This window comes from Barbatula barbatula, assembly GCF_947034865.1.
Source record: "Barbatula barbatula genome assembly, chromosome: 14".
Taxonomy (NCBI): domain Eukaryota; kingdom Metazoa; phylum Chordata; class Actinopteri; order Cypriniformes; family Nemacheilidae; genus Barbatula; species Barbatula barbatula.
In genome coordinates this window covers 21,768,254-22,284,276 of record NC_136777.1, presented here as the reverse complement: position 1 = coordinate 22,284,276, position 516,023 = coordinate 21,768,254, and the positions used below count along the sequence as shown (strand labels likewise).

Genomic DNA, 516,023 nt, shown 5'->3' with positions numbered 1-516,023 from the left:
CTTGACAAATGGTACATTAGTCCAAGGAGTGATGATGAGCAATAATTATGGCTGATTAAGGTAATACAATATCCAGGAAATTACTTTAAATGATTCAACAGCTTCTTAAAAGGGTCATAACCTCTAAGGAATTTCATTTTCCTTGATCTTTAGAGATAAAAGAGGATCATTGTACTATGAAAACACTTTCAAAACTTCCTCTGCAGTTTATTGAAACTGAGTCTGCTCGGTAACGGTGAGGTAATACGGAGGAAGTATGAAATGATCCATATCACAAGTAGACATACTGTGTACTCGCTTATAAATTACCATTGAAACAAAGCAAGTGTTTTATCGTTTCTAGATTTAAACAAAAGGGCAGGCAGAAATTAATCAGAAGGGCTTCTGGGTAAAAACATTTGCATAACCAAAGTAGAACATGTGAACCACACTCATCGTAAGTTTAGTATATACAGGGCTCACATTTGTTCACAAATTCAGGTGCTTGTGCTTTATCGACATCCAGTAACATTTAGTAACTTCTACATAAACTTAAAAGCTCACCATCAGAGACCCCTCTTCTCGGCAGAATTCTCCGTAAATGTTTGTTATTACACAGTTCTCTTTCCTCTCCTGCACTTGTGAATAGATCACCCAAGTTTACATTTACATGGCAGACGCTTTTATCCAAAACGACTTACATTGCATTATCCTATACATTTGCCTGGGATCGAACCCACGACCTTGGCGTTGTTAGTATCAGGTGTGAACAGGACCGAAGATATAATTTAAACACAAGTAGTATCGTTAAGAATAAAATGTAGGTCTTTCAGACCTTGAGTGGTTTCTTCATGTCTGTAGCCTCTAAGGATCCCAGCATTAAAAATGAAAGATGGAAGTTTATTTTAACAAGGTCCCTGATCAATGCAGTTGGACCTTCACAGTTTGTGCAGCATGCTTCTGTGTGAATTTATCTGTGAACCTGTCCAATGACTAATGTAATGCAGTCGGTGCAAAGAAGCTTTTATTGATGGATGAAGCTGTTAAAAATTAAATGTGGACTGACAGCAAACCTGTGCTCAATGTGTGAGTGTGAGAAGTGTTTCTCATTTCACATGTGAAAATAGGCTTTACAGTTTTTCAAAGTGTAAAAAAAATCAGCAGTTTCTTTTAAAGCAGGAAAATGTTCATAAAACTAAATCATGACTTGTGAGTGGAGTTCAGGGAGGAAAGGTAGGCTATATATAATAAAAATTGTGTTAAAAGTGTTAAAACTATTGCATGTACAGATGTTTGGCAAAGCATTCAGAGCTGCTAAAACATAAACTTCTAATTTGTCTACTTTTATGAATTCTTCACTTGTAACAATAATTTGTTATCAACAAGGAACTTAATAAATGGTTTATTGGTTTGGGTACGATGAATTACACTGAAATTCTCTCTTTTTAAAGGGATAGTTCACCCCAAAATTAAAATCCGGTCATCATTTATTTTTTCATCATGTCATTCCAAGCCTGTATGACTTTCTTTCTTCTGCAGAACACAAAGGACGATATTTTGAAGAATGTTAGTAACCAAACAACACCGGCCTCCCTTAACTTCCATTGAATGGAAACAAAACCACTGAAACATTTCTCAAAATGTAAGGTTTTGGTCATTTTCTTTAGCTAAAAGTTCTTGAAAAAAACTTCAAGTCAATAAACACTAACTGCAATAAAGGTAGATTTAATTAAGTAATATTTCATTGTTACGACGCACAATGTATAATTGATTTAATATAGTCTGTATCAGTATCTTCCGCACACATGTGTAATCGTCTGTAATCCCCACAGCAGATCATATTTAGATAGTCCTTATGTATGATTACTATATATGTATTTACTGCTTAGAGTTCATCTGTTGATAAATCGGTTTTATTACAGGAAAACAAAGCCTGTCCGGGCTTAATTTGTTAATTATGAAATCATGATTGAATTTGTTTTATCACCATTAGCAACATGACTCAAAATCAGTTTGTGTTAGGTCAGTAACTTCCGAAATTCGACTTTGCAGAATAGAGAAAACATTCATTTAAATCATTACGATGTGCCCAGTTTCTATTTTCCAATTTAGCTAATAAAGTGTATAAATGATTCATGGAGGACTCATACATAATTCATAATTAGATTACCACTTGATGGAGTGGAAGTTATTAATTGTGAAGATACACGTGCTGCCGCTAATTCTCGAATTCATTTCTGTAGTGTTCTTTATTGGCTGTCGGAGTTGTGCTGGGTCCGATTATCAAGCCGCGTTAACACATTGTTACAGCAAATTATCTCTTTCCTGGGACAGGCCAGACATTAGTGATGGCCGCAATATGCATTTGCCTTTAAAACTTAAGGGGGTGATTTAATTTATTGAAAGTGTCAGATGGCCCCAGTAAGTAATTATTTCAAACACCCTGAAGATGGCAGCTAATATATTCCAGTACTGTAGGGAACAGGCTGTGACTAAGCTGTCCGTTTCTATGTCCATCCAAACCAACCGCTCTCGTACCATCTGAGCATCTAAGCATATGCAGCTAGATGTCAGAGAGTTCATTCAGAAAGCATGCTTACGTGTTAGTGTAAACCTTTTTAAGTCAAGAAGCATTGACTTACATTAGTGAAGATGGAATGAGTGTTCGTATTTAGTGAAGCACTTTTGGGTGCTGTGCACTTTCTTTTTTAACACAATACAGTCTAGTGCATTGGAAAGTGCGCTGAAATGTTGATTTGTTTTGCACTTCACCCTGATAGAAATCATATTTACGCTGTTTCAATTGTTCAAATGCTTATCCAGTTCACTAATTGAAAATATTATACGTGGGAACAAGTGGCTTATCTCAGCGTAGCTAATTTGTCTTTTATTTGAATTGAGATTTGATTGTATAGGTACAGTATATGGAGTGGTGCAGACATGATGTTTTTTTGTAAGCAAAACCTAGAAATTAGCGCCATATTGGTTAACTTGACCGAAAGCCTATACATATTTCCCATAGACTTTTGGAAGATTGCAAAAAATAAGATCTGTCATCTTTTGTTTATCAAGATAATCTTTAAAAATGAACAACATTTGTTACTTTTGAAGCCTAAGGACAATTGGCAGAAGTAAAATAACGCTATAAACAGATTACAGTACGGTTGCTAGATATTAACGTCACCACCACCAACCCTCTGACAACTCTTTCAAACTTTACTAAAAACGTGTTTCCTGGTAACTAATAACTCTGTGAATGAATCCCCATTCTCGATATGTGTCCATGTTGCATTTGTGAGATTTATGTGCGCAAAGACGTCTAACGTCTTACGCCAAAGGCCACTTTTAGCAACTTGTTAGCAACCAACTTGTTTAAGCTGCAAAAAAGCATTTTAAAAATATCACGAGCACATTCGTTACAACTGGGTTTTTTTATGTCAAAGATTAAAATGTGAAAAAATATAGAGGTTGTGTTAACCACGGATCTTAGTTCAGACCATTTACCAAAAAACTGTTAAAAGAACCCATAGACTTTGGGGCAAGGGAACAGGAAGTGCTAAATGCTAACTCGCTTCCGGGGTTTTCATACAAAAATACTTCATTTCTGAAGTACTCTATTTGATAAGAAACTGACAATATCATCCACATTTTTATTTTTAGAATTAGTTGCAGTGAGTGTGAATGTTGCACATTTTATCCATTTTATTTGTTAATACCTAGGCTAAAATATCGCTGCTGTCCTTCAAAAACCTCACGTCCATATTTCCTGATTTCTTTGTTGCCATAAATCATTATTAGTCACCCTTCATGTTTGTCACTGGGTTTTACAAACGTCTAACCAATTATAAGTGTTGGGAACACAGTATTTAATCTTTCTAAAATCGTTCACATTTTTTCCATTTTCGGAAAAAGAGCGAATTTGGACATCTGCGGTTTTGGAAGGACGCCGACAATATTCATACTAAAAGCCTCGAAGCTTCAGTTTACTTTCATTAAGACTATTAAGAACATCACCAATTTTGCACTGCTTGTATTCTCATACACAAAGAAGAAAGTGTCTCTCTAATTTATAAATATTTCTACCGGCCACTGGATGACTCGCCATCCCTATTTAACATCTTAGATTCCCATAAAATTGCCTTTGTTTAGCGCTTTGGATTCACTTGCTTGTCTTATCATTTCAATTAGAGTTCCCAATTGTAAGCTTGACCACAAATAGTATTAAACTTTATTCATTAGTGAACTAGTCAGTGCAACCCGTTCACATCTGTTCCTTATGACAATAATATGCTGTCTGTCTTTTTTATTTTTGTGCTGTCTGCAGTCTGGCTGCACGCCTAAGTTTATCTCGGACAGATGGAGACCATAACTCAAATGACTGAGAGAAACTCATTTATCTCCGGCTTACTCCTACAGATCCTTAATTAAATCCAAGCCGTCTGTCAGATGAGTTTCTGAACGCTTGTATGTTCACCCGACAGCTCGATCACCCCTGCTTTGCTTGACATGTGACTCGGAATAGGCCATAGACACCTAACCTTCACCTGCCTGTGACATTAAAGTCAGCCGCCCGCTAAACTATAGCCGGCCACGCTCGGAGAAGACAAACAGCGTTAGCTCTTTTAATGGCCTCGATAATAATGGCCCCTTTAACATTCATGAGAATCTCCTATTATCTATTGATTCAGTCTCGCCTAGCGTCTTGCTGACTTACACCTCTCCCTAATTCCCATTACCGGGAACACTGTACCCTTATCAAGCCAAACAATACGCCGGTTGTCAGTGGGACCAGAAAATATGAGGAAGCATCTGTTGGCTGAAGGAACTCATGACTCTCCAGCGTACCGAGAAAACAGCTTTAGCCTCCTCATGCGGACGGCCTCTCGGTGACCTCCATGTGGCTCCACGTGTGTGCGAACGCTAAGGTAAATACGATCGTCGTGCAGATAAATCAGAAGACTCAATCTGCCCCGTTTCATGTGGGCTGGGGTGGAGAAGGTTGAGAGGCCCCAAAATAGAGGCTGGCTCCTTGCCTATAAAGCTGTCTCTGAGATATGCCTCCTGCCACGATGGCATCCGATTCTTCCCCCCCCAACCTCAATACCGGCTGTTATCTCCTTCCTGCGTGCTACGTCTCTGTGCTCTTTAAGACAAAGGGTAATAAAGCTATAAATTGTGTGTCCTGCAGAAGGTATAGACATTCTGTCTCAGTACCGCTGTTAGAACTGCCATAAAGCACCCTCAAAGTCATAGATAAAGATTTAGAGTTATTTAACATCCTTCTCCTATACTAAATCACTGTGATAAGAGAATTAAGTGATGGCCATTGGTTCTTTGTCCTTAGTCTATTGATTCTTACCTCCTGAAGGATCCAGTATGTAATAATTATTGAGCGCTGAATTTGATTCAGGTTTACAGAATGGAGAGGGTGTCTTCTTCGATTTTAACGCCGTTAAGTGAAAAAGCATGCGGTTTTTCCATTTGCAAATGCGCTTTAGTTTACCCTTCGTTTTAGATGTTTAGCGTTAGTTTTTTTCCTACAGCGGGTGGATTGGATTGGATAGGCGTAATTTCCAGCCCATTCCAAGACTGCAGATATAGTCTGCAAGATGACGGATTTTCAAGAGAGAAAATTGAAGCACTGAACACACATGCATTAGGATGCCACCTGCTAGCAAATACGTTCGTTTATTGAAGTCATTTCAATCTAAACAAATATTCATGTTATATCATGTAATGCCATATTAAATAATTTTGTTTACATCTTCGTTGTAACAGTTTTGGAAGCGCCCTCTTTTGTTCTGACTTGAATGATGGGCTTGGGTGTTCGGCTGGGTTCAGATCTGGGCTTTATGCAAACCAGTCAAGTTCTTTCACACTGAATCAATAATTTCTTTTAAAATCTTGCTTTGTGCACAGGGTCATAGTCATGGAATCTTGTAATAGATCAAAAATGTAATTGGACCACATTGACTACCATAGTAGGAAAAATTCCTCTATAAATGTTGTTCTGTTGAACACGAAAGGAGATATTTTAAAGAATGTAGGAAAGCAAACAGTTCCGGGGCACTTTTGACTAACATTGTAATATTTCCTAGTCAATGATGTCCAACAACTATTTGGTTATAAGCATTCTTCCAAATATCTTCCTATGTGTTCATCAAAACACAAAAATGTATACAGATTTGTATCAACTGGAGGGTGAGGAATTGATGACAGAATTTAAATTTTTGGGGGAACTGTCCCTTGAAGAATTGTGCTCACGGAAATGACTTTGCCTACGTCAAACCTATTATACAACAAAGATGTAAAGGAAGGCAAAGTTGCAACATTATGGGTTGAGCGCGAGTGCTGACATAAACGACACAGCAATATTTCTTATGAATGCCTCCCTGCACACAGCTCTAGACACACACTTCAATTCTCTATTGCACATTCACAACAGTTTTATGGGATTGCGCCTGCTCGCCTATAACTTTTTCCAAACAGCTCCCTGTGCTGCACTTCCTCCAACCCCATATCCCAACATCCACCCCCCCGGCAGCCTTATGCTGCTGTCTGTATGCACATGAGACTCCTTACCTGCTAGAAACCAAACATGCTGAGGGACGGCTGTTGTGTTACAGTAGCACAGTACAGTACAGGTCAATAAATCAATCTGTACTCCAAAATCCTAAAAAAATGATCATGTTTCTAATAATCATACAAATCTTTCATCTCAATGTTGCGCTTTCCCAGACAGGGTTCAAAACTAGTCCAAGACTAACTTAAAGGTTACAGGTGTCTTGAAATGAAAACAACTTACACTGACATATCTTAAAATATTGTTTTGTCTCGAGATGCACACCTGTAAAGTTTTTTGTAAGGTTTGTTTTTTTAAAACGACTTAAATATCCTGATTTAACAAAATGAACGGGGTCTCACGTGAGCCCTTTTGGGCTGTTGGAAGATGAGGCATGCTGCTGCGTATTCAGCTGGAGAGGTTTGATAGCCTTTGCAGGAAGACCATCAAGGAGAGCATTGCTGTAGTCAAACAGTAGTTGAGATTACAAGGGCCTGGAAAAGTTGTTGTGCCGCATGCTCAGTGAGGTAGGGTCTAACCTTTCGAATGTTGAATAAGCCATATCGACAGGATCGCATTGTCTTTGCAATATGATAATTGAAGGACAGAGGTTCCTGGCTGACTCGGAGGGATGATTGTGGAATTGCCACAATCGGATGGCTGGTAAGATCGTGTTGCACCATGGGGGTTGCCGGAAACACGAGTAGTTCGGTCTTGGCCAGGTTCAGCTGGAGGTGATGCTCTTTCATCAAATTTTACAATATAAATTAACCAATCAAAACTATAAAGAAAGAGCAAGTGTCTACAAACTTTTGACTGGTAGTGTAAAATAAAATCTGTTTAAGCAAATGTTGATTGGAATGACTGGATGTAGTGAAGAGCTGATTCCTGTCACAGCAGCTTAAACAAACCTTTTTCCCAGCCTACAATATTATAAAAGTGGATTAAAAGATACTCTCCAAAAACGTTTGACTCATAAAATATATCGAGCACAGTCCTATACGAAGCACGTAGGAGTGATAAAGTGTGCAGGAAGCCTTGCGTTTCACATGTCTTTAATCTCCATAAACAACCCCATTATATGCCATGCCTCATCAATACGGCTAACAATGAAGTAAACGCATGCTGAAGGGTGATGTCATAAACGCAAGTCCGGAAAGTCTTCGAAGAATCGGGGATAGCTGTCACGACACTGACCTCAATCAGAATTAGCGTGCTGACAACCGCAGTGATCAGCAGCGGCCGTAAACACGTGCCCGTAAATCAGGCGTCACTTCGGCTACACGTCTTCCGCGCAGCAGTTTATTACGTCTGCTGTCAAGTCGAGCTCATTGTCTTCAGGCAACAGGGTGCCCGTGTGTTTTCCTGGCTGCAGAATAAAGAGAAAGAGAGCTCTTGTTGTCTGGCGTTTGGAACTGTCAGCGATGTGCCACTCACAGGAGTGTGTTCAGCAGGGAGAGACTTCTATCCAACTGTCTCCGTGTACCTGCTAATTCCTGTTTCTGCTGCTCGGCTGAGCAGGACGCCCGTCACCGGCAGCCCCAGGCAGCCCAAACAGTCAACCCCCACTTCATGCTTGACAGTTGGCTCCTTAACAAAGATGCCAGGAATATAATTAAATCATATTTACCTTTGATTCCGAGCCAGCTTTGTAATTAATGAATTCACCCAGGGTGTGTTTGAATTACATTGCTGTGACAAGCCCCATGTACTTCGGGGGACCCGATTCCACTTCTGTTCTCGTTCCTGGGAGACAGGGCGAGTCGGCGAAATGTTTGTGCTGGAGTAATAACGGCCTCCGTGTGCGGCCCGGCTCTCATCAGGTTGAGTGCTTCTGGCTTACGGGCTAATGTCTATAGACAAGGGGCTTCCTTACACATTCATGTAGCCTTTAATTTTCTCTGACCTTTCGCTGTGAAGTGGATTGAGTATTCCAGTTGACACTGTCATCACACCGGTCTTAAAATAGCAGCAGAGATCCACAACATCTGGGTGATGAGTCCTGGCGCAGGCCACGAGGCTGGGCCAAACACCCGCTCCAAGGCTGCCGTGACAAGCGATTGTACAGTACGTGCCCATATGCACGTTTTAAAGTGCAGAAACAAATAAAGTAAGTCATTTTCAGACTTATCGTTTTAGGAAGTAGTTGTGAGTACGGAATTCAAATGACCTGTCAGTTACTATAGAAGATGATTTAAAGGTGGGGTGGGTGATTTGGAAAGGTGCTAACTTTAGCCTGCTAGCACTGAAATTATAATCCCACGCCTGCTCCAAACACATGAACGTATTGCGAAAATCCATGTAATTTATTACAAAGGAAATGCATGTAATTATTCTCGAAGCATGTACATACCTGTCCAAAAGAAAGAGAGCAACCCTTGTATTGTCTTTCAGACCCTCCGGCAGGGAGCTGTCTCCATTGTGTAAAAGCTGAAACAATGTTAATTCAAGTTTTTCTCTTTCATGCTCCAGACGTTTTTCCGTCTCTGCTTTTTTTAAAACTGACTTTCGTTTTTTAGATTTACGGCCGGGCCACACATACTCTGAGCAGTCCGTATTTTTTCACCTGACCATGTTAACGGATTAGATCATTCACACCCATCATTCGATCTGTCCGTGCAGCGATAGTTTACGCATCGAGCCTGTTTTAAAGTAAAAGCATTACATTGAGTTATTTAGCAGACGCTTTTATCCAAAGCGACTTACAAAGAGTTCGGGGAGCAATAAGGGACAAGTCATACAAACAGCAATAGTACAATAGGTAGTTTCAAGAAAAGCTAGTCCACTACCTTTTGAGAGAAGAGGGTTAGTGTACATTTTCTTTTATAGCACAAGAATCATATTCGAAATGAACACGAATTGACATAGAAATTTCACCATAAATGGATATAAATGAAGTTTACTACCTCTTATTTCTGCATTTCTGCAAATAAGCAATAAAGCAGATTGAAATGTAGTGTAGTACAAATATTCTACAGTGCTTACATTGCGTGAGGAAGGTGCTTCTATGCAGATACTGACAAGCAGGTGGTCCAGAAAGTACAAGAAGGCAGTGTGATGGATAACACACGGCTCATTATTGAGGTAGAGAAATACAAAGTGATTTATAAACCCATGACTGTTTTTAAAAAGACATGAATGCTAAAGAAAAGACATGGGAGGCAGATTCTTCGGCCACTGGATGGCAAGTTATTTTGAATCTCTTTTAATAGGCTTGGCTAATGTTACTTCACGTAAGCATAAGTGTTTTGAAGTATCATCCTAACATCAAAACTACAGATAAAATAGCATTTAATTAGTACATTCTTTTCAGCTATTGTGTTTAGTCCAGAAAAGGTTTATAATTGTATTTCTGTGTTATCCTACACTTGATTCAAAGTCATGTTTTTAATCTGGATACACCCTGGCAGTTTATGGGTGGATGCTGTTATATATCTATCAACAACTCGCACTAAACATGAAACAGAGAATCACAATGATTTAAAAACCTGCGTTTCAATCAACCATATATCGGAAATACCCATTGTTGACTGAACCACACAGAAGACGTGGAACGCTGGCGCGCTCCAAGGCGTCCTCCGAGGAAGTAAATATTTCTATCATTTACTTGCACATTTTACTTCTAAACATATCTGAGTATCTGTTTTTTGTTAGTATTTGACATAACTATTGTTATTTATGAACATTTCTTTGCTATTAAAATAGTAATGAAAACAACTTGTATGTGCACTGGTAGACACACAGTGTACAGCCCCTGCAATTCCCTCATGAACCACGTTTGCAAACCCCAGTTTGGGAAACCCTGTACCACAATTCAACATTTATCATTTATTTTAAAATGTATCATTTACTAACTTGAACTGCTGTTTTCTATAGAATAAAGGGAAGTTTACGCTACAAACTAAAACAAATCTGTGTGAGGACGGGTTGTTTTTGACAACATTGTAGTGTCATAATTGTTGTGTAAAGGGGTAAAGGGGCCGTCAAGCTCCAAATAGCATGATGCATTTTGAATTTACAAAAAAAAAATGTTTTAATTGTCAGAACACCCCGCTTGACGCTATTCACTTATATTTTATTGAATATACTATTTTCTATGTGTTGTTACTTACTCATTTTGTGTTCTCCTGCAAAGAAAATTTTAAGATTTAAGAAAAAATATAAGATGGCATAATTACATTTTTGGGTGAACTATTCCTTTTATCTATATGGCTTGTGTGTCAAAAGGAGGACAAAACATTTCTACCGTTGCTAACCTATTACTTGGCTAAGACTATATCTGTGTGTGGGTATAGCTGTCCTGGAGGTCGTTTTTAACATACATATTCTGTATGGCCTTTTAGCTCTTTTCTCAAAAGCATTAAGCATTTGAATCAATGAGTTTTTACTGCATAATGAATTGCTTCGGTTTGGACACAAATGTCGTTGAAAGAAAATGTAATTGGATTGTTGTTTTGTTACTAGCGTGAAGAAACATAGACATAAATGATCCTCAGTCAATAATCATGATTCACAAAGGAATCATAGGAGTTGGCTTCTAATTGGAGGTTGACTGTAGAATGAAATAAGCTGTTGTGGTCGGGCAATGTGCTCATATATCACTCACATAGCAATACAGTAGCATCACATCATGTTGTGTAAACATGCATATAAATACTAAGCTTGTGTGAGACAGCTTTATGCGAGCAATAAAAAAAGACTATTTAGTTAAACTCAGAAATTCATGTGCAGATTTAAAAATAGCACATTGACATTGGTTTTACTGTATGTACTTAACATTAGCTCGCCCCCGTACGAATGTGTGGAACAGATAACATTTTCAGTCAATATTGAGCTAATGTAGTCAAATCTAGCTCAAGCTATCACATGGCTTCGGAGAATGTGGAATATCAAAAGGACAATCATGAAGCGTTTTATGGTTTTTCTTTAGTTTTCTTTTTTGGATCTTAACCACCAATTATAGATATCTATGTCCTGCGAATTTATATAGAACGTTAACATAGAGATGTCTCGACACATTCTGTGTATAAAAAGAGGACATGTTCAGCATGCCCTCCATTAGAAACCGTCCTTTTGGTCGGTATAAGAACCTCCGGCATCAACACAATAACAAAGACTTCTCTGTAATGGTTAGTGATATTTGTATCAAATGCACACAACAATTAGTCAAGGGTAAGAAGAAGATGAAGCCTTGACTGTCTGCCCTTATCCCGAGGATGTGCTTCCCACCCCCAACGTCTGCGCTCTTGTCTGTGGGCGCAGTGGAAGTGATTTATCTCAGCGTGAAAAGACTTGTGATAATGCCCCAGTAGGATGAGGCCCAAAGCCCCGCGTATTGAACGCTTCAGTGCTGTTTGCATGAAGTTCACGGCCCTGAAGAAATGATAAATGTCAAGTGCAACAAATGTCCTGTAAATAAGGGCCTCCAGCATGGAGCCACGGCCTGCACGCAGCCTGTGACTGTCAGAGAGCGTGTGTGTGTGTGTGTGTGTGTCCAGACTGAAGCTTATCTGCTGGAGGAAAACAGTAATCCACTCCCTCATACACAGACGCTATATGCACAGGAGATTTATTCACTTTGTACTGAAGGCTTTGTCAGATGCACTCTTGAGGAGTGTGTGTCACCTTGTGTATCCTTGTATTATCTGCGTCCTATGAATACAAATGTATTCGTAAAAGTAACTAAATTAGCAAGTTTTTGAAAATAGCTGTGATATATTGATAGGCCTGAAGCAAATCTAAAGTCTTTCCAAATACACTCTGAAACTCCTCTGATCTGGTGTATCATCTTGCCTGGGAAACTGCGCTTATGTGGGGATAGCCTTAAACGCTGCCTTATTTCATTCTAAACCAGGTGAAATCTTCAAAGGAAAAGTCTGGGAAAATATGGGGAAGTCATTGATGTTTAGTTTTTAAACTGTGGGTAGTCTAACATGTAAGTCTAACACAGACCTCAATGCTGCCATCTGATGGCCAGTGTGTGAAAAGCACCAAGATTCTATACTTAAATCAGGACAAAAGCCATGCTGTGCATTTAACAGCTTCTTATTAAGCAGATCTGTCTGTAAACTAAATCAAATGAAGTTCACGAGTGCTACATTCAATATTATATTTATAACACTTATAAATGCTGTGTAATTGTAATGCACATAACAGTAATATCGTATAGGCTACAAATATACATACTATGTACAAAATCATTACATTTATAACAATAAAGAAAAGAATGTGATAATGTTTCGTGTGTAATGTCACTCAATGCAACACTGTAACACTGTCGACGTATATTAAAAATAAGAAGAACGGCCTTTAATAGTGACATCATGTGAAGTAGAGTGAGAGAGATACACATGCTGATATAGACAAAAAGTATTTTAATAACATTTAACTTTGATCTTTATTAAGGGTTGCAGTAGTTACTCCCCTAAAAATAAAAATGTCATATGAAGAGATACAAATTCTGTCATCGTTCAGTTTCTTGCTTCCGCAGAACACAAGAAGAATGTCCAGAACTGGCCTCCATTCACTTCTGCTGTATGGAATGACAAGAGAGTAAATGATGACAGAAATGTAGTTTTTGAGTGAACTATCACTTTAATAAAAAAGTGTTTAAGGGTGAACAATAATCTGTCAATGCAGTAGATATTTGAAGAACAGCATAAGACTTCCACTACTAACGTTTGTTGTTTTCTTAAGATGACGATCCCACATAGTAAGAATGAATTTGTGGGGCTGTAAACTCTAGTTTGTGTGGAGAGAGTTTGTGTATGAGTCTGAACAGACATACCTAACCTATTCGCACACTTTACACAGGCTATAAAGGCCATCACATTAATACCCACGTCAAGATATCTCTTTGGTTTGAACTGTTCAAAACTAATTTCGAAATGAAAAATAGCCCTATTTGCCACAGATTACCGCAGCCCTCCTCTTCCCCCCGAGATGCCTTTATCTCATTTTGAGATGTTATCTAAGGACCCGAGTCATTTTGGGATTTAAGTGCGCTCTCTTCAAAGTATCATTTCATTAATCTATTGGCTCCCTGCTGGCCTCTTGACTGTAACAAGTGCTCAGAGCACTGTGCTATTAGCCGTGTTGTCTGCAGATGGACAAGGTTGTGTTAAGTTTACAAACAAGCTCATAGGTCAACAGAATAACAGAGAGGTTAATGTTCCATTAAGCATAATGTTTCGTCTTCATACAGTAGATGAGAAGCACATTTTCAGATTATTTCATGAATACTTTCGACATTCAGGTTACATTTTACCATAGAAAATGGAAATAAAAGAAAACAGAAATTCTATTCAAATCATTTTTTGGCCCTTTTTCTACACTACTATAGTGATATTACAGTATAGACTTTATTATACTGTTTCATCATGTTACATGTTTTATTATAAACATCTTTAATATATACCTTTTTTCATGTTAATATTTTATCAAAAGAATTAAGTAAATGTACTACATTACAGTGACGAGTAGAAAATAATGAATAGAGAAACAAAAAAGAAGACCATTCACATATATCCAGACACATTATGGTAATGAGGATTTCGTTAAAAAAAGTATTTCTAGAGGTGACGTACATATTTACGGTTAAGTGTGGATGAGAACAGCATAAAACTAGCACGCTGCGCCGTATGCAAACATGCCCCCACTTTGTTGGATTAAAACGGTGGCATAAATTATTGCGTGATATCATTTTATTTCATTGACTCCAGTCAGTCACAAGGTCCCTCCCTCCTGTGGCTGACAGCACTACCTCTCTCAGGCCTAGTGTGGCATAGAGTCTGCGCTGTATATTCATTCCCTCAGTCCCAGCGGTGACTGCGCCGACACAGAGAGGATTTATGGGCCACTGGCTGCTAGCTGATTAGGATACTGCTTGTAAAACGTATTTTGGCATGTTCAGAGGTTTTTACTGGAGCTCTTCCTGTCAGGCGACTGCAATACATCAGTGGCTGAAGTGGGAGGGGGAAATAAGGGTCGGAGAAACCAACCCAGCGCCATGTTTAACCCACTGGCACGGTTTGTTTCTCTAGAGGCATACATTGCAGATTCTCACAGTACATATGTTGTGTAATATACTTTCATGTTATGATATATATGCCATGGTCTTATATTTTAACATCTATTGGGGTGATGTTAAGATATTAATTGCTGTGTCTATGGCTGCACCTGTTTTCTTTTCAGAGAGCCACCTCCTTTTCTCATCATCTCCTTTTTCATAGCTAGTATGGAAAGCAGCCCGGCCTGGCTTAGCCACACCATACACAGAAAACAATACATATAAACCGTTGTTTAGCATGTGCTGTTTTTCCATGAAGAAAAAGTGACATTTTAAACCTGTATGACTTTCTTTCTTCAGAAAAACACAAAAGAAGATATTTTGAAAAGCTTTGGTAACCAAACCACATTGACTTCCATTGTATGTACATTACACACAACCGCCGCGACATTTCTCAAAATATCTTCTCGTGTGGTCCACGGAATAAACTAGTCATATACAGGTTTGAACATCAAACGGGTGTATAAATCATGACTGCATTTTTATTTTTGGGTGAACTACCCCTTTAAGACATGTCCTATAGAACAGGCGAGCAGAGCCTCAAATCACCCCAGTCTGAGGCCAATAGAGCCAAAGCAATCCTTTAAAGCAAGGCTGGTGGTTGTTCATCACGAATATTGTCAAGCATGTCCGCTAGGAAGTGGATAAACAATTACTCTCAGCAATTCGGTCAGGTGCATTATCGTTATTTACGGCCAGCATGTAAATATATAAATTGGGCCACACACCAAATCAAAGTCTCTCCTGGGTGCCATGCGAGTCATGGCGCCTCACATTAAATCACCGATGCAGTTAACAATGGGCAGAGCGTGCATATGATAATGCCCTCACTGTAAAAATGCTTCCTACTTAGCAGCCTATGAGTGCGTGAGGTGACATATGCCGAGAGGTACGAGCGCTCCGGGAGGATCAATAAACGGCACCAGGTTTGGGGATTTACGACGACGTGCCATCAGTCAATTAGGAACAGAGCGGCTTTAAGTGCTGGGAAATACAGACGGGTATTATAAGCAAATCAGAAGTCAGACAAACATTTCCGAGGTGCAAAATGGAAAAGCAATCCACCGGAGTGAAATTGCTACAGTTTGTTACCGCGTAACTAGCCGGGGCCTCGGCGAGAGAGTTACAGCGATGGCTGTTTGGGAGAAAGAACTGAAAACTGCTGGTGTGGTTGTGGGAGATGAGATCCATAACTCTATAAACAATCTGCAGGAAAGTGTGCCGCGCCTGCCAGCGCCGAAGACTACAGTCGCGATACAAACGAGCTCGGCTAGCAGCCCCTTCCCACCGGGAAGAGGGAGTCATTTGCTAGATCACTCCGCCTTCGCGTATCACTCAAAAGAAGTAGCTTTCAGGGTGCAGGAGATAATCATACATATTCTATGTGCTGGCAGGCCATAAATCTCAGTCGCCATTTCATCTCGCAGTCATTCATCTATCACGCCGTGAGCTGGATAGAGCACAGAATGCTTCACAGTATATCAAATTAGTACCTGGGATGTTTACCAAGATAATGCAAGACACCGGGAACGGGTGAAATATAGCACTGTCGCTTTCCTCAAATTAAAAGGCTTCCCGGTCCTGCACGTGGACGGCTAGTTTAGAGCCGTTAGCATGCGTGCTTTAGCACGAGGTGGTTTTGTTGACATGACAGAGACGGGGACTGAATGTCACAGTGCTAGAGAAGGAGAGCCGCGAGGAGACAAGGGAATGAAACACATTGCATCCTCAGAAATAGTCTTTTTGCAATGTATTCAGGGCTCGATAATGGAGATGTCTGGTATTTTCTGTGCATATGTACCAGAATTAAATTTGGGCTGGAGCTGGGAAAGAACTGCTGTGTCGACTGAATTGACTTAAAATCAATGAAAAAAATCCAATATCTCATTTTCTCACTTTAAAATGTAGTCAAATACTGAGTTTAACAATAGCAGCGGGGGTTATGAAAATGCTCTTAATTTATATATCTAGCTTTATTTCCAGCTGTGAAGTAGGAGGTTGTAATCTTTATTAGCGATGGATGTGTGTGTTGTCGGTTTATAGTGTTAGGAAGCATCTAGAAGGAGCAACGCCACTAACTGTACAGGCCTACCATAGAGTTTTCAGAATACAGTGTTTTTTCGGTAATGGACTGTTTTTCCTAGCGAGTCGCTGTGTACATCAACAAAACGTTATATTTTTTTAACATTGTATTACATTTATTGCTTTTAGTCTCAGCAGCCGTCCTTGTAACACCCCCAGGCATCTATTTTTCTTATACTGCAGGTAACACACAAACAACTACAGCTTATACTGTATATAGCTGAATAGGGAAAGAGCAAGTTTGACATGATTGAGACAGTGAGTCTCCCATTTCATTATTAAAGAAATACCATCAGTAGTCATTTTACATTTATGCATTTGACAGACACTGTTATCCAAAGTGACAGTGCATTCAATGTGTAACCTGTTCATTTTACCAATATGTGTTCCCTGGTAATCGAACACATGGCATTTGCTAATGAAAAATGAAAATACAAACATCATTTATATTAAACTGCAAAATGTACTGCCATATTAGGGAAAATAAATACTATGGGAGTCAATGGGGATGAGATCTGTTTGGTTACTGACATTCTACCAAATATATTTGTGCTTAGCAGAACAAAGACATTTATACAAGTTTGGAGCAATCCGAGGGTGAGTAAGTGATGACAGAATTGTCATTTTTGGGGGAACTGTCCCTTTAAGGACAACACAGTCTGTGTGTTTTTCTTCGTTTTCACACAAAGAGTGTTCTTGCTCAAAAACAAATTCTTGTTTATTTTTAAAATGTGTATATATATAAAATAAATATTTTCGCTTCATTGTAGTTAGATGTTTATGTGTTATTTAGCTTGTACTGTACACCGGCCGACAAAAGGTAAACTGCAACCATATCCTAATAAATCCTATATTGGTACAAATATGTATATATTTTCTTCCAACATGTACCTTTAGGTTGAAATGTGTACCTTTTGAAAGGACACCACCCCAGTAAGAGTTCTTGAACCTTTTTCTGTATGATTGACTTTAGTTGAAGTACTTAAAAGAATGAGTAGTTTGACAGGCCACAGTTTCAAAGCTGTGGTGGTTTGTGTATAGTAATTAAACAGCAAATTGCCTTGTCGCATTAGAGAGAGAGAGAGCGTGAGATATATGTGTGGTTATGCTGACTCATGACAGTTCAGTAAGTAATGGTTGTCTTGTAATTAGCAAGGCAGATAATAAGGGCACTGAAATATGGAGGCTAATTGAAAGATTGCCATTTAATACAGTTATCAAGCTGATCAATAATATCCTCTCATCGTCGCATGCCATTAGTCTTAACATCAGCCCAGACATCTTTGTCTTAATATTCACCTTTCATCATCAGGAGACACACTCCGTGAATCTAATATAAATGTAACACCAAAGGTGCTTCTCTTATATAACATCTGCTGAAATGGACGCTCGTACTGGTAATCCATTCTGACCTGGCTGGATCCATAAGGGGCGGTTATCCAGCGATCATTTTCGCAAATGACTGTGCATAATTCACAGCACAGGTTCTCCGCTTGGCACACATTTTTAACCGGCAACCCACTTTTAGTGACATCGGGATGTTTTTTGATGGATTGCACGCTGGATATTTATGTCGAGGGTACGTGGAGAACCTCACGGTGAACTGAATCTCTCCTAATGCACTCAGAGTATTTTACTTTCTCAGGAGTCTGTTCTCCTCAATTTGATAGCGTTAGTTCAAACCAGAAACTAAGCTAAAGAGATGAGAAAAGAATAGAGGGTTCCCTGCGGGTACGCACAACATCATTTAAATTTAAAGGCCAAATTGACTGATCAATTTGAAGTAAGCTTGGGATTTGCCGCTTTTTAAGAGCATAATAACAAATGTCGGACAGTATGGATTTAGATTTAAATGTGTTTCACTATATCTGCATGTCGCTCTTTATAGGTACCCCGTTGCTGGCGAGAAATCTCCCTGGGTCAATACCCTCCTGCTTTTCCATAACTCTCTGATGAATGTACTAACTCTGCTTTGACACATACAGAGCCAGTGATTTTCAGTCTGATCCAGCTGATGTACACGTCAATGAAAGGCACATAACAGTGTGTCTTCCTTCACGTTAACGACACATTTGCTATAGGATTCCAATAGATATCCTCCGGGTGCATATTATTTGGAAAATCATTAGAAGCACATAGCAGCTGTATTTCTTACTGAAAACTATACACAGAAGACTTTAATCTATAAAGTCTCACTTCCCATGTATCACCAAAGCAGTAGTTAGAGGGATTTATTTCGCATCTTTACCTTCTTTCAAAAGTCGAAGTGTTGTCATCAGCAATTAATACAAACAAAATTCATACATTGACTTACAAACAACTTACAAATGAGAGCGCTTTTACCATTTTGTCAATGAATAACAAAGCCAATAGTTTACAAAGCCATGGGGAAATCTCCCGAAAGGTGCACAGCACGATGTATATTAGGGTTTATTAAGATAACAAATCTTATGATACTACATCAGCTGCAGTATCATGATATTGTGCAATGTTGTGGTAACTCATCATTCAAACCTAGAAAACGGAGTAAACCAACATTTTCTAAAGTCACAGAGACAAAAACAATCCCTATTTCAAAACGTTATGCCTGAGAATGTACAATTATATTGTATATATCATATTCAATTTATATTTTAGTTTTTATTTGGAATGAAAAAATCTACTCTACTGTTGTTGTTGATTCTTGAGGAGGAATGAAAAATACTGCATTTGTATTTTAATATGATAAACTGTTAAATTTACTGTACAATTATTTAATGCACACTACACCACAGTATTCATTTGATAAAGTGTTGTCAATACTGTGGTATACTTCATTACTTACGATAGTAAGACTGGAGACACTATTTTGTCTAGATCTTTTATTGTCATGTATTTTAAATACCTTTCTTTCTGCAGCAGAACACAAAAGAAGGTATTTTAAAGAATGTTGGTAACCGGCACCCATTGACACGCATTGGTTTTGTGTCCATACGATACAAGTGAATGGGTGCCGGCACTGTTCAGTTACCAGCTTTCTTCAACATATGTGTTTTGTGCTCTGCGGAAGAAAGAAAATCATACGGGTTGGAAATGACAAGAGAGCGAGTAAATGTTGACCACATTTTCATTTGAACTATACCTACTTTTTTTTTCTTTTTAACAGTAAAGACTAAATAATGCAACACCAAGAGCTCTTTCACCTCCAAAACAAGAATAACTTTACAGTAAGGCTCTATTTGTTACCAGTAGCTATCTAACATGAACTAACAATAAACAATGAAAACCTTTTTCATTTATTGAGCTTTGTTCTTGTTAGTCAGTAGCAATATAATAGTTTATTCCTCATTCATGTTAGGAGTTCATTGTGCTTGAACTACTGTTAAACCTATTAACTAAGATTAATACGTGCTGTAAAAGCATTGTTTATTGTTTCTTATGTAGCTAACAAATGCAACCTTATGGTAAAGTGTTAGCAAAACAACATAGACAATGCATGAACCCTATACAGAAGTCTTGTTCAAGAGATACTTTGCAGAACTCAAGGATGGATGTTGACATAGAATAACCTTTCATTTTAAGCGTATTATATACGTGCCTTCATCACATTGCTTTTCTGTGATTTGTTGTTTTTGGCAAGTGTTTTGATCAGATGTATCGGTCGTTAAAATGTTCTACGAGAAACCGTAGTGAGCCAAGTTCATTTCTCAGCAGGCTCCCGTAGGCTGCAAGAAACCATACTGTATCCCTAACTATTGCTTTTCAGATTAAAAATCTAATTTAGGGAGATTAATGTATTTTATTTGAGCTTGCTATGATCAGAAACTGCTGCGCTCGAGAGTGGAATCGCCTCCTGATTATTGAATTTTTATGGCCACGTAATTAATTACAGATTCCCTGTTTTGTTCTATTTCTTCCTCTCTGACATTTTAATTTCGACAAAAAGCCACGCTCCCCATGCAGCCTTTCTCCAGAGATCCCTAATGGCCTATAAAACACAATGATTTATAGATATGGGGCAGACATCAGTTCGCCAATGATTGTTTGAAACCTTGCTGATCACATGAAATTTAGCCGGCTCCTACGTGACCTCTTGGATTCATTCCTCATCAATTAAATCGTGGCAACAGCGTCCTTTCGGACGGATGGAATCTATCATCGTGTCATCGACCGAGAATTCATTATTGGAGGCAACCTGGAAACTTTTCAAAAGCGTCATCAAGGCCATTATTTCTTAAAGACGATTGTCATTACCTGAGGAAAGGAGTGTCCTTGGTTCTCCTTGCATAGGCTGCATTTAAGAGCCATGAAAATCAATCCTGCTGTCAGTTGAGCCGCGCTACATCTCTGAGCCGACAGGTTTGAAAGCTTATATCAAACTAGAAGCCTTAGCTGCCATCAGAGGCAGCAGTTACCGCGCCGTTCGGTGAACAGGAGATATAAATCAGACATCGCCTTCTGCAGTCACCTCGTCCAGATGATACAGACTTTGATTGGTCACTTCACATCGCTATTCATCTCTCTGGTTTTGATGCACGGATGACAGCCTTACGACTCTGTGAAGGCTTTATTGACCGATCAGACCGTTTTGAAATTCTCTTGTAGATGTTAGGAATAAAGAATTGATTCCCCTTCACGCCTTTGTTTCACGACAATTTCTCAGCCGGCCTTCGCGAAAACAAAATGTTTGATACCGTTGAAACCAGCCATGCGTCATGTTTATTAACTTTGTCACCTTTGGAATTCCAAAGGTACTTCAAGCCAAATAATGCTCATAGTTCATCACGGCACCCTTTGTGGGCCGGCCTAAAGAATAGGTTTCACAGAGTCATGCATTGATTTCCCAGTGCCCACTCTGTCTGGAAGACACTGATCTTTTCTCTTGTATTTGCTAGCGGTGTAATATATGTCCCCGGGCGACCGATTCATCTAAGTGTATTTATTTATTATCCTGCGGCTGTGCCTCACTATCTCTCGTCATTGCGCTCTTTTTCTGCTTTGTAAGCACAAATCAACAAACCACAGATCTTTTCCGAAAACTGCTCTTTGCCTTGTGCCTCAAACCGCCTCTTCGCACCCCTTTTGGTACACAATAATAGCTGTGGCACTTACCATATTTCAGGTGTAATTGGATGATGGCTCCGAAGCCAATTTAGGGCACACACTTTAGAGACAAGAGTTCCTTTGTGACATTGTTAGGCGTTGGGATGCCACCTTCCATCTCGGAGAATAAAGCGTAATTGCCGGTGAATGAAAAGAGCAAATCTGTTGATGTATGCAATGCATAGTGGCCTGGGATAGCGAGGGGATATTTTGTCCACGTTGCATTGCATCTTGCTAAGACCTCGGCGGAGTCAGCAGAATACCACTCCGTAGCTCGTTGCAAAAAAACACAAAGTTGTTCAGTTAACGCCAGAGATAGACGTCAGTGTTGTACACACAAAGGTTGCTCGACGTGAATGAGTTAGCATGAATGTTGGCGAATATTTGCTCAGGCTATACTGTAAACATTTGGCATGAACCATCTTTAAACTGTCTTAAAAGTTCTCTGCCAGTCAGCTTGAGGCTTAACTTTCTTGCACCAAGAAGATGAATTTCTCTTCATTTGGTCGTGAATCAAAATGAAATGTATTATTCTTATACGCTCTTTATCAAAGATCTAAATATCAGGCAGGATTCATAAGTCATGGCGCTAAATTGGATCCGGCCTTTTACTCCGGCACCCTCCTCAAAAGGGAGATCTATGGGGCGATTTCCCAGCCACGCAGTCATGAAGAACCGGGAGATGTAAATGTCAGTCTGGCTCTCCTTTACACTCAATAAAGGCCGGAATTGGGCTTTGCTCTCCGCCAGTCGATTGCCCATCTAATGAGGAAAGGCTTAACCATAACTCTGAAAGATTCACTAGTGTTTATGTTGCTGTGGGAGGACCTCGTGGAGTAATAATTTCAAGTGGATAAATGCTTTCCCGATAACAAGCTGAAATAACCTGTCTGGATGAACTTAAAGTACACAAGAGAAATCGCACAATTAGCGATTACGCCAGTTATACCTTAAGACACAGGCAAAAAAGCGATTGGAGCTCTTCTCAAATATCTAGCTGACCGAAAGGAATTTGCCGTCGTGTTTTACAGACAGGTAAGACATTAGTCATAGCCAGACCACTAGCTCAGCCGTGGCCCCTGGCCTGTCCTTAACTGTGTTTTAACACTAACATTAAGCTAGTTAATGTAATTGAAGTCACATGGAGGCCCCGGTGATAGATGGCTCTTTTGGAATGGCAGAGAGGGGTAATCTCGGTTTATCTTCCCTTCGAGTGAGTGCTCTTTGGTCGGCGAGGGTGGCGAGGGCCACAGGAGATACTAAAGCAATGGATTCAGCAGATGAGACTACCAATCACTATAAGCATGCAGACACTCGATGAGGCCATTTTCTCCACCTATCCGTTCTTGTGGAGATGCTCGGGGAATGGAAATCTGAACAGGACAGAGACTGTTTGCACCAATCAGTGTGTAGTATGGATGGAGTATTAGCGACACCCTTGTTGTTGTTATTCACCCGATTTACAAAAAAAGATCCTATTCAGCATTTTTATAGTTTTTTTTAAATAAATACAGTTTATTTTTTATTAAAATCATGTTTTCAGTTTAATTGTAGTGTATTCATATTTTGCGCTTTTATTTTAATAATAAAAATTGATATTAATTAAGCTTGATAATAATGCTTTTGTCATTGTATAATTATTTTGTTTAGTTTTCATATTTCTGTATAAATTCAATTCAATTAAGTTTAAGGTAATTTCAGTTTTATTTTAAGATTAGTCTTTATTTACTTTCAGGTAATAATTTGAGTGCCTTTTTGCCAAGGCAACATTGTTTTATGTTTATATTTTCATTAAACGTAGATATTTTTATTAAATAAACAAGTAACAAAAGCGTTTCTTTTCGTAAGTTAACATAACATTGAAAAATGAATTTCTTTTAGTTTCCCAACACTAGCTGTCATGCACAAATGCTATGAAACACTGTGCTCCATAACAATACATTCTTTCATCAATAATGAACGCTGGACTATGGCAGACGTTTTGGGATTTATATGTGGCCCGTTCTCACTATACTCCCAATGGTATTCCTCATATTTTCAGCATACTTCTTTTCACATAAACACCCAAATAGGCGAGCATATAGTGACATCACTGTTCAGTTATCTGCTGAACGATCGTGTTTTGGAGAGATCTTTGTAACACATTTTTTTCTCCTCGAAAATGCATCATTTAAGCCATCACCAGCCGCAAGCTCTTTCATTAGAATGAACTATATCATCCTTTCCCCAAGAGGCCTTGGGAGCGGACGGCTAGGAGAATATATCTTACTAAGAGAATGTATCAAAGGCAGCAACATGCCTAGGTAAAGTATTACTTAATTTATACTGCTAATGCATAACATTGATTCTCTGCGGAGAAAATAAAGAACAACATATTTTTGGAGTCTACATCATTACGTTGAATAATTTAAAGCCAGTTTGCGTGGTAATAAATATACTAAATGAGCTTTTGTTTGGTTTGGTAATGGATGCATGGAGCAAACCCGGCACTTACTGTATACACAACAACATGAATGCTTTTTGAAATTAGTCATATCTAAGTTCTTCAAGGCCAAAGGACCTAGAATCTTTCAACTGAAATGTAACAAGCCAGTGGAAAAGTACCCAGGCCTGATTTTATCACCTTAAATCCACATCCATGCCAGGACCAGCTCTTGTTTTTTCCCCATCGCAAGGCAACCAGAGCCCACGCATTAACGGGCAGCCATAGCGATAAACTCCATTTCATTATATCGGCTGTTTGGATGCATTACCCCAATATATTGGCTTTGCCGTTCTCAGCGACTCATTAACAGGGACATAATGGAGAAAATAAAAGCGCTGAGGAAGATGGAGGGTCTCTGATGTATCAGCTCTTCTGGGCCAGCACAGCGCTCGGCTGGTTTTATTTACTCATTTCTAGTCACGACACCTCCAGGATAGGAGATTGTGTATATCTCTTCAGTCTGCCCGTCCTACAGAGTCACAAAACCCCCAGAGATCACTTGCATTGTAGATTACTTTTCTTTTGAAACATTTTTTAACAAGACAAATTTGAATCCCTTTTATTGCCAAGTTTTTGCTTGGTTATACAAAAGCAGTGTTGACTACTATGCATTTATATTTCCATCGGCACAGTTAAGTGTATTTAATGCTTTTTGTAAAGTACATTTTTAACTCTTATTTGAGTATTGTAGTTGCTAGAATCATGGTATGGTCGAACTCTATTGAAGTCCAGCGTGGGGTGCTGTTTGTGTGGCATGTGAAGTTGCTCCCCATGTAGAACACTCCAAATAACTCACTTAACAGTATATTTCACCCAATAATACAATTCTGTTATCATTTATTCACCCTCATGATGTTTAAAACCTACACGTGTCTCTTTCTTCTGTGGAACACAAAAGAAGATATTTTGAGAAATATGGTTTTGTTTTCATACAATGAAAGTCAATGGCGGCCATGTTGTTTGGTTATCACCATTCTTCAAAGTCTCTTCTTGTGTGTTGTCTCCTTATTGCCTTCATAGTTAGCTGGTTTTGGACCAATGCTTTAACTACGAGTCTATCAAAAGGCTTTGAATAGCTCACCGACCTCCAAACAGCTTTCACAGTGTCAAAGCGCCCCTCCCTCAGCAAGACCCAGAGCTGTTTCATTTGTGCGCTCTAAATCAGAAAACTTTATTGGTACCATAAGTCAGGCCAACAGCAGAACCTGTAACACAGCTGTGTGCGCTACATATGAGAGAGAGAAAGAATCTTATAAGTAATCTCACTACAAACCCGAACTCACACTTGACAAAGTCTTATGTGGTTTGTGGCTTTGTTGATATTTAAAGGAAAGACCTTGTACCTGTGAACAGAACACTGGGTGCAGTGTCTTAAAATAGCCAGAGATTAATATACTAACCTTGAGAAATGAAAATCAAACCAGGCATCAAAACCTCGGATTAACCACAAGAGCCCAGTATCGGGTTGAACAGATGGTTTTATTATGTCATTTTCTTTTTATAGACGTGAAGGTATCGAAAATGCAATATACTTGATCAGATATCCAGGTTGGTGTAATCTCCCGCATACTACATAAATCTGCTGCAGTGATTTCCAGAATCTTCCACATGGTCGAGGAACTCTCCTTTGAAAAGTGATAAGTGCGCCTCAAAACATTTATTGCTGTCACTAGGTCCCCGCACCCTGCGATTTCAGCGTCATGTAACACTTCTACGTGTGAGTGAATGCACAAATGTGTTGGAGATCCTGCTGAGTAAGTTTACGCTGGCTGTAAATCTCACCCTCCACCAGCTGGTCATCCGTTCTGGGCAGGTGGAGCTGTCATAATGGCAGCAATGTCATGCAGATAGGCAACATGATCCAATAAGAGGCACGCGGTGGGGTCCGCAGTCCCCGCGTCAACTGGTGCTTACCGATTACTATTTTGACGAATGCGTTGAGAAGAGATTAGTGTGTTTAACCTTTAGAGCCGCAAAAAATAAACTGCAATAATGCAAACGTAAATTTTAAAGAAGATGTTAGCGTTTTATAGCTCTGTTTACATGCGCGCTGCATGCGTTAGGGCCTATCATTCTTCTCTTGACAAATGGATTGTGTTATACTTCAAGCACCTCACCTTGCAGGAATACTTGACGGGGACAAGAATTCAGAGGGAAATTTAGAGGGATAATAAATAGACACAAGCAATTTATCAGCGTGTTCAACGAATAATCTTTATATGGATTTTAATGACAGTAGGCTATACAGAGACAACATGTCTGCAGAGTAAAGATAAGATGCTCTGTTACATAATGATGTATTACATTTTCTCGGGTAATATTTTTTTCTTAGTAATATTTTTAGTTAAACCAATATATTATATAGATTCATTACACATAGAGTGAAACATTTCAAGGCTTTATTTCTTGAAATGTTGATGATTATGGCATACAGGTAATGAAAACCCAAAATTCAGCGTCTCAGAAAATTTGAATATTACATAAGATCATAAGATCAGGATATTTTAAACCAAAATGTCATTTATATGCACTCAATAGTCAATTGCACATTGCAGATGACCGGAAGGCTGGGCTTCCATTACACCTCAGCAGTGCCATAGACTGATGCAGTAATTCATGCAAAAGGAAACCCAACAGAGTATTGAATGCATAGAAATAAACATACTTTTCAGAAGCCTGACATTTTTGTTTAAAATATCCTTTTGTATTGAGCTTATGTAATATTCAAATTTTCTGAGACGGAATTTTGGGTTTCATCTGTATGCCATAATCATAAAAATTTCAAGAGGTAAAGACTTGAAATATTTCACTCTATGAGTAATGAATCTATACAATATATTGGTTTTACTTGCTGAAATGAGTGACAAAAAAAATATTGACTTTTTTCACGACCAGTATGTGTGCCTGTGACCCTGTGGACTTTTAGAAAACAAAATACACTTTTCAAACTAGTTTACTAGAATGTCTGACCGTTGACATTTAAATTATAACTACAATTGTTAATTATTCATACATGTTAACAGATTAATTAATCGCGATTAATCCTTTTCACAATAAATGTTTGTGTGAATATAACATATGTGTGTGTGGCGTTTATGTAAACTTAAATACACTACAGGGTTATTTTAGTTTACTAAAATTAAAACATTGAAAACATTTCCGTTATTGGAATCAAACTAACATTTCTTCAATATTTCTAAGTGTATATATTTATGTTAATATTTGTTATATTTACTTTAACAGTACAGGTAGAGGGATGACGCGGGGTGTAGTCCAAAGTGTTAAAAGTCTGGCGTATGGGAAAAACGCTGAGGGGGGCGTGGCTGACATACCAGACGGGATGTTACATGTACATTATTTTCAACCCAACATTTGGTCAAAAGGGACGAACTCAACTGTTGGGTTGTAAATGAAACTTTGGATACTTTTGATAATTCATATTTATATGATACAATTCACTATGGTAAATCGATGTTGTAAAAGTATTGTTTATTATTAGTTGACGTTAACAAATGCTGTTAATATTGTTTTAACAAATTCTATAACTGTATTAATTGACAAATTAAGTAGTTTCAGTGTGATTCATATAAAAGTTGTAATGTTTTAGTTTAATAAAATCAATTTCTGGGGAAAAGATGTCCAGAGTTGAAAAAACACACATCTGCTTTAAAAACAATTTAAAACACATTTTCAAATCATTTTCACTGAGCTGTCATTCAGCCTAGAATTTGACCTCCATAGTCTTGGAAAGCCACAAATCATCCATTCATATCTCATCCAGGCCAAAATTCATACAGACTCCCAGTGTCCCATACTGACAATCACCTATCAGCAGACTCAGAAAACTCTTAAAGAAACACAGAGAGGCACTGGAAGTGATTTTGTTTTTCCAGTGTCATACACAAATAGCGCTCTGTCCATTCTGAAGCAGCTCTGACAGCTCAGCATCTGCACCTCTGTGTGCTGACATCTGTCCTGTGAATGCCAGAACTCTGGATAAGCACCCCTGCTGAGGCTAAAGTTGCTTCTGCTGGTATAACGTTTGGCTGGATCAGTGGGAAATGAATGGATGTGGTTTCTTGGACGTTTTTGGAAAGAAAGAAAAGAACGCATCACTTTTATCGTCCTCTAGCTGTTACTCACTATAGTCCGTATTTGACGATTGCTGATGTTGACAAGCTCTGACCAACTTTTTGTTCCCTGGTATCCTTTAATCGACCCCAAAACTCATTCCTTTTAACATCCAGAACAAATAAGAGACCATTTCAAAAACTTTTTTCTCATTTTAAAATGTACTATTTATAGGTATGTGTTTTTTATGTAATCTGTGAACTACTAACCAAAGTTATTTTAATTTACTAAAAACTTAGAAAACGTTTCTGTCCATTGAAATCAAATTAAATATTTACCTAAACTGTTTTTGAAAACTTAACTTAAGGAAAAATGTTAATGATGCCTCAAAAATAAACTGAAAGAAGTTTTAGGCACTAAAATTCTAATAATAAACAAAAATAAAAATGAATTCATCTAAATGGCAACATAAAAAATGTACATATACATTATACAACGGCAAAAGCACATACCAAAGTTGCTTAAACTAAGTAAAATTAACATAGAAACTATAATAACACTGCTACTAACAATATTTCTACCAAATTTAAAATAAAAATATTGTTTTCTACTCCATGTATGTGTAGAAAAAGAAAACTGGAGAACCAGGTGAAAATAACTGAAAAATGCTCAGTTAATAATATTTGCGCATGTTTAAGGAAAAGTAAAAAGTAAAAAAATGAGATTTTTAATCAACGTTTTTATGTGTCTTGTCATGCTGTCAGTCTTTCACATTGCTGTTGGGTGACTTTATGACACTGCTGAGGTTTGACACTGGACTGGAATGACCACAATACGTAGAAATGCCGATTGAATGAATATTTTGAATAATATTTTCTGCAGCTGTATATCATTGCGGTCAACAGAAAAACAAGATTCATCAGGCAGATTTGTCACTGTGAGACATCTTTGCTTGCTTGTTGTTCAGGTTTTAAGTTCTCACAACGACCATGGGAAAAATTGAAGCAGGTTTATTTCTAAATGAAATCCAGATGGGGCCTTTAGTACATTAGGTTGTTAGTACATTAAGACATGTACAGATATGAAATCACCCCCGAGCGAATACACTTTCATTTGTACAAATGTTAATGAGAAGCTACAATTCGGAGGCAACAACGACTTGCACAAAGCAAAATCTGTTTTTAAAGTATCCCCTGGGCCACACGTCCCCCGACGGGATTCACAGGGTCAGACGACAAGCTTTAAAAAATCGCCAAATGGCTTATGCAGTACGGCAGCATGCATTTGCCGCCCAACAGGCTTGCTTGTTTTCACCCACATCATCAAATCACCTGATGAAAGCAAGAACACCACCCGAATTTATTTTGAACGAACGTTCAGTGGATCTCAAATATTCCTGCAGGTTTAATGCAGGTGCACGGCTCACTTTCACAGACACGTATTTTGCTGCTTTAACAGTCAACATTACAACTTTTATATTTGTGTTTCCTACCACGGGCTGGGTGGTTGTTTGGCATGTCGAGGTGAACAGCTTCTGGAAATGTAAATATAGTAGTTGGGCCTTCATGCTCTCATGCCAAACAAGTTCTCAACAGCAGCAGACAGATCTGAGGGCCGGCGGAGGATTAGGTGTCGCACCATTGCCAGACTGCAGAATCTGATTAATTATTAGTGAGTGGTGATCCTGCCATCACAATAGATCTGTCTCCAGTCTGCACACAGCCACAGCCATGAGACGAAATGCACGAAGACAGACCCTCTCTCTCTCTCTCTCTCTCTTTCTCTCCCTGTGTTTATCTTTGTCATAATAACTTATTCTTCAGCCAATCATTGAAAATCAATGTTATCATGGCCATAATCTCCTGAGATACTTAGCATTTCATATTTGTCACCCCGTGACAGATGGAGGTAGTTTATTCACTGCTTGAAAACAAAGCGAAATGATCTTTCTCTGGTTTCAGAGGTCAATCAAACTGTCAGGCTGAGTTATTCTCTGGCCCTCTCCTGTATCCCTGTATTTGGAAACTGTAAATTCTCCCAAGAACTGATCCATCGCCTTCGCTGTTCTCTTTCATCAGTGTGACAAGCGACTTGTGCAATGATTCCCGCTATAAAAAGTCAACGTGACACTAATTGAAGATTCAGACGTCGCAGTGACATCTTATTTTAGGACTCTTCTAATGACTTTTAGGAGACTGAACAAGGTGCTGTGTTTTAGGAACTCATTTCATTATGAGGTGTGGTGTGCCAGAGGTGGCGCTGTTTCACATGTTTACTCGATGGCAGAGGAAATTACAGTCATGCGTCGGTCCTATTAATGGTACGGATGGCTCTGTTTTTGTTCCCTGTTAATGCCACATTCCTTTTGCAGGATTTATGAAAACACGGGTGACAACGTGTGCTGTTCCGTCGGCAATAAAGCAGTCGGTTATTAATAGTTGGCATGGGAACATGTGTAAATCATCGTCCCTCTGCTTGAAATGGTTTTCTGATGTCTGCTTATCGGTTACGTGACACGTCGGAACAACTTGAGCTGTCATGTGTGAACGTGATTGATTTGTACTGTTGTGGCAGTTCTCTTGAGGGCAACGTCTTTGTCTTTCAGGAAGGCACCCCTTTACATTCACGCAGTTGGAAAGAGGACAATTTCTCCTGAGCAGCAGTTGTCAGATCATGTTATTTAAACCGTCACTAAAAGTCTAGCGGGGTCAACTTGATCCAGGGTTACCTTGGGGCCTTGCACAAGTGTGATTACAAATACGCGGCTTGAACACGAGGCGTGAGCTCGGGCACCGCTTTGTCCCTGAATACGTTTCCAATGCAACTAGTGAGTAATGCATTTCTGTCGTATAACCGCTATTGCGATCTGTGATTCTCATCATTTAAGTTTTATTTGAAAGAAGGAACAAACGTGAGGCCGAACGTATAAATATTGCACAAGGAATGCAATTACCCCCACCAGCACTGCTTTATCCAGTCCGCTGGAGCGAAGTGTATGTTTTAAGGGGTAAAAATGACCCCCGCGGGGCTCCTTTTATTGAAAATATGATTTACAAAGAAAATACTGCAAACACACAATCGTCCTCTGATCTGAGTTCAGAAGCCATGGGCGAACAGGGGAACGGCTCGTAAAGACCGGGCTGGAGTCCCCGCTGATCTCAGAACATCTGCTCAGCCATTTACCAGTCTAATAGATTAGCCCGGAGAATAGGTGCAGGTGTTTACGGCTCCAGCCAAAAAACATCAGAACCAGATTTCTGTCCAACTCCAGCACCGGCATGCAGTCGAGCCAAAATGAGTCATGGCCCCTCACAGATAATAAAACAAGCATAAAGTTTGCTTAAGATACAGGTGGGGGTGTTTTACACAGTATTAGAGAGAAACAAATAGGAAGCATGTTTGGGAATACTGTAATTGAATGCAGATGGGAGGAGGTAAATTAACAAATATCTCGGTGGAATACCTAATAAGAATGGGACAGAAAGGGAAATTAAAAATTATTGGAAGCAGATGGACTGTTCTTTGAGTTTTTCAGGGAAATTTATTAGGGCCATGAAAGAAATGTGTCTGTTTATTTTGCATTGCCATGAAATTAATGGCCCGCTGAGTTGTGCCAGTGTTAGTTTATGACTGCAATGCCATTAGTCATAATTTAGCCGGTATTTGTTATTGATTTGTGATTTAGCGTGATTTATTGGGGCCTGTCGGCTTTCATTTTGAACTCCACCACTTTCATTTCAACAGCAAACGCAGATTTTGGCAAACAGAGAATAATATGCTCAACAAAGTTTTGATATATGAGCAGTGCTGTTGTTGCTGCTCTATCTTCAAAACAGTTACCTATATGTATAAGGGTAGTTGACAAATAAACCATAAATGTGTGCTACGTGGAAAGCAAAGATATTGGCTATAAACTGTAAACGAAGATAAAACGTACGCTATTGTATAGTATAAATAGGAATATTTATAATATAAAATATCATTAAAAGTTTATTTTATACATTTTGTCTGTCACACCAAAGGATACATTTGTCAACTTCCCATATATAAATACAGTATGTATATACATATGTACACACACACGGTCAGATGTTTACTATGTGTAAGCATTCTCTGTCTCTTTCTCGAATAAGTGTGAGTAAAGCTGCTTTTATTGTTTTGTTAGGCCTGGGACGGACATTGAAACAGAAGAGTCTTCACGCATCCTGTGTAGCATCTGTCCCACTGTAAACACAAAGCACCAGAGTCAATGCTCATGGGTAGTCATCGATGGGTGATGAACAGAGAACATGATGTCTGATTTAATATCATATTTCAGAGGGAAGAGGCTGAAGAAATACCTCACTTCTTGTTTTCTCTGAACAATGGCAGGAAGTAGCGTGGAAAACTATGTTGCGGGGTGAGCTGCGCTATCCAGGTTTACTGTTTACAGAGAGCCAGATGGGTTTTTAAACACCTCTGCAACAAGACCCAGACTCCTCCTGTGAACGACGCACACACTTTCCATGCTCTCCCTTCATCCCACACTTTGAGGCACAGCTCGGCTAATGTTTGGCCTCAAAGCTGATAGACAAAAGATGTTGTGTGAATTGTGAGAACAAAAACAATTCTCACCTTGAGGGAGACGCAGCAGCGCTGGGGTCTGTTCGGATGGGCTTCGCTCATAGTTTTGTCTTTGCTTTGCGGCGGCTGAGCTGATGTTGTTATATACTGTTTCATATAGTTTGTATGCAGTGAAAAACACATTACACAAAGCAATTGTGACACTGAAACACTGCTTTAGCAAGAAGGGCGTCAAAACTCATGCAGTGAAGGTTTATATGCATTAATATAGACCATATAGTATGGATGTTACATGTTATCAAAATATTTTGAACCACATTATTCATAGCACTATTACGGCTGGTCTTATCTTGTCCATTGTGTTTGAACTGCTTGGACTTCACAAATATATAAAAGACAAACAGAAACCAAGCAGTTTTTGCAACCATATGCAACCATACAGATCAGAAAGGGAAGATACAATTTTTGCTTGCTGCCATGCTAATAGGTTTTAGATTTGTTGCTGTATGAACTTCATCATGGTAATGGCTGACAAAACATTTTAATGATGTGCTAAATCTAAAACATTTATGGTTTCTTGGCACTAAACAAGTCTTCTCTTTGGAAGTGGAATAAGCTTATTTATATGATTAGATTGAATCATCAGAATTATATTAATATGTGATCAAATCTACACTGTACCACGTGTTTTTGCTCATCCAGACAAAGGGCCGTCATGCAACTATTTGCTTATATTTCTATTATAAAAAAGGTCTTCTGTGGTAGTTTTTGCTCATTTTGTGGCTTTTGCTTAATAAGCTATAATAAAATAAAATTGAACTTTTTTATTATAGTTCGGTTTTCAGTTTTATTGTGGGTTTAATATTTAATTAAAATCTTTTAAATGAGCTTTTGTTTTTATATTTTTTGTTTTAACATTAATTTGAGTTTCAATCATTTATGTGCTTTTGTCATTTTATTATTATTATTAATTTTTCTGTGTGTATTTATGTTTTTGTTTATTACACATTTTTTTCGTTTTAGTTTAGCTTTTATTTATTTTCAGTTAATAATCTTAGTATCTAAACTTAAACTTATTTCAGTTTCTTCTGACTTTTGTTTATTTTCTAATAATATTCAGGCCGATATTATATTTGAATATTTCTTTAGAGAATTATTTAAATGATTGCTGTTTTTCCGGAAATATAAAAAACACTGTACTTTTTAAACGATTTAATACTGTGTTGTCAAAGTTGACAAGGACCTTTTAATACTTTTTATTGGTTAGATATTTGCAAAACCCCTTGACAAACATACAGGGTGACTGATCATAATAATAATTATGGATATATGACGTTTCAGAAATATTGACAGTAGCGATTTGCTGAATAGAATGCATTGAACCTGGATTCAACTCCCTAGTAAAAATACAGCCGAATTTAACCATTTCTGATCTGTGTATTTGTGTTCATACCATACATGTGAATGTGTGCCAAAGGGGAAATGTCTTCATGCAACTTAATTAATAGAAAGAATACTTATAACTTTTGTAACCATTTCATGGACATGATCTTTCTGTCCATTCTCTCTGCTTGGAGATGTCCTCGCTGCCTCGCATTATCCAGGGCTAAACATGACAGATCTTCCACAGGCCTGCTGCGGCGTCTCTATATTAATATGTGATCCTATGTGCGCTTTCCCTCAGGCCCTTCGTGCGCACACAGCCCTGCTCTCCAGGACTCACAAGAGATGTTCCATACCTGTCCAGAAACACCTGCATCTCCAGACAGAGCAGCCTCTGCTGGGAATGTGAGTTTTCAAGCAATGCTTGTTAATGCTGTCATACCCCAGAGAGACACTCCTGGAAATGGAACTGAGATGAGAAAAGAGACAGTCAAGCAAGAGTGAAAATCCAGAGAAAGGAAGCAGTTTTATCATTGTCACAAAGGCCCCTTGTATTGCCCTTGGAGGGTTGAATAATTTGCTGGTGAGGAGAGGCTTCTTTTGCTAGCGCGCCCCGAGAAAGTCAATTTGTTTTGATCATACTCCACCTATAGACTGATAATGCCGAGCTCGGCGGCTTAAAATATGGTAGCAACAAGTCATTCCGCTATCACAAAAGCGCAGCCACAGTTGTCTTGCTACGGTCGCGGATCAGTATCTGCTTTTATTTAAGTAGACTGAGCATCAAACAGGGTTGGTAAGCTTAGGAGAGGAAGTACAATGTCAAAAGGTTTGTTGAAAACCTACCAATATTTTTTAAGGATACTAGGCCTGTAGAAAATCCCACAGTATAGGGATCTAGAAAAAGTCCCCCCACCCGCCACTCGCCTTCACCCTGACAAGCACACAGCTACTTAAATTGAATTGACATGTCTTGAGGAGACTAGCGCTTTGTCCCCGCTCTGGATGCCAGCATACTTAACCTCACCATTTAAAGCATTAGCCGCTACCTCTGGCTCTCGTGACAAAGAAAGCCTCTTCCTACCTCTTACCTCTGCTCCATTTTTATTATTTTCCACCCCGTTCCCCGTCCTGGCAGTTTTATCAGTCACGTGATCAAGGGCTTTTATTTTACATTGTAATCTGGCCCGTCCCGCCTGGGTTTCATTTACAGTTAAGTGCAGGACACGGAAAGAGAGCGAAACGGAGACCAACGGAGGGAGGGGAGCCGAGAAATAAAGAGAAAGAGAGGGCAGGGAAAAAACGAGCTTTGAATGAGCACGGAAGTGAGAGAGAGACAGAAACAACTATGTTTGAAGTGCAGGCCTAATGTAGTGGAGATGGAATCTGTCACTCAGTTTATTGCATGTTGATGACTCAGGGCTGTTTGAGCTGTAAGCAGCCTTTGATTTATGGACAGCAAGTGAACTCCTGCAGGCGAAAAAGCAAGTCGGGGATCAGAGCGGCAACAGGGCCCTTTTTGGGCCGGAGCCCGGCCTCGCGTTTTTTTCATTCATGCCAAACTGCTTTGCACGGCAATTAGCTCTGTCCTCATTTAGTCTCCAGTCCCAAAGGGTAATGAAAGTCATATATCATCTTCAAGGCTGCTAATTATCCAGCACGGTTGCAGGTAGCTTTGTAACAGTGAGAAGGGCCTGTCGCCCTGATATTTATTGCTCCTCCAATAAGCAAGTAAAAAATACTCTCTTGAAAGGTTGCCCACAGCCCTCGCCTCACATCCTTGACATACCTTTTTGCAAATGTGCTAGTCAAAGGGGAAATGTCTTCATTCCACATAACTCATTTTTCATGCTGTAACGAAGTGTTCTGAAGAGCTCCTGCGCAAGTGCCGGAAACCGGAGAAGACACGTAGCGGGGGTCAGCGCGTCTCTGCTGATTTACGTGCGAGTTAGTTAGTGTCAGGATGAGATGGAGACGAGCGTGTGGCTGATGTTCTGCTCTTGTTGGCGTATTTTAGTTTTATTACATTGTTTATCAATTTCTTCATTTAAAAAAAATGTCTTTACGCTAAGTATTACCTTAACCTCATTTCATTGTGTGCAATCCGTTTAAATTCGTAAAACAGAAACAGTTCACTCAATCCATTTCCGTTGAGACTTCATAAATAATTGTTTGCTGGCATCAACATAGCGCTGCTGTAACTGGGCGGGGATTTCCAGCTCCCAGCATGCTTTGCATTGGATTAGATGGGGAACATTTTGGCCAGAGTTATGGTTAACGCAAATACACAAATGCAGATGGGAAGCAGGCGATGCTGTTGGACATGTTTTATGTGCATTTTTGAGTTGCTCTGGAAGTAACAAATCATAATAGCTGACCTCAGTTCCATTTAACCGGATATATTACGATTCTGGTAGCCTACTAGAAAGATATAAACTTAGCAACATTTTCTAAACTGCTGCTTCACCATAAGTCAACCATGAGCTCACATAACTAAAAGCATCTGCATGTAGTGTGTCCAGGGCGTTAAAATGTATTCAGATGTAGTGCTATTTCATGTGTTTATCAGCGAGATGAAATATGGTGAAGTTACTGTTTATTCATCTGTCATGTTGGAATTTTATCTGTAAGGGATAGTTCATCCCAAAAATCATCATTTACTTATCCTTAAGTTGCGTCCAGCCTGCATAAATGACTTAGTTCTGCTGAGCAAAAAGGAAAATATTTGGAAGAATGTTAGCAATTTTTAGCAATGACATTATTGTTTGCAGTAGTGAAAATTGGCTCACATTCATCTAAAAATCATTCTGTTTGTTTAACAGACAAAAATAATGTATACAGGTTTGGAACAACTTCAGGTGAGTAAATGGTGACAGAATTTTCATTTTTGGGTGATTTGTCCCTTTAAGGGTTTTCAGTGTGATACTGTTAATGAGAATGGAAACACAAGAATATGATTTACTCTACTTTGCTAAATAAAAAGCAGTTATAGTCCATATGCCCACATGGTTCCCGGCAGTTTTGGTTGATAATAAGATATTTTGAGCTAAGCATGCTAACATGAGCTGTTGCTAGCTTTGGTTCTATTGAGTTACTTTAGCATTAAATCATTTTTTGGCTCTCTGGCTCAGTTAGGATTGTGCTACAGGTATTTGAGTTGCGTTTACAGTTTAATTTAATGTTAAGAAAACGTATTTCCAGTGTTTGGAACCGCTGTCCACAATTGAATTAAGTTTAGCCAAAGAGTTTTTGCTTTTAATTTGAGTGATTTTTTTCACCAAAACTTCCTCCTCGATTTACAAGGAAATTCAGTGGTGCGCTACGCTCCACCAAGCAAAACGTCCAGGAACTTCATATTTTAGTTTTATCCTCTTTCTTTTCTTATCTCCTTGTTTACTGTAGATGTCTAATGGTTGTGATTACAGCATGCATGAAAGTGTTTGTTTGGGCCTTTGACATGTTATGCTAACATCATCTGAATAAGAAATGACTGCATTTTCCCCAACCTTCCTTCAGATTGAAAACATGTGATTTAATACCAGATTAAGGGGAGCTATTCGCTTGAGTCATGTAGTCTTGTTAACCAGCGTTATGAGGGCCCTTGACAAATTATGTTTTGCAGCCCAGGCTGCTTCCTCCTCAGCCACTAGAACGGCAACATGAAGGGCGTCTCAAATGGAAATATTTTTATATGGTTCCAAAATGCCTGAAGGGCATCATTAATGCCCATATTCAGATATCTATAATGTATGCAGGGTTCAAACATCCTCATATTTTCTCAGGCTAATGACTTTATATTTGTCTCGTTCCTTATTGCTCGGAGACACGTGAGAAAAGGAAACAAGCTCGAGAAACATGGGTGGGGGGGGGCAGGCGGGTGGATAAGGATAAATGTACAGTTTATGGAGATCAGATTTTAATTACACTCAAGGCTAGGATAACAATCCCATGCAGCTTAAAGCTTTGTACAGTAGAATGCACGGGCCAAACCAAACACCCACGATGAGGGGCGTCACGCACCCCTGGCGGTCTTGGCTGACTTGGTACTTGAGGCAGGTTTAAGTTGTTTTTCAGTTATGCATGATGTAATAGTTTGGTGCACAGTTGTGGAATGACGTTTAAGTCAATTGTTGTATTTTACATATATGATAATCGTGCCAGTTAAAGGGACAGTACACCCAAAACATTGTATTATCTCATCGTTTATTCACCCTCGAGTCTGTATATAAGATATTTGGAAGAATGCTTCCAACCAAAAAGTTCTTGGACCCCATTGGAAACCATAGTATAGACTTTACAAGTGCCCCAGAACTGTTTGCTTTCCTACATTCTTCAAAATATCTTCTTTTGTGTTCAGTAGAACAAAGAAATTCGTAAAGCAATTTCCCTTACTATGGTGGTTCCTTCAATTTTCCTATTTCTCCACTTGGATTAAACATTTGAATATGCATGAGGCTAACACCCACTATATATCTCCCTTTAAACTTTTTTTCTCCCTCTGAGACACAAAATGTAGTCCAGATCTCACCTGGTCCACCTCGCTTCTCAGACCCGCGTCATGCGAGATCATAGCGGGTTAAGGTACAGGGTTAGGCCCGGTATCAGAGAGGAGACTAATTGTCAAGGTTATGCCTCTGTAGATGATTGATGTCAGCTTGGGCTTTTTTGTCAGCCTGTCTGGAGGCAGGAATGTTTAATGTTCTCATTATTGGTTGCGCTGTTGTGTATATTTCTCTGTCAGCGCTGCGGACCCATCTGAACTGCCAACGCACTTCAAAGGCCTGCGGGTCATTTATCTTCCCCTGACGCAGTGAGTGTTCAACTTCAGCTGAGTGCTGGTGATTTGTTATGACTTGAGAGCCAGCTGACAGACAGCTCTTCTGGTACCGAAAAAAAGGATTCCTTTTTGTCACACCGTGAAAACATCAATGTCCCCGTAATGGGCTACAACTGTCAATGGAGGCCAGCACCTGACAGTTGTGTGGTCGCACTAATTTGCAGCCCCAGTGGCTTCCTTCTCCAAGTTTAGATTTGGTTATGGTGTCATAAACAAACAGGCCACCATCTGCCGGTAGGTGCCGGGGGCGCGGCTGAGGGAAAGAGGGTGGCTCAGCTAATTGAAGTCACGTCGTAATTTCATATTAATCGGCCGCGCTACGTATCTTATCTTTGATGTCGAGCAAGAACAAAAAGCGCGAAGGAGTGGAGACGCGGCTCGGCCAGAATCTGGAGGGAAAGAGCAACGCGGAGAAAGAGAAAAATCTGATCTTTGTTTCCTTTCCCAGGCCATGACATGATTAATCGTTCTCTTCTGATCTAATTTTGGAACATGAAAAACAGCACATTTGTCTTGAAGAAAAATGATGTGCTGTACCGTGCAGATGGAAATTTCCAGGCCTGAAAAAGATTAAAGTGAAATTCCACTCCTTAGACCTAATCATGAGTTGTAGATTATTCTGTCGTTTTAAGCAGATGGTAGGCTTGATTCAGGGCCCTTCTCCTTATATTAATGAATGCTAGACTGTTATATTTGACTAAGGTAAGTGAAATGTCTATCATGCCTAATGGTCTGTCAGTCGACGGTACGCATGCTCCGCCGGCACGCTCTCGCTGAATATTTCATGTTTTGAACGTTTTGTTTCCTTCTATTTTTCATCGTTGTCAACAGTTTGCTAAATATTTTCACACAGGAGCGCAGAAAAGAACAAACTGGCATCCGGCGCTAATTTCTATCTATAGGTCACCGCTATAACTCTACAACTAAAACTGTCACCACAGGGGAGAGGAGGGCAGAATTCAATAGTAACTTGATTAAGTTACCAGTCAAGATGACTGCATACACAGCAGTATGTTAACCAACCTAATTATAGGAGCCGTAAGAAGGGGTGATAAAATGGGCTGTGAGCCTGGTCATGTGACCTTCAATACCGTCTTGCCCTCGGGGAGCGGTTGGAGCTCTTGTCACGCCAAACCTCTGCTCTCTTTCTCTCTGTGCGGCTGTGTGTGTGTCTTTCGTTTAAATGGTCTCACAAATGAATTTCTTCAGCCATTCTTCACTTAGTCGAAATTAGGTTAGGTGATTAAATCCCTAAGGCGCGCCTACCACACGCACATAGGTTGTAAAAATAGTAGGGGAAAACGCTTGAGGTTATTGTATCTTTTTCTACGATTTATTCAGTGATGGCAGGTCTGTAATTTCACATGTTCTTTTTGAATATTCATTGCTGTAACGTTTAAGGATCAGTAATGCTAAAATGCTGTTGTCCTCCTACAAATGTAGATCAGGCCATTCTTAAATATGGGCAATAAATATTGACCATCGTATACCAAAGAGAGATCACAGAGTCAATCATTTTTATATATTAGTTGTTAGAGTGGGAAGAAGAAGTAGAGATCACATGGAGACACTTTGGCGAGCACATGTTGCAAGGAGAGATTCCATCATCAATTATTCACCCCCATGACCTTTAGACCTGTATATTACTCTTTCATCTGTTGAACACAAAAGAAGATATTTTGAGAAATGTCTCAGTGGTTTTGTGTCCTACAATGGGGGCCAATGTTGTTTGGTCCCATGTAATTCAGCAAAATCTCAAAATGTGCCCTGATTTGATCAGACACTAAAGTATCTTGTAAATGTCAATATTAACTGTTAACTTTAACAGCCAAATTACACAAGTAACTCTCCACGTTCTTTCCACAACTGTGCTCTTACTGGATGTCAACAGTTGCCTCATTTGTGTCTTGTGACAACAAATTATTATGCCGAAGCCACCCCACGGGACCGGATTATATATTCGGCACTGGAACTTGCCGTCAGAAGCATGGCATGGCTGGATTGATGCTGGCAGTCCATTAGTCTCTGTTCCATCAGTCCGAGTTTGCAAAACAGCATCTTCATGGCACTCTCAGACAGGAGTCTGGATTCCTGAGAGTCCTTTGGACATTTGGATCTGATGAATGCGGCTCGGTCATGCCTTGGCACTAACAAGCTTTGCACGATAACATTTATATTGAGAAATCGCACTGTCCAGCGATGTCAGAATGTGCCGGACGCGTTTGTAGTCTTGAAGTTGATTGAGGTTTTGTGGTTGACTGCTACTGGCTTGTGCAAAGGTATAAAATGTTAATGACTGCATCTAAAAGAACAATCGAAAGGGAATTGAGAGTGCACGGGAGTGTTCGCGAATACGGCGAGTATAAATTTAAAACAACAGTGCCGAAATGCGGCTTGCAAACCAAGAACATAAGTAGAGTGAAAGCAGGAGCGCCGTGCCAATATGTCATACACTAAATAGTTCTAAATTAGAGTCTGTATACGCCTGTTGGAGACGCCATTCATCATACTCAACTTTGGTCTGTTTCTTACAATTTTGGCAGTAAGCACTTCCACATGCCAAGTCTGTGCAAGAGAGAGAGCGAGAGAGAGGGGGATTGTGGGAAGGGAAAATGCAGGTTATCAGCAGAAGTTTACATGTCTTTAATCAGTCTGCAGTTAATTAGCGGCTTCCACACAATGTGGCTGCGAGTCATTAATCATACTCGCGTAGAGCAGTCAGCCCGCTCCAAGACATTTGGAAACAAAAGTTTTGTTTTCCACGAAGGGTTCGAGCGTGGCCTGGCGTTGGCTTTCTTGGCCATTAGGCTGGAAATGAAAGGGCCTGTCATGGAGCTGACAGACAAGAGCCCACTGTTCAGCTCCCTGTTGGTCTTTTCCTAAACCTTGCTCAACAAAAGATGACTTCACCCCTTAAACAAAGCTTACACACATGCACAGACTCGCCCGCGTTTGTCTGTGCCGAGCTCCATGCGAAATGTCACGTTGCGCAGCCGGCCAAAGCGCTATGATACTGCGCAGCGATCCTGCCAGATCCCTGAATCATTCCTCAGCCTTTCCTGCTCTCGTGCCCGGCTCTTGTGTTGTATATATTTAGGGAAGGAGATGAGGTGGAAATGTAATACTTCGGATAGCTTTAATTCGTCATCTACTCCAGGCATGCATCATTCACGGGACTGACAGCCGTGCCCGTGCTTGACCCACAGTTTCAAGGTTCTTCTTGTTTATACGAGCGTAAAGGTCCAATCCATCGCCTAAAGTCCTGACGCGCACATTTTTAATCTTGGCTGGGGATGGGTGAAGGCGTCCGTCTACCTGACGGTGGCAGATAAATTCATCGGCTGAAAGTTTTCCACAGCTACCTCCAGTACGAGTTGTAAATCTATTAAGAGAGAGGCAGGCCTTCCCAGGCCTGTCATGCTGAATGTTCCGACAGCTCCATTTACTATTGCTGATCATTCTGTGACAGGAATATTTCCTGCTAATAACTCTGTTTCCCCTCTCGGCTGAGACGAAATTGTCAAAAAATGGACGAAAAAAGGACCTTTCAGCTGATTTTTATGCATGTGCGTAAATGTAGACTTTGGCCATTAAGTTTGCGACCGAGAGGACAGAAATGGAAAAGAAATGCTCCTGCGGGGACAGTAAGAATGTAATTGCCAATCAAGAGCTGAAGTACATGAATAATGTAATTTCGGGGTTAAAGTGTACATCAAGTACAGTAAAAGCACACAACATGAAATACTTTTGCGCCAACTGGTGTCTCCAGCACGCGGTGTTCACATCAAAGCCTGGCTGACGTAAAGACGTGACATCAAATGAAAGATTGTTTGAAGTCAGAGCCGCCAAATCTTTCCAGCAATCATTTATCTTCTCACAAATATATCAAGTTCACTTCATAGTGCACTCATAAAAATGTATGAGAATGTAAATGCTGGAGTGACCCATTAATCTTGTTTAAAGTGGCAAATGTAACATGTTCTTCATTGGCGGTGATAAAGTTACACTTCACACTCTTTGAGTGAGAGATTCATTGTTGATGGGAAAATGTTCTACATATCAGTATAATAAGCCGGAGTGGAATATGTCTGCCTGAGGAAATCGCTCAAGATCTCATTGTGGTGTAAAATTTCAAACTCAGTGTCAAAGGCGTTGCGAGGCAGGTGTCACTTAGTAAAGGATCGCTCAATTTTGTCTTGTCATTTTAATATGAAGGTTTGACTTATTTTAGCGAGGCGGTTAGAAGTTCCTCTGTGGAAATGTGGCCCCCACACGCGCTTCTTGTGAAAGCAAACACTGGCGCTGTCTGCGCTGCCTCTCACTTCAGGAGTTTCTCTCAAACATCATTCATCATTTGTCTAGTGGGAGCAACGGCCAAGTGACACAAACCCCAGAGAGAGAGAGAGAGAGAGAGAGAGAGAGAGAGAGAGAGAGAGAGAGAGAGAGGGTGGACGGACCTCCTTGCATTCAAATATGTCCATTAGGAAAAAGTACGTGTTAGAAAAAGAGATTTATTTTATTAAAAACGAATAGAGATTGGGTGACCCGTGTCAGCGCAATGCAATGCGTCTGGTGGTCTGTGAGCGAAAGGTAACGTTTTTTCTGCTTTCTGGGTGTGATTAAGCACACACTCGGCCCTGGCACACTAAGGAGTTTATTCACCTTGTCTCACAGGGGAAGTGATGAAGTAATGATTAATATGAGGGATGTTTGGAAATGTAAATCCCTGCTGCAACACAAACAAACCAAGGGCCTTTCTCAGGATGATTAAATGCACATTTCACAGTTGATTGAGCATGCGAGAAGTCATCCATTTCCCCTGAATTCTGTAAACAGTGATGTGGGCCCTCTTTCCACTGAAGTATATGGCCATCGATGTGGGTTTATATGCACATACAGGCCATTGAAGACGAATGACTGCCGCAATTTATATAACCGGCGGGATCTCTTGATTAGGTAATTTATATGGAGGACAGGTTTATAACCGCTAACTTACCGTCTTGTCCCAGAACAATTATTTCAGAAATCTGGCTGTAAAAGCAGACAATAAATTCTCGGTTTTGCTTTCGCTGTCATTGAATGTCCAATAACCTGGGATCCAATTCTCTGTAAATCCTCTTTTTGAAAGCGAGAGCAATTAAATCAAGCAAGCGATTTTCCTGAAGCACTCTTAGAGGAAAACAGAGTTTTGCGTTCGTGGAGCGCGGGGAGCCAGAAGTCTGGGTCATGTGCTTGTGCAAATATAATTTCATGTTCAGGGGCTGAATGTGCAAAATAAAATATTATTATATTTGACGTGATTTGACGTTGTGGCGCACTTTCGCTACAGCAATCCTGTATTATTGGCGGACTCATTACAGCACGGCTACAGCGAGGTTACAGCGAGACCAAAATATACTGTAAAATTTTCCCCGCTCAATCATATGACCCAGAATGCATTATGAACTGTAGTATTTTACTGTAATTTACACATGCAGTATTGTACTGTGGATTTTTACAGTAATGTGCTGCTTAATCGACAGCGACATCTAACAGTGTAGAATTCGCTTATATAAGCTATATTCCATTGACGTGATATAGTGGCAGGGTAACATCTGATACGGATCTCACGTAAATGATAGATCAGTGCACAAACATCGTACTGGGTTTATGAATGTTTTTATATAGTTGTTAGCGGGACACATGAAAGACATGCATCAAGTTTGCATATCATTAAACATGTATTGCACCCTTTGGCTACAGTCATAAAATGAGTCGATGTAATGCAAGTTTACCTCATTCCTGCATGTGACCCGGTGACAAATGAGCGGAAAGATTTGTTTTTGATAACCTTATCAAGGATAGTCAAATTATTAGGTCTGACTAAATGCGTTACATGAGAAAACACTGGTAACTTGTTTAGCGGGACTGTGTGGTTGTAATTCATAGTGTTAATATATTCTAGCATGCAGTGGCACAGTTATACATCACAGCTACAACACAACATTTGGAAGCAGAAGCAGATTAATGCCTGAGTAACACCAGCGCCATGACATATACAACTGAAGACCTTCAAACAGTACAATTCTGTGATCATTCACGTAGAAAATCCTATTCCAAAACATGAGAATTATTTTAAAGAATTACAATAAAAGTAAATGAAGTGACAGTCTGTCAGCACCATTCTGTAACAATAACACAAGGGTTTCTTTTGGGGTAAACTAGCCCTTTCAAAGTTTTCTTTATAAAGAATGGATTTTTACTTTTTCTTTATTATTATCCGAGCGTTGTCTCTATATCGCCATCTCTGTCTGAAATACATAATTGCAGGTTTCCTGGTGTACTTACATACACACTGCTGAAGTCAAACTAACATTTCCCACAAAATCATAACAGACAGCTCAAATTATAAATATTTTTAATCCACTGCCGGTTAAAACAAGAAACAGTTCTGAACATTATTATATAGATTTATTTATTTATTTTTGTCCATGTTTTCGACAAAAAAGTTGCACATATCAGCCATACTTTATTACTAATATTTATACAATTTAGTTGAAAAGTATAACAACTATATGAAACAATTAAAAAAACATTTTAGAAATATAATAGATTCAAAATATTGTTTTCATTTTTTATAGGGCTGAAAACAATCGTGATTAATCGTACCCAGAATAAAAGTTTTGGTTTACATAAGAAATGTTTGTATATTCCTTTTGTATTTATTAAAACATACACATACATGCATACTGTACTTGTATTGTATTATATTCATTTGTATATATTCACTTAATATATGCATTCATGTGTATGTTCTTATAAATACAAAATGAATATGAACAATACACAGACATATATCATGTTAACACAAACTTTTATTTTGGATGCGATTAATCGCTTGACAGCCCTAATTATTTAACAATATCTCATTACGCAGTACTTATAATTACATAATGTTAATGTGTCCATTCATGAGAAGTTAAATCTGTGTGGCTGTTTATAAACACAGACAGACAAGTAGATGGACACAGATTGCATTACATAAGATGAGCTGATGTCTATCTCAGAAGTATGGTGTGTTGAGCATCTGGTGGCCTGTGGATGAGGCCTATTAACAACGCCACTGTTTGCGACCTTCTCTCAGCATGACTGCTTGTAAATGCTGTTTTCATAACAAAAAATTCCCTTATCGGCTACAGTTGGTAAGCTTAAACATATTTTTGGGAGCTGCTATTAACCAGCTCTAGTTCTGTATTTATTAAGCGTGCAATGCGACTGTGTTTTTTGCAGTGCTGCTGGTTAATGTGAACACCATGTGCAGGAATGTTGAAGGAGTGTTATCCCCTGAGAAGTTTATATACAAAATATAACAAATCAGTAGCGTGTGTTTATGTCTTGACAACATGGGTTATGATCACGAAGAAAGGAAAAGCTTACTGTGTAAGTTAGTGTTTACAAACGTGAGGTGTTTTGAAAATGTTGACCGCTAACCTTACCTGTTGTTTAATCTTTAATTGCATGTTTTCATGTTCACTGGATAAAAAATATATGTTTCATTCCCATTTTCACGGTGATGTCTGTTTTCTGGATAACACTGTTCTGTTCTTTGTGTTAAGAAGCTTTTTGAGTGTGAGCAGACGATGTAGCACAGTCAGTGTATTCATGAGTTTACTCTGTGTAGGCCGTTCAGAATTATAAATGTATCTGGACAAAGTTTCAGCAACACTAGACGAGCAAAAAGACATTTACAAAAGGCAACAAAATCAATCCTCTTACACACTCATTCATTTGATTCTCTAACTGCACAGAATGAAAAAGTCAATCTTGAGTGTTCTGTCACGGCCTTTAGAAACCAAACCTGCTTATGACAGTGTGATGAGAGAAAAAAAAACATAAATACCGTCCCAGCAGGCAAATCTACAGAGCAGTCTGGCAGGTGTGCCTTTCCACTGACTAATGTGTTTATGATCACCTGGTGATTCCCTTTTACCACAAGCCAAGGTTAAATATTAGCCCAGAATATATGCCATAAGATACAACAATGGCTTACGACTGGCAATGTTTATGAAATAGTTATAAATGACTTCATAATGAATAATATAATATATAGCTTTATTTACCTAGCGGTGTGGAGTGACCGTATTTTTCTTTGAAGCAGCGTTTCAGACCGACAAAAACCAACATCCTATTAATATTTTATCATACTGCTCTCTTGTGAATGCCGAAGGTAAATCATGCATCGAATATTAAAAGAGAAATTTGTGTGTTTATATTGCGACACATCACGTTTGCATCTCGGCAGAAAAGGTTTACGCTGATATCTGGATGAGTGACTGGAATTAGTACTATATAGTGTGTTTATGAGGGTCTGGCCAGATCACAGCTCCACCTCCGAACCCTGGCCCTGCCTCCAGGACACTTAAACACCCAATACATTCTGCGGAAAAACCCTCACGCTTGTGGAAAAGCACATACTAGTAAATTATTTAGGGGAATGTAGCAAATTAAAGAGCTCGTCCAATCCATCACTTATATTTAGTGCAACATGTATACAGAACAAGCATGAACACTGTTAACACTGAGTGCATTACATGCTAAAGCTTGAGACCAGGCCTGTGTGTACTCTACTGTTCTGTCACAAGTGATTCATCAAGACTAATCGTGAAGGATCTTTCTTGCAGTGCTCTCAATGGAAGCATTCTCCTCCGAAGGTTATCGGCATTCACGTTGCTTTGGACGGCATCACAAGGTACAAACGTCATTGTACTTTTTGGCTTTGTGGAAGCACAGCTTGAAAGAGTTCAGCGTGCACCTTAAGAGAAAATCTGTTCGGCTCCAAGAAGATGAAGAATAAAGCGCAGACGAAATATATGTGACATTAACACAGGAGAGGCCTCATTAAATTTGCATTGAATTAAATATTAAATGATAAGCGGCAGAACCAAACATTACACCGCACGAATATTATTCTCTCTTATCGCCGGTGTTCAAATATTACATTTATAATTTGCTCTGATTTATTCCCGTACCATGTCGACGCCTCAACATGACAACCTGCCATCATCCGCTCCATTTGAGTGACAGCCCATCAATCTCTTCCACCCACCCATAGGGGAAATGTGATGGTTGTCAAAATAGGAATTTGTCTTTGGACATTTTTCAAATCCGTGCCACTGCAAATGCAAAATAATAACTCTAGACGTATGATGTAAGATTGACGCCGTTGAGAATTGGAAAAAAGCACACTGCTGTGTAACTAGATTAAAATGATTCATGAGACTTGAATTAAGATGTATATGTTTCTTCTTTTCTTGTTTTTATTAGATTGCCTAAACTCTTTGAAAAGCTTATGCACTCTTGAACCTAAAGAAATGTGACGTCGCCTATAGGAGAAGCTGTTATGCCTGTGCGTTTTTAACCTTACATATATTGAAACCTTTCTTAACGTAATCTTCTCAAAATCAATTCTAGTTGAATTCAAATATATCACTCAAAACTCCATTACGCATTATTTTTGTACTGCTTGAAAGTGTTATATGCTCACTTGAGCAGGCAATGGAAGCTTCCAGACCGAGCTCCATATGGTATGCAGCTGCAGAAGACTACATTGAGAGCCTATGAATTGTGGCTGTACTCTTCAGAGAGGCTGCAGTTATCTGTGGGAGGTCATGGTACGCAGACAGCCTCTGATTTCCAGCGCTCGGCCATGCTGAAGTACACGGGGTGATGGGGGTCAAGGATACCATAGCAGGTGGAGGCCCATCCGCCTCCCCCCCTGTGCGGGAGACGTGTGTATGATGTATGGAGGGCAGAGATCTTGTACTCCCTTCAGTTCATTTTTCAAATGCTCCAAGAGAGTATACAAATCTGCCATATTCAGCGACTTTGCATTAAATGAACACTAATACAACTTTTATTGCTTATTATATACTGCAAAAAAATCTTGTTTTCCGGTAAAAATATCTCAAAATTCTTAAATTAAGATCATTTTAAAAACTATCCTTAGAAAAAAGAAAGTATAGAAGTCGAGTTTATGCTAAAATCAAGCAAATGTATCTGCCGATGGGGTAGAAAATAAACTCAGTACTTTATTAAGATGTAATACTATTATGTTAGGTCATTTTTCTTCCGAAGAAAATGTGTCTTAAAGGTGCTGTGTGTGATATTTTAGAGGATCTACTGACAGAAATGCAATATAATATACATAACTGTGTCTTCAACGGTGTATAAAGACCTTACATGGTGAAGCGTTATGTTTTTATTATCTTAGAATGAGCTATTTCTACCTACATGCACTGCGGGTTTCTATCTATAAATACACCACTATCTATAAACTTGCCCTAAACGGACAAACTGCTCTACAGAGCACATTTTGTAAATGTGTTATTTCCTTTGGAAAAGAAGTGAAAATGTGACGACATCTCAATCCTGTGTCAGCCACCGTAGTGGGGTGGAGTGAGCCATTGGTTGTAGTACGCAATCTCACCACTTGATACCGCTAAAATCTTCACATTGCTCCAGTGAATGTTAATGTTTAATCTTTTTAAATGTTCCTAAATTTTTTGAAGTTTGTCTTAAAACCTTAAAATCAAACAAACATTATGAATAAATAACTACTTTTTACATCGTTGATTCCACACAAGCTGTTATAGGCCTATTGCAGTTATACACAATGAGTAGCCAGTTAAAACCTTTTTGGCAAATGACCTTTCAGCACATATTTGTGTGTGTGTGTTTGTGAAACAGAGAGAGAGAGAGAGAGAGAAAGAGAAAGAGAGTGAGAGAGAGTGGCTGAAGGCTGATGGATGTGTGTATGAAGACACGGCTGGAGTTCTGATTCTTCACCAGATGTGTCCGAGCCGAAGGGAGAAGCTCCACACGGCCTGTCCGAAGCAGACCGCTTGAAGAAGGGACACAGGTGTTTGCCCCCACACAGCTGAGAGAAATAAGTGTCAGGAAGACGCTGAGGGGTGAAGAACACGATGAACGAAAATGATCAGATTGCTGTTTTAATAAATACAACACATGCGCATGTTAATATACTCAGTACGATTGTTGAACGCATTACCGTATGAGAATGATCGCAAACAGTATTGCTGTAAGGTTTGCTAGTGCCTGCTAACACTATGATTCTATTGTGCTGACACCGATGATTGATAAACCTTTGGCTTTTGATGAATCACCACTCATGTTTCTTGAAGTACGGCTATGTGTCAAGTGTCACTTTCTTATTCGCTACATAACACAACTCACACGCTAATATACTCAACCGAATTCAACCTTTTGAGCGGGCATAATGTTGTCCCCGCAGGATGCATTGTAACTGCTTTTCATTGCATTGTAGGGAAGAATGCATTTAGATTCCTAGTTGCACACACAGAGCTCGGCCAATTATATCACTAGAGATGAGATAAGTAATAACACATCTAAGTCTTCCTCTGCTCCTACAATGCTTTCTCAGAAAGGTAATTGCTTTATTTTCATGCAAAACACCCGTGTGGCCCGCATGTTATTTTCATCAAGCGGCGTCTTTGTCTGTAGGGCAAGAGTAAAGCAGGTCTGAGAGTAATTTTGCGCTCCTACTTTGCAGTTAACACTAAAATGCATTAAAGCAATAAAAATGATGTGAAGGTCCATATTTCCTGAGGCTGTGTTGCTGCGTGTCTGGACCCATTTGTCTCTTGGTCAGATCCATTAGTTTGGCTACACAACGCTCAACATGGCCAGCATCTTCAAATATTTCTGCATCATGACCAGACTCCATGGAAACAAGCTCAGAGGTTGTTTTGCTTCGATTAGACGCAATGTTGACACACAAAAGCCGTGTCTCATGATTAAGGTCAAGAGCCAACCTTGTGTATCCAAACTAATGTTTGTTACAGTTTATTAACCGATATCACGTTGCCAGATAAAGCTGTCAGGAATCGCTTTGGTCTTACACATTCAAATTTCTGTTCTGCATATATCTAAGAGGATCAGAAAGATCATTCCTCACAACATTTCTGATATTAGCATCACCAGCGAGGCCTGTTGACAGTCCATCATTAGGTCTGTCATGGCATCCGTGCTGAATGGAAATGCGCTTGCTAATATTATTCAGCGTCTGCTCAAGAAAATGAACTTTCATCGCGCCGCGCACGTTTTAACAACCCTGCAAAGAGCGTGGCATGTAATTTTATTATAATCAGAAGTGTGCTTTAAAAAAGAATGACAATGAACAGATTCGGTGAGCTCGTGTTGTCTCTCTAGCGCCCCTACAGGTCACATGAGAGAATCTTTTAGAAACAAAGGATCATGTGTGTAAGCACATTGCAATGAAAGATTAAGAATAATATAATGCATTGTGAGGAGGTACACGTTTGTAAATTGATGAATTAATGATAGCATCATCCAGCATTACTATGTGTAACGTTCAAACGATTAAACATGACATTTGTGAGAGATTGCAGGTCTCAAATAATGACTGTGACATTAAAGTTTGGTCCCCCCACGCTGAAGACACGGATCAATTTAAATGGATGCGCAAGGTCTGACTAATATAAGCCCATCTTAAAGAAAATCTCTTCAGCTATTTATCATCGACAGACATCCGAGCCGTCACCGAGCTCTTTCCGTAAAAAGCCATTAAGTATTCTCAGAGAACGGTCTCATTTCCATAAAATATTCTTTGTCAAAACCCCCAAATGTGCAAATGAAACAGGCATTGAGATATGATAGCGGGGCCCCACGAGCTCCTGTAAATGACCTCAATTAGGCACTTAAAACACAAGAAGGTGCCTCGCGTCTCAGGCCCTTTGAATGACAAGCCGTCACCGAAGCCGTTTTTCTCGGGGCCTGTCTCACCTTGATGAGCACTTTGAATTTGTAAATCAATGAGGGAGAGAGTAACGTTGAGCACCGACGAGCGAGACCCGGAGCCCGCCGCGTTCAACCAGCGAATTGTTTGCCTGCGTCTCCATTACCGCTCTCTCTCTCTGAAAAGCCAGGGCTGGGATTAATCTGTCAAACAGGGACGATTTAGCATTGATGAATATGACATGTGACCATTGATGATGTTGATTTTATCTCTGGAGATTAGCAAGATTTACTTCGGATGGGTAATAACGTCATTTGCTTGATGCAGTGGATCTGTTTATGAGCTGATTAAATCGCAGAGCTCCTGCTTCATTTCATGCTATTTGGTTTATGGCTTCATTACCGCGATCACAAAAGCTGTGGTCATTTCCACATCCTGTGTCAACATAAATCCCAGTCGAAGATAGCTGCTATGTGTCGTGGCGGAGCACCTTTGGATCAAAACTTTTAACTTTTAAACCATTTAAAAGGCAACTTACAAAACATTTACAACCTAAAAACATGTGTAATATAGCCTATGCAATATATATATATATATATATATATATATATATATATATATATATATGAATATTTAAAATGATGCAAGCGTTCGCTTAAACAAAAAAAACTTTCTCATATGAGAGATTGTAATGATAAGCGTCCTCATTGCAGCTCAAAAGGATTTTGTGTTCTTATCCTAATCCCATAAATCAAGTCACTCTCGTGAGAGAGAGGGATAATTGTCTCTGACTTATGTCTAGAAGTTTAGCATTTGCGTGGCACTTACATATTGACACAGCTGTTGCTCAAAGCGTAGGATTGCCATGTCAGACTTGCGTGTCTGTTTATTTTATCACACGCCTAGTAATTACATTGGTGTCAGTAGTAATTTTGCGCTATTTCACAAGAGAGTGAAGTGCAAATCAGTGGTGGTAATCCAGGTGTCTGCTGGAGTCCACCTTTCAGTAGAGGGTTTATAGCAGCTCCAGTAAGGCCTTGTGTGTCAGCAGCCCGCCCTGGCACAGCCTCTCTAGCGTGGTCCATAAATCAGCCATGCATTTCCACCAATGCAATTAGTTTTTTTAGCACCTCTGGCATGAAACTTGAGGTGTGGCTGTGCACTCACACGTGAAAACATTTTAAGAGTAATTATTAAACCTTGTGTTGTGTTGAAATCCACTTTAGATATATGTCTGGGATAGAGACCCTAGTGCTGTATACGTGTAAAATAATAAGAGTAAGGTCGACATTATTTTAATCATATTTTATTAATAAAACATTTTATTATGCTCCTCTTACCTTGTACAAACCCAGTAGCCAGATGTTATTAAAGCTCTAGCCCCCTGCTGCTTTAATGCAAAGCAGATATTATTTCACAAAGGTGTTTTCTAGTTACAATGTGTCTGCTTGGTGGAAAAATACAATTAAACAAAGCGACTCGAAGGGCTTGTATATGATGTACCAGAAAACCCAAAAGAGATCCTTCATTTATTTACATTTCATTTTTAAATTCATGAAGATTTTGCTCACGATAAGTTTTAATGAAATGAGGAAAATGAATGAACTTGTGATACTTAAATGTTAAGTGCTTTTGAGCTACCAAAGGGGCCTCGAGGGTTAAACACGTTCCATTTTAACAGCCTGCATTTTGTTGATCTATGAAATATTTTTCCCTCTTAAATGAGGCTCGGAGACTCGAATTCATCTCCTATAACAAGCCTCTGTTGTCACAGGTTAATCTGGCATTCCAGGCGTCCTCTTTTCCAGATTGTGGTTGCCTGGCACCTTACATGAGACCACTGTGGAAGGTATTCACTTTATTTATCACCCTTATAAACATGCTCATTGCAGGGCTGATCAGTGGTGTAAGTCATGTTTTTACTACCAGGCAGTGAAGTTCTGTTCCTCTTTATACTCCTTAGCCACAGTGAACAGCAGTGGAAGAAGGCAAGCGGGGTAATTTATGCACACATGTGCCTGCTAGCTCCTCTGATGACAGGCCCGGGAGGAGGGGCACATGATGAATGGCTTTCCATCGGGGACCTCCTCACAGCCACCATGATGTGGGTAAAAATGGAAATTGCTCTCTTTCACCGTCATTACATCAGTTTAAAGCTTGTGCGGGCCTCCAGAACATAGTGGAGTCGCTTGGCGTGTGTGACATTCTTGGGCGGTGAAGTTTTGCGTCTTTAATAAACTGCTTTAAAAGTGGAAATACAATCATTTATTCATCTTCGTCGTGTCGTTAGTTAGTGTGTAAGTTCATTAAACTCATTCCATTTATTATGATGTTATTAAACAGGGGGTTCAAATTAATTAAATAATTCAACTGCTTTAATATATAGGTTATATTAATAATTAGCCAAGTAAATAAATGGTTTCTCGACTGACCTGAGGAAACAAGACCTGCACATTTTGTTTTCGTATAGTGCGTCGACGTGAAAACAGAAATAAAAATGACGCCGAAAATTTTGTGAGACAAGATCTGCTTGATCGTGTTTTTACAGTTATATAAAGATATGAATTATTGCCGTTAAGCAAGTTGCCTGCATGTATTTCAAGAATAATTCTGTCATGTAAAAATAATTAGACAATTAGAAAATAACAACATGTTTATGTGTATTTTGTTTTTGTTAAATAGAAAAGCTACTTTTTTATTTTAGTTTAGAGCCAAATAACTGCGTGTTCAATTTCTTTAGCATGTCTTTACGCGTTATCCACACCTTCGCCTTTTAACTGGTTCACACGAACCCGTGTTTTAGTATTTTTTCTGAAGGCACATTTTTCATCTTCGGTAACTTTCGATGTAAGTGCGTTTGTTTATTTTGATTTAAGGACGTACGGGGTTTAGAATAATAACAGTAAATAAATTCCGGTCCAAATATTTAAGGGGTGCGCTTTTAAAATGATCAAACATTTTTTTGGTGAGCACCAAACGCACTGATATAAAATAAAGCAGGCCTGCATTTTATTTTCTGCAAACTGAGTGTTTCGCCGTTGATATAATTCACAAACCTAAAATTGGAGCAATGTTTGTGAATGTTCACTATTAAAATATTCCTGATAGTACTAGGCCATTAAAAAAATGTTTGTCTACACCATTCCAAAGGTGTTTAGTAAAATCCTGATAATGCATTTGGATGTACAAATAATCACAATAGGGATTCACAAAAAAATAGATTTAAAACTAATGTATAGCAGTAATAGAAATGAACAATATGGTCCATTGATAAACAATAAGGTTATAATAATTTGATACTCTGTACTCCGTTTTTCTAACAATAACTGAACAATAATATCGCCTGGTGTACTTTACAGTTTCTCGGACAACACATTCCCATTATAAGCTGCTGCAGGTACGTTTAAAGTTTTTATAATCTATAAATGAGCCTAGCATAGCAAAATACAAATTTGTGTAACAAAACCAGAACTCGTCAGAGCCATTTATATTACGTGTCCTGGCGCAGTGAGACAATGGACACATGATGGACGTCATTGCGGTATAGAATTATTTGATGATGAGAACGATCACCGGTGGTGTCATTCAACTCTTAACTTTTTGTATATAAAAAAATTCTCGCCTATTCGTTCATTTACAAATTTAAACAAAATGATAATTTATGCATCTGTTGTTTACAATTAAAACAGTCATTTTAGTTAGAAACTTTAATTCATAAGTAGTAAAATGATTCAATGTGGCATTTTGGCGTCAATGGTTAAGATCATCATGGCAAACTTTTAACAGACTATCTGAAGGGTCAGTTATTAAAATAATAATACAAATCTCTCGGACATCGACGAATGAACTAATCCTTTAAAAAGCCATTTAAAATATTACGTTTGCGGTTTAATCGTTTTGTAGAATACCTGAAAAAGTTGGAATGGTGGGAATTAAAGGATTTGTATTTATATATTCCCTATTAATTAAATGATAATTTTTAACCCTAAGAATTAAATCGAGTTTTGTTTTGGTGGTGTCAAAGAATACTGAAGACAAAGTATGGAACAGAGTTGTTTCTTATTTTTCAGAATACATACAAAAAATACCGATTCTCTCTCCGTGGTGTACACCTGAAAAATAACGGCAATTTCAAATGGTGTGGACAGTTTGGGATTTAAGAAACAAACATGCATGTAAATTATTTTCTTCAATGAGACATTAAATAATAACGAACAATACAATCATAGCATTTGCAAATCAACATCCAACTGAAGACCCCTATTTTATTAGTATTCTAACATGTGTTTCACTTTATCTACAGAGTTCAGTTCAAATGTAATGCACTTTTGAGTTGCTCAAATATTTTCATGTGTTTCATTATCGTCCGCTTTAAGCTGACATAAATAAATACAGTGAGTCCACGGATCCAGTCCTGCAGTGGCGCGATGATATAAAAGTCTTTATATTTCAATCTTTTTATAATCTATAAATTTGGACAGTCTGTTTTACTGGTATCCAAGCGCTGATGCTGTGGTGAGTCTTTGACCGTACAGTGCATATGGAGAGTAATAAGGACCGGTGGCGGCAGGCACCGGAACCGGTGCGCCGGGATTGGGCAATGGGCTCTTTGAATACGGATGATAGCGGCTGCTTAGTCCTAAGGCGTGATGCGGGCTCCTAAGTGTCAGTGTTCCGGGGCTCCCAGGGGCTCCTGAGGGCGGCATGTGCATGTGGCACGCCATAGCTGCGGCTAACGATGAGGAACTGTGATAACCCGATATCAACTTTTCGGTCCCTGTGAACGCGGTGTGCGTCCGCAGGTGGTTAAGAAGTTCTTCGGAGTTTGAGAAACGCTTGTCACAAGGTCCGTTAGCTGACACCCAGTTACACACATGTGGCATGGGGTCGTTGGGAAGCATGAAACCGTAGGGGTACAAAGGGTGTCCGCCAAAAGATGGCGGTGAGGAGTGAACACCGTGCAAAGGGTGTGTCTGGTACATGAATGGATATCCGGACTTCAAAGCGGAGGCGGCCGCAGCAGCCGCCGAGTCGTGTGTGCAGGACGCGCCGGCTGCACCGGCCAAGTGGCTGGCACAGTGGTAGCTTAAGCAGTACGGGTCTCTACAAAGGCTAGCAGACATTATCGACGGAGGGGATGCCCCGGCAAGGGGGCTCGATCCGGCTTTACTGCAGCCCAACGAGCTGGCGAGCTGTGCGTTAACCAGACTTCCACCGTGGGGCAAGAAGTGTTGGGGGTAGCCAGCGTAGGCCCCGGCTAAACTTCCAGGGTATGTCATGCCAGCCGGGGGTAGAGGAAAAACTGTCTGTCCAGGTTTGTACGGAGAAACAGGGGCCACAAGTCCCGAACCAAGGACGGAGGCTGAAGAAGAAGTTACAGACTCCGACGTCATTGGTTTTGATCCTGACGTGTTCTCCTGGTGCTGGTTCAACTCCACGTTAATTCCCCCACAGTTTACGCTTATCCTGCTGTGGTTTACGCTGGTGGGTGCAGATCCATCTGAGGAGCAATTTTTATTACAATCGGACTCTTTCTTTTCATCTCGCTCACCCTTCCCGTCTGACGGCATCGGGGAAGCAGAAGTGCTGGAATTCGGGCTGCCAGTCCTGGGAGTGAACGGCTGGCAGGTGGCGCTAGGCACACGGAAACCAGACTTCTCGCCATTCGACACCGCAGCCGACGCGTCCTTCTTATCCGCTGGTTTCGAGTAGGGCTTGAAGCTGGATTTATCTTCCACACCGATGTCACTCATTTTTAAAGGACCAGATTTCGACTCTTTCTCGTTAGATCCGTTTGATGTCACCGAGGATAGTTTGGAGGAAGGTGGAGGGTCAGGCTTGCCGATCTGAGAGCATGTCTGCGCAAGAAGAGCCAGAGGACTTTTCTTGGCATCGAGCTGCGAGGACAGATAAAAACAAGACTTAGTCACCTCAAACGATTACAAGCGCAATTGTAAGCACACATTCGTCAAAATACACAAGAAATAAACGACCTTTATTTTAAGAACGATCATTTCTACTCGAACAAGCGATTTGATCATTTACGCATAACGCGTGCGGTCCGAAACGACGCATAACCCTTGCCAAAAGCGCGCATACAATCTTAGTTATTATTATTTAGTGTGATGTGGATTCAAAGTGAATGTTGGTCAAATTGAGATTTTACGAAAGCATTATATTTCCCCCCTTACGTTAAACAAAGCGCATTTCCGTAAAACCCCGTATTTGTAATAAAATAGGCTACATCATGTCTTAAAAAGCAAAACATTCTCATCTTACCTCAATCGGACTGATCGGGGTGGATGGCAACGGCTGAAGGTATTCAGGGTGTAAAATGTGTCCTGTGCGTGCAGTAAGCATTTTCAAAATCTTTATGGGAAGTCGATTCGCTTGGCGTAAAGGGTCCGACGGAGGGACGGAATGGAGAAAAGGCTTGGTGACGACCGCGGAGCTGTTATTCCGAGAGCTGCGGCTGCTTTCCCACACTAGATCGGTATCACTATTTCTTGAAGCAGAGGGCGATGTGATCATGACCCAATTCTAATGTACGTTGATGGTATTTCATTTAGCAGATTCATAAATAATAACTAGGCAGTCATCTTCTTTCAAAAAAGCAAAGATAAATAGTATAATCCGTTCGGCGTTGAGGTCTGAAGCAGAGTGCGAGGCTATCGCAGATCCGGAGCCGAGTCTGACACCACAGGCATAGCGCGCGTTCTGTCTCTTCCCGTAGGTCCGCGAGCTTGTTCTTCCAAACCAAGAACTGGTGAAATTTTCACTTCAAAAGCATCTGAATTAGTCCGAGATTAAAGCGCTTGCCGCCTTCCAATCAAATGGGACCCCGAGGTGATTGGAGGGTCAAGGGGATGTGACGTTCCTCCTTCTGCAAGCGCAGAACCAGCTATTTTGACAACTCGGGGGAGGAGATTCTGCTCAACATGTAGGTTGTCGTGCGCGCCGCAGCCTCTGTGAAAAAATGTGTTTTAGGCTGGACGCTATTTTCAGTTTCTTTGATTTATCATCTTTTCAGGAAAGGACAGTTGTGTTTTAACATCAGTCCCGTCGATTGATTCGTAAGCCAAACATAAAGGGGTGAGCTTTACTTTTTAACAAATGGAAATAACGGTGGTGAGGTTTTTACGCGAAATGTAATAATGCGCCTATTTTTGTTATGTGGAGTGCATACAAAAAACATCAAAATCCGTTTTGTGAACCTTTATAAATGTCGTGATGTTTTTTTCTTCCTTAAACACGCGTCCGCCTCATCTGAAGCATCCGACGTTAAACAGAAGATCAACCCGTAGTGTTTGAATTCCCCAATCAGACAAGCGTTGACAAGAGCAGACCAATGCAGTGATAGAGGGATGTGAATGTCACATGTTTTCAATATAATATACACAGCCCTTCTATTTCTATTCCCACCCCTCCGTCAACTGTCAATTCTGCTCGACCGCAATCAATCAGTTATTTGTCAGTCGCTGTCAATCCTTTTCTTTCTTCACGTCAGCGTTTGAAGCTGATTATGTGCCGCCACTGACAGAGAAAAGGGCAAAAGTAGCATCCCGGAGAAGAGTCACTTCATTTGAGGGACGTGGCTTTCCTGTTCATGCACTTTGGAAAGGGTTTTGCTGGAAGACCTGCGGTTAGACAACAAACCTGTCCCGTGTTTATTTCGAGTAGACGCAGGTATTGGCCACCAGACCCGTTAAATTGTTCATTCTTACGTCTGGGCTTTTTCACGTTAATTCGGGGTTTTTTACTAATATAAATATAAAGATCGTTGTAAAATCAAGTGATTTATTAACTTAAGAGTTAAAATACACAAAACGTAGTCTTTGTAAAAAGCACTGAAATCAAGCTTTTGTTTAATGTCATTATTTTTATTTATAGGCCCGTCTAAACGTGCAAGCGTATTTCGACTCGACCACCATAAATAGGTTACAGAAGGCTACATAACCTGTTGTCTCTGTGATGTTCATTATCATTTGTATGATTGTTTTTATTTCAATCATATTTTTTTCTTTTATCAGGCTATAGTCTTAATGCGTTGTGCTCTGATCGTGACTTTGTGAACAGTCGCCTGTTTTAAACATGTTGAGGCTAAAATGTAGACAGGTGCGAATCACATTTACTTTATATTACATTTTCGTTTCTCACACACCGTTTTGCATGTTTTGCACCAATATGAACTTCACTCGTATGACTGCACATTGCCTCAGGCATATGCCAACAAAGCATTAACTTACTTGGAGCGTTAAAAGAGACAAGAGAACACAATAATAAAACGGCCCAGACAGTTTTTCATTCATGTCAACTAAACTTTATTTACACACAATAAAAAATCATTTTATTTGACATAAAAGACATAACATAACGAGACATAAAAGGAAGAAAAATGGTCTGTCAGACCTTTGAGAAAAGAAGTTTAAAATGCCTTGAACTATTCACCACTGAGACGGCTAATCAGTATTGAGGCTCCGGGGCAATCGGGCAGCTTTTCAATGCGCGTTGCCTTTCATCTCTCACTGGATGGAGGCGCTCAATTAAAAGCCTATCAGTTTGTAAGTAAATCAACGCCTATCAAAGTTGTCACATCAAACAAAACGATTATTATTGCAACCCGCCTCCACCATTAATCTCTTTCTGCGGCAATCCGTTTGACAGGTCATCGTGGAGAGCAAGAAAACCTGGAGTGGACAGTCATCAATGTGAAAGAAATGTAGATTTTGTTGAGCATCAACAAGACATCGAAACAGATAACGCAGAACGTTGAGAATCTCACATTTATTTTATAGGTGTTATCGAATACACTAAATTGAAATAGGTCCCATTTGTAAACCCCAAATGATATCGCAACAAAATATAGGCTATATTTTCAGTTTACAGGCTTAAATAAAACGTAAACATTATAATTCCAACACAGCCAATTTTAAGTGAACCTGTTTATTCATCATCACTCACACACACACATTCTTGCACGAAGATCAATTGCATTGGGTTATTCAACTTGTATAGTTAACGTGTTCTCATGTTTTGAAAGTTTGTGTTATTTATACAAAGCATTTGCACACTTAAACAATTTGGATAGTAATCAAAATAACAAATATAAAACTGTGAAATAATTAATAAAGCAAAAAAACTATAATAAAAACATAATTTAGCAGTTTTTCTATTATAATTATTTGGGCTACCAACATGATATATTCATGTACGTTTCTGGAAACTGCAAATAGGCCTATTTGTTCCCTACAACAGATTTAAAGAGACAAAGCAATATCGGCATTGTAACTGAGCTGAACGGAGAATCATTCTTCCTATGTGAATATGGGTGAGTGTTTTCTGCAGATGCTGTCAGTGAATGGCACAATACGTGAGTTATTAGGACGGAGAAGGGCAGTCATAAATTCCGAGCTTCGGGCAAAAAAATATATCTTTATTGTTTGCATGACGAACGAGCTTCTGAACCAGACACCAACCACTCCTTTCACTAGAAAACAATTGTGTGGGGGTCAAATTCATAATTAAAAAATTGTAAAGGATTATGACTTTTTATTTCGAATTACACACGTTAACTTAACTCTCTGTGAGCATATAGGCTATAACCTTTACAGTTTAAAGCTGCTTGTTTTAACTGTAATAAGCCTACAGTTGTAGAAGTTTAGGACGACGCATTTAGAATTTAGCTATACAATAACACGTATATTACACACAGTTTCCCTTCATATAGGAGAAGGATTAAACGAAAGTGTGTAAACGTTAAATGATGCGTAAAGCAGCACTGTCACTGTAAGCACCCAAAGCTGTCCCTTTAAAGCCTCGAATCGGATATGTTAAAAATGCATTAGTGTTTAGAAAAGCACTTGCACAATTCGACCGTTTTAATAACGAAAATAAGTTATTGTGCGTCTGACACGGGTGCACTTTAGCGCACTCTGGAGCGCCTCGCTTACGCAGTGCATGCATTAAAAAGAAAGAAAGCCCGACACCATACAAACCTTAAACATGCATCGCAAAACACGTTCTGCCATTTATATTAGCGAAATAGACCACAACAAACCACTTTACCTGGAATTACACACACGCACTCCGATGTGAAACGACAGGTAAGGCGATTTACAAACCACAGTCCTTTAAATTTCAAAAGACGATAAAGCATGCGATTTTCCGATGAGGTCTCAAGTTTATTTTCGCGTAATAATCTAGTATCTACATTATTCGAGCGTTCGGGCTCTTCCACTATAAAACATCGCACTCGCCGCACCGCTCGGCGTCTGCGCGTCCACAACTTCCGCCTGTAGGCGGATCGCGGTGACGTCAGGCCCCTCCCCGCCGGAGCGCTCTACTGTCGTGCTGTATAAACATAAAGCTTTAATCTGTAATTCAAACATTAATCATAATATGAGCAGATGACTGCGAACAGTTACAACGCGTCAGCCTATAGTTTAATACAATCGCACGTCTGAATTGTTATTTAACGTTTGAACACACACGGGATCCAACCCCAGTTGTAATAAAAACAACAACTGTTGCTTTACAAAGCAAGCTGTCCATATTGCATATCGTATTGATATTCAGCGATATTTTCATGCTAGTAAATGACATCCCACTGACTGGAACAGAGCAATTCAACAGCGCCGCGTGTTCCTCGTGTGAGATCAGCTGACACGAGCACGCGGAAGAAACGCAAAGGCAGCTAGCTTAAAAGTTTACGTTAAAAACAAAACATCGCACTCTTTTACACAGAACAAACTGCTGCTCCTCTTTGATGCTTCATAAATCCTAAATTGTCATTTGGTTGCCATGGCACACAACGAGTCCGTGGTTGTAGTGAACGGAAGTCAGGTAAGTGAATTATAACACACACGGAGTCCTGTCACCTGTCTGATGAATGCAAGTTACACAGACGCGCTAGAAAGTTTGCGTTTGTTTGATTTTTAGTTGCACGAACTTGACAAAATGTCATTCATTTATACAGCAGCGTGTTCTAAAACCCGATGGTTTTTATTCTACTTTAGTCAAATATTTAAAATATATATAATTGATCTGTTTTATATTACGCTATTTGTGTTTAATATAATGCATGTAAAACACAGATTATAGTTGATCGTTGTGTCTGATGCCTCCGTGCAGGTGTCGTGCATTGGGCATGATTGGGAGGACATTCCAGATTATCTTGGGGTCAAATATGGAGAATTGGCAAAAAGATTGGATCTCAGCTTCAACCTACTGAGGTAAGTTACTATGGTGGCACTTTATTTGACAGTCCCGTGTCCAATGTACGCACTTTGTACTTATTACAGTAAATATAATGAATATTAGTACAACATATAGTGACTAACAACGAATCTACCCCTAAACCTAAATGCATACCTTGTAGTTACCTCGTACTGCCCAGTACTTTCTTAGGTAAGAACAATGATAATCAGAACAAGGTGATGATATTAGAAGCTCAGTGATGATGGGACAGATTGATGACGATGTTTCCTCTTGTCCAGATATTTTCCATGTGTATTTGAGAAGTGTGAGACTTTATTTTTAAACCCACCATTTCTTTCTATAAAGATCGAAAGTTGTCCTTTTATTTTATTTCTCACCTATCAAGGTGTGTGTTTTGCTTGACTAGTATCGTTTGTTTTGCAGCCCTTATAGGCCCCTCACGAAGCTGTTTGTCGTCAGCTAACATTGTCAGTGCACGACACATCATGTTTGCATATGATATGCTTCGTCGCATTAATCACACATGATTCGGAATCATATATTTGTATGTTTGCTTGGTAGGTAAACTTTTTGAAGTAGTCGTAGCCCTTCCTTTGTCTAATGGAAGTGCCTGGTTGAACATGTCCTTCGTATTAGACAGTCTGAAATATTGTCAGAAATGACAGGATCCCTGCTGGATGTAACGTCTGAGTCAATCTACCTGTCGCGCATACAGTCACACTTCTGCATTAAGTGCAATTTAATACGTGCATTACTCGCATTATATCGTCAGGCATGTCATCGAGACATCAAAGCACGGCGAGTACAGTGGTGCCGTGCCATGCTGTGGCCAGATAAAAAGCCTGATCAATAAATGTGACATGTTAATGCTGAGCAAATAGAATAAGAGATTCCTTTGACAGAACATGAAGAAGAACCTTATGGCAGCTGGGGAGGGGGATGCCATTTCACCAGCAGGACTAGCAAAGCTGATCTGACAACTAAAAGAGAGGAGATGATGGTTATAAGGTGCCTTTGTTTCAGACTTCTTTTCTTGACCTGTCAGGCCTTGAAGGACTCTGAATGGGCCTCTTTTTGTCATGTGAAAATTGTCGTCTTCAGGCAGTTATCTGTGCCGAAAATGTGGATTCTTCCATTTAATTGATTCGCTTTGCGCTGGAGTCTGTCACATTAATAATTGCCAAATCCTGCGCTGCTTCGATGTGTCGCACATAAATGTACGCTTATCAGAGCATTAATATTCCTAATGAGCGTTTGTGACTGGTGAGCCAGCACTGGGAAAGACTCAAGACCCCAGAGTCATTAATGTTTAGGTATAAAATTGAATGTGATTTTTGCATCCCTTCATAACGGTGGTCAGTGTAAATTATATCAGGTGCCATACGGACACAAACCGATTAGATAATGACCAAATTGTAAAACAACACTTAAATTTACAAAGTTAGATGTTTTTTTGTTTATGCAATACCTTGCATCTGTTTCATCGTAATGTTTCCTGGTAGTTTCACCATACATGTTTGTGCAATGTAGTATTGCTTTAGAAAAAAACCAATATATTGCAGCTGTCCTTCTGAAACTTTCTATCTCCATCATTCGTGATTAAATATTTTGCCACAAATCATTATTATATGTCACCCTTTATGTTTGTCACTGGGTTTTGCAAATGTCTAACTTCTAACCAATATAAAGTGTTAGAAAGTGCTTGTCAACAACACAGTATTTCAACTTTTAAAGACTACATTGTGTTCTGTTTCCTGAAAAGGAGCGAATTTGGACATCCAAGGTTGTGCAAGTAGCGCAACGCTGTGCTAGTATGAGCTCTATGTATGAAATGTATTGATGAACTCCTAACGAGAATGTCTTTATTACAAAGTAGTTTGTAGACCTCTGAAACCCTGAAGCATTAAAAGTACCAATGTAGTGACACATGCACACAAAGGAATGAGATTTAACCACTTTTGTATCGGAATAACCCCCGTCTTGTTCGTTCTGAAACAGTTTGCCAACAAAGATGAGACTTGGCAGCAGAACATGTAAGCAGAATGCCAATCTTGGCTTGGAAACCTGTTTTTACCACTTCACAGAGCCTTTGAGCAGAACAGAAGGTTCTGTTACTGGAGCTGTTTTGGGTCATATGCTTTGTTGGGGTTACGCTTGCATTCAGTGTGAAATTTAATTTATAAAAAGGCATGTGATCAGAATAAAGTAAGGATGTGGCCTGCAGTCAGGATTTCGCTGTCTCTTCTGCCATGTTCACACAAAGGCCTCACAGTCAGAAGTTAATAGACAGACATCCTGCCCTCTAGCACGAGCACTTAAATATGAGAAAATGACAGCGTGATGGAAAGGTTCCTTTATGGTCCTCTGGGCTGGCAAAAGACAATTTGGGTCATCCAGAAGGGTATCCAGAAAGGGTTTCACTGCCAAATGCACTAATAATAATGGATCGTATGTATTTTGTTGTTCCATATTGTGTTATTTAAACAACATCACACACACAATTGTGTCGTAGTAGCTGTAGTATTGTCTGTTTATGCCAAGGTACTTATAGAAATTGCTTGTAATTCAGATCATTTTGGCTAGTTAATTCATCCTGAGTATAGCGTCCCAGTAACGTTATACTAAACATCAACCCTTGAAATGGCACTGTCCAATCAGATTAGAGATCCTAGAGAACTGTTCTATATAAGCTACATGTTAAATCTGGTATCCACCATGGCTTGTTTTCTTTTGAGGCTCCAAATGAAAGTTAGATGTGCAATGAGCAAACAGAGCATTCAAAGTGATGTACTGCAGCCTCGCACCATTGCAAGCGCTACTGAGCTGTTACCTGATGTGAGAGGTGTCAGAGGGAGTTTTGGCAAACATGCATGTTGAATCACATTCAGTTTATCAGGGGTCTCACTCGTGCCTTTTGTGTGCTTTTAACGTTGACTTGGTGTGAAGTTGTGGTACCTTTCTCAGGGCTGGTCATGAAGAGGTATTAGATCCTCGACAGGAGAACCACTCCCAGGTCGGGGATCGCTGTCAAAGTGTCCCCTCCATTTCTAGACATGCATGGCCTTGTGGCAGCTTGATGGTGAAAGCAGAAGAAAGCTTATAGTCTTGTCTGGTCCTGTCCAGATGAGAGGTAAACATGACGGGCCTCAGTCATGCAGAGGAAAGAGGCGAGCTTGAGTTTTTCCAGTCCTGTGTCGCTTTCTGACAAACAGGGCCAGCATTCACAGAATCTGTGCCTTCCTTTAAATTCGAGGAGAATATTGTTCAAAGGGAAACTCAAGAGATTTTGAAATGATTCGTCAGCAGAAAGGAAAATTATAGACGGCTGTCATCCAACACGTAAGACTTTACACATTAAACTTGCGCAAAACGTCTCGTATAGTTTCGAGGGCAAATCAAGTATGCTAACTTGCATATTCAATTGGAAGCACTTTAAATGTAGACAGCCTGTCAAGATGAGACGCAAGTATTCTGATGAAAATGGAACAAAGACGATGAAGTACGGCGGATGGGTACACCGAGAAATGAAATATAACCTTGTATGGACTGTCAGCGGTGTCGTTTTATATTCATATCTAAAGCATATTACAGTATTATACCGCAGCTCATGCTTCACTCAACTGTCTCTCCTCATTCGTCATGGGTGAGACTTTGTCTTTTAGGCCCTCGCGCACCAACACCAGAAGGCTCCTGTTAATTGACAAATGAGAGCGGGCGACATGAAGTGCTCCCTCAACATCAGAGCAAGGTGGAGTCTCCTTTTTGATGGTGCTATTATTGGCATGAGCCAGTAAAACGCATCGCTCTCTGCCGAAATGAGAAGTGACAACGCTAGAAGAGCCTGTCATTGTCTTCCGGGTACGTTCAATCTGTGGCTGTGCCAGTATGCAGATAAAATGTCAGTTAAGAGTACGAGGGAAAAGCTGTGGAAATGAAGTCGTCAAATCACTTAGCTGGCAGAGCGTATGGAAATTGATGCTTTTGTGGAAATGAGAATTTTCCATATCTGATCTATCAGGCTTATTTAGCGCTAATATTTGGGAACAGGCTGGACTGTTTGGCTTGCATTAGAAGAGAATGCGATGTTCCTTCGGCCCCGTGCGGTTTGTTAGACAGGAGCAAGTGGCAGAAATGGAATTTATGCATTTTTCATTCTGTCCTCCGCTCTAATAAATCAACTATGAAGCAATAAAATCTCATTTAATTTCTCGAGAGCGAATTTGTACCTCTGCGATTGCTTCAAGGAGAGATGAGCTGACAGGGAAAATTGTACGAATACAGAGAAACAGTTTTGGATGCATTATAGTTGACATGTTTGTTATTCGCTGCTTTGCTAATGGATAATTTAAATAAGTGTATTCTGTGGCGGTTGTGCATCTTTGTTCCACTGTTAAGATACATCTCGGTTATGTTAAAGGAAACTCGAGGTCAGAGCAAACATGACATTGGACAAAAGACAAAATTTGTCCATGAAGTGATAGCTCACCCAAACATGAATATTGTGTATGACCTGTATGACTGTCTTTCTTCCACAGTACACAAAAAAATATATTTTGAAGAATGTTGGTATCCAAATAACGGCTGTTCCCTTTCTCTGCTACTGTACCGTTACAAAAGCAAAGTCAATGGGGACAAAGTGTTTTTGGTTACTAACATTCTTCAAAATATCTTAAAAGTCATACAGGTTTGAAAGAGGGTGAGTCAATGATGACAGAATTAAAATGTTTGGGTGAACTATCCCTTTAACTGTCATAAATTATGTATGATATACTGCCTATGTGTGTTCATTTTTTTTTAACAGAAGCAGGAATGAAACTTGAATTTCAAGCCATTTTGTATTTCTTGTTCAGATGGCTTCAACTTGAGCCGCCACACGTCCCGGCGGCTTTTGTGTGGCAGTTTTTCTGTCCATGTGCAAACAGGGCTGTTCTCGATTGCCCCGGGAAGAATAAAATCCAGTTGATGTGTAATATCTCTGGCCGCCAAAGCAGGCACCGTCTTCTGTCCGGCCAACAAGAGGGGAACATCATCAAGCCTCACCAAATTAGTTTTGAAAACTTCTTGCGGGCAAATCATGCTTTCTCTATTTTGGTAAGATGACAATCTTGTATCTGATAAAAAACATTTTTCTTCCACATGTTCCTGCCAAACCGCAGCAATATGGTATTGATTTGGAGGTCTGTCGTCGTGTCCCGTACTGCTGGCAGAAGTTGAAGCACAGGTATCAACACACAAACCGACTGGTGCGTTTGGACTCGAACCACAAGCTTTTGACCTCACTAAAGGCTTTCAATCTGTCTTTCATCTTGTTATAACAAAATGTTTGTAGAACTCTGTTCTAATTTGACTTTCCGAAAACATTTCGTGTTTAAGCGGTGGAAAGGTCTGCGAAACAATCACCAATCATGCTGTGTTTATCTCACAAACCACCTAGATTGTAAATGTCAGTTCTGACTGCTGACTTGTGTACTTTGGGTTTGAAATAATGCTCTCAAGACTGCTGCTCTGACAACCCAAATAAATGAATGGCTTCATTGTTGTATGTTTATGCCGAAGAAATCTGGTTAAGTACGAAATGATTTTCTGACATGACTTTTCCAATATCTTCTTCACCCTATCGGATATGACAATAAATACTCTGCAGCCCCATGCCAGAACGTCTTTAGAGAGAACGCATGATTTTACAGCTCTAATGCGCTGGCCCGTCCTGCTAGTCACATCTCGACACCGCGACGCTCTCCAAACATACCGCGTAAATCACGCTTTCACTGTTACGGTGCAACAAAAGAGTCCTGATGGCAAAAGAATTATCTTTAAATCATTGTCTACGTTTCCATCAGCCAGATATGTGTTGAAACGCACCGTAGGCCCATCCAAGCCCGTCTCAAACTGTCTGCCTTGAATGGGACGGAACATCTTTATGTTCTCTTTTTGTTCAAATTAAATATATATCGGGCGCGGGCGTCATTCTCTCTATAACTGCATCCCTTCTTTTATTGTAAAGCCGAAGACTGATGGTGCGCCTGTGACACGGTGATTTACAGGCCCTCGGTTTTCCGTGGCAGGGCTTTAGAGAGGACGGCTGACATTTAGCCAACAGTTTGGAGGGCTAGAATAAAAGCTGACGTTTTATTGGCTTTAAGGAAGAGAGAATAGGAAGGCCAGTCACACAGGGGAGAATAATAGTTTCTGTACTTTATGTTTCTCAGCCCCTGCCAGCTGTCACGGAGCCCCCCAAAAAACAGGGGAAATTTATTGGGTATTATTTAGAGAGATGTCAGCAGTAATGACTACAGCTATGATTTCAATTATCACCCACTAAATATAGCGTAATCCACCGTGTTGGTGAACCTAATGAGTGAGCTTGACATCATTTTTCAAAAACTCGATACCGTGCTATTTTAATATTTTATGTTGAGCGTTGGTTTAATTTTCCTCCTTGCGCTTGGCATCGAGGAAGGGCCGGTCCCTCATGGGCCGTTGTACCGTTAGCGTCGTGTAGTTCAAAGTCTTCCCAGGGATATATTTTTCCATTGACAGAAATCCAATTAGTTTTAGTACACAGTCTGGCTGAATAAAAAGGCTCTTAAAATCTACAATATGTTTCCTTAGCGCTTTAGCAGAGCACAAACCCACTGATGGATTTTTATAGCTTGACCTGATGGAGGCCCGGCGTGGCAGACGTGCATTACTCCCTTCCTCTGTTTTGACATGTTTAGAAACAAACCGTTCTCTCTTCGGCCCGTCAATACGTCGCATTTAGCATTTAAATCCTCGGAATAAACTTCGAGCTTAATCCGCAAACGGCTCGCGGACGTCACGTTAATGAAAAAGGATGTGTAATTTTGCTGACGTGTTTAGTAACAAGGTATTTTGTGGCGATCGGATGCACGCTTGACCTCCGATGAGGGACCGCGTGCCGAAAAGAAAGCCATGCCTTCCATTCCGGGTTGCCGGTATTATGTGGTCGCCGAGCACGAGGCTTGACGTTAAATCTGTGTCAGGCTGTGGTTCGTTGCCAGTTTACGTCCTTTATCACGCCAAGCCATCTCGCTGATTAATGATGTAAGCAACTGGGAGGCATGGAACTTATTAGTGCTTTGAAGCAAAAAAGCGCCTTCCATACTTTAACTTCCCCCTGGACGTTTCCCAAAGGGAGAGAGAGGAGAAAAAAGAAGGTTAGGTTAGGAGTTTGGAAACGGAACAAAGGGTTCCGCCTCTGGACTATCGTCTCCGTGTTCTTGCTCCATGACACTTTGTCTCCCACTGTGTCTCCTACAGAGCGCGGCCTGAAAAACGAAGACAGATACGCTGGCTTTATCTTGCCAAGATTTGAGAGGAAGATTGTAGTACCTCCTCATGTTTTGAAGTTTAGGGGCAGTTCCTCGATCCGCCAGGCGGCGTGATGAATGTTAGCGCTGCACAAATTTATCCCGCCGCCGTAAAACACGGTTTGAACCTGTCATTAGGAGTTTACCCGTCCAAACGCTCGTCATTATTAGAAAATATTTGCTGTAGCAGTTTAAGAATAGATCCTGGCCAGAATAATAAGTCAGCCCCAGTGTTTTGATTTCCGTTAAACAGTGGTGTGCCACCTGGAGAGTGATGAACTGGAGGGTACTAGCCAAATCGCTTTCTTAGCAAACGTGTACCATCCTCGTTTTTTTTTCTTGGCCAAGCATACCAAAACCATACAGGGGTTTGAACAGCTGTTGCAGATTTCCAACACAGCTGCAACACATTTCCCCCACACATTTCAGAGTCGCTTAAGCGTTTTCACAGCTACAGCACGTAACATCTAGGTCTGTCCTTAAAAACAACGCCAACTTGGTGTACGGTACAATGTGTGGAAAATATTGTGTCTTTGTGTCCAATAGCTTTCTTAAGCTGGTTTGGGGATTAGGTAAACTGTTGGCGGTTCACAGTGTCATTCTTTACAGCTGTTGTTGTTTTTTCTGATATCAAAAATTATACTGATCACCTTTTGGGTTGCAAATTGCATGTGAACGTTTGCGTTTAGCACAAAAGTATCCAACATACGCTGGACAGTGTATGACTAGTCACTTGATTTATTTTCAATGTTCAAATTATTTGAATCTTTTATTATTTAAAGTTAGGGCTGTCATTAACCATCATCCGTGACTAAACTCATTTAAAAATAAAAGTTTTTGTTTACGTGATGTATGTGTTTGTTCTGTGTATAATAATAATTTAAGTATATGTATGTATTTGTATAGACAATTTGTATTATATATAAATACAAATATTTCATATATTATATGTAATTTTTCTTAAAATTATACCTGCATGTGTGTTTATATATATATATATACACACACAATGATTATGCACAGTACACACACATATTATTTAAACAAAAACTAGAATAATCGATTTCACAGCCCCAATTAAAAGTTTTACTAATAATGAAAGTGTGATCTGCATATTACTCACTTTCTCATCGTAAGATTTACCGTCAGCTCATATTGTGTATCACGCAGTTTGATCAGTCTGTCACCTACTATTGAAATCGGGCAGCGGCCATGTAGCAATCCCACCACAACATGACAATAAGTGTAATCTTTCAAAGTCCAAGGAATTAATAAGTTATAAAATTGAACAGTATTGACCTTTACAATTAATTTAGAGCTCTGGAGAAGTGACATCTTATGAAAAATGTACAAGATACAACTCACCTTTTGACCTTATCTGTTCTGCCAGGAATGAGGATGAGCAAATTCATCACCATACACATACAAAATAGCATTTATTCAGCCATAATAACTTTTTCAAAATGTACAAATTCGTGTTTTTTCTGGACCTTCATTAGGAAAATCTTTATATAAGAAATAAGTTATGAGTTCTGGTACGGTTTTGTCTTTGTTTGTCTTGAGTAGGCAGTTGTTTTTTACTTTGTCTGGGTCTGGAGTATAATGCTTCAAAATGTCAGTCATTGGAGGAGGTGGATATCGTCATGAGCCTGCTTTCCTCAGACAGACAGCCTAGACTGCTCCTACACTGGCAGAAAGCGTATGATCTGAGGACAGTTTGCATGTCAGTAAGATAAAAGGCGCTCAGGTGAAATCCCTTTACCGGACTCTGCAGCAAGAGCCCTTGCTGGCTGTTGCATATTCATGGTTTGACACGCACAGGCTCTGTTCCAAAAACTAGTAAACTCGAATATGAATGCAGCATTATAAGGGAACATAGGTGCTTCTGAGGCCAAGGTTGTTTTGAAATGTTGCTTTTTTAACTTGTATTCTGGAACTGGCTTCTAATGACACACGCCTTAGAAAGCAGAATAACATTCCATAAAGGTTCATTGTTAAACACTCACATTTCTTAGTCAGTTTGGATAAAGTTATCTGTTAAATGTAATTAATTTTGCTCAAGTAATGATTTTAAATTAAATCGGGATAAAAATGGAAAATATAAAAAAAAAATGTGTGCATGCTTTATATATGTATTTGTGTTACAACACACTAATGCCAACTAGCTTTTTTAGATTTCTTATTACCGGTCAATTGATCTCCCCCATAGCCTGAACAAAGTTCTCAGACCTAGCTTTACCTCTGTGCCTTTAAACCGAGTCACTGGAGTCCCAGCCTCAGATAAGACCATACTGAGGACATTATGACTTCAAAGCCTGTCACTTGTTTGGTACACAGAATTAGGTACTTCAAGCCCATGTTTGGGTTAAGTTTCAGTGAAAGTGTGCCACGCCTATCCATCAGGAAGAGTTTGTGACATGTGGTCCTCGTTGGCCTGAATCGGTTTTTTGTTAACCATATGAAGTAAACTATGGAAGAAAGTTGCATTACTGCCTATAAATAAATCGTTCTACGCACTGCTCGGCCATGGGACCATAACCACACGTCTTTGTCCAGCAAGAGTTATAAATACAGTGTTCTCTATAGAGTCATAGTCACAACCAGTTGGCGATATGTTGCAAATGCGGATCCTTCAACAGACCAGGCAGGCGGTTTAAATTAATTATTAGCTTTATAGCAGCCCCTCCGGCCGTTCTGAGGCAGCTGAGCCCTAAAGGGGGCTAATCCGGCCCTGCTTTACAGAAAATCAATGCTGGCCTTTGGTGTTGGCATGCCATCCGGGTAGAGGGACACATGTCAGATACCTCCTGATTTTTTCATGAGGTGTGTTTTGAAGTCGTAAAACCAGTGGGAGGTAGCTGGAGGTGCTAAAAATGAAAAGAATATCCATAAGCTGCAAACGGACGGCCGTTTTTCTTATCTGGACCAATAAAGACGAGTGTTAATGAAACATGCAGAAAATACGTCGAAATTCTGCTTGATACACAGGCCGATATGTATCATTTAGCAGATTTTGAATTTATTTTTAACAACTTTGTCACTTATTCAGTGTAAAATGCCTGTACTTCTGTTGCTTAATCATTTAGCAGGTGTTCAGATTGGATGAATTGTTAGGGCTATTTTGAAGTTGTTCAAGTAACTGTTTAAAATGATAATGCGGTTTATAATGTTCTGCATTACATTACCGTCTCGTCCGCGGAGGGAAATGCTGTCATGCTTTCGTCAGGCCAAACTTCTGCTGGCATAATCTCTGGATCAAGCGTACATGGAAAGACTATTACATGAAACATTTAGGCCGGAGCGATTTGCGATTCACACGGAACAAGGGAGCGTAAAAGCATCCCGCACGCTCGCATGTGGTGTTTGCGCGAGATTCCTTTTTTGAAAAGCAAACCGAGACCAAAGAGCCCCTCAAGAGGCAGTTACGACTGTTTTCATATGCATATCGCTGTATTCATGAGCGCTAGGGTACAAACATCCATTCAGGTAGACAGAGGCTCTGATCTAAGTACTACACCAAACACGTTGCCCCCCACCCTCAAATCTGGCTTGTTTCGTGAGGTGTTATTTCTCCTTCTGCCCTTGTCTCACCATGTTGAAAGCTTTCTGGCTGCAGCTCCTGTGGAGGTGCTGTTATCCTCCGGACACACGCGGTGGATGTTTCTCCCACCGACTCAGCAAGAGGCCTCTCGTTATCTCAGGGGAAGCCCTCCAGCTCGTCTGAGGGGGAGCATCCTCTCAAATCCCAAACCGGGCTCCGCTACATCCCCCCCGCCTTTTTTCACACTTACCATCCCTGCCGAACACCTCCTGCATCTCTAATCTTCACATGCACCGTTTGGTTGTCCTATGTTCATCGATAGCACAGATGAGCAGAGAGGATCTTTTTTTCTTTTTGTCAAGGCAGTAGAGAAAAGTACAAACTTGTGTGTGCCTAACCAATACCAAGACAACTAGCAATGCACCACAGTCAAAAGTTAAGGGTCACATGACTCAATGTTTTTCATGATTGTAAAAAAAGTTTATTCGCTAGGCATATGTCTAATTGTTTAGAATGAGTTATGTGGAAAAAATATCTAAATACTTAATAATTCTATAACATATACATTTATATAACTAATATTATTATTTATCCAAAAGGTTTGAGTCGTTTAGAATATTTTATATAATAAAGTTTTATTGTATTTTTGTATTGTGTAAAATAACTTATTATACATTTATATAATGTTTTGTTATTATATTTTCATTATTTTAACATTCTTTATAAATATTTTGTATATTCTAGAATAAAAGAACCCTAAGCTTTTGAATGGTAGTGTATACAAACCTTTTTTGGCTACTTCTTCGCTTTAAACGTTTTTATTTGAGTTAATCAGAAATGACCCCAAAAGGGACATTTACATAAAATGACATTTGATTGGACAGAGAACAACAGAATGAAACAGAATGTTGGCATGTTGCAATTGCAAACTATAACATATGTAGCGTCAAATTTCTAATTTGTTAACCAATTTGGTTACTCAACAACGAGTTGACCCTTGAGATCCATCACTAGTATTAACCAAAACGGTGTCGGCCGCAGTAAGAAACAGAAAAGAAAAATTTGCAACACTGCATTTTCTTTGCTCTGGTGTCAAACAAGAATGTAACAAATCTCACAACTGGTCATGGATCAATATATAGGCGACATCGTGCATTCACATTAAGCCCATCCAAATAAGGTTCCTTTGTTTCAATATGAAGACAAATATCATTGCCTGCCCTTGTTCATGCACATTATTATGTCCTAGTCTCTTTAGAGTGGAAAGCTGGAACTGATGCATTATCCCAGTGAATCCATCTTTCACCCAGCACAATGAATAATGGAGAAATGTGACAAACGGCCAAAAAGCAAAGGGGAAAAGCTCATGAATGGAATTAAGGGGAATGATGCAACTCGGCAAGGCTCTCCATCAAGAGCTCTGCGGCCCATAGATCATTTTATATTTAACTGAGACTAGAAGACATTTGGATATTAAACAGGACTTTGAGTTTGTTCAGCTGGGCCTCTTCCTTCACATTCAGCTGCGGGCAAAAAATGTGCTCGTCCCCTCGGGCAGCAATATACCAAAAGAGTGATGTCATAATTATTTTAATATGGTCCAAAGCTGTGATGCTTAATGTTTGGTGAACAGAGACCATTCAGAGAGTGTGAAGGCTGTCTCCGGGCTTCGCTCAGAAACAAGGGACAAGCATTGTTCGTCCCGGAAGAGGATAGACACAGTAACATATTTCATGACTGCATGTCAAGTGCTCCCTCATTTTGACCAGATTACAAGATGAACTGGGCATCTTTTGTGCAGTGGTGTGTTGATGAGGGGCCCGGAGCGACTGCCTTGCACCTGAATGGAGAGCGTGGCAGAGGAGGATGTCGCCTCCTCGCTGTTTATAGAATAGTTTGAAAAGTTTATTGGCTTTTGGATGTTTTTTTTCAATGCGTATGCGTAAATTAATGGATATTATATTGAAAGTTATACTTATAGAAGTACGAAACCGTATTGTGATATTGCAGGATTTACATTTTCTGAAGAACATGTTTACTTTTCTCAAAATAAAAATCACCACCATGATGTTACCGCATTCTCAGGGGGTTGCAAAAATAGTTGCCAGTAGTCCGACCCCAATCCTACACTATTGGTTATTATAGCATATAAATCTGTTGGGCCACTCAAACTTTCTGTCAATAGTTTTGTATTAAAAATCTCACAAAGAAGTTGCAACCAAGATAAATGTCTATGTGAATGATTTCCACATGGCTCCAAATTCGAAACTCTGATTAAGGGCTGTAAAGGAGAATTATTTAGTTTATAGAGTATTTGCCAGCTTGGCTACAGCGGTAGCATTTAAACGTCCATTTACAAGCTTTTAACTGTCAGGATCCATTGAATTATGGATATTTACTCTCCTCGCAGCCCTGCGAACCACCAAAAATGACTTTTAATGGCTCAAGGGTTGTTTCTCATGAACACCATTATTAGCATATTAGTCCAGTGGCTGAAGAGTTTGCCATTGACTTTTCATGAGGAGCCCGCAAGTTAAGATTCGCTAGTTCATGATTCTCCACTTTACTTGCTGTCGTTTATTTTTAATGCGGCAGAAGATGAATCCGGAGAGATTTTGCATCTCTGTAAATCTGACGCGATCGACCTGTCAGTGAAAGTGTTGACTTATAACACCTGGTGCATTTCTCAAAGTCTGAAGCCGCCTGCGCTGTTGACTGGGAAGTCATTTAAGAGGGAGACGGAGATGTGCATTTTAATCCTGGTCTGTTTAATGTTTGCCCCCTGACAGGCTGAGCCAGATATCATTTTAATGGCATGTACAGTGATAAAGCCAATAAAACGTCAAGATGATTGATAATATGAGCATTATACCAATATGACTTTCCTGTTTGCTTCTCTGCAGCTAGATGATGGGGACCAAATTGAATTCAGTGTGTGCGCGTGTGTGAACAGACAGGGTGAGGGAGTTTGTGTACGTTTGTGTATGAATGTGAACAGGTTTTTTCTCTCATGTCCGTACATTTCTATTACAGCCGCTTCATTCCACTTGGAACAAACACGCTTTGACCTAGCAAATGTTTGTGCATTGTTAGACCCCGATTGAATCATGGAAAGAATTACGTGATGCAATATCACATAAGTGGGGGCCCGGGTCGTAAAACTACACAGACATCCTTATTAATTAATGAATCCTTTCAATATTTGTCTAAATTTTTTACAGTAATACCTTGAGAAGACTTGGATGGATGTCACGACACCGCGTGTGATTTCATGGTGTTTATGAATGTAAATCACTCCTCGGTGATGGATGGTGTTAAATCTTTACCTCCAGCGTGACAAACATCTCAAGCTCACAGCCACAAGTTGCGACCAGCGTGCGTGTTACATATCAAATAAGGCTTATTTATAGACAAATGTGAATGGGTTTGAGAGCCTGCAGAGGGCTGAAATATTTATTTCCCCCAAATGTCCGCACTTGTCCAAACACTGCGAGCCAGATCCTGGCTGGGACGGTTCGGGGAGCCATCTTTCATTCTCCTGCAGTGCGGCTTTGCTTTCACATCGAGCTCTCCGGTGTCTCTGGAGTGGTTTGTGTTGAAACTGTACAAATACTTGTGAAGTTTGTTTTTTGAGTGATTCATTTATGACTTTTGTTAATCCGTCAAAAAGGCCTAGTTTAGTTTTTCGCTTTTCAAACGTTACTGTTCTCTTGTAAACAGTATGACGAGTTACAGTAAATATTGATCGAATGTAGTTTATACAGTTTTATTTATGCGTGTTTGACATTCTGCGATGAAAGGACTTGGGCAACCTCATGCCACAGCACTGATGAAAACAACCTTGTGAAGCGGTTTGTACCTGTCATCATTTATACATGATATATTTCCGTTTTTCTATTATAAAATATAGATGTTTTTACATAGGAACTTATATGTGATGTTCAAGTTTTATTAAAATAGCAGACTCTTTACAAGCAGATACATGGGATAAAGTCATCAAATGGGTTTGATTGACGTTACGATTGACAACATTTCTCAATTTGCTGTCTGTCAGCAGCACATGCTGACCCATGTCCTTAGAAAAGCTTTCCAGGTAAAATCCACCTCTAGCAGGCCTGCCTACTGAGAGCTTTTTTTACGTTTTATGTAAATAGTGATTGATGGCGCATCTTACCTAGTGTGCAGCTTTTGACAAAAAGTATTGATGGGTGCTCTCAGTAAGTGTTAGGGGAGTGACAGAGCAATCCATTTTAAGATGAATTACAGCACAAACTCCCTCTATGGCAAAGTCATAGAGTCAGTTTCATCTGCTGTTTAAGGTCTTGCTGCTTTCACAAGCACTTTTCCTGTCTTTTTCACAACGTTCTTACCTCGTTGCAGATCACTGCGAATCCTGAAGTTTAAATATGCAGCTACGTATATCATAGTCATAGTTTAGTGAAAATTTTAGCATTTTAGAAACGAAACATAAGATTGTACTTTACACGCTTTTGGCATCGGTTTGATTTATATTTTTGCTACATTTTTTTCTTAAACCAAGCTCATGGTGGTGTGTGAAGGGTCATATAACAATTTACAAACAGGAAATGTACGACACCTATTTTCAACCATTTGTCTATGGAAATGAACCTTTTGTATAAGCATTCGTTTTAGTGCAGGCTTAGCACATGCTTTATAAACACAGGCTTTTAGTATGCTTACTGCATTTTGTGGCACTTTGGACATGTAGCGATTACCAGTTACAGTTTTTTTCTTTTGTAGATGTTTATTTTAGTCTTTTGAAGCTTTATTCGTGTTCTTTACTCTTGTATAATATGCATTTATGTATTTATTTTTTGTATGCAATAATAACTCATGAGACACTATTTCCTATTACTCTGTGGCCTGGTTTCAGAGACAGGGCTTTTGGCTAGTCCTAGACTAAATTAAATGTTTGAGCTGTTTTAACTGAAAATAACCTTCCCTGAAATGTCTTAAAATATGTCAGGACTATTGTTTTGTCTCAAGATGCACGTCAGTCAAATATAACTTTCAGACTTAAAGCTTCTAATTTAACCAAGGCCTCGTCATAGTTTGTGAAACCGGACCTATTTTTGTAAAAAATAAAGTTTCTCCGTGAATGAACAGACCTGTAAAGGTTACGTTCTCTCTAACTAAGTGATAATTTGTCATCTACATCTGAATACCATTTAAAAGGATAGTTCACCCAAAAATACTAATTCTGTCATCATTTGCTCACCCTCATCTCATACCTGTATACATTACTTTGTTCAGCTTTTTGAAAGAATGTTATCCAATGGGAGTGGAGGATGTCACAAAACTGGAAATTGCTAACATTCTTACAAATATATTTCTTTGTGTTTAATAGAACAAAGAAATGTATACAGGTTTGAAATGATGACAGAATATTCATTTTTGAGTGAACTATCCATTTAAGGCTCATTTAGCCAGTATATGCACTTTGCCTACGGCCTGCACGGTTTGTTTAAGTTGGCTGTTGTGGGCGATCCACCCGCCGGGTCAGAGTTATCCCAGACTGAGGTTTGGTGATGGATGTACTCGCACATTTCCCTACGCACGTGCACCAAGGAAATACTATTTCACATCCACAATCAAGGTGATCCGCTCTCACTTCTGCTTTTTGTTGACAAATGCGCGAGCAGCGTGCAAGTGCTCCTGACACTAGCCGGCATAGTGACTTAACAAATAAGTTCTCCAACGGATCCAATGCAGACGCCGGGTTGACAGAGGCAGATTTCAACAGATGCTTCAAGGGGACTTCAGCCCATGAAATCACGCTGTCCTGGAAGCAAAGCCCCACCTCCTAACCGCTGTATAAATAGATTCTCGTGACAGGGCAATTCATCTCCAGCCACGAAAACATCAACTTTAAAAGACAGCTTGTAGAGACCTGGCGCTTGTTAGGGCCAGATCAGCAGTGCACATGCCTGGGATGTAAACTCATGAAGAGAAGATGAATTCGTCTGTCATTTCTGACTTTGACAGTTGCTGTAAATCAGACTCAGGCCTGCGTAGGTTTGCGTGCGGGTTGGGTAGAAAAGGAAAGAGAACGTCTACATGGAAGGATGCTAAAATTTCAAACGGCTAGAGTTGATAGAAATACCTCTCTCGGCTCGCTGACTGAAGTCCACCTGGGATACGTCGAGCCTTCTCATCCCATGACGTGCTTTGAGCCTATTGTTAAAAGAGAACATTTGGCAGTGATTTTAAAGCCCTCAGTTCTACCCTTAGTTTTTCCCCTCCGTGTTGTTTTCAAGATGGTGGTCACGTAAGGCGCCCTGGAAAATGAATTGTGGGGGTGTCTGAAGAGCCATTTGCGGCTTGATTGATGGGAGCAGGCGAGCCGCGGTGGCCATTTTCTGTGATCTGCCGCATATGAACCGTATATGGCATTCCCCTGGAAACAGTTAAAGTTTTTTAACGCCACCGGATTTTAGCAGAGCGCCACACTTGTCAGCTGATATATGACAAGCTCTCACAGAAGTAGATTTGATATTGTAATGCGCAAGGCGTTGCGAGGTGTGTCTGGAAGTATCAGAGGTTTTTCTGACAGCTCTGAAAGGAAGGTTTTACTGTGACTGTTAGTTTTATTTACAAAGGACATGTTGATTGGTGGTTAGTGACTAAGGCGTTTTATAAATTTTTTATCTAATTTAAATTTTACGATTTGAATCGTTTACAAAATGTACTTCTTATTAGAAAAACTGTACTAAAGCCCCACCCCTTAACCGAACGTCACTGGCACAGAAGTAAATCTCACTAAAAGGTACAAATAAGATTGTCTGAATTTAAATGATTTAGCCACCTTGTGAGATTGTGTTGGATTTGTGGTGACATGCCTTTATTTGTTCGTTCAACGCAACACTATCTCAACTGATCTCATGTGTTTAGGGTGGGATCAACTGTTTGTGGAGGGGTCAAAGAACCTGTTTGAAACCATTCATTGTCTTTGCCATTTTACTTTGTGATACCAGTGCTTTAGAAATGGTGATTTGGGAGGTTGGGTAGTTACATGCTTATGTGCTGTTCCTCACAGAGATCACAGACAGATGGTGAGGGCTTTGATCTCCACCTATTTCCACCTGCATGGCCATTTTTGACTGTCTGTACTTTTATCTGACCCTTCAACACGGAGTCAGGTAACCTAGAGTAATGTTAAATTGTTAATAGGAAGCCATTACATTTTATAAGAGCTTATCGATAGCGCTTCCGTAGCACAATTGAAATTCCTCGCAAAAAGGTGACAAACGTTAGCTGAGAGTTTGCCTTTGATCTGAATTCGCATGCAAATGGTTTCGCCTTGATATGTCAGTCCTTGTCCTGAAGCAAGACAAGGCTTTAAGCCAAAAAGAGAGAGTTTTTTGGGGGAAGGGTCGGGGGGGTGGGAGATGTTAATTAGCATGTGGAGGAAAAATGCTTCAGACAAGTGGTAACTGGGTCCTGAAAATGTGGTGACTAAACATTTCCCTCCTCCCCTTTAGTGAGCGAGATCCACCGCTCGGGAGTTAAAACTCCTTTCACCTGAGAGGAAATCGAGGATAATCCTGAGTTTGATGTTGGGGAAAACTTTTCAGTCGCTGAAAAAGGGGTCACCCAATGTATAGGGCAATGGGTTTAAGCTGTAAACCCCACACAAAGGCCTCTGACAGCCCGCGTTTCCCCGCGCTTTAGAGGAAAATCTTCGGGAAGGTCTAAGCACCTTCTCTGTGCATGACTAAACCTATTGAGGGATGGAGAGATAAAGGAACCCACGGCTTAAAATCAAACTTTAATTTTCTATAAAAATACGATCCACGGGATCAATAGATGAGAAAAATGCAAGTAGGCAAAAGTTTTCAATACAGGTGCGAGAAAGAGGGAAGTCAATTTGATTGATTTTTTTTTAGTCGTGGCTTGGTATCCTCCAAAAGCTTGCGTCGCCATGGAGATGATGAAAAGAGAGATTATTCAATGTTTACTCCCTAGAAATGACATTCTTTTCAACTAAACAGGCCCCGTGTGTTTAGTGACTGATGTCGATTTATTTAAAAAAAGCTTTTCTGTGTAGTTAATCGGTAAACTTTGGATTGCTAGACGACACTCACCATAGACAATGAGTATAGAGCATTTCAATAGAGCTTGTGAGACTGTTTATGTTCGTTTTTAGTCCTTAATACTTTTGATTTAGGACGCATGCACTGCAGTGTCTGTTGGGATATATCTTACATTCACAAAGAACATTTGGAGTTTATTTAGGTCTCACCATTTAACGCTACAAGTTAAAAGTACATAAATGTGTTCTGACTTGCATTAGAAACCCTCCAACAGTCTAGATGACCTTACTGTGGTCACTTATATAACCGTATTAATGTGTAGGCATGCATCCATTACATACATCTAAACAATGCGCCCATTTTGACACGCAGGGTCATTCCGGGAATATGTCAGCCTTCAAGGCATGTCTTCTTTTCCTGACTCTGAATAATGACCTTCTTCTTCCTTCCTCTCTGATAGATTCATGCAACTTCACTATTGCTTTACTGCACATTTGCTTACCATAAGAATGCAATTTTCAGCCATAAGGTCCCAGGACTTGGCAGGGGACCATGAGGGAAAATGGTCCATTTCTTGCCAAAGCAACAGCCCTGGATGATCTAGAGGTCTGCCCTAGGGGATGGGTTATCCACATCAGGCCAAAGTGCTGTCACGCTGTGGAAAAAATGATTAATTTCCCCATGCTCCCCATTATCCCAGAAGGATGCGGGGTTACACGGCAGCACTTGTTTAGATAAATGCTTCATTGATGCATATGCAGATTTCCACCAGAGCCGTTTGATACCTTCTGATCGATTATTGACTGGCCGTTGTTAGGGCTGCCACGTGCTCACGCATGTGAGTGGTCGAATTCGCAAACAAGGAAGTACATCTGTTAAAACTACTGCAATCGATACATTTATTTGAACTCCGATGTTATGAGATGCTTATTAAAAATAACCACATTAATTGTTAAAGGCAATAATGTTAACAGGTATATTTGCTAAACAAAACAAATATATTTTGTAGACTTAGGTTCTATTGCAAAAAATGACTTAAGCAAAAATGATTTTAACAGAGTCTATCGCTGGCCTCCAGAAATCCATTTTTCGTTCCGTGTGAGGTCGACTTGAAAATAGTGTTTTACTCTATCTGATATATTTAATTGTCAGTCTAAACAAGCAGACTGACATCACATGGGTTCATCGCAGCACTATTGTTGTTTTTCAACGTTTTTCATTTTGAAGACCGTGTTAAGATCTTAGGTCTAGTCTTAAGCTATTGTCAATATGTCTTAAGACCCCGTTCTATCCTGTCGTGGGTCATAACTTTTTGATAATGAAAAAAGGAAATTGCATTAATTACCACATTAAATTGACTTTCATAGTTTAAACCAGACCGCATGCAGTGCACCCTGAACAGTAAAGTTGCGTCTGGTGTTGGGAACACGGCGAAGATGATCTTTCTTTTCGAACGTAATGAGAAAGAGTCAGGTAAGCAGGAATAAATAGTAAGTGTGCAGGTCTATAATAACACGTTTAATAGCCGCTAAGAAAACCGCTCAAACGTCTGACGTGCAGACATTCGGGACCCTCTCTTTTACTGTTACAAAACAGAAGACAGTATCAGTTTGACAGCTCCAAGTGTCTGAGGCCAGGGAAATAATTGATATCAGGCTGCCTGCATCCAAGGTCCTTTAGCAGTAATTGCAAGCAGAATGTGGCTCTCTGATCTCACCAGTGGTATTTGCCATGCCAAAACAGCCCAGATTTGACAGATTGCCTTCCTGCAGTAATAACTTAGGCATGTTCCCTGCGTTCTCACACAAGGCCGTGCAGCCTCCTCGCCACAGAACACAGCTGAATGATTATTTTATGCTGAGTTTTGATTTCCCCTTCCCCTGCTTTTGACAGGGCGCTTGTGAAATAATGGTTTTATATTATAACTACAACACATGCTCCAGGCGTATTTTCATCTACCATTCATGCTTTCGGTAGCAACTATGAGTACTTAAATGCAGAACGAGTGTCGAAGGCTTTTAGTCTAAACCAGAGTTTGATTCCCACCATCCCTGCAGGTCTCTTTTTCACAAGATCAAGAATTATTTGTCACATATAGAGTAAACAAAGTGTAGTAAAATGTAAACCAGGTCAGCCTAGACTGTGCATAGATATATTTAAATAATAAGATAAATGTTGCAAGTTATTTTGTAGCGTGATCAAGCTTTATGACTCTCTTTCTTCTGCAGAACACGAAACAAGATATTTGGAAGGAAGTTGGTAAAGTTTGTATTTGTGAGTCAAATAATATGTTTGTATAAACATACGTTTAAATTGCGCTCATTGATTTTCTTTGTCCCACATTGTAATACTACAGACAATAACAATGCTTGTAAAATGACAGCGTTTGATACTGTGCAAACCCCACCTTCATCTCTCTCTGTGCGTCATCGTAGGGCACTCTGGGATTTATTGTCAGCCAGACTTTCCTTGATGGGGTCTAATAATACCAAACCCCTTTTCCCCGCCAGGGTGATAGAATCTGCCCCCGCGGGGCTCGCAGGACCCCTGAGTGCTCCTCTGCAGTAGTCTGTGTTCTCTGGCAGGGTTAGATGCCTGGCAGCTCCACCCTATGGCTGTCCAAACAAGGTTTCACTACAGGCGCCAACATCAAAAAGATCTGCACAGAGGCTGCTGGAACGCCAAACTGCGGGATGTTAGTTTTATTTATTTACACCCTCCTAAAAAAAAGTGTGCTGCTTTTTTACCTTCAAGGCTTTTTTGATCTCACGTCATTACCTCCGCAGTTATGGACACATCCAATATGTGGTGGTCTAGCTGTCATTAAATGAAGGTGCTTTTTATTTTGAATAATTTAACAGTAGGAATGAAAATAGACAAAGATGTGGCCCGCTATGGGAAACAATGGCTTAGCTGTTAAATGGTCAGCCTGTAAAAATTTAAAGGGATAGTTCACCCCAAAATGAAAATCGCTCAATCTCCAGTTGTTCCAAACCTGTATGAATTTAATTGTTGTGTTTAACGCTAAGAAATATAGTTGGAAAAAGGTTATCAACTGAGATTTTTGATGCACCATGATATCAAAAGTGTCCAAGAAGTCTTTGTTTCCCAAAAAAATATATAAAATCTTCTGATATTCTTGTATCATTTACATACCCTAATCTCATTCAGCATGACATTCTTCTGCAGAACACAAAAGATATTTGGAAGAATGTTTGTAATCCTCATTGACTTCCATTGTAAGAACTTCTCAAAATATCATACAGTTCGGAAAGGACTATGTTGTACTATATTATACATTTTTATTTTACAGCTTAATTTACACTTTCTAGTTTAAGAGTGTAAAGCGAAATGTTGCACAAAATGCCTCGCAGCTCAGTTTCTGGACACCGAGAGCAATATAATCAAAATCCCTCCTCCTGAACACACATAATATAAAAGATCCCTTCAATCGTCTCCACAGTAGAGGATTGGGATAGACAAGTCAAAACAGGAGAAAGTTTATTCAACCACCTACCCTTACAAATGCCAGATAGATCATTGCTTCACGTCGCTTCCAATCATCTAAACATAGAAGTTTTAAAGGTGGACGCAATGTGAAAATGTAAATAAACTTTATAGGAGCTGTGGGTCAGGCCCAGTTCGATTTATAGTTTTGGCTTTCGCCCCCTTGGCCATCAGTCATCCCCTCACCCCCCCACTAACTCAAGCCAAGCCCGTGATCACAAGACCTTCAGCTGAACTACAGCTGACCTACTGGATCTGTGACCAGCTGGGCTTTAGATGCTTTAATGAGAGCCATTCAGCCTCCTTAATAATTGTGTGGCTATTTAGGGGGTTCTCTTGCTCTCTACATTTTTGCCATCTTTTCATTGAGCTACTCTGCGTGTTTTCGGCTTGCTGTATAAAGCACGAATTGTGTGGACAACTTGTAAGACGCTGTGGTGTCAACGCTGTTGAGAAGCACCTGTGTTTATTTCTGGTTGTGATAATCGCTGTAAATGAATAAACAAGCTGTTTCGTGTGCTTTGACGACTGTGTGTGATGTGACCTGTTAGCAGCAATGACTGATGAATTAGCATCTTGAAGGCGTACGTTTTTAAGACAGAGACGCGCGATCCAAAATGAACACTAGCCAGGTGTGGAATGCGAGTAAATAAAACTTGCCAGTTGGCCAGTAAGATTATAAGAGATAAAGGAGACATCTGCCACAACCCCCCGCATGCTAACTTCAGGTTGAAATGAACGCGTCACCCCATGGTTAGAGATTCTTGCGTTTGATCTGGTTTAAAGCGTTGATAGATAACACCGGGACAACTTGAATTTGATGAATGTTGTGTGTCACTAATACCAGAAAAAACTGCTAAATATATTGCGTTTGTCCTTTTGAAACCTTGTATCTGCACATTTTGCAAATATCTAACCAATAAAAATTATTAAAAAGATAAAACAAACCGTATTTAATCGTTTTTTTTTAAAGTACTGAGCTTGGACATCTGAGGTTTCGGAAGGACATCGTCGATATACATTTGAATATAGTATTTCAATATATATATATATATAAATGTTATAGATATTTTGTAGAAATTCATTTTGAGGTGCTTTTTGCACATGCCATTGACAGTGTGACCAAAAAGTTCAGGGTAACACTTTAAAATAATCCATGTATGAACGGTAATGCATTAGCTAACATAAACTAACAATGAACAGTATTTTATTACCTCATTTATTCTATTTCTGAAAAGTTAATATCTTATCTTTTATGATATTTAAGTTAATATCAATATATTTTTCCACGTTAGTTTAACGTGCATAGACTTATGTTAACATATGCAACTTTGGATTTTTTCAACATTTTGGTAAATGTTGTAACTAACATTATGATTATAAATGCTAAAAGTATAGTTTAGTTTGGGTTAACTGTAGCTTAGAGCATTGCAAGGTTGTGGGTTTGATTCCCAGGGAACGTTTATACGAAATGTAGCTTAAATGCACTGTAAGTCAATTTAAACAGAGGCATATGCCAAATGCATAAATGTTAACAAATGTTGTTAACTGATGTTAACAAATACAGTAGAATGGTGTCGTAAAGCGTTACAGAGTTAATTTAAGAGAACTACTTCAATTATACCAGATAAATCCCGCTGAAGTGCCTTGCCGAGCGGTTTCACTACCAATTCCTTTCTACTGAACATATTTTTTAATCAAACCATTTAAAATGTTTAATGGTGTTACGCAATGTATTCACATGTGTGTATGGACTTATTTGAGCTACATATGCCTCATCCTACATTTCTAATGTTTTAGTCATGAAAGTGATTAATGTGTAGAATTATCCAGAAAGCTGTGTGATTGTATATTCCTGAAGGGTGAAAATGTGCTTAATGTTGCATAAACATAATGGAGTTGGCAACCTTTCAACACTTCCTTCTGGAGTGTATCATTGAGCTGTATAAAATAATGTGAAGCGCCGCAAAGGCTAAATCAAACTTTAATAAGGGGTATGGGCCTCTTTAAGCAAAGTGACATTTTACTTAATTGTACTCCATAACAGATGAAATAACATTGTTCCAATAAGTTGTTTGCTTGCCTGCCGTCTTGATAAATGACCTGGCGACCTGGCACGGACAAAAGCTTAGAATATTCCTTCGTGAACTCAGCCTGGACTTTCCATCGAGTGTGGACAACATACAATAGATACAAAACTTTAAAAAGTTTTCAACTTTATGAGGGAAGTTAAAGGGGACGCGGCGTGGCACTGACGGCGATGTCCCTTTCCTGCCCATAAGAGTTCATGCACTTCTCGGCATTAGAATGGGAGGGGACACCTGCCCGAATTCCTCTGGATCTCCAGCGGGGCCCTTTGATCTGGGTGACAGTTTGACTGCATTAGTAGGAGTGTCGTGCCTAATCCCTCGGATTCCCGCCCTCCTCCTCTTTTGCCCGGGCAGAGGCCCGTCCGGGGAGCATTCAGTGGCCTAAATCTTAATCAAATAACCGCACCAATTCTGTGTTGACAGATTTGAAGAGAGTTTTAAGAAGGGTTGAAGAGGGGTCGGTGTTTTGATTGGCAGGCGTTCACACGGCTGTAGCGTTTGTAGGATTTCCAAAGCCTGTTTTTGTGAATAAGCTCATCAAATAGCCTCAGTTAGAAGTTGGTTACATTTTGAAACCCTTGCAAATCTATTCATGTCACAAGGAGTCGTGTTAAACTTCAAGTATTGACTGCTCTTTGAATAAATGCTATCAGCTGTGTTGGTTTAGTGATTTTAGTGCGCTTTCTTATTGATTTGTCCGTGCGTAACGACCGATCTAATAGCTTGTACCTCGGACGGCGATGTGGTCTCGCCGCATCTGTAATCCTGCTATTATTTTTCAGCTCATCCCCTTCAGGCTGTGAATTGTAATATTTTTTCACACTGAGAGGAAATCGGGTTCTCCAGTTTCAACATCAGAAGGTAACCACAGGACCGTTGCAGACCGCTAGCGTCTCTCTAGGTGTACCAGAGTTCAGAGGTGAGGGGTCAAGCAGAGAACACATACTGGAGCTTGTTTATGAAGCCAGACTCGCATAGAAGGCAGATGACTTGCATGCAGTAACATGTTTATCTCTGCTCTCGTCTTGCCATTGTTTTGCTAAGCACCGACGCGTTATCACGCTTTGAAATGGCAACCCGTAAAGAAAAGAGCCTTTGTTTGGAGGCTGATGTGTCTGGCTTGTGTTCTCCACTTCATAAATAGCACAAATAACAGGGTTAGCCAAACCCTTCTCATCAGAAGTCATCTGATGGTCTAATTTACATCGAATAGGTTATTTATGCTTATCACATGTATGCATGGCTTTATGTGTGTGTGATGCTAAAGGCCTTTAGATGTTCTTTTTTTTCAAAAACCCTAAACGATGACAAAGATTCAATTGTGCTGAATGTTACACTGTAAAAAATTTAACTCTACAAAAGTTGCCTTAATTTTTTTAAGTTACATCTTTAAGCTTAAAACTGGCTTTACGGGTCACTTGAATAAATATTTTATTAAACAAACTTCTATTTTTTATATTAAGATAATTGAAATATTAGTACTTTATATATATATTAGTTCAAGTAAAGCAAAAAAATGTTAACATGTCTCAATTAATACACATAATGTTTTCTTTACAGTGGTTTGTCTTTGTGTACAGCTAAATTGTCCTGGTCGATGATGTACAATGATGAAAGACTTGAAAAGACTTGAAAGAAAAAATTCAACTTTTCAATGTTTTATATTGTTGGGCTTTTTATACCGTTATTTGATAGGATACTAGTATAAGGAGAGAAAAGAATCGAGAAATAAATTTGAGTCACTGAAAGTGCATTTGCACTATTCATCTATTGGCCTTGACAACATTTTTTAGACCATAGACAAAATAAATAAGCTTTATGTGGCCGAACTTAATTTCTGGTAAACGTCCGCAAAGAATCTGTAACCGTTGAGTCGATTTAATTTAGTTGAATACAGTTCAAATATACAATCAAATATGAATATAAATTCAACATAAAATAAGAGATATGTCTAGCCACTAGCTATATTGATAACCAAACACACTCCGGACATTAACTTCGGGCAAATGCAACTATTTAAAAACTATTTTGATCGTACACTGTTTGTATGCTTTTGAGTATTTCATTCATAGCACATCATTTTGAAACAGCATTTTTTTCTATTCATTCCATCTCTGCGTTGTATTCCCGATGCATTTATAATGTGTTGGGTTGGAATCTGTAGTTTATTCTGTTCCAGGCCTGCAGATCAGATGATACTGATGCCTTCAGATCAACACAAACAGGAAGTGAAATTCAGATGTTATGAATTCAAAGGCAGATGTCATCCCAACAGCCCGCTCATTAATATCAATCATTTTAACAGCCTCAAACTCGCACCCATTGACTAACACAAATGAGCCATCAGATGCTAAAACGGCAGAGACAACTCAGGCAGAATTATTAACCAGTTTTCTGTTTGTCATTCCCTATTGATTTTTCTACCTGGTAGTTTATTTCTGGCAGTAAAAATACACCCTCCGAGAGGATTTACAGCGACTGAAGGCCTCGCCTGCCGGGGCTGCCATTATGAGCAGATGAAAGCCGGAGGGGAGCTGCAGCAGCGGTGCAGTGTGGGATATTGTTTAAATAGCGTAAAAAAGGCCTGGCTCATTTACGCAGCCGGAGCGCCGGCTGGGGAAAAACGCTTCTGTTATCCCGCCTGTAGCAGGTGGCGCTGCGTTTAATATCAATATAAAACAATAGCGATTCTCTGCTAGAGGTGGCTTTTTTCTCTTAAATCTTTAAATGAGCGGATTGACTACCCGTTGGCCAGAAAATGGCTGCAGGAGTTTTCTCTCTCTCTCTCTCACTCTTTTTTTTGGAGGTGAAAGTCAGGACTGATCCAGTACTGTCAAAGTCTTTCTCTCTCACTCTTTCTTGCTCCCTCTCTTTCGAATTACCTGCTGGGTCCAAACTCTTTTATGCTCTTGTTGTGACAGGTAGATTTATAAGGCTTGAAATTTGTACAAATCAGTTGTCATTCACCGCGAGCTGTCAATGTGTCAGGCTGTCAGGCCTGCTGTGAGGGGCTGCCCGGGGGAGGGGGGGCATACGTGAAGGGGGCAACCGCAGAGAAAAGAAAATGAGTTCAAACAGACCTGAAACGGAGCTCCATTCTTCCTTCTCGGTGCCCCTGCGGAGGCACCATTGATTTTCCTTGATGTTGAGCAACACCGTGCAGAAAATGACATGCCTCCTTCACCAATCTAGCTCGCTTGCTTATTGTCTTTTAAATGTCAGGAAATCATTTAAAGGAGAATGCCTGCACCTCGGGTTCGGCGGAGTCTCGCCGGTGAGCTGTGAATGCTGGAGCACCACATCCTGTTTGTGTGTGTTTGAGCGAGCGATAGTGGAGTCATGCTGTCGCCGTGATGGGTCTGACTGTCTCCCTCGCTCAGATGTCCCAGCGTGAGGCCAGGGTTCCTCCAGTTCCTCGGCGAGGGCAGCGGGGCCCAGATGTTCGCTGAAGGAGATGGGCGGCTCTCTGACAGGAAGTCTTTCACTCCAGCTTCCGTCTAAAATGTTTTTCTCATAAGCGCGGTCACTAGCGACCTGACACGTGTCGCAATAAACGTTGTTTGATTTTTATCGTCTTATATTCGACGCTTGCAGGCGCTCGGCAGATGTTTTTATTCCCCAAAATCAAGTCACACGTTTTCCGCTCTGCTGGAATGTATGAAAGGGTCTCTTTGAGTTCACCTGCGTTCACCTCAGCGCTCCCGAACATAAACAGGGTGTAAAACATTTGTCACGTTCAATACGATTTAATTGTTGGTGGCATGTTTTTGCTGCAGATTTACTGTAAGAGCCTCAGATTGGGGTCTGTGTTTTGAAAGCCTCAAATCACGCAGGATGCTGTTTGACAGCTCCAAGCGTTTCAGTGAATATTAATACTACAGTACACCGCCAAGTAAAATTTGTCCTGTCAGCGACAGGATTCCTTGCCGTGAATATTTTCCTCTCTGTTGGGAGAACGGAATCTACCCCAATAAATTGAGTCCTCCATACATCCTCGTTTATGATAACAAACACAAACGTTATCCGGGTTTTGTCTAATTCAAGCGATGAGGCCTTGATTTCCACCCTCGGGTTGGCCAACTTCCAGCCTTTCCTCCACACACACACATCTGGCTTGTGTTGCTTTAGCTTTAATTAGCCTTTTATTTTTTCGGAAGCGGTTAACTGATCTATCACCGACAAGAGCGAGTCCATAAAGGTGCCTCCCAGGGACGGAGCGGGAAGGTGACACTTGAGCAACAGTGGATACCAAGAGGTGAAAAATTAATCAAAGATTTCCATATCGCCACGAGCAGCTGGTCGGCCTGGCCCGCGTGCCTTTGAGCGGGAGGTGTCCGCTGAGAGAGGAGCATGACGCAGGCCGAGTTTGTCTTGCAAAAGCGCAGCTGTCCAAAACATGACAGCTACAGCATTAGCGAGGCCATTAGGAGGTGTAGAACATTTCCTGGGAAATGATTTGAAAAATGACAATGCAGGCTGCCGTGCAATATTAATTACAACAAGCAAGCGCCACAAATAAGTTAAAATCTGCCAGTGCGGAACAAAGAGACGGGTTGTTTTGTCCTCTGCTGCCCGTGTTTGAAGCATGCAGGCCGTTTTCCCACATTTTCCTGTTAAAGAGCCGATTTTGCTGGGAGTTTTATTTTTGTAGTGCGCTTTTGAATTTCAATACATTCCGTCCTCTTTCAGGTCCTGTAGTATTCATGTCACATTTATTTTGGTACTAACATCAATGGTTTGGATCTCATTGATGTATATACAGGAACTTTTTTGTTGCGGGGAAGTTTACCCATTTAAAAGGGTCAGTCTTTATTGTGCCAGTGCTTTGGATTGCAAATAGGCCTTGTTTTTACGCTGAGCTCAGATTCACGTGCTAATGGTTGTTAATTGTTCCGAACTTCATTTACACATCTTAAGTGAAGTGTGGTGCACTACAAGGATGTTTGAGAGTCACACATCTGAGAAGTGGGTTTGTTTATCCACTGGCAGTAGTTTTCTCTCTCTTTTAGCACAGTATCCTTTCTCTCAAATATGGCAGCTCTGGGTCTCAAAAGCAAAGTGCACCCAAAAACAACGATTTGGTCATTATTTACACTCCTTCGTGAACGTTGTTGTTGTTTTCTTTATAAAACAAAAACTGAAAGAATGTTCACGTTTATTTATTGTAAAGCTGCTTTGCAACGGTTGTGAAAAGTGCTATAAAGATCATTTTGAATTGAATTTGACACACTTATCCTTAAAAGAGCACAGTTTGTCATATTAAATAAAGAAATAATACCAAAAGTCCATAAAACACATGTGTGCGGTTTTAAAACTTGCAATAGCCTTGTGAGACCAAATAACTTTGATGTTAGAGAATTGACAGTCATTCACTTTTGCAGCTCTCAATATTAAATATAGCACAGATTTAAAATGTTTGTTTGTGGGACACTTGACAATCAATACATTTGTTTTATACTAAACATGGTGTTTATAGAGAGTTTGTATTTGACATTTTTATTCAAAGCAACTTTACATTGAATTCAATCTAAACATGTTTATCATTATATCATGTACTTAACTGAAATTTTTGGTTGAACTATCACTTTATTATTCATACAGGCTTGAAATGATGACAGGATTTTCATTTTTGGGTGAACCATCACTTTGAACCCATGACCTTTGTGTCGCTAAATGTCAGGATTTTCATTTTCAAACAAAAACAATGTATGATTTTTTAAATGATTATAAGCTCTTGTCTTGATCTTATTAAAGTACAAAAGTTGTAAGCCATTTGTAGGCATTACTTGTAAGCAGATGAACAGATGCTTTGACTGTTTGAACTGAACCTCAGAACACAAGCTGTTTTTCTGTGTTTCCTCACGTGTGCATGCGTATGCGCTGTAGAATGCCGGTGTTCATATGCAGTTATTTAACAGGGTGAAAACCTCCTGAAAGTGAAGTGTTGGCCCATTAAAGTCAGACTCCCAGTCTGTGGTAAGTTCCTTAATGGACAGAGAAACAGTCTGCTGACAGACAAGCATTTTAATGAGGTGATATGTGAATAAATCAAAATGTCTGCAGCAGGGCCATTTGTTGGTCTGTAATAGCTTTTAAGCTCACAACGTGGCGAGTAAAACCCAAGCAAAACAAGGCAACATGGCGCAGTCGCATTGTTCGCCTCTCGCAGTTCTTTAGGAACGTCGTCTGCCGTTGATGGGACATTTATTTGCAAGGCCCCCTTGTAAATCAGGCGTGTAAAACAAAACCTGAACACACCAACTAATTAGAATCAAAGGGGCTGAGATCCATAATGGTTTGCCTTCACTCAACATGGTAACTTTAATTGGTCGTAAATAAACTCTTGCTGGTTTTGTGTGAGTTGTAAACAGCTGAATGATTCAATTAAGCAGATATACAGCGCTGATGTGTTAGGAACAGGGTAAAGGAGGTACTGACATATGGAGATGATCTGCGCTCCCCCGTTTTCAGTCGGGGGCTTTTTTGTTGTTGCGGGGTGCGTGAGAAAGAGAGATACATTTTGCGCCGGTGTAACATTATAGGGACTCATGAATGAACCGTTACCTCTTTGGTACTAAAAGTTTTCATTAAAGTGGCCTGAGTTTCGTTATTGACACCGTGGGTTGCCTACGCAGCCAGAACGAGGCAAAATTTATCAGTGTGCTTTTCTGCACCTAATAAATCATCTAAACAGGGGAGCCATATGGCAGATAAGACCTTGAGAACGGGGGCTCCAGCCGCGGAAGAGTGGAGTCACCCGAAATCAAAGCGCCATCACGGCCGGTTTTCCCTCTTCCTCGGAATATCTCTCGCTTATTTTACACGCCATTTTCTTGTTCACCTTATCACCCCTTTGTGACTTGTTTTTCCACTTTCGGGCGGGCGGGGAGCCGTGGTGAGCACCGGATTGGGAGGAGATAAGGCCAGCGAGGGAAAGAGAGAGAGAGAGGGTCCAGGGAGGTGCTCTGACTGATGGGGAGAGATGATGTATGTAGCGTCTGTGTCCCTGCTCTCCTCTGGCCCTTTGTCATTAATCATGGCCATTAGCTTCTCTCTCAGCTGGCTTGTCGGCAGCGGCCTATCAAAAGCCGCCTTTTTCTCTCTCGCAGACCACACCACCAAAGACCTCACGCTTTTTCTTCTGTCACAGAAATTTTTCCTCGCGCAGGAGTTTGATTGTAGGAATAGATTCATGTTGATAATAAAGTAGGGAGTCGAGAGTGAAAGAGACGTATAGGGGGTGAAATCGATCATCCGTATTGATCTTGCCTGCTTTCAATAGCTTACAAATAGCCAATGCTGAGATACATATGTGAAGCAGATATAGCGTTGCTCGCTAATAGATGCGTTAAGCAAAATGTGACGGTAAATGTCACACCTGTCTTTTTGCCAGAACTACTGCCAACACAAATCTACAAGCAGTAAAGCTTAGCCTGTCAGAAGCCCCTTTCCCTGTATTTAGGATGGCAATAGACTCTTTCATGTTAACAACACAAAGAAACGTTACTGCGCATGCACACTTTTGTGACACCAACTGAACTTCCGGTGCCTGTATGTTATTTCGGATAACAATCAAAAGAAACCGAGAAGAACCGTTACTTGGCTAAACTTGTCTCTCCCATTCAACCCGTTCAACAAATTGTTTATTTAATAATACAATTCAATAGAATCAATACACACTTCGCTTTTAATTGTTTAGAAAATCTTCCAGATGTTTCATCAAATGTTTGACAGCTTAAAGAAAGGAAATACGCTATGCAGACCGCAGTAGGGATAGATACGTGCCCCAGATTGTTGCCACTGTCTGAGTTAATGAGAATAAACAACAGGCCAGTGGACTGACCATCAGATGTAATAAAGATATATAGCACACTGTTCCCAATGAGACTTTCTCTCTGCCTCCCTAACTGAGACTGACAGATATACTAAAGTCCCATCAGCCCTTGTCCCACCGCCACAGAGACTACACCAGATCATCTCTTATACTGTAATACTCCTTCTCAGGGTAAATATAACTGGATGCAAGTCACCATGATCATTAAGCCGAGCTGTATTGATTTAGTGCATGAACGGCAGGAGTGCCTCTGTCTTTGCATTGTCTCACAGTAAAAGACAGAAAAGAGAATAAAAAATGTTGATTTGAAAATCGAATGTTATTTCGAGAACCATTTTAGACCAAATTAAAACATTTGCGTTAAAGGTATAGTTCACCCAGAAATGAATCATGGAAACCTGTATGACTTTCTTCTGCAGAACACAAAAGAAGATATTTTGAAGAATGTTGGTAACCAAACAACAGCAGTACGTCATCAGTTCATCAAACGTCTTCGTATGTTTAGCTTTAGTCAGTCTAAAATGTTTCTGAGACCATCATTTAAATAATTCAGACAGGCTTTGTTCAGCACGAGCTCCATTCATTTAAAAAAGGTGTGTTGTATCTTATCACTTTGTACATCGTGGTGTCTTTTTCCCAGAGGCTTCATAAAGGCCAGATCAGCATTCGTCTCCACACGCTTAAAGCGCCTCTTGTTAGGCGGCGCGCATGAAGATGACCGATTTTGACAACGCAATTTACATTTTTGTAAAAAAACAATCTGCGGCAACCGTAGCGATTTAGGCCGGATTAAGCTGTTTGTCTCTGTCAACAGATAACCGTTGCAATCTATCGCCCGCTCTGCGATTTTCCAATATCGTATCCCTCTGCCCTGCCCAGGGGACTGGGAATTGATCGGGAATATAGAGAGCAAAATTGCCGCTTCAACTTCATAGAGACCCACAATTACTGAATCATGCAGATGTCAGTAATTCCATAAAACTGATACGGGGTAATGAAAACATCTGACTGCTAGACGGCATCTGGATTTATGGCTGCATTACGGGAAAGAGGCTGAGATGACAGTTTTGTAGCATTGCTCCTGTTGTTTCGCGCTCATAAAGGGCCAGATCAATTAGCATCTGCGGGCCGACGCAGCGCCTCTGACAATGCTTTTATGGCCGCATGAAAAATGCATGCATTTCAGAGGGAGATTTTTGAGCCATTAGCCGTCCACATATATGATTTCACGCGAGTGTACATTTACCGTGATGTATTACGCCAGCGCCGCATTGCTCCGTATCAGCAGTAAAACATGCCCTTTCTCATAGAGCCGTAATAAAACTGTTCAGGCAGCCCATAATGTTTGTCCTCAACTTTGACAATTAAAACGACCAAAGATTGATCGCCTTTTAGATCCTGGCGCGTCGAAACCGTAAGACCGGGAGCTCGGCGGAACGACCTGCCATTAGCAGGCCAGGAAAGTATCGTTGCCTTACGCTTATATCTTCTTTATCAAGAAAAAGTCATTTCCCGCTAATGGGGTTCAAGCATGACGTTATCTGTAAGGAATATGTTATTAAGCCGTGGGTACGGTGAGCCCGTCGCCTGTATTTGAGTGATTTATGTGAAAAGACGGAACGCTCTTTTAAAATTAATCCTCAAGTAGTAAAATGATCTCATTGTGTCTCCTCAACCTTCTATTTTTCCCTCGAGTCATTACTGTCTTAGCTTCTCCTCTCTTCCTTAAGCCATATGTCTAATTCTAATTAAACAGGCATTATGTCGGCAGGCCCCGCCGCACCCCCGCGCTATCGGACCTCTTATTACAGTAATAAGTGCGAGTAGACTCCGGACTGCTTTCTGATACACGGACACTGGCAGGATGAGTGGGATTTGCATAACCTGTTAAGGAGATACGTACGGGCCGGCCTGATTGAATTTCACCTCGCCGTGCTGTTAATTAATAACGCCGTGGATGTGACAGGCCTTTATCATGGGCTGAGAATTGGTGATGATGTCTGTGTTAGCCGGCGCTGGCATTATGCCGCCAATGGTCCGTGCTCTAATGAAGTAGTCACCGGGAGAGACTCGCTCCATGAACAAATCATTACTGGACGGCCCCGCGATCCAGCCGAAGTGGACTGAAGGAAGAGCTAATGATGATCTTTGAATTAGTTATGGAAGACGGGGTGTCGGCAGGGAGACGGGCTATTTGTAGTTACGGTTTTTCAGATCGCAGAAGGATGGTCGCTGCGAATGAAAATATGAGAAAGTATGTGTAAATGTTTGGCATGCTTAAGGGCATTGTGGAGTCACACGACTACATGAGAATCTAACTTAATAATAAATATAAATAGTGATTCTGGAGTTTTTCCTGAACTTCTATGTCTTTTTGGCATACATTATGACTACATTATAGGGATACTCCACCCAAAAATGAAAATTCTGTCATGTTTTCTAGTCTTTCCCCTGTATAAGTCCCGATATAGGGATTGTACATAATTTCATCATCCATTCACCCTCATGCGATTCTAAACCTGTATGACACACATGAAGATATTTTAAAGAAAAACATTGGTCCCCATTGACTACCATTGTACAGACACAGAACCGCAAAGACATTTCTCAAAATATCTTCTTTTGTGTTCCACAGAATAAAGAGTCACAAACGGGTTTTGAATGACATGAGGGAGAATAAACGATGACCATTTGTATTTTTGGGTAACCTGAAGTCAAATTGTGTATTAAGTCAAATTTATCAAATACTTTGTGTTGCTTGTACTTGCATTAAGCCCAAAAGTAGAGTTTATATAAATGAAATAGGCCCTAGTTTTGGTTTTCCAGGGCAGGGCCATTGTGGTTCAGTGCCGTGTTGTTCAAGGTTACCTCTCAGGCAAAAATATGTATGCAAAACATCACCGACTTCTTTTAATGTCCCAGCTCCATATGCCTGGAAATGTGTGTATGGGGGCACTGCCAGCTGCCGTGGCTTAATATTCCACCTATCTCTGCTGTCTCTGTCCTCTTGGCCTCTCCCGGTTTTACAGCCGAATTAAGGATCTGTAATTGGCAATTATGTTGATTCTTTTATGATATGAACTCAATGCTGGACTGGAATGAAAAAGCATTTTTCACGCCGGCCACAGATGGTTTGATACATTTAAACCTGTAATGACACAGCGATCAGCCAAATGGTGGAATATAGACAAATCCACATTTGGCACAGAGGTTACACAACTAACTAGATCACCCAAAAATCTAAATTATTAAGCATTTGTCTTGTTTCTGTTATTACGGAGGGATTTAGAGGCTCCACATAGGTATTCATACAAAGTCATGTGTTTTATCATTTAAAAGCTGTTGTTAATTTTCCTATGTTTCCAGATTTCCGCTGTGGTGTCGTCCATGTGTTGACCCTAAATGACCTCATCTTTGTAACCTAGCTGAGCATTACACTCCACACGTTGTTATAACAACCTTTCCTCTGTTTTTAATGTATCATCAGAGAGGAAATGACCAATAAGACCTTTTATATAGGCAGGTTATATACCCTTTGGTTTCATTTCAGATCCAAACCCCCACGTGGAACATACTTAGGTGTTTGTGAATGGAAACAATCTCGCCATAGCTGGTCCGGGATCAGAAATAGTCAGAGTCGTGGAAGAGCCAAAGTTAACAATATTAAATAAGTTATTGCGGCTGTTTTAGCAGCAGATTGTATTGTTGCCAAAAGCAATTACCACAGCAAAAACAAGCTAACTATGTGTAAATGACCAGAGCTGCTCTGTGGATATCATATTGCACTGGATAAATCATTTAACCTTCTGCTAGATGTATACAGATGAAAAATGACAGATATGTTCCACCGTTAGTTACATCAGCATTCAATTCCATAAGAATACATCAGAAATCTGCACGTTCATGGTCGATAAGTTATATAAATATTTTGCTCTCGTAAGACTTCACAGTGCTAGCTTATTCACCTGAAAGAGTTTCAACATTTAAAGGCACAGTTCGGCCACAAGTGAAAAATCATTCATCATTTTTTCACCTTAATGTCATTTCAATCCTGTGACTTGTGCAGAATGCACAAGAAGATATTTTGAATTTCGTTGGTAACCAAACAGCAGTGGACCCCATTGAATTCCATTGGAAGCAACCACTGAGACATTTCTCAAAATAACTTGAAGAAATGATGACAGAATTGTTATTTTTTGTCGGAGCCGATAGCCTTACGGTAACGTGCTCCGACATGTAGCGCTGTTGCGCTCCGGGCGACCCGAATTCGAGTCCCGGCTCGAGGTCCTTTCCCGATCCCATCCCCTCTCTCTCGCCCACCTCACTTCCTGTCCTCTCTACACAACAGCTGTCCAAATAAAGGCAAAAACGCCCCAAAATATAATCTAAAAAAAAAAGATTTGTGATTTTTGGGTGCACCATCAATTTAAATGAAACTAATATCCACATAAATGCGCTGGTTGTTTCATAAAATAAAAAAATCTAAACCAGGCACTGTGGCTATAGTGATAACAACGTACATCTCCCAGCGTTGGGGATCGCTAGCCGCTCGGAAAAACTTATGTCCAAATATAAGGCACCATTACAGTGTTTTATCGCTTGTTTGCTGACATTATGTAGCGTCTTCAAAGGTAATGCCGAATTCCTTCAGCTTTAAATTGGTTCTAGTAAATCAGATGCACCCTCTGCAGAGGACACCGGAGGCTGCTCTACATCTTTAATGTTGCATGCCATTCCTGAGCCGCGGATGCTTGAACGCTCTTAATCTCCAATGAAATGGAGGAAACGCCGCAGCGCGATAGCGCCGTCTTCATTTGAGGGTAACTTATGGAAGTAATATATTCCGCCGCGCCGCAGATCATCTGTGACGATGTAAACATACTCAAGGGGACGGACGCTTACATGAAGATATTTGCTCGCGTTTTCTCAGGGATATAGGCCTTTCCTCCACAGCTGTTGCCATTTAATACCTGTCATATTTATTTCGCGTGAATTACGGAGTGCGGTTCCTCCGAATTTACCCCGGGCCTCCAAACTGAGAGAAAAGACGTAGGTTGTTGGTTCAGCTGATGCAATTATTAAACGCTAGGACTCTTTGTGGATGTTGTTAGGGTAAGAAGTTTATGTATGGGAATCAAGGGAAATGTTGTCTCCTTTAATGCTCTCGTATTATATTGAATTTAAATTGTGGTAATGGTGCTCCCCGTGTTCAATTTGTCTAAATGAGCGCTAGTCATTATTCCAAAACCCCAAGCACTCCTTAAAGTTTTTTGCCGTTATTGGCCAGATATCTCTTTAAACACAACAAATAGGCGGCCCGTGACAGAAATAAGGTGTAAGCATTCAATACCCCCCTCTGGTTCACTCTTTCTTCCCGGCCAATCTCTTTCTCTCAGCAATACAAAGCCATGCATAATGTGCAGTCTGATAAGTGTTGTGGAGCGCAGGCAGCCCCCCGTCCTATACATCACGGCGGCGAGCTCAGCTGTGCCGTGAGAGAAGTGAACTCTGGGATTGGGCCGGCTGAAGTTGATTAATCGGTCGGTGCGGGTGAGAGACTCCAGGGCCAAGCAGTAGGTCCATCCTCGTGGCATGTGATGTTGATTGGCTTTGTCCTGCGCGGCCGCGCTGGAGGAGCGGACATTAAGATTAAGTGATGCTGTCGTGTCTGCGAGCGCTGCACTGCATCATTCGGAGAGAGAGACAGCTGCGGTGCTTAATCCTTCATCGCCAGGGGAGGCCTGCCAGCCCAGAGATATACAGCCAAAGATAACCCTCCATAACTTCTGCTAAAGATCAGGAAACTTTGAATTCGCATCCATCTGCTCGGCTAGCTCCCCTTAAAAAAATGAGCGATCGCCCCTCTGCAACATGTAAAAGAGGCGAATGGAGAGGGATGGTGGGATTAATCGGGAAACTCTGTGTGTGTGTGTGTGTGCAGTGCATGAATAACCTTTACTGCTAATAGCCTTCATTGCTCTCTCTAAACTATAGCAGTTTTGCAGTGTTTAAATGCCATGAGTGCATCTTAGCACAGCCGTACAATAAAAAATACAGCCATGTTTTCTTCACGTAAAGCCGTAGGACGTCAACCGAGGGTCTGTGGAGGTACTGCAGGGGGCTGCAGAGAGCATGGAAAACATATAGAAATTGAAAGAGCATTCATCTTATATTCATTCATTCATTCATACATACATGTGTCATTCCAAACCTGTTTGGCTTTCTTTCTTCTACAGAACAAGGAAGAAGATATTTTGAAGAATGTTGTTTACTAAGACTCCATTGACTTCCATTGTATGAACACAAAACCACAAAAATCGTTTGTATTTCACCGACAAAAGTTGTTGGTTCGTAAAATGATGTGAGAGTGAGTAAATAATGCAGGAATTTTCATTTTTGGGTAGATTGAATTAGCTTTTTCATTTCAAGTTACATTAAGGGGGTTTTATTTTGGTGGTCCATGGTTTGGCTAAGTGTCTGGGTGTGGGGTTCTTAAACGTATGAACCCCTGCTGTAGGGCATGAAGAAACCACAGCAGTTAGGCCACTTTTTGCTATTGTTATTGCTTATTTTGTAGCTGCACATCTGTTTCTATGTAGTATAGTGGCATCGGCTCTATAAATCATAAGGCATTATCTAAAACATTCCTTTTTTAAGACAACTACTGCTTTCATTACTCAAAATCGTTGTGTTTTTATGCATTCGTTTCCCATTAAATTGCAATCAATGTGTTTGCTCTGAGCTCTGACCTAAAGTGCTCAGTGTACAGCACATTTCCCAAAGTCACATTATATGCGATGTCAATACAACAAGAGCCTTCTTTCTGTGAAGTGAACGCCAATGGCCCTCAGGCCCACCTGATTTGGTTGAGTCATCTTTTTACCAGCCCCATAATCGGTAACTCTGTGCGTGCCAATCGACTGGCACCCATCCTGCCAGCACCCGGCACATTGTTCCAGTGAAATGGATGGTATTTATTTTACAGTGGCTAGAGGAAGAGAGAGGGTCGTATATGAGAAAATAAATCTAGTGTGGAGCCCGAGCGAATGATTATTTTCTATGCAGCGATGGGTGGCGTCAGCATGTTTCAGACTGCTGGCCTTTGCATGTTTGCAGCTGGCTTGATGCAGCTGTCAGCCGGTGATTGATGAGTATCATCATTTAAAGTGTAAAAGAAAACGTCTGTGTGAAGGTAGACATGATGAAGTGCCGCCTGCTGGCTCTCACAGACACGCTCAACCATCCCTCCCCTTCCTGTCTCTCTCTCATCTTTCTCTCGGTCTCTGTAGCTGTCTCGCGCACGGTTTTACTTTATGACATTTTACACATTTTTGGGGAATTTTAATTGCCAGAAATACATCATTTTGCTGTAACGCCTATTCTGTGTTCAAACACGTTACACGTTTTTAACATTACGCAAACATTTTATCGTTTTAAATTACGACACCCTAAAAATCAGACCTGTTCAACTGCATTGCAGTGGAAATGTCTTAACTTTTTAAATAATTGTAGTGTAGACTGTGTATTTTTTAATCTCTATTTTCAACCCTGTTACTTAAGCTATTATAAGCTATATTTACACATGTCTTTAATAAGTGGTCATTTAAATGAATATGTAGGCTAACTACAGCATTACATTTCAAACTAGCTAACTCCTGCTGAAGCATTATTGTAAAAAAAAAATTATAAATTTTTTATTTAACACTCTAAGGTGTGAATTTGCGCAATTACAATTAAAGGAAATGTACAAAATAAAACAAATCATAATATTTAGGTTAACAGTCAACATCAGCCTATGCTCCTTTTTGCGTTGATCATTTGTTGAGTAAGTCAATACCTTTTGAGAGGTTTTAAGTTTCAAGCCCTATTGTGTACCTTATGCATGGAATGTGCTCTTTGTCATTACCTCTCTCTCTCTCACACGCACACACACACACACAGACTCTCGCACGGTCTTTCTCAGAAAAAGGGATAAGTCATCAGAAGCGGGGCGTTCGAAGCCCTCTCAGGCCTTTCGCTTTGATAGTTGTCAGATCACATGAAACGTCAAAACACGCGCGGTCTGCGCGAGGGGATATATTTAGTGCGGCCCACCGCATACCTACATAGCGCCTCTGACAGTGACATATTACTTGCGCTGTCTCCTACAATCTGATATCTTTAAATTTGCCACCTTGTTAAGTTTTGATTAATGCGATTCCATTTGGGCAGAGTAATTGGCCGGGCCTGTTGGTGGAAAACACTCGGGCTCTCGGCGGCGCACAACGGCAGCACATGCTAATGAGGGAAGCAGCCTGTTATATTGATGACACCAAGTGACGGTTATTAATGATTGTTATGATAAACAGACGAGTGCAAATCAGGATGAGTCTGGCAAACGTGACAGTTTAAAAATAACCAGCATTGGAAAGTACTAACGAAGTAATATACTGTTAGGAAAACAATCATGCAGGTTGTCAAAGGAAGAAGTGTAATTACTAGGCAACACGGGCTGCCAGGAAGGACTCGGGTCTGCACTGTAATGAATCAAGAGGAATATGTTGTGACAGTGTTAGCAGATTGATATGCTCTATTAATTGGATCTTTTCTTTTGCTTCAACCATAAAGGACGCTACATCGTGAATGGCACGCCGTTTGATGCCTCTAAACATCCCAAAGGAGCTGGAATTACAAGCCGACCTGTTTTGTTTTGTTTTGTAACAATTGGTCCCGGAGGAACTAGAACTATAAGCAGCACGTTTTATTTTTTATTTTATTTTTAACAATCGGCGCTGTTTATCCGTGTCGTCTGCATGCTCTTAGTGTACAATAAAGTATGTGGGTTGGCTGTCACGGGTAGGGGAATTGTTAGTTTAGCTGTGACTTATTTGTTGTCGGGTTATGACATCCTTTTATGCTTTGTCTAAAAGTTATTTAAAACATCAGTTTTGTTAGATCTACAATGAGCGCAAGGCATCTCGCATGTGCCATAAACGTAAAACACACCTAGAGTTAAAGCGTAGAATGTAATGTTATTTAGTAATGTGCGTCCGTGGGCATATTGTAAGGTACTGAATGAGAATTGTATGGGGTTTGGTGAGGTGAGAAAAGCAGCAAGTTTGATTGGTCTGGGTGACGGGGACAGAGGCAGTGTGACTGTCATGAAGATCCGTCTTCTGGAATGTGATGATCAGATGACTCTGTTGACCCGTGAGTGAACTTTGTCTGCTGTTGATTTAAGAGCCTGAGCGATCAAAGGGATGGCTAAACCTTTGGCAGGAGGATGTGGTTGTGTTTGGCTGTCAACATAAGCAGTCAGAACGAGCAGTTTTGGAGTAGCACATCCCCTGCTGATCGAATGTCACACACAAAAAATGAACATTTTGATCAAATGTGGCATTAATGATGGGAGTATGCTCCCAGACAAAGATGGATTTAGGGTTATGTATTATTTATAATATAATGAATGACAACAAAAACAACATTATGACTTTTTTGATAGAAATAATACCAACATTACAAATATTTATTTTAGTTTTTGCATTAAAATTGCATTGAAAAGTGTCCCACACGTATTCTTTGAACTTCCAGTAGTCAGAGTCTTTTATTTGACTTCCACCTCATCTAGAGCCTATGAACTTTTAAGGTACTATTACTGAAAGGCCTTAATGACACCATAGAGTCATTTGTAAAGGAACGACATTAATCTCTTCTCGATTCAGATACTCCTGCTACACTTTTAAGGTTGATTACCTATAAAAATAGATCAGAACGGACTCATAAATCACGCGATTATTACAGTGTCACTTTTACCACAAATTACAGCGATTAAACTGACTCCTGTCTCTAACTGCTTTTAAGTTTAGTGGCCTGGAAACACTCAGATGTACGTTAAATATGGATGGAGTCCCCGAGCTCACTGCTGCCCACAGGTGCGCAACGGCTTAAAGGTCCAGTATATGAAATTTAGTGACACCTAGTGATGAGGTTGGGACTGGCAACAACCGGCTCACTCCACCGTTCTCTTTCGAAGCACTACGGCGGCTGACACAGGACTAAGTTGTTCTCATTATTTGGTTTCCTTCTTAATAAGATAATGTATTTACCAAACGTGCTCTGTAGAGCAGTTTGTCCGTTTAGGGCTACTGTAGAAAGGGGACCCGCAGTGTATGTAGATAGAAATAACTAATTCTAACGCTTCATTATGTAAGGTCTTTATACACCACTGAACTCGTACAGTAGTTATGTATTTTATACTGTATTTCTGTCAATAGATCCTCCAAAAATGAAACACTGGACCTTTAAACATCAGTTAATCTGTCACAATCTTATATGGAGAATAGGCCACGTTTAAACGCTAAAAAGCATTTTTGAAAAATAAGCTCTTATTTGTGCAGCAAATCCACATTTTGCTTGGGAAAAGTTTATACATTGTTAAGCAGCGAGAGCTCACAGTATGGGAGCTGCCATAATGTTTTGGCTATACTCGCGCGTAATAATGCACGCTAGAAAGTTTGCATTTGCAGTCCCCTAAAACGCTGTATCTGTGTAAAAGGACAGCTTAAATGCATACTTTTTTGCGTTTTCAGTTGAAAACTGTCTACTGAAAGTGTGCTTGTGAAAACTTTTGCAATAAATGAAAGTTGAAAGTCTCTATATAATAACATTGATTATGAAATCTACTGTTTTCGTTTATAGCAATTGTACAATTTGAATCGATGTTAAATCAAGAAAATGAAATCGTGACTAAATTCATAATTTTATGTAGAGTAAGAAATATTTTGTCAACCCTTGATTTTTCTCTCGTCTGGGCAGGACGTTTTAAGGCTTACGTTTCATTATTTTAGTTTTCCAGCACCCCTTCTCCGGCGATGACAGGTGCATAATAATTTTGCTCCAGCAGAACAATTGAGCTGACAGCAGTTTAAGAAACTTGGACAGGACAAAAGGACAAACAGTTTCCAAACGAGACACCCAGCCAACATTACTGCAGACTTTTTATTAGGCAGCGCAAAGCCCTGGTTTTCATCAAACTCCGAAGCACAGGGGCGATGGCCCCCAAACGCTCCTCGAGTGGCCTTCCTCTTTTGATAAATGCTCTTTGTGAGTCCTCCTAAATCAGCATCCAAGAGTTGAAACTAAAGAGTTTTTATCTCGATGCTTTCCTACACACATGCAATGTTTACTATGGTACCATATACGTACTTCACAGCTTTTCCATTCCTCAGTGTGATTGTTTGCTCTCTGGCACCTCTGCATGATCCTCGCCTTGTTTTTCAGGGTTGAAGTTTGCTATGATTCCAGGCCATATGAAGCCTAAGCTCAGGCTTTAAGTGTCATTGTATCTGGCCCCATTCTTCATCTCTCAGTGGCCCTTATAAAGACAAAGGCTTTCTGCTCTGTGCCTGTCAGAGTCGCTCCGGCTCGGGCCCGATGATGTGTGGAACAGCACTGGCCTGATGTCTAAACTCACTTACAATTAATGTGAAGCCAAGCTAATTCAACATTCGCTCTCTCTCTCTCTTCTCTCTCTTTGGGAATGTCGAGAGGACGGACACTTTGCCGCTTCCAACTGGAGATGGATTTGTTTTTCCTCTCATCATAGTTGCTGTTGATTTACGCTGTACTCGATCCAGCTCAGATCATTTGAAGTAAATAAAGATAAATGTGCGTAAGAGAAAGGGCTGTAATGAATTTGACATTTATAAAAACAATTATGTGGGAAAGATTTCCGAAATTAAAAATGTAATTCATGTCAGAGCGAATCAACCCTCGTGCGTACTTGATCACCAGCTGGTGAAGCTTTTAATAAGCTTACATTTCCAGCCTCGAACACCTGTTTCCAATTCATCCTTTCATGTTCTGGGAACAGATTACCACCATTAGGAGAACAAGGGAACGCTGCATCCATATGTAGGGGTAAAGTGGCCATTTTGATGTCCTGGATTAAAGCGGTGTGAATTGTAATGGCAGCCCCTGTTACGCCCTCGCCAGGGCCAACGCTGTGCCCCCTGTACCGCACCGGCTCCCGCTGAGAGTTACCCCAGCTGTTCTCTGTCACTCCTCACCCTCCTCCATGCTTCTCTTTCCCAGGTCTCTGCTTTGCTCGGCGTGTCTTCTCTCTCTGGTTTGGATGAGGGGTTAATGGAGATGGTTTTGATGGCAGAATCACAGAGCTCCACCTTGAGCCTCAGCTTTGCCGTAATACATTTCATTACGGTGTGAATAACTGTGACTTTAGTGCCAGTGGTCATTGCAGTAACGCACAGGCTGAGGATCAGTGTCGGATGTTTCTTTCATGTGTCTTTACTGGTTCTGTTAGATCACGTCGGTACATGCCATCTCGCATCTTCCACGGTGTCTTAACTAACCGTGACATGATAAAGTGTCAAGCGATAAATCGTGTCTCTTCGATGTTAATCTCTGTATTTGTTCTAATTATCCGCTTTTGTAGATGGCGTTGCGTATCGAGATGCTTTGACACATTACTGTGGGATAGTTACACTTACAATGAAATTTAGTCCCTCGTTGCTCTGTATTAAATATTATAGTGACTAAGTATTATGCTGATTAAAAAATGTAGCTTGAATGCCCTCTTAAAGTAATAGTTCACCTAAAATGAAAATTCTATCATCATTTACTCACCCTCTTGTCATTTCAAACCTGTATGACTTTCTTTCTTCCGCAGAACACAGATATTTTGAAGAAAGCTGGTAACCGAACAGCACTGGCCCCTATTCACTTCTATTGTAAGGACACAAAACCAATGCAAGTGAATGGGTGTCGGTTAACAACATTCTTCAAAATATCTTCTTTTGTGTTCAGGAGAAAAAAGATCATCATACGGGTTTGGAATGACAACGCGTGAGTAAATTATGACGGATTTTTTGTTTTTGGGTGAACTATCACTTTAAGTTGGTCAGTACAAAACCATCTGCAAAATGCATACAGTAAATATAAATGAATGGACTTAAATCTTTTCAAATTGATTCGATAGGGTTGTTCAGCAGGTTTAACCTCACAAACTGTTGCGTTTCACTTCTGCAAATTGGGAAAGCGAATGTTACGATGCGATGTAATGATATCTACAGACAGGGGTAAGGACTTCCACGTCCTGTCTTCGGGATCTGTGATCATCTGCGATTAAGCCCATCAATGCTTTCTGTCACACACGCAGACAGACGAGAGCTCGGTTTCTGTCTCACGACTAAATCTTGGTCTTTTTTCCCCTTGAGTGCTAAGGTTTACACGAAGAGACGGTTGAGTACGTTTACTCTGAACTTCAAACCCACCGTAATTGTGTTTCATGCAGGATGAAACTTGTGAATTGGACGTGGATTGCGAGAGAACAACAGAGCTGATTAGCAGTCGTTAGCTTTGCTTGGTGGAGCGTTTTGACACCTGTCTCCCTGCTTTTCTCTCTACATGCTACAGCTAATCCCTCTATACGGCTGGTCACATGACTGACGACAGAGAGAGAGCTTTATACAACCCACATGACAAACGTCTAGGACAGGTGTTCCCAAACCTGTATTGGTTTGCATTTATTGATGAACTTTGATAAAAGATTAATTTTAGTCTGAATGTATTTTAAAGGAGCCTGTTGAGCTATTATGTATGGTAATACAAAACAATAATTATACCAGATCAGGAAATTGTGTTAAATTCAGGAGGGTAAATCTGATGTTTCATCACAATACCATCTGATTTTGTTTCTTTGGCAGAAATATGTATGCCGACATTGCAGTCAAAATAACGGTACATCTTCAAAAAAGGTCTTAAGTTGAAATCTACTTAAGTATAAGTATCACTTCTGTCCTTCTGAAACCTTGTATCTCCATATTTCTTGTTGTAAATGATTGTTATTAGTCACCATTTATGTGTGTCCTTGGGTTTGCACATATCTAACCAATAAAAAGTATTATAAAGTGCTTGTCAACTTTCACAACACCGTATTTTATCATTTAAAAAGTATTTTTCCATTTCCCGAAAAACAGCGAATTTGAACGTCTGAGGTTACGGAAGGACAGCGTCTGATATCTAACAGTTCTTTAAACAACAACAGGGAAATTATGTGTCCCCAAATTCTTTCAAAACAAAATGTGCTCTATCCTTGAAATACATCAGATTTAAGTAAGCTACACATTGTTCCACATTTAACACATTTCTTTCCTTGGCATTCTTCCACTTTTGTGCCATCATGACCCGTGCATTCTTCTCACTGGGTGACTTCTCCAATAAGATGTGCGCGGTCATAAGAATCCGGGAGGGGGTTATATAGCGTGCTTTCATTTAGCCGATGCTCCGTCTCGCCGTAAGATGCGGTATGTGGCAAACCATCTGGTTGCCTCTTGTTTACAGTACACAGTGTCAGCTCAGGCTTATTAATCATGCTTACACAAATGTCTTAATTACTCCCTGTGTAGCTGCTCTGACTCCAACCCAGGAGTTGACCTTTCTCTCCCTTTTCCTTTAAACCATTAATCATACACAATCAACGCCAGCAGAGCCAAGGAGACCACTGCACGCGTTCCCAGGCACATAGAGGAACCACACAGCCCCATACTGCAGCCCGGACCTGTGCCAGCATTTGGGCAGATTTGTATTAATGACTCCGATGTCGGGCCATTCGCACGCACGTGTGCTCAAAAAAGCTTTAATAGTGATTCCAAATACGCAGTCTCCTGGCGGGTACAAAGCTTTTATCCAAATATGTTCGTAAAAACTGAGCTGAAATTCATGTTTAAGACATTTTGGGATGCGGTTTTATGAAACCATATTTATAGGGTTTTTGAGTGTAGCAGGTCATGCATTTTACTCCGTAGTTCCTAAATATAAGTTATGGTGTTTCTTTCCTTATTGTGACCTAGGGCGGGACTTCATTTCGTCCTTTGGGAATTGATTGGATGGCTAGAAGTTGGAAGCCTGGGCATGAAAAACTGGACATTGACATACATCATGCAGTGAAGAGATATTGTTTAGGGGGGAGGTTCATGTTTTACGTTTATGGTGACTTTAAACTTTGGGATGTTTTATTTGCCGTAATGCTATTTTTCCACCGTTTTTACCTTTACGTTTTTAAGCTTTCAACTCGGAGTCAAATATTCCTGGACTTAAGAAATGTGATTCCGTTGTGTATGTAAAATGCAGGCATTTATTACAGACAGTGATTGATGTCACATGATTTGGTTATATAGGCGTACACAGCTCAGTGAGAAGCTGTGATGCAGGAGGACTTTAACATTTCAGATCTTGTTTAGCCAGGCGCACAACAGATTGACAAGTGGAGCTTCTTCTGTAGCAGGTAACTGACATGGGTGGCTTCCCCCCCAGCAGACGAAAGCTTAATATATCATTTGTCAGTCAGGGATGGGCTTTCATTCAATCATTGCCAAGGTGTTCACTCAGTGTACCAAAGGATGCTATGGTTTTGTGCAAAAGAGCACAGGGGGGCATATAACAGTCGAAAGAGGGTGTTGACTCTTTCACGTAATCATACCCTTGAGAAATATCTGTCCTTTGTGTCTGATCTTAGTGTGGTTGTCATTTACTTTTTAAACAAAAGAATTGGTGTATTTTCTCATATTTTCGTACGATTAAGTCATCTCGCGTCGCTCGGAGACAAAAGAGCTAAATGCAACTCCAAAGTTCTGTAATAGTTTTATGGCTGGCCACAAATTGCCGTCATAAATTTTTCATTCTTTTTAATTCATGTTCATAAATCAGTCTCAGGCCTGCTCTAACAGCATAAATGGCGTTGCTGCATATTTTTGGCATGTGCGTATCAGCGGATCTCTGGAAAAAACCCTGGGAGCTCACGGAAGGTATCACATTAATTGAACGTCATAAATTATACAAGCTTTTATAATGGCAAGCCATAAATAATCCTGATGCATTGGAAACTGTAACACATCTGTGCTGAGAATATATATTTTGAGTATATGCTGATTTCATTATAATGGATTTCTCTTTGCAGGGTTTACTTTAAGCTATATATGAAACATTATGATTTTTAGTCTTGGTCCATTTACCTTCATCCATATGCAGTGAAGTTACTCTCTTGCTATTTTTTGTCTTTTTGGGGGTAGAGGATTGTAGAAGATCTGTACATTTAAATTATAAAATGGTATATTATTGTTTTTCTCTGTCTTGCTTTTGCATCCCTGGTGAGCGCGTTGAGTCCAAGCTTAATCCAGGGTCTTCTTATTAGTTATTTCAGCGCATTCCCAGGAGTGTGAAATGGATGATTAAGTACAGCCCTTTACCAAGGCATTTACAAACACTGTACACATTGAACTCTTGAATATTGTGTATTATCCACCATTAGATGGTGATATTAGCACTGCCGCCAGAATAATTGAATTGGCTCATGTGCTTTGGTTCAGTAGCGCTGGGAAGAAAGTGGCTTTATTAGTCCAAACCCAGCAGACAATCAGGTCATATCTGCAAAATCTGAGTCCAGACATAATCTGCAAACTTATTTAGCATTTTTGTACACTGACTTTAAGGGAAGATCTTTGGAGTAGATTCAGTCAAATGCATTAAATGAATCTAGAGTGTACTACAGTCATTTTTATAGCTGGAAGCATAATGTAATTAGCTGAAATGTTCAATAAACAAACAGGCTTGTGTGGAACTTTGTGAATCACGGCCATTCAAATCCTGTGGTGCTTTTCGCCTGTTTATATTCCATGTCGGGGCCTGCTTATGCCGTCCAGCGTAATTATTTCTGGGAGCGCAATTGAAAAACTAATTTGTTTTGTTATGATATTATCGACGTGGCTTTTTCCGAGCGAGGTCTAAAAGCGGATCAATAGTTAGCGTGAGAGAGCTTCATCTTCATAATCCCCTCCTGTGAGAACGTGGAAATGGGTGGGAACGTAACTTACGGACAGTATCCACTCATCCTCTTCAATTTGACTATAAATGCTAATACTATGATTCGGCCAATCTGACTGTCCTCTCTTGATCCCGTATTGTACGCCAAGATAAAGAAGGGCAGGGCAGAGGAACAATGACCTTTCAAACAGGTCAGGCTCTTTCGGAGACCTTTTTTGACTGCGTGCTTGAAGGATGCTTTGATGCAATCACACCTGCCTTTTCATTACTGTCTGAAAGTCATCAGGGCCACAAAGACTTTGTTTGTCCCTGCTGAAACTTTTATTCACTCTTGTTTTGTGACACAGTGCGTAACAAGTTGGCACAAGCCCTTGAGTCAGCTTTGATGTCACTACACAAATGAAACGCCCACTCTGGTAATGAGTTGTAGAGAATTCTTGTACTATTGTATTTAATGGATGACAATGGGGTTTGCATCAAGGTAAGCTCACCTATTCATTTCAGCCGGTGCCATTCATGGCTGCCCTGTGATGTGTTGGTCTCCCATCTCAATTGAAACTGGCCACGCCTCTTTGAAAGCAGAATGACATCTTTTGTTTACATTATCGTGGTCTCAGCAAAAGTCTTGTAAGGTGTATGACATATGAAGATTATTCTCGACATCAGACACTATTAGAAAGTACAGCCATCTACGATTGTCATGCAATCAAATAAAAATGTCAGTAATCAAAACCAATATCAGCTGAATTCAATGTTTTGAAAGTTTCATCCACATAAAAAACTGACAAAACACTGTCATTGTACAAAATGTAAAAAAAGATTCAACCTAATGCCATGTGACCTTTTCAAGTGCTTCTCAGTTAAGAAATATCATTTTTGGGTCAAATGAATATTCAACTAAAATGAAAAATATTTTAAATGAATTTATTTTATTGAATGTCAACGACGTAAAAGACGGCGGCACATCTGGGCTGCGTTTTTACTGCCAGACCCAATGCACTGAGCAAGCAGTCAAAGGTACATTTACTTACTGTGAAACGCACATAAACTATATGAGCCATATAAACCAATCACAAGAGTGTGATGATGTGTCCAAGCAGATGTGTTGTTGTGTATTATGTCAGAGCTGGTTTCAGCTGGATTGTGACTGGTGGCAGGAATGACCCCTCCGCAGGGTCAACAGGTGAGAGTTCAGGAGTTAAAGCCTTATCTCGGTGATTTACAAGACGACGAGTCTGTCTCTTCTGAAAGCTGTCACTCCCCTGTGTAATTTGCTTCAGTGAGAAGCCAGTCAAACCATGAATAATGAAGGGTTGTTAGCCTCTGAAATGGAACAAGCAAAGCAAAACACAAAACACTCGGGCAAAAGAGCTGTAATTACCAACAAGACTTCTGAAAGTGCTGTTGTTGTGAAGAGACGACCTCTCAGATCTGATGTTTTGAGGGGGAACCATAGCTGAGATATTGTCTTATTTTCTTGAACCTCTTCAAGATGCTTTAGAAATGTCCTTTCTGGTCATTTTAATTGAACATTTTGAAACTTAGTAGTGTGTGTGAGTCTTTCCTTGTGTTGATAAACTGTTAGTATGCAATTCTGTTTGCAACAATCTAGTTTATGTTTTCATCACTTGTTTTGCGTTGTTTTAATTTCACATTAATGAGTTTTGTGGAAATGTTTCGTTTCATCGCAGTCAAACAGCGGCTTATTTAAAAAACATCTGTCTGGAGATGAATTAAATGGGACCCCATTCAAAGTTTCACGTCTTTTTTTGAGTTTGTTCATTTTTAATCCGCATGTTTTGGTCACACTTTAGAATAGGGACCAATTCTCACTATCAACTACGACTTTTGCCTCAATAAACTCCTAATTGTTGTTTATGGAGTAGTTTTTAAGTTTAGGTCTTGGTATAGGATTAAGGGATGTAGAATAAAGCAATGCAGAATAAGGCATTAAAATGTGTTTTATACATATTAAATTACTGTTTTAATAAACAAGTAGTTCATCATAAATTTGTGTACCTTAATATAAAGTGTAACCAATTTTTTGGTGTTTTTAGTTTTTGTCCTCAAAAAAACAATACACTGCATTAATGATAATAGTATTGTCGATTGAACAAAACATTTTTTTTAAACTTTCTTGAGTTTAAATGGCGTCATATTAAATATATATACAAAGCCATATAGACATTTTATTGGACACACGTGCCTGGCTCGAAGTTAACTTCCGGTTAGCGTTTGGTTATAATATATCAATTTACTTTATATTTAATTTATATTCATATATATTTATATTTGTTTTGTATTGTAAATTAATTTATTAAATTAAATTAAAACAATAGATCTATCAGAAGTTAAAGTTGGGCAACATATTCATATTCAAAGCGACATGTCATACAGGAGAAATAATACAATAGGTGCCACTACCAAGTTACTAGTTTCAACAAAAACCTAGAACAATACCTGTTGAGAGGAAGTATTCACAGAAGAGATGGGTTTAAGTCGTTTTTTAATGATGTGAGAAATGTAGTTGACCAGACTGAGTTAGGAAGAATGTTCCACCAGGAAGGTGTTGTGAAGGAGCCGACCGCAGGGTTCTTGATGGGGTGTAGTTTCACACCCTCCTATGCCAGTTTAGATCCAGTGATAGTCCGGTAGGCAAGCATTAGTGACTTGAATCTGATACGGGCTTCAACTGGAAGCCAGTGAGTTTAAGGGAGGTCAGCACTTCAAGGCAGAGCTGCCTGAATTTACAACTACAGTTGAAGCCAGTTTCATTTAAGTTCAATTCACTCATAAAGCTAACTTGATTTAACTTAAAAACGTAAGGCATCTTTTTAACTTGATTTGTTTGCAGTGTGTATAAAAATACTCACACAAACACACATACACAAGGTTTCGGAAGGACAGAGAGAATATAATGTATATAGACATATACATTGCAATAAAACCATTAAACAGAAAGAAACATCATCCCCATATTTGCCTTCAATTCATTGACATTATAGAAGTTATGACAAGTCTATTACTGGAGGAAATCTGGTGCTAAATGATTATTTTAACACTGTGCGTTAGTGAAGTGTAGCATCTGCATGCAAACCCGCTCCCCGCTGATCGAGCCCGTGTTTGAGCTTTCTGACGACGACAGCCTGCGCAGACCACCCAGGGAAAGATGGATGAGCTTAAGCTACCTGTGTCAGACCCTCTCATTCCCACCGGCTCGTCCAGATTCCCGGCAAAAAAGTGTCTGCTACAAATGGCTAGATTAAACAGTGACTCGCAGATGACAAATAACGTAGAGCAGGCTAAACTACAGCCCGGGAAACAGGATCTCGCCTTGACTTCAAGATTTATTTTTATCATTCAACTAATTAACATGATTTATGGCGCGGGCCGGCTGTGACTGAAAGTACAAAGAGACCGGGCCACTCCCCCTCCCTGAAGGAGATGCTATCAGGTGCTTTCTGCTGTGCTTGCGTGGAGTCAGCATGCAGTTGTAAATTCAGGCAGCTCTGCATTGAAGTGCTGACCTCCCTTCACATTGGGAGGTCAGGAGTTCACATCCAGGCCTTAACCGTTAAAACCTGGGGTTTGAACTTCTGACCCTCCTACTGTAGAGAGTGCCTGTGTTGTTAGGGGCCGCCGGCACAGACGGGGGTACGGCCCAGACAGGAAGTTCCCTCATAGGCCAATCCACAGCACAGATTGGTGTTGCAAAACTTAAAAAAATTGCATGGAGGGATTTCATTATTCGGAAGGGAGAAGATGCAGCGCAGAACATGTCAGTCTGAAGGACACAGAGCTGCTTCTTGCATTAAGATACTTCTGCGTAACCCTTTCTTACATAGTCCACAAAAGTGCTTACGTCAATATTTCCGTGATAAATCCAGATTCATTTTATGTGTATCACTGGTCCGTGCTGCTAAGATTGGGGTTTTGAAAGTACTAAATGAGGAAAAACGAACTGCCTACAAAGTATGGTTCAATGCCTAAAAGCAGATTTAATGATCGGATAAAGATTAGAATAATGTTTATGTGATATACAGCCTGCCAAATGTTTTTCAAGTGGATGCGGTATAACACTAAGTTCTTTGAGTCTTTGGCTTGTTGAAAGGGGTTTTCATTCCTGTTTGTCTGGAAGCATGGGTGTTCACCATTTAAAACAACACAACAACCCACATCATGCTGAGAGGCTTTAATGCCTTGAAAAAGTGCTCCGCTTAGCTCGCAAACAGTCACGGGGGAACACCTTGAAAATTACTTGAATAAAATGAGATGGTGTTTTGATTTATATTTGGCCTTGCACAGGAACTTTGTGTTCTTCCATATGCGCAGCTGGTGCTTTTACTTCGTTCTGTTCTAAAGTCGGAGAGTTGGATAAAGCCGTAAAGTAAATGTGGATAAATGTAAAGTGTATATCTAAAAAGATCAAATGAAGTGTACATTTGAAATGAAACTTCTGCATCTTCGTTTTGTTTTGTTTTAAATGAGAGTTTGTCACAACATTAGAGAATAGAGAGTACCACCGCAGTACATATCAACTTTATCCAAACTATTTCATGCCAGCTTCCTACATATCCGGATAACTTCCCCAGGAAAGCTACAGCTGGCAGAGGAGATCCCTTGACTACGTGGACATACGCAGCCGACCGAGCGCACAAGGCCTGCATCTGGTTAAACACACACAAGTCATTTATCTCAGTCTTTCCAAATATTAGTTCAGCTAAGCCAGCGTTGCTCAATCTTTAATCAGACAGTAAAATCAGGCTTCTCCGTGACAGCTTGAAGCTCTTATAGAATACGGTTTACATTCGACCGCTGGATCCTAACATAAATTCCTGGAGGCAAAATAAGCCTCTCGAGCACGTGTGGAATTTTGTCCCCCCTTGCCATCACGGCAGTGCATTTGAAGAATGTGTTTTAATGAAGGATTTATGAACTGGTGGAAACTTGTTAATTACTCATCGTAGAAGCGGGCTGATGTATTTATGATAATAACACTATGGTGAGATCATTTCTGTTAGGCTGTCCTGTTGTTCTGAAGGTGTTAAGTGGACGGTCCTAATTAAAAAGGGGATTATTACATATACAAACAAGTGTAAATGAACTGGAAGTTTTGCAGAGAGAATATTCAAATGAGCTTGTAAGAGGCATGCGATATCAATAATATGTTTGGATATGCCTTTGTTATTATTAGTATTCTGCACATTTTATTATAATGATAATGTCATAAACTATAAAGTAACTCACTGGACTTAATTATTTAGAGAGAAAAGTGTTGCCGTCCTTCCAAAACCTCCGATGTCCAAATTCACAATTGTTCAGCAATTGGAAAAAACATTGTGCTTTTTAAATGTTTGAATACTCGAGGTTGACAAACACTTTTTTTAAATCGTAACGACAAACATAAAGGATGACCAATAATAATGATTTTCAGCAAGAAAATAAAACCACAAAATATGGAGGTTTAAGAAGGACAGCAGCGAAACGCAATCGTTCTCTTTAATCTCTTATATTTGAGCGTCTTCACAGTAGACACACATTTATAGGCCTAGTCGGCGCTTGATAGCTATTTTTCATTCACTGTCTTGTCTTTTTCAAGATGTTTTTTTAAAACAATTTGGTTATGTAAAGAAATGAATATGTGGCCATTGTTTACATGTGTGATAAAGCAAATTGCAAGCTTGAATTACAGCAAAATGTTTTTAAAGTCAAGAGAAACGTCCGATTTGCGTATACGATTCCACAAACGTAGTTAACAATGACAAATGCAAAACAACTGAAATTGACAAACATTAAATATGACAATGAAATCAGTTTGACTAAGCCAGACAAATATAAAAGATTAAGGCTGGTGGTCAGGACCTGGAGGTTTGGATTTTCCCAGAAAATCTATTTGTCTAACAAATAAAGTTGAAGTGAGGTTTATACGGCCTAGAACAATGTGCATTCAGAAAGACTCAATGTGTGCCAGCAACTCAATACTGCGGCATTCTTTCAGCCTCACGGCCCTGTTGGGGCACTAAGTGCATATTTTCGGAGACATGATAAGCATCACTTTGGAGTTCACGAGATGGACAGGGAGCTGGCGCGAGAACGCTTCATGTTCTTTTTGCTGAAATTGCATTACAGGCCCGGCGAGACCGAACATTTAGTTCCACGGTTAACCTTTTTAGGCTCTCATCGCCGAGACCTCATTGCATTTCTTATCCCCACAATTCTCCGGTGATGACATATCAGCTGTCGCCGTCTATTTGCGATTTGACACGTGCCGAAAAGTCGAACAGGGTAACCCTCAGTCCAGCCATCTAGGAGATTGCTTTCTCTGCTTTGTTTTGCTTTCTGTAATTTCATTTCACTGTGTAATGGCCGTTCCAAGGCCTGTGTCGTGAATTACGGCACGGGGTTGAATTATTTCATTTGGACTTGTCTTCTTACAATTATTCATGCAGATGTTGTAACTTAGTAAAAGGCTCAGATTGTGATTGACGATTTGTATTTTTTCTTTGAGTCTTTGTTTTTGTTGGAGCAAGTCACTGTTATTTTACCCTCCCCCCAAGTACAATGATTGTTTTACATGAATATTGCCAAAACATCAATACTCAAAAATGAAAGCAATGACAGAAAAAAGAAATGACAATAAAATGAAACTTTCTAGCAACAGATGACCCACTGTACCCCAGTTACATGTGCATTTGATCTTTCTGACAGTTTTAGAGAAAGTGGAATGAGGTTTGAAAGAATTTAAGTATTTCACTCTCGTGTTATGAAATTTACAGCAGCGAAAGAAACGTGTGCCACAGTACTCGTCTGTTGTTTAATGGCTAGACTGTGGTGAGGATCTGTCTCTGCTTTGTATTTCTGAAAGCGAGGTGACGTTTTTCCCAATCATATTTTGTAAGACACAATAACATTCCAGTTCACATTTGTTTTATTTGAATGGTCCAAATATGGATTGCTTTTCAGCTTTTATTTGTTTCCGAAGGCGTGTACCTTACAACACGGTAGCAATGCTTTGTTTGACCTACAACGGGAGGATTGCGGTTGCATACTAATACACGGCCTAAATTGAGATGATTGATGTTGCTAGCCACTCCCTTGTACGGCAGATGACCTTCTCCTCTTCATCACATCTCCAACTTAAACAAATTTAAATCTACAGTCCATACATCATAGCGGCTACCACTAAGAAGCTAAATTGCTGCTAAGCAGTGCAACCTTCACTCTCTCCTTTCTTAGCATGTGAAAATCAAAGGTGAAAGAAGTCACGTCTATTCTTTCCTCTTCTCTGTTTACTCGGTTCTACCTTTCTCTCACCCGTAACCGCCTCCCGCCTGGTGAACTCTAGACGCACTTTGACTCCCTGACAGCCACTTTTCAGGCATTTGGTCTTTGTTTGTGTGAGGAAGCCCCTTCGCATATTCAGACAGCATGGTGACTGCCCCCCGGAGGTCAGGCAGTTTACGGCCTGTCTCTGCTGCCCCGTCCTGTGATCACCGGTCTGCCCCCGCAGGGTTCAGTCAGTTTAAGGCCCAGCCGGTGCTACGCTGTTCTGGAATCAGTCAGATTGTTGGATTGATGTCCGTTTCATGCAGTTCTGGAAACCCTGACCTCATGCTGCCACGGCCAAGACCCTGCCGTCCTGCTCTTATTCATTTGTATGGACACAGAGCTGGGATTGTGAGGTCAGGAGGGATTTTAGGAGTAGGGATTGTTGTTTTTCACACTTTAGTTGGATTCACAGTTTGGGCTGTAGACTGTGTCAGGTTCTCTTGAGAACTAGGAATTTGTAAGTTCTCACAGTCACGGAAATCCTTGTATATCAATGAAATAGGCCTATAAACATTGCCTTGAAGCCTTTTAAGTCATTGAAATCGGAAATGTGTAAAAATAAAGTGTATATATACTTTCTATTCATTTTATTCATATTCAGATACTGTGAAGTGTATAATGTTAATAACTAAAGATGCATCGGTGCACCGATACGACAGACGTTTATTCAGATTGAAATCTGCGGATTGTGTAGATTAAATTAGTATTTCTTAATGTTATTCAGTCATGTAATGCCTATTAATATTGAATATCAAACTGTTGATGTTTCTTAACATTTTATATATACAGACCATTTTTGATTGACAGGCTATATCGACCCTGATCATCGGCTGTTTTAAAAAATTGCTTTTATCGACCGATAATTACTGAATGTCGGCCGATATATCCGTGCATCTCTATGGATAAAATGTAAGTGTAACGAAAAGCGCTATGTTTAAAGTGTTCAAGTTTTATGAAGTGTGTGTTTGACAGACTATTAGCTACAGTCTAGTTCTTACAGAAAAGTTTATTTTCCAATGCTTTAAAGAACGTTGAAGAAAAGTGCTGAATGAAATGCGATGCTCTGTACAGGTCGAGTGCTTGGCACAGTAGCAATAAAGCTTTAAGTCAGAAATAAACAAAGCAATTGCAGTTAAATCTGTTTTGAATATATACACTTCATAGAGAAGCTGAGCACCGAAGGATTGAATCTGAGAACTGATGACTCTTCTTTCAGGCTGCTTAACGCTTCAAAAACAGTCATTGTGTTGTGTTAATTAGGAGGTTACTGCACGCTCCATTTTTCCTTGTCAGATCCAGGGAGGTCCCAGATGTGCGGGCGGGTTGAGACGCGAAACGCCCCACATCCAAACGCAAAAATAATGACTTTCCTTTTTCCTCACCCCTGAATTTCACTGTGATATACAACTTGCAATTAAGCATGGCTTGGTGATTTAGTGATTAATGTGGAAGCGAGTCTTACAGGAGTTCTGATCAGCATCTCGCTCTGCCTAACAGCTCTTCTCCTGTTACCCGTAAGATGGAAGACTCCATTTACCATAGCCTAACCTTTATGACAGCCCACTCTTTAATCAGGCCTTTATTTCCTTTGTAACACTTGCAGTCATACACAAATGTCAGAGCTCTGGAGGAGCGGCCAGGCAGAGGAGGACCGGGGTGGGTGTAGTGATTTATACGCTCTGGCTTTCCTTGCATGTCGTGGGGGCTTTTAATTTTTATTGAAGGACAGCACTAAGTAAATTGTCTAGTGTTTAAGAGGGGGATAAAATGGAAAAGCCACGCACAGTCTGAGACACATGTGCACGAAAGCTAAAAGGAGGCTGACACATCCGGGCATCCGTACAGTGTTTTTATGTTTTCATTTTCATAGTCAGGTAAGTGATGCTTTCAGAATGATCACATCCACAACGGTCCATATTCATCCTTAATAGGCACATGAAAATTAAATATAATAATGGTTTAATGTTCTATGCAGTGCCATACTTACTCCATTTGTTGGGTATTTTTGTTACTGGTTTATGCAAGTATGTCATCTCTCAAAAACAGTGTTCTTTTGTGTCACATGCATAACGCCTGTTTTATTATAAAAAATGAGCATTTGCATATTTACATTTATGCATTTATCCAAAGCGACTTACATTGCATTGTACTATACATTTTTTTTCTCACTATGTGCAATGTGATCGAACCCATGGCCTTGGCGTTGCTAGCACCATGCTCTTACCAGTGAGCCAACAGAATGCTATACCCCGTATATATCAAGTTTGTCTGAAAATGTCACATCCATAACTCAGAAAACTTTCTTAAAACAGTCATAGTGTTGCATGGAGGTTTGAGAGACCAGTTTAGACCAGCTTAGGCTGGTTTACGCTGTCATTTGAATATTTATTTATTAAATATATCTACACAAATACCAATGTCGTACATCCATCATCAACAGCACTTTGATGCTTTTAAAATAATTTGGTGCTGTATTCTGAGCCTCCTTGGTGACCCCGCTGACCCACAATTTGATGTAATGCCTTCAATTTGGACTCCTGCTCTCCCGGGAACGTGTGCTGTTTACATCCTTAAACCTCTGGAGTGCTCCTAGTAGGGTCTCTTCAAAGAGTCAATATTTCATTTTTCATTTATGTCCCCCTGCTTTATTTGGCCCTCATCAGAATTGTGTTGTTTTCGTTGAGCGTACTAAAGGGGCTCTTATACACATTAATAGAACGGTTTGCTTCGGTGGAAACGGAGGCCGCCTATCAGAGTCTCCTGAAATGGGCATGTTGTTTGCCCATTCTGTTTAGCAGTGAAAGCTTTTGATTTAGCCCTGTTTCCCCGGGGTGCAATTCAGTTGAATAAGCAACAGTTGTGCACAAGGGCATCTTCTCCCTCTTTCTTTCTCTTTTTACCTTTTCCCTAAACCTGAAGAGATCCAGCTAGCTCAATCTGGATCGTTTCCTTTTCACACCCACTGCTTTTCCGAGCACTGTCATTTTCTTTGCTTCTCTCTTCTCTTCTTCTGTATGGTCATCACCCTTTTCCTGCTCAGCAACTTTCATAAGCTCAGTAAAGCATGGCCTTCAATTCCCTTGTTCTAGTGTTTTCACTTAAAATCAGGAGTGATGAGCAAGAGTGTTTCTGGCTCAATCCTTGAGCAAAGGCCTGTGTTGACAGGCATTATTATTTATTTGTCATGCTGGATGTAATAAGCTGTAGGTACAGCATGGAGAGCCCTTGATTTATTGCTCTGTCGACCACCACTAGCGGGACGTCTGCTGTAGCGTGCAGGACGAATACGCCGCTGTCAGCGCTGTCCATCCCTCTCTCGCGCTCCACTCCCTCCTAACACCCAACCCATTTCATGCCAGAATACATAAACAATATTTCATTATTTTGAAGCTTGTCTTTCATACGTGCTGCTTTCGGAACATGAAAATGAAGGGGTTTTCCTTTCTTGCGCCGTTTGATTGCGTTTCGCACGATTATCTGACTGCGCATCTCGATGTAGTTGATGTGTCAGGATGCGCTGGATTGACTGTTGGCATGTTGTCTTTTTGGGGTGCTGTTATTGACTTCATGGCATCACAGAGACGGGGAAGACCGGGGCAAGTTGTCACAGTTTTTGCTCTAGTAAACATGTTCTAGCTACGTGTGTTTTTTAAATGTGTAGGCACGCACCTGAAAAAGCTGTAGGACATATCTGTCAATGCTGCCCAAGAAAACTGTTTATTGAACACAATGTGCATAATGCAATAACAGGACATGTTGTCACTATACGAGGTAATTTGTCACAACGGGAACCTGTGAAACAGCAAACGGTGCAGTAAAGAATAATGAGGCACAAAACGATTTATGAGCTAGCAACACATGTAAAAAGCAACAAACAGAATATTAAACCATTGTTTTGACCAACAAATGATGCCATTAATACATTGTATGTAAATTAGTGATGAAGGTAAATTATGTTTAGGTATACATATAAATATACACAACACACACAGACATATCACAATTATTCGATTTCAAAATACGTGTTTTTGTTTATATCAAATATGTGTGTTTGTTGTGTATATTTAAACGTTATGTACTGTATATATAAATGGGTATATCAAATAAATATTTACATACTACATATATACATACATAAGTACGTATATGTAAATATATATAACACGTCTTTTAAACTTAAATGCATGTTTTCTCTTTTTATATAGACCACTTCGCAAGATGTAAACACCGGTCCATATCTCTAAATTCAGTTTTAATTTAAATTATCATTTTTTTAAATCGTACATATATAATTAAGTCTTAAAATATTTCTGTTATAAAAGAGTAGTATTTTGTTTCATCTTCCGAAGTGTTCAATACATGTATACAGTATATATATACACATCACACGCACATGTATTATATACAAACATTTATTTTGGAATCTATTAATCAGGATTTATCGATTTGACTGCACTATTGTAAATGCTACATAAACATATAAAATATGACCGATAAAAGTGTGAAATCGTACTGACCTTACTTTCACAAAATTCGCTTCATGAAGACAGTTCATATCTACATGTGTGTGTCAACTTTTTTTAGTGTTATATAGTTGACCTTTGCTTTATTCTTTAGCTTCGCGTGATTGCTAAAATAGTACAAACCCTGTGACAACTTCTCCCTGTATCTCCACTACATAATGTAATGGAGTGATCTGACCTTGTCAATGCACGTTTGGTCTCCGCTATTGGACAAAGGTGGATATTTGAGCCGTATGACTGAAGAGCTACAGATGATGTAGGTGAGGCGGCGAGTCTGATGGGTTTCCGCCGCGTATCCCCCTGCATTAGTGTCACGGAAGATCTGACGTTTGGACAATGAGCGCCATATGAAATATCATGCCCCGCCGCTGTCAAAGGCACAGCACCAGACCCATTCCATCAACTTAATATTTCATGCTAAACCAATCACATTTGGTCAGTGCCTCTGTGTAATCCAATCGTGTGCCATAAACACCTCCTTCCTCGTGGGTACAGTACTCCTCTCCAGCCGTATGAACCGATTCAAATCAGGATGTGGAAACACAGTACGGCCTAATCGGGTCTGAGGCTGGTGTGGAGTGACATGTCGGCTGTCATCTTCATATTTTACTCTTTTTTCTTGGCTGGCCTTAAAAGCTTTTCAGGGCTTTGGGATTTCCTAAAGTGGAACTGACTCCGTAAATCGGGCTCTCGTTTATTACAGGTTTTCTTTTATCTAGGAACTGTGCTGAGGAAGATACTTAGCTCACGTGTCAGAACGGAGACCGTGGCTGTGGTGTGGGAGAGCATGAGACAAGAGTTAATTAATATGAGAAATTTGTTTTGTGTTCTAATAAAAGGCTCAGCCGGAGCGCCTTGTCACTTAAGACCGGCTCAGCTGAATGTCTGAAGGGTTTTCTCAGCGTAATCTGTGAATAACATTACACCCGGCACTGCAGACCTAACACCAGGCATGTAATAGCTGAATAAATGCTGCCGAATGCTGATAATTATACATTACAATCCGGTTTTTAAAGGACAAATAAGTGTTAATTATGTAGAAAACAAGATCTTCTCAGTCCGCGCTGCTGGAGCCGAACTGTCATTTGTTAGTCCCCGCAGGAGGCCTCGTCTGCCTTATGGGTTCATTTTGCTGTTTTTCTTCATCTTTAGTAAATACTTTGTTTTGTGTGTTTTTTTTTCTTCGCAAGCTATCGTCACAAACTGTATGCTTAATAGCGATCATTAGTTATCCGGCAGGGTTGAGGCGTGCTCAGATGTGGCCAGTGAACTGTGAATACTCATTTGGTTGCTGAATGCAGGTTTGACAGGCCTCATTTATAACAAGCTCATTCCATAATGTCCATCCTATTCAAAACATTTGCTTGCTGTCTAATTTGGAAGTGTTGGATGCTAAGAGCTCTGAAGTTAAACGCTCCGTTTCTCCTTTTGGTTTTCAAATGCAAGTATTCATGAAGTATTTTTGGTCCTTTTAACGTGTGTAGGGTTATTTTTCAAAGTTAAATTAATCGAAAGACTATAACCACGTTTGTAGCGCTTATGTGGACACTCTTGCCTTAAAGGGATCGTTTAGTCACCCTCATGTCGTTCCAAAACCGTATGGCTTTCTTTCTTCTGCATAATACAAAAGAAGATATTTTGAAAAAAGTTGCTAGCCAGACAAGAAGAAATAATCATATACAGATTTGAAACAAAAAAGGTGAATCAATTAAAAAAGAAATGTAAAAATGGGGGTAAACTACCGTTTTGAGGCAAAACATTTCTCTTATTAATATTCATGACTTTTGGTCAAATGAACCTTTTCTTTTAATATTTGTATTATTTGTTTTATAACAACCACAAGAACAAGAACATCGAACAAACAAAAGATCTGGAGCCTATCAGATGCGGTCATGACATTCTTGGCTATTAAACTTGAATACGAAATGAATTCAGTTTACATCATGGCATTTTTTCACTCTCTTGTGTTTTATGAAAAATCTGTTTTGCTTCAATTCTAGCGTTTAGCATTATAGCTCATGCCTCGCATCAGTGTCATAAATGTGCGAGTTAGCTCAAAAGCCATGTCTTTTTAGGCCGCTAATGTCCGTGGGCGATGAAATCCGTTTTGTTCCTCAAGCTTCATTATCGCTATCTTCCTCCGAGCACAACACAGCCCTTTCTTTTCCTCTGTCGAGTAATCCGTCCTCCGTGTATATTAGCATAGGTAGCGCTTTTCTGTCAGCGGCGTTTCTCCGTAGGAGCCGGCGTGAGAACACTACGAGTCTCTTCAGGGCTCGGCGGCTCTCAGACTAAACCACAGCTGACACGGGCCTGATGAGCCCTTAATTAGTGATACATTTTCTCTGCGTGATTTCTATTGATGTGTGGGCAAGAAAAGACAAATTGAGCTGCCGCCTGACCCGAGTACCAATTGTTTCAGAAAATCCAGTAAACATCTCTCTCCCTCCCCCTCTCGCTCAATGCCACCCTCCATTTCTCTCACCTTTCTTTCTGCTTTCCACCTCTCTCCTCCTGTCTTTCTCTCTCTCCACCTGACTGTGTCTATTCGGCGTGTGTGTGCGCGCCTGCACGAGTTTGTTTGTGTCTGCGTGCGTGCCGGAGAAAGGTGAGTAGTTTGGTGCGGAGACGAGCTGAGGCATTAGTGTTTTTGCTTGCCTGTGCAATAGAAGGCGACGTGCGTCAGGGCTCCTGGACGCCTGCCCGTCAGCGTATGAGGGGAAGATGCAGATGGGGGCTGAGCGGCTCCCCAGCGGCGAGGCGACCACGCCAACGCGCTCTCCGCCGTGATTGCTGCATCTTGGATGAAGTCGGTGCTGACAAATTGTAGTGATTGATGGATGGACAAAGCCGGGAAGTGGATGAGAGAATGAACGAGGGTGGGGGGAGTTTAACACATGCAAACAAGGAAAGACAAAGAGGAATGACCTGTTAAAGTATTCAGGCACACAAAGCTCCACTGCAATTTACGCCACTAACTGAGCGCACCCAGGATCCTTTGCATCTGAGAGAATTTGGCCCCTTTGTGGATGAGGGCTTTTGACAGCCGGCAGGGGCTGCATGATTTCAGATAGTATTGTTTTACGGCTCCGTGCGTAGACTCGAAGCCGGGGCTGTCAGAAGTGTGCATTTTATGTTTCTGCTTAATGGTGAGCATGGAGGCTCGGATGTATCCGTGGTATTTTATGGAGTCATCAATACACAGTCACAAATCAAGAGAATAAAATAAGATACTCATTTCAAAGAGCTCCTGAGCGCGTGTGTGTAGGCAGATAACATTGTTTAATCTCTTTAAAAGAGAAAATACAGGTATTTACATAATTTCAACTGTATGATTTTGCAGCCGGCTACATTAGTGAGACAGTACAGGATCGGATGCTTCGTTTCGGAAGACAGTACATTAAGGGAAAACAAGCATAATTTATCTTTCGCTGCTAAACAAGAATAATGTTGCTATTTAAGACGAAGCGTGTAATTTCACTGGAAATAATAACAGATTTGAACAAACACTCCTCAATCTGCCATGGATCATACACACGTGTAGTCAAGCATTTGCTGCTGTGTGGCAAATACGTGGAAAAAACGATAGTTTTCGGTTTCTGAGGAAGTCAGCCGTGATTCAGTTATTCAGTAAATGAAAGTGACTGGGTAGTAAAGGCTGTGTTTAACTGATCATTTAGGCTCAAAATGGCAGCCCCCACAGGGCAGACCTTCTCTCTGTAAAACATCAACTTTATTAATAAAATGATCAATTATATTATTAATATAAATGTTAATAAATATTATTATTGTATGATTCTTGTTATTCGGGGTGTCAAAATATACTGATCGACAATAACAGTGGAAAAAAAAACATGATTATAGTTATGTTACTACACATATTATATTATTGTAAATAATTCAGCACACATTTGAAATTTGCCCTAGAGCCACAAGCCAAACTTACTCTCTCCGCCACACCGCACTGAAGTTTTGAGTGTGATCCATTGGCCAATAAAATGGAAAACACAAAAACAAAATGAAAGATTTGACAAATAGCATTTTTTATATATTTCTTAAAATATTTGAATAGATATTTCGTTAATGTCGTAAATCGTCTTTCTGGCCACGATAACCGTGCAGTGAAGATAGACCTAATACATAAAGCGACATTTTTGAAATGAGCTATTCATTTCTCTAGAGCGAAACAACTGTACCTAAAAGTGTGCCTTTTAGAAAGTATTTATTCAGACGAAGTCTAATGCATCCCAAACCTGTGTTCTTCGCTCTGCGCTTTCGTGCTTTCTCTGCATGTTTATGTGGTTCGCTGTTGTTCTTTTATCACAGTCGTGATTGCACCGCTCTCCAATACTTTCGGCGATGTCCAGCCCTTGAATATGTAACGGTGGTTGGAGGCAGAGCTGGGGGGCCGATAACCTTGTTGTCCTGACCAAACCCTTCCTGTGCAGCGCGGGGAAAAGCGGCGAGCGGTTGGGCGGCAGAATGGATTCTCATTACGCCTGGACCTGCTCTACATTAGATGTCACGGGTGGCAAGGAGGGCCATTCAGAGATGAAGACTAATGCTGCTGGCCTCAGGAACTCCGATTAGAATCACACTCATTACTCAGCTCCACTGACGGAAGCAATTTAAAGGGCCCGTCCATACTGTACATGGGCCAGGGCAGACCTCTGTCACGCACACACACAGTTTTATACACACTCTCCCAACAGTACTCACCGGCTCCAACAAGGACATTTGGAGGCCATCCGGTTCTCTAATTTGCTTTTCATTTTACTTGTCATTTACCTAATTGCAACAAAAACCCGTCCCTTCTGCTTTCCAGTATGCTTTACCAAACAGCAGTACAAGAAAATGTGCTCTGTGAAAGACACAGTATTGATACTAATGTAACGTGATCTTAAAAAGGCTACTCTCACTTTCCGAGCTCTCGCTAAAGATTATGCGGTCAATATGTGTCAGCCGTTTGTCAGGCCTGGTGATTTAGAAAGGTGTGTGACACTGTCTCACGGCAAGGTTACGGTTTTAGCGAAGACCTGATGACACCCAGCCAAAAGAATAACAATCAGCTGGAGCGGTGAGGTGCCTGCCATTCAATAATGAATGATCGGGCCATCAATTAGCTGCCGTCGCCGTGGAAACTCTATCATCGTAATGAGAGACGTGGCTAGGTCTAGCTCACCGCTACGCGTCTCAATGCAAGATTGTGTCTGGGAAAGAGTAATCCTCTTATGATTTTGAGTAGTAAACGGGGCTGTTTGATAAATTGCCCAGGCGAATGTTTGCAAATCATCATTTCTTTCAATTGACCTTGACTTGGCTGTTTGACGGGGCCAATGAGCAGTTTGAGATGGAGAATGAATGATGGGACGAGACGGACAGAAAGTCATTCTGCTTTGTGATTGGCGTAGAGATCTTGCAAACAAGCACCTGCATAACTTGACTATATAAGTGACTTCAGGTGCAGGACAACATTTGTTTTCGTTTTTGCCTCGTTAACGGTTTTATTTGTGGCATTTTCTTCATCTTCATCCACTTTTTTTATTCGTATTCTTTTTCATTTAGAACAAATTTTGACTTTTTCTGTGATCTAAATGTTATCTCGCAGTCTTGAGATGTTTTTACCATGCTTTGTATTGCTTTTTTTGACGTTGGAAATAAACTACAAAAACTTTACTTAATTATTCTCTTTTTTCAATTTTTTTAAAGTACAATAAAATAAAATTGGAAATTGAAAACTGAAACTAAGAGTGACAGGTAGAACATTTTATAGAATAGAATAAGAAAATATGTAAATAAATATATAAATAAATAAAAATAACATGCTCAAAAATGAAATGATAAAATAAAAGTAATCCAAAAAATAGAATACAAAATTTTATTAAAAAAATTAAAAAACATGTTTATTAACTTTGTGAATTGAAGTAAATGCATTTTCAATCAAATGTAATGTAATTTTCCAGACAGGAAGGTCTGGATAAGTCTTACATTTGATGAGACGTGTAGTATATTATATATAAAACCATAGATCGATCATAGACTTTAAACTGCTGATGGTTAAAAACGTATTATAATAATCTGATAGGTCTGTCAAATGATTAATCGTGATTAATCACATCATGTGCATATTCATTTTTAATTTCCAAATATTTAAATGAAATGCTTATTTATTTTTATCTTTCTTAAGTATATGCATGTATGTGTATGTGTTTATAAATACAAAACGAATACGCACAGTACACGTACATAGTATATGTAAGCACAAACTCTTATCCTGGATGCGATTAATGGTTTGACAGCCTTACAATCTAACCGTCTATCGCTCTGTTATGGCTAAAACTTGACACGGATAGCGTAATGCATCTCCACAAATGCTAAAATGTTTATTACAGTCATAAAGCAGGCAGCTCTGTGTCACACTGTCCGTCGAGACCCATTCTCTTTGTGTATAGATTCACAAACCTCTACGGATTGCCTAATAGTTGTCAATGGCTGATTTATTTAAGTGTGGCAGCCTCATGATGGCTCTTGTGAAAAGGCCTGTCAACCCGTGCCATAACGCGCCAAAGATACAGTAATAAAACAGCAAGAAATCCTCTCCACTCTTTCATCTGAGGTGGGTCTCCGCCCACTTTTCTCTTGCCCCTCCCCTCTCTCTCTCTCTCTCTCTCTCTCTCTTTTTTTTTAACAAATGGGCATCAACAGGCCATGAAATAATCAATGCTGATGATCCATCTTGGGTGCTGTCGATATGTTAATGAGTCTGCCTCATCGTTATGGCGACGAGGCCATAAATCATTTGCTTTTAGCAGAATGCATAGCAGCTGGTGCGGCAAACCCCTGGCCAGGAATAAAACACTGTCTTTTAACGATTAATGTCCAAACATTCTGCTGCTCGGCCGCTTGATTGTTTTCAGATGCCAAAAAAGTAGGACGGATTGTAAATCAATGAAACAATAAGACAAAGTGTTTTAATAAAAGGAGAGGTTGTGAGTAAATCATTGAGGTTCTCCATTTAGCACAGCTTCCTGGGTAAGGAATAATTGGATACCTGCTGGCCAGGAGTCATTTTTAAGGTAATAAATGCTCGTGTCTGCCGCTGGTGAGGAGCTCGTTGCCTGCATACTTCAGATGTTCAGTTGCTTACATTTAAGAATGTAAAGTAAAGAATCATGTCCTGCATTCCCTCTACATTCTCTATGGAAAAATGCTAATCACACATTTACATTTAGTCATATAGCAAACGCTTTTATCCATAGCGAATAACAAAGAGTTCGGGGAGCAATAAGCGATATTTCATACAAAGAGCAATAGTACATTAGGTGATAATACAAAGATACTAACATGTATGTAAGGAATAATTTGGTGTTTTTAAGCTAATGTCTTATATTTTGTGGGCTTCATCTTAAATCTCATGTCTTTTCCTAAAATTGTATTTTAGTATGTTATTTAGTGTATATTGTAAATTATTATTTTAAAGGTAACTTTTACACCGATCCTGTCACATTAAGTTAAAACACATCAATTTAATCAATGTCATTTTTTGACACTTTCATACATAAATTATGAAAACCTCAGTCAGTTCTTTGTGTGTGTTTTACCATTTACAAATATGTAGTATTTATTTTCCAAATAACAGCTTCTCTCTACATAACCATGCAATCAAAATCCATGCATATGCAAGAAACGGCCTTTTAAATAGCTGTTTTTCATATTCAAGCAACTATTTTCTAAATCATATCTAAAGAAAGTTGAAAAGTAAGTGAGAATTCAAGTTTGTGTAGTTAGTTACCAGGGGCCGGTTGCATCAGCTGTGCGTCAGTGACAACTTAGTCTTGTTTCGACGTAAACGGACACTAAGTTACATCTTACACACTACTAAATATTTTTGAGTTGCACCATTCAACTTAGTCGAAGCGTAACGTTACGTATAAACTAAATATTTACGGAAGCCACCCGTCCGGAGTATATAATAAAAAAGCTGACTCGCTGAACTGACGGAAAAAGCTGTTGTTTCACTCGGCATTCTTCAAATGATTTACATACATGATAAAGCTGACATTTACAGTCACTTACCTTTACAAATAGAGAACATTTTGTGAAGACACTACATTATTAGCGGCTCTAGCAACAACCATTCCTACTGTGTCTGCCTGTGATAAATGTGATAGATGTGTCAAAATTAAATAATATAATTGTATTTATTTGGCGGTTAGCAGTAGAATGCAATCACCCATATTACATGCCATCTTTTATGATTTTAATGGACTGTGTTGGTTTTAATCATCATTGGTTTATTAATCTTATTCATTTTGAAACATTGAATAAAATACCTCTTATGTTATTCATGATTAGGTCTGTTCTATTTGAGAAAAACTTATTTTTACTTTTATTATGTGAGGTTGAAATAAGTTTAAATCAAGAAAGTTTAATAAGTTTAAATCAAGAAATTCACAACATTTTAACACAACTTTTTCTCACGATTTTAATGGCTGCTATTGGACTGTTGAAGGTGAACGTCATATTATGCGACTACGCATTACTTTACGGAGAGCTTATGAACTACTAGCTACGTTCTGCCTTAAGACCAATGGTGCAACCAAATAACGTAAAGAGTTAGTTACAAACTAGCTAGTAGTTTACTAAGCCTTTACTAAGAACTTTACGTTCACATTTAAGAAAGAACTTATGAATGGCTGGTGCAACCCTACCCAGGGAGACAACGGTGTCAGTGATGAAATAACACATGTGGGAAGTAAACTTGTCTCTAATAGACTGTACATTTATATTTTGTGTATTTCTAATTAAGTCGAAATGTTTGAAAATATTATTTGTATTTAGGATACATAAAGGTGTAGCTGTGATATAGCTAGTGTAGTGTTTTTCGACCATACATAATGGGCTGGTTTCCCAGACAAGGATAAGCTCAAGCCAGGCCTAAGCCTTAGTTAAATTAGGACATTAAAGCAGTTTTAACAATCATGCCTTGCAAAAAAGCTTTACCGGTGTGCATTTCGAGACAAAAATAAGTAACTTATGTGTTTTAAAATATGTAAAAGCAAGCCATTTTAATTCTAGACCGCTCTAACATTTGTTTTCTTGGTCTTAGGCCCTGTCCGGGAAACCGCCCCAAGACGTTGTATTTGTAGTAGTCCTCTTCCCTGTAGCTAAACTTGTAGAGCATGGAGCTAGCAACAAAGGTCATGTGTTTCACACCCAGGGACTGTACAAACTGATATAACAAATCCTGAATTCTTGAATAACTCTCTTTGTATTAAAGTGTCTGCCAATTGCTTGAATGCAAATGTCAAAGGAGTCTTCCAGAAACTCTGTTACTCTGTGGAAACTGTGTTTGAGTTGTGTTTTGTCCACATGGTTTTGAGAAGGTCTGGCAGCATCCGTTCATATTTCTCTGCTTTGTTTCTCACTGAAGATGCACATCTTCCTGGAGAACACCTGATTGTATACTGTTCTCATAACAATTTAGCTACTGTTATGTTTTTTGCGGCTTAATGCTGTTGTAAAAATTGAACACGACACAGGGATGATTTATCCTCTCTTTGTTTTCTTAACCTTGGATATTGGATTGTTTGTCAGACCATATCGCTTTGATTTATGACAGTATGGCACTGATAAGAACATAATAAACATGTAAATACACATAACACACATTATGCAAAAACAACTTATTTTATGTACAAACTGAAAGTAAAAAAGCAAGAGCGAGTCAGTACAGTTTAAATGCAGGGACAGTGTGGTCATAATGTTCTGTATGTGAAGGTGCAAGCCATCACCATTTGTTAAGACTTGGTTGCGTTTGCTTTATATTTTGTTATATATGTTGATCAATGTAGCTTTTTGCAATGATTATCAGTGATTCAGATTTTTTTATTACTGGTAATATACACAAAACATTCATATTTTCAGTTTATATCTGTGTTGCTTCTTCTGTTGAATAATGAAAGTAGGTTCACTTCTTATTTGAAAGCATAACATTTTATTATTAAATTTAGGCTTATTCCTCATCTTGTCATTTCAGGACTTTGTTGTTCTTTAGTTTACAGTTTTTGTCCTGGTGGGTTCAGAATCCCATTGGTTTTGTTATTGAAAGGTGAAAGAGAGTTGCATCTGTCCAGTGATGATGGCTGCTTGTGATCCAGCCTTTCTGCCCGCTGCTGCCCTCCGTACCGCCGCACTGCATTTTATATGATTCTCACTGATATCCAGAGAGCAGAGAACTATAAATCTACACCAGCAAAGTGAATATTATTCACACCAATGCCCTCAGATACATTCCAACATTCCTCCATATATATTGTATAGTAACTGGCAAGGCCACTCAAAACATGCAGAGGGAGGGAGCTGAGCCTACAGCGGTATCTCAAGGTCTTCCAGTTAATGTATTCAAGTTCAATTTCTTTGTCTGAGTGTTTTATTCTTCATTAGATGCCTGAAATCTTTTTCTTAGCCCCCTCATAGTCTATATACTATAGAGATTTTACACACAACACAACACCGCATTCGTGTGCAGTGTAAAACAGACCTTAGTCGTCGTGTGTTATCTCCTTACGTCTCCATGCAACGGCCATCTTAAATTCGTAGTATTATAATGATGAATCTTCTGTTATAGTGTGGGCCAACACTGCGCCGACATAAAAAAAAGTTGTTTAAGTTCACCTAAATAAATAGAGTGTTTGAATGGAGATAGATAGCAGAGATCGGTCTGGGAAACTACAGAGTTTGACTCTCGGAAGTTGCCTTTCTAAACTGTTTTTGTTACCAAGACAAGGAACATTAACTCCAGATGACAAAGAAAGTAAATAATCTATCAATAGACTACAATAAATGCCATGTGTTGAAGAAGCGAACGAGGCTTGTGTTTTTTTTCGGCACCGTGTGGGATATCTTCCATATTGTCCACCTGGATCCCAGAAATCCATATGCACAGCAGATCACATCGAACGCTATTAACAAGAGTTTGTTTACGTGAGTTAGGTCGCGTTGTTAATTCTCATTCTTTCCATTGTAGATGTATGTATCGGTTCTTGCACTCAGCACAAATCTCAGTGTATTTTCTACAATCAATTTGTCTGCAATCAGCATCCTGACATTGTTTTCCCATGAAGCGGCTGGACCCTTTTTTCCTGTAGGCCGGATCTGCTCAAGACACAAAAGGCCGGGGTCCCGCGTAACCCTTACGGAGCCATTTCACCCGTATCCTAAGGGTCATCTAGCTAATTATTTGCCAAAGCATATTCTAAAATTGCAGATAATTGGGGCTGTATGATATTAATGGGAAAGATATGCTTATTAGGGTTCCTGGGAATTGCCGTTGATGGGAACAGTCTGTGTGCAGTGAGAAATGATTTAACGCTCTCAGCAGGAGTTGTAGGATTTACCATTGTGGTGCGATGCCATTAATTCTCATTGTGTTGCAAAGCAGCTTGATTGCACACTGTGAACGCTGTTTATGGGAGAATTAGTACAATTTTTGCCGCAGTTGTTTTGGTGTTCCACTAAATGCTAATTAGACTTTTTCACAATAATTAGAGCCTCTTGCTAGACAGGCCAATTTAGCTAGTCCCACATTTGCGACATTAAGAAGATTGAAATACACGCCGCTCTGTAATTAGCTTCATGCTAACCGCGGTTCCAGACGAAATAAGGGTCACAAGTAGTTTGCTTCGCGCGGTTTGACTTTTGCTTATCAATTTGCAGCACTTCCTGTTCTGTTTCCGCAGCTGTCGTTACCCAAAGAGAGAGCGCGGGTTCTTCGGGTTACTTGTTTGTGAACTTGAGCGTGGGTTTATTTTCCTAAGGCGGGCCTTCCTCGGCAGATCTCGTGATCGGTGGCGGCGTATTAGAAAAAAACAGCCCATTCCTGAATATAATTGGCTCCCATTCATCATGGTTGTCATGTCACATGTAGTGCTGTGGAGCAGTACACAGCTCACCCATCAATCTCTGGTCGGCTGGCTGACAGGCCTTCTAAAGGGCTCTGGCAGCGGGGTGATGGCATCCTCCGCTTGGCCCTGCACTTTCAAGCTCTTTGCTTATGCAGCAGCTGGTATTTTACTTAAGCACGCCTGGGAGTTTCGCAATCATCCGCAGGCATGCTGGGGGTTTTTGAAAACTTTCCCGACATGTTGTATTAGTAACACTATGTGATGCATACTGTACAGTTTGTCTTTCTCATAAGATTAATTCCAACACACGGGTGCATCATGACCTCCAACTTTTGTTGGTCTAGATTTGGTTGAAACTAGTATCTTTGTATTAGCACCTATTGTATTATTGCTCCTGTATGACATGTCGCTTTGTAATTCGCTTTAGATAAAAGCGTCTGCTAAATGACTAAATGTTAACTTGGGCCTTCTGTTGTTTCTGTTATGTGTAATTCAGATTAATGCAATCGGTTGTATGTTTATTTCCATACGGTTAAAGACACCTAATGGAAAAAGTATGTTTTTTGCTCCGATGATATAGATATGAACTCAGTGAGATGTTGGGTAAAAGCCAAGGCAGTTTGTGCAATAACAGTCTTTTATGTCAGTCTACGATATACATCTTTACTCTCGATTGACAGCATATGATTTGGGGTTTTCCGTCATCAGTCATGTCATTTTCTCGCAACATTAGAAACGTGCTAAACAAACCAAAGCTCCCGCGCTTGTGATGTGGCAGTGTTTGGCATAGGGGAAAAACATTGAAGCGCCTGGAGTTTGTCACAGTTGGGTGAAAAGGGGAATCTGTGGACTGCTTATTCTTCAATGAGAACATCTTTTTGATAGCATAATCATAACATGAAGGGAACGTTAAATAAAATATTTATGGTGAATATCGTATATACACAAGCTTGTATCAACATTTTTAACTCTCAGTCTGTCTCGGCGCAGTTAAAATGAAGGATGGTGACCCAAAATAACCACTGTCAGACCTTTGTCAAGGGCAGCGAAATCCGTTACGCTACAAATTTTGTGATTCCTTACAAAGTTGTTTGCAAATATTGTACAGTGTGTATAGGTCTTGTTAAATGTAAACTAACGTTACTGATTAGCGTGTTGACAAAATGTTTTTATGCTCTCCTACTTGTAAGTCGCTTTGGATAAAAGCGTCTGCCGAATTTTATGTGGACTAATATAATACTATTGTATAGTAAAATATGGGAAAACTAAAAATTGTAAGGCCCCTAGTGATCCTTTTTTTTGTATATAACATTAATGTCCTTTGTTGTTATCTAGTCAATTTATGTGAGGATCTGTGCATTTGTGTTTTTTAAAGATGATAATATACGTTTTATACTTGTACTACCTGTACAATTGTTTGGCATGTGCTACAAAACTTTAAACCTCTGTAGCACCCGGGCTATGTACAAATAAAGTGAATGTATGTCAATTCAGATCGTGGATCGTGATATGCTGTTTTGGGAAGATCACCCAGCCATAATGTAATATAAGATGTGTGCATTTTTAAATTATTAATATATTTTTTTTTATAACCAAACAGACTTGCTAGTGGCTAATAATATTTTAATCGATTTACCAATACCAACCGCATTAAATAAACTATTTGTTGAATATTATTTGTTGAAGTTTGTTGAATGGGTCGTGTAACTTTGCTACATTTACGTTTAGCCAAGTAACTGTTCTTCTACTGGAAACCCCAAATAATACCGGCTAGACAACATTTTGACTTGCTAGCTATTGTAATGGACTTTTTTTTGTTTGTTATCTAGAAATAATCAGAAATAATCTTTTTTGAGAATGTGTACCGGAAGTTAAGTTTGGGCCACAAAAGTGCAGACGCGTAGTAACGTTTACTTATGTTGTTGCATTGAAATCGTCTATATGTAAAGAGTATAAATTCTAAAAGTGATGTTTCGGAGGAGTATGCAAGATACAGTAGAACACATGTGTAGGATATTATTAAAAAGACATTTTAAAATGGCTGCCAGACTTTGCTGGATATATATATTTTTCTCTAAGCCTACAGTACCAGAGCTGTCACATGTGTCTTAATGCTGACACTCGTACTGAGAGAAATCAGGGTTGAACGGAGATATATGTAAATACATCCATTATTAATATAAGCATTATGGCGCGTCGTCTAGGCACGGAGTGAAACTTGAACCAGGGCCTCTGGGCTACGAGCGGCCCTCTCCATCATGTTTTTTTGTTTTTTTCCCCCTTGCTCTCATGAATAATTAAAAAACTTAAATTACTTGCCATGTACAAAATTCATATGCTAGGTTGGGGGAAAAGATACATGAAAATTAATTTTCTTTTCTCTGAGAGTGACAGGAAATCAATTAATCTTGATATATTATTTCATGCAGGACGGGCTACAAGAAGCAGCAGAGAGAATGGCTACAGCTGTTCTCATTGGAAGGGCCATATATTATAGTTGGCGTGTTTGACAGCTTCTGAAGGAAATGGCTGAAGGATATCAGGCAGGTGAAGCAACTGTAAAAATTTATTGGAGGATACAAACTGTTTCCAGGGACTGACATAAACATCGCAGTGAAAGGAAAGCAATAGCGAATTATATATTTTTCTCTTTCTTAAACCGGCAATGCCTATTGTGGATATTTACGACGCTCCCCTGCGATGCACTTTTTGATCATTTGATTAACTAGTCACATGCTCTTGACTCCCGGCAATTTATTTATGTGTTCTCAATGCCTTTTTGGGAAAAATAAAGATTTAGCGCTGGCCAGATAAATGCGTCCTGGTAATATAACACTGTAGATGGAATGACCGAGCTATTTACAGCTCCCTTAAAGTTTTATAACTTGACAGTGTTTGTATCTAGTTGTCCGGAGCTCCCCATGAGCGTGCTGGGGTTGTAAATAGGACTTGTGTGCTGAAATGATCGCTCTCTTAAGAGGCTATCTGTCTCGACACTACTGTTTGTACGTTGAATATGTCTCAGACTTTCTGTTATGTGTTTGCACCTTGTGAAAAGAGACCTCTCTGTGTCTTTTTTGTCTGTGTGCTTTTTCTACAGCCCCAGGCGTGAGAGATCTTTGACTGAAGGTCTCCACCGTTGTGTACATGCTATCACTTTACCCCATTAATAAAACTTGGCTCACACTGCTCAAACTTATTTATTATCCGTCTGCTTGAACTTGAGAATAAGGTCACCGAATGAGTTGCTTGCATGCCAGTTATGATTTCCATCTTAAAGTGACAACGTCCATGACATTGAAATAGCAGGCAAGCTTCACATGGCGGCCACCAGTGTGCAGCACGTTCCATACCGTCCCCGCGCGTCAGAGCTTTGGCATAGCACGTTGGGCGGTGGAACCAGCCGGCCCATTTACTGAAAGATTAATCGCTGTGCTTCCCACAGTCATTGATGTTGAGTGACAAGTGAGTGGCGTGCCATAACTCTTCCAACTATTTGTTTTGCTAGATGACGTGTGAGTGGCAAAACAGTTGTTTCCTCTCACGCTCGGCAGCAGTGCACAAATAAGCCTGCAATTCCGTGGAATGCCGTCCTCTGCCTGTCCGTGTCATCTGCAGCGGGGCAACATATGAACCTTCAAGAAAAAAATATGCGACTTTGTCGCTACACGAAGAGTTGGCAGTGCGTTCTCTCCTTCCAAAAAGAGTACCGCACTGAGCCGTACCATAAATTCTGTTCCATTTATGAACAGATTTCTCTGGTCAACATGACTGGTAATCAACAATCAGTAAACATCTGTTACTATCTATTAATAACGCTGCCTGACAAATTTATGGCCACTGACTGCTGGCATATTCATTTGAAAATATATTTCCCACAGCTGACGGGGTACAGCTTGGAGCTGGGGTCGACATCATTTGTAAATGTGAAATTAGAGAGCAGAAGACAACTGTATTAAAAAGGCAAATGACCCTAGCCAGATGGAGCTCAATATAACAAATGTAATAAGTTGTTGAATTGCCAGTTGTACAGATGATGATGGTGAATTGATTTGGGGAGCCGTGACAGGCCAGATGATAGGTTATAAATTCATGTTTAGAAAAGAAATATGAGATTACAGACTAATGAATGTAGCTAAGAAAACTTTGGAGAATTCTAGTTTATTTTTTGTGAAACAACGTACACGATCTCACAGCAATTTGTAACTCTTTGATTATGTGGCTTATTTGTATGAATTCGTACAAACTTATTTTGTGTCACTTTTGCTTTCGCAGCAGTGACTGTTAGGTTTAGGGGTGGAGCTTCAGTATGGCTTTTTTTTAACAATTGTACTTTTTTATACGTAACTCATACGAAATTTACCACTTCATAAAAACAACAATTATTCCTTCAACTCCTTCCTGGTGGAACATTCTTCCCAATGCGGTCCGGTCAACCACATCTCTCACAACCTTCAACACACCTCTTCGGCGAATACTTGAGACAAATGAAAACAAAAAAGAACGTACACTAACCATCTCTCTTCTCTCAACGGGTATTGTTCTGGCTTTTGTTGAAACTGGTAATTTCGTATTAGCACCTATTGTATTATTGCTCTTTTATGACATATCGCTTATTGCTCCCCGAACTCTTTGTAAGTGGCTTTGGATAAAAGCGTCTGCTAAATGACTAAATGTAAATTATGAATTGATATTCTTTGCTGTCATTTTTTACTTGTTTCTACAGCAAACATGCTTATTTTTGCCTATGTATACTTTAGACTGACATTTATGCATTTAGCAGACGCTTTAATCCATTGCGATTTACACGACTAATCGCAAATAATCACATCCAGAATAAAAGTTTTCAATTATGTATTTCTGTGCACTGTGCATACAATTATACAAAAACTAATTTAAATGATTTAAAAGTATAAATGAAGAGTTTGGTTCTAAAATGAGAAAAATCATGTTTTTTTTATTGTGCATTCCAATCAAACTGCAGTTGGTTTGTTTTCATTCAAGCCATAATACCTCAAAAAGTACAGCTAACTAAGACTATAAAACACAATAAAACATAATATAACATAAACATAAATAAAAACATGATTTTAAACATGATTAAATACAACTACTCCAACAAATGAAGGGAACACCTAAATCACACTTTATTAGATCTCAATGCACATAATATTCAAGCTACAACTCTTCAAATATATACTTGCATAATGTTGTGAGAACAAAATAATTTGACAATGGTCAATGAAAGCCCAAATCATAAACGCATTCAGGGCAGGAATTACAGTAAAATCACAGTAAAAAAATGTAAATACCGGCTCATTTAACTCGTTTGAATTTCCTCACAGTAATGTGAATGGCCCCACCTGCCCTGGCAATGGCATTAATGCCTTCATCATAAAGAAACTGCCTACAGACTCTGGTCACATGAGGTCGGGCATTATCATGCACCAGCATAAGATATTACAATAGATCTGAGGATTTCATCCTGATACTTCAAAGCACATGGAGGTCTGTGAGACCTTGTAAGGGGGTGGTCCTCCCCAGACCACTCTTGCTGTTGCCTTTCCAGTGTACCCTTTGTCACTTTCATTTGCACAAAAACAAGTAAAAAACAATCACTAATGCTTCCTTACAGGCTTGATTCATAATCCTGATCTCATCTTGGTGTTATTCTGGGATGATCAAGTGTTCCGTTAGTTTTTCTATTTACATGTATGTGTATGCGTTTATAAATGCCAAATAAATATGCATAGTGCACTGACATTTATGTAAACACAAACCTTTATTCTGAATGTGGTTATTGTTAAACAGCCTTATATTATAGCTTTAAAATAACATTTATGCATTTGGCAGACGCTTTGATCAAAAGCGACTTACATTGCATTGCAGTAATCATTTTGTTTCTGACTTTGTGCAATCCCTTGGGATCGGACCCATGACCTTGGCGATGTTAGCGCCATGATCTGACCACTGAGCCACAGGAAAGCTATTTTCTATCGGTTTATGTGTTCCAATCAGAATCAACCTCAAAATCTTTTGCACTACTAACTCAATGCTCTACCACTGCGCTAGAAGTGCATTGGGTACATATTTACTCTAACTTTACATGCGAAAATGTGAACAAGTTAATTTTGTAGATAGAATAAAGATGGGCGTAACGCATGGACACAAAAAGAAGTGTATACAGTATTGCCATATCTCGTTTTAATAACTGTTGTCAAACAATATTTTTCCAGTGGCCTGATGTTTTATTTATGACTTCTTTGATAAGTTTTATAATGATTTGTCTTACATATTAAAATATTGTACCGTTCGTCTGAGCTGGAACCAATTTATTTAGCTTAATTTTCGCCTGTATATGTAAATAGAAGATTAGAATAGGGTTAATGATGTCTTGCACTAAGGAAGAAATAATGTCTTTTTAATGCAGGCTACTCGGGCACTTCAGTAATTACAAATATATCAAATTATATATTAACCAAAGTATAAAGCAAGCAGTTGTTTCATTTGTTTTCCGTTTTTACAGATTTTCCACATTTTCATTCTTCACAAGTTTACTTTAAACTTGTTTTTTGTGCACAAAGTAACATTGTTGTCTTTTAGCATCCGGATCAGCCTAAAATGGAAAGCCTGACAGAACAGTTTTGGGACAAATGTGGTACAAAAATTGCAAAAAAAAAACTGTAACCACAAACACAGCTATGCCGATAAACTGATTTTTTTAGAAAAATGAAAGATATTTCTCTGTGTAGTAGCTGGATGGTATATTTTTAAACATATACAGTATACAACATTTTTGACATGCTTTCATACTGCAATTCTACCCAAAATGATGTTTTTCAAGACCAGGTATTATTTACAATAATAACAATAAGCATGTTTTTGGGTACCGCCCTCCTTACGTGTCACGTGGGGTGGGGGGGTGGTAAGGAAAATGAAATCCAGTCCAGGAGTGACAGGTTCAATTTGTTGTGAGGACGACACAGGAATGACACACAGTAGATTATAAAGCGCGTAGATGTGCAGAGGTCAGATAAACAATTTGCCACCAAACTCGGGTACCCATAATGCTCTCTGCCCCGTCTTCTCAATATCAGGAAGGTGGGGGGTTTCGCGAGCACAAAAGAAAAGTGAGAGAGCCTGGGAGCCGATGGCAGTCAGGTTTGCATTTTTTTTCTGGGTTAATTCACTGGATGAAAAGCTGCACTGTGAGATGTGTCATATATCAAAGGCAGGGCATCAGTAATCTTTGCTCAAGGGCACGAATAACAGACAGATAGACATGTGAATGAGATGGAAAAAAAGCAACTCATCCTTTTCTGCTAACACCACAGAGGAGATAAAGGAAGATTTATGAGTCATCTTGGACCACATACCAGCATGCGGCCCATTTTTCACATGCTCCAAAAATTGGTGCTGGAAAGCAATCCGCTAGTCACAGTGTCCATCAGGTACTTCAGGAGGAAATTGGGTCCTTCAGGCCTTTTACTCCACAGTCAGCTATTTTCTTTATAGCGCTTTTGTTTTTAATGGTATCCATAAATATATGTAGGGTTATAAGTACCTTTATCACCCCAGCGTTTTTTTTTCTGGGGTGTGTGGGATGTCCACATCTCTGCACCTCTCTTTTTGAAGCAGGGAATTATGGGAGCTCCCGGCTGCTCGCTGCAGTGATTGACACTGATAAGATGGTATGACTGGCGCCTTGTACAAAATGATTGGCAGACATTTTCTGTCAGCGTGTGGGTGTGTCTCCGCATGTGAGGGTACAGTTGCCGTATGATGTCTCGCAAATAGAAAGTTTCTCATTGTCGTTGGTTTCGGTACTACGGAGCTTCATAAAATCAAACCTGTTAGATTTAATGACGATTCAGTGGCAGTTAACGAAGAATGTGTTTTACTGTTGGGAAGGGATATTCATAGGCCTTTAATGCCAGCGTTTCACAGTACACAGTGTTCGTATTTCTTACAGGAAATCGTAAATCATTTCAAAACAAGGTCAACCATGTGTTGGGTTCAATTTCTCAAGGTACAGAATGTGTTCTTGTAAATACCTCCTTTATTTAGTACATGAAGTAGGTTGAGCTGTGAAAGGACCAACTGTACAGGGTAATGTTTAAGTGTGTAATGGGCACGGCACTCAACGCTGATAAGCGATCTGTGGTCATGTTGATAAAAAGCTTTACCGAGTCTGACATTGCTCTGCTTTTCTGAGATTTATTTAACTTTAGATATAAATATTTTTGATTATTTCTAGTAAACAGACACCCAAAAATACATTACGGAGTATGTTCAATATGGGGTTGAATAAAACTTTGAATCTTGGAAATCCAAGCTAATATTCAGGCATCTTAATTTTTGATGAAAATGCAAGCAAGAGTTTTATCTTAATTCTTCGATTTGAGAAAACGGGTCATCGGCCGCACACAGATATTGAAATGTCCTCAATTGGAACTTTTTGGAGAAACCTCATACAGCATTTAACCTCAAAATGATTATGAACATTTATTTCAGCTATTACCCTTTTCTGTATACTAAAATACGACATGACGTTTGAATCCTTAGCATCTGGATCCTGTTCCTACACCAATTTTGGAAGGCCAGAGTTATTTTGAAATAATTTGCATTGATGGAGCTGACGGTCGTCTGGTTTACATTTGTCTAACTTTTGGATTGTTTGAAAACTGTAGAAACTTCAAGCAAAACCAAACCAAGTGGAGTTTGTTTGAGGCAAACGTGTGTTCAAGTGAAAATAGGTGTTTAGCTTGCATTTATTTTGTCTTGATGTGTTAGTTTTTCTTTAAATGTGTTGATTGAATGCCAGCTTTAATGACATGGATCTTTACACACCACAGGTGCTTGTGACAAAATGTCTGAGCTGCCATCAACTGTGGCTGTTTTCTTAAAATATCCCTTGTCTATCCCTTGTTTTTTAACAAGCTTATCTGATGTATGAAGTTGAGTGGAAGGGGAACAGCGTGTCATGTCTTAGCTTTGAGAGAGCTGCCAGCTCATTTGGGATGGTGGGATCGGTTTTTACACAACAGGCCTATTGACTTTGATATCCTATCTGTTAGCACTACTTCCCTTTTACATGGCTGCCAGCGGTGATGACATTAGCATGTCAACCGCAGAGCTAGCGGAGGGATTTCTTAACCCAGCGGTGGGTGGGACATGCGTTCGCTCACGTCTGTGGGCAGGGTAGAGAGTACACGCACCTCACTGTTCACACTGTTACTCACGTTGCCCAGATGAAAGATGGGTCAAGGTGAAGGCTCTGGGAACGGGGCCCCGCAAACAGATGTGCTTTGACGGTAATTGCGAAGCAAAAAGGGGGCGAGGCCCAGCCTTGTCACCGTCAGGACCGGGAGCACATGTCTTTCAAACCAAGTGGCTCCACCGTACCTGCTGTTGCTGTCAAAGCTCCTTGCCAACTGTGACATCTGTTCCTGAGAGCGCCTTGCGAATCTGAATGTCAATATCCTCGCCTTGAACCACAACAGAGAAGTATTTGTCACTCAGCGACGATCATCCCTCAAATGAAAGGTTAGCGAGACGACACGGGCCTTTAATCAGGCTGTGGGAGCGCGTCTGTCAGTGGGGCCTTTTAAACATGCAGGAGCCGAGACTCGCCACCAATGAGTCAAGTGATTGATCTGCCCAAATAATTTTCCTTTGCCACTGTCAGTGGAAAGCTGATGGCAAGTTTGCCGTCAGGGGGGATTAAATATGACTCCTCTCTGGCTCGTGATGAGTCCTCTTCTTGGAACAGTCATTCTTTGTCACCCTGAGGAACGAGGTTTAAGCCTAGTTGAGACTGAGGTCATAAAAAAGCTGTCTGCTCATCATGTCATTAAGAGCTTCCCTCTAATAAGAGTTAAGCATGATACGGGTCACGTTCTCACCCTTTAATGTCAACCTACAGCAAACAGACGTGTGGGCTCTTTGTCAAAATCTAGTGAGCTGCCTACATAGTCAACATGTTAGAACATCACAGGTGTACATTAAATAAACTCATTAATTATTTGTATGCATCTCAGCACCAGGTAAGGGTTGCACTATGACCAAAAACCATTTTCACAATGATAGTAATTTTATTTCACAGTATAGTTATACATCTGTATAGAAACCCAAGCTATGTCTTCACCACAGATGTTGCACCTCTCTTAAAAATAAGCTAATGCTCCGGATTTTTCTTTATCTGTGTGTCACTGACACTGAGGTTGCGTTTACATGACAACGTTTAAACTAAAAGCTAAAAACTACACTTTCTGTTATGTGGTCTGTTTGTTTACGTGATATTAGTGTTTTGCATGGCGGGGACCTGGGAATGTTAATTCACAAAGATGTAAATCTTTAAAATAGGTGACAATATGGGAATGCATATTATGTGCTTAGTTTATAGCCATGTGTGAGTTTAACAAAAAAACAATCGTTGTGTGTTTGTGCTAAAGTGTCATTTGCTGCGCTGCTATGGCCAACAAAGACACATTATTAATATTCACATATGCCTAGAGTATTAAAAATTACTTTTTGGTTAAATCTGGGTACGTATATGTGCGCAGGCGCCTTGTGTTTCCTTACAAAGTGACATCTACAACTTCTTACCTGGCACGTTAACTTTTTTTGCGCATAGCACCGATGCTACAGTGTTTGAAAGTTTTTCAGCACAGGCCAAACAGTCCGTTATCATCTTTAAAAAAACACAAGTGCAGGTCATCCCATAATATACATTGATGTAATACAAATAAATAAAATGGGGCCATATAATTTTTTGTTTAAACCAAATGAGTTTTTCCATTTTAATATTTCTGAGTTTTGTATTTTCAATGCTCTATTATACAGTATTTTTATGGAACTATGTATTTATAGTATTTACTACAGTACTATAGTATATTTGAATTTTTCTATGCTAAATATTAAAGTATACTATTGTGTTTACTACAGTTTATACATTTACTGCAAGTTAATAATTTTTTCATCTGGTTCAAATTAAGCAGACTTTTATTTTGGCGGGTGGTCGCAAAGACGCTTGAGCTTCAGCTTGTTTGACAGTAGCTTTACATAAACAGTGAAATGCTGGAAAACTAAACTTAGAACAACTCTGTGGATGAAGTTTTTGTGTTCATGTCCTTGTATAGTACCGTAATGATGTCGTAGCATTAGCAACATGCTATACTTGAACAGTTGAAATCAATTGTTAGCCCAGTCTACTATACACAGATTTGTCAATATTGAATCAGTCACAAAGTTACAGTACATTACAGTAGAAGGCAGCTGACATTTATGCAATAAACCATGGGGAAGCTCACTACTATAGATTTTGGAACAGGGCATCTCTCACCTTTTTTCAGAGTGAACAAAGTGAGAATGGTCAGGGGTGACATGTTTTGGCAATATATGATAACCGGAAGATTTAGATGTTTCTTCCCGCCGTGAGGTCGCGTTTAACATTTCTCTTGTATTATCTGAGGCAGCAGTTTAGCTCAAAGTTCAGTTTACCCAGACACTCAGGCCAAGATTAAATCTAAAGAGCTTTGTAACTGGAAAAGTAATTGCATGCTAAGGGTTTTGCCCATCATGACAAAATGAAGAAGTGCCGTTCCCCTGCCAAAGCTCACACACATCCCAAAACTATAAAATGCTTGCATTAAAACGCTGTAGCATTGAGTGGATGGGACAGCATTACCACATCATTTGATCATTCCAATGCATTATGATGTTATTTCAGCAAGTCTCATTCCGCTAACTTGGAATGAACTGATTTATGTGGTTATTACTAAGCCCACATCCACAATAGAAATGACACATGAATCAGAGTTTTACTGTAAGACAAATGTTTTTTCAATCAAAGAGCGAGCGCTCGCAGTTAAAGGAATCCTCATTAGGCTCTCGTTATTGGCTAAGTGCTTCTCATTTTCTGGCTGAAAGCCGGTCGGCGCTGATCTTAATGCCCCTCTTAAGGTTATCTCCAGCATCACTCTGCGTTCATTTGCTCTTTGTGACGCGACAGTTACATTTATTTTTAATGTCCAGAGCATGTCGTTGACCTTCAATTCCTGCTGAGTCCAGCACCTGCTGACCCTGCCCTTAAATCTGTCAAGCCCGAGATATATACAGGCCTGCTGCATGTTAGGCCGGGCTGAGCCCCCCTGTCACGTCCCTCTAATGTTCGACATCTTGTTTGGAAGATATTCAGCCTGTAACGTTCTACGACCTTTTCCATTGGACGCAGAGCGACTCCAAGAGGGGGGAAATTGAGCCGTTTCATCCCTCCCCGAGGAGTCTTGTGTTTCCTTCTCTGGCCATTTATGTGACGCCTATCATTTTCTTGAATTCATCGCTGAAAATTGGCATTGATTCTGGGAATGATGGATGTTGAGAGTCCATCTATTGACACTGCCATTGACAGTTTTCAGTAAATTCTGCATCTAATTATCACTCTTGGCTAAATGATACTCCTGGTTGCTCGGGAGAGGCGGTCGATGAGACTGACTGTATTGTTCCTGAAGACCTTATTGAGCTCCGTGTCAGGACTGTGTGATGTAGCTGATCACTGAGCACATTTCTCTCAGTTAGCAACCATTGTGTAATTAAACCCAATGCTGACCGAGGCTGTCAGGAAAAAAAACGACAATGTGTAGAGATTGGTGCTATTAGTTGTCTGTTAAAAAACAAAACACATTCTTTAAAAATATTGTAACGTTATTTTTTGTTTATCATTACCCTGTTACCTTGGGTTAGCCATCAATAAAAATAAACAGTGTTTTTAGATTTCAGATGATAAAAAAAAGAGTATTAATGTACCGTAAACTGATTTTGAATGCTGCCTTAACAACAGCCATAGGGAGTTTTGGGAATTGTATTAATGCCACTTAAGCTTGTGCTTTAAAGAGATAGTTCACACCAAATGAACATTTGTCATCATTTATTCACCCCCAAGTCCTTCTAAACCTGTATGACTCCTTACAGTCCTTAAAGAACTCAGAAAAAAAATTGGAGGAAGGATTAAAACATTGATGTCCATTGACTTCCAATGTATAGACACAAAAACCCTGAGACATTTTTCAAATATCTTCTTTTCTGGATGGACATGAGGTTAAAGAGATATTGACAGAATTTTTTATAAATCATATGTATATGTAGTGTTTTCTGTCAGGCTTTTTATTAACATTCTACATCAAATACTTGAAAAAAGTTTTCATTTTATAATTAAAACAGTTCTGACAAATGACATGAGGTTAAATAAATGATAATGATGTTTTATTTGCGTTGAAAAAGTTCTTTAAAGCCTGTACTTGAGTTAAATTACTACATTTCCCATAATTCTCTGTGGCTGCTGTAAAGGAAGCATATAAAACCAGTTCCTGTATTTATGAAATGCTGTAAAAAGTTACAGAAATAAACTGCACCTTTTATTTAATTTAACTTTGAAAAAAGTACCTGTAAAAGAATTTTCGCAAAGAAATCTTTAGGCTTATCAAAGACAATGTTTGACCTGTCTTAACTGAAAAGAGCTTGCCCTGACACATCCCAAAATATGTTAGCGGCATTGTTTTGCTTCAAAATGCACACCCGTTTTTTAAAGGTATTTTTATGAAATCGACTATGAAAGCATAGTCCTGGCTTTAGCTAAGCCTTATCTGTGTAACTGGGCCCAAGTGTCCACAAACGTCTAGGGTCCACTGCGTGGACGTGTTAAAGTCTCATAAATCCTTATGTAAATGCCCGTAACATTTTTATTCTGAAAGTAAAAGCACCTGACACATGCCATTGACCTTGAGTGTTAGACGACAGGAAACGGCACCTGCTTGAAGGAGTCGAGGTGGGACAGGCCTTTCCAGGTGAGCTATGTAATTCAACCGTAAAGCAGCCTTCCTTTTCCCACAGCAGCTATGAATCGACACTTTAGCAGAGCAAATGGCTCACTCCAGCCCTTTCACAGGCAGCCTATTGTGCCACGAAGCGAAGAGAAAAGAAGGGGGGCACGGTGTAATCCTGAACGTGCCCTGGATCAGTCTGTTTGAATTTCACACCGACATTGATGTGCATGTCCGTCCGCACTGAAGGTCCTCTATGTGTGCCGTTCCCAAGACGACACCCGGCAGGATCACATAACTATCACTGGCCCTGCTTAACTGTGTCTGATCACCGCTGTCAGGACTTGAGGACCCGCGCCACAGCAGGCAACAAGAATGCCTTTACAAAGGCTCTGTTCCAATACCCAGCTGAACGCTTTTTCAGACTTCAACTTTACATGAAGTCCACAGGACACAATGTTTGGATTTGAGTTTGGGGTTAGCATGTCGCTATAGATGTTTTTCTACTAAGCTTATTGCAATGCGTTATGGGCTTGTCTTTTAAATGGCATCTTCTGCCTCTAAAACGTGGCCAAAAACAGCACAATATTTCTTCCAGAGCATCTAGAAGTGCGCATTTGATGCCCTTAAATGCTGCCCATGTAGGCATCTCTGGGTTGTGGAACAGATCTTACGTGTTTTATTTTTCCCATAGCAATCCGTACCAATCACCTGCCTCTGCTAAGTGAGCACGCTCACTCTACCCTGTCTTGTTTATGTGGGTTTTTATGTGCCCACAACAGCAGCCAGCTGTTGTCTGTAGTACCCAGGGCAGACTTGTGAGATGGCAGCAGTGTGGCACCAGGCAAGCAGCGAGCATATGGCCTGGGTGGCGTGACGGAGCACTCCGAACAGAATGCGATACTCCCGTCTCCCCTCCGGGACTGTCACCATGAGGAACAGCCCTCCAGACACAAATCCAAAACTACATCAGATCAAACTGTATTTGTGAGCTGAGTGCCTAAGGGAGAGACTTGCCTTCTGAGGTGTAGCTTGGCAAATCGCCCCGTACATGAGAAAAAGTAAAAAAGTACACAAAAAGAGCGGATTTCTCAACCCCAAGGCCTTCTCCAAGCACTTTTCCAAAGCGAGTGACACATTATCAAGGATTTGTTGTTTCCGTTGTTTAGATTGTTTGTGCACTTTTTGAAGGGATGTACAGTGCTTACAGTGTGCACTCGAGCAAGTTTTTTCCACTTTGCTAGGTGCTTGAAAATGTCATAAAGTCAAATCCGTATATACTCACGTCGCCGTTCATTGAGTTAGACAAAACCGAGCCCACACCAATGACATTGAAATAAATTGATATAATGACACGAGTTTAGGATTTGCCGTTGTAAGAGGTGAAAATCTAGCACTGTGATTTCAGGCTTTGCACTTGGCGTGACATGTAACATGAGCCTGGACCTGTCAGAGAAAAATAAATCTACTTTTTCTTCTCCGTTTTATGTACAAGCAGTGCTTGTGTGTTGCCATGGGTTATTTTAGGAGGCAAGAGAAGAGGGTTCCCGAGGTCACCGGTTCAGAGTCCACTTATTTCACGGAGCAAAGATAATTGCTCAATGGCCAGAAGGCTTCGATTGGCTGTGTGGTTGCTGTCTCAGTGGACACTGAATGCTTTTGGTTTAGGAAGGCGGGAGTGGGCGGACGGGTTAGCATATCGGTCTCTTTTCTTCCCTGTCTCACTTTTTCTCTTTTTGTCTTTACCTTTACCGAGGTCACAAGGCAAACCGGGTCACTCAAAGTTCAGTTTTAAATGGGTCATTGCCGAACACAGCAGCCTTGCGGTTTACTGACAGAACAACCTTTAACAGGCGTGGGTTAGGGTAATAAAAGTAAACCATGAGAGATGCAACACATCTTGAAATGTTGAAAAGGTATTTGTGTTGATGTGTGTCAAAGGAAGATTTGTGGAGGTCTTAGCCTGCTGCGTTTCTGTTAAGACCAACTTTTTAAGCACCAAACAAGTTGGCACTGATGCAATGATTTCGTTTATCTTTCTAAGCTCTTCTCTTTCTCAGAATTTTGGACTGTAGGCAGGCATGGCCCAACGGGTGTTGAAAAATTCACTTCGATAATCAAATCCTTTTTGACAATCTTTCGTGTTAGTCAACCCACCTAAAGTTTTGATTGTACCCGATACAACTCGTATGCCGGAAAACTGCTCCGGGTTACCAGCGTGGTGCTTTGCAAAGTTCAACATTTCTTATTTTCCTCCCTCTGTCAGTCGTTGGATTGCACAGGCTTTCTCTCAAACCTTGAGTGAGGTCCAGGTTGAAGTCTAGTGAGGGGAAAACGGGAGCTGCTGTTCATGCCGGGTGGAATAATCTGGTAGACCTAAGGCAGATGCGCGGTTGCCTGTTTCACCCCCTCAAAGCATCAGATTTTACGTCCCCGCGAGCCCTGGTCCTGATATGACGTGCAATAGTGCGTTGGCCGTTGACAAGCCAAGATCTGCCTGGCTCATGTGTATGGTGAGGTAGCCTTGTAGTGCCATTACCAGACTTGTCTGGTTCGGTATGTCGCCTGGCGACGCGAGTCTGATCTGGCACGGGTGTCACCTCTTTCTCCCTCTCTCTCTGCACTGTCAGTTAAAGAAACAAGCCGAGAGCCGACGCAAAGGTGTTTGCCATACCAACCGGCTGTGCAGTCTGGGCCTCTGGGTTGAGAAGCCGATTGTTTCTCTTTCCTCTTCAGAGCCTTTGCATTGCCTGCGAGTTACATGACCCTTCAACTCTGTTTCCACACAGGCTGTTGAGCGGTGCTTACAGGCTTCTGTGCACACTGGAAAAAGGTAGATTTGTCACAGGGTTTTCTCTAGGTGGATGTCGACTTCAGCGGCCCTTTAGAAAGAGGAAAACCATTCCTTAGCCGTTCGCTACATAATGTGGAAATGTTCAGGACACAAAGTTCATTAATCAAGCTGAAGATGAAAAATTGTGGTTTTGACTGGGTTAGTGCTATCAGCAGACTAATGTTGAATAGTGTATCCCTATGGGTAGGAATTATTTTGCTTGGGACTTCTAAATCACGCCGCTGTCAAGACTGGAGATCCTGAAAGCCTCGCGTTGATTTTACATCTTCATTTCTTAGCTTTTTTCAAAGTTAATGTAATATATTCCATATCCTGAATAGTGACCTTTTTACTATTAACAATCAGGGAAAATCCGCTTGCATTTTATGACGCTGTCATTGTAATGTTGGTCGAGCATGTAAAGTGCCAGGATGAAAAATAGCCATCGAATAAGAATCAAATGAAACTTTTGCGGCATGCTGTGACCTCATTTCATGACCTTTCCAATCCGTTCTCCATTTCATGGTATAAATATATGGGTTTCTGGTCATTTGTGATTTATTTTGCTCAGAGACATACTTGTGGTCACTCTTTGCCATAAAGAATATACTAGTGCAAATGCAATGGTCATAGATCAAAATAAACAAATCCCTGATGTCTTATCAATGTCCTTCCTGTTAGAGAAAGAATCCCAACTTGCCTTTCCAAAAGGAAAATATATCATCAGATAAATGGTCTCGAGGAATCGAATGCCAAGGACAAGCTAAACCACTTCCAAGCAACGTTCCCCAATCCAGGCGCGCCCATGGCGAACAGTAATGAATGGAAAGTGTATTGTGTCAGTGAAAAACGGGAGAACCGTCAGGATGAAATATGCCTTTCATCCCACATGGTATAATCAGAGCCTGCCATATTTCTGAGCAGCGTTTATAGTGTTCCTTTGAGCCCGGCTTTTATAGGAAAGGAAAGTGTGGACAATAATGTAAAGAATAATACAGAGCCGTTTCCATTGAGATGACAGTCAGAGTGCTGTTAGGCTGTCAGGCCCTCCTCTGGGGAGGCAGGGTCAGGCTGTCAGTCAGAGCAGATTGACACCCGGGAGGTGTGAGAGATCAAAGCCTCTATCCGCCAGACAGCCTAGAAAATAGGTGCGATGGGTGAAGAATTGCTGAGAGTTTGGGAATGACTGATGTGATGTGATGGGGAGGTGAAGTGTCTGTGACTTGCTCGCTTGCTTTCATATCATCCAAAATCAGATTTGTAACATGCGTTTCAATTCTTAACAAAAGTTACATGGCAGGAACGCTTCAAGTTTTTTTTTATTGAAGGCTTTTGGTGGGACTCTCAGAAATGTTGCTGCCGAAATGAAAGTCGAACTTACGATCGGAAGTTATAACTGGTCTTTCTGTGGAACACGTAAGAAGATATTTGAGTGGTTTTGTGTCCATAGAATGGAAGTCAATGGGGTCCAATGTTGTTTGGTTACAAACGTTCTTTAAAATACCTTCTTTTGTGTTCTGCAGAAGAAAGAAAGTCATACAGCTTTGAAATGACATGAGGGTGAGTGAATATAATCTGAATAAATATATGTTTTACGTTAACTGAAGATGTGTCGCAAGGTGGCCTGTTGACCGTCCGACGACCAACTACCACGTTTTCCGAAAAGCCGCTACCAGCTTTAGTCGTATTTTCCAGCCGGCTAGTCAAATCTGATGGCTTTGTTAGGAGAAATTGCTCCGTGATATTGTTCTGGACTGGAATGGGTGTATAGGCCGAGAAAAGGCGGTGATGTGGCCTGTCTTGGCCTCTTATCGCCACTCCATCTCTCTCCTTCAACTTTTCCATGTGCCTGTTTCTTAATCCATCCCCTTCGCTCCTTCTGTTTTATTAGTCTTGACAGAGGGTTGATTCAAATAAGCCTGCAGTGTGGGCATTGCCAGCGCACAGCACAAATTGAATCACGAAGGAGAGGGATTTTCTAATAGGGAAACAAATTTAGCACTCAGACCCTTCTCTATGCAATTATTTCTATTACTTGTTTCTCAAGGCACTGAGAAATGTAGAGAGCGGGTTTAACATCCATTTGTTTTAATTTTTCCTCAAGGAAAACCAATTATGAAAGGTTACTGCTTATCAGCGGCTCGTACAGACACAATCCCCTTTGTCGAAAAGATTAATATCTTGCGTTTACGCCAGCGGAGATCGTACAGAGCGTCCAGGCCGGCTCTGTGTTTTATATCGTTTTGAAGGTGAAAGACTTGTTTTTATTAAACAAGTGTTTGTTGTAAAGCACCTTAATGCTGATTCAGTTTATTCATTAAGCTCTAATTGATATTAGGATTTGTTGAAGTCCGTTATCAATCTTTATCTCTGTGCCTCGCAAAGACATTGATCAATGAAAATGCTTTCCTTTGCTGACTGTATTGGACATTGTGGAGCAGTCACTAGTTGGGCCATTAAATAGCCTTTGTAAGGTCCCAGCACCAAGATCAATAAGGCATTGAAATAAAAAAAGATGAAATTACTTTTTTCTTTCTTCAGTTCTATTCAGCCGGCATTCCAACTTTTCCTTTCGACAGTAATAATTCCTCAAAAAAATGAGAAAACAACCCTTCACAAAGTTTTTTTTAATTGCTCGAACCTTATTAAAATTCCTCTGAAGTTTATACATATCACCACATCAAATACATCATAAATTATAAATGTTTCACATAGCAGACTTGCAGTCATAAACCCCGGGTTCATTGAAAACCGGTCCTGTCTCAGTATGTGTGAATGTTTGTGAGCGCTTGTGTGAACTTTGTTAGACAGGCCGAGCGAAATTGCAGTAATGCGCCTCTCCATCTTTTATCATTCACGTTGCATAGTTCTAAATGAAAACTAATAAACATCTCCGACCTCTTGGTCTACTTTGAAATTGTGTTTGCCGTTTCGGTTATTGAATTTACTGATGTAATATTAATGTTGGGAAGCCATTTTGTAGCGATTTGTCCTCTGCGGGCGGCGTTACACGTAATCATAAGTAACAAGCGTGTCAGTTTAGGGTTGTTCTGCATCATTTTAGCGTGAGAGCGGTTGTTCTTACTCTTTAAATGGAAATGCAAACACACAAAAGCTGATTCTTTCTTTAGTTTCTTTATTGAAACTGATGTTTGTGGAATTTGCTGATGACAGGTTGGATTTGTGAATGTGGCACACAGCTGTAGAAACGGATTACAATTGTTTATTATATTTATGTCCAGAAGACGTTTATTTTATTCGGTTACGTAACATTTCAACTCTAACAATGAATCAGAGAGTTGAAAATCTGCATCAGTAAATGAATTGAAATCTTTAAGCTTGAACCAGTCTTCAGCTCTCCAGTAAATGTACACTAAGAGGAAAGTTTTTAGTTATACATCTTTAGAAGATGTGGATTGGAACACAAGTTATATGGACGACTTTTTGAGATGGCATTGAAGATTGTTAAAAAAGATGATCACAGAATCTGGTGTTTTTTCTATTGAGGCGAAATATATTTTTAAATGATCTCTCTTTGTGGAAACACGCCAGCTACAGTATAATAAACTTGCCATTATGTGAGCACATACACTTGTGGACCGAAGACTGACGGATGCATTTGTGTGACTCTTAAGATGGATGGGAGATATTTTAACATCCAAATTATCCGACATCATCACTTCATATGATGTAAATTTATTTTTACTAACTTCTCCAGTCAATCCCAGCATGGCCTGTTCGGTGTGTTTTGTTATAAATGACTGTCGACACATGACGTCACATGACCTGCTCGAGGTCTGAGAAGGGTGACGTGAAGGCGTGAATAAATAGCTGTTTCTCATTTATGGCCGTCAGAAGTTTGAGCCGGAGGCTGGACATCAGACTGTGCCCGAGAGATGATTTATTCCTCTTGGTCCGGCTGAGGTGCTGCAGCTGTTTGTTGGACAGATAGTTTTACACAGGCTTACGTTAAATAATCCTGGCTCTAAGACGCCCTCCATTCCCTCCCTCGCACAAGAAGCTCTCTCTGCTAGGCTACGAGTTTAGAAAGGAATCATTTCTGGAAATAAGCAGTATGACAGTTACACAGAGACCAAGAGAGTCTCTTGAGTATTTAAATAACGTTGACTAAGTATGCAACAAAACAATACAAATTTCAGATTAGTTAGAAACATAATTATTGCATTTAACTTGCTATTCTAACATTAGTTTGGTTCATTGCATGATTTAGAAGTAACAGATTTATTTCCTTCAAACCATTTCGCCTTGCCAGTTTTATGACATTTTACGGTTTTAAAATGCCTTAAAAGGAAAGTAAAAACGATATTTCATAATGCTTCCAGATCGACTGGCTTATTTGAACATAAAACATGTAGATCAAACGTTCGTTTCCACGACCTGGCCCTTTAACTGTAGCCTGTAATTGTAGTGTTGGATGCCGGTATCTTCTTCATTGTCCAGCATAGTGTTACCATGCACACTTACCGCACTCCCTTTCCCTGTGGGTGTATAAAACCTGCTGCCTGTGATGCTGCATTTTACTGTAATGACCATATTTATGACTTATTTACTGTTTTCAGTTTTCCCTCGAGCTGACGACAACGCTTTGATTCTCAGACTGGTGGAAAAAGCAGGCGGCGTGTCCTGGTATTTCAACTTGTGCCTGTTTGAGCCATTCAGCGTCTGAATTCAGAACCAGCTGGAGATCAAACGCAGCCCCGATTTATTAAGCTCAACTGCAGAGATGACTAATGCGTTGTTTGTTCATGTCAACATGCTCTTGGTCCATGTGCATACACGGGCCTTTCATGTTAGTCCGCAGGGACATGCTGTTGTCTGCGAGTGATGAGTCTTAGCTCAATGGAAAAGGCAGGTTTTAGACAATGTCTATCATTCAGGCTTTGGACATTAGCCATAGTGGTTGCCTCAGTCTGGATCATTCTCATGAAAGCATTATGTAACTGTTTTTAGTGCTGATGTGGAACTGTTGTCACTTGTTTTGTTCAATGATGTTGTTTCGTTTTCCCTCTTCAAGTATTCCTTAGCTTCATTTTTTTTACTTGACAAGTAGCTAGATTGATAAATAGATTCTGTTTGAATATCTGTTTGAAGATCTGCTCCAAGGAGAAAATATGTTGGTAGTGCTGCACGAGACTGAGGAAAAAATCTTATGGCATTTTTCTGATCAAAATTGTCATTTTTTGTAAAATGTTACAATAAGTACAGTAACTTTACAATTTTATTAATCTTTTTTAAAGGAACAGTTCACCCAAAAATTTTAATTCTGTCATCATTTACTCGTCCCCCCCCAAATCTGTATGAATGTCATTGTTCTGATGATCACAGAGAAAGATATTTGCAGGCATCCTTGTAACAAAACCGTTCTTGGCCACCGTTGACTACCATAGTTGACATTTCTTTCTCTTGTACACAAAAGAAGATATTTTGTAGAATGTAGGAAAGCAAACAGTTCTGGGACACTTTTGACTATCAGTGTCATTTTTCCTGCAATGGTAGTCAATGGTGACTAAGAACTGGTTGAAATTAGCATGAACTAATATAAAAAACACGATACTTTACTTTATCATAATTAGTTCATGTTAGTAATCTTAACATATACAACCTTAATGTTAGCATTTTAAAAATGAAAAATATGAAAAAGATAATATGCAAAAAAATACTCTAGTTAGGTCACTTAATCTACTTAATATTATATAATATATATATAAAAGAATGTATAATCATATACTTATTAAAACTATGGAATAACACAACTTAGAATTGTCACATTTCAATGTATGATTAGCTATTTTTACAAATGTTTACTTTTAATACAAATGTTTGTATTGGCATTAGAATAATTCAACTGACATTTCATTGAAACATTTAATAGGCCCCTTTTATGGTTAATTGTAAACTGGCATGAACCCAACAAGTTTATGCTGAATCTGATGATCCGTGTTATCTCCGTGAGATTTGATATTATTTGGCATCATGTGTGCCTCAGTGCAAGCTGGGAAATTTGACCTTACGAATGTTTTATTTGTTTGTTACTATGCAAATTCCCACATTTTCAAGTGGGATTTTTTTTTTTGAACACATTTATATATGCACACACATGTGTTAATATTTATACACATACACATACACATACACATACACATACACATACACATACACATACACATACACATACACATACACATACACATACACATACACATACACATACACATACACATACACATACACATACACATACACATACACTAGAGCCCGACCGATATGGATTTTTGGGGGCCGATGCCGATATTAACTTGAAAAGAGCCGATTTATAAGCCGATATTTTGATTTTGAAAATAAACTGGATATTAGACCCATTTCCTATAAACTGCACTTACACAACATTCAATAGCAAAATATCTGCCTGTTCTAGGTATGTGGGCTGTATAAACCATTTTCCAGAAGGGATGTTAAAAAAAGCCTTAGATTACAGTCTCAATGACTAAACAATTGCACATTTAAAGTATATATTTTTCAATGATCACAAAACAGTCTGGTTTTAAACATTTAACACTTTTATTTACTTCCAGTTGAAGCTGGTTTTAACAGTGTGAACTGTAAATAAATTATAAGTTAAAGTTAAAGTAAAAGAGCTATACCAAACAAATTCAATATTCCACAAAACCATAATAAAATTAAAATAAGTTAAATGTATAGCTACATATACAATAAATAAATATAAAATAAATAAATAATACCAAAATATAATTAAAACAATGAAGAATGTTCTCAAAACGTTGTAACCTTTAGATAACGTTCCCCTAACGTTGTAACCTTACACAACTGTCTGTGCATGAGCAGGAATTAATTATTATATATTGGCAGGAATGAATGAACAGGCAAACTTTAACTTGATTAGCGTTAGAATAACGTAACAGTTGTTTTTTCGAGGCACGCTGTACATAACTTCTAGTCATTTACTACACGCGCCCCCTGCCACAGATACGCGGTCATTATGTGGGAAACACTGCAGATATATTTAGAATAAGTTAAACGCTAACGTTATAGTTTGACCTCTTATTAACGTTCGCGTTCTTCCACTGATAAACATGGTTTTAGTTAGCTTTGTGGCTAATCTAATATAGCAATGCATTAGCGGCTGTAAGTGATGTTACAGAATATTTAGAAGTGATAATGATAGGACCGTTAGCTAGAACTACCACACTGTTTTTATATGCAGTGTATGAACTAAATCTACAATCATTTCACATGACGAACGACAAAGTTGTTTTCGCCAGCTCTACCTTAAGAGAGTCCCAGCTAGTCCCGCGATTCACCCGGGGGACCTGCCCGAGCAGCGGGCTGACCTGGGCGGACTCGGAGACCGCCAGCACCCGGCGGAAGAAGCCGAGTTTCAAGCTAGCGGCTCGCCGGGCCGGCCGATCCGGGAAAGAGGCGCCATTTCCGGATTGAAAACGGCCGACGTTTCGGTCCGTATCTCCGCGAGGGAAGGTCGCAGCGATGCGTGGCCGGGCTCGTTGGAAAGGTCTCGGCCGTCCCGTTCGAACGACGCCGCTGTTGTCAACTGGGGAGTTGCAGACCGCCCTCTGGTGGGCAAACTATGCAACACTCATAACATGAGTGAAGCATGAGACTCTTTTTCTCATGTTTTATCGGCCGTTATAAACGCCGATGCCGATTTAAATGCCATTAGCTCATATCGGCCGATAATATCGGCCGGCCGATATATCGGTCGGGCTCTAACATACACATACACATACACATACACATACACATACACATACACATACACATACACATACACATACACATACATACATACACATACACATACACATACATACATACATATACATATATACATTTACATATAGATTTATATATATATATGCATGTATATATTTCAACACATTTCTCATAAATGAAAAACATATGGAGAGAGATGTCATTTTTTAAAGTGCTGTAGAGAGTGTGGAGCAGGCCAGCAGATGCCTCATCAAGAACGCTCATTCAGAATGATGAATGTGGCCAAACACACATTTGTCCGTAAAACTTGCAGAGTGGATGAGCATCATTAAGCATGAGAAATAGGTGCAGCCCCGCTGAGAAGTGAGCGCAGCAAACAGATGTTGGGAATTTTTGCAGGCATCTTTCATCCGGAGGCCCATCATTAATAAGCTTGAAGGTGATTCTCTTGTTTCCATTTAATAAGAGTGAGTGAAGTACGAGGGGCTGTGAAAATTGCTGAATAAACAATTTAACTGGGCTTCTTAAGTCACGGCAGACATAGCTTGCCTAGACGGCTCATCTCATTTGTATGGTTGAGCCATACCAGTGCACCCCCGTCTCCTCACAAACGCGACGTTTTTAGGGAAACGAGTGAAATATTTCGCACAGTCATCTGTGATCTATTCGGCAAGGTACCGTTTCATCCCCAAATCATTTGTCGTCTTTTTGCAGTTGATCTTGAATGAGCGCAAATGATCTCTTTATACTGCACCGTGACAAACAGCAGGTCATAATTGAACCGACATGTTGTATAGAGGGAAATGGGGTGGGGGCGCTTCATGTAAATGTGAATGCGTGGGTGCATGCTATTCTACCTGACTAAGTCATTCATCAAGGATCTGTGTTGCGCCTGCAAATCAAGGGGCTGTTGGAGAACTTGGCTCACGTTAAGTGGCGCTGGCCCTGTTGTCGAAGCTATATCACGACCGAAGCTGTCTCGTTTTATAAACAGTCTCAGACGGAGAGGCTACGCTATGAATGATGCTTAAGCCCTGAAGAATTCTGCAACCAATATATCTTAATACAAGTTCTTAGATTCCAATGGACGACACACGCATCTCTCTCGAGCCAGCCTCTCTATTCCACCTCCCTGTGCGGTGGCTGCAATTTTCTCTCCGCTAAACCGCGGCGACTTGATTTTGCTAGCGCCACAGTTTACCTGCAAACATATCCCATGCAAATCAATAAAAGTTGTCAGGACCGTTTAGCCTGTGCTGCTTTGCTAAATGCGATTTATCACACGGCAAATCAACAAAAGGGAGCAGGTAACAAATGGAGTCTGATCATCATTGTTGGACGCGTTGTCAAATGCCGATAGACTGCATTTTTCATATCTTTTAAATTGTACTCACTCACATGCAGCATGTATAAAAACATATATTATGTGCCAGTATATTATGTACTTGTGTTTGGAGATGTCTGCTCTGTGGAGAAAACATGTTTGCGCATCTATTTCCTACAGCTTTCTTTTTTACATTAAAGTATGTCGTCTGTGTCTCCAAATTTGAGATGATCAAGTTCACTTCCGTTCATTTTTAAATGTCTTTCTTAACGTCTCTGACCTTCTCAAGGTTAACTCTGGATGTATTTTGCGTTGTGTGCCATAGTTTTCCGACCAACTCAGGCATGAGATTGATCTACATCATAAATCGCTGTCATGTTTGCTCTGCCCCTGTCGAAAATGGGTAGTTCTTGTGAATATTAACCGTGTCACTCACTCTGGCGGGTATAAATGCTTTTTTACAGTAGACCCCATCCGCTCCGTATTTGACATCAAAGACATGTAACATGAGCAGTTATTTTAAGGAGCTTTGATGGAATTGCTACCACGGATCGTTCTTGTACGGCTCTGCGGTGGACTTCAGGTCGACATGACATCAAAACTGACTGTTTGGTTTTCTTAACATGTTACAGGAGGTAGTGTGGATGAAAATGTGTGCGTGTTATTCCAAAGAAAACGCACTTTAAAATATTTAAACAAAACGTAATTAAAAACGATTTATACCATGAAATATTATAATTGCTTATTTGAGTGACTGTCATGTTTGTTTTCGTGCGTGTGTGTGTGATGCCGATGCATTGTAAGTGACACATTAATGACTGTAAAATGTAAAGTAATCTTGTTATAATTGGAGAACTATACTACAGAGTATGTGAAGTTATCTCTACACACAATGCAGATAATATAATGACATGTCGCACTATGGGGTGCATCCACGTGTCATGCACAAATCAATTACATTTTTCTGCATATTGACTTTCCAAATATTAAATTTGGAAATCGGGAACGGAGCGAATTCATCGTGTTTCATTTAAAAGTAGGGAATGCTCTGGACTTGATGATATAAATAATCAGCTTGACAGCAATCAATACAAATGAATATGCCAGTGATGAGCTCTTTACGCTGCCACACTCTTATTGGGTTCCCCGTTACACTGGATATAGGAGTGGGTGCGTTCATTTCATTTCATAGAAAATATTTTGCTCCGTCCCTTTTATAATTCTCTTAATTTCATTTACACATTCACTCTGAGCTCAATGATTTGTTTCCGTAGACTCTGATATGTTTGATTTACTCCAGACTAACGCAGTTCCTGGAAAGGCCTTTGTATTCCACATCTTGCCCTAAATGCCATTCACTCTAGTTATGGAAATGTCATTGTGTGCATTTCAACCAAAGTACTTAATACCAGTATGCACTTGATTCCTATGGAGTCGAGTTTCCACCAGTGGGTTTGAAAACCAAGTGTCAATCAGCGTCCTCCGACCCCCGTTAACTGCAATCATGCCTTTAAACAGGGAGTCAGTGGCGTATTTCAGGCAGGGCATCATCTAATCCCCAGCTTTGTTCCAAAGATAAATTAGCAGCTCTTGAATAATGCAGTGAACCCTAATTCTCTTTGATTAGTAGTGAGTTAGATGGTTCTGACCCATTGAAATTGGTCATCAGCATAAATAATGACTGAATGTACTGATAAAATGCAAACTTGCCGGCCATCATAAATCAAATGAAATCCACTTGCTGTGGAAGTCATTGAAATTAGAAGTCCATGCTCCTATTAATTATGTTGCCTTCTGAAGGCGACAGAGTGATAAATCAGGCCTGAAAGGTACTCCAGTTAGGGAGTTGAGGAAGCGAGACTGCCTGCAAATGGCTTTGTATACCCTCCTAATTGTTTCTTAAACAACCCACCTCTAGAGGCATATCTGATAGCTCGGCTGAGGAGAAGGGCTGAGGATATTGCGCAATCATCTAAACACAAGTCTTCCCGTGCCACATATTATGTTTTTATTTTATTATTTTCTAAGGAGTCCTTCCCAGTATTTATATGACCATTTTCACAACGACGTTTTATTTAAAAACAAATTCATTAAAAGAGGTTGCTAGGGTCGGTAAACTTCAAAACTAAAAAATGCTTTTCTAAAATGTCACGTACCAAGTAAAAACAGCATTTCACTATTTTATATTCTGCACTCTTCGGTATTTTTATTCATTCGTGTTTCTTGATCATCGTTATTGTTTATAATAATTGTATTATTTTTTATAAATGGATTTTATTTATGCATTTAATTTTCTTGGACATTATAATTGCCATTTTATATTATGTATATTATTATTGTCAATAATTATTATTTATAGTGATAATATTTAGATTTCAAAATATATATTACATTATATTATACTTATATTACAGTCTGTTTTGTTTACCTGGTCTTGTCATTTATTCAAACAGTGCTCACTTTGCAATAGATTTTTTAGGTTTGCATGATTCATTACTCTTGCATAGGCGTCACTTGATTTTTTTGGACCTGTTTTATAATAATTAACAAAAAGCTGTACTAACATCCCCTGCTTGAACATTCCAGTATGCCGCTTTTGTCTAGTGCACTATAGAATCCTCCTTGTGGTCTTTTTATACCATGTTTGCATAGCTGCTGCTCAGATTTTGTGTCTGGCCTTGATGTGTCTGCCACCTCAGCCTGTACGTGTTACTTATAGCCTCAAAATATCACCTTTCCCTCCAATGAGAAGCTAAGTGTTGGTATCCAACCCAGGGGGATAGAAAGGCGTTGTTTTCATCCTGGCCGCTCCTTCAGAAGAGCTGTGTGTTTTTCAGCTGCCGGGGCCACAGCCTCATCAATCACCCAGCGCTCATTAGCTTGTCCTCTTGCTGAAGGAAGCCATTTTAGAGGGCAGCTATTACAATAATTGCATCCCTGTGTTTTATGTTCGATTCGGTTGTTTTATAACATATGCGAAGCACTAATGAGGTCAAGTGTCTTTTCCTTGAAAATATCCAGCTAACTGTGGGCCTGAATTTGGTTAAATGTGAAAAAGTGGCGCAAGGACTTTATAAACAGGGCTGAAGATGTTTTGAGGATTTCTATGGTCGGGAACAGCCCATTTAAAGGGACAGGACTCCAATAAATGCAGTTTTCTACAGCAATTATCGTAAGCTTGCAGTGTTTATTATTTTGTGGTGACACATTCAGTTTGCAGGTAACATGTAGACAACACATTTCTTGGCGACACAAACATAAAACGCATCCAATTTAGTGCAGTTCACGAATGAATGAGCCTAGAGCTCATGAGTTATCTGTTTGAATCGGTCTAATGACTAAATCGTTCAGTGCTTCTTGACTCGCTGAACTGTGAGTCATTACTTTTGTCATATCCAACTTGAAATGAACTGACAGCAGTTACTGTGTTTTGAGCGCTTGCGAGACTTAAATCAGTACACATACTGACAGGTTATTCATATAACGGTGTGTATTTAAAAATACTATTGGAACGTGTTTTGTTTTAATAAATGATGCTACTTTAAAAAAAATGGAAACATTAAGGAAACAGGAACATGAAGTATAATAGCAACTGCAGTCATTAGGTTCTTAACATCCTAGTGATTCATGAGGCCCTTGAATATATTTATTATTAAACTTCAAGACCGCATCACTAGCCAATACCGTTTTATTATTTTAGTATAATTTAGTTTCAGCAGAAACGGCCTTGTGGGTAAGGAGCAGTTTTCATCACAAACAGATCTATGATTAAAGATGTTTGTTCGCTAATAATGCATCTGTGACATCATTTTTAAACAGCGACTATTACTCAAAGCCGCTGGTTAATCCAAACGCTCTCCATCAGATCTTTAGCGCCGGGTTCAATCATCCCATTTCGCGGGAGTTTTACTCCCTCATTTCACATCAAGAGTGAATTAATCCACACGCAGGTCCTTCTCTAACCAATCACCTTCATCCAGAGTCCCAGAGAAACCATTTAAGGGAAAAATGGTGGCAGGCCTGGCCTCAGGTGTCAGTGTCATGGTGATGAATCGCAGGGAAAACATATTAAACCTGTGATGTGTACAACCTGTGTTTGGAGCTCTGCGCTCAGTCCACACTCTGGCCAAAAAAAATGAGATCCTCCAATAAAAAGCCTATAAACATGGCGGTGTGCAGCGGACATAAAGACAGGCCTGTCCCGGCAAAATTGATTTATTTGATCCTGTGACATTTTAGTTGTGGTTGTTATGTTATATTTATAGGAGAATTGCTGGAGACTCTCATTATGCTCTGCTAATTTATTTTACATACTTTTATGGCCACACGTGCCTAGGGCTGGGGCTGTATCGCAGACGATTTGAAAAAGGGAAAAGAATGGCGACGTATTGATTGAAATGTACGTGTTTATTGCTGGTGTAATGATTTTTTTGAACGGGGTCCAGAGAATGTGGTTAAGAGCATCAACAACACCACTAAGACAGATGTTGCGTTCACGGGATCTTTTTGTCCATTGTTGGTAATCACCCAGCAAAATAGATTAGCCCATCACATCATCATAATGGAGATGATGATGAAAGACTTCACAGCAACTGACTTTCACTTATTGTTCTTGTGTTTGATGTGGCCGGATGGGCGTTACGTACCACAATGAAGCCAGTTGGTTGGATGTGAGGGGTTTTAACAGAGAGAGGGAGTCGTGACATCAATCATTTCAAAAGAATATCACTTATTTATTGCAGTAGTCTGCACATATGAATCACGCTTTATAATGCTTTCAGATATTTTTACATTTTGTTGGAACAAACCAACTTCTGTAGATTAAAAAGCTCTGCTGAGATCCAAACACTACCCTGTTTTGTGCATCTTGAGCACCCTGACATTGCAACGTCTGTTTGTTCAACCAATAGCAGATAAGGACATTTTGTAGGTTTATGTGGTAATGCTGGTGTAAGGCTTTTAACCTGTTCTTCAAAGCTTAATGAAAAATGATACACTCACATAACAGGGCAGTACCACAGGAGTTCCTGATCTCAGCCTAGAAGGATGTGATCTATTAAATGATCAAGATCATAAAATGACATATTGAGATATATCAACCGGAGTTCTCTCTTTTTCAAGAATCCCTTTCTTGGAAGTTATTAGGTAATAAAAACAATCAAATTAAATTACTTAAACTTTTGATGCATTACATAACGGCCGGAGATCATTTCTCAGCATAAAGTATAGGTAATTAATGAGTGTGATGAAGTCGTTATGAGCTCCTGGTTATTAAATTACAATCTCCAGCCATAAAATGAAGGAAAAAAGCGATAACGTACGTACATGTATTTCTGAGCATCGCATAGCATGAAATTTACGGTTTCCAGAATATAAACATTAAGATGCTGTTCAAATGTATTCTTTTATTTATTCTGAAAAGAAAGCTGACAAGTAATGTCGATAAATCGTGCGACAGCAGCAGGACATGATGGTAAATCTGGTCCATGGGCTGGGGGGGTGTAACTCTGATGTTGTTGTCAGAGGGGTGGACGGGGAAGATAGATTTGGGGAGGAGGGCAGGGAAAAGGGCCATTTTAAACTTGGACACTGATTAGTTGAGATGAGAGGCAGGCTCCATGTCCTTGCGCTGACATTCGGGCCCTGATATTTGTTTGCCTTTAAATAATACCCCGGACAGAGCTAAAGAATGATGGCCAGAACCAGGCTGACATTGTGCCTCGGCCAAGGTGACTGACTCCAGGCCACTTCCTCTCCCTCTCAGGCCTGTCAATACACATCCAGGCCACTGATGGGCTTTGCTTTGGATCACGGCGTTCAAACTGCTGTGTCTTTATATCATTCTGCAGTTTCAGGAGATCCTCTTACACACACACCACTAACGTGTACCCTACGCCGTTGCCTGACGCACATCTCTCCAAATGATATTTAACAAAGTTCGGGAGGAGTATGTGCAGATAATTTAGCCGGCTGGCTTTCCATGACCAATCTCACAATCAGATAACTAACCCGGCTGACCTCCTATAACCAATCTCACCAAACAACTTTTAGCCCTAATTCTCTCTACGTTTTCACAGCATCCCTCCTCCACCCCAACTCCTCACCATCAGCCTATTTTACCACAGCATAACACGCCGGACAAGGGGTGGGTGCTCAGAGCCCTATCCCCGGGACAGCACGCCAAATATGCATAATATCCGTCCCCCATCTGTAGTTATTATATGCGAGGCGAACTTGTGAAACATGTAACAGCGCAAATACGTCAATACGGCGCACACCGAAAGCGCTGTGATTGGTCTGCTTGACCCCCTCCCTTGATAGCGTCAGGTTTACTTGCATTTACGAACGAATTATATACTGTATATAAATGATGTTTTCTTCTGTATGTAACAACTCAAACTGCAAAAGTGACTGTTTACTTGCCGCTATCACTGCGAAATGCTACAGACAGCGAACACAGTGAACCGACACTTCTTCGGCTCGTGTCTTGGTTACACAAGAAACAATCCTGTGGACACTGACACCTAGTGGTCATTTCCTGTCGCCGTGGACAACAGCGCACAAGTATAAACAAGAAAGTCCGTAACCAAACAGATCGCATCCCTCATTTACTGCCATAGTAGGAAAAATACTATGGAAGTCAATGGGGGATTAGATCTGTGTGGCTACTGACATTCTTCCAAATATCTTCCTTTGTGTTCAACAGAACAAAGACATTTTTACAGTATTGAAACATCCTGAGAATAAGTAAATAATTTAAATTTTGGGGTGAACTATACCTTTTCTAAACATTTTCTAAAGATGTAAGCTAGTTGACTCTCCTAGTCATCTTGTCTGTTATTGGGCGACCAGTTGACCGTTATGACCTGTCCCCCATTATATTCTTTTTTAAATATTTCATATCCTGCTTAGCCAACTTTGCACCGATGCCAGTTCTATGACTCATTTAAGTAACACACAGAGGAAATCATAATTCACAGCCCTGGCGTCCATTGGTGTTTTTAAAACCCTGAATGAATAGTTTCCCAGCTAAGTGTAGATGATGTGGTGTTGATTAAACCAGGCTGAGCCAATCCAGCTGAGGGCCATGGAAGGACCACGATCCCTGTAATTATCACCTCGCTCTTACAGTGATTTAATTGTTTGGCCCCTTGATGTATCTTGCTGGAGAAATTACTGACTGTACATAAAGCCCTTAATTTTCCACGCTGACCCCTTTTAATTGGACCCCATTTCGGTGACGCTCTGATTTACAGCAAGAGTGGATGGATGACACGACGGCTTTGCTCAGAACTGCACTTCTGTAATGCGGAGTCGGGGGCGAGCCCGGGCCGCTCATTTACATTTACACACTGTCAGCACGCCCTCTCATCTGGAGTGACACGGCCAGTCAGACCGCATTTATCCCTCTGCGTCAGCCGGTGATGAAGTGCAGAAGACGACAATGGTCACTCGTGCGTCTGAGCGAGAAATGTCAGCGTCACCAAATGTCACAATAGATGGCAGCGCCATGGAGGATATGCGGCGAGTTTCACATATAAGGTGTCAACGTGTCGATGGGGAGTGTGAAATAAACAATACACCTTATATGAAGACTTTACACACACAGACTTCTTGACGGCAAACAGATTTGTCTGTCGTTAACATCAGTGCAGAGCACAAACTGTAAACAATTCACAAGAAGTCCAAAAAAATGACTTTCATTCTCATACTCCAGTGTTCTGCCTTATTTTCACATGTCGTAGTCATTAAAAAAGTGCACACGAACCAATTATTTCTGCCGTCCTATTTGTTTCCTGATTAATTTGTTCTGGCAGTCACACCCTGTCACGGAGCGGAAAACACGAGCGAGAAAAGAAGAGCACCGCACAATATCTCCGGGTTTGTCAAATAAGAGTCGAAGCATTGATTTTTCTAATTCATCTCGGCTCGACGTGAGATATCGTCTCATTCACAGAAGTTTGACTCTGAAGCCGACACTCTGTGAGAACGCACAGATCCCCTGACGTTAGCCTCGGGGGAAATGCAATTATTTCACCATTTGATGAGAAGGGGAGAAAGACCATGTTCCCTTATCAGGCAAATAATAACAGGAGTGTCAAATCCTGTCTGGTTTTATCTGATATAGAATTACAAAGCGGTGTCCCATAGTATCATGGCACGGCTTGTCTTTGAGTTGAGATTTTGGAGTTTAAAGGCAATCCATGCTGACATTTTCCTTGCTCGCTTTCTAATGAAGCTGCCAGTCTCAGCGCGACATCTTCTAACGCAAGGCAAATATTCTGTCATGTTAATGCAGGAGAATAACGTGTTTAATATTTCGTCTGGGGTTCGTGTGTGTATATTGTGATTATCATTAATGTTGCACTCAGTAATATTTTGTTGTCTTGGACTACTTTTTGTTCTCTTGGACTACTTATGCTTGACATCCAGAGGCCTACAATGAAGCATCATGTAAAAGCGATAGATTTTCATTATATGAAATTCTCCTTTCACGGTCAGCCATGATTCATTTATTTATCGAGTGAAAGTGTCGAATAAAGGGGTTTTCTATATAGACCACTTCAGAAGATGTAAACAATGTTTGTCCAACGCTGGTCCAGAAAAATATCCTGTTTCAGTTTTTTAACACTACACAAATATATAAGCAACAGAACATTTATAACCCAATCAAAATGTTAATCATATATATTTAAGATCTAAAGGTCGTGAGATTGCATATTGTAACCAACGGCTTACTCCAGCCATGTGGCTGACACAGAAACAGCTCATTCTAAGATAATAAAAACATATCGCTTCATTATGTAAGGTCTTTATACACATCTGAAGACACAGTTATGTATATTATATTGCATTTCTGTCAATGGATCCTTTAAATGTCAACCTTTGAAAAAGTGGTCTATAGCAGTGTTTCGCTGGTCATGTGATCTCAACATGGCTGCCCCCACGATTCACCTCAGCTCTTTTTGTTTGGCATCTGATGTGACTGGAGGTTTTTCAGAGCGTACTTGACAGTGGGTGAAACTTTTAAATTAAAGAGAACCTTCGTTTAAGGCACACCACAAATCTGCAAACAAAAAAGACCATGTGCATACGCTCATGAGCTTAAGACTATGTTTACATTTCCGACCCCTGGCCAACCCAAAGTACGCATTTCCTGCGATCTCTGTACTGCAGCAGGGCTGCGTGTGTACGTACACGCGGAGGTAGGAAATTTACGGCTTTAATTTCCCCTAAAACACGCCCAGGCTGCAGGTGCTGTGGTGGGGTGGATACAGGCAGGGGTCACTGTGATTAATGGCCATCCTTTCACAGGGAATGACAAACTCCTGAAATGTTGTCATCGCCAGTCCAGTCCCCTTTGTTCCTTCTCAACAGCTGTGACAGTTTGCCAAATCAGGAGTTTTCCAGACTTAAATCTGCCAAACACGCAGACAAAACACAGCTATCATCAGCTGAACAAATACCTCGCCCCCATCCTGGAGATTACCCAGAGTGCTTAGTGCTTATAATTAGCCCTAAGTTGCTGATAGTAGGCTCGGGCTGGGAAGAAATGCTTTCATTATGCTTAATTAACACCTACTTGATTATGGTTGATTACTACTGTTTGATAATAGAGGAGCAAAGTTGTCAGTCTCCATACATGAGGAAGCCATCTGGATCATTGATAGCCATATGTTGACACTTAGCTTCTGCTTGAGCTGTCAAAGGCCGACAGACAGGCAGGTGTCTATACTGCGTGATCCCCGCCCTCGAGTAAACAAACACATGCAAACACGCCTTTTTGATTTGCATGTAAGGGGGGCTTTTCAGAAGTACACCTTACGCTCTAGAAATCGTAGTTTTGTAAAATAATCCAGTTGATATTTACTGCCGGATTTTTGGGGAGAAGACCACAAAACTGCGTGGAGTTAAAATCAAACGATGGAACCCTGCGGCGAACAAATGAAACAATCCCACGCTTTAATGTCTGTCCTGGTTAATTTGCTGTATACACAATATGATATTAGCAATGAAGCCACAACGCCAAGATGAATAGTTTGTTATTTGGAAGACTCTAAAGTGAAGTTTTGGTGCAAGAAGCATTTGTCATGTTTAATTGCAGGATCAATTAGAATCCTGGGTAATGATGATTTATAAAGATTTGGGTGTCATTTGATATTCATTAGCTCAGCCAGACACAAGTGATTTCAGCTTGTTAAATGCGCTTCCTTTTCCTGAAAGGAAGCTTGTAAATACGCTTGACGCAAAGCGTTTTGCTAATGTTACCAAGAAGATTTGCACACAAACTTGCATAAAGAGTTAAAATGATTCTAAAAGTATTACACAATAAATCATTCCATACTGTATAATGGCTGAAAAACATTCGTGATTATACAGTTCATGGCACAACATAACTGCCATCTGCATACTAGTCTGTAGATATCTGCGGATTTGAATTATGAATGCTATGCGTACTTATACGCGATTATGGTCCAGTAATAGATGTATATAGTTTAATATGGAAATGTGTGTGAGCTTTTAGGGACAGTTCAACGCAGTCTTAGCTGCATATCGTTCTAATGGGTTCAGTGGTCAAATCAGAGACAGTATGATAAAACTTCATGTAAATCAGGCAGTCGCGTACACCAGACAGACATGATTGGATTACGGCAGGACGATGCACCCTGCTTTTACTCCGCACGAGATGTAGGCCATTTGGAGATGCTGGGAATTATTCAGTACCACGGCAGAATTCCTCCTCAAACAGGAAGGTTCCTTATTCATTTCCTTAGATTATCATCACATTTGTGTCACCAGCAGAAGAGCTTTATTGACTCACCGAGATGCGGCGCCTTCGCTTTTTGCTGTCGTTATTGGGCGCTGACATATTCATATGTGCCTGCACTAATGCCTCTAAATTACTCCCTCCACAGACGTCACTATTGAACAGATAATTTTAATAAGATTCAGCTTGACTTTCAACTGCTCTCCTTTCCTACTTTATGGAATACAAATTGTAACCTGTTTTTAAAGCCACACAAGACAGTGAACTTTAATGGGATTTGACAACATCGTATTAGGCACAACAACTCCGCATAATGTACCGAAAAATTGGACGTGAAATTGAAAACGTAGCCGAGAACAAAGTAAATTTACATGGTTTGCTAGCTTGGATGTCTGATATCATATTCTCTCATGCGAGCTCTCGGGGAAGCTGAGGAAAAAACGGCTTGGGCTTTAACAATGGATATCAGCGGAAAGTGCTTTTAAAGTTAAGGCTGATGGATGGCTTGTCAAAAAAAATAATTGCCCTGGTAGGAAAGTGGGGCTTCGTGCTGGGGAGGGGCGAGCGCCAAATATACAGAGAGGATGATGGGAAGTGACAGTGGTCTGTCAAGAAGCAGTGGCTGCCCAAAGAAGTGTGAAGCCCGAGCTATAAGGTGGCAGAATAGAACAGGCTGTCAGGGCGGGAAAGTGGCTTTAATACGGCGAAAAGCAAAGGAATCCGCCTGTCAGCCCTGCTCAGCCGAGCCGAAACGGGAAAGGAAAAACGGCGGGAAAAGGTAGACCAAAAAAACAGGAAAGGGTACTGCTGCAGGGAGTGGAGGTTTGTGTGTCTAGATAGGAAATAGCTGGGTGTGCGAGCACGTCAAGGAGAGAGACAGGGGCGTGCGTCGCAGCCGAAGCTCTCCATTATGTCAGATTCATCAGAGTCGTCGGTCCTTGTGGACTTTTAAGTGGATGCTGAAAAGTCTCTGATGGGGCGGGTGGCGTCGTAACTCCTTTTCGCTACTCTTACCTGACTGTACTCCCTTTTTAACCTTTCCTCTCCGTCCTGTCCTTTGAAGGAAGTATGCGAAGGGGTGTCATTTCGTATTTTCCGTTCCCTCAGGAAGGCTCATTACAGCAGGGGACAGCTTTACAATTATATAGCCGCGCTTCCTTAGGCATTTACATGAATTGGTGGAATAAATTCAATAATGCTTGTCTGCATAGCCTTGACCTTGGGTGAAAGGCACTCCAGACTAATTCATCAAGGTGCTGCTGCTGAAGGGCTGATGTGTTGATTGTACCTGAGCGGAATATGCGCTCGGGTACCCAAGGCCACGGCTTCGTGCTTACTTCCTTAGTTAAAACTACACCTTGTTATCACAGCGCTGTCATAATCCCAATACAACCTTCCGTATTGTTACACAAGAGGAGTGGGCGGAGCTAAATTATTGTACCCATGACTTAACGCTATAGTCGCAGCATTGGAACATGAGTTAAATTGACGGGTAAAAAGGTTTTTTGTATACATAGATGTGCCGAGTAAATAGAAGGAACCAACCTGATACAGTTTCAGGTTGAATGCCTTTGAAGTTAAATTATCCTATCAAGGTGCATTATGGATAATCTGTCATTGAAATCTGCGCCAGTAGTATCTAATATGTCTGAGTGTTATTATATGAAATAATAGATGTGCCATTAGGTTTAAGGTGGATGGCGGGGTGTCTTTTATCTGATGATAAATGCACCTCACCCTTCATATTTTCTCAGCTGTACCATTTGTAGTGCAGCGATTATGTGCAGATTAACCTTTATAATGACGACAGGAAAGACTTTACAAAAGAGTTTTGAAATAAAGCCCCTCTCATAATCCACATACAATGTAAAGAGCAGAATTGTTTCCACATTCTCATTGGTCTTTTGATCTGCTGAGAAATCAAAGAACAATAGTTAAAGGTGCAGTTTGTAACAATTTTGAAGTAAAAAATCCAAACACCACTTGGCCAGTGCTATATATTTTTATTTAGAGTACTTACAATATCTCAAATGTTTCCAACTACTTGTAAATCGTGAGAAAAGCCATTCTAAACAGTGGCATGGGGCTGTGCAGTCACCTGTCAATGGCGTCATATCCGTGTTACCCTTTGTTGCAGTCTCTACTGAAGTACAAACCGCGAGTGTAGTCGACAAATGCGGAAGAAGCGTCTGGCGTCTAGCAACCCACTAGCTTGTTTCGAGCTGACACTTATTTATGGATCACAATTATACGCAACGGTTATAAAACTTTATTACTTTACCTCGTCCGCGAACATGATTTCTCGTTCCCGTCTGATTGATTGCACTCCTTCACAGCGTCATCAAGCTACGCCATTGTTGTTGTTTTGATATTGGGCCCTCTAGCAGCAGTTTTCACAAACTGTACCTTTAAATATGAAGCCACCAGTGGCATCAAACACTATTGTAATCTGTTTGTGTGACCAACTGGGCCGGACACAACAATGTGGTTCTTAGGTCATTATTTTTTGCTAGGTTTTGTATGGTTCCAAAAAAACATATAAAAATCTATATAAATCACCTATCATAAATTAATATTAGCGTCTAGACCAACGGATGATAGCACTTTTTATTCTAAGCAGTTAGCACCACAGTTTCACAGTTTAAGTGTGCAAGCCCATAAAAATCTAATACATTTCTATTGTCTCTTTCATTTATTTTTCTATTTGATCAACTTGAAGAAATTATTTATGCTAGTAATCATGATGATGATGTTCAGTTTTATTTGTTATTGTAATAGTTGTGGTCTGAACCAACATGATCTCACAGGAATTTTTAACTATTTTACGAGGTGGCTTTTTCGTATGTTATGAATTGTACAAAAACTTACGTTTACTAGAAAAAAGCCATCCTGAAAAAAGCAAGCCACCCCAAACCCTGCCCCAAAACTAACGTCACTGTTGTGAAAGCAAATCTTACTAAACTGAATGAGATTGTACGAACTCATTCGAATTAGCCCAAATTTGCACACAGGGTAAAATAGTTATGTTTTTGCTGTGAAATAGTGTCGTCTGGACAGTGCTATTTCTACATTTAGAACTATTTATAGTTAATGTTCTTGATAAACCCTCAAAAATGTCTATTGTTTGGTTTAGTCATAATTCCTCCATTAAATTAGAAGTCAGTGTGAAGTTGAAATTGAACCGAAATGACAAGTAAGCTCTTAACTCTAATTGAAGTTTATTCTTTTAAAACCTAATTTTCTCTGCCTGCTTTATATGTGATATATCAAAACTTATGATCTGTGTCCTCTCATTCATAAGCAATTAGCCCTAGAATAATTCATCAACCAGTAAAAAAAGATCATTAAAGTAGTTTCTAAAAGTTGAATTATAATTGTCAGTTTCCACAAATAAACCCTGAGATTTAAAGGGCCACTAAACATTCACATCATGAGAGCGAGTTATTCAGAAGAGTTGTCATTACAAATGATATTATAATGACATGTACACCCGTGAATGTTTTTTGTACGTTGCTGGCGCAGCATACTTAAAAAGCAATCGCTACGGAAACCGTTCCTAATGAGAATATCATGTAGACCGCCTTGTTTAAAGCATCGTGTTGCTTTTGTGTTTTGACACGTTCAAGTACACCAACAAGAAGATTTCGGGGCACAGGACGTGACTGACTCTGATGACAAGCAAGGCCTTATCTCAACAACACACGCAGACTTAACCTCTCAACCACCTTAACTCGTCTATAATGATATTTAGAAATGTTATATTTCAACGGATCAAGGTTTCTCCACACAGTTAAGGAATGATAATGAAAACTGGTGCTCTTTGACACAGATGTGTGTGCTGAGAGATCTGCCAGAGAAAGTGAGTGTACTTCTGATGTGTGCTGTGATATATAGAGTGACCTAACAAAGGACTGAGTGCTCACAGGAGCCGGACGGCTCTAATGGATGGAGAAAGAGAGAGAGACTCATTTAGAGGAGGAAGGCTGTTTGCTCTGCCAATACGACACGGAGGGAGTGGACAGTCATTGATCTACAGCCACAAATGACAGCTGAGAATTCAGCAATAATCATGACAAATGAGAGGAAGGGCCACAGGATGGTGGGGGAAAATGTCAATAATGGCAGCCTGAAAAGGAAGCCCAAGGTCGCAGGAATAGGGCACATTGTGTCTGTGCGCTCTGGACTGCACGTGGAGAGAGATGAAGAGATGAAAAGCTGTCAAATGAATGGCTGTTCAATCAGTGATCCAGCTCTAATGTTGCTCTGCCTGTTATCTCAAAAGGCCCATTGACATTTACTTCGTCCAAGGAGGTGCGCTGCCCTCGTCCCTTTTCTTCGTCATTTTCCGTGAGGAATATGCAACTAAACGGTGTGTGCTGGCTCTTGTCATGAATTAGACTTCATTCTGGGTTGATGTTTTTTATTTTAAGTCTTAGTTTTAACCGTATAATTCAAATATTACAAAGTAACATTTTAAATGTGATAACATACCCGTCCCGTTATGTTAGAGAGACATTATGTTTCATCAGTTTTAACACAAGTTGTAGGGTTGACGGCATTAGTCAAGATCATTTAGATAAAAAGATAACCTAGAATTTATGGAGAATATAAGTCTATCAATCACTAAAAGCCAACGTTTGGTCCTAAACATCTAGTCCCTGTTGAGTGACCGCTTAAGACTACATTTCCAGTCCTGGAGATTTTTACTCTACTGTATGTGCTGTAGTTTATTGTCAATTTAATGTTTATAGCTTTTTAATGGCAAAATTGCGAAAATTAGCGGTATCTAGTGTTGAGGTTGCGAAATGCAACAATCTGCTCACCCCCTTTTAAAGCACTACGGTGGCTGCCACAGAACTTAATGTCGTCACATTTTCATTTCTTTGGCGAAGGAGATCAGATATTTAGGAAACGCGTTCTGCGGTTTGCTGCTTTAGAAACAACCTGGCGGATAACATGCAGAGGGACTTGCGGTGTGGAAACAGAAATAGCTCATTCTAAGATAATACAAACATAGCGCTTCATTTGGAAAGGGCTTTACACTTCTGAAGACATATTTATGTATATTATATTGCATTTCTTTTAATAGATCCTCCAAAAAATTACACACAGCACCTTAAAAATGGCATTCAGGCTCCATCTAAATTCAGCTTCACTAATAGAAAAAGACAAACAGCTCATTTAATATTCAGTTTAACGTTGATGATCAAACTTTAATTTTGTACATTGCCAAACGTATACTGTTTGTGTACACGTTTCACAACAGTCCTGAAATAGTATGAAACATGGTGAAAACGGACTGACATGCATGTCTTAGCTCTCAGCATAGCCAGTTAAGGAGAAACATTTCTCTTCGTAGATTGGAGTGAAACAATAATGATTAAATTGCCTGTGCAAATCAATGTGGCTGGGTGATAAGCAGTGATCAGTAATGGGACTTTGTGTTCGTGCTAGGAGGTCTGTCGCAGCTTCTCTGCCTCACTGGATGAGGCATTTTCTAATCAGCTTTATCAGTCATATCAGAATTTATCTTATTCGAGGAAAATGCCAATATATTAGCCTGCCGTGTATGATACACAAGGTGACCCTGCTGACTTAATGACATAATACATTATCCTTAATGAAGTCAATATCTTGTCTTTTAGCTGTCTGTCTATTGGGGCGATTAATTGCGGTGTCATTAAAGTTAGCTCTCTTTTCATTTGAGCCTGGCAAGTGGCATAAAACTAATGTTCTTAGTTATCAGCCACTGAAATAGAATGGAAGGTGGAGGAAATTGCAGAACGGCGAGGGGGCCTCGCACGGCCCACGGAAGGGGCTGCTTTCAGCGACACTGCATACCCCGCTCACAAAAAAAGCTTGAGCGTATTTCTTTTAAAGAACATTTAAAACTTCATTAAATTTGACATTAAACAAACAAAAAGTTCGACAGCAGACGGATGAGGGTGAGAGGCGAAGCTCATTGGGTCATATCCAGCTTATTTGCACTTTACACTGCAATTTCAAGGTCAAAGCAGCAATGTTTCATCAGAGAGAGGGATGACTGACACTCTTCAGAAGGCTGTGGGTATGAAATACAGCACTTGGCCGTGACTGTGCGTGTTAAAAAGGACACACGCTGCTCGCATCTTCCTCACAAAGTCACACCAGACTGACAGCGCTGGACACAATATTAATCGCATCACAGTGACGATCGCCCCAGGGCAGAAACTGGCAGTGACTGACCAAAACAAATGAAGGCTCGCATGTTCTGCTGTCATTAAATCGCGCACTCTTGAGTCATGGGGTTTATCACACCAGCCAATGATTAATGCTCTTGAAATTATTGACCGCTTCACGCCTCGACAGTTCAGGATGGACGCTATGTCATTTAGAAGATTAAAGCGATATGTATTGTTTTGACGGCTGTACAGAGAGTCAATATTCCTCTTCGCAGAGTTTCGCATCACTATGTGCTTTGGATATTTCGTTCGGTAATTTACAGTCCGTCCCCAAACAGGGAAAATCCGCACCGCGGTGACAAAGTAAGCCAACCATCTCTCACAAAAGTGAGAATGTAGCTTGCACCTGTGGTTCAGGGGCTTTCAGCAGTCCAAAAGAGAAACAACCCTATGTGACAGAAGTGGAGTTTAGGGACATTGTGTTCCGCACTCACAGTGCCCCCTGCCTTCCCCCTGCCCGGCGCTGAAACAAGCAGACTGGATGGGGGTAATTTACAACGTGTTATCTTTGTCTATAGCGGCCAGATGATATGAAGTAAATCAAGGTAGGAGTAATGAAAGACTGAGAATTTATTCCTGCGAGCACATTTTAAGTGTAGTATCCGTTATGGTGGCATTGCCTGAAGACCCTGAAATGAGACGGGGTGGTTGAAGGGCAATAAAGCAGCAGCAGGGCTCATGTTAATGCTGTCTGTCTTCGGTTAGTAATTGGGTTGCACTGATGAGTTGCACTGGAAGACAAAGTGTAAATCCAAACACTTGCTGTAAATCTGGCATTGTTGGAACAAGGTGCAATTCCAACAAATATTGATCCAGCCCGGGGGTCCCAGAGGGGGGGAGGGAGCTGTCTGTGTAGCCGCAATTACTTTAGTCAAAGTAGCGTGCTGCGCGGGGGCCGGTCGTCATCACATTAGGTGGGTTGTCGTGCTACCTCTGCGTTACCTGTCTCACATCCTGAAGATCATTTGCAGGTGGTGGTTTGGTCAAATGAGATCCGAAAGGAAAGAAAGTCATACAGTTTTGAGGGTGTGTAAGCAATGAAAGAATTTGTATTTTGGGTGAAAAACTCCCTCAGTATTCAGAAGTCAATTCGCTTGGCGGCCATCTTGTAGCCTTTTCTGTGTAGGCAAGGCATCTCTGTCAAGATTATGTTTCAATAACATATTTCCAAATTAGCATTTTGGTGGGGTAGAAATCACACACGTATCTAAACATGCCCTATAGATACAACCTCTTGCATTTAAACAAGCTTTCAGAGCTGGTTAGTTGAATGGCCGTTCTTTGCTTGTGTGATGCAGTCGGACAGCTTATCGTCACAGATTTCCTATCAGGCTTGACAAGCTGGTGGCAGGAAATGCTCCCTGCCTTCACGGCGACCAGTGGTGTTGGGCATCAGTGACAGCAGACGTCCTGTTCCAGAATGAATATGTTAATGCGACGGGATGTAGCTTTTCATTAAATGGAAACTTAGCCCTCTCTCCTTGACTGAGGCCTCGGTGTCCCTATTTCATGAGGGAAATGGTTTGAGGAGTAATTTGGAAAGCTGCTGTGACGTGCTGAGGAAATGAAGCCTGAGCTTGTTTGACAAATAGAAAAGGTCATGTCTGTTTTGCTCTCAGTCACCTGGTCTTCTCCTCCCTACCTGTCTGTCCCATGCACTCATCATCACATTTTTCAGACACGCGCTATACAACGCTAATGTCAAGTAAACATAACGTGTAATCTGATTTGTATATTTCAGGTATTACGTCCCGATTACTGTCTAGATAAGGCAAAATTGTAATAAATTCTTCTGTGCTGTATTTAGTCAGTCTAGAATGGTTGTCTTCACCACTTCGTTTGTCACGATGCTAAATGCTGTGTCACTCAGCCTGAAAAAGTCATGGTTACTGTCAGAGGGGTCTGCAATACCTGGAGAAAGGTTTCTGTTAGCATTCCCATTCATCTTTATGGCAGTTGCTCGACCTCCCTGGAAATACACAATCTTGCTCTTCGCTATAGACTATTTTGTATTTTGATCAATTGCCTCGATATCACCATCTCTCTTCGCTTCACATATTTATCTTTGTGTGTTAAAGTCAAATGACTTCAAACCACGCATGAAATCATTCCTTTCTGCTCAAATTATAAGGGGGGTTCACATTATAGCGATAACGCTAACTCGAAAATACAGTTTTTAAAATCGTTAGGAGAATATTTTCGGAGAATAGCTGTAAAGAGACAGATACAGGGAACGATATTGCTTTGATCACTTTCAGAACGATTTTTCCCAGCTGATAAATGATAAAAAACATACTGTTAAACATCATACAACTGTCTCTTGTAATTCTGTGTTTGGCTATTGATGGTTGCGACGCAGGTCATTGGAAACTAATTTAAGTGATTGGGAACATTGGCGCGCAGGCTTGAAATAAACGTAATGTTATCGTCCGCTGGTGAACATTGATTAAAAAAAAGCTTATTTGTTTAATATTTTTTAATGGCCATTAGAGATCCAGATAGCGTCTTCATGACACATACCAGCATGCTAACTCACCAAAGCTCGACCCCCTTGGTTACTGTAAATATTAAGTTCTTTTGAATTCTTCTCACAATATGTTATCATTTTAATACAATAACCGATGAACCTGACATTGTCTATAGTAATAACCAGGACAAAACAACATTGTCCAATTCGCTAGAGCAACGTTTGTGAAGTGTTCCACTTGTGAATGTCACACGGTTTAGAACTTCACAGGAGGCACCAGCGAATCAGATCAAGCGTGGCTGCACAGCTTACTTCCTGTTTCCTGAGTCTCTCTCGGAGTGGAAAGGGAAGGTGAGCTAAGATGATGTCTGCGGTCTGGCACAAGATTAAACAGCTTGCTGTAGAGACCATTAATAACGCTCATATTTTGGAACTGCTCAGTGCTTACAGAACCAGAGGCATTTAATCTTATTTGAAAAAAAAGACGAGGACCGAGGAGATAGGAAAAAAGTGAGGTCAACAGGGAGAAGATCATCCATTTTTTTCTCAACGCTGTTCAGAGTGATAGGCCCAGGTTTTCCAAGGTAGTGCATTTGTCTGTCAGAAGCGCTGGCTGGCACAGTGATTTACTCGCTGTCAGATGATGTTCGTGTCCAGCTGAAGCTGCTGCCTGGCTGGATATGGGGAAATTTGTTACATTTCGCTTTGACAGGGAGATAATTGCTGATGGTTAACACAACTGTGTGGAATCCGAAGGGTTTGCGAGCGAGTAATGGGAAATAAACTCTGGCTTTTCATGAGCTTCCTCGAAGAGCTTCTTTCTGTGTAATATTACCTGCTTAACCTGACCCCCTTTCAGGATGAACGAGACCCTTAATAGGCCAAAATGGTAGCGGTGGAGATTAAATCCTAAATCACCCCATTGACAGACAAGTGATAGGACGTCCAAGATGGACCCCATTCTCACCTATAGCCGTAATTTAACACCTAAATTACTGGGCGTTTCATCCTACGTCTACAGTATATAGAGTAAACCTTCAGCTGTCTTTTCTGACCGGCCCATCTGAGCTAAGGATACCATCTCGTGCTTGGATCAGGACTGTTGTCAATCAGCTGTCCAAACTGCCAGTGGCACATCACAGGAGGAGTTAAAGAGGAGGCGGAACAGAGCTGTGATGTGACGGGCCGAATGGAGAATGATTGACAGGTTAAGCCTCCATTTAATTGTCTACCCCTCCTTACATTTCAACAGCTTGTAACAGCGGAGGTTAAAAACACAACTCTATAGACAAAGTCATTGCTTCTGACGGCTCTTGGACACTTCCAAAGGACAGCTGAGATAACATTCAAGTGAAAGATTTACACGGTTTACTTTCTCAGTACACGTTGAGCACGGTTGTTTAGAGAATCATTTTACAAAGAGAAACGTATGTTTGGTTTCATAATTTGTCATACAAATGTAATATTATACACTGTGGACAAAAGTATAGGATCACTTGACAGAAATGTTTCTTCTGATCGTATTTTTTTAAAGTTAGTAGACAAAAATATAATTACATTTACATTTGGCAGACGCTTTTATCCAAAGTGACTTGCATTGCATTATCCTATACATTTGTGTTTCTAAGTATGTGCAATCCCCTGGGATCAAACGCACGACCTTGGTGTTGTTAACGCCATGCTCTTACCACTGACCTTCAGAAAAGATACCAATAAGAGTCAGGCTTAGATGGGAAATCTTTAAAAGAAACTTCCCAGGTTGAAAAGCTGGATGATAAAATACCAACTAATACAATTTCGCAAACTCATCCAGTGACTACTTTGAAAAGTAGTAGTTCATTTATTTTGGATGCTTTGTCACATCATAATAGTCACAGTTAAATAAAGTTTTGGGAGGTTTACTACACTTAAAACATTTTTGTATCATTTGTGAAATGATTTACACTAGTAAGTTAGCTGTACAATCAATTAAATACACTGTTTTAAATTGAGTAGATTTAAGTAAAAAAATTAAGTAAATCTGAGTAACTCAAATATTCCTATTAGAATTCACCAAAAATGTATATCAAAGACATAATTTGCTAATTCAATACTTATTTTGTAATTATAATAATATATGAATAACAATAATTATTGTATTATAATTTATATTAATATATGTACAGATTTTAGAGAAATTTCCCACTAAAGAATCGGTTAAATGATTTGAAAAGATTTTATATTATTATAGCTGTTTATTTTTGTGATATTTACTGAGCCCACAGAATAATTTTTTAGAGTGTTTTATTGTAAAATGTCAACAAATACAAAAAGTATGAGTTATCACAAACTTTAGTATTGTATGTACTATGTCCTGCATGGTCACTTATTCTTTCCCTCCAACAACCACCTTGTGCCGTTCTGTTATGTAATTCCCGATGCATTAAATCAAGTCCTATATATCACATTCTTTTATATTTAAAAGGCTGTTTATGTTTACTTAAAAATGACAAATACATGTTCTTAAATATTTCGAAAGTATGTTATTAAAATGGAACAATGACCAGATGTGACTGTAGAAGAAAGATTTAGTTTTTCATCCACAAGCACAAATGTATAATTATTTACCAACAATGCAATGAATCCTCATTCTATCCCTGACAGCTTATTCAGTCTGAAGAAAAGTGCTGCCAATCTCATTTGACCCGGCATCATATTTTGTCTCCCACAATGAGCGTAATAGAAGATATTGATTGGCAGGGCAGTTAAGTTGTCATTGCCGCCATTTAATGTGTCACGGGGAGCAGTTAAATTGTCAGAAATCGCTGAAGGACTCCCCTCATGCTTGATATTGCTCCATAAAAGTGTTCCACATGTAAATTGGGAGAAATTTCAGCAAATGTGACCGTCTGCGTGAACTCGCTTTTTTCCTCCGGTTAAATACGAAATGATATTTCTTCTTGTTCCTTAAATATAGCTATTGAAAGATCATTTTTTCCGTCCAGCGCTGGATGTGTTTTTCTTGAAGCATTACCAGTTGACATCTCTGTGCTGGCTTAGTTGGCTGGGAGAAGTATTAATTTGTTAGTGTGTGTGTGTGGTCTGTTTCTCAGAAGGGCCGGGTGCACCGTGTGTATGGTCAGCGCTGGGGTCCGGGCTAAAGCGTGGGTGGTTTGTTACCTCGGGCGTGCTGGCAACTGGTTAGGCTGCAAAAGGCCGTTTGTAGACGAGCGAGCTGAGCCCGTGGCTGTGTACCGGGCAGAAGAAGGTCCTCTGTGAGAAGAGAAGGGTACAGGCCACGCTCCAGAAACTTAAGAGAGAGCTGTTTCTGGCGTTGCTCCTGTCCACTGGCTGTTTGCTGAACCCTTGGTAACCTCGGCCCGGTCTTGTGAATGATGCAATAATCAATACTAACTGGAAACACAGAAGCCTGCTCAATCAGCAGATGGTGAGAAGAGACATGGTCATGAGCGTTTTAATCAGTGTAAACACATTTCACCTTGTCTGTCTCAGAATAGATTATTCCAGAGCAAAATATTTTCGCTGGCGGCTCTGCTGCTCGGTCGACTAGTACTAGCATGCAATAGAAAACAACAGGGCTGTCTCAGATAAGCGGCGTTAACGCTGAAACACAATGATATTAAACTCTTTTTGGTTCAAAACAAACAAATTATTACCAGAACAGTTATTAGGGCTTATAATAATGATTTGTAAGTTGAGCTGTCGGGTTCAAATTCACGTGGAACTTCACTTTGACGTCAGGTGGCTTCAATCCATGTAAAGATCAGTGTTTAGTATTCTGCAATTTTAGTGACAGTTTACAATAAGTGTATTTGTTGACATTACTAAATACATTTACTAGCATAACTAGAATGAGCAATATGGGTTTTTGTGTTGTTGCATTTTCTAAAATCCCTGTTAATTGTTATGCAGAGTTTAATGCAAAGGCCGTTAGGGCTGCTTTTAAAGTGATAGTTCACCCAAAAATGAAACTTCTGTCATCATTTACTCACCCTTTTTGTCATTTCAAACCTGTATGACTTTCTTTATTCTACAGAACACACAGAAAAAATATTTTAAAGAATAGACACACTAATTAGTTCTTCAGCAAATATAAGGTTCTGTAGTATTTTTTATATATATATATATATATATAATGCTAAGGTAAAAAACAAAATAAAGACGCTATTTGGTGTATTTTCATACATTTTTATTTTGTTTGTCAGAAAGAATAGAAACATGCATATAAATAACCAAAATAATTTCTAATTTATTATATACACTATGTTTTAGCCCCATTATACAATGCATGTTATCCATATTTGAACTTTTTGATGTTGATTTATGAATATCAGTAGCATAACATTTTTGTCTGCTCTCTCTCTTTCATTAGCTGACGGGGGCTAATATTCACGTGTGCTCAAATACAGAATACATAACCAGACCGAAAGCATCTCATTTATCAGTACATTATCATAAGATGATGTATAAGGTACACGATTATGGTGGATGCTGATGTCTTAAAGGCGGTAGTTTAAAGCTATGATTGACATTTAGGCACTTGGCAGACCTTTTTATCCAAAGCGATTTACACTGCATTATCCTATACATTTTACATAAGTATCTGCAATCCCCTGGGATCGAACCCACAACCTTGCGTTGTTAAAGCAATGCTCTTAACACTGAGATACAGGAAAATGATGTAATGCGCTTCACTGTTGCGAAAGAGAACAGGTTTAGGTTGCAACCATTTGACATCACAGATTTTTATCCAAAAATAATGGCGGCCTCCAAGTAAAAATATATTTTCAAAGTTTATGAATACTGTGACCGTAACACTGTTTCTCTATTTCACAATTATAAAGTAAATGCCATTTTTCATATATTAAGCCATACGTCATTCTATACCCAAGAATCCTTTTCAAAATATCTTTTGTGTTCTGGTATACAGGTTTGAAATGATAAGAGGTTGAGTAAATGATGACAGAATTTTCATTTTCGGGTGAATATCATTATTTAGCAAACACCACTACTTTCAAATACACTTCATGTCTTCCCTTTTTACTGAAAGAATAAGCCCACCCCAAAGACATGCTATTGGTTGTTGGAGATGTGGTGGTGGTGACGCCACAGCTCTCAAACAGAGCCATGACTTGAAAGCTCAAGAATATCATCCCACTTATTTCTTAATAATTGCCATAGCGTGTTACACTGTTATGCAAGGAAGTATTTTAATACATAAAAAATACATCCACTTAAAAGTGACCTCCACAAAGAGTTTTCATTACCGTATTTGTCTCCACATGATTGATGAATTGAAACCCCTAAACCACAGGAATATGTTTTTTTCCTCATCAATGCCAGCCTGCAGAGACTAGCTAAAGAGACAGGTCACATTAGGCAGGCTGAACAGATGTAGAGACAGCACAGTTAGAGAGCTGGAAATCTGGCAGCAAGAACTGGTCTGGGGATTGGGGAATACGACTCTATAATAGCTGGTCCTGGGTCAGAGAGCGCTCGCTGCTTCTGTCCTCTTGTGTGTTAACTAACACTCACTAGTCCAGCATCAATGGCCAGCGAGGTGGAGAATTACTGTAGAGCTGAGATGAACAAACCTCTCTCCTTCCACCTCTTAACCTCAAACGCACAGGCGTCGGCACAGACACGTGGCAGATACCTGATTGCTGTTTACACGTCTATCTGTAGTGTGCGGGAATGTGATGTAGTTTGTGATGTCACAGTGTACAGGTATTGTCAGTAACCGTGATATTAAAAACCATGATGATCAATATTGTGTCATGGATTGTTGTGATATGTTTGCCAAAAATGGAGAAATACAAAATTAAAGATACATTTATAGCATTATTTGTTCTTTTTAAAAAGCATAAAAATATATCATGGTAATATCGGTACCGTGCATTATTTTGTCCACGATAACCGCAAAGTGAAGACAGGATACTGTGAAAGCTCTTGTTTGTGTTGTGAAATGAATGAGGTGTACACACATTTTTCTGATTCTTAAACACTGCCCTCAATCCACACTATTGGTTGAGCTAGTGTTGCTATGTTAACAAGCCAAGTCGCTCATACAAACAGGTTTGATAGCACCACAGTGTTACCACGGGGTGGGGGAAATAATCAATATTTCAAGGTATTGTGATGTTTTACCTCACAAAACCATGTTAATGTTCTCACACCAACAAGACATTTCATTGCACTATAATATTTATACATTTTGGGCGATTGCTAAGTATTTAGAGCAACAATTTAGCATCGATTCCCACAGGTTTTTTTACATTATTTGACAGAAATGTTCGCTCCTCTTTATTGGGCATTAAATCTAACATTTACTTGTCTCTTATATTTACAATAGAACTATAAAATCAGCCATTGTAGCCAAAGGGTTGGAATGAGTTAAGGACATGAAGTTTGAGCAGTTTCACGCCTTCATTCCGAGCCGCTTTTGGCACCTTCTAAGGCAACTATCTCTCGCCATCCCGCTCCAGGTAAAAGTATTACCTGCTCACTCAGTAAAATAACAGTGTGCAATCCTTGATATTTGAGGCATTAAGAGCAGAGGTAGTGTCAGATAGCAAGCTGTCCCTGTGCCTCCTGCAGGGGCCTGTGGTTGGGTTAGCTCCATTAATGAAGGGTGCCTTTAAGAAGTCTCCAGCGAGCAGCCAGGCATTACAGATTAGGTCAGTGGAACGGCTAGCGGGTTGAGCATGATGGATGAGGGGGAGAATGAGTTTCTGCAGCGCAGTATTGTGAAATCTTTTCATTGTCACCGACGGGCCTGTGAGGCTCTGACGAATGAGGGAGCAAGTGTCAGAAACGCCCTTCCCCTACTCCCTGCAACGCTTTTAATATCTCCCGGAGCTGCCGCCAAAGTATTGATAAAAGTAAAGTTTAAAAATAGCCGTGGCAGCGAGAGGAGCCGGGAGATGATTAAACAAGGGCGCTGTTGTGCTTCCGAGGGCACGGTTCCTGTAAACACGCGAGCGCGGGCTAGCGGACTTCCCGCTTCAGGAGCGAGAGAGGGAGCCTCTTTATGGGAAACGTTTGTGACCGGGGTGACAGCTTGGCTTGATAGATGGGCTGCCTCCATCTGGTTGCAGTGCATGTAATAAATTTCCATGCTCATGTTTGACCTCTCTCACTTACCAGACACATCTTTCACTTTGGGGACGTCCAAGAGGGACTCACAATTACAAGGCGAGATGCCGCCGGGACGCGGAGATAGTGCTGTTTATGGGCCCCAGCCCAAGGGCAAAGAGGAAAAAAAAAACAGATAGCTGTAAACAATGCCCCGCGCCGCCAGGAGAATTCTTCTACATTCAATAACCTTTCACACCTACTCGGATGCCAGAGTAACGCCGGATCCGGTGCTTTTGCAACCGGACCTCAGCAGCTCTCGTGGTTAAGAGGCGTTTCTATTTCAAGGGTTTGCGTATGAGATGATAGGGCTGTTGTGTATTAATTCTGTGCAAAAATGTGAAAGAACAACAGCTTTTGAAAAGCGAAGCTGTGTAAAGACACTGGATTATTTACAGCTCTTGCTGAAGTCAAACTTGGGCGCCGTCTTAAATAACATCTAGACTTCTTTGCAGCTGGCCTCATACACCTAAACTATTTCCTGCTTTGGGGGAGCCCTCAGTTCACATAGTGTTTTACAGGCACAATAAACAGCTTTGGACAGACGTGTCTTGTAGTGCATCTTCCAAATTCTTAAAAAAAAATTTATTGGGAAGAATAACATTTGGACATCAAAAATTGACGTAAAAGTGTTTTTAATGGTTTCATAACTTTTTTGATAGCACTATCCTTACTAAATAAAAAATACTTCAGTATCCTTACTGAAATTACTATAGTATTATTCTACTATGAGGGTTAATTTGATTTTAGAAGCACTTTTATGCTATACGACAATGAAATCTGTAGTAACTTGATATTATCCATCACTTTTATAAAAATAAATGCAATCACATGACAGAAAGATTCTAGCTTCTTACTCTATCTGACAAATGGCCTATAACTGTTTACCATGATTAAACGCTAGTACAAATAAGTATTACAGTATTAACCTGATTAAAAACAATGGTTACTACGGTAATTGTGAAAGTAGTAATTCGAAAGAAAGTATGTAATTGTAAATCCGTGCAATCACAGATTCAGTTTATATACAAGTGTGCATGTAGTTAGACACAACAAATAGCCATAAGTTAGAGAAATGCCCTTAAAAGTAACCCAGCGCATTAAGCCGCAAAGCTTTTCAGTAATAGAAACAGATAGGCGGCCATTGGATTTTAATAAAGTGGGATAATAATGAGGGTACGAGCGGAGTGAATTGTAAAGAAAGAGGCTAATGAAGTGCCTATGTGGGCAGTATGTGCAAAATAACCTATAACCTATTAAGAAAGAGTGTAACACACTGGGCCGCAGTCAGACAGCGTGATTGAATTAGCAGCCTCTTTAATTACTGAGCATCTTAGATGGGAGCTTTGGATTTAATTGAACTTTTTCATGCCCCCTGCTCACCCAGCCAAACAATTTGTTCGGAAAAAAATTGAATTAGCAACCAGACCCTTTTTCCCTCCTCACGTTGCTTATTATAACATTAGGAAAGTCCCAGGAGTTTCCGGGCTGTAAGAAACGAAATCGCATAACATTATTCACAATAACGCATATGTTATAATCGCAGAGAACTTACTTAAAATTCAATCCACTTTGGCGTCATTATCATGTATCAACATAATAAATGAGCCCTTCAGAGCATGGTAATTATAATTTGATAAATCATCAGCAGAAAATTAACTGGATGTCAAAACATTCATTGGAAAGGGTGATGAATCGAGGATGATTGTGGTGATGAATTGTGTTAATCTGCGCAGTATGAAGCCAGCGAAATGGCTAAGCAGCCCAAGATGGATGGGGCATGGAAGCAGCAAGGTCAGGACACAGCACTGCAGAACAGAGAGAGGGAGAGAGAAAAGAGAGGGAGGGAGATGCTGTGCATTACTAACCTGCACATTTTGCCACAGTTTTTCACCATCCATATCAGGCAGACAGATTTCTTTTCTTTTTTTGGGACTGTGACTGTGCCTTTTAATCTTAGCTTTCACAGAGCACAAATATGTCCCCCATTTTAAACAATAGAGGGTGTTTAACTTTTGCTCTGCACTATTAGAAGTCAGTTTCTGTGTGAAATAACAGTCCAACACCCGGTCTTTAACCTTCACAAGCCCATATTATTATTTCTCTACACACTGGTGGGGTGGGGTGTGAGCCGTCACCACTAGATGCCGCTAGACGTCATAGACTGGACCTTTAACCCATTTAAAACATGTAAAACACATTTTTACTCTTAGTTAATTCAATCTTATTGATAGGGATACCGTACACCAAGGCTGTGCACACGGTCATAAAAGTCTTCACATTGGCAAGTCACCATGTATATCCAGATTCATGCTTGTTATTGGACCCTTTGTTCATCTTTCCTTTGTTCATTTTTAGATGCAGTAAATCCATCAATTGGAGTAGAAGAGCTCTCTTTGCCAAAACCTAATGGGGAATGACCCGCAATGTTGAGTTCTCGCAGTTTCTATGTCAAATCCGACAGCTATCATCGATTTGTGCATGAACACAGCTATAAAACATTTTTTTAGCAATATTGAGTTATTTCATCCACATAGTGCCTGTTAATACTGAAAATGATGTAGTTTTAAATTATATGTATTTTTGTTGATACTAAGCCAACTATATTATAGCGCGGCAGATCAATACGTCATCAAGGCCCATAATTCTTCTGGTTTCTGAAAGAGTTAAAAACAAGCTTCTAAGTAAATCCAAGCTAAGTTAGAAGTGTTGTTTGAAGATTTAATCTTGCCAAAGGCCATTTGATTATTCAGTCCATTCTCAGAAGTCAAACAGCCCAGCATTTTCTGCAGGACACGTGTATTGATGGGTGTCGAGGAGCAGAGGCCATCCAATACAAGGCTGGTGTTTCTGGTGTGAAACTGTCACTCGCTCGTCAAACCTATATGATGCTTCCTCCAAACTGCCTGTTTCAATCTTCGCTCAACCGGACCCTGCTGCTTCAAACCTTTGCGACGCTTATTCGTGTTCAATGTCACTCAGCGCTCAGCGGAAAACTTTCAACTAAAAAACACATTTGTGTCAGAAGGGATTGTTCTAGTTTCCCACTTTATAAGTCTGATTTGGTTCCCCATGTCTGAAATAAAAGTGCACTTGTGTAATGTAGTGTGGGCATGTTCTATAATTGCAGGACGAAGCAAATGATTATTTGTGGAACAAAAAACAAAAACACAAATGTTAGCAAATCAAACGAAAAGGAGGCACTTCTTGTCATTATTTAGTAAGCCTGCTGATGCTTATTGTGGTAATGAATGTCTTTTCAGCATGTAATGATAATTACTTGTCACTGGGTTTGAAATGTGACAAATCAGACAATGTTACTTTTATTGAATTCAATTATCAACTTGAAAAATGGCTTTATTCATTATTTGTTTCTTTATTTTGCATGTGGAGAAATGGATGTCATTATCTTATGTTCTGCATGTTGGTCGTTTGCTCGAATGCCAATTCTACTAATTGCTTCGGTGACAAAATAAATGAATACATTTAAAGCGTGCATCTTTAATCCACGTGTTTATTGTTAACGCTTCATTGTGACCCTATTTTGCACCTGGTATTTATATGCATCTCAAATGTGTTTGATGTTACCACTTGTGATTGGATTTCATAAAAGTAAGGATGCCATTTAGTCTAGTTTAAAGATGCACATGTAATGCTCAAGTGTTGTGGATGATTGACAGGTGGGTGAGTTAGACAGATTAGCATTGTGTTTCTTTCATTGAACTAAAAGTGGTTCTTGGCTCGTAATCATAGGGGAGCCACTTTAAGTGATATGTGGAACCATATTTTGGTCCTTTATAGGGGTTCTTCGGCGGTCCTTTGGGATGACTGAGGTGCTATATAGAACCACTGGAGAACCATACAGAGGCTGAACAGGCTCTTTATACGGAAACTACCCCAAAGAACCTCTGAAGAACCACTGAAAGACCAAGATATGGTGCTATATTGCACTAAAAGTGGTTCCCCTGTTATTACTGGCAAAGAACCACTTTTAGTGCTATATAGCACCATTTATAGCATTTTTTGAGGTGTAACAAGGCTCATGTGTTTGCAGCCATTCAAAGCCTGATGTTTTGTATGTGCATTAGCCTTGAATTACATCACTCCCACCAGACAAAACTGTAGACAAAGTCCATTTGTTGCACGAGGCACTTTCATATCCAAATTGTATAAACATGGCCAAATAAAGTTAATGCATTCCTTATCAAGAGGACAACACTACATATGAAGGAAGAGTATCTTTACCTTTTCTTCTATTTGTTGTCTTTGTGTTTCAAGAGCTTTCTCTGTCTGCAATGATCACCAGGCTTGTCTGATAGAGAGAGAGAGAGAGAGAGAGAGAGAGAGAGAGGGGTGGTTTGGGGGGGGCATGTGTCACTTTGCCTCTTAAGTTTCTGATTGTCTAAATAACACAGTATCCCATCATACAGCTGTCTTGCATTTTGACAGTACAATAACCCATAATTCCTTCTGTCACTCAATATTTCAAGGGCAGTATTTTATGGCTTGAACCGAGCGAGAATGCATTTACATTTCGGAGGATGCGAGAGAGGAAAGGGGTGGGGGGGGTTGATTTCTTGTCTTGTGTCATTTCACATTTTACCCTTCCCCTCGTTTCTCTGCGGAATCCATTTTAGGAGATTCGTAAATGCGGCTTGTGAAAGATCATTGCTTTTTCTATTTACTCAAAGCTTATAGTAGAGACGCAGAGTAGGGTATTGAGAAAACATTTTAAGGGACGTCGCTGGCCATGGAAATATATTTATGTTTTCTTAGTTGGATTTAAATGCTTATCATTTGACAGGATAATGAGATTGACTAAATACGGCTGCAAATGCATTCATCTGGTTTCTCAGTACTCACATTTATGTGAGAGTAGTTGAGCTGTTTAATGGGTAATTTCCATTTTTGTTTCACCTAAAGACACTTATTTTCTTAAATATGTCTTCCTTCTCTTCTGCATGATTCACAAGTGCATGTTATTTACTTAAATGCAACATTTCATATATTTTATTTAAAAAAGTACATACTATGACAGTGTCCCAACTGCTGCTCTACTCATTGAAATTGACTTTATTCTGATCCCTGTGAATGCAACGTAAATATGTTATCAACGTATATACGTAGACAGCCCATGGTTTTTCTATGAGAATATTTGACGTGTATATATAACTTCATACGTGTAAAAATACCTTTAATGAATCACTCCACCGAGCACTGCATGAAATTGAACTTCAAAGTTGTGCATGTAAAAAAACAGACAGCGATGACATGGAAATTGACCCGTAGGCTCGTGTCTCCTCCACGAAACTCAGTTGTACTGCACGTCAACGAGATGAAAATGATTCCCATCTACTCCATTGACTGGATTTCCATTTGCAAAGATGATAGGGCTCTATTATAGTCCTATTTGAGCTGTGCTGATAGCTGCAGCCCTTTAAAGACTTCTATTGTTTGAAAAAAAGGAGCCAGTCAGATTAGAGAAGTGTGTAGGGCTCTTAGAAAGGTCAAATATTTTATGATAGCTCTGCCTCCATCTTATTTCATATCAAAGAGGTTTTCTCTTGAATGACACCATCTGCTGTGATATAATGACTGATTCACAGAATACAGAGAGATTGCTGTTGATATCTGCGAATAACCACAGAAATATTGTGTTTCCTGAATCGCAGATAATGTGTGCCGTGTACAATGAATGTGATTTAATTATTTATTTATAGTACATTTCAAATAGTGCACATGACTTATATTGAATTAATATGTTCAGTGTGCGTTGTGATGATCAGTCATGTTAAGTATGAAACCACGGTTCTTTGTAAAGTGCTTTCACTGGTTTTGCTGTCTATTGTGCAGGTTGGTGTTATTGTTCAACCCTTTCCTCCATTGTGTTAAACAGTCCCTTGGGCAATGTTCCTAAATGTCCCCTTGCACCCTTGTGTCTGTGTTGTTACTATAGAGACTGTGTCTGTGTGTGTAGGGTTGGTCAATAAAACAGATCAGATTGTGCAAGTTTAGCACTATAGTGTGCTTTATTGTGCAGCACGTTTTATTGCGCTTCGGTACTTGTGTATTAACTTTACTTTGTTTAACTATAGCTTTTGTTCTTGAAAGTGTAGAAATACATTATGAATAGATGGAAGATTGTCTGTCTGTGTTGTGTTGTCTATGTCTTTGTTCACACTAAAAAAAAGACTGTGTTGTCTCATCTCATGGTTGGGTCAGATATAGTTAAATGAATTCACATCCCAAGATGTGTTTGATAACAGTATTAGTAAACCCTTTGGATTTGTATTAGATCAGTTTCTTGGATAGGATTAATAAGCACTAAGTGTTTGTACCCCCGGTTCTCTCACATAAACATGCATATAGTTTCCCTGTCGCAAACAGGCCGTAATGTAATTGTAAGCCATTTAAAAGGACACAATACCTTTGTAATCCAGTCTTGTTAGCTTATAAGCTTCCTGCTTCGCTCTGCATTTACTCTCTTCTATTACCCATACTAAGATCCCAATGGGATGATACAAAGAGCAGTGTGTTGAACAAATATGAGCTGTGTATTTATTTTGCTACCGGTCGCGCACAAAGCGGCAGAGGGGAGCTCGGGTGTTCGAGGGGCTTTTTTGGAGGGCAAGCGAAGACTGAAGCAACCTTTTGAGGGGGACCCAATCCCTCTCGAGTTCACCGTTAAGCCTGTTGGACATCAGCTTTGTTCCCCTTATAGTGTACTTATCAGAGGGCTGATTCGCTTGTCCCCTTGCATGTTCGCGTCCTATGTCAGCGCTGCCAATTTTCCACGGGCTAAGTGCTCAAATTGAGCCATTTTGTTTCACTTTAAACGAAAGCGGGGACCTATTATGCGTGATTTTTTCATTCATAGCTCCCACTGCTGGCTCTCTCGCTCTCTCTCCGTTCACACTCGGAGGACAGGTCTTGAGAGGCCGTACTGTTCTCACTCCAGGAATGTCAGCTTCAATCTGCCACCCCTGGGTGTGAGGGGCCGACCATGGTGTGGGGGACCACAGGTCAACACTGCCGGTAATTGATGTTGCTTATTCATCTGTTTTTCCTTGTCTTTTTTCCTGCCACTGTGGCCTTTTGTTTGTCTAAATGGTTAGAAGATATACTGTAGGTCCTGAAGCATCACCCCTGCAGCACACACTCACGTGACAGATAAAGGTGTGTACAGACAAAAGCTTTCCCTAATACAAGAGAGAGTAGCTTTCATTGTGACCAATGAGGTCATCTCTCAGTCAAATTTATCATCGCCTCATACAAAACAATAGACACCATCATTACTCTTATTTGCCGAATAGTCAGATATGCACTAAACCAGTCTGTACCAATCGGTGAGAAAAATAAAAGTAATAAAATACAACAAATCTTTTCTGTACTTTTTTTTATTGTTGATTTCAAATTAGACAACGTTAAACGTTATAAAACGTTTGACAAAATCTGTGAAAACCCAAAGTTTTTTTTGTGATTTACTGTTTTCAGCATAAAATACATAATGTAAAGAACATTCTGTAAAAATATCATCTTTATCTTTAATATTAACTGAGTACGACCATGTTAAAATTGAAATCAGTGTTTAGGAAGTTATCATTTAGTATTTTTTGTGCAAAATAAAAATATAGTGTCAATAAAGTCATTAATTTCAGTATTTAAACTCATTACTTTGAGTATGTTTTAATGACTACATTTGTTTGTTTAATATTTATAATTTTCTGTGAATTCCGTATCTCAACATCTATCATATAATCTATTAGGGCTGTGTATTGGCAAGGGCCTCACGATACGATACATATCACGATAGATGGGTCCCGATACAATATATCACAATACATTCGATACGATACAAAGGTTCGATATATTGCAATAATTTGTTTTAAATAAATAAAAATTAAGAGTGAGCTAAAAATACATGTTGGTGTGTACAATCTATGGTATTCTGGTATGTTCATCCCATTATAGTGATAACTCTGCACACACAAAAGATTCCATTCAATTTTATTAACAAAGCTATTTATAAGAGGTATTTGTCATCTTGCTTACACAGTGTTACTGAACAGCGAACATATAATGTTTAAAGTGCATATTTAGTCATTAAACATTTAAATGCAAATGCCACAAAAACATATTTTTTTCAGTATGTTGTTAATAAAAAACAAAGTACATTAAAATCTATTCATAAAACTGAAATTGTCAGTATGACTCTCTTTTATATCCCACTCCACCAGTGCAGTTTTCAGTAGCTCCGCAATGTTTATGCCAGTATGGCTCGTCTCATGCATTGAGCGTGTCTGTGGTTGTGATGTAACCCGTACATACGATGCATTGCAAGTCAGGGTCACTCGCTCTACCAAGCTAAGGGATTTGTTTACCTCTTCGTAAATCCCGGGTACTTCTACGTCCGTTATGTGCCTGTGAATCGGAATCACATAACACAGTGTTCACCATATGCCCGAAGCAGGGGTTTCAACCACACTGTCGCAAATCCTTACAAATAAAATACACAACCGACTCTGTTATTTTCTTTGCACCAGCTAAGATATACGCAAGCTTGTTGGTGATATTATATGAATGAATCTACTTTACGCCATTTGCTTTCTTGCACCCGCTTACTTTTGAGACATTGTCCATATGACAGCAAATCACAGCGACATCAACAGGAACGGAAAAAATGGTTATGCGTTGAAACGTTATTTTGAATCCATTCAAAACATGACTTATTTAAGGTATCGATACTATAGGTTGGACTATCGATACACTATCGTGAAAAAAATTATCGCAATAGTTAGCTGTATCGATAATTTTGCACAGCCCTATAATCTATCATTTATAGCAAAACACTTATTTTCCTAATTTTATTGCTCAGACTCATTATTTTTCATTTTTATTATTATTATTATGATGACACATTTTTACACTTTAAAGAAAGTTCACTCAAAAATGAAAATTCTGTCATCATTTACTCACCCTCAAGTTGTTCCAAATCTGTATAAAGTTCTTTGTTCTACGGAACACAAAAGAAGGTTTTTTTAACCAAACAGTTTGGCCACCATTGACTACCATAGTAGGTGTAACACATTCCATGTGAGGAAGGAAGGAGGCGGGAACCGGCGAACATAAAACAGACTTTTAATAGAACAAATAAACAACAAACTGAAAGTTAAATGCCGGCTTCCCTCACGGTCGACTGCCGGCCATACAAACACACTAAACCACAACCAGGCCTGGTCCTCTCTCGCCCTTCCTTGTAGTCACTCCTCTCTTATGCTTTCGGAGCTCCTCCGTGAGAGATGCGAGACCGGTGCATACGCAGCTGACGCTCACGTTACACGTTATTATTACTCACGTCACCGGACTCGCGCCGTTCCCTCGCGGCTCTCGTCCCGCCCTGCTCGCCACAGTAGGAAAAATATCAATGGTATTTAAAAGTGCCCCAGAACTGCTTCCCTACATACTGGAAAATATCCTCTTTTGTGTTCACCAGAACAAAAAATTCATACAGATTTGAAACAACTTGAGCATGAGTAACTGAAGACAGAATTTTCTTTTTTGGGCAAACTGTCTCTTTAGCTTGGTTTTCACAGACAGGCTCACATTTATTCATCGTACTGTAGATAAAATGGCATTGGACAGGTTGTGTGACAGGCCCTCGATGAAAACAACCAACAAAATTACAAACGGTTTGAAAATACAATCTGAACTATATTTACAATACTACATCAGTTCACTTGAAATGAGAATATACTTGGTTTGTGTTGGCTGTCATGACAAAACTAGTGAATTTCAAGAGGCATTGATGCAGGGCCTACTGTATGTAGCTCAGTCTGAATATATGTTTGTATGTCAGATGACCCCCAAAGCCCCTCGTGGTCCGTGTTTACGTTACATTTATCCTGCTTGTCTGTCTGACATCATTACCAGAAACGTTTTTGAACGAAAAAAAAAATCAAAGCCTTTTACCTTATTCCTGCGCTCGCACTAGCACTCTTTACAGCGTCCCGACTGTCACCTGGAATTGGAAGTAAACAGCCGGCGAGTGTAAGATAAAGAAAAGTGCCTAATTACCGAGCTTCATTTGATCTTTGCCTTCATCGTGTCAGCAGACTGCATGGGTGGTACGTCCCAGGGGCCCTTTGAAGAGGGTGATTTTGCAAGAGATTTGGATCATTACACAATAAAGAACACTTCATAAGTCACAGAGCGAGTTGGAGAGATGACGGTTAATGATGTTGACAGCAGTTCACCTCTGTAGAGTTATTCCCAGATATGACTGGACTTGCTCCATTAATGAGTTCTGCTTTTTCTTAGGTAATGAAGCATTGGCTGGGAGTTGGAATAATCTAACATCAGTTAATATTGCATTAATCGACCATCATGCACCTCTTTTAAAGTGTCAGGCCAATGTCTCAGCGCAAGTGAAAAAAACGACTTTCCTATTGGATCTGAGTGAGCTAGGAACAGCTAAAGATGGGATAGAAAATGCTGCTGCTTTTCATGCAATTTGTTGCAGTGGTGGCCTTATTGACTGACCGTCAACAATATTTTCAATAATCATTGATGACCCTTTGACCTTTAGGAAACCACTTTAGACTGACAAATGAATGGACTATAAAGGAATCAAAATTCAATCTAAAGGGAGCGTTTGCCAATCATTCCACATGTAACATTTTGCTTAAGGCTGCGAAACGATTAATCGCATCCAGAATAAAAGTTGGGGAAAGTGTTTACGTAATATATGTCTGTCTACTGTAGATATCAATTATGTATTTGTATATGTAAGAACATTTTTATATAATTTAAGTTATTGGTAAACAAATAAATACATGTTATAATGAGCCAAAATATGTATACATGTAAATAAATACAAAGTTAATATGCACATTAAACAGACATATATTATGTAGACACAAACGTTTATTCTGTTTGCGATAAATCGTGCTTCATCGTTGGACAGCCCCGATTCTGATATAACATCAGTGAAAGTTAATGGTGACCACAGATAATAATAATAACAGAATTGTGTGGGTGAACTATGCCGTTGATTATATAAGATTTTTCCGACACGTATATTTAGTTCAAATTTACATTCACACCCCAAAATGGTGATGATCGCCCTTCACCTCCCGTTTTTGCATCCCTATATATTCAGGTTATTCCGAGGCTCAATGAAATATCCCATGACAGGGCGTCAGAGAAGTCAAACCGTCTATTTGACGGAGGAAAAACAGGCTGCATCGGGGGTTTAATTGGTTTGAATATGTGTCTAATTATCACATAGGGCTGGTACTGATGCAGAAGTAATGTAATTATCATTTTGTAGCATTGTGTAATGATATTGCTCTTTGCTCGTCGGGAGGAGACGTCTTCATATCTGACACTTTACCCTGCTACATAATGATATGACGGAGCGACAGCTAATTACAACATAATAAGTGAGTGATGATGGAGTCAGGGTGGATGTGGCTCATATGTTCAAAAGTGGTTTCAAAGCACCGCCAATGTAGAGCGACTCGCAATTAAATCAAACCGGTCTTCATTTAATCACAACCAGATTTATTTGCGTACACTCTTACTTAAGAAGATAATATAGATCAGATAAACCTCAGATTTTCCTTTGTCGGTTTTTAATTTTAATGCCGCATTGTATTTTCAGCAGCATTACATGTGCTGTATTTATAAATGATGGCATATAAACATCCCGTTATAGCTTCAAAGTGTTTCAAACATACATTAAGCTGTCTCACGTCCTTCCTTTATTTTGCCCATAAATTAGAGATCTAGGAAATTTCTGTTTTAAGTGCGGCATGGTTGCGTTTTTTGTATATTTTGGTAGTTCTGCTATATTTGGCGAAATGTCTGCAAACACTCCACCACTCTGGAAAGTTGCCCACGTTCTGTTTATAATTTGTTGTTTGCGCAGATGCGGCGATACTCTGTTTAAAACGGAGGAAATGCGCATGACGTGCACATCCGTTAGATAGGGGGAAGTTGATGCCAATTTGGTAGTGAGAAGAGCGCTGCTTACTGACTGCTTGAAACCTTTTAATTAGCATTAATTACCCAGCAGAAAATGTTGGGGCTTGAAAGGATTTGTGTCAGCAAGTGAGAGATCAAAGATTGCGGCGCTCGCATTTTAATCTGCCAAGTAAAAACTAATAAGGGACTTGTAATGGGGCCCTAGAGAGTGACAGCGCAGGTGGGGGACCGTAATCCTCCCAATTAGATCATCAGATGATTTAATTTCTCTCTGATATTGAAAAATGACGAGTTCTTTTCTCACTGGCCGTCGCTCAAATAGCATTTTTTTCCTTTCCAGAGCCCCTTGTTGACGGCTTTGAGAGACTAAAATGAAAGCTTTTTCTGAGGAATATGTGGTTGGCCATGAGGCACGGAATCATGGCTGTCTCTTGTGGTTGTGAGCGGTGATGGTAGTGATGCAGACCATGGGCAGGCCCCAGACAGGGTCATCCATCAAGTGTCATTGATCATTTGCCATGAAGTGACAGCAAGGTAGTGATTATTTGCTATTAGATAGATGCTCAAGCATACAGGGCTGCAGCTTGACAGTTCAACTGACTCAACTCTAGATATTATAGAGAACTATGCTCTTTTTAGCCTCTTGTGAAATGCCGAGGATCGCTGTTAAAGTGTTAGTTTTCTTTGACAGAATGGTTACAGAGATGAAAAAGAATTACACCTAAATTAATGTATAGTGCATTTGTGTAAAATGTGTTTGTAATCTTGGTTATCACGTCATTGTTTCTAAAAAATGCACATTATTTTTGCTTTTGTAAATGTTATCATTTATGTTATCTTGCAACTCTAGTTTCTGATATAAATGATCTTATAGACCATTTTGCAATACTGGTCCAGAAGCACTTCCTGTTTCTGTTTCTCTACACTTTAAATACTTAATATCTTTATTTCACTCACATAATAAATAAAAAACTGAAATAGGTAATGCTTCTACACCAATGTTTACATCCTGCACAATAAACGACTATTCTGGTATATCTGGAAGCACTAAAACATACATTTTCTGAAAACATGACTTGAAATAATCGTCGTTCTTAAGTTATACCTTAAGCTATACCTTATCATTAATACGTGTTTCCCAAAACCTTCTTAGTTAAGTATACCTTCTGTAAGTCATACTTTTGTAAGGTTGGTCTGGACCACTCTTGGCTATACCTTATCTCCTTTGATGGTTCATAGCGCTATGCAATACGTTTTTCTACATCACAGTTTAATTTTACATATAAAATTGAATATAATTATTTAATATAAAATTGGATTCAGTTAGGGTTCGAGCCCGTAGGGCCCAGCCCAAACCGTAAGTCGTAGAAACTCGAGACTTTGTCAGTTGGTTGTATCTGTGCAGGTTACTCAGATACAGTGACCCAGCCACATCGGCCCATAGGTGGCGCTACAGCGAGGAAAAGCGCCTTTTTGCTCGTAACTCCTAAAACGTTTGTCGCACACCCAAGTGTTTTATGTCATTGTTATCATTGGCTCAAAACTTAAAACCCGCATGGCTCCGATTTTATTTCCGGTACGCAAATTTTCCCGCTGATTTGCATTTTATGAGAAAAACTAAAAAATGAACTAGTCCCTGGATTATATCGCTATAATAGCAAATATCTCGAAAAGGGCTATAACTACGCAACCGTTTGCCCGATCGACTTATTATTTGGTATGATGTGTCTTTGTGTCATGCACCATGACTCTTTAAAAGGATTTTGGCGTTTCTCAAAAAACATATAGGCCATCGGCCAATGAAATTCGAGCACTCATTAGACAGGGTTAACGGGGGCCGATCGAAACGACACTCACTGGGCTTGTTCGTGTCCTGGTCCTGAAGGTCTGTAAGAAATATGAACTCATTCTGCCACTGGGGGCGAAATAACGTTTTTGGAGTGCTTAAACAATTGTACATCACGTGATTTTTGACATATACTCAAACTATTGTCATCATATGATAGCTCTCCTCATTCTGAACAACTTTGCATCTGGAAACACTTCTGTCGATTGAACGGTTCGTGAGTTATCGCTGATGATGTCAAAAACCTACTTTCGCGAACTAGTCCTTGGTTTTTCGACCGATCAGATCCAAACCAACATTTGAAATTTACACAAACTATCGATATCATATGAAAGCTCTCGTGATTCCAAACAAATTTGGCTCTTGAACCATTGATGTCGATCAAACAGTTTGTGAGTTATCTGTGATGATGTTAAGAAGCTGCTTTTGCGAACTTGTCCTAGGTTTTTCAAGCGATTTCAAAATTTCCACCATAGTACAATTCTCTGGACTCTCTAGATCAATAACTATCAAAAACATGTTCAACTTTTTCATTTGCGTGACCATTACAGGGTCCTTTATTATATTCAAGTGAACTTATTACACTAAACAACCATGTTAAATATGATGGTGATCGGACAAGGGATACGTTTCCTGTCTCACAGGAACAAGGTGTTAGACATATAATGCATTAAAGATTAAACGTTGCTTCATATTTACACATCTATAAATATAGAATATGTCTGGCTGGTTGTAAAATGCTGTTTTGCTAAACATAACACGCACCTTTATTATGTACACCAGTTTAATTGCATGTAAACCAAAATAGCTACTCAGCAGTCACATGGCAGCAACTTCAGGGTCATTTCTTAAATGGATGTGACCAAATAAACCTGAAAAGATGATTCCCCTCAAGTGTACTATATGTGCATATATGTGTAATCATGTGTAGTGTCTATGAACCGTTGCTGACCTTATCTATAATTTTTCAGGCGTTGGGAGTATCGTCCACTTGGGTGTTTTAGGATGAGAGTCCTCGGCCTACTTGATGAAGGCAAAGATGTTTTAGATGCCTTAAAGTGCTCGAGCCCGCTAAATGCTGCTTGCAGCTTTAATATTAAATTTACATTTTTACTTAAACAAAGTTAATTAAGTTTTAATTTTACAAATAAAATACTCTGGTTTAATAGACTCAGAGTAGGCTATTGAAGTGTTTTCATGAATAAAATTGTCATGATGGTTGTTAGCGTTTCACAAGTAACCTCAAAAGGTATAGTTTGGGGAACACGCCTAGAAAAGGTATAACTTAAGTTAGGGTGTACCTTAAGAGTGTCGTAGCACGCTAAGAGACAATGTTATCAGGAAACGCAGCCCTGGGCATGTTGAAATCTCATGACCAGCCAAACTCAATAACGCTATGTCTAAAACCAATGCCATATCAGCCAGCCCAATATAAACAACAAAAACAAATAATTGAAACATATTGCTACAGAGGAATTCATATAATTCATCAGCTTTAGTGTAGTTTGTCATTTTACGTTCCCCCATTTTCGAAGACATTGATTTTGCTTGGCATTTATCTCAATGCAAAGCACCTTAAGATACATTTCCCTGGCAGATAAAAAGTGATGGCAGATGACTGCTGTGTCATCTGTAGAGAATAGAATTGATTTCAGGGCAGTGGTAGCAAAGGGAAAATGCATTTGTTTTGCGCAGAGAGGTATAATCAGTCAGTGGTGTCGTTTAAAAGAAACTGGGTTGCACCAGAGACAGGGAGGCCATGAGGCATGAAGAGAGATGGTGTCGAGCAGACCCACATAAAGTTATGCTGCAGTGCTTCCGAAGTAAAGTGCCTGCCTCTGTTTTTGCTTTAATCTTGTGAGAATCACCTACATTTACGAAATTTTAATGATTTTGATGTGGGTTCCTGTAATTATATTGCTTACATTAGTAGTGTGACAAACCTTTTTTCCCTTTCTGTCAGTCTCTTGACGTTGTGTCGAACCGACAGATGTTGTTTGATCTTGAAAACCCATAAACTATGATTGTACTTTTTAAAGGCCAATGAAATTGGCGAATGGCACGGCACGCCAGTCTCCATCCCGTACATACGGGTATAAAAGGAAGATGGTGATTCCGGTTGTGGTGATGTGGGGACTCTATGAACATTAATCTGCCACCAAAGCCGCGGACCGTTTGTACCAATACGTACGCTCACCAAATGCACTGTCCACCGGGACGCAGCCACATCATCGGCAGCTTCCGTACCATCTGCAGCGGCGGCCTCCAAGCCGTCTGCAGCAGTCACCGGTGGTGGTGATGTGGGGACTCTATGAACATTAATCTGCCGCCAAAGTCGTGGAACGTTCTTACGCCAATACGCTCATCAAATGCGGTCACGGCTGGCTGCAGAGACGGCTCCCGGGCTGTCTGCAGTGGCGGGTTCTGAGCCGTCTGCAGTGGTGTTGTGCTGTTTTTATGAATGTGGGATTGGATGTGGGCTTTTATAAACCTGGCCCGCCCAGGTTTCGGTGCATTCCATTACCTCGTTTCGAGGCAGGAATGCCCCCGTGCTTCTGATCGAGGTGCACTCTGGTGAAAGGGGTTGAGTCTGACCGAGATGTCCTCTGGGTCCTTCTCTACAGGAGAAGCTCTCCCCTGCGAGAGCCCCTCTTCTCTCGGGGGTGGAACTAGACTCTGTCACCGTGACACTGCGGAACGCGCACAGTCAGTGCTGTGCCACTTCTTAGGGTGGCAACCAGCGGTCCCACTGAAAATCTTTCAGAGGCTCCTGGGGCCTATGGTGTCCTCTGTGGCAGTGTTCCACTCGGGTTGATGCATTTGACACCACTTCATTGGCTCCAGAGTCCAGTTCCTTGGAGATACCTAGAAGCTGCAGGTTGGGCAACACCCAACACTTTTGCCACGGACTGCTGGGCGTACGCCTGCGAAGCGCCTTCTCCAGGCGAGTCAGTGCGCTCTTTTGCCTCCCTACTTTCCTCACTGGGTGATGTACAGGCATTCCATCCATCACTAAGCATCCCTTCTGGTTGCGAACCAGAGGGAGCGGCTCATATACCAAAGCTCGTTAGATGGGAGTTTCCCCCTTGATGTGAACCCCTGTTTCTTGAGCTGATGCTCCACACGTTATGACTCCCCCATTGGGTGTCCCGTCTGACGTATTCCTCTCTCCTGGTTCCCTGCTGGTGAAACTGTGACCTCCCCACGGTGGACTCAACGGTTCCGTGCACCTCTTTTGGGGTTGTGCACTATTCTCCCACAAGTTCTCATTTGTTGAGACTGTGTGTGTAATTTTCACATATCACCTCCCTGTCGGTAGGATGTGTCCTCCATAGCACAGGCTCCTCTCTCAAGGTTCCTGCCCTCCCCAGTGTCCCTCACGGTGCCAGGCGGCCATCTTGTATCTAGAGTAGAAAGTTCTGGCCTGTGACGGCTGTTGGTAAGAGCCCTCGCCCTTATTCAAGTGCTGCCTTACTTGGGAGATCATGATTCGCGGCAGTGCTTAACCGTTAGACCCGCCTAGGCCAGTCAGGATCTCGCTACAATTTCCTTGGCCTATTTTTTAAAAGTACTTTTTTTAAGATCAAAACCCATCTGTCGGTTTGACACAACGTCTCGTTCAGTCCATCAGGGAACTAAGGCTACATCCGTAACAAAGACGTTTTTGTGTTTTCATTTAAAATGTGTAGTTTTTGTGACCATGAATTTACCATGATTAGAAAATTGAATGAGGAATGAAGTTTGTTATTATAGAGTTATTATAGTTTTGATTTTAGTTTTATTCATATTTTAAATAAGCTGTAATTTTTTTAATGTTAATTTTAGTTAGTTTTAGCAATCTTGGTATATGCTTTTGTCATTATATTATTTAATTTTTTTTGTTCATTATAATAATTTTAGTGCTGTAAGGTTGTTTCAGTCTTTTTTTTTCTTTTTTTTTCAAAGTTAAAATTTTTTGTTGATTTAAAAAAGGATATATATAAATATATTTTATCAATTTATACGAATAATTTCATAAATGCATTAATTTTTGGGTACATTTTTTATTGGATTTAAATTAACAGAAGCATTTTTAATGTTTTAATTTTAGCAAACTAAAATAACTGTGTTGGACGAACAGATGCCACCCCTATATGCCGAGCCCGTGTTGACACGTTTCCTTTGCCGTCATTGGGTGGATGAACAGATTTTTCCGCCCTAGATTAACGCCATTGGTCGAGCCAGTATTAACACTTTTCAAAGGAATCAAGCCTCATGCATTTTTTGCAGTTATGCATATTGAACACGAATATAATGTTTTTAAATTGGAAAATAGCACATTTTCTTCTTTTAAATGAGGTGCAATTCAATTGAGACATTTCTGCATGATTAGATTGATGGCAAGTGATTAGACGATCACCCTCCGTAACACTGAGTGATCGGACATCGTTTCAGCATGCTTCTCATGAATCTGCAGAACCCAGGTTACCCCTGACAGAGCCCATCAGGTCAGTCAAACTTTTGACTGGAAACAAAGTTTGCCAGGTCCGAGGGTCAAACCCAGCTTAAAGAGTCAGCTCTGTCAAAAACCTCCGTCACATTCTTACCTTACTGCCAACCTCGACTGATCCTGGGCTATTAATCACAGAGGAGCGGCTCTGACCTCAGCCCCTCTCCTTTTGAAGTGTGCTGTCCTTTGCCGCATGAGGAAATCATTTGCTGCCTGATTCAATGAGCCGTCAGCCGAGCCAGCAGACCTAATGACATGTGAGAATATTAACCTCCTTCCACTGAGAGCTGTGAATCTTGAGAGGCAGTCTATAATTCACCAGCCGTTTCATCCTCGGCCCTAGTCCTTCTGGCTGGACTCCCGCCCTGCCCGACCGGGCATAACCCCACCCTAACCCAACACGGCTCAACCCCACCCTAAACCCAACACGCCGCTGCCTGGTTTGGCCCGAGTTTGGTTAAAATAAATAGTTCATCCTAAAAGCCAACACTTTGTCATCATTTATGCACACGAGTGATGTTTTGACCCTGTATTATTTTCTTCCATCCATGGACCGCAAAATGAGGTGTCAGGGCGGAATGCACAAACTGCTTACTTCCATATGAGGAAAGACGACAGTGATTTATACTTTTGAGCTAAAATAAAGGAGACAAATGCAGACATGTTTCACTGATACTTTTTCCTCAAATTACAATCATTGTTTTATTCAATTTAAAAATGCTGCATCATTGAGGCCAAATGTTGTCGGTTCTCATAGGTCACATAACCAATTGGGTTCATATGAATCTAGACCTGTGCAGTATTTTATGGTACTTTTTTAGAGCTTGATATTCTGCGTTCTTTTATAAAAAAAATACAATATTGGTATCACAAGGTTGAATAAATGATGACATCATTACCAATTACATAGTTCTTTTCTTAAAATCCCAAATTTGAAGCTAAGAGAATGGCACTTCATTGATGCACCCCAATGTGTTACTCTTTACTCTTTACACACGGCTGCATGTGTGTTTAGCTATCCATGTAACTACTATTTCTTATTTATTTAAGTGGTATTTGCAATATTGTGTGGGCTAATGATAGTGTTGCTAAATGGAGCCAAATTTTGCACCGCAGGTTTGTGAATATCCATGTACAAAACAAAGCAAAAATGTAAATTATAGATTGCCCGTCCCCATTAAAACTGCAGGATAACTGCTGCATGGGCCTTTAACACATGTAAATTGCAACATAGCTGAAGGCCATTTCCCTACTCATGTGATCTGTAAATTGCTGCCACCCGAGGGCTGGTGACATGTTTGAAGTCGGGCGGGGTGGAGAGCCTGAGATTAAGCCAGATATTTACTGCCTAATACTGCCAACTGGAGATTTATAGCACCGCAGCGTCCAAAGCCATCATGTTTTTGAATATTGAAAACACAATTGCATGCGGGCTGAAAGTGGGTGTGCATCAAAGCCCATTTTGCTGGGCGTTGCAGATAGATCTTACTGGAGCTGATGAATCTGTTGTCAAGATGACATTCAAGGTTGTAAAGTGGATTAAAAAAATGGAGAATGACACAACAGGTAGATGTGGGGATTTAATCGCTCACAGAAAACATAATATAGATAATATAGGTTCCGCTCACACTTGTGATAGTTTATAAGAATCTTCCCCTGAACTGATAATTGTTTAACAATAGGGAAGCTACCTGACTTATTTTATTTAAAAACTTAAACTAAAGTTGGATTTTATAATGTGTTTCTATAGACACATAGGATAATGTTCTTCTCAACATACTGTAATAGATACATAATCTCTATGTGAGATGAGAATTTTTCATCATGTCCTCTGATGGACGGTGTGCCGCTTAGCAGCACCATCTGCATTTCCTCATTTCCACTTTTTTTTTAGTTTATTAAAACCAGCGCAATCTCTGTTTCTACAGCCTCGCTCCTCTCTTTCATTCATTATAGTTTCTTATCTTGGCAGGCAATCACAACTGCCAGGCTGCAAGTCCATTATGCACATATGAAGCCCATCACTCCAACCGGATTGGCCAATTCATCAAACATTTATCTTTTGCCCTGTGAACAGCGTGTCAATTTGCCTGTCACTCTCAAGACTGTGCTGCCTCTTTGGAATAAAAACATTACTCTTCCTGCACCGGAGACAGCTTTGATGTTAAATCTCCTCTCAAACTTTAAAACAATGCCTAAGTCTGATTCCAATCCTCACGCAGGAAACCATTTCCAAACAGTGTGTGAGGGCAGACATTCCTCTGAGCCGGCAGCCATTGTTCTTGAATGTATTATCAGAGTCACACTTGAGACTGACGTGAGAGGTAGTGTGTTATGATACCATGTTTTCTTTGTTTTCTATATTTTTCATAGTATCATCTCTTTTCGTCCGTTACTACTTCTATTCGTACTGTGTACTGTATGTATCATCTTCATGCCGACCCAGATGTTTATAACTTAATTTCTTCAGTTGAACACAATTGAATAATTTTAGATTAAAATGCGGTCATGTTATCTTCTTATATGGGTGTCAAATGGGAAGTCCATTCATCATTAGTAGTCCAAATGATTCCAGCTGGACAATAAAAATATTCAGTAGAAAAAATTACACATTTACAAGTAACAACTAGTCATATAATGAGCTTATTTAGAAATCAATATGTACAATTGAGCACGGTAATTCAAATATGGCGGCACATTGGTAATGCAGATTTTCATTGGTTCCTGCGTGTCTCGTGACAAAACGCGTGTATGAAGTCACAGGACCCCATATACGTAAGAAGATAACATGACAGCCCTATAATAAAACATATAAAAATATTCTTTATTGTGTTCAATTGAAAGGATGTCAGATTTGAGAGAATGTTCATTTTGAGATGAACTATTGCTTAGACGCCGCATAAATGTAATGTTAATGCGGCATTTAATATAATATAATCGGGCACTAAGCTGAAAGCTGTACATTTTACTGTGTAAATATTAAACTGGAACATGAGTTTGGACTAAAAACCCAATATACTTCAAAACAACAATTTCATCAACATGTGTTTTCAAATACATGAATAATGCCAGCAGCCACCTTCATGTTTACTTTTGTTCATTTGTGGTGTTTTTTGGTCATTGAAGCACATTTTAAATATAGAGAGGCAAAAAGAGAGCGCTTCTTACCATTGTGTATAGTAAGGCAATATTTTAAATGGGTGCTGAATGATATACAATGTCATGTATTTTTCATAGTAACATCTCTTATCCTGTTTTTAAAATCACGGTTATTGTCAATAGCGAAAACAATCCCTAACGGAGACACGGTGTTGACTCTAGACACGTGGGTGACATTGGAGCTGAGGATATGAGAAGTTCTGATATCAAAGAATGATCAGAGCTGCTCTGCCTGGATCAGACACGCTGGGGACTCACAGAGCCTCTGAACGAGAGCTAGAAAGAGAAAGGCCCTTTAGAACCAGCGGGCGAACAAGGGAATTAATGGCCAAAGGAAAGCGACATATCAAAGCTGGGAATATCATAAAGGAGGCTTTTGCTGAATGGGATCAATGCTGGAACGTAGACTTGGAATACCAAGGGAGTGCGAGTGTGTTTGAACTAGCGCTGTGTCTTAGATCATCATCACTCAGCGAGTGTTTGTGTGAGAACGTTCAGCTTGCGGTTAGCGGTGTTTGCTAACTCACGGCCCTTTCAGTTCTGTTGTCTAAGCCAAATACTTGTCTTTTCTTTACTCCCTTTCTCTCTCTAGCCCCCCCTGGACATGTGACCCGAGAATGCCGGCTGACTAATGGCTGCAGTGACTGACATTTCAACCAATAATCACGGAGTGTTTTTTTCCCCTGTTGTCAGCAGCAGTTTATCAATCAGCATGTCCGCATTAGTATTTGTCTATCGATCCATCCATCTCTGTCAAGACTTCTCTGTGTCATTGTCTGTACTCGTGTCCTCTTGTTTGGCTTATTTTGAGGATAGTCTGCATAGTAATTTGTTTTACAGGCCCTGGCTTTGAAAGGTTGCTTAGAAGCATTTACATGGCGGTCTTTGAGGGGGTCCGGAAGTTAACGTGCAGATTGCTTTCAGCGACCCCCCCTGTCTGTCGATGTTTGTAACATAACCTTTGGTGATAATGGTGATAATCTGGCTCTTGTTTCTGTCAATATGTCACAGGCGTATCGTTTGTTATGCACCATGTTTCCATATATATTTGATGTTTAATGTTCTGTTTACACTACTGATGTTTAATTATCACGTTGCTTCGTGGGTAAACCTCCTGTTCTGCGGGCCATGCTCTAATCCGTGCAGCACAGACAAACATGTTGAGATATTCACTGTGACAATGAGCTTGATCATAATTATCTTAACAAGCATCGAGTTCATCGGTGTGGCTTGTTAAATCTATCTTTCCCTCTCAACCCATTTCTCCTCCTCTGGCTTTGAATCAGACACCACTCCCTGCATTGTGCTGTTCTGTCATTGTGGTGTGACTTTGAAGATGGTAGTGAAAATGTGCAGTCGGTTTTGGATTCCCCATGGGGACGAGGTGTCATTCAGAGTGGTTCCTACCTGAGAGAGTGTGTGTGCTAAGCACTAAGCGCTTTGTTTTTTATATGCATACAGTGCTTATGCTGTGTGTAATTTCTTTGGAAGATCTATTGACAGAAATGCAATAAACTATGTGTTCAGATGTGTATAAAGACCTTTCATAATGAAGCGTTATGTATCTTAGTAGTAGCTTTTTCTCGCTACGTACACTGGGGTCCCCTTACATGGTGTTCGCCATGTTGTTTCTACAGTGGCCCTAAACGGACAAACTTCTCTATGAAACGTGTTTCATAAATACGTTATCTCTTTCTGCCAAGAAGCAAAAACGTGACGACATCTGTGTCGGCCACCGTAGTGCTTTGAATGGGTGTTGTGAGTGGAGTGAGCCATTGTCATACACTGGACCTTCATCCAAAAAGAAATGTTTTCATACCAGGTTATTAAGTCTTTCAAAAGGTCAGGATAACAGCTTTAACGTATCAAAAAGTGTGTGACGCATACATTATGTTCCAAGATATGTAAAGCCATGAGGAACTGAAATTTAAGTCCGTCATTAATAACCTCTCCCTTCCAACAAAGTTGTGAAATCTCATCACATTTGCTTTTAGATTGATTGTCGTCTCAGATTTGATATCAAATGCTTTTGGTTCTCACTTGTGTCGTGATGTTATGTGGTGCTTGTTGTGTTCAAAAATAGAGAATGAGATTTGAGATCCCCATAGTACATATAACATCAGTAAATCAAGGCCTGAATTCACTCTCTTAACTCCCACAAAGCTATCATGTGGCTTCAGAGGACTTGAAATGTGAAATATAATTCGCGACCTGACAGTTGTGGTCGCAACAAGCCATTTCATGGAAAGTATTCTTTACCATCGCTCTTTATATTTCACGGTGAAAATAACAGCACACGTATATAAAATACGAGGTCGAGTGAATAATTACAGACGTTTGTATTTTTGAGCGAACTGTTCCTTTAAAAGCGCTGGTAATTAATCATTCTGTTAGCAACGCAGTTTGAAACTTTCACACCGTACAGATGCTGTATGTAATGCGGCAGCACAAATGTTTAGGCAAAATGTGTTTTGCAGGACCGGGTAAATTAGGGTTGAATCCCTTGGCTGTGAATTTAACTGATTAAATCACCTTTTGCACACAGCAGTAGTGACACGAAAACAACAATTAATAAGCAAACCCCCCGTGACGCGCTGCTGCCTCTTAACTAAGCAGCTAATAACATTATGCTCGTCCAGAGCTAGCACAAGCAAACAGGTGGGGGAAGCTTTAATGAACTGATTAGGGATTTTACTGTATTCGCAGTTTTTTACTCCGTTTCCCAACATAAATACAACAATGCAAGTTCTTGGCTACTTTAGCGGTTGTACTGTATAGACCCTTTTGCAAGACGTAAACAACCGCTTCTTTCAGTTCTTTGACACTACGCAAACGTTACAGAACTGAAACAAACCGTGAAAGAGATGACTTACTCTAGTTGTTCCAAGCCTGTAAAAATGTCTTTGTTCAGATGAAAGCAGAAAGATATTTGGACGGATGCTTGTAAACAGTTCTTGGCCACCATTGACTACCATAGTAGGAAAAATGACAACGGTAGTCAAAAGTACCTCGGAACTGTTTGCGTTCCTACATTCTTCAAAATATCTTTCATTCAGTTATTCAAACTATACATATTTTTCTACTATATTAGTCAATGGGGTCCAAAAAATTTTTAGTCATAGCATTCTTCCAAATATCTTTCATTCAGTTATTCAAACTATACATATTTTTCTACTATATTAGTCAATGGGGTCCAAAAAATTTTTAGTCATAGCATTCTTCCAAATATCTTTCATTCAGTTATTCAAACTATACATATTTTTCTGCTATATTAGTCAATGGGGTCCAAAAAATGTTTATTCATAGCATTCTTCCAAATATCTTTCTCTGAGTTCATTAGAACAAAGACATTTATGCAGGTTTGAAAAATCTTTAGGGTGAGTAAATGTTGACTGAATTTTTTATTTTTGGGAGAACTGTCCCTTTAAGCGAAATGTCTCTGTAATATACAAAAATTAGCAAAACAACAGGAAGTGCCTCTGTTGTTAATGTCATGAACTGTTTGATACAAGCATTGTATTTGCATTACACAACTGTTTTACAAAACCGGCAACAGCACCATACAGACAGCTTTGTTCACGTGTAATTGAGTATCACCTGAAGAAAGAACTCACCTGACTACACACCGACATTTACTCCCGTGAGCTCTTTCTAAATTGCCGTGGGATTTTCTCTGCGACCACAAAAGATATCATGACAACAAAATCCATTAGATTACGATGCGCAGGTGTTATTTTTCTCTTGTGAAAAAAACACATCTCAGTTACCATTGGATCGTTCTTTTGAGGCAAAGGCTGACCAACCTAAATGTCAATTAACTAAGGGTGGGCACATTAACATTGTAGGCTGTCAGCCTCTGCCATTTGAAGGATTAGAAACACACACCCCGGCTTTTATCCACCTTCCACAGCATGAACTTTGGAAGGCCCCGACATTACCCTGAGCACCACCCTCCATCATGTTCCTGCCAGCGTGGGGCGTGGAAAGGGCCCAGACGGAGGAAAAGTCCTTGGGGACCGCACGTGTGCGCAGCGCTGGGTGTCACGACGCAAATAAAGGGACAAAAAAAAGTTAAACTTACTAAACGTGGTTGTTTTTAACTCATATGTGAAGTTCCGGAAGTTGTAGTCCGTCTGTGGCTAAGGTATTAAAGTTGCGCTGGGAAAATGATGGATGACGAGTTAAATTTGTGTTGGGGGAGTGAAGGTGAACTGTGACAGAGTTATTTATCTTGGGAATGGAGGGTTAGGGTCAGGCAAAGCTGGGTGCCTGAAGGCACAAGACATTGACAAATTCATCCCGCACACTGCATTTCTGAAGCGCTTTTGTTTTGAATCCTGGCTACTCACGAGTGACCCTCATCACTCATGCTGCCAGCGTGTGAAGGATGGCGCACCATGCCAGGGGATCTCACTGCCACTAATTCTTATCATTCACTTTCCTGACAGTCCCAAGCCCAAACTATTCCGGCCTGTGAAAGGGCCGCCTGAAATATTTATTTCTGCACATAATGGCTGCCCAGATTTAGGGCTATATCATTTTTCCTCTCTTGCCTTATCATTGCAGGTCACTGACAGGCCTGAAAGTGTTCAGCCAACTGGAAGAACTGATTGTGGACAACAATCTTCTCGGAAATGACCTCCGGTTGCCCAGGTTACCGCGACTCCATACCCTGACGCTCAATAAGAACCAAATATCCTTTGCTTTTCTCTTCACGCTTTACCAGAAGGGATGATGCGCGGTAAGTGAAAAGTTTCCGTCTGCTTGTTTGAGATTCAGTGTGGGATCTCTCTTTTGCCACACTCCATCTCTCTAAATGCTCTTTAAATGATGTTATTGTATTAAATTGAGCTCCTCTGCCTAATGGGGCTGCTTCATAAACTCACTTGGTTTTGTGCCATGGTGACCTCTAGTGGAAGACAGAGAAAATAATCTTCCCATTCAGTCCCATGGTTGAAAAATAAAGGGGCGGATTAGTTTAAGGCAGGACTTAGTTAAATTAGGATCTTTAAATTGTTTTAAAAAACATACTTTACAAAAAACATTACCGATGTGCATCTTTAGACAAAACAATAACACTCATATATTTTAAGTTGTTTTCGATCAAGACGTCTCTATTTTAATAAGTCTGGGACTTGGTTTAAGCCCTGTCCGGTAAACGGCCCCAAAATCCAGATAGACAAGTAATCTCCGTTATGATAAGGGACTGTTGTAACTAGTGTGTAAACTCACAAACGTCCTTATGTTCGCATTAGCTGTATATTAAGCACACAGTGCCACTATTGCATGCTATATGTGTGTTTGAAGTCAGGCTGGAAAACTCAAGTTTAAATTGTGTGACAGCCTGCAATGACATCGCTGAGACGTGTTCCTTTCAGTATGCGTGATGAGATGCACAAATGGCAAAAGTAATGTGTTAGTCTGACAAAAATCCATGCTCTGGTGTTTGTCGCTGGATGGTATCCATCTACATAATAATGACGCGGAGTCGCTCCCTTCTCCAAGCGGCTCTCCTCCGACAGTGTGTCAGCAACTCAGACCCGAATTCTGCTGTGAAGTGGTCTGTACATGCTAATGGGGCAATTTTTTACATCCTGTAGTGGCCTGCCGCCATTGAAATTCAAGTGCTGCATTAGCACGCTTGTATTTTGACACGTTTTGGGCACCGTTTTCCGATGAAGTGAATGTATTAGTGATGAATTTGCTGTGAAGTGGCTGTTTGTTTCCCGGTGTTGGCTATGGGGTGGGTGGGGGTTCTATGGCTTAGGGAGTCGCTAACTGTTTTCACCACGAGGCATCCATCATTTTGTCAATGTTTTTAATGTTCTGCACCAAGCCACCCAGGAAATGGCTCGAGGAATGAGAGGAAAGAACAGCCAAACTTCCAGCAAATGCCAAATTCCTCGTCAATACATTTGTTTTTCTGCGTTTTTTCTTTGAGGGCCTTTGGATGGTTTTGGTAAGTTTGTCAGAGATGTACACCGAGCCGTGAGAGAGCGCAGAATAAATGCTGATGTAATGAACAGCCCAGATTCCTTGACCTGTGACACCTCACAGACATTGAGGCCCTACTGGAGCATTTGATGGAAGTGACGCCGGCCCTGGAATACCTCAGCCTTCTGGGAAATGAGGCTTGTCCCAACCAGCTGGTCAGCATGGATAAAGATGAGGACGATTATCAGAGATACAGGTCAGAACACTTATTATAACATGCACAACACAAGCTTTGAGATTTCTGTGTGCCAGCAAATGATGAAATGCTATACTAAGATTACAAATTTCTAGTGTCCCACCGCAACAAAAGTGATTTTTTTTCTAGGTATTCATGCATTTATTTTGTTTATGTCATGTCACTAATATGTTTATTTCTTCATGGGGAAAAAAACATTGGTACCCCAGGAGTGTGTAGTTCTGCAACTTTCAGTAATCTTTTATTTGGATGAACGGCTGTTGCACAACACCATAAATCACGTTGCACAAGCAAAGACTGATACTTCAGGCTATAACCGCACTCCTCTTAAAGCTACTCACCTCTGCTTCTATTTTTTTCCCCCATTTCGTAGACTTGCAAAATCGATTTCATGTGTGAATTGCGATAACCACAAATGAGTGTTTGCCATCCTTTCCTACAAGATGAAACGATGCATTCATTATCAAGCCCGGGCCTATGGGAGCGCAATGCCACGCTATGTTACCACCATTTGTCAGGTTTTCAACATGAAACCCGCCGCTAGGAAGAAGGGAGGGAGAGAAACGCATTTTTTTTGTCTACCTAAGACCTAAGTGCATTTTTCTTGACACTGTGTTCTGTATGAATCATTTACCATACAGATGAACCCGAAAGGCGCCGCTCTCTCGCAACATCTCCCATGCTTCACTTGGTGCTCAGGACGCCCGTTCCTTCTCTGATTGACAGCAGCTGTGTGTTTGTGATGTAATATTCATAACGTGTCACATAGTAACACATCAATTTCAGCATAATGCAGATTTCGTGTCTGACGGGTTACTCGTGCGCTCGGGTCACGCGGGGTCCGGCCCTGGGCTATGCGTTTCTCAGAGCGTGTCCCAAGAAAAACGTCCCGCTCTGTAACGCTGTGAAATATATCGCGCCTCTCTTTGCGCTTGTTCAATTAGTCAAATGAAATGAACGGCCGTAAGTACACTCGGCTGTATTTCACAGCAGTCACCGAGGCCATTCATCATTGTTTACTTCGGGGGCTCGAGTTATTTTTTGGTTGAAGTAGTACAGTGTTCGACACAGCGACAGCCAGCTGCAGTACAGGATGCGTGTACTGTCTCTTTGGAATGCACTCAAGCCAGCGCCGCCTGCGTTTGCGTGCCTGTCTCCTGACATCATGACGTGCGCGTGGGCTTGAAAATGCGTGTTTGCTGAAGATCAGAAAGTTGAGGGCTAGTTTCGCCCGGGGTGCTTTAAGCAACATTTGCAGCCGGGCTGCTCCAACCATCTGTTTGAACGCCGCCAATAATTTCACAACGATCAAGAAAACACCTGCACATTTTCCGCAAACAGTCGCTGTTATTGTGTTTGTTTGTTATTGAATCATAACGGTGAACAAAGCATATCCACACCAGACTGCTCCCCATTACTCTAGAGGAAGTTTTGTTATTTAAACTCATTAGTATTGCTTGCTAAAAACAAACACTATTACTATTGCTCATATTTGGGGATTTGAACAAACCTCTGAAGTATTAAAGTATTTAGTAAAAATTTCAGCCTAGCACTCGTTGCGCATTAATGGCAGATTTTTGCCTGCCGGACAATAAAATGTGTGAAGAAATCCCATATGCTTACATTCAAACCAGAACCATAATATCAGAGACTTGGGGACGAGGACTTTTGAGCAAATAGCAACGCCCTAGCAACCACCCACAACACTTTAGCATCGTAGAACCACTCACATTTTGTTCAGTTAAAGAAAAACTTCAAAACAATATGTTTTTTTTTCCAACTCATATTGTTAACATTCCCATAAGCGTGTATTCAGCACAGATAGGAAAGCTGTATGTTTGCACAGATACACCACCGTGTTTTATGCGAATAGCATCCTCCACGTTTTGATCATTATTTTCGATTCAAGTTCATCTTTACAGGATCAATGCGGAATTCTGTTCTCTGTGATCAGTCAGGAATAAACATGTAGCATGAGTTCACCATCGGGCTTCATCATTGTCATCATCATCAGTTTGTTGTTGGCTTTTGCATGAGAGCTCGGTTGGAGATCTGTCACTGCCCATATACATGTCTGTTCACACCCTCCACTTACTCTCTCTCTCTCTGTCTCTCTCTCTCTCTCTCTCTCTCTCTCTGTCTCTCTCTCTCTCTCTCTCTCTCTCTCTCTCTCTGTCTCTCTCTCTCTCTCTCTCTCTCTCTCTCTCTGTCTCTCTCTCTACCTCTTTCTATCTCACTCTCTGTTTGAAGTCTTGACATGTCTCTTCCTCCATTCCTTTCAGCCTGTGAAAGAATCTGTTGTCATCTATGTATTCCTGCTATTATCTCACGTCATTTTCTGCCGCTGAATGAAAGACAGTGTGTGTGAAAGCGTAAAGAGATATCTGTGAAGCTACAGAAATGACAGCTTGCCACATTCCGTCAATGTGTAATTTTATCTGTTTGTATGTTGTCCTTATTTTTAAATATTTTGATGGTGATTACCTATTTACAACATTGTCACACTTAATTTAACACATTTTAAAAGAAAGTTGTTGTTACAAAAATTCTGTATATTTTCTTTGTTTAACTCTCTAACTCTCTCTCTCTGTCTGTTTGTAGTACAAATCCATCCTTTTTTCTATATGATAGATTGAATGAGATCATTACAATCATTCCAAATTAAGGAAAAGGTAAAAAAGATGATGAAAGTTGTTTGATCATTTACCCTCTTGTCATTTAGAACCTCTTTCTTCCGCAGAAGAGAAAATAAAATGTTTAGAAAAATATAAAGGCAGCACTCATCGGCATGCATTGGTTTTGTGTCTACGCAATAGAAGTGAATGGGTGCCGGCACTGTTCGGTAACCAACTTTTTCAAAACATCCTCTTTTGTGTTCTGCGGAAGAAAGAAAATCACAGAGGTTCTAAATGACGAGAGGGTGAGTTTCATTTTGGGGGGAACGATCACTTTAACTTCAATGAGAATGTGCATTATTTTCCTTTTTTCTAATGTAAACTTTAAAATAAGTTTAATGTCATGATGCAGTTTGTTGTATTGAAATGGACATTGTGAGTTAAATTATACCGTACAACAGTGAGTTTTGCGGCGAAACAACATTAACATGTTACATATGTAGTCTGTAATGTTGGCAGGTCAGTCTCTAAATTCAGCTTTTCTTCATTCGATCTGTAGGTTCTTTGTTCTACATAAGCTGACAAATCTGAAGTTCCTGGACACCAGGAGAGTGACCCAGTGGGAGCGGTCAGAGGCCCAAGCACGTGGAGCTTTCATGAAGGTGGTCAAGCCTAAAAATGACAAAGTAAGCTCTTTGATTTGACTTCAAAGTCCTGGCCACGTGACGTATGAAAGCAGACCTTTTAGGATGAATAGACGGTTAAGAAAATCAGTATTAACTCGCATTTTGAATAGTCCTGCATGTTGTTTGAGTTTGTATCTCAGTAGCAAATGAAATGCCTTTACATTATGCAAGATCTATGAATAACAACACAGCCTGACCCTGTAAATGATTCGTGTAACCCTCCCCTTTCTGTACTGATGATTATAAGAACTTTAAAGGTTAGGCAGCGTGAGCTAATCCATCCCTCTCCCTCTTTGACTCCATTGTTTGTTCGTAGCAAATTGTCAGAAGCTCTTAAGAGGTTACTTGTACGCAGCTCTTTGAAGACATGGCCTTTCAATCTCGCTGGGCTGTTTAGAGGAGGGTCTTTTAATGACCAAGACCTGACCTCTTTCCTTATGCATGAGCCCAGATCAAAGTGGACGGCGCCTGTCCGATCGCTCTTGCGTTGCATGGCGTGACAGCGCTCCGGATCGTAGTGACAGTTCACGTTCACAGCAGTCACCATCGCTTAATTACCCACAGCACACACAATTATTTCTCTCTTTCTCCGTACTGGCTTTTGAGGAAGACACCGCACACTTCACATGCCTCTCCATCTTCTTTATTCTTCTCTTCTCCTCCCGGGGTGTGTGGAGAAACGGCTTTAGTAAGATTTATTTTGATTGGTTTCAGAAGTAAAGTGACAAACAGAAGAAGTTAAACCCATGCGATGATTGAACCTCAGCCGGGCATGTTTTTAGTTTGGATGTTTTGTTGGTTGGATAAAAATGAAAGAGGACTGGAAAATGGGAAAGAAGAAAGTGTTGTGCAACCAGTCACTCAAATAAGTTAAGACATTTCTGGATGGGATGTTTAGAAATCGAGAATAATTCAGAGGAAAGTGAATAATGAATTCAACAATTTCGAGTAAAACATAATAACACGCTGCCAAAGCAGATCTGTTTTAAGCACATTTATGGACGTAAACAGAAAGCCACTGATCAGATCCAACTTTTAGCACCAGGTTTAACAGCTACGTAGCATTTAAACCTGGATGGTGAACTACTTTTGTGTTATAAAGAAAATGGTATAAAAAGTCACTCGCAAAACGTGATTTTGTTTTGCCGTTCACTGGCAACCACAGCTAAAAAACCAGCAAAATGTCAATGGTTGAGTCTTTGTCCATTATGGATGGGGCATGAAGGGATTTAAAACATGAAATTTACAGCAAACATAGTTTTTTGGAAAATGTATTGTACACTTAAAATCGATTTAAAAAATATAGCATAGTATTAATTGGAACAGGTCATGTTGGAATAAACATCATGTTTCTTACATGCATTCGATAAAGGCAGCGTCATTTCCCATCAGAGGATACAGACATTTTTAGTTTTAATCCCATTTATTTTATTTGGTCAAATTTGCAAAGCAAACACAACTTCAAGGGCTAGCGAATGAGAGAGAGAGAGCGAGAATGAGAGAGTCGGCCGTGTCTTCAGTTGAAGCAGCTGTCACGCTAACGTTTGGCTATGGTTTGTTTTGAGTCAGATGAGACGTGACGTGGCAGCCATAACAAGCTCTGTGGGGCATGTGTACTCTGTTTCTAATTGGCTTCATCATCATACCGATTGTCTGCTGACCAGTGGTGCAGGTCACCAATTAATGAGCGACACGACGTGCGGACGTGGGCTGCCGAGGATGATTGCATAATTACTTATTTGTGTCTGCATTTATGTTCTTCCATTGGGGTGTCTTACGTTTAAACACATGCTTCTATTAGCGTTGTTACCGCAGACTGTAATTACCTCATCCTGCTTTCCAAATTTCCCATCAAACCCGAGCCCTGTACATGACAACATCCTGCTGTAGCGTCGTGCAACTCATTGAATGTCCCATTTGTGCCCGCTCGTCTAACCCACGACTGTCGGCATTCACGCTTTTATAAATCCAAATGATATTCATGCTCTGTTGGCGTGTTAGCATCATCTTAGTTTAGTCAAATTCAACAGAACCAAAATACTACTAATCAAAAATGTTTGCAGTCTAAATTGAATATGATCTCTGTGTTTTTGTAATGGTGCCATGTGATAAGAAAATTGATCTTTTGAGACAGAGCTTTACATACCTAAAAAAATATCATCAGAAATCAGAACTTCCTCTGCATTTATTAAAACATAGCTGTTAAAAGCCTTTCTGACATTTTATAGATGTGAGTAATTGATATTTTATTGTGTTTTATCGTTCTCATGATGCCACAAAGCATGATGGGAAATGTAGTTTGGTCACTCAGGCTTTTTCAAGTATTCTGGCAAGCTTTCTTTCTATTATTTCTATACGTTCTTTCAAGACTGGTATTTAAAATGCATACAGACCATTTTCTTACAGTATGTCACCATACCCATACACCATTATAATGGTTTTTTATTATGTTTGTCAATGTGCGATTGAAAGCTATCATTGACCTTTTGAATCAGTTTCAATGGAATGCAGACTTGACAAAAAGGTTGTTATTGACGGATGGGCAGGTAATAACTAGATCTGACCTGACATCATAACTCGCAGCCTATGTGAAAGCCTCAAAGCACAGTTTGTTCATGCCAAGAAGGCATTTTTTAAGCACAGCTGCCAAATACACAAAAATAATCTGTAGAAATTACAGTATTACTGGCAGCAGTTTGCCAGTCATTTACTGTAGATTAACATTTATGTAATTTACTTGCAACAGTTTGTTCAAAGATAAATGATCATTAATGATTAACAAGTCTTTATCCTCACAGAAAAACACTTTAAAAACAGCATGCATTCTGGGAACCAAAATTTGAAAAATATACAGAAAATGTTTATGTGAATTTCTGGTTCCCATAATGCTTTGCATGAGGCTGTTATTTTATAGTTTTTTTTCCTGTAAAGATAAACACTGTTTAATATGAATCTATCTTTGAACAGACTGTTGCCAATAAATTAGATAAATATAAATCTACAGTAAGTTACTGGCAAATAGCTGCATAACTACAGCAAAAGTGTTTACAGTGTAACTGTAATGATGTGTCGGACACAGCAGGATCCGTTTGCAGCTTTATTTGGAACTATCAAACAGGCAAGGCAAATCGGGGACAGACAGAACAACGGAGATAATCCCAGAGCCGAAGTGAGTCACAGGAAGGGGTCGAGACAGGCAGAGAGCAATCAGAGGTCGATATAACAGTCCGGGTCGGGGCAGGTAGCAGAAGAATCAGAAGTCGATATAACAGTCCGGGTCGGGGCAGGTAGCAGAAGAATCAGAAGTCGATATAACAGTCCGGGCCGGGGCAGGTAGCAGAAGAATCAGAAGTCGATATAACAAACCGGGCCGGGGCAGGTAGCAGAAGAATCAGAAGTCGATATAACAAACCGGGCCGGGGCAGGTAGCAGAAGAATCAGAAGTCGATATAACAGTCCGGGTCGGGGCAGGTAGCAGAAGAATCAGAAGTCGATATAACAGTCCGGGTCGGGGCAGGTAGCAGAAGAATCCGAAGTCGATATAACAGTCCGGGCCGGGGCAGGTAGCAGAAGAATCAGAAGTCGATATAACAGTCCGGGTCGGGGCAGGTAGCAGAAGAATCAGAAGTCGATATAACAGTCCGGGCCGGGGCAGGTAGCAGAAGAATCAGAAGTCGATATAACAGTCCGGGTCGGGGCAGGTAGCAGAAGAATCAGAAGTCGATATAACAGTCCGGGTCGGGGCAGGTAGCAGAAGAATCAGAAGTCGATATAACAGTCCGGGTCGGGGCAGGTAGCAGAAGAATCAGAAGTCGATATAACAGTCCGGGTCGGGGCAGGTAGCAGAAGAATCAGAAGTCGATATAACAGTCCAGGTCGGGGCAGGTAGCAGAAGAATCAGAAGTCGATATAACAGTCCGGGTCGGGGCAGGTAGCAGAAGAATCAGAAGTCGATATAACAGTCCGGGTCGGGGCAGGTAGCAGAAGAATCAGAAGTCGATATAACAGTCCGGGTCGGGGCAGGTAGCAGAAGAATCAGAAGTCGATATAACAGTCCGGGTCGGGGCAGGTAGCAGAAGAATCAGAAGTCGATATAACAGTCCGGGTCGGGGCAGGTAGCAGAAGAATCAGAAGTCGATATAACAGTCCGGGTCGGGGCAGGTAGCAGAAGAATCAGAAGTCGATATAACAGTCCGGGTCGGGGCAGGTAGCAGAAGAATCAGAAGTCGATATAACAGTCCGGGTCGGGGCAGGTAGCAGAAGAATCAGAAGTCGATATAACAGTCCGGGTCGGGGCAGGTAGCAGAAGAATCAGAAGTCGATATACACAATCCAAGGTCGATAACAGAATAGCAAACACAATGAATAAACCGCTCAGAAATTGTACGCCGGGGCAATACAATACTTCACGATGAACTGAAGGTTAGCGGGACTTATATGGATGGGTGTAGATTAGCTCAGGTGTGCATGCAATCAGTCCCAGGTGAATGGCATGATGGGATGTTGAGTTTGAGCCGGTTAATATACTGGTGAGTTTGTCCTACAGTGGTGGAGAGGAAGCCTGCTCTGTAATAGTAACGTTTAATACTTAAGGCAAGGGAATAGGTAAATGGTAGTTATGAAAATCTAAAGCACATCATAAGCGAATAAGAAGGAAAAAAGAAATGTTTGCACGCTTACAACTTGGATTTATACGTTTTCCACTTGTCACAAATTACACCCAACGAGCAAAGGCAAAAAGCTCTACAGACATGGTTTGTAGCACTTTTTCTACTTCTATCGCAGAGTTTTTACTTTATTGTGTTCCAAAGTGACGTTGCACTTACTGAATGTGTTGAAATGTTTAGTGTTTTAGCAATTTAGGCCAAGGTGACATTTATTACAGCCTGTTGCAAATCTCTTTCTCTTCTGCATTGATTTTTTTATCCCCACATGCACTGGTGGTCCTACAACTATATATTAATGTAAGTGGTTGAAAATGAGCTGTCTGGCTGTTGTTGTCTGGTGTCTCTGAATGGCTGATGTGTGCTTTGCTGGAAGGGAGGGAGGTCGTTTTTGTGAGCTGTAGTTATGAGGACAGCATAATTGGGCCTGTGTTTTATTGGATTTCTAGAGTGGTGAAATGGAGTGATCTGACCAGGGATGAGGGTGTAAACAACTACCTGCAGTAAACAAGGAAATTCAGAGAGGGTATTTATGTATTTTTCCATCTCCTTTCCCAAAGCCACAGTTGAGAGAGGAAAGCAAAAAAGTTGAGCTGTGTTTTGGCGAAATTGGGCGTGGAGGAATGCCACAATGTGATCATTTTTTCAGAAGACTCTGAGGTCATGAAATGGCGTGAAACCACATTGAGTCGCTGGGCTGCTCTCAATATTTATGTGCACCAAAGTCTAAAAAGCTCTATCTTAAAAACTTTTAGTTCATTTCTATATCGGTGTACTAACTGAATATTACTCTAGTGCATTGTGCATCATGACTCATCATGCACTTCCAAAATGTTTGACCAATCAGAAAAAATGTCACTTTCCACCACTTTCCACCATGAAATCATTCATGACTATAATGCTTAACTTTTTTATATGCCAAACCCAACTTTCTTTTTCAAGAGGAACACTTCAAGTATACACTTCTCAGACTGAGGCCTCGGAATAAAATTTCTCGAACCTAAAGAATATTGTACATACACAAGCAAAGAATAAAGTATTCCTGAAGATAAAGTATCCATCTCCTCGTGCAGAAATGTTTGCTAGCTACGTAAGAGCATAATGGTTCTTAAATGTCAGCTAGATTATGCTTGGATAAAGCGTTCGACTTGATTTTCTCGCCACAATACACGATTTCTCCCACATCCTCCTCCTGAGTAATGAAAAACAGACGACCCAGCTGGAGCAGTTCGAGTCGGTGCTAAGGTCCCATCAGTTCTAGTCGCGCAGACTCGGCGGCTCTCCTTAATCCGTGTTGGCAGAGCCAGGAAAGTTATGAGGTGGATCTCCTCTCTGCATTTTTCATATTAATCTGCCTCTCGTCAGAGACGCTCATATCAAGACAGCGAAATAAAAGAGCCAAACTAAGACAAGCCACCTCAGCGAGGTTCTTGATAGCGTGCGATTATTGCATTTTTCAGCTCAATGGAAAATGCCACGAACGGAGAACTTCTTTTTCTCTCTTTTGTGGTTTTCGTCATTCCTCATGCGACGTGTTGCGGTGTTCATCTCCCTGCTGGAGAATTATGGGTTCCCTGAAGCATTTAAACATAATAAATAGCAGCCACTGAGAACCAATGTACCGTCAGTGTTTGCTGAATCATTTTATAGAGAAATCTTTCCTCAGAGACGGCTATAAATGTATAGCTGCGACAGGAAACACAAGTTGGTGAAACCGAATGCTTGGAAACAGTCATTACTTTTATTTTCCTGAGATGGATTTAACTCATTTTGTCATGTGAATCTGAATCAAACCCGTTTGAGATAACAGGAAGTTTTATTGCATGTATTGTCATCAGCTTTGATGACACTGTTAAATGAAACGTGTGGATGTTGCTGCATGTGTGTACAGGTGTATGTGGCCTATTTGTGGATGTTTGTTTTGTTGTTGTGATGTGTACACAGCCAATAAATCACAGGGTTTTCCAATCCCAGAACGCGCATACTTAAACACAAAGCGATTACACAAAATAGTTTGATAGCTTGCTCAAATTACAGTGTATTTTAAACCAAACAGGGTGCAACTTTCTCATCACATTCACATCATGTATATAAAGTAAGGGATAATGTGCAGGCAGCTGCAGATATAATCCCCGACCGTGTGATCAGGGCCTGACGCGAATTTTCATCAATATGATTGTTGCAATATTGATTATTGAACAGTTCTGCTATAGAAAGCATTTTGAGATACATTTTGTATACAACAAAATGATCTCAATCTCTGGAAGAATATTGATTTCCCATACACACAAAATGAAAAGGCTTTTTTCAGGATTTTGTAACTTTAATTACACGGCTATTTGCCACACGAGAAAAAACCTGAACATAAAATGTGAATTTTAAACATTTTGTTAGCTCATTTTTACCAAATGCAGACCTTCCGCGAGAGAAAGACGTTTTGTCTTGGTTTTAAAGTAAGAAACGACGTTCAAACGTCACAAACAGGCAAATTGGTTTAATAATTTGTAATTATAATGTCATATATTTTATTAAAAGACATATTTATAATCCATTTTTGTGTGATATTAAACTGCCCCTCTCAAAATGATTTGCAGCATCCGGGTTACAGGGTGTTGTTAGTTTGAAAATAACAACCCTTGGAATGTCGCGACTGGCCAATCCGAATCAAGCATTCAGATGAGCCGTGTATTATCAAAATATAACGTATAAGTGGGACTCATTTGAAAGAGACCCAAAATTTGAATGCTGTCAACTTTTAATAGCTGTCATGTTATTTATAACTGGTATGACTTGCTTTCTTCTGTGGAACACGAAGAAGATATTTTGAGAAACGTTTCAGTGGTTTGGTGTACAATGGAAGTCAATGGGGTTTAATGTTGTTTGGTTACCAACATTCTTCCAAATATCTTCTTTTGTGTTCTGCAGAAGAAAGAAAGTGCCTACAGGTTTGAATTAACATTAGGGTGAGTAAATGATAAACGCAATTTGATTTTATCGCTTTAATGTTGTACAGTTTGAGAAATATACAAAGCGCATTTTTTTATATGAATTACCGTGGTTTGAGTGGTTCAGACATGAGAAGGAAACTTATTTTATGGTTGACCTGTCTACAGGTGTCATGTCACTCCAATTGACTTTCATGTTTGTTTTCTTAAAAAAATGAAAAGTTTGTTTTGAACTACAAAAGTGTTTTCATAACTATGATTATGAAGTTAATAATCTCAAAGGCATCCTTTGAAGCATGCCGTACTGGGAACCACTGGAATCAGCCTTCCCATCCTAGTACTTCCTGTTTGTAAGCCGTAATAATGAGAACACTGTCTCCCCCATGTGACAGAAAGCACTTGAGGATGGTTTGGATTTCCCCTCATTGGTCCAGAGGGACGAGTGCTGGGACAGATTTCCCTTCTGGCTCTGAGGTGTCCAGCAGCAAGGTTCGAACCGCAGGGGGACCGAGCCGCTGAAAGCGCTCTGGCAGCTGGAGTTTTCTGGAGGTCGTCGTGAGGGCACAGCCCGCAATTAGAGCCTGTGACTCACTGTGTCCACATAAATCAGATGACATTGCACATCATAAACAGACTGTAAAACTTTAAAGCACAGTTAATTGTTAGTAATAGCTGCACGACTGATTTACGAGCCTGTACAAAGCCGAGAGATAGGGCCTGATGACCTCAATGTCACGTCACTCTTATTACACGAGTGATATATTGCGTATTTTGGCCTGAAAACAAGCAGATGTTTTTGAGGAGTTTTGTTTGAACAGTCACAATGATGTTTCCCATTTGCATTGCCTAATGGAAAGTGAGGGAAAACGGCTGAGCGTTTATATTCCCATCTGTCCTCAGCGTTCGCTCGACAGCGATATGACTGAATGTAGTTGTTGTAAAAATGACAGTATTGAACTTACATGTTGTCAGGGCTTTGGTTTTCCCATTAAACAACACTTCATCACCGAGCAAAAAACGGCCCGTCATTGACATCAACTCACGAAAACCTTGGCACACGGGCGGAGTGTTCTTTACACAAATAACCATTGTTATTCAAGGACCAAAAATTTTAATTCTGTCATAAATGCTTCACCTTCATGTTGTTCCAAACCCTTGTGGTGATGGAATGCAAAAGTGGATTTTTCATAAATCCTAATGCAGTTCTTTTCCATACAATAACACTTCATAGTGGCCACAGAAGAATAAAAGCAGACAGAAGGGTTAATAAATGATCTTATATCTGGTAACAGCTATATCATAATGAAATGAAGATTATTGGCTGGAATTTGGCCAGCTGACAGGCGCGCTCCATGTTTCCACTGTGGAAGTGGACGGCGCGCTTCTGCTTGCACTAAGTGAGCTGTTGTTTTCCTTAAGTTCCAACATTTATTCAATGATGTTTTTGCAATTACAGAGACACACAAGTCCCACAGCGCCAGCACTCATAGTTTAATTACAGTTTAACTTTTCAGTTTTCCTCTGATGATTGTAAGATGTTGCCAGCCTAATTAAACACAGATGGTTTATTCTGAAAGAACTCAGCGTGCGTGCGTGTGTGCGTGTGTGCTGCGGCTCAGGACCGTGCCAGAGCTCGGAGATAGAGCCAGATCATTAGGCATATTTGAAATAATCCTGCGTCTGATTGTATCATATAATGCTAATTGTGTCATTGTGATTTATAAACACATGCAGTGCTGCTCATTTCTATATCGGTGCTGCTAATGTTGCAATTGTAACACTCAATTTGTGTTTCATTAGGATGGGGACGTACTGATAGCATGTTACTGCTCAGTTTATCTGCTGAAGAAAAGGATACTTTGATTAAGAGAAAATGCTGATGCAGATATTAGGACCGCAAAGTATAAGAAGCATTTTGTTTCAAACGCATCAGTAACATCTTTCATGTACAGTGGTGTTTAAAATGGACGTTTTAAAGTCACTTTATCACGTATGGCTCAGTTTATAGTTAAAACAAGCAATGCAAATAAATGAAAGAATTTGAGATCATTGGTGAAATAAGCTGATTTGTGACATTGACCAGGTTAACGTAAAAAAAATGTATATAAGCTTTTCTTGTTTCCAGTGAAGCACTCGTGCTATGATCACATGTATCATAAGCGGCGCCTTGTATTGCCTTCTCATAAGGGCATTAAATCGCTTTCCCGCTCATTCTGCTTAACAACTCCTTCCTGGTGGAACATTCTTCAAAATGCGGTCCGTCAACCACATCTCTCACAACCTTCAAAAAACGACTTCAAACACACCTCTTCGGCGAATACTTGACAGAAAAATTAAAAAAGTCTCTCTTCTCTCAACGGGTAGTGGTCTCACTTTTTTTGAAACTAGTAACTTTGTATTAGCACCTAATGTACTGTTGCTCTTTGTATGACATATCGCTTATTGCTCCCCGAACTCTGTGTAAGTCGCTTTGGATAAAAGCATCTGCTAAATGTAAATGTAAGTCCATGCTGGCTGTCATTAAAACATAAAAAAACACACTAATACTAAAAAAATTCTGTCTTGCGTCTCAAAATCTAATTTTGAAATACTGAACATGAAAGTTTGATTTTATGCATTCATTTCTCCTTGATTTTAATCTTAACTTAATGTTATGTTGTAAAATAATTTGCAATAATTAGTTTTTTTTATATTTCTAACCGGGGGAAAGGTACAAACAACTGCACTTCAAAACATGAGTATTTTTTTATTTACGAGACAAGTCATTTCACATCGGTTTATTCTCTCCCCAAACTTTTACCTAAGCAACTCAATATTCATACGTACCAGCGCGTTGAATGTTAAAGAACTGTGTTAATTGTATGCAGTGTTTGGCAGCAGTGAAAGTGGCCCTGACAGAGATTGAGTGTTTTTCTATCCCAGGGGGCTTTGAGCTTTTCTCACCCCGTGTCACTGGCTCCCTGTTGGGGCCCTGAATCTCAGACCTGCAGGAGAGCTGGAGCCAAAGAGACAGCCGGAACTCTTATTATACGGGCCGGCCGTACCCTAAACAAGCCTCAAGTACAGATTCCCACTGAAATTCGCCGCTTCTAAAAACAGCCAGCCGTGATCACATTACGCCGCCCCTTCTTTATTCTTATGCGTATGTTTTTTTTCAAGCAGAGTTTTTAAGGGGATAAGGCGGACTGAGTACATAGATTTACACACTGCGTAAAAGAAAAGTCAAGGCAAAGCTCTTTGTAACAACACTTTGACTGGCCTGACAAAAGGGCCTGGAGTTATGGGAACTCTTTCCTCTCTTTACAGCAATAGCTGGTGACTTGCAGAATTCAAGGAAGATGCCAAAAGGAAAGTTGCCCTATTCAAGTTTTTGCTTACACAAGGGCTCTTTGTGGTTTTTAAAGCTTGTCAGACACGTCAGGCCCGGTAAGAAACAGTATATTGTTTCCAGCACTTTGGATTCCTTTCCTTCTGACATCTGCCAGTCTGTAAAGATGATAAATTCTTGCCTCATTAGCCAGCGGTGTGGGATTACAGCCTGACAACACATTAATCACTTGCCTCTGTGGCAGGCCCCACTTGCAATAGGCATTGTTAACAAAACTTTTCTAATATGTCACTCTCCTCTCTGACAGCCTGTAATCAATCATCGTGATTGACAGAGCTGATAGATTACACTATTTATGCTGTGTGTAATGAAAGATAGCGTTTCCACCTACTGTCATTCTTCAGATAATGATAGCCCACCTCTGTAAAGAAACACACACACAGTGTGGCGAAGAAAGAAAAGGCAAAAGAGACCAACGTTGGCATGCATTGTGAACTTTAAGGAGACAATGTTCTTTTCCTTGGTGGGTGTCTTTTTTTTGAGGAGCGGTATTGTTTAGTAAAACAGTGTCCCTTTAAGGAAGGCTTCGCCATTGTGATCCGGGCTCTCGTCGCTAGAGCTCGTGTTCCGAAAACTCGACTTTGTCTATTTTTATTTAGTTTTTTTGGGGGGGGGTGGAGAGGGAGAACAGCAAGATGAATCTGTGGCCTGAAAGGCAGCGCTTCCGTGATTTATAACGCTCCTCGTATGTAAATTTTTCAAATATTGGCAAAATTACCGGTAATTTTGCGGTTTCTCATTTTCCGTTCGGCATGGGCGTCTATTAGAAGCTAATGCATATTCTGGGGTTAGTTTATAATCCGGTTTACTTCATTGCTTGCACATTTTTTAGGGGATCTCCACATATATTCTTGCTGAAGGGGCCGCTGCGAGTGGTGCCATTTCAAAAAGAGGCAGCGAATGAAAAAGAGGAATAGTCCATCATGCACCTGACAGCTGGGGAATTTGGTGCTTTTCTTGTGAGACAGTGAGCTGTCAGAAAATTAGTTAACTGGAGCATATTGTGGAAAGGCAGGTAATTTAGCCTCATTGATGGCATCACATAATGGCTCACAGGAGTCAGCTCCATGACCTGCCAGTTCTTTGTGTATAATGCAGAATTTAGTGGCATACTCAATGCATTCTGTCAGCTGCACGATTGGATTCTCAGCCCACTGTATCTCAGCCTGCAACATATTGGTCAATTATTTCTGAGGCTGTCAATGCTGGGAGGCACTGTTATTAAGTGTGTGTTAACTTTACATCATTAAGACGCCACACGACAGCGAGACACACTCCCGAGCGTAATTTATTTGGATACCGCGCGGATAACCTTCATATTGTTTGACCTCCTGTTACGTTTAGGAGGAAGGGGGAAAATTCAGCAGCTGTCGACGGGATCGCGTTAGGGTTCCTTTAATCTAGCGCCTAAGTTAAATGCTCTCAACATCAGCACCTATTTGTTTTTATTTATTTAAATATGTTGGCCATCAGACTGCTCGGGTTTACCCATTTCCAGTTAGCTCACTTGTCATGCCTGCATTGTTATATCCAGATATAGTAACTCTTTATGAGATCTCGACGAGAACATCGCATAAAAACCAGCGCTGCCTTCTAAAGCACAACAGCCCCCCCCCAAGCATGCAGCTGTAGCCTTGCCTATGACGTAATTGCATTAGTCTATTAATGTTTCTCTATTTATGAGACAAGCGATCGAATCAACCCTATTACTGGTTTGACAATGTTGACTTTTATTTTAGATGAGTTTAATGGCTACTAACAAGCCCGGCAGTAAATAAACAACAGAGTGTGGGTTGTGGAAGCCGGAATACAAGAAGCCTCGGGCCGTGAGACAGAATGGGTGTGTGAAAGTTAAATGTGTCCATAAGAGCAGTCATTTAGGTGTTCGGATGGAGAAGATTAATGAGAAATCTGAGTAAATAAAGCAGCATCACCGTCTTTGAGAATGATAGACATGGGTTACAGTTTCAGATATGTTGTGTTTGAGAACGTTCATCGTTCCTTTATGAGTTTATAAGTACCAGATTTTTGTATAGTTCAATGTTAGCATGTTGCTAAGCTAGCTACTTTACTGTAACAAACACACTGTATATCAGACACGAATGCACTATTGTCTTTCTCAGGTGTGTGTGTTTGGGAGTGTGAGGGTTAAACATGTTCATTATTCACTGTGCATTCCTAATTTAGTAGCTCTTGAGACTGTTGAATGGGCAGAGGAGCCTGTAAGAGGGAGGCCCATTCTCCTCATTCACTGTGTGAAAGAAGAGTCTCAGAGCCATCAGAACACAGGCCTCCCGCAGGCCCTGTATGCCTCTGGGGTCACCCGCAGGTCAGCGGGGTCAAGTGATACTCACACAACATTCCTCTCTTACTCTGAGGCGACAATGCGAAATGTCCTAAACCATTTGTTCTGCAGCACCGTAACAATGTCTCGAATCGTGCAGCTTGTTGTTAAAGAAGTGTGCTGTTTTATCTGCACCCGACTATCTTAGAAACGTATTATTTTTATTAAAGTCAGTTTAAGTAACCACATAGCAACACTCTTACAACGACCCAGGAAACTTAGCAATAATATAGCTAACAACCACTCAGAACAGTAACAGCTCAGAAAACCCTAGCAACCACATAGCAACACAATTATACCTCTTTGGGCACCTTAGCAACCGCATTGAACACCCTGGCAAACACCCAGAACACTTCGATTGGGGCTTTAAATACTTAAACACTCACCTAGCAACGTCTCAACAACCACCCAGGACACTTGCAACCATATAGCTCAGCCTGGCATCTGCTCAGATCATGTAGGCAACTACATAGCAGCACATTAAAACCACACCAAGCACCCTAGCAACGCCCTGGCAAACACCCAGAACAATTACTCTACATTATAGCAACTGGTTGATTTGAAGGAACAGTTCACACAAAAATGTACATTCTATATTCATTTACTCACGCTGTTCCAAATCTGTTTAAATGTCTTTGTTCTGATGACCATTGACCACCATAGTACGAAAACTTGCTTTATAAATGTCTTTGTTCCGTTGAACACAAAATACGATTTTTTTTAGAATGTAGGACAGCAAACACTTCCGGGAACTTTTGACTACTGTTCTCATTTTTCCTGCTAAGGTAGTCAATAGTGGCCAAAAGCTGTGGTTACAAGCATTCTTCCAAATATCTTTCTCTTTGTTTTTTGGGGGGTAAACTGTCCCTTTAAGTCAGTTTAAGAAACCACATAACAATGCATATAACTCTATAGCCAACAACCTTTCAAACACCTTAGCAACTGCTTAGGAACAGCCCAGCAACTGCTCAGAACACAATAGCGACCACACAGCGACACCCTGGCAAACACGCTTACATTGTTGCAACGAGCTGTGAACATGCACACTGCATTGTTTTTAACTATTTATTTGTAGTAAAACCATTGTGACCATACATTTACTATGGTCTTACCAAATTAAACCATGGTCGATCTTCCTTTGAAGTAGTAGGATGTACCGTAATCTTTTTTGAAGTAGATTTCTTGAAATTCGTCAAATGCATGACATTGGTGAAGTAATAAATTAGCACTCTGTAACAGTAGAGAAAGATTTAAATGTTGGACCGCACTCCATCTTGTTTTTAATTAAGAGTATATAGCACAGGTGTTGAGGATAGTTGTGGCTTCTGACATTAGTGTCTGGCTATTAATACCCAGCATGTGACCTTCGGGAAGCTGGCATTCACTGCAGAGCTGACAGATTCATGGCTCTGTTGCCCTGAATAAGGTTGTCACATATTTTTAAGTGCTTGAAACAGGTCCAGGGTGCCATAAACCTCAGACATTTTAATTCAGGCTGAACTGTAAGTCAGAATTTGCCGTATAAACGCTGGCCCTTGAATAATACAGACAAGGCTAATAGCTGGGATTAAAGCATTACTTAGACTTATCCAACCATGATAACATCCCTCAGCAACCATCAAGTTTCACCCTGTGTAAACCATAAATTTCAAATGATGTGAAGTCATGAGGTGAAATCACAGCGGTAATTTCAGAGCGATGAAATTCGTCTTTGTTTTTAGCCATTTAGCGTTGCCGTTTGTTCACAGAGCTCATGTCGTGTCTTGCCGCTTTATCCGTGGGAAGGCTCTGTCTCGCCAACGTTATTGTGTTTCCTCGCCGCATTATGGGCCGCAGGTCGCACAGAGAGAGACTGCTTAGGGAGAGTTGAGTTACTGCAACATCTCTGCTCTATTGACAAAGGTGGGCGGATGAGAGCCAGTCTGCCCTCTCCAAAGCCCCACGCAGGTGTTTCAGTGGTACGGATTCCTTCATTCACCTCATCCAGACAGCAGATCAGCTGCCAACCAAAATCTGAGACACAAACTTGACAACACCGTCCTGATAACAATAAACTATTGTCTAAGCTTTAGTTTGTCTGCTGGTGAAAAGGAGTCACGTTTGACACGGGATAAAATAATATCTCTGAATCACCTGATATTGGCATTGGGAACAGTAGCCAGCCAGTGGCACAATAGCCATCACCCGGCCGCGTTTGCGTGCCAGCTGGCAGCATCAGTCAGCGGTAACGTGATAAGTGGGCTGCTCCTACTTTCATCACACCTCATCCCAAAGCACAAGGGATCTGGCCCTTTTCTCAGCTGTAAAGCAAGACGCAGACGTTAAATCAGATAGGTTTACCGTATCCTGTCATAACTCATCAGAGTTCCAGACAACTCCTTCTTTTTTCATCTGCATTCCAGACAGCTCTCTGCCACTCTGTAGAGATTGTAAAAGCAACGTGTCCCCACAAAGGACGTCTTGTTTTACAAAGTTTTCAATCGCTCAAAGTAACCTTGTCTCATCACCGTGGCATGAAAACATGTTTGGACACTTGATTCACACTTTGTAATGTATTAAAAATATCATGAGAAAAATGTGCAAAGCAAGAGTAAATATTTTCTTTAGTTTTAAGATTTTTAGTGAATGTGTAAAGTCAGTCCCCCACCCCAAGTTCACATGGGAGAAAAGTGGGCAGGTTTAACCAGGAGTGCCCAAATACTTTTTTTATATTTTGAACAGTATTTCAATAGATGTTGCCATATCAGAATATTGTATTTACTATTGTGTATTCTATTATATTATTGAATATTATCATGTTAAAATGTTTAGAAAAATGCATTTTGATATAATAATTTAAGTTGAAGTATTGTGCTGTTCTTTAAAAGTAAACCTATTAGTGTAAGTGTTATATAATCCAACGAATTTCTTTTTAAATGCGTCTTAACCGTCTTCAAACTGCTTTCTCTGCTATCATGGAAAAAAAACAAAGCCATGGACTGAAAAAAAAGACGTATTCTCTGATCAGGAGAAGAAATATATATAAAAAATCTGATGCTTTTCATCATTTTGCAGTGCTGTTTTTTGGGCCAATCCTGGATGTCATTCATGTCAGGACTGGCTGACACCTGTCTGGTGTGTGGGGCTGGTCTGAGATCTCTGTGTGTCTGTCAGGCACTTGAGAGGCTGTTTGTTTCCAGGCCGCTTTTGGGCCAGACGCCTTTCTGGTGCTCCAGGCCATGACCAGGCTTTGTGCTCATCACGGCATACATGACAGCCCTTCTTCTCTTTGGTGTTGGGAGTGAACATGCTCTGTAGCCCAGTGGGGAACCGTTTCAAAATGGCGGCTGACTTTTTATCCAGTTTCTCTTGGAACTGTACATCTGAGGGAAGATCAATATTGTCTGTGCTAATACACACAGTGTGATTCTCTGGTAAGTTCAGCAAGAACTTGTAAACAAGCACCAGTATATACGACTACACCCACTTCCATATTTGTGTGTGAACATACATGTTCAGAACTGAACAGGACATCGTATTTAATCTTTAAAGGCAAAATATGGCATTTTATTTCATGTTAAAATACTTTTTGGGGGGTTGGGACCAACCAGCGGTGTGTGTTAAAGGCATTTCTTTTGCAATTGCTTATTCAAATATTTGAGATACAAATCGCATCAGCATGCACAGCTTATGTTTAGAAATGACTATAAATTATGATAAACAATAATGGCAGTTCTATTACTCATTGTTTATTTCTTTCATGCAGTTGTTGTTTACTAACCTCTGCTGCGTTTTATTAGTCATATAATGTCATTAACACAGAGGCATATCTGTGTCAAGACATTGGCTGGCAAGCTTGCTGTCGGTATCACGTTTTGAAGGCATCTGCCTGCCTGTCTTGTGAAAGGAGATATAGTGATGGTTTCATATTCTAACTCAAGATTAATGCCGTTTTTTACTGCCTGCTGGGAGCTGCAATTGTACATGTCACTATAACGTAATATGCAAGCTGTAAAGACATGACTATTCATTTTAATGGCCCTTTCGACTCACAATTGAACATTACAATGCATACTACACGTCTCTGAGCTTACCCATCACTCACCGTGATGTCAAATCATTATAATGCATGTTTCCATGGAAGTTCATGCCCAGTTGAGTCTGCTCTTAATCAACTTTTATGATTTTAGCTATTATCTCTGAAGGAATGGCATATCTTTGGGCTTTTATTTAAAGTCAACATGAAACACCCTTGTGAACCAGTTTTACTTCAATAATTTGATATACAATATGTGTTACAGTATGTTCTGCAAGTAAAATGTTAAGCAGGATTTTATCTATTTGTTATTTTATGGATCGTGGCATGTCAGGCATGTATTTCAAAGGGAACGCTTTAAAGTGTTACCAGATCCATGAGGTAAATTTTAATGATATATTTTGGAGACAAATATGCGCAGATTAACTGTGCGCAATTGAGTTTCAAGGAAAAACATGTTTTATTATGTTGACCAAGTGTGACGAACATCTGCTTTTCAAATCATCAAAGTTTTCCAATCTTACAAGCGTTGGTTTCTTTTCTCTGTCGTTTTCACAAAGTCTGATGCAATAAACGGTACAACTTTGATGTTTCTATAATAAACATCCTACGTGTTATATTATGAGGATCTTCATTTGAATGTTATTTAATAAAATGAAACAAACACCACAATAATTCAGTCAAAGCAGAATTGTTTTTCCTTCACGGTTTACCAAAGATGTTTACTTTGCAAAAAAGAAATCTAAACGTTTCCTGACAGGTCTGTTTCATCAATGGTATCCCTCCCATCTGTACAGTGCCGTTTTTTTATCCAGGTTTGACTGTTCACTGACCCGAGAAGTCTTGCCTTTTCGAACAGTGTTGTTTATCTTCAAATAAACAAATCTTTGACTGATAATAGGCTTAGACCTGCTTACACCAAATCTCTCACTCAGATAAAATGCTCTGCTTTATTTTTCTAGGAGTTATTATTGGATGAATGAGGGCCATCGCTGGCCGGCACAAATATTTTCAGTCAGATTATCCACTACTGTGAGGTTTTTCCCAAACATGGCACTTTTTGAGGCCAGCCGCGCATGAGCGGGATGCATTGTGGGAGCAAAGTTTGATTAAACAAAGCCGGTAATGGCCATGAGCTCATGACCTGTGGTGTTCATCATTTATTTAGACATCTTCTTCGCTTTGTCTGTTTTGCCCTTTTGGGGTTGCCCCTTTAACCAGCGTTAAACTGTGATTTATTTAAAGGAACAGTTTAACAAAATTGTTGCAATTTGGTCATCATTTACTCTTTATTGTGTTTGTTTTAAACATATTTGTCTTCTGTGATCCATACAAGATGAATTCATAGCTGTGTTGTAAAATGTTATTGTGTTAAAGGACACGTATTTGCTCCGCTCAATGCAAATTCTTGGATATTTGGGGCATCTTAGTAGTGTGTTCCCGTGGTGTTATGTCACCTTTCATGTGGCGTTAGCATTGCCTCGCCCGCAGGCCTGAGCGGTATGGATTGTGACCCCAGCACATTTTCGCTGTGTATGTCACAACAATGCCACGACGCTGCGGGTGTGTATGAGCACTGGCGCGCTGCGTCTCTGATCTATACTCACCCACACTGCTATATACACAGATCATGCTCCATGTCCAACAGGGGAGGGGGGTTACGCTAGATAAGGATGAAAAAAACAAGCGTATTCTCTAGCACGGTGCCGTGTAAACATCTGTGTTTTACCTGTCATTTCCCCTGAGAGCTGTCTCATTAACTTTATCTCACAGCGTTCGGCGTGAAATTTGATCCTGCCCTTCCTCTTGCTCTACACGAGTGCCATTTTGTCAAACAGCGAAGACATTTTTCATAAGACGAGTCGTTTAACATTTGTTAAATGTGGCATTCACCGGTGTTGTGGACGACATTTTGGATCAGCGCTTATTACTGTGATTTTAAAGAGGCTCGGATGTGCCATTGGTGTAAATGTGCACCATAGCTTTTGTTGTGTTCAGCTGTGTTGTTTACAGATTCATTAGCAGGCTTTGGTTTCAGACGATGCTCGTGGTACGTTACCGCATATATTCATGACAACATAAGTGCCTTAAAAAATGTGTTTTGCCCTAAATACTGTAAAAACAGTAACTGTAACCATTCAAAAGTTTTGGGGGACTTTTTTCTCATGTTTTTTGTGATATAAAAAATAGCTAAAAATGAAGTTATGTGCTTAATGATTTTTTTTTTCTAGAAGAATATAACTGTGTCGACATATTAATTTCTTAACTACAAAATAATGAATACTGTATCCCTGTGGCTCAGTGGCTCGTTGTGTTAGCAGCGTAAAAAAGGTTGTGGGTTTGATACCCAGGGAATGCTTAATGCATACATGTAAATGTAAATTCATGACCAAATAATGACGAAAAAGCAACCCATAAGAGAAAAAAAATAATACTTCAAGGGTGACACGTCAAGAAATTGATTGATTATTGACAATAATATTTTTTTTCAAATTCAAGGCAAATAGTAACAGTCCTCTGATCAGGCTCTACATGGGGTCAGTTAGAAGGATGTCAGGATGGGCACCCGTCCAATGACCCTCTTCCATCCATAGTACCAGAGTTTCCGACCGCTACAATCTTTTACTACAAATGTATTTAATCCCGCACCGCAAGAATCCGTTTCGGGTACCGCAAGTATGGAAGACCTCTATTGTGAAAACACTATTATTTGTTATAATAGGCACTTCTTCTTACCTTACTTCTTGACTGAGTCTCAAATGATTAGTTCGGCGAATTATCCATCTTATCACCAGCCTACTTTGATGTGATTGGTCTTCCGCTCACGAGCTACAGTCGAGAAGAGGGAAGGTCTCGTGGGCAGTCCTAGCAAACTGAAGGCGGGACTATACGTAGTCGCGTAAATCTACGACAGTTCGCAAATCGGACGAGGGCACCACTCGTTTGCGTGATTTTTTTTTTCAAACCAATAACTTTATTCATTCACCTTCGGCTTTACAACTTGGCAGACTGCTTACATTCACCCACGGCATAAAATGGAATTTACATAATCTTGTATTATGTAGTCTTTAAAGGTTCGCCTAAAAAGCCAAATTCTGTCATCATTTGCTCACTCTAAAGTTGTTTCAAATAACTATATTTTCAAGAATGCAGGAAAGTAAACAGTTCTGGGGGAGTTAGGACTCCATATCTTTGTGTTAATAAGAACAAAGAAATGTATACGGATTTGGAAAAACTTGAGGGTGAGTAAATGATGACAGAATTTGCTATCCTTTTAAGTGTTGCTTTTTTGTACAGGTACAACATTTTGTGCTTTGTTACAATAAATAGTCGTACCCTAGGAACTATAGTGTACATAGTCCCATGTGTGTTATTCCATAGAGTTTTAATATTCAATCATTTCATATATTCAGAATATTATTCTAAAATGTGGAAACATTTCAATAGCGAATGAGTAAGTGACCTCGAATTTGTATAAGGTAGTGTATACTGGGTGGTCTGCCAATGGCTTTCTGGAAAATAGACTTTTATTAGCCTAGCGAATGCCCCTGAAAGGTTAAATGGAAAAGCAGTACTCTTTAAAAAAATACTTCATCCTAAAGAAACAAATGCTGACATTTATTTATCCTGATGTCACTTCAAACCCCATATTTCCATTTTGCTGTGAAACACAAAATGTTTCTTTAAAAATATTGTCATGCAGCTCTTATGACGGTGTGCCATAATAAATAGAAAAATATTTGTTGCTCTTCACTGTAAGTGTGTAGCACTACGTAATATTTTACAAAGAGGTTTACTTCTGTATTAGACAGAACGGAAAATAAAGTATACAGCATGGTGGTTTAAAATGTCACGAGGGTGAGTAAATAATGACAGAATTGTCATTTGGGGTGAACTATTTCTTTAAGTCGTTGCTGCCATAGCTGTTTTTCCTGTTGTTGTTGTTGTTGTTTTAAAGAGCCTGCTAAATACAGATCAGCTGCTGATGTTGCTCTGACAGGCAGTCTTGATGCCTCTCTCTCTCTCTCTCTCTCTCTCTCTCTCTGCACCTCCCCACCTCAGAATGGGCTCTGCCTCCGGGGGCCACATCACTTACCTGCTGACACACAGGACATGATTGATGAGCAGCCTCGGGCGCTGGAGTCGACTTTGTCAGCTGCTCATAATTTATACATCTTATCTCTGTCAGAAGAAAAGACGGAGCATGGCGTATGGAAATGGAAACACGGGCCTTGTTTAGGCTTCCAGTATGCACGGCACACGAATCTAAAGAACTTTGATTGCTATCTGCCCTCTCCCTCATCGGGCCCCGAGTCTCTCAGTCGCTGTATTCTCTCCGCCTGTCTTTGCTTTTCGTGCTGGACGCAACCGTGATTCTCTGCTGACAGCAGTTGGCTCCGTTTTCTTCCAAAACCAGCTTTGGACATGCTGGAGTGGAGGTTACCACAAAATTATGCCTCTTAAGTTTTTAAAATGAAAAAGACATGCCGTTGAAAAACATTAAACGGGTTTCTTTCTGTGTCAACCGTTTATAATCTTGAGTCATTTCATCTTTAAGCGCAAAAATTAAAATGAATGGTTGCTAGTTCTGGCAGTTTATCATCTTGTCTCGGCTCGTTCTGCCAAGGTTGACTCATGGAGCGTTTGGATTGGTTGGCATACATGGGACAGAGTTTGTGCTGATGTCAGGACCACACAGAATCTTTATTTATTTTTTGTTCGGGGATGATAAGAAGCATTTTGTAGAATGTCTGAAGCTTACAAAAAATGAAATTGTGATGTCAGACCAGTCAAACAGACCTTTTCACATCTTGAACAAAGACAACCTTTTTGCATGCTTAGCGTGTGGATTCCACATGGACCTGCTGATATTATGTAACAGAAGCTTATTAATCATCACGAGGCTGTAAAAGGTTTGTAGGTAAAACCCCAATTAAAAAAGCGTGTTGTTCAGACTAAGTACACACAGTCAAAGGTGCACTAAAAAAGCAGGAGTGCGAAATGTGTGTCTGATGATGCGTCACGTCATCTTTTCAACACTTGTTTTCTTTTCTTTGTCAGTGATATTGTCAGATCACACATCCGTAACTTATTTTAATTCTGATGACAGATGAGTGACGCTTCAGTAGATATCACAGGCAGACACCCTTCAGTCCCATTGTGTTCTTGTTTTCAGGAGATACATAAAAATAGTCGAATTGTAAATGAAGCCGAGCACATTTGCACACAGGTCTGACAAATGCACTATTCGGACAGGATTAGTCTTCCAAACGATTTTTGAGTTACACATAATAACACAGGATGTCTGTGGTCTACTGTATTGCTTTTAATAAAGAGATGACGGTATTTATTGATGGGATTCACGTTTACAACAGTCATTACAGAATGTTACAATGCCGCGATACAGTGGCCGCCTAGCAAGTTACAAAAAGGTCTAAATCCATCACAACACAGCAGGACCCCCGAGGTAACGGATAAATATTTAGCGATGTACTGTTATTTAAGCTTGCGTGAGAAAAATACATACACTGACTTAGCTGGGATTAAAGTCTGGAAGTACATCATAACCAACCTCTGCAAAAGCTGGTATTCTCGGTAAATTGATTCTATAAAATCATTTAACTTTTGATTCATAGCCAGAGTTTTTTGTTGTTATTATTTTTATTCGAGTTTGAAAGTCATGTCAGGTTATCTTAAACATTATTTGACTTCTCTTGTCTTATTTACTGACTATAACAGCGCAGCTGAATTGAAAAGTTTAAGTAAGAACACTCATTCATCACCTTAGATCTCTTTCTTCTTCCATGTTGTGCCTTTTTTAAGAAAAGCTGATTTTTCTGCTAGCATGACTAGTGAAACCGCTTTGATTTCATAACCCCTTCCCTCTATTGATCTTTTGTTGTAGATAAAAGAACTTTCCTGAAATCATGCATTTTTCATGCTAATATCAGCGGGTTCAATTGAAGTTTTTGTATTTGCCACTAAGGTTTGCTTTAAGCTATACTTAGCAATGCTGTGTGTTTTGCTCTATTGATTCAGTAGTTTTGTCTCTGGGATATTGGAGGCACATGTCCCCTGACATCATTTTACTTTGACTTTGATCATCAAAATAGCTCCGAGCAACACGGCAGAATTAAGTCAATTAGACTAATTATGAAATTTCAGGATGATTGTGTAGCACATTAAATATTAAAATAGGATTCCAGAAGTCTTCAGAAAATGTGTTTGGGATCCCCTCATGACACACATGATGTTGTGCGCTACACACAACTTTTTTGAACCCGTCTGACTATCAGAAACAGTTGTTATGAGATGACAGCTGGTTTTATGTCAGTTGTGAAACATCAGTATGTCTTCAGTAATGGCGATTGTGTGAAAAACATCTTATTTGTCTTCGCTCTCGTAGTGTTAATATTGATTGACGGAGTCACAGTGCATTCAGCCTTGTCATTTCCATGATTAGTGAAAGTTATTAAAGTATAAATAATGCATGAATGCATCTGTTTAAACAGTGCTGATTTGTTTGATCGACATTATTTGTAACATTTCATTTTAGTTATTAAGTTGTTAATTAACACACTTTCTGAAGTTGTCATGCGTTTTAAGGTACTTAGATTTGTGACACACAAGACATTGTCGTAAGAAAGCATGACAAACACCTTGGAAATGTTCACACACACATAGGTGACAGACGTATCGAAAAGCATCTTTCTGGCACCTTTTATCTCAGCTGATTGAGTTCTCTGTTCTTCTTTTTCCATTTTGCTTTGTGTGTCACTGTTATCTGTTGCATGGTAAATAAGGGACTCTGGGGCTAGTTGTCACACGTTTTATTACTGTGAATATTCTTATGTGTATAAGTTGTCCATTTCTGTATAGGCACATACTTTACTTTAACATCAAGGCGGATACACATTTACACTAAAAATATTGAAGTTAAAAAATGTTGCAGTTTACTAAAGACATGTTGATCTTTTGTGACGTATGCCAAAAGTGGTGTAAGTGTTTGAGGTCAGTTGTCAGAATGGCTTGTTATAGACCGTTTCATAAAAACTTCCGGCCTGTGTTTGGTTAAAGTATAACAATTTTATATTTATTTTATGTTAATATTCATTGATATTCATATTTGATTGTATATTCATTTTATTAAATTCTATTAAAACTACTTAACAGTGATAAATTATTTGCGGAGATCCAGAGGAAGTTAAGTTTGACATAACGTTTGACTATGTTGTTGCCTTCTGAAACCCCTATAGTCTATATTTAAACAGTAAAACAGCTATAATAAATGCCTGAACAGCACAAATGTAAATGCCAATATGCAAAATCATTTATGTACACAGATCGTTGTTTGGCAAAACAGAAATCAAATGAATCACAACCTATAGAAGATGCATGTGACAACCTAAATAACCTAAAATTATTCTGTAATTTTATGGTTTTTGACCATATTTTGCAAATACCGGAAAAATATTATACGCAGAAAATAACAGTAAAATACTGTAGCTATTGGTATATTTTTGTTTTAAAATAGCTGTTTGAAAACCAACCCTGGTAAAATTGTGTATAAACTTCTGACTCAAAACCCTACAGTTGCTGAGATATAGCCCCTGTGACAACTTCCCCATGTGCCACTGTATGTAGTTATATATTGTCTTAAAAGGTGTGAACATTTCATTTTGTGTAACATTTACGTGAAAGTCATTGTTCCGTATAGGCTCATCCTCAAGACTACAGGGGCAATTTGAGACTAGCCCCCACAGGAAATAATTCTGAAATGATGTTGTTGCAGAGGCGGCTGCTGCTTTTGTTGTCAGGTGTTAAATAACACTTTGGACCAAGGACAGCCAAATGACAGAGTCCTCCATGGGAGATTCTAAAAAGAGGAAAAATATAGTGCAGAGAGGCAGGAAGGACTCCTCAAAGAGGTGACCATCATCAGCGCTGAGATGTTTGGCAGCACGCTCCTGCCATGGTGTAATTGGAGAGAAAACCTATATGGGTGCAAATTACCCCCTGTCAGTGACATTAAAAGGAGCACCACTGATGTCTGAGCAAAAGGGAGCGAGAGAGAACCAGCAAGCAGGCGGCAGAAAAGTGGAAGCTAAGTAAAAAAAAAGATCAAATGGAAACATGGCGGGTACAAAGAGCGAGAGAGCGCGTGAAAATATTCCGGATAATTGTTAGCCAGTCGGTCGGACGATGCCCCGTTTGCAAATTCTGAAAAAGGAGTTAGCAAAACAGATGTTTTGTTGTGTGAGGCGCTGTGATTGATTTGTCACATTTTTGAATGCATGTATATAAATGGCCAAAAAGGAAACATTAAATAGGACAGCTAAGGCATTTAAGAGACGAACATGCATGCTGCCAGAGATGATCAAAGTGTTCCCTATCATTAGAAGCAGATAGCCTCTGCCTTCAGCTTTCAGCTCAGCACGGTGACCAAGAGCTGTCAGAGAACAAGCAGGGGAATGTATGAACAGGACGTAGTCGGTCTCTCGCCCTGGAAGTAGGCCCATGTAGAATCTGCGCTTTTTGTGGAAATTCTGTTCTGAATATCGAAGAAACGGTTTCAAATATTGCAAAATGTGATATACTGTATAGACAATTTCAAAGCAAAACATAAGCAAACGTTACTGCGCATGTGCGGCCCAAACGTAACTACCGGTACACATCCGCAAAGAATAGAGTCCCTGTAGATTATTTCTGATAGCAAGCAAGTGAATTACATGAACTAGCAAGTTAAAAGTACGTCTAGCCAGTATTATTTTGGCTTACCAGTAGAAGAACTGTTAGAAATTAATGTAAATTAAATTAAAAGTTATATTAGCAGCCACTGGCCAGATTGATCAACAAACACAAACACCGGCTGAAAGTGAACTTCGAGCTGGTGCGTGTGTCTGATATCAATCTAGTTTACTACACTATCCAATTCAAATAGTTGCATACAATTTATGTGTATCGAATGAACATAATTGGGGCAGGCGAACAGTAAAATTCCATTCATTTAAGATACATTTTCACAAATTTTGCACTTAGTGATTTTCTGTTGAATCAGAGGCAATTTTTGTCTATATATTTCATCATTGAGAATTACTTAAAATCGTGTCTTGTTCTCATGAACCTTATCTTGTGTCTCGTCTTACCCCTTTTGTCTATACACCTGGCAGCTCCATTTTGCATCTCTGTGCGATTCCAAACCCCTCCCATCTATGCCGGAAAAATTAGAAATAAATATGAAATAAATGTAGGGAAAAACACTGAACTGTAAAGAACATTCTGTGAATAATATGTAATCATGTAATCCATAAAAAAGTAACTGTAGTCTGATTACGAGTTTTTGAAAATGTAGTTTACACCAATTACAAGTACTTGATTTTTGGATTCCATGTAATCTGTTACCCAGCTCTGGCGATGGATGTGTAGAGTTTGTGTGAATTGCTTGCTTGCTAAAGTGCTTGCTTTATCTGTTAAGAATAAAACGGCAGAAAAAAATGGTCAAATGAACACTGTTAAACTTCGCTGTAATTTTAACAGTAATTTACTGTAGATTAAAGTTACAATTTTGTTTTAAACAGAAACGTATTCTTTCATAAAACAAAATGTAATATCTTAGGTCACATTGCTTGTTTTGTAAGTGTGTTTTAAATAGTTTTACTAGAAAACAAGACAAAAATGCTTAGGAAGAATTACATTTTTGTTGCAGTGTTGCTGTGCTAGTGCCAGTAATGAGACCAGTCTCTTCTTGATCATTTTGATGGTACTACAATTAATTACATTTTAAGTATCAAATATCGACTATATATTTGATGTATTTACTAAAATGTATCATTTTAAGGCAAAAATAACCCCAACTAAAAATTCTTCTTATGAGATCTGTAAGCGATATCTAAACAACTCCTATTTGCTGTTTTGGGAAAAAGAATACACAGCTTCTTCCAAGCCCTTCCCATGATCTGAGTCTAACACTGTGAGTCCCAATGAGGGCCCCCCGCAGGGACATTTACTGCAGGCTCAGTCTTTCTTTGTTTACCCGCAAAACCACTCTCAAAAAGCAAGTCAACGTTCGGCATGGCCCTCGTAAGAAAGATCCCAACTATTTGCCGCAGTGGGACGAGCTTCTTTTCTGGCCCCGCACCTCTCAGTGGAGCGTCACTGAAGAATGCTCTCCTCTCGTGGCGCACCGGCGAGCCGGACCACCGCTCTCAGCCGAGCGTGTCAAAATGTTAATGAGGAGCTCGCGAAGCAGCGAGGGGTTAAATAAAGTCTTCATAAGCTGTCGCTTAACGTTTATTTATTTATTTACGCGCTATGTTTTGCCACTTTCCTCAATTATATCCCCGGACAGAGCTTGTCTTGTTTTTTCGGCAGCTGTGCGGGCGGCCATTGTCTGGGCTCAGATTGCTGCTTTAGCTCGCCAGCCACCCTCATTAATCATCCCTTCAGACTATTTATAAAGCAGGAGCCGCCGCCGCGCCATTGGCTTTTGTCATCGCGGCACCCCGTTTGGTGCCAAGAGGAGGCCTAATTATTAACTGTTAAAATGACAGTCGGCTCTGTTCCGTCAGGCGCGCAGACTGACAGGTAGACGAGAAGAAGGCCACGAAACGGCAGCGAGCAACCTGACCCATTTTTCTCCTCCGAACATCCTCACAAACAGCTTCCTCTTTTTGTGCATCTGAGCTGTCTGCGCAAACAGATGCTGTCATGCTCTGATGTAGATGATAGATGCCATTATGTTTCATTTGAGGCTGATGATAGCAGGAATTGTTGGGCTTGTTTATTGTTTGACAGGTGAAAGTAGAAGCGAGCTTAGAGTTTAGAAATGTAAATGGACTGTGCCTCAAAATAGATGCATTGCTGCAATTAGCGCTCGATTGGTGTGACAGTCGCAATCTCGCTCCATTGTATAGACGTGTCGCATTGGAATATCGAACTGCCGATAGTGTCACAATAAACTCACAACATCATTTAGACAGCACAATGAGCGTCAATCAAACCACAATGACTTGATCAACAAATCGCGTGGCAGGTAAATGCCGGAATTATCGCGATGTCCCGACGGTGTACGAACCGGCGTGGACCGCCGAGCAGAGGATCGCTGAGGAGCACGAGCAGGATATCTCCTCCACCGCTTGACAGTTTTTCTTATTTGTCTTTTGACACCGTGGCAGACAGCTATCAGGAAGAAAGTGAACTCACTGCAAGCTGGTAAAAAATGAAATAAATAAATAAAAAAGTCTGACTCTCTGTTTTTCCCCCTCTCCTCTTCTCTCTCAAGCTTGAGATCCCCAAATAATGAAAGGGATCAAGTTGCTGTCACTGTCACAGAACAGACATAAACTTTTCTGGCACCTAATAAATAGGCATCGTGGCATTGTTTTCAGAGTCAGACAGGTGTGTCTGGTACACTGCTGATGCCTTCTATTATTCTGCTAGGGAAGCGTGTTTGCTTTCTTGTCATATATTGTCACACATCTCTCTCCTGAGAGGAAGGAGGCTTGAAAGATGGCCAACAGTAATTATACACATGCCTCCTGAAGCTAGCTTGTGTTTTGTTTCGTCCCTGTTAGCAGGCGAACTGTTACCTCGCAGCCATATTTCACACGCCGTTGAGTGGAATGGACATATGTTGATCTGTTGTTTTGTTTGTTTTTGGCATCTCTACTATTTTTGTAGCCGTTTCATTAGACGTTGACGGTCAGCTCATTAGCTCTCTTTTCTGTCTCTGAGGCGAGGTCAAGGCCGTCGCCACGGCGCAGTTAAAAGCCCTGATCTCTGTGCGGGTGATGACATTATTTGCACCTGAATGGCAGGTACATCAACATCTCCTTGTCAGTATCTGAAAATGATGACAGTCGAAGCCTTTGTTCTTCTCACAGCCCACTTGGGGCTTTGACAGCCTGTTGATGGATATTATCATTCTTAATGTCAGTAAATAGTGCCATGCCAGATAGGGGATGTGTTTCCCTTCAGCTCCTCTGCGTTCATTTATCTTGCTGCGGTTCTGGCACATTCCGGAATGAGGGCCGGATGTGGGCGACGACTTCAGGGAATATTTATTCTGCTTTTGTGTTCTGTCTCTAGTAAGACACGATGACTGACGAGCAGTAAAGCCGTTCTGTAATATAGTTGAGCCACGGCTGATAGACGCTATTTTTGTGGTTGTTATTCAAGCTATATAAAGATTGTAAAGGAATAAAAACACAGAACATTTATTTTTCTTAGGCATATAGTTCCGGCGGTCTGGTTTTGGCAGCCTCTCGCCAAAAGATGTTCAACCTCAGACGTTTATATTTATTCAAGATTTTAGGGAATATCATAAATTAATTTTTTTTACCAAAGACTAAATGACCGTTTTCATGTGTTCATTAACCTTTGTTAAATATATGCAATATGTATGTTTTTTTATATATTTTATTTTATTTAATAGCTTTGGCTTTACTAGATCTGCAAACATATTGTAAACTGAGTTACAAAAACATGATTGTCATACAAGGGTTAGGATCGCTCGGCTGAAATTTCTATCTTAAAAAACATCTGATCTCAAGTTTTAAATATTTGTAATGATTTTTGGAAGAATATTGTGCCAACATATTCGTCTATTCTATTACGAAAGTGATTTTAATGGTTTACTTAGAACAGAAAAGTTAAGGAAAATGCAGCCAATAAGAGCTCAGCATCAAAGGGACATCCATCAATATTGTATAAAAAACATCCAAGGGTGAGATGTCAAAAGTTTGGCTAGTAAAATGCCAAAATAGGTTTTGATGTATTTGATTCCATATTGGGTTTTGCTATTATTCCAAAATGATAAAGATTAAGGAAGTTATCCAAAATATTTATGTTTTTGTGAAGACAAAACAAACTCTGCAGTGTTATCACATGACTACAGTGATCCTACGGTTTCCCCCAGAGATTTCAATCAGTTCTTGTTTATGTGTGACAAAGGTTTCATCTGTATGTGAAAGTTGGTCAGTGAGTCATGGGACTTGACAATATAACTGCCAAAATCCGTCTGTCATGCAAAACGAGTCTTCTCCCTCCATCACTCCATGTTGTACCCTCGTACTCGCTGTGTCTCGTCCTCCCCAACATTAAGTTGACAGAGTAGCGTTGACAGAGTTGCGGGGATGATAGATACGTCATATCTGGGAGAAGCGTGTTTGTCTTCCACAGGTGCTCGGCCGTCCCTTTTTCTCCTAGTAGACGGCGGCGCACATGACGGTTTTCGACACCCTTCTGAGATAGTGAAGGCATTATCAAAGGCAGATCTTTCACATGCAATTATGGCAGAAAATAAAGGTGAGGAGGTGCGCTCGAGAGGGAAACAGAGGATCAAAAGCCTCTCATGAGCTCTGATTAGTGTAAGAGGCCAGGCTCATCCCTGGGAATTCCACAGGTCTAACTAGAAGATAATGAAGGTGTGGAGTGATGGAGTCTACTGATGAATGCGGCTCATCTGACTCATCTGCCAGAGGAACAGACAGCCGGTTTAGGGTGGAGACAGGAAGAGAAGGGCCATTATACTGGCCCTTTTGATTTCTGAAGCAATAATCATGGAGTTGCAGACTAATGACTGTGGAAATATAGTTTCATGCTCATTCTCAGTTAACCCTTTTGGGTGAAAAGAGAATGTTTATTCATTTTTGTGTCTATACTTGGGTCAGGGCAACAGAGATTGACACGAAAAAAAACATATTTTAAAGCAACACTTTGTAGTTTTAGATCTTAAAATAATGTCTCTATATTATTGAGTGGTAGAACAACTCTTAACCGGACGTATTCTACTCGCGCTGCTTCCCGAGCAGCCTCATAACGGCTACAACCACACTCTGTACGTTCTGTGTTTGGGTCGGTTTACACAGCCCCGCCCATCCCCTGCCCGGGGAAGCTTATACAGCGACATTATTTACGACATTGGTAACAGACAATTCCGCTTTTCAACCACATGGGGTAGCCATGAGCAAAAGCTCAATAGTGTGGCTTTAAAACTCGGAGGTTTCAAATAATGTTAAATAATCTCAATTTCTCAGAGGCTATTGAAGGCCAGCGTCTATTAAAGCAGTTCGTTGCCTCTCCTGGTGGTGTCCCAAAGCTTTTTTGACTGACAGCTGTCATTCCACACCTGGCTGTCCTAAATATAAACCCCTGCTCGCAGTCAAGACATGTGCGTGAGTGATGGCTCAGCCGGCCACATCCTTTAAGACGCAGGTGCTGAGCTTATCTCGTGCTCAAGGACATCAGGAAACAATGTGAAGAATGAAGCTAACACTCCATCTGGATGAGAACCCTCGTGTCTACTTGTTTGTGTCTTTTGTAGATCAAATACAGGCAACGTCTTTCTCTGGCATTTTCAGAGTAGCACTAGAAGATGTTCAGTATGTGGAGAGGCAGGGTGGAGTGTGTTCTCGACGAGAAGTGTGAAGACATTCAGGATTGTTGTCCTCTCATCGTGATTGTCAGACGCGAACAAGCTGTCCGATGTGATGGCTCTCCCCATGAGATGGTCGACCCATGAAAACGCTATTTACACCTCGTCCTTTCTACATATCCAAGGTGAAAAAAACACGATTGCAGTTTTAGGGAGTTTGCTGACAGGAAAGTACGGAAGTGATACTAATTTGATTCTAGCAATTGTGAATTGAGCCACGAGTCATTCTTGTCAGGCTTCTTGAGAAAATTGACCATTTTTCCTCGTCTCAACTTAGTTGTCAGAACAATTCTCAGTTGTCAACAAAAACAATCTGGCTTTTTAAGGAAGGAAGCGCACACTTTAAAAGTAAAATGGGTATATAGAGCAGGGTGGGGACAAATGGAGGTTAGATGTCTCGGTGGGGACCAGCATCAAACCGGCTATTGAGAATGTCAGAAAATGTGCATAATTGCAAATGATTCTGCTTCTTAGAAAGACGATTTCCTGCTTTTTGTCATCACAGCGGTGAATGTGTAATTGTGTTGTTTAATCCTTAAATTGCCCTTTCATCTGGATGAGAAGTAGGATTTGCGAGCCAGACCTCCCAGATTCTGGGCTTGTTCATGTGTGCGGGTCAGTTAAATCTGACTGGGGTTAAGAATCTCTCTGGATTCAGTGGTCAATGATTTTACTTGTCTGAAAGACGATAAATACTGTAAAAGATCCTGCTCAGTTGTTTTACTTTATGGATATTCTGGGAATAAATTTAACACTTGATATTTTTTTCTTGAGCCATCAACTAACGAGTAACCATTGTTGACACTTGTAGTGTAAAACAAAACAGCAAAAACCATGTTTGTTTCCAAATGAGTTTTTTAAATGTTCCTAAATTCATGGACCCACCCTTAAACTCATCTCCGTGTTTACAACGTTTTTGGGTCATTCATACTGATAGTAAATGCATTTGTAGTGTCTAAAAACAGGAAGTGCTTCTGTGTTGTCTGAGTCACGTGATCTTCACTGTCTGTACTCCCATTGGTACCTGACCCAGTGCCTCATGTCTGCGCATAAGCAAAGGTTTAACGCAAGTTTAAAATGAAAACTTAACTTTTGTCGTGAAGCCGGCAGTCTTTATCACTCATACATCTCAAATGAGTGATCCTCCCCTGAAAATTAATAACTTGGTCTCTTTGTCATTGCAAATCAGTGTCAGGACGCCCCTTTACTTATAGCTGTCACTGCACATCATGCTTAAGTACAGAGCACGTATTTTAACAGCAAACAATTACACACTTCTCGTCTAAACGCCCAGTTACATACAGTATACATCCTCATCCAGGCGATTTGTTCAGTCAATGTCATTATTAGCTTAAAAGATGGCCTCAATGTTTGATACGGTTTGACCGAATAAACAGAGCAAGTGTCCTCCAGCTGGAAGGAGTATATATTTCCTGCCACAGGCCGGCTAAAAGATAAACACTCAACTGTCTCACAAACACACAATTCCTCTCACACATTTCCTCAGAACATTCATCACTTGTTTTGTCCCCGGAAAGACCGGGCAGGAGAGTGATATAGAGATGTGGATGAGCAGCAGGCTAGTGCTCGGGGGGAGTTTCATCGCCCTGCTGCTCTGTGTTTGAAGTGAGCCACAGGCCCTGTGAGCCGCCCTGATCCCTGCATGGAGAAGCACACCGGTCTCCACAGGCTCCAGGCCACTACCAGCATCAGCAGCTGCACAACAAAAAGAGGTAAAGAAAGAGAGGCCGTAATCTTAGATGTTCTTTTCTGATGGCTAGCGCTTTGACATCAGACATCGTCAAAGACAATAGACACCCTGGTAACTGTAACACTAGCTGACGGAACATGAGGAGGATTATCTGGTTTTATTATATAGTCTTGAGTTGTTGTTTTTCTCCTGTTCTCCTCACATTTCAGGTGCTTTTTCATTCCACACGGAATGATCATGATGATGTCTAATCGCCCAAAAGGGGCTGGGTTGCTTTATGGGGACTTTCGGCACAAAATGATCTCTTTCAAAACAGTTATTTTTCTGTAATTTTTCCAACGGTGGATAGTCATGTTATATAGTTTTACGTCATTGCATGAAATTGAGAATGGCTTACTCATTTGTCATTTATAGCTAGTATTTTATTAAAATTTTTGTGTGTTGAATGGTTAAAAAAAATGTATTACTTTTTATACTTGATCTGCTTTATATTAATATTTTATTATATAATAATTGTTTTGGTTGAATTTCATTAATTCGATTAAAGAAACAGTTGGGTTGTGTAACTGTCGCATTTAAGTTTAGCCAAGTAACAGTTCTTCTTCTGGTAACCAAAAAACAATACTGACTAGACATACTTTTTTTTTTCATTATTTTCTAGAAGAAATAATCTGCAGGAAATTCCTCACAGCAGTTAGGTTTGGTCCACAAAAGCATGCGCAGTAGCGTTTATTTTGTTGCTTTGAAACCGTCTACAATTTGATTATAATTTTATAGAAATATTATATTATTTGTAATATATCTCTTGAAATGATATTTTTAAGTATTTTTTAAAACAATGAGACACATCAAACTACACATTCCTTGACAATAGCTTGGCCCAACAGCATGCAGCATGAGCAAAGAAAATAACAAAAAATAGCTTGACTTTGGGAATTGATTTTTATATAAAAAAGCATTTTACATCTTTGAGGTCATCATAATGTCCTGATTTAAGGAAACAACCAAAAAAAGTAGTCAGATGTCCCCTGTTTTGTCTCGCTGTGTCATCTTCTCTTCATGTAGAAAACAATAAACACTTTCCAGCTTTGTTACGGTTCACTGATGAGGAGGGTGGAGACAAATGACAACCAGGTGCTGTCCATCATAGTTAAGTCATGTTGTTTTACTGAGCTGTCTGTGGACTCCTCAGAGTTTGACAGCTGTAATCTGTTGCTTATTCCACGGCATAGCGTGACCCCACACTCGTGTGAGGAGAGAGAGAGAGTTCACAGTGTGTCAGTGTGAGGTCTGGACCGGGGAAATGTTTGGGACCAGATAAGCTTGTGCTTGACAAGACTGCAGATGCTTTTGTATTACAAACTGTCATGTTGCAGGGGGACAGATAAAACCCAGGGATGGGACTCTGGACCTTCCTCCAGCACACGCAGCCTTGCTCCGCGGATAAAGGCTTTGCTGGAGATTTGCTTTGTTTTTGTATGGGGGATGTTGAATGGGGATATCAGATCTGCATGTCATACCTCCTGCAGGTTTAAAAATTCTGTCCATCTATAATAATAGTTAAAAGTATTGAAGGGATAGTTCACCCAATTCAAACAGGAATATTACCGGTACTCTTTCTTCCGTGGAACACAAAAGAAGATATTTTGAGATTTCTCAGTGGTTTTGTGTCCATACAACAGCAGTCAATGGGGCCCAATGTTATATATTTTTAAGTCAAACAAGTTTAAAATAACGTGAAAGTATTCTTGTTAAAACTATTGTTGATTCACACAATGCCATTTCCGCATTGTGGTGCATAAACAATACTGAAGTTATTCAATTCAAACCATTGAACGTTACTGGACCTCCCAGATCTTTAATCTGAGGTCAGGTATTTGCCTTCCTCCACCCAGTTCATTTCCAGGATTGGTAACACACAGTAAAAGCCAGCTTGTAATGCTATAGTTTATTATCTAAATGCAGTCTCAGTCTAGACTCTACACTGACAAAAATACAGAGCAATCCACCTCGACTGTCACACCCGCAACCAATTCATTAGCCCTCAGAGGTGAGCGGTGGGAGCCGACTCCACTCCTGTCTCAATTGGGTTTTCAATCTAAGCACTCGAGTCATAACACGCTCTAACACGCTCCCATCAGGGGACCGCATACTAGCCTGGCGCTCGCGCTCCACTCATTTGCACCTTTACTTGCATTTAATTGTGACCACCGTAGGCACCGATCGTTTACATGCAGGTTTGTCCGTTGTTCTCAACCAAGTGCATCCCAGGCAATTTAGTTAACCTGCATTTGATTCATTTTTCCGACCCTCTTGTGTATCACGCGAAGATGATTGACGGCCTTTGCTCGTTTCTCAATTTGAAAGGGATGAATGAATAATTGGATGTATCCATTCGTCACTGACTCCTGTATTACCTCCAGAAGATTAATTGCGGTGGTTTCGATGTTCTATGGTCTAGTAAGATCACAGTCCAGCAACTGCTTGGTGATGCATCTCTCCGGCAAATGTCACGGGCCCGCAGTTCCACTGTCATGCTATTAAGGGGACGTCATTATGCACGTGGCCCGACTCGTCCTGAACACAACGGAATAATTCCTGTCGAGAATTGACACAAATTGTTCAGGATCATTTTTTCTGCCGCAACAGCAGTGAACCAATCATTTCTCCCTGCTTCAGGTATCCCAGACAAATGAGTAGTCTTCTGAGCGCGTGCTACGTCGAGCCTGTTGAATAACGCATGAGCTGGGTGCATTTGAGTGCACTTGGCACAGACAGAACCGCTCACATGTTGACCACACCTGCTCAGGAGTGACGCCACAGACAGGGCGCGTTCTAATCTGACCTTCAGTGTGATCATGACCTACAATGTTCATCCAGCTCTGCGTGACGTTCCAGTGAGTACTGAGTGGCAGAACAGGCCTCTGTCTGTCTTGACACAAATGAGACGCAGTGATGTACTGACAGCTCTGCTGACGAAGTCATGGCTGAGGTTTGTCCACTTTGGTAGAAGTATCTTTCTTGGTAAGATAACTCGCGTCATTCTGCTTGATCTTGTGTAGTGACAGCGAGACACACAAGAATTTTACCAGATTAGAAGAGAACAAGTTTAAAGAGAAACATGAATAGTAACATAAATCAGTTGCAGTTAATCGAACAAAGACAATAATTATATTACGTATTATGATTGTTATTATTGTAAAAGAAAATGTTTATTATTATAAAAAACAATTATTATTATTATTATTAGTAGTAGTAGTAGTTTATACAATTTTGTCAAACTAAGCAATAATAATAACAATTGTTATTAAACATCATTATTTTTATTATGACACAAACTGTGTTGCCCCTAACTGAACATATCTGTGTTATTTCTGTTACTTTTAACACAACACGTGTTGTCCCTGTCATTTATTTCACACAATCAACACAAAATAACACAACACAACATAAAGTTCAAAGCTATGCTCCTGGCCTACAAGACCACCACCGGGTCCGCACCATCGTATCTCCACTCGCTAATGCAGATCTATGTTCCTGCCAGATCACTGCGGTCTGCAAAGGAACAACGACTAGTGGTACCATCCCAAAAAGGAAAAAAGTCACTCTCCCGTACCTTCACTGGATCTGTTCCACATTGGTGGAATGATCTACCAGCTGCTACAAGATCAGCAGACTCGGTTGCCATCTTTAAAAAACGCCTAAAAACGCATCTCTTCCGTCAACACGTCGCTGATTGATTTTTCCTAATTCACTTCCCTTTCCTTCTTTATAAAAAAAAAAACGTAATAACCTCACTATTCTTAGCTTTTTATACTGTGCTAGGCTTTAATGGACTAGTTTGATGCACTTATGTATTTTGTGGCCTATTTTGTTATAATTGCTTCCAATGTTTCCTCATCTGTAAGTCGCTTTGGATAAAAGCGTCTGCTAAATGACTAAATGTAAATGTAAAATGTGTCAAAAAACATGTAAGGTGTTAAATAGCATAACACAAACAATGTACATACTTTTTAAGAGTGTAAGATTGCATTGTTTGCTCGGTCCCGTCTAATTGAAGAAGTGTAATAAGGCGGCCCTCAGCAGAGACCTAGGTATCTCCTCTCATTACTCAGAGACTGTACTTCAGAGAGTCATCATTTGCACAACTTAATGAATAGGTTAATTAAATGGAATAGTTTAATTATGTTTTACTCCCTCGATTGTTAATGGCCCCCGAGTAGCTCAATTGAATTATACGATTTCTGTTATTAATTATCTGTGAGTCAACTTGTTTAAATGATATTTTCCAGTGCCTTGATAAAATTACAGCTAAAGGCAAAGTGCTGATAGACACACAAAGGCCACGGACAAATTATCATACAACTATTAGCTTGTTTCCAAAGGGTTTTATGTTAATCTTCCAGCGCTTAAGTACCCCACAATTAACATCAGGAAGAGCTGCCTTCCAGCAAGCCTTGCAAATTAAAGTGCTCAGATAAAAAGAAGTTATTCAGATGTAAACCAGAGGAACGTCGGCCTATCGCGCCGAAGTGTACAGGAATGTTTTATGCGCGCGTGTGATCAGGGAGGTATAACGATATCATTATCTCTCATGGGCTATGACACAAGACGTCTCTTTCAGCTCGCTGCGCTTTTGTATTGTGCTAAAGCGGGACACTAACAGGCAGATGAATGGCTCTCATCGCCAGCGCCATCTGATGAACGAACGCGTTTACATATCAGCGCCGGTTGCTTGATATGCAAATGAAACACTTTGAGAGGGCCATGGGGAGATATGGCTCTTTGTTAAGGCCTCATAGTCTTGTGTTCCTTTTATGCTAAGTGCTGTTGTACCCAGAGCAAGAGAGCAGCTGCCCATCTTGTAAATCGGCCCCAGTTTCTGTTTGCTTAAACCAACAATGGAGGTCACAACCCTACATAAGCCTTTTGGATTACATTTTATTTATCTTCATTTGAGGATAACTATGATGATATTGAAGTTTTCATATATTGTACATCTTTACATGAGTTTTAAAGGTCCAGTGTATGACATTTAGCGGCATCTACAACCGACCCTCCCTTTTGAAGCACTACGGTGACTGACGCTGGACTAAGATGTAGTCATGTTTTCATTTTTTTTGCTGAAGGGGATAATGTATTTACCAAACGCACACTGTGAGCAGTTTGTCCGTGTAGGGCTACTGTAGAAACAACATGGCGAGTTCCATGTAAGGGGGCCCGTGGTGTTTGTAGATAGAAACAGCTCATTCCAAGGTAACAAAAACAAAACACTTCATTATTAAAGGTTTTTATACACATCTGAAGACAAAGTTATGTATTATATTGCATTTATGTCAATGGATCCTCCAACAAATTACCTACTGGACCTTTAAGAGTTGCGAAGATCTGTATTTTGTTGAATAACATTTACATTTATGCATTTGGAAAATACTTTGACAAAATGTATACCTTACATATTACATTTTTTAATCAGTTTGTGGGATGCCTTTGGCATTGGCACTGCCATACCAGGTGAGCTACAAGACACCTAAGAAAGTTATGTGTAATTACGGCTACTATATTCTCACTGGTTTTTAAGGTTTCCCCATTGCACATAAACTGTAAAGGTAATTTGGTCTACAATACACTTTATGGCACTATATAAACTTTCTGTAAATCACACTGGAAAGAAAGCGTCAGCCAAGCAAACAAATGGTATGGGAACCTGGCAGCGCAACCGTGGAACAAATAACAATGCTTTCACTTGTATAACACCACACATGTTTACATAAACCAACTGTTTGATAATTACAGATCGTCTTTAAAGTTGGCATAACTATACTGAATACTTAGACCCGGTCTCATGGGACTATCTAGGCTCTTTCTCACGAGCATATGAAGTCAACTCTGCGCACCCACAGCTTCAATCGTTTGCTCTGACTTTACGTCCACAAAGTCATTGTGTTAGTGTCCAGATAGGAAAATAAAACAGTATTCTCTTCCCCGTGTAAATACAGTATACGGTCTGGTCAGACCTTTAAACATGATAAACACTTTTGCCTTCAAACCAAATTCCTTTGTGTCAGGTCCCATAACTTATTGGGCATGATTAAAAAGCTACCGATATAATAAATTAAGCTGATGGACAGAATTATTCCCAGTGCTTCCTGCACTCCCCAGTGACGCATACGAGACTAGTGCCCTCTGACAGCGGCCTGTGATTTAACACCAGCGAGGAGGCCAAAAGCAAAACAGAAAACATTCACAGGAAAGGTCTGAGACCAGGCCTCCGCCTAGTTTAAGAAACCCTCTCTTATTCGCCACATAATCTCCACTATCAAAAAGTATTTGACAAGGAAGAGACGCGTGTTATTTATACGTAAGCAGCAAAGTTTATCATTTCAGTCAAGAGAAGGGAATTGTTTGACACAATAGTCAGAAGAAGAGAAGAAAAAGGGGATGGCTTATTTTGAACAGAGCCGTGTCTTGTGCGCTGAAACAGATGTGTCTGCTCTTGACGTAGGCATGTCACGGGCAGAGATAAACAGAGCAAAGCGAAGAGAGTGCGGTACCGGCACGACACGGGATAATTTATCTCACCGAGAGACAGATTAAAGGCAGAGCCCAGTAAAACAAAGTTGGGCTGCCTTAATCAGGGGACAGACTGCAGGCATTATAAATAATAAATCAGGCCTGGATATTGAGAGGCCTGGGTGATATTAGAGAGCGAGGACTTTTAAAGCAACAAAAACAAGCCATTCGAAGCTTTGCTTCAGCCAGTGAGCAAACTGTAGGCCCGTTCCAAATCCTAGTGAGCTGCCTAGACAGACAGCTGCCTTCTAAGGTAACATCCGTATCCAGCCTTTACAGCAGACTCAACCAAAGTCCCTTTAAGGGAGGTCATTCCACACGGCGGTCCTTCTTGCCACGTCAGTGGGCAGTTATTTCAGTCATACGAGATTGAGTAATTTCTATACTACTTCCATAGAGGAAGACTAATATCCTAAAACATGTTTCCACTTATGTTATAAATCTGGCATCAATTTGACCTTAAATTTAGTTTTTTATCCTCGAATTGCACAGAATTTTTTTACCCCAAGCTCCACCTCTAGTGCGTCATCTAAGCTGTGTATTTACGTATACAGCATTTATTTGTATATTTGTGTGCTGAGCACATCAATAAATATGACATAATGTGCCTAATGTTGCGCATGCTGACAGGAAATGGAGTCTAGCATATGTTTGATGTTTGCACACAGCGTGTTTCGTTAAAAATAAAAAAGGATTAAATAATATATACTAATTCTTTCAGTTTATTTTTACTCGGTTTAGTTTTATATCATCTGCATTCTTTTATGAGGGATGTTGCTTAAAGGGTGCGAGTGTGATTGTTTACTTGTTTTATGTGTGACATCGCACGTTATGGAAGGGGTTGTGTTTTTCAATACTTGTAAGATTCACATGTTGTTACGTAGTTACGAATTCCTGTGAAACAATGTTGGAATAACGGAATCATCAATCTGAATAACTGACAGTTAGTATTCCTAAATAGTATTCAAAATAGAATTAGAACGTCCTAAATGAAAGTGTGCTGAAATGTGTATTCCGAAAATTCGAATTGCAGATCCATGGACACTCAAATGGTTGATATTACCCACAACTCAGTTCAGTGAGACTTCACTGCATTAATAAAATTAAGCAATGTAATAATAAATCATTTGCTAAACTAATAAATGTATACAGTGTATAGCAAACATTACATAAGAAATAATACATGAATAAATACTAAAACTGTGTTTTGATGTTCATCACTGTTGATTATGACCGTGTCATCTATGCCAGTGTTTCCCAAACTTTTCAGCCCACGACTACCCAAACAACAGTGCCAGTGACTCGAGACCCCCACTATCCTCTGAGGTGGTTAAAGTATACAAACGGTGCATGCAAATGCGCACATGCACCTATTCTACCCAAATGTGCATAATGACAACACAAAAGAGCGCAGTCTAACATATTTTATTTTTTGCGTCCCCCACTTTGGGAACCCCAGATCTAGGCAACGTCAACCACTTCCGTTTGTCTCAGTGCATACAGTTTTGTTACGGGTTAAAATGTTTATACTTTCCCCTCAACAAAAACAGTACATACTTTTCAAGCATAGTATAAGTAGGCGAAGTGGGACGGAGCATGAGTCTTTATCAATTGTCTCTTTTCACTGAAGTGCGACACTTTCAAGCGGCTGTATTGAGCGTTGCCTTTTTCCGCTTGGTAGCAACAGTTCTGTGTTATTTTGTTAATATCTATTATCTTTGACTCAACATTTGATTATAGCAACATTCTTGATTCCAGAAACTGGTTAGCATGATGCTAAGCTAACAAATGGAAACAGTTATATAGGCATAAAAAAGCAATAAACCAATCCCACAGAGGTTTGTGCGTTCATGCTTCATAAAATGTGTGTTCTCTGATTATGTTAAGGGTTCTTTGCATCTACCATGCTTCACAACGTTGTTAAGTAATGGCATACCCAACACACTCTGACCTCCAAATTCACTGGTTGTCATTTTTTAAACGGATGCTCTAAGTATCATTAATGTTACTGTTTACGTTAGATAAAGCGAGGTTATTTGGCATGCAAGTGCCCCCGCAGGTCACGCGCAGCATCATTTACGCTCTGAAACATAAAGCTGGCCGACTTTTATGTTTCTCTTACTCCATAGGAGAAGCATCTCTCTTTAACTATGATTAGGGTGAAGTCAGGGAAGAGGAGACGGGATTTAAATTTCCCCGTGTCATTAGTTCGACACGGGGTCACAGCTGGGCCTCTCCCACCATAATTGCATGGCTTGATTTATCTGTAAAGAAGCCAAAATACATATAAATCTTTGAGCTCATCTTTGTTGCAGCGCTCCCTCTCTGATTAATGACCGGAGCAGGAAAACAAATGCTCTGTGAATAAGTATGCATTATTCATCTGAATGATGGCCGTGTTAAACGCGTATATTTCCTTTAAGCAAAAGTCAAGGTGCTTCTCCCCTATCTGCTGTTTTGCTGATGATGGAGAATGCGAGGTTGGCCGCGTTCTCCGGGCCCTAATAAACTTTATTTCTACCTCAGTCATCAACCGCCGGCCCCCCACATAAATAGCCTTTATGTAAATCTGTCAGCACCTGGCGTGTGCCGGGGCTTCTGTGTAGATATTGGCCTGTCTGGAAGTTTATGACGAAGTTTAAAATCATTCATTAAACTGACCCGCCGGTAAATCCACTTACTGGAAAATTGCCACCGCTATTCTATTTGGTTTGTAGATGCGATCATGGGTGCATTTTTAACTTAATTAATTGGCCGTTTCTGTTGACAAGAAATTTATGCCGTAATAATTTGCTGGAAATAGATGCAGAGACTTGGAAATGAGATATCCATCACGGCCTTGTGTTCCAGCAGCTGCGGCGCGGCTAATATGAAAGTATTTCAGCGAGTGACGACCCCGCTGTTTGTGCAGTCAAGATTATATATACCCACGATCCATTGCCTGCCTGAGAGGCGCTCATGGAGGTCTATGATAACAAAGACTTTGTGATTTATAGCTTGCTGTGAAAGCAGAACTTGATGAGATTAAACAATTTCATAGCACAAGTGTTTCTCGGGCCTTCTGATTTGTAGTTGCGAGCCGATAGTAAATCAAGTTTATATATCTGGAAGCCTGCTCAGCAAAGGAGTGCAATTACTGTTTAAGACAGCTACTTTTTATTTAATTTTTAACTGGGGTTTGTCTCCTTTATTTTCCCGCCTGTCAGGGAGGCTCTCACCTTCATAAGTCCTTCTCCCGGGGAGGGGAGGATGCTGGGAGTGCGGGGCCTCCTGCTATCAGTTCCTTGCAGCTTTTAAAACCATGGCGATGACCTCACGAGCCTCCGGCCTGCTTTTTATCCGGAGCTCTCTTTTACGCTGTCGCACAAACTGTGTGTTTGTGTATTGTAGCATATCTGTAAATGTAATGTAGCGGATACTGACAGAATGTACTGTGTAGCAAAAGAGGGCCAGTGAGTTCATTGCTAATGACTGATTAAAAGGCAGAGCTATTGGTCTTAGATCTGATGTCTGCACACAGTATGGGGCTTAAGCCTAGTCTGAAACTAATTTAAACGTTAGAGGTGTCTTGATCAAAAAAAATTTACACATGACAGTTATATTGTGTTGTCTACCAATATCATTTTTTTAATAATAATAATAAAATAATGTTTGTTTTTAAATTGATCCTAATTTAACTAAAGCCTAGTCCTTGCTTAAGCTAATAACTGTCCGGAAAACCACCCCTATGTGTTTCGCTAAAAATGACAAAAGTAATATACAGTATTTTTACAGTTTTTGAGCATTTTTTTTGATTGCAAAAACAAGTTCAGAACATAAGCGTTGAATGTTTTCGCTTTCAAATGAAGCATACGTTGTGTTACTTCTTTGAATTATAATGTAATAAAAATGCAGTAACAATAAAAAATGCCTTTTCTATGGGCCGTGTAATTGTTATATTTATTCTTTTAGTTTTGAAACAATTAGGTAAATTTTTTATATAATTTGTGTTATTTTATGAGGGATATTTATTTTTAATACAAGTGTGATATTTTGCTTCAATAATTGAATCGGTAGTCTAATCTTGTGCTTACAAATGTGAAAAGCTAATTGTGAAATATTTTTAGTAGCGTCAACAACATTTAAACTCTTTTCTATACATTTCTGCTGAAACGGTATGTTTCAACAAGCACACTAACATACAGTTTTAATTAAAACCAATGCAACCAGCACTTTTTAAAAAATCTATCTCTTTTTTTCTTTCCTCTTTTGGAAAGTCACGAAAGTGGATTTTTTTCCTTTGTTAGCATAACGTCAAACCCAGAACTGTGAAAACGGTCAATGGTATAATCCTCACTGTCTGATTATCATCATAACATTTATTTGTTTTTCCTTTAGTTACGCCGTAGGCTGAAATAAAAGTTTCAAACTCGTCAGCGCCGAGCATATTTCGTGCACGCTTGTGTTTTTTTTTCCCATCACCTCCTGCAAACATCAAGAGATCTCATTATTTAGATGCATCTCGTTTTTTCCCTCCCATATGCCCCAAGTCAAAATTAGTTTTCACCGTCTCTGTGATCTTCTCTGACTGGGGTGCGCTGAAAGTAAAGAAAATGGCTGTCTTCACATCAGGGCAGAGTCAAAGACTCACTTCACAGAGTCGTTCCCCAAACTTAAGCATTGCTAAGTAACCGTCACATTTCACTCATAAGAAGCTAATTTCCTTTAAGTTCACATGTCACTTTCTGCCGGTCTGCTTTGTGGGAGCTCTTCAAATGTCTCAGAGCGTCTAATTGCGTAGGAAACATCGCAGACGAGCCGGTTTGACAGTCCTGCTCACAGAATCCTCAATAATTTAACATCCCACACACTTGAAAACATTCCTGACATTAGATACAGCTCCTAAGCGCAACATAAAGAGCCACCATGTGTCATACCTCTGAGAGAGAGTGTCTGTGAAATGCAAAGATACAGCGGAGAGATACACATGAAGCGAGGAAGCAGGATTTGACAAATGCTTTATTTAAAATCAAGATGAAGTGAATTTATCAGCCACTTTACTCACATTTAATTTGTCCGTGTTAATTATCTATAGACAGTTACATTCAGAGGTGTCGTGTGCACTTCTTTTTTAATTGATCTTATTTTTGGGGGGAATCCACTGTGGTGGTCCCGGCTTTCTTTGTGCAATTGTTGTTTATTGTTAAGTTTAAGAATTGTGCTAGAAGTTTTGTTCTTTGGTACAAGAGGACACAGGTTCAAATCTTGATTTATTGCGTAATTTTTCCTTTTACATACTACATCATTCATTCATTCATTTCATTTTTTTTTCTTCACAATGGCAACAGACCTTGACAGCTGTTCGGCTCCTTTACGGGAAAAAGTTTGAACAGACTCTTAAAATAAGAAAATCCTATCAGATTAGACTAAAATGTGATTTTGGGCAACCAGAAGTAATCGTAATCATAAACTCCATTACTAAAGATGCATTTTATATATCATTTTTGTGCATAATGCTTCTGGTTAGATTTAATAGTGTATGAGATGGGTTTGCCATCTTAGAAAAGGATTTATTTTTATTGATTTATTTAAACAGCTGTTAATATTGTACGGTATGTAACAGTATCACTCAGAGGTCAGATTTAACATTCAACACATGTTATTGTTTCCTGTATACAAATGTTTTTTTGTTTCGGAATTCCCTATTTAAATAAATAAATTCCATCAAATAGATTAAGTTTTATCATTTAGGCAATATTTAAGTAGCTGACTAATTAAGCAAATAATAAATGATTGTTAAAAAGTTAAAAAGTGTTGTGCCTGTTGACATGGATGATAAACTTTCTTTTGTTCCTGAACCTTTACTTTTATAGATCTCAGTTTTACGTGTACTCCGAGAACATTTGCCTGTATGCTTCAGGCAAAAGCTGTTTTGCTTGTGATCGCCGATCATATGATCCGTTTATGCAGCACAAGTGCATTGAAGTAGAACTGGTAAATCATTAAACACTTGTTCAATGCAGCTCACACTGTGCTCACCCCAAAGAAAAGACTTTGAAAGCCCTTGGAGGGCAGGCACCATTACACCTAGATCACTCTTTTTCTAGTCATTACCTAAAACAACAGAACGAATACATTTTTATGCACACTACAGCGATTTAAAACGCATTACTGCTAGTCATCTGAGAGACAATTACGAAGGTCAAAACCATTAAACTGCCTTTTTGATGTGCGCGTGCGTCTTCAGTGACTGGCACGTCAAATATCCTTCTGATCTCAGCGTGGTATTTTTACAACGTGCTTTCACACTCCCCTAATCATAAACTTCATTTAAGTAACACCATATATACGACCCATATATACGAATGGAGTTTGATTTCCGCGTCAGTCACTTGAATTTTTAATGCGAACATGCATTGTTATTTGTCATGACAGATAATTAGGTTTATGCATGAATGACGTCTTTAATTTGCTTAATAAACTCGAAACTCGGATTGACGTTCTGTTGATTTAAATGCACGCGCAAAGAAGTTTGTCTTTCCTCTCATCCTCGGATCACAAGAAAAAACTGCGTTTACAAGAAAGACGAGGAAAGTTTCATACCCACAGAATTTTCTTGGTATTTTGATACAGACCCAGAGAGAAAACATATCAAAAAACATTTACTACATGTCTTTTGCAAGCACAAAAAGCTGAAACGGTGTCAAGAGAAAACAAAACAGAAAGCTTGTTTCTTCTCACAATTGCTTTAAGCTACGAAATCTCCTTGAATCCCCAGCCTCCCGTTACTGTCGAATTTCCACTCTTTCTCTGCTTGGCTCTTAAAGGGGAAGCGCAGGCCCTTGTGTTGGGCCTGATAGGTTGTAGGCTGATGCTTAGCAACAACATTCCTGTGCTTTAAGTAGCAGTAAGCCCCTGGCTGAACTCTTTGAAGTGGCTGTCAGGCCACATTTATTTCGTTTTAGCACTTTGTCTACTTGTCCAGATATATAAGAAGATAAAAAGCACCGGTGTTTACACTGATCTTTGACTCGCTCTCTCCTTCTGTCTGTCTCACTCCATCTCAGTATATCTCTTTCGCAGTGCTTGTAATTAGATTGCGGGCCTGATCAGGCGTTTTGAGGATGCGTCGGACACGCTCGGCCCCGCTCAACAAAATAATGCAGTTAACTTGCATCTTCGCCATCCAGTCACCTCTTTCTGCTCTCTGGGGTACGGATTTGTTTGGAGTTGATCACCACAAACGGCTGGGTTTTTCGTCATTTATTTGCGGGGGAGAAGAAAGGACATGCGAAGATAGGAGAGAGAATGAGTATGATGTATAATCCAGGAGACGAGTCATATTTCACTGTGACATTTCTAGCAAGCAGCTCTCCCTTTGAGCGCCGAGCCCCCGTCGGGCTGAGAGCGGCTGTGGCTTTCTCTGTTAATGCCATTATTAGAGACTTCTTCTCTTTCCCCAGCTTGTAAATTTCTGCTGCATTATCATAAAGTGTAGTGATTACTCAGTGTATAAAGACAATAATGATGTGAGCAGGCAGCATATGCCCAGGGCCTGGAGAACGAGAGCTCGGCGTGCTGTGATGAAGCGCTCACGCAAACCTGACACTGCAGCGCCCCCATCTGACCAGTGCAGGAAGTCAAGTGTGCCGACATGGTGCGTGAGAGTGTGTGGGTGAGAAAGAAAGAAAATGATATTGTGTTTGGAATATGTGTCTTGGCATTTAACTATGTTGAAATGTTTTGGAGAAGTCAGAAGTGTCTGCTTCATCACAAATCATAAGGTTATGATGCACCATTAGTTACGGCAGCTTCCGGCACTATGCAAAGACCTCCCAAAGTTACCGCACCATATGGTCCAGATTTCTCAGTCAGGGCCGGAGGATTTCGGCCTGATGGATATTCATTTGAGCCGAGGGATGAGTGAAGTTCCTCCTCCTCGTGGCAGCACGTCAGTGGCACAACTGCATCTGAAGATACTTTCATCTAGACTCTAGATTGCATGCAGTGTGCTGTCAGCCTCCTGGAGCAAAGCTTGTCTTCCTCTCGCTCTGTATCTGTGTCAACCGTCTGTCCCTCTGTTCAGAGCGTAAGACTCACCACTGATGTGGAACTATCAATGATCACTCCAGCCGGCCCAACAGCCTTTGATATTACCTCTGTCCAATACCTAGTGTGCTGCCTTGATTCCTACTGGCTGCATAGGCAGCTGCCTACTAATAATACAGCAACATGACCATCATAGGATCTTATTAGGGAATGACTTTGAAATTTCTCTACATAGGCGTCTACCCTGTGTGGGAAACACATAATGCTTCATATGCAGGAGACTTTACAAACAATTGATAAGCTGCTAAGCTAATGTAAGAAAATATCTTTATATCGTGATGAGCATCATGCAACAATACACATCAGTCACACATATTGGATGTATTTTATTTTACCCAGTATTTTATTATTATTGTAATATTGTTATCATTATTAGTAGTAGTAGTAGTAATACTTTAGTATATATTAATCATATTTATTTTTTATTTTTTTATATCATAATAATAAAAACATTATTATTATTATTATTATTGGAAAACATTACATTTATTACATCAGTGTATTTATTATTGTAGTTAATAATAATACGTAGATATTAATAATATGTATCTATTTTATTTATTTATTTTCTTTAATTTTTTTGAGCATGTTGCGGTGCCTTCTGGGGTTGCCCTCTCTGATACACAAGACCAACATAAGGCATTTTATAAGCTAGGATAGATGCCTTACAAACATATGATTCCTTCCATGTTGCCTACCTAGGCATCTCACCAGATTATTTTTAAAGCTTTAGTGTTTATTTCAATCTCTTCTTTTATTACACATTCTTCAATGTGCATAAATATCTCTCAAAATCAGGATCCTCTTTAACATTATTGTCACTTGCTGTAGCAGGCATCTAAGCACACGACCAGCCGTTTATTTGATGGATAGTGATGCATATCTTTTAGCAGCAAATGAAAAACAAAGTGCTCTGTTAAAGTAGAGCTCTTAACTGCCCATGCATGCTCAAAGGTTCCAGATTGAATGATTTCAAAGGGTGACCCCTTGGCTTGTGATTATGTTTGTGTAAAACCTTAAGGATGCCGATCAAAGCAAGGCCCTTGTCCGCCTACCCTTTTTCCAGATAACAGCTGGCATTCAAACAGAGTTTTCCTTTAACTTTTTTCGCAGGGATGCCTATTATGAGCCAGGTCTCCTTTCTCATCTCGAGGACGGCTCATTGAATAAAGAGAAAGAGAGGAGTGGCGGGGAGGGGCGGAAGTGGGAGGGAGGTCCCTGATTAATCTTCTTCAAGTGGGGGGGGGGTGTTTGATCAGCGGACTCGGCCCGGGAGGGGTGGGATGGTTCGGTGAGAGGGGGTATCTCTGATGTTGACAGCGGGCGACTTTTGCGCACGGCATGTGATTGACGTGCCCGGCCGCTGGGCCGCAGGGGGGGTGTTTTGTGTCCGGTGGGGCATAGCCTGGCCCCTGTCTGTGGGTGGTGGTGTTAATAATGTGGCAACTGGGAAGATTAATTGTAGACAAGCAGCAGGATTACGAGCGGCTTTGTGGCCGGTTTGGTGGGTGAGGCCTCTGATCTGTCAGGTCCAGAGGAAATTAGTCAGGGCGGACTGAAGCTGAAAACGCTGCCGTAGGACATTAAAGCCAAATGGTCAGAGGAGATTGAAATGATAACAGGGAAAGTGCTGACATGATCAGAATGCACTTACAGTGCTGGATTGAATGCCATTCATTGTAAGTAGGTTGGAAATTAGAACAGGAATTACAAAGGGAAAAATGGTTATTTAACAATATTTTCTCTTCTATGATCTGAAATGATTACAGCTGTTGTTTTTTCAATCATTTAGTTTATTATATTGTGTATGAGATATATATTTTGGTATGGGTGTTAACCATGGGTAAGAGGGTTTCAGGGGACCTAAGATCATCCCGTTCCCTTAGTACACACCGCATCTGTGTCTTATTGCTTTATTTAACAATTAATTGCAGAACTTGTAATCTACTTTTGTTCATAAAGTGTGTTTTATAATCTTATTCCTTATTCTTAAGCCTGGTGTTTACAACAAATAAGAAAAACAAATACACACAAGGCCACATTTCCGTGTCACACAATGATTAAATGCTCCGTGAATCGCTGCCTGTAGCTGAGCAGTGTATTTTTACAAAGGCATCAGATATCAACACATTATGATGTACAGTGTTCTTGGTCCTTGAAAGAAGACAAAAGAGGCAGAAAAAACATCTGTGACCTACAAGAAGCGCACAGAGGATCTGTATTCTCTCCAGCTCCTCTTCTGTTCTGCCTGTCTGTGCAGTGGCCTTTATGTGAATATATTTGTATTTTCTAAGGTCGGCCAGTGAGAGATGAGTTGACTTAAACTCGGGTCTGGCCTTTGGAGAGCGGTAATTTCATGGCACCTGTTGGATTGTCAACACAGAACGGCGTGTGTGGGGCGAGAGGGAGCGCGTTAGTGAATGAGTGGCAGTCTGGCCCGGGCTCGACCCGCAGGGCTCTTCATGGCTGAGTGGCGGCTGGGGGTCTTCCTCTGGTGGCCCCCTCTCTTAAACAGGCAGGGGACAAGTAATCAAAGCCGGGGCCCTTCCTCACCTTTCCCCTCCCCTCCACCGCGAAGTAATGAAACTTGCCCCATGATAAAATAGGTGTGGTGCTCCTAACATTTCCTCTCCTCGGCGCTGCTTAAATTTATGGCATTTGGACAATCAGTCATGGCAGTGAAATTTCACATTCTCTCTCGCTCAGCCCTCGCGTCTTTCCCTTTCGTGTCATCAATCTGGGAAAAAATGTCTGGATTGGTGGTGACAAATGAGCTCTTTTCATTTAACTCAATTAGGATCATTGCGCAGAAAATCAATAACCAACATTTCTCCTGTCCGTGCCGGATAATGAATCATAGTGGAGAGGAGACGCCGTAAATGTTCGCAGGTGTGTAAACCGAGAGCTGTGAATTGATGTTTGTACAAACTCTCTTTCTTCCAGGACGCCAGGGATGATCTGAAGTCTGAATCCGCCAGCGTGCCGTACACTCCTTTACCTCGTGGATCCAAAGATGCCAGAAACCACAAAGGTGGGCGTAATTTACATTGAAAGACACTGAGAAAAATCGAGGAAAAGGAAAAGACATTTGGTTTCTCTGCAGTGTCACAAATCTTCCATGTGTGTCTTAACTTTGAACAAAACTTCTTGTTCACACTTTAGGTGACTCATTTATGCAAGTATAGAACACTCTGTTTTCTCTACGATTACATTAATGAGACACCTAATATTATCACATATAGATAAACGCATTTGCATTCACTTGCACGACATCGTATGCAGACTGACATGATACACAGGGCCGAGATTCGCACTCTTAACGTGACCCACTCAAGGAATTCGTCCAAACCCTGCGATCTAAACAAACATGCCCTCAGAAGCTCTGCAGAACGCATTGTTTTGATGTGCCGGGGAGAAGTGGCTTTTATGCAGCACACATTTATCAAGATCTTTTGTCTGTGCAAGGAAAGCGCTGTTTTTGTCACGGCCACGGCTGTGTGGTACTTCCATGCGAGGTCAGCTGTGTGCCTCTCTCAGCCCCCCACCAAGGACAGATCTATTTCACAAAGGCTGACCCGCAGCTCTCAAGTGATGTAGAGGAAAGCCCAGTGCTTTGTCAAAATCATGCTGCCTGAGAATAGTCCATTAAAAGGTGAACGGGGCTGACGTATGAAATATTTTTTCTCCCGCTTAGATTTCGGCGAGCTGACACGCTCCATTTGTTATTTTTACGATACTGTACTGCAGCGTTAGATAACACAAGCCCTCATCTTCGTCCTTCGCCTCTTTTTATTCCACTGCCTTTATCGCGCCTTTTTTATTTATCTTGACTTATTGCCTATTCTATTTGCTTAATGCATCAGGTCCGAGACTGTAACTCTTTACTAAAACTCACCTTTGGCTGCGCTGTGAAATGCTTTAATAGAATAGCCATGACACTAAAAGATGCAGTTCACCTCCAAGACACTGTCAGAGGATGTCGAGCCATGTGTTTGGATTGGCCGTAATTCATGGAGCTTCTGTTGAAACGTAATGGGGTTTAATTTCATGCTTATATATTGTTTTGCTTTTAGGATTTTTATTATTTTTCGTTCAGCCTTTTATCACGCTATAGCAGAAGGAATGTTAAAGAATTGGTTGTTGCCACAATATTAACTGAAGGCCATAAGGTTTGGTTAATACTGCAACATAACATCTGACAAAAGAAAAGAGATCATCTGACTGACATGTCAATGACAAACCACAGTTTTATTATTTTTGGTTGTGAATAATGGATATGGTTATCTGATTATGATGGATTGTACCAATATTAGACGGACAAATTAATTGTAAAAATATCCACGAGTGATATACACTACCATTTAAGAGTTTTTGAATTAATAATATGTTTTCCATATTTTGTTTTTATTTTTATTAAATTAATTTTATGAGTTATTAACTCATCTTAGCTATAAAATACAACAATTTTGTTGTGACTAAACACAACTAAACTTATTTTAAACTGTTGTATTCTAACATCTGTAGTGTAGCCCTTTGCCTAAAATGTGAAAAATGTAACTTTTTCTTTTTAATCATTCAGCTTCTTAAGGTCTTACCCTGGAAAGCTTTTTAAAGATTATTCAAGGAATTTATATCTATTATGCGCTCCTATTTGCTGCTTTTTATTCATCATTTGCTCTTAATTCATTTTTTTTGTTTGTTTATTTAACAACGTAATGCAAATTCGTTTACAAAAACCTTTATATTTTTACACTCGCAACCAGTGAAATGATATCCCATCTGAATGAAAAAATATTTTCTTCATCAATCTCAGATTCTGTTTAGAATGATTCAATAAACTCTTTCAAAATACACTAAAGTGATAAAAAAACAGAAGTTTTGAATGACTGAAATTAGGACACACTCCCACAGGTAAGACCCCACGGTGCCGTCATGTCTGCTGAATGTTACTCGCTGCTTTGCAGTGGCCGGCAGAATTAGTGGCGTATATGACAGCAGGCTGTCTCAAACAGAGACCCTTTCCTCAATGTTTTTACAATTGATGTCACCTGTGCCAGACCCCAACAGCCAAGGTGCCATAGGTAATTACAGTAGACAGAAGGTCCGTGGAGGGAAGAGGGCCTTTATGCATAGCACAGGAGACTGGGGGAGGTCTTGGCTTTAGGACATGAGACCCTTGTCTGCCTTTTTGGGGGGAATTAGGAAGTGGACACACAGCGAGCAGACAGGAGAGGCTTGGAGGAAGAAATGGAGGAAAGGGGAGGCTGTGTGGCAGGGCCAGCGTGACATGGAGAACCGTGAGAGTCTGAAGACGTGTGGGGGGTTGTCGCGTGGCCGCAGGAAGTAGCACTGCTGTCAGCTCCCACCAGCTTTAAACTGGCCTGTCGCCTTAACCAATCCCAAAGTTTCTCTCAAGAGCCGAATGTCCTCTTAAATATGGAGCTCCACATCTACACCAAAAAAACAATGGCGGTCACCCGCCGAACGTCCGTCTCTCCACAGGCGCAAATAAATTTGAAATCAAGTGGAGCCGCCTCGCTCGCAATTCTGGAGACTGTAGGTATATTAATAACAATCATAACAGCAGGTCACACGACTGCCCTAGAAAACACTCTCAATAATTGAAATGGAAAATATACAAATCCCTGCATAGGTCTTGAGACGTTTTTAAGGCACTGACCACCGCTTTTGAATTCCTATCATTCATCTTCGGCGTGGCGAGCTAACCAGAGGCCGTCGAGGGTGAAACAAAACTCCTCCATCAACCACGGCGCCTATAAACGCTCCTATTCTGCGCCCTGCTCCAGCTGAGTTGACTGTATTTTAAATGGCACACAACAAAACCCTCGAGGCGGGCGGCCTTCAAAAAAGAATGTTAACTGAAGACCCCATGGGGACCGTGGACTTTTTTCCCCCTACAGTTTGATGTCATTACAACGTTGCTGATTTGCAACCTCGAAACAGACGCGTATGAAATATAAACGACTTTACAGTTGTAGCACAACAAATAAACAAACATCTGTAACCGTTCAGAGGGCGCCATTATAACAGTACATTTCTTGCCCAAAATGTGAAAATGATGACAAATGTGCTGTCAGCGAGGCTGGGAGAGGCCAGATGATGGAGCAGTGGGTGCTAAGCACTGACTTTTAAAGCTCAGCGGGGCCGAGGGAAATTTACACCTGCTGCTTGTCTGCCTACCCTCCATTAACTTACATCTGTATAGCGTGCATCACTCATTTACCAAAGTCTGGATCTGCACCCACATTGTTTGGCTAAAATGCCATGTTTAACATCCAGCTTTAGACAGAGATATTCATTCCAGCGATCCTGTGTAATTGAGATAAATTTGATTGGTGATGTGCTGGTGCTCGTCTCGTTTTACAGCCCAATGGATATGCAATAGCCCCAAGCTTTGCCTTTGGCAGGGCTGCCTCTTAATTCTAGTTGCCTCTCAAGCAGTGGTTCCTCTGTGCCGTTTGTAAGCGCACGTTTTCGTGTGTTCATAGTACATTTCAATCCTACAAGCAAAACTTCATGATAAGCTCATTGGCCTGTCATGCACTCGTCTGTGATGTGTTTTCCAGACGGGTTGTGTCCGTCTTTTAACACACCTTTAACTTGTGGTTTTGTTCACGTGCTTGTACGTGCTCAATGATGTTCTGCAGTCTTTTTATGATGATTTTACCAGTGAGGCTTTTCCCTTGATGAGTGTTATTCTCAAAGCAGCTCCAAACTTTGGCCTTGTCAAGCATTTTGCTGACATTATGATGAGGTTTTGGGAATCCTGACTGGTTTTGACAGACGGATTTGATTTTATTTTTATTCTAGCTTTTTATTGTGGCTTTCTAGTTTTAAATGGTTTCTCTTAGAGAACCACATTAGAGAAAATGCATTATACTGTATGCATCATTGAAAAATACAGGGTTTGGACAAAATAATCCGAGCACTTGAGGATATACGTTATATCTTTTTATTAAGATGATTGTTGAAGATTGTTGGATGTTTGCTAATAATACAGTTTCAAAATGTCTCACAATACCGTAGATTCATACTGTAGTAAAGATTCATATGGTCTCCAGGGGACTGTTGTGACATTTGTCATATCAGAATATCTTCCAGTTGCTAAAGAGAAGTTGGACCTGTAAAACTGTATCTCTCTTATAATTGTGGAAACTTAAGAAACACCAAACAATCGGGCAGTTAAGGTTACAGATGCTAAATGTGCCCACATAATTTGCCTCCTTTGAAAATCTGACAAGTATCTGACAAGTCACCCATTTTACCAATTTCTTGGTTGTCATGCAACCTACACAATATAAAGTAAAGAAAATAACTGGAGCATTTGTATTTTTAATCTACACAAATAATATGAACCCCTTCAACAGTGGATGTCCAACCCCCTAGGTACAATTGTCTCTCCAAAACATGATGAAGTAGTATGTTTTTGACAAGACGATTTTTTTGTAGTATTGTTTAAATGCCTGGAAAGCATTTTTTGCTACCGAATGCTTATTGCCTTAATAAAACGCTTATTATAAATTAGTTAACCATATGGATATGTTTTTTGTTGTAATGAATGTATAACCCATTGTCCGTTCCTGTAGAGGAGGCTTTGTTTATTCCGTTACACAGCCCCAATTCCTAACATATGTTTTGAGTTGAGAGATTTGGATGAAGAGAGCTGTCTTGCAGATATTTGCCATGTGACAATGTTATGATCCAAAGGGTTTTCCAGTTTGTGCACTGATGAGGTGTTTAGGATCTCTGTGTAATGAGTTTGGTGTGTTTTTGTGGCCATTTAAAGCCCTTGTATAAAACACACCTATATTTTCAACTACGGCTAAGTAATGAGCTCTCATAAAAATGAATGGCCATCACGCAAGTTTATATTGACTTTCAGATTTACACCTTGGCTGTCTTCAGATCGGTTGCCAAAAGCATAATGGATGGAAAGTTGTGTGTTTAAAACACGCACACACACATAAAATGCCAGCGTGATATTGATTTGTATTAGTCATTTGATGTAACGCCCATGCATCTGCTTTGGATATCACTGGCTTTCTGCAGTCTTGATTAATTACCTGTAATAGCTTTCAATCTGTGGACCATTGCCTTCAGTTGAAGACTCTTGCAGGCCAGCCGGCTTGTGTAGGAGCTGCCAGGGGCTGCTTTTGGGCCTCTTTTTGTGAGGACACCTTTTGTTCCCTTTGTCGGAGAGAGATGATATGATATGATTTTCCTCAAGAGGTCAGGGTGGGCCTCCCAGGACTGCTTTGGCACAGGAGCATGAATATCCATTAGTCTACAGATGGAGATTAATGGAAGAGGACACAGGAAGAGCCAGATCATTCCAGCCATTCTTCACCGTCCGTCAGAAGAAGAGAGAAAAGAAACAGAGAGATGAGATCGGATTCTTCCATAAGTCCTGTTTATCACTGAACCTGGAAGAGAGAATCTCTCTCTCTCTCTCTCTCTCTCTCTCTCTCTCTCTCTCTCTCTCTTTCTTTCTCATAAGATTCAAACAGAGCATGCTTAACTTCCCTGACAGCTTCGACTGCTGAACTCTACTTGGCATCTCTGATGGTTTTCAGATGGTTCCGCTGTCCTCAGTGTCATCTCCATATGAGGTGGCACTGCATTCGTTGAATAATTCTGTTTGTTTTTCAGTTGACAACACTATAGTTTTCTCCTTTTTTCTTCCACCTCTCTTATGCTGCTGTTTGATGTAGTTGAATGTGGCTTTGAAGGCACAACAGAGTTGGCAGTGAACGTGGAAAAGGTTTCATGCTGAAGCTGTTGAAATGGCATTGTGATTATTTTGATACTATTTAGCAAATTTGTATTTGGTGCAGTCATTGGAATATAACGTTAACGCATTCATATCAAATTATAGCTGTTCTCTTTGGGACCACTTTGGAAAATGTAAACAACGCTGATCCTAGAGGTACTTCCTTCCTTTTTTAACAGTGCACATACGTTTGAAAAAATACAACCAACAGACCATTTATAACCAATCAAAATGTTAAATCAATATCTTTAAAATAATTCACAAAAATTTTATGGGACTGGTGTGAAGTGGTCTATACCGGGAAAATATTCTCAATAAAATAATCTCCTGTGTCTTTCTACTGGAAATGACAGCCATGTCCTTTGCAGCTCAAATCTTCAACCATCAGCCCACCGCCAGCTGTGTATTTACTGCTAACACTGAAGAAAGCCTCTATGTCACCACTTTAAATCTAGACATGATAAAATTACAGAAACTGTGATTAAACGGCCCTTCCCAGATCATCCATTAATACACTCACAAAAGAAATAAATGTGTAAGTTAAGTGATACCTCAAGACTGAAAACGTGTCTGTTTGATCGACAAGGACATGAATTCATGCCCAGCCCATTTGCAATAACATGCTCGCTCTTTGGTCTGATTCCCAGTCATGCTGGAACGTCTCAGGAGACTGACAGGCGATATATCACACAAATGGATCCCCCATGCTTGCTTTCTAATCAGCTTTAAAAGTGATTGCTAATGCAGTCTAAGCATTATTCATATCGGTGCGTGATTTGTGACTCAGGTCCGAGACATCGGAGATACAGGATAGTATGTCCTGTGTGCCTTCAGCCCTGCCAACAGTTCAGAGCAGAGTTCGTGCGGCTTTCATAGTCTTGAACCCAACGACTTTATCATTGTAATTTATGAGACCATATGGTTTGAATATTTTTAAGGCAGATCGATACGGGGTCCTCAAATGTCCCCGTTCTTGCTCAGGTGGATATGGATGCGTTCATGTCAGGGGTTCCTCAGTCCTCTCAGATGTTGAGACACTGGAGTCCTGGCAGATGTTGAGCAACTCGTCTTTTTGATGGCGAAAGTGATCTGGGCGCATTGAACTCTGATTTCGTTATAATGATCATGTGACGGGCCAGTGGAAAAACTAATGAAGACAAATGCTGCTTGGAGGAAGGGAAAAGCACACAGAAGAGTTATAATTCAAAACGGAGGAAGATACATGCTGGAAGTATGGGTTATTCATGCTTAAGCGAGGCCCGGTTCGGCAGCATTTGCTTTTGTTGGTGTGATGTGATTTTTTTTTGTAATGTTGCAGTTAAATATTTTTGGATTATAATATAAAAGTTTTTTGACATCAACACAATAGATTTAACAGAAAACTGATTCAGTTTTCACTTTTGGCTTCACTTTGTTTTCCTTTAACATCATAATTTTGTCTATAGACCACTTCAAAAGACGTCAACAACCTGGTCCACAATTTCCTGTTTAGCTTTCTAAATAAATCTAAATGTAAACCGAATATCTTTAAGGTTGCAATGTGGGGATTTTAGTGGTGAGGTTGTGAATTGCAACCAACGGCTCACTCCACCCGTCACCCCTCCCTTTTCTACAGCGGCTCTCTCAGGACAAATGTCGTCACGTTTTCGCTTCTTTGCCGAAGGACATAACACATTTAGGACACGCGCTCTGTTGAGCAGTTTGTCCGTTTATGGCTACTGTAGAAACAACTTAGTGAATTCCATGCAAGGGAAATTGAAATAGCTTATTCGAAGGTTATAAAAACAAACAGCTTCACGTAAGGTCTTTATACATCTCTGAACACATAGTAATGATTATTATATGGCATTTATCTCAATAGATCCTCCAAAATATTACACATAGCATCTTTAAATAGAATTCATTTTTGTTATTAGTGATGGGAAAATAGCTTGGTTTGATTATATACACAATTTGATACGATGACTGTCTCACAATAACCTGTGACCTCTGTTCTCCCCTTCAATCCACACATGTTGTCGAGACAAAATCGCTCTGATGGAAGGGACAAAACTCATCTGTCAGTTACAGCAAGCTTCATTGGACTGTTGTCAAAACCGTGTTCTCACTCACTGGCGAATTTACTGATTTGTTGTCAAGTGGCTCCACCTCAGCGCCAGACACCCTAACCTGCTGTGATGTCTGATCACGGCATGGCTCGAGTTAATGACCTAACACATCATTTATTCCATCTGAACGCTGGGAAACAGACAGTTAGTGTTCACCGCCATCCAGGCTGAATGAGGCGCGAATCTGCTCCGTCACAGATTCCAAACGCAAACTGATGCGAGCTTGACATTTACCGCGATTGAATGCTCGTTCAAAAGAGGAGCAGGACTTGTGACCAAATTTTAACTTAACGTCATGATGTATTAAAGTCAGAGGAGGTCAGGTAGTGTCGTTCACCGCTTCAACAAATTTAACATTTAAGCTGGAATAATCGTAGGGTCAGTCAAAAGAGGTCCCGAAAACAAGCGGATAACTAGGTCAAACAAGGCTTCCCATCGCATGCAACTTTTTAACCTGTCAAAAAGATTTGCCATCCAAGCCGAACTAAAGAGAGCCGGTTTTCCCGTCATATTAATGTAAGTGGACACATTGTTTTACTGCCATAATTTGATTGGGTGATCATTTCTGACATGTTGTGTGGCTGTTAGACTGTCGACTTGACTGAGTCATACGGGTCAGACGCTGAAATGAATTCCAGATTGCCGTTATTTCAATGAGATCTTTCCTCATTTCTCTGGGAAATCGTGTCGGTTCAGCCGTACTGCTGATTTAGCCACTCAACTTCAAGTCACCTAGCCAATGTAAGATGTCAGTGTCAAATTTTGCTGCTGTCACATTCTGTTTGATGAATTCTCTGATCTCATTTAGTAGACAGTTTTAGCGAGCAAATATGATAAACGCGAAAGACCCGCCAGCTTTAGATTTCATTCAAAGGAAAGTATGAACATAATGTTTTTGAAATCTTGAAGCTCATTGTAGCGTCTGCTAATGCACCACATTTATATGTGTTTGACCAGCATACAGATGTGGATTTTAAAGAAGCCTTGCAGAATTTTCTTTTTTCATTTAAACTCAGATTTTGTATCTTTAAAGCAAGAAAATGTATTTTTCCGCATAAGTGTTTCTGAATGCTCAGATCTTTGCAAATACTCGTAAAATACATCTCTGCACTTGACACCATTAAGCTTCTGTTAACCAGCCTCCCCTGAGAGCAGCTTGGAATTGTACCACCTCCAGCAAACTACTTTAGCATTCAGCATAGCCGGAGAAACAATAGACTTCCAGCTCTCCGAGAGAACCAAAGACAAAAAAGGCATGAAATAAAACACATTGGAGTGAACACACATGTCCCGAAGTGCAATTTCTCCCGCAGCACGGAAGCAAAGGCGTGTTCATATGCAGTGACCCGGCTGCCCTCTTCATGTTGTGACTCAGGGCAATGCTTTGTTTTTATGCCTTCAAGTAGCCATAGCTTTCCACAAAAAAACAACTTGGGAGCGTTAACTCTCAGGATAAGAGATCTGGTATTGTAAAAGTACCAATCTGAGGATTCGTTTCGGCTGGAGGGTGGTCAGAGGACATTTGGAAATATTACTTTGGTTTTTATGTAGCGGCCTGTTTATCTGAATAAAGTGTTTTATATTGTGATGATGACCAATATGGAGGGTCGGCTGATAACCTTGGGGACGGGACGGGGGTGTGGAGCCATCGGCTTGGCTTCCAGAATCACTAACTAACAGTGACATTTGGGCAGTGCTAGTGTTCAAGCCACTGCACAAATCAGAAGTGATATTTGCTGAACTTTAAGCTTTATTCAAAATAGTGATTTTTTTCATTTTTGTTTTGAAATCACGCAGCTTATCATCATTCTCCACATCCCATCATGCATTGAATAATCCTTTACTTATCTAACAGGATGCCTTCACGATATGTATAAACGAATGAGACAGATTAGCACGCCGGACGTGAAATCGATGATTTTTGATTTCATTAATGATCATGCCCTTAAAAGGACATCCTGTTTTTCTTCTACACAAACTAAACCCCGCCCCGTCCGTCCGTCTATTCCTCTGGCCAGACGTACTCATGCAGCCAAGCACATAATACGCTTTGAGCCCTGTAACATGTACGATTATAATTAGCTTTGTCAGGTCTTAGCCCCTGCAACCCCCATGCAGATAATATGATAATATGTCTTCATAACCGAGTGACCTTACATGCTCAATATTTCTCCCCTTATGAAGATTACATGTCAATAAAGTAATTGAGTCTCGGGCTGTGTGGCAAGTGAAGATTTAGGTTATTGGACTTTTCGTGGGCAGTGATGTATGACCGTTATTATTTCACCTGTCAGGGGATGTGCGCCGAGCAGCCGATGGTCCGAGGATGTCAGAGAGTGGCTTGCTTGTGAGAAGGGGGAGATGTTCTCCGTGCTATGTTGTTAATCACCCCTCATCTTCTCCACTTCATTCGTCCTGCATCTGCGATCTGCATGTGTCTAATTGATTTAACAGAAGAGTCTTACTTTAGAAAGGGTCTCATAACCGTCCTGCCTTCGTATATACAAACCTCACGAGATCATCCATTATCATTCCCTAGGATATTATTTTTCTCAGTTTTTTCTCAAGTGTCTCTTTGTCTCTATGTCCCTGTCAAGCGGGAGCGCTTTTGTAATTGCAATTCAAAGACTCGCTTGGATTTAGTCTCCGCTGTCAGTTTAGTGGTATTACAGTCATCATAATCCTTATGATTACATTCATAGGTTTCATTACGAAATTTTCAATTTTTGCTTTCAAAGCAGACTTTAGCTGTTTTGCAGTAGTGTGGGGGCATTGTAATGTAGCATGAATGTCTTCATAATAACACAGAGAAACCATTTTATTTTAACCAGCGTTGGAATGAACTTTTATGAATAAAAAATTAAAAGGCAATATTTGTCATTAATGAAACTTATTTTTGATTTCTGAACTGATTTATTGTTTCTCAGATATATAAAACACTCAGTGTCATCTATTTATTTCAATCACTCAAACTTTGTAATTGTCAATAAAAGGTCAAGTTTTATGGCTGTTATCTAAAATTGTATTTAATAGCAAATATAAAACTAGTTGAAAATGTAGAAATATCATGACACGATAAATACGAGAACTCATTGTATGGTGTATATTTAACTATAAAATAAATGCTCAGCAAAATAAAGAGGATGTGCAACCCGTGATTTGTCTGATGTCGGACACATTTAGAATTTTTTAATGTTTAATTATGTTCAATAATTTATATAGAGTATGATGTATATTGATCATTGATCAAAAACTGGGGTTGTCATTATTACATCAAACTGGCATGTTTGTATTTCAAGCACATGCATATTTCTGCATATTTCGTAACTATTTTACAGGGGAATTCATTCTTATGAATCACACAAACATGTACGATTATTAAAAAACCAATACTGAAGCCCCTCCCCTAAGCCTAACCATCACTGACGCGGAAGCAAATCGTACTAAAACGAACAAATTATATGCTACCAATTCATACAAATTAGCCATCTCAGGCACAAAATTGTGTTGAATATTTTGGTGAGAAAAACACAGACAACAAATCGAAGTTAAAGCTTCCAGGCTAAAGGTTCTCTGGCTGTTAGATAATCCAGTCGGGTGGGCGGCACACAGTGTTAAAGGATATTTTACCGCGTCCCCTTGCATTAAGGTACGAGATTGATCCTCTCCAGTCAGATGAAGCTCCGGTCTGACTGATGCCCCTCACCGTCGTAGTGACACCTGCCCCTCTAACACGGGTGAGAGGGGTACACCCGGCAGCCACCCAGAACCAGGGCCAGCGGAGGCCCAGTTCAGCCCTTGTTCTTTTCCTCTCATGCCCTCTCTCCCCGGCCGCTGTCAGAATGTCACGACAAATCACTGTACAGCAGCAGGGCTCCGCAGCCCCAGGTACCAGACCAACAGGCTTCAGACGCCGTTCTGAAATGAATATAATAATGGGCTTCGAAAAATAGCACAGGGCACTCAGCAAATACAGAAACGAGTGACGTGCGTGTGTGTCTGCAGGGGGATGTGGTGAACAGACACATGTCCTACGGTGAGGCAGGTGCAGCTTGTCTCTTCTGTAGCTGAGGTGGCAACAGGGCCTGTCAGATCGCTATTGATATGTGTCACTCCGTGGCGTGTCGAACGCTATAATAAAGACAGCAAGAAGGCCATGTGTCTGTGTGGTAATTGACGGTTGGCTTCAGGAAAGATCAGGATGTTTGTTGACCTAGCTCAGCGGCTGATGGGCAAGCATGTGTAGTGTATTGCTTTCATCCAAAGTGCTTGCTGTGGGTTTGGAGAGTTAGTATCAGCATCCAGTGTTACAATTTGATAGTTGCATCACATTTATTAAATCAGATAACATCAAGTAGAATTGATCTCATTTTTAATACTAACAAATGCCATTTAAACACTGGTTTTAACAAACTATTAAAGATGCAACAAATTTGCATTATTGTATGTATCTGTCCTCTGTATCCGTATGCAATGTATCTGTCCTATAAGAAAGAGATTTTCCCATAAATATATCCTAGGGAACACTCATATAGTCTGTGACAGTAAGACGAAATGCAGAAATGTATGAAACCCTTTGAAAGTCATAAAAATCATAAATGTTTTATTACTTTTGTTTTGGCAAGTTTTGATTCTGCTCTTCTCTGTCAGTGAAATGAACGCTGTGATTTTTTGACATGACCAGTCATTTCCGTGGTTTGGTGGCCGTATTCTGTTTGACATTAAATCCAAATGACATTCAGCGAGGGGCCGTCCTGCTTACTGATGCATGAGCTCTATCACATCCGTCATCATTATATTTAGCATCAACACAAACAGCACATGACCCGTCTTTCAAACTGGCGGTAGAAGTTGGTTATGTACCTAATCCTTGATCCTCAAGTCAAAGGTTTTGTTCCTGTCTTTTGACATCATGAAAATGACTTTTTAAATTATGTCCAAATATGTCATATTGACCCTTGAGTCACGCTAAAATGTCTGAATGTCATTGCTTTAAACATCTGTCACATTTAAACAAGTAACACTAGATGTATTTAACCAATTGGTTTCAAAATCATTTTGGTTTTTGGCTGAAGTCAGTTTTCATGTCCTGCTCACAGATTAAAGGTCCAGTGTGTAAAGAGGATCTCTTGACTGAAGTGCAGTATAATGTACATAACTTTGTGTTCAGAGATGTATAAAGACCTCTTTTTACTATCTTAGAATGAGTTATTTCTATCTAAATACACCGCGGGTCCCCTTACATGGAATTCATCATGTGGTTTTTACAGTAGCCCTAAACTGACAAACTGCTCTACAGAGCATTTCGTAAATACGTTATCTCCTTTGGCAAAGAAGCGTACACATGAGACATCTTAGTTCTGTGTCAGCCACCGTAGTGCTACAAAAGAGATGGGTGGAGTGAGCCGTTAATTCATAACCTCACTGCTAGAGGCCGCTAAAGAGTACACACAGCACCTTTAACTGTGTTCCACTAAATATTATAACCAGAAAGTGTATAAATACTTATATTTGCCAGCAAATTTCTTTGTTTCTGTTATGATCGAATAACTATTTGTTTATTCATCTTTGCTGTAATCAAAATTTTACATCCATCTATTATTGTGTGCCCTAAGATGCGTTTTGTTCTAAAAGAGGGGCATGCCCGTTCACACCTGGTGCTTTGATTCATCTTTTTTGTCCTGTTTCGTCCGCTTGATTTCATAGAGGGGGGGGGCTAATGGTTGGGTAAATGTATTTGCTTGTTTAGATATTTCCATCGAATGGACGAAATAAAGGCACACGTTTTACAAATGACCGCGACGAGAGATGGCAGAAAGCATACAGTATGGAGAGCAGCATGTTTTTTTTTTGTGTAGGCACAGCAGCGCTAACGTTTATTTTCGTCTAGGACTAGTTTTAAACCCTGTCTGACGGACCGCTCATAAATGTTCGATTTTTGGGGGTTTTACTTCACTGACCCTTCACATACCCTTCAGTATCTGATGTGGTTTGTAGTGGTAAAGACCTTAAAGTGCTCGTGACATTCTTTTGGTGTTTTGTGTGGATAATTAATATTTAATGCGCACTGATTTAGACCCTCTGTAACTCATCCCGACCTCTAATGTCAACGCGATAAGAAGCAGTTTGATCATTCACCGATGATTAATTCACCGCCGCATTGTTATTGAATCATGTCACGTGAGCTCATTTAAAACTAGCAACCTTCCCATTAATGGCGCCATTACAGAAATCAGCCAACTTTTCACATTTTGCGAAGGTCCGAATGACTTATCAGCTTCTCTTTTTAATTAGAAAGCGATGGCTAATGACAACTACAGTCGGTCATCCTGCGAAAATGTACATCCTGTAATACTTTATTCTTATCAAATCATGCTTAACGCCCTTGACATAAATGGTTATTAAATCATAATGTCTGATCAGGTCATTTCAAGACAGGGCTGCCGTTCATTTGCGTATTGTACACCGAACTCCCACAGATTCACAGTCTAATGTGATCAGCGGCACCATACCGATACATATTTGTATGAATCAATCTTTCACAGTTGAAAAGCCAGAAGCCTCCCTGACACAAACAGCAGGGGGAATTCAGACTGTTAGCAGCCGTGTAAGTCCTCTTATGATAGACCATGAGTTGTTCCAAAGAGATTAAGGCTTTGTAAACTGCCGGAGCACCCAACCTCAAATGACTTTCCCCTTATCTCCGGAGACCAGAGCTACTGTGCGCCACGTGCGCGCTTGCTTTATGTGGAATAAATGTCATTGAAATTAATTTCATCCGGCTTGAATTAGGCTGCTACTATAATCTCTTTTTTCAGTCAAAATGTATGTCCTCCAGAATTCAATTTCCTCTTCAACTTCATAAGATGCAGTACAAAGAATGATAGGCTCTTATCAGGTGAGGGGTTTGAGGACTTCATTAATGAATACTGCCGCATTCAATTCATAATATTTGATTGTGGTAATCTCACAAGAGCCTTGTTCTTTCACAGCGCCGTGTCCTCTTAAAAGTAAAACTGCCATGCACACTCATTAAAACACCGTGATGGTCATTTCACAGGAAAATATTTCTGGGTAAAAATGGACACTATCGCTGGCTCTTGTTTTAAAAACAGGAAAGGCTCCTATCGCAGAAAGCTGAATGGGTCGAGGGGTGCAACAAGCAATATTAACAATATGTTTTGCTTGGTGTGGCAAATCAAGCTGGTATTGATCAGAGCTTGTGAGGCATGATGTAGAAGCTTTCTCTTGACAGGGCCCTGAATTTACCCCCTGGACCCACAGAGCAAAAATTTCAACCTTCACTCGGTGCCAGACCGCGTTCATGCTCAGCTATCGTGTTTACCTTTGTTGCTCTAGGTTGGACCGACTTGAGCGGTATATCAGAGCAAGAATCTGGTTTTGATATAAAATATATTGCCAATGAACTTTAGAGTCCAGGCCTCAGAACGCACATCATATCGAGTAAGAGTCAAATAGTTGAGTTATATGGAACTTCTGCCCTCTGACAGCAAAGCAAGCGAGACTCTTAAGGAAATGATAATGCACATATGTGTATAAAAGTGTTATTTAAACAAGGTTGTATTCTGTAATGGAGATGACGTTTCACTGGGCCTTCGACAGACTCACATCAGGCTCCACAAACACATTTAGGCAGAATGGAAATGTCCGTTCTACTGTGTCATTACAAACCTGAATCCATGTCTTTATTCTGTTAAACAAACAGGTAGAAATGAAGAGTTTGGTTCCAAAAAGAGATAACTCCATAAACAAACAAAACTTGCTTTTATTTTGTTATTCCCCACCATGCCATTTTTCAACCTTGCTGTTAGACCATAAACAATACCTGCAAAATGTTAAAGCTTACAATTCAGTGCCAAGCGAGATATCGTCTTCAACATAATTAGCTTTTCAAGGACTACAGAGATCGACTGGAATCAGACTACAGCCCTCTACTTCCCAGGTACATGATGTTCTCCAAAAGCTTTTAATAACCTCCGCCAAAAAAGGGGCAAGGCCTTCCTTAGAGAAGAGGAAGAGCCGAGGAAGAGTAGTGTTTGGTTATCAGAGATTGTAAACATTTGACTGAGCTACGAGCTACACTTTCTTTCACCTACAGCTGGAAGGTAATAAGAATTCAGCTTCGCACATTCTAAGATAACCAACGGTCGAAAACCAGCTTTCATGACTTTAACATCGGCTGTGAAAGCTGTTCTGTGTAATACACTGATATTGTGTGTGTGCGCGCCTACCTCTAAAACACTTCTTGCAAACGTCTCCTGGTCAATCTGCTTGTTTTATTATCCAACTTGGGTCCAATATAAAAAGGCAAAACTAACGCTTCCGTTATTAGTGTTAATATAACCAGTCCGACACCAATCGTTCTGGTTTCATTTCCCTTGCCATAGTAGGAAACAATTGTGATCCTAACAAACATGCACTAGCAGACCTCCATTACACTTCGATCGATCCACTTGTTTTTAAGTGATAAAGTGAAGCTGAAACCATTGTTACTGTTTATTGCTAAAAGCCAAACTTTATGAATACACGTGCAATGAGAGGGAGACCAACCAATCACAACAGCCTGAGAAGCGGAAGCTCGCTGATATGGTATGGGTGGGACATCTTCACACACACACACACACTCTAAGCGGGGAACTATTATGGCAGACCTGGCCAGCTTTACCAATCAGAGATTTTCGGACGGAGGTACTTTATATAGATCGGAAGAAATCCGGTCGTTTTGTTAGAATAGGGACAGCGGTGAACAATAGACTTGAATTCTCATGAGTTCTCTCATTTTGGAACCAAACTCTACATATTTTAAGAACGTAGGAGATCAAACGGATCGGGAGGACCATTGTAGTTTTTTTCCTACTTTTGTAGTCCATGGCCCCCCATAACCTCTATCTTTCTGTGTTCAGCATAACAATGAAATTTACACAAGTTTGGACCTGGAACACCTTCATAGGTGTTCATTTACCGAAAGTTAATGAATACCCATAGAATGTTTGTCAACCTGCCCCGTCATATAATTTGGGATATTACATATGGTTACATATACTGATATCTAGAGAAATGATGATGAAGCAATAGAACGTGGTTCAGCTCGTGAGAGGGATGTTTACAGCAATATTTCCATACTAAAAGGAATATACCGGTAGTGTTCTCACAAGCCACTGTCTTGAAGGAAGCATTAGTAGCACTTTTGCAATTATGCTGTTTTGGTCTTGGTAGCAATTTTAGCTGCTTTTTCTAACCTACGCCACCGGTCTTATTTGTATGCGGTGCAATTTCCAGACTGCATTCCCATGCCTGCGAAGGAGTGAAAAATGGCCTGCATTTTCTTGATAGCCCATGCGGATGTGGGGTATAAATGGCTAATGAATTACAGATGAACATTGACGCAAATTAATCTTCCTGATGTCCCTGGGTTATATGGCAACCATTTAAAAGTTTAATCAATACGCTAAAGTTGAAAACATGCAGGCGCTGCAGTTGTTTGGCCATAATAAACATCAGTAGGGAATGGGGAGGCCTGCCTGCAGTGCATGCATCATAATGACAGCTATTTATGTTTAATGGACTAAATATTTTTTATTGGAAGAGAACAAATGTCAGTTTAACGCTGTAAGTTATGAATATCCCTCGGTGGCTCCCGACAGATAAGTGACACGTAGGAAAGCGCATCGTTTTTTTTCTTGGACTTTCTTGTATTTTGGAACTTGTACATTTTAGCAGGGGCTCAAATATGAGTTTTGTTTTAAAGCTCTATCCCTTTTTGCTCGTTCTGCAAACAAATAATAAGCCTCGACTTAGCTTTTTGTACCTCAAACCTTCTGTGAATGATTCTCATTATTGTCATCTTCAGAGTATGAGCTCAGATTGATGCGTTGTCTCAAACTCCTCTCTTCTCAGCAGACTCAGATTATGTCTGATGAGAAACAGCAATGGCACACATCTGTGTCTGTGCCAGAATCGGTCAGTTGTTTGTGGTTCATCCCGGGCTCTGGGCTTTAAGCCGTTCCACTTTAGCTGCATATGGCTCCATTTGAAATGAAGCCCAGTAAGCCATCACAACCTTCGCTTTCCTTCTGATTGAATAAGTGACATTATCCAGGGCACTTATTTAATATCCTCTGTCATTCTCCCTTTTCTTTTCTCTGGACGGTAACCTTCACTCGCTGAGAGCGGAGATGGTGAACACAGCTGCTGTCTGACAGTGCGTGTGGATATTCATCTCACAGGATGCTCTTACTTACTGTCTGCGTCTTTGACCTCTAAGTGAAGAGAGTATTATGTGGAACATTGGTTTTAGGATGTCACTAAAACTTGTTTTTTCCAGATCAGCAGTGATTTCTTATGTTGGTATCAGACTTTGCCCTCCGCTCTATAAAACCACTAGAAACTGCCATTCATATTGAATGTATGTTTGTGTGAAACCATGATATGCAGTGCTGAAGACTGCAAAAGAATGCAGCTCGACGTGTTTAATATGATACAGCGTTAAGGATGTTTATATAGTGCATGTTTACATCTAAACAATTAGAAAGAAGAACAGTGGAATGCTAAAACGTGTGAACACATTTGTTTAGTGATCGCATAACGCATTACCTGTAGGTCAGTGATAGTTGAAGTAAGTGAAACTCCATCACAGGACGTTGATAAAGGGACAGGGACAGATATACTGGTGGTCATATAATAGCAGGAGCTGCTCAGTGCTGTAACTCGCCATCTCTCACAAGTCAGTCTGGCTTCCCTTCCTTCCCTTATTTCCGGCTTTTGAGATAATAGAGAAAGTTTAATTGCATTGTTGATTCTTTTTTTCCCACAACATTATTGCCCTGATTCATTGCATTGGTGATGAAAGCATGGTCTTTCCTTGACATATCGATGGCCCTTGAAAACAAAGAAGCTGATTGTATGCAGAACACTTCAGCATTAAACGCTCTTAAGGAGTCCTTTAGAGGAGCTCAAGAGATTCCGCTTAGTTTTTTAGTATTTAGTACTTTTATAATAATTTAAAGGTCAAGTGTATGAAATTTAGCGGCATATAGTGGTGAGGTTGTGAATTGAAACCACAGGCTCACTCCACCCCTCACTTTTGAAGCACTACCGTGGCTGACACAGAACTAAGATTCGCTTTGTATTTAAGAAACTCGTTCTGTAGAGCAGTTTGTCCGTTTAGGGCTACTGTAGAAACAACATGGCGAGTTCCATGTAAGGGGACCCGCGGTGTGTTTAGATAGAAATAACTCATTCTAAGATAATAACAACATAACGCTTCATTGTGTAAGGTCTTACTACACCTCTGAACACATAGTTATGTACGTTATATTATATTGCATTTCTGTCAATAGATCCTCCGAAAAATTAAACGTAGCACATGTAATCCTCATTTATACGTTTTACACCAAGACAGGAAGTGTTTACACCTCTAAAGCTGCTGTATTTAGTTGTTTATGTTAAAAATCCAAAAAATTTCAATTCAATGTGGCAGAGACAGATCTATAGATCGATTCAATTCTGTGCATTCACTTTTGTTTGTTTTTGCATCCTGAACAGCTCGAAAAACTGTTGTTGGTTTTCTACATTTTGCACAGAAATTGCACACTGCACCTTGAAAAGTTCTATAACCTTAAAATGTGAACCGTGCAGCTCATTTATATATATAAAATAATGGGTTGTAAATACTGGCACAACAATGCCAACTAGTACTTGTACAGTATGTAAAAACAGTTTAGAAAACAAATATACTACGTTCAACTGTTATCTTCATTTCTTTTCACATTGCACTTCCCGACACTTTTAAACGGTGTCCTGATAAATGCTGGCTATTATGATTTTAAGGATGTTTTGCCAGAGGAAGAAAAGCAAAGACGCAGCAGATTTCCAATACTTCAGACGCTCACCTCTCGGTCTGTGATAGCAGTTCACACTGGCTCTCTGGAGGCCTCTTGTTGTTTGTAATAGGCTGCGAGTGTGCTGCTTCTAACCCCAACACACACACATCCGTCTTTTCCCAAAACAACCAGGTGTATGACAGGACGAGAACAATGCTTTCAACCTTTCCCCTGCCAGAATATTCACCGTGGAAACATTTGCTTCCAGAAAACTTTTAATCTGTCACTTTAATGGCTGTACGTGTGGATGTGTGTGAGTGTCTGGAATAAAGAGGCAGCCAGGTCCTGACACAGTCTCTTTTTATATATTAGCTATCAGCTCATCAGCTATTCTCATGGGCTCCGAGAAGTCGCTCTGTTTTCACATAACAGGTTATGTAAGAAACGGCTGCTTCTGCATTTTACCTGTTTTCCTGCACTCCCGTGTAATAAACAGAACGTCCAGCTGCGTGCAAAATTTGCAGCGTGCTGGACTATATCAGGCATCACTGTAGCAGCCGGTTTACGCTAAACATGCTCTCCTGAGCCTGGCCGTCTCTTTGCCTCTGCCGTCCCACAGATCTTTGTTCAAAGAAGCAGGAGGAAGACGACATCTGCCTGGGCGCTCTGCTGGTTTATACACCAGATCATGTGAGAAGCATCAGTGGTCACCTGGCCCTGAACTGAGCTGCGCTTTATTAATGTGCTGTGCTCTGTCTGACAACATAAGCCACAGTCACATGAGAGATGCTCTGATAGGAACCTCAATGATCAAGGAAATATTAAGGATATTAGGAAATTTATTTTTAATAATGTTTTAATGGTCAAAATCAGGTCAAATAATAATTCAAATAATAAATATGATTATATCATTATTTTATACTTATTATTTGTGTTTTTAATAATCATCCTCTATAGGGCTGCACCTATACTATTTATTTATTTGTTTGTTTTATACTCATCCTGTATATGTTTACACATTAGAAGAACGTATATATAATTAAGTTGAATATCGTTTTTCTTTGCGTCTCCATTTGGCCCGGTACACAAACCTAGACCTTTTCATTAAAATATAAAAATAATCTTGTTCTATATTAAAAAATGCTTTTATTAAAATTTTATTAAATTACTTTTTTGTAATTTTTCTTTTACAAAGTTTCTTTCAACTTCTTTTGTTGTTGTTATTTTATTATATTTTTAGTATATATGCATACATATTGTTATTATTATTATTATTGTTGTTTTTATTATATAATAATAATAATAATTGTTTTAACATTGATTGTTGTTCTTGCAGTTGCTGGACGGTTACACAACCTTGACATTTCTGCCTCTACAAAAATATTCAAATGAATCTGCTTTCACAAAATAAAAAATGTTGACATCAGAGGTAAAAAGTGGTTATTTTATGCATTGCTCTATGTTTGAATCACATAAAAGAACCAGACAAAAAACTCCTGAGCATCAGGTTATTGACCCATATGAAGTGTCTGCTTTTGCTCTGTGATCTCTCTTTCACTTCTGCCGAGGGGGCTGAACTCCAGCAGGGGCGACTCTCTGAGGAAACACCTCCGCTGTGATGTTCAGGATGATAGCCCAGCGGTTGGTTTTCAGTCTTATGTCCTGTACGAGCTAAATCTCTGCTGAAACCAACGCTCTGATAACCAGAACGAGCAGAAAGGTTTCCAGCGGCAGATCCTCCATCCTCGGGGCACCTGCCACAGCTGGAGCACAAAAAACCCTCCAAACTCCTGCCCCCACCACACCCATCCACAGAACGCTGATCTGATGCGAGCAGACGTCTCTTCACACTTCACAGTTTGGATCACCTCAACTCACTGGGATGGCAGGGAAAATGAGCGTTGCTCGGCTACAAAAGTCCAAATTTAGATTGACTGATTTTGTCCCCGGGCCCGTGGGCTGACACAAGCGTCCCCGCCACTAACTCGCTGCGGAAGGAGAGCGCGGTACTGGAGTGACACGTTCAGGGAGCGCACTGGTTGCGGATCGCTCACAATGGGGGAAGGGGAGGAGCGGCTACTTTGAAGCGTGAGGATTGGGAAGGTGTCAGATTTGGTTAGAATCCAGACTGGTGTTAGAATATGCTTGGCACTAATATGGCACCAGTATCTCTCTCCTCATCTCTGTTCTCTGTCAGTACGTGCAATACCAGGGCCCGTCTCTCTCCGGCTCTGACACTGTCTTTTCGGATTATGTTAGCGATGTGCTCGGAGCCACGACGCCGCTTGCCCATCACTCAGGCGCTTTGTTTGAAGCATGCCCTTTTTTGTCATTAATGCACTTGATGTCTATTTAAAAACGCCGGCGAGAGCGGTATCTGTTTTCCTGTCAGGAGATCATTGACAGCATTAATGCCACTTGTCCTTGCCTCATTTACTAAAGCCCTGACACCTCTCTGCAGTCTGCCACATCCATCAGCTGCCTCAGTTTCTTTTTCTCTCTCTTACTGGCATGTCAGAACAATCCTGTCTTCAACACACCGGCTTGACTCTACACATCACCTATAGGCCTTGCAGTCAACTAGAATTTTCAGGAATGCCGAAGTAAGATGTAAACAATACTGAGTTGTGCTTCTGTTGTTAACACTTTCTTGTGTTGTAGCTGGAACATTTATCGCTTTAATTTGAGATCATTGACTCTAATGTACATTATATAATTCTGTCCATCGATACATCCATCCATCTATTTGTTTGATCTACACGTAATTCGTTTTGCGATCACTAAACTGTCTCTCTGTCTGTCTGTAATACACGCATTGCGTTATGCGATCACTAAACCCATCCATCTATCTGTCTGTCTGTCTGTCTGTTCGTCCGTCTGTATCCATCCGACTATCTATCCATCCGACTATCTATCCATCAGACTATCTATCCATCCGACTATCTATCCATCCGACTATCTATCCATCCGACTATATATCTATCTATCTGACTATCTATCCATCCGACTATCTATCTATCTATCTGACTATCTATCTATCCGACTATCTATCCATCCGACTATCTATCCATCCGACTATCTATCCATCAGACTATCTATCCATCCGACTATCTATCCATCCGACTATATATCTATCTATCTGACTATCTATCCATCCGACTATCTATCTATCTATCTGACTATCTATCTATCCGACTATCTATCTATCCGACTATCTATCCATCCGACTATCTATCTATCTATCTGACTATCTATCCATCCGACTATCTATCCATCCGACTATCTATCTATCCGACTATCTATCCATCCGACTATCTATCTATCCGACTATCTATCTATCCGACTATCTATCCATCCGACTATCTATCTATCCGACTATCTATCCATCCGACTATCTATCCATCCGACTATCTATCCATCCGACTATCTATCCATCCGACTATCTATCTATCTATCTATCTGACTATCTATCCATCCGACTATCTATCTATCCGACTATCTATCCATCCGACTATCTATCTATCCGACTATCTATCCATCGGACTATCTATCTATCCGACTATCTATCCATCCGACTATCTATCCATCCGACTATCTATCCATCCGACTATCTATCTATCCGACTATCTATCTATCTGACTATCTATCTATCTGACTATCTATCCATCCGACTATCTATCTATCCGACTATCTATCCATCCGACTATCTATCCATCCGACTATCTATCTATCCAACTATCTATCCATTTGACTATCTATCTATCTGACTATCTATCTATTTGACTACCGTGCCAAGCATATTCTAACACCAATCTGGATTCTTTTCTGTCTACACAATGGTAATACCATGGTATTCTTTGAATCGCCTATTAAATTTCACGTGACAATACTGTAGTATTTATATTAGTATTTATTCATTTATCATCTTTTTACCATCACAGTAACATTTCTGTGTTCCTTCTTCCTAATTGTACATGAGCACATATCTTGTGCATCACCCTATACCTAAAAAAACATTCCTGTCATAAATTTCCGATTTTCTTCAAATGGATGAATGGACTTATAAAAGATCAAACTGCTGCAAAAGAGTGCGCAGCATTCAGAACTAAACATGACTGGTGTCATGTTTAAAATGATACAGATCCACATGAGTGAATCATATAAAAAATAGACTCGAGTGACATCTGGGCCGCTCTTGCCCTGCAGGAGTGCTAATGTTGCTTCCAGGCTCTGTCATAATGTTTCTGTCACACACCTTCACAGTGGGCTTTGGACAGTGGCTGAATCACTGACACCGAAGCAAAAAGCAAACGGTCACATTATCAAACATAACTATTCAGCGGAGAGGTACGAACAACTTTCTATTGATAGTCATGCTTTCTCGCTCTCTCCTCGTCTCTGAAGAAAGCAGTTCCTTGGTTTGCTATTGTCTAGACGGTGCCCCGAGGCTAAATGTTGTCTTTCTGGTGTTCACAGACTTAAGACGGATACACTGTCTCCCCCGACACACCTTTCATGCCAGAAATATGAGTGAGAAATGACAGATTCTGGAGTCTGGATTGTGGATTTAGAGTGTGTATGTTACTGACAGGCTGTTTTTTGATGGATAAACAGCAACAGATTAACGGTATCTTATACACACGCATGAGTAAAGATTTGTAATGTGACTGCATGCCGGCTTGTTTCCAAAAAACCTGCCTGCTGTTTAAATTTAGGGTGAGCACCCGTCCCGCTTTGTGTTGTACCGCACAGCATTTGCAGCCCTCGTCCCGCACAGCGCATATCGAGAAAATGTCTCATCAGTCTATTCAGAAATGTCCCATCAGTCTATTGTTTTTTTGTTGTCACATTAAGAAACACGTTCTTTAACCCGAAACGCACATGAGACACTTGCTTGCGTCATTGTTTATTTAACAGCGCTGTGTCGAAAGCTGCAACCCCGGTGCACCCCAGTGTCCAAGGAGCTCATACAAACGTAACTGGATAAAAGTCAGGCTTTAAAAAATAATGTTTGAGAAGACCGCAGATTTCAGTCATCAAGAGGCTGGGGCGTCTGTCAGTACATCGGGATAGCGATCCGATCCATGTCAACTTGCCGAATGAAAAGTCACTAAAACATCGATAGCTTTGAAACTGTGTTTAGCTCATAGGTTGTGGAAGGCGTATTAAAATAAAAATGATCAGGAAATAATTAAATATATTATTGAACAATAATACATTTTAAAAGAGAAACTCTTTTTCATTATTCGTTTATTTTATAATCCTGTTGTTTTCTCTTTTTTGAGAAGATCTTCCAAGTGTACAGCATGATAACTCCGCCTCTGATATGTGCTCAAAATTTGAAGAGACAGTGAGCCTTAAATTGAAATTGTTCTATGTTAAATAACATTTTATCTGTCTTTATTGTGTTATAGTTGGAATGGACTAAATAACAAATGATGTTTTTAAGCTAAAAATGATATAAACAAGTTTTCATTCCGTTATTATATCACAGTTACACGCTACCTTTCAATGGTGTCCCACACAAACGGATTACCTGTCCCACATTTGCGTGGGGACATTTAGATCATCGGCTGTTTTTCACATATGCCGCTTGAACGGTGTGCTTTCATTTCAGCATCCATATGAACAGGTTGCATTTCCGTTTTAGATGCTTAAGGTTTATTAAAATTGTCTCTTGTTTAATGCTACATACTTTTCCTCACGCAGAATGATGATATTGCCTTCCCAAACACAAAAACAAGATATTAAGCATCCTTAAATATTTTGAAACTCCATGTCATTCTGTACATTTTGGACGTAGACTTAGAAATGTGCTTTATAATTCGCAGCTCACAGCACCCCGTAGTTTCACAGCTGACTTCACATCAGGTCAGCGTGACATTGACGGTGTAGTTAAATGTCATTTTGACATGCTCTTCTCTCTCACTTTCAGGGGTTTTCACCAAGTGCAGTTATGTCTACTACGGCAAGCACTCGGAGGGCAATCGATTCATTCGCAATGACCAGCTCTGACTGACAGACAGGTCAACGGACAGACACGCAAAGGGGCTTTACAAAGATATCCTCCACATATTATTATAAATATACATGTTGCCACACGCATTTTAAGCAGCCAAACACAGCCCTCTAGTGCCGTCTACTGAGTGCGCCTTCAATGCCACCTCTCAACCCTCTCGCTCCGGCTGAGCCCTGCCATCCAGATTGACATGATTGCCTTTAAGCAGCCCCGCCATGCAGCGGTGACAGACACGCACGCGGCCAAGTGCTCGTCCTGACAGCCGCGACTCCATGATGGATTGCCTGGTCCGACTGCCGCTCTCCACAGGTCAGAGGTCCCACCTGAGGCTGCGGGCTGCCCACACAGAAGCCCAAGATGAGCCTGTCTCAAAGTCAAAGAGAAAGTTGAAGAGAAAGATGAGTTTTACACTTCATCTGTTATTAAAGCTTATTGCATGATGCGATAATCGTGCTTGTCATGTCACTGTAGGCGAAATGTCAGTTTACGTCATTGTAGGTTTTTCCCTAATTAACACGTTGTGAAGTATTTAAAAGCTTCCAAAACAATTTGAAAGTGAATCAACACCAGACAATATTAATCCATGAAAGGTAAAATATATTTTATTTACGTTTATGAACAAAATCCTTCCACATTGAATCTGTGGGTTTTGTATATGTTTTCAGCATGATTGTTTCTCAAAACTAGAGCTCCTGAGGCTCTTCAGGTTCTGTGGCATGTGTATGTTTGTGTGTATGTGAGGTGCATGTGCGTGTCCGTGTGTGAGGTTTGCGTGTTGCGGGGGCAGTTGTTGTGGTGCAGGAGCCTGGAGGAGCTGTGAAAGGAGGTAATGAGCTTTGCTTTATTTCATTCTTTCTTCGGAGGAACAGAGCAAAGAAAGACAGCAACTCTGCCAGTGAAATAAAGAAGGAGGGTGTGTGTGTGTGTGTGTGTGTGTGTGTGTGTGGAGGAAACAACTTGCCTCATTCTTTTTGATTGTTTCCTCATGTGATTTTTGACCAATTCACGTTAATGACGTGTCTTTCTGTTTACACGTTTTGGAAACTAACAGTGGCCAGCAATAGAGTTTACTAACAAATGACAACAAAATGGCAGACATTTGAGAGATGAAGTAAATTAGCTCTAGTAAGAATGATGTTTTGTGTTTGGCCAATTTGGTTTTCTACCTGTTGTGTTGTTTATTTTAAATATCACATTCCAGATTTTCCATTTTTGCTCGGAAGCTTATATATTTACAAAACTAGCCACAAATCCCCAACAAATTACAGTAGAAGACATAAACACTACTGTAGAACTGCACCCTGTTTGGAGATGTGTGCAATTGACCATATGCACAGAAGGTTCTTAAAGGGATGGTTCCCCCCAAAAATTAAATGTTAGACCTCATTCACCAATGACTCCCATAGTGTTTACTTTCCCTACTATGCCAGTGAATGGGGAATGAGATTTGTTTGGTTACAGACATTCTTCCAAATATCTTCCTTTGTGTTAAGCAGAACAAAGAAATTGAGGTTGGGAGCAATCTGAGGGCGAGTAAATGATGATAGGGTTTTCATTTTTGGGTGAACTATCACTTTGAGAACTTCCGCAATAATATAAACCAGCTGGAAAACGTCACTCATTGGTGTTGGGATATCTTCAATTTTTTTAGGTAGCTTTAACAGCATCAGTATTGTAATACTGTACTTAGTTTATAATCTTGCCATAGTAAATAGTAATGCCTTAACAATTAGGTTGTTTAAAGGCGGGGTGTCCGATTTTTCTTAGCTGTTGTTGATGTTCAAATCAACAAAGCAGACACACCCCTACCCCATCTTTTGCTTTCTTCCGCCCTCGGCTCGAGTCATGTCTGCCCTGTGCACCTTACTGCTGATTGGCTACAAGGTTGTTATGGTACTCGGCCCGAATTTGTCTAAAAAATCGGAAATCGAACACCCGCCTTTAAACAAAAAAACAAGATGAAGTGGTGTTTACATTTCAGCGACATGAAGGGACAACTCTTCATTCAATCATCCCTTTTCACACGTTTGAAGGCATTTAATGTGCAGTGACATCATAGAGCTGTCACCGGAAATGCCTTAGCTGGCTCATCGAAAACCAGGAAGTAGCTGTGCATATGGTCAATTCAGTATAAAATGATTGTTCATCGTCATCGTAAAATAAACAGGAATATTTATCGTGGAATAGTTCGTCACACCAAAGGACCATTAATGTGAATTGCAGTAAAATGAAAAGCTGATCAAATCTAAAATATTTTTTGCATATTACTACTCATGTCTGTAATGAAAATATGTTATGAATAATGCATTATGTACTGCAATTCTTGTATATTCACTGTGTATCATGAAACATTACTTTAGACGACTTTTGGAAATGTCTTAAAGAAACAATAAATAAAATGATTTGAGTACATTGAAAGTCTGAGTCATTATTGTTCTTTAAACAAGCAATGGCAAGCTAGGTCATTTTTATTCTTCTTAACCGACTGAGATTTACAGTTGTTGGATATTTCGTGTTTTTTTTGCTCTTGTAAACATTCATTATTAATGGCATCATTTTGCCTGGCATCATCTTGCTTAATTGCCGTGTGTTAAACGGTCTCCCAAGTATGCCAGACAAATTAGCCCAGCGAACGCGAGTTGAAGTTTTGGATGTGAAGGAAAGCATGCGCACCCGGAGCACAGCGATGTGAAGCACACGCTCACAGGAAAAGGTCACAGATAGCCCCGAGAAATGATTTCATGTGCACCGGCCGTGCGGGTCACAGGTTGTGCCTTACGCCCACATCGGTCCAAGTGTGTGTTACTGCGTGCATCCTTCACACGGTGTGCTTGAGACAGGAATATTTGTGTGTTTTCTGTGTGTGCGTGTCTTCGCCCCTATGCTGGTGCGTCGTTCCTTCCGTACTGCAGAAAAGTATGGTCACTAGTGCGGGCGTTTCTAAATGACAAGGTTTATTTGTCGGTGTTGTGATATGTTCAGAGAAAACTGGCACTGACAGCTAGTGGAGGCAGCGAGAGGAAGCCACAACAAGTCCCCCCCACCACACAAAATGTCAACTCTTCCCCGACTGGCTCACCCAGTCATCCCCATGAAAAGAACAGACATTTAAAACTTTGTGACATGTGTCAGAGACGCTGCCATTGAGCCACTGCTGCTGATGTAGCTGGAATTGACAGCACCCGAGCCGCCCGAGCTGGCTGGGGGACATACCGAGTTTGGTGAGTGTCAGTTCCCATCCTCGTCAAGGCCTCATCTCAAGCAGCTTCGCAAATATAAACAGCATTAGAAGGCGGGCGGAAGTGCAGCGAGAAGACATATGCTGACACACACGTGTGTTCCACAGCGAGTGTGTGCTCGAGAAAGGCACACGGTGGTGAATAATTAAGGTGTGAAGTCAAGAGCAACACGTGGGCTCTGACCGGCATGGGACTTTCTGTTTGCAGGGCTGGGAGGGGATGAGAATAAGAGTTAAAGGTGGAGCTTTACCACATTATCACACGTTTTGGGAAATGTTAATGAAACAATCACAGTCGAAATTTGAACAGTGTTGAAATATACCGTATAGCACAAGTTTGTTTTTCTGTTATACAGTATTTTAATAACATCAAAATGCAAGAAGTGGGGTTTGATTTCGGGGGTGTGCATGGCTTCTCTTATACCGGAGACAACCAAGTAAACCAGTTTTAGGTTGATCCAGTGAAATACTTGCTCTGTGGTGCTTTCATAAATGTGTATGGTGCTTGTTTGACATGAAAAATAAGTTATAATGACTTTTTTTTACGAATTGCATGGTTTTTGGAATGACGTAAAACATATTTTGGTATTTGATTGGATATTTGGGAGCCTGACCATTGGACATTCAATACAGTACCATCACCACGACAAAACACACATTTAGCAAAAGAAAGAGGGAAGAAAGATCCCCTGTACAGATGAATCATTGCTCTGGAATACTTTCTGATTGTCCAGTCATGACATTCCAAGGCATTGTTATTCAAACTGCTTCAACTGCTCAAAACAAGCACTCGTTCGGCGAGTAATCTTGACCGGTGCAGTATAATATTACACAAATTAAATATAAACCACTTATCTCCATATTTTATGAATCTGTAATATTAGTCACCCTTTGTCACCGGGTTTTTCAAGGATCTAACCAATAAACAGTATTAAAACGTGCTTGTCAACTCTCACAGTATTTCATCTTTTAAAAGGTAAAAAGAAATTTCCCTTTTTAAAATTTTCTGAGGTTGCAGGAATAATAGGGACAATATGAGAGATTATATTTAAAAATAAATCCTAAAGGAAAACATTTTTATTACAAATGAGCTAAACATTTTTTTTTATCAATATTTCATCTCTAATCATTTACTCATCAGGGGTCAGTTGCACCAGCCGGAGGTAAAAAAGTTGGGTGTAAGCCCAAGCTCAGACCTAACTCCAGACTTGTGAATAAAACTACGATCAAGTGTAGCGACGCTCAGCTAAGACGAAGCTCGTCACATTCTTACCGCCTGCAAAGATTCATAATGATGTTAAAGGGGAACAATAATCATGTTTTAATAACAGTTCAACAAGAACAACGAAACTGTTAAGGACACGCAGACATCTGTCAGAAGATGTTCGGTCAATGAAGCAGCACTACATTCCTGTCAAGTATAACTGCGGTGAAAAATCATTGATTCATTCATTTGATTTAAATGTAAGTTATTTACATGTGTTAAATAGGACCGGGTATATAGAAACTGAAACCATTACAAATCAATTCAATCACTTCCAAAGGTTTCTTTAAGGTGCACTGTAAGAAACTAGATCTTTTTTGTCAGTTAGGGTTTGAGTGAAGAGTTTTAACTCATCCATTAGAAAAAAACTATTATTTACTCAATAACTTATCTCCGTTGTTTCATCCCATTCTATTATATTTGACCCTGAATAACGACCCTTAAAATGATATCTCAGTTCGGTTTATTGTGCAATGCAGTAAAGATGACAGCAGATTCGGTTCTGTTCCTGTAATGTAATGAAAATATACATTCAATTAAAACTTAACAAGAGCATTAGGAATGCAACATCACTCTCATTGTCATGTGACAGTGCTCTATATCAGCAAGGCTGTGTGTGCTGATATAAAGCACTATCACACTCCTACTCGAGCGATATTGCATTATTATTACACATTACTAGTACTTAAGTATATAATTACACTCTTAACACGACGCTTCAAATAAAGTGTAACCACATTTTTTAAATGAATTCTTCACCCCCAAAATAGCAATATAGGCTATATGCTAACAGAGTAGGGTTCCTTTTGATGTCATGTAGTTTCATCTCAACAGTAAAAGAATAAAAGAATGTGAAAATAATAGATCAGGCAATGTACATGTCGTTTTCTGAGTTTCACAAAAAGCCCAGGGCTCTATCAGAGCAGCGCACCACTGCTACCCAACAGTCAGCACGAATGGCCGTCAAAGCAGCGCCGGGAATCATCTGAAGTCATCAGTTATTAGACTTCTCTCTCTCTCTCTCTATGAATGACTGACATGAGCGAATGTAAATGAGTGTGAGGAGAATGCGGTACGTGTGATTGACAGCTGTGCTCTGATAGCGTATGCTTACTGAATGAGTGAGCGAGCGGCAGGCCACGAAGCAGCAGATCGCTCTCCGTAAAGCTCACGGCCCCATCCTTTAATGCAGACACAAGGAGATATTAGCCCGGGCAGACGCGAGAGGGAAAAAGGGCAGGCGGGGAGAGAAAGAGCTTTATTTCCGCCGTGGTTTCAGATGAGTAGCATTTGTCATGGAAGGGGAAGATGGTGTAATTAGCTTGTCAGTCTGCTTTAGGCTGAGCTTGCGCGCGCCGGTAAGAAAGATGGACGAACTGCCACGCGAGTTGACAGGCAGTCGATAATGTGGCAATTAATGTCATAAATAATTCCACTACCAATTATATTCGAATGGACTCTACGCTTTAAAAAGAGAATGGTGTTCCCTTATCATTTCCTCTATCGGCCATCATTTCCAACATAATTATTTCTCTTTAAACATCTAAAGAGAGAATGACCCTTACTTTCAAGTGTACTGCAATATTGATGCTTTGTGTTTAATAATGAACACGCACACTGTTAGGGGTGTGTGGGTGTGTTTTAAATGTCATTGTCATGTTCTAGACAAGATTACACAGGCTAATGTAATTTCAAAATATAGACAGCATTAGATAAATCAATTTGGCTTGTTATGGTGAAGGTTGCCAAAGCCTTAGTAACATGCAGCGGATTGATCCAACATCACCTTCTACTGTGGGAAAGTGTTGATCCACCCGGTCACTGAAATCCAAGCAAATGCTTCCCAGAATACATCAATTGTTAATGAAATATTTCTTCACATCATCTGCTGGATGTAGTATGATGCGATTTAAATATTCATATCTATCTCAAGCAGTTGAATGAAACCATCGGTCTATCATGATCCGTCATGTGTACAGATGACAGCCTATTAAATGTTTGTCTGATTTTCCTATCGTGCATCTTTGCACCTTAAATGAGATACAGTATATGTGAGGGATAGCATACAGATAATATACAGCTTATTAAATGGCTACATAAATTCATTTCTTGTACAAAATATTTTCTACAACGATGTATTATGAAACATTTGGTGAAATTTGTGTATATATTATGTGTGTGTGGCGTGTGTGTATATGTATATATATACACATACACAAACGTACATGTACATATTAAAGATATGTGTAATATGTATAGACTTTTAAAAATAACGGTGCTTCACGATGCCATAGAATAACCTTTTTTGCCTAATAAATGGTTCCATAAAGAACCTTTAACATCCGAAGAAACTTCGAAAAGATTCTATGTGGCGATAAAAGGTTCAGATTATAAGAATGTAGGCAAGATGTGGTTCTTTAAAGAACCTTGTAAGCACTCTTATTCGTGTGTAATATCAATTATATTAAGGCTGTTCAACGAATAATCGCGATTAATCACATCCATTCATTCAGTTTGTGATTACATAATATATGTTTGTTCACTTTGCATATTTGTCATACATGTACACACATGTATATATATTTAGTAAATATTTACTAAATAAAAGTTTGTGTTTACATAATACATGTTGGTGTACTGTGCATATTCATTCTGTATCTATAAACACATATGTATGCATACTCGGGAAATATCATGTATTTCTTTATATTTTAAATTATACATAAATGTTAATAAATTTTTATATTTGATACTTTTCATAAATGTATGTGTGTGTGCGTGTGTGTGTGTTTATAAATACAAAATAAATATGCACAGTACACAAACATGTATATGATGTAAACACAAACTTTCATTCTGGATGTGATTAATCTTTGCCCAGAATTATATTGAAATATATGAAGCGTTTGGTTCCCAAACGAGATAACACCGCTTTTAAGAATTTTATTATATTATCATGTTTTTATTGTGTTTTATTGTGTTAGTTAGCTGTATTTTTTAGTTATTATGGCTAAAATCAAAACAAAACAACTGCAGTTTCGTTGATATAAATCTCATTTATTTTTTCTCATTTTGGAACCAAACTCTTCATATGTTTATGTAAAAACACAGATATACATACATATAAATACACACACACACACATATTATCTAAACCTTTATTTCAGAAACAATTATTCGTGTTTCTTTGGATCGTCCAATCAGAAGTTTGTATTTTGAAAGAGCCGTGTAATGAGTCCATCTATACATTACCGTTCTAGTAAAGGAATAATAAATGGATATGATGTCTTCTTACTCACTGTACCAGTAGCTTTGCGATTATTAATTGTCTGTCCGAGGCGCGAACAGCGGCAGTCATGCTGTTGTAAATGGGTTTCCGTCCATTGTTGTTAAACCATTCTGGAAATAAATGGCCAAATAAAAACAGCTCAACTAATGCAAAACGTCAGTAATGTTGTGTAAAACCCCGTTAAATAAGTCAGACGCATCTTTGGTACGGGAAAGATGGCCGAGGTTCTAATATATAGTCCAGCCGGTGATGGCTGAAGGTCACGTCAGCGCCCGCTACATAATGCATGAACCCACCCCTCTTTCTCACCCTCCAATCACTCAGGCCCAACCTTGGGATGAAAATTTTACTAAGTAAATCAGTGAACATGCTGGCATTTCTATTAACCTCCAATACGCAAGCGACAGCAGGATGAATAATGCTAAATAATAACACGTGGCTGTAAATCAGCTTTACAGCTTGAAGGTGAGCTGAAACTGCATCGTAGAGTACTCGCTCGCTGTCAGACGTTATTTGTAATGCGCTAAAGGCCTTGCTCAGGTTTTGGGAATGATCTCACTTAGCTGGTAACATCCTAAATTAAGCTGTTCCGTGTTGTAATGTGTAATGTGGTTGAAATGAAGTTGTTTGGCACAGGTTTGAGTCCAGCTGATGAATAAAAGTGTATATGTCTATCACATACTTTGTCTTCAGGCCTATTGCATTATCCTTTATTTAAGACACAAGTTTAGCCCTGAAGCTTTTTATACTTTTTAGTGATATTGCCAGTTTCTTACATAATTGTAGCACCAATGATTTGCCTTGTGCACGTTGGCTTGTAAACCCGATTTGACATATATTATCAGCTTCTGATTTATTTGATCCGATTGAATCTGATGTCGGTGTCACTGAATGCATATCATTCTCGGGCTGTCTGTGAGGTACCAGTAGTTTCCACATGATGTGCCGGAGATCATTGGTGAGATGTGTTGTGTTTGACAGCTGATCTTCATGACGGATGTAAGGTTCATTTACACCACTATCGTGAAACTAATTTCAGTGGTGTTAATACATATACATCTGTATTTATCCATGTCTTTAACTACTTACCACGTCATATTTCATATCATCTATCTCCATGCATGTGTGAAAATTAATGTTGTTGTAAATATCAGAAGTTATAGGGTGATAGCGTGATAATAGCTGAAGTGTGTTTGTGTGTGTAAATTGCTTCCTCTATAAGATATTATTAATGACACGGCAGTGGTAGGGAGAGAATTGGAAGCGTGAGCACAGCGTATACATTTTCTCTTCAAATTGTGTTTTCTGTTCTAGAGAGCTGCTCTACAAGACAATTACATTATTCCCTGTGGATTTTGTTCTCGCTGGTTTTCACATGTAGACAGGCGCACTAATGCATGTGGAGAAAGAGCTTGATTGACCATTGCCAACAAAGGTTTGTTGAGACGGGAGGCGATTTTTGATGTCATGTTAAATTAGTCATGCTTTTCATCCCTGTCCTCATGCTGAGAGAAAATCTTGTAATATTAGTAAAGAATAGACAAGGCGTGTATAAATAAAGGCATGTTTTTATTTATGTCCATTATCATTATCATTTGTTTGGAGTATAATAAGACTGTGAGGGTGTAATCTCATGTGGAAAAAACTCAATCGTGAGGATTTACAGCAATGAATTTGTACAATCTTTAGGACATTTTCATTCACATGTTAAAGTGAGGTTTGGCAATTGAACAATGGTTATGTTTAAAATCCGTACAGTTTCGTTTCAATGGAGTTATCATGAGATCAGGTTGGTTATGTTATGTTTAGATGTATCTCTACTAATACTGACAGTCGATTATTCAGAATGAATTGTGACGATACTGATTCTGAAGATTCAATTAATATTTCTGAACTTTGCGAATGTTATTAATTCATATTATCCATCCATCCATTTTCTTCCGCTTATCCGGGGCCGGGTCGCGGGGGCAGCAGTCTAAGCAGAGATGCCCAGACATCCCTAACCCTAGACACTTCCTCCATCTCTTCAAGGGGGGACACCGAGGTGTTCCCAGGCCAGCCGGGAGACATAGTCCCACCAGCGTGTCCTAGGTCTTCCCCGGGGTCTCCTCCCGGTCGGACGGGCCCAGAGCACCTTCCGGGGAAGGCGTCCAGTAGGCATCCGTAACAGATGCCCAAGCCACCTCAGCTGACCCCTCTCGATGTGGAGCAGCAGCGGCTCTACTCCGAGCTCCTCCCGGGTGACCGAGCTTCTCACCCTATCTCTAAGGGATCGCCCAGCCACCCTGCGGAGGAAGCTCATTTCAGCCGCCTGTATCCGGGATCTTGTCCTTTCGGTCATGACCCAAAGCTCATGACCAACAGGTGAGAGTAGGAACGTAGATTGACCGGTAAATTTCTTCACCACGACAGACCGGTACATCGACCGCATTACTGCATTACTTTAAGTATAATTCATATAATGACTATTTATATTGAACATCAAACTGGTCTCTATAACATTTTCTATACACAGAGCACAAATTCACTACATTGTTCTGTCCTCTTTTGATTGACAGGACATATCGGCCCTGATCATCAGCTGTTTTTAAACTATTGGCCGATATTGTGAAGTTGGTTTTATTGACCAGTACTAAATATTGGCGATATATTGGTGTATCTCAAATGTTTAGTTAGAGTGGTATATTGTGTTATTGACAAATATACAGTATAATGATTATATTGGCAAACATTATTATGTACAGTTCTTTATGGATTGAAATTATCAAAAGTAACCTAAAATTCCCCGAAAGGTTTTGCATCAACTATTACTACTACAAATATGAATATGTTTGCATACAAACTATAAAATGTTAAAATATTGTGCCCTGTAAATAATGAGCTATGTTTGATTACTGTGTTAATTTGTGCATACTTTAGATTGCCTTTTAGGAGAAGGAAAATTTCATTTCTCGCAGTTATTGTTTGACAGCGGAGGACGAAGATTCGCTTTGGGAATGTTATAGTTTTGTGTATCCCGAGCATCATCCCTTCCTCCTCCCATCCATTTAAAAAGTCTCTATGCTTTGCTTCACATTGCCGTGACATTAAGGCAGAAAGTAAACAAATGGCCACACAGGCTGTAGCGTCATATGTTGTACTGTGCAGCATGGATGTATACGTTTTCAGCTACAAACCTTGAAGCATGTGACGATGCTTCATTAGATCGGAATGACTTGCAACCGACTCTGCCTCTGGTTGGCAAATGCTAAAAAGTACTTTACTTAAGCCAATCATCATCAATTATGGGGTTATCTCCCAACCCGCTCACAAACAAACACCAATCAAAATCATTTATGTGTCCCACCTCCAACAAACACAGCAGAGTAAAAACTTTGCAGGTCCTTTAGCCTACTCGGATGAAAACCGCATCAGTGAGCTCAACTACAGTAAAGCTGCCTTTTATTGTCAGTAGCGGCGTTGTAATGAGGGAAACAGTCATTTGTTTGATTACTCGTTACTGAAAGAACTAACGCTGTTAGTAACGCAGTTTCTTTTTTAAAGCCGCTATTCCCATCACTGCTTGTAGTACAGTATACAGTAGCATATCCCACCTCAGGACAGATTTGCTTCGCAAAAGCATTAACATCAACTACCCATATATACAAATAATTGCCCATTTCAGCACAAGTGCACATCGAAAGTGCGGCAATCGTTCTTTTCTTTTCCAATATTGACTTTTGTCTGAATGCTCAATCTTAGTCGTCTTGTCTGATAAAAAGTAAATCAAGATTAGTGAGTATAAGTGCGCTCTATTAACACGAAGCAATTAGCTGGCTCCCAAGCGAGAGTGCTTAATGCCGTGTGATTCCAGCTATCTGATTGCACACATTTGCCACTCCACACACAGACCACCAGTCGACTCCACCAGCTGAACATAGCAGTCACCAGCAGAGCACAGAGGAATGAATCCCAGCTGACAAAATGGATAAGTCAATCGGACGAGGCTTACACAAATCTCAGCACAGGGCCGGGGGAGCAATGCGCTAAAACAAATTAAAAGAACGAAGCGAGATCGTATTTTATGCGAGCGATTTATGATGTGGATGATCTCTGACCCCCCCCCTTCGGTTTTCTTAATGATAAATCATCATCTTCAAGGAGAATGGATGAAGACGAAAATGAAAACGTCAAAAAAGAGAGAAAGAGAAAATGCTGCGTGTTTTGTTGTTCCTCTTAAATTCTGTTAATGGCCTCAGGTAAAGATTAACTGCTCCTGCCAATTTAATTCAGCTTCAAATAATACAACAAGGTCACTGTTTTCCTCTCTCTCTCCCTCTCTCTAGTGCACGATTGAGTTGTCATGTAGCTCTAATAGGCAGCCCAGGGAATCATTAGTCCGGCTCAGCTCTCTGACTGATGGGCATTTCACTCCAATCATCGGGCCGTGCTCAGACGGTGCGGCACTATTGACACGGTGTCAGAGCTGAGAGAGGATGGCTTAATCAGCCGGGACACTCTCAGCATTGATTTGACAAGCTGCCGTAATGACCTTCTTGTTTTTGTAAAGGATCACTGTTTATCTGGGCTGGCACTGATGTACTGAGCACGCCGCATCGTCACGGAAACTATTATCACAACCAACCCAGGGCTTTCGAGGGCTCCTTAAGATGATACCGAATGCGACTCGAGGGGGGTCCATATGGACGACAGTCTCTGCAGACGTTGCCACGGCGATAGCTACTTCTCCTTTGACTGCTGTCTGTCCGACACATTCAAAGCAGACCCTGATTTCATTCCGGGTGTGACTTTGATTTGAATAATAGACTGTTGGAAACACAACAATCGTTGGGTATTTTTAGTTTATAACCAGCAAAGTGGTCATAAACTAAAAATACCCAACGATTGTTATGTTGAAAACAAATCACATCAAGTGTGCGACGCATTGATTGTTAAGTGTTCGATATTAGATATTTCTCTGTTTCATTTACTCCACCGACAATCCACCCAGAAAATTGTTTTTGATTTTAGAGCTTATTGATTTGGTAAATGGCCCATAATAGGCACTCAAACGTGCTTTCTATTCATGTGTTAAAATACTCATGCAACCTTTGCTCCCACATCATTACCTTGATTGTCGTAGTTTCGCCGTTGGCAACGGAGGCAGATAATGCCACCGTGGAAGCGCCTTGTGTTACGTTTCGATACCGGCACTCGGCTGTGTGTGTTCTGTAACTCATAATAAGCAGTCCTACGATGGCTATTTACGGCAGGAGATGTCTCTTTAAACAAGACGTTGTTGCGAGTTGTGTTTGCAGAAGGATGCGGGGATGAGGACGCTGTCAGGTGGATGGGTGTAATCAAACCCCCCCACCTCCACCACCACCATCGTGGTGTCTTCCAATCTCCCCCCACAGCCCATGTGTCAGACAGTAAATATTACTGGCGTACTGACAAGCCCCGAGCCGTGACTCACCGTGTAAAATCGTTAATAAGCTGCATGATGGGGCCACTACATCCCAAGGTGAGAATGTAGGGGGCTGTTTTCATCCACAATTATCCAAAGGACAGCATGAAGTGTCCACGGCAGAATGATTTGTGGGCTGAAAACAAGTGTGCTTTGTCTCGATGAAGAGATGAGAGGTTGGGAGAAAGAGAGAGAGGTCAAACAACACAGAATGAGATGGTGTATTACAAATGTGTGGTCTTTACTGCTGTGTTTTAATGCTTCAATTTGTCAGGGCAATACACTATACTGTAAAAAGAAAAAAAAGAATTTCTTGCGTATTTTGTCTGGTTATCGGGAATCAATATACAAAGTCTTAAATTAATATATATTTTTTCAAAAGCAAAATTACCTAAGATGTTTTAACATCATTTAAAAATATATAGTTCTTTGTTCTGCTGAAGAAAGTAAGTCATACAGGTTAGAAATTACAAGAGGTTGAGTAAATCATGACAGTATTTTTGTCATATAAAAACAAGCAAAAATATCTGCCAAGGGAGTAAAATAAACTTGTATAAAGTTTAACCTCGCTATTTAAAGATGTTAAGTTTATTTTTCTTGCCCAATAATCATCAGAAAACTTTGTTTTCAGAAAACCAGACTTACGTTTGCAGTGTAGTATGTTGAAATAAACTGGCATACTATTAAATGAATATACTTTAATAGATGTGTTTGTTTACTTGTTACAAAATTATTTTGATATCATTTATTGCTATCTTTTACATAATGAGACTAATTAAATGTTATTCAGACTATAGACTTTCAGTCAGATGCCAGGTTTAATTTATAACAATGTTATAACAACGCTATAACATACTGTACTGTCACTTTAATAGAATGTACTAGCGTCTGTTGTCATGTGTGATATTAACAGTCTGTTATCTGAAGAGCCATATTGTTTTGTCAGCTGACAGTACATTTATCCTTCAAAGATTTATTTTAATTTGTGTCAAATTTTGTGCAAAGACTCGGGTCCATTTAGTCATTCCGAATATAAATGTTTAAGACATGAAATGAAAATTCTGTCATTTACTCGACCTCGTGCTGTATGAAATCTTTACGGAAATGTTTTTTTTTTTCATTCAATGGAAGTAAAGGCTACGTATGGCTGTTAGTCTCTTACATTCCGTTTAACATCTCTTTTGTCTTTCACAGAAGTCTTTAGGAAAACGAGAGGGTGAGTACCGTGAATGATGAATTTTCTGTTTCAAAGCAACATATACATTACCATTTTGTTGATGCAGGTGATTTCGCGTAGGCCGTGTAGCTTGTTTCTGTTTTTATAGTGAGAGACTAGGAGAATAGGTCTTGCATGGGTTCTTTCAGTAAACATACTGCCAAGTTAAATGGCTGATCAATCAATTTCACTGGAATCGATCTGAATCAGTTCAGCCTGCGTGCACACACAGGGAGCCACTTTATTGTAAATCAATCATTTTGAAAACATCTCACAAAGGGGCCAGTCCTTACTAACAAGCCATAAATTTAAACCTACGGGGTGCCACACTTATCAGCCTACAAATCAGGAGCACAGCCAACATCTGCTCTACTTCCTGCGCTCTTTATTTCAGCCCCGGTGCCTTGTGCTCAAACCTGGAGTTTTGAGTAGAAAAGACTCCATGACTAGTTTGTGAACGCCGTGGAACGTAATCAAACAAACGTCTTTTCTAGACAAATCGCTTTTTTTCTGTTCGATTACGACTGAAGCTGAGCAGCGGTGTAATCATAAGCCTTGGTTGAAATGTGTTTTGTGTTTCAAAAAGCATGATCGTAATATCTTCGTACATATAAAAGACTTGCAGTTGAAATGTTAACTCTCATAACGTAAACCGTATACGTCATACACTTTAATTCGATTATGCGTGATCCTATCTGACATTTTAGCTTTGCACTAAATAGAAGCAGATGTTTGGGAAACTGTGTTTCTCTTGCATCCAATTGGCTAAAATTGTGATGTATGACCTTAATGTCTATTCGTCAATAACGTTCACGATTGTTTCTCAATGTCTGTTGCAGCTTGAAGGTGTCAAGTGTAAATCAATTAATAACTCAACATACCAGTCGCCAGTAGAACACAAATACATCCATTTTAATTTGAGAAAATACAAAAAGAAATCATGTACAATTTATGTACAAACTTTTTGTACAAGACAGTATGTTTATCAGCAGGTTATATTTGACAGAGTCAGGTAGATCAGCTCAGCACCAGCATCTTCACGGCCATCAGTCACATCAATGAAGTTGATGCAAAACTGTGAGAAACTCCCTTTTCCTGTAATGAATATGTAAATAATTACATGTTTATATGAACGCTTTTGATTATTTAAGTGGAAGAAAAGACGGCAACAAAATCCATACGCAACTTCAGCGTGTTAAGACTTATATCTCTCCGAGTATTTATTCTGTTACAGTGTATGTTCTTTATACAGCTTCTAAAACTTAAAAAAATCTGTCCTTTACAGTAGAATAAAATAGCCAAAATATGCAACATGACAGTTGTGCAGTACATCAGTTTATATGTTACTTGAATCAAAACACTCTTGAATACATTGACAGGTGATCGGACTAAACATATTCAGCATCGTTCAGTCACTGTACTGATGTTTTCTATAGATTTCGTCCATGATGTGATAGGACGTAAGCAGAATGCCACTTTTCGCTCTAGTGGGTCTTACGGAGTTCCTCCTCGGGTTTACTTACACTGCCTGGCACTGTGCTGGCATGGAGGCAAAGATGGCTTGGATGTTCTCCATGCCAGTATTAGATGCCATACTAAATATCAACAATTGACTGACTGATGCTAGTAGACGGATACATTTCATGGCACTGATATGTGTACTATCTGATCACATGAATAACATGATATTTAAAACATTGCACATTTGTTGCAGTGGAGAGGAAAATACAAGTATCGCCTCAAACCTTCTTCTGTCAAATAGGGTAACAAAAGAAAATAAAACTACGCCAGCTTTTTCATCAGGATTGCTACCTGAGTATTATGTTTTTTTCGACTACAAACAAAAACCGATTTAAACAATTGTAACTAAAATGCTGATGACAAAATGGAATGTAAAAACCAGACCGTAAATAATCTTTAAAAATTCCTCAGACGCGTCTACGCTCTTCAAATGAAACCTGCTGGCTTTGTCGTCCTAATGGCCTTTCTGTGTAATGCACCATATAGATTCATTACAAGAAAAAGACCCTACCTAGGACAAAATTGTAAAAAAAATACATTTAACTTTAATTTATGACTCCTTTTAAAAGTGATGTTTTCAGGCTAGCAAGTATGTTATTGACAATCCAATTATACATACAGTGTACTCACATTATTACTATAATTTTTTCATTATTAAGAAATCTACTTGCTACAAAGTGTAACACCAATGTAATCACAATTCAGAAAATCACTTGAGGACAAAGCGTAGATGTCCAGTAGACAAACAGTAAAGCTGAGATCCTTCAGAAAATAAACGTGGACTCGAATGGGCAGAATTTATACAACATGTTTTGACACTACGCAGTTTTATTCTTCGACTCAGTGGATGGAACCGTTTTTTTCTTTTTGCATCTCTACAATCGCGTGGCTATAGCTCCCCACTGATAAAAACATTTAAACGCTTTATGATCAAATTATATGCGCACACATGAAAGTACTTCAGCACGTTCCTCTCTTCACGAGACCTAATTTAGGTCAAACATCGATAATATTATCATCAACACTACCCTCATGACAGACCGAGAACATACGAGACTACCCTCCTCCTCATCTCTGAGTCTGTCTGAAGATCAACATCGCTTTTACTTGGAATTACAGACGAGTCATTACTCAGCATTTGTTTTCATCTCCGTTAGCTTATGAAAGAAAAGCACTGTTTTAGTGGTTTAGCTACAGAGGTCCTTCAAAGCCTATCAAAGAGCTCATCTCGACTCGTGTTCAAACATATTTCACTTGTTATTTGGTGTTACATGATGCTGTGTTGTCGGGGTAAAACTGGACCAGAAAGCAAACCACCGCAGCTGTTATTTAAGATACATTTCGAAATAAAGTTCTCTGATATGTATAAAAATAAGTACAAAATGATTACGCTCATGGATAAAAAATAAGTATGTACTTATGTATAAATCTGACACAGCACTTGAAACAAACTTCAAGCAAACTTCAAAATTCGGAGAAGCATTTGCGTCAGCGCATGTACTATTGTATTTAAAGGTACAACACAGTTGTGTAGCCTTGATATTAAGTGACGGTCCATCCATTCAGTCTAAAGCTTCATCTTGTATTGGCTGATAATTGAACACTATGATTGAGCTCACCCATTTGTTTTTAAGCCAACGGCGGCATTCAGTCTAGATATTAAGATATCGTGGTTGGTCACAGAGAACATCCAAGCACTTTTTTGCCTCTGTGCCAACCCGGTGTCAGGCAGTGCATAATCACCCAAAGGAGGAAACAAACATGCCCACTTTTGCAATACGTGGCGATTCGAATTAAAAACACATTTTTCATGCCAACGTTGGGTTAGAGACGTTTCAGTCTAAAAAGCTCAATCATTGTTGAATTATCAGCATTTGATGGTAGTTCACTCTGTATTAACAGCAGATGCAAACACACAGAGCCTCTTCCGAACGAACGCATAAGCCCACAGATGGGTTCCTAAACAAATGTCACACCAGCAGTCATGAGTGGTGGAAAGACATCAACAGAAGTAGTGCATATCCTCAATGTATTGCCAATTTGCCAAAGCGCTACCTTGGGGAGGCAACCTTTTGCATTGAAGTACAGCAAACACATTTCCATGTATTAATGTGTGCCTGAACAGTCTATGGTGGGTGGAAATGGATACTGTATGTTTAGGTTACTTCATCAAAAACATGCAGAAGTGCCCACGCAAACACCCCAGAACGAAGCCATTCATTTCACAGCCTGTTAAACCGACCCCATCTCACGCTGAACCGAGGATACGCTTGGACTCTTCCCGGGTCGCTATTTCGTGGTAACTCGTAGTGCAAAAAGAAACGAAGGATATGCGTTGCAGTGGAGCTGACGTGATGCTTCAGAAGAGGATCTTTGGAGAGCGTTTGGATGAACGTGACCCTCATCCTCCCCGCATGCACGCGGAGTCAGGCCACGGCGAAGGTGACATATTGCAAAGAATCACAGGAAGTACTTTTCTCTTTTTTGTTTGCCTGTTAACATAATTTCAAAAAGTGCTAGGGGCTGTACAATCCTAACTTGATTGTCATTATGTACATCACTATGTATACATACTGTATATAAAAGTATGGAAGTAACATTAAAGGTATACAGATAGAGGCGGTCCCTCTGCCAGTTATCCGGTCAAACCCTCGAGCCGCACAAGGGAAGAACGATGTGTCGCCGTGTTCACGGTCATTTCACGATTAGCGCGCTTCTTTTACAGCAGGATGAGCCGGCTCCCGTGATGTTAAAGGCCTGGGGATTGGTTCAGCATTCGTCTTCGACTTCTCGGATAGGTGGAATCAGACTGCTAGTGGATTTGTACTGATTGATTTGGTTGGCCATGTGAGTGCTCATGGGCTTGATTTGAATGTTCCTTGGATACGTGTTGTCTGCTTCATCTGTAAACCATCTCTTTTCTGCCAGACAGACGGGGCAGTGGGAGAGAAGCAGAAAACGAGAAACAGCGTTAATACACATTTTTTTTAAGACAAACACAGTGTAGATCTCTCTTTCACAACAGAATTCCACTCTCGCTTTATACATGAATCGTACGTCACATCTAAGACGACAGGGTGAAACACACACAAGAACTGTAGGAACTATTTGTAACTCATTTTTTTTTCAAGCACCGGAAGCCTTAAGGAATGACTTGTGAATTAATTTGTCTGTGTCCAAATCAGCGCTAATAAATTAATTTCCCAAAGAGACGCATTATAGAGGACTTAAGCCACAAGCTGGGCTGGCATCAGTCCTCATCGCGTTCACATTCTCCCCAGCACCGTGTCATTTTCCAGCACTCCAACAATTTTGACTATACCTCCAACTTGAAATGTACTGTGCACCTTGGAGTGTCAGGCAGCGCCGAGCCACGGGGGGAAAGTGTCACGGCGCAGTCGTTTGATGTAAGTGGAGCTGTGCCTGAGGAGGTGCAAGGAGTCAGCCACCTCGCTCGGTTCCCTCGAGTTTACTACTGATGCTGGCTCTTACATCGCCCCGAGACATCCTGCGGCTCCACAAGGGTTAAAAGAGCCAATTTCAACAGCTCATCACGGTTCCCTCGCTCACACGGGTGTTTGAGGGGAATTTCGGCTGAGAGCGGAACGCCAGTCTGACTTTGCGCCTGATTTGAGTGAACTTTTAAAGGACTGAATCTACGTTTTGGGATTTTTACATCCATGAGCCAAGTGAGGTCGTGCAGACAGGGATTTTTACCTCAATTTCTAGAACTGGCATCAGCTACGTTATAGAAGCCAACAATGTTCAGAAAATTATATTGTAAGTAGTGGTATAGTGAAGTATCGGCATTGGTCTGCGTCAGATTAGCTGTTTAAAAATGCAAATAAACCACTTATGACTTTGCAATAGAAGCCAATAGCCTTGAGTAAACCGGACTTGAAACACACAGTGAGTGGAGGGACTGTTGAAAGTGTTAAAAATCTGAAATATATGACAATAAACGTGATGCAGTCTGAGATATCTGCGTGTATATTGCTATTTACCTCACCTCAGTTAAAGGAACAGTTCACCTCAAAATGAAAATTCCGAAGGAATTACTCCTATTATACATTTATTTGTTTGGTTGAACACACAGAAATATATTTGAAAGAATGTTAGCAACGGACATCATTGAGTACCATAGTAGAATTTAAAAAAATGTAATGGTGGTCAAACGTGCTTTCAAAAGTTTGCTTTTCTAAATTCAACAGAACAGCAAATACGTACAGTACATTTTATTCTACTATAGGTGTCAATGGTGACCAAGAACGGTCTGGTTATAAGCATTCTTCCAAATATCTTTTTCTTTGTCCATCAGAACAAATAAATGTATACAGATTTGGAACAACTTGAGGGTGAGTAATTCATGACAGAATTGTCATTTTTGAGTGAAGTATCCCTTTAATCCAAATCAGGGGGAAAATTGTACGTCTCTACAACAACATACAGACACACTGACCTCTCACACAATGTAGACTGTATTAAATCAAAACAAAAAGAAAACCCAATGAGAAATAAGTGAAGAAAAAGAACTGAGCGGAGGGACTACTGAGAAAGAGAGATCGCTGGAGTCGATCACATGAGGGAAGACATGCAATGCTGGGATGATCCTGAGCATGGCAGGAGTTAGGCAGTAGCGGCAGCCATTTGCTTTCACATAGAAAGCAAAGGGTGAAAAGTAGGCATGATTTCCTCTGAAAGTCAAATCAAAATCCTCTCTCATAACAGTGCTCCACAAGGACAGAGTTATGATTAAAAGTTCCCCGAAACAGGTGCTGTATCATGCAGAAACATTAACTTGCATACCTGGACCCATTCTATTCATCCTTGTTGCACTTTAGAAAAAAAAGTGGTCTATGTAAGTTTTACAGGTTAAGTAACAGAGCTGAAACAGAATCACTGACATCATATCATATATAGCCTATTTGTAAGCAGTGGTCAATTTTAAATCCCACGCATTTGAACTTTAAACATTTACTAATGGAAAATAATGATTTACAAATAACATTGCTCGTACATTTAAAGGTGTCACAAACTGGCCTTTTTTATTATTTTATACTGTTGTCTGAGGTCTACTTATGACGTTCAAGTGGTTCTTACATTCAAAAACATCAAAATCAGTCAGTAATACAGGCTAAATCAGGCTATATCCTACCCAGGTTTTCAAGAAACGCACAGTATTTATGGGCAGGCCGCATTGAAGACTTGGAAGTAAACCCCAACTGCAGTGATTGGATAACTGTTCCAAAAGACAGCAGTGTGCCATGTGATGTATAATTCTGTGTGTCTGTTAGACAAGCTACGTGCTTCGTTGGAGCCTTCTGTTAACTTGGTTTGACACGTAGGTTACACATAATCAGGACATATAAAGGGATCTCTAACAACCCCACTTGAGCTGGAACGTCTTAAAAAATAAACATCAACCACGCATTCCTAATATCAGAATCTGAAGGAAGCGACTGTGTTCTTCCACAACCAGGTGCTGCACAATATGTTGCTTGGTCGCTCTAAATAAAAATAACAGATAAAGAAGTCCTCACTGTTGCACATATGGCGGGGCTAGCCGCTCTCGCTAAAGTGAGTTGCCAGATCTTCACAGAAAAAATAAGCAAATAAAGACAAGATGAAAATAAGCCTTAAAACTCCAACTGTTTATATATTTTATAACACCAGAAAATCTCAAAATCTGCAACTGACCATTTATTAAGACCTAAGTGCTGAGGCTTTTTGATCTAAGACCAAACAACAAGCATACAAGCGCTTATTAATAACGAACATGGCAACACTTCTAAAGAGCGGTATCAGGGGTTTAGTTTAAACTGATGGACAAAACGAACCTTTAGCCGAAAAATGTCTCTATGGTTACCAGTTTGTCAATCATCAGAAATGCGGGAGTCTATACTATGTGTATATGGCATAAGTCATTCGCGAACCAGTGGGCGGGGCTAGAGAAGTAGTCGTTGATATTCTTCTGTTGAGGCGGTGTTCAACCTATCAATAGGTACATTCCAGGACCTGCCGTTCGCTGATCCTGGTGTCAATAAAAGTTGTCATTTCAGTAACAAGGACGCCTTCAGTTCTGACACTTACAGGATGTTCGTTTGAATATGATGAACTTGTATATAACAAAAGCTCAGGTTAAAATTGATTTCAAAATTCATGACACCTTTAACTGTAGACAAACAACTAGTCAATATGTATTAACTGTAGGCTATGTAATAAAAAATGCAATGGTTATATTTCTTTTTTATCCAACTAAAGAATTAATTTGGTAACTTCACAAACTCTTTAAAAGGACAAAATGAACTTCTCAAACACGGCACATTTGCAAAGGCAAATTAAAAGCACAATTATTTCTAAGTAAGGGAAATGTCTTACAAATTTTGGATTACAGCTTTTAGGCACAGACACTGATATCAATGCGAGGTTGAACAACTTCCCATGGTACCTTGCAGCAACTCCTTTCTGGTGAGAAGTGAATATTACGTATTAATAAAGATTTAAATGATCTGCTCACTAATCTGTTTCTACAAGGCAGGATTGTTTTAAAAAATATACACCAGAAGGGCTCCTGCTCCTGCAAGGCACTAAGGGATTAGTGCGTTTCTGCTATGATAATGTCTCTAAACTCTACCTGGAAAAATAAAAATCACTGGAGCAGAACTAAAGTAAAGCCACTAACAGACTAAAAACACGGTGATGCAATTTGCCGTTCTCATACACACAAACAAACAAACAACAATAAGACTAACAGGAAGGCCATAAATGAGTTTACACGGTTTCCCTACACTTGTCTGTGGTCATGTCTGAGGACAGACAAACCTATGCCATGAGACAAAATGATGTGTAGCCCGTATACACAAATAAAGGCGCAAAGACACACAAGTCATTTTGACATCTTTTTTTACAAAGCAGTTCATACTAGAAGTCTGCAGGGGACATTGTTTATGTATTTCCTGGATAATATAGGAGTGGTTGGAAAGGAGAACTGATCACACAATGTCATATTTTAGTTTTTTCTTCAATGATCTGCAATGGTGCACACACTGCTTCTCGTGTGTAAAATAAATGCCAAATTCATCAATTCACATGAATGAATACAAAGATTAAAATAAACATAAAATGTGCAGTCTTGAAAGAAAACTAACCTGTTGCAGCAACCATTTAAAACAGAACATCTGTCTGGTTAAAAATCGAAACCATCTAAAATAACTGTTGTCAAAATGTGGTGGACTTCCCAACACTATAGAGAACTAAACTGAGAATTGCGCTTCAGATGTGTAATTCTTTTAAAGCAAGATGACACAATAACTGCTCTGACTGACCACGGCAAACCCGTTTTAGAGAATTTCGCCTTGTGACAAAAAAATGGGGTCCTGCTGGCAGACCTCTCGTTCACTGCTAAAAACCTCCACACTATAAAGTAAAACTGCAGCAGCAATATGCAGACCGATACTAGTATGGTCCTGGGTTTATGTGCACTTGGAATGAAGCGATGATCTAATGGTCATAAAGATCAGTTTGTGTTCAAGGCCAGGGTCACATGCACATAACAATAATGGAGCAAACTCACAAACACAACGAATGCTACAAACACACACATGTTCTAAAACCAAACATACATAAAATCACTCAGGAACCGTATATAACACTCGATAAAGGCCAACACGCTAAGTGTCTTACTTCTGTTTGTCACGGGTCTCGCGTGCTTTGCTGCTGCGGTTCTGTCGGTTGGTGGCAGGGATGGAGTGGACGGACGAGCTCTTCTTGCTTGATGAATGGGAGGAATGAGAGGAGTGGGACAGGCTTGCTCTGGACTGGCCCGCGTTGTGATCGAACTGCATCAGACAGAATATCAGGTCCGTGGGCACCAGCTCAAACTCGTAAGGCGGGTTTGTGATGACATATCTGTGCACGTGGGGAACAGACGGACGTGGTCATTCATCTGATATAGAAGAATATAACTGTTTACTTCCTTCACTATGGAAATACTTGGCCCAAACACAAATAATATAAATATGACTTTCTATTAATTATGAAATATTTTTGGATGTGTGCTATTTTAGACATTTAGGGGGAAAAGATTATCAATCTATGTCATTGTAATCTGTTTCAACACATGGAAGTGCACTGCATGAAGTAGACAGCAAGCTCACTAAGGCAGCATCCGAACTAAACTTGAAGGTGACCAATTCAAGGAGTCTTTATGTGGAGGAACTTTGTTGAAGGCCACAAAGTTGCACTCAACAAATAGTGACCCTTATGTGGATTGAATTTGAGTAATTCTCACAGATGATTCCTACACTAGTTAGGCCCCTCAAATTGTTTCGGAACAAGCTTTAAAGAGAGATGAAGGCCTCATTTTTGTGTAATGGAGCTGGACTATGGGCTTATGACTGAAAGCCCATTCATCTCAAATGGGTGAAATGAACGGCTCACCTTTTCATGCACTGGCTTGGTGCACCTAAGTGTGCATCTCGTAATCTATAGATTCCAAAGCACAGCATGTTGTATGTTTTTAATGCTTTACAAAACAAGTCTCCGTAGCAACCGCCGTCCTGAAAAAGACCAAAAAAACAACTCTTTAAGAATTCATATTCAAGCCAAGTGCACTTGTATTATTACAGTACAACTCCAACACTACGATGACATCACAAAATATGTGGCATTCTTACACAGATACAAAAACACAACTTGCTCTAAAGCTTGTCCGGCTCGTTCACTTTGCATTAGCATGGCCAGGACGGCGTTGGACGTGGACACGAGCCCTGTTGGGGAAAGTGACAAAACCCGTCAGCTCCTCTTAACCGTCCACTTACCCCCAAGTCGGCGAAGGGCCCGTCGTACAAGGCCAGCTGGGCGACCCGACACCTGTCCCTGTTAGCCAGTGTCTGCGGCGTGCTGTAGCCACCTCTCAGAGCATTCTCCTCTGCCAACAGGGCCTCCAGCTCCGGGGTGGCGCCTCCCGTGACCAGCGTCCGGATCAGGGTGAGGATATTATCGTTGAAGTATGTCTGCCAAAATAAGAGAGAAGATCCGGACGTGAGCGCCATTAGAGTCACAACTCAAGACAGTCAGGATTTCGGAGCTGTCCTGAGTGCTGTTATCTAGACCCTGATCTGTCTCGTCTCATTTCGCTCCCTGGGAAGGGAAGAGACACGGGAATGCAATTACGCCAGCTGTTGTTGTTGTCTCCTCCCTACGCGCATCCATTTTGGTATCACCAGCCATGCTTAACAGCGGGGAGTTTTGCACACGAGGCCGTTTTAATTATCATTATTGTAACTAATTGTTTACAGATCTGGGAACAGATTAAGTGGGGGAGATTTTTCACGCAGATGATAGCGTGAAAATGATTCTGTTTTTATATGCTTAATTGAATACTGTTATTAAACCACTGAAGTTTGAATTTGTATTTATTGTAAATGACACTGTATAATGTCATCTGCATATCTAGCCCATCAAATGCTCATCAGCCGTTTAACCAGAAGATCACTAAAGTTATCAAATAATCAGGTATAAAGCTCATAAGGTGCTTTGTGTGAGCACCAGAAGGCCGTGTCACAGAGGGCCGGTGCAGGAGTGACACCTCTCCAGGCTCCTGACAGCAGCATTCACCTGAATGATGGATGAGAGCTGTCTATTAGCAAGCTTCACCTTTGTCCAGAGTGAAATGCACTTGAAGGCTGCTTTGTTCTAACTTCACTCAAAGTGAAAGCTATTGGAATTAAGCCATCATACGGATAGGGGAGATAGCAGCGGTCGTAGGTGGCGAGGAGAAAGAAAACACGAAAGAAGAAGTGAGGGGGAAAAACATACCTTTTTCCCATTCTAGCTAAGATGACATTGTTAGGAGATTAGAGCTTTTGGACCCCACGGCGGCCCACCTTGCATGTCAAGGCACGCCATTAAAGAAAATCAGAGCACTTATCTTGTTAAAAGATCTAATAGGACTCTTGAAAGTTCATTTCATGACACATTATATGAGGAGTCTTGGAAACAACATTCCTTTTGATGTCACTGTCGCTGACAGTGCTGTCTGATCAATGTGGCATTTCATTTACCAACGTCTGCCTACCGGTAACACCTGAGCCCTACATCTAAAATCTCTCCTTCCTATACATTATTTCAGAGGATTAGCATCCGGAGGTTCAGACGAGCTTTCTTGTAATTCTATATGACATTTCATGATGGGAGAGAAATGACTGAGCATCTTTTAACAGGTCGCTTTGTTCACCAAATCACCGGCTGATTTTAAGTCTGAAAGGAGATCGTTTGAAGCCTGCTAGATAATATAAATCTCTTTTGTACATAAAACTGAATTGATTTATTCAGCAGCGATAATTTTTTAAAGGGCTTACTTCCATTAATCTGTTTAAAGGAATTCAGCCGGGTGAAAAGGTGTCAACGTGGCAGCTGTTTAGACTGTAGATGCTAACTCACCGCACTCATCAGGGAGTCCAACACGCTGATGGCAAACGCTGTACCGCAGGCGAACGGCTGGGTCAGATAGAGCTCCGTATCTGGGTCATCGTCATCGTCTTGGTCCAAAAACTGGACGTTGGAGTCGTTCACTGCAGTGAAGAGACAGAAGCTTTAAAATCATGAAGAAGAATCTGCGAGTCCAAACAGTCACAACAGGGGATTTGGAAGGTTGAGGAAAACATGTTAATGAGATTAAATAAACAATGAGGGTGAATAACAATAACCATAAATAAAAACTGCAAGCAATTCGGTGAGCATGCTTTCTGCATAATAATAAATATTTATTATTGAAAACTCCACAATGGAGTGCCAAGAAATGATGGCCCCTACTATATTCTGAATAACTTGACAGATACATATTTTTCTTACACAAACTAGATCATATGCTAATTAAACATTTTATTACACAAATTACATCATATTGCAATTTATTCATTGAACAATTCATACTTAATTTTGTTATATAATACGTTTTTCCAAATCTCTATAAATTTCTTTGTCATTTTCCTACTATGGTAGTCAATGGTGGCAATGGCAGTTGATGGTGACCCAGAGTTTGCTTTCTTACATTCTTCCAAAAATATAATTGTGTGTTTAATGAAACAAAGAAATCAATAGACCATTTTTCCTACTATTGTAGTCAATGGTGGAAAACAAATGTATACAGATTTGGAAAAACTTGAGGGTGAAACGATGAAGACGGACTTTTCATTTTTGGGAGAACTGTTCTTTTAAGTGAAAAATATATTGTTCACTTCATTTTCATATTATTGATCATTCCAATCCACAACTTCCACACAGAAATCTGTATATAGTGTTCATCAGTACATAAACACAGGGGCGTTAGAATTTTTTTTTCCTATACGTACAAATACATACATTTATAGCATTAGTATAGCGAATATCTCTTATCTCCTATCTCTTACAGCGCATATTTGAAAACATCGCACAAATCATTGCCAGAAGTCAATTTAAAACACAATCTGATTGATAGATTCCAAGTAAAACATTTTTAAGATAAATGCATCGATCTGGTGTGTTTTGTATATCTAGTATACAATTTTGTGCTAAAGACTCATTGTTTGCATACAAATGAACAGATAATAAAAAGGTTTATTATACATCACCAAATTCCTTCCATTATGAAACGTAAATCTATAATGCAAAATAATTAGGGATGGGGGAATTAACGCGTTAATCTTTGCGATTAATTTTAGATGTTTAACGCGTTAAAAAAAAATAACGCAATTGACGCAGCACTTTTTTTTTTTTTTTTTTTGCCTCGATCGTTTCCATGACTTCCTATTGCTTATTGTGAATGTGAACAAATGTAAACCGACTGGTCTGTCTCAGTTGCTGGCTTAATGTAAAAGAGTAGGCAAAATCTTTGGGTGAAAAAAAATAAACATTCTCCTTTTGTTATTCATATTGCAAAGACTTATGTTCCTTTTTGAAATTCAACTGGCACTTAAACATTTTTTTTTTAAATATATTGTTCGTGCATAAAGAAATTATTTCTTTTGGCCAATTGGCTTAAGTTCTAAACTGATCTAGACTTTTTGATGACCTTGATGGTTTTAATATTCAACTTTCACTTTGTTTATAATGTTGCTGCACACATTTTATTTGATGGGAACAGCTACTCTGTGGTTCTGTGGAGAGTCTGTTTACAGTTCAAATGTCATTAACATGTTATGTCATTAAAAACTTTGTGTTGTTTAATTTAATTAGGTGATTCTACATTTAAATATTGATGATAACAAGCTTGGGGGAAAACACAATTAATTGCAATTAATTACAGAAAATGTGCAATTAATTAGTTAATTTTTTTTAATCGATTCCCAGCCCTAAAAATAATACATCATGCATTAATTTAAGTGCATCTTAATATTTGAAAAATGTAAATTCTTCATGTATTATTTAAAATATTGTATATATTATTTTAACTTGTATACTATATTTATTTCCAAATCTATATTAAATCATTTAATCTATTATTGAGGGTTTATTTAGAGGTAAATATATTTTCTTTAAGAGTATTGTCAGTCGTTGCACCCTGTAATTGAACTGTAACATAAAAGTGACATACTGTGATAGGTCTGGGCCTCTTTTAAGTAAAAAATCCACCCCTGTTTGATCGCGGAGCTCCCGACTGAGCGCAGATGCTGATTATATCATTAGCCAGCGCTGTTGCTTCTGTCGGATTGATAAATGTTAAGCTCCTGTACGTGATCAAAACGAACATCTCCAAAAGAGGACATGGGTGCAGCTCATAACTGATACAGTTTATTCCTATAGAATCGTGCAATTGATAACTAGATGTCGAACTCATCATTTGGAGGTTACGTGCAAAACTGACTATTCAAAAATCTGGGCATGATGCCTCTGTAAAACACATATCAGATTTCTGCGTGGGCTGCCTAAGATAACACTCAGATTGTTATGTTTGCACAGAATGCTTTTTGTGAGATTGTTAATGGTCTATGAGAACGTACGTACATGGGCTGTTCTGTTGCATTTACGGCAAAAGCACCAAATTTTGGGGAGGTATGGACCTCATGTCTACATTGCTGAGAGGGCGAAATGTCCGTACAATTCAGGGGGCGTGATCTGTTGTCATTTATTTATTTTAATAATGCATCATACGGGATGAAGTTCAATCGACGGCTCAAATATACAATAAAACACTTAGACTTTCTTTCACAATTACAACTGTTTGTCCAAGTAACAAAGCAGTCGCCCTCCAGACAAAAACACCACTAGTTATGTCCACTTATATCACGCCTTAAACAGTGGTATATTTAGTCAGATAAAGAACTGTCAGACTGCTTTGAAGCTATTCTGTACAGTCTCGGCGGCCGGCATATGGAGACAATGCCCTAAAATCCCATTCTGTTTGAACACAGCCTCACACAAATCTTCGTTTCACTCCCTTTCAAAAAACTATGCTTCAGAGATTAGGCCCAGCACCTCACAAATAAATAAATAAAAATACACAATTTCAAGCAAAGTTTGATCTGGAGTTTTTTTTCTAATTTGATTTCTTCCCAGACTTCCTATGAGGACGAGCAATGTCAGTCTTTCAGATAAACTCCCGATGAAAAAGAGCCAGGGCCGGAGAACTGAACTGCAGGGAGATGCTATGGAAACAGCCACAAGGACACAGTCATATGATCAAAGGCCTAGTGATGCTTTAAGAAAAAAAAACCAAACGAAAAAAGCCTTAAAAAAGGCCAAAAAACAAGGCAGTCAATTTCATCCAGAACTAAGGAGAAAAATGTGTTCAAAGTGATGCCATGGGAGCAGGCCCCAGCAGCAGCGAGAGAAATCAAGACAAGCCGATGAGGCGGTGCATCAGAGCAGCGGAGGACAAAGGCACAGCTTACCCAGTTCTGTTATCATTTGTATGTTGGTTCCACTGTTTTTTTCCTGACTGAATGAAACCAAAGGCAGTAGTTTGCCAGGCTTAGCTAATGATGATAAAACAGCGTTGAGGGGAGACAAGTTCAAAGCCAAAGAGAGAGAGAAACACAAATGAGAGCATCATGTCAAGAGTGGGATTAGAAATCTAAAGGTACAGTGTCAGAATCAAACATTTCACAGTTCAACATTGTTTGTTCGTGATAACTGGATATAGTTTGGCCGTTGGTAGAATATCTAGTGTAATGCAAATATGGGAAAAGATTACAAGGAAGCGTTAAAAACAAAGATCTGCTGTGAACAATGCATGTTTTTCTTATGTTTCTCAGATGTTTTTGCAGCTCTGACATCACAGGCTTGATTTACCGGGAGCTCCTCTGATCATTTGTTTGTGTGGAGAACTCAATCTGTCCAGTTTGTTGACAATCTACTGTGTAACATGATGCCGGGGAAGGTAACTGTAAATTACTTTTAACTGAGGCTACCTTTAGAAAAACGCTTCCTATCACATTAAGTCTTTTCGAGTTGGGTTATTATAATCGAGGCTTTTAGTGTCACTTTGATGTATTGGGGGTATGGCACAATGACCACGTTTACAAGGACAACTATAATCCGATATTAACACGATTAAGAATGGACCATGTTAACAGAGCTTTTTGATTTGCTTTATCCGTCTTAACTCATAATCGTAGTAAACACAAATCGAATTAAGACGGGTGGAGTACTCCTTGAAAGAATGAAAAACCAAAAACTGTATGGTGAAGACGAACTGTTTGTTGATGCATGAAATTATGGAGGGAATGACAAACGGTGTGGCTTAGGGACGTAATGACGTATGCCATTAATCGAACTATGTAGTGTAACATAAAACGGGAACGTGAAAGATATATTCTTAAAGCGACTCATGTAAACAGCTCAATCGTAATATTATTTTACTCAGAATAAGGCGAATAATTTGAATACTGATGTCCATGTTAACGTGGTCAATGTTGTATGAAATAAAAATGGATGAAACAAGAAGAGGTTTGGAGATGCCAATATTGTGATAAATAAAATAGTTATAGTTTTCAAAAGGAGACACTTTTCTTCTATTTAAATGTATTAAAATCTTAAAAGAGATAGATTCTGTTATAAAATAAGGATTCTGTCGTCATTTAAGAAACTGCCAATATATCCACTTCGAGATTATCTCTAAGCTTGTTTACTTCTAAACACGATCAAAATTCACTTTCAATAAATACACAAATGAAACATTTAAAACACCAATAAGCCACCTTGGTTTACAGCTCCATGACATAACTCAATCTACAAACTTTGTAAAAAAAAAGAGGTCAACTCTTATTTAGCCATTAACTAAAGGAAATCAAAATCCAGACATTTCACCATTTTTAAAATATCTTAGAATACACTTAACAGACGAACACTGGAAAATTAAGCTAATAATTACAAAGGAACATCGTCTAAAAACTGAATAATCTGAACATGAATGTGACTGATATTTTCACGTTTTAGAATTGTTAATGACAGATGATGTGAAGATCTTGAGCATCAAATTACACTGATTATAAGACTCGAGTAAATCTTCGTTTTAAACTGAAAAGCTACTTTCAAAATATCTCATCAGTGGTTAAAATGAGTTTCACCTCTACCAATGTCAAAATGCCAGCAAACTTTTCGTATGTAACCCCACAGGGAACAGCATGGAAATCACATGGAACAGGAGAACATATGTGCACGTATGTATTTGTGTGCGTGTATGTTTTGCATTGATGTTTTAGAGTTTGCCAGGCTCGTACACTTCTGCTATAACGCACTGTAATTGGGTCAGTGGAGAGTTGAAGCGGCCGGTCTCTGGTGCTTTAGTGCCCTCTGAGATCTAAAACTTTCATGAGCCCCCCTACCATGGGAATAGTGCCACCCTCATTGTTATTTATAAATGGATCCATTTTGCAACAGAATGCTTTTGACCCAGTCTGTGAAATATTCAAACACAGTCATTACAAATACAGACGCACACTTCATAAGGAACAAATCAGTGTGGTGTTAAAGGCTCGAAATGTACGTTTAGATTGTAATCACACTCGACTTTGACATGTTCGTGAGCATGTGCGGTCGTTTCTCACCGAGTTCAGTTATGATGGGGATGTTTGATCCGGTGGTGACGGACGCCTGCCTCACCAAGCCGTGCACAGGACTGTTATCTGGAGATGACCTGTCCATACCGGGTGGTGTGAAACCTGCCAGACAATGAGAAAGAGAACATCTTGTGAAACAAAAAAAACTTACTATAAGATGTACGTGTTGGTGATCTAACAATTCACATAACTGTCAGATCCTAACAATAAAAGCTTTTGTTGTTATGTTAAAAATAGTAAACACTGTAGTTGGGCATGGCGATAGGAGAGTGGATCGTGACGACAGTCTAAAACGGTGAAATACAGATATTCTGCTTTTAAGGGTCAGCTCAGGAATATTTAGCATTAGCTGCCTTCCATCAACCGGCAGGTATAAATTTTATATGCTGTTCATTTTGTTACCATAAAACTGGTGAAGTGGATCCTGAAAACCTTTTATGTGAAATGCCATGAAATACAAGCAACAGTGACAAGAGTATGAATTCACATGACTTGACACTTTTGCATTTGCCCAAGCTGACAAGTAAACACTTTAAATCAGTAATGCAATATGCATAATGCATCGTCCCTGTTTTGACATCCATCGACTACAGAAAAATGCAAGCGTTACGCTTTTACGGTGACGAACATAATGCAGGGAAAAGATTCAGGTCACAAAGTTTTCAAAGGGTTCCATGATGTTATAAAGTGGTGTCCTCCTAGCAAATGGAAAGTTCAATAGACTATGATACGGAAAAGAATACAAAACGCATAAAGACCAAGGATTTCTTTCTTCTGTTGTGTAAACAGTGAAGAACGATATGCAGGTACAGTCAGAGTCAGCTTTAGAATAAACAGCTCAGATTATTTTCCTTAAAGGTTTTTGTTTAGGCTACAAACAGTATTGGTATGAATTATAACTTGTTATAACCTGGTCTTCCCGCAAAGGCTATCAAACCACTTCAGCTGAATACGCAGCTGCACACCTCGTCTTCCAACAGCCCATAAGGGCTCATGTGAGACCCCGTTAATCTCTCTCCCCTGGCTACCGGTTGAAGCCCGTATCAGATTCAAGTCACTGATGTTTGCCTACAGGACTATCACTGGATCTGCACCGGTACACTTTTAAACCCTACTAAGTGGTAAGAGCATTGCGTTAACAACGCAAGGTTGTGGGTTCGATCCCAGGGGATGGCAGATACCACTGTAAAATGTATAGGATAATGCAGTGTAAATCGCTTTGGATAAAAGCGTCTGCCAAATGCCTAAATGTAAATGTAAATATCAATGAGAATAAATTAGATAATGCAATAATATAATATATCAAAAGTAAAATGAAGCTTTGCTATAAATGGTAAAAAATAAATTTCTACATTTATAAATCAACTATTTGTTCATTAGATTTTTCTGTTGAATAATGCACACACCTCACACTTTCCAACCCTATAGGGGTGACCCTGTAAACTCTGCTTTGGTTCAATATTTGCTCTTATTGTGTTATATACTGTATGCTTGACTTTGTGTTCTTTTATTCAAAGACCCTCAAGCACTCAAAGCAGTGCCCTGTGTAGTATCTTCCCCTGGCATCTGATTTATTAAATAACACCTTCTGTGCAAGTTAAACAACCCGCATCGAAAAACGCATGATGCTAAGAGCAAGAATATTTATCAAGATGATGTGGTGTGATGAAATCTGTTACACCTGCATCTCATACAGATTTCAAAACTATTGGTTTTTAACCTCTTGATGAATCTCAAAAAGAAAATGATAATATAGTGAGAATACTGCACGCATATACCGTTACATGCTGGAAAAGCATGTAAAGAAATTTCCATCACTGCAAAAGTTAACTTGGGAGAAGAATAAGCGGTTCATTGCAGGATAAAATGAGGTCTAATATTCAGAGTGTTAATGTAATAAATCTTGATTACACACTGTGTCTCTGCGGCTGATCATGCCAGATGTTGAGCTCAATTAATTGAGAAAGCAATAATGACGTATGGTTTTCTCCCGCACGAACAGTATGATCACCATCTATTATCATCTGCCCCAGAGGGACCCGTTCTTCCCAAACACGCCGCCACCGTTCAACCACGAGTGTTTCACGATAATATCGAACAAGTTTCACTCAAAACCTGTCATTAAATCCATCTTTCTGTGCAAAAAGCGGATGCTCAATAACAGTTGAGATGTTAATTGTTGTGGGCCGGCTTGTGCGGGGTGTGTAATTTGCGTAATGAAGAGCAGCTGAGAATGCGAAGCCGCTGATTTGTACTGTGTCTGTTTAATGATGATGAATCCTGATGGGCGCAAGAGGGTTACATGTTTATCTGAATGCATAAACAATCTGTTCGAGTCAATTTGTCGCCAAACAAATCTGCCTCGGTCCAGCAGAGGCAAATAATACGCAATATGGGCAGAAATGTTTGGGATGTTTTTGAGAGCTTTGATTACGGGGAAAGATGCGATACACTTGCTTGAGATTGAATATGAATTCTTGAAATGAACATGCATATGCATGAAATGCAAATATGGACATTTATAACAGCTTTTGGCTAAATGAACACTTAATTAATGTTTGAGTACAGTGCCTAAACAGGAAATTTATTGTGTTTATTGTTTATGTGCAAATGCCTCTTTTTCATTACTATTATTATTTGTATCATTTACATATGTCAAATCAAAGGCTGTTAGTTACCCTAAGCTGTAGCATGTATCTACATTAAAGGGATAATCCTAGCAAAAAAGAGAAAATGTCATTCTCATTTATTTTTTCTCTTTTCAAAAAGTCGTTTTAAATCTGTATGACTTTGCTACAACAGAAAAGGGGATATCTGCAAAAATCTCCAAGATTTTTGTCTATATAATGAAAGTGAATAGTGACCACCCTTGTCCCTGATCCCCATTTACTTTCACTGTATGGAGAAAAAACACTATTCTGCAAAGTGGGTGTACAGGTTTGGATTTTCATGTTTGGAAGAACAAGCCCTTTTAAACCGTCTGACATAATTGGGCCTCTGGTCTTAGTCTTGGAGACTAGTGCTCCTGAGGCAATTCTTAATGCCAGCTGCACGTAGGCAGACTCCTTACCTTGAGAATTAGCCTGCAAGACTCCAATGCTGTCATCAAACTGCATAGATTTGATGTTAAGAGACGCCAAGATGCATTCCTTGTCCTGCAGTGAAGCATCGTCGATATTGTTCTGATTAGCTGACAGGATAACGCACATGTCGCAGAGGTTGATGTTGACGGCCCTTAAATCAGCTCGACTTAATGGCGTACCCTTCAGCAGAGAGAGACGGTGTAAGAAAGAGAAAAAGAAAACAAATTAAAGACGGAGCACAGGGGCTCAGGGAAATTAGTTAACAAGTATTTACTTTTCTAAAGGCAGTGACATTCAGCTGATCTAACTACGTGCTGGGGGAGGAAGAGATGCGGTCTAATCTAAAGGCTAGGCTTCGCTGACGGCAGCGTTCCGGCTTGGTTTTGAATACTCAGTCAAGCCGATGCTAACAAGCACTAAACCTGGAAACAAAGCCAGCGTTTCACACAGCCAGCAGGAACGTGATGCCAGCACATCTGCACAACAAAATGTGGTAACACTATTAAATGTGTAAACTTGTAAAAAGGAACATGAGAAAATCATATCCTTCAAATATTGTCTTGAGTTGCATAAATGTAATATTCTTTTCCTGCTGGCGTACTGGCATATACTCTGAATGTGTACTCACAGGTAAAATTGAGACTTTGGGAAAGTTGTGAAGGGTTTCCCACTCTCTTCTCAGATACTCTAATGACCCCACGAACACGATGGGCTTTAGCTCGTGGAAATGGAAGTTGCTGGCTCTCAAAGGCATCACCAGGTTTCGAAGCCCCACTAAGGCTGACGTGACATCTCCAAATATACATACTACCACATGTCCACTTAAAACTGTCATGGAGGCCTCGCTGCGTGTCTGTGGTGAATAAGCCAGAAACAAACAACATACCATCAGTCAAGCTGGAGTACTTGATCATCTAATAGCTACAAGGAAGAGTATAGAATTAGTTTAAAACGGGATGAAGAGAAAATGCATTTGTTCAGTACATACAGTAATGATAAATAATATAGATGGGATCAAAATTATTATAGGAAAAACCGAACATTAACGCAAGCAGAAAAAGGTAACGGCATTATGTGTATTTATATTTGATATACTGTGGGCCTGAATAGGAGTGAATTTCCCCAAACTTGTCAAGAAAATGTCCAGATTGTACAGTATTTCACATAAAGAAATATACTATACATATCTTAAAAAGACTAAATCTTTATGAAACCATTAACATTTACATCCAGATGCATTATAGTAAATATAATTGTTACAAAGTCACATTTCAAAGCATCTAAAAAATAATTATTTTTATTTCTTGTGATTTTGGGGTAAAATAGACCAGAAGATTCATTCTCATACTAAAACCAATTTATATTGCTTGAATTAATTTTAAATATAAACAAACTTTAAAATAAAATGTAAAAACTTACACTAAAAACTATAAAAATGCATCTCAAATTGCTTCAGTTTTTATTCATTGCTTGAAAAAAAAAACTCAGTATGGCCAGTAAATGTAATGTGCAAATACATCACATTCAACACTAAAGTAACCTGGTTTGAAGCCATTATCAGTGCTATTTGTATACTTATTTACAAAACACATGAAGTTAACATGCCCAGTTACAACCTACCAGAATGACCTTCTCAATTTCTTTGGCTGGACACCAGTGAAACATCCCAGTGGAGTCGTATCTCTTCACACTACAATCCACGCTCTCATTCTGCTCGTTTCCCGGAATGAGTAGAGGGTCGTGTCTGTAAAATCAGGGAAGAAAATGCATAAGCTTGACCTTATTTGCCACCAACGCCTCATTTTGCAAATGCAGGTTGGTAAAAACACAACGGTCGGAATTTATCCTCCGGGTTTAATTGTGACATTTGTCAAAGGACAAACTTTCAGCGCATCTGCACAGAAGTCTATTGACAATAAATAAGCAGTAAACAGGCCCGTGCTGACACGGCTTGTCATTGTCAGATTGAATTTGTGCATTGGACTCCATCATAACTGCAGCTCTCTCCGGGCTGCCAGGAATGCGGAGTCATCAAAGCGTCCGCCCCGGTGACAGCGCTGGAGTGGAGGAGATGGAGCCCGAGCACTTCAGTGACTGAGTGGCACCAGAATGGAACGCCAATTACCGGCTTTTACTCGGCATCGCTCCTGACGCCATGCGTCCTACAGTAAAAGCTTTAACAGAGGCGCACTTTAAATATTTCAGGAATTTGCCCAATCACATTTTGCTCCCCCAAACTGAAGGCCATTAATGTTTTAGCGGAGTGTCACGTCTAAACAGGCTAACCTATATCAGCACGTCCTCAGACGTTGATCTGAGGGGCATGTCGACCGTGAAGAAGGACTCGGCTCTGTGCAAGCTCGCATGTATTTCTTAGAAGCGTTCGCTGAGCCCTTCAATGTTTTCAGAACAGCTCAGATAAACTATACAAATGGAAAGCTGAATTCACTGACTTCATTTGACGCCAGATCTGGAAGCCGTGCGCTGTGAATAGCAGTTCAACACATAGAGCAATGCTGTTTTGGGCTTGATATGGTTGTATAATCTGGCAAAAACACTTCAGATTTCTGGCTGGTTTCCAAACAACTATACTGGTATACTTTACAGTATATATCAAACATATGATATAAAATATAAATATTACAGAAATACAGCACAGTCAAATCAATACAAAATGGACAAATGTAGCCATTACAATGCAACTAATAATAAAATCGAGGCTTGGGCTACAGTAACTGATACAAATATTGGTGTAAATCGGTCAGTTTCACAAACCGTCAAGGATGTACACAAAAGAATAAAGAGTCAAAGAAGAAAACAGTCTCTCCAGCATTTCTTATCACAAAGGTCACCCACTCTGTTTGTTATAGTTGCTTCAAGCATGTATGTGCATGTTATAAATACAAAACAGGCTTTCATAAACATTTTTGTGCACAAAAGACTTTATATTTTTGTGCTTGGGTGATTTTTTTTGTGCTCAGATGATGTTTTTTTATGCTCAGGGGATGTTTTTTTAATGCACAGGGGCCATTTTTCTGGTGCTCAGAGATGCGCAGAGGTGCAGTCATCTGAATCATCTTTGTTAAGATGGCTCGCTCACTGAGAGGCTCGGGCTCTTGAAGACAAATATTGGTTGCCTTAGGAGTGGTCTGGCTGGTAAAGGCGCTGACACAAAGGCAGTGGCCATTGACGGGCTTCACTCCATAGAGTTGGACAGCACTGGTCTTCGGTGTGCTCAAAGATTAGGTGCGACCCTGTTTAGCTGAGGACATTGTCGAATAACACAGAAAAAAACAGAGAAACTGACTGCTCCCACCGGCGGTCAAAACACTAAAGAAAGGACTGATTTTACAGGCCTAACGCATCATTGTGATGTCATAAGGTGTGGATTCGTTTTCGTTTGCCTTTCACCTTTCCTGCTACTAACTAACTTCCAATTTCTTTTAATGTTTTTATATATGGACAATGTTTTGCGCAATCATGCTCTATATTAGTGTTTGCATGAATTAAAAAACAAACAAGTTTTCTCATATCTTTTAAAAAGACCATTCCTATCAAAAATGATGATATCCCAAATCTCTCCTTGTTAAATTATATTTCATTGGCCACCATAAAATTTTATATAAAAAAACATTGAAAAATAATGTAGTGTAAAATGTATTCGTGTTTTAAATAATTCTTAACAAAAACTGTTTGCTAATTTAAACTTAATCACCTTTTAATCATTTTATTTCTACATCACAATTTGCATGGTTGCAAAAAAGGTTTGAAAATAGATTTTATTGCAAAATTAGCACTGTTTAAATATGATTATTTTTGCAGACATAAATCAAGCTCACTAAAGACAGCACTATTCCCTTAGATTTGGTGAATTCCTAAAAATAACTGCAATTTATATGAGTTTACTGCACAGCTGTGAAAATACAAAAATAATATAATCTCAAATGTCAATTTAAGGGTATTATTTGTTTTTAATGTAATTAATATTTGTAATTAATAAATACATAAAAGATGTTACTAAAAGGCACATTTGGTTTCAGCAACAGTGAAGGATGAATTTGACAACATTATGGATGTAAAATTATGGATATAAAAAATAAATAAACCCTGATACAAATAAGCCTACTGAAGATCAAATTAAATCACAAATATCCACAAAGGTGGACCAGAGCACGAGCTACAGTACATCTATGAGATACAGATATATACTTCAGCACAGCTGTGTAATAATTTGTGTACTTTAGTTACTCTACAATTGATACTATGAGGCTAGAGAAACCACAGACCACTTGTAAATGCATGAAACTGTCAGCTAAAACCCACCATGCAGCTGTTAACAGGCCTGAGATGGGCCAGAAAGACTGCCTTTGAGGAAATGGCCTCAGGGCAGACAGCAAAGTCTCATCTCAGAGATGTGGCTGCAGGGAAACATGCTCTCTTTGATCCTGGCTACAACAGTGCGTTTTCATATGAAAACTGAGTTTAGTTTTCCAAAACGCTCTCCGTCTAAACTAGTGTTTTCAAGCATTTCTCAAACACTGCCAATCCACACTGAAACGTCTGAAAATGATTAAATCCATGTATTGCGCATGAGTAAAACCCAAAACACGCCAGCAAGTGTAATTCCTGTCAGGTGTTGATTTACTTTATGCATTATTATGTCGCAGCAATGTGGCGCGAAGACAGTTTTTTTAAGTAGACGGACAATGAGGAAACTTAGAGATGAGTCTCCTTCAACACAAGAACATAAAGCTGCAGAAGTGAAACTTAACTTGCGCTCCGCTGACAAACAATAACTGCGAGTAATTCAATATTTTGTCTCCTAAAATGCAATCTAAAGTATGCATGAACTGACATCAATATTATCAAACAGGACAGCAACAGAAACAACTGCCTCACTTGACGAAAAACGCATCATCATTTTTAAACACCTCCATTTTTCCTCATCCACATTACAACGCGAAAATGATGTTTTCAAATGTATGCACTTTCGAGTACGTTTTCGAAAAGTTGACCAAAACGCAGTCTAAGTGTGGACGAAAACGGAGAGAAAAAGATGCATTTTCAAAATGAACGCATTAGTGTGAATAGGGTCTTAGTGTTTGCCCTGCCCAGCTGCTCTTGATATCAAACACACGAGTGTCGTACAATAATCTCTTCGTTATTATATCTTAATTTGATAAATTATTTAAACTTTTATATTAAAAAAATATGAATAGCTATTCTTCAAAGGCTAAAAATAGAATACATTCAATAAATTACAGGTTTTATCATTGCAATGAAAAGCTGTTTATTCATAAACATCACTACGTGTTGTACCATTTTACGCATGTGATGTAATTCAACTGACATAATTATCCAGTCCCTGTTATGCTTCATTCTGTAACATTGAACTAAATGAGCTTTGTAAATTGCATTAGCTCCTTGTTAATCATTGGAATAATGAAGGATGGGATCTCTGCCTCACCTTCCCGCTAGGCATAACGTCAGATAACATTCCGGAAAATGTATTTACACCTTAAATATATGCACCATTATTATCTCCGGTACAAATAATGAAACTCAAAATCGTGGTAAGGAACATGTGTACCAAACCTTCCTAAAATAATGACTTATCCTCCTTATGTGCTTTCTCTTCCTCGCCGTCCCAAGCAGGTAATTCTACAGCAGGTGACGCTCCCCTTCCATCTTATCACGCATGTTTGATTGCAGAAGTATCACATCAGAAGCGTGTCAATTAACATGCTTGCGCGAGATGATATCAGGCTGGGTGCAGGTGCTAATAACAGTGAAATCATTTAGAGCTTTTACACCCCGACTGAATATTTCATTACATGCCGCGTGCTTCACCACTCGCTCGGTGGACTTCCTGTCATTTCAATCTCGACTCGACGTACTGACTGGCACAGCGCACCTCTGCCAAGATAGCTATCTCTCACCCGCTGTCAGCGGCACCTGCCAGTCATGAGCGCGATCTGCCGCCACTTCAGAATAAAACACGTGATGTTACTCACCGTGCAGTTACAGCTGCTGGGGAACCCAAAGAATAAACACGAGAGGCGTGCATGTGTGTGTGCTTAAACTATGATGTCATTATTGCTTCATTTGTTTTTCGCCTGCAACCAAAAAGCCACGACCAGACATTTTACATTATTAACACGCTTCAAATCTAAAGATAAAAGTATGCATAGGTACTTTAAAGGAAACATAGCAGGTACCCCAATTGAGACAGAAAGTTCTTTATCTAATTGGTATGTCCGGAGCGGTGTCCTAGATGTGCATTTGAAGAGCGAGAGAGAGAAAGAACAGAAGTTGCCCCTCAGAGCCGGGCGAGCTGCTTTTCAAACAGCGTTCAGCTATTCCAGCGCATCACTCGACAGGCGCTGGCTCCCCGAATCCCTCTCCAGCAGCCTATGAAAGCAGCTTCTCGCTTTGAAAATTTTCCCTATCATGCAAACTGACAAAGGCATGCTTTTCAAAAACCCACAGCCAATCTGTTGATCATTATTTATTTACGACGGCCTGGAGGCGCAGCAGCCTGTAAAAACCATACTTGATATGGTATACGCTAGCTGTTTTCGCCTTTCCTGCTTGTCGAATAAAGTATCCCTAAGGCTCCCTCAAACAATCGCTTTTCATTGTGCATAAAACGCACCTCGTAACGGCGAGGTATTTAATGTATGTTGTAATATATTGACAGGGAGGGCACGGGTCGAGGGAGTCCACGGGTCTGTCTTTGGTAATTCGGATGTTTCGCTGCAGGGCACCGGCTTGAAAGCTTTACACCTAGAACAGAGGATCTGTCATCCGGTACCCGAGAGCCAGCCGAACACAGAGGCACCCTAAAGCACAGAAAACTTTGACATCGCTTTGAAGCGTTTCGAAACAGGGTAAATAACTCCCAAGAATTATTATCACTTGTAGATCAAAGAGCCCATGCATACATTACACAGCAAATGGGGACTTTCAAATCTGCCCGGAAAAAAATGGTTTGTGCCGTTGAGTTTAGAAATTAAACTGAAGATCCTTCTAAGCAGTCGCTGAAAGCTATTTTTTTCGTTCTATTTTATTGTTTAAAACCAACAATCAACTGAGAGGCAAAAGAAACAATTGAACATTGATCATTTTGGCTTAGAAAGCCAAAAATGGCTGCAGGGCTGTATGTAAAAATCTACACGATTGCTTCTTTTGGGGGGAAACATATGCTGGAAATCTCTTTCTGGAGTACTTAATACATTCTGCTGGTAAATTGCTTATGAGGGGACACACAGTACAACCAAATTAGACCAAACTGGAAACTAAACAAAAAATAAAATGAGAAATATAATAAAGATAAATATTAATAAATTGAGATAAAATATTTTAAAATATTGCAATTATTGTTTTATAATAATGAAATATATATAAAGATATAATCTAGCTTCTATTTAAACATAATAGCCCGATACGACTCGACAAAAGAACGCATTAGAATCCATTATAGTCCATTAGAATCCATTTAATTTAACATTTTGTCCACACTGGATGGACCGGTTGCGTTCGGTGTAGACACAGTGTTAGATTAACCCTTGGTTAAATTGGGATATTTAAGTTGCTTTAAAAAATCTATTAGTAAAACATGTTACTGGTTTGCATCACGAGACAAAACAATATCTAAAGTTATTTTAGGGCAAGTTATTTTCAGTTAAGACAGCTCAAACATTCATTTCAGTCTGGGACTAGCCTCAAGGCTTGTCTGCAAATAAATAAGTCTCTTCTAACACAAAACTTGTGAATCGAGCATGCCGGCTCTCGCTTCACACAAAGCCTGAGCATTCAGCAACACTTTCCCTCACGAACGCGAAAGCAGGGCATCGTCTCTACATTTTTCAAGACCTTTGCATAAACGCCGCCCGGCCACATGGGCAGAAAGCAAGTCCTTTTATCAGTCAAAATCAATTAGCAGCATTATAATTCCGCCGGACAGGATAAAAGGAAGGTAATATTTGAATTCATTTTTGATTGCGATGATACATCTCACATATGGCCTTAAACACTCCTCACAGGGGTTCCCACAATAGATGAAGAGCCCCGAGGCTAAGTAACCATGCCGGCGTTTGTGATTGGTTGGCACCGTCATTAGTGCCACCGCTGTTTAAGAACTACATGTGGACGGGACTGGGGGGAGATGACAGCTGAGACTTTAAAGCAAGAGTATTTTTCGAGCAGCTTTTCATAGCCGCTTTCATGGCAGAAATATTTCAGCTCTATCATTAACCGCTGACAGCCTGACAGCTCAAACGCCTCGGCCTAAAAAGGCCCTCTCTCTCTCTCTCTCTCTCTCTTTCTCCGCACTTTCTGTCTAGTCCTGCACTCCTACGACTCCCACCATCCCAGCAGTCTCCGTCCTGCCTCTCCCTCTCTTTGCTTTTGAAGACTGTAGGGACCGTCTCGAAGTCAATGGCTTACCTCATCGTTTTGGGCGAGCAGTTTGGTGAATTCCGCATGCCTCCGTTGCGCTGCTTCTTTTTAGGTGACAGTGTTGACGGATGCTCATCTTCAACTGCAAACACATGCAAAGAGTGTCAGACTGTGGAAAGCTGGGATTGTAAAGTGTGCTGGAGATGACATATTAAAGAACACAAAAGCCAACACTCAATCATCGCAACGACAAAATTCTGCGAAGACCTCCAAAAATAGAAAGTGAAAAGTGTTAGTTTGGACAAAAGTACACGTGAATAAGCCAAGTACACACCTAAAGGACAACCATTAAGTTTTACACCCTGAATGTTCTCCGTGTAAAGAGGTTTGGTTGGTCAGAACACAGCTGTGTGTGTGTTGGGGCATGTATTGATAAGATCAACTTTCACCTCTCGGTCACTGTTTGGAGGGCATGAACAATGACAGGGAGGGAATAAAGAAGGGAAGAGTAATTTGGTGTGTGTATTTTAATGGATGACTGCATGGCAAAATCAATGAGCATCAGTCAGAGCTGAGAGCCGTGAGTGATGGTTCCACTGTGAGTCTGTCCCCCGTACCACAAGCACTCTCACCGCTGAACAACTACTCTGTACTGAGACTTCTCATATTGAAACGCCTCTCAGAAAGGAAATTACTGAGGAGCCTGTGAATGTCACAAGCTCTCGTTTGTACAAGCTCACCGTGTGCTCGCGTGAGAGCTGTCTGAAAGTCAAGATGAGCTCCGTTATGAATGTAATCAAATCATTTATTACAAAGGTTGGACGAAAGCTGTAGCTATTCTTATCAAAATAGTTCCCCTCGAAACGAAAATGGTGTCATAATATACTCACCCTCTTGTGCTAAATTCAGCCAACGGCAAAATTAGGAGACCATTTCTAGACTATTTTCAGAATTTTCTATTTATAGGTAAGCGTTTAGGCAAAATCATGATTTTTGTTTCATTCTGTGAGCTATTAACAATATTTCTGCCTAGAAATACAAATATTGCTCAACAGACACTGACATGACCAGAATACGTTTAGAAATGCTGATTAAATGCAGATTTTCCCTGTGGCTGAATAAGTGTAAAGAAGCGATTCAAGTCTACTCACTCCGTCAAAAAAAGAATGAATCAAATGCGAGATTAAAACAATGTAGCTTACCTGAAAAGGAGGCAAACATTTTCGACACGTGACCTTTGTCAATGCCAAACAAAGGTCACATGTGACTGCAACGTTTGCTGCCTTTTGTTGTTTTTTGCATTATCCCTTTTTGCATTCGATTATTTCTCTTGTAAATGGTGTGTGGGCTATGTACCTCATTTAGACTACTTTATAAGTACAGTGAGTGTTTGTGTATTTTTCCAACATGAATCCAATCGAGTTGGCCCTTTGATGTTAAGCTGGGGAGAAGGAGATCGGTAAAAATGATTTACCTTGCAGCAATGCTGAATTTACATTACTATTATATATTTCTCTTTCTGCAAAGGAAAGTAACAACTATTTATGTCTGATACAGTACCATATACTGAATTTTGTACAGGTATGATTCTATCAAAGACATCACTAGAAAAATAAAATCCAAACACGAGAAACTAGTATGGCTCTGTTCGAAATTCACCAGCACAGCAAAATATTAGAGACAAATACTGCTAGCTCCAACAAAACACATATACGTGTACGGCTCTGATTTTCTTTTGGCATCTAATTGTACTAATGGAGCAAAATAAGAAAAAAGACCCTTTCTCTGTCTCACCAAATGCCAGCGTTTGACATTTACAATTACACTGTAGAGGAAGCAATGTGAGACAGTAATCAACTTAAAAAATATCACTACTGATAAGAAGGCGGAGCAGCGGCCCTTTGTTCAGTGTTATGGTTGTTGAGCGAGTGGCCGAAGCGCTCTCCTCTGCCCTTGCTCCTCCAAATTAGGCGGCGGAGATTTACGAGCTACAGCGATGCCCTTCAGTAAGAGGCTTAACAATGAAATAACTCCACCTGCAGCACGGCCATTTCAGCAAGTCTCTGCTTGTTCCAAATTACATTACGGCACTTTTACAACCTCAATCAAAATAGGATCAGCCCACCAAAGTGTGATTGCTGTTCCATACCACAGGGCAGCAATAGCCGCTGTATCACTGATCAAAACCATTGAGCTGGACATCTGTCTCCTCTGCTTCAGACGGACAACGGGATGATGCCAGCTTTACAGTGCAAACAGATACGAGACGGCAACAATAGATTTGTTTCTTGTCTTTCGTTTGCTCCTCTACGCTCACTTTGTATCCATGACAACAGGCGTACAGTCTGAGACCACGATGAAAAACCACGATGAAACTTAAACGCATTATGATATGAAATGAGGAAGAAATGTGATCATTATACAGAAATAAGATTACGCACTACAACTAGAAAATTTGTGATGTGATCTCTGGAATAGCCTTCCCGACGCTATTTGAGGGTCAGACACACACCCCCAATTTAAATCTAGATTAAGACACGTCATTCACAATAAACTACCGGGAGACTGCATTTATCAGATATTATTTACTAGAATAATTTAACCATGTACTATGCAGTGTTGAACCATTTTTGTGTTTTTCTTATTTTCTCCTGTAAAGCTGCCTTGGAACAATGCACATTGTGAAAAGCGCTATATAAATAAAATTGAATTGATACAATTTCCACTAACACAGTGTCTACACCGGACATGACCGGAGCGACACGACAAAAGACATTAGAAACGCATTAGAACCCATTTTAATTAAATATGTGGTCCACACTGGATGCGGCGTGACAAATCCATTAAGAACAAGCAGGTTGTCATGTCGCGTCCCGTGTAGACACGGTGTAAATCACACAAACTAACGTACAACTTAAAATAGTAAAGCACTTTATTATTTTTTATTCTGAGGCCCAATTCAACAATAAAAGGATTTTTTAATGAAATCATTTTCCCTAGTGGTCCCAGACTTCCGTCCCAACTCTAGAAAATAGTCAAGCTATCTACTCTGATACGTCTATACTCTAGTGCTAGTGTACAGAGAAAACATTAACCATAGCTGCTGTACATGTGCGCAGCAGTGACTGCAGGGACGCATCCAGGAGGAAGGGGATGTCTGTTGAAACACTGACTAACACGTCCTTAGGCTCCACCTACAGTGTGTGGTGAAGAGCACAAAGGGCGAGGTGACGGGGCGGTGGCAGTATTTGTCCGGGCAAGCTGTGGGCCCGGTTCAGACCGTCCAGGCTGAGGTGTGACTGTGAGGGCGGGGCCAGTAGGAGCAGACTTCCTTTGCGGTTATCAACGAGAGGTACGGCTGCGGGGCATTCCACAACCAGCAGCACACTGGGCACAGGCAAATTGTTGACCGGTTTGATTGAGCGGTTCTGAAAAGTGGGTCTATCTTCCTCCTTTACTGTCAATTGTGGAAGACAAAAAAATCGAGGGTTTGTTTGCAAGAAGTGATCTCAGAACGTTAAACCAAAAACCTTTTGTTTGTCTGGACCTGCTGTACATAAAGTACCTGGAATCAGGATGCACATTAGTGCATGAGTATATTATGACTACATTTATAATTTATCATTGAGTGGCATGAGAATCGAACAATAAATATTTAAGCATGAAAATACAAGTTGACATGATTTTCACTGCCGAGGCATTTATTTCCCTCTTCGATTACTATTCACAGACAGATCCACAAATCAGCACGCTACGACGGCGCCCACTTCACATTTGAATTATTTAAAATGACCCCTCGGTTTTATTAAACACTACTTAACCACAGGCACTTAAGGTGAAATGTTCAATATGACATTTACTTTTTCCATTGCTAATAAACATGAATTAATCAAAGCACTTTCTTCCCGCCTGCTCTGTGACACGACAGAACAAAGCAGGAACACACTTTTCCTAATAACGGTCACAGCGAATCAAGTCGCAGAGAAGGTAGCGGGGTCTCTTTACATTCCACCTACTAGCACACACTCTACATAATATAAACAAATCCCTACTCTCTTTTAAAAGACCTGTATAAAAACTTAAATGAAACCAGTGAAAATAAAAGCAATCTGGAGGAGTACGCTGTGTGCACGAGGGACCTGAAATGTTTCAGACCGTATGTTATCGAGCACACCGTCTGCCACTCGAGCCCTAAACCTCCAGCCTAATGCTATCTACATAAAGGCAAGAGGTTAACCAATATCTGGTGTAAGTGGAAAAGCAGTTTCCGCCCGCTCCCCAAACCTTGCTCGGAGCAATAAATAGACGGTTATTTCTGCCGTCAGCTGCCGCATAGATTTAAAGGCCGCCGCAGATAACTCCTGGATTCATCTGGCCCCTGTCAAACACGAGCAGCATTATATAGAGAACATGCGCTGTGGCACTTTCACTGTGGATTTACAGTAATCCAGACGGCAACTGTCCCTTTATGAAATGCAAATCCTGTGACGAGCCACAATTGTGCATTCTTATCAAGGCCATTGTTAAATTATAGAAATTCCATCTGCGGGAAAATGCGTTTTAAAACACGATTCAATTTTATGCCGGTGCTACATAAACATTTGGCATTTATGCCAAATGCAAAACTATTCCATCAAATTCTCTTCATATATTTTTGTAGTTGTAGAATATTTGTTTAACGCTTGTAATATTTTCCTTCTGCTGCATTCATATGGGTTTTTGCCCTCCAGATATTATAACATTTACACAGAACACTTAAGAAGCGTTTTTGTCTCTATACAACTACTCTATTAAATATGCAAATATGCGTGGTGGTTACATATCAAATGAAACTTAAAAGCAATAAGGAATAAAAGCTCTCTTAGAATTAGTCGGCGATTGATTTACCTAAAGCGCATTCAGCTTTGAACCGAACCCCAGACTGCCTCTGCGCTTCCATTTTCCCTGGAGTTGTAGCGCCATCTGCTGCTAAAGGCGTCACAGCACAAAAAAACATCTCTAAAACTCTACACATGTGCGCAATACTTCATAGCATTTCTAGCTCTTCAGTCATCTCCCGCAAGGACGCGGGCTCTTTATGCAACATCTGGATTTCATATGGATCCCTTTATTTGGCACCTGACCTTTCGCATGCACATGTTTAAAAGTGGAACAGCCCCTCTTGATGCATTTGACCAGGATCCAGTGCTGAGAAACTGTCATCACAGCCCCTCCCCAACCCCAGACAGCTGAGGACGGCAGCTTTTGTGCTGTAATACTAGCGGGGGCAAAATCAAAAGCAAAAAGCCGGGGCAGGCAGGTTACATGAGGCAGAATGAGGAAAACGGTACACTTACGTGATCGGAAATGTCTGTTAAACTTAAATTTGGCTGAGGAGAAGGCAGAGACCAATGAGAGGTTACGAAGAGGGAGAGAGAGAGAGAATGAGGGTGAGACAGATAGGCAGTACATCACACTCAACAAACGAGGACGGGGAGGAAGACAAATCAAATATAGTTAAAGGCCCTGAGGATGCCATGATGATGGTGGTTCCGGTGATGATACGAGCAGGAGATGAAGAAAGAAAAAAAATGATGGAGAGAGGCTACAAATCAGATGATTGGTGAGATGCTGGACGTAAATGAAGCGATGAATATCAAGCTGCATGTTCAGGGTTTCCACAGCACGGATCCATTTTAAGAGCCAAAGGTTGGATTCTGGTCTCATGCCCTGTGAATAACTGACTGTTCGACTCTAACAAGGATCATTATAAGTTGGGTTGGGGAGAAAGAGAACGCTTTGATAAGCATTTTATCCATGAAACTCAATTTCATCAAAACCGGTGAAAGCAGTCATGTTAGCAATCTAGAGGCTTAGGCAAATAGTTCAACAACAAATGACAGATTGTTCCCATTACGTTATGGCTTCAGCAAAATATAATGCTGCTGTCTGACCATTTTTAATTAGTAAATGTCCTGTCTATTGACCCTTTCGCCGAGCCCCACCTTTTATTTTCTGACCAATTTCACGCGAGCAACTGCTGTCGTCCAACATCAAAACAGACATTCTCATTTTAGTGTAATTCTCTTGCTTCTAAATGAGTCTCTGTACTGTGCTATCTTGATTCTGATTCACTATAGAATCTTGATTCTGGTTCATTATAGAATTGATTCTGGTTAACTATAGATTCATAATTCCGATTCACTATAAAATCTTAATTCTCGTTCACTGTAGATTCTTGATTCTGATTCAGTATATTGTACGATCTTGTTTCTTATTCACTGTAGAATGTAAATTCTGAATCAATGTAGATTTTTGATTCTGATTCACTGTAGAATCTCGATTCTTTATCAATGTAAAGTCTTGTTTCTGATAAATTTTAGTCTTTGATCCTCTTTCTCTGTTTGTAAACCCGTTTGTTTAATACCGATGGAACACATGCTTCACAAAATCTTTACTTCCGGCCTACAGAATAAAAGTCTTCATGAGTATGAATACTTTGTTAGGAATTCCCAGTTAACAAAATTCCCAGTTAACTTCAACCAGATTGTAAAGTTTATTTAAGCTAGCAACTGTAACAAAGAGGGTGGAGCTCATTGAGGTCTCAGTTTTATATGGATAGCAAACTCCTAGCACGGCATGCTGGAAGAATCATGGAATCATGATCACTATATGCAACAAAACAAACAACAATAATCACATATGTTGCACATTAAGCTAGTAACTGTCTTCAGACGTGGGATGTGTATTGCTCTGCACAGCATCCCCCTATTGCTGCAAAGTCTCATCTTTCGTTAGTACTGTATCTGATGCCATAAAGGTCACAGCAGAGGCCCAGGGCGAGGCAATGACACAAGTGCTCAAGCAGGGGCCCCGCACCGGTCCTGGCATATGTCGTTTGCGATCTACGGGCACAGGAAGAATCGGCCGACTCTTTGGCTAGCATCTGTCCAACACAGCGGAGGGGACGACCGGCCCTGCTCCTGCCTGGTGGTAAGGAACTGTCAGCCTGAGTTTCATGACACACCAGCTGAGCTGGGAAAATGAAAATGCAAACATAATTTTCGTGTCAGGCCGTATAAGAGCCGACAGTGCTGAGTTCCACCCTGCAAGGAGTGGACAAGACCCGATCCCTGGGCTGTGCCGCCCCACCCTGCCACGCTCGTCACATCCTTGACTGACTCCAAAACCAACCAGAGTGGGCAAAATAAGAGGAATAAAGAAGAAAAGAATATATCCTGAAGCCTCAACAAAAGGCCACGACTTCTCCCTTTCTTTCTCTCTTGGTACGACGGACAATTGTTGTTTACAAAACAAGAACATCTGGGATTGCCCTGCTGGAAGCTTCAATGTTAAGGCTCATAAGTTCATAACAGGAATAAATACCCTTTGCGAGGTGGAGCACCTAGAGAGTCTTTAAGGCCTGTGTAATGAGCGGGATAAGTCTCGGCAGGCGGAGCAAAGGGACTGTTATTGTCATTGTAAGTTAGAGCGGTGGCAGCTAACTCGTTCAGGATGTTTGCTCCCGAAAGCCTGCAGTGGCAGAGATAACAAACTCTTCTTAATAGTGTGCAGTGTACCAGAGCTTTAATGAGCGCTGCATTGCTCCCTACTCCTTGTCAACTTCTCTTTGGGCTTTAACTGTAGCCAAAAGCAAAAGCGACGTAGTGTCTGCCTCTCATGCATCTCATTTTCATACTAATAATTCTTTGTTTGGCTCTGGCAGAGAGCAGCTTTACCCGAGTGATGCATGCACCAAATCAGAACAAAAAGTGCACGAGGGCTGTTTGAGAAAGCGCCGATCAGGGAACATTACTTTTTTAAGACAGGCTGTGTTTACTGCCACGCGATTCATGCGTTCAGCAGAATTACTGCGTCCAGGGGAGTAGTATTTATTTCAGCAATAACTGAGCTCTACCATATCATGCTTAGTGCAGGGATACTTTGATACATATATGATTTCCGACTCATGTGGGGTGAGGAGTCGAAACATTCAATCGGTAGTATACTGTTGCTCGATTTATTTAAACAGCAGCAGAGGATGCTGGACTTAAAAAGACAAGCTTATGCTGATTCAGACCGATGTCCATCTACAAATCTACACTCTACACAAAATCAACAGTTGTTAAAAACAACACATTTTGTGTTAACACAATGCGTGTTAAAAGAAACACAATGTGTTAAATAAATAACACAAAACTGTGTTCATATTAACACATCAATTTGTGTTAGAGCGTTATTATGAGAATAGGAGTAGCAAAGTAGCCATAGCCATAAAATTATGAGAAGCAAAGTGATAGATTTTAAAATATAGTATTAAAATTATATTTCATAATACTGAAATGAACAATGTTAAATACCAAAATGATTGATATTGCATTATTTATATTATGGTTAATACTGCATACTGGCCAGTATTAAGTACATCAAGTTTATATTTAAAAAAATTGTTCTTTATACTATGCAGAATGTCTTTGTGTAAAAAACAGCTGGGTGTTTAAAGGCAGGGACAAACATTTTTGTTCAATTATTTTAGCCATATAGACTGTATTCAAGTCAGATTTATCATTCAGATAAGCTTTTTTGGCTGTGCACAGTCCTTTGTGACCAATATCAGATTCCAGTGTGAACTGGTCACCATCCTGAACTAAACCGCATTGCGCAAAACCCCCCAAAAACAAATTAGACTTCACACGAAACACACGGTCACACAAAAATGAACTTCATCGTATACACGAGGTGAATTAACATAAGGTTTCAGCTGCTTCAAACTTTTCTTTAAGAAGCATTGTCAACGCATATAAAAGCAGAGCAAATCAGAATAAAAAAAGTTTAGATTCTGTGTGGTTAGTGTTGTTCATACTGAAAAAAGACCCCAGATCTGAGCCTAAATTGGGCCACTTCGGAAACGCGTCTGTATTAGAGCATATCTTTGACATTCTATGAACCTTTATATTCAATATCAATTCAGCCCAAGATCATTGTTGACAAGAGACAAATCAAAGTCAGGTGCAAATGCTCTATCATTTTTCATCATACAGATTCGATACAAGGTGATGGGAGAACCAAATCAAACCCTGTCAAAACTTCAAAGTTTTACTGAAAACGTACATAGTTCTGTAAAACTGGGACTATGAATGAAACCCCCAAAACATGACGTCAGGAGAAGAGATCAGTAACTATGTAATGAGCAGTAACTGGTATCCAGGGATATCAGCATGAACCAAAACACAAGACACAAAGTCAACCTCATCACAGAGTTTGATGCTAATGTAAGCTGATGTGGCGAGCGGTCGGAAGGCATTTGCAGAGGAAACGCGATCGTCTGAACTGACCCCTTGCTTTTATAGTAGGTCACACGGCTGCCATTCCTAATTGACAGACGCTTTAGTATTTCACATCTGCTACGGCTTAATGAGAAGACCCCTGTTCAGCGCTGTTCTTTACGCTACTAACCGCTCCACTCATCTGACCTCATCCAACATTCTGAGTCACCACCATCTCAATTGAGTTCCTGTCAGAAGATCTCGTTTTAACTTCACCGTCGAGCCTGACAGTCCCACTGTGGTATACAAGGCATTAAATAAAGCACATTGACTTTTTCTCCCCTGATTGCTGGCTGAGAGAAAATCATGGAGGAGGATCAGATCCTGTGGAAAGGGGGAGAGTTTGATGTGTTCCTTCAATTGCAGACGTACCTCAGTAAATGAATCCTTTTTAGTAAAGGACGACATTTTACTTGGGCGGGTGGAAATGGTTGAGGCATTAATGGCTTGTGGTTGTAAAACATGATTGTCCAAGAACAGCGGAATAGACATTCCCAATATATAATTATTCTTTATAAACAGATCATCTCACTAAAGATCCCTTTCAATCACAATCTAGCATGTGCTATATGAAGTTATGTGACTGTTAAAGACTTGCATATGAAGTTTGGACTGCTATTCGCTTCCAAATAAATGAACAAGCGCAGTTAAAAGGGATCTTGACCAGTGAGATGGACGTTTGAGTCACATTCGCTCATTTATGCCATTTTAAAATGACCACATTCATCATTCTTTCTTTCGCCCATCTAAAGTACGGCATTACACATTGCGTTGTTGAAGACCGTAGGATTGAGGGTATCCAGGGGTTTTGAACCTGTAATTTGGGGAAAAAGAAGTTAGCAATTCAATTGCGTTTTTGTATCCTGAATGGTCTTCAAAGGTCAACATGAAAACATGTCAAAACATCATCAGTCCCAATGTACAAAATTAGCATAGATGGTTCTATTTAACAAATACGTGTACAACTGTCATGTAAAAATCTGAAACACCAAAACAGTGACTGAAAAGGTCACCAGGACTGCACAAGTGCTCCACTTACACAGCATGCGCCAACACAGCTCTACTGAACCTATTGCAGCACTAACACAAAGAAGCCACGTCACTGTAACTACCACCAAATCACCAAACAAATACAATATTATATAACTAATACTACCAATACACCAATAAGCCACAGTCACGGAAATAATGGAGGAACGAAACAGACACAACACAGAACATGAAACACAGCACATACACTCACCCACTCACTGACACAAACACGCATGTCACAGGTCACGGACACCGAACGGCATGTGGTTGGCGATCGAACTTACAGGCACGTAAAGTGGTTGAGCAATCATGAATAGAGACAGAAGAAAGTGGAAACGCCCTCTGAAGACTGTCCATGTTACTATGTACACTGCCTGACATGCACGAGCAGTCGCGCTCAGAGCGCCCGCAATCAAAACAACATGCCAGTTTCATTCGCTTGTAGACGGACATCTTGGCTACAGTCATGTGTTGGATGAGAGGAGAGGAAAGCAGCAGGTTAATGGCAAGGATCAAACAAGTCTGTCCAACCGGGGAAGCCTGAAGGTAACTTTTCAAACAGGAAAAAAGTGCAAAGCCTTAGTAGCGAGCTGTGACAGGCTTGACCCTCAGATGGAACACTGCGTTCCCGTTAAATGCGTACCAATTGATGGTGAGCGCTGTAACGATGCAAATCTTTTCCGAAATGTGCTAGAAGAATAGAATAGAGGGTTTGTTGCGACAGGAAGCAGTCATCTCATAAGGGTCAAGCCATGCCCTAAGGCTGATCATGTCATAAAAGGTCAAAAGGTCAGGTATGACAATATGATCAGGGGGTGGGGCAAGGACATTCGGGCAAAAAGGAATGGGTGAATGTGTGTTCAGCAGCAAAACCTCTTCGGATAACATCCTCCGTGACTAGAGGAGAGAATCACGAAACTGTATCCCATCATGCAGCAACGGGTTATCGGGATCACATCGTGCTGCATTCAATTCTCGGTCAATCTCGAAGGGGCCGTTTACTCAAGACTCATGTATGTCTGTTACTTGAAACGCTTTTTCTGTAAACATGCGCTACATCTCATAAGTGTTCTGCACTTTGCTCCGTTTCTTGCCCGTGTTAAATGCAAAAATGTGTCTTGTGTAAAAGGCCTCACTTTGCGCAATACTGGGCTCCGGTATGGGATATGGAAAATTCCAGATGTGGTAACATGCCAAACACTTATTTCTTCAATCCAAGATTAGAAGTTTTGTGTTCTTGAACACATGCTTTGCACTCGACTCGCATATGTGCGTGGCTATGTGTATGGAAGTATACGTACGCATGCTTTTTTCCTCATGGCCGCTGGGCTAAGAGACGACTAAAAACAGTCCTTCGTGTGCATTCTCCCAGCGCCACCTTGCTAGCGGACCGTAATCAAGTCTGGCACCCTGAAGAGTACAAACAATCCAAGGGGAAAAGTCTGCTTTTGACTTCCAACTGAGGTTATGAGCCTGAATTAAGAGGCCAATTTCAGTTGTATGCTGGAGAGATAATATGCTAAACGACTTGGCCTTTAGAGCAATAACCTCAGGGACTGTTATTCTTATAGAACCATGCATAATAGCTGAAATTAAGGAGAACAGGCATGCGGAGGGAGGAGGCGACCGTGGTCGTTTGCATTAATTGGGAGTCCGGTCAATGCGAATACATGCAGCGGCAGGGCTTTTACTTCGATTCATGCTGAAATCTGTCGCTTCAGAGTTTAAGGGCTGACATTCATTTGAGAACAGAGAATGTGGTAATGTTAGTCAGTGAGACATAGAGGGCGGAATAGACACAAGACAACATGATGATGCGAGTGGCTGAACGTGACTAAACAGAGAGGCTAAAGACTGAAGCCTCTTTACCAGAACAATCCGATTTAGCAAGAATGCCATCAGCAACCCCTGTGTGTCTGTCCTCATCCTATGGTTTCCCACAATTCTTAGCGAACTACAACACAATGGCTGTGTCCAAAACCTAAGGTAGCTGCCAGGCACAGTTTCGTGTTAGTAAAGACTTCAAATGCAGCGTAATAGATCAGCTTTTAAAACAAATGACGTCCTTCTGAAACCTCGGATGTCCAAAAAGGTTTTCAGGAAATGGACTGTTATCTTGAAATGATTTAATACTGTGTTGTCAAAGCTGACAAGCACTTTTAAATACTTTTTATTGGTTACATATTTACAAAACCCAGTGACAAACATAAAAGGTGACTTATAAAACTTAAAAAAATTCACAAAATATGGAGAGGATTCAGAAGGACACCAGTGAAATTCAATTGTGTTTGGAGATGACAAAGCTTTCAGACACGGCCACTATAATGCACATAAACAATGGGTACGGACTCATATTTTCTACAAAAGTATACATTAATACTTCTTTTACATGCTAATAAAATGCTGAAAAATGAAAACAAGAGTGATATTTTATACAGTAAAGCCCAGGCCAATAGTGAATGCTTAAACAAGATTCTGTACCTACAATATAATACTCAATCATCCACTTCAATAAATATAAACCAATTTAAAGCAAATATGTACATAAAGAAACCGATGAGTCAAGAGAGAAAACTGTACCCTTCACATCTACTGACAGCAGTCTTGCTAAATAGGTTCACGAGGACCTCAGTGTTCCCCTTCTGTTTCATTCTCATTTCTAGAACTAGCGTGGCATCTAGTGGCCACATTCTGTACAGCATCTACATCAGTACCACCACGACTCAGATGTCAGGAGATGTACCTATCAGTGAGGGCTGCGAGTAAAAAAGGGCACAACTACTGAAGAGAATTGAAATGCAGAAGTGGAACATTTCAATTCTGAGGATGGTTTTGGTGTTGCGCAGAGAAGCTGGGCGGGGGCCGCGCGGTGCAAACAAAGGGGAGGCTGTAGGCAAGAGGGGGCCCAGATTGTTTTGATTGTGTTTTGGAGACGATGCTCGTTTGAATCTTCGAATTTGAAAAACTTCCCACAAAACTCTTTCCGCTTTCTGGAAATACAGCAGCGTACGAAATTGTCCCTGGCAGCGAGAGGACCGATTCGAGCGGCTTCAACATCCCTCCCCACTTGGTCTTCTGGAAACCCGTGACTAATAGTAGCAATATCAATCCCCCTGTTTGACATTTGTGATTGTCTTGACAGTCATCTTGGTTTTTGTTTAGTATCAGGAGGGTCACAAAACCTTTGAAATAAATCTCAGATTTCAAGTATCAGGCGCTGTCAATATATACTTGGGAGAAACTGCGCTATTGGAAAGCTTTGATCACCGACCCCTTTGGTTTGGAAGGAAGATTTCGGTGACTTCACAGTAGTAAATTCTGCTGTATTATTGTTTTGGGCCGAGGACGGTGAAGAGATGAGAGGATGCAGCAGCTAGACTGATACATGCAACATAGATATATACAGTAAAGATATGTATATAAAACTATTGGAAGGGTGAGACAGTCAAGACTGTTCTCTGGGCCACAGGAAACCAGTTTTTACTCACAATATGTCACTACCAGTGAGCGGTTTAAATAAAGAGGTGGTATTCCAAGGCAGCAGGGAAGGAAATACATCAGAAAGTATGTCAATGATCATAAAGGGGGTGAAAAAGCAAACTTTCAAAACGGCAAAGCAAACCCCATAGTCATCTTTTAGCTGTAAAACAGTGTTAGGAGGAAATGCATCAAAACGTCAAAAACATGGCTGCAAGTAAAACGTTTTGTTGAGTGTTTAATATATTTTCAAACAATGAAATGAAAGTTTAAAAAAGAAAAGGCTGCGCAAAGAAAGGTCACTGGGAATAAATCTGAATTATTCATCTTGTGGCTAACTGGTTTAGACAAATGCTCATGTAGGTCATGTAATAACTATGCATCATTCTAACATTAATGTTAATGTGCTCTCGACTCAACATAAGTATTGCTCCATTTACTCGGCCAACAAATATTTTCAAGTGTTCACGCTGTATAACTGCAGAAGGAATACAAATTCTAAATCTCCCAATCGCTGGAGCTGCTCTGAAAGTGGACGGCACTCTGAGCTATTAATCTCTCTTCTACTTCACTGACTTCCTGTCATAAAGCGTTTGTAGCGGGCCGAGGCAGCGGAACATGACAGCGGCACGTCCGAACGGCACTAGCGCCGGCCGTTGTGGGTAAACAGGGTGGATATGATTGGTAAAATGATCCGGGGCCAGGAGTGCGTTCGCAGTGTGTCTGGCGCGGGCGGGCCAGGCAGCTTTTGCCTTTTGTTTTTCCACCTGACTGGTGACATTAGCTCCGCCCGTGTCGCGCTGAAGCTGGCTCGAGTTGACAGCCTTCTTCTTCAGCCCTGCTAATCACGTCATTCTCTCTCTACATCTCTTTCTTTCTCCGCCATTAGCCGATGACTGCCTTTCCTCTAGAGTCGCTCTCTATTCACCTTGTCATCTTTTTCCTCTTCTAGGCCTCCCTTTTGAAGCTAGGGGTTTTTCTGTCGTTTTACAGTGTCAGTAAGGCAACACGGATATTCTTTGAACATTCTAGAAATGGGTTTTTCTCAAGTTCAGGTCAACCCTAAACGCATAGATTTCATACACACTTTGTATCGTAATTTTAGCATTTGGTGTAAATCTCTGGTTTTTGCCAATTGTTTCTAAATATATTTTTTATTACTGTTCAATAATCTCACTATAATCTCACTGCGGCACTTTATTTGTATAATAAATTGTAGTATTGTTTACTCACTAAATTTTTTTTTATACTAAGTTGTTTTAACTGTAGTAAGTCTAAATGTCCTCGTGCCATTCCTTTTGCAGGACAGTGACAAACAAAGTGACTGATACAGCACTTTATTGACACAGACAAAAAGCTTTGCATGGACAGGAACTTCCTTTTGGGGTGTTTTGGGGTGTGTTTTTTTTATAAAGAACTGCTAAACTGCTGTCATCATTATATTAAATGAAATGTAAAATCTCATGGATCAAAAAAACTATATCGATATAAAACAATATCCCACTAAATAATAAGGGTTGGCAAACTGTTTTGTTCAGAGAGTACTTAAAGGTGAGGGTGGTCGGGTTTACTTACTTCTCTTGCAGCCACACTTTTTTATCCTTTTGGGATCTGTGATGTCATCATGACAAGCTTTGCAGTAGAAAAAAGCTCTGAAAAGAGACAAAATTTGATATTCCCCTTCACATTTCACAGCTTTCATTTGTATTTAAAGGTGAAAAGTAAACAAGCTGCGTGACAAACTCAGGAGGACAGAAATCGTAATTCTGATGGATTGTGGACACCATTACCTTTTCACCTCTTTGGCATCGCTGGCGATAAAGAATCCCAGCGTCCCCTCCTGCATCTTGACGTGATTTCCCGGGTTGATCAGAATGCTGTTTAGTGAGAAACAGGGTCGTTCTCATTAACGTGAAGAAAATCAATCTTGCACATTCAAACGCTCTAATCAAGAGGAATGGTACACGTTTTTGACCTTGTTAAGACGACTGATGAGCAAACATGGAAATACTGCTTTCTGAATTTCGGAAATGAAAATGAAGCTGCGGGGACACTGTTGGCGTTTCTAAAATACTATCTGGGTTTTTTTTAACTATTTTTTCACACAAAAAGTACAGCACGCCAATTTTAAATTTCTCATGATGGTCTCTGTAGACTGAATCGTCCATGTGGTGGAAGAATTAAAATTGGGAGGGTAACAGAGTTTGGCATTGAAAAACAGATGATGTGAGGTCTATCTCCAAACAATAGTGCAGTTTGTCTCCTGCTTTACTGTAGCAGATTGAAAGGGAATGACCAGCCCACCAAGAATTCAGGATTCATTCTGAGGTTTCAGAATAGCCGGTAGCTGCACTACTAAGCCAATACATACAAAATGGCCTTCAATTCAGAGTTGAAACCCATTTAAGTAATAAGTATTACAGTCAGCTTTAGACAGGGCAGCCAAAGTCTAAAGAGAGTACATGTCAAAAACATCATTGCATTACACATGCATTTGAAATTAAAACAGCTGATTTAGTGCAACTAATTCTTAATTCTTAACTTCACAAATCCAGCTGCTTCTGCAACAGAAAACTGTAAAAAAATACAGCAGCTTGAGGTTTTTTTAGACCCATTACTGTAATTTGACACATCTTCTTAATGTTTAAAATTTTAAATCCTGTAAAAACTGTAATTTTATGGCAGCTGGGACAGCAGTAAAGTTCTGTAAAATAGAAATGTTCCGCATAAAGTTACAGGTTTTTCTGAAAGATGCCAGTGAAATTACTTTTACTACAAAATTATATTTTAATTATATGTTTTTCATAAAGCATTGGAGTCTTTTACCGTAATACAGAGTTTTTAAAAAAGTCAAATGTGAAAATTCTGTAAAAATAAATTTGATTACAGTGAATAGATCTCAAGAAACATTGCATTAAAAATGCAGCACTCATGTCATAAGATTAAAAAAACACGTCTGACTATGTAAATTATAAGAAGTTAAAAAATGTAACTGAACATGAGTGAACATGTACCCTTCTCTAAGGTTTGGCTGCTAGGGTGACGGTCAAACCTAAGCTAGCCCTCTTGATATCTCAGTGAGACCCCCCTTGGTGGGCAGGGAATATTATGCTAATGATATCAAGATGAAATTGAGTGTTGGTTGGTTTGTAAGTTGGTTTGGTTGGTTGGTTCAAGAGTGTGAACAGAGTCACTCCTGAAGCACTGTATCATTCCCCATTAATTAGACACAGACGGGACGACACAACACAGCCATTTATGGTTGCCTGTTGTTAGGAATCATCAATGAATTGAGTGGCAACTGCAACACTTGACAGATATCCAGCTTGGTTTAAGTGCAAGACCGGGGAGCCCAGAAGAAAGAGAAAGCTATAAAATACAAATGACAATAAAGCCACATTGAAGACAACCCACTATTCGATATATTCATGAAGGCAGACTATAGGTGGTATCTCAAACATATATGACGTTTAAAGTTTGTAATATCTATGGAAACCCTTTCCTCTGGGCTCAACAAATAACCACTTTATCAGAAATGAAGACCAAAAAAGGGGGATTTAATCCATCATAAAGCAAATGTTGGCTGGTCGGCTAATGAAAATGTCAAGAGCAGTCCGTCTTTCTTGAAATCTCCGTGCAGGGATCATTATCACAGAGCTTTACATCTGATTAAATGGCCCCTTCAGTAAGATGCAGTACATTTAGCATGCTGTTTAGAAGATGAACACAAACTGACTTGTTAACCGACACACACACACACACACTGCTCCCCAAAACTGAGATTTTCACACAGTTAAGCACAAAATCTGAAAGAGGCCGCATGCAACAGGGCTAATAACAGACCGATTGCATTGCGTCGAGTCAGATCAAACCTCACATTATGGGAAACAAAGCAAGCAACACACGTCACGCGACAAGAGTGTCTGGGCATGCAGTTATCAAGGGCACATCTAAGAGAGAGTGGCACGTAGATGCAAACTGTTGCAGTAACTTCTGTGCAGTTGGATTGTTGTATAGAACACCAAACTGACAGGAAGTGACCTCACTTCATAAACATCTACTCAGAGACGCACAAGCATTTGAGAACATGATGAACGACAAAAAACGACAGACAAACCTGTCATTCATACAAAACCAATGTATCACATTTATATACAAATACAACTCACGCTCACTCCTACACACACAGTGACAGACATACCGTACACAAAGACACACAAACGCGACACGTTGTTAAGAGTGGTAATGACAGAAAAGGCACAGATGGTTGCCATGAATAGTGTGGCATTGATTAACCCATCGTTTTTTAAGACTGCCGAGTCAAACTTGCCATAGTGTGGTGCGTTAGTCTTGAATGGAGAAACACTAATATTTACATGATATAGAAATCACTGAATACGGTTTTAATAAACTGTAAAGGTTCCTATTAGGGCACTTCCCAAAATGCTCTTGGCAATGAGCAATAAGTGAGAAAAACATGAAGTACTGTTTGCATGGATAGCTGAAAAACACAGGGGCAGAAATGATTCGCAGCTGATGGATACTGAAAAATACACAGACGGGGGGAAACGAAACAAGAAGTCAGGAAAAAAACGCCAGTGATACACATGGAGTGGATTAACGCTGTGTTGATAATGTGAACAGTACAGACAAGGAAACGAGTGAATCGTGAACAATATCAACTATTCTCTCTGCCTGCAAAGAAGTTAGTGCATTTATCACAAAGATCACAATTAGAAAGATAGCGAGAGATTTTGGCCACGTTTGAGGGGGGTGGTTTCGCCCACAGATGATCTAAAGTGTAGAGGGGTGAGATAATGAAGAGGGCGTACCGCTTTCTGCTTCTGCAAACAACAAGAAAACATTAGAAATCAAAACAGACTGAAAAAGGAGGCGAAGTGACAGTCATTTCTGAAACTGCACATTAAGATCAGAAATTTCCGAAAAACGTAATTCGCTGTGAACGACAAAAGTAGAGGGCAAAACAGTCACCGTAAAATACTCTTCACATCTGCAATGCTAGGAAAAATGATCCCAAATGAATCTCAAACTGTAAACTTAAAGAAAATCCCGGTACATTAAATTGAGAGTTACACTTAAGGATAATGCTGTGCTGTGGTTATGTGTGGTACGGCAAAGCTATTAACAACATTTTAAAGCAATCCATTGGAAAGTAATTAAAGTCTATGAGCTGTATCATAACAAGAGTCAGGGTTAAAAATAACTTTTACTTTAGAGTCCATACGTGTGTTGGCACAAAAATAGTGGACATTTTATTTAATGTTGGGAAATAACATGGTACTGTGTTATTTTTTTAGCAGGCTGGTTATAGAAAACATTCAAAGCTATGTGATAACTATAATACAGACCTCTCTGGGAAACAAAAAGAAAACTTTCCAACTATCCACATTAAGAGTGGGCGGTACGACCAAAATTGCATATCCTCAGACAATTGTAGGTCATGGTAACAATTTACTTGATATTGATCATAATATTTTTTAATGCAACTGACGAATAGAACGATAATAATATATATTTTTTATTTACAATTTTTATTTACAACCAAAAAATTATTGGCATTTATTTGCTAAATAAATCGAAATGGAAAGACAGGTCAATATAACTAAAATATATATGTTTTCTTTGCAGTATTCAAGAACAGCGAACACTGCTTTTTCATGTTCATGTTTAGACTCAACTCTAATGTGATTTTTTATGTGAAAGTTTGTGTGTACGTTTTAATGTCATTTTGATAAAAAAAGTGCCAAGATGCAATGGATTTTTATTGCTAAACAACAACAACAACAACTTAATCTTCATTGCGACTTATTTTGGCACACATTACACGCCATATGTTCACATTCCTCCATGTTTTCAAATCAGTCTTGTCCACTTATAGCAGAATGAACAGAGCTGTCTACCCCTGTATATACATCATACCGGCCAAGGATTTGAGCAATACAAAATAGCATTGCTGCATATCGTGATTATGTAGGTGATCCACAGTACCAGTGCCATCGTATTGTGAACAGGAAATGCATTAGTAAGAGTTGGAGTGCACATAAACATTGGAACACAGGTTGTGGATATGGGAAGGGGTGGTGGGATTTGGCAAAAGTCAAAGTTACTGAGACAGAGTACTTCATGTTATTAGTTCTAATGGGTCGCTTAACAAAATGCCACAGGAGTGCTATTGATAGAAGGCTCTTATCTCCAAGAGTAAAGCCGTCATCAATGAAGCACAGAGATTCTGGGCAGATGTCATGTGACTCTTCAAGACACTGATCGTCATCTGTGATGCTGTGACCTTCATCCATCATTTTGGATCTCAATGAGAAACCAGATTTGGTTCTATGTAGTTTTTAGGACAAACCTGTCAGCCTTTTCTTACGTTAAATAGGACAACTGTACCATAGCGTGTGTGTGTGTGTGTAGGACCAATGAGGAACACAACTGCTTTGCCCCTCTTTGGTCAGTTCAATGTGCCATGATTAACCAAAATGGGACAAACCTGCTTTCCCTCTGCTCCGACTTGTATTCAATTGCGATCAACAGCAACTTCAGCTTCACATAGCACAGCCTGTGACAGAAAGGCAACAGAAATAACTGGCAAGTGCTACAAAAGTCATTCAGCAATTGATGTTTATATAGATAAGTGTAACTAATCGCTGCTTTGGATACTTACTCACAAATTGCAGGAAATGAAAGCCCCACAAAGGCATTGGACAGGTATTCAGTGTACATTTCATTAGACACTCCCTCCAGATAATACTTCTGCCATGTGTCCTCCTCGATCTGCAGTGCAAAGACACTTTAAATCAGTTACACATCGCCATGGACCTTAGTCAGCATAGATGTCAAACTTATTTGATGAACTTATTTGATGACATGAGGCCGTAGGAGATGCTGGTACGGTCTGTATAATACTGTATCCTACATCTCTCAGGACCCGGGGCTAAGGATAAGAAGCGGGACTATTAGCAAAGAGCCCTTCCATCTCACCTAGACAAAACCTGTCAGACAGTCAAGAGAGATTCTCTCAAAGCCAGGCCCGACTCTCTTCCCTGCGTCCACACTAAGAGCACTTGCATTCTGGGCAGGCCTCTTTTAGGGCTGCACTAATAGGTGGAGTTTTGTAATTTAGTCCTGAAAAGAGATGGAAGCCTTTTGCCGTAGGCTCTTTAAATTACCCTGCGTAATGTTTTCTGTCTGTCAGAGCTGATGTAAGTGTTACGGGCGTTCTTTCACACCGACTGAACAATAATTTCCACATATCCCTCCAGAGAACCCTTCACTAATCCTTTCTGCTTAATGCTTTTTCACACCTGAAGTGGCCAAACCAAAGATATGAGTTATTTATGGCAAACAGTACAAAACAGAAAATGAACTTCGGAAAGATATATAATGGCTTTAATGAATTTCGTCATCCTAAATGCACTCTCAAATCAGCCATGCTGCAGTCTTTAACTCCTCAAACCCACTCCTTGAACAAAATGCTCCACCAGTTAAGATACAGGATTTTTATTTCTTATTTATTCTTTTTATTTTGGGGTGAAATATAATTTATAAGTTTCAAAAGGTGACCTGATCGCACATTTTTAACAAAATTCAAGCAGAAAATGCAAATGGTGTAAGTGTCGCCATGCTATGCATGGGTGGCATGGGAGGTCCTTGCTTTAATTCCTCCGTGTTTTTATGAGAAGAATGATGTGCCCTGCAGATGTTTCCACACATACCACATTTAAGCAGTCATTATAAAGCCATTCCTCAGTTCTGTATGACATGAGAATCTTGGTCTCGACATTGAAAGCTTGCACAGCCTTCTAAAAAGAAATATCAAAGAAAGCAATACAGCTCCTCGTGGATTTGACAATAAGTTTTACAATCTCTGTGAAATATTTCAGTCTGACCTCTCCCTCTTGATCTCTCCTCTTCTTTCCCAAACAAGTCCATCCAAATCTGAACCACCTGATAATAACCCCCACATCTTCCTGCATCCCTGACTGCCTTTATGGCCTCAGACGGTTTAATCTAGTGTTTTCTCATGTATGACTTTCAAGCAGTCTGGTTCGTTTGGACGATAAATAAAGATGGCTCTGGGATGTCGTTCATTGACTCTAAAACAGACACATGGTTCGCATTTCCCCGCTGCATCAGCACGCAGGAGAACAGTAAATTTTGCATGAGGAAAAAACACTAATTTACATCCCCACTTCCGCCATGCCATTGACTCATATAAATGACCTCATAATAGCAACTGTGCCGCTGTCCCGAGTGAGCCCTGAATGAGACCGGCGGCCTCAGAAGATGATTTACTCAATAACATAATGGCCGTTGGTGATTGAGCTGAAGAGGGAAAGGCTCGGGGAGGCTGATTGTGCTGGATGGATTTTATCAAAGCCGCAGGACGGGGCTGACGGTACCTTAATGTATGACCTCATTGAGAAGAGGTTGGCGAGCATGGTGGACAGGCCCTGTGCCAGGCAGCTCTGGGCAATGAAGCCCGCCTTCAGCTCGGCCAGGCAGATCGCATCATCGCCCTCCTTCCAGTTCCAGCTGGGAATGTTTAGCAGATGGGCCTACGGATACACGGGACAGCACGATGGGGGGTTAAACTCGACCCATGCTGGGATGTCTAACATGCGTATTAATGAAAAACAAGATTCCGCTTTCATTTACAAATATTTCAAAAATGAGTTTTCCATCATGACATACATAGATTATTTGTCGTTTTTAATAAATCTTGTTTGATCGCATAACATGTCATGCAAATCATATAACGGCCGCATGTGGCTATTTAAGAAGTTGTTGCTAGAGCAGAATTGATGTGTAGTAAGGCAGTCTGCTCCAGCAGTTGATATTTAATTGCTCTTGAGTGAACCGTCCCATGAACAAAACACATCCATCAAGTTATTAAGGGCATCATTTATCTTCTGCTTACAGCCCTCACTGACGAATACAAAGCCACATGTATGTCGCTGTTAATAGAGATAAACTTTGAAGAACAAAATACAGTCGTCGTAATGTGCATTGCGAATACATTAAAATATGTTTGTAGACATGGACAGCAGAATCAAATAGTTTGATCTTGAGCTTGTCACTGCCACATTGCACCAAATATAAAAGTTATTTGTAGATCATATCTTTTTTTATGGCATGCTTTTCTTACCTTGTTGTGGTACTGCAACATCTGAGTGATAATTCTGATCTTCGGGTGGTAGTTCTTGATCGATATGACTCTGTAAAAAAACAAACACATGAATGCAACATTAAAGGCCACTGAAAATCTACATAGTAGCGGTTTTGAAAGCCTTTTTAAAATAGTTATTTGTTATTAATGCAACTTTCATTAAATAAAGTTAACTCGCATTAAATTAAATGATTTAAGACAGCAGCTTAAAATGAACCACTAAATAGCTATTTGGGCACTGGACTTTATTCTCCTTACACACTTAAAATCACCTTGGCAAAAAGGTGGAGGTGGAGCAAGCTTTAAAAAATAAAAAGAGTTATGCAGACATTTTCTCTCTATTTGAACAACAAGCACTGATGCACAATAAGACCTATGGAGTATATTGTGCACATTCAAATATAAGTAAATAGGGTCCAGTTTTGATTTTATGGGTTGCCGCTCTAGATGTATGACTTTTGCTTAACCTCCAGGTCTTTTCCTGTGTTCAAAATACTGTAACTCACTTTAAGTTGTTAAGCAACCATCTGCTTTATGAATAAAAATGAATTAACATTTAATTTCAATAGGAAAGAAAGCGATATGAAGTGGAATGCATTCACTCGCACCATTCCTCATGAAATCCGGTCTAACGTTCTCTCTGGTCTCGTAACAGATGTGTAGAATTGATCTTCATATTACGCTGCTTTTTAACACATTAGTTGTTGAGAGGAGGGTTCAAAAGAGCCCTCAGTGCCTGAAATTAATATTTCACTTTCCAAACAGAGGTAGGTGCTATACTGTGGCTATACTGTGGCAATATTAGCTGAAATTCCATCTGGGTCTTTTCATCTGTGTCCAGATATAACATGTGTGAATGTGAGTATTGTGATGACCCGAGAGTATCTCATTCACACCTTCCTTTCACAGGAGAGTGAAACACATCAGCTTTCCAGACATCTGTTTCACTAGAGGACTTATTTATGTGAAAATGCATGCACACATAACTGACCTCATGATATTGGAGGCATCTTCAGCGTCGGGGTCTGCACAGTATTTGTTTGCAAGAATCAAGCAGGCATCTGCTGACTCGATCTGTCAAAGTGAGAAAGAAAAACCTTTTTAAAAAAGCCAAAAAGCATGCTGTGTTATCTGTATTATTTCAACAATTCTGCACCTGGAATGCACATATAAATCCATTTCTCTGTTACCTGAATATATGTGTTAAAGTGTCATGGGAAACTGGGATTAAATGTCAGTTTTTTGTGTAGATGTTACCTTGACTCTAGCCAGATCATGTGGGTTGAGTACCGATCCTTGATAGAATTCCACCTGAGTGAAGTGACGTTTGAACAAGGCTTCCAGCTCAAGATTAGGGGAAATACTAGAATTCAAACAAGAGGCAGAAATAAAAGTGCATTACACGCTGACAAACAAGATTCACAGTGAACGTTTTTCATTTCTGCACCAGTAATTGCACTAGACAGAAATACAGCAATGTTTCCAAACACTCCCCCTATTCTTCAGACAAACAGAAAAGCTGCCAACCCCTAAACCAGTGTTGTTATATCAGGCAGATATATGAAGGCCAGCCGAACAATCCATGCGGTTCCATCTGGTGCCACTAGTGATGCAGAACTGTGTCGTTTCCCATTAACAAACAAACAAACATCAAAAACAGCCTATTGGTAAAGCTCTAACACTGAAACAACTAAAGCTGGTACTTTTTTTGCCAAATAACGCACAGCCATTATACTTCATGGGGAATGAAAGTCATAAAATGTATTCCAAAGGGAAATGTACTTACTTATGAAGAAAAACAATTTCTACATTGACATCATCCCTGTCCTTGTGTAGGAAGTCTTTAAGGAAGTTGGAAACACTTTCGAGCGTGATGTGACCACAAACCACAATGTGCCTGTAAGGGGGAAAATTCAGCTGAAGAGTGCAACTTAAAATACAACCAAAGTCTGGCACACTAAAGAAGAGCATCAAGTCATAACACCAAAAAAAAAAACGTCTTGAAGACATTAAACGTTGTTGTTTTCAAAACCATCGCTGCCCTTTTCAGTCATAACAGCATACTGTTGCTTTACCTCATGCTTATAAACATATTGTAAAACAGCCTTAAAACACTACATGAAAAGCTTTGAACGTTTCAAGACAAACTAAATGTAATCTTGCATTTTAACATTGGATTGTCAAATGTTCTTAATAAGCCGTGTCTCTGCAGCCAAACCGCCCCTGAGCCAAGACGCTTGTTGACATGTTCCTCGATACTAAATGACATCCATCAGAACATCTGTCAAAAGCTTTTGAATTGTTTGAAATCTGTGGCTGCGGTGAACTCTAACCTCCACTTCTTTTTCGTCCTGGCAGGCACTGAAACCAAAACTTGGTATATATCAGATGGAACAAACATTCTGTTTCCGAGCTCGAATGGTTTGTGCCAAAGGTCACGGACTTGCAGGGCTCATTTTTCTCTACATACTAATGTTTAGTTTCATACTTTAGAGCTGTGTTCCAAAACCTAGCGGGCTCCATTGCTAGCTGCTCCCTACATTACAGGCAAATAGCAAAAGCATCTTAAATGAGATAAAACCAGTGGTCAGGTAAAACATGTTTCAATTTTTATTATCGTCTCTTATGAAGACATCAAATGATGCACCTGCGAGCATTTCTCTGGATTATCGTACTAAACTGTCACATATTACATATTGGCGCTGTCCTTCTTTGATGTCCAAATTCACTGTTTTTCACACTGTGTCGTCAACGTTGACAAGTACTTTTTAATAGTTTTTATTGGTAACAGGTAGGCAGAGTCCTGGTCGTGGGGGGGCACCGCCAGGTGAACCGCTAATATTTGATGTAACAGGTGGAATTTTCATGTGTCATTTGCGGTTCGGGAAATAATATGCAGGGGTGGAACGCGGATCCAATAGCCACGACTATTTCGACTCACCTCAACTGGTGAAGCTGTTTTTTAACGGTCCTGTGCTTATTTGTGTTCAAGCTCTATCTGAAGAGCTGGTTTCTCATTGCAGCGCGCTTTGCAGAGTTGAGCATTGTAACCAATCGTGTGCAACTACGGACAGCTATAGTGAGGACTCGATACTCTTATCACAATTTAAATAAATGTTTAAGCTCATCATGCTACTTGTCCCTTTTCTGCATTATGCTTTATTTATCCTTGATGGGAGCTTAGCCTTTAGCGGCTCTGTTATAATTTTACGAGGAGATACAAGGTTTCAGAAGGGCAGAAGTGGCATATAGTAATTAAAGTATTAAGAGAATGTATTTGTACCCAGTCGTTCTTCAGTTATTATCCAAGGCCTGCTAAATATTAGGTCATTAAACTACACTTCAGATTACACACCCATGCTGCGTCCCAATTCGCCTACTTGTACTATGCCCCTTAAAGTAAGTACTGTTTTGGTTATGGAAAACATTTTGGTGCATGGCAAAACTGTATGCAAGCACTTGGACATACTAACGCAAAACGGAAGTGGCCGTTGATGCATTTAAGTATTTATTAGTTTGAATGTAATGCTTGCTTAATTTTATGAATGCAGTGTAGCAGTAACAGTAGATCATCTGGAAATACTAATTTCTGCATACTATGATTTGTGACGTACTTATTCTATTTTAGAATACTATTTATTACGGAAAGTATGCAAATTGCACAAAAGTCTCAGAAGTTTCTGATTAACATACAAGATTACCGCCCATCATTACAATTCAAACAACATCATTTCTCTTCTAATGCAGTAGCAGAACAATAACAATGCTTTATTTGTCAAGCAGAATTTCATGCAACAGGAGGTTAAAGAGTTGATCTGTCGCCATAGGCTTTGTGGATTGCTTCACTTCCCATGCTGAATTACTCCAATACTGCTGCGGTCAAAGCCTCAAGAGCTTTAACCATGCACGATCATCAATCTAAATCTGTCCAAACAACCTCTTTTCCATTACCGGATGACTGGTCAAAGAACACACGCTTGTTGATCTTAATTGTAACTGGGGGACCGTACACTCTCAGGTGTTGTTTGTGCCCAGATCCACAACAAACGTCAGGCAGATCTCTGTTCGCCGGAAGCTTTCTTGCTGCTGTGTCTGGATGCTATCAGACATAATGATCTTCACAGATCGTGCCTCTTATATTTAACGGGTGGACGTAATCGCATGCTTGACCGTCCTAGGATGAGAAGACTCGAGTTGATGGCTTGGTGCAAAGCCAACAGCGTCTGGCAAAGGGGTGGCTTGATGAGAGACACATTATTCATGTTTTCCTCTTTCCAAAAATGCCCACTTAAGGGCTCTAGCTTAATCTGAGTGTTTGTGTGACAATGCTCTTACTCATTTTTAACTGTGTAACATCAGTAAAGAGTCCCTGGCAGAGACACAAACACTCTGTGACTGGCTCATGTCAGACATCTCGTCTCTGTGTTTGGATGAGTTATCAGTGGTGCGTGATTGTGCTACTGATCGTGTTTCACCACTGAGAGGAGGTTTACGGTACTGCCAATGCAAACAATACAAGATACAAAACCATTTAAGAGTATCGGGTAAGAGTGATGGCTAAGAGTAAAGGCTGCCAAAACCTTCATCGCTTTTTCTGTGCTTGAGTTAAGACTTAAGGGCCGTTCACATTATAATGATTACTATAAAGATAACTGTAACTATAACTATATTTGCGTCTACACCAGCGGTTGATAACACTAACTTTGTTTTTTTTCAAGCCTGCGAGTATTTTTATAGTTATCGTTATAGCTATCGTTATAATGTGAACGGCCCTTTACAGTAGCACAGAGAGGAAAAATCATATATCATCAGGATCCATTTGTCCTTTTCTATATCTTGTTTTAAAAATGGTTGTATAGATCAGAGGTTTTTAAACTTTATGATGCCAGGGACCCCCAAATTAGGTGGAGCTTTTAAGAGGGGAACCCCTTTTACTAAAATACATATCTATCTATAATTTTTTGTGTAACGAAATATTGAAAATGTATGCATAAATATTAAGTGTAATATTTTAAGGACAACATATTGTTTCCAAACCTCAACAGCTGGCTACACTTGTTGGATGTATATGTATATGGATGTATGTTGAAACATTTTCAACTCGAATGTGTTTGTACTGTGGCAACGTTTCCGATGTTCACCCACACAAGGAATGTTTTAAAAAGTAAAAAAAAGGACACACTAGAATAATACAAACATATGTAATAATGTTTAGTAGACTTATCTTTTTACCCCTGGGGGTCCCCAGACCTCAGTTTGAAAACCCCTGCTGTAGCTCATTCTTTAGGACTTATATTTATAGGCTATGCCATTGACAAAAAATATGTAATACAACAGTGGAATATAATCTAATATTATTTACAATTAAACAACACGAATTATAATATTAAGAAACACGGAACATTTTACATTTCTCATAACTTAAACAATATAAATACTACAAACTTAGGATGTCTAAAACCAACTTGAAATACATACACACACCACTATACAATTGACACACAGTGAAGAGAAAACTTGGGTTCGACACAATGTTACGCACAATAAGGTGAAACTAAAATAATGTGCACAAACTCAGCTAGCAAACGCATGCACGGAGAAACATGCCAAATGAAAAAAATTAAACCAAAGCACCCAAATACAGAAATCAGAACCAAAGAAAAATAGAAGAAATTAAAAAAGCAAGCTCGAACATCAGCCTCAGCAGCGAAACCATTGATACTGCTCTAATCCTTTAACTGATCAATCATGTTTAAAGACCCCCGTCCCCCGGTTCGTTTCTACAGTCGCCACAGACGGGTTTAAGGAAATCTGTGTCTAAACAACAGTACTCGGGCTAACCCGATGAAAGGAGTGCATGCTTGTCTTTCACTTGAAAACACAGGAGAACAGAGCTGTAGATAGGCCACATGTGTAGTCCATATGGAGCCGGGGCTCCATCATCATTAGAATAAACCACTTGATGCAGGAAACAATGATGAATGTAATCTGGCAACATTTTAGTTAGTAACACCTCCAAAAACACTGTGATCATTCAAAACAGCTCCATTATGTCATAACTGACCGTAAATGCCCAACATGTGCAGTATGCAGGCGGAGTATAACTCAATGTAACCACATATTCAAGAAAAAATCCATATTGGCTGATGATAACTTTGAATATTAGAGAAGGGTCATGTAACGGTTTAATTTACAATGAAAATAATATCATTTGACAATGAAATTTAATAAATATAATATTAATTGTGACACATTGTGAATTAATATTTTATATATATATATATATATATATATATATATATATATTGTTTATTTATTATAATCAACATATACCAAAGTTTGAGATTTTGTGCATTTTAGATTACATTTTTTGTTTCGACATGAAAAATGATTTACGTTGGCACACATTGTCAATCACGATATCCCTGCACATGAATTCCATATAAATGACTTGTCCATAAATATAAGACCCTATATTTCAGCATCCACCATCAGGACACTGTTCACTGCAATTAGCTGTCCAACATCACAGCCCGTACATCACACTGTCAGCTACGCACAGATCGTTCCCCATACACATCTAACCAGAATCATGCAACCGCATGACTCCACATCTATTGATCACACTTGTTTTAATGTGTTATGAGAGCCATACCAGCATGCCATTTTCTTAACTCTCACGCCACGCACGCACATGCCAAGAAAGGCCTGGTCTGTGGGCGCAGCCGGCCCTGTATTCTTGGTGTGGTGTGGATTCTGGAGAGGAGCTCAGAGATGCATGAGCTCAGAGTTCACTCTGGGTTTGTGTCAGTTTTTCATCGTGCTCCTTCGGTTTCAGCAGAGCTAATGGAAACCACAGAGACCTCGGCCCGTTCCAACGCTGCTCTATATTAAAGTCATAGATCCGGCTTCATCTGCGTTCTCGTTTTGATTGTTAAACGCTACGTTGCACACACGCTCACATCAACAGCAGTCACCCTCTTGGCGCAGCATAGTTTTAATAGCAGAAGTTAAACTATTGCTAGGCCGAACTCTGTCGACCTTTGTGTACGGTAACATATATAACTGTTTTTTTCCATTAAATAAAGTTTGTTAATGAGGACTTTTATTTTTAAGTGGATTTCAATTGCATCTCTTGTCAAAGGATTTCAAAAGGTTTCTACTGAAATGGTCCAACCAACCCTTACAAAAAAAGTACTTTTCACTTTATGTGCTTTCTTAGAAATATACTTAATATTACACTCACCTATACAGTACTTAACTTATTATACCTAACTATCTTTCCTAAAAGAATATTGATGATACTACACAATCTTTTAAGCAAGATATTATTAAAAGTATAATGAAGTATATTTAACTAGTAGTTGTGTCTTACATGTCCAAGTTTATATAGTAACAAAATAATATAAGAGTTTGATTCCAAAATCATGTTTTTTTTATCGTGCATGCCAATTAATATCAATCAAACAGCAGTTGGTTTGTTTTGATTTGAGCCATAATAACAAAAAATATTAACATAATAAAAAACACGATTTCAATTGAATCAATGTTATCTCATTTTGGAACCAAACTCTTCATATACATTACAAATAGAAAACTATACGCCACTTAAAGAAACGTTGTTTTGTATGAAAACTGCTAAGTTAATAGTTCACTGAGAGTACACTTATTTTTTATAAACTAACAATGTGTTATTGAACTGCAAGTATTGAAAATGCAACTACTGTACAGAACTAGTAAAGGTATGTCAGTAAACACCTAAAGTATACCTCAAAGTATACTTTTAAAAACTTTAAAGTGGGCCAATTTATACACAAGAAGTATTGAAATAGTACACTGACAAGCATAGCGACAGATACATTAAGATTAGTATTTAAAAAGTATTCCAAAACCATACCTGAAATTGACTTAAGTTTACTTGAAGTAAACTCTTTTTTGTAAGGGAAGTCTGACCGGATGGCTGAATATTTCTATATTTTATGTTACATTTATACAGCGTTGATTGCATTTATGGAGTTCATGGGAAATAAACTTGAGCTTTTTGTGAGTTTATCCAGAACTATACTCTGAATTTATGAGTTGCACACCAGCCTGAGATCGCCAGAAACGTGCTGACAGCGGAAATAAATATCCTGACACATTTCTTTCTCTGTGTCGTGATGTGTCCATTCATAATCACGCAGTGCCTTGCATATTTAAACAATAATGCAAAGCCTGGTGCCTGTCTTTCTGCTCGGCCAGAGAGCTGGAGTCCACTGTAATTGCATCCAGACGCATGTACAGCTTGAGAGCAGGAAAGTGAGAGAAAGAAAGAGGCTCAGCTCTTTTGACAAGACCTTCTCTCAACACCAGACTGCGAATCCAAACGTGGGGCTGAGGCCAAACATAACATTTCATCAATCTTGTTCCACTGACAGCAAAACAGCATCAAACAAAGGGGCTCCTAATGGCTTTCTCCCGGCTCAGTATTTGCCCTCAAACAGATGATGAAAGCCGGACGTGACCGTACGCCTGTCTCACGCTGCGAAATAGTTTGGGAAAGAAAGAGAGAGAAAGGAAGGAAGAGCGAGAGAAAGGACTTAAAACGGAGCGTTCGGGAGAATCGCTGCACTGAGGACTGGGCCGTGTTTGAGTAAGAAACAGAATGGGGGTTTTAAATTTTTGCAAAAATAAAAGTAAACAGGGTATGGTCAAAGTACCAAGCGGGGCGCATAAGCAAGCGAATTGCAATGGAGCAGCTCCAGTGCGAGAGCTGAGGCATCCAGGCATTCAGGGTGTGTACGCTGACTGAAGATCAGGGCCAGCGTCATGTCAAACAGAGATGATGAAGTGATGGGTCAGCAGTGACACACAGCCAGACAGGCTTCTTTCACTGCAGCATGCATGCAGAACCGGCAAACGTGCCAGCAGACCTCCAGTCACATGCAAGAGATGATGGATCAGGCATGAACAAAAGAACTCAACGTAAAAAACAGAAAAGAATTTCGCATATGACAAGGATGAAACTAAACAGTACTGAAGCGTCTGAATACTGTCGTATTTTTCTTTTTTTTGAGCACCACCGACATCAGTTATATAAAGCAAGAAATAGTGATTTCATGACTATCATTTAGAGGATAGTGTACATTTCATTGTGGTTACTTTTTATATTAGCGATTCTAGCGAATATAAAAGAAAACCTTTGGGTCTCATTCACAAATTTGTGCCATAAACCTGTATGTGAATGTTTTCACAAAAACAGCATTACTTCTGTAACAACTCATTTTATTATTATTATGATTATTAACCATTATTATTAATAACGATAAAATTATCATCATCATCGTCTTCATCATTAAAATTATTATTATTAATAATATAATATAATATTATATACATATATACATATATATATATATATGTATACATATATACATATATACATATATATATAGAAGCCTTGTATGTCCAAATTTGCTGTTTATCAGGAAATTGACGAAAAAAACATTGTGATTATTTTTACATTGTGAAATTAAAAAATACTGTGTTGTCGAAGATTACAAACACTTTTTAAATCATTTAACTGTTTAGATATTTGCTAAACCGAGAGACAAATATACAGAGTGACTAATAATAAATGAATAAAAAAACATGAAATATGGACATACAAGGTTTCAGAAGGACAGCAGCAATATATACATTTTACATTGATGCTTTAGAAGATGCTTTCAACCAAAGTGTTGTTCCCAAACCTATAACCTACCATTAATTACAATGACCTGAAAGTTTGCATGGCACCCTTTTCAGCAAGCATAAGTATAAACACTCATATGTCATTGTTAGCGAATGAGACCTTATGATTCTACAGCAGCACATAACAGATGAAAAACAAACTGTAGTTGGAAGACACTGGAATGAAGTGAAAAGGCAGCAGGAGTTAAGGAAAAGAAGCCACTGACACAGAGCGCAGGGCAAAGACATGTGGCTTCAATGGCCAAGGTCTCCAATCACGGTGTGACATTCATTTGTCCTGTCTGAACCAAGCCCTTCTCTAGCTGAGTAGAGGAAGAATCATATGCGTCACACAACCACACCTGGGTCTGGATTTTGACTTACTTTCTGCCTCGGGTCGAGTTATAACTCCCTCCGTATTTCTTCCGATTAAGGATGAGAGCAGCAATTTCTGGCACGTAGCGAGCAAACATGGCCTACATGCATGAAACAGAAACAGAAAAGTGCATGCAAAGAGGGGTTCTGCTGTGACCGAGGCCACAGAGGCACCTGGAATACTTACTTTCTGCCATTTACCGCACTATAGGAACCACCATATTTCTTGCGGTTTCCTATTAACTCTATGATTTCAGGGACGTAGCTGGCAAACATGGCCTAAGGAGAAGATAGGAGACAGAAGCAGAAGCTAAAAACGAGAGCGGAGAGACCCGTTAGAGGGCGCACGTGCTTATCCACCTGACATTTCCCCAACATCGGAGGAGCGAAAATTTATCAGAGGGTGTGAAAAAACAAAAAAAATGTATTGCGCTTCAAAAATCAAAAGCTCCCCATCTCACAATATGATTTTAATAATGGGGAATCAAATGGGTAAAATAGTAAAAAATTACACCAGTATAAAAGTTACTGGTTGGAAATTAACACTTGCAGTGCGATCTGTTAATCACGGACAGTAAAAAAGGTCGTGTAAAACAGGAAGAGAAAGAAGAAAAAACCTACATGCCATGTTTTGTCCAACAAACACTAAAGCAGTGGCAAGTTGATTTGAATAGTCCAGCGTGATCGCCCACAGCTGCAAAGCACATTAAGACTCATTTGTGTGATTTCAATGAGCTGGATGTGTTTTGCAAGATTGCAGCCTCGACGATGTGCTGTTTTATCTCTGTGTCGTATTAGCCGGGTTTTCATCTCCAGGTTGTCCTTCAGAGTTCGAGGGCCCTGATGAATTATGGCATCTGAATGATCAGACGTGACTGTTTACAACCTTTCCATACTGAAGTCATTAATTGAACACCTGATATAAAACAGACTGCAGAGCCGTGATTATTTCCAGTCGTCCACAAAACAAAGAAATAACACATTGCTATGGCAACTCCTGGACAGCTGGAGCTCTTTCTGTCCTGTGATAGAAATGGAATGCATCTGTCCTGAATTACAGCTCCATAAACTTCATAAGAGATCATCTCTGAGTCTGTACATGATTTATACCTTCATCTTGAGTCTGTGTATTAACTCTAGCGTGGGGTGATATATAGAGTTGGAAAGTTTGATTTTCATTTCTCTGAATCCGTTCTTTGGAGCTGTCATAACTTAAAATAATGTGCCTGAGTTGTCACTCAAAGATATGTACAAAAATCTATTTCAGTTCAAAATGAAGATGAGACTGTGTTTACATTGATTTTACTTTCATGTGAATGATTCTGTCAAATAATTTCAAAAAATCTTTTGATTTACATGCCGGGACTGCAGTTAACTTCCGGTCTGTTTTTAGTTAGTGTCCAATAACACAACTATTATATTTAATTTAATTTATATGTTAATATTTATTTATATGATCATTTTATATATGTATAATAATTGTATTAGATTCTGTAGTTTTGTCACATTTGAAGAAACTTTATGGGAAATTGACATTTAGCGGTTGCGCTTGGTATTAATTCAAAATACTGGAGAGACAAGTTTAGACAAGTAATGCTCTTCTCGGTTTCTTTTGCTTGTTATCAGAAATAATCTTTAAGCACTCTTTTATTTGTGAATGTGTACCGGAAGGAAGGCGCGCATGTGAAGTAACATTTGTTTATGTTGTCACTTTGAAACTCAAAATCCTAAATGTTCAAACTTCAATTCAACCATTTGCTATTCCCATGGCTCTCTTCAAAAAACTCAAACGTTAGTCTCTATAACTAGAGTATCTTCTGATACAAGCGTAATGCATGCATATCACAACGTTTCTGGCTAGCTATGCCATGGTGACGCTCAAGCAGGACTATGGGCAAATCAGCCTGCCACTGTGTTTGTTGGAATTTGGGGAGGGAAACAGAAGGATGGGATCTCCTGAAACCGCAAAACTGTTTTAAGAAAATAGCGACAACATTATCGTCAAAATACTTCATCTTTACATCCTTATTTAAATACAACATGTAGCTTATTAAGGGGCAGTGAATAAGGATGTGTCATTCAGCATGTAGACTTTAAAGAAGGGTGATAGATCTTTACAGACATTACAGAGACATTGGACATTACGCTAAAACATTTCAATTTAGCCCAATATGAAGTCAATGTAATGAATAATGAGTCTGCATATGACATATCAAAGGGGGGGGGGGGTCTTAATCATTATAGATGGCAGTTGTAATGAAGTGCATGAATGGTAGGGGTGCAGGGGCGGGTGCCAACAAGAAGAGAAGTGATTTTACCAGACCACCGAGAATGAAGAAGACCATGAAAAGGCGTCCGAGAGTGGTTCTTGCATAGACGTCTCCATATCCCACAGTGGACATAGTGACCATTAATAAGTACACACATTCCCAATATGAGAGCGGTTGAGAATTTTGGAAGTTTTCCCATGGATCCCCTGAGTTTTCCACCTGTATGAGGGAGAAAGTGAAATTAATTACTGTTGGATCCAAATGCGGTCTCTTACAGCCATCTACCGTCCATACACGATATCGCAAAGATTAATTGTGAGAAGAACCAAACTGAGGATTTAGTGGCGATCAGAGTCTCTGCTGCCATCTAGTGGCACAGATGTCCTCTGGCACATCCTGATAAAAACACGAAAAAATGAAAACAAAAATAAAGCTTTCGATAAACTACAACACAAACCACATACTGGACACAGGCACAGACGTCACGGCCACTTAAGAGATACGTCTCTCCCACAGATCTGCATGTGCTCTCCGTTCTTACTCAGTTTCTCCATGGGCATGGGAAGAGAGGGGCGTGTGTGTGTTTTTTCACTCACCAGATGAATGAATCCTGCAGCAGTGAGCCATGTGCTTATGAAGATGGAACACAGGTTCACCAGCTTGATGGAATTACTGTGAGAGACGAGAGTTACATCACACCTCCCAAAGTGAAACGCATCACACTGACGTACAGATCAGTCATCTACTGAGCCCAACACACACACGAGAGGCCAGTTTTGGCCTCGTCTTGACACAACGCTGCTCGTTGGGAGTGAATACACAAGTTATCAGCCAACAAATCAAATGACACTGGGATCCTGACATTGGGTCTCATTCATGAAACAGGAGCATAATTTTTTGGTGTAAATCCTTCCTAAAGTCATTCTAACGTCTTGGTTACGGCTGTAACCTCAGTTCCCTGATGGAGGGAACGAGACGTTGTGTCGAACAGACATATTGGGTTTGATCTTGGGAACCTATCAACTCTGATTGTACTTTTTAAAATGCCAATGAAAATTGGCGAATAGTATGACACGCAAGTCTCCGCCCCGTACATACAGGTATAAAAGGAAGATTCATTCACCTTTTGTGCTGAGGAACCTGGAGAGATACCCGGGTCGCTGCAGAGGGCGAAGCGTTGTGGCATAAAGGACAAGTTACATCTGTAACAAAGACGTTCCCTTTCTGTTTTTCTATCAACATTGTGTCGAACAGACAGATGGGGTTCCTATATGAAACGTGAATAAGGGCAAGGGCTCTTACAAACGGCCGTCACAGGCGTGAGACGGTACACCCCAATAGGAAAGTCACTACGTGTGGAGCACCAGCTCAAGGACACAGGGGTTCACCTCGAGAGGGGAACTCACCTCCAACGAGCTATGGTATTTGGGCCACTCCGTCCGTACCAGAAGAGATGCTTAGCGATGGATGGAATGCCTGTACTTCACCCAGAGTAGGGGCTGTAAAGCCCAGAGGACATCTCGTCCCGAGGGACGGGCTCCATCGCACCTTTCACCAGAAGGGTGGCAACCTCGGCCCAAAGTACGGGAGCATTCTCCCCCCGGACAGAGGTTAAGAGAATGCCCCGAAACCTGGGAGGGCCTATGGCAAACTGGATCGCGTAGCCGAGACGGATTGTCCTCACTAGCCACCTGGACGGGTTGGGGAGTTGTAATCAGGCCCGAGACACCGTGACTAGGGGAGTGATCTCTAACATCTTCCCTGTAGGGGGAGGTTCTGTGGCTGGCAGAACGGCTGCCTCGCCGAGCGTAGTGCGCCGGGGAGGCGAGCGGTTCTGAGAATTTATCTGCCTGAATATTCTGAGGCACTGTCGCAAGGAGAGTGCTGGGGAAGCGGAATTGGCATGACGCAACATTGCACGGAGGCTGTGTCATGCTGTGATAGCCCTGGGTGTCTCCCTGTGCTTTCCCTGTCAGAGCCGCGACTGCACGCTCTGCCCGGGGTACATATACGTATCCCTTAGCTGCTCCCGAGTCGAGGAAGGTCAGGGTGACTGAGGTCAGGGTAACTGAGCTTGTCTGACCAGCATGCGCTGAAAAGGGGGCGTGCCACGCCTTCGTAAGCTCCGGGAAGAACGTTACTGGAGCGGGGCGCCAAATACCATGAGTCCAGCAATTGGGGGGGCTGTACTCGCAGCAGCCCCGGAAAGCATGGCTGAAATCTCTGCATCGGCTTCGTCCTGGGCTCGACTGGCCACAACCAGGAGCTCCAAGGAGTCCTCAGCATCGAATGCCCGGAAGTCGCCATCTGATGCTGTGACAGACATTTCATCCTCGTCACCATCTCCACTATGAGACGGTCCACTGTCGCTCATAGGAGTCGGGAGAGGTGAGTTTGGGCGGTCCGCGATGCCGGCTGCAGATTAACGCCCATGGGAGTCCCGAATCACCACCGCCGCTCGCTGCTGCAGCAGGCTTGGAAGCCTCCGCGGTGCGGGGTGCAGACGATGTTGTGGCAGCGTCCAGGCAGAACACAGCCACACGTGACCTCAACGCCCTGATCAACATGCCATCGCAATGCGGGCATGAAAGATCTACAAATGCTGTCTCAGCGTGCTTGAGCTACAAACATCTGATACAGGATTCGTGCCTTTCCGGTTCAAGAATGAAACGGCCACACCCAAGGTGACACGTGCACGCTGTAGGAAATTTGCCTTTTAGAGAAATTTGCTCTTTTAGGCACTTATGGCTTTCCACCGAAACGCCCTAGGTGAGTAGTCGAAGAGGCTGAGTCTGCTGATCTGCGTCGTATGGTCCAGCGAGAGATAAGGTGCTCTGCATATAAAGATGCTCAGCAGGTTCCGAAGAACAAAAGGTGAATGAATGGGCGTATACCATTCGCCAATTTTCATTGCCCATTTAAAGCGTTGATTGGTTCTCAAGATCAAACCCCATTTGTCGGATCAACACAATGATGAGAGACCGACAGAAAGGGAACCTAGATTTTAGGATTCGTGAAAATGTTCGTATTTTCAAAATGTTTGTTGGTACGAAAGAAATGTACACCTGCTCCATACCATGTGTAAATAGTACGTAAAACCACACGTAACGTTTTGTTTTCTTTTGGACAAACTTTTAGCCCTGTCTTTTACCATTTTTTACTTTTTAACTTTGGGAAAAACACAGAGCTCGTCACTGTCCTTTTTCACATGGCCCTCCAATCACAGTGCAGAAGAGACTGGAAACAAACAATACATTGACCAATGGACAACAATGGAGAATTTAATATTAATGGCTACTGCATTGTCATATCAAGTAATATTCTTCAGGATATAGGATCACTGTTGGAGATTTTCTAAATCACAGCAACCAACGCATCTCCGGAATAAAGCACAGTGCCTCCAAAGTGTTCTGAGGGTCACCAGCTGGTTGTTTTCCGAAGAGCAGCAGGTATTATTATTTTAGCTGTCTAAAAACGCTTTGGTGGATTTATACAATATAATGTAGCCAAACCAGAGAACGAAGTGCAGAGGATTCCGACATTCCTAGATAAGTAATTTGCATAGCTGTAATTCATAGGCGGGGATTACTGTATGCTAATTGTGAATGGGCGTGCATGTGTGCTCTGTTTACGAGTGATTGGAATTCATTAAGTTACACACATTTGTCTATCAAATCTTTAATTTATGAAGTAATTATGAATCCAGAGGAAAGTTTTCGGGAAGGTCTGTTTTACGCACAAATTACTCTGAATTTACTCATATATTAACGAAATTGTTTCATGAATGAGACCACAGTGTCATATTTGCATAAAATGTTACACTTTAACTAGCTGCGCTAGCAGTGCCTCAAAAAGCCAACTGTCTCTGTCATTTCTGTTATATATCTATGCAACTTCTTTCATCTGAAATACAAATAAATGATTCCAGCATAAATTTCTGACTGCGTTTTGCCTTTTCTTCCTTATCCTGACATATTTACAAAATACCACTAAGGCATCAGGATACGCTGATCTTTCATATGTGTGACGGGTTGCTGGAAGAGGAATCAATCAAGAACCTGTCTGCATCACACACCCGCATTCATCAAGCTGGACAGCGGCCCTGTTCGCTAACAGCACACTAAATGCACACACGGTGGGGGAATAACCGAAAACTTTCTGCTCAACTCAGCCTCAGAGATGCACTGATGGTAACCACACCAGAGACGCCTAAGGAGCTGTAGAGACTGTGTGTGTTGATGTCATCGTGGAGTTATTGAGGGTGTGAGAGGTGCACAATAATGTTTTCGGCCTTACCTTGTTTTTAAGATATTCAAAAACTGTAAAATTTCTGAGAACTGAATCAATCTCAAGGCTCTTAGAAACCTCAGACCTGTAAGAGAAGAGAAAAGCAAGAATTTGAGAATGAAAACGAGATCAAGAGTTTATAGTATAGAATGTAAAACAATTTGGTATGTTTGGATGAAATACCAGCAAATAGCCAACTACATGCAAAGTATATAGTGTTATTTTTCATCCTATCAAGTGAAAATGTAAATTCTGTCATTATTTACTCACCTTCGAGTTGTTCCAAATCTGTATACATTTTTTTGATCTGATTAACTCTGAGAAAGACATTTAGAAGAATGCTTATAACCAAACTCTTTTGACTGCCATATTTTTTTCCTTCTATTGTAGTCAATGGGGGGCAAAATCAGTCTGGTAATAAGCATTCTTCTAAATATCTTTCTCAGTGTTCATCAGAACAAAGACATTTATATAGATTTGGAACAACTCGAAGTTGAGAAAATGACGACAGAATTTAAATGTTTGGGTGAACTGTCCCTTTAAAAAAGGAAGCTGTACCAGAACGCTTCTCTTTTAAATTTCAATAGCCAATAGTCTGTAATTTATGACACGGTCACATTTTTTGATTAACTACTTTTGGCTATTATCATGAAACATCATGCCAGTAAAGATTTTAATAATAAATCATCATTCGTTAACAACAAATGCTAATAATATACATAATTGTGTTTTCTAACTACAAAGCATAATTGTGTGAATGAAAAATGTGTGGATTTTTTTGCCTTTTAGGCTGAAATTCTTAATACCGTAACACATTCAGATTTTAGTGAATTATTTTTTGTAATTTAAACCGAATTCAATTAAAATATTCTGGAAAAAAACTATTGAATGTTCTAGATGTTCTTGAATGAAAAATAAATTGACTGAATATTGTTGTATTGTAAAAATTTTGAAATAGTGGGAAAAAAGAATCCATGACTGATATTCTGATTTAGATTTTTTGTCAAGAAACACATCTACAAGTACCTTTCAAAAGGTGAAGAGTTATATTTTTAAAAGATTAATATTCTCTTGTCTGGCTGTATACACAACTTTTTTCCATTCTCATGACCTATACAGTTACTTTTCTGCATTCAAAAATTTGGGATGCACGATAAATTATGGGCCATTATCAAATAATACAATTTTGGTCGATATATTATAGCTGATACATGTGCATTACATGATACGAAATGTGATTGCCCTGAAAACCATGTCACAATGCAAAATTGTTAAGTGTATTTTGTGGAGCTTGGAGAAGAACAGGAACAGCCGTGTGAGAAATAGGTGCTGATATGAACGCATCAGGAAGCAGATTAGAGAAAAATATCACCTGATTCAGCAAGCTTTTTATATAAACACCAACTTCTGTCCAACAAAATCTACTCAAAACACACACACCATCTTCTCAGCTTTGCTCACGCTGCATTCTCACACAAATGATTCAAAGATGTTCTTTTAGTCCTGGCAGATTTACACCTTCTCTGTGCACAGATCATTTTCACAGTAAGACTGGGGTGAGAGTTATTTTCAGAAACAGGAAACAGGAGCACTTCAAAACCTTACAAGACCTTTTGCACACACAGCCAGAAAGCAAAAACAAATGCCACAAGCTTCCTGCAAAAACATCATCTAAACAAACAACAATTTCCCAGAAATGATCACTTACACCAGTTAGACAGCACACGAAGGCAAGAAGAGAAAGAGTTCTGGTTCTTCTCTTTGCCATCTCCTGGCTGACATGAGCTTAACCTCACACGATAGCCGTTTGGAAACAGGTCACCACCCGACTTTTTGCGTCTTCGGTTCTGGCTCTCCTCAACCGGTTCGGTGACCAGGGCCCCGCGAGGGCCTCGAAAGACTAGGAGCTTACTGGAGATCATGATTCTACGAGTCTGTCCTGTGATCCCACTTTCTTAAAGCTTCAGAAATTGTATGTTTCTTCTTGTCAAAGATGTGTGTGTGCTCTGAAAAAAGTATACCCAATATCATAAAAGTCGAAAAGTTGGGACCGAAAGAGACAACCCTCCTCATACGGCACACTGGAGTAATGCCACAGAATCTGTGTTTAACAATACTAACAACTCTTGAAGCCTTGACAGTGACACCCGTCATCGGATAAAATTTCCATCTGCCTGCAGACTCTGACGCATTTTATCTCATCTTTTGATATTAAACTCCCACGCACACAGCTTTCTTTTGACCCTCTCTCTGTTTTATTGAGGTGATGCGCTTTGGCCTGCTCAGAACCTGTCTAGGGATTTAGATCGCTCTGATTGGAAAAAGCAAAAACAATAATCCTGAATTAATCACAGAGACGGTGATTAGAAATGAAATACCATGAAGTTGAAAACCTTTTATATCTTCTCCACTGTAATCCTGTTGTTAAACTCATTTAGTATGATGATGCTGAGATTTACAATGATGATGCTGAGATTCAGTATACGGATATTTTCATGCTGATTTTTTCTGATCTCAGTGATGCATCTAAACTGTATATCTATCCCTTGTATAGTGTTCATGTTGTATTACTCAGCCAATGTTCACAGATCTTTAGTTTATCCCAAATACAAACAACATAGAAAGCATATCGTCACTGTCATTCTGAATCCTAGGATGTCCAAAGTCTTTGTTGTTCATGAAATGGAAAAACACTGCACCTAAAATACTGTGATGTCAAAGTTGACAAGCACTTTTAATACTTTTCATTGGTTAGATATTTGCAAAACCCAGTGACAAACAAAAAGGGTGACTAACAATAATTATTTATGGCAAATGGACAATGTTTCGAAACACATCAGTGAAATATGGGAAATATTTATCATTTACCTCTGTAAAATCATATTTATATTTTGAGAAAAAATCTAAGACAATTTTTGCCCCCCATTGATAGTAGGAAAATTCCCCAGAACTGTTTGCTTTCCTACATTCTTCAAAATGTGGTCTTTTGTGTTCAATAGAACAAAATAAATAATAAAGTAATGTTGGGAGTCAATGGGGGGCAAAGTCAGTCTTGTAATAAGCATTCTTGCAAATATCTTTCTCTGTGTTCATCAGAACAAACAAATGTATTTTTGGTGAAATATTCCTTGAACAAGCACATGTGTAGAATGGATAGATGCTCATTGAGAGATTGCCATCACTCACACTACTGCACTTCATTCACATCGCTGAACTCACAGAGCAATGGCATGTCATGTGTGTCGCAGCCACAAACCACTGGCTCTTTTTCTCAATCAGGGAATACTGACCATGTGTAAACAGGGATAAAATTCTGTCTGGATTACTCTGCCAGAACACGCAAGACGTATCGAGGCCAGCCACGTGAGAATGGGCTGTACATATGAAAGAGGCTTAAAACAAATTAGATTCCTTAAGTGATTTTTTTCTCTCTGGTTATGTGACTTATGCTGCTTTGACTGAGGGGTTTCCTGTGGTGAGGACAGGCCATCCAGCAATATAGTGCAATTCTGTATCAAACCACAAGATGACACTCAGGAACTGACTGGATGAAAAAAGCTATGGCACCATCTATATGCGTTACAGACAACTGTATCAACATATGCAGGACTGGGAGATTTATATCACCTATATTTACACTTTGCATATAAATTTGGCCTTTGACAACTGACTTACTAGCCACCAAAACGTCCCAGGGCTGAGTACATCCTCCCTGCTATAGAAATAATTATAGAAAAATAAATATTTCAACCACAACAATACAAAACCATTTGAAATGGTTTCTAATAGCCGATTATGCTGGATGACGTTTACACACAACCCATTACATTTCCAGAATAACAATAGTGGACCCAGTTTACTCCAATAAAACTCCATAGATCACCTTAAATAAAAGACCATATGATTAATGCAGTCTTCTTTTGAAGAGGAGAAACTCTATTTGAGAGACAGAAACTGTTGGTAATTGATTGATGAAGGCAGCTTGTTTAGTGTAAATCCATATTCAACCCTCTTGTGTTTGAAAGTACTGCACTGCATCAGGGAGAATCATTTCTATTTCCCATAAATGGATCTCTGTATACCCGTTCAAATTAAAAGCACTTTCTCCACTGTATTAATCGATGTCCAGTTTTCAGAGGACGGTATATTTTGATGCCAGGGTCTTTTAAGGTCCCTACTGAAGCTGAATTATGGTTTTATAACAGATTGGGACCAGGGGTGTAGAACATAAGAGCAAGCTACATTGCCTATATCAGGCTTTTTGTTTGCACAAACGATATGTTAAAGCTATGCTAAGTTTTAGTTGATTTTAAAAACCAGTTTTACGGTATGTGTACACCACTGGTCTAATTGTTAATCTCTCTACCACAGTAACCGTAAAATAGAAAACTTTACTATAGCAAAGTTATTGATTTCCTTAGCAAACATGTCACAGTCATATCCAGTCATAACACTTGTGTGCGATATTGTGTGTGTGTGTGTGTGTCTCTCTCAGAGTTCTCTGAATTCAGTGTTGAAGAAATGCTGATGTTGCTGCAGATGTTAATATTTCACAGTCTTTCATCAAGTCGGAGAGTCTGACTTGGTCATCACTTTTTTATATTATTATTTCCTTCCTTATATCATATTTTCTTAACAGTACAAAGTCATAATTTAACAAACTAAAACTAGATATCAAAAAGATAAGTGTGTGTAGACCACTAGAGGGCAACATATGTTTTTAAAGCTTTGGTTATGTGTTCTAAACAAATGACATCAAATAAATGGTATTATGGTAAATTAAATGGCTGTTTAAATCAGAAAATCAGCTTGCATCAAGAAAAGCATTGTCCATTAAACATCAATTTGCCTGACTATATGATATTAAAATAATCATCATCTGTAGAAAAAAGGCAGTGTTGTCACTTCTAACTAAAATTATGCATAACATTAAACTAAGAAACAATAATAATAAAGTATCAGAATGTCTGTTACTGTTATACGTTTGTATAGTTTTTGTATAGCTCCCTGTTGCCGCCCGCATAAAGTTCAAAGCTATGCTCCTGGCCTACAAGACCAACACCGGATCTGCACCATCGTATCTCCACTCGCTAATGCAGATCTATGTTCCGGCCAGATCACTGCGGTCTGCAAAGGAACAACGACTAGTGGTACCATCCCAAAAAGGAAAAAAGTCACTCTCCCGTACCTTCTCTGGATCTGTTCCACATTGGTGGAACGATCTACCAGCTGCTACAAGATCAGCAGACTCGGTTCCCATCTTTAAAAAACGCCTAAAAACGCATCTCTTCCGTCAACACGTCGCTGATTGATTTTTCCTAATTCACTTCCCTTTCCTTCTTTATATAAAAAAACCCCAACCGTCCTAACCTCACTATTCTTAGCTTTTTATACTGTGCTAGGCTTTAATGGACTAGTTTGATGCACTTATGTATTTTGTTGCCTATGTCGTTATAACTGCTTCCAATGTTTCCTCATCTGTAAGTCGCTTTGGATAAAAGCGTCTGCTAAACGACTAAATGTAAATGTATAGTAAAATTGTATAATTTTGTAGTCTATAGACCACTTTGATGCTGGCAGCAATCCAATGCTTGGCGAGAAGAACATCCCGTTTCAGTTTATTAACATAACACAAAATTTTGAACAAAATACAACCAAGACAAAATCTAAATGTGAAAAAAATATTTGCAATATTGAGTTATGTATTAACCAAATCTAAATGTGAAAAAAATATTTGCAATATTGAGTTATGTATTAACCAAATCTAAATGTGAAATAAATATTTGCAATATTGAGTTATGTATTAAAGACTTAAATAAAATAAAAGATAAAACCAGAACCTAGACTAGTGTTTACCTCTTGCAAAGGGGTCTATAGTTGAGTAGACGACATATGCATATGCAGGTTTAGTCTTTCTAAGTGATACAAATGCCTCAGTTTCCACTCATAAACTTGTTACGAGTCTGTGACATGTTTGTTTTTTGTTTTTTTTTTGTTCCTAGGAGGAGCTGCGGGAAAGCCGCACGGGATGGGAGCTAATTTCTTTTGTTTATTAATTCGTTAGACAAACCTTTTGAATTGTTATATTTGTCTGTGTTGAATTTTACGTTCGTTAATTAAAACTGGAAACTGATTTTGAACTCAATCAGGAGTGGTGTTTTTCGTATGTTCGGCCTATTTCCTTTCTTTATTTACTAGTTTTGGTTGAACTAGCCAAACTGGTTATGGGCCGTAACAAACTGTTTTGAAGTGCATCTCAAACAGCCAATATTTAAATATGCTGCTCAGGCAAACAGCTGTTATTAGTCTACCACTGACAGCGGCTTTTATTTCATGTTAATTTACTGCCTCGAGGGGAAAGACACAATTAAAAATAGTTTTTGGTGTACTTTTTTTATAATGCATTATTTAAACAGCATAATGAAAGAAGTTTTCTAAAGCTTGCTACTGAAGTGCTTAATTATTAACAAAGGGATACAACATTACTGTCACAGCTGTTTTCGAAAGCAGAAATGACACAGATGGTGTAACCTTTACTAGTGAATACAGTATGTAGATTAGACTCAGAACAATCATAAAAAACAGATCAAATATATACGGTTCAGAGATTCTGTACTTTTTCCAAAGGTGTGTAACAGCGCCACCTGCTGTACAACAGTACAAACACAGATTGCCGTAATAACTCGTCTTTGTCAGGGAACCGTTGATTTTTAAATGACGAGATAACTCAAGTACACACAACTCGAACCACTCTCACTGTAAGGCGTTGCTTTAATACCTAGAGTAATGAAATCCCGTATCATTAGGGCAAACATGTTTTAGGCAAAGCTTCTCCTGTCCGGTTTATATTTGCCATTATAATCTAGAATTTAATCAATAAATGTAATCCTCACGCTAACATAACATATCCAGGTTCAGTTCTAACTCTCCCTTCAGCTCTTCCTCATCCAAGCCCCACTGTCACCTCTGCCGCAAGTCGGGTTCTCAAGCAGTGACATTTCACAGCTATTCTTGGCTTTACCCAAGACAGAAACTGACACTCAACCCTATCGGCTTAGCGTAATAATCATAAAAATCTCCTGTTCAAACAACTGCCCTTGTCTCATCCTCAGACTGGCCTTTATGTCGTCTAACTTCAGCTTGCAGCTGTTCCTGTGAATGAACACCAGTGCTGAGCCACCCTGGAGTGCAGAGACTGACAGGAGATCAGGTGAAGAGACTTACCTAGCCAGCTCCTGTTCAGATACACTGACACGAATACGGGCGGCACCGTGAAGAAGTCCACCACTGAGTTCACCTCCAACCAGAACCACAGCTTGTCATTGGCTGCTATGAACTGGGTAAAAAAAAGAAATAGAAATTTGGTACTAATGTTCCAGATCAAGAGACTATATGCAAATGTTACAATGAAAAATAAATTATAAGGTACTTACACGCAAGCCAAAGTAGAGTAAGAAGAACACGTTGAATGCCATGTCAATTTGTAACGTGAAGTCTTTGTAGAAATTCTGACAGGATTCTATAGGACTATGGAGAGGAAAGGCAAAATAAATGTTTAAAACATTGTGTCTGTATATTTAATAAAATAAGAGCGCAAAAATTGGTGAATTTGGAAGATATGGAAAACTCTGATCCAAAAATGTTGATAACACTTCTAATGAAGCACCTTAATTTACAATTTTCATCATCTTAAACGGAAAAACAACGAATAGTTGCATTTAACAAACAACATACGATACGTGTATGACATTCTGTGAATTATAGGATAAAAAGCATTAGAATTCATGCTCATACTGTGTGTGTGTGTGTGTGTATGTGTGTGTGTGTGTGTGTCGCCACGGAAATAATTAAGAGACCGTTTCAAAACATAATTTCAGTTTTTCTGAATTGACTATTCATAAGTCGATGTTAAGGTAAAATGATCACTCTTGTTTCATTCTGTGCACTAATAACAATATTTTTAGCAAATAAAAATATTGTTTCTATTTGCATTTATTTGCAGATATGAAACCTGGAGAAACAGGTCAAAATAACAGAAAAGATGCTCCATATATTTTTACCTCAAATACTGCAAGTTCATATTCACTATTGAGCAATAAAACAGTAATATTTGTGTATTTATGTACCTGTACAAATATATACACTAATATATACACACACTTATTATTGCAGCTTTATTTCTTTAGTCTGTGCATGAAGACGAAAGACATCAGTATAATTCAAGACTGTCTTAAAAGCACTAGGTGTTTTCATTTGTCAAATATTTAATACATAAATCATTATTGGTCCATTAAATAGAACTTTGATATTTAAAACAACCGCTGAATTATTAACTTTAATAAAACGGTTACATTTCATAAGCCATAATCTTTTCAGATGAGGTTAATGTGGTGCTGCCCCTTTACTGAAATTATTATTGATCTGTAGGAAGTTATTTAGAAACTAGCACTTGCATCTAAAAACTAATTAATGTGCTTTTCTGGCATTTTAATGATCGACTTCATGTCCCATAAAGGCCAATAACAGGTCTTTATTATGTTACAAATAGCTGCGTCACAAACAACCGTCAACACGTGCATACTGTGAAAGACAAGAATGTGATCCGCAGGCTCAATGTCACTTCACACTCTGCAATTACACGAGATCTCCTGACATGTGGCATCGAGCGAGAATATATCCATGGTGTGAAATCTTTAACACCCTTCTCCTTAGGCCACATTAAGGCTTGGATGTTGTATTCCAGCATGTCTAGGGGCCATAAGAAGATATCTTTCCAGACCCTTATATGACCCTTTCAGGTCAGCTAAACAGGGTGGTAAACACTGCTTAAGTGCTCTTTAGAATCCAGCTCACACTAGATGGTTTACAGTCATATAGTACAATAAGAGTACATTTACATTCATGCATTTTATCTAAAGCAACTTACATTGCATTATACTATATATTTGTTTCCAAGTATGTGCCCCTGGGATCCAACCCACAACCTTGGCGTTGCTAGTGCCATTCTCTGACCACTGAGCCACAGGAAAGCTAGAGTAGTGTATATGATTCTGTAGGACGAAGAGCAATGTCAGTAGATGTACGCGAAGCCCAGCGCGGACCATTTAAAGCTAGCTCTGTGTTATGAGGGGCCGTTTAGGCCATAATTATTGAAATGACTCTTACAAACACTAGTGAAATAAAAACATCGATCGAACTTAGTGAAATTCATTCACACATATTATTGAAATGACTCTTACAAACACTAGTGAAATAAAAACATCGATCGAACTTAGTGAAATTCATTCACACATATTATTGAAATGACTCTTACAAACACTAGTGAAATAAAAACATCGATCGAACTTAGTGAAATTCATTCATACATATTAATGAAATGACTCTTACAAACACTAGTGAAATAAAAACATCGATCGAACTTAGTGAAATTCATTCATACATATTATTGAAATGACTCTTACAAACACTAGTGAAATAAAAACATCGATCGAACTTAGTGAAATTCATTCATACATATTAATGAAATGACTCTTACAAACACTAGTGAAATAAAAACATCGATCGAACTTAGTGAAATTCATTCATACATATCAACGAAATGACTCTTACAAACACTAGTGAAATAAAAACATCGATCGAACTTAGTGAAATTCATTCATACATATTAACGAAATGACTCTTACAAACACTAGTGAAATAAAAACATCGATCGAACTTAGTGAAATTCATTCATACATATTAACGAAATGACTCTTACAAACACTAGTGAAATAAAAACATCGATCGAACTTAGTGAAATTCATTCATACATATTAATGAAATGACTCTTACAAACACTAGTGAAATAAAAACATCGATCGAACTTAGTGAAATTCATTCATACATATTAATGAAATGACTCTTACAAACACTAGTGAAATAAAAACATCGATCGAACTTAGTGAAATTCATTCATACATATTAATGAAATGACTCTTACAAACACTAGTGAAATAAAAACATCGATCGAACTTAGTGAAATTCATTCATACATATTATTGAAATGACTCTTACAAACACTAGTGAAACCATACATATGTATTACTGTAATCTTTTACAGACACATTTCAGTGTAGTCGATGAAAGATTTCAGTGTAGTCGATGAAAGATTTCAGTGTAGTTGATGAGAGCATATTTCACTGGAAAAGGAAGCTGCATCCTCACTTCCGTTTAGTTTGGCGCGCGTTGATGACGTGCAGATATGCCGCGAACAGGAACCTGTCAGATGCAATTAATTTACTGAGCAATATTTTACAATCGCCCGCGCTACCTTCGGTTTTTCCTTATACAGTTTCGTTGTCAATGCAATTTTTTTATTGTCTAAAAATATATTTTGGCTATAAAACTGTATAAGCGTGCGGTTCCGTAATTCTTGGCGTCTGCAATTCCAATAGGAACTACACATTCGAATGAAGCTTTACTCCCACTTTACCAGGATTTAAAGAGTGTGTCGAGGAAATAAAACTCTGGTTTTAAGATTTCAAAATGACGCCACGGCGATGTTTTTTGTTTTAGCAAGTGTTTTGCGCTATTTTCATACACGAGTAACAATGAAGATGATATTACAGCTTTTCTAAGAAGTGCACTTAAGTGTTTAGAGGACATTCAAACAGGGAATGGTGCTACGAATATGTTGAGCCTTCACAGAGAGCTAGAGGACCAAACGAGAACCTTGCATTCATTGTTTCAAGCTGTAAGAGCTGTGGATGAGGAGAACCCTTGTTTACTAGAACTGCAGTCCTTACGTTTTGTAATGTTGTTTTGTATACAAATAATTATTTTTTTAAATTTTATTTAACAATTATTTGTATACAAAACAACATGGCATTTCAAACGTTGTAATAGAAAATACAGTCCATGTGCATAAATACAATTATAATAAAAACATAACAAAATAATAATAATATATATTTTTTAATACAAATAAAATAAACAAATAATAAATAATTAAAGGGGCTATGGTTTTTCTTGTAAGTCATATTCTAGAATGTGTCATACCATATATAAAAGGCCATATTCCATTTCCGGATCCAAATGATCTGATTGCATAGGCAAACAACAAAATAATGGGAATATAGATTTATTGTTAGCTGCAAAAGTACGATCATAACCTTTATCACCATAACGAAATGTCCAGACAGTGGTTACTTTTCACAATTCGACTTTTCAAGATGATCGCTACCGTACAACCCTGTGTAGATGCGCAATTAAGCGTAGATAGCGTGACCGCACTTATCTCAACCGCAGATTGCGTGACTCCAGCGAGACGTTGTCTGTGTCTATACTATATAGTAGACTCTATAGTGTGCGGCGGCTTATGCCCAAGCAGCTTAAAGTTCGCTGCCAGTTCATACCTAAGCCAAGGCAGTATGAGATCTGTGCATGTGAGATCTTCCTGGCAAGTGGGTCGGAGTTGTTGGAGGAACTAATAAGTAATTAATTCAGTAAATTAATTGCATCTGACAGGTTCCTGTTCGCGGCATATCTGCACGTCATCAACGCGCGCCAAACTAAACGGAAGTGAGGATGCAGCTTCCTTTTCCAGTGAAATATGCTCTCATCAACTACACTGAAATCTTTCATCGACTACACTGAAATCTTTCATCGACTACACTGAAATGTGTCTGTAAAAGATTACAGTAATACATATGTATGGTTTCACTAGTGTTTGTAAGAGTCATTTCATTAATATGTATGAATGAATTTCACTAAGTTCGATCGATGTTTTTATTTCACTAGTGTTTGTAAGAGTCATTTCGTTAATATGTATGAATGAATTTCACTAAGTTCGATCGATGTTTTTATTTCACTAGTGTTTGTAAGAGTCATTTCATTAATATGTATGAATGAATTTCACTAAGTTCGATCGATGTTTTTATTTCACTAGTGTTTGTAAGAGTCATTTCGTTAATATGTATGAATGAATTTCACTAAGTTCGATCGATGTTTTTATTTCACTAGTGTTTGTAAGAGTTATTTCAATAATATGTATGAATGAATTTCACTAAGTTCGATCGATGTTTTTATTTCACTAGTGTTTGTAAGAGTCATTTCAATAATATGTATGAATGAATTTCACTAAGTTCGATCGATGTTTTTATTTCACTAGTGTTTGTAAGAGTCATTTCGTTAATATGTATGAATGAATTTCACTAAGTTCGATCGATGTTTTTATTTCACTAGTGTTTGTAAGAGTTATTTCAATAATATGTATGAATGAATTTCACTAAGTTCGATCGATGTTTTTATTTCACTAGTGTTTGTAAGAGTCATTTCAATAATATGTATGAATGAATTTCACTAAGTTCGATCGATGTTTTTATTTCACTAGTGTTTGTAAGAGTCATTTCATTAATATGTATGAATGAATTTCACTAAGTTCGATCGATGTTTTTATTTCACTAGTGTTTGTAAGAGTCATTTCAATAATATGTGTGAATGAATTTCACTAAGTTCGATCGATGTTTTTATTTCACTAGTGTTTGTAAGAGTCATTTCAATAATATGTGTGAATGAATTTCACTAAGTTCGATCGATGTTTTTATTTCACTAGTGTTTGTAAGAGTCATTTCATTAATATGTATGAATGAATTTCACTAAGTTCGATCGATGTTTTTATTTCACTAGTGTTTGTAAGAGTCATTTCAATAATATGTGTGAATGAATTTCACTAAGTTCGATCGATGTTTTTATTTCACTAGTGTTTGTAAGAGTCATTTCAATAATATGTGTGAATGAATTTCACTAAGTTCGATCGATGTTTTTATTTCACTAGTGTTTGTAAGAGTCATTTCAATAATATGTATGAATGAATTTCACTAAGTTCGATCGATGTTTTTATTTCACTAGTGTTTGTAAGAGTCATTTCATTAATATGTATGAATGAATTTCACTAAGTTCGATCGATGTTTTTATTTCACTAGTGTTTGTAAGAGTCATTTCAATAATATGTGTGAATGAATTTCACTAAGTTCGATCGATGTTTTTATTTCACTAGTGTTTGTAAGAGTCATTTCAATAATTATGGCCTAAACGGCCCCTCATACTGTGTCCCTGTTTCTTTTACAACAATGCTGCACTGTAACATTTATTCAGAAGAGGGGACACAGCTGACACATACTTATCCTCAAACTAAATGACCTGGGATCACTGTCCCATGTGCTGATAGGATCAAACAGCCCATTACATACACAATAAGCATTGTTACACAATATGACTGCACACTACAGTGCAGGTTAAATGATACAACAACTAAAGTGATGGGAACATTAAAGAGGGTGATAGTCTCACTGAGGAATTTCGGAGAGGGAACCGCTGCTAGAGCCTGGAGGGCGGCACACAGCAGGTTTAGGTTAATACAACAGCGACTGATTTAGGCCAAGGGACTATTACTAAAAATAAGAGTGATTTAGCACCTGCAAGGACACTGGACAGCTAAAACCTCAGTCGGGGCTCTAGAAATAGCCCTTCTGCTTTAATACCTCCCTGAGGTGCTCTCTGTGCGCACTTCTAAAAGAGGAAAAACACACAAAGCAATGGCCCGGTGTTTGCATCCTCTTAATGAAAACAGAAGGAACTCAAATCTCTTAGCATGGAAAAAATTTGTTAGAGGTTTGCTACGATAAAGCTGAATCAAAATGCACAGAGGACTAGATCATTTTCCAAACAACCATGATATTTCCCAAAAAAGACACGTGAACAAAGAGTGGTGCAGACATGACACATTTTTGTATAGGCCAACCCAGAAGTTAGCACTGTGCTGGTTCCCTTGACCGAAAGGCTATATATTTTTTCCCATAGACTTTTGGAAGATCGCAAAAAATTGTCCCAGTGAAATAAAATATTACAATACCTATTTCTTCAAGAAATATTGCAGCATTTATTGTAAATAGTTTATCACTGTGAGTCATTCTCTTTTTTATATGAATGTGCCCTCACAATCTTCAGTTAAAATCTGAAAATGCTCTTTCATCCTATACTATGCATCTTAAATAAGGTAAGCTAGACAGCTTGGGCGGTGCTTCAGTTAACTCCTCCCCTTCAACTGGCAGTCTGCTGCCATATCGATTTCAATGGCGATTTCAAATGCAACGGCTGTTCAATCAAATCGCAAAGTAAGATGAAAGCCAAGCCCACTACTTTTCTCATTCGAAATTCAGTTTGACCTGGGAATGTGTCAAAATAAAGAAATAAAACTATCACAACTTCCGGTTCACAGGGACTTTAACAAAGATTTATCATATTACTAGGGGTGTGACACGAGATCTTGCGAGGTCCGATGTGTCTCAAAATATCTCCACGCAAATGGCATGATGGGGTGCCTGGCTCGAAATTGAGACATTTTAGTCGCATATGCGCCCTATATTTAACCTGTGCAACCTCAAAATATATGTATATGTGTGTGAGTGCACATTTTGTTGTGGCGTGACCTGTTTTCAATACTGTATAGAACACGCCAATAACAGGACAAAGTATGTGCGGGCAGTGAGCTGCAGTCTTCGGCCTGGTCATTCAAAAAGACAAAGTGATTTTCCAAACATTTCCCTGTGTAAACATGCGCTAGACGGACCCTTTTAACATTCACGTGGTCTTTCACATCCGCAGCGCCTCGCGCATTAAGCACAAGTGTTTATGGCGGTTCAGCGGACTATAACATAAGTACAGTATAGCAATTGCAAGTTCACATTACGTTATTTTAAATACATTCACAGGAAAACCTCTTCAAAAACTGATCGTCTGTCACTTACATATGTGCAGTGTTAGCATAAAACCTGATGTGTTAATGTAGTTTTAACTGTTTCTCTGAAAGCTATGAGGGTTCAGTCAGTGGAGGGAGGAGGATTGATAGTGTGATATGATAGAGAAAACAACCCAAGCTCTTTACTAAAAGCTGCACCCGTTAAGAAAACAAAGCATACATTTTGTGCAATTATTGCCTGTCAGTTGAGATTGTGACAAAACATTTTGAAGTGTTTACATATTGTTTATTGCTGCATAATATATTTAATTAAAATAGTTTAATGTGTTTCATAAAGTACAAGTTGGTTTTATAATGCCTAAATCATTTGCATTTTTGTGTTTTTAAGGGTAATAGGAGATATATTTCCCTATACATTTCATCATTGAGGATTTCTTTAAAAAATTATAAAATCTCAACTCATTCTCGTGAACTCAGTCTTGTGTCTCGTCTCACATTTTGTCTTTCAGGATAATCTTTACAATTTAATAACATTTGTTACTTCCGAAGCCTGAATACAATCGGCAGAAGTAAGAAGCTAGCACGAGGCTATATACAGACTACACCATGGTCGCTGGATATCAAAGTCGCCACCACAAAGCCTACACTGTTAAAAATAAAGGTGCTTCACAGCGATGCCATATACCGTTCAGTATATCCTTCTCTTTCTAATCTTTTTATAATTTCTTTTCTCCACAAAGAACCTTTTGTGAAACAGAAAGGTTCTTTAGAATTAAAGGTCCTTTATGGAATCATGTAAACACAAAAAGTTATTCAATGGCATCATGAAGCACTTTGAGTGTTCAAACCCACTTTCAATATGTGATCTCTATTCCCTTTATACCTACAATGCAAGCCTGCCACATATAGAACTTCTTGCAAACAAATTGCAAGAAAATGTGAAATATGCCAACTGAAATGGCGTTTCTTATCTATTCACTGATGAAGCTCTCTCTACGCGAGCGCACGCTGTATGAGATCAGCAGTGGATAACACTGACACCCATCGAAGTTTTTCTTTTAGTGATTAAACCCTGTTACCACAGAAAGCTGCAGAGTCAGACCTTCACAGTGTGAAACCTTTATTCCTATGTGAATAAATGACATTCACAATGTGGCCTCCTTAGCGAGAGGAGGGAATGCTTTAGAGTTATTCTACATCTCCCTACTTTGCAGGTTGAGCACATAACATACAATGTATTTCTTTCACATTTGTTTTGAAACGGATTAGGGTGATGTAATGTCAACTCCAATACATCTCTGACATTTCAGAGTTGAGGTAAAGACAGACTGCGAAGCTAGTCAGACAATAAAACAGACAAAATCATTACAATATTCAATACTGCAATGTCAACTTTGCTTAATTTGATATGACCAGAAAAATATGAGCATTCAACACACTGCCCAAGCTTACTGGTGGTAAGAGATAGCATATGAGAGATGTAAAAACATGATCAAGAGATCATACAGAATAACTAAAGCATGACATTAATAATTGTTAATATTTCATCCGCTGTAATGCATTATTAGTGGTATAAATTGAAGTCTGATATCAGACATGGGCATGTGTCAGAATCTGGGAGAATATTATCTCTCTCTCTCTATAAATGGGGGGGATTATTCCTCCCTGATTTGCCGTGCGAGGATGTTTATTTCAGATGCTTCTTAGTGAACGGGCCATGTATTTCCCTGCCCTTTCACAACATAGTGTCCTAAAGCCATTCCAGGTTAATACAGCTCAGCCTAAAAGCTTTTTATAGAACCGACCATTCATTCTGACCCTACTGCATAAACAAATCATTAAGCCTCATCTCATTTCGCTATTTTGAGTCCTGAAATTCAGAACTCATTACTGTCAGGTTCTGGCATGACTATATGTAACTGCTATAGTGCGATGATCATCCAAATTGTCATAAGTGGGTCAGATAAAGAAAAGGCATCCCTTGAAGGAGAGCTTCCCCTGGTGTTGCCCTACATATTTCTTGCTCCATTGTTCAGGTCCTATAAAAAGACATTGTGATCTAAGGGGAAAAGTACAGACTGCTCCCATTAAGAATATAACAAGTATACATCTAACATGAATATAACATTGAATTGACAATGTTAGGAGACTACAACCCAGTCTGAATATGTAAAGTTAGTAATTACTGTAATAAAAGTAATTGCAATGAAATGGATTTTAATGCTTTGTAAAGACAATGTGAAGATTCTGATTCTGTAGGTGGTTGCATATGTATTATTATGTGGTTCCTAAGATGTTCTGATTGGTTATTTGTGTGTTGTTTATTAAGTAGAAAAGGTGTTAGGAGTTGTTGTTTGTATTAGCATCTATTGTACTGTTGCTCTTTTACGACATCGCTTATTGCTCCCTGAATTCTTTGCAAGTCGCTTTGGATAAAAGCGTCTGCTAAATGACTAAATGTAAATGTGTTGTGGAGGTTGAATACTGGTCCAGGTCAAACGAGCCTCAAAGTCTATGATATCTCTACCTTATGGGCTTTATTACTTTAATTTTTATTCAATTTCTTGCATTTTGTTTAGGTAATCAAAGATAATTCCTTTCACAATAATATACATCATAATGTATTGTGTACATTCACAATACAATTCACAACTCTGCCGAAAAAGATGTAGGGTGAAGCTGTGGCTTATTTCAACAACCTTTTTCTCTTTTCAAAACTAATAAAGATTAATTCCAGTCATTAAAGTCTTTACAAAATAACAAAAAAGTTACTTAAGACATACTTGCATCCTTGGTTTACATACCACCTTATTTCAATTTTTATTCCTTATCACAATTATTCCATAAAATTCCATCCAAAAGCACAAGGTTTATGATATTTATGTTTGTGGCACAAGTATTTTAGGAGTTACTGGCCAAAACAATACTTTAATACTGCTGTTTGCCTGATGCTTAAAGGGATTGTTCTTTAATACAAATCTGTAGTAGTAAATAAAATACTATGGAAAGTCAATGGGGGTTTATTTTAAAGTGAACTACTCCCTGTAATTTCTTCATTTCTTTTTTCAGCAGAACAACAAACTTTATAAAGGATTTGGAACAACTTGAGGGTTGATTTCAGGTGCAGACAGGATCTATACTGCAGAGTCATTAGAAATGGCTTCTTTCAACACAGCCATGCAACAAAACCCTGTCTTCTCTGGAAAGTCCTTTTAAATTAACTCTCGATTCGCAGATCAGTTTGACCAAAAGTAACAGTGCCCTGAAAAGAGACTCCTCACACAATAGGTGGATTATCAACAGAAACTCAGGGGAGGGTGATACTTGGCCACTAGAGAGAGCTGTGTACCCACAGCGTTGAGTGAAATGCCCCCCCGAAAGCTGGCCGTGTGCGCTGAAGTGATGAAAAAGCGCACCCTCCTCCCTCCTTCAATTGCTGCTTTCAACCTCCATCAAATTTTGAGTTACCTTAGGGAGCATCCGTCAGCTCACAATCGCTCAAAATGTCCCTCTATATACGTCTCCTGATAGCTTTTTTAATGGACGATTACATCGTCCGCTTACACATACGTAAAAAAGCGGATATGATGTGCTTCCGTGTTTACATTTGTTGCAAACGAGACGTGAAACCAAGAAAAGCTGTTTCGTTCCAGACGTTCTCAAACAGTTGTGATAATTAACAGCACAAATGAGTCGTGAGAGTCATGGACAGATGATACATTATCGCGACCATTAGCGCTCGAGTCACATCGTAACAGAGGTCAGATGAGAGGTGTCGCAGCAGCAGGCTCGGAGGTTGTCTCTATGCAGCGAGGACAGCAGAGATGGAAGTTTTAGCTGCCAAGACTCCAGGCTGTAACTTTAGAGCCAAAGTCTATGTAGATCATTAGTAGCAAATCACAGCGCCCAGCCCTGCTGTCATAACCTGATTTGGAAACGAACAGGGTGGAAGACATGCATCCAAGATCCATAAGACGTATAAAACCACACAACACAAACAAGTTACCACCTTATCATTCATGTATTTGACAGAAATGGTTAGATCATTTCACAGAATAGATAAAAAAACTTCAATACTATTTTATTAAATCGTGTAAGATTAACACCCAACACCTAAACATCATTTATAAAGTCAGGTTCAGGGGGTTTGTATTGTTTTATTGTATTGTCATTTTCTTCAGGCTTTCGGCCTGCACAAGTTTTTTAAGTGCACCACATGACACCTATGGAGCAGCAGCTAATCACATGATAATCATTTTGAGCTTCAGGAAAAAGTGAAAATATGAATTTTGGTCGAATTTTACACATTGCCCTCGTCTCGTGATCTCAATGCTCCAAGTCTTGATTAAACATCTAAATGATCTTCATTTGTCTACGTTTTCTGAGAGGTGCACCTTCGTCTTTCCTAAGCAAAGCTCTTGCGCGGATTCGGTTTTAAAACATGGAGGATTGAGCAAAAGTGTGGGACTTATGTTAAGAGAGTTATTAAGAGAGATAAAGTGCAGAACCTGATTGATGCGAGTTATAAGAGCTCAAAAAAGAAAGGTCAAAAGCAGATACAAGCAATACAAAAGTTATCTGCACGGCTCCTGATGACATATTAATGTATTATGAAGCGACTTGATCTGTCTCTAAAATAATTATTAAATATTATCTGTAAACTACAGTTTCTGCTACTGAAACGTCAGACGAATATCAATCGCCCCCTAGGGAGACTGGCAACGGTCTCTCATAACATAGCCGTTTCATCACGCGGGCGAACTTATAAATAGTAATAAATATCAACGCCATTTTCTCTTTGACAAGACACTTTGCATTTGTCCCTTTCAGCAATGCTTTTCACAGTCACAAACACGACGTTTAGAACGTGTGATTCTGGTTGGCCGAACCAAAAGGAGTAGTGGTAGGACCAAAAAAGACGACGCTGTCAGCTGTTATATTGATTCTGGTTGGCCAAACTAATAGATGCTGGACCAAAGATGTTTCAAACGCCGAAAAGCGACTAGTTTGCAGGTATGACCCATCATGCCCGGCTTTCCTCTAACATGTTTTGACAGTCAGTGCAGGCACACACAGGCTGTATGTTTGACATTATAACGTAAGACTGTACACATGCTGTGAACCATTTCAGTGCTGCTAAAATCCACAGCTTGGGTTTACACTGCATGTGCTGACTTTTTGCACGCAGTGAATTCTGCCTTGTTTTAGCCTGATGCCAAAACAGAAATCTTATTTTAATAAAATAGCTGCTATATTTAACTAGTTTTGCCTCGTGTAGAACACAGTAATGATTCAAATACTTTTTATTTGAAGTTAATATCAAGGGATCTGGGAGAGGGGTGGTCTGCAGAGATACTCTGCCTAATGTAACCATGGAAACTAACCTGACTGCTTTCCTTAACAAAATAATCCCGCCACACTGAGGCAGACTTTACAGTCCAACATTAGAGAACAAAAACCCTTTAATTATGTAATGGTACCTTTAGCCGTTTTTAGGACAATCCCCGATTCATCTCTTATCAGCACAAGTAGTAACAAAATAAATGAAGTAAGAAACACAGTAAGTCAATGATTAAAGTTTAACATCCAATTACATGAATGAAGTTAACACTGTGTCTTTCAAAATATCTTCTTTTGTGTTTTGCAGAAGAAAGATCAGCTCAGTCACACAGGTTTAAGATGACAACATGGAGAGTAAATGATCACAGGTGAATTATTTCCTTTAACATTGAGAGTGTCCTGTTTCCTGTTTCCTGTATCTGTGCTGGGTATTCTTAATGATAAACTACTGAGGGTTTTTACTAAATTTACATGTGGACTGCTTACCTGTTCTGAACGTTATACCTATTTGCTGCTATAGTACCACTTCTGAGTGAGTAATTTAGACTAAAACATTTCCTACAATTCCACATACAATTAAATGTATGACAAACCATTAAATGTACATTAATGTATTGCATTGTTTAAACATTTATTTAATGCGAACTGCTATAAAATTGTAAAATCAGAGATCTTGCAAAGAAAACCAAATATGATTTCCTGTAGCATTGTGTTAGCATCGCAAAGGTTGTGGGTTTGATAAAAAGAGAACACACATACTAATAAAATGTATGATGTCCAATGTCGCTTTGGGTAAAAACTGCCAAATGCATGAATGTAAATGTTAATAATCAATTAATTTAATATTATAGATATTACATTATATATTGTTAGGCCGTTACATATTGTTATTGATGAACAATAGTTTAAAATGGAAAAAAGTCTACTCTCTTTGTCGTGCCCTTTTTATGGAAAGTGACAAAGTCGTCGCTTATATCAATCAAATCTCATTAAGATATGCGTTTTTTGTTTTTGTCACAAATCATTTAGTTAAGTGTTCTGTTATGAGTTAAACCAAAATAATACTCACTCTGAAGAGTCTATGAAGTATATTCCAAGAGCGCCAATGCTGAGTGCAAAGACCAACACCACCTGGAGGGAGACACAGAAAGAAGAGACAGAAAATGGAAAGACATCATTAGTGATGGTCCGCTGAGAACAGTTTAATCCTGGAGCTGTTCAACAATCAGCACAACTCATTTCCTCAAGTGTGGAGGAGCCATAACATACTTCATAACACTGTAACTGATCCCACAAAATCAGTGCGCTGCCTAATCTAAACATCATTTCATTGCCTCATTCTGTAGGCACATTGGAACTTGCTTACCATGTCCTAAACAGCTAAGTAGATGTATTCAGGCACGGCCGCTATCTGAGCTCCTCAGGTTTTGTCTTTATGTCTAGTCAAATGCAATTGGAAACAGAGATTCTCATAAAAGGAATGTTTAATCAAGTGAAAGTGTCTCTTGGAGAGACGTTTTTAAAAGGACTGGATAAATCATTTATGTTCAGCTGCTATATCAGTAAACTGAAGGCGCTGGGGGAGTGTAATGTAAATACAATAGGCTGAAGGAGGTGAGAGGAAAGATCACATCACTGTTTGTAGACTCAGGTTTGGAGCAGGGAGATGATCGCAACATCTGTAGGGTCGATTTACAGACAGAAAGCTGTCAATCTTAGGAAACTGTCTTCTCAGACTATAGTTTCTATACTATTTGCACATACAATACAGGGTAGATACTCAGGGTCTAAAGATGGCTGTTTTTATACATTTGAGCAACAAACTGCGAATATTATTGACCAACCCTTACCAGTTACATCTTGGAGAGCAAATATCCAGACATATATGTATTTGTACATGCTGTTGAAACCTCAAGCTTGCACACACAACACATACTGTCTTCTGTTATAAGAGAGGGATGTCCTGTGCTACTGTAGACAATGTGCAGCATCCCCATTCCAGTGGCGCTCCGTAGGTCAAATCATTTGATCTGGAGGTGCTGCATGTGTCATACAGACTATCCCTATGTCAGGTTGAACAGAAACAGCTCTTGAATGGCTTCTTTATTAGGTTATGTGACAGCAGTACACATCCATATACACCTTCCAGTTCACACTCCCGGTTCTCTCTTTGATTGTTTACTGACAATTGAAGTATGGCCTCATGATGCATTGAACAGCTGAGGTGCAGCAGAGGTGGCTTAGGTGGCCATTGATGATGTATTAGTCCAAGAGAAATTGTTATGCTGTGTTCACACTAACACCAATTGAACTATTTGCACGAGCAAATTAGATAAAACGTCAAGGCAGAGACACGAATACAATAGATGCAAACTCGCACCAGGCAACACGATAAACGTGTGTTCCACGCAAACTGATAATTGCGCGAGACATTCGTGCAAAGAGCTCATTGACACCTATAGTTTGAAACGTATATATAGAACTAATCCAGCAAGTAATTATGGGAGAGGGATGCGATGCTTCGAGTTTGGCGTGAACACATCATTAGTTTAATGACTTTATACTCTTATTATTTTAATGCACACTGGTAGAAAGAATAAACGCAAAGAACATATTTTAATATAAGATAGGAAACAAATGAATGGAGAGGAAAACAATGCTTAATATGGCCATTCTAGCGAAGAAAGTCCCGCCTTCCAGTAAGAAGATTCAATCATCAATGGATAAAGACTCACGATTTTCTGGGGCGGGGCACTTGTGAGGGGCTTGCCTGCCTCCGCACAGACGCAGTTGCTGAAGCGAATCCGAAAAAGGTGTTTTTACCACAGTTTAAGCTTAGCATAAGCTTAGTCCTTATACTGTTGATAGCTTTCCTGTAGGTCAGTGGTTAGAGCATGGCACTAGCAATGCCAAGGTTTTGGGTTCGATCCAAGGTGATTGCACATACTTACAATCAAATGTATAGGCCAATGCCTTAAATGTAAATGTCCATATCAGGTTTAATCATTACTCGGAAATATTCTATTTAATGGTGATTTTTTTCAGCAATTTTAGAAATATCTGTCTTCCACCATTCAAAGAGATAGGAATGTTGCTATGACGTAAATAGCTGCCCAGAGTTGCTTCAAAAAGTGAATGAAAACCATTATAGAATGTATAGTTCTTGTTTTGGACTCTCAGTGCTCCTTTTTATCACAATCGATGCACAACATCCATTTAATAAAGTTCTGTTATGGGTTGAATGTTCAGGGACAAAACAGTTGGTTAGTGTATATTTAAAATATAAAGGACACCATTCAACCAATAGGGCAGCCAAGCTTATGCTACAGTCTAAATGATGATAAAACGCATGATACAACCTGTCCTGAAAAGCATCCCATAGAAGACTCTAGAGGGAGTTACCGCAACTAGTCCCTTCTAAAACTGGAAATGGAACGCTCTGTCACAGGCCCAGGTTAGGTTTCGAGGGAATGGAAAAGTCTTTTTTTGCGTGGTGCAGGGTGAGTGGCCCTTCTCGACCCTTGAGGTCAAAAGGGCAATTGGCTGGTGAGTGGACATCTCAAACATTAAAGACTGGAAACTGCTCCTGCCAGACAGGGTGTTTGTGTACCCAACAGTGGAGAACTGCACTGATCACTCCATTGGGTCAAAGGCAGGGGTCTATTTAAGAAGTAATTCTACACAGGGACTATGTTCAGCATGAACGATTTGCTCTTTTTCATTAGTATTACAAAAGGGTATCATTGCATGCTTGTGCCCAAAATAATTGGACCAAACATTGATCAGGTTCACATTTCCTATACCATTCAGTGTTTTTCCAAGTCAAAGAAAGTCATTAAAACGTTGTCATACATCTACGACTATTTAAATATAACTAACTACATATGACCAAACTTTTTTGTTTTGTGAAAATGTATGTGTTTCCCCAAAAAGTTAACATTTTGTATTCATTTACTCACCCTTATATCTTTCCAAAATCAAATAACTTTTTCTTAATACATTTATAAATAAAATGTTCTTATTTGTGAATATTCGGTCGAGTGGTAGAACATTTGCAAGGACATTAATACATTATGAGTGACTTTAATGCTTGATAAAGCACTAAAGAGTGTCAGCAAAAAAATATAACAGATCATTTACTACATTTTACGTCATAGCTGTATATTTTAGCACACTACCTTGACCAATCAGCCTTCCATTAAACATCTGTCAACAACAAATATAATCCTAATCTGTGGAACATTATGAATGCAGACACAACAAAGCAGTTCCTCTCTACAATTCACAACAGCATTCATATTACTTAACGGTGGCCAAGATCATCCAGTTGACTTAATTTAGCATTATCCCTCGAAAGCAATAGACAATACCTCTCAAAGAAGCCGGATCACAACATCTATTATTGATAACCAGGGGCTGATTATTTTCATGGGGCCTGTATTTGGATTGATATCCTACATTGTCTACTGAGAGAACACCTTGATGCATTTTTAATAGGGCCTCTTTGTCTGGGTGATGGTAAGTTCCAGTGAGTAGCAGCTGGAGAAAAGGAGCTGTGCGGCTCAAGATAAGAGGAGACTGTGGAAACAGACACTCCTCTCTCAATGGAGGAGATGCTGAACTGTGAACCACTTAGATATCTTTCAGGAGATGATCAAAGATAGTAGTGGAGCACACTGTTGATTTTTACGGGCTAATATCTTTTGTTGACTTCAAAAGAGTCTTGATCCACAAGAGGGCATAGTTTGATTGTTGTGTGAATTTAAGGGCCTTCGGTGTTAGGCTGAATTTTAACAGCAGGCTGGTAAAATGAAGACATGTTGAACCACATTGATACCGCAATAGGCGCCTGGATGCAAATAAAATGGTTGTGGGCGCTGTGGAGGCATTTGGACAAGCAACAAAGTCAAATAAATCTGACTGCCACACAAAAAACAAACACACATGCTATCAGTGCAAGCAAAAAATGCATTTCTTTTCAGCTGAATTGTGGGAGTTTTCTCTATGGCTGGTTGCATAAAAGCTGAGCAGTCCTGATGAACTGATACGATAAGAGGCATCGTCTTTAAACTGACCCAGTTATTCATCTGGAAACATCGGTGCCAGTTCTGCGCTCGCAAAGCACGTCTCTCCCACGAGCTCGCTGTAAACCCATTACTGCAATTATAGCACTGGAGAAGTAGAGAAATCACAAATACATACTGCACAAAGCCTTCAACGTCAGAAATGCATTCTGGGATTTGGAGTATTTGGTAAACAGAATCTGTGTTTGATCGACATGCTTCTCAAAGCAAATCTCTAAATGACACATTTAACCCATTGCATGCCATATGTGTCATCTATTGAGCCATTTAAATTGCTATCCTTGAGGAAATTGTGTCTTTCCATCACAATCACATTAGCCCTTAACCCAAAATTTGCTCACTTGCCATACAATGCTTATGTGGACTCGCCTTTGCCCAGAACAGTCATGACACGAAACATGACTCACAAATGAATACACATCTCTGAGTGTTTTCCTGACAATATGTGTATACGATGATTCAATATTCATATCACAGAACGACCTGATCGCATTGTCCTTCCCTTCTCGCTGTGATGAAACTCACTTTCTGTACATTTTCTATAGAGTGAACATTGTTTCTGTGTTGGCGCAACTGAATTCCAATTAGGTCATTCTGACTTCTCTTTTCCACTTGACAGTCCCCTTCAAAATGCACTTTAACAAAACCCATGAATAATTTAGCTGACAGGTGATTTAGCCTGCTTGCAAATTAGTTTTTTCAAATTAGTAACAGATATTGAGAGCGAATTTGTGTAGTTCACGTTAAATGGCATGCAAATGAGCCACAGGAAAGCTCTATCACAGCAGTGACATCCATATGAAGGGTTTGGTTCCAAAAGGAGATGACTCATGTTTTTTTATTGTGCATTCCAAGTAATATCACTCAGGTTTGTTTTTATTTAAGCCATAATAACACTCATCTAAAATACAGCTAACTAACACAATAAAATTTTTCCCACTGGTCGCACCAACAGGCAATTTGGACGCACCCGTTTTTATAATAATCATAATGACCTTGCATAATGACCTTAGTTGATGAATCGTCTGTCAATTTGTCACACTGTCTTTTAAAAGTCAGCTATAGACCGCTTCATATTTGCGCTTTAACAGCAAATAAATCCAAAATAATTGCAAAGAAATGTTGTATTTGTTATTTTATACAGTTGTTGTTATTCAGATTTATATTCAAGTTATATATTGGCTATGAAATGATCTAACACAAAAATAACTTGTCACTCTTCACAATCCTCCTTTATTGCCCTCTTTGCAAAAAGCTGTAATTTTGCCCCTGTCCTTCTTCATTTTTACCACATAAATGAAATGAAATTAGCTAGCTCAAAACTCAGAAACAAATTATTATACATGTTCTGTACTACACGTTGTCATAGATAAACTATAAATACTAAATCTTACCAACCAGTCTTGGTAAATAGTCTAAGCACGCTTGTGTTCTGAGGGACGGATTTGATGGTCTCGTGAATTTAGTCCGAGACGAACGAGTTGTTTCAACAGGATGAAATGTCGCGAATTGGACATTAGCAGACGTTGAGGCGTTGTTCGTTTTTCACAGCTGTTAAGAAATCGCAAAGATAAAGAAATACTCTTGTCCAGTAAAGTGTTTTCCTTCTATGTCATCTGCATGTGTGGAACACTTGCATGTTTTTGAGCAAATACACACCCCGCTGTAATTTAGGTTAAAATATTCTCTGAATGCGCCATATGAAACATGGACTCTGTCTTCCGACCTTCCTTTTGATTGTGAGGGAGAGAGACTGTTCAGAAACCAGTGTGTTAGACTTCATAACTCGTGGGACTCCTTAAAGGAAAATGGACAGCCCCCCTGAGGAAAGTGATATGGGCATTATGAAATAGTTATACAGCATACGATGAGAGTGAGCTTTTATTGCTCTGGCAATTTTTTTTATATATATATACACACACACACACCGTGGTAGGAGAACTATCCTTTGATACCTCAAATTGTACATTTTACAACGCTTCACCTTAGTTTTTCCTGGCAGACAATGTAAAAATAATTTAGCAACCACCCAGAACAAACAAGCATCACTGGAGCGTGAGTTTTATAGATGTTCCAGCATCAACAACCCAAACAAATGTTATGTGGCTCAAATTTAACTTTGAGATAACCTCCACAAAGAATTAATAAAGCGCTGAGTAGTTTCACTTTATATTATGGTACACAAATTCCTCATTAACTACTTGCTTATTAACATACATATATGTATATTAGTATGTATAAACCACATATTAATGCCTCACTCTGCATTGCCTTTTTCTACATCCCTTAATCCTATACCAACACTTAAACCTAAAAACTACTCTATAAACAGTTATTAGGGGTTAATTGAGGCAAAAGTCATAGTTAATAGTTAGGAAATAGTGAGAATTGGTTCCTAGTCTAAAGTGTGGCATGCATTTCCTGTATTAAGCATACTGTCAGGGGGGCACATGATTTGTAAATACTATTTCATAATCATGGATACAACATTATCCTTGTAAGCAAACACTGAGGCGCAATATTTATCTGTTCAGTGCATTCAGAAAAGTGCAAACACAACAGTACACAAAAGTCCCCATAGGACGCAACAGAGCTTAGAAAACACAACGTACTTCCACTAAATTCACATGGGAGGAACCCTGCAGCAACCTGCTGAGGACTAGTGATGTCAATCAGTACAGCAGAGAATGAGCTAGACAACACAACACAAACTCAAACCACTGAGGTGACCATAGGGATGCACAATATTATCGTTTCACAATAAAATATTCACTTGCACTTTACTTCCACAAACTTATTAAATCAGAAAACTGTGAATATATTTCCCCATTGTGTACATTGTATTTATTGTGAAAGAGCCATCTATCATTGTTTTCCAACTAAACAGGTAAAACTGCGTAAAATCTGATTTGTCAGTCTCGTGTATTAAATAAGCCCATGCACACGGTTCATATTTCACAAGCACACGATAAGTTTGTTAATTCACAGCTTTGTTGTTAGTTTGCCAGCTAAATGCTAATGCTATAGCACAGTACAGTACTTTTGTCGTGTCCATCAACATTCACTCTATCAGTGAGCCATAATCAGTCAGCACGGAGTGTGCAGGTATTTAAGAACGTTTGTTTATTGCAGATTTCTGTGTGAAGGCTTTCCGTGTCACATATCACTAAAATGCAATCGTTTACACTGATGCTAAGCTACAGCTAAGCAATTGGCCATTAAAACTAATGATTTCTTTGATAATTTCTCAACTATTCTCAATAAGTCTATATGGAAAACACGTGGTACCTACTTGTTAAATAGTTGTTGGGTTTTTTCTTTAAAGGTTTTATAAGACATTAGCCTATTACAATGTGCTGTTTTATTGCTGTCAAACAGCAAAACCTCCCTCGTGTAATTCTCAATTTTACAAAAGTTTTGTAGATGTTTACATAAGTCAAAATATAACAGTTTACACTTTAACATATAAGCAATCGCTTTTTTAATACAGACTAACATTTTTGGATAATAAGTGGTTTTGGAAACACATAGTATAATATTTTTTTAAAGAGACGCACCTTTTGTTTCTATCATCATCATCAAAAAAAACATATACATACAGTATATCGGTATCAGTTAAAATTATTTGAAAAATATCTGCATATTGGCAAATATTTAATATCGTGCATCACTAGATTACCATAGCCTGACCACTGACCTCATTTAAAGTTGAAAATGATAATACATAAAACCATATAAAAGCTATCTTAAATATACATGAAATTAAGATTGTACAAAAACTTCAAAATTCATGAGCACATAACAAACATCGCAAGATAACCATTACTTTTCAATTAGCCAGAAACCATAAAACAATGGCAATGCTTTAGTTTTACTAAAAACCATTCAGCACTGTATGGCTGAGGGGATAAAAATATCTCAAATGTGACCCATCTCTCATTGGAATGCACAGACATACAACCGAGCATCCACAGGCAATACCATGAGTAAAAGCGTTGTTTACCGTGTGGATTGGTGAATTATTCACCAACTGACTCCATGGGAAGCGGCACCTACTGGACACTGTCTCCCTATTACCCTCTCGGTGGGAAACACAGCATTGACTTGTGAAGATGCTGAGCTGAGTAGTAAGTAAACATATTTTAAACAACATAAATGTATGCCTGAGCTGCTAATATAAACTGTACATACTCATCTGATGCTTTTTCTCAGTAGCAAAAAGCTAAATGAAAGTGAAAAATATTGACTGCAAAAAATAAAAACTCTAAATCCCAAATGAAAAACTATGGCACATATAGTGTATTACTTAAAAGATGCATCATATAGTTATGTTGCTGCCTAAACAACAGGACTTGACACTTAAGCATGGTGGGGAAAAAATTCTGCAAAATAAAGATTTTCTAGCTTTTCCAGAGAAAGCAGACCAGAGCAACATTCCTAAATTATGTATAGCTTTAATCTCACCTAGTTCACAAGAATGATCCACACACATTCTACATCACAACCTTGACAGATTGATCATTTTTGTCAGTCTTGTTTCATAAAAGCAAATCACAATATAGCTTCATGGCCTTCTAGAGCTCAGCAGCCTGTCATCTTGAACTACAGAAATCATATTGAATTGAACTGTTGTGGGTATTGCACTGATGAGAAAAGCCTGCTGGAGTCAGACCCTCAAACTCCTTGTTGTCCAGATTGCATCTTTCTGAGAGGACCACCTACACATCAGATCCCTTGTATCGTTCCAGAAGACAGCTTTATCATTCTGTTCCCGCTCAATGCTTTCCTCTTATTCTGTTGTCACATCCACCACTACTGCTGTATCCTCCAATTTCTGTGAAAACTTGACACTAATGAAACGCATGACACTCAGTAACATTATTAAGTAATATTGTACAGTATTACTAGTGTAAAGCAATAACCACAAAAGCTTAAAATGATTACCATAAAATGCATAAGGAAAAATATATATTCAATGTACATTGAAATTCAAATTTCAAATCAGCCCAACATGAAACACAAGGCCATTTGATAGACAGTAGCTGTTTCTCAATTCCAAGAACGCAAAGAACGGACTTGTGTTCTCGTGGAGACCGGTCTTGCTAGGCATCCTCAGGAGAACGAACTTTGAAGGATGCACCGCAGTGACTTCAGGAACTTCAAGTGAGTTCCATATGCGCACAACGCTGCATATCGATCCTTTATATCAAGATTGTATTGGAACCGGACTTAGAAGGTTATTGATGACGTAGAGCAAGAACAAGTCCGCTGAAGAACGCATATTGAAAAACGGCCATCACTTTATAACCTAAATGCTAATGAGATATTGGATAATAATCAATAATTTAAAAACAGCCGATGATCAGCGCCGATATATCCAGTCAATCAAAAGTGGACAGGAAAATGCAATGAATTTGTGCTGAGTAAAAAAAAGTTAAGAAACATCCCCAGTTTGATGTTCAATATTAATAGGCATTATATGAATTAATAATTTCATAAAAAGTTAAGAAATGTTCATTTATTCTTTAGAATTTACTTAATGCGAGTTAATATAACCATATTATTAATATAACTGGCTATCGGTATCGGTAAAGAAAATTGGTATCGGTGCATCTCTAGTGCAAATGCAGTTAGTTACATTTAGCATTTGCTTTCCCACTATAACCCACTGCAATGCTTCGTTCGTGGTTTACCAATTGAAAACCACTGATGTTGCATACATTTACAACTTTTTCCTAGGCATGTGTGTTCTCTGGAAATCGAAACCCTGACCCTAGTATTGCTAGTGCCATGCTCTGCCCGGAGTAGACAAATTCACATCATCACATTGACCTCTTGGTGCTGTTTTTCTATATCGATACTTCTCCCCAGTTTAATTTCATTTCTGCTGTAAAATAATAGGCACTTTCACACAGTAATTTAAAGCTATCACTTATGTCACTTCCTGCAAAAATCACTCAAAGCCACGGTCAATGACCAACCCCTTAAGAAAATGCTTAGTCAATAACACTCGGCAGCTAAACTTCTGACAAACTACAAAAAAGTTTTTGTATATAAAAGATAGCTTTGGTCTGACAAATGCAATCAAACTTAAACTAAAAGCCTGAATGACCCCTATCCATTTAACAGTCTCTGTCTGACAGGAGCAGGTCGGTGGGGATGGACAACCTTCATCTCGGAGACAAGTGATTTATGGATAAGAGGAAGGAAACAGCAGATGAAATGATAGCACCTCAAGGGCAGCATCTGGGCCCCCGACAGTGCCCCTGGTCAATGGGGCGGAGAAATCTCCAGCATTTGGTGCTCTCACCGCAATGTTCCTTGCTTTGCATGGCCAAGATTCTTATTAAGCTGTTTGCAAACTGTCAGGATAGAAACAGATATGCGTCCAAATAAGCCCTGGAACATTTGCCATGTGGCATCCAACGTGTTGTCAGCGTGCTGTTTTCTACATTCCAAAAATCATGATCAAACCCATATTTGTGCTGTGACATGGCTATGATGCCACTGATATTGTTATCTAATCTCCACAGCGAGATTCTGCATATGCCTCGGGACCAAAAACAATCTTGGATCTCTGACATGCCCAATTTACCACAAAAGACGAGGTTTTTAAACACTCAGACATCCAACCCTCATTTTTCTCCGATAGCTGTTTAAATGACGTGCCCCCTCCAGAGAAACATGCTGCATGTCCCAATATTGAGTTTATCGGAAACATGGGATGACAGCAGATATTGGGAGCACGGACTGGTTGACGTGTAGGTAAATTATGTGTCAAACTGAGATGATGTTTGAAAGAGGATGCTGTGGCTTGGCACCTGATAGGATGAGGCACCATGTCACCAAGCTGAGGTAGAGGGATGTTTCAGTGACCTTGACTGACTGGAGGGCCATGGAATATTAAAGAGGTCCCGCACAAGCCCCTGTCATGGGTGAGAAAAAAATAGCTATGTGATTGGTCCAGCTCAGAGACGGAGGGATGTATGTGAGCAGAATTAAACTGGGCTCCCCATGGAGCAGCCAAAAAGGTCACTAGCTGCCTCAGAAGGACATGAGATTGTGTGCCTCCATCTTTCTATTAGACACTGAGGTGCCTTTTTTTACTTTTTTTAATAAAAAGTTAATTTCCTCTGGTGCGTTTATAATCTCAAAGCAAGACACAGCCTGATTCTCAATGATGCTATAGGCAAGGTGATACGTTTGGTCTCATACAAGCAGGAGAAACGTTCATGACCAAACCAAGCTTGGCACTGAACCAAAAGAACATTTAGAACATACCTATTCTGTGCCTTATGGTCTTCCTACTATAAAAGACCTCAACTCCCACCAGGTCAAATTCTACACAAAAGTATTGTGAGGTTTAAGTTCCACCTTCAAAGAAAACTTAGCCACAGCAAACCGCAACAATATCTCAATATAGCAACTCAATATATAAACATATTAAAATTGCATACACGATAAACATTAACAGCCCAATGCAAGAGGTTAAACTACAGTATGAATACGTCACACTCAGTTTACCTTTTTAGCATTATGCGTGTTTGCTTATTATCTCGCATTTAATTAGCCTAGCATAAAAAAACTGTATATTTCCATAAGACCCTTACAATATGGATACCTACCTATTTCAGGTCTTGGTTTTCACAACTTGAATCTAACTAGAATTTGTATCTCATTTATGGAAAATGCCTGGAATTTGTAGACATTAACATTAGCATTTGCAGACTCCGTTTATATGTAAAGGTGCGTGAATGCTTCTTTTCCCAGTTGAAGAAAAGGTAATTTCACTCATCAGCACTGGACTGTGTACATTGAGGAAACGTGTTACATCTCCCTGCTGAGATTAGCGAGCTGCAGTGGCCGTGCTCCTCTGACCTTCTGTCACCGTGTCAGAGCTATTCCTGCCACAGCCCTGGGCGTTATACCATAAACAGAGACACACACACACTTTTAAACACAACATACAAAACTGTCCTACCTATGCAGTGTAACTGTGAATATCACAACATTAACTGTCACTTCCTCTGTAAAATGCCCTTCTCATGTTTGAGATTGTGTCAATGGCATTGGTGGTATGACTGGATTTATAGCCCAAATTTGAAATGTACAACTAACCGGCTGCACAGAAAGACAAGACATCATATCTTCAAAACAACTTCTTAACTGTTAAAATAATATAAGTATAACTCAGTATTATTAGTATACACTTGCATTGTATTTAACATGTTAATTCTACTTTAAATCTAGGATCCTACCTTCAAAGCAAATATATAAATATAGACATAGACTACAGAATTTGTTCAAAGGGCTATTAAGGTATTTATATTGCCTATTCCAAATACATAATTGAACACGAATGAGCTGTAATGATGCGACTAGAATAAATATAGTTATTATGTTTATTAAATAATGTTTCTAAATGATTACTCTCAGCTGTAAATGTAAACAACATAGAATCTCTTTGGATTAGACATAAAATAAAAAAGATTTAGACAAAACAGGACACATTTAAAGATGGAAATAAAGTTGAATCCGATGACAGCTTTAAAGGTGCAAGGTGTATTTTTGTGGAGGATCTATTGACAGAAATGCAATATAATGTACATAATTATGTGTTCATAGGTGAAGTGATAATGAAGTGTTATGTTTTTAATATCTTAGAATGAGTCATTTCTATCTATATACGCGGGGATTTCTCCATGTTGTTCCTACAGTAGCCCTAAACAGACAAACTGCTCTTCAGAGTTTCGTAAACACTTTATCTTCTTCAGCAAAAAAAATGCACAAATGTGAAGCCATCTTAGTCCTGTGTCAGCCAGTGCAGTGTTTCAAAAGGGAGGGCCTTTAAAATGTGTTGACGATTACTAAAGAGTGCGCATCTGTACCACATTTGATAACCTAGCAGTAGAAAGCTGGGTATTCAGCAAAAGAACATGTGTCTTTGTGTGTATATATATATATATATATATATTTATATGAAAGGATAAGTGCTGCTGTGTGTCTATGAGCGCATGTGTGTGTTTGTGTGTGTAAGATGAGAGTGCTGCTGTGTATTCAGTGTTGTGGGACTGAGTCACCGTGTGAACTGTCATTAGCGATTACTGCACTCTGATTCATGCCTGGACCAGCACACTGCTGCCACACTCATCACGGTCAGATCACTGCTCACTTCCTCCACATCTGAGGAGAGAGGCACTTCTATTTCATTTGTGTTTACATAAGATTAGGTGTGTGCATGAGCTCTGTGTCTGGAGTTCAATCTCCATCAATGCAAATCACACAGACCTAAAGCCGCACAGCATGAGATTCAGAACATCCCTGGATATTTAAAGACCAGATCATTTGACATACATGTTTAGCCAACAACAACTGCTACAGTATATAGGATACTAATATTATTATGAAAATGATTACATTATAAGCAATGATACAATGAATAGTTTGTATAATTAATATAGTGTATTTCATAACAACAATAATAACAGTAATCATTATTATCATCATGGTTGCATCAATACCGTTAGAGCTTTAGTTTTAGGTTGGTTTCACATTTAGTCCGATTGCCTGGTCCCGATCTTCCCCCTGCCCTCGCTGGCTGCGTTCATATGATTATTTTTGGGTCTGAACAGTGGGTCATCTACGTCATCAGCGTGCAGTTGTTAACCCTTTCGCTTGTAACAGTGACGCAGGAGGTGGGTAAATGCATAGCATTGCTCGCTTCACTTTTATACATTTATGTTTTTGAACCGTTTGTTTCGTTTCCAAAGCTTCAGTACATAACTTTCTTCTGTGAATGTACTGCAAATTCTCTTAAGAATGCTGAAGGCCATTTACAGCTCTCCGCTTAGAGTGCGCCAGTCACGCTCATCAGAAATGTGAGTGAAACGCACACACAAGCAAACATTTTTACCAAATAATTCATCATTAATAGCGGTTCAATTCCACGATTTGGTACGATTGCGTTCATATCAGCAGCGAAGCGTACTGGAGTTCACATGAAACGCACCCCAGACCTCCCTTTTTAAGCAGACTCGGGTGCAGTTCACAGGTGCGCACCCGTGTTTGGAAGACAGCATTCACATCGCCCAAACGAGCCCAACTCTGAACCGGGTTACGCACCAAAAGTGCTGATGTGAAACTGCCCTTAATGTATTGTTTCTCCATCTAAGCGACAACACATTACTGTTGACAGAAGGATCTTCTGTTGGTCACAGCTGTGTGCCAGTCATGCCGTTGTCATGGTCCTTATTACTGACATGCTTTCTCATTTTGGAAGTGTAGCCAGAGCATAAATCAAGCCTGTCAAAACCATAGCAATGAAGACGGTATTTAGATGCGCAGGGAGCAATAACTGTTGTAGGATGAGGTTGAGTCAGTATTTAAAATAGGAAATAAACAGTCAAAACATCACTATTGTTTATTTATCCTGAGGCAGTTTCAGCCCACAGTCCATTTCAATAAACATCTGATGCATAAATGACACCAGGTTCAATCTGATTGACTAAGGGGGCTTTCACGCTTGAAGCTTCGTTCAGAACGTGGCACGGTTCGCATGAAAAATGGCTAATGTTAAAGCTGTCAAGCGAACCCAGGTGCGCACCTGGCTAGCAAACCCGAGATTACCTGACTGAGTTTTGTTGCTCTCGAACTGTGGCGTGGTTCGCATGAATGTGAAAGCAACACGGACCTGGGTGCACACTTGATGAGGAAGTAAAGTGACCTGTGCATGGGTTTAAGACGATTATGATGTATTTCCTTCAATAAAACACATGTAAGAGATGATAGGGTTGATGATTTACCTTGGATTCAAGCAAGAGTGAGCCTGTGTTGTATTTCTGCGTTGTGAGTGGAATCAGAGCGGCAGGTCAATGGTAATCCACTGTTTCCTCAAAATATTCTGTTTGCAAGCAGCAGAAAGCCGTCTGCATGCAACGCACATACAGTAAACCCAAATGTAATTTACTCTGCTGCGCATAATAGCACCAAATTAATAAAAACACAATATATTGATCCATGTTTTGTTTTCTGTCATGCGCCGTGCACATTTTTGATGATGTAAGACGAACGCAAACGCACCAGGGTTCGACAGAATCGAAACCAAACCAATGCAGCGAATGAGCCCAATCTGAAAACGGCCTTAGTTGGCCAGATAGATCTCATCCTGTCTGGGTGGATCTTTGAAACAAGCGGCTATGTGAATGGTTTTGAATGTCATATGAAGCTATCGGTTACTAGGCCAAAAGTAAGACAGAATCGCTTATACCCTTTATGACCTTATTGTCTGGGTGAACCGGAAGTCAGAATCGACTTGGACATTTTGACGTATTTCTGAGGATAAAGAATGTTATAAATAGAGGCTGTGTTAATGGATGTTCTGCCCAGGCCATCAAATTTACTGCTGGTCCAGATCACAAGTACATTTTGAGAATTTGGTTAGAATTACTAAGACATTTATTTGTGTGGGTAAGATAAATTGTTCACCACAAACCTAGTAATGTCAGATAACAGAATAAATGGGTTCAATTTTGAGTAACATTATAACCTTATTGATGAACCTTTCTTATAAGGACAGCATTGGGGGACATATTATTATCATTAGGAACCTTTAAAGTGAAGCTCAGAAGTTGTCATGCAGAAGGTGGCAAAAGTGAGGGAAATAATTGGTTGGCGAGACAGAGCAGTGAAACTGTTCTTTAAACTAATTAATTCCAGGTTTTCTGTATCCTCTTCCTGGTGAATGACAGGTTTGTAGCACACGTGAAGACCCCTATAGCGGAGACTAAATATTATTTGCACACAGCACAGAGCGCAGTGGATAAATACAGTTTACAGCTTGTGAATTGCATGTGTCAGCAGCTTGGCTGTGAAAACGAGCTTAAATCATTTCCTAACATCCATTGCTCCTTACAGCAGAACAGTGGCAGGCGGCCATTAAAACCAATGCTTATGGTTGCCATTTGGCCATTAATAACCCATGGCATCAAGTGCATTAGGTGCTATGCTGCAGTTGTATTCAATTACAGCTGACAAATAACTTGAATATTTTGAAACTATTTTCATACGCTTCATTTAAGAGTTAATGTTGCAGAAAGGCAGCTGATTTGTTTTTTGATGATGATAATCATCCAGTCTTACTCTTAAAAAGATTATTCTGAGATTATTCTGACTCTCATTCATTAAATTAACTGGAAAGCATTTGTTTTCTGTTATTTATTATTGCTACACACTTGTTAAGTACACGACTCAAACAAGACATTTTAAATCAACATCATTAAATCCCAGTGAGGTCATTAACAACAAACTCCAATATGTTTTACGAATAGAAAAATAAACTGATTTTGCTCACAGATCTTTAAGGAAAGCCAGCATTAGGCATAAGTGTGACAGCTTTGACCTCATGGATTATGAAAGCGTGGTGTTCTTGCTCACACACAATAAGCTCTTCATCAAATTGAAAATCCGGCACAGATTCATCCACGCCTGAGGTAAATGTTCAAATCCCAGTCTGGCAACAGCGAGCTGAAACCCCAGGTGACGATGGGTTTTTACGATTCTAATATTACAGACAAGACTTCTACAAGCTGCTATGGCTTCCGAGGGAAACGAGCAAGAGCCATAAAAGTGTTCCATACAATCATATCGCAGGGCCTGTCATCTACAGTTACATACCGTGGGATGCCTAACCGAGATTGACAATACAAACAGAGACCAGTGTGCAATCTAAAATATCAGTCTAACAAAAGCCATCACAGTGAGGGTAAATCTCAATCTTAGATCTGTCTCCAGACTCTGTTTACTCAGAGATACAATGGGAACTAAGGTTGTAAAGTTACAGCTGTAATCCTCCCCTAGCGAACATGGCACTATATCAGAGAATACAATCTGCTAGTGAGACAGACTGCAAATACAGATCAATGCGGAGTGATGAAAGCCAAAAAGCCACTTCTACATGTGCAAATGTCAAATAGAAATAGTGTGAATAGTTTGATTACTTAAATGGATAGTTCACCCCAAAATGAAAATTCGGTAATCAGTTAAAGGTCCAGTGTATTTTTTTAGGAGGATCTAATAACAGAAATGCAATCTAATATAGATAACTATGTCTTTCAGAGGAGTATAAAGACCTTACATAATGAAGCGTTATGTTTTTATTACCTTAACAAATTAGCTACTTCTATCTTTATATACACCGCAGGTCTAGAAATAATGATTTGAAATGAATGAAATTTTGAAAAGGTTTTGGAACGCAATGTACAATATATACTGTACTGTTCTCCACTGTGTAGCTCACCCTAGTAAGCTAATATTCCATTCTCAACTCATTTTAATACTTCCGCCTAAAATCATATTATTTTGGGGTGAAGTTCACTGAAACACTGTTTTAGCATACAACTGACTCACTTATGAGGCGAGACAAACCAAACCCTCAGCCTATTAGGTGAGGTAAAGGGGCCCTGACATTTGATAAAGCACTAGTCTACGTCTTTCTTTTCATAATCAAGCAGCCAAAGCCTCAATCAGAAGAATAGATGCATCTTCCCGAATGGAGGTTCATCACACATACACGGTCAAACACATCGAATCATTTAATACAAATGTACGGTTATCTTTTTCTTACCAATGAAACATGGCTAATCATATTTGGAAAATGGTTTGAATCATCATGGTTTCAATCAAAAGTTTTCTTTAAATGGTGTGATTGTGTATAATAGACCAAAAGGAAGAAGAGAGAGTGATTTCCGTTTGTGCTGAAGGCACATAATATAGTAGGTTTTCTGTCTTCCTCACCCACTTCAACAGAGCAGCCCACTTCAACAGCCAAAGGCAAAAACAGCAGCTAGAAAGAGGCCATATAACAGCTTATACTTTGCACAGCAGTGTTTTATCCGTGCACATAACAGTTTTGCATTCATCTAACAATATTTTAACTAAGAAGTTCAATTGAAATATGCTTTTCAAGTAACTTCAATAGAAATGACTGTTAACAAATACATTTTATTTTTAATATTAGTATTGACTCCTAGAATAAAAAAATCAAGAACAAAACAAATTCTTATCTTAAGATATTTGTTGATAAGACATTTTCAAGAATCACACAACATATGTCTATTTTGATCAAGCGTCTTGAATCTCAGTCACATAAAATCTTTTTAAACATTTAACTTTCAATGAAATGACTCATCCATGATGATCTGGTGTGTTTATAACCTGCTGAAGTGTGTTAACAGATCGAAATGTCAATCAGGCTGTAAACGAGAAACTCCAGGGCATTCTGGTAGAACCGAGCAAGCGTTATTTCCCCATGTTGTTTCACATAAAAGCCAATCGTCAAATGATCTCGTCTGAATGTCGAATCTTATTCCTTGTTTCCATCTTTGGTCTGTTCTGCCCTATGATGAAATGGAAAATGTGTGGGTTTGGAAGGTGACGATCGGCCCTGTGCAATGTCAGCTAATCTAGAAACAGAATCTTAATGCAGGTAAATGGATCTGGAGCAAAGCTAGCACGAACCAAATGCTGCTGACTTCACTGATAACCAATTAGCTGTGTAAATGCAACACAGACGCTAACAGCATTTACTGTATTCAGCATTTCAATCTTCAATGCGGATTCTTAATTGAGATACAAGAAAGACCAAATACAGTATACGAAGAGTGAAACATATGCATTAAAGGCTAGTTTTATACAAGCTATACAAAAGTGTATGTCAGTTTTGCAAAACGTAACAGAGACACAATGTGAATGGCTTCACAGGAACAAGCCGCTATATTTTCAAGTCAACATTGAAAGTAAAATTCTGTAAACTACAATAAATAGCTCAAATCTTTCCTGTGCCTAAAATTTTGGATTACGCAACTGCTATTAAACAGTGTATAAAAAGGCTTCAAACGTGGCATTAAAAGCCAGGACAAAAGAACCATGGAGTTCTGACTGCAAAATATCGTCACAAATGTATTTCTTTAAATATTCAATGGAGGAACTTGGGCCTTATATCATACTTTTGAAACTCTGAAAAGAATTGAGACACCCACCCACTACCTCTGACTCAACCTGCCTCAATCTACTAAAGCCTACCGGTGAAAAGAAACAGCGATGTGTGTGTGGTACATTCACACTGACGACATTCATATGATACATAATCCCTTCATAGAACTCAAATGAATTCATTTTTGCTCCTTCGGATTCTTAAAGAGAGCTGAGAGCACGAGCTGTGACTCCAGCAGCCAAAAGAAAAATCTGTTATAACATGAGAGAATATGTATCAAAAACAAAATGCTAATTAGTATTAAAGAAATTGGAGCAGATTTAAAGCTAGATCATAACATCTTTCATCTAAAAGACGAGAGAGCAATGCTCGAGACGTCGCTGTTTATATGAAATGTTGTCATCTAAATTGAATTCATTAAGGACAAACAATAGCATGATAAAGAATGAAGGTAATACTCCAGAGCTAGATGCGTGTCTGTTTCCTGACATCTTCCCGTCTCAATGGATCGATGAGTTCATGTTGAGCTCAGACTCATCTGCGTCAGTAAGCAGTGTGTGAGTCAGCCCCATCCATTTATCTATACACGTACACAACAGTAACACACTTCTGCATACATGCTGCCCATTTCAGAATCAGAATCAGAATCAGAAAGAGCTTTATTGCCAAGTATGCTTGCACATACAAGGAATTTGTTTTTGTGACATAACCTTCCAGTACACAGAGACAACAACACACAGACAAGAAATAGGCAAATAAATAAGTGTATAAACAATTGTGCTAGAAATTATAATGGGATAGGATTAAGTAGATGCAGAGATGTACTAGGATGGAGGGGTAACAATAAATATAAGGATATTGCACATTTTTATTGCATAAGTGGGGAACATTTCACATGTGGATCAGAAATAAAATGACATCACTGCAGTAGTGAACCCTCAGGGCCCTCTGTGATGACCTAAACTATCGTAAAAAAAAATATTATTAAATATATGTATAAAAGATATGTATATCTGACTTCCTGGACTCTATCCGTGTGAGATTTCCAAGTCTCGCGAGAGTAATTCAAGATCACGGAGCTGTCTGCACATGCTACAAGAAGTCGAAAGTGTGCTTACGTCGGGCGCCTTCAATAAGAATACCGCTGGCTGATGGTACAGTAAATCAATGGGAGAGATTCATTGACAGTAAAACGGACCAATCATATCATCTTTCTAAACGGCCGCACTTTGTTTTTTGCCAACAAACTGTGCATATTTGCTTTTATTCTGCATAACAGTGACATTTTATCAGATAAGTAAATATACTACTATCAGTTCCATATGTTAGTTCACTGTAACATTACCAGTTTAATATAAAGATTTATTATAATCATAGTTAATTCGCTGGTGAATCTCTGTTTACTGTCTTCTAGTGTAGGCTCATGAGGTCTCACTTTTTAAAATGGTATTGTGTACATTAGTCTGAGGTATACTGATGTATGCGCACTTCTATAGGAAAGCACAGTATGGTAAAATAAGGTTAAGAGTGTGGGTTTTGGGGGGGGGTTGGGTTGCGCGTGTGCAAAGGCCCAAGGCTCAAACGTCACAATTCACTAAAGCATCACTGTGATATTATAAATACACCGACGCAAAGCATGAACAAGTAACAGCAAACGATGAGACAAAACAAACCTTTAGCCAAATAACTGACCTGCATGTTACACAAACCAGCATGAATTTGTTCTGGAGAACACAAGATATTGAGATATTTCAAAGAATGTTAATGCAACATTGTGTTATTATTACAACTAGTATGACAGTTACATTTTTTGTTAGCGATTTCTTTACTTAAAAGTGAAATACCACAATGTTGTAACTTAAACTTCAGGCTTAAAGCCCAAAGAACTTAAGTACCATCCAAAATGATCCTTACTGCAGGGCTGCTTAACACTGAATAAATATTCACTGAAAAAGTCTGTTATTCATCAAATCACGTTTTCTGCAGTACAATGCCTAAATGAAACTTGCACAGTCACTCTATATTCAATTCATGGTTCAATGGCATTTGATCTATATAGTTTAAGGGCTCGATTTAATAGACAGTACAAATTTGACTGGCAATTCATGGCTGTGGATAGCTTAGCCAAGCATAAATAACAGTCTAAACATGAAAAGTCATTATTTCCCATTATTTCTGTGTATAGCCGTGGGTCTGGTATGTTTAAATGATCTAATAGCCCTGGTTTTGTAGACATGGATAACCTGGAACATTGTAATTAGCTAAGTGCTCTTGAATAACCACAAAAATAAACAATAAAGGGCACGCTGTCGGTTTTACTTAAACTCCTGAAACAGAAGGGTCATAAACGTCAAATTAAAGCTCAGCCTTTATGCTTCTAACTCTTACTTGAGATAACAGGTTCCAAAGAGGAATGTGAACTTTGGCAGAAAGAAAGTAAAATGGACACTAGGATATGTAAGTGTTTAGTGGCAGACCCTATTGGAGGTAGAGAGACTGGGATAGGCCATGCCATGTTTTAGTCCTTAAGGACAAAAGAAAACATATATACGTATACATAAGATGGTCGATCATTATACATTTGTTGATTATTTCACTTATTTTAATGAAATGTTTGTTAAACCCTTTTTTATAAAAGATTACGTGCGTAAACAATACTAGAGTTTTCTAGAGTAACGGGGCAATATATGTAACAACAATCTCCCCTAAAAAAGAAACAAAATTGTTTGTACAATGTTACAATCCAATGAGGGGGTTTAAGCTAGAGCAGCCTGTTGCCTCTGATTTGACATCAGCGAGTGTGTGTGTGTGTGATGGGACTGCAGCGGGGTGGCCCTAAGTTGATGCATGTCTTATCTTCTGACCTTTCAGAGGATCAAATGGAAAAGAGGCTAATCTATCCCAGTATGGCTGCCACAGGCTTCTGCTCTGCTCGGCAGAGATGGGACGTCCAATGAATCGAGAAATAAATGGTGCAGCATGAGTCACAGCTTCTTTATTATGAGAGCTCATAATGAGTGGTGTGGAAATCATTAATTTGTACAAATTAAGCCAAAAAGAAAGCTGTGCTCAGGAAAGTGAACTGAAAATAATAAAAAATGGCTAGCACCTCAGGCATGTTCAAGTCAGATATGCAAATAACATTTATAAAATATAAGTAAACCAGCAAGTTGGCTAGTGATTTTAGAGCGTTTGCATACCTTTTATGCAACATTCACATGCAGATGTTTTAGAGCCGCGACTGCCGTCCTCTCACATGAACTGCTTAAAACCGACACCTCTCTGGAGTCTTGAACTGACTCAAATCTCATGCCTGGCTTCATCCAGCAGTAATCCACAGCGGATTTTATTTAAAGTGGCACTTAACGTTTGTATAGATGAAAAGTCTTGAATGTGAATTAAAGATTTTGAATACACTTCTGTATTAGTATAATGTATGTTATACTATAGATGACTGAGTAAATTAAGCATTTAAATGATGTATAATGGGCCATTTAAAGGCAAAGATTTTTATTAGCGTCATCTCTGAACCATTTGAAACTACACTGGCCACTCATCTCCTCTGTTTCCAGAGTCACAAACAGCGATCCATCATGGAATACAGGTCTGAGATCAATGCAAGATTGAATTGCCATCGGTTGCGCTGACGAATAATAGCGATACAAATGAATATGGAGAGTTTCTCGTGTCATGGGGGAGGCAAACGTTTCAAAAAGTGACTGGGTCCTGTAATCCGTCACGAAGCACAACCAAAATTGTTTTTTTCATCCCATGTCACTCCAAACACATTTATCGAGCCAGTGAATTGTAGCAAACACTGGGAACAGAGGACCAGGTTTATTTTGCAAGTATTAGTAAAAGCGAATCCTCTCACTTGGTAAGCAGAAAGCTGTGTTTGCTAGCCGTAGAGAAGTGTTATGCATATGCTCTCTGGAGGCGTGTTATTTCTACGGTGGGTATCAGGAGCTTCATTCCTTTCAACCCTCCTCTCAAACAAGAGATTTTTCCTCTAGCCTGTAAATAAGTTCTGCAGGAAAAACAAACGAGCATTGAATTGTGTTAACCTGATCCTGTTTGAGTGCTGTTTTTGAAAACAGAGATTTTTCTCCCACCTCTTGGCCCTGCCTAACTTAGTTTTCCATTTTTCATACACGAAAATTTAAATAACTTAATTTTTTTTTTTGCTGCATCTAGTGGCGAGGTTGCGAATTGCAAACTACAGCTCACTCCACCCCTCCCTTCACTACGGTGGCTGACACAGAACTAAGATGCTTCACATTTTCACTTCTTTGCGTGTGACCCAAACACACAGAACAGTTCCAAAAACTAAAATGCATCCTTGCGAGAACGCATGTATGCTCCGCGAGCGCACAGAACAGTATTCACATGCAGAAAACAATACTTGCGAAAGCGCATTTCTGCTCCGCGTGCAAAAAAACTGTTTGCGAGCATTGGGGTTGTGACCAGTGTGCCAGACTGTATGTGACTGCATGTTAAAAGTGACCAATGAAAGAGGCGGAGAAATCACCCATTGTCCCTCAAAGTCTCAAAAGTCAACTCAACGACTTAGCAAATGGTGAGCGGTTGTGAGAGCACAGAGAGAGTTATAGGTGCACTGGACACAGTGCTATGCTTGCAGACATGTTATGTTTCTACATGCTGAGCAGAAATGCGCTTTCGCAAGTATTGTTTTCTGCGCATGAATACTAATATTTGCGATCACAGAGCATAAAGGGTGCGTTTCCGCTCGTGGAACTGTTCTGCTCGCTTGCATCACGTGCACGCATGTGTTTTCATGCACGTGAGTTTAGGGTCTGCATAAACTCCATACATTTCGGTCAATAAAATAAAAATTGGAAAGAAAAACTGTTACATTACTTGAAAGGAGATCAGAAAATATAGGCTTTGCTCCCAGTATGAGATATGTAACCCATCTAAAGGTAGGTAAGAAATGTGCTTTATGTGGCATATAATTACAGGGCAAATTCACAATGTCACGCTTCACAAGGAATTGATGGCTTTGTCATTATTGCTGCTGTTGTTGTTGTTTTGACGGATTTCTTTCTTCAATGACAGGTGTTGCCTCCATTGATAAGTATACCGCAGGCCAAAGATTAACTCCAAATTAGAAATGCCCTCCACAGAAAGTCATAATTATGAATACAGACACGTTCCATCTCTGCCAGTCTCCTGCCATAGAGACGAATGGGTGTGTAGGCTGAATCTGAAAAGGTGCTCAAAATCAAGTGCCAGGGCTGGGAGGAAGCGGTCAAGGCCATGTTTGGTCAGTCTGGTGTATATATATACATGTTCAAAGGTCACATAGAAGCCCAGGGGTCACTAGGGAGCTGTTGACCAACACAGCACATTCCTCTATATCTCTCTCTCCCACGCCACACAGAGGTGAAAGTCTGCGACCCCAAACGTTTACTGCCACTCCTGCACAGGTGGCTCACATACCCAGACCTGTTCCCAGAGTTCCCAGCGGGGGGCAAGAACGGAACAATGGGCACATGGCTTCTCCACACCTGTTACAGCTACACAAACAGATGATGAGCCAACTAAGAGTTGCCTGTCTAGTAGGAATAGCATTTTGGTCAGTTTCACTTCTCACATGCTTGACTCAGGGGGATGGGGTCCATCTGTGTTGTTTTAATTGTTGACTTTTGGCAGTTACATCACGACTCTTTGTTTGTAGCATCTTGTGCAAAAGTTCAGGGTAGCATTTCAGGTGGACAATGTGGATTCTTATACACTTTTCAGTTCTTAAGATACTGCAGACATACTATTATAATCACTACTCGTGTATTTCGTCAGAAGACTTCATCCAACCTTCAAAATGTATGACACTTTAACTAACAACTCAAACAGAGCTTCAACACCAAACAAATAGGGATTGCAGTCACACATGCTTTAGGTTGAGACACTTGTCTTAACTCCTCCGGGGCTAACGTTCTCATCTCTTCCTGAGCCCTGTAGTGTCAAAATGAGCAGGATCCCTTCAAAGAACCCGGTTTAATCCCCATATCCCAAGACATCTAATAAAGCTGTCTGTGTGAAGACAGATGCCTAAACCAATAAGTAAAGGTATGAAAAGACTCATTCGGGAGCTGTTGCTTAACTTCAATTTAGAAAAATATATTCTACCATTATAAGACCTAAAGCTAAATTGTTCTCTGATCTTCAGCTAGAGGTAAAAGCCAAGTCTTTGTTATTTGGGTTGCCGACGCCTCCACACATGCAGACAAGAGTCACATTAACAGACCAAGGCCTGCGCTAAGTAACCCATTATGACAAAACCAATATCTTCTTTTGGGTGACTTATAATGTTTGGCATGATGGATGGGATTAAATGAGTATATTTACATTTACATTTAACATTTACATTTAACAGACGATTATATCCAAAGCGACTTACAAAGAGTTCGGGGAGCAATAAGCAATATGTCATAATAGAGCAATAGTACATTAGGTGCTAATACAAAGTTACTTGTTTTAACAAAAGCTAGACCACTACCTGTTGAGAGAAGTGGGTAAGTACACAATTTTCTTTATTTTTTTTATTTGTCAGTCAAGTTTTCACCGAAGAGGTGTGTTTTAAGTAGTTTTTTGAAGGTTGTGAGAGATTTGGTTGACCGGACCGCATTGGGAAGAATGGAAAGGTAAGATTGGAAACAACGGAGAGGGGAGCCTGAGATTCCTAAGGATGACAGGGTTGCTAGCAGTATCTGGTGGTTGACCGTGTCAAATGCTGCAGATAGGTCTAGGAGAATAAGGACCGAGGATTTGGATTCCGCCTTGGCTAGCCGCAGTGCTTCTGTGACCGATAGCAGTGCAGTCTCAGTGGAGTGGTTTGTTTTGTTTTGAAGCCAGACTGCTTGTCATCCAGTAGATTGTTCTGGGATGGTATGAGAAAACTTGGTTGAATACTGCCCTTTCAAGAGTTTTCGCAATAAAAGGGAGGAGAGAAACAGGTCTGTAACTGTTGGTAATAGTAGGGTCCAATGTGGGTTTCTTGAGTAGGGGCGTGACCTGGGCCTGTTTGAATGTGGATGGAAAAGTGCCGGTGAGCAGGGAGGTGTTGATGATGTGAGTATATAACATCTGGAAATCCAGCGTTTATGCGTAACGCAAACAAAGGAAGGAAATAGATGGATACAAAAGACATGGTGCATTCTTAGCCTATGGGGAGATTAATCATGAATAGGGTATCCTGGCAGCAACACAAAGATGATTTACGTGTATGAATGATTGATAGGATAGCCCTGATGTTCATTTAATGACCAATGATGCATGACATGCACTTCCATTATAAAGGTGAAACGTTGTATAAACCACAAAGGCACGAGTTCATCATTTGCATGAGATTGACAAAAGTGTCAAAAGTGGAAGAGTGACGCTCGTTCAGACATCCATAATTTAGCTTCGCCCGAAGAGACAGGCTATAGAAACACTGCTACACGGAGACAGATGGATATTGATAGATGGATATTGATAGATCTTGTAATTAAACGACTACCTTTGGGTAAGGTGTGACATCTTAACACCCTCAAAGTCATCAAGCAATCCTAATAAACTACAGGACATGAGGGCACGTGCTTCAGCCTTCATTTTCACAACGTAATACATCATCAACCTGCACAGACAGGCGCTGGTCACCCTCATCTTTCTTGTCTTGCCCCATGCGATCAAAGCGCTTGAGGAAGCGGTGCGCAGAAAGATAATTCTCTCATTTTCACATAGGATCTACACAGCCTGCCAGGTCTACACGTCAGAATGACAGAGCTGAGGTAAACTGCTGTTGCCATGGTTACCGGCCGGGCTCGACGTCCTTGGATTCTCATTGCGATTTTAAGCTGCAAAAAGAACCCTGATAGAGGGCATGAGTCCATACATCCGCCTACACAGACACACGCACATTCGAACAGGCACCTAAAAACCTCATAGTACATCTGGGCTCTGCAGCACAGTTGCATATAAACACAGACACCCACATATACAGTGCAAAGTAAAATATGGACTGTGCATTTCATTATGCAATTGGTTGCGTTTGTGAAGTAATCCAGATAAAATCACTCTGAGCAAGAATACCAGCAGACCCTTTACCCTACACGGAGATGTCACAATTTATAAAGTACCATTGTTACTAAGTTGGTAGTATGAAAATACCATATTCTTTGCAATTTTTGGTATAACAAAGTAGCATTAGATTAATATATATGATCCAATTATTGTGGTAACAGCATGGGACTTTTGCGCACGCGCGCACGAGAGAGAGATAAAGAGAGAGAGAGATAAAGAGAGAGAGAGAGATAAAGAGAGAGAGAGAGATAAAGAGGGGCTGATGAAAGCATTGCTTATTTGCAGAAATTTATGATATTCTCATGGGATGTGTGATGCTCTGGCGTAACAAATACTCTACGGGTAAATATCCACCATATCAAAAAGAAGTCAAGCAAAACTGTTGTTTCTAAAGACAAAACATGAACGTACATTGTTTTAGCAGAAAAAGTGCTAAATTCATTACTTATTGTCATTATATGAATTAATTATGAACTAAGAAATATTAATTTAATCTACTGTATCGGTAGATATAGAAAGAATAATCTGTAAGAAAGAAAGAAAGAAAGAAAGAAAAAAAAGAGCAACGAGAATGTATGGGGGGTTTCCACCATAAAGAAATGGTTGATTTATAGGCATGATGAAGCACTCCAGCTGGAGCTGTCATTGGGGGAGATAATGCTTACGGCTCAGTCACAGTCCTGGCACAATACTCATTTACACTATTGCATTCTGGTCCAGCTACAGGGCAGACCCTAAATAAAACAACATTCTCTTAAAAAATAGGTCAGGAGAAGGGCATATGAAGAAGGAAAAAATACAGGTGTACACATGTAGATGCATAGAAACTTTCCCTGAAGTACATCCCAGAGGTAACTATCAATCCATTTTGTTGACACCCCAGCAATTTAAACATGTCAGTGGAAGAAAAGCATAAACTGATTAAGATCACATGTGTGAAAAGTTCATCCTTTAGTACACTTAACACATATGTCACATTTATTCTGAAAAAATATATTTGTGGAATAAAAGATGCACCTTATTTCATCTTCCTTTTAAAACTAAAACTAAAAGAACTGGCTAATTATATAATGAAAGTCCAATGAAGAGGATCTTCACATAAACAACTTTCACAGCAGTGAAGAAATCAATCACATGTCCAAACACGGCTCACGTTGTGTCTGTACTGACAACACTGTTGTGAAACAGCGATCATGCACTACATCAGAAACACTAGACAACGGCCCTGTTTTCTACTCTGGTCATGTACATGGGTTACCCTACCTGAAAGCTGAGATGCAGAGCTGAGAGACAAATATTCAAGTCACAATAAATTAAGGTCATAGCGTTATTGGGTGTTTATGTAAGCTTTCAGAACAGCAGGAGCATCAGAGGGGAAAACCACAAAGCAAACCAGATTCTGTTCATAATTTACTTAAGGTCATAAAATTATCACAGCTCTCATTTGCGTAGCGTTCAGAAAGTAAATGATCTTCATTATGTGGTAAATTGACTCAATTGTTCAAAGTTAATTGACCTGTCCATGTCTAGCACTGTGGTGGTACTAACAGCTGTGACGACCAACACCCCAAACACGACTCACAATTCAGTATTACTGCTGTCTCAAAAGTCCTTTATCACATTACATGCATTCGTCTGAAAAGAATTACTGTACGTGATGAGAATAGAATAGCCGATAGAACTGTATATGCTTAAAGAAAACGATACATTCACCTCGGTAGACAAGCATACATTTAGGCATCATTTGTAATGAATTTGAAGGGTGCTTAGTGGGCATCTGGTGAAGTTTGCAATGTAGTTGTGTGTGACTGTCTCACCAATACTCTGCCGGTAAGGGTCTGTGCTGAGATCATGACCCCCGCCCAGTCTTTAACTGAGGTCATCCAGCCCACCTCACTCATTGGGACCTCGTCTTTTTCACCCACGATCTTGGTTTGTCCATCAGACTGACTGTTCATAGGGTTATTCACCTTATGTGCCTCCTGTAAACACACAAAAAGATTAAGAGAAAAGATGTACAATGTGTTATGATGTAAATTATAAATCTTAACTGTGTAAACTAGGCTTGTGTCATGTATAAAATATTGATGATTATTTTGTTGCCAACATCATTTACAGCAAACGTGTTGTTATGACGGTAAATTAACCAAGACATGTCTCGCTTGGCAGTTGTGGGTTAAATTCCCCGAAAAAAACACAAGGCAAAAAAATTTAAAACTAAAAAGGATGTACATGATGAGTCTCAAAATTTGTGCAATGTTCAGGGTGCATTGATTCCATGCGGCCCTGCTTAAGAGTAAAGTTTTGGTACATGTATGTACACCTTTGAAAAGGTAAAGCAGTACTGAATCCACTGTGGTTTCTTAGGCTTGACTAGCACTATAGTTTGACAGTCTAGAGCTACGTCACATCAGATATCAAATCCGTTGTCTTTCTGACAGCAGTAATAAACCCATGAGGAAACGGTGAAGAAAGCTTTTGAGGCCCAGTAAAAAGAGCATCTCTCAGACTGCCTGACAAACACAGAGCGGCTGGCGGTGTGTAGGCCGAGGCAGGGACAGCTATGATTCACAGGCTTTGGGAGTCGCTGTTGGATTCTGGGTTACATCCGCAGGGCTAGGCAACACTTCACACTCAGGTGGGTGGATGAAAATACAGGCATTATGTGCTCAGCGGTGCAGCCTGATTCTTTAGAAACGGCACTGGAGGAATCGTTCAAATTCGATCGCAGGGTTGGCAGGGGACTAATGCACTTGTGCTACGATGCATGAATAACAGCAGGTAATATTCTCATTTCTGTGGGAGCTCCACAATCTTTTTAGCATCTCTCTGCTCATGCTCTCAGTAGGATCATATGTTGGTATGCAATATCAGTGTGATGTAAAAAGCTTATTGCTTAGTAAACAAAACAATACAGAAGAATATTCAGAGCATTACAATGAGAGTGGCAGAGCACATATGATGTCATTAGCACAGTTAAAGTACTCATCTTCATTTCAAGTTTACTCTTTGTTAATGCTCTATAAGAATATAAGAATGCTGATACATGTTGTCCCCCATTGACTCCCATAGTAGGAAAAAGACCATGGTAGTCAAAAGTGCCCCAGAACTGTTTGCTGTCTCACATTCTTATATAGTTCAAATATCTTCTATAGTGTTCAACAGATCAACGCACAGTTGGCTAAAGGTCTGATGCATAAGGCACACTTTTCTGGAAAGAAGTCGTCATCTGATTGAATTTCATTCATTGACCGTTCTTTAATGGTCATAAACTTAGAATCATTTTATTGCTGTTAACTTTTCAGACGTCAGTGAATGTACATTTCCACGCCTCTAAACATGATTTTTTCTAAAACGAAACGTGATTGGTTGCTTTACCTTTCAGTCATATGGCCTCTTGGGCGGGCCTTGGGCCTAAGAAAGCGGCGAGAAGATCCAAACCTTCAGTAAGAAGGTCTGGCTATGCAATACTAAATGCAAAGTGACATTTTTGCTTAAACCTTTTTAAGGACTACAACGTACTATATCAAGCTATTTCCCGGGTTAGTGACATCACCAACCCAAGACTAAGAACATCCCTAGAGAAAGTGCACCGGTGCCTAGTAGTGGCACAGAGAATGCTAGGCTGTGATGGAAACATGTACGCTTCGTATGAAATCAAAACTAATGAGGGTCTCAAGAGGAGAGAATCGCTTCTGTCAACTAGAGCATATATGCATCAATTATATGAAACCAAACTCCAGGACAAATGAAATCACAGTAGTAAAGGATCAACTTGCTCACTGTGGTGGTTAAGCACATGTCACAGGAGCATTTGGCCGATGGATCAAAACCATGAGCAGAATAAAGCTCAATGGCTGAATAAAATCAGCCCAGGAAAGACGTATAATGCAAATTCTGTACATTTACGGGAAATCAGCCCTTTTAGGGCTAAGCTATGTGAGTCAGTGAAGACTATATGTCTGAGAGGGGTATGCTGGTTTTAAAAGAGACTGGCACCACAGGAGATCCAGACACCACCATATGGCTCCAGGCAGTTTAGAAAAAAGACCACCGACCAAAGCACACTGAGCAAAGATTATACACATCAAGTCATCAAACAGGGAAACTGACACTGCAGAGTCAAGATATGACATTTAGTTTATATAAAAGTTAAGTTTGAAAGTTTACTTTTACAATGTATATATTTTTCAAGTTTGCAAGAGGTAAAAAGGCACAAGACGTGTGACAATGTAGCAGAGGCCAGAAACAGTTGAGGGCCTTGCACTGGCGCAGTGCCGCCGAGCCATCTGTAACGTTGAATCCTGGAATAGAGAACAGATATGAAGAGATCTGTTGACACTATCCAAGATCCCTGACACACACTGCCAACTAGTAAACAGCACACACAGCAGACAAGCACTTACAGACTAGAGAGCAGTGACGAACAATGATCTGCTCACCCTTTTAAAAGGTTTTGTCTAGTTTCAGTAACACTTTATGATATGTCATCTTTCCTGTTCAGAAATAGAGAATTACCATAAATAGTTTGCAACTCATAAATATTTAGTATGCATATTTATAGGGCCCCAGCAGCCAGAAAATTTCAGTGGAAGATTTCTTTTTTACGGTTTATTTTTGAAATACAGTCAAAAATTATAATATAACAGAAAAGGACAACAAATTTACAAGAAAAATTGGGAGAACAATTAAATATGTGTCCTTATATCCTGTAATGTAACAGCAAAATAATATTTTGAGGTATATTTCAGTTTTTCAGTAGTGCTGGGCGGTATGCCCTTAAATTAATATAACTGAATTTTCAAGATATTAACTGGTTTCTAGAACATGGCGGAATTTGTTTTTACCACGTTTTAAACTGATAGAGAGAGGAAATACTGCAGTTGATTGACTGCAAATACACTTTTATACTGTCATGGTGAGTGAATATTATAGAAAATGCCACACTATGTAACCAATTCCTTTCCCCTATAATAACTGCAAAGCTTAGACTTCTTTAACAACTGAATAGCATGCAAAGGTAAATTGCATACATAATATTTAAGCAAATAAATAGATAAAAAAATCTAGATAAACTTTTTCTTGGTAGCACCATATCTATGGGCAGCACTGGTGCTCCCAACTTCAAGAGAATGTGCACCCACCCGAAAATGAATTCCATCCGTCAGAAGAGTTGAATACAAAAATAGTAACAATTTTACCATTAAATGCGTGTGATGTCTGCTGTGTTTACATAGTCACAATGGCTTCATGATTTCCTGAGATCATATTTTTAAAAATCATAAAACAAAGGCTAAATTAGATATGCGAGAGGAAATCACGCTGTCAATCCTCATCATAGCATACAGAGAAACAGGTAAAACTAGAAACACATCATGTTATATGCTCATATTGAGCAGGTATGAGGGGAACACGCTCACTTTTTGAAGATGTTTGCTCGTGAGTGTATTTAATATAACGTAATGCAAACTTGCAATTGCTACACGTTACAGTCATTTGCTGTACAGCTGCACGGTACGCGCTCCCATTGCGACATGAACAGAATATGTAACGTTACCGCTCATGTGTGAGAAAAATTATGATACAGAGTAGTGCCGCGGCACAGAAAGACCTGTGTAAATGGCTCCCACTTAACACATTGTTTAAAATACACCCGTATATTAAACATTCATAATAACATAAGTACACACCGGTGTTCTGTGTGAACCGGTATACCGCCCAGCACTAGTTGTATACCGACCAGCAACTGTACTTAGTGTGCTGCACCAACAGCATGTAAACTTGGATCTGGTTGCATTCTGATAGAATATCACCATGTGCTCATCATGCTAATGAAAATAAATCTTAAACCCTATTCGGAAGGTAATAGTTTCTCAAGGGACGCCAGATATTTTCTGCATTTACGTGGGTAAATGGTGATTTTATTGCCCTCCGAATCCAGAATGTCTGTATTTATCTCCCACCCGCAGAAAAATCCCCGGCTGAATTACCTACTGTTTTTTGACAAACACCAGGCTGTGCGGTAATATACCTCCTGTCCGAATCCACATCTCTGAGTTTATAACAGGTGTTAAATACAAAATACGTTTTGTAAGTCTGTTCTGACCACTCACCGCAGAGTCTTGCTCATTAGAAGTTTCAGGGATTATAGTGTCTAAAGCATTGAAAATACTGTAAATGTTAGCATAAACAGTACAACATGTCACACATAACGTCATATCATACGCGCACCTGAACGCGCTTTGGTCAACGGAGAGAAACAGTTCACAGACAGCAGAAAGTACATCCTTTTAGCTTTCTTTATTTTACAAAAGCATAATGTTTTGTGGTTATCGTGGATCTACGTAAATAAATGTAAACCCTTTACATCTTGGAATTATATCATACGTGTCTGTATGATGACCAGATGATACAGAGTTTAATACGTTTCGGCTGTTCACATGATCGCCTAGATGTATCACTCGAGCATTCACAAATAAACGTGCACACAAATAAACATAAATAATCTCATTGGACATAAATCATGTCATCTGTATATGTAATCTTCCACTCAAACAAGCGTTTTTTAAACAAATAAGTCTTAAAGGTCTTATTATGAATATTCTATTTTAAGTATTATGTTATCAAGAAGCAAATCAGTCATGTTTAAAGCGGCTGTCCATTGGCTGGACTAAAATCAGGTTTCTACATGTAAAAGTGAAAGCTGTAGCATCAGACAGCATGAGCGAAGGGAGGTGTGGTGATGTGGGCAGACTCTTCATGTGGGTAAAATCATGTATTATTCATCAGGTCTCAAACTGATGGCTGGGCAGATCCGAGCTGACAGTGTAAACAAGAAACAATTTCTACTTTATTTGAGCAGCTAGGCGTGAGGGGTAAGAAAAGCTGTGGTACCTCGAGACACCGTCAGCTATTTGTTCACCTATGATGTCAAAGCCTGGGCAGCAAAGGGCACATACGGCTCTTTTCATGATCCAAACAGACAGAGGGCCTGATGTAGACTATGTGCCAGCAGTCAACAGACTGAATTAGCAGTGACCTTGTTTCCTGACCTCGACATTGTTTTTTCTAACAATCTGTTCAAGGTCAGATGGGGCATGAGAGTTTAGCACATTAGAGGGTTTTTTACATTAGCATTTCTGCACCTTGCAGGTTTCTCTGAATTTGGTGAATATAATGGTACATTCAAAAGAAATGACATCCTCCATTCTTGTTGATAATAAAAATGATCTAAACTTAATAAGAAAATATATTAACTATGAATGTAATGAGAGACAATTAAATACAGCTTAATGCCAGCTGAAACGAGTTTATGTGTCCACTCTTGGGGTTTCCAGTAATAATGAATGGCAGAAAGCAGGTCATGTGACCAAGGCTGATCTAACGTGACTTGGCTTTAGCGCAGCTGTTACTGCGCCTTCCATTTGCATCACCGGGGAAAACTGTACTCTACAGTGAGTGCTATTTTTAGCTTCACCCAGGGAGTTAAAAAACAGTGAACCCAAACACACGCTGTTTCAAGATAGCTATTTTAATATCAGTACAGTTAATAATAACAGGGTGACCATTTAACATTACTATGTCAGAGAAAAACATGTAAAATAAACACAGTGGGAATGGGAAAAATATTACATACATATACTGCTATGAAGGTCTGAGCAGGTGCCTGCCCATAATAAACTATTTTTGTGCGTTGCCTTGATTAATTCGGAAAGCTGTTCAGGAAATGTTTATGAATGAGACAAACTAGTCCCATAGTTACTAGCTAACATATGTATTCTTCCACTCCAGGTTGTCAAATCTAAACCCAAAACAAGCAGTCAGCAACAAATCAATAGAACCAGTGGTCATTAACATCAGAAAAGGCCAAAGGTTCAGACCGTGCAAAAGAGACCACAGAGACCATTTATCACCTAATAGCACAATACAAGATGCAGGCAGGAACACAGAGTGGCACAACCAACTTGCAGACAAATATTTCAAGTAGAGGTGCACCCACTGACCGCCCTGAGCCAATCTTATGTTGCCAGCAACATAGGCCATAACGTCACAGCTGTCAGTACACCCAAAGCCGCAAGTAAAGAGTTTAAACATGTAAATGTGCATGCACGCAGCCTGTCTTTCACAGTTTGTGTATGGGTCCACCTTACCCCGAGTCTCCGCTGACTGACACACATCTCTCATATCCGCTGACTGCACTTGCATGCACGCACACACACGCATCATGTACTACACAGACAGAGATATGCGTTGTTTTTGACTGTCTAGTAGTTCATCTTTCGTTGATCCTTCTACTTTGGGAATGCACTACATGCTAACAGTGATGCCAAGCTCTTACACATGCTAAACTCATGTTGAAGGCATTCACTCCAGGCAAAACAAAAGTAAATTCCATTCAATCCGATTGCTTGTCTTAATCTAAAACTATGGTATTTTCACTTGGGTAAAATGATAGAAAATAGAAAAATTAATAAATCAACCTACAGTATATATGTTATAAATATCTGATTCCGGGCATTTAACAACATAAAAAGTGCAAATATATATAAATCTTTAGAGTAGCCTACAATTCACTCATAAGATTTTTATTAAGGCAAAAGTAAATAGGGTTTTATACGGTCAATTATAGATTTTGGACAGAAAATCGGAATCATCAAAAATTGTAATCGGCAGGTTTCACTTATAAAAATACGGAAACCGGAATCGGACAAGAAATTTGCAATCCGTGCATCTCTAATTTCAAGCCTTGGTTGAAAACCCTTTATTCCAGGCGAATACCTGTGGGTCTGCCAGATCCACACTGACAATCCAAATCCCCCACATTTCACAAGTGTGAGAAAGAAATATGTGTTTTCTACAGACCCTCCAGGCTTTTCAGGTTTCCTCACTGATTTTTTATAAATATTTTCTGCCTGAGTGGGTAAATAAACCAATGGATCAACCTCCTTTGATGGTTTATTAAACAACCTTAGGCCTATACCCTAGCCACAAGAATCACAGACGTTGTTGATTGATAAGACCCACTGTTTAATTTGATTATTGGAGGGCTGCTGTCCTGCAGAGTTGAAGTAACCCTGAAAACGCTCATGACCTGCTCATGATCATATTTTGGTATCGGTACAGTACGCTTAGAACCTCAACCGTGGTACTAAAAAAAGTATCAGGTATTAGGTACTGTACCCAGTGGAAAATCCTCCCAAATTAAGCCGTACCGTAAGGCACCGTACCATGCAATGGAAAAGCGTAATTAGAGGAATGGTGTTTTGGGACAAACAAAGATGTTGATGCAGTCCTAGTTGGGTAAATCATGTTACCAGGAGTTTAAAGATTCTGTTTACAATATAAAAATAATGAAGCCAATTTGTATTTTTCTGTCCATTAAGCCTGAGGAATCTTTGAGGTTTGGAGGTCAAAGGGGAATGCTATGGGCTTGATTTGAGGATTACACAGGTATGAGGAAACATAATCTACTCCTCTGGTTGGACATGCCTGTCTGTGATGCCAGACTATTTATGTTACTATTATTCAGGAGTATCTTATCTAATTTCACACTGAACCATGGCAGTGAAATAACAGACTTAAGTGAAGCACAAATGCTTAAGATATTGTGATTACTGACAGAAACCTTCTGTGTCTTTATTAAAGACAGTGTCTTCCTATTTCTCTTAATGACATATGGGCATGTTATAAAAGCCATGACCATATGCAAGGTCAATTTATTATTTTATCGTCATACATTCTTTTCTTGAGGATCACCTAAACTGTTAAAAGTGTTCAGCTCAGAAAATAAAACATGTTGATGTCTACATAAATTACTTCTAACTGCAGGATTGTTGTCATGTCCAACATGTATTTCCCATATTTATCAACAGACTGCCTTGCATTGTGACTGGTACACAAAAGCAACCCACGCTTAAAAGTGTTGAACAAACTGTTAAAACGATCAGAGACCTTGTTAAAAATCAACATGCCACTTTTTCTTAGTTTGTCTAATATTCAGTAACAACAGTATCTATCTGATATTCTTATTGCCAAGTTCTCAATCACCCAATAGGCATCGTTGATGGGTAAAAGTAGACAGTCATCCAAGGATTTCAGAATGATAATTTATGCAGGTAGATTTATTAGATCAAATTATTTTTGGGCTGGGAAGGAAGTTCCATAGTAAATCAAAGTCTTTCGTCTCAAAAGATCAGGTAAAGCTTGATGCGTCATCCTCCCTTTTAAATATTTTAAAGAACGATTTTCAGATAAAGTAGACATGAAATGTTGGCAAGATGAATGCGTAAAAGGAAATAAATGGGAAAATTTTTTGGTAACTGACACATAAAAAGACAAGGGCAATCAATGTCATATGATTCCAGATTGGCTTTTAAAGCACTTTAATAAATGGGATTAGATAGACTGGGATGTACTAAATGAAGAAAGTGGGGAAAGCAGATCCTACGAGGCCTTGTAAATTAAGGCTGTACGCATAAGAATAACTACAGTCAATGTAATGCTTTTAAAACAATTGCTCAAGAGTGCCTGCCCTTTTCCATTATAGCTCACAAACTCTAGACACACACAGTAAACTAGGGAGCACAGTCCCGTACACAATCCTCTCATATCTCCCTAAAACACGAGCCAAACACAGAGGGCATGATGCCTGTGCATTAGTGTTACTCTGCAGAGCTGCCAGGCTGCCTGTACCGCTGTACACAACATGATTCATAACTCCATCCCATTGATGCATGATTATCAGTCCAAGTGCTATCAGATAATAGAGACATGCTCAGATGAATGGTGCCGTTTCCCAAGGTCAGGACTTTTTTTCTCTAGTTTCTACGATGTTAGCACATAGTGGTCTGTTGTCGTGGTCTGTGTTGTAGTAAGCCTGCTGAAGTATCTGTAGTGGAATAATTGAGACCAGAGGGTGAAAGGTGGATCTGTTTTCCGATGTATGTTACCTGCCAAAGGCAATGACAGCTTGTAATATGAGCAGGTGCAAGGGGAAAAGGGTATGCAGACTATTGAAACGCTAAAATATCTCCCATCTATCAATTCGTCGGTCTTGTTATATCATTAGGGAGGGCAGAGCCATCATGGTGCGGTCAGACTAAAGTTAGGGTTAGGGTTAGGGGTTAACCCTAACTGAACATAACAGAACCATCAACCTTTCTTTAAATCAGTTGCGTTACTGTGGTAGCGACACAAACATAGAACATTGCATAGATTCCTACAGAGTAAATTCTCACAAGAATGTCATGTAAAACTACTATTTCGATCAAAATTGTTTTAATTTATTCAACAAAAATCTAAAGTTTAAAGCAAATCCCACCTTAGCTAACATTTACTAGCCTGCATCTCAGATAATTCTACAATATCATCCGATTTGTCTCTCTCCGTTCCCGAATCCCATTAATCCTAAAGGCATTTCCATTATTCTTACTGCTTGAGGAAAAAACATAACATTTTTGGTGAAGGGCAAAGCTAATGTGTGTGGGCTTGACAAGGTAATTGGTTCCCATGTCTTGCAGGCTGAGATGTGTGTTAGGCCTGGTTAGCTCTTCTAAGGGCCAAATCTCCACAGCATGAAACGCGTATCTTAAATCTTTATGAAAAAATTATATAATAGTAAGGCACGTATAACCTTAAAAAAAACTTTAAATAAAATAAATGGATATATAAAAAATAGTTTATCTTTATAATTATCTTTTATTATTTTTATTTAAATAAAATGTTAATCCTTACTAGTGTAACTACAGTGTTTTATCAATTTACTACAAGGGCACTTCAATTTTCTACAGCAAATATTGTACACTTCAGTATGTTTTCGTTAGTGTGTTCAATTTAATCAGACTTTTCTTTTGATAGGTCGTTGGGAAGATGCTTGAGGCTTACTGTGCCTTCACAACATCGCCGTCGACGAGAATTTATGGTAATGAGCTATGATGCGGTTCGGCGGAAACCAATTGGAACATAGACGTCCACTGCTTGAGGATTCCAGAGAACTTAGCCCTGCAAACTATGGTCTGCGCCAGAGCATCAGAGCGTCCACAAATCTTTCTACAGCATTGTTGGCAGGGCGGCCAGAGCAATTTTTGACGTTCTCGACGGCCACGGTGTGAACGCACAGTTAGTGACGACAACTTTATTCAAACAGTAAAATGCTCATGAAATAAACTCTCAGAGCATGAAGTTCATGTGTTTATATTCTCAGACAGTGCAGACGCAGAAAAATCCACAATGTTTGCATATACTAATACATTATACATTAAACTGTGCATGCAGCTCATCCACTCAGAACAGCCAGATGATGCATTAAAATAACAGGTTTCCGCGAGTTCGCACCTAGGTATATGGACTCAATGCCAAAATAGACTAAAACTACGTAATATAGAAGTGCGCCATTGAATGTCACACACAAACAAGCACAACAACAAACACACTTCACACAAACACCCAGTTCTGTTGCACCTGCCACACTGTATTGCACGCGTCGTACACTGGCCAATTTACTTTTAGCACAGACCGAATTTTCCGTAGCATGTGCGACATACCTGTATATGCAGCAGGTCATCGCCATTCATTTTAGTGACTGTGTTTATTCTAAGCCTGTGTGCTGCAGTGTTCAAAGTTATTGTTATCCAGAGCTGATGTGAACGCATTTGTAGTTCTAGTTACAGTTATCGTTATAATGTGATTGGCCCTTTAGTGCAAGCAAGAAACATTTATTCATGTTTAAATCAACAAACTTCTGTTCTAATCCTTTATACAAAGACAATGATGTAACAGTGAACATGTTTTACAAAACGCCCAAACAGATGGATGTCGGCACACATCAGTGACCTAAACCAAGTTTACCAAGAGATGCTTCTGCTATTAGGGCTCCCTCCACCAATCAAAACTGCACTGTGTTTTTCAGGGCTGTCAATAAGGCACAGGCACAAACAAACCCCCCCCTCTTCAAGCTCTCTTAATGAGCTTTCCCTCTGATGCCAGTATTAAGGCAATCTGTCTCAACCCTTTTAAAGCACCCGTAACAAACTGCCAGTCCAGTCAACCCTAGCAGCTGAAATATTGGGCCTTTTAACAGCCCAAGGAAGTTGACCTAACCTTTCTCTGAAGACAGAAAAAGCAAAGAGCAGTTCATCCATATGCCCATCTAATTGGACGGCCCATCCTTTGTGGATCAATGAATGGCCTTTTTCCCACTGAATTTTTTAAAATGCCAAGTTTAAATGCATATCTAAGTGGCTCAGCAAGGCAAAGACCTTTCTCATCTGCACAGGACTGTGTTGGTATTTGATGTGTTAATGCTAGCCACTAGTATTATACTACCTTAGGCCAAACTCAATGCTTTTAAATGTTTGGTGGCAGGACACAAAACGCACAAGACTGGCAGAACATGATCATTGTGTCAGTTTTACCACAGTATTTTTTTCTCAGAAGGAGTTGCATATTTTCTACAAACTTTGTGTTTAGCCTGCATGACCATTAGAGGTGTGAGTCTTTGGGTCAACACTCAATCGTTTTGCTAACGGTTTGATGGTGATCAATTCAAGTGACTTTTGTAAATTCATATACCATCAGAATACATTTTATATAATTTATCCAAGCAAGAAAAAGACAGACAAACTACTGTACGTAAATTAATTTTCTAAGATCTCCTGAAATAAATACAGTTGTTCATCCTTAACACAATATCTTTATTAACAAAGCCTTTGATACTTTGGATGATCTGAAAGCCACAAGCAGGTGGATAAGCAATACCAAGAAATGTCTGCCAACAAAAGTATATTCCAAATGAAAAAGCTGTGTTTTATTTGATCTTATTTCTATATGTGCTAGTCCATTACAATATAAAAATGTGCTAGTTTGAATACAATCTTGAAAGCTGCTTTGATTTATTTTCAATAACACAATCTCAGGAAAGGATTAGCAACAGTACAGTGGTATAAATAGAACACTGCAGCCTAACGTCACCTGTAGTTTACACACATGACCTTATTTATTGAAACAGTTTTCCTGCCAATCACATCATACATCACACAGAGGGAATAAAGTTCTAATGAAAACAGTGCAGCGGCTAATGGCTCTCTAGAGAAGCCATGGCCACAGTGACAGACACAACGCAGATTACGGCCCAGACCCGAGCAGCTTTCATTACTGCTATCTGTGCTGATGCTGCGCTTTCACCCCAATGGATGTGCTACAGGAGAGATGAGGGGTGGACACCATGTTACAGACTGTCATGTGAGTGCCATGAACAGATATTGCTACAACTGAAATGAAAAGACAAAGTTCCTTCTGGGTGGGTGAAAAGTATTCCAATATTCATCCATTCATATAATGTAACATTATAAACTACTTAAAAACATGGGTACAATCTATGCATTTGTAAATACACTCACCCAAAGGATTATTAGGAACACCATACTAATACTGTGTTTGACCCCCTTTCGCCTTCAGAACTGCCTACGTGGCAATGATTCAACAAGGTGCTGAAAACATTCTTTAGTAATGTTGGCCGATATTGATAGGATAGCATCATGTAATTGATGGAGATTTGTGGGATGCACATCCAGGGCATGAAGCTCCCGTTTCACCACATCCCAAAGATGCTCTATTGGGTTGAGATCTGGTGACTCTGGGGGCCATTTCAGTAGAGTGAACTCATTGTCATGTTCAAGAAACCAATTTGACATGGTCAGAAACAATGCTCAGGTAGGCTGTGGCATTTAAACGATGCCCAATCGGCACGAAGGGGCCTAAAGTGTGCCAAGAAAACATCCCCCACACCATTACACCACCACCACCAGCCTGCACAGTGGTAACAAGGGATGATGGATCCATGTTCTCATTCTGTTTACGCCAAATTCTGACACTACCATCTGAATGTCTCAATAGAAATCGAGACTCATCAGACCAGGCAACATCTTTCCAGTGTTCAACGGTCCAATTTTGGTGAGCTCGTGCAAATTGTAGCCTCTTTTTTCTATTTGTAGTGGAGATGAGTGGTACCCGGTGGGGTCTTCTGCTGTTGTAGCCCATCCGCCTCAAGGTTGTGCATGTTGTGGCTTCACAAATGCTTTGCAGCATACCTGGGTTGTAACGAGTGGATATTTCAGCTCTTCTATCAGCTTGAATCAGTCGGCCTATTCTCCTCAGACCTCTAGCATCAACAAGGCATTTTCGCCTACAAGACTGCCGCATGGATGTTTTTCCATTTTCACACCATTCTTTGTAAACCCTAGAAATGGTTGTGCGTGAAAATCCCAGTAACTGAGCAGATTGTGAAATACTCAGCCCGTCTGGCACCAACAACCATGCCACGCTGACATTCAGTTTGGAGTTCAGGAGATTGTCTTGACCAGGACCACACCCCTAAATGCATTGAAGCAACTGCCATGTGATTGTTTGATTAGATAATTGCATTAATGAGAAATTGAACAGGTGTTTCTAATAATCCTTTAGGTGAGTGTATAAAAAAATAACAGTAATGATATTCCGAGTATTTTTTCGATAAGCCATTATGACAAGTCATATTCCAAGTGGTCCACAAATCTTGTAGGACACACTTTTCATTTTGATGTGAAAGTGCTGACATTCAAAAGGGTATGGTTACCAATAAATTGTTGCTAAATGCTGATTATTTTCTGTACCCATTGTTTTCTCCAGCAAGTATTTTTTCCCTTGCCTCCCTGGAAGATGCCCGTGGTAGAAATCCTATTCCAATGTTTTAATTATTGGCCGATAATGAAAAGCTTTTATCATTAAACTGACATCTCACATCACAAATTATGATCCCTGCTGCTAAAGGCCGGCTGGAAGCGAATACGTGGCTATAAAGCATCTCTCAGAGTCAGAGGATTTCTTCTTTTGAAATCATTTGGTTTTAGGCTGGGAATGCCCCATTTTTAGCATGCGGTCTGACCTCTGCTAAAATCCTTCATGAAACAGCACTTCATTAAACCAGAAGAGACGCACTGCGTACACCATCGTCCTGTTTGTATCCCAGTTGGACATATTTCTCTCATTCAATTCCGCTTTTAGCCCAGACTTCACATTAGTTCACTTTCTCTGCATACTGTACACAAAAACAACTCGCCCGGGCTGTCTGCACTGGCAGTGGTCTCATTTGCCAGCCCTTATTGTCAGTTAAAGTCAACTCAAAAGAATGATGGATCCTTTATCTGGTCTACTTCTGGCTCTTTTAGCAATTATAACAAGCAGTGATTTTCCATAAAGCTTCAGAAAACAGACAATAACCGAATCTAAAAAAAATATGCACATTAGCACTGTTAAGCCTAAGACCTAAAGGTAGTTGCCAAAGTGCATTGTGGGAAATCTATCCCTCGGCTTAGAGAGCCAATGTCTGCTACTGCTGTTTTGAGATAAGAGCAAGGGGTTCTCCCTATAGTCAAAGGCCTGGGCTGGCTTGCCACGTTCTGCCCTCCGCTGTCTGAAACGCCACAGCGAAAACTAGTTCAATAGAGGCTGTGTTGAAACAAATTATGATTGGAAGTGACAGCAGCTCTCACATGAAATCCTCTAAAAAAAAGCAAGCGACAGAGCAGAACTGACACAAACAAACAAACAAATCTCAGTTATGGTTTTAGAGTTTGCTGAGCTGATACACGCTAGGCGTAAGCACACACACATTGACACAAGCACAGATTCGCTCTAATTCATGTCCATTCATAAAGCATTATCCGTGAATAGATTTCTCACAGGTTTATTATTTCTATAACACCTAAAGAAAACTGTGGCTGGTCGATTTGCATCTAGATTAGACTGTCACTTTCAATGCAAGTGGGTGGTTTTTGGCCAGAATAAGCCACACTTTCTTTCATATCAAAATTACTGTTGTCAAATGACTGTTTAAAGGGATAGTTCACCCAAAAATGAAAAACTCTGATCTCATTTACTCACCCTGAGATTGTGCCAGGCCTGTATAAATGTCTATGTTCTGCTAAACGCAAAGGAAGATATTTGAAAGAATGTCAGTAACCAACCAGATCTCATCCCCCATTCACCAAGTCTATGGCAGTAAATGGGGGATGAGATGTGTTTGGTAACTGACGTTCTTTCAAACATCACAAATTTCTTTGGGTTTAGCAGAACAAAGTAATGTATACAGGTTTGGAACAACCTGAAGGTGAGTAAATGATGACAGAATTGTTTTCTTTTTGAGTGAACTATCCCTTTAACTGGGATGGAACAGCCCTACTGTGATTCTCTGTATAACTGTTTGTAGTATGTTATGTAAACAGCTACCCTACATCATACTGACCTATTTACATTAACTATACATCTGCTCGTTTTTCAGAGACATCAGAGTAGAGAATCATCAGAGAAGTATCACAATAAAACTAAACATTGTGGCCATGTACATCCAAAGCCAAAAATAAAGTGAATTCTCACATATTTTAGTTCGCAGACCAGCGCTGGGCCTTTTAACATGACATTGAGCAAATCCACATTGCTAATCCAAAGATTTATGTCTCCTGTTAAAAAGAGGGCCACAGACAGAGCGGCCACAGACATTAGACATCTTTCTGACTTTTAGGCAATAGCTGACATGAATCAATAGCCAGTAAGTGCTCTTTAACAATCTCATTCATCAAAATAAACGCTGGAGAAGCTCTGGGGACCAATCAAATGTGTTAACACCTTCTGACACGACCCCAACACAATACATACCACAGAGGCTGCATTCTAACAACTGTATGCTTCATCTCATCAACTAATGTATGTTGTTCGAAAAACACCTCAAACAAATCCCCCAAAGTGCATTAAAGCAAACAAATTGCTATTACTAAATTGGATATTAGGTTACATTTGAAGTGAAGCGGAAAGCATTGTAATTTGAGAGAGACATCATTTTTTAGCGCACAGAGGCAGCTTTGACAGCGCGATTTTGTCACTTCTGAGGATGAAATTACACCGGACAAATGTCACCATCATAAGAGCAGTCCATCGTACTTGGTTTTGTCGCTTAGCAACAGAGACCAGGATGGTAGACTGTAGGTATGTGTGCTAGAGTGTGTGGTAGAAAGAGCGAGTGAGAGACAGAGAGAAAGCGAGAGAGGAGGGGTGATGTGTTTGAAGGAGCCAGTGAAAGCACGAGACACGACACGGGAGTGAGAGAGAGAGAGAGAGAGAGAGAGAGAGAGAGAGACAGAGAGAGAAACAGATGTAGATGGAGGAAAGCAGGAGAGAAAAAATTAATGGCAGATATTAAGAGACTTATTAGTGTGTGTGTGCCCATAATATGATAAAATTATAGAATATTGAATAAACCATAGTGTGTTCAACTGTCTTTAAAATCCATGAAAAACACACAACAACAAATATGCAAACTACAGCTGTTGCAAGATACAAACTACTCTTTGTAGCTGAAGCTAAAATGCATTTGAATCCATTATTTCTTACTTTACTGAAAAAATATGAGTGTGATGTGTTTCTTTATAAAGCTTGGTCACGATGTCTCTGTAAATAGAGTAATTCCGAACTTGACAACTGTCAATGAAAACATGGTCCCAGTAGATCAATGGTACTCAAACTGGGGGTGGATTGTGTGGCATTATATGAAATATATAAAACTTCTCATACATTTTATGGAATTAAACATCAGATAAATAAGAGCACCAACCAAAATAATCGATGTTCTAGTTCTAGCATTGCGTAATTTATTTGGGATTTATAGAAAATTCAAAGTTTAAGATTTTACGTTTTTATTTGGGGGGGCGCAAAGCGATACACTACACAAAGGGGGCCTAACAACATTTGAGAACCACTGCATCAGATGGTTTACTGTATGTGAGGTATGTCATTGTATTCTAAAAATTTAATAATCTTGCTAGTTGGTACACAAAGTATTTATTAGCGTCAGTGGCGAGTTAGCGGTTATGCAGAGCTCCAAAAAGACCAAAGAATCCCATCTTGAGTTACGACAACTAATTATGAAGCAATCATGTTTTACTCTCTTTACATAAATACTTTAATATATGGTCTTGCATTAATGCATAATATATCAGCTTTAAAATGAAAAACGCCCCTTATCTCTGTGGGGCAATTGATCTGTTTGAGTAGGCCCGACAGCAGAGACTGACAGAGGACATAAGGTGAATAAATTGGTCTGGTCAAAGCAAGCTGCTTCTCTGACCTTCATTTTTAATGAGGTAAACACAAGCTGCCCTTTGGGACTTTCAGACACATCGGTGAGACGCAGACATCTGGCAACAACAAGCCTGACACGACTTTCGGTAAGAAAAAGCACTTGATTACATCACAAAACAACAAACTTTATCATGCAATGTTGAACTAAATATTCACCTAAGCAAAGTCTGCAATTTCTTTATAAGGCTAAATAATAAAGGCTATGCTATTCTAAATAATGTTACTATCCACATTATTCCAAATGTAGCTGCCTTCGCAACATTCATCCAATTGTGCACCAACTAAACCAGAAATATGCTATTAAAAACATATTGTACATCTTCTGTAGACCTTTGTGGCCATTCATACCTAGCAATAATGTGGTTAGTAATTTGACTACTTGTATTTCAGTATGGTCAAGAGGTGAGTGATACAAACTTAATGTGTATTTCATAAATGTTTATTATTGCTTGCATAAAGAAAGCTTAATTGTAATCCCGGTTTGTTGTTATTGAGGATGTGTCCATAATCTTTGCAAACCACACTGTTATAACATTGTGGACATTCTTACTGTGTGTCAACAACTTTAATTTCTTTAAAGAATTTTCAATCATTTCAAACTGAATTGAACCCCATTACGTATCCTGAGATATGAAAGCGCTAGCTCAATAGAGAGCAATAAAAGTTTCCTGCGGGTTGTGATATTTTTAGTAAGCGGGATGAATAAATGCAACAATGTCGTTCTGCAGGTACTCACAATGGTTTACAAGGTGCATCTTCAACTCTGGGTGGATCTAATATCACATATCAACAAGTGCACCTTACAAAAAAAAGGAAAGGCAGGGAGGTTATAAAACTCAGACATATATATCTGAAAGTCAGAGGAGGAAATACTTTGGTATCTAAACATTTTCCCTAGCAGCCTTAATGTAATGTTCTGAATTTCTTTTTGTTATGTCACAAAACATTATCTAAACGCACCTGCTAATTCAAAAGACTGTTCTCACTACATGATTCTCATTTGTCTGTGAAGACATCAGGTAGACGGTTCAGCACTGCGGCAGGCTAAACAGAAAGTATTCCAGTATCCTGTCACAGATATCAGACCATGGGTAAACCTTTAGCCCTAATGTCCTTCCATTCACAGCTCAGCCGTTCTCAGAGGACAAAGCCCTCCTGTCCCAAACCAAAAAAGAGAAGGGGACACACTCTGATGTAATCTCAGGCATTCGTCAGCATGCCACAGCTCCTGTTGCTGAGAATGTATTTAGACACTTGTATGAGACTGTATAAATGTCACTGTGCATTACACAGTGTCTACACCTGACGCGGCGCGACATTGTCTTTTGTCGAATTGTGCCGGACTAGAGCCCTTTACTTCCTGGGTACATGTCACTATTCAGAGTTTTGAATAACCTCCGACCCCCGGGAATAGGCAAACAGGGGAGAGATCTTCTTTAGAGAAGAGGAAGAGCCGCTGGAGTAGTGTTTGGTTATCAGAGATTGTAAACATTTGACTGAGCTACGCGCTAAATGACTTTCACTTTCATCACGGTCCAGTGTCATTTCCCTCACCATGGTAGGAACAAATTGCAATCTCTTATCAAAGATTGACGTTTGCACATTTACTAGCAGACCTCCATTACACTTTGATAGATCTGCATGTTTTTAACCGATGGAGTGAAGTGGACTCCATTGTTACTGTTTATTGGTAAAAGCCAAAACTTATGAATACACATGCACTGAGAGGGGGACCGACCAATCACAACAGCCTGAGAAGCGGAAGCTCGCTGATCCATTGCACTACTTTTAAAACTGCTATAACTTATCATTATATATATATATATATATATATATCATTATATATAGACCGGAAAAATCGGATTGTTTTGTTAGAAGAGGGACAGCGTTGAACAATAGACTTATAATATGTGAAATTTAAAAGCGTTTTTTAAACTAGAAACATGAACATCCATTGTAAAACACCCAAAACAAAGCTTCGAAAATGGCACCTTAAAAAAGGTGTGTTGGTAATAGTAGGGGTGTCAGAATGTACATGTATTGACAACAACCGTGGTGTTGAAAACCACAACTATCAATTCTGTTAATACCACCCAGAGAGTAATATAATAATAAAAAATAAAAAAAATACGCTTTTCAATGTGGAGCTTTAATCTGCTGCTATGCCACTGTCACACTAGACTTTCTATGAGATCCCTGCCAAAAGTCTTCACACAAGATTGAGTTTCTGGTTCTGGCATGTTTGTATCCGTATGAATGGATGTAAATACACAGAAAATTCGACTCTGATCGCAGCATAAATTGCTTTGGATAAAATCATCAGTTGTGCAGGAACGTGGCTGGAACTAGTTTATAAACATGTAAAGTAACATTATAAAAACATAATAGAAAAGCTAAACCCTCATTAGGTACAGTACATACAATACATCAAGATCAGAGAATGTTTAACTTGAAATCTGAAAATTGTTAGCTAGCTGACTTGGTTGAGGGATGAGTGTCAGTATGATAAGGCTGACAGTGTTGATTAAATGTGTAACTACAGTTTACTGCAGTTGGTGGATTACTGGAAAATGTTCAATTTTTTCAGGGCACTGCCAGCAAGACATTTATCTTTTGCTGGGCATAAGCAAAGTGAGTGAACTGCATTTTGTTCTCACTGGAGAGTTTATCCTCTTTCAGGAAAATCATCATCTGCCAAAAGGAGCCATTGCTTTTTCAAGCAAACTGTCCCTAACTTCAGTCAATTTATTTCACTAAACTGTGATCTTTCATCTTATTTCTAGTCATGCTAGTATGACTTGTACTAGAATGAAATCATATGTCTTTTAACAAAAAGCCACCACATTGACTGTTATAATATCGCCCATAATCTTTTCTAAAAGACTTCAGCCTCCTCCTCGAGAACAAAGAGTGAAGGAAGCCACAAAACTTCAATGAACAATGAATTATGCAGTCAAACTATTGATATTAACAAGACAACAAATCTGCACACCATATACTGAATTATGCAATTGTGTTTCCTAATTTATATTCTATGTCTCAAACACACATGAAATGACACATGTACACCTGTAGTCACCTTCATGTAGCCGGACACAAGTTATTAATCACAGTTTTGTGGTTCTAAGATACATTTTTTCTTTATTATTCTTTATATCTTATTGAAATACAGTTGTTGGTAAAATGATTACCATTAAAAGACACTAATATTTTTATGTGATTTGTACACATCTGAAATATCAATGTTTTTTCTAACGTAACAAAAAACAATCATTTGCAAAAGAAATCTTTAAAAGACAAATGTGATTTTCTGGATTTTTTTCTCATTCCGTCTCTCATAGCTGAAGTGTACCTATGATGAAAATTACAGGCTTCTCTCATCTTTTTAAGTTGGAGAACATGCACAATTGGTGGCTGACTAAATACTTTTTTGCCCCACTGTATTTCCTGAAGTAGGATCCTGGGAGGAACAAAACCAGATGCAGCAATTCATCATTTTAGGGCTTTCCTGAAAACTCCAGTAATAAGCATGAAGGAGTACACCTGCTTCTTGCTGATTTGACCATCACACAGAGAAAAAAGCTTTCTAATTCAGTAAAGAATTAAACAGATTTAAACACAGATTCAACTGGGCCCAGATAAAACCAACTGACTTTGCACATCTGTGCTGATCTTCGGGATGAAATCTCTTTGATTTGTGAGAACTGCCTATGTGTAATGGTTTTAGACACTTAATGACAGCTAAAATGATAAAATAAGCTAACATATTAAATTAAAGAAATTGCATGATGTGTTTATAGTCCAGATGTCTAAATGTAAGCATTACTTTTTTGGTCATGCAATTAGCAGTTTTACTAAATACAAATCTAAAGACAAGCTTGTTACTTTAGGAAACTATTGCTGCCTAAAGTACATTCAATATAACAATGTATTCATGTTGATTCAGAATTAAGAGAAATACCAGTTAATTTCGACCATATCACATCAAGTGCATTTAAAGCTTATCTGAAAAAACATTCATCAGTGCAAGGAAGGACTGGAAAATAAATGGAGAGCTGGATTTAATTCTGAAATACATTAAACATGCACAATGGCACCTCATTTCCCACCAATTTCTCTGGCTGATGAGCACAATTTGTCATTTAAACTGGATTACTTTAGTTTATTGTTTGTGTGTTAACAAGGGAAAGATAGAGCCGGGAAGAAAATTGCAATGACAAAGACGCAATCCCGGTTTGCTTCAAAACAAACATCTCATCAAAGTCAGGCCGGTGGCGTTGAACTCTTAGCATCAATTACAAAGACAAGCAAAGCTTTAAATAACACATTAAGAATTCAGGTTGCACAGCTTTCCCTTCACAGAAACAAGAACATACAGATTTTAAAATGTATTAAGCCATGTTATGCCTTATTTAACTTGGAAGAAATCAAACAAGGCTTAAAACGACATTGTTTTTGCTGGTGGCAGTCCACATCTCTTCATAGTAAATGAGTCCTCTCCCAACGGCAGATATGACAGAGGGGGCATAACCTCTGAGGGGTCAAGGACAGGATACAGGCTCTCGGGCAGTCAACTGACTCAATGCCTCAGTCTCCCATTTTCTGCTCCAGTAAAATCACATAAAAAAAAGGCATTCTTTCAGGGAAGAGTCACAGGAAGGAACAGAACAAGGAATGCTGCTATCCCATGATGCATATGTCGTACATCGAGTAGTGATGGCATTCAGGCCGTGTGTGAATGAGACCCGGTCAGACCGCCAGCAACAAAACGAGGTGATGTCATTCATTTCAATGGAGCGCCAGCTACTTCCGACGACAGTGACCGTTTGAGACAGAAAGTGGGCGTGTCTAGTGATACGACAAAGTGGAGATTATGCAAATGATGAGCGACTTTCGGGAGCGACTACCAATAGGAGAAAAGCAGCGGAGCTCACGTCATCCGTCTCTCGTCAGTTACTTCAGGGTTTGTTTATAAATGTTTCTAGAACAACCAAAGCTAGGAACGTCTTCTAACGACCTCGTAGCAAGACTAGCAATACACGGCGACACAGTCTCTGGCAGTCTGAACAAACCTCCACGCAGCTTGTCTAAGCTAGCGTGTTAAAGCTAACGGTGATAGGTACATTCTGACAGGGCATTACCTTGACTAAATGTCAAGCTCCAGGTTCCTGCCAAATCAAAACAGAGAGGGCAGGGTGAACCCTGACACAGCGATAAATCTCCCTTCAGATCTTTTTTTCTAAATATAGAGAGATGTTAATTTTATTATGAAAGCTACCTTGACTGCGCATGTCGCCATTGATGTTCTAGAGCCTTCTAACCTATCCAGAGACGCCACGGCCGCTGCATTAGCCTAACAGTGCTTCTGAACACAGTTAAATCATGTCCCTAACACAGCATGACATTATTCATTTAGTTTATGAGTAAAAACATTAACGTCAACAACCACTGCAGCTGACTGCGCAATCTGCAGTTTGGCCCTCCGCATGTATTTTAAAACGAACTAAAGAGGACATAAATAGATGTGTAAGCTTGAGGCTTGTTGAAAATGTGTGGCGGGTAATTAAAGTGCATGTTACATGCTAGTGGACAGTCTTTTGAATGAGTGTAACCGCTTCTAGCACTCATCTTGGGTTACGAGGGGAAAATAAATGCCCCGTTCTCGTGCTGTAATTCGAGAGCGGCTGGTTAATTTCTCCAGTGACCTCGGAAACACTGACCCTGACCCTATTCCAAGAGGTTAAAGGTTGCAGTACACCACTTGGGCCTAACTCAATGCCTTCTATTCGTAGAGTCGACATGCGTTTCCTTAAAGGGGAAAGCATCTTGCTGGGGTGGCCGGTATGTGGTGAATCTGGGTTTATGTTTCTGTAGTCATGATAAGAGGTTTGAGAAGGACCATGTTGGAAGAGGCTACTTGAAGCTGGAATGAAAAGAAGAAGGAGAAAAGGAGGGTGGGGAGGCCAAGCTGGGCTTTTCGAACGTGTGCCAGTTCTCATCTCTACAGTTGTACTGCTTTGAGACAATGCTCAGCAAAGCAGCTGTGCTCCTCTACCCCACTAAGCAAACCGGAATAAACAAATCCAATGACATCATTGCAATACAGAATGCAAAATCATCCTCAATGTACAGGGTGCTTTCAAATGCATATAAAGCAATGCCAGCAATGCAAAGACACCCAAGGGTAGATGCAACATATAGCTCCTGGTTCTTTCAAATCAAAGTTATTAAAGGTTTAATAATTTCTGCATTATAATGTATTAAACCATTAGAAAATGTTGGAAACCTTTATTTAGTAAAAACTGTGAACGCAGAGAGCAAAGCCATAACACTGCTTTTGGCAAGTTCCATCATTTTCTCCAAAATGGATTCAGCTATTTTTAGCTTATGTTAAAAAAATGTTTCAGGACGTATTCTTCAGCACAGAGGTTTTCAATCTTTATGATGCCAAGGACTCCCAATAATGAAACTACATATTGAACAATAATAAGTTATGAAATAATAATGTATATTTTTTGCTTATCTTTATTCCTTGAAACCATCTAAAGACCCCCTGGGGTCCCCCCCTGGAAACCAGTTTGCTTTAGCAATTAGGTCAAATAAAGAAAAACTGTTAACTATGAGCTGTGGTTTATATAAACTAAACACTAAAGGTTTAAAAATAAAGAAACTTCCCAAAACAACAGCAATCAATGAGTGGCATCTGCATGTTATCATTAACAACTGAAACATTAACAGCTGCGCATGTGAACATTTGAAAAAGGCCACATGTCTTAAAATTCCAAACTGTAGCTGGGCAAGTATAAAAGCCGGACAGACCGGTCTTCTCAATCCATGCTTTGACTCAGTCATTTGCTGTCCATTTATATCCAATACATTTCAACATGACACTCTTCCACAGCTGACGAGGTCGCAGCTGCTTTCATTCAGCGCAAACAGATGTGTGCTTTCAAAAAAAAACAGCGCCACTATTTTCATTTGCTTGTTTACCACAAGCTCAGATGTTCAGCATGACACTCATTCCAAACATCTCCATACACCTCCCAGTAAAGCAAATGTGTTTCACAAGTAAACCATTCACTCGCTGGATTTCTGCTGCTGAAACTCTACCACTGAGCTCTCCATGGTGCTGACAGCCTGAATCCAAGTAGAATTACAGAGGCTGGAAACACTTACATTTTATGCATCCCTGCCGAACCGTGAGACTTCACACTCACGCAGATCTAAAGTGAAGCAATGAATTTTGCTCTCAAGATGTGCAAGAGAGGTTGAATGTTAACAAGCCTGGTGCGTACCAGCCCGGACCAGAATCATAACAGAATGTGGTGCTGAATGTGTATAATCATGAACTCGAATCGAGAGCTTGTGAATCGGAACATCAGAATCAAAACCCAGCCCTAGTTAAAATAATAGTCTGAATTTTTACAGTCAACAGAACTCGCTGTTAGCAGTCTCTGCTCCCTAACTTCATACAAAAATAACACGAACATGTTGACGGCGTACAACACTGTTGCGGAGGCCTTTTTTCATCGTAATTCTATTGTACTTATATATAAAATAATATATATTTTAGAGCACTTCACCCCACTCCTACCCTAAACCTATCCACCACCTCCCAACGATTAATAAACACGCAACAAGCAAATAGAAGTCAGCCACAGGCATTTACTAACACACACTAAAAGAACTGTATAAAACATAACGAACAGGTCTTGTTGCATTCTTAGTCTTCTATACCCTATGATATCATACACATTAGGTTTAAATCACCTACAACCACGCATAAGGAACCCATGCATTACCGTATACACTCCAGTTTAGAAGCAGGAGCAGGCCAGACAATGCCATATTCATAACATAATCGCACGTAATGATGCTACCAGTCAGGAGACTCACGAGAGCCAAAGCCATTTCAAAATCGAAGCTTATGTTACGGCACCAATTTTACAGCACACAGAGACGCTTGTAATAATTGTACTTTTTGGAAAAAATAGCAACTGTAGCTGTATCTGCATGTAATGTGTTGAGTTGTGTATAATATAATATACAAACTGTTAGGTTTAGGTGTAGGGGTGGGGTCGGGTTAAGTAAGTAATAAATGTAAAAAAAAAACATTGTCCACGTCATGAATCATAATACATTCGAAAATCTACCCATTCTGCTAACCTTACTCCCTTACCTTAAACAGACTACCCTGCAGCCTTGAAAGAAATTATTACATTTGCTTATTAGTTTTAGACGTAAAAAAAATGTATGGGACTATTTACAAAGCTTTTGCTAGCATTGAGACATAGCCATTGAGATATGCTTTAGTAACACTGTATCCAGTCTGACATTTGTGGAATAACCTTTGCAGGCACATCAAAAGCACTCTCTCTCATCACACCAATGTACTGTAGTGCATGATAAGAGCCAAGCAGGTTATTAAAAGTGCCGCCTGCCATCAGAGGCACAACCTGTTATTAGCTCGCAAGCACACGAAAGAGATGCAGCCAAATCACAGAGGAGCGCTGGGATTCTGCAGCACAGCCCACATCCGTGAAGGTCACAAGAACGTCCTCCAACCTTCGATTCTCCTCTCCCCTGCACACTGCATCACTGCCCTCCAATCAAAGAGCCAATTATGATGTAAAGCTCATTGAGTTGTAGACAAATCAGAATTCAGCCTTTCTCTGGCTGAGCTGAGGGGCTGGTCACATGGGCCACATTTGAACAGATGTCGATATAGCTCTCTAACTGAAGGACCCTGACTGCCCTCTTGGTTTGAATTAATTTCCATCTTCCAACAAAGTCATACAAAAAGCAGAGCAGGTTCTCAAGGCCTGAAAGCACCTTATAATATAAATCATGGCTCCATACTCCATAACTAAATGGTCACATTTTTGACCAGTTTTGGAGACAGCGAGTACTCACGCATGTGTGACCTGCTTATTTGAAATTTCTTCTAGTTTTTATTTAATGTGGAAAGACGAGAAAAATACCCGACCCGCCACCAGTAAAGGCTTTAGGTGATACTCACTTCACTGATGTTTCCCGCTGCCGCGGACGTGCACAATCCAGGTCGTCATTGACAAGTTTACTCACACAACGTGAGCGCTATTTGCTGTGACGGATTTCTTGAGCACGAGGATGAACGATTTGATATATGAAAAACGAAACTTACTGCGGAGGAGTTCAGGAACGTTGTTTATTGGTTGACTACTTGAGACAGCACTGGATCATTTCAAATCCGTTCACAGCAAGAACGAACGACGTTATATTTACATATATTGTTGTATGAACATCAGGAACTGTACTTAAAATCATCGTAAGAACGTAACAACGAGACCTTTCATTTCGCTTAAATGGGTAACACTTTAAACAATTAAATATATACTTTTTGACAAGCACAGTTCTGTTGGTTTAAATGAATTCAGATAACAGTCTCTCTATTTAGTACCAATCAAAAACAAAGCTTCTCGTAAACTCTGCCTCTTTCTAAATAAGTAGAACCAAATCTGTGGTCATCAAGCAACTTATTTGTCAGTACACTAATAGTTATTTTGGGGAAAACAATTGAAGTTGCAGGCTGATTTAAGACCTGCCCATAAATTCTTGGCTTGCGCTCCTAAAAATTTCAGCCAGAGTCTACAGTGCTCCTAGTAAGAAAAGTTAGTCTGGAGCCCTGCAAATAATAATTGAGAAAAAATAAAGAATACCAACGACTGTGTTTACTTCCCAAGATGATAAAATAAATGAATAAATGGTGCTGTTAATCAGCTGTCCTCGAGTAAATGACACACTGAAAAAAACTATGAAGGTAAAATATGTTTCATCTGACTGTGATCCAGTTAATATTAGCGAGGGGTTAACGGAGATGAGAGAACATGGTGGCTTTGACTTCAGCAAGATTACACTCGCACAAATCTCTTTAAAGACAACAGCAGCTGAACCAGCCCACAAAAGCCTCTTCTGTGTGCTCCAAGCATGACCATCCTGCTATCTTTTCACATGTGCTAATGGTTTTGACCGGCTATTGAGATCTGGTGTCAGCTACAGTGAGGAATGTCAAGCAAACCTTTCTTTTTCAAATTCAACAACAAATACATCTAAAAATACAAATAGTGGCATCAGACTTTCAAGTCTACATGTTGGGGAATTAAGACCTACCTAATAGTGAAAATTAAAAACTTGGATATCGTTGTTTAATACAGGTTTCCATTAATAGCATTCCATTAATTCATTTAAACTGCCAAGGACAGCTTGAAAACTGTTTAAATTCAACATCCAAAAACTATTATTTTACATGGATTAGCAACTATTTATTGAAATAGTGAAAGGTTGCCATGTCCTAACAACAGCAGTGGAAACTGGTCAGTCTTTGGCCTGGGTTTAAAGCTTGCTTATGTCATGCCAATATCAACAGCACATGACAGGAACTCCAGGACTCCATGGCTGGAACGCCAGCAGGAACTCAGAGGCCTGACACACAAATGTCAGTCGAATAGCCTACACAGAATCATTTCTGTCAGCGACATTGAAACAATCACTTTTGATGAACTCTACTTCCTCTATTTTCCAATACTTTCCAATATTGTCCCTGTCTTTACTTCCACACAGCGTAATACTAACCTCTCAATTTTTCATTTATTTGAATATTGATGTCTGAGATTCCTTAAGCCTAGTGACAGTAGTGTATACTTAATAATCTACATGTTTTGCTAAAATAGGCAATATGAGTAAACAATGCTCATAAACAGCCGTTTAAGCTGTAGTCCCGCTTGAAATGAATAGATGCTTGGATCCGAAAAAGGTTTTCCTTGTGTCGCCACTTAACAAGTGAATAACGTTTAGCTATAATCCACCATTAGCTACAGCAATAAATTGGCACATCTAAAAGATCTTTGTGTTTTCATATTATATGTAAATTCAGAGACACAAGAAACCTATGGTGTAATTTAGTATGCATTTCATTTATTATAGTAATTTTGTCAATATCCTAATGTCATTTTGACATTTGTGTACCACAACAGATTGTCTGTTTCAACAGTAGATGATTAATATTACACAATCCATATGCTTTTGTTGCAAAAAAACTGAATAGGCCAAAATTTACCTTTTTTTAGAAAAGCATCTACATTTCTCTACTAACAATGCACTGTTAATACTAGGGATGTGCGAGACTAATCGACTAGTTGTTTAAATGTAAACTCCTACTAGTCGAAATTAAAAAATAAAAGTCAATTCCTTGAAAAAAATGTTATAATTTACATGACTTTCATTTTAATGTTTAGTTTAAAAACCCATTCAATTACATACTAAACCATTATGTTTGAAAAAATTATGATTAATAGTCTTTAAAAGTACATCAGTAACAAAATGTTTTAATTTGAGGTCAGATCTACCATGCGTTTTCTTTGTGCCAATTGCAGAACGCACAGAAATGACAACTTAAAAGACAAGTTGTGGGAGTGTTGTGAAGGAGGAAATCGGGTAGGTTCTACGCAAATTATGTCATATCAAAGAGGCATAATAATAATTTCACTGGAGCCACATGCGTAACCATACTGTATTGGGTTCTTATTGCCGCGATGCGGGAAATGTGGAAGGAAGCGCGGACTGCAGTCCATCTTTTTGATTATCCGTTACATCATAATCAAATGCAGCCAAGTGTTTAGCCTATGTATGTTTACAATACCTAATATGGGCAGTATGCGTTTTTTTATAAGCAGCTTTTTAACTCGCTCTGTGCGAGATCAAATGCGTTCTGTAGCTTGTACTTTTTGTCCATTGCTTGCTATTTGTTTTTTCGTTTACACATGTTGGTTTGTTTTATAAATAATGACAACATGATTTAATGAAGGCTATCTTGTTTGTTAATAGGCAATAGGCCTACCCTTATTATAACTTGTAGGCTACTTCTGTTAACATTACACATAATATAGAAAAAAATAACATTTAAATAAACAAATAATGAAACATTCCAAACATAACTTTTAAATCATTGTTGTTAAATATGGTAAGTTTCAGGATATCAGTTTGATTATTAAAATTGTATTGAACTTTTAGAGTCTGAAAAAACAGACTTAAGGAGAAAATAAAATTGATTTTGTATAGGCTATATATTTTAAGACCAGGCACAGACCAGCCAAAACAAATGCTCATCGCAGCCACAAATCCAGTCAGGGTCACTGCATCAGCAAATGCAGAAATATTATTGATCATAGCGTAAGGAAAGTGGAACACATATGCCTGTTTTAGCTACATTAAATATTGGTAATGAACAGTTTGTTAAATAGACGACATTCTTTAGTCTATAAAATCTATTACATAGGCACTCAAAGTTTTTGGACAGCCTTCTGGGCCATTCTTAGTTTTAGACTAGTCGACTACATGGTTACAAACTTTCGTTTAAACGACTGTCAAATTAGTCGTAACGCACATCCCTAGCATATACATTTGCTTTTCATCTTGAATCTATACATGCTTGTACCCTGTGCTGGTACATTGTGTTACAGTGTTAGTGAGAGGGACAGCTGATCTTTGGGCGTGGGCTCTGTATGCCTGTTAGCCCAAATGCAGCCGGCACGTTGCCAAGCATGAGGGGATACACAGGCGCACAACAATCCCACTTACAAGGCATTTTGCTAATCTGCTTGCCTTAAGAAAACGAAGATCTGTTATAAATCTGAAAAATTATTTTGTAATGTTTAATCTTTAAGCTGTTGTCTCTTGTCACACATAACAGACGCCTCATTTGAGATGCACAACTCCGATGGGTGTCTTAAATGGAAAATGCTAGTCATGCAGCACTCCGACTAAATAACTGGATTGGAAAGCAAAACGTTTATTTTAAAGAGAAATGGATTCTGGTAAACACCTTAGTGTTATTTTTTCTGTAAAACAAAACGTGGAAATTGAGTAATTTAGATCAAGATTTAATAAACAAGGAATATAAATCAATATTAAACTCAGCTTCAGTAACATTCTTTTCCACATCGGGCAATATGTAGAGTAGCAATATGGTCAAAAACTCACTCACCACTCAATGTCGTTCTGGCAGAGGCAGTAAATTTACAGTCCCATTCATACCCGATACGAACTAAAGGGTTCTTACAAATTAGACATAAAAGTGATGTTGAGTTTCGATAATAAAATCCTAGCTTAAAATGCAACGACATGCAAGCAATTAGATTGCCGATTCCCAAAAGAAAATATAGAAACAACATCACAGGTGTCACAATAAACCAGTATTGACAATCTTGATATTAAAACAATAAAATGTATAACAGCTTTTTTTATCATGAATTTGGCCGTGATAATTGTGTAGTGAATATCTGATATCTTGACAGTGTAAAATATTTAAGCATTTCACTAAGCATCTTAACTAGCCTGGCATACTGTAACAACAGTTAAGGGTGGAATTATCTGTTTGTTCAACCAAAGGCAGGCAGTTTATTAAAAAACATGACACAAAAATAAATATTTTTTTAGTTGACTTCCATAGTTCAGCCATCAGCCAAATCTGGAGCAAAGTGCAAATACTTTTGGTGCAACAAGTGCCAAAGAAATCGCACACTAGATCACTTATAATGCTCTATACGTGTTGTTTTCCAAAACTTTTTATTTTCTATATCCCCCTATGTGAATCAGTAGGTGTTGTACAGTATTTAAGGGCATGTGTTTTAGCTGGAACCCCAGGCAAGAAAAAGAGAGAGAGCGAGTTCACAATAAGTCACCACACCTACTGTGGCAACAGCACCAAGGGGATATTACCTACACAAACAACGAAACCAAGTGCTCTAAAATAGTGCGCTGTGGTTTAATAAGACAAGATCACGTGGCATTAAATGCCTGATATCAGCCTTTAGCCTATAACTAAGACATGCCCTCCGTCTCACCTGGTTGCTCAACATAGCCGGCCTAAGCCGAGCTTCCCATTACTGACACCATGCCTGGAAGAGCTGCCGTCCCAGTCAGCAGCACGGCAGATAACGTTTCAGCCTCTTAATGCTCCTAACAAGCATGTTCCCCTTGCAACCGTGTGTCAATTCCGCTCCACAAAGTCACCTCTGGACTCTCCTTCCACCAGAAAACACACAAGTGCCAGCATATATCCACACCACCATTATCATTTCTTATTGGAAACGGGACATGGTGAGACATCACTTGGCCCAACGTTCTTATCAACTAGCTATATTTAGAAACACTGAAGATGCAAAATCGGTGGGTTTTTACCCAAGGAAGACAGGGAGGGTTTTATTCAACAGCAAGAAATTCAGACACGCACCTAATAGTGTTTTAACAACTTCCCACAGCGTTCCAGCAAAGCAGCGAGTCCAGCTGAAACTGACACCGCACATCAACCTCCACCGGTGGAAGTGTGCCACATGTAGGTGATTAAATGGTAATGAAGACCGGTGACTTCACAGACATCATTAACCCTTCTCATTTAAATAAATAACAAGTCCAACACAATTTCATCCGAACGGGAAGGGACTGACATAGACGGGGCATAATTCATTCCCAATTTAAACAGGAAAATATTCACAGCCTATGTTTTTAAGGACGACAAACAATCCAATCTGCCTATTTCGTCCTTCCCAGACAGACATCTCAGTCAGTAGATGCTAATAGGGATTAAACAGTATTGACGGTTTGAATCCAGGCCTCACGTGGTTAATTATAACTCATTGGCTATTGTCTCTTCAAATCCCACATGAACCAGCCTATATGAAGCTTCGGTTAACCCGTCCTTTTTGATGTTGGCATTGTCTCTCTCTAGGGAACACTTTTCCATTTACATTGGATTGCTGCCAATATGTCAAAGATGACAGATATCCGGAAGATAAGCAACTCTTGTTACAACCAAACATATTGTGCCTCACCAGCTCCATTTTGAGTGCATAATGGAATCCATCACATATTGCTATTAAATCTAATGTATGCATAAATACAAATCCTACGTTTCATGTAATGTTAGCAACAGGTTTTTATTTTGCAGCATAAAATGCACTGGTTTGAGGTTTAATGATGAGTAGTAAGATACAATTGTTATACAATGCTGGTTTGCTTTGTGTTATTCAACATGCACATGTGAATGCATTGATTATCATAATTTTGCATTGTTGATGTACATCGTGGCTCCATTCCCGATGAAGATCTCTTCACGAGGCTAAAATACTTGTTCAACATTTGACTTCAGAAGACCTGATGGGCTCAAACCAACCAGCTTTGGAAATCAGTCCAAACACCATGTTTTAACACAAAGAACACAGTTGTGAAACAAGACGTAAACAACCCAAACTACTGAATTGCTCAAGCGATGTTGTGTGGACTGTCAAATAAAATATGACCGATCAAAACATTTCATTCATAAATGTTCGTGTGCATTGAAATATGGGGTCTGTGTGAAAGGCTCTCCATTAATTCTTAATTTCTTAACCAACCAACCTCTTAAATCCTTTCATTTATAACCGTGTTTCCACTGAGATGTTTTGGGCTGTGTGCATCATCGCGTGGAGATCGTTCAGATGTCACTTAATTGCTGCAATGTTGTCACGCGGATCATCACAGCAATGAATCCCTCACGTGACTGCCAATCTACAGCCATTTATTTAACACCATGCCGTTAAAACCTCGCATTTCATCCGGCAAATTGTGCTTTAACGGAGACTCCCAGGTGTACATTTTTAGTCTAGATGCGAATTACCTTATGTTTTATGTTGCAATGACAGCAGACAGTCCACAGGTACTTGAGGGTCCTCCACATGAGAATGATGAAGAGACCCCCGAAAAACGTCACCATGGACGAGGCGAGGAAAGCCCACCACATACGCTGACCATTGTTGTCACAGGGCACGTCTGGCGAGAAGGGGATGATCACGTCCATCTTCGATATATAGACAGAAGAGTCCGGATTTTTGTTAAAAACGTAACTACTACTCATTCTAGGGCTTCTGCCGCCATAGGATCCGTTGCCATCTGGCACGGCTAGCATGGAGAAGCGTTGGAGAGCTCCTGCCAGCGCCCCCAACCCCAGCCATCAGCCATATTGCTTTAAATACCCCTCTCCTTTCTGCTCAGCTTCTGTGTCCGCGTCTCTTCAGTGGCAATAATATTTCTGAACGACGTTTTTCTTTGAGGAACGCTGAGGAGAAAGCGCGCGTCCGCTACCCTCAGCAGCGCGAGACATTTAAATCCGCATTAACGACGACACGATGTTTTCATTTTGTGGGGGTTTCCTCGTCCTTCTCCGTGTTTCGTCAATAAAAGAAGCTTCGAGCAGACATTCGTTCGGTCTCTGTTGTCGTTAGAGGATCTGGGAGAGAAAAACGAGCAAACGGCGTTCTTCGGGCGGCTTGCTTGCCGTCCATCCAGCGACTGGTGTCGCCTCAGCGCTGTCTAATCGATATTTCGCACGCAAACGCCAACTTAATCAATGTCTTCAACAGTATTCAGCTGGGAGCCAAGCTCTTCTTTGTAGTCGCGCTCGGCTCGATGGAAGAACCTGACCGAATATCGGCGTTTGGGCGATTATTCCGCTCTCAATGACATGTCGCTGTCTCCATTCACTTTCCCCCGTCAGTCAGATCTGCTCCACAGATTGTTGGGGAGATTTACAGGTAGGGGGGCGGAGCCAAACCGTTATAATGAAGATGGAGACGTTATGCGTGCGTCTGTAACTGCGTGCGTGCGTGAGTGCGTTGAATTAAAGACGCGCAGACTGCTGCATCGCTTGTGAAGATGGGAGAACATGGAAAGGCTTTAATCTTATACACCAATATGAAGACGAGAGTGTGAACTAAATCCTGTTTTTATTATTACTATTAACATGTTTTTATTGTGTTATTGTGGCTTAAATGAAACCAAAACAACTTGGATTGATATTCATTGGAATGCACAATAACAAACAGATTTTCCAGTATTTTTCAGATCATTTTGGTACCGAACTCTTATTATCATCGTGTTTTGTCTAGACAATTCTGAGAGAGTTGGTCAATTTCAACCAAACAGTTTCTATACCCATACAGAGTTTACTGGGAAAATGCAATGAATTCAGAAGCAAAACATTGATATACGTATGAAACGATTGGACTGGGTTCTATATCGTAGGCCTACAGTGTATTTGCTGCCAACTCATAGAAAAGATTGAGTTTCAGCCGGCATTTTGGTTGAAGTAATACCATCTCCCAGACAGTAATTCCAACCGTAAACATCACAGGCATCAACAAATCTTCTTTACACCTCATTCGGGTTTATGTATGTTTATATTTTGAAAATGGCTTGTGTTAGGGTCTCATTTCAAAGTATAGACATTATTTAGTTGGGCATTTATGTTCTAAGCAAACATATGGGACCTACTACTAGTTGTAATGATAATAGTATTAATAATTAGGCTATATTAACTATAATTAAACCATACCTTGAAAGTACGCCTTAAGATTGGTTTTAATAAAAAAAACATATTTCAAATGTCCATAGGTTGCAAGGTTAAAACCACGAAACTCCCGAACAACAGGTTAATAAAACCGTATATGTTTACAGATGTTTGTAAATTTGATGTTTGATTCTAAATACAATAAAGTCTCAGATGAGGAATAATTAGCCAGGCAGTTTCTTTCTTTCTTTCTTCTCTTCAACAACAGTGGCCTTTGTATGTATTTTATCATTACCCAACCTGCTAAGCATTGAATTCTATGGGTGAAATTCTAAATAGATCATTTTGGCGTATAATAATTAATTATAACCTTGCTTTATTTAATGTTATTTCACACCGACAAGAAAACAGGAAAATGTATGAAACACCCACACTTTTCAAAAAACAACAATTGTTTACCCAAGGCACATTAAACGAGGCAATAGTTAAGCGTGTGTTCTATATTTAGGTAGATTTCCATTTTGTTTGCATGATACTCAAATTGCTCCTCAAATTGTCCTTTTCTTCTCCTCCTACTGGTCAGCAGTGGAAGTGCAAGGTTGGAGTAAACGAATAGACGGAGCTCAATAATTGATCTTGTGTACCAGTTGCAACATGGGGTTGAAAGCCTTGCTCACAGTGAGGCGCTGACTCTTCCCATCAGACGTCATCCAGTTCCTAGGTTGATCCATTACAACTTCAAAACAGTTTTAACACAAACCCTTAGTCTTAACCAATACACAACCCATGTGACAGCACAACAGCCTCAAAACAACAATAAGTGTGTAAATTAAAATGTAGTCCTTCTGATTAGTTAAAAAAATACATCATTTTATTATGTGAAAATAGTTCTAGTGGTTTTGCAATTGGTCTCAGATAGCCTTCTGTCCTGGTAGGCCACCAGTTGGTCAGGGCTGGATCTTGCAGACCTGGCTTCAACTGTGTTATTTATGGAGGGCAATAGGATCCCACATCGGTCATCTTCCTGGAATCGTGGCCAGCTGTCAGCTTAGAGGTCTTAGTTCCTACAAGAACAGTGTAAAAGAATGGCATAGTCGACAGATACAAAGACCACTAACAGAGTATCACAGACGTTTCATGTGATGCTCACGATCTTAGAGAACTTCAATTCTGGAAGAAAGACCAGTGTAATACAGGCAATGAATGTACGGACAAGAAGATCACAACTACCTCTTAGATCACCTCGAATTCAGAAGAGCTGTCAACAGCTGTCTTGAAACAGATACCTCAGCAGGAGACAGAGCCCTTTCTAAAAGAAGAGTAAGGGGACTTCAAGGGCATGTTGCTTTGGGAATGCACCTCGACTGCATTCTTAGGGGTTTCCGTGACCGAGTAATTCAGAGGGGAAGCTCAAGAAATCAGCACACAAGCCGAATGAGGATGAACTTCAGAGCTCACGACTGTTATAATCATCCCTGGCATGGCCGAGGGCATCTTTAGTACTTCTAGAAAAGCCAGTGACCTTGCTCAAAAACTGAAAATTAGTTAAGATTTACCTGAGGACTTCTGTGCTGCATGATATGGCATAAGAATTGGTGTGCATAAAACATTATTTAATATCTCTTTGCAGAAACAAATTATGATCATTAAGTCTACATTAATAATGGGCATGAGTACATGTAATTTCAAGCCTGTTTAACAAATGATTCATGTGCCGGTGGCCCACTTGGCTGTTGAAATATGAATTTCTGAATTAACAAGAAGCAAAACAGTGTTAGGTTACAGTATTTTTAATGTATAGACTTTAAATCTGTAGCAATTTAAAGAATCATAATCCTTGCACATATATTTAAAGGAACAGTGCAACCAAAACAATAAAATATTTTTTTACTCAAGACTATGTCATTTCTTCCAGGGAACAAATAGATTAAAATCTTTTTTAAATTGTATTTAAGTGTGCCCTAGAAAAACAAATACATTTGAATACATTTCCTTCATAATAAGTATAGTATAAATGTATGAACATGTATTTACTGACATATCGCTTAGGACTTATTGATATAAAATTATAGGTAAACTTTTTTTGGTGTTTCTTAATATTAAGCCTAAAATGTGTTTTAAAGTCACTTTAGATGGCGGGGTCCAAGTGCTAAAAGGTGACAGACTTGAACCGCACATGGTTAGTCAAACCGAGTCATGTCTGTATTTAGTTGGAAAACAGCGTGTACGTGTATAATGTAAACAACACAAACTTATAGTCTTATAGTGAATCAACAGTTATGCAGGGATAATACGATGATGTATTGTGTGCTCGTGCTGTAGTTCCACCCCCTGCACGACTCCAGGAGCTCGACATTTTCTCTTCGAAAATACAAAGCATGCAATACTAGAGTATAGGTACTCAATAATAACGAGATTGGCAGAAACAGTTACCTCATCTTTAAGTATACCAATTCAAAATTTTGTAAACCAAAAGTACAATCACGTGGTATTTTAAATAAGTACATAAAGCGTTAATTGATTTGCAATATACTTGGCATGAAAAATGTTATTTGAAATACATAAATTTATGTATATTTAGCGTCCACAGCTGTCAAGCTCCAAAAAGGACAAATTCAATTCAAAATTTCATTCTGTATTTCTAATCCGACACACTGCATAAATTAAAAAAAATCAATTTTTGTAAATCTATGCTGTGATAACACGATTACTGTATGGACTTTCTTTCAACAGCACTATATCTATAAAAACTTGGATTATAGTCAATGGTGGCCATGCTGTTCCCAACATTCTTCAAAATATTGTTTCACCAAAGAAAGTCACACAGGTGTGGAATGACAGTCATTAGGGATTCAAAACAACCGATGATTTGCAATTCATCAAGACAAAATGTACAAATTAGAAAGAGCATTATGATGTTCTACCCATCAACTGATGTTCAAACAAATTGGCTGTATTATTTCCCCCACATGACGACTCGTGTCCTCTGAACCTCTTGACAAGAATTCTTGTCGGAAATGAGAAAATGTCACCCTGCCAAGTTACATCATAAGCAATCGACCCTGTGCGGCCTCTCTTCCCTCAAACCTCACCCGTCAGCCGCAGTTACTGTTGGAGAGCTCACCTTATTTCCAGTAATTACCACTATACCTTTCCCATGATTAGATGAAGTGCATCAGCTTAAATGATGAGCAAGCAATACATAACAGCACATGTCACTCTAGCACAGACGTGAGCAGAGCTTTGGAAAGAGCACTTGAGAAGTACACGACACTCTTATTATGACAGATTTCCCCCTGCAACACCATGAATATTTCCATCAATCAAACGCACACTATGTTTCTTTCATTTAATGACATTCTTGATACAGAAAATGACTTTTATTCTTGGATTAATGTTGTGAACATTTTCATACAAATCACATTATTTTATAACAAAAGAAAACAACAGTACCTGTCTTCTAATATTTTCTACATACTTAATCATGTTGGGATGGATCCCTCTCATTTGAACCGTACACTAGCCATTCAGAAAAATAGTTAGACAATAGATTCACTGAACAAATGTCTCATTTCAACCCAATGGTTAACATATGGACTGATCTTGCTTTGATAAACAAAACTGTGCAAAACAAATCCCTTTTTAAATGACACCATGTAGTGTTTCTCTTTTAAAAAGAAAAAGGCAATGAATGAAATGTGTGGAGCATGAGTGATACACAAAGGAACATTACATCTAGCGTAAAAAGGATAGTACCTATTTCCATCCTATATTGGAAACCTACAAACAGTCTTTTGTTAAGGGTTCATAGTGTTGAAGTGCAAAAAAAAGAAATGAAAATGACTGGATTTTTTTGGCACAACATGAATAGTCAGGCTACTGGTCTGCATTAGAGACATAACTTGCCTCTTTAATAAAAAAGAATAAAGAAATTAAATAGCAAATGAAAAAACACTAACATTTCAACAGGTTTCAGGTCACATCATAGCACTTTATGATGTTTATTAGTGGATATTACATATAAAAGTGACTGACTGACATACGTAAACAAAAACACATGCATTCCCTCTCTCACACACACACTCGCACGTACATTTTTGCTAAGACATGACTGCTCTGTCACACTCCCCTAGGCCTACAAGCCTAGTAAAAATACAGTAAATATATTTCGATATAATTGCATACATACACGTAAGCGTGTGCCTGTACTTCAGTTCGTATGCGCGAGTACAAGAGTTACATCGGATATTCTCTTTAAATATATGCTCTGCTATGAGAATGCTAAAAGATCTCATAGAACACAGTGGTCTGTCTAGCCCTGGAGTGCAATCTGACAAGTTTAACTTTTTAAATACCAGACTTTTAACCTCGTGCCATTGTCATTCGCTCTGTGTAGCTCCAAAGGCACTTCCCATTTGGCCCGTAGAAACCGCTTAGCTGCTGTCCGTCTCGGCTCGATACATAAGCAATACGATTCAAATCCACACTCACTGACATCTAAACGTCTACACACATTACTCTTACACACGAGTCCTTGAGCTTATATGGCAAAACGTGGGAGGCTGACACGCATACCGTTATGGTAAAACTGAATAAGGGGGCTTTTTTAGGGCAGGGGTCTACACTTCATTAGGGAGAGTACACATTCAGACAGACAATTAACACATCACCGACTCACTGCTCTGTAAACGGGTGTCTTAAATGCAGCATTGCTAAACATTATAGGTCCATCAGGAAGACCAAAGAAAACTAACAAATACTTCAGTGCTATATCGTTCATACACACATGCGAGCAAGCGCACACATTCACACACACTCATACATACAGGTGCATATATATACAAAGAGACTGTTACAATTTATAATGTAATAAAAAATAATTTTGAAAAAGAAAATCACTATATTAACGTGATGCTCGTTGTGTTAGTGTACCTTTGCATGTGGTGTGTATAACGTCTAGTGTTTGTAAGTTCTGGGAGAGAGGCAGTACACAGAAAGGACAGCCTCAGACCCACTACGGAGAGCCCAGCGGCGTCCATAAAACTTTATTCTGTTCCTGATCCACAATAGTCACGATCTGAGTGCAAATGTAGGGCAAGGTGCCTCCTTGAACGATACCTGTAAGAAAACAAACGTATTTACAAAACAAGGTACAAGAAAGAATACCGGTGATTACAAGTCCCATAATCAAATAACCAAATCCACACTCATGATCATGTTAACTATAAAGTTTTTTTTAACAAAAGATCAGATTGCTTGCTTATATTGAAGCACACAAGCGGGTCTCAAAAACCTCATCAATCGAACTGGTAAAGCTAAATATTATTTACATAAATCGTAAAGAATTGAAAAGAATCCAAAACATTTCAAAACAGACAACCTGTGAAGAATTTGCTATATTCCTGCTCAATCTTCTGTGCAATCTCAAACTGCTCCTTGGAATGTTTTTGAGAGACTTTATCCCTCAGATAGACCGGATCCTTCTGTTCTCTGCAAGGAGGAACAAACATCATTTACACATAAGCCATAATTACATCAGAAGATTACGCAAGATTACGCACAGTGAAACAGTGACATTATTCGTTTGAGACGAGTGTGAATTTGGACGAGTGATTTTCAATAGTAAAAAGACATCAAACTGAAGAGATCAGCTGTTTAATGTTAAGCCTCAGAGTAAAAGTGTGCAGCTCTCTTGAGAAGTAGATTCCTGCAGGACAAAACACTACTTTAACAACACTACTGTGACAGGTGTCTGTGTGTTTGGCATAGAGCGAGTGAGTGGGACAGAGAGAGAGAGAGAGAGAGAGAGAGAGAGAGAGAGAGAGAGAGAGAGAGAGAGAGAGAGAGAGAGAAGCCAAATCAGATTTAAGACATTATTGCAAAAATTAAAACAACCCAAATCTACTTAAACTTACATAAGGCATAATTTTTTCATGAAATAAACAATTTTAATTATTCATTATCTTTTTATGAAGTTTTATACAACAAATACTGTATATAGTTCTTAATATATTCTTTTATTGAACGTATCACACTGGGACTCTAGTAAATACTATTATGTGAAAATAAATACAAAGATAAAACTAAGACTCTAATATTGCATATTACACAATTTCCGGTAATACTTGATTCTGATTGGTCAGTCTCATTCATTCTGAGATCTGGTACTGGCTCTCAGTAAATCATACGTGTTTCAAGTCAGATCCATGGGCTAGGCTTGTTTTTTTACTCAATTCTTGGTGTTTCGAGTCTTACGATAGCCATACTCTCACCCTAACCATGAAGACTATCTACCGTAAGCTCCTTGAACACACCGTCCGACTTGAAACCCCAAGGATTTAGTGAGAGCCCTCTCGTACAACTTCAATGCTCAATGTATCTCTTTTCTCATACAAGGTTTGAATTAGTTACACATATAATTAAAAAATATATTTCAACTAAAGTTTCAAGTCCATTCACTTCGAGTTCGCTTCACTGGATAAACACTATCCTTTCCTTAATGCTCATTCTTTCAGACTTGCATGGCTCTAGCGTACATGCACTTTGGTTTTCATACAAGTACGGTTTTATAAAGATCTATTTCAACATTTACATATATCTTCATTCCAAACTAAAGCAATTGTCACGTGATGAGCTAATGAGTGCAGAACTGTTTAGCTGGGGCTGACTTTATTAAGTAGGTGCTAGTCAGCAGGTCAACTATGATCCCCGGTGTGATAAGAGTTCAGGCTTGATTTTCTAATGCTTCTGGGAAATCACCATTTAAAAAACCTCTGCTGAGATGACTTGGTGGCATTAGCGCTCTGACAACCATGCATGGAAGCATTGAAAAGACCTAAAGGCACTATGAAGAGAATAAAGCAGGGATTTATTGTCCTTTTAATCTTGAAGCCTTTAGAGAGCTATTTGTACAGTATGGGCTGAATCCATGATATGCATATTAAGAGCACAGCGTCGGCTTTAATTTTCCATGTGTGATAAACTGGGTGAAGCGTTCTGCAATGCACAACCTTGAGCAAGAGCGAGCGAGCGAGAGTATATATCTGTTTAAAGAGAGAGTTTATCTCAAAAAGGACTTTCTGCCTCTATTTATGAAAGTATGAAAGCCCCTGGTCCTTATCTACTTTCAATGTATCCATATACAGAAGAATGTCAGTTATATAGGTTTGAAAACACAACCTTTGAATAAATGATGTAAATATTCATTTTTAGGCAAACTATCCATTTAACTTTAAATCAAAAAGATGCCAAATATATGAAATCATTTAACTGCAGGTGCAGCATACAGTAAAAACTGCCGCTCATTTCACAAATGACTTCAAGCCCCTGAGGGACAGCACAGAAACGTCTTGGCACAAATAGCACCAAGAGCACCTTACACAGCGAGCGTGTGATTCTGGAATAGTTCACAAGGACACCCAAGAGCTTAGCTGGCTTATTAACTCTCTGTCAAGCTGAAATATTTCCACCCGCCGCCTTTACTTTCAAATGCTGAGCGGCAGACCGCAGGAAACGCAGGTGAGGAGGGACACTTACTTGATCTGCTTTGCATTTTTGTAGCGTATGAAAATGATGATTGGGTAAATGTGAACGCTGTGAAGCCGCTCGATAGCGTGAGGCGCAATGTCAAGCAAGCAGTGACAATCCTAGGAGAGAGAAATGACACGAGTCAGGTTACACATACAACATGAGTAAATGTAAACAAAAAACAGGAGCTTATAGTCACAACGGATAACATCACACTTCTCTCCACTTAAAATAGATTTGTAGTAAAGAATCAGCCAGATATTGTTGAAGCTGTCTGTGGAATACCGACTAGTCTCAAAATCTAATAATGACATTGTGAGCATCAAAGTAGTCACACAGCCATAAAACAACGAAAATAGATGTGCCTTTTTATTGCCGTAAATTATGATTATGCGCAGTAATGTTTGTTGTTGAGATGAAACCGTCTATAATTAAGAGCTTTTTCAAACGGAGAACTTATGTGCTCAGCAGATGAACAAACCTTGTCTGTGATCTCCTTGATCGAGGCAACAGTAGTGACATCAAAATGGCCGCTTCTCCGTTTGTAGTCGATGAAGAGAAAGTCTTTCACGCCACGCTCGATGGCCTGCTGAGAAGCTTTCATCACCTCTGGATGAGGTGAACAAACAAAGGTCAGTGTACTCGTATTCAACACTCAACTAATGAGGGGTGATCACTTTACACCTTCTCATCTTGATAATGCACACTTTTAGATGTGTCCAACAGTGGTAAACCCTCCCATAAAATGCCCAAGTAGTTGAGTAGAAAAATATACAGAATATGATATTGAGGGAATAGGGAGATTTACCAAGCACACATCTGCTGAATTTCCCCGGTGATTCCTTGACCAGCATATCTTTGACAGCATCCACCAGCGGTCCCAGGATCAGCACGGGTCTGGGTGACGTGCAGTCGATCTTCTGCACTCTCTGATAGGCCAGACTCACACAGTCTGATCACATTCAAGACAAAAATTTAACACCCGACCCAGGATCAATAAACTGCCATTTCAAAGCTTGCGATAAAAGTGTTCCATTATGGGACATTGGACGGTTTCTCACCATCAAAGAATGGAAGAGAGTCTGTGCTGATGGCGTCCAAGGCGACCACGTCTTTGCCATCTTTGGAGCTGCTGCGTTTGTGCTTCTGTTTCCTGCGGAAGAAAGATCTTCTCGCGGCTGCGGAGAGCGTCTTGCTGGAGCCAGTCTCGTCCTTAAGTTCAGTCATACTGTGTCTGCGGTAAAACTCCTGGTCCATCCTGTAGAACGAAATTGTGTACAGCTGTATGTAAACGACAACAAGTGTGCGTCCACTGAAACTCACTAAATAATGCTGCTTTTCTTGATCTATAAACCCAAACACAATCACTTTGCACTGTGTGCCCACTAAAGGGACATGTTTACTTGTAAGCCAATGGAAAATAAGGTGGTGATGACCAATAAGAGCAAAGGGTGATGCGCACATGATTTGTCTCCTGCGCAATCATACTGAAGTCCAGTGCACTCAAGATGGATGATCTGTTCATCTCATACTTCTGCCCTATACAAATATTTGATTTCTTCCATAATGTGAATTTTTTTGCAGAATGACATATTAGAATGTCATCATATATTTACCAGCAAACCATCACATTTGCTGTGGCCAGCTGTGAACGTCAAAGCATATTCTTTCATCATTTATTCATCCTCATGTTGTTCCAAACCTGTATGACTTTATTTCATCTGCAGAACACAAAAGAAAATATTTTGAAGACCGCAGGTAACCAAACAACACTGGCTCCCATTGATTTCCATAGTATGGACACAAAACCACAGTGACATCTCTCAAAGTATCTTCTATTGTTTTCCACAGAAAAAGATACGTTTTGAATGACATGAGGGTGAATAAATTCCGATTTGTTTTATTTTTGGGTGAACTTCAGGTATCCAGCACTGGGAAACTACTGCAAACAACAATACAACAACTCCATAAGCCATGTGACTCACATATATTTGCTAGGAATCTGCCTTCTCTGAATCTTCTGTGCATTTTCGTCAAGTTGCCAGGCCATCCAAGTGCCGAAGTTGCCGTTCGGGAGCGTGTCTTCGACATAGAGGATGTCGTCTTTCTTAAAAGAGAGGTCGAGCTCAGTCTCAGCAACTCGGTCATAAAGTGCTCTGTGGAGAAAATGAATAATTCAACAAGTGACAGCATAATACATGAGGACAAGATCGCCACATCTGCAAGAATGAGGTAACACGAGATGAATTAAAAGACAAAGCAAAGAAAGAGGGATGAAAAATTCACAAGAGGGAGGGACAAAGCCGATAGTGGCTTTTAGCACCCATCCACAACTCTTCATCCCTGACACGCGGATTGACAGAGATTATTTACTGCGGCTGACATCATGGGAGCGCAGATGAGGAAAAGGGCCTGCGACAGCTGCAGGCCGTAGAATTTCATTTGAGAAGACAAACACGGCTATTTCTGAACTTTCCATTATTCTTTTTTCAGCGCGCGGACACAATGCATCTCTGTCTCGAACCATCTCATTACCACGGCTGCTATTATAGAACGCAAATTATGGAAATTTGGTGATACGATCTTTACCACGGCTTTCAATATCTCATCCTCCATCTTAAACATAATTAAAGAGATAAAAAGATTGCAGCAGTTTTCTCTCATTTCTACATTTAGAGCCGTGCACACACATGGCCCAGCTCATAAGTGGCTATGTATGGTGATGCATGTCAAATACACTTGCAAGGATTGTTTGGTGATGAGAGTAAGTCCTACCTGATATAGAATCCATCTCCAGGAGTGTCTTTCACCTGGCTGAACTCATCTAGACGATGCTGAACTCGCAACGTGACTGTTTCTGCTGGCTTCAGCATTTCCAGATAGGCTTCTTCCACCGTCTTGCTCTTCATATTCACAGAACCATACTGGATGAAGAGAAAAGTAAAAGGCATTTAAATGGACAGTTCCCATTGAAAATGCAAATTCTGTCATCATTTACTCATCCTCGGGTTGTTTCTGAACAGATCTCGTCCCCCATTTACTTCCATAGTAGGAAAAATAAATACTATGGGTGTCAAAAGGGTGTCTGTTTGGTTACTGACATTCTTCCAAATATCTTCCTTTGTTTTGAACACCTGAGGGTGAGTAAATGATCACAGAATTTTCTTTTTTTGGGTGAAGTTTCCCTTTAAGCTTTTAAGCAGAATGGCTTAGATCTCGCCGCACAGTAAACACAGAAGAACATCCAGAGAAGAACATTTAAAAAAGAATTACACATGTCACTTTCAAGAGATCCTGATCGATTTCCATTCCAGAAGAGATATTGCTTCTTTCAAGACAACATTACTTCTGTGCTTCATATGAGCGAAATAAATAAGTGCTGTTGCTTTGCGCTTGCACGGGTCTATACATTCATGGCAAGAATGTGATATTACCAATTCCCTCAAGCACAATGAAGGAAAGGAAGCAAAGCGGATCAATGAAAAACAAGGTTATAGAAGCACGCTGACATTTAATTTGAGAAGAACAATACAGCCGCTGGAGGAAAGCAACAAAGGATATACTGAGATTTCAATGTCAACGGGAACTAAATTTGTCGATCTTCAAAGACATACTGTACAGACCAGCCGTCTCAACCATTCTGTATTCAGTAGGCCCTTAAAACAACTCGTTTTACCTCGAGGATAAAGTCTCCAGGCAAAAGACCATCTGCGCCTCTGGCAGGACTGTCCTCTTCAAGCCTTTCCACAAAGATCCCCCGCAGGTTCCCTCCACACAACTGAATACCCAGCTCAGCCTGAGCTTTCCTCACCGTTACCAGCCGAGGCTCTGGAAGGTTCTTAGAGCTCTCAGATGACATTCTGAGTGAACAAAACAGACACAAATTGAGTGCCAGTGAATTTCGTATCATGTCAACATGGCTGTTACAAAGCCTAGTGAGCGCCATACGCATATTAAGACATCACTTCAGTCTCAAAGGCTGTTTCGTTGTCTGACATGCCATTTGGTATCATCTTAACCATATTATGTGTTTTTTGCTATGGCTTGTGAAGTACCTAAGGAATCTGTGGGGACTGGTGGTGGGCGTGGTCTGTTTGGAGGATGGCGTGAGCGTGCCTTCATCCTGTTCGCTGAGGGTGTCTATGGTGGAGTGGTTATCCGGGTTGGCGTCTCCGCGGCCCTGAGGAGTCGACTGAGCGCTCACCGGCTCCAAGCGCGAGCTGCAGCACAACGCAAAATAAATCATCCAACATTCTCTGTGATGAAATCTGCACTGACCTGAATAACACAGAAGTGGATCAGGGCTGTACCTGGAGTGAGAGTGGTTACCCAGTTGGTACATGTGGGGGTTGTACTGGGCCATGATCGTGATGGTGTCACACTGCTGGCCAATGATGAGGCGAGCCTGCTGCTCGGTGGCGTTCCGCAGGTTTATGCCATTATACTGCGAGAAAGAAGAGATAGAAGGGGGGCAATCATATATTCTGGTTATATTATGACATACAATCATAGTTCATTACATGCATCATTAAAAAAAATGATGTGATTAAATTGACGGATCATTATTTAATAGATAATACAAATAAGAATTATTTATAAAAATAAAAAGCATTTCATTTTATATTATTTTAATTGTCATCTGGATAGTTTTGGAGGGGCCCAAGAACAATCTGGGGATGGTGACCCCCTAAACCTGGCCCTTACATATGGTATAAACAATATTTGCAGGGAAACCAGTTGACCTTTGTCACTGACAAACCAGCAATTAAAATGACACGAACAATTTCCAAAGTCAAGGAATGGAAATATTCACAAAAGAGATATTTGTCAATACTCACCTCCAAAAGCTGGTCTCCATACTCTAGTCCTGCCTGGTGTGCAATGCTTCCTCCAGTCACCTTGGAGACAAAGATTCCCCCATTCTCTCCACTCACAATGGAGATGCCGAGAGGCTCCGCCCCTTTATGCACAATGACATTGCGTGGCTCCTCCAGGAATGGCCTGACGGAGCAAAAACATGTTAAAAGTCAGAGATCCGAGTCATTAACTTTCAATATTTAAGCCTGTTGAGGGGTAGATGCCAAGAACTGAAACGCAGGAGGTTCATGCAGGTGGGTATATAGCAAGAAGTATTTACGGATCTCTAGTAAGTTCATCACAGGCACAAACAGAGCAAAAAAGCAGAGGGTTTGACAAAGGATTTTATTAAAAGATCCAGAAAATGTACAGAATAGGGACCAACTCTCACTGTTAACTAACTATTAACTATGAGTTTTGCCTCAATCTCCAAATTACTGCTTATAGGGTAGTTTTTAGGTTTAACTGTTGGGTAGGATTAAGGGATGTAGAAAAAGGCATGTTCTTAATACATATAAATATACACCAACATTAATAAGAAAGTAGTTAATAATGAAATTGTGTACATTAAAGTCCCAATGAAATAAAAAAATGACAATTCTTATTTTTTCATGAAATATTGCAGCATTTATAGTAAATAGCTTGTCAACGTGGGTCATTTTCTTTTTAAAATTCATGTACCCATTTTCTTCAGTTAAAATCAGAAAAAGACTGAAAATTACTATTTTCGTAAATATCGTAAATTAGACGGCTTTGTCGGCGCATCCGTTAACTCCTCCCCTTCAGCTGTAAGTCATTTCAAAATCAATGCAACAGCTGTTTTTACACATCCAATCAATTCAGAGTGAAAAACGCAAGCCAAGCCTACAAATTTTATTCTTTGAAATTCCTTTTCAATGTGTCAGAATATGAAAAAAAATACATCGAAACTTCCGGTTCAAGGGGACTTTAATATAAAGTGTAATCAACAGCATAAAAGAGATTTATCTTCATTGTTATTTTTTACAGTCACACCATAGGACTTATAGTATAGTAGACTGATAGTAGTCATCCATATATTCTTTATACCCCTCATATCCCAGGACGATATCATGATCTTGTAATTCAATTTTTTTGTCAAAGTTCGGTGTTAGTTCGGTGTGCACACCCGAACTAAGAGACTAGTAGTCTTGCGTTGTCACAGGGACTGTCAAATATTAGGGACATTTCATGCATACAGCAGCTTTACACCAATGTCAAAGCATCCAACATTGAACAAGTACATTTGGATCTTTTCAGGAAAAGAGCAGCCAAACTGACATGCAAAAAACATCTCCATTCCACAACCTGCCTCGAGTACGTATTTACCCCGAAAAACGGCTTCATCTGAACGATTTAACATTCATGAGGAATCGTCTCGCCGAGCAATTTAATCAAAGTAAATCAGAAGCAGCAGGTAAAATTACCCAATAACACCAATTAAACTAAACGACTCCGCTTTCAGGAACATGTCGGCACACATTCATAAATTGAGTCCCCCCACGTATCCGTACTAATTCAAACAATAACCAAAACAGAGCATCTAATTCTGGCGACACCACTAACATAAAGCCTAAGTGTACTAAAAAAGCACACAGAAGCAGGGATTTCTTGGATCAAACTAGTATATGTTTGTCAGGCATTCATTTACATTTACATTTACATTACATTTATTCATTTGGCAGACGCTTTTATCCAAAGCGACTTACAAGTAGTTTTATACAGTGACACATTACTGCAGAGCAATCAGGGGTAAGGTGCCTTGCTCAAGGGCACTTCAGTCATGACCTGCTGGCACTGAGATTAGAACCGGCAACCTTCTGATCACAAGCCCAACTCTCTAACCACCAGGCCACAACTGTGCGTAACCGGCAGGGAACAAACCTCAGGCTTCTGAGAGAGCAGAACCTAGGCCTAGCAGCCAGAGGAATTCTCAGAAAGGATCTGTTACGGTACAGAGATCTGAAAGATTTAGGAGGAAAAACAGACGGTGAAAATCTTACGGAGACACACACAAACACAAACAAGGGCCTCGGAAGAAAGGCTAATATGTTGAGCGATGTCACAGTGAGGGATCCTTCAACATTTCCACATTCGAGTGCTTTTAAAGCAAAAGTCTTATTATTCACGTCAGATAAAGCGCTTCTGGAGGCTGATGTATGTGGATAAGAGAGAGCTGTTGCTTGGCAACCTGATAAGAGGGCTGGTGAAAGGGACGCAGCAGGAGCTTACCTGTCTTTTCTTCGTTCTCCCTGGGGCACGGGGCTGACGGAGATCCGGGGCAGGGTGGTGATGGAGCTTTGGGACTGGTTGGAGGTAAAGGATGATGTCTCCAGGTTATGAGGTGACGTGGGTGGAGTGATGAGACTGGGACTGCTGCATTCTGAATGAGACAGCGACCCTGAACAACAACATTGAGCCAATGTTAGAGCAGAAATAAATACACGAAGCCTAGATGATATATTTATACAATTTGATCTATATTTTTTATAGAGATAATAGTCAGTACACAGCATTTTAAACATTTAAAATATGTGTATGTACAGTATGTAACCAAACATACTTATTTTTTGGTGTACTGAATTATTATTTGATGTATATTAAATCATTCGCTCATGTTGTTACGCCTAACTATTTCGATTGTCGATAAAAGTGCCTGCCAAATGAATAAATGTAAATGTGAAGGTCTAAGGCTAATTCAATTACACTTTTACACCATATATTACCTACTTCAGTTGGAAATTAAATTGGACACATAAATATTTCATTATCCTGAGGTGAAATTGTTCGCATTGGATGACTTTGTATCTTCATCACATTTACTCCACATACATTACTCATGACACATAACACAAAATAAGCTCTATTCTGAAACATCTTACAGAGCAGCTAAACCATCTTTATAAAGAATGGCAATAAGGATTTTTACTTGGAAAGTAAAACCTGAAAAGCTTAGAATAGTTTGAGAGTTAAAACGCAGTCCTTTGTACCTGGTCTAGCGGTTTTAGAAAGCACGAGCACATCCCACGTGAACCCTGATCAACACCAGCTTTACAATATGTACACATAAACTGACTTCTCGGTATGAATGTATGAACCGGGTTCATGCTTATTTTCGAGCCCTGAAGTTGTAAAGAACATTGACCTGAGAAGAGACTCACCTCTGTCCGAGCCCAGTACTGAGCGAGGATAGCGTGGTGTGGAGGGGATCTTTATCCTTTCAGTGCGATATTGCAAGTTATTTGATGAACCTTCAGGAAACAACACAGAAATAAGACGACCAAAACAGACACCAACAAAGCACACATTTGCACAATGGTTCAAACACTGATGAACCAGGATGCATACAGAGAGACTGACCGAGTCTGGCGCTGGACGGCAGTGAGTTGGTGCCGTGTGAGGCCCGGCTGCTTCGGGATGACTCTGTGTAGTCTGTGGAGCGTTTCTGGCTCAGGTCCAGACTCAGATGACCTTGATGCTGAGGACTGAGATGAAGAGACAAAAACTCAACGTTTTGCTACACAACAGACTTTCATGATGTCATGAGGGCACAATTACTGTCCTGAGAGGAAAACGATTATTCTGTTTATACCCTAGGGCATCTTATTTACATTAGATGCAGCAATTGATGATATTAAATGTAATCATCTGTGAACTTAAGATAGTTTGTGTCCTCTGGAAAAGATCATAATTCTTAAAGGTTCATTTTAAAGTAAAATAATAGAAATCAGGGTTCACACATTTCAACAACAAATCACTATTATGGCTGTTCCATTATCTTCAGTCTGGATATGGATTCAAATTGTCTCATCTCAAAATTACACCACTGGTTGAAACAGAAAATTACATAAAAGTCAACCTATTGCCATATTTATAGTTGCTCAAGCTCACTTAAATGAATTAAGTGAAAACCCAAAACATTGTCGTGACACCTACCAAATTCATACTCAACTTTAAGGGCACAGTTCACCCAAAAATTAACATTCTGTTACGAGTTACTCAACCTCAAATTGTTCCAAATCTGTATAAATCTCTTTGTTCTGTAGAACACAAAGATATTTGGAAAAATGTTAGCAACTGACATTTCTGGGACACCATTGACCACCATTAAAAGGTCCCGCAGCACTGTTCATTTTCATCAATTCTGAAGTTTTTCAAAAGAACAAAAAAATATATAGAATATTTTTCTCTACTATTGTGGTCAATGGTGCCCCAGAAATACCCAGTTGCTAACATTCTTCCAAATATGTTTCTTTGTGTTAAACAGAACAAAGACATGTATACAGTTTTGGACTTGAGGGTGAGTAAATGGCAGAATTTGAATTTTTTGGGTGGACTATCCCTTTAAAGAGATCACTCATACATTAATGTTCCAAGTCTTCAGTCTAATGTACTTGTGTGTTTCTCGGTATGTGTGTGTGTTGGTACCTGGGGTGTGTGTGCTGCGGATTGGTTTGGCTGTTGACTGTAGGGCAGTTGTTAGTGTGAACTCTGTGGCTCCGGACCATGTAAACAGGGTTCTTCATAACGGCTGTTACGGCGGAACAGGGGGATAGTCCTCGGTGTGCCGAGTCTAGAGTTCAAGCGCAACCACATAATAACCAATAAAACACTTGAATGAGAAGCACACACTCCCCTTCAACTACCTGCCACGCTCATATTTTTCATTTCTGCCCCATTACGGGAGTTACAAGTCTCCTCACACGGCTGAGCAAGACATTAGCTGAAAGTGAAAACAGGTTGTGTCGTCCAGTTTCTGTCTGCTCTCCACCTTTAGCTAAAGCCAGATGCTCTGGGCGACTGGTGAGCGGGCTGGCCGAGGAGACTCAGAAGTCTGCCAGTCAGGCCAAAGCATGAATATTCAAATGAGGTAAAAATAGACCTCATTATCACACAAACCCCATGCGAACTGCATGTTCATGTGAAAGGGGGACCAGGCGGCATCTGCCAAGGTTCATCCGGTTACACAAAAACCTGTCAAAGTGTAATTGTAAAGAGCTCTTCTATGGTATTTCATGACTATTAAATCATTAAACAGACGAGAGGTGAAATGTTATGTTTGTTTTGATGGTCTATTATAGCTAGACCGGTAAAACGGTTGGTAAAATAGTCACAATGGTTAACACTTTGACTACCACTGAATACCACTACACAAGTTACACTACAACAAATATATATAGTCTTATTGAGTATGTGTGTCTAAAACAATATAATTTTACCGGGAAAGCAAGTGAATAACTTAAAATTTGAAACGTTAAATTTTACTATAAACAATGTGTAAAGAGAAAATAGCAAACACTAGGAGTTATTGCACTTCCACTGTGTCTTCACTGGACACGACACACCGCTTCCATCTTGCACAAAATGTGCAATAATAATCTGTTCTAATGCGTTTCTAACATCATTTGTCTTGTCGCGTCGTGCCGGTTGCGTCTGGTGTAGACACGATGTTAAGAGTAACTAACGGACACATTTTCAAACTAACCTTCAGAGAAGCAAATTATAAATGGGCAAAACAACAAGTTTATCCAACCACATTCTGAATAATTATCATAAATAAGAAATTCAATTACTGGAGTTCAAGTTGAACATAAATTTTGTAGGCCGCCTTGATCCGAATAAACATGAACTGTGCTCCACAGAGTAAATGCAGATAGAGTAAGAAGAGTGTGGTTAAAGAGATTAATTCAAATGTGCTACGGGTCGCTAGGATTGAGATAAGGACTGGCGTAACTCACTGGGAGGCAGGGTTCCGTTATAGGCTGTGGGCACAAAACCCACGCTGTGTCTGTGAGGTCGGTTAGGAGAGGAACGTAGCATCTCTCTCTGCTCCATCGAGTCCCCTTCATGTGAATAACTCTGCCAAATACAAACACAACATTGAATAATGCAAAACAGAAAATCTTAGAAAATTCAAAGAATAATTCATATTGTATTGGCCTTATATTTTATGATATTCAATAAGCATTGTCATTATTTATGTATTAACTTAAATTAAGAGACCATTTCAAAATTACTGAATTAACTAAAATATTGTTTTTACTTGCATTTTGCAGAAAATGAAAACTGGATAAACAGGTCAAAATATCAGAAAATATGCTCTGTATTTTTTAAGACCTAAGCTCATATTCACTTTTAAGCAATACAACTATATATTTCTACATGTATAAAAAACATCAAAATATGTTTTTGATGCGATAACTGTGATCAAAATACAGGTTTTCATGCGTCTTGTCATGCTGAATAAAAATTTTGAATGATCTCTTCATTTTATTTCTGTGGCTATATTTAAAAAACAAAAACAAAGAGTCAAATACAAGTACATAAAATTCAGCACATTGCAAAGTACATTCAAAATATGAACACACATCATACATAGGAATTTCATAAGAAATCTTTTCTTTTACAGACGTTTATCATTATTAGAAAACCCTTTTTTATGAACAACACAAACAAACTGGTTAAATGAAAGAATGCTTTTTTTTAACTGCAATAGAAAGAACTTATTTGTGGGTTTTCTTCTCAACATTAAATCAGCATATGTAAGCATAATACACAAAAACATATTACTTGAAAAAAGATAATTATGACTCTTGTCAATAAAATGAACATTGATCCTTATAAAGTAGCCCTATAGCAATCTTCTGGATAGCATCCAGAGGCATGTGTCAGCATTTTTAAAGCCGCCCATCCTCTTTCAAGCTCACGATCAATCTCAGACTGAGCAGCTATTTAAAACAGGCCGGACCGCTAGCTGTGTCAGACTCAGCCGGTCTATAAATTCACCTGGAAGCTGTGGAGAGGAATGGCCTGAGGTGTCATTCTGTGTCTGAGCGCCGGAGCCGATTTAGGCCTGGGCCGCTTCACCTCTTGTTCCTCTGCTCGCATCCGGCCGATATCCTCCTCACAGGACTTCCTGGAGCTCAAGACCATGCCCTCGCTAAAGTACAGATTCCCGTTCCTGTCCTCCTGCTTGGGGTCATGGACAGAGATCGCGGTGATGGTGGACTCGGAGGCGGAGCTGCCCTGATGTTTGTGCTTGAACTTGAAGGAGTCGCTGCGTGTGGGCGGCGTTGGGGCGGATTCGACTTTCGAGCCCTGTGGAGAATGGCCGGATAGGTAATCTGCCTTCGAGGGAGCGTCTGGCCTTTTAAAAGCATCGCCATCAAAGATGGACTTCCTCTGCTTGGGTGACCTGTAGATGGAAAGCTGCGCCGGGCTGTCGGTTGTCATGGCGCCCACCACCATTTTAGGCCAAGTGCCGCCGCTGTGTTTCTTCTCCAGGGTGGTCTCCAGTGTAACGCATTCGGGGCCGACGGACTCGGATCGGTTGAAGCAGACCTCTTGAAAGGCACTGCCGCTGTAACGGGACAGCCCCAGCTCTGATGCCGGCCGCAGGGTGTTGGGCCGCAGGGTGGTCACAGAAAAAACCTTTCTCTCGTGGTAACTGTTCTCATCTGTGTCCGTCCTTGTCTTTCTTCTCTCGGCTCCTCCAGCGTCCCCGCTGTAAATGTCTGTCTGAGTGGAGCTATTGTGTCGGAGGTTCCTGCTGTTCCGTGAATGGATGTCTGTCAGGTGGATTCTACCGTTGGATTTTTCAGCCTCTCTCAGACTCTCAAAGATGTTCTGCCCTGATGTGCTCTGAGGAAAGAACTGATAATGGACAAGTTCAGTATGACTGGCGTCCATCAATGAAAAACGTCAGAGGATGCAATATCAATAACACAAACTAAATAGATTCAGTAGAGAAAAATGTGTTATACTGTGGGTATCTCGATTTTTATTCATTAAAATTAATTATAATATTTAGTTTGACTTTATAATGATAAATGTATATTTTTTTTATTGTTGGGTATCCCTCCTGTTGAAGTGCCCCACCACCAACATTTAACATATTTTTTTATACTTTCCATAAGTTTACTTTTCTATAAATTGACATTGTGGAAATCTAGAAATGTCATTTGGAGCAGTACATGACTTCGAAAAAAAATGCCTCAGAATTGCTACACTCTTTAAAAAGGTGCTTCAAAAGGTTCTTCGATGCCATAGAAGAACCTTTTGGTTCCATAAAGAACATTTAACATCTGAAGAACCTTTCTGTTTCACAAAAAGTTATTTTATGGCGAAAAAAAGATTCTTCAGATTATTAAAAAAAGAGATGGTTCTTTTAAGAAAATTTGAAGCATCTTTACTTTGAAGAGTGTATTCTGACACAAGCTTCTCGAACACGACTCTATATAAATGTCACGGCGGCATCTTGGCATGTGGTAATGAGAGCACAGCACAGAAACAGACATCAGCGTGAGAACAATCACCTTCATGAGCGACAGACTGAGCGAGTCCCTGCTGCCCCTCAGCAGCGCCTCACATTCACTCAGAGATTTGTTATCCAGAGCGATCCCATTTATCTGGGGAGGAAGAAATTTGGGTCAGAGCTTTTGCAACGAAAGTGCCAGCAGACTTTTGATACTTTCAATTTCAAACCTGGAAATGACTGCGGAAACTTGGGAATGGAGACGAAGAGACACGCGTGTTCATAAAATAAGAAAATGCTTGTGCACTTTTGAAAAATTCAGATAAATTAGATTTTTTTCAATTAAAGGAACAGTACAGTCAAAAGTTGAAGTCTTGTCATGATTTACTGTTGATTATACTTATACCACTCAAACCTCTATGCATTTCTTCCGTTGAAATCAGAGAAATTCAGAAGAATGAAAGTGAATGGAGACTTATTTCATCATTTACTCACGGATCATGTCATCCCAAACCTAAGGACAAGTAAATGATCTCGGATTTATCGTTTTTGGGTGAACTATCCCTTAACTGCTTATTGAGCCATTTGACACTGCGATATTAGAACAGAAAGGTTACAGGTATCAAACTACCATCTCAGGATTAACATCTGCATTACTTTTCACCAACGTGACAGCTATCGCTTTGCACATCACCTGTCTTATATTACTCACTTCCATTTAAGGCGTTGAGTGGATTTGATTGGCGGTTCATCTAATGATCTTCCATGCATTTAAAATAAGGAAGCGGATTAAAAATCTGCTTCGGTTGGGAGAGCTAAGGTCAGACTTTTATAAAGAGTAAATTGGATCCCTGATAGCGTCAATTAAAGCATGGATCGCATGACCGCCTGAAGACTTACGGCAATGAGGCGGTCTCCCACGGTAAGAGATCCTTCTCTGGCAGCCGGGCTGCCCGGCGCAATAGCCGCCACATACACGCCACCCTCGAGGGCGATACCGGCGTCTGGAAAAGGTCAGAACAAAATTAAGGGTCATTACTACCAAAAAAAGGAAATTTGCCACAGAAAAGGTCAAATGAGATGGATTAGTCGCCCTGGTGCAAATGAGCAAAGTAACAACAGTAAGTTATACCTTTGTGTCCGATAAGATTAATGTGGACAGGAGTAACAAGTCTTCCTCCTAAAGATTTCCTCCTGCGAACCACCATATTGATCAGGCCTCCTCCATTAACTACGGCTTTGATGACCTGCTTCCTGTCTTTGTTAGTCAGGTCCACATCATTTATCTTCAGGAGCCAATCATTCACCCTATTATAGAGGGAAAGGGACAAAACAATGAGCTGAAAAACGGCCGGGCAATCATTGCAGAGGTCATTATCTAAAGATCGCTCAATAGCTAAATTCACCTCAATCTCCCATCCGCGATACTTCCTTTGTCCACCCTGGTCACAAATATCCCACAATCCCCTGGTAAATATGGATCATTTACCCCTTCTGCAATGTCAAAGCCCAGTGCCTTCAAATCCATGTCGTCCTGTTGAGAGGACAATGAAGCGAGAGATTGCTTCAAATAGAGATGAAGCTGAACTACCCATCCCTTTCTTAACCAAGAACAATGTTTTACGTGGCAAAATACATTAAAAAACAACATGCTTCATTGTGCATCAGTGATTATGTGTAATAGTTCATTCATTAGTGGTTGACATTCTTACCCTGTCCTTCTCAAACTCCACCACTTCCGTCTCCCACTCCAGCGAATCCGTGTCTATGGCTGAATCATGGGAGCTGTGAGCCATCAGCTGGCAAAATCTCGCCTCCTTCTCCAACTGGCTCTCCATCTTCTCCCTTTATCGGCAGCGAGAGCACAAGACAGGTCATTTTCTACCTCATCTCTCCATCTTGGTACAAGCAGTCACCCCATTCATCTCACACCCACGAAAAACCAACACAAAACAAGAATGTCAAGCGTCAAGACTATTTGTGAAAAGCATCTCTCTTTCTGGCTGATGCAACACTGGGAAAATACGAGGATATGGTTTGGCATCAGGGACTTTATTCGAACGAAGTTCTGCAGTGTGTAAAAGCTGTGCTAGATGATAGTGTTATAAATGCAACATCAAGGTCATATGACAACTTGGGTAAGAAAAAACAGGATCAGGTAGTTGGGGAATACTGGCAAACTGTCACTAAGATTCATAGGACGAGAGCAAGAAGAGCCTGGAGGGCATTAGTGACATGATTTTTCATAAGAAATCTTAAGAGGAGTCTTTAGGTAGAGGGTGGGGGCGGTCGAAGAGGGATTGTGGTCCGACCAGAACAGATTGAACATATGAAGCAGAGGCGAGCGATTAAAAGAACATGAACTGTGAATCATTCATCATAAAGATAAAGTTATAACCATACTGCTTTAAATTATTCATGCAGAGAAATCTGAAGTGATTTATTTTATGCTCAAAATGTGCATTTCATGATTTAAACAATAAATACAGTGTTTTCCAGGTGTCTAGACAAAATTTAGAAGGGGACCTCAAGATGACAAAATTATTTTGAATAAGACTATGAACAAAAGCTAACAAAACTTGAAGATCCTTCTTGTGTTTGGACATTTTTATAGAATAAAAGTTGTAAGTGGAAGGGCTTCAGAAACTGTGAAGGACGATTCAAGTAAAAAAGATTGAGACTCATTGCTTTGGAGTATTTAAAAACAGTAAACATGTAATGCTTTTCTTATGTGTTAAGTAGTTTAGCATTAGACCATTTTTGTTTTAAGATTTCAGTATTTTAATAATAAATATTTTCTTGTGGCTTTTTTTGTGAAAAAGATCTTTGACTATTTATTTGTGATTAATCATGCAAACTCAAGAGAGGTAAGAAAAAAGTGTGTTCCTTTGTTCCCAAGTAATATTCAATTGGATTTTTATTTATTTAAAATTTTCTCCCAAAAAGTATTAGCTTAACCATAAAGTAATAACATTTAAATATGAATTATTAAAAAGAAGAAAATATCGTTTTAAATATGTCAATTTATCAGTAATGCAGGTTTTATCTGGTCAAAATCCAGAAACAAAACGTTTTTTATAAACCTTTAATTTCATAGAAACATAAAAAATTGGGTTTTTAAAAACAAAAACTTTTTTGTGGCATTTACTGAGAAGGAAATGACTAGACTAGACCCATTTGAAACCCTATAAAGGTCACAGACAGAGCAGACTACAGTTATAAAGTGTTTACTTTAGCTCTTTCAGCTCTCTGGCAGCATCGTTCCTCTGCTTCCTCATGTCGTCAAGGTTACGCAGGGCATCGGCCAGATCACTGACGGCCCGGTCTCTCTCCCTGCGTAGATTATCACACAACGTCCTGCCAAACAAATAAACGACACACTCAGACATCAGCACCAAAAACTGCATATCATTATAATAAATTCAGTATGGTACCGTATGCTCTCTCTCTCTGCAACAATCTTGTCTCTCTCCTGAAAGGCCCAATCTCTGCGACACTTTGCCACCTCGGCCTCCTGCACGGCCTCCTTCAGCTCCTGGGACATGGCCTCACACTGCTTCCTCAATACCTCAATCTCTTTATTGGCACGCTCCATGTCTAGCGTGGCCGAGTCTTGTTTCTGTAGAAACAGATGAGAAGAGAATTTATGATGATAAGCATGCGGATGTCATTCTGTCGTAAAAAATAATAAAAACAATAATTATTCCTAATAAAAATTTTATATTACATTTTACCAGTTAATATTTTTACCAGTTCAAAATATAAATTTGGTTCTTATGGTGTCTCTAAAGCTGACAAAGCCCTCTAGTGGAAACTGGTGGTACTGTGGATTGACTAAAAATAAAACAAAAAGTCCGAAAACAAACCAGTTAATGAAAAAAGCTTGTGTGATTATTATGGGTTTGTGGTTATTCGACAAAAAATGATCTCTGCTTAATGAACAGTAGATAAATAGTCACACTGAAGCAAATAAAAAAGGAATAAGAGCAAAATAATCAAAACATTAAAACATAATAAAGACGTTAACCCCAAATGCTTCATAAAAGTTAATAGTAATAATAATAAACTTTTTTATTTTTGCAGAGATTTCGCATTATTTGGCGATATCAATAGAAAACCTTAACCTACGTTTCATATTAATTCTACATTAGGAAATATAAGAGGTGTGTCTATCACTGTGTTTGTTATTTTATTAAGCCCAGCCCCTCTCAATGAGACAAGATTGTAGACCTACATACATCTCAACTTTTTTAACTGAAAACTTACATGACGACAAAGCATTTTATACACACACACAAGTGTTCAAGAGCAATTTTAGGAATCCTACTAAAAGAGGTTATTGGGCCTTTTTCTGCTATAACTGCATCATGACAGGCCCTGTCTAGTTAGTACCAGTACACCATTTGGACTACAGGCCAACTGGCTCCGAATCGTAATTCTTGAATAATGTAGCCGTGGGGCTCTGAGTCAGAACATATGGTAAAGCCCAGCCCCTATGCACCTGTCTGGCCTGATAGTATTCCCGCAGTAACTGGTCTCTCTGGATGATGGCTTCGGTTCTCTCTTTCCTGGCCACATCTCTCTCCTCACGCACGGTCTCGATGTCTTTACAGGCCTGACTCAGCTCTTTCTGTGCCTCTGCTTTGTCCTTCACCTCATGGCAGTATTTTTCCAGCAGCTCGTTCCTCTCACAGATGGCACGGTCCCGATCCACAAGCGATGAATTTAGCTCCTGCAAAAACACACTGACGTCAGCGACAACCGAGTATCACCAAGCGCTATTTACTGGAAGGGCTTTTTCACAACAGAACGTTACTCGCTTGGCAACTTATCTGAACAGACTCGCTTTAAATCCTGAGTACGGATTTATTCACATGTATTAAATTTACATGCGTTTTATTTCATTTAATTAGGAAAATCTTTTATCCAAAGTGACTTACAAATGAGGTAAAGCACAAGCAATTTATCATCAAGGACCCAACCAGTGAAGCAGAAAGAAGTCATAGGAAAAGTTATAGCGTATTCTGGGTACGGTCTGTTTAAACAAATATTTCCATTAACTTGGTTATTACTTCTCATGTAGTTATACATGTTGTTATGGAGACGTTACCTGTCTGAGTGCCTCCAGCTCCTCACTGGCCACCATCCTCTCTGAGGAAGTGTTTTTGAGTCGGGCCTCTGCAGCCTCCAGCTCCGTCTGTAGTTTGTCCACCTCTTTAATGACCTGGTCCCGCTCGCTCATGATCAGTCTGTATTCATTGAACACAGAATCTCGCTCCTCTTTAAACTTCTCAGCATCCTTCACGGCCTTCAGCTGGAAGTTCTTGTACCTTGTCACCTCCGACTGGAGTCTCTCCATCTCCCTCTGTAGCTCTTTGTTCTGGGCTGAGGCTTTGTTCAGCTCCTGCTGCACGGAGTCAAAGCTGAGAGAGCAAGATCTAGGGTTAAATATCTTTACACGAATATCACCGATCTAGTCAGATTCTGCATTGCTTAAACACACCCTACTAGTCCGATATAAACGGACTATGTTATGCTATATGAAGACTATCACTTATATACGAGTCCTGTATTAAATATGTTACTTCGGGAGATGTTCACACCACTTTGCGTATAAAATGAAATGACTCTTGCTTGACTTTGCATTGACAGTGCCACCGTACCGTCTCATAGATGTGGTCCACTGTTGTTGGTACTGGATGGCCGTGTCGCGCTGTTTCAGCAGAGCATCGATTTGTTTCTGCAAGCGTCTGTTCTCCTCCTCCACCTGCTCCAGTCGGCTCAGATCTGTGTTGTGACCGGCCACCTTCTCGCTGTACCGTTTGCTCAAGGCATCGTATTCTTTCTTCACACCGTCCAGTTTGTCCATGGCTGTGTCATAGAGCTTATTCAACACCTCAGATGAGCCGTTCTCTCGGATTACCTGAAGAAGCAAAACAAACAGAGGGAAAACTAATACTGTAGTGACTATAAAGTAACTAATAGCCCGAATGGTTCAATTCATCTACAATACAACATCGCTGAAATGTTCAACTAATAATTACTTTTTAATTGTGATTACTATTAAAGTATGCAATGTAATATAGTTTATTAGGCCAAATATAGCCGAGCGTTTTTGGGGAAGAATGATGAGATGATAGTATGCTTTGAAATACAGCTGCCTATAAATAAGGCATAATGTAAAGGCAGCCGGTTGATATCGCAGAAATGAGGGTCTTGCATCACAGTGAAGGGGCTTATTTTGCGATAACAGCCAGCGGCTTGTACATTATCCCGCTTATAACACGGCTACTTGCCACATGAGAAAAAAACTGGACATAAAATGTGAATTTGAGATGTATAATTTGCGAATTTTTACAGAATACAGACTTTCCGTGAGGAAAACGCATTTACTTTGGGTTTTAAGTTAATAGGGTAACAGGGTGTTATCCGTTTTGCGTGGTTGTTATTTGAAAATAACAAACCTTGGAATGTCGCCACTGGCCAATCAGAATCAAGCATTCCAGAGCGCCGTGTAATAAGTATTAACCGTCTGTTAAGCGTAATAAATAAGATGAAGTGACATTTAAATCTGAACATCTAAACTGACAAAATAATTCTGATGATTTATATAATTATTTATTCATGTTATCAGCAACAACAGTTCAAATAAGATCAAGTTCTTTACTGTCATATGTACTGGGTACAATTATTATATTTTATTTGTTTGCCTTCTCACGAGAAAGAAGACATGAAATATGAAAATTATTGAATATACAATATAAAGTAAATTAGGAAAGAACAACAAAACTAAATAAAATAAACAAATTAAAAGACAAAAATCTATAAAAATAGAAATAGATAATAAAAGTGGATTTTCAAGGTATGAAATTGTATTGCAAGTAATAAATAATAAAGTAACAATGTTAAAGGGACAATTATGTGATATATTTATTATAAATATGTTATAATATCCTTAAAATTATTGATTTTGTCATTAACTTTATTATTATTATTATTATTAATAAACTAAACTCACTTAGCTCTAATAATAATATAAACAAATGTGAATGAATGTAGATTACAATGTGGGTGTGTACCAATTTATGAAATTAGCTTTTAATATTTCTTAAAATAAATTCTCCATGCGAACACCAGATGGCAATCCTGAGTCTATTAAAACATCACTGTACAGGCATGCAAAATGCTTAAACACAAGAGGACATGACTGCATGAAGCTTTAAACAAACGCAATGCACACATTTAGCCGAACACTTGTTCTGCAAAAACGTTGACCCATTCGAACGCTATATGCCCGCGCTACATAATTGAATCCAATTCCCACTGAAGCAATACCACAGCGACCTCTGATCGACTTAACACGAGGTAAAGCTTGACTCCACACGCTGCAGATTGGCATCTATGTCTAACTTTCCTCTAGGCCAAGTAATCAGTGCTTAGGGTATTGACTAACTGCACGAGCTTCGGCCCTTTCCATCAGTCAACGAGCCCTTGCCCTTCTAATCTGACCTTTACCAAGCAGCCCGTGTAGGTTTTGTGCCGCCTGTGGGCAGCGTAAGCACTGCTGACATCTCAAAAACCTTTTCAGTCTGCAGAACTACAGATCGCATGCCACGCCTGAGTCACCCTCTCTCCAAAAAGGACAAAACACAGGCTTGATGCTCTAAACCTTTCCCCACCTTGTTCATGAGTTTAATTTGGTCTGATAAATCAATCGGACGGGGGTAAAAGATCAATCCTTTACAGCAGCATCAGAGGATGGACGTGTCAAAGTGGTTGCATCTGATCGAATAATCCCCTGTCCCTCTGGTTCTGATTTATGTCAAGGTCAGGTGAGATTAGGTCAAGCAGAGCACCCCGTGTCTGGATTTACAACATGAAACGCGCTGTTAATGATGCAAAACGCTCACTAATCCAACATCACAGTCTGTGCTGGAGGAGAAACCACACAATCTGCAACTGAATCCATCATCTGTGGAACTTAGACGCTGAAGTGGCTAAACAATGTCACTTGTGTTGGTACAAAAGCAGATCTTTTATTTATTTTTATTTTTATATTTTTATACAGAAATGTAGATTAAACTAAATTTAGCATACAGTGATCAGTACAGATACTACTTAATATATCCAAATCTGACAGAATTTGAGAAGTTGACAGCCTGGAAATTTAGTATTTGGGTTCCATAGAACGTTATTTAAAGGTGCAGTAAGTGATTTCTGAGAAACACTGTTGATAACTGAAATTAACAAACCAAAATATGTGTTTGATGACTATTTACAAAGAAAGAATTTAAAAAAATTTAAGACAAATATTCAAATATCAAGTTATGTAAAATCTACTTTCCTTTTCAGCAATTTTGATATGAGCAGGTGCTATTGTCTTTTGTCGTGTCGAGTGTAAGTTTCAATTTTTTATTTATATTTTCAGGTAATAATCTTAGTGCTTCAAATTAAAGTCTTATTAATGGTTTTCAAATAATATGTAAGATAATATTTTATTTTGTATTCATAGACAGAAATGTTTAAATAGTTTTAGTTTTAGTAAACTATAGAACACTTAGCAAGATGTCAAGCAGCACATACGGTTTAATTATTTTCATCTTACATTTATAATTCAATCTACAATATGTTTATTTAATATTTTGATGCGGTTATCAAGGTTCTGTTATTATGTAATCATATTTTGTTCAACTGTTTGTTAAAAAAAAGTGAATCGGGAAGTTCTTCTGGACCACCGAAGTGGTCTATGATAACCGTGTTGTTAAAAATGTTATCGTTATTGTTTCAAGTTGAATTTATGTATAAAGCACATTTAGAAAACAGCACGCAGGCTAACCAAAGTGATGTACAGAGGAAAATAAAACAGACAAAAAAAATCAAATTCACTGATAATAAATGTCAGTCCACAAGCCTCAAACAGTATCAAAAGTCAGTAGTGATCTAGGGAATAGATTCTGATCTCCAGATCTCAACGTACAGGATTGATCCTCCAGATAGGGAGGTGCTAGATTGTTCAAGGCTTTAAAAACAGAGCAGAATTTTAAAGATGATACGGTATTGCACAGGAAGCCAATGCAGAGATCATAACATTTCCGCTCTCCATTAAGGCATTTTGAAGAGGTATTCTGAAGCAGTTGAAGACGTGCAACAGATTTCTTGGAAATACCACAATAAAGAGAGGTGCAGTAATCCAAGCGTGATGAATTAAAAGCATGACAGCCTCCAACATTTTTCAGACAGAACTGTTTTAATCTTAGCAAGCAAGCGTACCTGAAATAAGCTAGAACCTACCACAGCATTTACCCGTTTCTCAATTCTCAAAACCGCTATCGAGTACCACGCCCACATTTTTCATGATCAGCTCGGTTTTACTTTCATTTAAGAGGAAAGAATTGGGGGCAAGCCACGTTTTAACCTCCTCTAAACAGACAAAAACAGACTTCAGAGCAGTATGGCCATCACGTTTCAATGGTAGGTATATCTGTGTGTCGTCTGCATAACAGTGGAATGAAACATGTAGCCGACCAGAGATCATGATGAAGTTTGTAGTAACTCTTAATGGTCAAATCCTAACATCCCTATAATGATTCATCAAACAGGCCTTGGTATCTCTAGAGGTCATGTGAGTACCTGCTGCTGCTGAAGCCTCATGTCGGCCACCTCGCGTTGATCTTCAGAGTGAAGCCTCCGGAGCTCCTCGCAGCTCTGCTTCAGATGGTTGTGTTCCCGAACCAGCTTAGCGTTCTCCCTCTTCAGAACCTCCATCTCCTCCTTGACCTGAGACTGATCGCTGAGGAGACGACTGTGCTGCATGCTGAAACACAAACGCACAGAACAAACACAAACAAATGAGCCTCTTTAAATGTTACGCAACACTGTTACATCCGTGAGAATCAGAGTCAAGCCTCTCATGTAGGGGCAAGGTAATGTTTTACTTTTATTGGTCCAACAGCTGAAAGTCTTATAGGGCAGTATAACACAATCAAAATTAACAGAGTCCTCCCTGCAGTGTCGGGATGGACCGTTACCTCCATATTGGACAGTTCAACATTGGCCACGATCCAAAACCCAGCAGGCTGCACACGTAGTCAGAATTTTAAGGGATCATAGGCACACTCCCAACTCAAAGACTGTTAGCAAAGGTAGGAAGTATGACTGTGCTGCCTTTTGCTGCCTATGTAGAGCACTCCAAATCGCTCACTTGTAAGGCTCAAGTAGAATGCTCACAACATAGACAGCTTCAAATTGCTCATTCAGGAGGTATAGTTAGAAAGCTGCCTATATAGAGCATAAAAGGTTAAGATGAAATGCTGCCTATGCAGAGCGCTTTAAACCGCTCACTTTTAAGGTAAACTTGGAAGGAATTCTGACGAAACCTCAGAAGTAAGTGATATGGAGTGCAATACCTAGGTATCCTTCTATGTAGAGTTCAGTTAGAATGCAACTTATGTAGAGGGCTCAAAATTACTCACTTTTGAGGTGCGGTTAAAGTGCCTTCTATGTAGTGTTTCACATCACTTTTGATGTTTACTTATAATGGTGCTAAACTAGAGGGCTCAAGATCGCACGCTTGTGAGGGAATGCTGTCTATGTAGAATGCATCTATCTATGCTTCTATGGAGAGCATTTCAAATCACTCATTTTTGAGGTTTAGTCAGAATGCTGTCTAAGTAGAGCTCTCCAAATCGCTCACTTCTGGTGTATACTTAGAATGCTGCCTATGTAGAATGCACCAAATCACTCACCTTTGGGGTGGAGTTGGAGTGCCTTCTGTGTAGTGCTTAAAATCACTCACTTTGATGTTTACTTACAATGCTGCCTAACTAGAGGGCTCAAAATCGCTTACTTGTGAGGCAATGCTGTCTATGTAGAATGCACCAAATCACTCACCTTTGGGGTGCAGTGACCAGGTTTGGCAGAGAAGGCATTCTATGGACAGCATTTCAAATCCCTCACTCTTAAGGTTTACTTTAAATGCTGCCTACCTACAGGGCTCAAAATAAATAAAAAGTTAGAATGCTGCCAAAGTAGAATAGAGCAAATCACTTACTTTTAAGGTTTGGCGAGGTGGCAATATACCTGCAATTTGGAGCACTCTAGTTAGGCAGCATTCTGTAAAGAGCGTTTCAAATCACTCACTTTGGAAGTTTGCTTAGAACGTTGCCTAAGTAGGGTGCCCTATATCGCTCAATTATGAGGTTCTGCTAAAATACAACCTAGATAGAGAGCTCTAAATTGATCTATGCAGGCAGTGGAGAACACAGAACCTCACAAGTTTCTAAAGTGGAGTTTGCGTGTCTGGCTATCTGTGTAGAAATCAGTGCACGCTATTGAGGGAACGCTGCATTAATCCCTCATCAACTCAAACCTTTATCTCTTTGTGAACGCTCATGGCCAGCAGGGCTTGTGACTTTACATAATAATCAGATTACAGCCGCCACACATCTGTGTATGCAGTGAGTACATGATGTCGCCGTGTGTGACACAGGGATGAGACAGAGACGACTGGACAAACTTCTCTGTGTACACTCTCACTTGCTGCCAAATTATTAAATCAACACCATTTCAATAAAATAAGACTCAAGTGTTTTCCTCTAAACCACAAATGCTGCTCCAAACTGCATCAGGCACATGAATATTACAAGCCAATTCAGCAGCAAAGTGTTTGTCTGTTTCTCAGACATTTAATAAAGTCATAATAAGTCTTGAAATGATGCTGCGGCTAATTAAAAGCTGTGCCACACACGCAGCAGATGGCTCTTAGCTATGAGGCGCTTGTTTCATCGCACTTTTCCAATGAAACACTACTGGTTCTCCTGCGAGCTGATGCTCTCTTGGTGCTCGGCCAGGGGATGAGCGTTTTATGGTATCACGACCGGCTGTCGATCCAACCGTCAGACATTATAACAAATTATAGCAATCTATTTACACATGCAATATTTGTAAATCCAAATTTAATTTAGACGGACGGAGAAAATGATGTCACACGACAGAAACCAGGCGAACACATGATGTAGGTCTGAACATGCCTTTGCAACACACCATATTAAGGCGACCTGTTTGCACCGGTTGCATTTTTAGGGGTTAGTGAGAAATAGAAGCAAAGTGAGAGCAAGCATGTCTTTACTATAACTCACTGGTAATAGTCGGCTTCCTTCACGGCCTCATCACACCTCTTCAGAGTCTTGGTGTGCTGGTTCTGCAGAGACTGCAGGTCTGCCATGGCCTTCATGCACTGCGTTTTCAGACGCTCGTAGTCATGACCAGGTTTGGAATTTGGCCTTTTGGAGACAAGAGCAATACATCAGCACAGAGTCTCTCTGTCTGCAAGGGCAGCTCAATGTTAACTGGGATATCAGAGATGCTTTCGCGTCTAAACTGCGTTTGCGGTTACACGTGATGATGAAATTGCAGGAATTTGTTTGGGACAGGGATCTAGAGTTAAGTCCTTGCATGAAAGGCTTACTGAATTATTTGATGTTTTTAAGTAACAAATGTTTCAAACTAACACATTTAAATTCTATATCCCTGACATGATGACATCCCTTTGGGAAAAAAATCAGACATTAAAATACATTTTACAAAACATTAGCTTTTTCCCATTAGAAATTCCTTTTTGTGGTGTGTGTTGGGCAGTATTACAATAGGATTTATCTGCCATATAACATCCGACCAATAGAATTAATCACATATAAGTAGACACCATTTGTTTCCATTCAATTTTGAATTGTGTTTTGGGCAGCGTTTTTCATTTTTATCAGCAGAAATAGTGATAGTTCACCCAAAAATGAAAATTCTGTCATCATTTACTCACCCTCAGACTGTTTCAAACGTGAACAAAGTTTGTCTGTTTTGATGAACAGATCTGAGAAAGATATTTGCAAGAATGCTTTCAAACAAACATTTGTGGGGCTACTATGGTAGTCAATGGTCCCCCAGAACTGTTTGTCTACAAGCATTCTTCCAAATATCTTTCTTTGTGTTCAACAGAACAAGGACATTTCTGCAGGGCTGATACCTGCAGTCATCGAAGGTGGTTCCAGGTGAAGCGAGAGCCAATCGTTTGCGGAGTTCATCCCGTTCCCTGGTGACTTGCCTCAGCTGGAACAGGACGGTGTCCAGGTTCTCGCTAGCCGGCCGGGTGTCACCGAGCACAGGTGGAGGTGATGAGGCTTTGGTACCTGGAACAGTTAGCACGTCACCGGAGCAAACAGAAGCTAACGCTGCACTAATGCAGGGCTACTACTACAAATACCACTACTTAGAATTTGTAAATGAACAATGTTTTAATTGATACCATTATACATATATAACCAAGGAAAGATGCTATTTTGGGGCCAGGAGATTAAGAAACGATTTAACCAATCTCTCATTTATATAAGATATCAAAGAAAAATGACCTAAAAACAGTGAAGAGCTATGAATGAAATCTGACCTTTTAAGCCTGTTCTAAAAACAAATGCCAGAGCAAAACAAAGCCGCATAAATAACTGTAACAAAATGAGGTCACAATGGCAGACAGACTGAGCACTTATGTAAATGATGATCTGTTGAGAACCAACATTCCACTATAATCTTTTGCTTTTGAACAATCTGCTGCAAATATTCAGAATGATTTCAGCTTAACGCTGTAAAAAAATGGGATAAATCTCCATAACATAAAAAGGCAGGGAACATAGTGTGAATCCCTAGAAACCTCCATGTGAAACCGCCAAGTCATTTGGATGGCAGTGAGCCTTAGAGCACAGTCTCCACTGGCACAAGACCAGCTCAACGCAACTGCAACCATCACCGCTCATTCGATCCTTCAGAGTATGACTTCTGGCGGTTAAAGTGACACATGCATTACGCACACCCACGCGTAAAACATCATTGCCGTTACGGCCCGTTGACCATGTGTGTAAGGTGTCAAAGAAGGAACACGAAACTCTGACTTACCGACACTGCTGAGGGAACTGCTGCTCTCGGAGTCTGATGGCATGGTGGACAGCACGCTGTATGTGGACCCTGTGGAGGAGAGAAAACACGATTAATAACTCCACACTGAGGCCTTAAATTAACACTCAACACTGGAAGAACACTTTAGAAAATGGAAAATAATTCATCATCTTAAGCTAACTGCAGCACCTGACCGCTTTTAAAACCAGGGTTAGAGATCCGGATCAAGCTTGAAACGCTACATAGATAAAACAACAGACAGCTGATTCTCACATCATCTTGGTTTGCAGTTACAATTTTTTAGACTGCGACTAAATTGCGACCCGTTTTCGAGATACCGCGAGCATTTTCTGTTGTTCTCTCACGTGGAGAGACTAGTCAAACGCAAGCCCGGCTCTTGTGCTATCGAAGACTCGCACATACCAGGGAAAATGTGATTACTTGCATTGCAGGCTGATATTAAGTTGTGCCCCTGCATTTTTTACCTTAAGATTTAAGTCAGGTGCTCCAGTGCACTTACTAGTAAAAAATTCGTCTTGAGTCCTGACTTTTTATTATCATCATACACAATTAGACGATAAATAATTGATGATATGTTTATAATTAAATTATGAATGTAACATTTCTTATATGTGCATAACTGCCCGTTACGGTAAAGACAATCAATATTGTAAAAATGACAGAAATATGAAGAAATCTGTTAACCTGGTTGTAACTTGAAAGGTATTGACAGATGTGCGCATCTGAACAGTCCTTTAAAAATTTTATGGAGGATAAGATCATCCGTCACGGAGACTGCCCAATTTCTTCATTTGTATTATACATGAATATTCTTTTAATAATTTTTGCCTCTTGAAAACGTATAGTAGAACATCAATAATGTTTTTATAATCATATAACATGCACTCAAACATAGCTGGACGGGTTTACGGTAATGAGATTTTCAGCAGAAAATGTACAAATTATTCTCTGTGCAATGTAAAGAAAACAATTGTCTTTCTTATGATCATTTTTTGCGTTACTGAATTATTGTCTCGTATTGAAAATCATTAGCGCCATGATGTTTCTGTGATTTCGTGATCAAGACCTGCATAAATAAAAACCTCATACTACTGTACGTACACAAGGTTATTTGTATGATCCCAGAGTTATGCACATACTGATAAAAGAACACAAATCACTTTGGATAAAAGCATATACATAAATGTAAGTGCACAGATTAAATTGACTCTTAATTCCCTTGTTCACTGTGAGTGGCTCGGACGAGCTTTACAGAATGTCACATAGAAATGCATTAGACTCTTCTGTGTGCTCTTAAGTAATAAAAACGAATTAAAACAATATCATTCTTACCCGGGCTGGAATGAAGTGTGAAATTACAAAGAATCTTTCATCTGCCACTTTCCTTCAAATAAATTGTTAAATTACACAGTAACATGATCACAAACTACACAGGCTGCAGCAGAATTGAGGTTTACACACTAATCACAGTCAACTGAAAATGAAAAACCTATTTCACAGAAATTTACAAACTGATGACATGACTGTAAGTGAACTAATGTGTTCCTACGCATCTTTACAAACATACTCGCTCTGTGGTACTGAGGACTCAGGTCACAATAACCTGTACCACTACATGAATACATTAACAGCAATCTGGGTAAAAATCCATCTAAAATGATGCAGTTATCCTGTGGAAGGCAAGAGTCGCTACAAGATGATTGGTCAGTTGTGAAGGCCGGCCTTAGCCAAGGATCACTTATAAGAGAACACAAGTGCGTTACTGTGAAAACAGACAGTATACACACACACGCACGCGCGCACACACACACACGCACGCACACACACTAAAAAGATCACAGCCACTCAAATCTTCCTTCCTTCACACTCTTATCACATCGGCCGACACACAATTCTGCATCTAAAGAAAAACTTCAGCAGCTGACTTCAATGATTCCCTCCTGAAATAACTTCAGGGTAGAGATATTTATATATATTATATTTAGGCATTTGGCATACGCTTTTATCCAAAGCGACTTACATAGCATTATCCTATACATTTTACATAGGTATCTGCAATCTCCTGGGACTGAACCCACAACCTTGCGTTGTTGACGCAATGCTCTTACCACTGAGCTACAGGAAAGCTGTATGAAAGCTGAGATGATTTTAGAGCGAGCCCTATGGATTTTTTTTGTTGTTGGGGTGGAGCGCAGAGAAAATAACTAGATCTGGTATAATGTCTGAAAGCAGACACTGATCGTATCATACTGCATGTGACTAAAGGAAGTAAACTTTCACAATTACCCTACACGTCTCAGAAATGGCTTTTAAATGCATTACTAAGACGAGGATGCTGCAGTGAGTTAGGATACATACACACGATTACGAGAGCTGTTCTTCATTAAAGCATCAACCGTTCAACAGACGTCACCACAACCGGCCTGGAGGAAGCATTGTACCAAACTGCGTGCCGTGAACTGCTTTTAATGACGCTTTCAGTCGATACACATTAGCATTCGGCAAATACTTCGCATACAATGGTGACAGAGCAAGCTGACAAAATCGATCATTTCTGCATGTCTGTTTGAAGCTTTGGGTGTCTTTTAAAGTGTATGGTGGAGTTTCAGTGCAACTAATGGCATGAAATCCGCATTGCCAAAATAATGATATTTTTGATGTAGACGGAGTCATTTACAACCCATTTTACTTTTGAAATGCATCAAACAATGAGCCACGGCATTTTGATGCAAATAAAAAGTAAACATGACTGCACAATATTCAAGCATAGACACATTAAGTCAAGTTCACGTTGGTCAGATTTGAAAACAATAGCAAGAGCCCTTCCCTGTCTGCATCTATTAAGTAGGTCAGAGATGCCATGCTGTGCCATGGGCATCTTTCCGTGTTTGTTTGTTTCCTGTTCTGTCTGCACACACTTTGTTCAACAGTTGTTTCAGGCAAGACGACAATCAAACCCCCAACAACCCCCCAGCATGCATCACAAACACGAGGTGACATGTGCGGCAGAGAATCTTAAATCCGGCTATATGACAAAAGAGTTACAGATTCACAGGCAGAGAGTGAACATGCACAGACTGAGACATAAACCAGTGCGAGACTTTCACAAAGACGAAAGCTGAAGGCTGAGACTCAATAATGGATGAACTCCAAAGCTTTTGTTCAAGGAGTCTCTTCCAAAAGACACATTTATCCGTAAGCTTTGACAACCTGGTACAATCTGTCTGGGGTTGTTCTTTAATTATTGAGATCTTATACCATAATAATAATAATAACCACAACTGAGTTTCCATTTCTTTACGATTTTTCTGAAGCAAAGTTAATAGTGTGTGTGCACAATTCAGCAATAAGCGCAGCTGACAATTTGATAATATTGTCATGTTTTGTATGGACCTTTTTCACTAGCCTGTGATGATGTGTTCCTCCAAATCCAAAGGTTTTAATATTTTTGTTTTTAACTTATGCGTTCATAACACTATACTTTGTTTTCTATTACATCTGCATCAAATAAAAAAACATTGTTAAGGCTAATGCGAGGGTGTTTCTGGGGCTGTTTACACTGTCAGTGTAATGTGACCCAATTCAGATTTTTTGCTCTTACGTGGCACAGATCGGATTTGTTCGATGACTGGAATAAACGCATGCATTCGGATATTTCGAGATCGGTTTCAGGCCTTGTTCATATGTGGAAATAAATCGGATATCAATCAGCTATCTGCCAACGTGATCGGTTATTCGCGAGTCGTACATTGTTAAAGCCTTTCACACAGAGATGCTCCCGGGAAATTGCCATATTGTTGCCAGAAAACAAGAGTTAAGCGAAATCTTCTTCTTATTATAAAATTCTTATTTAGCTAAATCATGCATGCATGCAAGTTTGAAATGACTCAAAATCTAAATTCATCACGATATCAAAATGATCAACATTAAAATGCAAATCGCCTCAATAAACATGATCGCTCAGCAACCTAAACCACTTTGCTGTTCCTCGTAGTGGAAAAGCTCAAGCTTCTCTGCAGACACCCTTAATTTTTTACAGGATAAACACTTGACAGAGCATTTACCTATTTTTTTCCGTAATATAAACATTGTAAACAACGTACACATGATGAACATATACGGACTTAAGTCTTTATGTATGGTCTTTGGAATATTATGTGCAGTCAGCTTTATTGACGGGGTTTTTGTCTGCAAGAGCTTGATAAAATAATTAAAATAAAAAACTAGTTTTTAGCTCACATTTTTTGTACGTCGTGTAACTGAAAAGTGCCCCACTGTATCCTGTGCATTTTGTATTGTAGTTGCAAATATACAGACTCATTTACACTTTTTTTTGTTGAAAAAAGTGAAAACGTTCCGTTTCTATTTGCAACACAGATTTGCAATACAGACGCATAAACGATTTTCTTTTATTTATTTTCATTTTTATATTCATCTTATACGTAGCATAAGCTGGCTGAATGTAGGCTAATCCTTCTCTCATTCGAAGAGAAAAGCCTACCTTTTGTATCACATAATTTAAAACTTAATTTGGAAAATATATTTTTTTATGATTCACAGTATTTAATAATTTCAAAAGTACAGTGTTTTTTCCATTTCCTGATAAACCGTAAATGTGGACATCCGAGGTTTGGGGAGGACAGCAACGATACGAAGAGGTCCTAACAACACTACAAATGTCATGATTCCGCCATCATGTCATGTTTATTCTTGGTCTTGCAGCGGAGTCATGGCATAGCCTTAGGTTTTGTGTGAGAAAGACATGGCTTTGTTTTGATTCTGACTTGCCATGTGCTTTCTCGTGTCTCGTCAGTGTTTCCCGCACTTCTGTCTCGTTAACCTTCCCTGAGTTTTCAGTACCCACACCTGCCCATTGTTATCTCCTTTGTTAGTCTCCCTATAAAATGCCCTCTTGCCTATTGTCTTGTGCTCGTTCGTTATAGTTGTACCTGTTATACTTGTATGCGGTACCTGTTTCTTGGTCATGTTTCCTGCCCTGGTTCCAGTCATGTTCTTGTATGTATAGTTCAAGTTCCTTGTTTGTTAGTCCTAGTTGTTTCTTTTTGCCCCCCTTGTGGGAAGTCCATGTTTTCAGTTTTTGTATCAAGTTTGGTTAGAGTTTTTTCCCATCGTGGATGTTTGTTTTGTGCTTTATAATAAAGCTTCTGTTTACCCCTTCATTGTCGCGGCCTGCAATTGGGTTCTTCCTCTGTGAATCATGACACAAAGCTGTTATCCTGTATTATCTGCGAGTTCAGGGTTTGCCCTGTTCATTACGCTAGTCCGGCACAGACAGCTTCTAGAGAACTAGCCTGATAAACGATTTTGTTTACACACAGCGCTCTAAATCAAACTGACTTCTGCCGCAGGAGCCATTGCGGTTTGATTCAAATCCGGAGTCTGCCCAGAACAAGCCGAAAGACACAGAGCCTCAGGAAGAGACACATTACACACCCCACACATGGCAAGACTGTGGCAGCGAGGGCAAGGTTCAGAGGAACCGGCCAATCAGGGTTTAGAGTCGGTCACGTGACACTGCAATGTTTACAGTTGATCTGGCGACCGCGTGAAGTGAGGACAGAAACGAGAGCAGACAAAAGCGGCAATCTCTCGTGTATCAGGTGATGTCACACACAAATAAAGGGACATTCCCACTTTTGAAAAAGCTGTTTTAAAAATATCAGGAGAGTAATCTAATACCTCTTCAATACAATCCCAGGTGAATGACCTCAGGACGTCTTGTGAACAAAAAGCCCAGAAATAAAAAAAGAGAAATTAAAGAATGAAAAGCTAGAAAGGTTTCACTGCATCTAAAGTTACTTGGCGTTAAGCTGATGCTTTTTATCTGCTGCATGTGTTAACAGTGACACGAAAAGACCTGACAACCCTTAGCGCTTTTCTCAGTGGCAATACAGTAATATAGCGATACAATGACCTCTGAAACTTCTCAGAAAAGCACCAGACTTTGTGTTCATAAACCACATCCGTAACCATACGCCATCATGACCACCCCTTCATCTCCTCAGTTCACCTCCAACCACAGGAAACCCGGTTTGTGTCTTCTTAATCTCGCTCACCACTTTCACCAGCAATTTCATCTTCTACTACATCATACAGCGATTACCACATTTAAAGGAACAGTTCCCCCAAAAACTTCTCTAGGGCCTCAAAACCCCCTAAGACCCCAGAGGGTTGATGTGACCTTGCGGTCCGGAATCGTTAAGTGGTATCGAAATAAAAAACATTGAAGGATCCGATTCCTTTCTTATGGATCCGATTCCAGAATTCCCAACCATACTAGAACTACAGACATTTAAATAAATAAACCAAAACGATACAGATAATCTTTTTTTAATTTTCTACTTACTAGAGATATAACACACCCATTGTGCTCTCCTAGGACTACCGGAGCTTTCATTTACAGCACAACCCGTCAGTCCATCAAAACTGCAACTTTGCTGCGTGTTCAGATGCCCCAGTGCAGTGCCATTGTGCATTTCACAAGTCAGTATAAATGAACAGGGTCACTCATCACAAAGTCTGATCATGCAGCACAACACATTCAGACTCAAAGTGACACGTGCAGTGAAAGCACTCTTCTAATGTAAAATAACAGGCCCGAAAATAAACATCCGATTGTGTTGCTCCGACAGCTCCATAATTCAGCCTCACTCTAATATAGTATTTCCCTGAAGGACAAGTGGCCGCTTTTCAATTTTACACTACAGAACTTACCTGGTCACGTCCAAGCTTTACAGTAGGGCTATAAATGAATGATTTCAATATAAAGTAACAAATATAACACGCTAGTCGTAAGAACTCTGTAAACACCGCACCACCACGTTTCAATACATGCTCCTGTTGGTTTGGCACATAAGTGTTTTTTATTATTCTATGCTTGTGTGACAGAAACAGTAAAAAGTTAAGAAAAATAACTATGTTATTGCAATTCTCTTTATTTTTGTTAAATGGGTCATATGGCAGGACCACATGTTTTTCTGTGTCTTTGGTGCGTTAGAAGTTGCCCATGCATGTATTAGATACATAAAATTGCAAAAATTATTGTGTCGGAAGAAAAGATGCATTCTATCTAAAAGCGAATGCCCACCAAGACCTGCCTGATACACCTTGTGTAACCAAACATCTACGTCAGTACGGTGTATGATTAGACTAAGACCGCCCAAATGTAAACGCAAGTGAGGTGGGCGTACCTGTCAGTACAATTGCTTTGAACCCTGTTGTTCCAAATATGGTAAGAGGCGTTACATTTCCGTGACACGCTTGCAGTATTTGACCAATCACAGCACAACTCGCTTTCAGTGTGATGAGCTTTGTAAAAAATCTGCCAGTTTCTGAGAGGCGGGGCAAAGAGGAGATACAAACATGCACGCTTATGCATGATTTGCATTACCACGGCACAGCAGTTCTTGGTTTACTGTTCATCAACATGCAATAAGCTTCTTGAAGAAGTTTTGTGCATCAGAGTATTTAAAAAAAACTTAATGCAAACTTGCAATTGCTGTACTGGAAGTGAACGGACACTGCAAACACTAACGCTCAATGGGAAAGGCCAAAAATAATATATATTAACAAGGTACGCCACTGCCATTACAATAAATTGGAAGAAATGCAACGATAGCTGCCCGGAGGTGCTCTTGCTAAGACGTAAATAGCTGTCCGAAAGGCCGCCGAATGCCATGACTTGTTAAACGGACTTTGGCATGCCGCTGTAGGCGCTCTTCTCTGCGTGTGCTGGGTGAGAGCAACGTGAACCAGCAGTTTTAAAACACATGGAATACATTCTTCATGTGCCAAATTCTGACATTATCAACTTGGTACAACGGGAATACAATAAAGCCGCTCCATCGTTCTAGTGCCTCCGATGGCAAGCCTGGATCTGTTTGTAAGTAAAACCGGAAAACCGCAATTCACTTATGCGTTTTATTGACAATTGTGGCATTCCTAGTGCACGCGACGCAGGGGTCTGTGACAGGTCTGTTTTCCGATATTTCCATCACTGGTAAAAAACATCTGTCAACGACAGAGATTATTCTCTGACACTATGGGTTCATGACAGGGCTGCACGATTAATCGTATTTTAATCGTGATAACTCAGCAAGCACAAAACTCCTGATAAGGTCAGAAAATCATCACTTGCCGGACTGACATTTGCATCTCTTAAACTGCCACTTTACAAGAAATAAAAATAAACACATTTTAACACTGGAATTGTAACATTTTAATACTTTTTTATTTGCAACAGACAAACAATGATTTACCAAAAACAAGAAATCAGAAATGGAGCCGCAAGGTTTCATTCCAAAGGTCACAAAATATCATTTTTAGGGCAGACTATTTAGATGTTTGCATGCTTTGAAAAACAGTGTTCAAGAAGTTTAAAGGCAGATTCAACATGCTGAAGTGAAATTAAAAACATAAGTTCTAAACTGCCAGAATAACCGTGGTTATTAACCGTGATTAAAATTGAGAAAAATAATCGTGTGATTATCATTTTACCATTGATCGTGCAGTCCTAGTTCATGAATACAACTGTATCACAATATACTGACCAAAATGTAAAGAAAAAATGACCAGACTAATAACTAAATAGATTTCTGGTAATGTTTTGCGAAAATTTGTCATAGAATTGACAACATTCAAGGTTTAACTTCTGTAAATGAATAATAAAACAAATATCTATTTTTACTGAAAAGCTAAACATAATAAAAAAGCTTTTTGTACTTAAACAAAATTAAAACTAGGACAGGAATTAAGAAAGCTTAACCCTAAGAAAAAAAACGAAGAAAGCAGCTAAAAGCACAAAATAAAAAACATTATATATATTTGACGCATGTTGGCAGCTTAACCAGTAGGATTAAACAGACACTGTATTCACCCCAAAAATCACCCCAACTACACATTTCAATTTTATGCATAGCGAAAGGAAACATATTGATATATATCGTTATTGTTACACTCCTAACAGAAGGAAAAATAATTATCGATTTAAATAGCATGGAACCTTATTTGGGCACCATTCAAATACGTTCAACCCGATATTACTGGAGGGCAGCATGAACCCGCCTCCATCACAGCTCTGTTTCTTTCCATCACCTCACCACCAGCATTTAAACTGTAGCACTCCTGCAGTTTCTTAGCAATTAAGCAGCATTGGAACACTTGAAAATGGTAATGAAGTCTTTCTTGATAGCTCAGCGTCTGAATCACTGCTGAAGCTGTAAGAGAAAGCTGGCAGGCTTGTGCCCTAATAAAGAGACATCCACTAGAATATATGCATGTGCGGCTGGCACAATCATTTTGTCACTGTTAATTCAGTCCTAGCGCACTCATTCACACGCACGGCGGCTATTAAACTTCAGAAGCTGCTAGCGTTTGCACCACAAATTGAACCAAGATCAATACAGTTCCGACCAATTTGAACATGTGCGCGCGCACATGTGACATCATCACTGCAAGAAATACGGATGATATAAAATGGCTTTACTGAGTGATGAGGCGTTAGTCTAAACTAAAATAGCTGGTACACTCGACAGACAGCAGGATAGATGGATGGGGAAACAACATCTGGATCTGCACTCAAATGAGAGCTGCTATATTGACTAAAAGCAGAGCAGTCACGAATGCCTTCCATCTAACGGTGGATTAGAAAGGAAGAGGACGCACAGAATATAAAAGATACAGGCTATCCTGTCCTTGAGTGTGACTTTAAAAGGAAGAGATCCTAAAAAATCCTTTTAGATCTGAAGTGAGGCCCTTGAATCAGAGTGGCATCAGTATTCATATTTCATGCCATGAGATGTGCTTCACAAAGGCAAGAGTAGAGAACAACTAAAACACACTCAAAACTTCATTCACAAAATATGCCATAAATAATGAAAAATGGGAGGTTTCGTATAATAAACATTTTAATCGGGGCAAAAATGTTGTAATATGCAGTAATAAATAAACTGCCATTAGCTGATAACTGCATCGTCATTGAAGACTATTAACAGTGAATGTTTTTATGCTTGTATAAGTGCAGTGGTTCTCAAACTTTGATACGCATACCAGTAGTGGTTCTTGAAGAGACCCCTGGTTGTACTCGACACGACAGGAAATGAAAAACTCTATGGCCCGTTTTCACAGACACGTCTTATCTTAAGCCAGGACTATGCAGTTGAATTCATTTATTTATGTCGCTTTTATAAAAATACCTTAGAAGAATACATTACTGTATAAATAATGGCTCGATATATTTCAGGGCAGGTTATATTCAGTTAAGACAGGTCAAACATTCATTTTAGTCTGGGAATAGCCTTAAGCCTTGTCTGTGAAACCAGGCCCATATGTTAATTTACATTTCGTGTTTTAAATAAAATTTTCAAATGTTTAATACATGATGGATAAATACGAAATACGTCAAATTTTTATATAGTTGTATGAATTATTGTTTATTTATCATTGGTTGACGTAACACAGAGCGGGAGCAGTTTTTTCCATCAAATAAAATTTGCAGGCCTACCTCAATCCAAAAGTTTTTATTTAATAAAGTAACATGTTTACGTGATGTGGGGACAGTCTGGAGCCTGTTGACAGTTAGACCCGTGGCAGAAAACATCAGATGGCACGATGTCCCGGGAATGCAGCGATAACGCCTCGGGAAATGCGTTTCATTTGCTTTCCTCCAGCCAGGATTAATATCCAAAGAGGGCACTTTGCCACATAAATGTGTCTTAGCTAAAAAGATTAAAATCCGATCTGCTATATCCGTGCAAAATACAAATTTTATGGACTACTTATTCATATTTCACATTCGTATTTGTACGTTACATCTAAAAGAAAGCAGGGAAACCACAAGTCCTCAGTTTTCTCCTTTCCAAAGTATTTGTTATTTTATACAGTTCTTTCAAGTTATATATTGGCTATGAAATGATCTAACACAAATATAACTTGTCACTCTTCACAAGCCTCCTTTATTGCCCACTTTGCAAAAAGCTGTAAGTTTACCACTGACCTTCATTTGCCAGACCTTCTTACCGTCTTTATTTTTACCCTATTAAATTAGCAATATAACTCAAAACTCAAAAGCAACTCCGAACTACATTATTAAATTTACTTTATATAATACACAGTGTCATAAATAACATTTTAAATACTAAATCTTACAGTCTCTATAGTTAAATGGTCTAAGCACGCTTGTGTTCTGATGTGTTTAGAGCAACTGATTTGATGGGTTCAGACAGTGAGTCTCGTGAGTTCAGTGTTTGACATACGAGTGGGTTCAACAAAATGAATCTGTTCAAATGAGTCATTAGATAGTAGTTAGTGTTATAGGATATTTCAGCTGCATGTGCAGAACACTTGTCATTGAAGAAAAGGCAACATGTTTTTTAACAATTAACACCCAGATGTCATTCAGATAATTATCTGTAAAGATATTTTCCGAATGCGCCATACGAAACATTGATTCTGCTTTTGATTGTCGTGTGAGGGAGAGAGACTGTTCAGAAACCGACATGTTCGACTTCATTAAGCGCTGCGCAGAATGATCGCTATATGACATCAATGTTCCGTGAGAGCGTTTATGGAGCACTCGGTCCCCTTTTGTGTTCCACAGAACAAAAGACTCATATGGGAAAAACAACCATAGAAATACTACTAAAAACTAACAAACAGCAAGATCATTTATAATAATAAATCTGTTACCATATTTCAATACATGTCAAACCCGTTCTCCCAAGGGCACAGAGTTACAGAAGCGCCTACATGGATAGGAGACATTTAAGTAGGGTCGTCAAACGATTAATCGCAACTAATCGTTTGCAAAATAAACCTTTTTGTTTACATCAAATGTGTGTGTACTGTATATAATAATTATGGCTACATAAATACATACACATTCATGAATATATTTGAGAAATATTTACACGTGTATAAACATTTTTATATTTGTATATCATTTATATTGTAAATAAATATGAAACCGTTATATATATATAATTTTACTTTATAATAATACATGGATGTGCGTGTATTTATATATACATAACTATAATACACAGTACTAGGGTTGCGCCGATGCTGACGGCCATCACGATGTTGGGTCGGCATTGTGATTTCCATGCATGTCGCAATTTACATCATCAGGAGGGTTGTCCGCACACCGGGCGCTCTGCTTTTAATGTTTTGGAAGATGGCCATCTAGCAAACTGATATACCCACAACCCCCGCCTCCCGATGTCATCCCCAGCGCAATGTTTCATTGTAGGCATCGTTCGATGCCAATGTGGTAGATATCGCCCAACCCTAATACACACATTTTATGTAAATTAAAACGTTTGTTTGGCAAACAATTAGTTGCGATGAACCGTTTTATAGCCCTACGTTTAATAGCCTCCTTTTGATATACTGTTACATTGTAACTTCCACTGTCCACTGCACTGATCAACAGTGATCTGTGTGGACAGCCCCCACGCTCCGTAAACAGCACAAGCTGCTGACTCTGCAGTTTGCTGCAGTTAGGCATAAAACAAAAGCCCTGTTGTCTTTGTACTGGCCCTACATTTGACTGCATGAAGGAGTTACCCGCTAGCCCACCACAGACAAGCCCAATCGTGTATGAATAGGCCACAGACCTCTCCCGAAAAAATAAATGACACATTGTCACATGTGAGGAATCACGGCGATGCTCTATAGGTCACAGTGATAACTCCAGGTTGAGCGGGTGGGCATTTAGATCAACGTTAACGTTAAAGGCACGCGGCAGACCCCACTAGAGAAAAACGGCTCTGAAATGACAGCCATTTAAAAGGTGCCAAGTCAACAGAAATGATCTGGGTTGAGTTAACAGCACCCAATGTGTTTCAGTGGAAATGTGCAAGTCTGCAGTAAGGTCGCTTTAATATTATCTACGGCACATAAATCTCACTTTTCCCATCCCGTTGGAGAGATTCATCGACAACATTGATCTTTCGCCTTCTTACGCTGATTTACAAAACAGCGAAAGGAAGCGTCCTTCCGTGGAGAGACATGCTGTTCGTAGTTTTGCATGCATGCTGAACAGTCGGAGCTGTCGCTACAATACCCTTTTCTGAACCGAGCCTACCCCTCCTCCACGGCTGTGAGCCTGTGTGTGTGTGTGTCTGCGCAGAGGAAGGCCTGGCAGCAAAGGAGCCCGACAGAGAAAGATTTTCGACCAGGTGGATATCACTAAAAGTTATCACACACACACATAAGGGAGAGTCAGTCCGGGCTTATGGTTCAGAGCCTGCGGGAGACAAGGCTTGTCTTTAGCTCTTACTCACAAGTCTGAACGCAATAATCTCATGCACTGAATCACTGGACTAAAAAGGAGCTGTTTTTTTAAATACCTTTCAACTCGAATCAGCATAAGCCCAATGCAGGACGTGTGCTGCGAGAGAGGCGGAAAAAGACCATCTTTAGAGAAAGACCATTTTTAAAGAAAGGCCTAAAACAAGAACGAAACTAATCCTGAAATGAATAACCACAGATGTGTGGTGGGGAAATACAGGTTTATGATTTCTTTCAGTGTTCGGGATCCACAATCACAGTCGAGCGGGACTGTGCTGGCATGCACTAAACCCAGCGTGTGTGCGTGTGTGTGTGTAAGCTGGCAGTAATGCTTTATAAAGCAACGCTTCCTAACCAAAGGTGCAAGCTGGTTCCAGAGGATCCCTGGAAAAGATTTAGATTTTGTTACACTTCTTTTTTTTTACTTATGGAGAAAAAGTATGCATTTCTACGAATGACACTCTGAATACATGTTACATGGTGAGCCGTCTTTAAACCCACAGTGTAAAAAGGTGACTCGGATAAAGACAAAAAGTAATGATGATATTAAAATAAACATGTTTTATTGATGGTGTCAATAAAGCGATATTAAGGCTGAACTGCTGGAGCTGGTGGAACGTAACAGAAAACAGGGTTTAGAAACGCTGCTATATAGAGAATATCTGGGCAGACAGCTATATGATGCGCTTAACAGTTTAGCTGCTCGTGTAAAAAGAAACAAACCAATGTTTTGCTTCATGTGCCACGTCAGTGAGATGTTCTTCGCGAAAGTTTACACGTTGGACATTCACCACCTCAAGGACACTAAACTGAAGTCATCAAACTCTCACAAACCTATTGATCGTACGCCTAAACCAGCACAACCACAAATTGAAAATGTAACTCACTGGAATCTCATTGATTCCAATCATCTCAAACCCTTTTAAAGACCCACCAACCATCCTTGCATGTCTAGCATCCAGCACATGTATGTTCAAATCGATTTGCCACGGTACCCTGGCAAGTGTGTTTCCATGGAAACAAGTCAAGTCAGCCCATAGCCTATTCCATAGGCGTGTGCCGGGAAAGCACTTGGTTCGAGCAAAATCTAAATGGAAATTATATGACCGCACATTTCCAATGGAATCATCTTTATTTGCGTTACCCATAATACCACACTCTCATCGCTGATGAACCCGAAGACCGTTGACTTGAAAGCCCCAGTGTGATCTTTCCCATTAGAATGAATCAATAGTACTTTCATCCACCACATTCCAACATGGAGATGATACACCCTGCAGTAGTCAATGCAAACACTTTACTATTGATCCAAACCGAAAAATAACCATCATGCAACATTTATTCACGATGTCATGCAACCATTACATCCTCGCGGGCTTTGATTTGTTCACTGCACGATGTATTCCTTAATGAAATGTGTGATTTCTCATAATAGGAGTGAAGGAAGCATCCTCGATACGACATCACCAATGCAATGCATTCAAATGACATACGTGCAAATGCAAAGACATGCACGTGACCAAATGCAACCAATTCATCACAACGCATGTCATAAACAGTGCAATAAGTTCCATGCACCCCAAACATCAGTTTTCTAACTCGTGCGCCCCATATTGTGCACGACGGACACACGTTCACCCGCAGGGATGCACGAGCTCGCTGAACGTCTTACCGGAGTGTTCTGCAGGTCCTCCGCCGTTAGTGAAGATCTCAGAGTACAGGTGAGGGTTCGTCTTCTCCATGGCCACACACAGCTCCAGGAAATGGTCGGTCTGCTTGTTCACGAGCATCTTCAGGAGCTGCTCCACTTTCTCAGCGCTCGAGGAGCAGTTCTGGTCCAGCTCGAGCGTCTCCAGGTCGCTGAGGGTTCCCGACTTCCCCAGCAGCTCTATGAGCGGGTCCGGGTCCGTGATGGACTCCAGTAAGTTCTGGTGGCACTGGTGTAGTAACTCTTTGTGCTTGGGCTCCATTGCAGTTCCTATAGTTCACTAGCTAACTAGCTAGCACCGCGCTATCCCCGTGCACCCGATTCCCCAACACGAACCCGACGAATGCGGCAGGAACTTCTCTCTATCGACTCACTTGTTGGATCCGAGCGAGATCAGACGGCCCAATAAAGCGCTTTTTCATTACAAACATGAGAAAGACACAGAAGCCATGTTTGTCGCCCAAGGCTGTTGACTGCACTGAACAGCGACTCATTTCTCCGGGTCGCTTACGCAAAGGCAACTCCGTCCATTTCCAGAGGAATGCACGCCGGTCTGCGTTTAGAGTTTCTTCCCGGCCATTTATTTGGAGATGTGTGAGCACAAGTAGCGCAACTCTTGTGACGTTACCTACTCAAACTGAACGCTCCGCCATGTCTCGGTATCTCAGCAGCTGCTGCCCGCTGTCAATCAACTTCCAGTACAATGTCCATGTAAGGTAAAACGGGGCGGAGACTTTCCCTGGGACACACCTGTTTTTTTCCGATGGGCGTGAATCGTGTTTTTAAAAGCTCTGGCAGAATTCGCAGGTTGGATGGATGCATCATGACATAAGAGTGCAAGACAGTTTTATTTTAAAGCTATTCACGATTGTGCGAATCAATTTATTAGGGTTTCGAGCCCGAAGGGCTGAAAACCTATTGTTTTTGTAAGGATTTTTATTATTTTTATTATTCCGCCATAAAACGCGTCGTAAATCGAAGATACTCGAGACTTTGTTAGTTGGTTGTATCTGTGCAGGTTTCTCACATACAGTGACCCAGCCACATCGGCCCATAGGTGGCGCTACAGCGATGCTGGACGCGTTTGCATTCGTAACTCCTAAACCGTTTGTCGCACACCCAAGTGTTTTATATCATCGTAATCATTGGATCAAAACTTAAAAAATGTCTATCTCCGATTTCATTTCCGGTATGCAAATTTCCCCGCTAATTTGGATTTTATAAAAACAATTGCATTGCATTACTTATATAAGCTCAGGTTAGACATTTTTCTTCAATGTTAGTATTTCACATTATTGTTCTATAAGCAGTGCTAGTTGAAGGACTGTTGTCTACACATCTTTATTACATAATGTATCTCATTGGCAGTGGTTCGGGTGAATGAGTAAGGCTCAGAGGTTACAAGGGACATGTGTGGTTATAGATGCTAACAAAAAGTGGCGTAGAAATCAGCTAAAATTGTTTCTTTGTTATAAATGCAAAAGATGCTATAAAAACATATTCAGGGTAAATTCCAACAAAAAGACATGTCCGGCACTTGCAAATATGGTTCCCAAGATATCTGTTTATTTAAGCAGTTAATTTTCTTATTTCTGTAAATACATAGAAAACCTTTGCTAGTTTTACTGGCACTCTTTTAAATACAGCTGTCAGGCGTTAACAGGATTCGGAAGGAACATGTCAGCAAAGCAGAAGAGGCAATTCACCTCTGAAAAACTGTGTGACATTGCAAATTGGATGTAGTAAATTGAAGCTGTTTTATACAGCACTGCCATGTGAAGTATAAATGAACGTTGTCAAGGCCGCAGCAGTTAGATTGATGCTTATTAACAACCAACAATTCAATAACACGTGTGTCTGTATACAGTGTGCTGAATATGGAAGGATGCTAAAATCAAGATAGACGTGGAGCTTTTGCTTTTTGTCAGCACACACAAAACAGATATTTGTTGTGATTTATTATGTTTAGTCTGACATCATTATGACGGAGTCGTTTTGTACATCCTTGCAGGCATTTCATAAGCCGTGCATAAATAAAACTCTATAAAGAGATTAGAGTGTAAACAGGAGATTATTGCATATGAACAGATATTTGCTTTTGATCTTCTTTTGTGGTAAGACATTTATTTATTGCTCTTCAAATATGTGGATAGTATTTGTAAGCCCTGATGAGTCTGTTTTTATTCAGAATGTGTATCCAATGATTTATTTTGCAAGACG

At 39.7% G+C, this 516,023-nt stretch overlaps 4 protein-coding genes across 9 annotated transcripts; 1 reads left to right on the top strand and 3 right to left on the bottom strand.

Annotated features, from left to right (window-relative positions):
* Positions 1–55,928: 55,928 nt before the first annotated feature.
* znf503 (zinc finger protein 503) lies at positions 55,929–58,795 on the bottom strand. The gene is made up of 2 exons (XM_079472264.1): positions 58,167–58,795; positions 55,929–57,784 (listed from the first exon to the last, which is right to left on the bottom strand). Exons 1-2 carry the CDS (start codon positions 58,416–58,418, stop codon positions 56,375–56,377), a joined length of 1,662 nt encoding a protein of 553 aa, XP_079328390.1. The 5' UTR covers positions 58,419–58,795; the 3' UTR covers positions 55,929–56,374.
* Positions 58,796–62,153: 3,358 nt separating this feature from the next.
* On the top strand, positions 62,154–298,682 carry lrmda (leucine rich melanocyte differentiation associated). 2 transcript variants are annotated; one of them, XR_013787580.1, is made up of 8 exons: positions 62,154–62,729; positions 63,018–63,118; positions 214,420–214,546; positions 215,904–216,043; positions 219,218–219,344; positions 270,450–270,537; positions 296,184–298,160; positions 298,259–298,682. XR_013787580.1 is itself a non-coding variant. In XM_079473232.1 (7 exons), exons 1-7 carry the CDS (start codon positions 62,688–62,690, stop codon positions 296,261–296,263), a joined length of 705 nt encoding a protein of 234 aa, XP_079329358.1. In that variant the 5' UTR covers positions 62,154–62,687; the 3' UTR covers positions 296,264–298,682. The 2 variants fall into 2 exon arrangements, 1 of the variants encoding a protein (XP_079329358.1); XM_079473232.1 differs by having other exon boundaries at positions 296,184–298,682.
* A 12,937-nt stretch (positions 298,683–311,619) lies between these two features.
* Positions 311,620–463,403, bottom strand: kcnma1a (potassium large conductance calcium-activated channel, subfamily M, alpha member 1a). Its single transcript, XM_079473229.1, is given in 29 exon segments — positions 311,620–315,155; positions 315,157–315,162; positions 319,925–320,149; positions 320,681–320,799; positions 321,061–321,255; positions 322,685–322,815; positions 328,270–328,383; positions 331,352–331,544; positions 331,993–332,217; positions 332,985–333,108; positions 339,813–339,906; positions 355,154–355,230; positions 355,369–355,455; positions 360,090–360,158; positions 360,264–360,373; positions 362,002–362,157; positions 362,748–362,817; positions 363,760–363,842; positions 364,026–364,131; positions 364,555–364,665; positions 373,042–373,133; positions 375,173–375,343; positions 375,721–375,796; positions 379,421–379,496; positions 386,636–386,747; positions 386,845–386,938; positions 400,558–400,619; positions 429,461–429,625; positions 462,502–463,403. Coding segments are annotated over 29 exon segments (3,576 nt in total). The 5' UTR covers positions 462,790–463,403; the 3' UTR covers positions 311,620–315,010.
* A 4,124-nt stretch (positions 463,404–467,527) lies between these two features.
* dlg5a (discs, large homolog 5a) lies at positions 467,528–514,191 on the bottom strand. 5 transcript variants are annotated; one of them, XM_079473354.1, is made up of 33 exons: positions 513,768–514,191; positions 498,764–498,832; positions 497,844–498,006; positions 496,963–497,106; positions 494,456–494,639; positions 490,489–490,748; positions 489,936–490,248; positions 489,327–489,557; positions 488,260–488,444; positions 488,057–488,182; positions 486,538–486,670; positions 486,232–486,359; positions 485,958–486,133; positions 485,726–485,829; positions 484,887–484,979; positions 483,358–484,224; positions 482,310–482,430; positions 481,000–481,144; positions 479,932–480,056; positions 479,733–479,822; positions 478,804–478,972; positions 476,535–476,697; positions 476,007–476,140; positions 475,752–475,916; positions 475,373–475,556; positions 474,472–474,620; positions 473,682–473,852; positions 472,758–472,954; positions 472,505–472,648; positions 472,178–472,305; positions 471,706–471,815; positions 469,550–469,659; positions 467,528–469,287 (listed from the first exon to the last, which is right to left on the bottom strand). In XM_079473354.1, the coding sequence occupies exons 1-33, from the start codon at positions 514,063–514,065 to the stop codon at positions 469,184–469,186; spliced, it is 5,883 nt and encodes a 1,960-aa protein (XP_079329480.1). In that variant the 5' UTR covers positions 514,066–514,191; the 3' UTR covers positions 467,528–469,183. The 5 variants fall into 5 exon arrangements, with proteins under 5 accessions (XP_079329480.1, XP_079329482.1, XP_079329481.1 ...); XM_079473356.1 differs by having other exon boundaries at positions 497,844–497,997; XM_079473355.1 differs by adding an exon at positions 512,155–512,195 and having other exon boundaries at positions 475,752–476,140; positions 513,768–513,789.
* Between the last annotated feature and the right edge of the window lie 1,832 nt (positions 514,192–516,023).

Coding starts and splice junctions, on each gene's coding strand:
- znf503 (XM_079472264.1), bottom strand. CDS start 58,418: ATGATCACATCGCCCTCTGCTTCAAGAAATAGTGATACCGATCTAGTG. Junction 57,785..58,166: donor CCCCGATCAGTCCGATTGAG/GTAAGATGAGAA, acceptor CTGTCCTCGCAG/CTCGATGCCAAGAAAAGTCC.
- dlg5a (XM_079473352.1), bottom strand. CDS start 514,065: ATGGAGCCCAAGCACAAAGAGTTACTACACCAGTGCCACCAGAACTTA. Junction 489,558..489,935: donor AGCTGGAGGCACTCAGACAG/GTAACGTCTCCA, acceptor GTGTTTTTGCAG/GAGCTAAATTCATCGCTTGT. Junction 476,141..476,534: donor ATGGAGACCAGCTTTTGGAG/GTGAGTATTGAC, acceptor TCTTTCTCGCAG/TATAATGGCATAAACCTGCG.
- lrmda (XM_079473232.1), top strand. CDS start 62,688: ATGGCACACAACGAGTCCGTGGTTGTAGTGAACGGAAGTCAG. Junction 63,119..214,419: donor CTCAGCTTCAACCTACTGAG/GTAAGTTACTAT, acceptor TTATCATTGCAG/GTCACTGACAGGCCTGAAAG. Junction 216,044..219,217: donor GACGATTATCAGAGATACAG/GTCAGAACACTT, acceptor TTCGATCTGTAG/GTTCTTTGTTCTACATAAGC.